Raw genomic sequence first — 468,780 nt, 5'->3', positions numbered from 1 at the left:
TTTCGAGTTTTTGGTCAAGTCCTAACACGACTCGTTTTCGCTTTTCAGCCATCTTCCAACCATAACAACCAACAGTAAGTTGATAAGGAGTATGTACACTCTGTACGCTTTGTAACAGTACTCGTACTGTACACACTAAATATGCGTGCCAACTCAAGGTGTCAAGTGAAACTGACAATAACTGATGAGTTACCTAAACAGTAGGAGTGGAGCGGGGCCTACGAAAGGGTGGGGGTGGGGATTTTCCGCGTTCAATAACAATGGACAGTCGCGTTTAATAACAAGGGACTAAAAAATAGTCATGATGTCAGAGAAAATTAAACTTTAATTTATACAAAGAATTTTCAATTTTACTTGAAATTTATGGAACGTATCTAATCAGCAATTCTCTTAAGAAAATCTTAGACACAAACCTCCAGTTTACTAACTTTTATATCTCTTATTCCATTGTATACCTGTACTAGCTAATCCTATTGGAGATGACGTCTCGCTCTCCGCTTGTTCCAAGGGCAATCCCGCTCCAGATAGTAATGCACCAGAGTAATGCATTTTGGTGCAATGCTGCCGCAAGCCGGACCGGCGTTGGAAAAAGCGGAAATCAAGCAATATCTCCTTTTTTAAAAATTGATTTTTATAAATATCCATTACAACTTATAATGATTGAACAGGACCAGAGTAAACCGTATTCCTTTCATATTACACTAATATAGGTTCGTCTTGAAAATAATTCATAACAGTTTGGAATTTAATTTCTGGCATCTTGAATGTTTCAAGTCCATGCTTTTCTCCATAAGGGTTTCAGTACTGTACCAAATTTTTGTGTGGAAACTAACATGACCGGAAGTGACGCATGACTATTTCAGTCCATTTCGCTTACACTTTATTCCGTGCTCTGCACGGCGCACGGCGTTAATTACGGCACATTTAAAGTACAGTACTGTCCGGAGCAGTGACGGATAACAGAGAGTGACGGTTAATCGAGTTTCTACTGTAATATACATTTTGAGTTTATTAAGAATACAGAAGAAGAAGGAAAATCAAGAATTGGAAATTTGCAATCAAATTAAGGGTGTCATCATAAGACTTCTTTTAGAGAATTAAGGTTTTGTTAGCTAAAAAATCTAAATATATGAGGACTATAAAATTAAATTGCTGCAAATGGGTTTAAGGTGGATCACTAGGTGTTTCCAATGCTGTGCTAAACGCTGCTTGTATAGTGTGGCATTGCCAGATAGTGTCGAGTGTTTACTGATGCCAGATAATAAAGGAAATTATCTGAAATTCTGCTTGGATACTTACTGGAGAAATTGATTTTCGACCTTTGCCGGAATTCACAGCTAAGTCTTGCTTCCCGAACTGTAAGGCTAGAATCCAGGAATTTTATTATTGTAACTATCACAGTAAGCGTACAAATTTGGCAACACCACATTATGGCGTTCTGCTCAAGTTTCTTCTCAAAATGTATTTCCTTAAATGTAAATTAATATTTAAATAAAATATGAAACATAACACGAAAAACGGTCAAACAATATATCTATTTCGTAATAAGATTGTTACTTTAACATACTTTACATGTACAAATAAACATTTCATAAAAAAGAGCACTTCTAGTAAGATATAACAGCAAGTGCCATCTTGTATGCTCATTGTAAAACGAATCAAGTATTTTCTTTTAATTATCACCTTTTTCGATATCAGAAGACACAACTAAATGAATCAGTGTCCTGTGTTGTAGCTGAAACGTAACTCTATCTTATAGTACAATATTTACAATATGTGACGTTTCATTGCTCAGTAGTTAAGGGAATGAGCTAAAATATGTACTGACTTCCGGGTGATGATCCACCTTAAGATCACTGAGTAGGAATGTTAAGTTGAAGAAATTATCTAAGAACCATATTATACATAAACTAAATTTCCTTTTGGGGGGGGGAGCAGGTAGCCTACCAGTGATGAAAAAATTATGATGAATTGTGTTGGTAAAGGGAGAAAGAGGGGATCCCGTTAGTAAAGTAGATTCCAGTCCACACATAATATCCACTTAACTTTAGTTGGGGTCTACTACATAGTATTCTAGTCGTTCCCGTCCTCCCATGCCAGAGACGCCCATGGTTGTATAGTACTCACGAGTGCGAATTCTTACATGCATGTTTGGCGTTTTGTGTTCTTTGTTGATATTTACAGAACAGGAAGACAATATGTGCTTTCGTACAGAAGACAAGACATGTTATGCAATTTAACATACTTATATCGGTTCGGAAAGATGTGTTTACCTAGGAAGGATGTAGAGAGCACTACTGTGTGCTGATTATTATTCTTTACAGAACAAAAAGGAGATACAAGAGAAAATGTTACGTGTGTAGTGTGTAATTAAATGCATGTGGGAATGATTATTTTGTTCTGCACAATGAGAAAAGCTGTGGTCGTCAAGTTGTTATTGGATTTCTTCAGCATTTCGGACGAAGCGCCAACAAGGGAAGAACGTAGTGTTCAAACAGATTAAAAAACAGCCTTTTGAAGAAGAGGTTGTAGTTCAAGAGTTTACCTCTTTTATAGTAGACAAGGAGGGCAGCCATAATGAGGAAATAGTGATTTCGGCGATAATCCAATGTTACAATCAGACTTAAAGATCGAAGTCAACCATTAATGGGTTGTAACGAAAGCAGTAGTTATTCGTATGTTTCATCACCACCAAGAAAGGAGCCGACAAAATTCTTTGAGGAGCACTTGGCTGATGCATACAAACTCTGGGCAAAACAGCCAAGAGGACATGATTCTCTCCAGTTATGTCCCCATGCTTCAATATTTCACCCCGTGTAAAATTCACAATTGTTAAGGCAAACAAAAGAAAGATTAAGAATAAAGCGGTCTTGAAAATAATTTGAGAAGAGGCTCAAAACTCCTTGCAAACACAATAAATCTTACAAGATGGAATTAATAAAGAAGTGAGTGATCATTTCATCGCAATAAGACAACAACATTGCATTATCCATGACAGAAATACTAATATGGGCACTAAATGTTAAACCAAAACTTGACCTGAATAACACCTTATTGTTTAAAGTTAAGTCAAAACTTTCAAGAGAATAAACAATATAATATCTCGTAAGGTAACACAAAGTAAGCAAGCGATTAGCTAGTGATGAGTCTGATGTACACTCAAGTCCAAAATGATTGTCGCATATCTATAACTGTTTTCTTGTAAGAATATAATTTGATAATTGATTTTGCAGGGTACGTTCTATACTGATACTATGTGTATAATCGGGAAATGTATATTTGTGGTAAATTTCATAGGAAAAGAATTATAAATACGAAAATTAGAATGAGTAAAATAAAATGTTGCTAAATGGACAAGAAAGTTTTATTTTCGTTTTATTGTTCTTATTTACTGCTCTTTTGGCATGAAATTTGCCACATGCATGTCTTTGCCGATTATACACATACTAGCATTATAAGAAATAACGGGCGAATTCGTTATCAAATTATATTCCTACAACAACATATTTATAGACATGCGACAATAATTTTGGACATGAATGTACAACAGAAAGCCATACAATTTGTGAATTACGTTAAGGAGTTCATTCAAGAGCGCAAATTGTTTATAGATCAATGGAAGAACACGTAAGGGAAACGTGTTTTTCATTTAAGGGAAATAATATAATCTTTGGTGCAATGGGTTCAGTTGTAACAACGTATTCATATATGATAGTCCCAATTCTTGTGATGGATAGTACGTTACATTCACACATGTATGATCTCGTCTCGGAGCCCAGTGGATATGTGGCGGCCATGACACATGACTTGCCGAATGTGAAAGCATATACAAGCAAGTCAACGAACATGACAAAATGAGATTTACAAGTATTCCTGGAGCAGCTTTTATGGCCCAATTTACACGGTAGAAAAGGCAATCTCCTGATGGTGGACTCCTAGACAACAAACTAGGAGGATGCTCTTTATAGTGAAACAGTACTTGAAGCTGTTGAATACTATAAGAAGTTGATCCCGGATAAATGTACAGATCTGATACAACCAGATGATGTTTTCGTTTGTCGTCTATTCGAAACTATGGTAAAGTACATCATCGATACATATGTGGTAAATAGTACCATACAAAGTTAATAGTTGTGGCATCAAGATAATTTTCTCCGCATTCAGTCGTTTGTATATTCCGAGTTTTCAGCCAATCGATTTCAAAATTTGCTCCGATTTTCTGCTTTTCAAGTGAAGATATGCCTGTAAGCATCCAGGACCGTTTCAAACTTCGAATATTGCTTCGAAAATGAACTTGCAGAAGTATGTTTCAAGGAAGACTGTGACCAGCTTACCTTCATACGGTGTGCTCATTGCAAGCAGAGTTGGGCAAAATCAATTGAAATCAATTGCAATTGATCAATCAATTGAAAGTAATTGCTGTGAAAATTAATTGCAATTGATTTCAATTGCAATTGAATTCAATTTGTAATTGACAATTAATTTCAATTGTAATGGAATTCAATCATAAAATTTGCAATTAAATTTTCGTCAATTGTTAATTGTTAATTGGTCACCAGGCAATTGAAACATTTAATTGTTAATTGTCAATCGCAAAGAGTATAATTGAAACATTTAATTGTTAATTGCAATTGACAATTGAAACTTGTAATTGTTAATTGTTAATTGCAATTGAAATCAGCAATTAAAACAGCAGATAAGAAGATGTGTGTATATTGTGTTGTCCACTTGTTACTGTTTTACATATTTAAAATAAGGTACTTATAAGAAATGCTGGATAACTACCATCCTTTCGCCCCCCTGGGAAGAAAGCTGTGATACTAAGTACTTTTTTAAATATATTATGTTTATGGCTCTATCCTCTTCGAAAGAACTCTATATGCCCGTCATGCATACAATAGGGATGGGCGCGAGGGAGTTCGAGCGAGTTTTCTTTAAAACTCGACTCGACTCGAAGCAGACATCTTTGAGCTCGAATCGAGAACTCGGCTCGAAAAATTTCCCCCAACTCGACTCTAATTCGGATCGAGTTTCGAGTAGAGTCGAGCCAAAACGAGCCAATTTGAGCTAAATCCTTTGTGTGGTTCAAAGTAGTACTCTCTTCAAGTATCCTAACTAACTAACTAACTAACTCTATGGCCTATGGAACCCGGAGGTTCAGTGCCGCGTTCACAAAAGCTCTCCACTGACTTCTATCCTTAGCTAATTGGATCCAGTTTCTACTTTGTATTCCTATCTCTGCGAGATCCATCTTAATATTATCCTCCCATCTGCGCCTAGGTCTTCCTAATGGTCGTTTTCCTATGGGTCTACCAGTCAAGACTTTGAAAGCGTTTCTACTTTCTTCCATTCTAGCTACATGACCTGCCCACCTAAGCCTCCTAGACTTGACGATCCTAACAATGTTGGGTAAACCGTATAAACTATGTAGTTCCTCGTTATGAAGCTTCCGCCATTCCCCATTCTCGTTCCTCTTGGGTCCGAATATTCTTCTCAGGATCCTGTTCTCAAATACTTTCAGTCTATGTTCTTCCGTCAGAGTAAGCGACCATGTTTCGCAACCATACAGAACAACAGGCATGATTATCGTTTTATATATTTTAAGCTTCAAATTCCTCGACAGAATTCGCGACGACAAGAGATTTTGAACCGAATAGTAACACGAATTCCCTGCTTTTAGTCGACATTTAATTTCTTCGTGAATATGATTTTCGTCTGTTAATATTGATCCTAAATATTTGAAAGTATCCACTTTATCAAAAGTATTATTTAATATTTTAACGCCTCCATAATTTGCCGTATTACGGTCCCGACGCACTTCCATGTATTTAGTTTTCTCTGCATTTACTTCTAAACCCATGTCCCTGCAAGCGTTTAATAATATCTCTGCATTTATTTCTACTGTTCTCCTATCATCCCCTATTAAATTTACATCATCAGCATATGCCATAACCTGGTGAATGCCGTTCAACTCTAGGCCCTGGTTGCTATCTTTGATTTTCCTTATGGCGTATTCCAGCACAAAGTTAAATAATAATGGCGACAACGCATCTCCTTGTTTCAGGCCATTTTCGACGTGGAAGCTCGTGGACAAAAATTTTCCTACCCGGACTTTACTTTGGGATTCATTTAAACATATCTTAATCAATCTAATTAGCTTTCTCGGTATTCCAAGCTCTGTAAGAACGTTGTATAATGTTTCTCTCCTAACCGAGTCGTAAGCCTTTCTAAAATCAATAAATAGTTGATGTACCGGGGTATTGTATTCCCACATCTTTTCGAGTATTTGGCGAATGGTAAATATTTGGTCGATAGTTGATCGATTTCGTCTAAATCCGCACTGATAATCTCCAAGAATTTCATCTGCGTATGGGGTCAATCTTGCTAACAGAATATTTGAAAGGATTTTATAGGATGTTGACAGAAGAGAAATGCCTCGATAATTATTACAGTCAGTTTTGTCGCCTTTCTTGTGAATTGGAACAATGATTGACTCTTTCCACTCTTGTGGCAATTCTTCCTTGTTCCAGATAAGGAGAATGAGTTTGTGTATCTTGTTCCACAATTTTTCGCCTCCAGCTAAAATTAACTCAGCCGGAATTTCATCTACACCCGGAGATTTGTGTTTCTTTAATTTCTTTATAGCGGCTTCCACTTCTATTCGATTGGGTTCTGGAATATAGGGTTCTGCGGTGTGTATCTCCTTTTCTCCACGCACATTAGTTTTTGGCTGCGTGTTCAGCAGATCGTCAAAGAAATCTTTCCATCTATTTAAGAGGCTATCCGTATCAGTGAGAACTGTTCCGTCAGATTTCTTTAATATATAAGCACGAGGTTGATAGCCTTTCTTAAATTCGCTGATCCCCTTATACATGTCCCGAATATTTTTATTTTTACTATTATCTTCAAGTTCCTTAATTTTAGCTTTCAAAAAATCCCGTTTCTTTGTTCTAAAAGTTTTGGAAGTTTCCCGCCTGATATCTGCGAAATTTTGTGTAGTTATTTCATTCGGATTTTGTAGCCACCGTAATTTTGCCTGTTTTCTCTTCTCTACTAGTTTAATGCATTCTTGGTCGAACCATGGTTTGTTCCTACATATTTCCGCGTGTCCCAGTTTTTCTATTGCTGAACTTTTAATGCTATCTCTAATTTCAATCCAAGTATCCTCAACACTAGTGCACTCCGAGTCTTCTAAAACCGAGAATCTATTCGAAACTTCAATCTGGTATTCCTCTCTTACCTGGCTCTCTTCTAATTTCTTTAAATTAAATCTCTCCGTTTTCGGACATTGAGTATTACCTTTATTCAACGATAATCTCTCCCGTATTATCGCTGCTACCAGGTAGTGATCAGTGTCACAATCAGCCCCTCTAAACGACCGGACGTCAATTATGCTAGATTGTCTTCTTCTATCTACTAAAACGTGATCAATTTGATTATGTGTTTTTCCGTCTGGTGATGTCCAAGTGTATTTATGAACGTCGCGATGTGGGAATTTTGTACTCTTCACGATTAGATTTTTGGATGTTGCAAAGTTCACGAGTCTAACACCGTTGTCATTACTTTCCTTATGCAAACTTTCGTTTCCTATGATCGGTTTGAAAATATCCTCTCGTCCTACCTTCGCATTGAAATCCCCTAATAGAATCTTCATATGGTATCGCGGGAGTTGGTCAAATATCCGTTCCACTTCTTCGTAAAAACTATCTTTTATATCGTCACCCTTATCTTCAATTGGAGCATGTACATTTAAAACAATAATATCACACCACCGTCCCTTAAGAGTAATAAAAGAAAGTCTGTCAGTAACAAATTCAACCCGTTTAATTGCTGGTAATATTCGTTTGTGAACGAAAAACCCTGTTCCTAACTGGTGATTTTTATTTCCTTCCCCGTAAAAGAACGTAAAATTTCCGGAATTCTCAGATCCATTTCCTTCCCACCTAACTTCCTGAACTCCTACTAAGTCCATCCTGTATTTCTCTAACTCACTCGTTACAAATTTTAACGCGCCTGCCCTATAAAGACTTCTAATATTCCATGTTCCAAATCTCATGTCCATTTTCTTTTGCTGATGTCGTGCCAAGTTATCAGTCCTTGTCCGAGGCTTTTGTGAATGTTTCTGAACAAGTACCTTTTTTTACAGGATGAGGGTGTTAGCCTTACCCAAACCCCCAAGCTGGAGAACCACTCCTAGTCGTCTGTCCGCGACTGCTTATTCAGTATATTCGCAGCTAACCTCTATATCTAGAGGCCTTCTCCTCGATCCGCAACCTGAGGACGCGCCATGCCGTGGTGATAGGAACCCACGTTATCAAGTATCCTACATAGACAATATAATTACCAATGATCCTACTACTACTACTACAATAACTAATTATTATTATAACACCGTGTATAAACATGGAATATAGGCGGTTTGTATCTGAATATTAAAAATTAGTTGACTGTCGATCTCGGTCGTCAAAAAATCTTCAGGAGGTAAGGACATCGGTCATGAGGTTCTAGGTTTGAGTTCAAGTGGAGCAAGTATTCGGGCTCGAGCCAGAAATTGTTAAAAGTTATAGCACTCCAGCCAAACATGTTCAAAACTGCTCAACCCGGGTTTAGGGTTGTCAACGACTCAAGCGGCTCGCTCACGGTTCATTCACTTATCGAGCCGAACCGAGAAGTGAGCCGGGCCAACAGCTCACCCAACCGAGCGAGCTCGAGTTGATGGCTCACACGAGCCCAACCGAACCGATCTGATTGCTAGAACCAACCGAGCCGGTTCGAGCCGTCGGGTCAGATGAGCTGACTCGAACCCAGCCTATGGACTTCTTTCAACGGAGCTGGTTCGAGCCATTGGCTCCAATCGAGCCGAGTCGCTGGGTCATCCCAACCAAGCCAGCTAAAGTGTTCGCTCAGTTGAACCGAGCCGAGCCGGTTGACATCACTATCCCGGTTGGACTTCTGCTTTGGCTGAAAAATTGGACCGTGCAGTTCTCAGCCTTGATGGTAAGAACCACAGTATATACTTATATTGATGCTCACGGTGTCATTAACTTGTTCCACCACCAACGAATTTCAAGGTACTTTGTTTTGCATCTTTTGTGCGTGTTTTGTGTCCTTTGTGCGCCAATTCCCGCATTTTGTGTGTCACCGGTCAAAATGGGCCTACAAATATGGCGGAACAAGTTATTGCTGTTTCGCCACCAATGAATTTCGAGGTCGTTTCCTTCACATCGTTTTGTGCTGTTTTGTGCGTCTACTTCCACGTTTTGTGCGTCATGGGAAGTGAGTTAAAATGAGTCCCCAATGTGGGACGAAAATGACTCACTGTTCCGCCACCAACGAATTTCGAGGTCGCTTCTTTCACATCGTTTAGTGCCAGTTTCTTGCCGTTTTGAGCGCGTATTTTCACGTTTTGTGGAAGTGGGTCAAAATGGGCTTCCAAGATGGGACAAAAATGACCAAGAGTTCCGCCACTATCGAATTTCGAGGTCGTTAATTTCACATCACGTACCCTTTTGTGTGCCTATTTCGGCGTTTTGTGCGTTACCAGAAGTGTGTCAAAATGAGCCTCCAAAGTGTGACGAAAATGACCCACTGTTCACCACTATCGAATTTCTAGGTCGTTTCTTTCGCATCGTTTAGTTCCTATTTTTTTTTTAAAAAAAAGTTTTCTGTGCCTACTTCCTGGTCTTCTGCGTCACCAGGAGTGAGTTAAACGGGCCTTCAAATTGGGAGTTAAATGACTCACTGCTCCGCCATTACCGAATTTCGAGGTCGTTTCTTTCGCATTAACTAGTGCCTGTTTTGTGCCCCTATTTCCACGTTTTGTGCGTCAGCAGAAGTGTGTGAAGTTGGGCCTCCAAGGTGTGACGAAAATGACCCACTGTTCTGACGCTATCGAATTTCTAGGTCGTTTCTTTCGCATCGTTTAGTGCTTTTTTATTTAAAAAATGTTTTCTGTACCTATTCCTCGTCTTGTGCATCACCAGAGGTGACTTAAACGGGCCTTTAAAGTGGGAGTTAAATGCCTCACTGTTCCGTTACTATCGAATTTCGAGGTCGTTTCTTTCGCATCGTTTAGTGTCTGCTTTGTACGTTTTGCGCGTCACCGGAAGTTGGTCAAAATGGACCTACGAATATAACGAAACAAGTTAATGCTGTTCCGCCACCAACGAATTTGGAGGACGTTTCCTTCACATCGTTTAGTGTGTATTTTGTACCGTTCTGTTCGCCTACTTCCACGTTTTGAGCATGGAAGCGTCAAAATGGTCCATCAAGGTGTAATAAAAAAGAGCCATTTTTCCGCCACTATCGAATTTGGAGGTCCTTTCTTTCGCATCGTATAATGCCTGTTTTGTACCGTTTTGTGCTCCTATTTCCACTTTAGTGCGACAATGAAAATGGGTAAAAATGACCTACAAGTATAGCGGAATAACTTAATGCTGTTCCGTCACCATCGAATGTCGAGGTCGTTTCCTTCACATTTTTTGTGCGTGATTTGTGTCGCTTTGTGCATAAGTGGAAGTGAGTCAAAATGGGCCTTGAAAGTGGGATGAATATGTCTTTTCTGACATATTTGTAGGTCCTCTTTGCCTTACTTTCGGTGGCGCACAAAACGTGAAAATATGCGCAGAAACGGTACAAAACATGCACTAAACAATGCGAAAGAAGCGACCTCGAAATTCGATATTGGGACAGTGGGTGTTATTATAACATAACTTTGAATGTTATAATAACTTCATCTCCCCATTCAAAGGTATTGGTTATTCTAGTCTTGTACAGTGTGTATCATATGTATGCCACATAGATACTGACCCATGCACATTTGCCTATTTTTTCACTATGAGGTACACTTGCAAGCAAAATGAAAAAAAATATATGTTGTTAGGAACCCTCTCAAGACAAAACTGGCAAAAAATTGCGGGTGTCTCAGTTAGTCTTCCATTAATTTTTTTTGAAAATTTCAAAAAATATTTGACCAATTTTTAACCCCAAAACATTTCCAAAAAATATTTTTCGACTTTTCTCTTGTTGAGAACACTAACATCTTTTATTTATGCTAATCGGTTCATCCGTTCAGGGCAAAAAAAAAATCAATTTTCCTCCTCCCTCCTCCTAACACCCCTCCAAAAGCACTTGGGGGCTGAAACTTTTGGAAACTGGGTTTCTCATAAATGTTAATCGATACTGTAAATTTGGTGCAGATATGCTTGGGGGCAGTTTTCACATGCTTATTCCGCTAGGCCCTTTATCTCAAAAAGTTGAAATCCTAAAAGGGTTAAATGAGGAAGGCGAGACGTTGCATTGGCAAAATTGCCAAGGTATTCGAAGCGGACGTTTGCTACGATCTTCTTACGTGTTGTGTGCAAAATACAAGTTGCGACAGGAAAAGAGCAACTCCGTCCTTGTTCATTGTTTCGTCAGTGTGTAACAGACCTCAATACAGTACCCCTGCTGCTGTTCCTGATTATAACTGTACAGTGCAGTATTCGGTAATTGTTCTTGGCGTATGCTTTATGCTTTTTTTTAAGTGTGCTACAGTGAAGATTTGAAAAGGGTGATAAACGAAAAAGAAAAGTTGTAGTGACTATGGAGGAAAAATTACGCAACTAAACTCCGGCCTATCCGGGATTTTTGTTATTCGCCTCCCATTTCACATTAGGCCGGATACTCGGAATCACTGTATTATTATTAAGTTACCTACTTACGATACAGGTACATTACCTTATATTTACACGCTAATCACGAAAAAGCTAAATTTCAATAGGCCCTATTTCGAATTCCTGAAACTGTGGATGGTGGTTCTTAGCAGCGTAAAGAAAGCTACGCGTACAGAATCTAAAAGTGCATATTTCATCAATTTTCAATAGGTACACAGGGTATTCCCTACAGCGTGTAATTCTCAGATATGCTCTCAATAGATTTTCAGATATATCCTGATTTCAAGTGGTCTCCAAAGTAGACAGGAGGTAAGCCTTGACAACAATGGACATCCAATGCTTTGGAGGGAAGTCGAAAGTGTTAGGAACTGGCAGCTCCATGTTCTTTTGTATTCAGAATAACGTGTGATGCGATGTATTTCGTCAAGGTATATTTCACGTTTTCTTCAGGTATAAGCGTGAAAGAAAACTTTGCGTCATGCATTTTTCCGAGTACAAGAGACCGTGTTGCTGACGATCCTTAACACTTCCAACATAGCGCCAAAGGATTCCGTGTTTACTGCTATCAAGACTTATCGTTTGCCTACTTTGGACCGATCATAAAGTCAGAGCATATCTCAAAACTAGATTGATGGTATGTCTGGGAATTTCATCCTGCAGAAATAATCTTATTGGAAAATTAATTTCATAAATGCCAATAAACAGTTCATTACATATTCTACATCGAAATATTAATTTAGCTATAATCTAGTTTCTGGTTGGCCTCAAGTTTTACCTTCTAGATCAGTCACTTCATTCCAGTCGGCACATATAGTGATGAACACGTCGAAAATTGCTCATCGACGTCGAAATGTTTTGGTCGAAACCACGTCATGAACGTTGTATTCTGATGGTGGAAATGACGAGCTAACGTCGCGTTTTAACACGTAGATCCAACCTAATTCTAGCCGTTGAATCGATGTGTTAAAACACGACATAAGCCCGTCATTTTTACCATCGGAATTTTTGTTGAAATGACGTGATCTGTACGTATTTTTGACTTTGTCATTTTTACGTCGACAATTTCGACGTTAAACAACTCAACGAACGACGTTATTTTGACCGTAGTGACCGAATTTCCATAAAGCCATCCCTTTTCAGTCAACTTCTGAAAATTATCATAACGATAGCTTGCGATAAAAATGACAAACGATAAGGCGAAAATCCCCGTTGTCGTGTAATAAGTTTCCCATCCTTCCTGTTCCTTCTAATGACTACGAGATGCGTTGCTAAAAATGTCAAAGGAGAATTTTCTTGTTAGAATGACAAGGCTAACAATTTCTTAGATTTGAATAGTTTGCTCTGGAACTGTTATCCATACAGCTCTCTTTATCTTTCTTTTTTATTTTGTATAGTTTCAGATGGCTCTTGTACTATCAAAAGAACGGAAAAGAGGCCTATGGGATGGTGGAAATTTACAAATAGCCCTGCAAAGGGTTAAACTTGGAGAAATGTCATTAAGGCATGCAGCGACGCAGTTCAAAATACCCCGGAGAACTTTGAGAAGATACTATGCTCAAGGAAAAGGGAAAAAATGTGCCGTAGGACGTAAGACTACATTATCCCTTGATCAGAAAAGAGAACTGTGTTCCCGGATAAAGAGACTGGCTGAAATTGGTTATCCACTGACATCAAAAGCTATCTGTCTATGCGTGTACAAGTTTTGTTTGCAAAACAATATTCCAAATCAGTTTTCTGCTGCTAACAAATCGGCTGGTAGAAAATGGATGCGCAGCTTTCTCAAACGTAACCCTGACATCAGTATCAGGAAAGCTCAAAATTTAAATCCAGGTCGTGCCCAGAAGCTGAATAAAAGTATAGTTAGTGACCATTGTAGAAAGTTGAATCAAATTATGCTTCATTTGGATATTATGGGGAAACCTGAACGAATCTATAATATGGACGAGAGAGGCTGTCGTCTAACATTACATAAATCCCCATCAGTTATACCTAAGAAAGGAGCAAAACGAGTTAACACAGTAGCTCCTGAGCACGCTGAAAGTGTGACTATCGTAGCATGTGGTAATGCAACTGGGGCTGTCATTCCTCCAATGATCTTGTATAAAGGACAGAGGATGAAGACAGAGTTCATTGATGGGCTACCACCTTCATCTATCTGTCAGATGACTCCAAAAGGGTCAGTGACCACGAATGCTTTCGTGAATTGGATTCACCACTTCGCGCGGCACAAGACAACTGGTCCATGCTTACCCATTTTTCGATGGGGCAAAATGCCATTTGGATTACGAAATTGTCGACGTAGCCTCTCAGCATGATGTCACTCTTTACTGTCTTCCAGCTAATACTTCGCACGAATCACAGCCATTTGATAAATCAGTTTTCAGATCTTTTGAAGTAAACTGGGATCAAGAGATATTAGATATTGGGAGAACTATGCAGATAGGAATTTTACGAAACAAAGATTCGGGGGAATCTTCAGTAAAGTGTGGGACAAAGCTGCTACTCCAGCAAATGTAAAATCAAGATTTGCTACAATAGGAATCTTCCCATTTGATGAGAGCATTATCCCAGACATAGCATTTGCACTTAGTACAGTTACAGAAAAACCTGTATCAGAGACTACATGTGAAATTGTCACCGGTCATCCACCTTCTGAGCAGGATGTTGCGAATACATCTGTTTCCAACGCAAATTCTACTACCCGAATTTTAGAAACAGAAGAAGATAACCCGGACATAAACTTTGTCTTAAGTGAGAATTCTAATGATGGTGATGAAGGAAGTCCATCATTCACCGATCTTCTTACCACTCCAAAGAAAAAGGCGCTTCGTTGTATCAGGAAACCTTCAGTCAATTCAAAGGCCATTATTTTACGAAAAGAGCTGTTTCTTAAGGAAGCTAGGAATTCCAATGCGAAGAATAAGGAGATTAAAAGAAGTACAAAGGAATTGTCATCACGTTCAAAAGGGTCAAAATTCCAGGAGCGTGCTTCAAATAGTCCTGATGAACCGACACCGGGTTGTTCGAAGTCTTCTGAATCTTGGTATTGTCACGTTTGTGAGGAACACAGGGTTGTAGACATGCGTCTTTGTGCGTCGTGTGGCAAATACGTTCATGAAGAGTGTGTTGGACTCACCGCTCAAGATCGTGGACCATTCCTTTGTCCTTCATGTGACATGTGAATTCGTTGCTAGTGATCCATGAATTCTTTGGTAGTTTTACACTTCGTGACTACAAATATTGACAACCTAAATATTGGTAAAGCAAGTGAAAAGTAAAAAAGCGAAAAAGCATCCAAGTTAATTTCAATAGGTTTGTTTTCAATAGGCTTGTTAAAACATTATTTCAAAAACAGTTTTTGGAAAGAGCTATTTGAAGTTTTTTCCGCATTTTCAGTTTTTGATATCCACTAGGGTTCGAGACACCTTGTGGTACTCATATTTTTCATATCATACTCACTTATGCTTTTTCTCGTTTCTTAACATAGTAGAATCCACTTCTTTCCATATCAAGGATTGATATTCTAATATTAACTGGTATTAACGCAGTGTTCTCAATATCTCAATTTTACCTCTTTTGGATTTTGTAGTTTTCTCCCTGTATCCTTTTATTTCTAGTTAATATTGCTCGCACTTTGCACTTGTTTTCACTTTATGATAGCTTTTTCATTGAACAGTTTTGCAATAAACTTATGTATCAACACAATATATTCTTGTTTGTTTTGTGCTGGACCATGTTGGGAATAACCTGTGGGCCATATTGGGAATACCGTGTTCACAAATTGGCCTACATGCAACATTTTAGTTTTCTAAGTATTACTGTTTTATACGCTATTTCTGAGAAACAAACTATTTTGTTTAATTTAGGCAAATAGTCACCCAATTTGATAAGTCACTCAACTAGGACGGAAAACCATAAACGAAGTTAAGGTGGGCCATATTCGACCCCCCTACCATATATATTTTAAAATTTGTCAATTATAATTAAGTTTAACTTTTAAAACTGATTGTTTTTTTTTAAATAGATAGGTAGTTTTCTATTTCAGTGAATTTTTCTTGTCTAAGCGTTCTGGTACCAGGTGACTTCTGTATTGTTATTTAAGTATGAAAGTTAAGGAAGTGTTTCAGAAAGTTATAGCGTATACAACTAAACAATATTAAAATATCTCCTTACTGTAGTTTGTAATCCAGAAAGATTTGATGCAGTTTTCAGTCTGTTTTGTTGCTTAAATGCTGGCAATTTAAATATTAATAATGAGTTTTACTGTATATCGGTCAATTAAATTACCAGACTGTTATTATATATTTGTTTATATATTCAACAGTTATGGTTTTCTTATGGTTTTTTTCTAATATCATTTATATAAATATCAATTACGAGATTAATTTCCCCTGAATATTATCTGTTTCCTAGAGATCTATTACCTGGATGAGGAATTGTAACAAGATACTCAGGATTGTCTTATAGTAATTTCACTGCTAATTTGTTTTATGTATCTGTTTTCTATATTTCTTAGAAATTGTTAGAAATCAGAATGATTTGAAACAATAGTGGAATTATTTTATAAAGAAAATAGAGAAAATAATTATATGATCAAAGGACGACAGTCTATAATACTTAAATGGTATGAAATATTTCTACTGATTGAAATTACTACTTTCTACTCATGAAGATACTACATAGTCTTATCCGAGTGTTTTGTCTGAAAACAAGTTTAATTCTATTTAGATGAATGAAATAAATTGATAAAACAGCGACGGTGTGGCCAGAAAGGTGTATGGTAAACTAAACATTAGAGAGATGGATGAAGAAAATTAGGTTTAAGAGTGCTATATATATATATATATATATATATATATATATACACTAGAACTTACCAATTGTAACCTCTCTTATTATAAACATTGGTCCGAATATAAGCCGCATCCTAACATTTGGAGAATCGGAAAAAATAATGATATGTAAATAAGCCGAGGGAAAACTAAATAACACTAATCATTTCCTGGCAGTTTCAGGGAGGTGTGTACATATTTTATCACAAATACAGTACTTACAAAACAGTTTCATTACTGAAAAATAAGGTTAGAATTATGTGTTATTCCTACTTTAAAGCTAGCTTGTTATCTACCTACATTCACCTCCATCGCTATTGTCACTACCTACTTCTTCACTTTTACTTTTTTCTTCTCCATCTTCTCACAATACATTGTTCCTGCAACATCCAATGGTTGGACAATCATCATCATTTGGAACCCTTGATGATGCTCTCTGATGATATTGTTAAAACATGAAGGTAGAATGCATTGACACAGAAGTGTAACTAATAGCTTCCTCTTCTTACCAGATGACGTGAATGCTGTTTTCGTAAATGATATTTGAACAACCTGTTCACTACGACATCAAGGACTTGCAATTTTGAGTTCATGTCACCATGCATGATGATAAGCTTAGTTTGCTTTTCACTTCTGGTGTGGTATTACTTGTAAAGCATTCAACACTAACATGGCCTTATTGGCAAGTAGAGCTCTTTGACTGTAGTTCCAAACGACAAAAACCGGTTGTAAAAAGAAATGAAAATATACAATTGAGGTCGTCATTTCTGAAATATATAATTGACTTGGTCGTTAACAATGTAATGATGATGTCGTGTACTAAATCATTAAAAAATATTGTAAAACAAAATTAACTTCCAATGAAAATCGTTGATTATATTTTTATTTATTTATTTATTTTTTAAAGAATTATTCTCTTCGTTTTTATTAATCATCCGAATTCCGAAGATTTTATTTAATATAAGTTAAAAGACCGTGCATTGTAATACACGAAGGAAACGACTCAATTATATTTCTTCATTAAAAGGTTAGAAGAGGAAAATATAAAAATTTGATACGTTTTTAAAATGGATTCCCTGACATTTTTGTATGTACTTTTGCTTTCGGTTTGCAGCAACAAAAATCACACTATGGTGATTCTGTAATCACTGAGGATATGGGGGTTTAGTCGGATAGTTTTGAAAGTAAGGATTTTACTGCATAGTTTTGGATATATTATGGTTTGTAAGTACGTCGCGGTAATCTGCTAACCTACTTTATCTCAGACATGCACTTAGTAGATGTTAGTACAATAAAGACACAAATACTTCACACAAAGAAAACCCATATTCATGGACTTCGGCAATATACCCTTTATATTTCATACAAAAAATTTAAATTAAAAAAAATATGGCAGCAAATACGCAAGTCGGGTAGTTACTAATCCGGGAAACAACGAAGTACATCGCTGCATCGAACGATACACTAAACAAATGTATCATACATCGTCACAGATACATACATATAGATACATACATATAAAGTATCAACATCTTTATAAATAAGAGTATTCAGTCGCTCTCCTGTCGTATGCCCAGTTTATACAAATTTTCAAACCTATTATTCAAACATTAATTATATAATTCCCGACCAGAAAACGAGTAAACGTGGGGAATCTATACATTGCGTACTTCGAAAATACTCTCACATCTCAAATGAAAGTTAGAAGGTCTATTTATGGTTTATATAGAAAACAAACACACACACAAAATCTATTTCAAGAGAAATGTAACATTCCCAATAATATGATACAGTATTACAGATCATCATCTCAGAAATACGATACTACAATGTACACTAATAAAATAAATTTTGTGGGCCCACAATTGACAAAACAATAGAAATTTCACCTCTGAGTTAGGTTATCGAAATTTAAATGTTATGAACGAAGCCATCAGTGGGACTCGAAATTTTGAAAGCTGAAAACTTAATACGTCCAACTCGGAGACTAATGTGGGTTGGTCAATATTACTAGTTTAAAAGAATAGAGAGTCACAAAAATCATCGGTCTGACTACACGATCACCACCATTACCGATGAAGAAAGAGAGAAGCCACTGACTATGAAAATGAACGTCCCCTTGACATAGTACGAGGGTGTTTGATCCACAAGAATATTACTCTCAATATTCAGTATGAAGAAAATGATTTTCAAAATATTACCCCGGAAATCAAAAGCATTAAGACTAACCTGATCATCTTAAAACTTCAAAAAGGGGAGGGGAAGGTGATAACTAAAATTCAAGAGGTAAGAGTGAAACAAAAGCTAGAAGAAATAGAACAAAGGCGTATAAAGAGAAGATAAACAGAAGAAACACGCCACTAAAGATGATATTCGGACCTGAAAAAAACTTACGACAAGCGTCGATTTTCAAGCAAAACATTATATCCATTGGTCGAAACGTTTTGGGTCTCTCAATATATATGGCCACCTGGGGAATCCCTTGGAACCAAGGTGCAAGTCCGTGCCCTCTAGATAGGACCGTACAAAGAAAAAGCATTATGAAATCTCCACCTATTCACCGTATTCCCGCTCAACACGAAGATATACTGGGGAGAATGGATAGCAGCACCTTAATTTTGAAATTTCTATAGCAACAAAAATTGTCCAACGCCACAATGCAGTGAAGAAGAAAATTTAGGATAAGATAAAGAGAAAATAGTTTAAAGAGAAGAAAGAGTCAAAATATCAAAAAGGGAATAGCCAAAAATCTAAATAATCTAAATAAGTAATAATTTCGTACTAGCAAGTTGGTATAGGTCAAAACTTCGCTAGAGCTTCCAAACTACTCCAAGGTGCGGAGCCCTGGACGTCAGGTTCCAAATAATTCTGCTATTAGAAATACAAATAATAATACAAGGGGTTGAGGAATGGCGTCTGATACGGGAAGGTACCGTAAATAAAAATAAAAGTAAATTGTTCACTATAGCCTGTCCTACACCAATCCCTAAATTGAAATCCAATCAAGTTCGATTAATAAAAACTGGAACACTCAAGAGAAAGAGGAAAAATCTCAGAAGAGGAGCGACGACCGAAAATCTATACCACATAGATCATTTTGTTTATTATACATAACTATTCCAGCTATTCAATGATTTTTATCAGTTACATATAATATCCCGAATTTACTTCATCGAGATCAAATAAAGTATTTGTAATTATTATACTATGTGCGTCGACAAGTCTGAAAAATGCCATTACATATCCTCATTCAAATACCTAACTTGTCTAAACTACAGACGCGTATACGCTCAGAATGACAGAAAACTCGGTAGTTGTTCGCCATACCAGCACGTTATTTATAACTAATCACAATAATTCCATTCGTGAGGCTATTAAATTTTATGTAATCACGAAATTAATCTCGTGATTAGATTAATTTTACTTGCATCACGAACTAAATTCACTTCAATATCTACATAATGGTTTTATACGCATATAATAATATAAGAGGTGCTACATAAATTCGCGCACTGAATAACATCTTACACAGAGATGAAATATTGCCGCACTAAATAAATTATCACATTGTCAATAAATATGTCTTCACTCATTCGACACTCACTAAACTACATACTACCTCATGTATCTAACTATACATAAACATATATATATATATATATATATATATATATATATATATATATATATATAAATGTGAAACGTAATAGGAACCTACGCATACTGAACTGAATGTCTATTGCAAGTTATCATATTGTATTAGGCTCTTGTGAGGAAAAAAAGGTGAAGTAAACGATCAAAATTACGTACTAAAAAATACATTTTTCAGAATCGAATTATACCGGAAGTGATTTTCTAGGTCCTTTCTATGGGAAAAAGACCTCCAAAAACAATTTGTTTAACCCGTTACTCTTTAGTAAACGAGGAGCAAATAAGCAGGAGTTCCCTAAAAGAATCTACACACGCATAATGAAAATCAAGTTAAGGAAAAAATGTATAAAATGTTATCACAATGTATACTGCCATTCCTTAATTCCACATCAGTTACTAAACTATACAACTAGACAGGTTACCGAAATTTAGGTTAAATTTTAAAAAAAGGGGGGGATCATTGGGCAAGAATCTCTGAAAATTTTGTTTTCACTGATCACTAAAATAGAAGTAAATTCACTTCCATACGGGATCTGTCCCCCTCTAATCACTTTCCTTCATCATGGCGGCTCCTAACCAAAGTTTCCATAATTTCTTCTGCTTGAATTATGTATTATTCCTGTATTTTTAGTTCTAAAACTGATCAAGAATGCTTCTTATTAATTTGGTGAGATGTTACCTTGTTTCGATGTAATTCCTCCACGTTCTAACAAAATTGCTGGAGCAAATATTTGCGTGTTCCTTCTCGTCGACAACCTGCAAACAAAAGACGCTATCGATATCGCACCAACGACGGATGTTGGGCTAGGTTGCCAATCGTAGTACAGAAAATTCGCGCGGAACTGATTAAAATCGAATAAATAATTGTTCAAACTAAATAAAATTGATTTCAATCAAAATATGGGTATCTCAACGGGTTAAGGGGTTATGAGTATTGTATCTGACAGTATTGGCAGATATTTGGGAGAGTTTTCATCAAATTCTTGAAATGTGATTTGATTTGGATAATAATGTATGAATCACGGCTACGTATTTCAGATGCCCATATATGGAAAGAGCTTATAAAGAAATAATAAATAAATGGAAATAAATTATTCTTTTATCAGCTTTCAAGTCTCAGAATCCTACAAATCTCAAAATAAGTTTATTTAGATCAAAACGGAGATTTATATTTAGAATATGAACGATTACTACCGTAAGCATTAGCAATAGGTACTGAAGTTGTACAGGGCGATTCAAAAATTATTGATGTAAAGGGACAGTATTTAAAAAAATGGACGGTATCTGCATTGTAACCGTCTAGTTTCACAGTCAATAATGAATTCCGTCGTCATCCAACCATTTTCCTGGTAAAGAATTACTAAGTCCTTAGGGAAGTTTTCTCTCAGCAAAGTTTCTCGTTTCAAAATAACATAGGAGATATCTAGATTTCTAGGGATAATTTGAAATAGATTTCGCAGAAATAAGAAGGCAAAGTAGTAATTGGATCCAGTTGGCTAAGAACAGAATGGTCAGTTTTTGTGAATGCGGCATCAACCTCCAAGTTGCATTGGCTATAGAGTGGAAGTTAGCTATTCTTCATCGACCGTAATGGCCAATATCACCATTATACTTAATTTCTCATTGCTGGTTGTTCTTATAATGATAATTTTCGCCTCTATCTCGTCTATTGCTTGGCATACCAAAAAATAAGAGCGTTTATTTAGTGTTTCTTCCTGATATAATTTCTAATTGCACCCTAGAAAAAAAAATATATTGTCAATATACCAAAATATTCTCCCAGTATAGAAATCTTACATTTTAATTTTGCCCCATTTCCCCTCGATAAAATTATATGGAAGAATGTCTGTTGGCGTTTCATCAGCATTGCCTCTTAGTTCTATGCAAGTGCGAAATCAATAAACTTGAAGGTTTGGGTTCTGGTTGGGGTTGCCAGATGTCCGGCTTTTGGACATAAAAATTGATGTGCGGCTTTGTACCCAAGCCGGACGCGCTTTTGTCCTGCTTTTCGAACTTGGACACTAATTAATAAAACAGGCCAACAAAGTTTCAAGATTGTCAGAATGGAGAAAGAATAAATATGTTATTAGTACCATGACTTAACGAACCAAATTCCTTCATTTGACTCCTTGCTGCCTGCTGTTAGAAAGCTAAAGATTGATGATCTTAACATGGATGAATTCTATGATGAATGTTTACTAAAGGCAACAATTTCGTCTGGACATCTTCAGGAACTTGCGTGTGATGAAGAAAAGTATGCACGAATTTTTAAGGAGTGTTCATCGTAGCATCATACATTTTCTCCACATCGAATTATAATGCAGAATGTAAAAGAATATTCTCAAGAATGAAATTACTTTAGATGGATGTTAGAAATAGACTTAATGTTGATACTGTGAAGGCCGAACTTCAAATCTGTATGAATTATAGCAGTGATGGTGATTCTGAAACGTGTTTGTGTGCCACAATGTATAATAGGTTCTTAAGTGAAAGATCATTGATAGAAATAGCTCAAACGGACAAAAAGTATCATTAGTATTGCTGCCTGCTAGTGAGTCGTAATTTTGTAGTTGTATTTTTGTATTAGTTTTATTTAATTTTGTATTAGTTTCTATATTATTTTCCCTTTTCTTTAAAATGTGCTGTTTGTTATAATCTGGAAGCAAACTTAAGTTTCGGTAAAAGCAATTTTTAGTGACTTTTTTTTAAAGTCAAAGTATCCTCCTTTCTGATTTTACAAATCTGGTAAGCCTAGTTCTGGTCTTTTTTTTTTTTTTTTTAAATCTTATTCTTCCTCACACAGAACTTGTGTTGGAAATAGCAGGGGGCATTGTGTTGTTTGGCGACATTGTAGTACTAATATGGAAGTGCATTACAACAATACACGATCGAAGAGTACATGCAAGATTTGAAAAGGAAAGTAAAATGACTAAATTGGACGCAGTAAGTAAACCTCAATAACTACTCACAAAATAGTTATGGGCGCAAAGCATTGCATATTTTTTACCAAGTGGTGGTCATCATGTGATCAAATGAAGTATAAGAAGATATATTGGTATTAGTATCTTAAAATATTCTGTTTTAACAAATAAAGAAAGAAAAACAATGGCGGCTTATGAGGGAAGCAAATATTACAAATGTATTGCCACAAGCTAAGGGAGAACTTAATGTCTAACTATTCTATACAATAAAATTCTAATTGTTACTGATGTGAGTGCTCTCACAAGTTGCTACTGGATAAAGATAATTCATTTTAAGAAAACAAAGTAGCGGAATGCGTAATAACATTAACGTGTGCTACAAATTTCAAACTGAAATAACTTAGTATCTTAGAAATGTTTATGCTTGGGGGCAGAGTGTAACTCATCTGAAATTTGTAACACCGTGTATTAAGACAACTCAAGAATGAATTCTTGGTTATTTTTGACACTACACCACTAGCTATCAGGACTCCAAATGGTCTTAATTACAAAAATCTACTAAATTGTAATGGCACAGAACCTCAACCATTATGACTATCCAACATCACAAATAGATGTAATACTCACTGACTAATTCAGCTTTGATGATCTCTTACCGTCATCTATCCACTATCAGATCTAATTTCCAACTCTATAAGTTAGCTCCTCGTACCAACCAGGAACATTCCCTTCAGGGATTCGGACCCTTCCTGATTGTAGCATAGAGCTTACCTCATGCCGTAAACGTCGCCAACACCTAGTGGCCCACTTGCCGGTAAATGACGAACGTCGATATAGCGACGCGTCGAAGGATTGCTTCTAGTGTGCCACTGGCGGCAGGGTTTCGTCAAGTCCAAACAGATATCTAGAGTGTTGATGTTGAAGTTACCACCGCGTAGCAGCGAGGACTTCATTTTGCCCGCGCTCCTATTTGTCGCGAAGAATCGCGCAGGGACCAAGACGAACTATCGCCAGTCATGTGCATGCGATTCTTATTATATATTATCTTTTCCTGAGGAATTGTTCCTAAAGTGAACTCCGGAGGTCAAGAGTAAACCCTGCCCCTATATCATGAAGCGAAAAATCTTGAGATGAGTGCGTGTAATTCGTATAATTCTATGGTCTTAGATGGCAACTGTGGCGAAGTGAATGTGGGAGAACTATGAAATAAAGTAAATGGACGCGTGTCATTGTGTTATAAAATTACGTGGCGGATGCATTTTATCTTATCCCAAACAGTTATCTTCGAACATACACTGTTAAAGGAGCACTCTAAGTAGCCAAATTAAAACGTCAACGATTTATACCTCTACAAGCTATAATTTCTTCATCGTCTCCGTGGCAAAGTCGGAAAAGCACGCGACTAGTAATCATAAGGTTGGTGGTTCGCGCCCACCCAGGAATACTTTTTCTAATTTATTAAAAGTGTTTTTCAGACTCATCTTAATGTAAACAAACCACACATATAGGCGATTTAACGTATTTTGGGGAAGTAACTTTGTGGTTCACGGACGTTTCGTCGCGTCTCTGCCGCTGGTGGTGTAATTTTCAAAACGGAAGTGGGGCCACCGCGGATCGTCGCTTTGGGGCCGCCAATTTTTGGCGAGATGTCGCTAGTTGCTCATCGGTGGTCCACCGACGCTTACGGCATGGGGAAGCTCAGGTCTCCTTATGAAATACCTTACTCTGTTATTTCTTTACAGGAAAACTTCCTATAACTGTGGTGTGATCCTTACGTTATCTGTTTGTATATCCTTAAACAAATAGTTTGATTATCACTTCCTTATTTTATAATAGTCAAAATAAATTTCCAAAAGACATATATGAATTTTGGGTACTTTACAACATAGTGTTAACCATAAAATATTATTCTTACTTTAGAAGCTTTGCAGAGATAATCTCATGTACTCTTTAAAAATAATTTAAGAAAATGAGTGCATACCCTTCAATAGGCATTAAGTTCAATTACGTTGGATAAATGCCTTTTAACGAGGACACTCATTATAGTCAATTAGCAATGTACCCCAAAAGTAACCATGAAGAGAACAACACAAATGAAGGTTGAGGAGAAGCACTACTTAATTAAATATATTTGTTTTCGAAAGTAACTTTCAAATGCATGTTTTACTCATTGATAGATCATATATTTTGCATCAAGAAAGAAAGACAGAGCAAGCCATATTTTTATGGCACAATTGTTTGTCATTTAGATATTGTCATATTTTCCATTTCTAGTATCATATTAACATCTGATGTTAATATGTGTACTTTTGTTTTAAAGCAGATTTGTAATTCAGTAATACATATACGGAATTCTTCAACAATGCTTGGGTATAGGATTAGCTTGGGTATAATAATAATATTAATAATAATACATAGAAACTAATTTTGGTTCCTTTAAAATGGATCTTTCATCAAAATAACCTATATAGTAGGATATCCTATACAATAAGCCTAATTTCTTAAGTTTAAAATTTCTTTTAAATAAAATTTTATTTTCTTCTTTAATATTTTGATCACTATTACAAATTTAAATTTTGACTTTTTTTTGCAGCAAGAGAATTCAAAATGAACTGGAAACATCTAGTTCAAAACAACAACGAAAAGGATAATTATTTAAGAATATTAATAGTTATAATATTGAAATCTGATAACAGAAATAAATTATTTAGAGAGAAAGAGAGAAAACAGGTATATTTAAGTAGTTTGTTATTGATGAGATGAATATTGGTAACTTTTTCAGGAGTAGATTTCTATAGTTTTAGTTAATACAGTGAAACCTGTCTTTAACGGACCCTTTATTAAACGGAAAACTGTCTTAAACGGAAATATTTCACGGTCTCTTGAATTTTGGATTACAAAACATGTAAAAGTCCCTTCATTAAGCGGAAACTGTGTTATGCGGACAACGGAAAGCAAAACAAACCTTTAACGGAAAATTCTGAGTTCAGGACTACAGCGTTCAGAAAATGTTTAGACATTCTGTGAGAGGGTAAACATATACATTACACTGTCTGCAATAATGTGTTCGTTCTCTTAAGTCTTTCTGAACAATGTTGACCTTCCGCAACCACTATTCATATTCACCCCTGCACAATCTGTCTTTTATCCCCGCAACTTAATCAAGAATCATACGGAAAGTCGGAAAGGGGAAGACGAGGTGGTGGAATACAGTTCGAAGAACAGTGTAGAATAAAGACGTATCGAGATGCTCTCCGAACGTCAGAAGTTTAAAGGAACTGCAACAATTTGCCTTACGAAAAAATGATTTTCATTTACTTAGTATAGTTTCTCAGGGTAAAGGATGTGCGGAAAGTCGAGCAGCCAAGCAGTAATATATATACAGAACACCCTGCTTGACTACTGGGGAAAAAATAAAGAAAACGTGTGCATATCATATTTTGTATTTATTTTATTTCTTCTGTATATTATCTCGTAGAACAAAGAAGTACTGTAATTGAACACGGTACGTACTGCAATATATTTTGCATGCTTTGTCCCCTATAAGCATGTACTTTTTAAAAGGAAAGGTCTACCTCTATTAAGTGGAAACCTAGCTTTAACGGAAATTTTGGTGAGTCCCGCTCGATTCCGCTGAACACAGGTTTCACTGTATATGTATGTGCCTCGCACTTTTAAGCATAATTTCAATATGCATATTTTATTATTTCAGGCTCAGGATCACATACACAAACCTTCAGTTTCAACTTCCAGCAATCCCATGTTTGCTGAAATAGATCTTAAGTGACATAGCTTAGGTTTAGTTTACCATTCTGTAAATTTGTTTGTAAAATATGTAAAGTTTCTTTCCGGGGAATATGATTAAATAAATTAAGTTGTAAATAGTGGAATTTTGTTATATTTGAAACCATTACGTTATTTTTTCTGATAGTGCTTACATTGCTATGGCAGTACAGTAAGTTACATAAAAGTTTGTAGAAAATAAAATTGGATATGTAGATAAATATTGTAAATACAATATTAATGAAAAACACGAGGAAGACGAGAGCGCAAAATATATTTAGAAAAATATTTTCCTTCCGAAGTATATTAGATACTTATCACATTTAAACGATAATAAATAAATAGATAATAGTAACGTTCATGCACAATACTGACCTATTTTGTAATACTACATTTCTTGACATATTGAATACGAAAAAATGAATTTTTAATACGTCTCTTCTTTGTCCTAAAAGCTTATATTCTACATTTATGAGTATATACGTCGCATAGTATTCGAAACGAAAAAAACTGCATAAAATATTATCAATGTTACAATTAAAAGTGAAATGAAACTTTAAGCTTTAAGTCTCACGTATATGCCGGTTAAACTAAAGGAGACGGTGGTGATGAGAAATGAATGAAATGGTGGAATGAAGAAACAGAGAACCCCGAGAAAATCCACGGACATGATGTTTGTCCACCACAAAGTTCACTTGGCGCTAGCTGAGATCGAATCAAGGATACCATGCACCACAGGTGAAAGTTCTGCTACTAAGCCACTGCGGCCCAACGTTACAATTAATTCACAGTAGTTCTATTAATATGTTGTACCTAGGACTTAAGCATATGAAAAATTGGTTATTCATTCTTGAAAAGATGGTATTCTAATTATTTTCCATCTTTTGGTTGTAATACCGTTTTCAAAACATTTTGATAAGTGATCAAATTTCATATACAAATGTTACTAGGATACATCTATTAATAATGTATGATATAGGCCAAAGAAAAGAATTATTTACAGATTTATTGCGTGAATATCATTTATTTTATTGTAAAAATGCTGTACAAAAATGTATTTAGCAAGGCAAAATAATTTCAAGAAATGAAATTATAAATTTACATTTGTTACAGATAGGAAAAATATATTTTTTTTTTTATAGCTAAGACCATGAAACTTCCGAAATTACATATTTTGACACGACTGTTAGTTGAGTAATAGTAATCATATCCATCTTATATATATATATATATATATATATATATATATATATATATATATATATAAATCTTTTCCTTCTAACTTTTATTGTTCCTTAAGTGAAATACAGTTAGTCGCTAAGTTACAACCGACTTTGATTACGACTACCTGGTCGTAAGTCGATTTTATAGTACAGTAAACTGGTAGCATACTATACAGTATAGTACGAATGCCGTTTTGATTAATCTAGATGTAAAATACTACCGTACTTGCTTCAAAATAGAACACAACTAAAATCACAATATAAAATTATTGCACCTTATTCAGAGTCGTTTTGATGCGTGATTAGTGCCATACTAAAGGGTTCGACTAACATATGTTTCCTGCAGTAGTCAGGTGTTCAGATGGCTGTAATCATACGTCGAAACGACTCTGCATAAGGCGTATAATGTTGGTTTCGCTTACAAAATGGTTTATATTGTATTTCTATAATCTTAATACCAATAGTTTTTCTATAACATATTAGTAATATGTGTCACTATTTTTGTCATTATCATCATAGGTTGTTGATAATAATAACCACCTAACAATCTTTACAACCGGTCGTGGCTACGGGTGGACTAGTCTCAATGTACTGATATTGATATTGAATTGTTGCTAATACATCTATCCTGCTGTATGTTAATCACGTAAGCAAGTATACAGGACTACAGGAAATGATGTTTTTTTTTTCAACGTGATGGACAAATAATAATCCAAAATTTTCGAATATCATTTACATGGTATCATTTCCTTGCTACTTACGCTCTTCGAGTATATATTTTCATAGTTCGACTTCTTAACATTCTGCATAGAAAGTTGGAAGCTCAGTTTTTTGTATCTTAGATGATAGGCGAAAGAAGACGCAAACTAAACATAAGCACAACTTCAAACAACTTACATATGCAGGAAGGTTTGTGAACGTAGGAGAATATGTGAAAAAAAAACAGCAATATTTCACTTCTTCTTTCGTCTGCAGATCAATATGTTTCTTGGTCGATATGTTGGGGAAAATGGGACATATGTAGTCCAGTTCCACCTACAAAAATGGGAAAAACTTAAACATTATTGAACACTAATTAAAGAAAATTTAATATTATAAGAGCAAAGCCATACTGACCGATATTTCAAGATCATTTTTTCTTTAAGATAATTATTACTTCTGTCTAAGATTTATTTCATTATCCAGAAAATAATTTATTGAGTTGTTACTCTAACGTGAAATACGTCATCCAACCAATTCAATCAAAATAAATAAGAATATCTGAAAAGAATATTTGAAACCATAACGATCTGTCTCTTTGGTATTGGGATAGTAGTAGAATTTTTTCTTTGTACAAATAAACCAAATATAATTTACTTTTAGAAAATTGAACAGGAAATTTATACGTATGTGTACGTATATCTTATCTTTTACAAATAAGATATGTGTAAAAAACGTTAAATAGTTTTAGATATGTAATTCTGTACTTTGTGTGTTGTCAAAAATTAATATGTAAGATCTATGTCTCCAACATCTATGCATATAGATGTTATTAGATTAATAAGGACCACAATTAACCAATGAACATGATCAGAAACTACAATTCAATATTAGTGATAATGTATTTCTGTTCTCTTTAAGTAACGAATCCAGTTTATGTTATCACAACTAACAGTGATTTTTATTTTCTTGTAACATTTTTTAAAATTATCCCGCTAGGTAGTATGCAGTTTTCACCAGTGTTTTGTGTTTTATACATAATTTGAATGTGAGTTTCTTCGAGGAGTTTAATGACGAAAGAAAAGACTTCTTAGTTTTACCTAGTGCCTTTTCTGTTTTGTGAAAAAAAAATACATTTTCATTTTGTGTCTCGCTTGTGTGTGTTCTTAACGATTTGTAGGCTACACTGATTGTTGCTAAGTCATTACTTCAATGAATATTTGGCACTAAATCGACGATTCCATATCTAAACTGTCAAAGGAAACACACTTTTCCTAGACCTATATAACCCACATACAAACACTCTCTTAAACAAGCCTGTATTACGTACCTTCTTAGTAAATTCATACCAATTGGAAAATCGTATGTACTGCTTTGAATATTATTTTTTTCTTCAGCGGAAACTTCAAGTTTCATTTGGTCCTTCCAAGCTATCAGGCCTCTTTCTTCTGCTGTTCCTGAAATTAAATCATTTTATGAAGCAAATATACTCGGAAATTTCGTATAATAAGACCAGTAATATTGTACGGTAATGAATCCTATGCAAACAGAAAGGCCCAAGAAAAGAATATGGAAGTCTCAGAGATGAACGTGGTAAGATTGATGTGTGGTATGAGGAGGATGAATTGAATAAGGAACGATTATATAAGATGCATTGTTAAGGTAAGACTCTTGATAAAGGCTAGTAGGTAGGACTCTTGGTAAGGTAGGCTAAGTAAAATGTCTCAAGGATGAAGCCTGAGACTGCTTGGACACGTAGAACGAAGAACCGATGACTATGTGGAAAAGAGAAATATGGAAATATGGAACTAATAGGAAGAAGGAAGAGGAAAAGACCCAAGATGAAATGGAAGGACGAATAGGAGATGATAATTTGAGGGAAATGGGGGGAAAAGTAGAGGAAAACTAAGATAGAAAATTGGAGGAAAAAATTAAAGACGAGAATGCCGACCCCACTTAAACATCGGAATAAGCAGAGATAAAGAACAACAACAAACTTTTCTTAAATTAAGTATTATTACTCTCCTTTCAACATTTAAGGAAGTTTTTCTTATTTTAGTTTCTTGCAATTGCAGAGACCACATTGAATGAGTGCCCAGGTTTGCTGATCTCCTCCATTTCCCCATAAAAAGGCTTAGTTAGAATTATACGCCATCGGTGTCAAATATTCATAATTAAAAGTTTATATATTGCAGTGATATTTGTAACAGTATCATACACTTATTAAATGTAGATGGAACTTTGTAAATATACAAGATGTTGATGAACTATACCGGCAAACTGTAAGAGGTGTTTCTTCACATCAAAATAAAATAAAATAAGTTCATATAGAAATGTTGGAAAAAGGGCATAGTTCTAAAGCTAATGTCGACCAAACGCGTGGTAAATATACATTTTAACAGCTGTTATTTCGAACATGGGAACCGTAGAGTAACGGTCTGAATCATCGCAAAGGACGTCGCGCGTACGCCATCCAGAAGAGCATATTTTAGCAATTTGCATTGGGTAAGCAAGGGATTCTTGACAAGGCATAACTCTGACGAGCTCTCAACATAATTCCGATGTATTTTTTCTATGTGTTTTTTTACCCTTTGTACGGGCCTAGATCCGAAATTATGAACTTTTCCCCACATGACTTGAAAAAAAAAAAAAAAAAAAAAAACCGTGAAAAATTACTTCTTACAATTTGTCAGTATATTTCGTTAATGCCCTCTATATGCTTCGTTTCTCATTTCAATGATGAATTTTCTCATGGAGTGTGCCTAGGACTGCTGGCCAATTCCGATCACAATATTCGTTTCATATTTAACAATTAAGGCCCATTACTGTGAAAGGGTTACATGATTTAAGCTAGCCTCTTGCGTTAAGATATCATTAAGGTAAGGGATTTCCATCGGTCATATTAAGATCTAATCACTGATTACAGTTATCAGTTGCCAGATCAAGTGCGATTACTTGGTACCTCATCAAAATTGAATCTGTGTATCTCACACTACATTAAGAAAATTTTCTGCTTTGGAAGTACCAATATTTCAATACCGGAGTATATATTTGGTATGTTGGACCGTAATAAAGTCTTTTTTCTGGTTAAATGTGAAAGAGACTGACATGACGTTATATCGATTAACAAATTCTAATTATTGCATTTCCACTACATTTCCCAATTAAAGGTACATTTAAAAAAATGATAGGATGAAATGAATAAATTACCTGGAATAATATTGTCCAGAAAACAACCAGCAGCTCCTCCTACTAGAATGCTAGTACTAAGTAATACCGTGAGAATTCCATCGAGTACTTCGCTTCCAGTTTGTATTGCGTAAGGATGTTCTTCCATCCATTTCGATAGCACCTTGAAATGACATAAAAATAAATGAATTCTGTATAAAGTTAGCGAGAAAAAAGAAGCTATTCGCTTTTCCCTTTAATATTTGTAATGGAATACGTGAATTAAATATCTACATCTATTGTGTTACGTACCTTTATAATTAATGGACCTTCTTTCAAGTTTCATAACTTAGAATAATATGCTCGTAATGTCGTATAGATATACCTAAATTACTAAAGGTTAAATGTTGCCTCTATTCAAGACAGATCATAGATTATCCGCATATTGGCCACAGAAGAGAACAGCCAAGCCAAGGCACAGTACAGGTGCGAAACTGTGAACAATTAAACATAGCCTCGTACCACATCCTCTCAATACACTTAAGTCTCTGTCTCTGCATCCTTTTCTGCATCCATTTCCCCTTGCTCTACTATCCTGTCTTCCGGTCAATATTCGGCTATAACATCGAATCACGATTTGACACAACCAATCACGGCACGCCACTTAGATATTAGAAGCCTAAAGCCTGGAATCCATGGGTGGAAATGATTAATTCAATGTGAGTAGTGGATGTGTGAAAGTCAATTAGGTTGACTGAGATAAGTTACTAAACCTAAAATACTATCATTATACTCATTTAGTTATGATAGTTATCATCATAAATATTTCGCCATCACTAAAGACTATCATAAAATTGAAAAATGTCCATGCCCCTGGTTCCTCAAGTAATTTCTTAGTTTCCTCATATCATTATCCGTATTAATACAGCCCGTCTTTCCCTTCTTCTTTCTATTGTGTCTTGCAGGATGCCTTCTCTAATGCTCTTCAGAACATAATTTATTCTCAAATGATGTTCTAACCTCTCTCTTTTCCTGTTTTTAGTTACATACGATATTCTTCTTTTCTTAATATTTCTTCATTAGTTTTGTGTTGGATACAACTAACTTTCTCTTTTATATTTAATGCACATACTTCGGAAACATCTACTTTGTTTTTAATCTGTTTAAAATAAAGTACATGCTTTTTCCCTGTAGTCTATAGAGGACAACATAAAACATTTGATGGATATTTTTCTTTCTTATTAAAATGCCAAAAATGTGAGTTTCTTCTTCCTCAAAGCATTTTTACTTTTATAGCGACGAAAGAGAAGAAGAAAATATGATGATCTTAAAAAAAAAGAATTCGAGATTCAAATAGATATACATGTTCCATATCCCGTAGATACCGAAAAACAAATTTTTCGACATATGTCAGTCTGTTCGTGATGATGTATACTCGCCTGCAGGCCAAGTAGCTAGGCAGCTTCAAGACTCCAGATGACTATACAAATTCTCTGACACCAGAGTTGGAAGCCAGAATACTACAGAAGACGATTAGCGAATTATATTTAGTGCGCGCAGTTAAGTGAAACCGCTTGAGTGCACCATGCATCGTGGAGCTAAGTTTACGTAAGTAGAATTTTTGTGTGGTCCTTCAATCGAACAGGAAGAGATAGTAATGCTCATTGTATGTTTTGAGAGCTATAGATCCTGTGCGAATAGCCGAGATCAGCAGGATAGTTAAATATGCTCAATCGTGCTTACTTGACGTATTTGTTTTCACATAATGAGCGCCCTATTGATTCACTTGATTAATCAATTGGTTAACAATTGATATCTGAATCCCAGTTTGGTTTAAAAGATAATTTCCAATAGTTGTTCATGAACTTATATAACAAGACAATTGTACTACATATAAGTAACATTAAAGTAATATTAATAATAACAAACTGGTTCATACTAGCTTTGCTATCTTAGATAACTGACACTAAAATTACAAATCACTGAGGTGACACTTTCGCCAACTAACTAAACATATTGGCTTCAACAGACATTGTCAAGTCTATGAAGTCAATATGTTCACAGTTAGTTGTCGAAAGTGTCACAACTTTATTATTTTTAAATAAACGTTGCTTTGCTCAGTCATTTATGTTTTCAGTTTAACAATATAATATTAAAGGAAATAAAAAATAAGTAGGATCTAGGATTTCTTTTAGATGGAACAATACTTTAATATAAATGACATGCAGCTGTACCGAAGGAAACTTAATGGGTATATTGAAGTTACAAAATCTAGTAAATTACTAATTAAAAACTTAATAAGAAAATAATATAATAATCACAGACTAAATATTACCATGTAACTTCCAATTTGTAAAGCTGTATTAATTGATCTGCCTGCCGTTTACAATGAATGATTCTGTTTTTTAAGAAATCAATCATTGGTCCAAAATATATATAATTCTATAATAAAAAGTGATAATAGGCCACGTTAAACATTTTTTTAATCCATGCTAGTTGTGTCCTCCTGATTCACTTTTGATCCTTCTTAAATAATGTAGGCAATTATTATTGTGGATAAGAATGTGGTATCTAACAAGTACAATTTGCTACTACACACATTTGCTAATAAATATAAAATATTTCGATTACTTTTCATGTCTCCATTCTCAATGGATAAAAGTATAATGATTTCATAAATTTAACTTACATATATTAGAAAAAATATAAAAAATATTATAGACTTGATAAAAAATATGACATATAACTTACATTTGAAATTAAAAATGAAAACTATTAATTATTCCCACGATTGATCTGGGAGCTAAATGTGTGTTTGTTGACTTACCAGGCCGAAAAACATGGAGAATCCTAGAATGTACAAATTTCTCGCTGAATTCAGATCAACGTACTGGAGAGCTGACAAACCTAGAAATTAAAAAAAAAAAAAAAAAGTATGATTGAGCGACAATTTCACAAAATAATTACTGATGTGTCATTCACTTAATAGCAGGAAATTTTGAATCACTAGCACATTGGAATGGTAGTAATAATTAATGATTTTCAAAATGCCAATTAAAAAGTATTTTTACACCTATTGTAATTTAAAATATTAGAAGAAATAGAAATGACAATGTAATACACTGTTCAAATATTTAATTTCATACACATTGATTTAACTTCTTAAGATTCCAGTTCTACTGTATTACGTACAAGTGATCATTAATACGATAAATAAACATCTTTAAGGTTATAAAGTACATCAATGGTAAAAGATTGTACAGCGAGCAAATCAGTTAAATTTATTTATGGGTAAATGTTTAACTGTACCCAAGCCTATGCGGAACTTAGTCACTCTTTGTATATTATCTTCAGCAATAAAGAAATTCTTTAGATAATTTTACTAGATATATTACTTTAGAAATAAAGCAACTCCTTGGTTAATTTTACTAAGTTTATTAGCTTCATGAATAAAAACATTCCTTGGTCAATTTTACTAAGTATATTACCTTTCGGAATAAAGAAATTCCTTAGATAATTTTACTTGTAAAATATATTACTTTAAAAATAAAAATAAAAACTTCTTGGTTAAGTTTACTAACTTTACCTTAATCAACAAAGGAACTCCATTAATAATTTTACTAAATTTATTACCTTTATGAATAAAGAAACTCCTTGGTTATGTTTTCTAAGTATAAAATTATTACTTTTCAGAATAAAGAACCTCCTAGGTTAATTTTTACTAACTACATTTAGGAATAGAGAAAGTGCGAACCAAGTTACAACTGCATCTACATATCGGCAGAATTAAATTTCTATTGATTAGATGTAGAAAATTAGAACTTTCTTAATAAAGGGAAATATAGATGCTAGAATCTCAAAAATACTAGACAATTTATTAATTTATTTTTGTATCTATGTCTAAAGGTGGAGGAATTTTTAAAACCGTTTCTGGGAACCTGAGAAATTTTAACAACCAGTTCGAGCGATCCGGTGAAAGTTGGGTGGATGACACTACTGAATGTAGCCAAAATTATAATAATCACTAACCGAATGCACAGATCATTCCAAACATAACGCAGAACATTCCGCCAACTACTGGTTCTGGAATAATGATGAAAACTGCTCCAAACTTGCTGATAATTCCTTGAATCAACATCAGAACAGCAGCATATTGGATAACTCGTCGGCTACCAATCTAATCAGGAGATAATAAATAGTACAATGAGTATTTGCTTATTAGAACTTATAAAATAAACATATACCTCGAATGGTTAGTTGGAAGATTAATTTTATTTATTGGGTAGTAACACAACCAAAAAGCAACCCAACAATGATATTATATATATATATATATATATATATATATATATATATATATATATATATATAGAATAGAAATAAGACGTTAATGTATATGCTATGGATGTTATTTTGCAATAACAAAGAATCAATCAAAAAAATAATAACTTTCCTGTGTTGAATCTTTGACTGTTCACTTAAATTCTATTTACATTAACATTTTAAGACCTAATACAAAATTCATCGACTACGAAGCGGTGAGTTGGAAGATTTTTTTTTAAAGAAAAAACTTTTTAGTATTTTGCTTCATTACAACATCGAACTTAATACATTACCACAAACTTAATTATCCTATGCATGTTCTCGACGTTCAACAATGTACAAATCTGTTGGCGATACTAAATCATATTCATATCCTTGATTGAGGATATACTGGAAACATAATGTAAATTCCTAATTCAGAATTGTGTGGGAGTGTAACTAATATCAACAAGCAAAAGAAGTTCAACTAGCAATTTGGAAACTTACGTAAAATTAGTAAAGAATAACAAATCTCTTTTGAGATTTTCTTCAGCCTGGCATATGTCCTAACCATTTATGAGATGTTTCTAACCTAACAGCATACTCTGTACCAATGCCTAAATTTACGGTGTAAGTTGTTAGGACTAGCTCACGAGATTTAAATGTTTGAAGTAACTTTACGGATTAGCGACCAAATACAAATGAAGACGAAACTCTTAAAGTAAATAATGTTTGTATCCTTGCATGATTATAAGTGAATATTAAATAATATTAAACTATTATATGATATTTTTTCGACACATGCACATATGAGTTGTTTAATGCAAAACTGCGTTATTTTTTTCCTTTTTCTTTCTTTACCTTTTTTCTTTTGCGTATTTCGTTTCATATCACACTTCGACAGTCTCACCTTAATTTTGTCTTGTGTAGAATTATACCTCTAACTCAGAAGTTTCTCCTATTGCTAACTATGTTCTAATGTACTTTAATGGGAAGCTTGTTTTCAGTATTTACTACTACTAATATTATAATATATATATATATAATCTGTGGGACGGCAGAACCGTACAAAGCGTAGATTCAAAAGATTGCGTCTCTAGATACACTTCCCGAGGACGGATAAGTTTTTTTAAGTGCGTCTGGAGATGCTGTTCCCTATTTAGCGTTGCCTTCGGAGCGCACGTGAGTCCCTTCCCCAAGTAAAGAGGTTAATATGATTCCAATTTACATACAATTTGCTTGAACGCTAATTTTCCTGCTGTTATTATTAGGACTTGTGCTATTGTTAGTATATTTCTCTGTACGTCAGCTACTCCATACGATAACTCTTGGACGGAAAATACTTTTTTTTTTTTCACAATAACTAGCTAGAGTGATTATTTCGGAGGAGGTTGTTAATGTAATCAATCCGTTAATATCTTAACGGGTAACAGTGACTTACGTCAGTCCGTTAGTCCACAGGATAACTTTTGAACGAAAGCGAATTTTTAAATACTGTTCTCTGCAACAGATATCAAGAGTGACTATCTGTGTTGAGTTCATTAATGGAATCAATCGATTAACATATGAACGGGTAACGGACCTTCATCCGTCCGTTAGTTTAGTGGTTCCCTACTTTTGTTCACTAACAACAATACTGGAACGCTCTTGGTTAATATATCATTAATAATAATATAAACTGCAAAAGGGTAACCCTATATAAAATAGTGACTATGTAATACTGAATATTGTGGCTGCCCCTGGAGGCATTGAGCGGTACAATCTGTCTCAAAATTGATTTTAACTAGTTACTAAGTGCTTCTGAATTTTAAATTCGAAAATTCATGACACACTCTACGAAGTTTTATGACACACCGCTTGCGAAAAACTGCGCTAGTTCACACTTTAACTCTTGAACAAAAACGACTTTTCTGAATTCTGTTCTGTGTAATAGATATCGAGAGGGGTTATCACTGCGAATCCATTAATGAAGCCAATCTATTAACATTTTCACGCGTAACAGTGACTATTCATATATTTTCTACAGGATGTCCAATATTCAATGCAACCCGGAGTTTGGGATAGTAGAACTTTTGAACTGGAAGTTATACACAAATAATGGTAATACCAAAATTAAACCTTGTTTATGCATATAGTTTTAAGCTAGGAAGCAACGATTGAAGTACATTAGGAACCACGCATTGTTGCCAGATGTAACCGAAGGTGTAAATGGTTTTTTTTTTTTTTTTTTTTTTTTTGCAAAACACGTAAATTGACTTAGAACTCATACGTAGGCATGTTCTGTTGTTAATTTTCAGTTTGTTTAGATGGAGTAGCTTAAAAACTATGAAGCAGAAGAAAGAATTGTTCATTTCCACCGATAATTAATCGGATGAGGCCTCTGTAAGGGAGAACTAGGAAAATCGTAGTTTTCATAAATTAACATTCTAAATTGGCAACACTGTTGATGTTTCAGTGCATCAAAAGGTGTGTTAAGAATCTGTGTACATTATGCAATTCTTGTAAACAATGAAAAAGAAACTTTGAAATTATCATGATAAAACTTTTACTTTCATTCACCCGGCAACACTGCTATTCATTTCTATGGGGCTACTTAAAGCAAGAGCTATACAAGTGCAATCCTCGAACTATACAAGAAATGGAAACTAACATTCGTAATGTCATTAAGAACATCAACAGTTCTACTCTTCGTAAAGTTGCTGCCAACATGGTGAAACGTGTGAACCAGAGTTTGAATCAAAACAGAGAGCACTTCCAGCATATGCTATAGAGCTGATAACTCATTTCGTAATTGTAGCAATGTTGCCGGGTGCATGTAAATAGAAGTTTTATCATGATAATTTCAAAGTTTCTTTTTCATTGTTTTCAGGAATTGCATAATGTACACAGATCCTTAACACACCTTTTGATGGACTGAAACATCAGCAGTGTTGCCAATGCAGAGTGTTAATTTATGAAAACTACGATTTTCCTAGTTTCTCCTTACGGAAGCCTCATCCAATTAATTATCAGTGCAAATGAAAAATTCTTTTCCTGCTCCATAGTTTCCAAGCTACTCCAACTAAACAACTGAGAATTAACGACAGAACATGCATACGTATGAGTTCTGAGTCAATTTACGTGTGTTGCAAAAAGAAAAAAGAAAGAAAGAAAGAAAAGAAAAGATTTACATCTTCGGTTACATCTGGCAATACCGTGTGGTTTCTCATGTTGTTCAATCGTTCTTCCTAGTTTAAAAATACATGCATGAACAAGGTTTCATTTTGGTATTACCATTATTTGTGTATATCCCAAACTCCGGGTTGCATTGAATATTGGATACCCTGTACTATTGAAACAATGATAGTGTAAGTTACACATCTCGCCGTTAGATGGCAGCAAGCATCCTCAAGCAGTTGACATCTACCAGACGAAATTGAAACTACTGCGTGATCCTTTTTACTAACCACCAGAGCTTTATTATTACACTTATACCGATTTTATATGTAATGGCTCACATACAAATACGAATCAAGAATCTTAAATTATAAAATTGAATGTCTCTATTATGTGATATAATCTTGATAATTGATGCTATGAAAACAATTTTACTTACTTTAGTCACTCCGATAGCACCAACGTTTTCTCCGAAAGTGTTTGTACCATTTCCAGTTCCCCAAAGTCCAGCCAATACACATCCAAGACCTTCCGTTCCAATGCCTCGATTTATGGCGTGCATTGGTGGAGCTGGAGCACCTGTAAATCAAAAATTAAAGTATGAACTAAAATATCGATTCAAACGTTGTATCTTTGACTTTCCTACATTTTTCTCGAATATTATTTCCATTTCGTTTGCAGTTATATGAGGGTAATTCCGAAAATAGGGCTCCAAAGCGCTGAAACGCAGAGAAATTGTTCGTGCGGGTGTTGGCAGCACTATCGTGTTTGTTGTTTCCCCAACTCCCAAACAAGCCAGCGCACATCTCAGTCTCGCATCTGCAGCCGTTTGTAATGGAACTGCCGGTTAGTGTTATCGTCAACTGAGAAATTTTCGCAATTATTTGGTTTTTGAAAGAAAAATACGTTAAGCCGATTTAAATTCATCGCCAGCTGATGGAAGTGCATTGCGAGTTGTGCCTGGATGTCAAAAATGTCAAGTTGTGTAGGGAATCTGCAGCTGGTCGTACTGAAATTCATGACGAAGAAAGGAGCAGGAGGCTATCAATTTCCGACGACAGTTGCGAAGGTTGAACAAACCATTGACTAGCACCTATTTTTTAAAGCTGAAAGAACACGTGGCTGGAACGATTTTAACGACCGTGACGAGGTGAAAGGTAAGGTTCAACGCTTCCTCAAACACATGGTGGTGAGCTGGTATAACATGGGCACACAAAAACTACCACAGCGCCTACATAAATGCATCGACCAAAGTGGCGATCATGTAGAAAAATAGATAAATATACAAGCTTTAAACTGGTGTAATTATTATTGAAAATTAACGTTCCTGTGTATTTCTAAAATAGGAGACCTTACTTTTGGGTAATTGTTTCTTTAAGCTTACACAACAGCCAAAGAATGTCAAATCTAAATTTTATAGAATTCTTGATTGAATTATATTTTTGACTGTTATTTCTGTATAGTTCCTCATGCCTAAGTATTCAGCAACTTCTTCCTTTATATGTGATTCGGAACTGATCTCTGATAGCATTACATATGGTTCGGACTTCATCTCAAGTTGTGATTAGCCGACGTCTGATGCAATCCCGATACTACCTATAAAAGGCGGCGAACAAAATTGTTTGGGAGATACCTGACGAACTCACATCTATACCCCATTTGCACCTATATAATGCATATAAGAAATTTTAGGTTAGAATTTCACGAATTTGATTCTGACAAAGTATTTCTAAAGTGCCTCAACTAGGTTAAGATTTTATTTGGTTTTAAACATGAAATAATATTAACTCGTAATTGTGTAACACTTGTTTGTTTGATATTATTAGCAATCTTAATACATAACTTCTTAACCAATTGCAATTCAATATGTTTAAATGTAAAAGATTTAAGTTTAGTTTTCTTTTGAGAGCATGGTGGCTCAGAGGTAGAGGTTCTTTTGTTTCCTCCCGCAGCCATATTCCACTAGTCTGTCATAATTATAATCAATGGTTTCATTTAGCCTGCAAGGCACACCGCAAGACATATGCAACTGAAGATTTCGTTTTTGAAAACTTAGTTCAATTATAGGTACACATGTAATTGGTTGTATATGCGTGTGTGCTTCTGACGTAGAGAATTACTCGCTAACTTACGTACAGAGGGGAAAAAAGTATTCAAGGTTATATACGCAGATAAGTAAATGACCGATGTTATATGGTTCTGTCATGTTATTGTATTGAATGCATTAACATAGTGGAAGATCTTATACAAAGTTTATCTCACCAAGTTTCATTATGTAATCATTATAATGTAAGAATATGTGTTATAAATCTGTCTTACTTTAATAGATTAATTTGAAGATATCTTTTTTCGTTAGTAAATAATATGATTAGCATTATTTTATACTAACAATATCTATTAGATGAAAAAGATAGCATTTTTTCTCTCTTTCAAAATAAGTCTATGGATTTGAAACTTTGTATTCGAGTAGAGGTCTGCACAGGCTCGAACCGAGCCAGACCCGGACCGCGGGCCGGTCTCGAGCCTACAAACCATATATCACTTCTGGCTCGGGCCGTAAATTTTTAAATATACAACAATATTTCTCGGGCCTTTTGGGCCTAACTTTGTAAATATACTGTAGAACGATATTTATTGGACGTTGGACCGTTCTTTCTGGAGAACTTTTAAAGCACAACTGCAAAATTAAATTTCTGATTGCTGTAAATAAAAAGACAATTTTGCGTTAATTATAAAGTTTTTGTAATTCGGGCTTATTTCGGGCTCATTTGGTTATCACACGAGCTCGGCCGGGCTCGGGCATAAATGCTAAAACATATTTCGGACTTGGATCGGGCCTCACATTATAAATTCACGGGCCGGGCACGGGCTAAAAATTCCGCCCCGTGCAGACCTCTAATTTCGAGCCTCGTAGTAGTAGATTTTGCAAACTCTCAATCTCTCAAAGTGAAATAAAGATGTGCCACTAAACAAGATCATTATAATTTGCAATATTGCTATTACTAATAGAGCATAAAACTTGTACGCATAGCACTGAAATTGGTTGATTGGTTGATTGATTATAGTGACATCAACAGTGACACTATTTGTCCTAATTACAATATGACATTGAAATAATTTCTCTTATACTTGGTACGCTGAGAATATTGTGTTAACACCCACTCTGAACATGTGATTAAAGAATCTAATAAACGTTGTTAATTTTCAGAACACAAAAACAGACAGCTAATGCCGGGCACAATAATGAATACATACATTCACCCGGCAAGATAATGAATATTCATATTGGTAACTTTAAAGTATGTATATCTCCTTGTAACTGTCATTATTTACAAATTTAGATAGTTACCACACATCTTGGCGGTCGTAGGATAATAGCTGATTGATTCAACTGTGCATCCAAGGACTCCAGCTAACATTCCCAAGACTCCTGCAGCAGTGACTGTCGGTGCTCCCCACTGACCTTAAAGAAAATTAAATAAAATAGAAACTAATGCAAATGCCTTTAAAAAACACACACACACACACACACAATACGAGATAATAACAATACATGGTTGCAAATGTCCTATTATGCTTTGGGTCTTTTAACTTGAACAGAAACATCTGAACATACTATCTTTTTTATATAATACACTAAGTTGCGCTTAAATCTGGAAACGCTTCTTTAGATCATGCTATAGTAACATTCACTGACAAATACGTTTATAAGAAAACTGAATCTTAGGACAAAATCTGAGGAAGAATTAAGATAATTTGGATGTTATTAAGGTATCGTTTGAGTAACAAATAAATTTGTACTAAAGCTTGTTGAATAGCAATGACCACTTGCCTGTTTTTATAAATTTATTTATAATCTTGTTGAAATACTCTTCCTGATCACCCACTTTCAATAAGGAGCCATTTTATCCATAAGAAGTAGATCCAGTGCTGGCTCTTGAGGGAGGATTTTCGGGGTAACAGTTCACGAAGTCCATAAATCGTTCCATCACTACATGCCCAAAGCAAGTCTTTTATCTAACAGCTACGGCATGCACTAAGCACAAAACAAGTAGTAAAGTAGCTAATTTCTTATGTAATTTACATAGATATATAGTAAATGGGAATTTAGGAGGTTATCGGGTTATAATGTTACAACAGCTACAACTGACAAATTGTAGGTTTATTAAACATTTATTCACTAACACGTGTGGATTAGTATTCTACAATATATGACAATCAGACCAGATTTTATCAGAAGTGCAATTTTGATTAATGATCAAGAAACCTATCCTATCACGTGAACATATTATAAAAAGAAATCTGAAATTAGTACCTTTGAATTTCTGCTGAACTGAAACAGAATTTTATAATAAAAGGAAATTCTTAATTATATGAAGGCTAAGACTGATTGATGTTAGTGAAAATGAAAAAAATATGGGAAGACTGGAAGAATGAAAATTGAGTGAAAACATGAGGACACTGAAAAACTCACAAATACCACAAAATTCATCTGTCTACCACAAAATTCATTTGGAATCAAAAAAGGGATTCCTTGTCTGAGAAATATTTGTTTTAGTACTGGTCATTCATACTCCAAAACATAAGTTCACATATTACATTACATAATTGTTCGTTACCAAATTTCTGCTTACAAGCAAGCGTTTAGAATTTTTTGTGATGCTTGACCTCTGCTTCACCTTTTGAACAATTACTAGCATTTCAAGATTATTTTTTCTTCCCTAACTCTTGAAGTAACTTTAGTACATTCATTTTTTATGTCCAAAAAATGAATCAAGACCAGAACAAAAAAGGTATGCCACAAGGAAATAGCGTTTAGAAACAAGAAAATGTAATGTTTTAAAAATAGGCAAACTTATGTTTTTCAATAGTAGATCAATACTATCTAATCTACTTGTTTCTATAGGGTTATTTGTTACAAGTTACACAATTTAAATTTTGATTAGAGAAGTAGCCCTGATCAGATTGAAAAAGTAGTATGATTCATATTAAAACACTTTTATTTTAAAATGAATGCAACTAGCAGCTGCTGCCGTATGGAATAATTCTTGCAAGGATGTGATAATATTTTATAATATCCTTGAGATCTTGAAGAAAAGAAACAACAAAGTTAATCCCAAAATGTAATTTTTAAAAACCTAATTTGAGTGAAATATTTACCTTACAAGCACTAGCTAAAAATTACTGTACTGAAGGCTGTAACAAAATGGCATTTAAATACGTAGTAGTTGTTGCAATTTGAGTGCACCGTTTTAACGCAGCAAACTAGATTTAAGGAACTAACATTACATTTACTAAATAAAATTATATACCTGGATATGGAAAGCGAAACCATGGAGAATCATCCAAAATTTTTATTTTGACATCGGTTCTGGCAGGATTCCCCTCTTCAAACACTCCGGTAAGTGTCAAAAGACCACATAAGCCCCACATCAGCATTATAGTCAACAGAACCTAAAAGGAAAGTAGAAGAATCTATTATGTGATATCAGCTTATCTGAAAGTATTGAGCCTTTGGAGGTAAAAAATCAGAACACATTTATTGTTATTTGAAAGAAATATTATGAAACCATATATGCACCATTTTCTTCAATGACCTTCTGATATTTTTCTGACAATACCATAACCCCATCGCTTTAGAACTTCTGTGTTTCTGGTCAAAAATTGTAACACATGATTAAGACTAACATAACACCATTCACAGAGTAGACCGAAATAAACGATAGTCTGGTGGTGCCAGTTCGCTGATATATGATAGATGCATTAAAACCTCCTAGTCAAGTTTTTTCAATTTCTGACGGGTCATTAAAGATGTATGTGGTCTGACATTGTCAGCGTTGTATACGATACCCTTTCTGTTGACCAGTTTCGGTTATTTCTTTTGAATTTCTAGGTGCACTCGCACTAATTGACGACAGTACAGATCTGAATCTATCGTTCTGATCGGTGGCAGCAGCTCATGAGATACGGCGCTCTTCCAAAGTCCCAAACACACAGCATAACTTTCTGGACGTTAGTGTTTGGATTTGCCACAGGCTGTAGGGTCTCTCCTTGCATCGTCCATGACCTTTTTAGCACATTGTCATCCGGTTATTCACTTTTCGTCAGTGTTGATTAACAACTTCAGAAATGGCTCGGATCTATTACGTTTCAGTAGAGATCCAAAGATAGAAAATAAATGTAGTAAATGTTTTTGAGTCAGATCACGTAGCGCTCAACGGCTTCTTTTAGTAGCCAGCTTTCTCCAAATATTTGAATACTGTTTGGTAATATATGTTTAGGTCCTTGGCGATGTCATGACTGTTTACATGCGGGTCTTGTTCAACTATTGCCAGAATATCTTCCACTTTTGCTGTGATTAGTCACCCACTACGAGGAGTATCTTGAACATCGAATTTTCCAGAATGAAAGCGACTGTATCATCTTTTGTCAATTGCTTTTGATAATGTATCTTTCCCATACACAATATAAATTTCTTCACGGGTCTACGCAGCATTTGCGCTTTGTTTGAAATAAAATTGTAAGATGTAGTGTAGTTTGGCGGATGTACAGCCATCTTTATGGTGCATTATCTTATGTCTGATTATGTGTTTCAACACGTTTTGAACATCTACTAATATCAACTATCAGCTGTTCAAATGACATGAATCTTGACCCGTTGCGACTCATATACTCTGAGATTTAGGACACTAACACTATCTCGTGCCTGAATACTTTTAGACGATCTGATATAAATCGAATATAAGTTTCTCTCTGCATCACGCAATTCCTTCCTCCTAGAAGATTTTCAGAGCATAAAACGTAAAAAGAGAAACATACTCAGTATTCAAGAAAAGTGATATGCTATATTTTACTATCTCACTACAGGCATAATTCACAAAATAATAACAAGTTTGTTTTGGAATAAGATTGTGTTAGTTTGTATATTGACAATATGTTAGAATGATTCAAAATGATTTTGTAAAGTTACAACGTAATATATCTAATAGTATCCTATATTTGCGTACATAGATTACGAAATTACTCTAATTTAAAATAACTTAGTTTTACAAATGTTACAAACACTCATTAATTGAGAACTTTTTGCCTGAGAACTTTTTGTCTTACCGGAAATAGCTTGAAGAGTGGAAACCACTTTAACTTAAATCCTGCTTTCCTCTCGTAACTAATAATCGGTGCGTTTACTTCTCGAAGTATTTGAGAAAACAATGTAAGTAGAATAATTGTTCTGAAATGACACATAAAGAAATATTTAATATAAAAAATAAATAGTAATGAATAATATAAGGTTACAGTACTTTATTTCCAAAAATAATAGCCCAAAATATAATTTAGCCAAAGTAATTTTAAGACCATGTTCTCGTTCTATTAAGTTGATATAAATTTTAAGTTCTAGAATACAGTATTCACTCCTCCAATACTGAGATAAATAACGAACTTCTTGCTGCTTTAATATTATTATTGTATTAAATACAACACAGTAGTAAAGGTAAGGTTTTAGCAGTTTTTGATATTTTTATTAGTGTAATTTATCAATAATAAAAAATATAAGTTTGGAATTAATATTTGAATTTGATTTCCAAGGGATTACATTTATTTAAATTTATTAAATAAGCGAATGAAAGTATTATAGGGCCTATTATATCAATTCACAATGTTCAAAATTACAAGTAAAATAAGCGCAAATAAAGAACAATATAAAAACAATTCTTTTCAAGTACAAATTAGTAAGCAAAACTTTGTTCTACTATATTTTGATCGTAAAAGTTAAATCAAAGGTCTTAAAAATAAATATTTGTTCATAAGTCATTCTACGTTTCTGTGAATATTTCTAATTGTGAAGCACATGAATACCAGTGAAGCAGATCGTTCATTTCATTATTGGTTTTTAAGTACTTATTCAAGTGATTCACGATTTATCCACGACTTTTTTTTTAAATATCTTTTACTTTTAAATTCAAATTCAGCAACATAACCTCCAGTTTGTGAAATATCATGCCTCCTAACAAAATCATTCTTATTTCTCCCAGATAAAATTTGTGAGTGAATTAGGTTTGTTCAAAGTAATCTACAAAATTGCTGAACAAATTTCTATAATCCCTTCACAACTGCAAAACACATTTTATTAAAAATGTTCGTTACAGTCTAGCTGACTAGTCGCGTTGGCTCAATGAAACTGACAAATACCATAAAACAAATTGGAATTGAATAAATGGTTGTTTTCATTGGAAATTTCTAATACAAGTTATTACAAGTTTATTTTCAACCGTTGAACGTATATATATATATATATAATGACATATGGAGCTACATTACTTTATAAAATGCACGAGCACAAATTCAATATAGCAGCCACATGCCGAGGGAAAGTCTTTTGTTCTTTAACTTCTGAACGAGCAGATTTAAACGCCATGAAAAGATAGAATAAAACAAAGATTTAAAACGATAAACAGAAGATATGAAGAATTAACAGAATAAATAAAAAGTACAAAATATATAACAAGAAGAGTATCAACAAAATACTAGTAATAATAATAATGAAGCAAAATAGGCAAAGGCTGAACAGAAACGTCTCAAGAGAACATTAACTACATCAACAAAAATTAGAATAAGGTATCTTAAGACAAGGTTAAACTTCAAAATCCGATCAATATTATAAGTCGGAAAGTTCTCTGACGTCTGAGTGTTCTGGACATTCTACGATAATGTATAGAATACTCCGATACATTATTCTCGATAGGGACGGTTACCCACACGTATTAAATAGGAGTGTGTAATAAGGGTGTCCGATACGCAAGCGCGCCAGGATCACTTCACCTCGCCTATTACTCAATTGAATTTTCTTTTTAATTTCACCCCAGAGATGTTTAGCGAAGAAACGAATATGACAAACACATAAGGAGCAAAGGTCTTTTTCAGCACTAAATATAGTGTCAAGAAATTCGGTACAAATAATGGATATATTATTCACTTGTATAAATTTAGGAAAAAATCGTTCTGAGTAAGGGAGGGAAAACAAACATTTCTGTTATTTGATGCATAGCATACCAACGTCTCACCTACGGACTGCTGGAGAGGATTTTTTAACAGCTGAATATAGACATAAAATTTTGTGTATGTGGGACTTTTGATACAAATGTGCTCTCAAATGTTCGGTCATTCCAATTCACTCTGATCTTTCTTCAAAATATTTTTCTTCAGAAGTATTCTAATTCATTTGGTCAACAGCTTAATATCTTGAGTTCTTTGAGTTCTTTTCACTTTTCGAGCTCTCTTGTGGCTATGTGGATAGTGTACACGCCTTTGACGTGGAAGACGGGTTCGATTCCCGGCGGGAGGGTTCGGATCTCACGTTAAGCTGTGTATCAATATCTCATAAAGCCTCGCTGCTGAATGGGACGCGCTAAACTTAAATCAGTTGAATTCAATTTCCACTTTTCTATAAACCCTTCACAGATTACTCTAAACAAACTAATATTATCTCTAATTTATTTTCCTTTGTAAATCTAAACTGTTCCTATACAACTTAATCACTTAAATGTTCATCATGTCCTTTAACATCTTTTCTCAGGAAAATATTGTTAGTATTTGTGTAACTTACCCCATGGCTATTCCCCAATGTTTCGATGCTGCGTCAGCTGCATTCTTGAATAGCGATAAACCAACAAGGGATACTGTAGGTACAATGGTAAGTGGAGTTACAAATTTCAGCAACCATCCGATTATTCCTGTGAAAAATCAGTAAGTAAGTAGAGATATAGTAGAGATATTAATCGAAATGTATCATGTAAACCATCTTAAATAAGCTCGCACAACTATATATTTACCTAGAATGTAGACGTGGAAATTGTCTAAGGAAGTGGCGACGAGAGACGAAGCTGTATTGGAAAACGTCGACGAGAGAAAATGTGTATCTAAGAGTTACGCATTAATAGATAAAACAATCACAAACATCACAGTTTCGTGTTCAAATTTCGAAAGTAATACATATTTTTTCATTCATTTGTTTCAACTCGATAGATGAAATATTACTTACAGTAATAAGCACCCTAACAGACAGACTATCTATTGCTGTTAACTCCTACGACAATATCATTTGATAAATATCTTATTTGTGTTTCTAGAAAGAAGCTCAAAATAAATCTTCGAGTTCGTTTTCTTAGGTTCATACCTAAAAAATTCAATAATTCTCCCGACACTATAGTTACCAAACTTAGATTGATAATTAAAGTATAAGGTAAAAAATGTAAATGATAATCAACGATAAGTTATCTCTTTGGATGGGCTATAGAACCAATTCTACAGCTGACTATTATTATCAACCTAATAATAAGTTCTGAAGTTGGGAAAATAATTACCACGAGACAGAACGAGAGAGAATTTTCATAATGAGATACAAGACAGTTTCCGAGACGATACATCACTTTCGTGACCTTTACGAGACCAGACAACCTCAATTTTTGTCTTGGTAACCTTATGGCAAAGAAGAAATACCAATTCTTTCCTTATATGATTGAAAATAGTAAAGCGTTTCTCATACTAAGAAGCAAGGAATGCAACTGAAAGAAAAACCAGGTGCACCGCTGAATGGACTGTACAAGGTATAAATACGAGGCATTCCAAATTAGGGATGGTACCAAGACCGAGACGGACTTTTATATACCGAGACGAGACCGAGACGGAGTTTTACATACCGAGACGAGACCGAGACCGAGACAGACCTCTATAAATCGAGACGAGACCTTGGTCAGTATCGAAAGTCTCGGTCTCGTCTCGAATATTGCTATTTTGCCTTTACTCAAAATTTGTTTCTTTGCTGTGTGAGATAATATGGGAACGGTTGACTGATGTACAGTGGCGTATTTAGGGGGTAGGTGTCGGGTTCAAGCCCCTCCCGAAATAAATTTATGATAATTTTTTCGCATTCTACGTACAACACAAATGTTTCCTACCCGTTCCTGAAGCTTCTCCCGAAACAAAATCCACTGCTGTTGTATATAATCCTCTCTCTCTCCTCTCTCTCTCTCTCTCTCTCTCTCTCTATATATATATATATATATATATGCTGAAAATTTGTACCATATTGTGTGAAATATTGAAGGGAAAATTCTTCTAGATACTCTGCAATACCAGTAGATAAACAAACAGTGTTGCCAATGCAAAATAAAGTTGTATTTTCTCAAATTGCACTATAAGGTATTACCTATTTCTAATTTAGATATTAAATAAAACCACAATATCACATACATTATTCAGTCTAACAAAGAACAATACAGTATCACCAACATCAACATTTTGGAGATCTCTAATAATTCAAATGGCATATACGGTGCAATGCGCATCATTTGTATCTTAGCGTCAAATACTATGATCATGGTATAATGTATTTCGAATGAATAAAGGATCAAAGTTACAAGAAATGAAAAATTTAACTTTTTCTAAAGTCTTCACTTCAAAAACGTGCTGACATATCACGTCTCATCATGTAGATGCTTCAAAAAGACTTAAGTGATCATAATGTCACTTACAGCAATTGTTATTTCAAACCGTTTCAGAGATACAAAATACATGGATAGTGATTGTTGTACTGCTTAAAATAACGTATTTGTGTTAATTTTTTTTATAATGATTGTTGCTTTAGTTTGCTTCTATAACATTACAACAATAGTTTTTAGTGGTTTTAATTACAAGTCGCAGTTCCATTATTTTAAGTAGTGTTGCCAACTTAAATAAATTGGTAAAATTTATTCTAAATATAGTGCAAATAACGTAGCTAAACTGCAAAGTATTTTAAAATCATTCGTAATTTGATTTATGGTGCAAGAATCTTTTTAAAAGACGATGTTTTTCGTAGTCTTTATAATGTTAACGTCAAAGTTTTGGTTCCAACAATACATGTAAATGCAAATTGTAACTGAAATTAAATGTAACTGATAACTTTTCAGTAACCCTAGTTGTTTCCTTAAGCCTTAATCGTGATATACACAAACCCATGGTTAATTAAAAGTTCTAATTACACCTAGTTACATTTCACTTGTTTTAGTTTGACCACCGACCACCTCAAACTCGATCCATACCATAGGTGTATGCAGTTATTCAAGGACTTACAGTTAGTAATAAACATTGTGTTCATTTTTGGTTTGGTTTGTTTTAGTTTAATGTCCCACGATTATGCTAGAGTGTCTAAAGGAGACGTGGAGCTAATGATTATAATGGAATCCGAACCACTTCGGTCGTTCAACTGTACTCCCACCGGAAATCGAATTCGGGACCACTCGAACCGAAGTCAAGCGTGCTAGCCACTAGACCAAATGGAGTCCTCACATTGTGTTGATTTAAATCATTGACTTAGTGTTGTCAGATTCGAAGATCAAAAACTAGCGTATCTGTGCTCCAAAAGTAGCGGATTTGAACAATTTGTAGGACAAATATATACAGTAGAAATTAATTATTTGGCAACTAATGACTGGTACTAATGAAATGATTTTTAATATGGACTGGAAAACGTGCTGGACATATTGCAAGAAATTATGATCGATGAACAAAAACAATTCTAGACAGGATACCACGAGATAAAAACAGCCTAGAAAACGTTCTTGTACAAGAAGGTTTGACGAAATCAAGAACAATGGGGAGTAACCTGAGAAAGAATTGCTCAAGCTTAGTTGTAGAAAAGACTTGGAAAGACCTTCATCCAGCAGTGGGTTGATAATGGTTGATCATGATTATGGTTATGATTTTATTATATCTGGACCTCAGAGATAAACTACACCAAGTTATAATTTCGTAATTTTACAGGGGAAGCGAAAAACCGGTTCCTTAAGTAAGACCTATAGTACTGTTTTTCAAACTATACTAAGTAGTTACAAAGTAATAGGATGTTTTTAGACTTATATTATTACACCACTAGAAAGAACATAGTCTAAAAAAGTATTGTTAAATAAATTTCGACCAAAAAGTGACTTAGCATAGCCTACTACTAAAGTTCATATATATAACTTTTACTGGGTAAGGTAGGGTAAAAATGGACCCAAAATTTAACGAAATTCGTAAAGAAAAAATATTTTTGACTCTTCATATTGCAGCAAAACTACGAAAATTAATAGAAAAGAAAACTAGAAAGTTAAAAATCACTCATATTGCCGGGACAGAGAAAATGGATACATGTAGCTCGAATTACCTATATACTTATATAATATGTATACCCATGTTTTGCAAGTAATTATCATCCAAAATAAAATTTCAACATAATGAACGCACGATTAGTTTTCTCGAATAAATGCCACATGCACCGCTGAGAACTCAGGAATAAGCTTAATCTATGTTACGGCACTGGATATATGCTTATGTAATACATTACGACCTTATGAACTTGTTTAAGAAACAGAATATACTTAAAGTGAGACGCGAACTATACGAAACATCGGACTTTGAATCTAACTTGTTTGATGATTCAACCCGAGACCTCAGATAGCAAAGATGAGTGCCGTAGCTCCCACCACAAGGTTAAGGAAGTTCCTGTTTTAGAGTGTCAATTAAACACTGAGATGTGAAACGGTAATAAATAATTTGATTATTTTGAAACAAAATATATTGTAGTAATAATTTACTCTATTTGTTAAGGTAATGAATATGAGAGTCAAAGCAGAATGTATTGGATAATAACTGAGAAATTGTAAAATTTCAATTTCGGTACGATTAAATACATTCGTGCTGCTATGTGTTGCGTTATTCGTGCTGCTATGTATTGCTATGTGTTAGGAGGTATTGAACAATTCTGATTCAAAGGAAGGAAATATACTACTGTATAGTACTGGGGTTAATTTAATAGAGTTTAATTGTATAGGCAGTACTGAAGCTATTTGAGATAAAGTCTATTGCTGAAAGTGAAATATGAGTTACTATTAGGGTTTTATCCCGGGTATGTTATACCACTGATGATTGAACCTGGAACACACACATGGAAAGCATTAGCGCTAGCAAATTAGCTACGAAGAGGTAAATCATACCATAATTCTATGTCAAGAATGAAGGCAAAAAATAAGAAGCGGAAACGACAGACTGTACCTTCGAGACTTTCGAGACGAGACCGACACTTGGCCTTCGAGACCGAGACCGAGATCGAGATCGAGACAGGCATCTGTTGACCGAGACGAGACCGAGACCGAGACGGCGATTTTTGACTCGAGACGAGATCGAGACCGAGACCGCTACTTTCAACCGAGACGAGACCGAGACCGCTACTTTTCAACCGAGACGAGACCGAGACTGTATGAAGTCTCGTCTCGATACCATCCCTATTCCAAACAGCCAAAAGCCTCAATCTTTTTTTGAATGAAAGCGTTTTTGCTGTGTAACTTCATTATGGGTATGATTTGTACAGACAAATAATTGTGAATTTCTCTTAATCCTTTTCAGTTTACGGAATAGAGAAGAGTGATCTTTACTTGTCTGCTTAGCACTAGTTTTCAACAGATTTTACCCACTTTTCCAAAAATATATACACAGGAGAATTCGTTGTTCACGTCAGTGGATTTAAGTGTTTCTTGTACGATTGTCTGGACTACCTCACTCAATTGTTCAAAGGATCCTTCAGTTCCATTCATACTATATCACCGATTACAATTTGATCCAACAGTTCTATTCTTAACGTGTTTGGAACTCTTGTTGATTACCATTAAAGCGCTGTTCCTTTTCTTCTAACAACTCGTGGAAACCCTTTTTTTTTAATACCGCAGTCGCCTCTTATGTTTATCATCATGAATGCCTTGTAGCAATCTGAATATTACAACAATGTTTTTGTACCACATATTTTAAGAACGTTTGTGGCTGTACCCTGGCAGCACACAAACAACAGCCTGTGTTCGATCGTGATACAAAACATATACCACGAGCGCGCACAGTCGATTGCAGTGGTGTCAGATTGTGTCAGTTAGTTTTTGATATTAGTACACTAACTCTTCCTCAGAAAAGCACCACCTTTAAGACAAAATATTGCATTAACTCATATATACTGACTCTTCGTAAACTGAGAATAAAATAAATAACGCACAACGGGGATGAAAATTCATTTTTGCGTAACGATAAAGATCGTAACGGAATCAAGATTAACATGTTCGGCAAAGGATGTTCCGTGCACTATGTTAGCTGGTCATAAACTCTGCCACTTCGCACTAGAAAACAATTCATTGTTTACCAGAGTTCCGGTCAAGGATACAATACTGCTTCTTGGGAAACACTTCCGGCCTGAGATATTGGATCTCTTTCAACATGTTCTCACTTCAACCTTCTTCCTATACCGTGGTCAGTACTATGAGCAAACAGACGGCGTCGCCATGGGTTCTCCACTATCACCTGCAGTAGCCAATTTTTATATGGAGCACTTTGAACATGAAGCACTGAAGAAAGCACCACTTGCACCCACACATTTCTATAGGTACGTTGATGACACCTTCACCATCTGGCCACATGGACTTACAGGAATTCCTGCAGCATCTCAATAACCAGCATCCGAATATTAAATTCACAATGGAAGTTGAACAAGATGGACATCTACCATTTCTTGACATCATGATATACAGAAGACCGGATGGCAGCCTAGGCCATAGGGTATACAGGAAACCAACACATACAGATTTATATCTGAACGCAAACAGTTTCCATCACAAAGCTCAACGGCTTGGAGTTCTCAACACTTTAGCACATAGAGCATTTTCCATCTCCGACAAGGATTGTTTAATAGAGGAAGTTAATCACCTTCGCAGCGCCATGCTACAGAATGAATACTCAATGCGAGATATAAATATGGCCCTGAAAAGGACCAGAACGAAGGACAGTGACAACAAGGACAAAAGTGCAGAAGAAACTGTGAATGAAGAACGGAAAAACACAATCTGCCTCCCATACACCGGGAACACTTCGGAAAGCTCAGCAGACTATTTGCCAGGTACAACATCAGGACAATACACAAGCCTCCAGCAAAAATAAAAAACTTAATACGATCAACCAAAGACGACCTGGGCCTCCGAACTCCTGGAGTTTACCGCATTCCATGTGAATGTGGTAAGTCATATATTGGACAAACAGGACGAACCATTGAAGCCAGATGCAAAGAACACAACAGTTACATCAGACTAAACCAACCAGAAAAATCCGGATTGGCTGAACATAGCATCAAACAGCAACATAAGATTTTGTTCACAGATGCCGAAATAATAGCAAAATGCTCAAGAGTTTGGGACAGGAGGATAAAAGAAGCCGTTGCAATCATACAAGAAAAAACGAACCTTCACAGAGACACAGGATTCCAACTGAGTAAAACATGGACACCAATCATATCCCGCCATTTCAAGCACCAATCAGAAGCCGCCATTTCAACCACCAATTAGAAGAGTCCAATCGTACATACATGAGTATATATATTCCATACACTCCAAAATCCCTACCTAAGCACGTTCCCCACACCAAAACTAACCCTACTACCAAACATTTAGCATCACACAAAAATTATAAGATACCGATAACAACAGCTTATACCACACACAAATAAGACAAACATATTCAAACTTGAGCCACAACAGAGCCACAGACCAAGCATAACACTATCTTTCGGCAACACACAATCTCGGCATCACACACTTATACACACCAAAAACACCATCACCTTCACAGCGACTTGTTGGGAAATCCATGCAATTCAATCCTTCATTGCTCTGGGCAAAATAGCATCTTGCTAGAAGCCCATCTCTGCCTACCGCAGAGTAAAGTAATTAATTCGTAGTCGTCGTAGTCGTATTGCACAATCATATTCGCCTGAAGATGAGGACGATGTCAGCCCTCGAAACGTCATATAACAGTATTCACCTGGCTGCTAGCCCGAGAAGACCTGTACACAATTTGAAGGTAAGTTAACATATTACATTTCATGTTGCTAGTGGATACTTTAAAATTGTAACAGTTATATTTAAAAAAAACAAATATTAAAAGTATAATATAGCAAGGTTAATTGTGCATAAATGAAGCTCAAGAAACCTCTTTTAAACTTGAAGAAATCTGGTGCACACAATTAAGTATCCTTTTCTTGACAGAACTTATATTTTTAGCAGCACTTATACTAAGGTGGTAGCCGGTGGTGCTCTTTTTTCGTAGACGTAGAGAAAGTCGGGTAAACTTCAATATTTAAAGTTTAAGTAAAACAACATTTCTATTTTAAAATTAAAATTTTTGTAACTTTAAAGTTCTTCTTCTTCTTCTTCTACTTGAGTGCGTTTGAAGTATGTTTGATCTTAAAATGTGTTTTGAGGCTAAAATAATAATACTTAATAAATGTATGAAACAAAAAAGTATGTAAATTGAACCGTCCGCAGAAAAGTGAAAAGAATAGGCTTGTGTATAGCCCGCTCCCCCCAGTTCTTTGCCACCGGAACTGGAAGAGGAAGAGTTGTTTTTGTTGTTCTTGTTGTTACTACTACTACTACTACCGCTACTACTACTTATACTAAAGCTTCAATACCACAAGATTTACATCTTACATCTTTATAACATGTGATTCCGATACATTATGAACAAATATGAATCGTTAGAATCACTATGATTCGTTAAAAATCTCAGGGGGGGGGAAGCTGGCTATACTCAATCCAAAGGGTACTCAAATTTAATCGAATTAGGGTTTCAAAATCTTAGTTTACTTCGGATGACAAGAACTCTTAAATGCAGCCCTGAGTTAATGTACAACTGTCCTTACAAACCTAATTTTTAAACTGCTATGGACCTAAGAATAGTCTAAGAATGATCTCTTTTGTTGTACGAGAGATTTTCAGATTTTACTTTATAAGATTACTAAGCTCTGATATTTTGTACAGGTACGTGATTTCAATGGCAACACGATTGTTTTTCACACAACTTTTGCTCTAGTTTACGAATATTTACTGTAGTAGTAGTTACTACTACATATATATTTAGATTGCGTAGGCGGTAATTATTTCAATAGATAGCAGAGCGGTTCAGTCCTGGTTCGAGACTTTTGTGTGGAATCTTCAACGGAAAAGTTAGGAACTGCTGCCTTCCACAACTGTTCTTTGATCTACGGCTGAACAATATGGAATTGGCTAAATGTACATTTTATTTGAGATTGATCAAATTTCAGATTTGTTTAAAAGAAAAGCTCTATATATTGTAACAATTAAATATCATTTTGCAATATTGTTTTATTAACTGTATTTATATTCAACATATCTACAAAGATTTTCGCAGCAGTTTCCTTAAATGTTATAGGAATGTATTATAGGCATATTGGAGATTACATATATATATATATATATATATATATATATATATATATATATATATATAATAGCCTTTGGCTAGCTAGAGGCTCCGCCCCAAACGCCCCGCGTTTGCTCGGCCTATGGCCTCGCATCTCTTATGTATTAGCCTCTGCTTCAACAGTAAATTTCGTGCATTTGCTCTTAGCATTTCCTGAATTTGGCCAGCTTGGAACTTTGCCCCCAGACCCCTGCGTTTCCTTGGCCTAGGGCCTGGCACCTCTTAAACCCACAATTCTACCCAATTTCAAGTTTATTTTCGTATTTCAACTATCTAGGTAAAAAAAAAAAAAAAATAGGATGATATATCCCAAGAAAACGCCCATTTAAATAACATGGGAATTTCTTCACCCCCTCTAGAACCCTTAAAAACTAAAAATATGCACTTTTGGCAATTTTCCTGTGGGTTAATCCCAAAAAGCTACAATAATTCCAAATTTCACCATTGTAGCCCTACAGGAAGTGCCTAAACATTTTGGGGTGTAGAAGGTGTCCCATATAAATAACATGGGAAAGAATTGTCAGTTACCCATAAAACCACTCTACAGTTGGAAATTTTTATTTTTGGTGATTTACTTAGGTAACACTAACAAAAACGTACAAGCATACCTAATTTGAAGTTTTTCTTCCAAGTACCTAAAATATAAGGTAATAGGTCCAGAAAAAGGCCCCTTTAAATAACATAGAGAATTTCTTCATCCCCCTTTAGACTCCCTAAAAATTAAACATATTCAGTTTTGGAAATTTTCTTGTGGGTTAGTCGCGGAAAGCTACAATCACGCCAAATTTTAACTTTCCACGTCAACCGAAAGTACCCTTTTATTTTATGTCACTTCATGTAGTTTATGGTAGTTAGGATGTACAAAGCATGTCCGTAAAATAAGATATCCATTTGTTTTTCACATAGAAAACACGTTCAGCAAATATTACATTGATGGAAAGGCTGGACTTTCAGCTAATTTTCGACATAATCATCGTTGCGATCGATGCAGTTTGCATGTGGCATTTTTCGTATACCTTTGTCATAAAATTCTCCCGCCACGCTGCGCAGGTAGCACTCGTTTTTCAACTCGTCGTCGGTCTGGAAACGCGTTCCACGCAGGTAACAGATGAAAATCACTAGATGTTAAGTCTGGGCTGTAGCGGGGATGGGGGAGAATGTCCCATTCGAATTGGGCCAGGAGATCGGTTGTTGCATGGGCAGTATGGGAACGTGCATTGTCGTGATGGAAACACTCTTCGTCAGCATTCCCGTTCTTCGGTTTTGAATGGCATAACGCAGTTTTTTTTAAGTATCACAGTAGCGATCAGCGTTTATTGTTTTTGTTGGTATGCATAAACTCACACAACAATACACTTTTTCTGTTCCAGAACACGCTGGCCATCACTTTGCGACAGACAGTGTTTATTTAATCTTTCGAGGCTTCGGCGAATTCGAATGCCGCCACTGACGTGACTTTTCCCTAGTTTCAGGTGTCGTGTAGTGCGCACAGGTTTCGTCGCCTGTGAAAATTGACTCCAAACATTCCTCGCCCTGTTCTGCATAGCGCTTCAGGAATCCGCCGTCTGCTGCTTCAACATGTTGCCGTTTATGGTCTTCGGTGAGCATTTTGGGGACCCATCTCACACACAGCTTGTGATAATGCAAATGCTCAATTAAAATCATGTGAATCGTACTCCTACTGACTTCAGAGATCCGTTCGCACAGCTCGCGCACTGTCAAACGCCGCTCTTCAGGCATTGCTTGCTCCACTTTTGCAATTGTTTTGGCCGTAACCGAAGGTCGACCAGAACGCTGCTCATAATTTCTACGTCCGTTCTTGAACTCCTTCACCTACTTTCGCACGTTTTTGACGGTCCATACAATGTGGCCCATATACTTCGCATAACTGACGATGAATGTCAATCGGGGTAGTGCGCTTCGCACTGAAGAAACGGATCACTACACGCAACTTGCACCTAGCAGGAGAAGCGAGAAGGAAGTGCATCCTGAATGGATGCCCACTCCAAGTCCAAACTAAGCGTCGCAAAGGCTCTGTTTGGTGGTGATGGTAAAAGGTGGAGCCACGCTGCACGCCAGTGTTGCCAGATCTCGCATTAAGGTGTTCCTCACGGCTCCATCTTTTTAAAGACCTTATTTTACGAACACGCCAAGTAATTTTAAGGATATCAAGTTTTAATTTTGGTGTGTACAATGAACAATGCTTTAATGATTCCCACTTCCGCCCACAATGAGAAAGTTTTTGTTGATACTAACGAAAGATTGTAACCTGCAAAAGCAAATATTTCATAATACGTTCGTTTTATCGAGATCATTGCTTGTCGTAAGAAAAAAAAGGAAACTTATTTTTCTGATTGGAAAGAAATTATTGAGAGAGTTCTCATGTAATGGAAAATTGGCATGCTGATATATTGTGGTCACTAAGAGATTAGTTTGTGAAAACGAATTAACAGAATGACTAGATTATAAACAATATGATTATTTAGATATGTAGTATATAGAATCTGGGATATGTGATAGAAAGATTATTGAATTGCGCAAGAAGACTTTTAAAGAAATACAGTAAACATTTGAATTACGGAATTTATTAAGTGAGAATTATCAAGTGTATATTTATTGGTAATTATCAAGTGTATCTTCGCTTCAAGATAGAATAAAAAGGCAATATTTTAACAATAGAGTTATTGCTTAAGACAAGACTATTGATTATTTAGACGAGTATCTAAAATTTAATACCGAAGCAATCGTTTTCTGAAATACATCAAAGAATGTCGTCCATTCCAAATTGTTTTCTTTAAACTTGGAAATAGTGTTGCCACGAGACGAGACATTTCTCGTGTCTCGTCTCGTCTCGTCTCGTAAACGAGACGAGACACGAGACGGGACAGAACCCTCTTAGGCGAGACACGAGACGAGACAGACTACTTGTCCCGTCTCGAAAACGAGACGAGACACGAGACGAGACGGGACGTCTCGTGAAATGTCTCGTCTCGTCTCGTGTCTCGAAAATGAAAACGCTGACGGGAATGGCCAAGATTGAAATTACCAGTGGTCATATAGATTGCAAAAGGAAAATCCCCTTTGTGAGAAAACATGTTGAAAAGCCTTCATAGAAAAGTGTCCTCTGTCGATTGAATGAAACAATCGTGATACATGAGCTTCCAGGAATATCATCCTTAATGTCTTGTCCCCAATTCCCCTTGCTGTAAACTGAGGAATTCTCATTTTTTTTTTATTTCTGGCTGGAATGATGACAAACAAAATCAAAGACAGGGAAGATTTTTACAAGGTCAAGAAACCGAACTACCACCACCATCTATTTAATTTGAAAACTGGGTAAGGTCTACACTTGTCTTTATTCTCTGGTGGCAGTATTCTTTTTGCTATATGAACCGAAAACGGCAATTGAAGTATGTCATCTTGCAACTAAAATTTTGTCTTCTCTCTCTCTCTCTCTCTCTCTCTCTCTCTCTCTCTCTCTCTCACACACACACACACACACATACACACACACATAAAAACACACTTTTACCATTTTACGAATCGCTCGCTTATTATACAGCAGTCATGTTGTAAAATTCACCTCTTTGTTTGGAAGGCGGGCGGACGACAAAAGAAGCAAAGATATTATCGACGAACCCTTCAAATTGTTTGCTTTCAGCAAATTTATGATACTAATAATAACACTTTAGGTAAAGAAGTTTTACAGGGGGACCTTCGTTTTGTTACGCTGAAATGTTTGATCTGACCAGAGTGCGAAATTGCCCTCTGCTTCGAGAGGAGGGGAATACTTCCCTTTCCTAGTGAATAATATTCATTAGGACCTGAATTATCTTCAGAAATTGTTTCTTACAGGCGCACTAAACCTCTCGAACTTGATAAGTGTAAAGAACATTTGGTATAATATTCATGGAACTCCGTTGAAAGCAGAAAATATCATGAGAATGATCAAAATTCGAACATTGAAGAATATAATTAACAGAAAAGAATTAGGATACCCAAACCATACTTTTAAACCTGCTATAAAATGTATATCCTATATTTTTACTAATTCCTTACTCCCATGAAAGTATCCTGGGGAGGATATTCTCTCCATTTTTTTCAGACTGAAATCCTTTTATCCCGTACGATTTCCCCTCCCCCCCTGACACAGTACGAAAAAACAAATGTTGTTAAAATCCATACACATGACCCTTCCGGGACTCAACCCGGGGCCTTCAAGTTGATGGTCTATCGCCACAGACCGCTCGGCTTGGTATGAAGATGTACGTTGTATGATTGCGAATAGATCCCGACAATATAAGGAACTTTAATCCAAAATGGCCACCCAAAAATCAACTTTTTTTTTTTTTTTTATAGCCATTAGCTAATCTGGGTGTACTGTCATGAGTTTGTTACACAAACGGGGCAAGCACCACATAGTAGCACACACCCCGCGGTTATGGGAACAGATTTGAACCATGGAGATGAAGACTGGCCCCAAGCATTCTTTCGTCCGATGTGTCGTTCAGCTCCGATTACTATGGCACTTTAAGTAGAGCTTAGTGTGCACTAACATATAAAATTTCAATCAAATACTTTTCATTACTCAATAAAATTATTTGGTTCCGAGCTTTTAAAAAAAAAAAATAATTGCAACAAATCTATATATGCTAAAATGGAAAGTAGTTTTTGGATTGTTATGGGTTAACACTGTGAAACCTAAAGGCTGGAATATATGAAATCAAAGTGTACACACATATCTATCTCTCTATTTATCGATATCTTTCCATCTCTCTCTCTCTGTATATATATATATATATATATATATACAGACACTATAAAGCATGTGGGCTGATAGTATACGATAGTATCGGGGATGATGACACTTTTACATCGAACTTTGCTTGTCGTGTAAACATTATTTAACATTAGTGTCTTCATCTTCGACGTACCTATGAGCAATTTACTGTATATTCGTGTATTGAAACTGGTGAAACAAATTTCAATGTTTTAGAATTAAAAAAAAAAAAAAAAAAGCCAGGGTCGAGAAGTCTCAGACAACTAACAGCAGAGATATATTATCTTGTAAACTATTTGTCCTTGCCTTGTGAGCTTGTTTGAATTTATTTTTAAGACCTTTAGGCAACTTTGGCCGAATGGATGATGTTGGGAAAATTAGTGGAATGAAGAAAGTGGTAGGATACTAGACAACTTCGAGAAAACACACACATTCGAAAAATGAAATGAAATGAAATGAAATCTTTGAGTTTTACGTCCCACGGTTATGCCGGTTAGGCTAAAGGAGACAGTGATGATGAGTAATGAATGAAATGGTGGAATGAAGAAAGTGGGAGGAAACGCGAGAACCCCGAGAAAACCCACGCACACGGTGTTTGTCCACCACAAAGTTCACTTGGCGGGGCTGGGATCGAACCCGAGACCCCAAGCACCAGAGGTGAACGCTCTACCACTGAGCCACCGCGGTCCCCATACACACTCAATGTTTGTCCACCACAAAGCTCACATGGCACTAACCGAGATCGAACCGACTTCCACATACATCAGAGGTGAAGGCTTCACGGTGTAGCTACCGTGACATTTCTTGTCTTGTGTGTTCTGGGTAATACTTGTAACTTACAAGGGAAGAGAGGGAGATTATATATCGAAGTCGAAGATTGTTTATATACCAATCGAAAGCACTAATGAAGCCTATTACAAAACTGTAATAAAAATTTTCCGAATGCATATACTATGCGAGTTATATGGATATATAGAGTGTCCAGATAATCCGTTACCACCCCTTGAAATCACAAACGATAAGACAGATGCCAAAACTCGAAAACATGTGTTTGATCATTTTAAAAGTACAACGTATCAAAGCAAAAATTCTTGTCACAAGGCCACCCGCAGTGTACTGGGCGGGATTCAACTCAAAAATTACAAAAGGTAAGGGGGTCAAGTAGCATATCGTTCGAAACTTCTTGGGAAATGAAAGAAGACGGAACAAGTCTCAATACTCTAAAATTACCTTGTGCAAAATGGCGGCCGGTCAAACTGTCAGCAAAAACGTCATTGTAAAGTCGATGGCCACCCCCAAAAAAATCCTGAAACGGTGAGGCAGATGTCAAAACAGGAAAACATGTGTGTCATCATTTCAAAAGTACAATGATTGGAAGTAAAAATATTTGTCTCTGGGTCCTCCACAATGTCCCAGGCGGGGTCATGTTCAAATTGTTCAAATGGCAAGGGAGGTCAAGTAGCATATCGTTTAAAGCTGTTATTAAATGAAAGCAGAAAGAACAAGTATGGACGCTCTACGATAATATTGTGCAAACATCTTGCATTTTAGTTGTTCTTTCTGTAACCGGGTTTTAGTTTATTTTCACTTTAATTCTTGTACTCAACGGAAAGAAAGGAAATGCCTTTACTGTGAGATTCTGCTCTTTGAGCCCAATAATATCTAAATAAAGAAAAGAAAATAATAAAATAAAAGCAAATAAAGACATAAAGAAAAGAAACGACAACATTTGACATCTTTGAGTATAGAACTGACTAGTTAACATATAATGTACTTCCACGAACATAAATAAGTAGAGGTTGGAGCCATCAGAAGTAAAGACTCTTACCTCTACTTATTTATGTTTATGACTGCACAACAGTGGTACTTATGCTCGTTATCTGGTTTATCAATTATAAAATGATTCAAACGAAAGAATTCCTTGCACCAGGAAGAGTAAATACGTACAAATATCTCAGAATGAAAACAAGTGCCGATTGCAAAATGGAAAGTGAACTTGCTCAGAAAATCGAAATGAAGATGTACATTTTGACCGGACGCCATTTTACACAGGGTAATTTTAGAGGATCGAGACTTGTTCCGTGTTCTTTTATTTCTCAACAGCTTTATTTGACCATATTTGCCATTTGAAAATTTTGAGTAGGACCCCGTCTGGAACCTTGTGGAGGACCCTGGGACAAACATTTTTACTTTCAATCATTGTACTTTTGAAAAGATGACACACATCTTTTTCTTTTTTGACATCTGTCTTACCGTTTCAGTTTTTTTTTCTTTCTTTGGAGGGTGGCCATAGACTCTACAATGATGTTTTTGCTGACAGTTTGACCGGCCGCCTTTTTGCACAGGGTAATTTTAGAGAGTTGGGACTTGTTCGTCTTCTTTCATTTCCTAAGAAGTTTCGAACGATATACTACTTGACCCCATTACCTTTTGTAATTTTTGAGTTGGATCCCGCCTGGGACTCTGCGGGTGGCCCTGGGACAACAATGTTTGCTTTGATACATTGTACTTTCATAATGATCAAAAACGTGTTTTCCAGTTTTAACATCTGTCTCATCGTTTGCGATTTCAAGGGGTGGAAATGGATTTTCTGAACACTCTGTATATTCATATAACTCGCACAGTATATGCATTCGGAAAATTTTTATTACAGTTTTGTAATAGGCGTCATTAGTGCTTTCGATTGGTATATATCCCTTCGATATATAATCTCCCTCTCTTCCCTTGTTAGTTGTATCTTGATTAGCATGGTGCAGCCTGCTACATTTTACTTTCGTTCCCATGGTATGCTGCTATATTTTTACGAGACAAGACGAGACAAAACGAGACAAACGAGACGAGACGAGACGGGACGGGACAGAACCTCTCGAGACGAGACACGAGACGGGACGAGCACATTTTTTCGAGACGAGACACGAGACGAGACATGCTTTGCACGAGACGAGACGAGACAGCCTGAAGTCTCGTCTCGTCTCGTCTCGTGGCAACACTACTTGGAAATAGACAGGCTAGTTCGATAGATATGAAAACATGTGTGTCGCAACATAGATACCGGAAGAGAGAAAGATATCAACATTATTTATTGTGATTGAACTAAAGCATATGATCAATTATGTAACAGTATATATTATAAATATTACGTACCACAGTTATGATTTTTAGGTCATGGTGTTTTAATCTGTGGTACGCAAGCCATGTACTCCTCTGAAGTTAGCGAAAATATTCTTTTGTTTCAGACAAGAAAACGTGAAGTGTGGATGAGTTGAAGACCCAGCCTGGGAATATTCTAGACATTCTCTTGTATCTAGTAAAACCAAAAAGCTATATTATCTAGAGATTTTTTTTCAACGCTCACTATCTTCCACAACCTTTCTCCGATTTCTGCCAAGATGTAATCAACTCGAGAGACAGGTCAGTAATTTATGCTCAAACTTTGAAAATAATAGGTTGAAAGTGTTTCCGATTGTTGATTGGATTGGAGTTCAGCTACCGAGGCTTTTCGGTACCGAGGCTATATGAGACGGGGACACAACTTAACATTAGATTCGAACCACATTAGCAACAGCCTGCGCCAAAGACGCATACGCTAAACGTGTAGCCACGAAGGGACTTAATAGACGAAATAATCGCAAACACACCCATACATACTTTATGCTAATATTATATATAGAAACATGGTCAGGGAACCTCAGAACGTGTAAACCTAACGAAATCACAATTCGATAATACCACCCCATTCGAATAATTTTCCCGTCTTTTGTCGAGAATTGGCTCCGCGTAGCGTAGTTGCTAACTCTTGCCTTTGATGCGAGCGATCCCACGTATGATTTCTGGTGGAGGCACTCGGTCGAAGAGATGTAGTAGCTTTTTCAATCCAGTCTTCCTGAGTTTCTTATTAAGAGAATTGAGAATTGTCAAGTGTATCTTTGCTTGAGTAGATTATTTGCTACGATTTAATAGTAATAGGAGCTCCGATTTTCATTTGATATATTTTGTGTATAGACATATTATTTTAAAAAAACGAGGAAAATATGAATAATAATCCTACCAAAATAACCAATTATTACTTGAAACAACGCAGACACTGCAATAGCTCCAGAGAGTTCTCGCATTCGAATCTGCCAGACTTCAGTGGTTTCTTCCGGAGACATCGCATTAAGTGCTTCTGGATCAGGACATTTCCACTGTGGAAGGTTTAGAATTGCTAGTGTAGGCACTAGAAAAGATATGGTACCTCCTTGAACTATTGGTAACCTGAAAGCAATACAACTGCCATTAAAAATCATGATCACTTCGATAATGAGGTCCATATACATATTCTTAAAAATATCCATATACATATTTCTCTATTCTTATTCTAAAACACTGTGAAAGAAAAATGGAAATATGCTGAGCAAATGATAAGTCAGATAATATGGTTGTTGGAGTCACCATATAAAAAACAAATCATACTTAAAAGAAGGAAATAATTAAAAATATTCATTGTGGAAACTTAGGTAAACTGATATAACAGAGTGAAAGTGTATTGAATAACGTACACTTGTATTGAGTTTCTCAAAATACCAAAACGGAAATGTATTTAAATATATTAACTCGTGTTAATGAAAAACTTGAAATACAAGTCAAAGAAGTTTTCAAGGTAGAATACGTAAAAAGTTCATATAATTGTACTCCCTTTTGCCTACATGAAGGATCACTATGACATTACAACCGGTTTCATTATGATCTGATTTCTTCAAGGTTCTTATAGAGCAGGGTCTCACTGCGATCTGACTCTTCAAGATTGTCATTCTGTGAAGATCACAATGAAATTATAATCAGTCTCATAATGATATGACTCCTCAAGGTTTTGGTTGTGCAAAGGTTACAAGAATATTATAATCAGCATCACGGCGAACTTATTCTTCAAGGTTCCAATTCTGCGAGGATCACAATGAGATTACAATCAGTCTCAGAATGATCTGAATTTTCAAGTCTCGTTGTGCAAGTTACAAGAAAATTATAAGCAATTCACGATGGTTTGACTCTTCAAAGATCTCATTCTGCGAAGATCACATTGAGATTACGGTCAGTTACTGTGATCTGAGCTTTTCAGGTTCTCATTATGCAAGAATTACAAGATAATTATAACAGTTTCCGGATAAGCTGTCAAGGTTTTCATTTGCAAGGATCATGAGATCATAATCAATCTTACAACGTATGCTGTATGAATTCAGCAGAAGTTCTACAGTTATGTTTCGTTTATACGACATTGTATAAGAATTATCTGAGCCTTATCTTTTATGGTTAATCAAAATAGTGCTAAACTAAACTAGGATGCAATAATTAGTAATAATCTTATGCTATTCATAAAGGGAACATTATGTTATTGTATCAATAATTCAAATAAACTAGGTTATGTCTCTCAATGCATTCTAAATCATTCTCGTTTATTTATTCTCGTCAATTCAAATATTTTCATAAGTATGACCAAATTTTAATTTAACCTCCAATTATTTTGACCTTCAAACCTTCTACCCTCTGCCATACGATGTTGGGCAATATAAAAGCATAGGATTATCTGTCTATATATTAATGCTAATTGTTTGAGATGTATCTATGTTTATACTTTCCTCATATCATACAATTATTTCGTCCTCGTCTTCAACAACTACTTCCAACCTGAAGTGTTCATTACTGCTCACGGGCCAAGTACGTAATGTCCACTAATAATGTATCTTCCACAAAAGCAATATATTGTAAAATTTTCTCAAATATTCTGACTTCTAATCAAGTCCCTTCCACCTCAGGGTGCATTCTGGATTAAAATTGCGTATAATTTGTATACTTTTATACAAATACGTATTTGTTAATTAGCTAGTGGTTGAATCTCAACTTTGCTCCCGTAAAATTTCAATGACGTCATAACATTTCCTTGTTTATGTATTAGTATCAGCTGTTTGAGATGTTAGAAAAACTTGCTTCCAACCAGAAGTTAATTCATTCTAAGTGACAAATTAAATGGATAACCATGATTTTCATTTCTTTTCCGAGAATCAGATATAAGCCTATGGGTTTTAATTTTCTTTTCAATACGTTTCAGTAACTTGTGTTTGTTCATGCTACGACCACGACTGTATCTTTATGTGTAAAATATTTTTTATTAGTTCTGAATGCCACTCATTCTAGCTTTGGAACTACTTGTATACAATAAAAGAAATTCTGACCAAAGCATATACTATCTAGTAAATAATAGCGTTACAGTTTCGCCAAAGTATCTTTGCCTTCCTCAGACACATTATCCTCTGTCTGATGAAGGCAAAGATACTTTGTCGAAACTGTAACGCTATTATTTACTAGATAGTATATGCTTTGGTCAGAATTGTCTTTTTTCTATTAGTTCTATTTATGGAAGATTCAATTATTCTAATCCATATAATCTGATATTCTACACAAAACTGTTAATCTATATAAATGTATGTGTATGTATGTTCCATCACGATTTTGAAACCTGGAGCAATTTTAATCAAACTTGGTATAATACATATTCTTTACAGTTTAGAAAACAGTACTGTGGAGATAAGACAGCTAGGGAGAGTAGGAGGGGAAGACGTAAAAGTTTGAAAACGATATAAATGTCGAATCCATAGTTTTCGGGTCCATAAGTTGATTGGTGACAGTTTCGATGCCATATAACTCCAAGTTCGGCCCCAGTCTGTGTGTGGGTGTAAGGTTCCAGTAGCATGCCTAGGGGGAGTCGGAGAGATGGCATAAAATGATCGAAAACAGCCGATATTGATTTTGAATCCGTAGTTTTCGATGTCGGTGAGATAAACAGTCACGCTCCCGATGCAATTTAAATCCAATTTCAGCCCCACGAGTACTCATGCGACGAAGGGAGGAATGATAACATGTAAAAATAATTGAAAATGACCGATATTAGTGTCGAATCCATAGTTCTTGGAGACCCTAAATTGATTGGTGACAGTTCTGACGCCCTTTAAGTCCAAGTTCAGCCCTCAGTAGGGTAAGACTTCCTAGCACATCTAGCACATCAAGTGTGGAAGGAAGTGACAAAATGATCGAAAAATATTAGTGTCAAGTCTATAGTTTTCGGGGTCACTGAGATAAATAGTGACTCTCCCGATTTTAAGTAAGACTTGAAGCTTTTCTGGCGGCGTATATGATAAAGTTCTTCTCGGGCAATCAGCCAGGTGAAAACTGGTGGATAGGCCAACGTTTCGAGAACGATGACAGTTCTCGAAACGTTGGCCTATCCACCAGTTTTCACCTGGCTGATTGCCCGAGAAGAACTTTATCATCTCCCGATTTTGTTTACGTCCAAGTTTAGCCCCATTAACACCCTTGAAGGGCACAGGGAGAAACAGTGACATGTAAAAATCGAAAATGACCGGTGTTAGTGTCGAATACATAGTTCTTGATGCTGCTGAGATTAATAGTCACACATAGATAGCGTTAAAGTCCAAGTTCAGCTTCCACTTGTATGGGAAAATGAGAAGGGGTAAAAAATAAAATGTCTTAGATGACCGAAATTTGTGTCACACCCAGAATTTTAGGGATCGCTAAGCTATTAGGTGACAAACGCGATAACATTTAATCTGAAGTTTAAGCATGAGCAAGCATATCAGCTGGATTTGGAATTTACAGGGCATCACCGAAGGAAACAGAAAAGTTAGAAAAAAGGACAGCCCTCAGGAAAGCCCAAGTCCTGACAGAGAGTAAGGCATCAACCACCTGTTTACATGGCTCTCCTCACATGCAATTAGTACACTAAAGAGTGTCGGAAAGTATGTGTCGCGGTTTTTATCTTTAACGGAGATATTTACACGCGGATCTGTTACATTATATAGATATAAAGAAAGAAGAGTAAACAACAAGAGAGGAAACCGCGAGAAGAGTTTTTCACTTTGTCAGATTCGATAGAGGAATAAAAATCCTGGAAACTGGGGAAATAACCCTTAGTCGATCATGCTGCATGCTAAATATTTACATGGCAAAACTACGTTTGAAGGGTGGTAAAAATCCATGTAAATTTGTCTGTAATAATATATTAAGTTATCTGTTAAATGTTAAATTAAAACGTATCTGAATGTTAGAAGGTGCATTGTTAGAGGATATCTATTATTTTTTGAACATGCAATTTATCCTCTGCAGTGTCAATAATCTGGTGCTTTGGTCGTCGGTTAAACCAGAATAATTATTTCTTTCTTTCTTTTCTGTTTCTTTTTTTTTTCTAAAATATCTAGTTCTGTGTATTTGATATATTTCAGCGTGAAAAGTTGTTGTTTGGCAACATATGATGCCTTCAAAACTGAATATTGGTAAACTGAAGCCGTGTGACTAAAATAAAATTTAATTCAGCTCGTGTAAAAAAAAAAAAAAAAAAAAAATAAAAAAAAACATTGGTTTAAGATTCTCATTCTTAGCTCATTCTCTAAGAAAATTAGCTTGAAGCTATTCAGAAGGGAAAATTTCATGATGTTCTTATGTGCGTGAACCTTGCAGAGTTTATTTCCGGAAGTAGAAATTAACCGTTTGCTCACGTTTGTTCACGATTGTTCACATAAAATCTTCGTATATCAAAAACAAAGTGAGTGCTCCCAACTCCACGTTCCTGAAAAAGTTCGGAAATCGAAAATGAACCACGGAGATAGTTTGTTCATCGTTTGTTCACGATTGTTCACATAACATTTTTGTTTGTTTACGATTTACAAACAAATTATATCAAAAACAAAACTGGTGTATCACACTTCAAGTAACAGACCACATTTTGAGAAAAGTCAAGTGAATTTCATACGACAGACTTCGAAACGATTGAAATTCAATATTCAAATCTGAGGTGATACATCTATAGCTATTGGTTGCAGAGGAGTAAGATCAAAGATGTGTCTTTCTCCACATGGAAAACTCATTATTCGCTATATCTTACTGTTATAACTATTTTAGATTAATATTGAAACTGGAAGTGCTAAATGATGTCAATAACTTCTAGTTGCAATAACAAATTGAGGTCTAAGGTAAAACATATTCCAGTAGTAATGACTCCTTATTAAAAAAAAAAAAAAAAAGAAAAAAACGGTTGTACATATCTATCCCCATTTCATTCATTATGCGATCAGAACACACACACAAAAAAATAAAAAAAATCGTAGATTTTACCAGCTCCAGTTTCAACAGACATAAATGTCGGGACAAAACACATCCTTCGGACAGTGAATCTGTGTTTAAAAAAAAAGCGCTATTGAAAATCTACGAAAATAAGTATTGAAATCGGAAGTACTATTAGTACTAGTTCCGTTTCTGTTTCTGGCATCGTGTTGAGTGATGATGGTACGGTATGTTATCTTGGGACGCTGAATCGATTGTTGAAGACTTACTATCGCTATCTATTTACCGTTCTTGTTCTCTGGCGATCAATGTTGAACCCGGAAAATTGTTGAATAGAGGGTTAACGGAAGAGATGGAACCTAATCTTGGGATTATGAATTGACTGCAGAAACTCACTTCTCGATTCTCTATGGAAATCAATATTGAAACCAGAGATATCAGTAAATTTCAACCACCTCTGTCTCCGTATGTTGCTGAGGCTGATGATGATAAGTTCCCTTGATACGCTGAATCAATTACAAGAAACAGCTTGTTGCTATCTATTACAGCTTCTGTTTTATGTTGGTCAGGGATGAAACCAAAAATGGTTGATTTCCACCATTTCCTTTCTGAATAGATGGTTAACGGAGGAGATAAAACCTATTCTTTGGACGCTAAATCGATTGTAAAAACCGCTTCTCAATATCTCTTTCCGCTTTTGCTCTGATATCTGTCTGCAAACATATGGACGGACGGATGGATGGACATAGCTATTCCATTCTAAACGACTTCCGATACATATGTACTCTGTATAACATAGTTTGGAAGTCTGAAAATAAGCCATAGTTCATTTGTTCACGATTGTTTACACGAAACCACTCCATGATGATTTTTTAAACAATTTATGGAAAATTGTGAATACAAATTTTAAAAAGTAATAAGAAATGCTCGCTACTAAGTCGACGAAATAGAACTTGTTTTCAGGTTTGAATTTTCTCCTTAGCCCTAAAACTAAAGGTAGTTTGCAGAAAGGGAAGCAAATGCGATTTTTTGAAAGCGTCCCTAACGATTTATTTATATTTCATTAACAACCATATACTGTGATATAAGTCATTGGAGGTAATGCATGCATGGAGGTTTGTTCTTTTCTGATAATTTTCTCAAAAATAACCACGCTGTTTTGTTTATATTTCATAATGAAATATTTTTTCTAATAATCTGACAATATCTATCACATTTGTTGTGAAAAAATCTACAAGTTTTAGTTTATTCGTGCGGATTAATGCTTTTCTGGACTATTTTCTCAAAAATAATTCAGGCTATGTTGTTCATATATTATTAATAAATATTTAACTAATATCCTAATAATATAGCATAACTCACTATGCTTGGAAAAATCTAGGAGGAGTAAGTTACCTTTGAAGGTGAGTTCTTTGGAACTACTTTCTCAAAAACGTTATAGGCAATGGTTTTCATATTTCATAAACAATGTTCTATTTAATAACTACAAAATAGAATAAATGATTCCTTATGAAGAACCAACAATAAATAGTTTACTCTGGGGGATGTTTCCTTTCGGACTATTTTCTTATAAGCGACTCAGGTGATTTGTTCACATTTTATATATAACTTTTCATTAATAGCTCTATAATGTCAGATAAGTTACTTCCTACAAAAAGATCCACAAATGGTTGTTTAGTCTTGAAGGAGAGAATCTTAAAGACGATTTTTTGGAATATTCCACAGTCAATATTTTATTAATAATTCTATGATGCATAATAATTCTATGTTGCGTAAATTAGTTCCAGGAAAATATCCATAAGATGTAGTTTGTCTCGGAAGGTTTTAGTTTCGACAAATTTCTCAAATATAAACAAATATTTCATTAGTGATCCTAAAACATCTGATGAATAATTTCTTATGAAAAAAAACTACAAGGGGTAATTTAGTTTTTGGAGTTAATTTTCTTAGGGTGAAGGTTTCGTAAGTTCAATCGTTCGTTTTGCACAAGAAAATTTTTCATCAGTAACTGCAGCATAACGTGATTTATTTTAATAAATTAGAGGGAGAAAATTTAGTGGGGTGGCTCGTAACTTTCATTTTATTTAGTTATTGCAATAAACATTTTATTCATTTATTGCCAAAAACGAACTACGTGGTTTGTTCTTTTCCTTTCTGGAAATGAGTTCTGCTACGTAAAGTGGGCAGCGTCTATTGTGTTTATGGTATAAATTGTTTATAAATCGTGAACAAGCGGAAATTTAATCTGAATAATCGGGTAGAAATGATGTGAATGGTTTATTTTCGGCTTCCGATTATTTTCAGGAACGTGAAGTTTGCACCGCCCATTTTGTTTTAAGTATAAATTGTTTACAAATCATGAACAAACGAAAATTTTATATGAGCAATCGTGAACAAACGATCTCCATGGTTTATTTTCGGTTTAATTTTTGATATTTGACTTAAAATAAAATAAAAAGGGAATGGGGGTGATTCATTAATTTTTGATAATGCGTTGAGGAGGAATGATAATATTTGCGAACATGAATCTGTATAACTTCTCGATCTGCTGACACCCCTTCATACGCTTTCGTGCTTCAAAAGTTTTTCTTTAAATTTCTATTTTAGCTATTTATTTATTTATTTATTGGCATTCACATTGTTCTGAAAGGAGTTTAACTTTTTGTCTTAAATCCACGTTTATTATTGTTTTGGTCTTCTATTTGGCTTAAAGAATCACTTTCCAAAATTTGGAGGTGAATGTGTTTTCACAGTCTTCACATAAGCAGTGTTACCTTATCTAAATCATTGCTATTAGCTCAAATTGTTAAGAACTATATCTAGATCCATACGTTTGTAGGTATTAGAATCAAGCGGGAGTAAAACTGGATCTGAAAAGTAGGGGTATACGTGACGTCACGCCGTCCCCCATGCCTATCTTTGCCTATTGTTTTTTTTTTCTTTTGAGGAAGGGGAGAGACGTCATAGATACTTTTTTGGAAGTGGAGAACAACGTCCTCCCGCATCCCCTCTCACTTTTACCCTTGGAATCAAGTGATATTTATAGAAAAAAATGATTACACTTGTTGAGAAAGAAAATAGTCCTCTCAAACCTCGAAAACACAGCACAGGTTAGTTTTGCTAAATTCAATTTTACGTGTTTATGTTGATAAATAAGTTTTAATATTTGCCTTTCAATATCAAAATCAATAAATGTATAAAGATAAGATAAAGAAGACACACATTTTACCTGCAACCAAAAGTTGTTTGAATGAAGGTGACCAATCCTGTAACAAAAATCATAGTGGAGATGATGTAGCCTCTAGCAGGGTCATCGTCCTTCATACATAAAGCTGGGGTCAGAATGAATGGTATGGAAACGATGGCTCCAATCATTGTTAGATAATGCTACAACAATAGTATAAGTGTATTAACAAATATATATATATATGACAGACAATCTAAGTATATAATATTATCCGAGTTAGACACTAAAAAAGTACATAGTTCGAAGGTAAGGTAGATACCAACCAGAAGAACTCACATACCTGAACAAAATGACATGGGTAGTCACCAGAAAAATCGAGAAAAACTAATTTTATTTGTTGCCAATTATAAGTGATACCTTTTATTTTGCTAGTTTTTTTCCTAACCATGACATATAGCAGAGGCGTCATTTCAGACTTTGCTGAAGGGGGGGGGGAGAGCAAGAGCACCACCTACATAAGACTTTCGAGTTTTGTACTAGTATATTAGTAGACAATCGACTAAAGTATATATATTCCTCAAACTCTTGGGGAGGGGGCAATTGCCACGTCCTATCCTCCCTAAATGACGCCCCTGACACATACACCTCTTGCAGTGACACACATATTCCTAATAGTGATGCGATTAATGACACACATATTCCTAATAGTGATGCGATTAATATTAGTTAGCAGTAGTGCTCTCAACGGGTCGGGTCGGGTCGGGTTGAAGACCGACCCGACCCGACCCTACTGACCCGAACCGTGATCCGACCTGATTGACCCGACCCGACAACCCGACCCGAGCTGACCCGACTGACCCGACCCGATAACCCGACCCGATAACCCGACCCGAGCTGACCCGATTGACCCGACCCGACAACCCGACCCGAGTGACCCGACCCGAGCTGACCCGACTGACCCGACCCGACAACCCGACCCGAATAACCCGACCCGACAACCCGACCCGACCTGACCCGACTGATCCGACAACCCGACCCGATAACCCGACCCGAGCTGACCCGACCCGACAACCCGACCCGAGTTGACCTGACCCGACCCGGCCCGTAACCCGACCCGAGCTGACCCGATCCGAGTCGGGTCAGGTCGGGTCACGGGTCGGATCGGGTCAACCCGATCCGTTTGAGAGCACTATGGTCACAACACTGGGTGAACACCAAAATGCACTCCCATTGGGAATTGAACCCGGACCACGTGTACCGAAGTCTTACACGTTAACCACTAGCTAGATCAAGCGGGGATTTGTATATGCATCTTAATGAATATTTGGCACTTTTGAGGTTTGGTTATTTCTTTTTATAACTGATACCAATGTCCGACGTGGGAGAAATTTATTTTTATTTTTATTTTTTATTTATTTATTTATTTATTTATTTATTTATTTATTTATTTATTTTCTTTAGTTCTATGTGACGAAATTTTTCTTCAAGGTCAGTGTTCTCACCTGCTGGGACGGCAGGGCGTCTTCTCGAAAGGCAGTAGCAAGAGTCTCTTGGCGGAGACAAAAGGAAATCGTTTAACTACAATGATAAGGGTTGAGGAAACAGGAGAACACCTGTGATTTTTTCCAACCCTTCAACTTTCATTCCAAAATAGGTTCTTATGATTCCGGGACCCGTACCACTTTGATTTTTCTTTCTCGGTAATTAAAACGTATTTTACAGTATATATAGTTGCACGTAAGAAGATACATAATATGAATTTAAAAATACAGGTTGATATTTAATTATAAAGTACTGATGTTATTTCATCACTTTCAGCCCAACAAATGAAATTCAAACAATTCGCTCCCTAGGTCTTGGTCATCAATACTGCGTCTTATTCTTTGTCTTGCAGTCAAGTCTTGGTCCTGTATTTCGTAGTCTTGGTGATCTTTCATGCTATACAAGAGCCAAGAATGCTCACCTCATCGGTACAAATGAAGACCAAGTGTGATTTTGATTATGGTATTTCATACAATACGGAAAGCTAGAAAATACGCTCATCACTACTTGGTGATCACCAAAACAAGGCCAAGAGCAAGATTACTATGCAATTCGTCTTGCATATCCAATCTTTATCTTGTTCTTGTATCGATGTCCTTGGGCTTGGTGAAATAAAATGAAATATTCACTTTAAGCAGGGGTGTAGCCAGCAGGTTCGTGTAGGAAGGGCCCGTCGTTTTTGAGAGGGGGGCGGCTACAATGTACAAAGCAAAAAATGTGTTGCTGCTAGTGTTTTTCAGGCCTAAAAGAAAGGAAAATTTTGGTTTCCTTCTGGAAAACTAAAAACACAATTTTATCTTATTTATTATTATTATTATTATTATTATTATTATTATTATTATTATTATCCATAAATTATATTCAAGATAGTTTTTATTATGCTTAATCAAGAACTACTGCCCGGGACCAAACGCTATACTTTTGTGCATAACTATAAAGATAACCAGAAAGTTCTGTCCCTTTTCGTGGAGGTCTGTGTTCAATTGGACCTCACACCGTGAGTTGAATGCGAGTGGAGATAAGGCGAACGTGAGTTGTTAGTGTGGGTATATCCAACAAACTACCTGGTTGTGGCAATTCAGATACACAGTGAACTTGCATAAAGACAGAGGGAACATGGGACATCCACAGAGCGTCATAAGAGCATGTATGCTGAACGAGTTCAAATGGAGGTCAAACGCCGCTGTAGCGGGACAGAAAATATGCCAGGCCTTTGTTGAGGGTGTCGTGACGACGCGGACAGTGCAGCGATGGTTTAACCAGTTTAAGGACGATGACCAAACACCCGAAAACACCACATGCCAGAAGACCAACACATGTACGTACAAAGAGGAACTGGGACTACAATTCAGTGTGTGGAGAAACCATTCGGCAGCACATCCATCAAGTTGGGAAGCACTACAAGTTGGGTCTCACATGTTTTGACTCTGGGCCAGAAGGCAACGCGGCAGTCGCATGGGTTTATTTACTGTTTCGGAGCCATTTCTGGACAGGGCGTTGACATGTGATAAAAAGTGGGTTCTATACGAAGCTCCACGGCGCCGTCATCATTGGTTAGCATCCCATGAACCGATTTCAAAACAGCCGAAACCAGCACTGTACCAGAAGAAGGTCCTTCTGTGTGTTTGGTGCATCGTGCATCGGGAACTGCTACCAGCTGGTCAGAGTATCAATGCAACTGTGTAGTGTCAGCAGTTGAGCTGTGCTCAACAAAAACTCAAAACTCTGGAGCCATCACTTCTGAATTGCAAATAGGTCCTCGTTTACGGGACAACGCTAAGTCCCACGTGGCTAGGATGACTCAGGACACCATTCTCCGCCTTGGATGGGAAACAATATTGCAACCACTATATTCCCCGGGTATTGCACCGTCCGATTATTACCTGTTCCATTCTTTGGACAATCACCTTAGAGGCCGCCAATTCAAATCCCTAGTAAAAGTCCAAAATGCACCTGATACCTTCTTCGTTTCACGGCCCACCAACTTCTACCGCGATGAATTCCATGGCCTTCCAGAACGTTTTCAGAAGGTCGTCGATGTTGATGGGGACTATTTTTGATCTTCCAGGTTAGGTGACGTATCGATGTTCGAAGGTGGTGGGTGAAAAAGCAACAAAACTTTTCTTGGTTACCTTTTTATTTAAATTTAAGACCTTGTATACAGAACCTATGTACACGAGATTGATTTTCTTTAAATTTCACTTAATTTCTTTATAGTTTCCTGACAAAAATATTTATTTATTATTCGTGACTAAAAAAAAAAACAATTATTTTATTACACTGAGTAGAAATAAAAGAGAGCGAATGAAATCCAAACTGAATAAAAACATTGTTTCTCACCAAATTTTCCATTCTCTATCTTTGAAAATACTTGTTAAAGCATATAAAAATATAATGTACTTACAAATCAGTTTAGTACCTTTGTTTTATGGCTGTATTTATAATACCTTGTTAAAATGTTTGTCTTTAAACTGTCAAATATAAATCGCAGTAAATTGTGTAATCTGCTGTCACAAAAATGTATCCTATTGTTCGATCGGTATGGAAAAACAATATTTCTCCATACTATTTTACCGTAAATTATTAATTGTCAATAACTTTGTTACTTTTAAATGAAGGAAGCGAGATAATTTTACTATGATGTTTTTAAAGCTGGTCATTTGGGGGGGGCAGGAAACCATTTGGGGGGCCTGGACCCGATGGCCCCCCCCTTGGCTACACCCCTGAGTTTAAGGTCCCTCGATTCTGCTTTGAGGCTAAGGGATATGGCGACCATGAGAAATGAATGAAATGGTGGAATGAAGAAAGTGGGAGGAAACAGGAGAACCCAGAGAAAACCCACTACACGGCGTTTCTCCTCCACAAAGCCTACTTAACACAAGCTGGGATCGAACCATGGACACCATGCACCAGAGATGAATTCTCTACCACTGAGCTACCGCGGCCCTGCTTGGGCTTGGTCGTCCATATCCAATCTTTCTTTTGGCCTTGCTTAAACAACTTCTTGTTTTGTTCTAAATCCAGACTCCATATTGGCGTAGATATTAATATTACAGTAGATTGATATTAATATTACAGTCGATTGGTAAAATCAATCTTCCACATTTAAAAATTAAAGTACACACAAGTACAAAAATAAGCATTTACCATAAAAACACTAGCTGCAAGTGTTCAAAATACATTTATGGCTTCTATAATTTCAATTGAAAATTGCTATTTTTAATTAGGCAGCTAGTGTAAAACAGCAGTTTTCGACTCAAGCCGAGTTTAAGCTCAACCTAAACTTAGTTGACCAAAGTGAACTGACCCGACTGACCCGACCCGATGACCCGACCCGACTGACCCGACCCGATAACCCGACCCGAGCTGACCCGATTGACCCGACCCGAGTGACCCGACCCGAGCTGACCCGACTGACCCGACCCGACAACCCGACCCGAGCTGACCTGACCCGACCCGACCCGTAACCCGACCCGTTTGAGAGCACTAGTTAGCAGAAACACCATATTTCAAGTAAATGTATGACTATTTCCTCTGCAATTCATTTGTGTATTGATACCAGAACGTCAATAAGAGTATATATAATTCATTGAATCTATGAGTTATATACAGTATTATTTGTTTCTTTAATTGGAATTTTTATTTCGCTTCTCTTTGTGGAGAAAAGAATCAAAATCGGCACACTTCGTATATCAAAGCTAGGCTGAAGGAGACGGTGATGATAAGAAATGAATGAAATGGTGGAATGAAGAAAGTGGGAGGAAACGGGAGAGCCCCGAGAAAACTCACGCACACGATGTTTGCCCACCACAAAGTTCACTTGGCGTGAACTGGGATCGAACCAGGGACTCCATGTACCAGAGGTGAACGCTCTACCACTGAGTCACCGCGGCTCCCACTTAAAAAATGTTTTCACTACGTATGAAATCAATATTCTTAAATTTGATTTATGAATCTTAAAACTATATATATATATATATATATATATATATATATATATATATATATATATATATATATATATATATATATATATATATATATATCAATGTACTGGTATATTATATACTGTACCTAGGTATATGTCACATAATTTAGTTCTTACAAACTATGCTTCTAGATAAATTTGAAAATTGGGTTGGATTAGAATTTTAGTTTCCCTTTCAGCACCGAGGTTATATGAGATGCGGACTTACAGTTTAAGCTGGAATCTGAACCATCGTGAGGGATTCAAATTTCAAGGTTTTGCAAACAGGATCTAACCGAAAATCCGTGCACCTCTACCTTTTTAAAAAAAAATCTTTTATTTAATTTTTCCCGAGAAAATTAAGGACGCACTATATGTTGACCTATTCAACGAAATTTATCTAACCAGAACCAAACTTGGCGTGATAGTAGAGTTTGACGTGCTACATAAGCGTATGGACTATTATGTTATGCTAATTTTCCGATTCTGAATTATAGTCAGTAAAATTTTCCGTCATATTCTCGAAAGCAAAATATCATATATCGAATTAGTCGCATCGAGATCAAACTTAAAATGGTGATAGACCTTGATCTCATGATCTGGTATATAAGTGAATGAAATACAGTGTTCAGATTTCTGATTTCTAAGTTACGCAAGTCATACTTATAAATCAATTGCATCGTCGGTTTCAGAAGGGAATGAAGACCAAAAAATAGAAACGTTTGAAGTGTGTATTGATCTTCTATCTGTGTTTTAGAACAACGTCATTATCTGATACTAATTAATCGGCCGAGGAAATTGCTGGTTTCCCAAAGCAGAAAAGAGATGTCGGTTATTAGAGGAAGGACCTCAAATGGACGAGTGTTCCACGTGTAAAGATCACCTCACCTGAACAACGCCAAACAAGCTGTTGTCACCGAGCAATTAGTTCACACACATCAGGCGAACAAATCTTACGCCAAGCAAAGGGAAATTTGGCCTTGAAAAAATTAGCAGATGTGACAAAACTTCTCCCTTACACTCAAAACAAAAAAACATTCTATGATGTCATTGTGACTTGCCCTACAGCTTCTTAGTACAATGATCAGTCGGTGGATAAATGACTGTTTGTTGGTTTAGTTTCATTCTATTTCCACATTTTATCTTATTTATTTCATTTTTCACTTTCGTGTTGTAAATTAAACTGCAATAGAAGTTTTTCCTTCATTGTAGACGTTATTTACTATTTGTTTCCAGCAAATACTCCAAAAGCTTTTAAGAAGGAAATGAATCCAATACTTTCTTTCAACTCTATATACAAATTCTAGGTAGGTGTACAATGATTTTCAAATAGTGCTTTATACCTAAATAGGGTCTTCAATTTCCAAGGCAGATTTTACGGTTATCGAATGGAAACTATGCTATTATAAGTTTTTTTTTCGATTTCTCAACATTTTGATTTTTTTTTAAAAAAAATCTATTCTCTTCTTAAACCAGAGGAGTCAGTTCATTAGGCATAATAAAACCGAAATAAATAACTGCTTAAATAACAATTAAAGGCCAATCTTGGATAGAAAGGAATAAAAATCAAATAAAGGACATTTTTTTACGACCGCGTTTTTTTATTTATGTTCCAATCTATATATTTTTTTTAAAAAATAATTTCATTGTTTTATTCTACTTCCTCGAGAATATACATAGCATTCAGCTCATATATGTATTTTGTCAAATTATTTTTTTTTCCTTTATGGATAACCGTTATTTATTCTGATTCCAAATCATTGCACTTTGGCTATTGCCATTTTCTCCTAAATTGAAACTTTGTTCCACAGGTTTAGTTAAAACATTGGGATATGCGTATAAAAGACTTCTACATTATGAGATACGAGTAAATATGTGATATTACAGAAGAAAAAAAGGTAATATTAACTTACCTGAAGAGCCATAAAAATATTCAAATACCATGGAGGAACATCGTCTATTCCGTACATGATTCTGAAACTATTTTCTTCGTCGTCAACAGTTCCATTTGGTAATTTCTCATCCACCTTTGTGGTTCCATTTTCTTCAGTGTGTTTGCCTTCAATAGCCTGTATAGATACAAATAATAATTATTGTTTTGAAAAATATGCAATATATTATCGTGATACATGGTAGAGTTAGGTGTCGTAATATACTTTCTATATGTATTTAAGGATAAAGTCACCGTTTCATTTTTTCTCTGATAGAACAAGTCAATTGTGTTTCCATATATTAAAAACGTAAGTTACCAATTTACGAAAGAACTTACGAATTTATTAACTTTTTACAAATAATTGATCATGCATTTAACGACAAATATTTTGTCGGTGTTGTTTATACAAATTTTGGTAAGATATTTCACAAATTAAATCATGCTATTTCAATTAAAAGCCATCACATTTTAACCTACCAGATAATTTACTTAAACTTTCTTTAGTCTTATTTAACTGCTAAAAAAATTTTGTTATCTGTAGCATTCATGTCTGTATACTTTAACAGCTACTTCTGGTGTTCCTCAGGGATCCAATTTGAGACCTCTTTTGTTTCTTATGTTTATCAATGATTTATCGAATGTGGTCAAATACTCTAATTCCCTATTATTTGCTCATGACTTGAAAGTTATTAAAAGTCCTCTTTATAATATAATTTATTTATAGAGTGTAAGAAATAAAGTTCCCTTTAACCTTCGAAAATGTTTGATTATTACTTTCTTAAGGTTAATTTGTATACTTTCGTATAATTATATAATAATTGAGGTAAAACTTTCTAGATTTAATAGTGTTAAAGAACTGGAGTGATATTTGACCGCAAGTTAACGTTTAAGTATCATACTGAGCAAATAGTATGCGACGCATACAAGAATTTGAGATTTATCATTAGAAATACAAAAGATCTCTCATATACAATTATAACATTGTTCAATGCTTTAGTAGAAGCAAGTTAGAATATGTATATGTTATTTGGTGTTAGCTTTTAAGATATTTGTACTTTAAAAAGTTTCACAAATCCTCCTTAAAGGAGCATATTTCTTATAAAATGTTATTAAGTAAATTTAAAGTTAGCTCGCTGGAATCCAGAAGAGAAGTAAATTTTGTATAAAGTAATTAATATATTGATTCATGCCCCTGGATTTCTCTGCTTATTTGGTTTTAATGCATGCCCGAAAACTAAGAACTCGTTTACCTTTTAGCATTCCAAATTCTACTAATAATTATTACATCTACTCCTCTTTAATTAAAATTTCGAGGGTTCAGAATAATTTAATATTACATGGACTGGATTTTGATTTCGGTGCTTCCTTCAGTAAATAGAGCTCTGTCTTAAAAACTATCATAAATTAGGATAAAAATGAGTGCACGGCGTTGTTAGTAAACCTGTATACAGTAAATAGGTTATAAATTTGTGTATACATTTTATCTGTGTGTGTACAAAAGTCAATGTATTACTTTGTATGTGACCGACTTTCTAGTTTAAATATATATATTTAAAAGTGATATACTGTATCTATGCATTATTTATTTATGGACTATTTTCGTTTGTGGTTTTAATATATGTACTTAAATGTATGTACTTATGAATTATATGGCATCCAAAATAATCGGAGCTTCTCACCTCTGTTTTGAGTGAATTTGCTAGAATACATAAAGAAATAGAATGAACTCCAACAAATTACAATTATTTAGGGTTTTCAGGGGAGCACCTTTCTTCTTTTTCTTTATACCTGTCAGGCAAATGTTTCTTCCAGTTCGAGTCGCCTCCCACCTCTTTTCTCGAGCTTGCATCTCAGATCTTATATCATGTTGTCCCAGGTAGTAAGACTACTACGTTCCTATTTTCAGGAAGACACCTTGAAAATTGTCATTTTTGGAGAAGTTTTAGAAAAGAGAATATGTTACAGGTTAGAATTCAAGAATATGGATGCATTAAGCAGTATCACAGGCTTAGGAGCTGCTATTGAAAGAAACAGGATAAGGAAATTTCCTCTGTACAAGAATTTCGTTCGATATTTTGAAAATCTGCAACTAATGTGGAGGAAATAGAAGGATTTATGGAAGCGAAAATGGCAAGTATTAATAACACTTCTTTATTGACCATTTTTCTTGAACAAGTGTTATCGATGGTTAAACTACACTTCGTATTTACAATTTTTTTTACCTTGAAATCCAATATTAAACATACCTAAGTGTTTCATTTAAGGTTAATACTTGAGTCATTAAAATGATAGAAAGGAAGCGTCAACATTTATAATCGTAATGCGTATAAGTGATAATTTACGTACTACCAATCCTCGGTGTATGATAGCACACATGACATCTGTGTAAGGTCCAGGGCGCATCCACATTGGGTTCCACCGGGTTCGGACCCTCTCCCAAACTTCGCAACCCACATACATTTGCATATTTTCTGAATAAAACTATGCTTTTCAGCAGAGAAATGATTGATGTAACTTCAAGATACGACATTACATTTCATCAGTTCTTTTTTTTATTCTTATAAAAGTAATTTATTTCTATATTTTCTGAGAATATTTGCAACAGTTCTTAACAGTTACGTATGTTTTTGGGTGTAAAATAAGCTCGGTTCTACAAATACATATTGTATTGGACCCCCCTCTCAAGAAAGAAACTCTAGATGCGCGCCTGGTAAGGTCCTATCCAAACCGGGCGTTATTATTTCTTTGAACTTAAAATAGAATGTGATTACTTTCCAAAATGTTCAGAAACTATCACTTGTTTCACTTTTCATCCTGGGTTACTGATCTGAAGAGAGCGTAGGCTTCTTCAATAGGAAGAATCATTTTTTATATTTTTTCCTTTTTTCTTTTCTATTTTTTAGACCAAGAGACAAACCGCTTAGTTAAAAAGTTATTTTTTTCTCTTTGTAACATGATTTTTGCTTCAGCTTATTCTTAAAATAAGGAAGAAAAATACCCGTGTTTCGCCACCCTGACGGTGACTCATTTTTCCTTGTAGATAAAGAATCCTTGTACAGATGTGGAACGAGACCCTCCAGGAGAAAATAGTTTATTCGACACAGCACTTTCTTCGCAATAATAGGACAAAATCTCAAATTTTCTAGAACTATTTCTTGCGTGTATTTTGCGTTTCCTCTCCTCCATAATTATAAGCGAAACAGGATTTGTTAAAAATGCTGTTTCTGAATTTTTGAATGAATTCAGAAAGCTTCTTTCTATGTGGCTGTTGGAAACCAGCCAAAGTATCGGAGGCAAAAGACACGAAACAGCTTTGACCGTCCGTCCGTTTGTCGGTATTATAACTGCCACTAGGTTATAGAAGTATTTTTTGAGGACGCTCTGTATATTTCATAAAGACAATGATTATTATTTTCGATTTATACCTTATTCTGCAACGCAAATAAGTACTTTCTTCTGTGGGGATTGCTTTTTTCCCACGCAACTGGACAAAGAAATCTCTCATTGTTTATATATATATATATATATATATATATATATATATATATATATATATATATATATATATATATATTTAAAACATTGCTTTTTGGTGAGAACATTTCAGTGAGCGACGAACCTTTTCAGTGTTTCTCCCTGACTTATTAATATGCACAGTATATATTCTGTAGTTATTTGAAACTGAATTAAGTGCTTTCTTTAATCATTTATGGAAATATTAGCTGACCAGATGTTCATACACCAGAGAGACGCCAACTTCGTCGTTTTTGCAGTTCCTTATCTGTACTTTCACACGCCCGAGTTATCGCAATGTCTCGTGCATCGTGGCCAGTAGACTAAAATTATCATAAATTCTTTTCCGTATTCTGTTTGCATATGCATACAGGTGATTTAACTGAGTGGTTTTTAGAATGAACACCCAACACTCTTCAGTCAACCATTGCAGCTCGTATCTCGAACCTTTGCGCTCGAGAAATTTGACTCCGGAATTGTGTGCAGCCACGACGTACTCCCATGCGCAAAAAAAAAAAAAAAAAAAAAATGCGCGTATACTGTAACTCACGATTTTTCTCAATTATTTCATTTTCCTTATGTTTATGGGTAAAATTCAGTTATTAGTATGTGGAGATAATAGAAAGCAATCCATCTAAGGAGATATTTCCAAAAAATATAATAAAATAATAAAAATATAAGCAAAAAACAAAATTATGTTCGGTTTTGTGTATACTGGCAATAATGTTTTCGAGGGAATTTTTGGAGTAGCACAGCACGATTGTAGAGAGAATTACAGAATTGGTAACAGAACAGGGGGACAGTTGAATCAAGGAACAGGAAAGTGGAGTAAAATATTGCATTTATTGGCTTAAATCTAGGGTGTAAATTGTCTGCCAAATATAAATTAGCTTCTGTAACCAAGATGATGTACAGAAATATATAAACAAAGAGAAAAACTCTTGTCTTAAATTTGGAAGTGACATGCTCTATAGCCACGAGCATTTATTTCTTAAGAAAAAGATAGGCAACACAGAAGAAAGTCTGTGTGGTCAAGTAAGTAGAGTGACGGATTAGTAATTCTTATACTGTTTTGACCCCAGATCGAATCCCATCCGATCCTGTTCAATTTTTTTTCTTTACAAAACATTGTAGAAAGTGTATAATTTTCATGTTAATAAGAACCGAAACAATATAATAATGAAATAATTTTTTGTTTTTCTGATGACGTATGTATTCAGAATTAGCTTACTATTTATTACTAATAGCGATTGTTTTTAGTTTATGGTATGGTATGCTTAATCATTCCCTCTCCGTTTTTTTAACACAGCAGAAGTAACTTCAAACTTCAACTCACTGCGAGTGTGTCTGTAAAAAGCAAAACAAGCGCGACCTGCAGCTTTACACACAGCGTGACGATTACAATCACAGCCATAGCTCGTTGTCTGTTCTAGTGTTTCTGTGTGTGTGTGTTCCTTTTTAGAGTATTTACTCTCTCTCTCTCTCTCTCTCTCCTTTTGTTTCATATCAACAAGTGCAACAAATGCAAGTCTGTGTAAAGAAAAAATCAAGAATGCTTTCTTTAAACAAAACTAAATTTTACAGCTCTCTTTGTGAATAACACGAATGCTTCCGACGAATTATACAGTAGCGTGAAAAACTGATAATAAAATGATCTAACATGCATAAGCTTCTTTTTCTAGTGTGACAACACATTAAACATAAATTAAATTTTTGAGATTACAAATTATCACATTACGTGTCGGTGTATGCCTATTCGTTTTCACATTCGGGCGACGAAAGAAGAAAGTGTGGTTATAGTTATAAAAACCGAATACCAGAATTCAATGAATTCAAGTTACATGGCTCCTACAAATCGAAAAAATGATTTTTCGATGTCTGTCCATCTATTCGTCTCTCGGTTCGTCACGCTTTTACACGCACTCAAATAGAGGCCATACTGTTCAACGTATCTGGACCGAATTCTAGACATAACGTTTTAATAACATACTATCTTTCGAATTTTATGTCCTTCGACATCTAAAAGTAAGGGTAATTTACTGAAGGATTAAAATTTAAAACAATTCAATTTTCTCAAGTAAAAAAAGCTGTGACGATTATATTTACTTTTTCTAAATATATATTTTATTAACAAATCTTCACCGCATATGAATAATTTTTCTGAAAAAATATATATGGTGTAATTTACTGTATGGTATGCGTTCTTTGTAGAATTTTCTCAACCACATTTCATAAATAAACGTATCATTAATAACCTAACAAACAACTCGTTCGAAGGAGTAGCTTAATCTCAGGGTGAGCTTTACCCCGATAGTTTTACCATTAACGCCTCAAGCAATTTTGTTCATATTTCGTAAAGAAATGTTTCATTAATAAACTAACATACAGCATAAATCGTTTATTCCGATAACATACAGAAGAAGTGGTTTTCTCAAGGGTTGAATTTTTTTGGACAATTTTCTCAGTAATAACTGAGACAAATTTGTTCTAATTTCAGTAAAATATTTTCTGTAATAATCTTACAATTAGGTATAACTCGCTTGTTCCGAAAAGAAAAATCCAAAAGGGATACTTTGACAGTGAATTTTTTCCCGACGATTTGCTTAAAAATTACTCGATATACTGTCAAAATTACAGATAGAAGAGTTTACCTTTGGGGGTAAGCTTTTCCCGATGACCTTCCTAAAAAACACTCAGGAGATGTTTGTTGTTCATATTTTATAAATACATGTGACATAAATAACCTAGCTATATGGTATAATTCCCTCATCCGGAAAAACTAGAAATGGTATATTACTTTTGACAGTAAGTTTTACCCTGCGATTTTCTCAAGAACGACTCAGGCGATTGTGTTCGTATTTCATAAATAAATGTTTTACGAAAACACTAACAATATAGCATAGCTCGTTTGTCCTGAAAAGATCCACAAGGGATAATTTATTCTTGGGGGTGACTTTTTTCATTATTTTCTCAGAAATTACTCAGACGCTTTTGCTTATAGTTCACATAGAATTATATCCTTAATAATTCTAATATATGGATCAAGTTATTTCTAACGAAAATATGACCAATGGGTACTTTACTTTTGGGCCTGAAGTTTCTTCTAGCAAAGTTTTCCAAAACATTATTTTATTCGCAATTTCCCAAATAAATGTTTCAATAATAGCTACAGCCTAACATAAGTCAGTGTAAAAAATTCGAGCGAGAAAGTACAGTGCGTTTGCTCCGTATCCTTTCTTAAATATATTTTTTAATGTTACACCTAATCACAATTTTCCGAACAAAATCGAAACTTCTTTTTAAATGTGCCTTGTTGTGGTCAAATGGTTCAAGTGCATTGGTTCTGGATTTGATTTCCAGTGAGAGCTAGTGTATTTTCATCCAAGAGATGTAACACGTCGGTGCAAAGAAAAAAGTGTTTAAATAAGCCTAACCAAGCTAATCAACAAAAGAAATAATACAATGTTACGAAATTATCGTAGAAATGTTGTTAATATTAGGTAGGTGCGACTGAAATGTCCAAACGATTATTGTCAATTCCAAAGGCCTTTGTTTTCGTCCGGCGGGAGCTCATGTGGTTCGGATTCTACGTTAATCAGTAGGTCCACGTCTCATATAGCCTCGCTGCTGAAAGGGACGTTAGGCCCTTTTTAGACGTTATGATAAATCATCAAGGGTAGAGATTTTTTTATCATATGCAGGTGAGATATTTTCTATTTACACACAGCGATATTTTCCGTAGATATCTCTAGCACATGGTCAATAGGGTCTGACATCTTTCGGAGATTATGCGAACTACTTCAGAAACTTTGAGTGTCTCCTAGACAAACAAAAGATGACCACGCTGTTTGTGAGTGTGTGTGTGTATGTGTGAGCACCGTGTCAGTCAGAAAAGGACAATTCCTATTTCTCGCTAATTTGTTCCCGCCGTAGTGAGATAAAGACCTTGGAATGGAAGACAGGGATGCTGCAACTTTTAGCTTTATCACGTCTGTGGCAATGGTATAATTGTATTTATGTTTAAAAAAGAAAAGAAATCGAAAAGTCTGGGTAAAAGATTGGATTAGAAGACGATACGGACATGGGATTCATGCTAACCTCGTACAGGTAATCAGGACTGAAGACAGTATAATGTACACGAACTATTTTAGAATGCCGGATAAATTATTTGAAGAATTACTTGAAATGATAAAGCCAAAAATTGAAAAGAGAAACACGGTTATAAGAACCATGTGTCCGTAGTATACGATTTCCTGACGTGCTTACAAGTGCAGTATACGAGTAAGCTACTGCGTGGAAAGCGGGATCATGCAGTTATTGTGGAAGAAGTAGGGAAAATATATGCTTTTTTTTTTATGAATAAAGAAAACCTTATTGAAACTTAAAGGTCACCTATTACACTTTTAACTTTTAAAATATTACTTCTCATTAAGATTTTTTCGTTCGTGATACCCGCGGCATTTTCCATTGTCATTTTGTGTTCGAGTTGGTTTGCTGAAGTGGGCAGAAAATATACAGGTAACTTGTATGTGTGATTTTATGCTATAAAAAGAGTCCAATTTGTTTTATAAAAACGCAAAAATCTTTGACTATATTCCGGTGATGACAAAACAACAAAGTTATATCCTCAATCTGGTACACTGACAGACGATATTCATTTACATTAGATTCAAGATTTTTAAAAAAAAATCAAAACATTCTTCTACAATAATGACAAATTCCACATTAATTGTAAAGCAAGATTCAAGATGTGAAAACTTCATATTCTCCCAGTGCTGTAGAAAATTGCATGAATTATGGAACAGTATATTATATATATATATATTGCAAATTTTTTTTCCCGACCTTAATTTTCAAGATACAGGATTGAAATATTGCACACGTATTGTCTACATAACTACGTTTAAAAAAAAGAAAAAAAAAAACATATCCCTACCTGAACCCAAGCCCGGACCAGAAGGACGCAATAATTTCGAAAAAATCGAAAAATCTCCCGGTTTTCCTCGATTTTTTACAGTTTCTGGTGTATAATACGGACAAATGAGTGGTACTGTTGAAAATGATGCTCTATCAGTGGCGGATCCAGGATATGATAAAGAAAGGGACTAAATCGTAGTTTGTAGCTTTATCCAGTGTAAATCAGAATTGAACCCCATTTTATCCAGTGTATACCTGAGCGTCAAGGCTGGGCTAGAGCCCCTATAGCCCCTCCTTCCAGTGTGCGAATTAAATAATCTATATTCGGGGGAGATAAAATTAGGCCAAAGGACATAGTCTGAAGGTTCAAATTTCAAAATGAGACAATAAATGCCCTACCCCCCATATATATATATATATATATATATATATATATATATATATATATATATATATATATATATATATATATATATATATATATATATATGTCTGTGTGTGTGAGTGAGTGAGTGACATCTGTAATAAATAAGAGATTTATTAATTTAATAAATCTACCGACAATAACTATGCACATATATATTGTCTGACATACACACACCCCACTAAACCTTTCTGAACGTGTTTTAATGTTGTACTCACTCTTGTCCTCGTAGCTCTCTAAGGTTTATTTAGTTAATAATTCGGCTCGAGCGATAGCCATGATCACAAGCATATGTTAATTTTTCCACTCATATTGAAAGCTTCCACTTTGCATTAATACATACAGGTTGCGAAAAGAAATCTACTTCAGTCTTGTGAAAACCACTAAAATTATCAGTTAAACCGGACATTTTTTTTTTTTTTAAAGAAAATCTAGATATTAGCCTATCAAATAAATGGATTGTTGCTGGTCCCGATTTCTCACATCAAGGTCAAATCGAAGGCCAAATATTTAAAATCTCTCAATTCAAATTTCGAGCTTGTGCTTCTACTTCCAGCTTGTGCTCATCACGACATTTTTTTCTCCAAATATCGATTCCGTGATGGGCACAGAAAGTCAACACTTAAAAATTACTTTACTGTTAGGTTGAAGATGAGTTGATTTACTATGGGCTACGTTACTCAAATAAAGTAAAACATTGAAGTTTTTCAGATAACATTATTAGCGTGGACAGCAAAATGTACAGCGAAAAGATGGAAAAATGAAGGGTTAACTTTAAAAAAAAAAAAAAAAAAACCCGCTCCAGTTGAAATGCTTATACAGACACGGACAATGACACGGAGAACCAGTCGTATTAACAAATGCTGAAACAAATCTTGAATTATTCGCTTATTCACCTAAAAATCACCTTCATTAACATGTCTGTTCACTACGAGCGTATCCCCCAGCGTGTACGTTAACATATACTTACGAGAGAATACCTATATCTCAGATTTTGAGTACAGTTTCAAAAGTTCATTTCCGTAAACTGTACAAGCAGTGATTATTATGCTAATTATCACAAATTAAATGCAATTTTTGAGTTGCATACACACAACCTACTAGGGAATGAAGACCATGTGCTAACAAAGAGTACACTGGAAAATGAAATAACATGTTATAACAAAAATTAAAATAAGATGATAATCGATACAAATATAGAGGATGAATATGACATATCCGAACTTCGCCAAGTATGGTAGAAGAAGCTATTTGTTTACTTCTTCTTGGCCAACCGCTAAGAACATTTATAAATCTATATGTGGCTTTGTTATACGCAATTAGTACATTCAAATTCACAAACGATGACGAACTGAAGAGTACGAAGGTACAGTTGCAACTAACAACCGTAGTCATAATAATATAGTTCAACTAAACAACATTGAAAATAGTGGGTAATTAGGTGGTAAGTAGAAATGACCAAAACTGAACAGTTTACATCGATCATTTCGAAATAAAGCTAGAAGATTAAATTTACAAGAAATAACAAAAATCAGTGAAATTTGGAGTTATACTAAGCATAGTTTGAGGGGGAAAGCGAGCATCCCCGGTGGGGATACTTCAGCTGACTTCTTTGGGGGGGGGGAAACAAAATGTGATTGAGGGGGAAAATCCCTCTCACCCCCCCGGTAATTCGCACCCTGCCTCCTTCGATCCGCCACTGTGCTGAAGAAAATGAAGTATAAACTATGATCCTACGATAAATAATCCCATGTTCTTGGTGTATATTTCAAGGCGAAGTTTCCCTATCTGATCAAGAAACTTGTATTTCAGCATATAGGGGCAAACATTTTTGTTAACTTCATATCACCTGCATTTCATTGCAGTTTTATTTTATTATAAATTATTGCTTAATTCCATTATAGAATTGTTCATAATATTTGTCTAATTATCTTCGACATTTTCAAGTATAAATGTACTTTTTTTTCATTTCTTTATATAACGAAATGTAATGCCATAGTGACCTTTTGCACTATGCTCTCTGTTTCGTTCAGAGCTAAAGGTGACTATTTTATTTCTAAACGAAAAATAAAATTAGTTATATTTAGTTCCAGAATTAAAGATGATGGATGCTAATGTGCGGACCACACACAAAACAACTTAAATCCATCTTCTTGACCATAGTTAATTATGGACTATAATTGAAGAGCATTCAATTTATTTTTGAGCTGTAAACTTATTAATAGTAAAATCTAGAACAGTTTTACGCTTGTAAAATTCTACTTCATTTTGTTCGCTTGACAATAAATATATAAATAAATACTAGCAGAATATCGAATCACACCTTTAACTGTAACAATATTTTCCTCTTTACTGGAGTCCTATCTGATCGATGAAAAAATAAAAATAAAAAGTAGTAAAACGAAAACTCGAACACTGGTCGCGGGAATGGGAATTTGCACGGACCCAATGAGCTACGGAATAAGACACAAATCATACTATATATATGGCAATAACCCTAAGCTTCACGCTGTGAAAGAACGTTGTCACTTTTTTAAAAAAAAAAGAAGAAGAAGAAGAAGAAGAAGGAATTCAAACCTTACAAAACGTTATGACAAGTGCCTCAATTTGAATGGTGAATATGTTGAAAAGTAATGGAATGTGATATTTTTCCCATGTGTATAATAAACATTTTGTATCTGCGAGTGTGTGCCATTGATATCAAACGGCAGTCCTTTTCCGAATTGACCTCATAGTATTTAGTACATTGATCTTAATTTCAATGTGATTGATTACTCAAGCGACTCTCCAAAACCAGAACTGGAAGTCAAATTTATCTTGACATAAATTTGATTTCTCCAGCCATACAAACAAATGGCACAACCGAACAGTGGCGTCTAAAAGCTTGGGCTCTCCCGTAGACAGCGTGGAGTGGGACCCCTTCTCTACGTCCCACTTCACAATTTTGAGCTCCCTGATGGTGTGGGCCCCCCACAATGCGGGGTCCGCGAACCCCTTATTTACGCCCCTGCAACCGAATACCGGAGCTACGATAAGCGCATAATTAGATTAATAATGCTGTGAGTTATAATGTAGATAGATATAGATATAATCTATTTAAAACAAAACATTTTACTTGATTTTTCATTTCCGAAGTTTAGAATTTTGCAGTATTAGTTTCTCAATGAATAACTGCAAATTAGAACATTAACTTTGAGCATAGAAATGAACTATGACTATTCATTTCTATGAACTATGAACTATGTAAAGCTCTTCAAGCGTTGTGAGATAAAGTTGTAAAACAACCACCAGCAGTGTTTTGTCTAATTCTGTTAATTTTGAGGAGAATCTAACACTTTAGGGGATATTCATGACTTTTTAACTTTTGTTGCAGGTATTTTCAAAAATCTTTAGAGGAATTCTACAACTTGGGGGGGGGGTCGTTTAGAAGACACTGCACTGTAATATATTTGCAAATTGGGTAGGCTATAAGCAATGGCAATAAATTTTTATTTATAAGTTATTTTATACTAGATGGAAAATCAATCTAACAACTCTGTTTAATTTGAATTATCTGTATTATCTGGGGAATCAAAAATATTATATAAAATCATGATAATTATTATTTACAACCGTTGTCAACCCAATGTTTGATAAAGATCTTTCAACATTTCTCCAGAACATTCCATCTTGGGCAACCCTCTTTCAAATCATTCCTCAGTGCTTCTTAATTTGACCATACCATACGGTATCAGGGCCTCTTCTAGGTCACTTCTTATCATTTACACAGAAAATAACAGAAGAACATATTATTGAGAGTGGTCAAAAGAGCAGGAAATATTTCAGCCCAAACTAATGGAGGAAGTGGCCAGTGGACATCTTGACAGAGGACGAAATGGCAGGTGGATATAATGATGGTTTATAATTACAAGTACATTGTTATTTAATTGAATTTTGCATTATAACATTTCTAATTTACTGTATGCGCTCATTTAATCATTGTATATATATCTATATATCTATATCTATCTATATCTATCTATCTATCTATATCTATCTATCTATCTATCTATCTATCTATCTATCTATATATATATATATATATATATATATATATATATATATATATATATATATATATATATATTATGACATGAAATTGCATGAATTATGGAACAGTATATTATATAATGTTATTACATATAATCTTAGAAGTTCTAGGGAGAAGATTAACCCGACTAACATAATGGCTAACGCGGTGACTTTTGGTTCAAATATTTTAATACGATATTTAAAATAAAATACAATTTATATAGAAGTAAAGTAAGTATGAAATAACTATACATAAATTCAAAATTCGAAATTTTAATTATGAAGTATCTATATACAATTTTTGAATTCGAAATTGATTATAATAACATGAGATAAGCACTAAAGCGCTTGATTGACAAACCAGAGTAAGAACCGAAAATAAAACAATATTGAATAGGTTTACAACAGGGGTGGCTAGGCTTTCTAAGGTTTGAGGGCTACTTCTCATTTCCGAATTCTCTAGTGATCTACTAATCAAAATATAGATTAATAATGAGGACGTGATGGACAGTAAAGAAGAAGTAAATACGAACAATAAAATTAAGATTAAATATTTTTTGAAAAACCTAATTAATTCATTTTTATCTTCTCAGAAACGTTCATTTGTTATCAGAAACTAGAAATCTGTCCATCGAGACTGATTGATACAGGTAGTGTGACACAGACCACCGCGGGCTACCTCTCACGATTGCCGGTAGGCTAGAGACCATGGTTGATGTGTTGGCCATCTCTGGTTGGTTATAATGACTTGTTTCGAAGACATGAAAAGGGTTTCAATCAAGGACGTGTCGCTTCTGATGTATGTGGTCCAGGTTTCAATTCCCGGTGCTAGTCGGTTTTATCTCATTTTAAACTATGGATCTACCTTTGCTTTAGCCGAGGTTAAACTTCAGATATCAAAGCAAACCAAATTGAAGCGGTTAATTTGTTGTAGCTTTCGTAGTTTGGAAGTCTCCTCGCATTTCATAAACAGAAACCGGGGAAAAGATATTTCTTTCCTTTTTGTCAACAGAACAAACCACTGGACGACAGGTATAAGCAAATTCTTAACAAAACCTGTTTTTAACCAGATATTTCCCGCTTTCCTTTCAAGAAGCTGGCAGCCAAGGAGGGTTGGAAGCGGTGACCTATTCATTCCTTTGTTTCTCTACGGGGGGCTATACCTGGCTTGCATGCGATAAGTTGAACATGTCGAACTTATCGCATCGTATCATATGCAGGAGAGATATCATGAGATAAACTAATTTAGACGTTATGATTTCTGAAATTTATCTCTACCCTTGATGATTTATCATAACGTCTAAACGGCCTCTTAAACTCAAAATCACATCACACATCTTTGTTTTCGCCTTTGTTTTAAATGTCTCTGTTCATGAGCTCCTTAGCGGCTAAGCGGTTAGTGTACGCGCCTTTGGCGTGGAAGACCCGGCTTCGATTCCCGGTGAGAGCTCACGTGCTTCGGAGTCCACGTTAATCAGTAGGAGAACTCTGCTGTAATATTTGAATGTGCTCCAAGTTTAGAATAATTAGTTTAAATTCATTATTAACAATTAAATAATTGCATTCATTATTAACAGGTAAATGCTGCTGATAGAAAGACTTAAATCTAGCGATACCGCGAGCGTAACGAGCGGGAAAAAAAAATAGCATCGGTCTGAAGCCTATAACATAATAAGTTGATTACTATATTTTAGTATTAAACAGAGGGATTTTAAAGGGCCCCCTGAGCTTGGGGCCCCGAAGCCTGGGCTCCATTGGCTCCACCCTTAATCCGCTAATGCCTATAGATTATAAATTAAAGGGGACGGGCCGGGTCCGTTCTAAAAATTCCGGCCCGTGCAGACCTCTAGCCCCTGTGTATATGCTATCTTTGAAAATACAGTAGAGTTTCGCTTATCCGACATGAAACAGGCAGGCAAAACGCCGGATAATATGGATGTATTAAGGAAAGACCTATTAAAAGTCAAACTATGATATAATTTTACATATTACGCATCTAATTATCATGTTTTGCAAGAAACAAATACAATGCATTGACTCAGTGACGTATCCAGCGTGAGGTCCTGGAAGCTGTCCCTTACCAAACCTTAAGCACTTTTTAATAAACCTACTTTTTCCCTTTTGAGGTTCTTTTATGTCAGAGTACTTTGAGTCAGTGTCCGAACTGTGGACAATGCGTTATTGTTATAATTCTAACAAGTAACACTTCCCAAGTGTAACACTACGATTTTGATAAAATTTGGCAGGTAAATACTACACATAAAATAAACAAATAAGTGCTTCTTTATTTTTTGCTGAAAAACGGTTTTAGGGGGCAAAAGCCCTCACCCAAAATTTTGAAAATTGACGCCCGAAAGGCAAAAAACAAGTGGACCAAAGTGAACGAAATTGTGAACAGATATTGCGGACATAAAATTAGGAAATACGTGTTTTGTATTTTCCTGGAAAAAACGGTTAGGTGGGACACAGACCCCTCCAAACCTTTGATCATGAAATATCAAAAGTGCTAATAACAGTATGCCAGAAGTGCCTAAATTTACACGAAGAATTGGAACAAAACTTTGAGTTAGTACAATAAGCTAAAAATAAACAAACACGGCTTTTTTATTTCCTGCGAAAAAACGGTTTTAGTGGGCAAAAGGTCCCACCCAGAATTTTGAAATTGGACGCAAGAAAGGCAAGAAGAAATGGACCGAACTGAATGAAATTGTTCACAAATGTTGTAGAGGTAAGATGAGGAAATACGTGCTTCGTATTTTCCTGAAAAGAAAAAAAAAATCTGTTGAGTGGACCGAGGCGTTGAGTGTCGAAAGGAGAGGACCGAAGCGAATGAAATTGTCTGTAGATATTGGATATGAAAAATAAAGCCTCTCGTGTTTCACAAGCGTCTCCATCAGATTTCTTCAAATTTGGCAGATCAACAACAAGCACACACAGTTAGCGTATTTTGTAGTAGATCACGAGGCAACTTTAACCCTTATAATGTTTTTCCGCATAAACAAAAACACGTGCCGATTAATTTCCTGTTTGTTGTTGATGTGCCAAAATTGATAGGGACATCTTAAAAACACGAAAGTCCTTATTTTACATACAGTCTATACAATATCTACACACAATTTCATTTGCTTCGGTCCATTCCTTCCTGCACTTTTACGGTAAGATTTACTTTTTTTTTTTTTTGAGGGGCTCTAGGCCCCAACACTGTTTTGTCGTACAAATTAAAACGCATTTCATTTATTGTTTTGCAAATTGTCCCTATACGAAGTTTCGTTGCAATTCTCCATACTCTTTAGGAACTTCTGACGTATACTTATTTGCACTTTTAATATTTCGTAATCAACAGCTTAGAAGGTCCGTTCCCCACTCAACCGCTTTTTTTCCAGGAAAATACGAAACACAATTACCTCAATTTACGTCTAGAATATCTATAAACGATTTCAAAATTTTGGGTGGGGAATTCTGCCCCCTAAAACCATTTTTTCGCAGAAAACAAACCCGTATTCGTTTATTTTTTGCGTATTGTCCCTACACAATGTGTCGTTCAAATTCTTCATGTCCTTTAAGCACTTCTGACATACTATTATTAGCACTTTTGATATTTCACGATCAAAGTTTTGGAGGGGTCTGTGTCCCACCCAAACGTTTTTCTTTTTCTTTTTTTCAGGAAAATACGGAACCCGTATTTCCTCATTTTTCGTCTGCAATATCTTTGCGCAATTTCATTCATTTCGGTTCACTTCTTCTTGCCTTTCGGGCGTCAACTTTCAAAATTTTGGAAGGGGGCTTTTGTCCCCTAAAACCATTTTTCCGCAGAAAATAAAAAAAACAGGTATTCGTTTAGTTTTTGCGTATTGTCCATACACAAAGTGTCGTTGGAATTCTTCGTCCTTTAAACACATCAGACATATTGTTACTAGCACTTTTGATATTTCATGATCAAAGGTTTGGAGGGGTCTGTGCCCCACCTAACCGTTTTTCCAGGAAAATACAAAACACGTATTCCTTCATTTTACGTCTGCCATATCTGTGCACAATTTCGTTCACTTTGGTCCACTTTTTTTGTCTTTCGGGCGTTAACTTTCAAAATTTTGGGTGAGGGCTTTTGCCCCCAAAACCGTTTTTCCGCAGAAAATAAAAAAAAACATGTATTCGTTTATTTTATGTGTAGTATCTGCCTGTCAAATTTTATCAAAATCGGAGTGTTACACTTGGGAAGTGTTACTTGTAAGAATATACCGTAATGCCATTGATACCAGGTGGAATTGAAGAACACTTTTAAATGGGATTACAATTTCGTTTCCGTTCTGTTTATAACATTACTTTATTAGAAAGATACACTCATTGCCATTTGCTATTTTTGTTATGTGATATACGTAGCAGATAGTTTTCCTTACATGTCTCTAGAAAATATTTTTTTGATTTCATTTGTGTTAGAATGCAGTTTGACCGGTTCATAAATGAAAAGTAAGAAATGTTTAAGAGAAATACAGAACTGTTGCATTATTATTATTATTATTATTATTATTATTATTATTATTATTATTATTATTTTTGATATTTTTGGAACATTAGAATTACGTGCTTACGAGCTTTCGTATCGGGCCCCCTCCGAAAAGTAAAGCTGGATATGTGCCTGCACTGAATGATAGACGTATGAGTCAAGGTATAGACGGGCGTGCTAGGCGATCGAGTCCGGAGCATCAAAAACAGACTAAGACCACAACTTGCAGTTTTTCTTGCCGATTGATGCTGCTTTTTACCTGCTATGATATGTCGGATAATAATGTGAAATAAACAAAGGTCAAGACCATGGCATATTGGTGTTTCATGCACCTAGGCCTGTAAAATATTTGTGCCGAAAACATCTTTCACCCACTAGCTAAATTTGTGGCTATGATCGCACATCTTGCCTTATAAAGTATAGTCTTATAAAGAATATATATAGCATGCTAAAAACCTAAAGACCACATTCAATGATTTTCTATAGTTTTCTTTTTTAATAACGGGAAACTTGTTTATTTCATCACGATAAATCACGTTTGATACTAAGATGTCTGTTTCTGTCTATATATATTTTTCATACTTTATTGGAGACAAATTTGTTTTTTTGTTTTTTTTTTTCAAGAAAAGAGGATGATAAAAGAAGCTATATGACAGCATAAACTGAAACCAATGGCTATTACTAATAGTACACTAATTCTAAATAAATACGTCACCAGAGGAAACAAAAAGTTATTTCTTTATTGTATTGTTTCAGTTTTTATTAACATACAAATTATACACTTCTATAATGTTTCGTAAAAAAAAACTTGAACAGGATCGGATGAGATTCGATCTGAAGTCAAAACAGTATAAGAATTACTAGTCCGTCACTCTACTCACTTGACCACACAGACTTTCTCTCGTTGCCTATCTTTTTCTTAAGAAATAAATGCTCATGGCTATAGAGCATGTCACTTCCAAACTTAAGACAACAGTTTTTCTCTTTGTTTATATATTTCCCTACAACATCTTGGTTACAGAAGCTAATTTATATCTGGCAGACAATTTACACCCTAGATTTAAGCCAATAAATGCAATATTTTATTCCACTTTCTTGTTCCTTGATTCAACTGTCCCCCTGTTCTGTTACCAATTCTGTAATTCCCTCTACAATCGTGCTGTGCTACTCCAAAAATTTTCTCGAAAACATTATTGCCAGTATACACAAGACCGAACATAATTTTGTTTTTTGCTTATATTTTTATTATTTTATTATATTTTTTGGAAATATCTCCTTAGATGGATTGCTTTCTATTATCTCCACATACTAATAACTGAATTTTACCCATAAACATAAGGGAAAAGAAATAATTGAGAAAAGTCGTGAGTTACAGTATACGCGCAATTTTTTTTTTTTTTTTTGCGCATGAGAGTACATTGCGTCGGGAATCAAGTATGACTTTGTGTTAAGGGGCACAAGTTAATAGCCGGTGAAGGACGTTTTCTTACGGCTAGCCCCAACTAGTGAAGTCCCAGGTTCACATACCTTGTGCGTATGTTATAAACGCTCCCTCCAACATTTGCATTCCACTTTAGAGACTGACATTTTGCTGAAGACTCATCTTAACTCTTCAGGATTGTTTGGAGCAGCAACTAGATTACTACGTGGGGTTATCCCGGCAACTTTTCCTCCAGTGCTCTTTTCCCAAGTGCGTCAATGGTGTGAGAAAAGCACTTACAGTGAAAATCTCAATTATAATTTTTCTATATATAAATCAAAGTGATAAAGGGCTATTATATAGTGAAAAGTAAAGTGCGATCGTGATAATGGAAATAATTATATATATATATAAAATTATGTATGTCTAGTGTTAAGTGTTGTGATCATTTCTCTTCGTTCCTCTTTTAATAATATTCCAATAAATAAGTATAGTGTCATTTAACCCAGTGCGTTTTCGTTATATGTGTGAATGATATTTGTGTGCGTTATGGTCTGGATGACCGTCTGATCGTCCGTGATGTTTTCGAGACGAGACATCCGAACCTCTCGGCGCCTAATGCTCATCTCGTCATTGAGACGGACGAGCGATTTTGAAACAATTTCTAATCCCTTCTTGGAGAGGTCCTTCAACGTCCTACTCATGTGTCCAGGTCTCCAGGAGAATATTTATTGGTAGAATAACGAACCCCGAACAGCGAACAGAGATACCGAATCGATTACAAATAAATGCAGCCCGAACAGCGACCCGATACCAGAATTGGTTACAAATAAATGTCCGCCCGAACAGAGACGACGAATCGATTACAAATAAATGACGCCCGAACAGCGACACGATCCCCGGCTGGTTACAGTATCAAGAACAGGTATTAGAGCAAAAAAAGGTAAGAGAAATCGAGATGCCGTGTTTTTTTTTTTTTTCAATCGATTCAGCGTCCCAAGAATAGGTTCCATCTCCTCCGTTATGTCTCTGCTTAAACCGGGAGTGCTTAAAATTAAGCATTTCAGGTTTCAACGTTTATCGCCATAGAACGAAAACAGTAAGAGATAGCAAGAAGCGATTAAAAAAACGATTTAGCGTCTCAAGACAACACATCATGACTATCCACAACATTCTACTAAAACCAGATATGGTTCTAATTTACTATTATTTCCGGCTTTAATACTGATTTCCGTAGAGCAAAAATGGTGAAAGACATCAAGAAGCAACTTTTCACAATCGATTCAATGTTCCAAGGATCGGTTTTATCTTCTCCGTTACTCCTCTATTCAAACAAAAGAGGTTGAAATAAACAATTTTTGATTTTAAACCTTATCGCAATAGAACAGAAACAGTATGGGATAACGAGTAATGGTTTTTGTTATGGAATCAGCGTCCGAGGAACGGGTTCTATCTTTGATGTTAGTCTCTTGCAACCAGTACTTATAGATGCACTACTTGGAGTATTGAATTCGCATAGTTTTAAAGTCATCGTTTCACACTGTGAAACGATACTTGTTTGTTTTAAATTATTTTTACATTTGTTCCCTTTTTCATCCCTAGGAGTGCTAGGTATGTCTTACCACTGCAGTATTTTCTTTCCAAATTGTAAGTTATTATATGTAACTAGTTTAGTTGAAATTGCTCCAAGTGTTCCAGAGTATACTGTAACATACATACATCGTACGTATATTTCTATATAGATAGATGTTTCCCTCCCTCGTAAAACAGAAATTTTTAAAAGCGTAGGGACATTCCTAACTTGACGGGATCATGAGATACTTAGTTGTTTGCATAAATCATAACCCCCTCTTAGGATATGTAGTTTAATCAATTTAATGTCATATGATCATATGGAGGATTAAGCATTCCGATTGGTTCAGGAGTTATTGATGTGATGCTAATAGACAGAAACTTACATTAGGTTTCACGTAATAGAAAATTTCTCTTTTTCAATTATTGATACCTTTGACTTTCATCTATTTTCAAAACATTTCTATTATTGATTAACTTCCAGAATTACTTACTGTTTCCAGAGTTTATCGCCCAGCAATCTGCGGAAGAAATTTATCAGTGTTTCATTAGTGTTTCATTAGTGGGAAATTTATCAGTGTTTTAATTATTTTCAAAACTATTATTCTCGAGCTTGGTTAGTTCATCAGTTTGGTGTGTCATGCTCAGTCACTATTTCAAATTTTGTACATCGAAATTTATTGATTTGGGGACCGACAAAAATGTAAAATACGGCCCTGTACACGCATAATAATATATGCGAACTCCTAATAATGAACACTTGTACACTGCAACTGTTTTGCTAGTGTTGCTTTGGAACATAATGAGTATTACATAATGCGGTGTAGTAACACAACACTAACTGAATTTGCGTTAGAAGACTTATTCGATTTTTAAACAAGGAAAACTGAAGGTTGGAAAACTAACACACTGAGAGTCCCAGTGTGTTACGTGTACCGGAAGCAACTGTATGTGAGGTGACAGCACACAAGACTCAGGGGCTAGCCTCGTAATGAATTCAAGAGGAACAATGAATAGGATGACCATAAAATTTTCAGCTGAAAACGGGACAGGTTACACCTTTTTAAAATCATGAAAAATGATAAACAGATCAGTGTGTTAATTAGGTCCTGTATCCCAGCGACAGCGAAAACTATAGATTTGACAGTAAAATCGGCCATTTTGAATTATTTTCACATGTCTCGATGACCCCTCTATTGTGTCCCCCGTTTCTTAGGTGATGGGGGCAAAATTTCAAAGTAAACGCGATCTTGAGTTTCACCATTGAGCTCAGCAACCCCGAAAACTATGGATTTGACACAAATATCGGAAATATTGGAGTATTTTTTACTTGCCTCGGTGTCTACTCCCCCGGTGACCCCAGGCCCGCAGCCGAATGGGGTGAATGCAATCGGAGCTTCACCATTGATCTCAGCGATCCTTAAAACTATGGATTCGACACCAATATCGGTCATTTTGGATTATTTTTACATGTCTCAGTATTCCCCCGCAGGTGATCCCCGGCCCACATACAATGGTAAATGAATTTGCTAGTCACCGCTAATGGAAATGTCACCATTCATCTCAGCGACTGCGAAAACTATGGATTTGAAACTAATATCGCTCATTTTGGATTATTTTTACAAGTCTCGGCATCCCCCCGGTGACACTAGGCCCGCAGCCAAATGGGGTGAATACGATAGGAGTTTCACCATTAATCTCAGTGACCCCGAAAACTCTGGATTTGACACTAATATCGATCATTTTGGATTATTTTTACGTCTCGGACCCCCCCCCCCGCAGGTGACCCCGGCCCGCATACAATGGTAGCTGAATTTGCAAGTCATCGCTAATGGAAATGTCACCTTGATCTCAGTGATTGCGAAAACTATGGATTTGACACTAATATCGGTCATTTTGAATTACTTTTACATGTCTCGACTCCCCCCCCCCCCCCGGTGACACCGGCCCGCAGCCGAATAGGGTGAATTTGGAAGTTAATGCGATGGAAGTTTCACCATTGATGCCAGCGACCGCGAAAACTATGAATTCCACACTAATATCGGTCATTTTCTTCTTCTTTTACATGTCCCGGTAAACACCCCCTGAGACCCCTAGTTTGAATTTTGATATAAACGTTTCGCCTTGCTCTGGGACATGGGTCAAGGTATCCGTGACCAAATTTGGTAACTCTCGGTCAACTTGTCTGGTCCCGAGGCCGGTCCCGGTAAACGCCCCCCTGAGACCCCCTGGTTTGAAATTTGGAAAAAGCGCTTAGTCTTGATCTGGGGCCTGGACCAAGGTACCCCTGACCAAAATTTGGTAACTCTCGGTCCACTCGTCTGGTCCTCAGGCAGCAAACAGACAGAAAAACAAACACACAAACAAACTCTTTATTTTATTTATATTAGAGGATTAGATAATATATACAATATATAAGCGATAAAATATATCCTCAGAAGAAAAAACTTTTCTATAGACAAGGAACAGCTCTGTTTTACTGACTTTTGCAGTGGTGCCAAGCTGCCAGTATCTCTCAGCATGTCCGTAAAAAAATTGGTGTTAAAAGTTTCGCGTTTAAAGGGTCTTTCCTAGTAAGATAGTGAAATCGACCCTTGATTCAAATTGGGTCCCTATTGACCCAAAAGGTTACCCTTGACCTAAAACTAGCTTTAAAATTTTTTGACCCCCTCCCCTTACCGAATTATCGTATCATACATGCTCAAAATTGATTTTTTTAAAATTTTGGTGGGGGTGGTCGAAAAGTTTTGAAAGTTTCACAGATTGAAGATACTATCTAGATGTAAATGTGCAATTTTTCCAGACCCATCGATCCGTATTTTCTTTATTTTTTTGCGTGTTGAAAATTTTAAAAAATATAGAAAAAAATTGGGGAAGACACATTGCTGATTTTTTGGTTAAAACATTTGTTATACACTTAGGTACAACATATATTTTTTTCGGGGCCTGAAAGTGATATCAACATTGTCAAAAAGAAATAAAACTGAAAACAAACGTGTTTTTCGCACAGTTTTCCCACCCTTTCAGGGTCCTCAAGGTGAGGGCCCCTTTAAACAATCCTTTGTTTAAGTTCACAATTTTCATTTCTCTTGCGTTCCTTCCGCTTCTGTCGTTCTTGGGCTGCTTCGATTGTGTCCATTTCGGAATAGAAACACCAAATGTATCTCCATAACAGAGCTTCCATTTCAACCGACTCTTGCACAACAAAGTTACACAGCTCGCGGCAGAGAGCGCTACAGATAGAGAGCTCCACTGTGTGTGGCCAGTGAAGCAAGCACTGATAGATACGAGGAGCCGACGCGAGGTGTGTGTAACTTCGTTTCCCAGCCTGCACTCAGATTAACAAAATCCTGGCGCCACCTATGCTGCAACGAGTTAAACGCTGCCATGTTGAACAAAATCTTCCATTGTGCATTATTGGGCATCATAATTCACAACCAACAGGTGTGATGATTACGTACAATGTGACAACTATGCATTGAGGGGACATCAACGCAGTTTTAGAATATGGTATCATGCCCTTCCATCAGACAACTCTGGGCGCTATATTTCAACAAGATAATCCTATCCACATATAACTTGAAAAACAACAGATATACTGATCCTTTTCTATGCGCAGTCGCTTGGCAGGATGCCATCATCAACCATGTATGTGTAATGGTGATCAATATCTTGATTTTCACAATGCTCATCATATAGTGTCAGTGAGTTGGTAATTAAATGAAATCTAAATTTAACGTCCCATGATTATGCCCTTTAAGGTAAGGGTGACGATGAGTAAAGCAAGTGAATGATGATAAAAGAATTGGTGGGATGAAAAGTGGGAGGAAACGGAAGTACCCCAAGAAAACCAACGGGTATAATGTCCACTACAAACTTCCTTGGTCGGGGATCGAACCAGGAACCACACGCGTCAGAGGTAAGCGCTCTACCACTGAGTCACCGTGCCTCCTTCCCCCGTCAACGAACTGTGGATAGCATCATGGTAGGCGATTCCTCAGGAAGATATTCAACAGTCATTATTGTATTCCACAAGACTGATTGCTTAACGTCATATTGATTTACCAGGGTTAGAGATGTATAGTTCTGAAATTGTAATCACTCCTATGTAGTCATTTGACGAATCTATGATGTAAACTGTACCTTACTCACATGTGTTTTTGTTGGTCTTGTAACGGTCTTCCTGGCTAACTACAAGGCTAACTACAAGTCAGGAGCCGTACGCTAATCACGGCTTAGCATGGCCTGAGAGTTGCTTTACTTTTATGAACGATTACTTATACTGAATGACTTCACTTTTAGTTCCAGTGCCACTAAACCTTGACTTCGAACCACCAAGGGTGGGCTTGATGACTCGATCTAATTACTTAATAAACACAGAAGGAAAAGAAGAAAGAAAAAAAGTTCCTTTAATAATGAGAAGGGGGCTTCCCTACCATTAATACTTGATTAATTGATTTAGTGATTAATTGTCAAACCAGTGCGCAACGGAAATATCAACTGAACAATAACTCTACTTAAAAAAAAGTAATCCACAACGATATACGAAGTTACACACGCAGCTCGCGTCGACTCCTCGTATCTATCAGTGCTTGCTTCACTGGCCACACACAGTGGAGCTCTCTATCTGTAGCGCTCTCAACAGCGAGTTGTGTAACTTTGTTGTGCAAGAGTCGGTTGAAATGGACGCTCTGTTACGGAGATACATTTGGTGTTTCTATTCCGAAATGGACACAATCGAAGCAGCCCAAGAACGACAGAAGCGGAAGGAACGCAAGAGAATGAAAATTGTGAACGTAGGCAAAGGATTGTTTAAAGGGGCCCTTACCTCGAGGGCCTTGAAAGGGTTAGAAAACTGTGCGAGAAACAAGTTTATTTTTAGTTTTATTTCTTTTTGACAATGTTGATATCACTTTCAGGCCCCGAAAAAAATATATGTTGTACCTAAGGGTATAACAAATGTTTTAACCAAAAAATCTGCAACGTCCCACCCCCCAAAAAATTCTACATTTTTTGAAATTTTCAACACGCAAAACAAAGAAAATACGTATTGATGGTTTTGAAAAATATTGCACATTTACATCTAGATAGTATCTACAATCTGTGAAACTTCGACCACCACCACCAAAATTAAAACAAAATATATTCAATTTTGAGTATGATACGATAATTTGGTAACGGAAGGGGGTAGTGGGTCAACTTTTTTTTGAAGTAGTTTTAGGTCAAGGGTAACCGTTTGAGTTAATAGCGACCCAATTTGGATCAAGGGCAGGGGTCTAGGAAAATTCGGTGTAGGAAAATTCGGTGTAAGAAAATTCGGTGTAAGAAAACTCGGTGTAGGAAAATTCGGTGTACAGAAAATTCGGTGTATGGAAAACTCGGTGTGGGGAAATTTTGGTGTAAGGTAGATTCGGTGTAATACATATTGAATATTACCACTTACGATAGACGTCATTTCATATTGTGAAAACGAAAACCATATAATGTACCGAATGAAATGTTATTATTTATTTCAAGAAAAGCACATTTATTTTTCTGCCTTGAGTCCAATACCTCTTGCATGTCTTTTGCGGGGTATTACGATAAACTACTTTTCATCACACAATGAAGTTGACACTTTTTGTCAGAAATAAAACAATTACAACTATAAGTTCAGATAATAGGTATAGGAACAACTAAAAACACCTTTCCTATATAGTACATCATAGAACATATACAAGGTGATTCTTTTAAAACTCACGGATTTCATTTGGGTCTAGATTTTCTAACTGAAGTCCGATTTTCATGCGGTTTGTGGCAAATGATCAAGGAACGTTGGAAGATTTATGGAACTATGCTTACTGGTTTAAATTCATTTGGGGTAATACAGGCCACGCCTCTAGAAAAGCAGCAAATATTCGCCACTGTACTGAATTGGAATTAGGTGAGGTGCGGTATGGAGATTTGAGTTTCTTCGTTAGATGGCAACCTCGCGACGGTCAATAAGAAACAGGAAACTGGGCCGTTGTTTTGAGAATTATGCTGTGCTACTGTACTAATATGATCAGGACACAGTTACAATAATGTACTCTTTGGAGCAACGTGATTTTATCGTTAAAAAGATTTTGGAGGCCGGGATCTGTTGTTGCTACGCAAAGGGCAGCTACACGCAACTTTGCCTCACGTTCTGCCCCAAACAGGAACATAATATGGTCGCTAGTGAATAAATTGCAGGAAACAGGATCGCTTCTGAGTAAGGCAGGGAAGCATCGGACACCACTGGCGGATGTTGTTGGACATAAAACTTAAAGATTTCATTTCATTTCACTAACACTTAATTTGTATTCTCACTAACACTTAATTTGTATACTTCAATTTCGCTTCAAATATCCAATATCTCATTCGAACTGTAACGTACAATAGCGAATATTTGCTGTTTTTTTTGCGGCCTGGTCGATATTACCCCGGATGAATTTAAACCAGTAAACATAGTCCCATAAATCTCCCATTCTCCCTTGATAATTTGCAACAAACCGCATGAAAACCGGACTTCAGTTGGAAATTCTAGAGCCAAATGAATCCGTGAGTATCACTCTGCATATACATATGTAAGATGCAAAAATATATTGATCAAAAAAGTCTTAGTGGAAAGGGCAATATAAAGCAGGATGGTTTTATCATATAATATTTGTACAAATAGTTTAATTCTCCTCCAATAAGACACTTTGTTTGCCTTAAGTTAAGGTAAACAAGTACTGCAACCCTATTGAGTCCTTATTGACTTCTCCTCCAATCAGGCGTAGATACTTTAGTTGAGGCATTAATTTTTACACCTTTGAGTAACATAAATAAACTATGTCGTTTTTGAAGAATTTAAATTTAAATATTTATTTATAAAATAGACATAAAATCGTCAGAACATTTTTGAAAGATCTACAATTTTCAACTTTACCCGTCTAGTAAGCTACTTTTTCTTTCTTTCTTTCTTTTTTTTTTTTTTTTTTTTTTTTGAAATAGAAAATTCAAGGAGACATCCTCCAAAACAGCATAAAAACTTAGGTTTTAAATAAAATGTCGATTGGTAGCGATGGTCGCTTCGCTAAATCACACAAACGGACATTAAAAAAAAAAATTCTTGTCATGTAAGGGCCATGAAATGTTAAAATCCGTCGAAATCTAGAATTCAAATTATTTCACGATCACAATTTTTCAAAATTTGGTATAGCAGACAGCAAAAGTACGTTCTACACAAAGTTTGAACTTAAAACTAATACGCTCATTTCTCAAAGTTGAGTTTTTAATAAATCCTACGCTCTACTACAACGGATCTTTCTTTACACCTAACATTCCGTACACCGAGTTTTCCGTACACCGAATTTTCCTACACCGAGTTTTCTTACACCGAATTTTCCTACACCGAAATTTCCTACACCGAATTTTCCTGCTCCCGACTAGGATTGCTACTGGTTCTCAATTAGCAACCGTGGAGTTTTAGGTCTGCTGGTACTTTTGTTCTTATCAGCGCCCTGATATCAGAGCTTCCCCTCCTCTCTATTTCTTTGCTACAGGGCGGAGTCAAGTAAATTGATGCATGTGAAAAAAAGCAAGACACGTTGAAGCAGTGTTGGGTAAGTTACTTGCAAAAATGTAACGCGTTACAAGTTACTTTACTTTCTCTTAAAATGTAACGCGTTAGTAACGCGTTACTTGCCCGAAAAGAGTAACTGTTACTTTACTTCGAAAGTAACGCGTTACTTTTAGGTCCCAAACTTTAAATATGTAAAAAAAATTATAACTTCAATTTTTCGTACTACTATTACCACCGCTATTATTATTATTATTATTATTATTATTATTATTATTATTATTATTATTATTATTATTATTATTATTATTATAACAACACTATATAAACATGAAAGATAGGCGGTTTGTATTTGACAACTAAAAACTAGTTGATTGCCAACCTCGGTAGTACTGAAGTCTAGGAGTCAAGGACATTGTTAACGAGCTTCTGAATTTGGGTTGAGGGGTCTGGGTTGAGTATTTGGGCTCGAGCCAAACACTGTTAAAAGTTATAGGGCACTGGCCAAATATCTTCAAAACTGCTCGGCCCGGGTTTAGAATTGTCAACGACTCGAGCAGCTCGGTTCACAGCTCATTCACTATCGACCCGAACCGAGAAGTGAGCCAAGCCAACAGCTCACTCAACCGGCTCGGCTAGAGCCCTCGGCTCAGTTGAGCCGAACTGAGCAAATTGCTCATCTCTACCAAGCCAGCTCAAGCCGATGTTTCACCCCAATCGAGCCGGCTCGAGCCATCTTCTCAGTTGACCCAAGCCGAGCTGAGCTTGTTATAAAAAAAATTCTTGTGGTCTCGCTATCGAGACGAGATGAGATGCGAGCAATGTCCCCTCTTGTGAGCAACACTAAAAGTATTCCATATTACTGTTTAGCTTACATTTCTCATGGCTTTCGCTTTCCAGTGTAATCAGGCCATGATTTCAAGACGGGCTAAAACGAACAAGCCATTTATCAAACTTGACTGGACTTGAAACTCGACGTGAAAAACTGAATCGGCTCGGAACTCGACTCGAGAATATTACCTTTGACTTGACTCGAAACTCCACTTGAATTCGAGTCGAGTTTTAGCTTGACTCTTGCTCATCCCTATGCGTTAGAAAAAATGGTTGCTTATTATTATTCTGCTAAACTAATTATATAATAATAACAATGTTGTTATGTAAAATTAAAAATACAGAATATAGAGAAACATTACACTACAACTAACAAAATGAGAATACATGAACTGGGGGTGAATCAAAACTTGCCAGTAACTCTAAAATCGATACATGTTTTTTAAAGCTAGTTTTAAACTCTATAATCGACGGGACTCTGGGATAAGCAAACTGATCTGAAAGAACTCCAATATTACATATTGTCAGCAAACTATTTTCTAGTAATGTAGGTCTGCTCATCAGAACACAGTTTATTCATATTAACTCCTTACTGTATATCGTTAATTATGGCACCCTAGTTGTTCATAAATATTTTCCGCCGATGCACTTCAGACACTTTACTTTTAAATTCTGTCCACTATCATTCTCAGCTCTTAAGAAAAAAATATTCTTTCAAATGTTCGAACGGTAAAATATTTTCGTTCTCCATCTTTATAAAAACAACACTAATCAAAGTAAAATAGACTACCGGTATCATTGCACTCCTAGTTCACTCACTGAATGTATTGATTTGGAGCTGTCAAAATCTACGACAAAATCTTCCAGGTGCTTGCAATCAGTACACGTGATTTCCCTAAGGCTGTCCTTATCTTCAAAAAACAGCAAGTGGCACTACGAACTTATCTGTTTCTCTGTGTGTCTGTGACTGTCGGTCGATCGGTCGGTCGGTAGTTCATGCTCGATTGTTTCATTCTGAGAAATTGACTTACAGGAAAGAAACATTTGTTTCCAAAAAAATATATACATATATTGTAGTTATTCATCCGAAATGTAACGCGAAAAAAGTAACGCAAACTAGGTACGTTACTTAAAAATTTGTAACGCGTTACCGTTACAGTTACTTTGGAAAAAATGTAACGCGTTACTAGGAAACGTTACTTAAAAAGTAACGCGTTACAAGTAACGCGTTACTTGCGTTACGTTACTTCCCAAGACTGCGTTGAAGTTTGTTCAACAAGCAAGCAACTGCTAAAACCTCTGCTGCCTTTCAAGCAGTACTGCGAACTATAGATTATGTTTGATGTATAGAATTTCAGTTCCATTCTTGCCTCAAGGAGTAAAGATATTGGGTTTGTTATTTACTTCTTTCACTTGCATAAAGCGAGACAAATACTAGATTTTTTCATCTACTGACGGTACACGCCCCTAAAACGGGACTGTCCCGGTCAAATCGGGATGTATGGTCGCCCTAACAATGGACAGAAAACAAGCCTAGATGGGAGAGTATGAAGCACAACTAATTGCAGAACTCGATCAGTACTTGGAATCTCCTCAAAGCTACTAATCTTGTAATATGTTTTTGCTAGTCATAAAATATTGTGAATCAGAAACACTAGAATAAGTAAAATCATTTCTAAATACTAAATGACGATATACCTTTAATTTGTCATGATTTTATGGTATATGTAATTGTAATATGTTCGGATTTCAAAAGTTTCATACTAGTATTACAAGACTAGTACTTGTACTTCTAGCAAATAGAATCCAGTTCTAAAATCACAACCTGATTATATTTGCGAACCTTGATATCTACGGTCAAGTTGCGAATTAGGAAACCTCTTTTCACCGTTGCCAACACGATAGCGTGGAAAAGATAATGGTAACAACAGAAAACAGTGAACATTGATGATTGGCAGAGAGTAATAGGGTCCGATGGGTCATCGTACTTCTTGTTTCCAATAATAGATTTATGAATGGTGGACTCTCGAAAAAGCATACAATCCGTAGTATCTGCATCTCACCGTTAAACGTGACAGTCTGTCTGGGCTAATATTTCCCCGGCCAATTAAGTTTCTGGTGAACATAATCCTGTTCGTGGATTTTCTCGGGGTATTCCCGTTTCCTTCCACTTTCTCATTCTACCAATTGTTCCATCATTCAGTTGTTTAAAAATCGTCTCCCTTAGCCTAAAAGGGCATACAGTAAGTGTGGGACATTAAACTGAAATATTTCATTTTTCATTTCTATTATTATTATTATTATTATTATTATTATTATTATTATTATTATTATTATTATTATTATTATTATTATTATATTATCACTCTAAAAAGACGCATTCCTATCATCAATTGTGTGGATATTTACACGTGACATCCGTGCATTTTATGGTACAGATTTCACTCCGATATAAAAGAAAATGATAAGCACAGTACAAAACTGATAAGTAAACCCGTAACATCCTTCACTCTTATCAACTCATAAACGTATTAGATTAGAATTACAAATATTATCACTCTATTCTGCTATGTATCACTGATAAGAGAAACTCATAAGTGATTTGAAGGGTTGCTCTTATCTTCCTGTTTTGATGTACTAATTAACCCTCGATATAATGTCTGTAATTAAAACACGCGGAAGAGTGAATAAATTATACAATAGTTAAAGTGTTTTTGTTGTTGTTGTAAGAAAAGGAACGAATTTCATCTCATGCTCAACGTAAAAAAAAAAAAAAAAAAAAAAAAAGTACTAAGTCTACACTGAAAACGTGATTTAAAAAATCTAAGTTAGTTCAACTCATGTTCACATGTTTTTACGTAAATCTTTCAGTATCATGTCCCACGGTTATGCTCTGTAGGGTACAAGAAATGTAGTGTAAAGAAAGTGAATGTTTATGAAACGAATTGATGGAATGGAAATGTGGGAGGAATGGGGAAAATCTACTGATACGATGTTGTCCACCTCAGACACATAACCTAGAATCGAACCATAACTCTTGTATCAGAAGCAAGTAACTATCTAAAAAAAACTAAGCTACTTTATTCATATCTTTTGAGTGCTATTCTCCTATAAACTGTATTCGTTAAAATACAGATTCATTGATACATAATTGCAAACCTTGGCCGAAACAAAATTGGTCATATTAATACAGACACAAAATTCAAATGATTGTTTCTGTTTAATTCCTGGAAAATCATATAAAAAGAAGAATGAAACAACCTAAAAAGAATACTTACTATTTTTTTTTTTAAAAAAAAAGTTAAGACAATGTTAAGTAATTAAAATATATTTTTCAAAATTGCTTAGATGATTAAACCTTATGGTAAACGGTGCTCATTACTTTTTGTTTCCACTAATGTAATATCCACAATATACTTTATATTCTATACAAATTAATAATGAATGTATTCAAGTGGTTATTTAATTACTTACGTATACATTCAAGATCTGTTTGTCGAGTTGGTGTTTGATTGGTCTTTGCAGATGTGTGATGAACCTACAGTTTAACGTACAGTAGAAAAAAATGAAATGAAATTTAAGTTTCACGTCCCAGGATTATGCTGGCTAGGCTAAAGGAGACGGTGATGATGATAAATAAATGAAACGAAGAAAATGGGAGGAAACGGGAGAACTCCAAAAAAAAGCCCACGCACACGGTCTTTGTCCACCACAAAGTTCACTTGGCGCGAGCTGAGATCGAACATAGTACCCCATACAACAGAGGTGAACGCTCCCCAGTTAAACTGGGAACGCGGTCCCAGTTTAACGTAGAATCCAAACCACTTAAAATCTCATTGGGAATCCATTCCGGATCTCTTACGCCGAAGGCGTATACGCTAACTTAATAGCTATGAGCTAGCTCTTTGTTCTAAAATAGATTATTTATTTTATGAAAATTAAAATGAGTATGATTGAATACCTAAAACTCAGTTGTTTTAAGGAAACTCAACTCACGCATAGAATCATCTCACATGGTTATTGGGGATAATAACCAGGCTTGATTCCTGGTGTTGGCTCATATGATTCGGACTGCATTAAACAGTAGGTCAGATCTCACGTGGGATCAGTGCTGCAAATAGACGTTCAATTTCAAATCACTCTATCAACTCAAGACACATTTTGTCAGAAAATAGTCGGCTCAAAAGAACAATAATTAAAAATGAGTGCTCTTCGGTGAATACGCTCAAATCAACCTATTCCAATTCAACCTTCTTATCATGCTATTATCAGGTAAATAAAATAAATAAAACTTAACAACACATGAGAAAATTGTTTACTTACTATGTCTTCCAGTGAAAAGCCTAAGTTTGTTTTGGCCATACTGCAGGGTTTCAAAACACGACAGTTCTCCGAGTGAAAGAATATGTTAATGTTTCCGCAAGAAGTGAGGATTTAGAAAAGAACTGAAAGTTGTCAGTTGTGCAGATTAGAAAGAGGAGGAGTTTAAGACAAATGACACGTGACTTACAATACTGAATGCACACTGTTTTATTGTTTCTTTCTTTCAGAAAACGTCTGTTTAATCAAGCGAATTTAGAGTGATGAATGAAGAAAGAAAGAAAAAGCATTTCAGGACAAATTTGTCAAAACCTTGATATTGAAAGGAATGTGAAGGCTGCCACTATTGACTGGCTGACTGATTCATGGAAGAATGGGAACATCAGCGACTTGGGCCGTTTGTCCCCATCGCGAAAACATAAGCTTCTGCCATTCAACTGAATTCAACTATCTGTTTGTTCCACGATAACTGTCAGTAAAATTTATCTTATTTTAATGAAATATAACATTGCTACGTGAAATGGAAACTTACGTGAAACTTTGAGAATACAAGTTTAGTTGCTATCTTTTATACCCATATTTCACAAACTTGTTCATTTAACATACATAAGGGTCAAACTAATTAACATATTAAAATATCTTTATTTATAATTGAGATCACAATAATATTTGTTTTCTAGATAGTAAATCACTGGGAGACTACCAACTGCCAAGCTAAGTTTTTCTAGAGCCTCACATTATAATTACTGAAAGAAAAGATTAAAAATTACGAGGCTCTAGAGCAGCGTTTCCCAACCGGTGTGCCGCTAGGAAATCGAAACAAAATTATTAATTCTATAGCAACCAAATTGCAAGAAATAGGAAAAAAATGTGTATTTTTGTATTTTACATTACTATGAATTTCTACCATGGAAAAATATTACTGTAATTGTAATACAGTAGAGCGTCGATTATCCGAAGTAATTGGGGGACATGGGTGTTCGGAAAACTGGTTTGTTCGGATAATCGAACTGTACATGTTTATTTGCCATGCGCGGAGTGGCACGCCTCAACTCTAAGCTGGCGCAGCTGTTGCTGTGAATAGCTTTGATACTGCCCCTACTTCTACAGCCAGTGCCAAACCGACAGAAGTGTGCTGATTGTTGAAACACAGCGACTGGCGGCTTGGCCGGTCAGCAGCGCCTTATGAAGGCCCCATTAGAAGCAATGTTCCGCCAGCGGTGGCTCAGTGCGGCGACTACTGTGGGAAACTTGGTTTGGGAGTGAGGGGAATGATGGACGATAGGGTGGGAGAGTAACAGGTGCGAGCGAGTACACAGTTCGTTTAAGCGGTCGTTCGGATAATCGACGCTCTACTGTATATTATTCTACATCTATTACTGTGTAGCAGACAGTATTTCGGCTCGTACATATTTCCACGGTTAGCTGCTATGTTACGCTTCAATTGAGAGTCACACCGAGAAATGAAAGCACTTGTACGGTACGAGTCAAATGAACGTTCGTAGAACACTCATTCGCACGTGAATGACAGAACAACACTTTGTTCAATAGCTGCGTTTTGACTTCGACGCATCACAAGCTGTGTGATTGTAATAATATGCACCGGTTTTGGTTAAAACAGCAAAGTTAAAAGTACAAGACATTTATTTGTTCGTTTGTTATTTAATGATCTTCGTTCTTATTGAAAGATTAGATACAGTTTTCGAAAAAGAAAGAGTATTTTTAAAAATCTGAGTCCTGTATTTCATTGCAATTGTTCTCTATTTTAAAATTAGAATAAAAAATAAGCATAATGAATTAGCATAGGGGAAAACCAGTGATCGAGCTTTCTTCTCTGTGAGAAGGAAATCAGTAATCACAGAATAAAAAATTACCATGCTATTTTATATTTGCAAATAATAATAATAATAATAATAATAATAATAATAATAATAATAATAATAATAATAATAATAATAATAATAATTCTATGAGTGTGCCGCGAAAATTCAAGTTACACCCGTAGTGTGCCGCAAGTTAAGAAAGGTTGGGAAACGCTACTCTAGAGTGAATATTCTGAGCTTCAGATAACTGCTTTAGACCTACGTACTTACAAAATGTATTAGGTTACTACTGTATTTCAAAGAGAGTCTTAATGCAAGCTTAGGAACGTATGTAATTGACTTCTCTATCCTCCCTTTTTCAGGCTCAGCTTGTGAAGTATCTTTTTTCTATTTCTTTGTTCCTTTATTCTTTTTTTTTTTTTTTTTTGTGGAGTGTTCAATGGGACGCTGAACTCCAAATCAACCAATCAAGCAATACAAACAAAAACAAGATATTTTACTTATGTTTGGAATTAATTATCCTGTAAGTTCTAATACCGGTATTTAATCATTAGTTTTATAAAATCACAATTTCTCTATTTCTCTCTCTCTATTCTTTCCTTTCATGATTTTGTTACAGTATGTGCCTTACTGGAACCTTACTAAGTTAAATCTGTCAATAATCACGGGGTAAAATGCATCATTACAAGTTTGCACATATATACAGGGTATAACAAAAATACATGTTACAACGCTTGAGAGATGATTCTACACATGAAAACAAAGAAAGAAGTCCACGTGACTCATAGTGAAATGCGGCGTCATAACCGAAATATGAGTTGTAACACATGTTGGGAAACGACATGTAACATCGGACTGCGGACAACGAGAGGTGTAACAAGAAGCAGTTTCAAATATTTATCAGAAATTAATTCCTGACTGACAAAGTAGAGTGGTAAGGACGCGGCGCAAGGATTTCCACAAAGGGAGTACAGGGATCCGATGCTTGTGAGGGAACCTGGATAATCTTACACGCAATAAGGGAACAAAAAGTCAGATGTACGCTGAATTATGAATGTGCACTACATAATGCCCAGACACCATCATTAGCGTTATTAGAGAAGACAAGGAGCACGTACCCCCCCCCTTTCGACGTGAAACGAATGGCCCAACCTGGAACGACAGTTTACTTGATGAGACCGATACTCCATTAAGATGTAAACTCATATAAGAATACAGGCAGTTTCCCCCAGACAAAAGCTATCGATGACAAAAGCTATCGATGATAGATCCATCATCACAATCTAAGGATAATACAAAGAAAGTTCTTACCTCCAAAAGAAGTTACTGGAGCAGGTGCTCAATATGACCTCAATTAACCTTCATACACGCACGATATCTGTGAACCATATTAAAATACAGCCGGTCTCATATGTCAGGCATGTGCCGCACTTCGTTCATAGCAGAATGAACCCGTTCTTCGAGAATTTGTGCAGATATATGTCGTTTATCGTACTACACTCTTGAGATAGCCCCCCCCCCAAAAAAAAATAAATATAGCGGAATCAGGTCAGATGACCGTGGCTACCATGCTGAAGGGTCATCACATCTAATCCATCTCCTTCCCAATAGGTGATCCAGGTATGCCCGTGCCGCACACGTGAATTGTGCAGGTGCTTAATTGTGCTGAAACTACATGTGGGTCCGAGTTTCTAGCGAAACGTCCTCAGACAAACAGAACAACACATCTTGCAGGAAGTGTAAATATGCAGACACGGAGAGATGAGATGGAAGGACATGTGAGCCTACTACAAGACTATCGATGATGCCAGCCCAGAGTGAACTGTTTTTGGTTACCATGAGATGTAAGTGCATGGGGATTCTCTTCAGCCCATATATGGTTGTTACAGCTGTTAAATATACCTTCACGAGTAAGCGATGAACATTGGAGAACAAAACCAGCCTAGGAAAATGCTGATCTCCCGCACATCGTTGCAGAGACTATGTACAAAATTCATTGTGTAGTGTAAAAGCTCTTTGCCCCATAGCTTGCACTCTCTGTAGGTGGTACGGGTAAAGCTGCTGCTCGTGGAGAACCCGCCAGACATTCATGTGATCCACGTCCAAATTACAGGCTAGAGCTCGAGTACTTATTGATACAGATTACGTCACAAGGCCCAACAAAACTTTGCACACAACAGTAACTTATGTTGACTGCCAAGGTACCGCTTTCTCGTAAATGCACTGTGATTCTCTCAAACATGGCGTGTATTGGCTGGTGACGATCGGGAAAGCTTCCCACATTCAAGCGACTGATAGCTCGGCATGTTGCCATCAACAAACATGTATGTGTAATGGTTTGTCAATACCTTGATTTTTCACAATGCTCATCATATAGTGTCAGTGGCTTGTTAATTAAATGAAATCTTTAAATTTAACGTCCCATGATTATGCCCTTTAAAGTCAGGGAGACGATGAATAAAGCAAGTGAATGATGATAAAAGAATTGATGAAGTAAAATGTGGGAGGAAACGGAAGAACCCCTAGAAAACCAACGGGTATGATGTCCATTATAAACTTACTTGGTCGGGGATCGAATCAGGAACCCCCCGCGTCAGAGGTAAGCGCTCTACCACTGAGTCACCGTGCCTCCTTCCCCCGTCAACGAACTGTACATAGCATCATGGTAGGCGATTCCTCAGGAAGATATTCAACAGTCATTCATTATTGTATTTCACAAGACTCTGATTGCTTAACGTCATATTGATTTACCAGGGTTAGAGATGTTGTATAGTTCTGAAATTGTAATCACTTCTATGTAATCATTTGACGAATGTATGATGTAAATTATACTATTCTCAGCTCACATGTGTTTTTGTTGGTCTTGCAATTTTCCCAGTTACTAATGCATTTTCCAGCCCCTTTCTTAATCATATCTAAGTCAAATGAACGATGTCGTGGTAGGTAAAAGTATGAAAAACAAAATTATCATGTTATATAGTATAGAGCAAAGCAAGGACGTACTTTGTAGAGCAGATTTGAAGTGAATCATGCCCAAAACTCTTATCTGTCTTAAGCAAAAGTTGACGTTTAAAGTTATTTTAAATATCTATCAACAAGGAATTTTGTTTATAGGCAACTTAAAACAATCTTTGATGTTACTGCCCAAGTAGGATAGAATTTTTCAACGAAGTCACCGTTCCGCAACGTTGGGTCTACAATCTGTGCAACTTGGATGGGTACTGCCTTGTAATAAAGAATATTATACAATCCACATCAACGTTTCAAATCTTTGATGTACTTTCATTTTGTATGTTCGTTTCAGAAAGATTTATGGCCTCCAACATACTGTATATGTTGATAGTTTGAAAATGTTGAAGCGTGAATATTGACACTGAGTGCCAGACGTTTTTATTTTCGGACTGATTCACTGGTTTCACAGTGATAAAAAATTGTATAAAATTATTATATAACAGATACACACATACATACACATAGGTCTATATATATATATATATTAGGGATGGCCAAAATTTTCCGGAATCCGGATTCCGGAAATTTTGTTTTCCGGAATCGGAAAATTTACTTTCCGGAATTCAGAAAAATTCCGGAATTCGGAAAAATTCCGGAATTCAGAAAAATTCCGGATTTCGGAAAAAATCCGGAATTCGGAAAAATTCCGGAATCCAGAAAAATTCCGGAATTCGGAAAAATTCCGGAATTCGGAAAAATTCCGGATTTCGGAAAATTCCGGAATTCAGAAAAAATCCGGAATTCAGAAAAAATCCGGAATTCGGAAAAATTCCGGAATTCGGAAAAATTCCAGATTTCGGAAAAATTCCGGATTTCGGAAAAATTCCGGAATTCAGAAAAAATCCGGAATTCGGAAAAATTCCGGATTTCGGAAAAATTCCGACATTCGGAAAAAATCCGGAATTTAGAAAAAAATCGGAATTTTTCCGAAATCCGGAATTTTTCCGATTTTACTTTCCGGATTCCGGAAAGTAAAAATTCTGGAATTGGCCATCCCTAGCTAGTAGCTGTTAAAAGAGAAACACAATAATGAATATATATACTGTATTAGTTTCTTGTAGTTGGATATGTCTTTATCACTTACGTAGACAATTGCTACTGCACTTATTTACTGTTTTATAAGGAAGGTCTTATTTTCACACACAAAAAAGTCGCCGGTATGTCTCAAACATTATCGCGTTCCCACCTGCAGCTGCTCCAAAGCACTGCAAACTACTTTTTAACCAGGCGAAAGGCAGTGGAGGAAAAGAAATCTCAACAAATATTCTAATAACATTCGCTTATTGTCAACATACCTACAGTGAGCGCAGAAAGTGTTCGTACACCGTGCATACTTTATATTGAAAACAGCTAGCATGAGAACGGGAGGTGGAAAATATATATATAACCAGAATTAAGACTACACATTCATACATTTTATTTCTATATACAAGAGAAAGGCCAAATAAACACAATCACTGTTTTGTTCAGAAGAAAAGAGAGAATTCCTTTTTTGTAAACGCAAAATGTCACCGTACACTTATGCTTGAATTAGTGCTTATAAAGTATATTACGTTATTTGATATTTTGTGGGATTACCCTGTGCGTTAATGATTGTCCGTAGTCTTCGTGGCATTGATTTCACCTGTAGTAGTTCGTAGTTCTGTAGCTTCGGGACTGATTATGTCCCATTCTTCTTGAATAGCTTTTCTTAGGCCTTCTTTAGTAGAGACAGGGCCGGCGCGAGAGAGGGTCGAGCCGTGCCACCGCCCAGAGCGGCAAGTCTAATGGGCGGCAAAAAGAAAAGAATACTATCAAAATATAATGCTTCGTAATAGGCTCACATGGAAAAATAAGATTGTGTTAACCTGAGAATGTAATTGAACTTACTTTACTCACATTCAAGAAAATACTCTCTCAGGAAATTCAGAGCATTCCTCCGCGTTTTCAATTATCAAACTACTAGCCACAGGTATCTCGTTTAATATTTCCCTTGCAGCAGTGTAAATAGGATTTTGAGCTAGAGTGCATAAGATTATCACGGTGTCTTTTTATATTTTTTTTCTATTCAATAATGTTCTAACGCTCCGCTCCAAGTATGCAAAAGGTACACTCCCACTTGAGACAGGCCGTTCTAGCCTGTAGCATCCAGGGGCGGATCCAGGACGGACTTCTGGGGGGGGGGCGGTGGGTTGTAATACTGCTACTTAGAGCTACTTTTAAGAGCGTCAAAAAATAAACTATATATTTTATTTATATATAAAATAAAAAAGTTTCCTCTTCTGGGGGGGCGATCGCCCGATCGCCCCCCCTGGATCCGCCCCTGGTAGCATCTAGAGACATTTAGGTTCTAATAGCGAGTTTTTGACCAATTTACAAATTGTTCATTCCGAATATAGTAAATCGTACAGCGCGTGTCGCCACGTTTGGCCTAATCCTCGTTTCGCCTAACCAATTATCTGACACTTTTATGACAGATAAATGATAAGATTTGTGTCCGCCATTTTAGGCGGAAAAAGGATCCTCGTTTGGCCTAATCCTCGTTACGCCTAAAATGGCGGACAATAAGAAAAAATCGTGGAAATTCAACTAGAGGGAAATTATATAAGAGAAAATTCCCTAGTATATAAAGAATTAAGAAATGCAAAATATATAGATTAATATTATATTAACTATTTTCGAGGAGTTAGGATTACCAAAACTCATTTATGTATTTACTAGGACCATGGATATATACGAATATATATGAGTAGCTGAATAGCAAAACCCGTTAAATTCACATTTTAAAATTTGTGACAAATCGAGAAAAACACGTCATAATTGTAAAACAACATTAGAAACTAGAGAACATTAAAAAATTAAGAATAATGTGAGTGTTGGTCTGTATAAAGCTGTATAATCACACTAGTCTGTGAATTGCGTTATTGAAGAAAATAGTTTGGATTTAACAGGTTTTGCGTATGTAAATGGAAATAACAGCTTTTGCATCTGGACGAGCGGCCATTTTTGTTGAGGCACAAGATACAAAACCTATCAAAAAGAAAGGGAGTCAGTCAGAAATCAGTATTATGCCTACTAAAATATTGAGGGGGGAATGTATTATCAACTATACATTGCACAAGATTGGCACAAATGAATATGGATACATAAATGCTACATTAATTTCGTTCTAAATTGAAAACAATGGATCCAAATGTGCAAAAAATTGAATTATGTAACCTCCTCTCCATCATCATCTACTAAATGGAAATCCATATCGTCGTCGTCCTCTGGTGCATCACCATTTTCTCGGTTTTCTATTTCTCAAAAACCTCTTTGTAAAACGTGAGCTTTGAGCTGCTTTCAATCGTCAAACCCTTCGTAACTACAAGCGGAGTTAATTATACCTATCCGTATACATTTCTAAACTGAATGACTATATTTTGGAAGAGATTGTAACCTTTTATGGACTAACATAGAGTGAATATTAATTTGCCAATTATCCCAATATATGAATTTGAACTATAGCAAAACAAAATGTGCAAATGTTGAGTTTGAGCAAAACAGTGGCAGAAAGAGAATCAGAAATGGTAAATAAGTGGCAAAATTTTGTAACATGTTGTATCAGAAGCATGTTATAATTTTGAATGATAATTGACACGAGACAATTCTGTTCTGCTGAAGCTGAAGAGACCGTTTAGAGAAGAACATAATCCAACAATGTTCTGTTCCAAGTAAGGAGTTACCCTGAAATACAAAACAAACGACTTTTAACCATAGATAGTACACTCACCTTGTCTTTTTGGCTACATTTCGTTTCCAGTTTTTCATGTGTCTTGTACGTTTTCTAGACAATTTTGGTGTTGTCTGATAACAAAATTACGATCATCGCTGCTTAGAGTATCGTTTTTTTTTTTGATTTTGCGTGCATTTGTCTAGTAATTATTAAAGAAAAGCAAATAAGCACAGAAAAGTTTCATGAACAGTTAGGTTAAGACGTATAATGTCTCCATTTTCAGTCCAGGGTGCGCTGTGGCTCAGTAGTAGAGCGTTCATGGGTCCGCTGCTTAGGGTCCCTGGTTTGATACCCGCTCGCGCCATGTGTACTTTGTGGTGAACAAGCACCGTGTTCGTGGCTTTTCTCGGGGTTCTCCCGTTTCCTCCCACTTTCTTCATTCCACCATTTCATTCATTTCTCCTCATCACCGTCTCCTTTAGCCTAACCGGCATAAACGTGGGACGTAAAACTAAAGATTTCATTTTCTTTTTTTTTTTCAATTTTCAGTCCAAAAATAAAAAAAAAAAATGAAAGCACACACTTCAAATTCTGCCAAATAAAATTTCGAATGATTTACGAAGAGTTGCAATATATATTCAGATTACTAAACTAATCCTATACAGTACGAAACCTCAAATTGTTTGAAATATGGAATTAACCGGGTTTGATTCTGCTTTTCTCATGAGGTTATTTGCAGGTTTGGGATTTAACAGTTTATGAAACTAAATATGGAAGAGAGATTTAACTGGTTTTGCATCTGTATTTCTCAGTTCTTCACATAGTAGGGAATATATTTTTTTCGAAAAATTTCCCTCCAGTTTTATCTCCACGATTTTTTTATAGTCCACCATTTTAGGCAATACGAGGATTAGGCCAAACGAGTATCCTTATTTCGCCTAAAATGGCGGACATAAAGCTTATCTTTTATCTGTCATAAAAGTGTCAGATAATTGGTTAGGCGAAACGAGGATTAGGCCAAACGATGCAAGATCCGTACAGCGTATTATTTCTTGAGAAATGTCTCATTTTTTGTATAGCTAAAAAAAGTTTATGGCTTTTTTTTCTGCGTCAGTTCAACGTTAGGCCATACTAAAGGAACATATTAGTAGTCTCACTTTAAAATCATAATCCACCACAAGGTGGGAGAGCCGAATTGATGCTCTGACTCAGTTATCAAATATAGGAAGTTTATGATGCCTTACTTCAAATAAGTAATGACAATAGAACCGATAGAATGGTCGTCCACGATGCTCTGTGTATAGCAAACCAGCTGAGTTACTTTTCTTTCCTTTACTCACTCGTTGTCTGATATGACTTTAAAGCATTGATTCTCATGTGTTGGATGCAGTAGGATTTCTTGAAAATATATCTGGGTACTTTGAGAGGAGCAGAAATTATGCAAAGTTTAAATCTTACTTAGTTGATACGATGGACTTGGCATCAGCATTAGATACGGGTGATCCACTGATACGTAATACAGTGCAAGCTCGAAGTCGAAAGAAGAGACAGTTTCAGTACGAGGCAGAGGATGAAGCTACTGAAAACATCCACAAACAAGATACAAGATCGATTTTTATTACAAAGTTCTAGAAGTGATTGTGTTAGCTTTTAAGAGAAAGATTTGAGCAACTTAAACATCACAGCGAGTATTTCAATTTTCTTTGCGATATAAGTAATCGTAAAGATATAGCCTACCACCTGAACTTTTTGTCTGAAAAGTGTACTAAACTTACCATCATTTTAACACACGAAGAATTGAAAGATATTAACCCCAGTGATTTGAAAGACAAACTGAAAGTGTTATCCACTATAATTAAGCCTGTGAAAGTTCACAAAAAAAAAAAAAAAAAAAAAAAAAAAAATTAGGAACATGACTTTGCTCCCAATGTTAGTATTGCACGTAGAATTTTGTTAATCTTGCCTGTAACAGTGGCAAGTGGAGAAAGAAGTTTTTGGAAACTTAAGTTTATTAGAAACTATCTACACTCTTCTATGTCTGAAACACGCTTGAGTGGTCTAGCGACGATATCAATAGAACACAAATTGGCTAAAACATTGGACTACGTGATGTGATAAAGGGATTTGCTCATATCAAAGCAAGAAAAGTTTCTTTCAATTAAGGTATGTTAAATTTATGTATGTCTATTGTGTTTTAGTACATTATAAGGCTTAAGCTAATCACTTACATTTACCATAATATCTGATTTACTGTATTATCTTCTTGCTCCATACTCTGTTGAAAACGCCTTTTGATATAAAATAAGCCTAAAAATTAAAATTCTTAGTCATGATTAAAGTATATTTTTAAAATTTTATTTTCTGTATGCGCTGCTCTATATTACAGATATACAGCGAAATCGAGCATACTGAATATTGTGTCAGTATAGAGTCGTTTAAATATTACGTAAACATTCCGGAAAGGTAGTTCTTTTTTTTTTTTTTTTTTTGTTTGTTTACTTTTCCATTTTATACATGTTTTTAAATGACACTTGAACGTTATCTGTCAAAATAAGGTTTGCGGATTAAAGGGGCGGCATGTGAAAGCACCGCCCAAGGCGGCAAAATTGCTAGCGCCGGCCCTGAGTAGAGAAGCTGTGCCTTCTGATTGTTGTCTCCAGAACAGACCATAGATGTTCTATGGGGTTCATATCTGGGGATTGGGGAGGTGTGCGAAGCTGTTTCAAGGTATTATAGAGTAGCCACAATCGAGTATTTTCCGCTGTATGTTTGGAGTCGTTGTCTTGCTGAACAATAAATTGTTTTCAAGAACCATCTTCTGCGCACTAGTATGGAGATTTTCCTTTAATATGTTAATATACACTTTGTGGATCATCACTCCATCGATAAGGTGGAGACGACCCACTCCTGAGGCACTCATACAACCCCAGACAAGCACGGACCCTCCTCCGTGTCTTACTTTAGGGACGAGATTTTTGAGGATTCATCTCTGTATTCACCTTGCGCCATACAATACGCCTCCCATTGGACTCGATAAAGTTAAATTTACTTTCGTCCGAAAATATGACCCTATTCCAGAAAGAAGCCTGATCCCTTATCTTTATACTCTTTTTCAAACTTTAGTCTCTTTATACGATTTGTCTTGTTCACCCAGAACATTTTCCTGGCTATCCGACCATGATACCTTGCAAATATTCCGCACTGTACAGGCTGATACTTTAACACCGCGTGTTTCCAGATCCGTTGCCAATTGCACAGCACTATTTTTTGGAACCTTTTTTCTTTCCCTAATAATGTAACGTTTATCTTGTTCACTCAACACTCTTGGTCTTCCAGTTTTTTTTTTGTTTTTTTTTCGCACAGTGATAGAAACATTATACATCGCAATTATTGTTTGTACTGTTGAACGAGGCCTGTCTGCAAGGTTTGCTATCTTTCTCAAAGACTTACCCTTCTTATGCAATTTAATAATTACTTTTCTTGTCTCCTCATTTGTTTCTGTTCGGTTGCTTCCCACTTTGACAGCCCACCGTGCAGTTTTTTCACTTCTATTCACAACTAAACTCATTTTGTTACTCGTCATGCTACACAGAGGTGTATACTCAGGTGAATACTAGTGAACCCCAGTTGGGGTATCTTTGTTTCGTATTCGTACGTCAGGTGTACGATCACTTTTTGCGTCTACTCTATACACTTTCTACGGAATTTATTTACTTTCTGACCATTAAACTTGTCTTTGTGGTTCTTTATTGATATATTCATAAAGCTTAGTTTTCATTATTCATATTGTGTGTGTTATTACACTTCTTAAATTTTCTGTTTCTTTTTCGCAGGCATTCTCGTTTCAATAGCATAGGTGTGCGAACACTTTCTGCGCTCACTGTATGTACAGTAAATACAAATTTATAATTTTGACTTTACGAAGTGTACAATGTAATTGTTCAATAATTAACATAAGCAGGCATTCATTAATTTATATTAATATAATAATTAATAAAACTAATAAGCGGGTGATTGATGACTCAGTGGTAGAGATTTCATCTATAGTATTCTAACCCAGGACATGTGGGTTTTCGATGGCTAATTTTGTGTTTGAAAATTTTCCCGGTGGAAGGCCTACCTTTCTTATATTTGTTCCATCATCACTCATTAACGAATTTAGTTTATCAAAACTCTATAGCCATATATTCATTCTGTCCGTCAGTGAAGCAAACAGTCTCAAGAACTATCTGATGGATTACCAACCAATTTTGGCCATGATGTACAGAGTCAATAGTTAAGAATCGAGTTCCCTGATAAATGTAATATTCAAACCGGAAGCGGTACAAATCAACCATTTCCGGTTTTAACGTTAATCATTACATAGTAAATATGGTAATAGATAGCGAGAAGCGGTTTCCAGTAATCGACATATATATAACATTCATGTAGATAGAATGTTACCCAATTTGTGCATCTGCTGAAAATAATGAGCTTAGGTATTTAGAGAGCATTTTCCGCTTTAGAAAATGTGTGCTTGGTAAAGAATGTAGAGAATTAGCTGAGTCAGGCATGTAGCTAGAATATGGTAATAGGAAGGGGGGGGGGGGTCTGTCACGAAATACTGTGGTTATTTACCAGGGGCTCAATCATTCTAAACTATTTTATTGGCAGCATATATTGGTTCGTTTAGCCAAGATTTCTAATGGGGGAATGATATGAAATACTGTGGTTACACACCAGAGGCTCGATCAATCTAAATATTTCACTGACAACATACCCATATTGATTGGTTAGGACAATAAAATGAGGATATATTAGTAAGTATTTTAATAAGAAGCTATGAGGAAATCTCGAGTAAAAGAATATAAAAAAGTATTGAAAAAGATATAGTTTTCCGAGGTCATTCGAACGGTGTCGAGAATTTTGCGTCTGGGAAATTTGCGCCCTACCTCAAGAACAGGGAAAATTGCGCCTGCGATGTACCTCCACCGGGAAGTTGAGCCCTGCGAAATAAAAAAACCTATTGGAGCTTACGCATTTGCTCGGAGGGGCTGACATTACAGTATAAACAATCCTCCCCCCACAACCATGCCATTTGTGATTTATTTTCATTGTGGCTATATAAGGGGAGAATAAACTTCAATATAAGCCAAAAGAACACAACGGATCAACGCAATCACTGCTTCTTCCAGAGATGATTTTGGGGGAACACTGGCCTCCCCAGAGCTCTCAGAGTGCCCCCTCGGAGGAGACCAAAATAATACGTCTATAATATAATAATAAATAGAATAGTACCAGCAGTGACCCCCCTCCGGAATACTAAGTGTGCCCCCCGGAAAATTTTTTTTCTAAAAGAACGACTGAACACAATTGTGTGTTTGAATTCCAGCAAGTAAACACACTGTACATAGTTTTCTTGATAATATTACTGAACTGATTTTACATTCACTTTACATTTTCTTTTCTATATTTTGTGTCCTGAAAAGCCAAACAACTCGCAAGGATTGTGAACAGAGATATCTGGGTAGAGCCAAACAGCCTTTTGTAGATTAAATTATACTCTTTGATTATATTAATAATTATATATCAGTCATTTATACTTTTTTGTAAATTTTGTAGTATAATGAAAAATTGTATTTGTATGGATTGCCCTTTAGTGAACTAAAATTGTATTTTTTTCATTTGTTCGGAATATTATAACGGATGGAGTAACTCACTGAGACGATGATAGGCAAGCCTAGTTCAAGTGTGAGGGGAAGTTACTTTACACAATACAAAAATAAGTTGAATTGTAGGGCGCTAACATCCCAGTGCAAATATATAGCCGGCGCATTTTCCCCTCTTTTTGGGGTAGGGCGCAAACATCCCAGTGCAAATATATTGCGAGCGCATTTTTTCCTATTTTTGTGGCAGGGCGCAAATTTCCTGGGCGCAAAATTCTCTCATTCAAGGAAAATATAATGTCCGTGAAGTTGACAAGCCACTTATGTCAGACTCCATTTCGACTTTAAACGTCGCTAGTGCTACGTTAGTGTTCGATAGTGACGCAAATCGTTAGTACTTCACAGATAACGTGTGCTTTTTAAATAATGGATATAGGTCTTCTAACTGCATGCCAACACGCCCACTTCTAAGAATCATCTCAAAAATGAGGTTAACCGTTAGAGCAAGTAAGTGCTCATTAGTGCCATTAACATTAATGCCTCCTTCGTACGGCCCTTTGAGTAATGATAATAGCACGCTCTTTGCTAGTCTCAATGCGTCCCTATATTCTCGCGAACATTCTTACGTGCCCAAGTTAGTTACTTTTTTTTTTTTTTTGCAACTATTGTTTATCTGTTATTGTTTATTGCTAGTCTGCAGAGTGAGTAGTCCTTACATTAATATGCCATTGTCCTTGATAATCATTGCGTATTTACAAGCAGTTTGTTATTACTGTTAGAAGATATCAAAAAACAACAGATAAAATCTACTACTTAACGGTTCACATTTTTCTTTTACAGTACATAAACGATTAATAATAATAATAATAATAATAATAATAATAATAATAATAATAATAATAATAATAATAATAATAATAATAATAATAATAATAATAAGACTATTCCAGCATAAAAGTTATCAATTGCATCCCACTGGCAACAAGCGACGCATATTTTAACTTCACAAAAATTAGTTTCTCACGATTTTCTGGAAAACTACGTATGATATCTTCATTATGTCAAGTTGTTTTGGACTACTTTTGGACTACATCTCATTAACCATGGGAAGATTGAGTAGTGTATACTTTAGGATGTAAGTTTCAGCTTAACTTGCATCATACATTCTTAGGATTACAAAAAGGAAATTTGTTCGTTTGCGTTTGAACAAAATTCTTAGGATTACAAAAAGAAAAAATATTTTTTCCGAATTCCGGAATTTTTCCGAAATCCGGATTTTTTCCGAATTCCGGATTTTTTCTAAATTCCGGATTTTTTCCGAAATCCGGAATTTTTCTAAATTCCGGAATTTTTCCGAATTCCGGATTTTTTCTAAATTCCGGATTTTTTCCGAAATCCGGAATTTTTCCGAATTCCGGAATTTTTCCGAAATCCGGAATTTTTCTAAATTCCGGAATTTTTCCGAATTCCGGAATTTTTCCGAAATCCGGAATTTTTCCGAAATCCGGAATTTTTCCGAAATCCGGAATTTTTCTTAATTCCGGAATTTTTCCGAATTCCGGATTTTTCCGAAATCCGGAATTTTTCCGAAATCCGGAATTTTTCTAAATTCCGGAATTTTTCCGAAATCCGGAATTTTTCCGAAATCCGGAATTTTTCCGAAATCCGGAATTTTTCTAAATTCCGGAATTTTTCCGAATTCCGGATTTTTTTCTAAATTCCGGATTTTTTCCGAAATCCGGAATTTTTCCGAAATCCGGAATTTTTCCGAAATCCGGAATTTTTCTAAATTCCGGAATTTTTCCGAATTCCGGAATTTTTCCGAAATCCGGAATTTTTCCGAAATCCGGAATTTTTCTAAATTCCGGAATTTTTCCGAATTCCGGAATTTTTCCGAAATCCGGAATTTTTCCGAAATCCGGAATTTTTCTAAATTCCGGAATTTTTCCGAATTCCGGAATTTTCCGATTTTACTTTCCGGATTCCGGAAAGTAAAAATTCCGGAATTGGCCATCCCTAATATATATATATATATATATATATATATATATATATATATATATATAACAAGGTGTACTATACCCCTTTGGCGTGAAGACCGGGTTCGATTAGTGGTGGGAGCTCATGTGGTTCGGATCCCACAATAAGCTGTTGGTCCACGTTTCATGTAGCTCCGTTGCTGAAAGGGACGCTAAACTCAAATCAAACCAAATTATTGATAATAAATCGTGTATATTTTTTGCGTTGTTTTATAGTATATTGCCTATTTGTTGCTTAGTGAAGCAAGAATTCATAATTTAATTTGGCAGATATCCAGTTAAAAAATTAATATGAAAACTTTTAGAGATCGGTTTAGTAGAGGATCGAACAATGCAGCTTTTCATCTCGTCATTTGGATTTCCACCATTATCGTATTAGCGCTCTGATACTCTACCCACACGAAAATTGTACTTGCTTTTAGAGTTCGCCTTTATTTTCATATGAAAATATCATATTCATTCAGTGTTCTTTGAATTCCCACCATGTCATCACCTCTATTCTAACGTCACTTCAAACACCCCTGACTACTAAATAAATGACTTGTTTTGAATTAAATTTATAATTATACTGAAAGATATGTTATTTATCTCATTAGTAGAGGCTATTGTAAAGTACCGTATTTAAAATATGTACATGATATCAACGACGCAAATCTGTCTTCAACATTGGGGGGACGGGTAAGACCGTTCCCATAATCCCCCCTTTTTTTTCAAAGCGATGTTCAAAATATTTATGAAGTTGAAAAACAATGTTGTGGAGGATCAGGGGAGCAGAGTTGACTTCAATATGGGGAGGGCGGGCAGATTTAAGGCTTATTCTGAGGGGACATCAATTTCATCTCACTTTCCTTTCTGGTAATCCGACACAAATCATCACATTTCTCCCCAAAAAAGACATTTCAAATCGGATTATTGTTGGAATACAGTCCCTCTCCCCAGTTTCAAGATTGGAAGGGACATGTCTTCCTCATCCTCCTCGGGATTTGCGCCAATGCATGTTACTATGAAAGTTATAATTCATTCTTTACTATATACATATTTAATAACACATTTTAAACTTTCACGTGCGGGGGTTGATGGAACACCAATTACCATCTGAATTGAAGACGACTCCAAATCCAAGACAACCTCTCGTTTTTATTTTTTTTTTAAATCTACAGCACATATTGGGTATATTTTTAGAACTTACTATGTATATCATACATTAAAAGTGAATTCAGATTCAGACCTCCCTTAGTCTTCCTCATCGGAAGAGTCCACTAAATCTACGAACGTTCAAGGCTAAAGCGGTAAGCAAGAAAGAGGGTAAAGTTATAGTTTAATGGAAGCTCGTGATTCTTTTAGTTATGAAAAGCTCCACGTTGTATGTCATGGAAGCAAGACCACCTCATATGTTTGGACACGAAATTGTTATTAAAAAAAAAAAATACTGGTCTAGGATTCAGCAATATACGGACGGCACTGTGTTTATCAGACGCTGAGCAAGAGCGTGTCGGGGAAAAAGTTTGTTCTGACCGCCTATCAATTTAGATGGAATCGGTGGTGTAGAACTCTGGAATACAAATGGGAAACATCTGAAATGTTACACTGTGTTTCACATAGTAACCTTGACTTTGAATTTCCACGTCAACGACTAAGTCGCAAGCAGTTAGATATGGTAATTAAAATAAGTTCTCTATTTTCTGACAAAGTTTCTGGACCTTCACAAGTTGGAGGTCAAATATAAAGCTCAGCTAAGGTGGAACCAGTATTTATTCATCTTGCCTTTTTTTCTTATGCCTTTTACAGATCATTAAATGCTCGACAATTTTATTCACATAGTAAAATAACATTCAGTAATTTCGAGAAAGATGGTAGTTTTGTGAAATACGTTTTTAATAGAATCCGACAATTTTAGACTTATAGCACTTTTGATGACGATATTGTATAACACTACACACTCAGAAAAAGTGCGTATGTGGCGTACGTAGAAAACGGAGGTTACATATGTAAATCCTGCAGTTTTTGGACTTAACGTGCAGCAAACATATAAACTGAAAAGCTATATTTTATACGTACTTTCTGTATAAGTGCTCCAAATAAATGTACCTTCCTTATAAATAAAAGAACTGCATATAGGCGATCAGGATCTCATATACAGATGGACGTATGTTACATATAGCTGACGTATGTAACATACGTATAGGTATGTAATATATGGAAGATTGTTAAATGTCAAACATACTGTAACGGCATTATGTAATATCTAAGCGGAAGAAAGGGCAGTACATATGTAGCACGTGGATAACGTATGCTTCGTACTGATTTCTGTAGTAATCATGAGGATTCCGTATATTTTCCTATATTTGTACAATATACCGCTGTCCGGATAAAGGATTTTTCTCAGTGCAATTGCCGGGACTCAAAAACTCATACAAACTGATAGCGCTTAACATTATAATCTCTCTAGACATATTACGATAGTTTATCTAGAATGAAATATTTCTACCTAATGCCTTTTTTATTGAATACGTGGCAGTTCATTTTGTTAACTTTTACTACAATTCTGAACTGTTATCAACGATTAAGCTATCATGATTGAGTTTTAGATTTCGTACGTAAAACTAACGTAAGATTGAGAGACAATGAAGATAAAATGACATGTATTCAATAATTAGAAATATCATTTTGACAAAAAAAATCCATTTTACTCAATTCTATTTGTGACTGTAGAAAGTGACTTTGTAAATTCACAATTTTATTGTTTGTTCCCCACCTCCTCAAATGTACATACGGAATGAAGGTTTCTGATTAAATTTAGATACACATTGTATGTTTTAAAAAGTTTTATATTCTCGAATACTACAAAATTCTATATTCTAAAACATCCAGAATTTTTTGAAAGTTATTCATTATTTACCATTGCTGCATCAGCAGGTGTTACAGTTATCCTACAAATTCTTTCAAAAAATTGCTACATTGCGATAATTGCATTTGCAATCTTATATATTTACATTTTAAATTTGAAATTCTCGTACTGAAATTACTTCTTATAATTTTATTGTTATTGTTTGATTAAGAATTTAACGATGCACAATAATAGATACCGTGTTTACTCGTGTAATTGTCGCCCTCGCATAATAGTCGCACCTTACGTTTGAAGGAAAAACATTCACCAAAAAAGATTCCCCGCATAAAAGTCGCGTGAGTCCGAGTAAAAGAGCTTTTTCGTGTTGAAAGATACGTAACTTCTTGACCTACCTGTCAACAGAGATGTGGAACATATTCCCACCCTCCATTCTGTGCGCTCCCCTCCAAATATGACTCATTCCAATATGGCACCTGTTTACAACCACCTCGTCAGCTCTGGCATTGCATAGTATTGCCTTGAGGGTTTCAAACATCTAGTTGTGATTCAAAAAACAATTTCCTGATTAGAAGACAGACTCTGGCGCCAAAGCGATACAAACTAGCTACCTTCGCTGCTATGCAATATTCACTTTCAGTTCATTGGCATTCATCATTATGATAGTTGGAAGAGAGCGTGGTGTGGCCATTACGTGTTCGTATGCGACTTATGGGAGCGGAGGCTATATTTTATTTTTTTATGTTAACACAATGATATGTGTATCAAAATTCAAAATTGTTTTGATCGTAGTAATATTTGAATTGCAGCTTTCCTAGCGTAATAGTCGCAGTTGGATTTTCGCATTGAAAATTGTACAAAAAATGCGACTATTACGCGAGTAAACACGGTACTAGATGCACTAAATAAAATTCTAGATTTTGAAAGTAAAATTACAACTGTTAAATACATTTTCATTCGAACTTCCTTAAATTAAAGTATAAAATAACATGAATAATAAGGTTGATATATAAGTAAACAACAACTAATCATTGTCATTATTCAGCGTCATTGTAATGAAAATTCGATATTCAATTTAATTGTATTTCTTATACTTGTACTATGCATCGCTTTAATATGATAATGTTCGAACAATAACATGTTTATCAGTGATTTGTTTTACAGAGCACTCTGTTACAGGGTATTGCTTGAGTATTTTGCAAATCGTGTAACATTGAAGTAATTTAAACCTTTAATGATTTACATTATTAAATTTGTTTTCTAAGCTATTCTTATATTTTTTACACTGAATACCATTCATTCTAGCTTTTTAACTTCTTGTATACAATAAAAGACAAATTCTGACCAAAGCATATACTATCTAATAAATAATTGCATTACAGTTTCCGCGAAATATTTTGGCTTCATCAGACATATTATGAAAGGCAATTTCTAAGACTACAGCTTATAAGTTATATATATCTGAAAATGAGAAGAGGTCATAACTAGGAACCAATAAGATCCGTCCTTTTATTTTTAACAGCTTTTAATTAATTACATATTTGAATCTTTTAATAACTTAACTTTCACCTGAGAACTTTCACTGCTTTTAATTGGCACACCTTGTGTAGTTATACTGAACAACTTTCACTTTTGACAACCTTAAACTTTAAGTTAGGTATATGCTATTTAATACACCCGTGTTACCTCTTTTTTCTTCTCTGCTTTATTCAATATTCTGATAATGTGTCTGATGAAGGCAAGGATACTTTCTCGAAACTGTAACGCTATTATTTTATTAGACAATATTACGCTTTGATCAGAATTTGTCTTTTATTGTATTTTCCCACTGTTTGGAAAAGAAAGAGAAGCCAATAAACTAAAAAAAAAGAATTTGGTATATATATATTCCTCACAATTCTAAAGAATTGTGCGTATGAGTATGTACTACAAGTATATTGGATCAGCATTGACAAACGCAATTTTCAATAGCCCTTAAGATGGCTTTTTGAAAAAGAAAATAAGTATTACTAAATTATTTCGAATTTGAACTTTTAATTTTTTAAAAGATGGTAACTAATTGTTGAAATTACATTTCTCTCTTTTATGAGGATCAAGCTAATGGGACTTGTATGATTTTAATGTTAGTATGTCCGTAACTCCACAGGATAACTCTTGAACCAAAGCAAATTTTTTAATTGCTCTTTTTGTAATAGATAGACCTAGCTAGACTGATTAGCTTAGCCGAGTTCGTTACTGGAATCAAACATAAAGCGAGCCCGTTACTATCTTCACTGATAACGGAGACTAACGGTGGCTATCCATATCCCATTCACGCACAAATGTTCGTTTAGCGTAACACTAATACCTAAAACTCAAATCGTTTAAAAGACACGGGTTTATATACGCATCTAGGCGAAAAGGTTTAGATATTCTTAATCGTTCAGAAATGTGCGTGTCGCGTGATCCTCTTTAGTGTCTTTATCAGAGTTTATTCTAAGATGGTTTAGATTGCCTAGATAATATAGTATAAATGTTTTCTATTATATAATAACGCTCTAATTTGTTCTGCAAAGGTAAACAAGGTGAAAAGTCTAATTATTTTGTAGAAAATAGTTTAAAATAAATCAGAACATTATTATTCATTTATTATCTATATTCTTCTTGACTAAATGAGGTACAAGACTGAAAGGAATATGCAACGGAGCTACAGCATCGGATGTGCGCACATTTGTGATTTGTTTCTTAGCTTCGCTCTCCTTATGTTCGCCCTAAAACAGTGGCTCTCACGTGAAAAATCTGCAAGGAGGGCGCAGGGTACCGGAGAGACAAGGAAACGAGAAATAATAATTGATTTTGCAGAGAGATGTGATAAATCAAACGGAAATAACATCACAGCACATTTATGTATTGGATCACCTTAGGCGCATGATAGGCGATATAACTAACGAGGAAACTGATCCAAGTGTGACACGAAATTGTGGACGAGTTTATGCGCAAACGAAGTGTTTTTGTGTATAATTAAACCCATTAGGGCGAAAAATCCTTGATCTCAACCATTTCGGAGATATAGAGGGATAACGGGAAAGATGACGCTCTGATATTTTATGGATTTTCGGTTGTGTTGGGAGTGAATATGTCTCAAAATTGCATTTAAATGTTAAGAAAGGTGCACCAGAATGAATAAAAGTGGTGTTGAATGTTGAGGTGAGTAGCGTAGCTTTTACCCAGGGCAGGAAAAAGAAGGGCTATGAGGAATAATAAATGCCAGTGACACGAAGAACAAAATTGTATATTATTACTTGCTAATATATTATACGGTACCTTTAGTTCATAGAAAAAGAGAAAAGACGATATGAAAATGTATTAATTATATTGTCAAAGGAACAGAGACGTTATTATGTGAAAAAGGTCACATTCTATGCAAAAGCGCTATAGAAAAACAAATCAAATAATATGAAACATAAACACATATTGTTGCAAACGTAAGTACGACAGTGTGTAGTTGTGTGGCATACGTATATTAAAACGCAAGGTATGAATCAATAAACAAAAATAGTATATTCCACTTAAAAAACGAAAACCTGTAGGCCTTACATACTATACATCACACACAGTTCCGATCGGTTAAAAATTGAAGAAATTATAAATGATTGGAAAGTTCGGATGGCCACCATTTTTTAAATTTTGATCCTATTTGATTGATGATGTTTTTACAAGATTCAGTATACCAAGAAACCTGCACATAGACATCTTATACGACTATTTTAGGCTACAATGGAACTCTGGTATTTTCGCCTTCCCCCTCCAAAACATTCCTCACCTAGAATTTTTATGGACTCTTCGGTTTTGTAACCCTTATGTCTAAGGCGATGTACGGTGTATTGCTACAGTTTCGTGGATGAAGGAATTCTTCATTTTTAAAATTCTCTTTTACTTGTACTATCGCTACATATTCAAAAATTCGCAAAATATCGGAGCGCAAGCCTTCCCCTTATTCCTCTATATTTCCGGAACCGTTGAGATCGTGGGTTTTCCCTCTAATGCGTTTAATTGTACACAAAAACACTTCGTTCACAATTTCGTGTCACACTTGAATCGGTATCCTCCTAAGCCTAATTTAACGATATGAGTCTTAATTGTGCGCTTAGCATATGAGATTCGCTGGATGTTGTGCGTATGTGACGGAGATTCAGAACTCTAGAATTTTGGAGGGTACTACAGATTGCTAAGCAGGGAACCATGACTACTTTGTGGTATTATGAAGAACTTACAGTTCCACCAATATACCTTTGCATGTGCAGTTGTTTCACTAGTTACTTCGCTTTTCCCCCTTCTGAATTATTTGTAGGCCTTCCTGTTTGTTCCCTACTCGCAGAGAGTGGTAAAGTGTTTCAATTTGCGAAGTTATTTTAACGCTACTTAGCTGAAAGCCAAGGCCCTAATTTGGGGAGGACAGGGGTACAATTGTCCCTCTTTGCGTTTGACAATTATGTTATCAATACTGTAATAATATACTGAAAGAAACTTGAAACTCCACTTATATCGGTGGAGAATCTTCCTCCTCCGCACAGGCGGGCCGAGAGGGGTTGAGCCCCCTGAAATTTGGTTGAGCCTCTGTATTCTTATTAAAATCCACATTAATGATTGTTAGATGATGTCTGATAATTCTGAATGGCTTCCCAAAAATTATTCAGGAATGGCACAACTGCCTCCCATTTCCAAGCAAAATATGAAATGACGCCGCTGCGAAGATCATAGACGTATAGTGGACTCCGCCAGTGGCATATTCCTTTCAATTTTGTATCTATTCCAGCTACCTTATTGCTTCGCTGATGACTTAATTATCACGAAGACCTAAAATCGTATTTCCGATGACTTCTCATTCACAAGATCGTCATAACATGGAGTTTCGCTGCAGAATAGCCCGTGCCTGCAGCATGGCAGTGAACCTTTCCATTCTTGATGGTGGCCACTGCCAATGAAATTTGTTGATCCAGTGTATATATTATTTGGACTTTTTGTTGCAAAGTTGAATTTCTCCAGGCTCGTAGGTGGGTAGAAATGGTACGTACTTCGTAAAACGACATCTGAAAAAAAATAACGAGTTGATAATGTTTTAATATAAATACACCGTCAAGGTTGTAATCATTAATAATAATTTATGCCTATTTATGCACACCACGTACGAAGATTTTTTAAGTATTAAGTACGGAAAATAACTTAAAAAGCACAGTACTTACAGTATTGTGAGTACTAGTTGCTGCACCGAACGTTAGGCCCAGTGTACATTATAGGTTAAAAACATGCTTAATTAAAAGTCCAAATTGTTTACGTTTAACGAATTTATTTATTTATTTATTTATTGCCCATCAATCAAATGCAGTTACACAAACATTAGCCTCTTGTGCTATATTGAGATAAACTGTAACAATATAATTAAGTTACAATTCAATCGTCACAGTATTTTTAAATCGGCGAATAGCCTGAACGCTAGCGACACCTATTAGCATGAGCATCAAGTGATAGCGATAGCTTTTAGGGTGATTGTTTATATTAGGAATAAGCTTGACGTACTTAGATAGTTGTCCTATATAAATAGAATAATAACAATAAGAGCAGTTAACCTAGCTAAACGATGGACGTTTGAACGGTGATAGAAAGAACTTCAAATGATGTACGAGAGAGGATTAGAAACTAAGGTTATAAGGCCGATATATCTGAAGTTCCATCTGTTATAGAAGAATTAGGAGTTTTGAGGTAATTTTTATGCATGGAGTTGGCAACTGTGCAGAGTTTCAGGCACCCGTCATCTACGGCACTAGTTGTAGATAAACACAAACGGCGACTCGTTTGGAAAACTGGTCTCGTAAAGTCCACTCAGTTGTTCGATTTCTGTGGACGAAACACGTAACCGCGGCTGAAATTCACGGGCAGCTGGTAGAGGTACGGAGAAACCGTAATTTCTAGTCAGCATGTCGCAGAATGGTGTCGCATGTTTGCATCTGGTAGAGAAAACGTCACCAGAAGATCACCACGCTGTTGAATAAGTTTCACTGAGACATTATTGACCACCCTCCCTACAGCCCGGAACTCCCTCGAAGTGACTTTCACCTGTCTCCGCACTTGAAGGAGCACCTACGAAGCCATGGCTTGGCTTTAGACGGAGACGAAACACTTCGTGGCAACGTGGCTGAACACGCAAGGACAGGATTTTTATCAGAAGGGAATCTTCAATCTCATCCCATGATGCGACAAGTGCTTCAACCTATATGGAGACTATGTCGAAAAATAATCCAAGGTATATACTATGTGTTGGCTGCATTGGTTGTATGAAATACTATATACACGTTTCACTGCAGGATTTGTAATCTTACTTTCTGATCATTCATAGTAGCGTACAAGTTCCAAGTATTTTGAAGATTTATCGCACACATAGTAATTACTAGTGAAACAGTAACATCGGAATACCGTCTACTGAAATTGTCCATTGGATAATTCACTTGCTCCAATATTTCTGGAAATCATATGTCTGAAAGTGTTAATTTTTTCTTCTTCAGGATAACAGTGTTCGAGAACTTGACAAATCTTTTGGCTGTTTTTCAAAGGCATTACGAGGAACAGGGAGACTAGGAAATTTCGGAGTGAAGATATTTAGTTATGTTGTCTATTATACACAGTGGCGAAGGGTGATAGTTTCAAGAGGGTAGGCCCAATGTTCTACTACTACTAAAAATAATAATAACGATAATAATAATAATAATAATAATAATAATAATAATAGTAAAATGAAACAGATTAGACGTAAACATTTTACTACAGAAATACAAGAAGACGAATTCACATAAATTTAATGCAATTGTAGTTCATCGACAGCACTTATTCGATCCGGACCTCAATTTTCATAATGAAATTGACGTATGTGACTCATAGCTGATCTTAATTCGCCATAATGCAATTTAATTGCTTTAATTGGCGTGATCGGGTGGGAAAGGGGATTATCGCATTATCTGCGCTTCACAAGAAACATATGCTGAAACAAAAACTGCTTGTAAAATTTTGTCTTTAATTATATTGTTCAAAACACATGGCACGCATTCAATTAAGATATTTTGTGTGTCATTTAATTCCCCTTTAAAAACAGAATCAGTCTTAAATATTTCCATACGCTGCTCTTTATTTCAACAACTACACACACACACACACACACACACACACACACACATATATATATATATATATATATATATATATATATATATATATATATATATATATATATATATTGTACCAATGCATGCAAAACTCTCTTGCCCTCTGTTTGTTCTATTTTCAACATAGGCGTTAGTCTTCGTTCCTTAATAACACATTAATTTTCAAAAGACCACTGACATAGAAGGTTCTTTAATAGCAATTATATTACGTATATTCATATTCTCCACTTACTGACATTTTCTCTCATTCACTTTTGCAAACGTAAGAAAAAAATCACTCATAATATCTCAAAAACACACACTCTTTCTAATGAATTCATTAGAAAGAGCATTAGTTTGCGATAATAGGCGTAGCGCCTTTAGAATTTCTTGTTCCAGTTTTTGCGTTGCGTTAGAGTCCGAAAAATTAAGCAAAGTTGGAACGGAATGGAGCCCACGTTATCTTGCTCTTTATTTGTTTGATATATCGAATCGAAATCGAAGGTCTCGAGAGAAATTAGTAGGTAGAAACAAAAGTCGATAAACGCTGAGGCCGGTCTCTTTCGCAGGTTATACGCGGGTGAAGAAAACGTCATTTCCAACATGTTCTCTCGCGGGATTTTCTGAGTAGCTTGGCGGTAGTTCTTCTGCCTTCTCTGAGACACTGCTCGGTGAGCCTCCCAGCAGTGGTGCCAACCACGATTTCTTTATCGAACATTTTTTTTCAACTTAGAAAATATCATGCATTCTGTGCAAGGAAAATGAATTAATTATAAATTATAATTTCTGAAAGTAAATGGGTAGGCCGGGCCTCAGGGCCTCTTACCACCCTTCGCCACTGATTATACAAAAGAGAAAGTCATCATGTGTGTGATCGAATCACGGGAAAACGTCTGAACAGTTTGAAATAAATTATTGGATACAGTTATCAACAACCTCGGATTGAGTTTTGCATCATGTTATATAATTTGATTAAAATGTATAATGGGGAGCAGGAGTGTGACATCATAATTTATGCGATAAATTGACTATCTCAAGATCTTATCAAATTAGGAAATTGAAATTCGGTATATAAGTTCTTCACTAAAAACAAACGGACTCGTGTCCCGGTGTTTCTGTAAAATTTTCCTTCTACAGGAGGGAATTAAACAGGATGTCCAATATACAATGCAACCAGGAGTTTGGGATAGTACAACTTTTGAACCTGAAGCGATATACAAATAATGGTTACACCAAAATGAAGCTATGTTCATGCATATATTTTTAAACTAGGAAGCAACGATTAAAGTACAGTGAAACCACCCAGTGTTGCCAGTTGTAACCGAAGGTATAAATCTTTTTCATTCTTTCTTTCTTTTTCTTTTTTTTACAAAACACGTAAATTGTCTCAAAAGTCACTCGTATAGATGTTCTGTCGTTAATTTTCAATTTGGTTAGGTCGAGTAGCTTGGAAATCATGGAGCAGAAAAAAGAATTTTTCATTTCCACCGATAACGATCGGATCGGGCCTCTGTAAAGGGTAGGGAAATCGTAGTTTTAGTAAATTAACACTCTGGATTGGCAACACTGCAAATGTTTCAGTGCATCAAAAGGCGTGTTAAAAATCTGTCTACATCATGCAATTTCTAAAAACAACGAAAAAGAAACTTTGAAATTATCATGATAAAACTTTTACTTACATGCAGCAACACTAATACTCATTTCCGTGGGGCTATTTAAAGCAAAAGGTATACAAGAAATATTCTTGAACTATACAAGACCTGGAAACGAACATTCGCAGTGCCATTTAGAACATTAACACTTCTACTCTTCGTAAAGTTGCTGCCAACAAGGTGAAACGTGTGAATCAGTGTTTAATCAAAACAGGGGCACTTCCAGCATTTGCTTTACAACTGATAACTCATTTCAGTGTTGCCGGGTGAGTGTAAGTAAAAGTTTTATCATGATAATTTCAAAGTTTTTTTTCATTGTTTTCAGAAATTTCATTATGTAAACAGATCCTTAACACATCTTTTGATGCACTGAAACATCAGCCGTGTTGCCAATTCAGTGTTAAATTATGAAAACTACGATTTCCCTAGTTCCCACTTTCAGAGGCCTCATCCGATTGGTTATCGGTGGAAATGAAAAATTCTTTTTTCTGCTCTATGGTTTCCAAACTACTACAACTAAACAAACTGAAAATTGACGACAAAACATCTATACGTATGAGTTATGTCAATTTACGTGATTTGTAAAAAAAAAAAAAAAAAAAAAAAAAAAGAGATTTACACCTTCGGTTACATCTCGCAGCAGTGTGTGACTCCTCGTGCTCTTTAATCATTCCTTCCTTGTTTAAAAATATATCTATAAACAATGCTTTAATTTGGCATAATCATTATTTGTGTAGCCTATCGCTTCAGATTCAAAAGTTCTACTATCCCAAACTCCGGGTTGCATTTTATATTGGACACCCTGTATTTTCTATATAAATACAAATAAAATGCAAGAATGTTTGATACCAACTTCTCCTAGACAGCTGCACTGAATTTGGTGATTTGGTACGCTGAGCAGACCATGGCCTAACTTAGGTTTTTATCACATTTTCATTATAGGAGATGAGAAGGGGAGTGGAAAGGTGTGACTAATAAAAATGCCGTTTAATTTAGCATTTAGAATTTAGGAATTAGAGTTCTGGGCTTTCGACATCTATTTCCATGTTACCCCTCTCGTATGAGGGATTACGTTTCTCAGCGATCACACTATCCGAGGAAACGGAAAGAAGAAAGGATTCAGGAGGGAAAGAAGCGGCTTGAGACTTATATATTAAGTACCATCCCGGCATGTGCCTGTTATGAATGAGAAAAGCCCAGCAAAACCTCACTTAAGATGGCTGATTTTTTCGACCGAGTGTCCCATCAGGAATCGAAACCGGGACCGCCGTTTAATTCACTCCCTATCGGCATGGGTTAACAAGTGCTGGTGGAAGGAAAGGGGTAACATGTAGGAATAATCAAAAATGACAGATATTAGTGTCTAATCCTTAGTTTTCAAGGTCTCTGAGATGAATAGTGGCATCCCCAATGTCATTTAAGTTCAAATCCATCGCCCAGTGGAATAGAAATGTGAAAGGTGGTAATGTATGACATATAAAATTAATCGAAAACGACCGATATTAGTGTCCCACTAGTAGTTTTGGAGGTTTCTGAGTTGAATAGGGACACTCTCCATGTCATTTAAGACTGTCAGCATGTGGTGGATGCAAAGGAATGACGTTTAAAAATAATCAAAATTGACTTATACTAGTATGTAATTCATAGTTCTCGAGGTAGTCGAGATGAAAAGTGGCACTTCCCGATGCCGTTTGAAGTTTACAACCTCCCCCATCAGCATGGAGGCGATAAGTGGGAGGGGTGAGTTTGGAAGAAAATGGGGTGACATTACGTATTTTTATCATTACACTTTTAATGGAATGCGTGTCCTAAGTGAGGAAAAGAAGGTTCTAATACTTTGAGGAAACCTATTCTCCTCGTGCGAAGAACGGGCATTTCAGCTAGTTTAGGAATAAGGAAGCAGGCCAAGAAAGAAGAAGAAAGTTCTTCAGTCTATTTACTCCTTCATCATAGTTTGAAAGATTACATTTAAAAATTTGTATTTAGATACATAAAACTGTTTATACTTTGTACAAATCTACCCGCTGGCATGGTAAAACTTCCACGTTAACTGTAGGGAAGAGACCATGGGTTACTTAGATTTTTTTTTTTCGCATACTCTAAGGGGAAGAAAGGAAGTTTCGAAAACGAGTAGATCATTTAAAAGTAGAGTGTTTCACGAGCCCCTCATGTTAAGAAAAGATAATAATAATAATAATAATAATAATAATAATAATAATAATAATAATAATAATAATAATAATAATAATAATAATAATAATAATAAAAGTTTGGAATATAGAAGCATTAATTTTAAGAAAATGTGATTTTTATCTAAAAGAAAAAGGAAAGTTGCTGGCGTAAATTAATCTGTATGGTTACTTTCGTATCTTATTGAATACTTACTTCCTCAGCAGACTCATGCCAAAAGGAAAATCAAACGTTTGTCTTTGAGCTTCCAGTTCCTTTTCATCTGTAAGAGTGTCCACTTTTATCTGGTTCTCCCATTGTATCATTCCTCTCTCCTCCCTTGTACCTTTGGAATTAAAACAGATAATTAAAGTATGTTTACAAGAATATACAGGTTTGTATAGAAGAACCATTTGCATAATTAGACTCACGAGATTATACTAAACTATAGAATAATATTTGCTGCAACGTTCTTGAGTTATAAATGGACTTCGTTTCTGATTTAATATTCCTGAGTTCATATTGCAGTCACCAGTGTCACAGTGCCACCTTAAATATATTTAGACCCGTTTACATTATATTCCTGTGACTGGTCGTAAAGGTCTCAGTACATTGTCCGAGAGCGCATAATACTGTTTAATGTGGCACTGTGTCAACTCCCGACTAGTTGTCAGTCAAACTGAGGGTATGAACAGTGGCGTATTTACGATTTTGTTTCGGGGAGGGCTTTACCAACTTTCGGGGGAGCTTTGCCTGAAAATGTGAAAATTCTGCAAGATATTTCATATACTTTACTATAGTAAGTAAGATTTCGGGGGGGGGGGGTTAAGCCCGGAACCCCACCTCCCTAAATACGCCACTGGGTATGAAGTATCAAATTTATCTACAAGTACAAAAATAAAATGTAACAATGTCAAGATATTCTTACAAAATTCAAAATTGGAATAAAACTGGATCATAAACACTATACCTGGAATAAGATTGTCGAGGACACAACCGCTGACTCCACCTACTAGTATGCTGGTACTTAAGAGTACCGTTAGAATGCTGTCAAGAATATGGCTTCCTGTATTTATTGCATGTGGGTGTACTGACATCCATTTTGATAATACCTAAAATTACCAAATTATTAATTTGTAATATCACCCTATATACATAAGCATGTACACGTTTTCAATCTTCAGAACTATTATCAATAATTAGTAATATCTTTTAGCCCCATTCTGCATGATTTTTTTCTTTCAGCGAAATCCTCATATGGGAACTTGAAAAATGAATTGAAACTTGAATTTTAGATTTTTCACTTAATTCCGACGAGAAATAAGTAAGTGCCATACATGACACACTGACAACTCACAAAGAACATGCCAGATGACACCAAAATTTCTTATTCACGCAACATCTCTTATCTCACACAGCAGACAAAACAGTTATTTGATGCCTTTGATAAATCACAAAAAAGCTAAAGTGAAAATAAAGGTATGTGCCATATATGGCACGGCATGCGGTAAGGGGTTAATGTAAGTCTAAACCTACTTTTGTCACTAATGGTAACATAAAATGTGCGATTTAAATAACTAGACAGATACGTAATAATATTAAACTTTTAAAAGAAAATTTCAACACAATTTTACAGTGTCTAAAATCTCTCTTCTGGATAGTATGGTAAAATAAGTGTTAGTTGATTAAATTCTAACAACTTTAGGTTATAGTTACATTTTTAAGAGAATCTTGACATTTAGATGTCACACGGAAGTGTTTGGCTAATGTGGCGTTCTCTTGCATGAGTAGCCGACTGTTCACGTAAGTGCTTTCTGCTTGCAAATGTTAATTTCAGGACTTAACCAGTGGCGACCTACTAGCTTCATCCTCTCCTCCCCTCGAAACTAAAATCAAGCTTAAGAAAATCTTGATTCATAACTTGACGGGGTTCTTAAAGTTGAGGGTGATAGGCAGGGCATCAACAACTGTCCGGAGGGTTTTCAGGGCCGTTATTGACACCACTATTTTTAATTATTTGTTTTCCTCTGTTGAGCAAATTGGTTATGTGTATCGTTGGTTCACGATCACCACACGAAGTAACGTAACTTATTAAAAGTTATATATATATATATACATAAAGTTAGGATACTATGATGAATCGAGTTCTAACAAATGTATTTCAATTTTGTATTATGCTTTCGTTATAAGTAGTTTGCACCTGTAGTTAAAATTTGAGGAGAATTGTCAATGCATTTGATACAAGGGTCAGCGCAAAAGTCATTGCAACTTATATATATATATATATATATATATATATATATATATATATATATATATATATATACAGCGTGATTCAAAATGATGTGAACGATTACAACTTCTTAAAACCTTTTTATTAATTTTCCAAATAGCTTCAAATCTTACAGTTAAATGCTAAAACTCTCCAAGTTTTTGTGATAACAAAATGAAAAAAGTGCATCATAAATGTTCTATGTGGGCCCCCTTTGTTACCCTGTGTAAGCGGATAGTAGAAATACAACACCACTTACTGTTACAAGGTGGTGGAGTGACGAGGGATATTCAAATTTATGTAAATATTAATGAAAATACTAATGAAATGCTCTTACATGTAAATCCCTACTTGGAGCGTCAAAGGTGACCTCCTGTTGGAGCCGCCACTGCCACACTTGTTACCTTTATGAGCATGAGTAAAAGTTAAAACAAAATAATATCTCAGGGTTTTAATTTCATAATATATCTCAGGGATTTTTGGTGACCACAGCTATGGTCTCAGCAGCTACTTGTAAAAGGTATTGCAAATTTAATAAGGTTAAAAAAAAAAATAACTCAAACATACAGGTAGCAGCCTGTTATGTACCCTTTACACTCATAGCTGGGTCTCTTTGGTTCTCTGGGCGTGAAGCTTTCCTGGGCCCCATTCAGGAAAGTGGTCAGAAATACTAGAGTAAGGATTAAAAATGTTTCCTTAACTCTTCATCCTGAAAGAAAACATCAGAATTAGCTATAGGGTACTCACCACACAGGAAAACAGAAACCCTCTCGCTACTGGTAGAAGATTTATTATCCAGCTCGAATAGCCAGATGACTGATGTACACATGCACAGATCTCATTTAATATAACACTTGATTATTTGAGAATTAATTTCACTGGTGCACCATAACACACTGCTATATATATATATATATATATATATATATATATATATATATATATATATATATATATATCTTTACACTTGAACACCGATTATATAATACACTCTGGAGATCTGTCTGACCTCCCAAATGGTAAACTGTTAAGCATACAGACAAATTCTCCTCATTGTTATGAGTTTATTGTCTCTGACTGTCTCTGTATAGAGGCGAGGAGTAGAGAACATATATTTAAAAAAATCAAATTAAAAATCAATTGCGAAAATTTCACACAGTTCCATGCTGTTGATGTGATGACATAATGTCCACTTCTTAGATAGTCTCTGCTCACTTGGAGGGACTTGAAAGGTTTTTGTGACGGTAATCACACGCAGGATGCACCTACTTCTGAAGTTATCATGTTAATGGGAATCACACTGTCCCTGGAAGGTGATGACGTAATCAAATAGAAGACGTCGAAATCATGTCAAAAGCTGACACAGAACTTAGTCAGCACAAATGTTTACAAAGTTTGATAATCTCCTTGGTAAAAAGTTCAGGAGGGCCCTGTCGTTGACTGAGACAGACCACTAGCTCTCGGATGAGACCTGTTGAGATTTATTATAGCATTCCATGTCAAGAATGTCAATGTAGTGCCACCGCACTATATGAAAATTAATTTCGCAGATATACTTTTAAGCTTGCAAAGGCATGGCCAGCATAGCCACAGTTCAGGTGTATGATAGTAAAAATTTGGTAAAGTAAATTCTAAACAATGAAGAGTTGATAATTTAACTAAATTGCACTGTTTCTATTCCACTGCTTGATACATCTCACATACTAGCTTGTGAGAACCACTATCACATAGTAAGTATACTATCACACCCGAGTTCGCGGTACATGTAATCTCATGTACGTATTTCAACAGAGCTCCAGGGAACGACGGCTTCACCGCTCTGTGACTTGACAACGATACGACAATCAACAACGAACTGAAAATCACAATGTCCGCCAAAGCCTTGTAACCTACGTAGATTTCCAGGAAATTGAGCGACTCGCTCTTCCAAGAATAGACACAAAAGCTTTGGTAGCCTCGGGCTAAACTGTGTGTGGTCTCTTCAGTCAGCCACGCTTGGAAACGCCAACCTGCTCTTGCAACGAGCAAACCACTCGTGACATGTGCTGCCCTCATAGTAACGCGCGGCAGTTTGTTGTAAAGGGTAAAGGGTGTTTGTAGACAACGTCTTCTAGATGTCCCTATAGAAAAAATCGCAGGGAGTTAAGTCCGGTGATCTGGGTGGCCAACGTAGAAGCTGATGATCATTATTACCTGACCGCCCAATATAGCGGTGTGGCAGTCTGTTGTTGAGGAAATTTCTGACATTGTGATGAAAGTGACATGGAGCTCCATCCAATTGATAGATGAAGTTTGCACTGTCATGTTCGAGCTGTGGCATAAGCCACGTAGTAAGCATTTGTACAAATGTTTGTTCAGTCACAGTTCCTTCATCAGAGAAGTACGGACCATAAACTTTTGAAGATGAAATTGCACAAAACACATTCGTCTTCAGTGAATCACGCACAATTTCACAGATTTGGCGTGGCTTCTTAGTTCCCCAAATGCGAACATTTTGTTTATTCAATCTTCCTGTCTCATGGAACGTAGCCTCATTACTGAAACAAAGTTTGCCCCCAAAATCATCATCAACCCTGCACAACTCTTGAAATGACTCACAAAAAGTCTTGCGACACGTGTGATCATTAGGTGTTAAGTGTTGTAACAACTGCACTCGATACGGATACATCTTTAAATGTTTACGCATCCGGTTCTGTTGAATTTGTCATACCACTTACGTATGGAGTTCTTTGATGGTGGATGATGATGGTGGTTTATGAAGTTTTGTGCGGAACTCGCGTTGAGCACTAACAACAGACCGACAAACGCAAAATGCTCTCTCTGCACCACAGGAAGACATCTTGGAACTAATCACTCTGTCACCTAGCGAATAAATTTTAAACTACTACGCTCGTTCCAAACAGAACTTGAGGATAATATTAAAAGTATTTCCATAGAGATTTTATTCTTGATAGAGTATTATCACTTATATACAGAGTGAATCAAAAGTTTGGTAATATTAAAAAAACTATCTGACAAAACCAAACTCGACCCTCTAGACCCACCCCCTGGGGGTTGGGGTGGGGTCAACTTTGAAATTTCAAATAGAATCCCCAATTTTTGATTGCAGATTTGGATTCTACTGCCCAAACTATGTGAAGTTTCATCAACACTTTTCCGTTGATGAATAACATGGCGCAGTAATTGGAGAAAATAAATGGCCCCTAAGTACTCCCATTTCGTTCATGAGCTTGGTAGTATTTCCGACCTCTGTTCTCGTTCAGTGTTACTGGTTCACTTCTCTGTTCCTTCTCGTCACTGGATAGAAGCACACTACACACAGACAGAAGACACAGAGAAAGGCACACCTTCTTCATTCAGGCTTCGGGCAGTATCAGTGTTGCAAACCAGAAAATTTAAAAGCGGCGAGTAGAGGACAAAAAATAAAACAATTAAAAGTAAATGGAAAATTAAAGAAAAGTATAGTTATTGAAGTATCTGCTTATTGCACTATGGTGTTTTTTGACTTCTGTGTCTGAAATAAAAATGTATTGATAAAACTGTTTTCTAATCGCTAAAATATGACATTCATTAGGGTCGATTGTACCATTCTCTGATAAAGATAAATTATCGGAACGATCCAACCTTGTCGCGGTAGTAGATCTCATCTTACACAAAATAACACATGACCACTGCGACCAGTGTTATCTTATCTGACGATTAAAATATATCAGGATAGTGTAGAATTGGCCCTATAACGTGCAAATGTTCGAATGGTGTAAACTTATCAAAAATAGCCTATAACTGTCAAGCTAATTTATGTTTGAAATAACGGGTGAACCAAAAGTTTGGCCACGGTAGAGTAACGGGAGAAATACACTTCTGATCAAAAAAGCGAAAAAAAAACAAACACGTATTTAATATGTTTCAAGAAACCATCCGATGATATCAAACGCAACACTCTACCCCCAACCTTCTGGAAACGAGCGGGGGGGACATTGATTTTTCAAATGGAAACTCCAATGTTTTATTGAAGATTCGGAGACTACATCCCAAATAATGTAAGGTATAATCTCAACTTTTTCGTCGATGTGTGATATAGCGCTGTAATCGGCGAAATTAGATGCTCTGCTCTTCGTTCATGAGCTTGATATTAGCTCCGACCATTTGTACACGGTGCAGTATTTTGAGAAATATGCGTCGGATCAACAAAGTTATTCAAGGGTACCAAACATGATACCGCATCCTACAGCTAGGTGGGGTTAGCTGAAACATTTGAAATGGAAGCTTTTATTTCTTATTGCAGAGTTGGATTCTGCGCACAAACCTGTATAAGATTTAGTCGAAACATCGTTGTCGCTGTGTGACGTGGCGCTGTAATGGCGAAATCAGGAGAACTTCCTATATGAACTTTAATTAGCTTCAATGCTGTGGACATGGTGAAATAAGTATACATGTGATCCAAAAACAAAAGAAAATGGGACGCGAGAGACGGGACCTACAGTTGAAAGTGGGATCCAAACCTCTATTAGGATTTAGAACCGAGACTTCCCCCATGAACAATTGCCGACGAAGTTCGTCCGACCGTCGTCGGTTATTGGGTGGTAGCAGCGAAAAGGATGAGCTAGTGCTGGTTCAAAGTCGGCTGCCTATTTGTAGGCTTGGCAGCGGACACCGTGACGGCCCCGCCGCTGTTCAGGAACGGCAGCTATGAGACAGACAGTTGTCTTTGGCCCAGCAGTGGCACGACGTCGTCCCCCGAAGCGACGGTATCATGAAGATTTTCGCCATCGTTTCGCCTGACTTGTGCGAGTAGTCTCATGAGACTGCTCGCGGTCTCGCATAGTTTTCGATGGGTGAAATCATTATGGAATTCTTTCTTTTTCTTCTTTCTCTTCTTCTTCTTCTTCTTCTTCTTCTTATTATTATTATTATTATTATTATTATTACTATAGTATATTATTATCTGCAAGTAGTAGTAGTAGTAATAGTAGTAGTAGTACTACTACTAGTAGTTGTAGTAGTACTAGAACTAGTAGTAGCTGTAGTAGTAGTAGTAGTAGTAGTAGTAGTAGTAATTGTAGCATTAGTAGTAGTAGTAGTAGTAGTAATAGTAGTAGTACTAATAGCAGTAGTAGTGGTAGTAGTAGTAGTCTGTAAAGAGTAGTAGTCTGTAGTAGTATTTTTTCTTTTTATTTTTAATCCTTTCATCCTTTAATTTTTAAATGTCTATAATGTGTCATCAACAAATTGATCACATCGAACCCTAGACAAGATTTGATTCTGTCGTTCCAATATAATTTCAAAACTAAAGGAGTTACCACTAAAGAGCATTGTGTGAACAGAGTGCACATTTCAATACGTATGTATGATACCACCTTAATTTCGTAGCATAGAGGCCTCTTAAGTACATTGATCGAACTTCCGTTCGGCATAGACATGACGAAGGTTATAGGCGTAACCTGTAATTTCGGCATTATAAAGGAGCACTTGCACAAGAAATGATACCTGTGTGTGTGTTATTCGTTTCATTATTGTTTTCTCTTCTCACATGCAATGTATGGATGTGTGATTTATAACAAGTTTAGTGATACATGACATGGGATTGCAACATTGGAATAGCATTGCTCGTTCGTTCATTCACATGTTAAAGCGACGTTTACCTGAATGATTCGTTTATAAGTGACAGGTCTTTAACGGCGACGGATCTGTTGGTAACGATTCTCGGTCTAACAGCAAAATGTCTTTCTTTTTCACACCAAACAGTTAATTTACTTTCGCCGATTATAGCGCCATATTATGCATCGACGGAAAAGTGTTGATGAAACTTCACATAGTTTGGGCCGTAGAATCCAAATCTGCAATCAAAAATTAGGGTTTCCATATGAAATTTCAAAGTTGACCCTCCCAGCCCCTAGGGGGTGGGTCTAGAGGGTCGAGTTTGGTTTCATCAGATAGTTCTTTTAATATTACTAAACACGTGTTTTTTGGTTTTTCGATCCGAAGTTAAGTTCTCGAGTTATTCTACCGTGTCCAGACTTTTGATTCACTCTATATATATGAAAATGGAAACTAAGCAAGAAATTTGGAAGTTACATGTTGGAAGTTGGATGAACATAGATATCACCATCAGGATATTGCACGTAAAAAACGACTAGTTTGTTCGTTTCAAATAGTTCCTTTCATACGTGTTTTGCCGCTAATTGTAACGTGACAAACCATTGCAAGTGCAATTACAATTATGCATAGGATCCAGAAACACATACTAGTGACATCTACAGTCGTTCGAAGTAGTCACTCAGTCATCCAAAAAATCCACCACACGTTGCCAATGATGTGAAAGGCGCCGAATACCCGTGGCCTCACCATAAGTGAATCTTTTGGTTTCATGGCTCATACTGTGACAATGTTTTCATATGTTCGAAAGTGTGTTTCACGTAATGACTCCTTTAGTCTTGCTATGTGGTCGAAATCGCAAGGTGATAAATCTGGGGATTATGGTAGTTGATCGATTACTTTCCATCCTTATCGCACGTGACGATTCTAGACACACACTGTTAATGTTGCGTCATGACACTGTTATCTGGTGAATTCTTTGGGAGACTACTTCGAAAGACTGTAGATGCCTTCTGGACATAACGTTTGTTCTTATAATGATTTGAACTGTTTTAATTCGAGGTAAACCAAGTATGAGTTGAAAGATACGTTGTACTCTTTTTGTCGTGCTAAATCTTGATGGTGTTCATTCAATTCGCTACATATAATGTATATACACACATGTACTAACCTTCTATTTCATATTTCGGAATTTCTTCCTTCTTTTACATTTTCGTAAAAACAAGTAGTTGCCATGACTTTTGCGGTGACCCTCGTATTTCCATATATTGTAAGATTATTGAATGATTGACTATAAATACTTTAACTATATTTTGTGTATTAGTTATAGAAAAAATCTGTATCCTGGTTTTGCTTTGAATTTTCATTATTATACACTGTATATGTAGCTTACATGAATTAGTATGCTGTAACATAACAATTATACATAGCAAAATTAGTATCCTGGAGGCTCTAAAATCTCTTTACAATTTTTTGATGCCAGCTCAAGGCCCGCTGTTGCAGATTCGACTTCCCTCAGGGAATGTCTGTTACATAGTGTCATCTCATCATTCATTTGTCATCATTTCCTTTAGTCTAACTCAATCATTTTCGACTTTTGGATATATGACGTAGAACAGGTAGCTCAAATAAGGAGAGAGGATGAGACGCAATGAATGGAGTAAAACAACTATTGGCAGCGTATGAGTTATCATACATCCATGAGTAGCGTATCTGCGAACCCATCAACTACACTAAGTCTTCACCACTGCTTTTTATCATCGACAAGTTTCTTGTTCGATCCTTGTTCTATCTGTGTGGGTTGTTAAGAATGAGAGCAGGAAACTGTGACAGAGAGCATAAAGATGGAAATGAGAGATCTAAAGGGCAGAATGTGGGATGTAAAGCACAAAACTAAAATTGAAAGGAGAAAACTCCAAAAAATTTTCCAAAAGCTATATTGTGAGTAACAAATACAAGCAAATACAATTAAGTGCCTATATTGTTGAGAAAGTCTATGAGTGTCCAATGAATTATGTTATTAATTTACACTTTAAAGACTTTTTTGTAATCTTTAGTTATGTATATGATAAATTGTATTATGGAAGCCTTTTTTGAGAAGTGTTCTCATCATGTTGGTAGTTAACTGCTTTCTGTCGTTCAGTTTATCAGCAGAAGTTATTCCTTATTATTACTAGTTCACATATCAATTACGTATATTACGTACGTATATACAACAATTTTACGTAAGCACCAACGATCATTTATAGATAACGGAAAGACAAGTGGATGAGAAAACGCTATTTGCATTTTACTTACAGATAGATGACAATGGTTCACCATTTCATTCTTTGGCACAAGGTCCAGTAACTATTTCTTTCATTTAGAAAATAATTAAATGAATTTTAAACATTACCCTTTAGTTCAGTGAATACAGTGCTATTTGCACAGAATTTGGTGAATATCATTATCAAGCGTATTCAAGAAATCAACAACAAATAATACTTACTCAATTGCTTCCAGTCCAAGGATCCCTAACATATACTCATAAAATGACAATTAAGTAACGTTTTTCTATTTATGTTAAAAATTTGTTATGCAAGCCTTGTTCAAAACAGAACCGGATAGAGTGTTCAGTGTCTAAACCAGTAAATGAAATACATTTGGACAAGTGGTGCTAATCAGTAGCAACCCTGACAACCATGCTTTAACAAGCCTTCGGGAATGAACAACAATACACCAGAAAAGTTCACCGGAATTTTACGTGGTATCTAGATTCTGTGAGATTTAAAATAAATAGTAATTTAAGAATTAACTCATAGTATGTATAGACTAGATATTTAGTTGACTGAGAATAAAATGCTCACTTGTTGAAGATAGTTAGAAGAAATGTAGTGAAACGTTTGAAGAAATTCTTTGAAAATGATACTTTGCATATAATACATAATTTAACTATTCTATCAGGCCTTGTTTCCATTTTGTACTAATACACAATAACACACTGATCAAGGCTATGTGATAATATGTAAAAAATCAGTATCACGTAACAGTTTCAACACAATAACTGTGTCTTCATCAGACTTCCACTCCTTCTGGCTGCTGGGAGTTGGTCATCACTTATATATACTGTCCGGAGATCAACTTTTAATTAGGCTCCGCCCCTTCATTAAAAAGTAACACTTGTGTGGCTTTCACTTTCATTTTTTAGCTGCACACGTGTCCAATTAAAAGTTTACATTTTTCCGCTGGATGCGTTCTGTCCTCTAATTATCCTTATTATTTTTCTCTCTCTTTCTTTCTTCTTCCTTTTCATTTCTTCTTCTTTAAGCAGAATCCTCTCCCACTCCTTATTTATCGAGAATCCTGCATTCCAGTTCATCACCTTGTCTCCTGCCTTCATAATCTCCCTGGCTTCTTTCCATTTTCTTACCAAAGTTCTATTCTCTACTTCTATGACCTCTGCTCCTTCCCACCCTATCCTGTGGTTAGTCTCTTTCTGATGCTTGTATATTGCATTGTTGTCCCTTTTCAATCTTACATCATCCTGGTGCTGTTTAATCCTTTCTTGCATTTTCTTTTTTGTTTCTCCTATGTAAATTTTGTTACACTCCGCGCATCTTACTCTATATATTACTCCCCTCTGATCTTTGTCCGCTATTGCTTTTTTCTTTGTTCTTCTGACTAGTTCAATTATTCTGCTTCCTCCTTTCCTGTACGTCCTAATTCCTGCTTTCCGAAGCATTCTCTTTATCTTCTCTGTTTCTTTGCCTAGGCTTTCTATTCCAAACCATTTTTTGTTCTTGCCGTCTTCCTCTTTCTTTCTCTCTCTTGCTATGTTTCTTGTGACCCTATCCTCTTCGTTGTATCCATTTCTCCTTAGTTGTGTCCAGAACTTCTTTAAATCTGTTTTCCTCTGTTCTTCATTTGTGTTTAGGTCTCCTATTCTTTCTTCCATGTCTTTTATGAAATTCTTCTTTGTACCCTCATCCACATCACTTCGTTTGTGGCAATACACTCCTGCTGCACACTCTTTTTGGTACCATGATGTAATAAACTCTCCTCCTTCCGACTTCTTTATTTTCATATCTAAATAGTTTATCTCCTTATCTACTTCTATTTCATGTTCGAGTCTAATCCCTTTCTTTTCATCTTCTACGTCCCTTATGAATTTCTCCAGCTGCCTTTTCGTCCCCTTCCATATTCCTAAACAGTCGTCCACATAACGGCAAAAAAGAAGCAGTCTTTCTCCTCCTCTTTCTATCGTCTCCTTCTCCCATCGATTCATTATTATATCTGAGAGTACTGGACTCAAACAAGATCCTATATTAAGTCCTTCCTTCATTTTAACAATCCTGTCTCTGATTATGCAGTATCCATTCTCCCACAATGCCTCTAATCCTCTTCTTACCTTCTTACTGTCCCAATTTTCTATTCTCTTTTCACCCATTTCCTCTTCTATTATTCTCAATATTTCTTCTCTCTTAAGGCTCGGGAATATACTCTTAACATCCAGGCTAAATAGCACTGTGCTCTCATTTCTTCTTCCTAATTTATCTATCATCCTCTTAACCTCTTGCGTATTCTCTACTCTCCTACTTTCTTGTCCTTCTCTCACTGCCTCGGCTATCCTCTTAAGCTTTTTCTCCAGCAGTTCTAACATATTATTCCTGCAGTTAAGCACCGGCCTCAACTTCACTACTTCTTTGTGGATTTTTGGAAATCCTTTCATTCTAGGTAGCTTTCCTTCTTCTCTCACTAACCTCTTGAACCCTTGCTTTTTGCAGTCCTCTATAATTTTTCTCTTTATCTCTTCTTCTTGTCCTTTTTCCGCGACATCTTCATAAGTCTCGTCTTTCAGATCTCCAAGTTTTTCTTCATACCATACTTTATCCATAACAACTATAACTCCTCCTTTGTCTGCCTGTTCCACTACTATGTCCTTTCTCGTTCTTATCCTTTTCATTCCCATTTTCTCTTTGTCAGTGAGATTGCCTCTTTGTCTTCTTGATTTGTTATTTACTATATTTACAGGTTTCCTCCGAATTCGGTTCCTATCTTCTTCATCTTTTATTTCGTGAAATGCTTCCTCTATTCCATAAACAGCTTCTTCCTTATCAACCTCCTCTTTTGCTACTCTGAATTTATATCCTAGACTTAAAAACTGCTTCTCTTCTTCAGTAATCTCAATATCTCCTATGATTACCACTCTTTTCTCATCTATTGTCTCTTCTTGTTTCCAGCCTATTCTTTTACCTTTCTCTCTTAATCTCTCTTCTTCGTTTCTTCTGAACCTTTCCTCCCACACTTTCATTTCCTTCATTGTGAATTCTCTTGTAAAAATGCTCAGACTTTCTTCTATTTCTTCTCTTTTGCTCTGATTTCTTTCCTTTATCTAATATATTGTGTAAAAATATTGTGTAATAAATTGTGTATTAATACATAATTTATGTAAAGATAATAGTTCTAGTACTGCAATAGTTCTACAATTGTTTCAAGATTTCAGAGTCATCCTGTATTGGAGGGGGTGCGGTGGCTCAATGGTAGAGCGTCCACCTCCGGTGCTTGGGTCCCTGGTTCGATCCCAGTTCAGGCTGTGTGGACTTTGTGGTGGACAAACACGGTGCTCATGGGTTTTCTCGCTGTTCTGCCGTTTCCTCCCACTTTCCTCATTAAACCATTTCATCCATTTCTCATAATCACCATCTCCTTTAGCCTAACCGGCATAATAACCGTGGGACGTAAAACTCAAGGATTTCATTTCAGCCTGTATTGGTAACATGTCATTATTTTATTTCATTAGTCATAAGTACTGTTGTGAAATTGCCTTCCACATTATACACTTTCAAAGTTAAGAGAGGATCCTTCCCTGATGAAGATATATATGAGTTTCGATTTTAACATCACTTACCAATCCAAAAAACAAGGAGAAACCAAGAATATATAGATTTCTTGGTGAGTTCAAGTCCACATATTGTAAATTTGACAAACCTGCGAATATCAGAAGAAAATATTTAAAATATAATTAATGTACTGCAGAGTTTTATGTTTAATAAATTTAAGACAAATAAAATGCAGATGTTTTATTTCAATACTCTGAAATGAAATCCTCAGTAAATCGGATTGTAAGTATGCTATTTATAGATAATAAGTAGCCTACATGTGAATGAAGAATAGTATGTGCATTAGTAGGATGTATGAAAACCGAGAAACTTTTTTTTTTTAAAAAAAAAAAAAAAAGCTTATTAATTAATAATTACAAACTCTTATTAAACATGAGAATCAAGCTACGGAGCCTTTACACCACAGTTGAACGCTTAGCTGACCCTATGTATTCTCAGCAGTACCCTTATCTGAAGGAATGTAAGAAAAATAACTCAGAAAGTTGTTCTTCAATGTATTTCTTCATGGGCTTTCTGGGTCGTCATGAGCCGATACAGCATATCCGTAGTAAATTAAGAAGCTAAATATAACACTTTTCCAATAAATAAATAAATAAATAAATAAATAAATAAAATTAAAAAATAAGATTTATAATATTGAGATATACCTAAATTCGACTACTGCACTGTTGGCAATTCCAAAACTACTTTATATATTCTGGTGTATGTATTTTACGTAAGATAAAGTTTCCCCTCTTCTTTCTACAAAGGAAATGTGAAGTACATCAAAAATGATTTGAAGCCGATTCTAAAATACAATATCTAAAATATATTGTATAAATCTATGTGTGAGATACAGCATGTTCTCTTGGTTTAGTCATAGCGGTGGTTGGTCTGGATACAAGTAAGAAATCAAGTACAGAAAGTGAAATAGAAAAATGTATTAACCAATCAGATGTAAACCATTGTTCCAAAAGTGGTGTTAGTAAATAACTAATAAATAATAATAATAATAATAATAATAATAATAATAAAAATAATAATAAAGCAATAACAAAATCTGAATATATCTAGATACTCATATCGAAATGGAAATCTAATATTTTCAGTCTTCATAAAGTTTGACTGCCGTCAGAGTTACAACAAATAACCTGCAAAGCTAATTAAAAAGTATATACTTGCAATAGTTGGTTTAACATTATACGAGTAGACTATTCTTGCTGTAGTTGGCTGTCTATTTTTTTTAAAAAATATATGAAACAGATACGTTGTTTTCTGTAGTAACTAATGCCGCACAGGTAGTTCCCTGACATCTGATTAAGAGCGATGGCCTTACTAAAGGTTGTCCTAAGGAAGAGTTACCTGTTTCTTCACTACAAATAACAGTGGGAAAACTCATTCATTTCAAAAGATCATACGATAATGCTTGCAAATCAAGTAAGCAAATATATGAGTGGAGGTGTTAAATTCGCATGAGGCACTGTAAGTGCTGAATTCATCTAATATTGCTGAAATGGCCCAGATCGTTGATGTCGCAGGGAGGATTACTCGTCAAGAGGGACATGCTGTCAAGAACTGACCCGATTATTGCATGTGAGTGTTGGATCAGGTATCCCGTCTTGAATTAGGAATATAAAATGATGAAGTAATAGGCAAAACCAATATATGCTCAACACCTTCAACAAGAAATTAAAAGCAAGAATCAAGTAAATACCAGCACCACAATTTATCACCAAATTTGACACGCTATTCCAAATTAGACTTGTGAAAAAACGAACCTTTAGACCATTTTGGTGGCTCTATTATCATGGTTATATTCTCAAATATTAAAAGCATGAGTGATGAAAACTAAACAACGAAGTATATTCTGAGTTTTTGGGATGATATTTGAGGTGAGGTGAGGTGATTTTGAGTTTTACGTCCCGTTCAGCAGCGAGGCTATATGAGACGTGGACCTACTGATTAACGTGAAATCCGAACCACATGAGCTTCCACCGGGATGATATTTGAATCCTATAATCAGAACAAGACACCATGAAGTGGCACAAAAAATAGATAGCTCCAATATGACTCGATTGTCAAATTTGACTCTCTGTGGGATTGGTTATAATGTTTTCCATGTCCATCTATTCGCCCAACCTCATTTCGTCGGGCTATAATTTTATTGACTATTTAAAGAAGTATCGTAACAGTCAAAAGTTTTTTTTATGAGCACATTAAAGAAGTCGTGAATGAATTAGCTGCAAATTCAAAATTGAAAGTTTTCTGCTTTAATGTGCGAAGTTTTAGAAACGATGGATTACTTACATTGAGAAGTAGATAGACTACATTGATAAATAATACTATACTTTCCAAGATACCTGGTATGGTTAACAAGCAGTATTTACTGTAACCTCCTTATATAATTAGGGTCTGTAGAAAATACAATATCTTGTAGAGTAAATCTTAATATTTGTGACAGCTAAATTGCTTGGATAGGTAATTAGAATACACTAACTTACCAAACGCACATATCATTCCGAACATAACACAAAACATTCCTCCCACAACAGGCTCTGGTATGATTATGAATACAGCTCCAAATTTGCTTATAATGCCTTGAATTATCATCAGAATTGCAGCATATTGAATTACTCTACGACTTCCAATCTGTAAATACAAAGCAATAAACATAAGACATTGTGCTTGAAACAATGGTATCTAACTAACTTTATGGCCTATGGAACCCGGAGGTTCAATGCCATATTCACAAAAATTTTCCATTGACTTCTACCATTAGCTAACTGGCGAAAGCTTCTGCTTTGTACTCCTATTTCTGCGAGATCTATCTTAATATTATCCTCTCATTTGCGCCTAGGTCTTCCTAATGGTCGTTTCTAATTGAATTTCCAGTAAAAATTTTGAAAGTGTTTCATTCTGGTTACATGACCTGCCGACCTGAACTTTCTAGTATAGACTTGGAAACCCTAACAATGTTTGGTAAACAATATAAATTACTCAATTCCTTGGTATAAAGTTTCCGCCATTCCTTATTCCCGTACCTCTTGAATCCAAATATTCGTATCAGCAGTTTATTCTCAAATACTATCAGTCTGCGGTATTCCCTCAGATTAAGCGACCATGTTTCGCAACTATACACCACAACAGGCATAATTATCGTTTAATATATTTAAGCTTCAAATTCCTCAATAGAATTCGTGGACAAAAAAAGAAAGAAAGAAAAAAAGAAAAGAAACTGAATAAGAAGGCAAGTTCCCTGCTTTCAGTTGACATTTAACTTATTCGTGTATATCGTGTTGCTCTCTTAATATTGATCCTAGATATTTGAAAGTATCCACTTTATCGAAAGTAGGGCTACTGTATGGTATTTTGACGTATCCATAATTTCCAGCATTATGATCCCAGGGAATTTCCATGTATTTAGTTTTCTCTGCGTCAATTTACTTGTAAACCCGTGTCTCTGCAAGGTTTAATAGCACATCTGCATTTCTTTATGTTGTTCTTCTATCATCCCCTATCAGATTTACATCATCAGCATACACTATAACCTGGTAAGTATCATTCAGCTCTAAGCCTTGGTTGCTATCTTCGATTTTCCTTATAGTGTACTCCTGAACCTGAATAATAATGTCGATGTTTATTTTAGTTTTGATATAGGTAGATAGAATATAAATTAAGGATATCTTAAATCTAGTAGTACACACTTAAATGAAAAGTATTGTTAGGGGTACGCGGGGAAAAAGGCTGATGATCACTGATGTAGACATCGTCGCCTTTTAGTGACACTCCATAATTTATCAAAATGTGCTTCAAAAAGCGGGATTGGTTCAGTACTGCTTATATTACATCTAGCGACTATTACCAGTATATACGTATATCACGTGAGTAAATCTATGATTTCATCACATTTCATTCTAGATATTGAAACAGTTCAGTATTTTCATTTCGTAGACATATGGAAAGAATATGATTTCATACCTTCGTTACTCCAATAGCACCAACGTTTTCTCCAAAGGTGTTGGTACCGTTTCCTGTTCCCCAAATACCAGCAAGTACACAACCCAATCCTTCTGTTCCTATTCCACGGTTGATGACATGCACCGGAACAGGTGGGGCCTCTAATGTGTGAAGAGAAAATGTCTATATTTAACAGTGTATAGTGGTTATATCATACACTATGTCTTTGACCATATGTTTAAATGTTACCTGGCTGATACTGTCTTACAGGCACGTACGCGGGAGTTTGTTTAGGAAGGGGAATAAAAGTATAGGGAAATCAAAATTTAATATGAGGATAAATTATATTAAAATGTGTAATACCATCATTAACAGTAGATTAAATTTATTGAAAAGTCGGGATTTGAGGATGGAGTGGTCCAGACTCCCACGACTCGACCCACTCTCGCGTAGTCTCTGTTGATCTAATAAATATAAGGTTTTATTATATGTACTAATTTAGTAGTCTATACCTTTTAGTGTCATGACTACAAAATGCAATTATTACTTCGACTTTTATGTGTATGTTGTATATTAATCTGTTTCTTATTCTATTTATTTATTTAACAATCACCAGATACAGCTCAGAAGCCATTTTTTTTAAAATACTGAATATCTAACAACACTAATAATGGAAAGGATTTGGGAAGGTATCCTCCAGGGCCTGTTTAGTAGATACCACCCCGGCATTTGCCTGGTAGGACTGAAGAAAACCTTAGGAATCCCCAGTCAGGATTGTCGGTAGTGGGAATCGAACCCAAGGTCTCGGTCACGAAGGCAAAAAGGACTGTGATGATGAGATGCAAAATAATGGTGGAATGACGAAAGTGGGAGGAAACTGGAGAACGCAAAGGAGACCTACACATCTGGTGTTTAACCACCACAATGACCACTCGGAAGGAGCTTGAATCAAGCCAGAGACTCCACACATCTACCAATTTTCATTATATAGTTTGTTTGTTTTTTTTTTTAAAAAAAAAAAAGAACTTCCTGACTCCTAATTTCTCTTTGTACTACTGGACTCGAAAGGAACATGAACATCAATCGTGGACACTCAAAAGTCACCTATGCTACTACAGAGGGACTCGAATCCCCAGCGGGTTTCATCTCACGATCGTCAGACTATAGGTTCAGATCGCTCGGCTACACCCCACCGGCTACCACTAAGTCACAGCGGCCCATAAGTGCGTTAAGCTCAAACTGATTTTAAAGTACGCACCAATCAAGATTTTCATTATGATATTACCAAGACGACAATATACAGTATGTTTGAAGAGATATAGCATAAAATTATGACCTACTCTTCAACTTTAATTTTTGTTTTACTGTGATGCTGACCACAGATAAGGCATGAATAACTCAATATATCACAATCAGATGAACAAAATGAAATAGCTGGTGTTGAACTATCATGTGTAGTTTACAAGAAAATCATAAGAAACGAATTTTTTAACATGATATTAAAATTTGTTGTGTTAAAAAGTATGTAGTTTGTTGTCAATCTGAGCTTCCTCGTGGCTAAGGGGTTAGCGCACGCGCCTTTCGTGTGGGAGACCTGGGTTCTACTTCCGGTGGGAGCTCATGTGGTTCGGATTCCACGTTAATCTGTAGGTCTACGTCTCATGTAGTGTCGCTGCTGAATGAGACGCTAAACTGAAATCAAATCAAATCATTTATAATCTTTTGCAGTTGATAGCTTTTATTCTGGTGTAAAAGATTTTCATTATTAAAATTTATGTATTGCATACACGACTCCAAAAGTGCAATTTTAATTTTTCCTGCAATGGTAGGCAACCCAAATAAGTCGTTGCGGTGGTTGAGAATTAGAAAGGTGTTGTACCAAACTTTAATTTTGTTACAGATATATCACTATGGCAAACTGCAGATAAGAGAATGAAATAAATTGTTAAGAATGACGATTTTATTATCGTGAGAGCAATGGATGACATGAAAAGTTACAAAATGATCTTAAGCAGTTCAAACAAGAAGAATGGAAAGAAATAAATATCAAAGGAAAGCACTTTCTCTTAATTTCCAATAAAGAAAAAGAAATCTCGCAAAACAGAAAAAAGTTACTTAATGTAAAAGCTTAATATAAACGCCTAACAGCACAAAGCAAACATCCGCACGAAACGGAAAGAGAGACAAACACAAAATAAGGGACGTCAGTGGTGTAGCAGACTTGCGGCTACTACTACTACTACTACTACTACTACTACTATTATTATTATTATTATTATTATTATTATTATTATTATTATTATTATTATTATTATTATTAGTAGTAGTAGTAGTAGTATTAAAACTCATCTTTTCAAAATCTCTGACTTTGAATAAGACTATGTGTGCATATAGTGGTCATGTGTGCACTTTTTGTCAATGAACGGTCTCAAAAGAGATAGGAGAGGAACAAAAACATTTCTTAACATAAATTCTAAGTCAAAGTTCGAAGTACTTGCTCTTGACACGTGATTTTTTCCCTCTTTTTTTCTGGAACAGAAAAATTCTGGCGGCTAAGGAGTTAAAGTATGTAATATTGCAAATTTGCACGTGAATTTATTTACATTGTAATTTGTGATCATAAAGAAATTGTCATTAGAAGACATTATCGTTATAATTAAGTTTTATTTCTTCATCCATCGCAAGTCTTAGGGGCCTCTTATACCTCGCCCCCCGAATATCGATATCAAAAATTTAGGATGTTGATATATCGATGTCGATATATTCGTGATATCGAATGTTCATATGTCAATATCGATATCGATATATCAAAATATCGCACAGGCCTAGGTCCAAAAAATGATGCATTATTATTATTATTATTATTATTATTATTATAGAGGATACTTGAAACATTCATTCACTTTCAAAATGAATACGAAACTTTGTGATCAAATAAAATACTCAACTTCCAGTAAAACTGTAGACCTCCGAGACACATCTAGATAATGTCAAACGTTTAACACATGCTTTGTTTCCGCATGGTTTGGTTACAAATTCGGTAGTGTTCATTGGACGTACTGATCTGAAATTCATTCAAATGATCCCACGTTGATAGCGTGCGTCATATCTTTCATTCCAGACTACTAATGCGAACTGAACAAAATGAAAAAGAAAGAAAGGAGAGAAAGAAAAAAGAAGAAAGAAAAATGAATGATTGCTACTTTACTGCTGAATTTCTATCAGAAACATCCTATATTGAAAGACCAAACTGTATCATAATGAAAAGTTACAAATGCTCAAAGGAAGATTGAATATTCCTTATAGATGTAGCAGATCTTGCATGTTTCAAATTTCAAATGTGAATAAAACACATTAAATTATAGGATGGAAACAAATTTTGTGTAAAACTAAAAGAAATAAAATGTTGTTTTGAAATAACCAAAAAGAGGGCCATTTTCTAGTCATCTCCGAAGATTTATCAGTTCCGAACGATTTCATCTATTGCGGACATAACGTTGTAATTCGCACAGTTGGAGCCACTCTTTTATGCGAAATAACTATATTATCTTACGGAGAATCGAACCGATATTTTCCACGTGGAGGTCTTGTACGATCTCCCCAATGATTGGTCTACCCAAACTCTGCTTAACAAGTGGTGTTGTTGTGTTTCTTTGTTAGAACGATAACACGAAAAGTGTTGCAGATCAATGAAGTGTTTCGATTGTTCTGGTAATTTCCTTGCCTTTCCCAACCAACATTCGTAAATCGTCTCTATCATGATACAGATATTTGCTCTCACATTCTTCAGGATTGCCCGCCCAGTATAAGAAGTATATTCTTCACGGTCACTTTGTTATGAAAAAACAACTTTGGTGTGAACAGGACTCGAACCTAGGTTGGATAACTGTACTGCTTGTAAGTCCGCTACGTTACTAATACACTACCATGCCACATAAAACAAGACACCAAATATTACTAACTTCAGCTTTGGAACGAACCGCCTTGTTCTTGTAAGGTTATTTACACCAAAATGCGCAACAAAATTAATTTATTCGACGAACTAGAGACATATGAGTGCCCACTAATAAGCGAAATAACATACAATCGAGAAAAAAATACAGAAATAATAACATATTATTCAGTAATTTTACCATGCAAGTTTTCAAAAGTAGGCGTATAATAATAATAATAATAATAATAATAATAATAATAATAATAATAATAATAATAATAATAATAATAATAATAGGCAACTGTACTGTTAAGGTGAATTATTATTATTATTTCAAATTGCTTTTCAAACAACATCTTGAGAATATAACTTCCAAAGCGAGAAGGAATCTTGGAATTCTTAAATGGATATCCAAAGATTTTAAGTCTGTTAAATCATGCCTTATTCTTTATTATTCCAATGTTAGAGGTAATCTTGAATATTGTTCAATCATATGGAATAGAAATATAGATTATATATCTACTATTCTGGAGACAATTCAAAATCTTTTTCTTGCTTGGTTACGCTGGAAGTTTAAGTGTTATGAAGGTATGTCGTTGAATGAAGTTAGGATGTCCTTAGGTATGTTAAGGTTGTCTGAAAGAAGGATTATTTTGGATCTTAAAATGCTACATTCAATTCTTGGCGGTAATTTGAATTTGTTATCAATAATAACTATGTATACAACCAGTTATCATATAAGAAATCGGAAAATATTTAAACCTATTCAGTTTCTCAATGATGTTCCTTTGTATAAAATTTTATCAGTAGCCAATGATTTTGCCAGTGTTATTGATATTTTTTTATCATAATTTTATTAATATACAAAGACAGTTATATAATCATTTCATTATTAGCTGAGAGTATTTTTTTTCCTTTATATAACAGCATGTTTATTTTATGCATGATTTTTTCCTTTTCTGTGCATGTATCATTTGTATTTTATAATGTATTATGTTTATTTTTGTTATTTGCATGTTATTTGTATGGAAATTGTAAATTGGAAATTGTGGGAAGTTCTGTCTGTAATTTCCAGTATGCAAAAAATTATTATTATTATCACTCGCGTACTTTTGAAGTTGCACGGCGAAATTACTGCATAATATGCTATTATTTCTGTAATTTTCCTGAATTGTATGGTATTTCATTTATTAGTAGGTACTACTTTTTCTCCAGTTCGTCGAATAAATAAATTTAGTTGTATCGTGCTGGGCATAAGTCATTGACCAGGTAATGGCGACTACTTAGGAACCAAATGCAGAGTATAAGAATTAAATTCTGTCATATCTGTAGTTTTGTGTGGAGAAGAAACTAAACTATGAACGAAAGATTTAAGAAAAACTCAAGTTATTAATATAAACTATGCCAAAGATTATTGACTTGTAGCATCATAAAAGAAATACGAAAGACTTTTTGAAACGAAGAAAAATAACGTATAATTTGCATTCCCAAAATACATTTTGGGGTTTTGGTAACACTCTACCCACCACTATTTTATGCCCCTTGTCCCCCAAAAGAGAAGCCTTATCCAAAATAATGTTCCAGACGACTATAGTAACACTGCGGATGAATGTTATTGTATTTTGTAGCAATAATACTCATATGCCCAAATTCGTTACCAATAATCATTGGGGAAGACTGCCTCAAAAATTTAACATTAAATCTCCCAAAGGAAAATGAACTTTTGTGCTTACGCCCCAAAAGAATGACTAAAGAATGACTTTCTCTCATTTACTATTAAAATTTAAAACATTCAGACATTTTTTAATAAGAATTCCAAATTTCACATTAATAGTGTGAAAACTTCGTGTTCTTCCAATGCTGTAGAAAAGTATACCAATTATGGAACAGGCTGTGTTGTTGAATTCACTAGACAATAGAAACCTCAACTACAACTTAGCCACTAGGCGTATTCTGAAACCTGGTTAACCGGTTTGGGTTCGGTTTAAGGTTGAAACAGAATGTGTCAGTTTATTTCAGAAACCGAACAGTAATTTGGTTGAATTCTGTTTGCAAACAGACAATATATTGCCTTTTTTTCAGAATATCCATACATATTTTGGAAAAGTTCCGAAAGATATGTAATGGTTTCGTTTTAAGTTAAGGTATTATGAATCTGCTGTTTCACTTTTGAATGGAATTACGATACTCCATATTTTTCTCTATATATATTTTTGTGAAAACACGTTAATGCTCAATAGAAAATACAACCTTTCGGCTCGGTTTGGTTTCGGTTAACCATTTGAAAATGAAATGAAATGAAATATTTGCGTTTAATGTCCCATGATTATACCTCTTAGATTGAGGGAGACCATGATTAAAGCAAGAGAATTATGATGGACTAATTGGTGGAATGAGAAAGTGGGAGGAAAGGGGAGTGTCTCGAGAAAACCCACGAGCACGATGTTGTTGACCTCAAACTTACTTGCCTTGGGAACGAACCAGGCATCTCACCCATCAGATACTTCAGCGGTCGGGGTCCCGGGGTCAATTCCCGGTGGGAGAGCCTTTGAAATTTTAAAGGTCCTTGATGTATCTGAGTTCATGTCCCTGTCGTGCAAGTTACTGGAAATAACTGTAAAGCGAGTATAACTGAGTATAACAGAGACAAGTTACGTAGATAATTTCGGTGAATCAGAAAAGAAGTGGTTTGAGGCATCAGGTTCCAGTTAAGGGTTCGAATTACTCTTAAGACCACTTTCTCGTACATGTCTTTGAGTGTTTGTATGTCTTTCTTTAATTTGAATTTCAATTCTCTGGACCAATTTTAACATGACCGAAATCAGAGTGATTCATCGTTAATAAAATATTGAAATCGGAATAGGGCGTAATATTGAGGTCTCAAATCTTCAGCAATAATAATAATAATAATAATAATAATAATAATAATAATAATAATAATAATAATAATAATAATAATAATAATAATAATAATAATAATAATCTCACCCATCAGATACTCATATGCCCAAATTCGAGACCCATCAGAGTATAAGAATTAAAATATTGATAATTATTATTATTATTATTATTATTATTATTATTATTAATAATAATAATAATAATAATAATATAGAACTCATATTCCGTATGAGAACAGATTGTATTAAAATCTGTAAAATCTCCCGTAACATTAGGCAAAAGTTACAACATAGTCGGAGTTGGAAAGAAGTGTCCGGACCACCAGAACATACCCTCTGCGTATCTCCCTACAACTAGCTACATGTTAAACAAAAGGTTACCAGGGAAATTTCGTGTAGAAAGTAGGGCTACTAAACTCGCAAGAACCGTAAGATTGTTTTTAAGTTTACGTTCCATGGTAATCCCAGCTAAGCTAAAGGAAACGTCAATAATGAGAATGAAAAGAAAGTGGAATAAAAAGTGTGAGGAAACAGGACCCCAAAAAAACTACACACACGGCATGTATTAGCACATTGCCCACTGGGTGGAACAGGGTGAACCATTAAATTCACAAAAGTCAGTAATAATAATAATAAATAAATAAATATAATGGTTTTAAAATGTTTAATGTTGACCTAAAGTCAGACAAAACTTACAGAAAAGTCGGGGGCATATGCCTATCATGTTCAATCAGGTACATGGGAATGTGTCCAGTATGTGCCTTATGTACCTCTGAGAGAGAAATCACATTGATGCCAAGTGATAGTCACAGTCTATGTCCGTCCCTAGGCACATGCCTGACATGTACTGGGGAATGTGCCTAGTATGTTCTAGTTATGATCCCCATGCCGTAAGCGTCAATGAACCAAAAAATTACTCCCCCAAAATATATTAAATCGCCTACATGCGTAATGTGTTTACATTAAGGTGAGTCGAAAAAACACTTTAAACAAGTAAACAAATGTACTTCAAGGTGGGCGCGAACCACCAACCTTTGGCTTGCTAGCCGCGTGCTATACCAGCTTGGCCACGGAGGCGATGAAGACGAAGTCGCTTGTAGAGGGATAAATTATTGAGGTCTTTTGAATTTGGCTAATCAGGTGCTCCTTTAAGCCGCGTATATTCGACGATAACCGTTTGGGATCAGATAAAATCTACTCGCCATGTAATTTGATAACAAATTGACGGACGAATTCATGGTTCTTCCATATTCACTTTCAAATGATCGGCAACAGTTGCCATCTAATAAAGTTGATGCGTTTGTTGCTTCTGGTACACAATCGCTTAGAAAAAGAGGCAACAAATGCATTAAATGTGGGAGATGAATTTAGAACACCTAAATGTAGCATGCCTAGTATATCTTGTGCTATTAAGAGTTTGTGAAATAGTATGTACCTAAAGTACGTACCTAGAACATGACAGATATATGTGCCGTGGCAACATAAAAACAAATGACTGTTAGAGTGCGAAACAAAGCCAGGTATACAAATGGTAATATGGTTTAGATCTAACAAGTACATAAAACTGTAGGTAGCTGAAGTACATACTTAGCACATGAATATCATATGTGCCAAGTGTCGGGTACCTAAAAAGTAGCTGGGACAACTAAATGGCACATGCTTAGCACATCCTGTGCTGTTAGGGTTTCGAGGAGGGAGGTCCGTATCTCCAAGATACACCTCTGCAATTTTAAACCAAAGCGTTCGCTAAAGTTTTATGTAGAAAGCGGGCGAAAATAATACAGGGTAGCGCGCGAATACTGAAACGTTTGAGATGGGCAAAATGCGTCCGGCACGATATATTTTTGTGAAAGTAACCTTACAGAAAGAAGCCGATTCGTTCCGAAGCTGAAGTTAGTAATATTTGGGTTTTAGCTTCATGTGGCATGACAGTGTAGCGGAAACGTAGTGGACTTACAAATAGTACAATTATCCAACCTAGGATCAAATCTTGTTCACGCTCAAATTGTTTTTTTAACAAAGTGATCGGGAAGAATGGACTTCTCATACTGGACGAGCAATCCTTAAGAATGTGCAACCAAATACCTGTATCATGATAGAGACGATTTACGAATGTTGGTTGGGAAAGGCAAGGGAATTACCAGGACATTCGTAACACTTCATTGATCTGCAACACTTATCGTGTTTTCGTTCTCAGAAAAAAACAACGCACCACTTGTTAAGCAAAGTTTAGGTAGAGCAATCGTTGGAGTAATGGTTATCGTGCAAGACTCCGACGTGGAAAATCTCGGTTCGATTCCCCCCAACTGTGCGAATTACGTTATATCCGCAATAGATGAAATCGTTCGGAACAGATAAATCTTCGGAGATGACTAGAAAATGGCCCTCTCTTTGGTTATTTCAAAACATAATTTTATTTATTTTAGTTTTACACAAAATTTGTTTCCATCCTATAATCTAATGTGTCTTATTCACATTTGAAATTTGAAACATGCAAGGTCTGCTACATCTATAAGGAACATCTAATTTTCCTTTTGAACATGTGTAACTTTTCATTATGATAGAGTTTGGAATTTTAATATAGAATGTTTCTGATATAAATTTAGCAGTAAATTAGCATTCATTCATGTTCTTGTTCTTTCTTTTTTCATTTCTATTCTTTCTTTCTTTTTTTTCATTTTTTTGTTCAGTTCGCATTAGTAGTCTGGGATGGAAGGCATTACCTACCCTATCTACGTGGGTTTATTAGAATGTATTTCGGATCAGTACGTCCAATGAACACTACCGAATTTGTAACCGAACCATTCGGAAATAAAGCATGTGTTAAACGTTTGACATTATCTAGATGTGTCTCGGAGATCTACATTTGTATTGGAAGCTGAATATTTTATTTGACCACCAAGTTTCGCACTCATATTGAAAGTGACTTAATGAATGTTTCAATCATTCTCTATATTATTATTATTATTATTATTATTATTATTATTATTATTATTATTATTATTATTATTATTATTATTGCATCATTTCTCGGATCTAGGGTTAAGCGATATGCCCATATATCGATATCGTCTATGTTAATATTGATATATATGAACAGTCGATATCGCGAATATATCGACATCGATATATCAACATCCTAAATTTTCAATATCGATATTCGGGGGCAAAGTATAAGAGGACCCTAAGACTTGCGATTGATCAAGAAATAAATCTTAATTATAAAGATAATGTCTTCTAATGACAATTTCTTTATGATCACAAAATACAATGTAAATATATCCAAGTGTAAATTTGCAATATTATATACTGTAACTCCTTAGCCGCCAGAATTTTACTGTTCCAGAAGAAAGAAAAATCACCTGTCAAGAGCAAGTACTTCGAACTTTGACCGAGAACTTATGTTAAGAAATGTTTTTGTTCCTCTCCCGTCCCTTTTGATGTTTGTGACCGTTGATTGACAAAAAGTGCACACATGACCACCATATGCCCACATACTCTTATTCAAAGTCAGAGACCAATAAAAATTACCTAGTCAGAGACTTTGAAAAGGAAATGATTTTTAATAATAATAATAATAATAATAATAATAATAATAATAATAATTATTATTATTATTATTATTATTATTATTATTATTATTATTATTATTATTATTATTATTATTATTATTATTATTATTTTAAAACAATTGGGTTTACAACTAGGGTCCCATCTGTTTCTCTTGCATGTGAGGGTCGCTATTGTGCAACGCCACTAGTGTTCCTAATTCTGTGTTTGTCTCTCTTTCTGTTTTTCCGTTTAGTGTGGATGTTTATTTTTATGTTGTTATGCTTTTATATTAAGCCTTTACATTAAGTAACCTCTTTCTTTTTTTTACTAGATTTTTTTTGAAAATGGAGAGAAACTGCTTTCCTCTGTTATCTATTCCATCCATTCGTCTTGTTTGAACGTCTTAAGTAAGAACATTTTGTAACTTTTTATCTCATCCATTGCCCTCACTACAAAAAATAGATGTCATTCTCAACAACTTATTTTATTCTCTTATCTGCAGTTTGCCACATTGCTATATTTGTAACAGAATTGAATCTAGATCCAACGCCTTTCTAATTCTCATTCACCCCAACGACAATGGTTTTTGGGTTGCCTACTATTGCAGAAAAGGGGGAATTGCAGGTGGTAATGCACTTTTTCAGTTGTCCATACACGATAAATATGAATCATTAACTAGCACATTGTATGTATTGTTCGTTTATATCTCCTAACATTGACTCAAATCCTACTTGTAATTACAGTGATTTAAACTGGCTACATTTCTATTTTACCAGAGAGTAATTGGGTTACACGGAATTTTTGAAATGAGTCAACTTGAGTACTTGTATTATCGATTCCAATCTTTAGAAACCTCTCTCTGCATACAAACAGGTTCTAGTGAGTGGCTAACTTCAAAAATTCCAATGTATTAGACCTTTTTTACTCGAAATATTTTAGAGTAGGTACTATGCGGTTATGAAACTCAATCCCTGATACAATAAAAACCTCGTCAAATAATTCTCTATTTAAAAGAAAACTAAAGCAATATTTACTTGAGTCAGATTATCGGTAGTCTTTATCAGAACTTTTAACCCTCGCACATTTTCTTCTCTATTTTGAAGATTTTTTTCTTTATGTAGTTGGTTCGTTCCTTCTATATATTTTGTGTATTTTTCTTTGTATTTATTGTTTTCTCATGAGCCAAACTGCCTCAACTTCGCTATTTCAAATCAGATTTAATAAATAAACAAATGATCTGTAGCCATTAAAACCTATTTAGAAACAAATAATACTTTTCCATCGTTATCTCCTTCAGTATGTTTTCGGTCCGGGATGTGTTCCGAAGACTATTAATTATTCTTAAACACCGTCGTGAATAATGGATTAATCTCTGCAAAAACTATATGGTTTCTGTCTTTAACATTGAAATATGTTTCATGAATACGTAGTGAGTTCTATATAGGATACGTAAGTTGAAAATAAATAGAAAACAACTTAGCGAAAATCCCATATTTTACATATCCCATTTACCTATGAAATACAAATTACCTAGGCATATGTCCAGCTCCACTGAGTATGTATGCGCTTATACGCTCTACGCTCTACAAAATTATTGATAACCATCTCACAGATGTCTGCCCCGATGCCCCCAATTTTCTTTTTTTACTACCTTGGTCAAAATGTCTGATAATGAGAACTGTTGCTCAGTCGTAAACTGTCCCATCACAGAAAACCAAAACATACAAGTCAAAACAATTAAAGCAAGCAAGAGCATAGGGATCTTATTCATTTTATATATCTTCATCTTTAAGCACTTTTCGTAGTGGCTAACCCTCTCGCCTTTGGTGGGAGCGGTCCCGGGTTCGATTATCGGTGAGGACCCACGGTCGAAAAAGTGTAACAGCCTTTTCAGGCCAACAATCTTGACTGAGGTTTTTCCTGGGTTTTCCTCATTCACACCAGGCAAATGCCGGTATCGTACCTAACATACAGGTAAAAGGCCGCTTCCTTCCTTCTCCTATTCTCTCTTCCTTTCCTTGCAGAGAGACGTCATACCTCATATATATAACGAGTATAGATGCCGTCAGTCCAGAAATTTCATTCCTTATTCCTAATTGAGCACATTTCCAATAGTCTTTAATATGTTAACGCCAGTTTTAGCCACAATAGCTCACATTTCTTGCAACTTCATTGTTTTCATGTATCAGGATGGGGCTTGTTCTTGATCAGGCACAAGTTAGTTTCTGTAAGCTTTTCCGAACTGATAGAAATTCTTATTAAAACAAGAGATCCACATTCCACGGAATATAGTTATTTATGTACTGCTGAAGTTCTGATTTTCAAGAAAATGTAAATTATGGACAATATTTAAGTAATAATATAGAGCGAAATAGGCAACAAAATTTGCGGAATTTGAAGCAAAAGCTCCTAAATGAACTTCAGAGCGTCCACTTTTATTATAGATCTAACATTAAAGAATAGTAATTTTTCCTCGCATCCGATCTCTAGTAATAACTAGCTAAAGCAAGGTTTCTAAACACAGTAACCGTATATTCATCAGAAACACAATGAACAGTATCATTTCTCTATTTTGTGAGTATGATCTAAATGAAATATGCCATATTTTAACTAATAATCGAACAAGAAAATTTTAAACTAACATTTTAACAGGAAACGCCTAAACTTGTTTCATATATAACTATATTATTATTATGTGAATTAGTATATACTTACCGCACATCTTGGCAACTACTGGATAATATCCAATAGATTCAATAGTGCATCCCATGACACCAGCCAACATTCCTAATACTCCTGCAGCCGTCACAGTCGGTACACCCCATTGACCTAATACATTTTGAAATACAAGAACCTACTTCAATCAGGCTTAACGTCTTATATAATATTAGAAAAAATACAAAACGTTTGTAATTATTTCTGTATGACGTTCGTATCATATATTTTTCTTTAACATTATCTTCATTGACATTTTTCCAGTGTTAAATTGCCATTTCAACTTACGGAGAGTTGTGAATGAATTACCGACTTATACACATCTTAATGATATTTGGTTAGCGAATCGGCTTGTTGATTCCTATTACAGCAAGTGAGCTATTCATTTGTGTTCATAATGCACAATGCAATTTATAAAGAGTTTTCGCGGTAGAAAACAACAAAATTTCATGTAGAGGAATTTTGAAACGAAAATTTATGCTTTTTTTTTTTATTCTGCTATAAAATCTACTTATATGAGATATTCTTTTCATCTGCTTCGTACTCAAAATTATAAACGTTAATTAGCAAATTTATTTAGTTTTTAATTTACAACAGAAGAAGCTTAGTAAGTAATAAAGACAGAAATGTCATTACTACATTACATTTCTGCCTACTACTCCGTTGTGTGAAAGAACTCTATTTAGAATTCTAATATAAGTACTATACTTCAAAACAAATTTTAAATATAAACAGAATAATAAACTAGTTTTAAAAAACGGTTTCACTCACATAAAACATGTTATTTTTATTTTTATTATGAAAACCTGATTTTTTTTTCACAAATCTTGGTGAGCAGCGAGACTACTTGTCCCCCTCACGATTAAGTTAATGGCTTAAAACACGCTGCACATTTTTATAGAATCTAACTGAAACTTATAGAGAAGTGTCCTTAAATTCACCAAAATAAGATTGAAAAAATAATTACTTGAAACTATAATAGTGATTACGAAAAGATTAAAAGAATAAATTACAATATATAAAATAAGTAAATAACTCAAAGAATAGAAATAATTGTAAAACTTGTCAGGACAAACCTAAAAAAGGAAACACCTTAATGTACCTTAACTATTCCAATCTCACGAGTAAAAGTGGGAATATGCCACTAAAGATCATATTATCAGTCAAAACTTAAAATTCTTAGTGAGTCCGAAATATTTCTGAGGTCTGAGTGTTCTGAACATTCAACAAGGGTAACCAAGTACTCTGTGAACGATACAGCTTTCGCGGCTAGTACCATGCAGCAGACAAAAGCGTAAGTATCATACTCCGTTTTGTACAATTGTCTTTACTGTACAGTCATAATAGGACTTTAAATCCAACGTTATTCGAAAGAGAAATATAACTTAGACCTACTATTATGTGTACATGGAGCGTTCAGAGCACAAGGAAATCAAGTGCAGTTATGAAAGTTGTAAGAAAAGAGACATAATATTTGAACGGTACAATTAAGTACATGGAAAAGTTATACTTTTTACGTTATAAATGTTAATTAAAATATCTGTACATTTGACTCTGAAACTTTTAATATTTAAACGCTAAAAGGAGATTCAAATAGAGATCTTAAAGATGAAATATGACCAAAATGGCTAAAAAACTGAACTTGATTCCCATATGCACTGAACGCGCCATATACGAAAAAATCGCTGATAATATATAAAAAGCCCAGTAATGGCCTAACCTGGATAAGGAAATCTAAACCACGGAGAATCTTCCAAAATCTTAATTTTGACATCTGTTCTTGCAGGATTTCCTTCTTCAAATACATTAGTAAGGGTCAAAATTCCACATAGACCCCACATGGACAATATAGTGACCAGTACCTAGAAATAATTATCAAAGAAAAATATTTGTTGTATTGAAATAAGAAATCATAGAATGAAAGCAAAAGATATGTTAAGATCGTATATTTTAAACTTGGATATTGACTCAAATATTGCCAGATCGACAATAGGTAGGGTTATATTCTAAACGTTCCCTGTTACAAGTATATTGTGTTGTACTTTTGTTTAATGTATCAAGAAATTCACTCACTCCTAGCCTAAAGGAGACGATGAGAAATGAATGTTGCTAATGAAATGAATTGTGGAAGGACAATACATAAAATTGAGCCGATTCCTTGAGCAAGATTTGAACACGTGATAGGACAGGTCTTGCAATGCCCAACTAAACACATTAAACGCCTCGTTTTGCCAACTGGCTTGATTACAATGAGTTAGGACAAGTATAATAGTAGACATAAGAAATAATGGTCCGATATAAAAATGGTTGTATACATTTAAGAAAATCTAAAAAAAAAAAAAAAATAAAAAAAAATTTAACTCCGAAATATGATGATTTCCATATAATATGGCTATAATGCGATAAAAAAAATATGCTGAACTAGTAGAAGGTTTTAAGCCCTAACAGACCAATTTCGATATTTTTCGCCCTATTTTCTAATACATTATTGCAATGTGAAGGATGGAACAGAAATTCTCCCCACAAAATGTGAGAGATAGTAAACATAATATCACTGAACAGTGCTACCTCCTGTTAATATCCCAAGCAGAGGTGCACCAAACTAGACTGATGCACAATGGCCAAGTGAAAAACTCAACATCGTGCTTCCATGAAATATAAAATCAAGGATGGTGAGTTAGTTGTGTAACTTTCGGAAACAATTTGCTATTTCAAACTATTATGTGTTCCGAGAAATAAGACCTTCAAATTAGGTGTGGTAGTTGAAATTTGCCGGTTTTTTCGAGAAAGAAAACACTTAATATTCAGGGAATCTCACAATTTCTTTATTCAAAATAATGACCATTGGATTCTACACACTTTGCCCATCTTTTAGGCAAATCATGGATACCATCCCAAAAAAACTTTTTCTCTTTCGAGCCAAACCATTCGACGAGCCATTTTTCGACGTCTTCAAAATTAGCGAAGCGCTGCTCTGCAAGTGAGTGTCCCATCGAGGCGAAAAGGTGATAGTCCGACGGGGCGAGGTCTGGAGAGTACGGCGGGTGCGGTAATATTTCCCAATTAAGTGTTTTTAATGTGTCCTGCACCAGTTTGGCGGTATGAGACGGCGCGTTGTCATGTTGCATGATAACCTTGCCATGTCTTCGGGCCCATTCCGGCCGTTTTTTGATCAACGCATGATTCAAATTAATAATTTGTTGTCTGTAGCGATCCGTATTCACTGTTTCACCAGGTCTTAATAACTCGTAGTACACCACACCACACTGGTCCCACCAAACACAGAGCATTGTCTTACAGCCAAATGAATTTGGCCTTGCCGTCGATGGGCCGGCTTCACCAGGTGCAAGCCATGATTTTTTTTCGCTTCGGGTTCTCCCAATAAATCCATTTTTCGTCCCCCGTGACAATTGGATGCAAAAATGATTTCCTTCCGAACCGTTGAAGCAGGATTTCACACACGGTTTTTCGCTTTTCCATTTATCTATCTGTCAGTTGGTGTGGCACCCATTTTTCATACTTGTGGATCTTTCCCATGACTTTTAAACGTTGGGAAATTGCTCCTCGAGTCACATTTAGTGTTTGTGCTAATGTTGCCTGCAATTGGGTTGGGTCTTCATCTAATAACGCCTGCAATTCCTCGTCTTTGAACTTTTTCGCTGCACCGGGATGTTCCTTGTCTGTCAAATCGAAATCTTCACTTTTAAATTGACGAAACCATGTCTCGCATGTTCTAATCACTGGAGCATGTTCACCGTAGGTTTCTACCAGCAACCGATGAGCTTCAGCTGCTTTTTTTTCTTTTGATGAAATCAGAACAACTATGCATGCCGCAAATGCGATTTACTTGGAACGAAACTCGCCATATTCACTGAGGTAAACAACTCTGACGCTATTCTGTTGGCCGAATGTGACTTGTGTATTTTTGAAGATTAATGTTTACAGAAACAAATGACGTACATGCCGCATCATAGAAATGTATACATATTGCTAGAGACATCTAACGGTAAAACCGGCAAACTTCAACTAACATGGATTGAATCATTCTAGTACATACCCTCAACATTGAAACAGGAACTGAATAGAGAGACAAGAACAGCACGATCACCATGAAATATTGAAACAATGTGGTAGGCATTCGTGTAAAGTCCAGAAAAATCAACAGAAAAGAATCCTGCAGCGTGGCAGATCAATAACCGCAGCCTTCGACAAATTTTGCACCAAGCGGATGATAATTTTCGCTCAAGCAAAATGGATGTGGTGCACGAGAAACTTGAGTAACAGGTTGAAGAGTGCCAGGGGCATACCCATGGAGGTTCACCGGGTCCGGACCCCCAAAATTTCCTAACTCAACATACATTTGTACACTTTCTCAGCAACATTATACTTGATTAACTGACAAATGATTGATGTATCATGAAAATTTGATCTTACACTTTATCTGTATTCTTTCTTTTATAAAAAATATGAAAGTTCTATCATTTTTTTCTGAAAATATAGGTTTACAAGTATTTTCGGATGCATAATAATACCCGTTCAATACTACATATACGTAGTGGCTTGTAGTATTGGACCCCCCAACAAAAATTTCTGCGTGAGCGCCTGAAGAGTGTACACAGAACAGAGGTCGTCACTTAAGTGTAGTACTCTTCAAAACATAATGAGTGTAGCCAAGTATATCCTGGCGTACTATAATGAACATACCTATATACTAATATCATGCATATCCCTTATATTTTATGTTTTATTAGTATTTGAAAATAGAAAGATATTTCTGCCCACCCTGTACTACATATATTTATAAGTGCCATTTTGTATCGATCCGTATACACATATTTAAAATACCTTTATGAATTATTACGGCTGAAATAGGAAACACAAGGTAATACACGCTGTGTGTTATTCAAATTTCCAGTAATTCTGAAACTCACCTTTCACTAACCTTATAGTCTTACCAATAGCTTCATTTCAGGTTTTACTTAGTTAAATAGAAATACACTATATACAGAGTGCATTATATACTATTGATTTAAATATATATAATTATCTCATAAACGGAGTAGAGGGCAATTGCTTATCTAATCCTCCTAAACGACACATCTGAATCTTACCCATTCATGTACATCGCTACACATCAATGAATATTTGCTTTATTCCAGGCAAATGTTTCTCAAAACTTTTCAGTGGATAGACATCAGTGTCAACGATGAAACCCCATTTGTCTGATTGCACAAATAGCGAATGTGATTTAAAAATAACGTTATTTCACATTACCTCAACATTCGATAGGGCCCAGCTTTCCGGCCTCTAGAATATTCACTGTATACTCACCTGTAGAAGTTAGAGCCGGCTCTACCGTATATACAACACGTGCATTTACACGGGGCCAAGTGTAGAATGTAAGTCTGCTTGTAACTATAAAATTACATACAGTATTAGTATCTTGGGAAAAAAAAAGCTTTAATTTGTTTCTTTCAAGCGTTCCAAATACGAAAATAAATAAATAAATAAAATAAAATAAAATAAAATAAATAAAATGGTAAACTTTAATTTAAATTCTAGGATAGCAAAACAAAAAATATTGAACATGAAGCCGTGAGTCTCACAATATCCCACCCAACACAAGTACATACTGGTCATGTGTAAAGAATGTTCCTCGAGGTACATTGGAATGTACATGATAGGTACGTGAATAGAGCAATCATGTGAAATACGCATGTAAGGAATAAGGTTACTTCCGCCCAAAAGTACGTGCATGACACATACCGAGGAATGTATCTATTATGTGTATATCACGTACCGTGCATGTACTTGACATATTTATTTGGCATGTGCCAGGAATTTACTAGGCATGTCAGTAATGTTCCTTAGGGCAGTGCTATTCAACCGGGGGTACGCGTACCTCTGGGGATACGTAATCCGAAAATAAGCATATTTTGAAATTTCCCATGTTAATTTTATCACTAGAAATTGTTTTAAGGAAATAATACAATTTCTCCCTCTTGTTTTGTCTTGATCCTCTTGCGAGGAATATAGTATTAGAGTCGCGGCTTTGAAAATTTCTCCCTCTAACCAACTGCGTACGAGGTCTTAGACAAATGAATGTCGCATTTAGTGTTGGCAACACCAACGAGAAAAAATGGCTTAAGCGAATAGCTAAAAATGGCTACAAAAAAGCAACCTTCCACGCTCAGACAATGATAAATAGGATTCAAAAACTTAAATCCTAAATCCTTAACGCTTCATTTTTACGTTCGAATGTAGAAGCATGTACTTTAAAAAAAAAAAAAAAAGACACGAAACTAACTCTGAAAATAGATTCTCTCCTCCGGCATCTGTGTAGCAATTTATTTCTCGCAAAAATTCTTCAATTGAAGATTTATAATCACCACTGATTTTCAATTTTGTCGATATTATCTTCAAATTTCACAGAAGGTGAAAGAACAAGCTAAATCAGTAAAAGATGTTTCACCGGTTTCAGGCTTATTGCCACTGAAAAGCGACATTTCCTGAAGGATGTCTATATTATCAGGCTGAATTTCTTTAAGGAGTTAGTTTAAACTTACGTCTTCCCGAAAATTTTATTTAACGTCTAGTTTTAACGTACAGGTTTTGAGCTAATTCTCTGCTGTGTAACGTCACAATATAACCATCAATGCTAATTTTATGAGGACAATTCTGACAGTGGGGTTTAGAATGTTACAACCTAGAGAACGCATCAAACTTAAGAAAATTGCAAAATGACACACAGAATATATTAAAATGTGGCTAAGCTCAGGCTATAGAAGTGAAAAGCATATGGCTAAAAAAGCCACTATTGGCTCTTTGGAAATTTTGTGACTAACGACGTTCTCAAAATGGCCAGATCTAGTCACAAAGTGGCTAAATTGGCCACCCTAGTCGCAATACGAAGCAACTTACGCGCAACCAGGCCATGGTACATGGGGTATGTGCCATTCACATTCCTCACAGTATCAGAAATTCCTCGAAAGGCACGTACCTAGCGACACATTCTATGCATATGAAATGTATATACATTTCTCAAGTACCAGGTACGTAAACGATACATTTGGAACTTAAATGGCACGTTCCTAGAATGTACCTGGTTGGGTGAGATAGAGCCATCATATCATGACTAAAAATTAGTAATGCGTCTCCGCGAAAGAAAGTGAGTACTTCGAAACTCATATCCATTTCTGGATCTCATGGCAGTTAATGCTAGTGATATCTCATATAAATTCTGCATTGGAAAATTTCATCGTATTTTCTTTTAGTGTTAATAGTTGTAAACACTCACCGGAAATAGTTTAAAGAATGGAAACCATATTATTTTAAAACCTTCATTCTTGACATAGTATACTCCTGGCGCATTGACGTTCGATAAAACTTGTGAGCATGCCGTTAGTGTTAAAATAGTGCTGGAAAGAATAAATTAATCAATAAATGTCCAGTCGTACATTTTAAACAAATTTCTATCCTATTTTTATAGAAAAGATTACTAAGCTATGTCTAAACGAAAGCTTACAGTAATTTCAAATGAAGCATGGAAATGCATTAGCATAACCGTGATAACTGTAAATGAGTCATTTTATAAACAAACTGTATTTTATGGTAAACTGTTAGTTTCTGGTGCGAAACATTGAAGTTTTGATTCTGAATCATGTGAGCATGTTACAGAACCTACTATATGTGTGTTTTCTCAGTGTTATTCAAAATTCTTCCTAGTTTTTTTTTATCCCTACAATTCTTTCATAGCCACCATATCAACTTGTATTTTAGTCCATCTTTTGTAGTCGTCAGAACAGAATAATGAGACGCTAAATTAAAGACTTCAATTTATTTCAGTTCCTGTGATATTTTTGGCTCGACGTTTGTTGGTATTTAATTTTGCTTAATGTTACATTTGATCCATTATTATTTACATATTTTGTTTTAACACAGTTCAGCGTCTAAGGAGAATATTAACTACAGAATCCCTGCACTACTGGAGATTGTGGACAAGTGGTATGACTGAAGAGATAGAAAGACAAAATACTATTTACAACGCAGCCATTTTTTGTCGTCAACGACACAAGATAAGGTCAACAGCACATAAGAGATACATTAATATTGCAATCATATTACTCTTAAGGAGCCAAGTTCACACTTATTTGCAGTTCTATACAATAATTCTTCAACAATGAAATTGTGCATTGTTTCAATGTTCAATTTCCACAAACATAATTTAAATGCTGAAATAGAATATATTTTGTCAGTTTCTCATTTGTATATTTCTAGCTTACCCGGCTGCAATGCCCCAGTGTTTGGCAGCAGCCTCTGCGGCATGATCGAACAGCGAGAGTCCAACTAGGGATACTGTAGGAACAATTGTCAGCGGAGTGACAAACTTCACCATCCAACCGATAATTCCTAAAACAATGATAGACAACAGTTAAAATGTATGAATTTTGTGAACAATTGAAGATACTAATACAATTCTCTAATGCTGGCAGTGAAGTATAAATAATATATTGTGTTCATGATCAAAATCATGAATATTCTGTTTCTTTAAATAGTGTAGCAGGACTCGATTTTCGAGGAAAGTAATTTGTATATTTTGATTCTATTTTATGTTTATGTTACAAAATCATTTATTGAGGTTATGGGAATTAAATGTTGTATATGTGAGTAAATGCAAGCTGCACAATGTAGCTCATGTTTGTGTCAGCAGTTTATTGTAAACACATGTGTACAAGAATGTCATCGTTGAGAGTCTGGCAATGTAGGAAGGAAATGTTGACAATGTGTCTATCCTCACATTAGCCAGATTCTAGAAATTGTATAAAGTGAATCTGTAAAATTTCACGAATTTCATGAGATTACGGATGTACGGAGAATTGCTTAGAATCGGGAAATCAGAACGTGTCGAGGATTGCAATTTTGAGTTTTGACACATGGAAGGAATTTGTCTCTCCATGTGAAAACGGTGTTGCACGTGCTGCAGCAGACGACAAGCAGACGACAAGCAGACGACGGAGGTTGGACAAGGCGAAACAAAACTGGAGGACGAGAAGGTTTTGGGATCAGTACTTCGAGATTCGACAGATCTTGGACATTCGGAAGAGAATTCATCGAGAGTCGATAGGAAGTCTATAGTAGAGTCTATGATCAAGTTACAGTGATCATTCTTCGGTCCGAGTTTGGAGAACCGAGTTCTATTCGAGAAACAGCCAGATGACAGGAGGAGGAAATACTTCATATTCCAAATCATCCTAACAACGTAGAACGTCACTCAGAGAGTAGCATTGGAGAGGAGCCATACCTCAATGCTCATTTTCGTCTTTCATCAGCTAGGAGATTCAGCTTAAAGGAGCCGAGTTCAACGCCGGAACAACGAGGGAAATACACCAGTTCATCCAGGTATGTGTAGCACCGATTCAGGATTCAAAAGCTCAATACTTGACCGTTTCTGTACTCGTCTGGCAAAATGAATCTTAATATCCGTCATTACTAGAGTTCTGAAATCTTACAGTACACTCATAAGCATAACGAAATACAGTGTTTATACTATAATGAAGTTAACGGTTTCTTTATTTAATTTATCCCCAGTAAGGGGGTTAGCATGGTGCAGATGCGTTGGGTTCATTCCCAGTTCAAAAGTTTAAGCATTCATAAAATTAATTCCCTCCCTACCCACCCATTCATGGTGAATGTACGATACAGTAGTAATTTTATTTTATTTGTAAATGAAACCCACCCATCCCACCCTCACTTCGATCACGTATAACAGCAAGAACTCGTGACTGTTACGACTGAGTTCCATTCTCGTCCGTATAACAGGAATGTGTTTCAGTGATTTTTTAAGTTAAATAACGTATTACGTTCAACAAACGTAGTAATTTCATGGTAGTTTGTTTTATAATCTTAAGGTTAATAATAGTAACATATAGTGGTAATATATTACAAGTTTAGAATAATACTAAGAGAAAAGAAAAGTAGTGAAATAATTTTGTTGTTACGTTCTGGATATACAGAACGGGATGCATGAATTAGGCAGGAGTTGCTGAGCGAACGACGATTGTGGCTCAAGCGCTTAAACACGAGTGTGGCCGATTAGACACGACGGCACACGATTGTTCATTTTACGTCGAGATCCGCTCGAATTATTTGCTCCGTATCAAGGTAACGAGCAGAGCAGGGAGAATAACAAAGACAAAGCAGTTACTGTGTAATAGAATAAATATAACTTGTAGTAATTTTAAAAGTAAACTATTTAGTATTCGATTAGTAGAAAATAGCAATAAGTTCTTACAATGTTGTCTTTAAAGAATAATCACAGGGTGCATTATCCTGTTCTTAAGGATAATGGGAAACCCGCGACTATGTTCAGCTAGTCAAGGTATTATTCCTTAGATTTAGGTGTTTTAAAGTACTTTGCTGAATATAATCCGACATACGACGAAACGAAGGAACAGACGTTCAGAGATAATGTTCTGGGACGTAGATACAAGAATTATTACCTAATTGAATTCTCAGAAAAGAATTTTAGTGTAGACGATCTTGTAGAATTAGGATTTAGGAGACACTTTTTGTCGATAATAACTGGTATATCAGAAACGAATACGTTGATACGCAATGCCATATTTTTTGCGATCAAAGAAGATCAATTAAAATATAAGGTATGTGCTTTATTCACTAGTGGAGCGAGTCAAGAATTAGTAAATCAATGGTTAGATCGATTTAGAAATAGATTTATCTGTACTCAGGCAGTGAAAATCTCAGATTTTATTACGACTGTAGCACTGTATGAGAAACAAGCAAAAATCGTAGTAGCAAGTGATAAATCGTTACTAGATTTAGTAGCTTTTGCTTTATTCTTTAAAAAGCGAACAACATGGTTGTTAGCGTAAGGACCAGGAAGAAGTAGAATAAGAGAATTGTATAGATATTATTATTATTGTTAGTTATATATGTATAGGGTGAGGATAGATATTATTAATAATTATTAATGTTTTAAGTATTAAGTTAGGTTAATAATTTGATTGGAAGAAATTTTGTTTTAGTAATAGAGGACATAAGTATATATGGGTAGTTATAGTAGTATTATTATTAATATTGGAAGAGGAAAATCTGACTATCTATTGGTTTTATTGAATTATGTCTTTATGGCATATAAGTTTTAATGTAATTTTAATAGTGACGTAATAAAAAGAATAAAAGTAGGAAAAGACTATGGAGAAAAGAAAAGCAAAACAAAGAAAATGAAATATGAATGATTTTGTGATTAGTTTTGCATTAGGATTTTAGATGTAAGAAAAGGCAAGAATGAAAAAAAAACAATAAGAAATGAATGATGCAATTGAAGTAGATTTAATTTAGACATAAGTTAAAATTAAGAAACCCTGATAATTAGGCAAACCTTTCATTAGGGGAAACTCTAATCAGGAAGGAAATCCCATTCTCGTCGAGTTAAAATTGGTCGATTACCGAACGTCGATGAGAATATTTTATTTATTGTGCCACATAAGTCTTCCGTGATTGTTGAAAAGAGACACAGGAGTTGACTCGTACATCACGTGTAAAGCCGTGCAAATTTTTTTTGGTGGAGATATCCTTCATTTTTAGCTAATCCCTTAGCGTAAGATTAAAATTAAGATATTAATAATTAGCGAGTAAATCAGTCGATATCCTAGGGAATAGTAGGATAGTCAGAAGAGTGATAGATGTTAGTAATGCATCTAGAATATAGGATAAATAGAATATAGTTATATTCTTCTAGTTATAATGTAAGAATTGTCTAGATTAATCGGTTCATTTGTGTTAGTAGGAAAGAAAGAGGAAAAGAGTTGGTTTTAGGAGTGTGAGTATTGAGAAGAAGGAAATTTTAGTAGAAGATAGAGTTAGAAAGTAAATAATTGAAGACGTTAGATGTAAAGAAGTAAGCAACAGTAGATTTATAACATAGACTAAAATTAATAATAAAAGTGGATAGAGAGAAGAAGAGAGAAATAATAAATAATGAATAATGTTTAATAAGTAAATAAGAGTAAGAAAATAGAAGTAAATAATGAGTTTATAGAATAAAGCATGCATCGACGAATAGAATTATAGATGAATATTCATGCATATATTAGCGCTAAGAGTACTCCAAGAGAATATAAGAAGTAGATGAATATATATGAATAAAGCGCAAGAAGAATAGAGAGAAAAGAGAGATGTTATCGGGGACATGCAGAGGATTTTCCTGCACACAAGAAGCCCTGAACAGATTTAGTACATATTCGAGTTGGAAATATGAAGTAGTTTTGAACTTTCTTCGAAAGTAATCCTTCTCACACGCTATAGGCCCTGTCGGCATTTGTTAAAATAATTTAATAATTTAATATTTTAATGTAGTAATAAGTATAGAGTAATAAGTTAATAAATATATGATAAGAAGATTAATAGTAATTAATAATAAAATGAATTGTTGACCTAGTGAAATTGTTATGGAAATGGCCATCCTAGACAACGTAATTAGGCAAATAAGTAAATAAGTAAATAATAATAAATAAGTAGTCTATGGTTATGATCTAGGAGAATAAATAGTCACGTTTTCAATATTGATTGAATGAAAAGAAAAAGAATTACGTCATGATAGTCATGTCAAATTCAAGTATGAAGAAGAATCAAGTTTTTAAAATTTTGAAAAACCGGTCAGATTTTATAAGAAAACCATGTATATAGATAGTAATAAATGTGCTAGCTGTAGCCAAATCTTGATTGGGATGATACGGCAAGTCAGGCTGCCGTATTTAACAACCAAAGCCTTCAGGATTTTAAGGAAATGTAAAATCCATCATTTTCTCTGAATCGCAATCAATTTTTGTATGCAGTTAACAAGTGTTAGGGATAATAATAATTGTAGGTTAAGAATAAGTAAATATTCATAGTATTTAAATAAATATATTCGCGTGTAAAATTTTTGTACTTACCCATATAGATAATCCAGTAAATAGTCCATTGTGTAATCCTGTGTAATGTCCATAAAGTAGTTATATCCATTTAAGTATATATCACGTATTAACCAATAACATTTTTACTTTTAAACATTTTATCACTTTCTCATATTTTATTAATTTTTAATATCACATTTTAAATATTTTAATCACAAACGGATATGCCAGATTGGTAGAGTAAAGGTTGAGTACTAGTATGAGCCTTGAATATCGGTAACACTACTGCAGTGCATGAGATCCCGCACGAAATCCCGAAAGTAAACATCAAGAAGTGGAACAATTTTAGTGAGCCGAAAAACATTCAGCACGGATAAAAGCATTCACATACACCGTGTGACATCGTTGTATTATAAATTACAGTGTTTTAAAACTAATAACGTAATAATTGCTACGGAATATTAACACTCGATGTTATCCAGTCAACAGTGACGCGCGAACAGAAAGGCAGGAAAAGGAAGTTAGGTTATCCTTGACGCACTTGATTGAAAACTGTTGATCTTGCAGTTACTATGCTGGAAGTATCTACAGGATATCCAACGCCCTGCGGCAGGATTATACTTCCGTTCATGCTAAAATGTCAGTGAATAAAATTTTGATGAAAATAAAACAATTATATTTTCAAGTTTTTACAGTGCAAATGTGAATATATTAACTAACTATGTTCTGAAAGCTATGTTACAAGTTCTTTGTTTTAGATTTCCATTGACATAGCGGTGGAAATAAATGAAGTTGATCCAGTACTGATACGGCCAATAAATTCATTGGTTGGCACGTATGGACAGACAGAGTAGTGGAAGTTTTTGGTAACTTGACACTCTAAAAGCGTTGTCGTTAAGAGGAGATAATTCAAGAGTACTTGCAAACTAACATATATGTAATTATGCACAATCACTCTTGACCAAATGTGATGAGCAAATATTTCAGCGAAAACTCACTAGATGTCGTGAGAATATACTTTGCTACATTACATTTGAAGTTTTTGTATTTTATAATGATAGGATTAAGAGAAAGATTAAAAATTTAAATATATACATTTTAATAATTTTAGGTGAAGGAATATTGATTACTATTTATATAAATATTCTGAATAATAATACATATTTTATTTTATTTTATTTCAAGTTTATATTTATATTTCAATATGAATTCAATAAATCATGTACAGGGTGTTTATGGTAAATCGCCCTCTTACGAGGTCGAATTTGGTTTGCGGAGCAACCAAGTTTTTAAGGGGGGCCATGTAGCAGGACTCGATTTTCGAGGAAAGTAATTTGTATATTTTGATTCTATTTTATGTTTATGTTACAAAATCGTTTATTGAGGTTATTGGAATTAAATGTTGTATATGTGAGTAAATGCAAGCTGCACAATGTAGCTCATGTTTGTGTCAGCAGTTTATTGTAAACACATGTGTACAAGAATGTCATCGTTGAGAGTCTGGCAATGTAGGAAGGAAATGTTGACAATGTGTCTATCCTCACATTAGCCAGATTCTAGAAATTGTATAAAGTGAATCTGTAAGATTTCACGAATTTCATGAGATTACGGATGTACGGAGAATTGCTTAGAATCGGGAAATCAGAACGTGTCGAGGATTGCAATTTTGAGTTTTGACACATGGAAGGAATTTGTCTCTCCATGTGAAAACGGTGTTGCACGTGCTGCAGCAGACGACAAGCAGACGACAAGCAGACGACGGAGGTTGGACAAGGCGAAACAAAACTGGAGGACGAGAAGGTTTTGGGATCAGTACTTCGAGATTCGACAGATCTTGGACATTCGGAAGAGAATTCATCGAGAGTCGATAGGAAGTCTATAGTAGAGTCTATGATCAAGTTACAGTGATCATTCTTCGGTTCGAGTTTGGAGAACCGAGTTCTATTCGAGAAACAGCCAGATGACAGGAGGAGGAAATACTTCATATTCCAAATCATCCTAACAACGTAGAACGTCACTCAGAGAGTAGCATTGGAGAGGAGCCATACCTCAATGCTCATTTTCGTCTTTCATCAGCTAGGAGATTCAGCTTAAAGGAGCCGAGTTCAACGCCGGAACAACGAGGGAAATACACCAGTTCATCCAGGTATGTGTAGCACCGATTCAGGATTCAAAAGCTCAATACTTGACCGTTTCTGTACTCGTCTGGCAAAATGAATCTTAATATCCGTCATTACTAGAGTTCTGAAATCTTACAGTACACTCATAAGCATAACGAAATACAGTGTTTTTATTTTAATGAAGTGGACGTATCGTTATTTAAATTATCCCCAAATGAGAAACCTCTCGCAAGTTAATATCAGAGTTTGTCCCACTCATTCTAGATGGTGAGTGGAAGGCGCCTAGTTGCACTCAACTTTGCATCCCCAATTAGGCACTGAGTGGCTAGGTTGTCAATAGTGAAATATTCACTGTTAAGTCTATTTGGTAATGATACCTTGTATAGGTCTGTATTTTAAAAAAAATACTTTCAAATTACAACTATTTGTGATCACGTAATAATAACATACACTTAAAAGTACTCAAGTACTCTTATAAGTGCGTTAATATCTTATATCATTTGTTTTGTCTGTCACTTGTGAATTAAATGAATTGATGGAATAGAACACTTAAAAAAATGTGGGAAGTATAATACAAATTGTTTACTAAAACCTGAAAACGAATTCTCAGTTTCACAAGTCAAATGACACGATGATATATTTAAATGTATATTCTGTCATACATTTTTTAAAACCAGATTCTTGGTCATGTTTCTACAGATTTATGCTGGCAGGAATATGTATAACAGAGATGGATCATGAAAGAAAGTATGTCATTGAAATTTTGGTGGAAGAGAGAAAAGTACTTGAAATATTTAAAGAAGTTAGAAATTAAAATAAATAAATAATAAATAAACGATATTAAATGTTTGATATAAAGGGTGTTCTTTTAAAGAGGAGGAGAACTTTATGTTGAAATGAAACACAGAAAAATGTTTTTAATATTCATGAAATTGGCTTTACTTGACAGATCATTTTATGGCATTAATCTTTGAATATGATTTCGGGTATGTAGCCACCGCGGCTGGCGCAAACATGCCGTAATCTAAAGGTCCAATTTTCACACACTCTTCGAAGTAAATCAGGCTGTATTTCGACAATAACGCGTCGAATGTTGGCTTCCAAGTGCTCAATTGTTTCTGATTTCTCGGCGTAGATATGCGACTTTACGTAAGTCCCCAGGGAAAATAATCTAATGGTGTTAAATCGATCGAACGAGGTGGCCAGTTAACAGGTCCATTTTGTGAAATTAATCTTTCATCAATTGTTTCTTTCAGTAAATTAATTGTGGCGCGCGCTGTGTGGCATGTGGCACCGTCCTGCTGAAACCACATGTATGCAACATTAACGTCTTTCAATTGAGGCATGAAAAAGTTAGTAATCATGTCTCTATACCACTCATCATTAACTATAACGTTCTGAGCAGCAGCATTTTTGGAGACATATAAACCAATGATTCCATCGGCCCATGCGTCTTATGGGATGCGTATTATCGTTTAGAGCAGCCGTGTCCAACAGCTAGCCCGCGGGCCATATGCGGCCCGCCTAACCCTGTCTTCCGGCCCATTGATCAGTTATTGAAAACAATAATTATTATATTTTTTAAATTTTTTTACAAAACCTGTTAAGAGTGAATTGGAAAGTTTTCCATTGATCACACAGTGCAAAACCTTGTAACGCCCTGAAGACAAGCACTGGGCAAGCGCAGGTACTTGGGAGAAATTTCCCTCGATATAAGGATTGCTAGATGTACCGACAAAGTTCTAAATACATTATTCTGCTCCTCTTTACTGAGTAAATATTTTGGTTACCAGTATAACAGTTGTTTTGTGTTATTGTGATGTAAATTACGACGAACATGTTCCATCATTTAATACTATACTATTTAATTGTCGTAAAAATGATATACCTACAGTGAGGCCCGCGACGCCATTTAGTGCTCTGTGATTGGCCCGCCCACTGTTCTAAGTTGCACACCCCTGGTTTAGAGTAAAGAGTATTGCGAAAACGGTCCATAGTTTCTCGAATTAATCACTCTGATGGACGATTATGAGCACTGTAAAATGCACGGAATGTCCCATGAGTTACTCGAGTTGAACCATGGTTTTCAAAATAAATTTGCACAATTTGTAATCGTTGCTCCGGCGTGAGTCTATTCATGATGAATTACCAAACCAAAACAGTGGTACTAGCTTAAAGTTCTCCGCCTCTAAAAAGAAAACACCCGTTATTTGTCCAGACCAAGATCGCGAACTTATTTCGTTGTTTACAAGTCACGTCAGAGATATGGCAGTGTTGCCAGAGATACATACTACCTTGACATGAAATTTCTTTCATGTGTGCAAGTTTTTCACCAAAGGATAAGTTGAACCTAATCAAATTTGCGTAACGACAGTCGTGTACATAATTAATTTTGTGTTCCATATATAAAACTAGTAAACATGGATTTATGGGTACTAACTGATTGTCCTAAACCAAAGAAAAGAACTTCAAGAATTAAAGAATATTTTATAAATCATTAAAATTAATATGTCTAAAGTTTAGGATTTTCTTGTTTTTATATTCTTCGTATCGAATTGAATTACGTGACAATTTTTGTCTTGTTTTCATTTTCCGCTTCAAATAACAAGAATCAATATTTAACAATCGCATACAATAACCAATCAAAATGAGAAGTGTACTACGTCTACTGACTTTTACTTCTCTCATGTCATATGTTAACCTTGTAGAGTAATGCAGAAAGCCACTTATATTTCCCCTCGCAATTCAATTCCCAACAATATCATCATGTAAACTCAGGAGAACCACTTTACAAAAGAAATACAGTAACTCATCAGGTACATAATATTTGATATAAGAAAAGTGCGTTTTAAGTAAGACTGTAACGAAGTGTTCAAAATCAGAACGCTTGAGTAAGTTTAAGGGTCGTTAATATATGAGTAGGAGATTTAGGTGAGTGTGTCATTTGCCATGAGAGATGAACAGACCTTATATATTGTTTCATTCCGGTTATATAATAAACACCAATATAATACATGTATAGAGTGATTTAATCTTTAAAATAAAACAATGTTTTCCTTACCAAAATATCCAATGGCGACTTGTACCAGCGCCGAAACTGCAATTGCACCTGATAGTTCCCTCATACGAACCTGCCATATCTCGGTTCTATTTTCTGGAGACAATTGCGACAGTTCTTCTTCAGGAGGACATTTCCATTCTGGAAGATTTAGGATGGCAAGTGTAGGTACCAGAAAGGATATCGTTCCTCCTTGAACAATAGGCAACCTATGGACGAACATAGAAGAACGAGGCTCGAAGCAAACTTATAATATTACAAATCTGTTAGACAAGAAGTTTCTGTTTTACTATTAGAATTCGTGTGTTGTCTTTAGGAAAAGATAAATAACAATACACTATTAGTTAACAGTGTATTTCTTATACATACAGCACATAAATAAATGAACAACTATTTCAGCAGAATAAAAAGTATGAGTTACTATTGGCAACGAACTACGTACTGTCTAGTGCAGTGGTTCACAACCCACTTCCGGTCACGACCCCCATTTTATCACATCCTCTTGCCAGCGACCCCCTTATACAATAATTTCTGGTTTGTAATAAGCTTGTGTGGGAATTTTAATATACCTATTGCAGAAATTTCACGATATTCATCTATTTATATAATAGTAAAATCCATTTTCTGTATACAGTGGATATAGTAACTCCCCTAAAAGCGAATGAATTAAAGCCAAATTTGGCCATTTCATTCATATTACAAATATCGAATCCGATTCGTCATACTGTCTCAAAATGGAGAACGTTTGAAAATTTTAAAACTTAATAACTCCTTTAATTTTGGCTCACAGTGATTTCTAATTTTGGTTTAAAAAAAAACTTAAAGACTATCTTAATTTTCGAGAGGCCGCCACTTTGAGTTACCTCATACTGTTGTAAATTTGGTATAGAATATTGTTGTACATGTGTTCAATATCACGAAAAACTGTTAAAAGCAAATTGTTTACATTTTAAATTTAGGAAACAAATAAAATCTTATACCAAAAATTTACCTTCATTTTGGCCAGCTTCCTGGAGAAAAGACCATTCGCTTACAAATACACGTATCTAATTAAATTTCAATTTTAATTGTTTTTCAATATGCAGATATTGTTGCATTTGTATTTTTCTGGTACAGTAGAGCGTCGATTATCCGAACGTCGGTCAACCGAACGACCGCTTAACCGAACTGTGTACTCGCTCGCACCTGTTACTCTCCCACCCTACCATCCATCATCCTCCTCACTCCCAAACCAAGTTTCCCACAGTAGTCGCCGCACTGAGCCACCGCTGGCGGAACATTGCTTCTAATGGGGCCTTCATAAGGCGCTGCTGACCGGCCAAGCCGCCAGTCGCTGTGTTTCAACAATCAGCACACTTCTTTTTATGAATAAATTTACTGTACAGTACTTCTTTTTGGCAAATAAACATGCACAGTTCCATTATCCGAACAAACCAGTTTTCCGAACACCCATGTCCCCCAATTACTTCGGATAATCGACGCTCTACTGTATTTTTATATGCATCTCTCATTTTAGTTTCATATCGTGACTCTTTCATCTAAATTGATTTTAATCAAATCTGCATTTGTTGAAAACGTTTAGTAGACCTACTTTTTGTTGTTCTTAACAGTATGTATAAAAATAAAAATATGGCTATCAGAAGAAAATTCAAAATAATATTTAAAAATATTTTCCGGTATTAGATTCTAATTATATTTATCTCTTCCGCTTATCTTCGCGACCCCTAGGTTGAGAAATCCTGCTCTAGTGTCATAAAATCTGTTTTTCTTGATTACTTTGGAGAGTTTACCATCCAACACACTACTTTTCAGTTCGATGTTTTCTATCGACTAATATAGGTCTTATCTTTGGACAATATTATAATTGTAGAAAAATCAAGTTTTTAAACTTATCATAATTTTTGACATAACCGTACTGTCTACTGACCGTCTTACTAGAGTCGTTAGGATTAGGATTAAAAATTAGATTTCTTTGGCTTTCGGCATCTACGGACATGCTAGACCCGTCAGGTATGAGGGATAATGCCCCTCGGCGATCACACTATCTAGGAAATTGGGGAGGAAGGAAGCGGCCTGGGACAATAATGTTAGGTACTATCTTAGTTTTTACCTGGTCGGAATGGAGAAAACCTAGCAAAACCTCTCTCAGGATGGATGACCTGGAAAAAAAATCTTTTACACTTTCCCGACCAAGTGTCTCCACCAGGAATCGCAGCCGAGACCACTCGCACAAAAGCAGAGAGCGTTAGCGACTACGCTACTCTATTAGTAGAGTTGTAATGAAAAGCTTGATAAGGGTAAATTCTCCAAAGCGCTTGAGTATCTTCAAAGCGAAACTGATACACACTTGAGTATCAGGTTCATCATAATAGATGAGCGTGGTTGTCGTACAACATCACTTTTTAGATGTACAAAAAGTCCGTTTTGATCGATAACTTCGCATGAGGATTAATACTCAATCATATCATTTCGTTCTGTAGAGATCTGTCTCTTCTATCCGTCTTATCTTTTGCACATTCTTTCCCATTATATGCTAATAAAATTGTTGAATTTGATATATGTTACCGTAACGTCTATTGAAATTGCTGTTGAGATTAGGAAGAACTTGTTATTTATCAAAGAACCAATTGCTGAAAGCATCTGGGTTAAAAATGTCATTGTACTGAATTTTGGCTTACACAAGACAATGATTCAAAGCACCTAAAGAAACTCTGTTAAGAATTTCGTTGAACAAAGGAACACAAGCCATTCTTCGACAAGTTCTACACCATTCAGGGAAAATACAGTATACCAATATGTATTCTACCCAGAATTTCTGAACAATTAACTAAAAATAAAGATGTTATTAAAATTAGATCAGAATTTCACTTAAACGTATTATATGCTCTATTCAGGATGAATTTTGTTTCGTTATTGTGCAACTATACAGGGTATGTCAAAAATCAGTTCACAAAAGAAGTTATACTATATACTTAATGTTTACATCTATAACAATACCTGTGTGTAAGCCACCTTACCAGTTCCTCAAAATCTTTAGCTAGGAATTCAAATCAGTACCGTTGGGGTTAGTAATATTGAACAAAGATTAATATTCTATTATTAATTATAGATTAATTATAATACCAATTTCACTAATAAAAGTCTAATAACAATAACAACAATTTTACCTGTACTTATTTTGTTCATTTTACCTACGAGACTACCATTAGCCTGAGAAACATACTAATAAGTATACTAATATCATTATCATCCTATACGCGGTTCAGACAACTCATTTTAACATCGATACCAGTTCATTATTACTCAGTACATTTGTTACTCTGCCGACAATATAGAATTATTCCTTTATAATTATTCATCGGAGAAAAGGTAGTTTGGCTCTGGAGACTGCGCTGGACATTCAATAGGGCCACGGGGATTGATCTATACAAAGAAAATGTCCATCGACATATTCACGAACAATTCATCCGTATAGCTCACACCAAGTGGGTTTTGTGGTGGACGAACACCGTGTGCGTGGATTTTCAGGGTTCTCCCATTTCTCGTAATGAAGAAGGATATCATCATGATGAAATATCGCAAGAGAACCGCAAGCATTATTTAACATGCTCAGGAACGCATCTTCTTCACGAGGTGTTTGTAACCCTCCGCGGCAAGAGTATTTTCGATGGAAAATGATTGATTATTCTGTCAGCATTAAACTATGATCTCACTTCTTGCATTTTATAAGTATATATCTATCTAACTAACTCTATAGCCTATGGAACCCGGAGGTTGAATGCTGCGTTCACAAAAGCTCCCCATTGACTTCTATCCTTAGCCAAATGGATCCAGTTTCAACTTTGTATTCCTATTTCTGCGAGATCCATCTTAATATTGTCCTCCCATCTGCGCCTAGGTCTTCCTAATGGTCGTTATCGATTGGTTTTCCAGTCAAGATTTTGAAAGCGTTTCTACTTTCTTACATCGTAGCTACATGACCTGCTTACCTAAGCCACCTAGATTTGATGACTCTGACAATGCTTGGTAAACCGTATAAATTATATAGTTTCTCGTTATGAAATTTTATAAGTATCTGCCCAATTAAAATTTAAAACACTCGAATATCTCTGGTTGTATTTATTAACATCGTAATCAACGTAAAGCAAAGCTTTGTAACTGAACCGTACAGGAAATACAAGTGAAGATGCTCATTGATGTGGTCGTATGCCCACTCATAGAATTGAATGCAACGATCAAGATCTTCCTGAGTTGTTGTAACATTTGAATCTTGCATGAATGTCTCTTTTCTTTGTACGGAAGAGAAAGAGGAATACGACACATACTCGACTAGATTAGGTCGTGTTCCATCTACAGACTCCTTGTGCTCTTTGCTGAGGTCTTGCACACAGCAGCTAACACATTGGTTAACCCTCGCACCACCTAGGTACTTTTTTGTAACGCCAATACCAATGGAGTGGGTATTAAATATATTCTTGGAAAAGAAACAAATTAGAAACGGGCTAAAAATCTACAGGGGCTAAAGTGAGCAGTACATAGAATAAGACTAACGTCTATTTTTTATGCTGCCATCTAGGAGTGACACTTGTAAATATCAGTCGCATCTCCTACCAACGGGGAAGAGTACTTTGTGCCCACCAACTCAACCCTTAAGTACTCGCGCGGGGTCAAAAAGTTAAATTATATGTTGCTACCCAGAAGTTCTGATGAAAAAAATATAACAAAATGTTTTAAAACGAGGATAAAAATCTAATTGCACCAAATACTTTTATCCAGGATATGATCAAGGGAGAGGCTAAACCATATTTTGCCGTTTTATCCAGTGTAAAGCAGGATTGAAGCCCATTTTATCCAGTGTATACCTGAGCGTCAAGGGGGGGGGCTATGGCCCCTATAGCCCTCTCCTTGGATCCGCCACTGTATATATATATATATATATATATATATATATATATATATATATATATATATAATTTTTGGGGGTCTATTGGACCCCCGCGCATGTACTGCTGTCACAAAAAAGGGGCGCGAGTACTTACGGAATAAAATAGCAAATTTAGGAGACACACTAACGTGAAACTCTCGCAGTTAACAGTACACGGAATAAGACTAACCGCCAAATTCAGAAAAGGCGGGATACTGCTATTTATTATACTGCCAACTAATAGTAACACAACTACATGTCAGTCACATCCCTTACCAACTTTGTGTCCACCAACTTAAAATAGCAAATTTTATAGGACACACTAACGTTCAATTTGAACCACCGTAAGGTATACGCTTTAGCTAAACATGTTGAGCAATAACATATTTTCTTACAATTTTAAAGAAACGATTAGAGGAGTTATTACAAAAAAATATACTGAGGTGGGCACAAACTACACTTCCCTCGTTGGTAGTCCGAGGGTTAATATCCCTTTTTCAATCCCATTCTTCACTCTTCCACTACGTGGATAGTGTCACACACTACGTTGTTTAGATAATAATAATAATAATAATAATAATAATAATAATAATAATAATAATAATAATAATAATAATAATAATAATAATAATAATGCCATTGCGTTGTGCGTGATCTTATTTGCTCTCCCTTAGTGTCTGCAGTTAAATTTCTATAACTGTGACTGCCAGACGGGAAAATCAACTCTCTCTCCACGCTTAGCTGTGTACGGTGATGGGAAATGACACAAGGAAATTTTTATGTACATGTGCTTCTGACACACCATGTATTTTTATATTTTATCATATTACTATAAAACATACTTTGTCTTGCTTTTGTTGCCTATTCATTAGTGTTTACAACTCAGAGACTATCTTCCTCTGTCTCAAGGCACCCTCACACAATCAAAATTTCAGGGAGTGGTTCGGGAGGGGGGCAAACCCTCTGAGGCATATTACCTGAAGCATGTATCGAATTATGTTCAACGTACATTACTAGTATTTTCGCAGTATTAGTTTCACCCGCTATATATTGAAAGTACCCCGGGGAAAATCTGAAAGCATCACTGCACTCACTTATCACATTCTCACACTCAAGCTTTAAACTTCTTCACATTCTAAGCTTAAATGAGAACTATTTTGAGATTAGGACACTTATCTTTATACAATAGTTTGAAAAATAGATAATAATGATTTATCTTACCTACAGCCAAAGGTGCTTTGAATGAGGGTAACTAATCCAGTTATGAAAATCATTGAAGAGATAATGTAGCCACGAGCTGGATCATCATCTTTCATACATAAGGCAGGCGTTAGAATAAATGGAATAGCTACTATGGCTCCAATCATGGTCAAGTAGTGCTAAAAGAAAGTCACAAACAGATTTAGTTTATACCGATTTCTAAAAACTTTAGGCATTGCTGAGTTACCAATCGTAATCTTTTCTCCGAAAAGAAATCCTTTTAAGGCAGTATGAAATATGTACTTCTGTAGTTTATTAATGTTAATTACATTCACTTTTAATCAAGTCAGTATATTAGATTTGTTATAAACTAAATCACACTTGGAACTAAAATGAATTACTAAGTATCGCAGTTATCTCATAATAATACCACTTTTCACTAATAGGTGGGAGCCATGCCTAAAGTACCATTTTTTTTCTAAATTTATTCCCAAGTCATTCTGACTTTTTAACTTTGATTTGAGTTTAGCTTCCTGTTCAGCAGTAAGGCTATTTGAGGCGTGGACCTACAGCTTAACGTGGAATCCAAACCACATAAGCTCTCACCGGCAATAGTACCCGAACTCTCAAGCCAAAGGCACGTCTGCAATCTACCGAGCGACAAACTAGTTCTCCAGATGATTCTGATGAGGCAGAGCAAATGAAAGCTGTATGAGTAATGCCAACTCATTCTCCAATCGAGAATAGAATGTCCAATGAGAAACGCTGAAACAGACGATTGGCTAATCAAGATGTCTAAGTTAGTTTCCGGAAACCCCCAAAATGGCTATTATTGCATTACTAGTGTAACTTCCATTTATTCTCCTTTAGAATCACTTGAAGAAGAACTCCCTCTTGGCTATGTGGATATCGTACGTGTCTTTGGTGTGAGAAACTCGAGTTCTATTCCCTGCGGGAGCTCATGTGGTTCGGATCGCACGTTAAGCTGTAAGTCCACGCCTCACAAAGCCTCACTACTGAACAGGACCCTAAACTCAAAGTCAAAAGTCAGAATCTCTTAGGAATAAATTTAGGAACAAAAATGCTACTATATGCATGGCTCCTCTATGTTTATTGGAAATAATAGTAAAATCAGACTTCTAGAAAGATCCGCTTTACTTATATGCAAAACATGCATATGACTTTGAGACTGACTTGATATAATTAAACACGGAAAATTGCCTCTCCCTTGATTTGAGAAACATGTATTTTAATAAATGGCATATTAATATGTTTGTTTAAAAAACAAAGAAAAGAAACTTGAAACTCATGTTGGTGGAGAATCTTGTCCCTCCTCCATTCGACAAAATCCGAAATGACTCTTCTGATTTAAGAGTTGGGTAAATGCTTCTCGTGTTATGATATCACCAAGTCAAAGAAAGATCGGAAAAGTTTTAATTACTATTTTATCAGAAGAGTTTGAAAGATGAATTAATTTCAGCCTCTGTTACTGCTTTATAATGGGACGATTTGTGAGTACAGTACATGGTTTTCCATAATTAAAAGCCAAAATACATCTTCCCTAGATGCATCGTTGGAAGCAGACTGTTATTTACTTTCCTAACGCAGTGGCCTCACATCCAACAACATTCCAACATCATAAGCAAGAAATAGTTCCCACTTACCCTTTCCACCTTCTCTAAAAACTTTCTGAATAGTCAGTCAGAACTAATAAAAAACTATACACTATCTAATCTAATAAATATTTAACATTTCTAGCAAATTAAGAGTTTATCTGAGGAATACTTCCTCTTCAGTTCAGCATCAGTGTGTTTACTCCATTTAAACATGAACAAAATAGTTCTTTACCTGTAAGTTTTCACGCAATCGCTACAGCTCTTCATAGGAAGGATTCCAGTCTTCAACAAAAATCTCCCTGTATCTTCAGCTATTATTGCCTGAATGGCTTTTAAGATAAGATTGATCTCAAATACAAATGATCAAAATCGGGAGTCAGCTCAATGTGATATTGCAGTGAATTAGTTCCAATACCTATAGCTTAACAGTCTGCGGTAGAATTAGCCAGATCAAATAAACCAAATGCTAAAGGATTCTTTCTTTATTCCACAAAAGGATATCTATACTCTGTTAAAGTGTAACAAATCTACAATGACTCATACATAGTCTAAATCAACTCTTAGTGAATACAAATTGCCTCTTCATCTCTTTAACGTAATTTATTCTATTAGTCTCCAAAAATTTGTACATACTCGAGTAATTACACTGCATGTGCATATTTTAAACAATCTCACCTCACTACACATAATTTACTATTCAGCAAATTCTGTTTTTCCTATATTTTTCATTAATTGCAAACAGCAATACAGTATATCCCCCAGTTAATATTGATACATTATTTTAAAAGTGCTACCATCAATGTCAATGATACATCAACCACCTTGCAACGTCGCGGTAAGAGATTAAGTTCAAGAAGTCTGGTAGGACCTACTCAGTTAGCTAACAGTGTGCCTTAGGAAACACTGCTCCATAAAATCTACAACTGTGATCCATTTCTGTGTTATTCCCACATGTTTGGATAATTGGAAAGGAACCTGCTTTCGTTCGGGTTAAGAAGTACAGGAGAATCAGGCTTAACAGCAATGGATCTAACAAGGAGACTTACGGAAGTATCACTCATCGATTTGAATGAAACTTTGTATGCTTGTAGTAAATTGACAAGTAATCGACACCTATTTTGTTTTTTATTTTGGCAATGGTGCGGGTTTAAGGGTAGAAACGAACCCTTGAACGGTAAGTGTAGTCTCCAAACATAGAGAGAAAACAATCAATTAATGTAAATGAAAACTTATTTCCAGGGGGATTTTAGAACAGCTGTCGCAACAGATTTTAGAATTATTACAAAAATTCAGGATGTCGGATCCAATATAGTGTTCACAATTACAAAATGTCTTCTGTTTTGAAGCGCTCCGTAGTTAAGCAAGAACAATCGAAGTTAGCAGGGGTTACTTCGAGAAGGTTGTTAACTGATTTGAAATCCCTTTCTGTACGTATTTTAACGAGATGCTTGATTAAAATGCATCTCTGCGCCTCACACTATTAGGGTTGCTTATTTAAAGTGAATCCTCTCGCTTCTCATTATCCGGGGTGCTTATTGAAAGTGAGTTCCTTCGTCTCTCACTAGTCGGTGTGTTTATTTAAAGTGAGTCCCCTCGCCTCTCATTACATCAGAACTGCATATATCGTCAATTGTTATAATTATAAATTTATCGACAAAACATTTAACAGTAATGATATTCCGCAAAAAGGCGTGTGATGTATAAACATCGTTTAACCACGCACACCTTATTACGAAAATAAGTGTAAACAAATCGCAAAATGCTGCAGAATCTTTGAAATAAAATGTTACGGGATTTTCAAACGCAGATGATTTTTCTTCCAAATAATCACTTCTGTACCACGCATACCTAATAAGATTTGCAAAGCTGGGAAAAGAAATCTGATTATGAATCAGTGATTGGATGTTTATTGTATTATTATGGAGATGCATATTTATGTTATAGTTGTAGAGAAGGACAAAGTGAGAAAAATATCTCAAGAAGTTACGGCATAAAGAAGAACACATCAAGAGGCTGAATCCTACCACTTGTTCCTGTAGGAAGGATTTCTATTTTGACGTACTCTTTTGTTCTTAAAATAGGTTCAAAAGTTGATGAATTGTCATCACCCCACGAATCGAATAACAAAATGGACTTTGCATTAGACGCTGTGAGAGAAACCTCTTGAAACGATGATCTCACAAGAGTTGATGTTAATTTTACCAAATTTGATACTTTCGCAAGGACATTTCCAGATTTTAAGAGGTTGTTTTGGACCATAGTGAGACACTTGGGGACTCACTTTTAATAAGCACCACGGATAGTGAAAGTTGAGAGGATTCACTTTTAAAAAGCACCCCTAATAGTGAGAGGCGCAGAGATGAACTTGAATCAAGCATCTCGTTAAAATACGTACAGAAAGGGATTTCAAATCGGTCAGCAACCTTCTCGAAGTAACCCCTGCCAACTATGATTGTTCTTGTCTAACTGCAGAGCATTTCAGACCAGAAGACGTTTTGTAATTGTAATCACCATATTGGATCCGCCATGTTCAATTTTGTAATTTTGACATCGGATTCTCCATCAGCTGTTCTAAACCCCCCTGGTAGTATGTTTTCTTCTACATTAAATTATTGTTTTCTGTCTATGCTTGGATACCACCCCTACCGTTCAAAGGTTCGTTTCTACCATTAAACCCGCACCATTGCCGAAATAAAAAAAAAATACGTGTCGATTATTTTTCGATCTACAAGTACGAAAAGTTTCATTCAAATCGATGAGTCACTTCCGTAAGTCTCCTTGTAAGACAACTCTTTAAAAAAGAGGTCAATCAATCACGTGGTTTCAGATTGGGAAAAGAGTGTTACCAATGATGGAGGGAATATAGATTATCAGTTTGATTGATCTTTAGGAAGCTATTGCCTTATGATATATGTTCTTTCGCTCTATTCTACAGAAGTTATTATTGTATTTGATTTTCATGAAAACAAAGTCCCGGATGTGAAAGCAGTATGGGCTGTTCAACGTCCTCACTATTCTATGCACATACTCCTTTGTGGCCAACTGGCTAACGCGAGTTCTTTCCGTACGCGAGCGCGTGGTCAAACATTCGGTGAAATATTTGCTGCGGACTAAACCAGAGTATTAATTTCCACATTAATCAGTAAGTTTCATACAGCCATGACATTGAAAAAAAAATGTTTAACTTCAAATCAATCAATTTCTGTATTTGAAGACATGTAATACGCATTTATATGTAGGACGCACTGACGTATAAGAGTGCCTGTCTTCCGTATTTAACTTTGAGGAAAAAAATATTTTCATAGTATTTATAGAGACTATTTATATTTTTTTTAAAAAAAAGTACAAAGTGATAAACACAAGGTACTATAATTATAATCGCAAGCACTTCGAAAAAAGGTCTATAGTGCAAGTGCATCTAGAGAAAAGAATACACGTAGGCCTACTACAAGGTGTCCCATTTAAAAAGCAAGTTGGAATCAGGTATAGGCTAACTTTTGAACGGCCTATATATGATACACCAATTTTTAGCTTGATCCCTGTAGATATTTTTAAACATACAAGCAGCTAATGAAGTCTAATTTTGTACATGCAGTGTTGCCAAATATAAGTGAAAGTGTAAAAAAAAAAAAAAAAAAACGTTACAAAACATGGTAAATCGCATGCCACACATGTGCATGTCACATTGAAAAAAGTAGGAAAAGTAGCGTAGCTTACATGCACCCTGCAACCCTGTAAGAAGAGGCTAAATACAGGTAAAGGGCGAAGTAAAGAGGCAGTGTGCAGTTCATCGTCTTACTTGGTGTGGTGTGTTTTGTGTTGTGTCGTAGTGAGGGGTTTGTTTGTTACCATGAGGTATTCCACAGAGGAGAGAGTGTTTATTGTTGAACATTTTTTGAATTAAAGTCGTGTGCTAATGTAAAATCTTAATAGCATTTTTTCAAGAAAGATTTCCAAATAGCGGTGTGCCGGATATATCAACAATTCAGCGACAATTCACAATTACCTAGAAAGTTAGTTCGTAAACTTGCTGCACAAGCATGTTTACCAAAAACAACAGCACACAGAGCCTTAAGAAAGCTGCACCTGCATACATTTAAGATACAGGCTATGCAAGAATTGAAGCAGATAGACAACGTCTCACATAGTAGATACTGTCGTTGGTTTAAATCATGCATCAGCGAGCAAGGAATGGATGTTTTGGACAGTTATCTCTAGTGATGAAGCATGGTTCCATTTAAACATGTATGTGAATAGCCAAAATTAACGATATTGGTCAAGTGATAATTCCCATGTGTTTCACAAGCAACCACTTCATCCAGAGAAGATAACTGTATGGTGTGCAATTTCACAACGTCGAATAATTGGTGCTATTTGTTTTCAACACAACAGTTGACGGTACCGTGTATCGTGACATCATCACCCAATTTATTTCCATGCTTGAATCTGATGAACGCGATTGTTGGTTACAACAAGATGGGGCTACCTGTCATACGTCAAATGAAACTATGGATATGTTGACTGAGTTTTTCAGTGACAGAGTAATAAGTAAAAATTTGTGGCCCAGTCGCTACCCGGACTTGACATCTCCAGACATTTTCTTATGAGGTTACTGAAAACAAATCGTGTATACAAATAACTCAAAGATTGTACAAGACCTGAAAACCAACATCAGCAGAGCCATTGAGGAAATGAACCTGTCAACTCTCCGTGAATTTGCTTCCAACATACTAAGATGTGTGAATCTTTGTTTGGACGAGAATGGCGGGCATTTTCAACATGTATTGTGAGGCTACGTTTCCCTTTCTTCCACACAGAGTTTGCAGGGTGCATGGAAGATACGCTATTTTTCCTACTTTTTTCAATGCTTTTATTTAGTGTTTTCAATGATTCCATATGATAAACAGTACCTAACTACATATGCTGTTGTACTTAAACACAGGCATTGTTGTCAGTGCGTAGCGTAAAACTTCAAAACTCACGTTTTCGCGGGTACGCCTTTAATGATAGAATTCTGGACAAGCTGATGGTGAAAATGAACCGTTCTTCTTCGAATATGATAACTACCGATCCAACCGACAAATCCGCGCTGAAATTTGTGGGCTGCATATCCATGCACATGTGTGACATAGGATTTACCATGTTGTGTAAATATTTCTTTACACTTTCACTTACATTTGGCAACATTGCATGTACACAGGTGGACTTAATTAGCTGCTTTTTATGTTTAAAAATATCTGCATTGATCAAACTAAAAATCCGTGTATCATTTCGTCAACGTATCTCAAAATCTCACTTTTTCAGGCCTAAAGAAAGAAATAATAATTACGTGGACAAGAAAGCAGTTAAACATGTTATAACTCGCCACCTAATCCAGATAATAATTATGTGAAATTATTGACCAATTATTGCATATTTAACTTTGTCCTCCTCTGTGGAATTATATTTCTTTCTTTATGTCTGAAAAAGAGAGATTTTGAGGTACGACCCTTCGTCAAATTGTTGATGATTTATACATGTACCTCATTCCGTTCAAAAGTTTGCCTATACCTGATTCCAACTTGCGTTTTAAATGGGACACCCTCTATGAAACGGTAAATAAAGCAATTGTCTTCAAACTATATTTACGGAGTCATTGAAATGTATGTAGCTGGAATTTTGTTGCGCACCGTATAACGAAATAAGGAAGACATTAAGAAACACAAAATAGATAATACTTATTGAAGTTGAAATTGAATATATATACAGCATATAAGTCGCATTCCATTTTAAGACTTATTCTCAAAGGGAAAAGTTCGTATTTTATGCCTGTAAATATGCAGTTAATTTTGTGGGTATAGTATTTCTATGACTTCTTTAATTAGAAAACAACATTAAATATGTAATATACAAAAATGTTCCGTTAAAAGTGACGAATTTGATATTCTTAATAAACTACTGTATAGTTACAAAATGGTAATTATTTTTATAATATTACAAGGGATAAATATTCCGATTTAAGACTAAAAGACATCAGGAAAATGTTCCCCACGACCTGCTCTGTAGAACTCGTCTATCGATGAAATTTATAATTAATGTTACACTCATTGATGTAGCTGATAAAACGTTAAATTTCTTCCGTGAGTTTCACTGTTCGGAGTTTGTTTGCGTCGATCTCTGAGGTTTCAGATGCCCCAACAACAAATAGTAGTAGCAAAGAGCAAGGCCATATGGCCTAGTTGGCCACTTCTGGTTATTACTTGTAAAGAGGAGTTGGCCCGTAATTTCTCACGCGGCAAGACAAACGCAGCGTCCTCTTGTTGCAACCACTTCCATCTTTGTCTTGGAGAGAACTGCAATTCTTTCACTCAACCAACTAAAATCCATATCACACAGCTACTTGTAAGACCAGTGTTACCAACATAGCCTATCAAAAGAAATTTTGTGTAAAACAAACTTGACATTTTTAAATCGGCATCCATCCACCATCGCACGATGGTTGCCAAACGAACTCGGCAAATTACAGTCTACTGTTGCACACCCTCTTCACGAATATTTATTATTATTCTTCCAATATGAAGCATAATAAATCCGTTCCTTTTTTTATTGGAACACCCTTATAATTAAATGTATGTTGACAATCAAAGTTCATTGAAAAATAATAATATAGTTAAATTTTTCATCTACCCTCAAATTTAATTATTACTCGCCTGAAAGAAAATAAGTCACATTTTTCATATTTACTTTACCTGTAAAGCCATAATAACACACAAGTACCAAGGTGGATTATCATTAATTCCATACAACATAGTTCGTTTTGGTTTAATATCTTCATTACACCTTTCACAGTTTCCGTTTATAGGCAACATTCCATCTTCTGTGGGAGCTACGTTTGTCGCATTCATGTCCTTCTGGTTAAGCTGAAAAAAGGATACGTTTTTAAAGAAAAAAATATGTAATTGAAAGGTGAGCCATAAGTCTTTCAGTATTCTTACAACACAAATAGCAGACGCATGTATACGCCGTGTTCGACGGTAAGTACAAGGCCAAACTGGCCCAAGAAGTAAGGTGGCAAGTGGACTATTTAACACGGAGGCCGCCACGCCATCAGTATCCCTAGCCAGTTTTTAGTTGCAGTGACAATGAGTGCCCAACAATGTCTGATACGTGAATTTTTACTGTATGAGTCCGAATTTTGACATAACGCTGCGGCAGCAACCCAAACCATTTGTTAGGAGAAAGGGAAAGGCGCAGTGAATCAAAGCACAGCAATTCATAGGTTCGAGATATCTCGTACAGGTTGTAAAAATGTCGAAGATCAACCAATAGCTAGGGTAACATATTTTGAGACCATACGACATGCCATTGAGAATTCATCCATCAGCACACGATGATTGTCAAACTAAGTCGGTAAATGCCACTCCACTATAGTGCATTATCTTCACAAAGTCGAGAAAACCATCAGGAGCTACCGCAATGTGGCACATGAGATGACCCCAGCTCCGACTGACAGGAGACTGGATGTGTGCCGACAACTGCTGCAAAATCCGCGTGAGTGCGTTTCCCGAAGCGGATTGTCACATGCGAGAAAAGTAGGTATTTTGTTAAAAAAGAAATCCAAATATGCAAAAACAGTGCTTGAGCAAGAGCCATCGTCAATGCCGATCTTTTTCCGAACAGTTGAAGCTGATATAGGCTGCACTACAATGAAAATATCCTTCATTGGTGAACCAAAAGCGCAACCCTGCTGCAACAGTATAAGGTGAAACCACACTCGGTTCGAAAAACGCAACAAAGAATTTAGGAACTTGATTGGCTCAGTGGTAGAGTGTTCAACTCTGGTGCTTGGATCCCTGGTTCGATCCCAGCCCCCGCCAAGTGAACTTTGTGGTGGACAAACACCGTGTGCATGGGTTTCCTCGGAGTTCTCCCGTTTCCTCCCACTTTCTTCATTCCACCATTTCATTCATTACTCATCATCACTGTCTCCTTTAGCCTAACCGGCATAATAGTGGTTCGTAAAACTCAAAGATTTATTTCATTTTCGACGTGGAATTTAGGAACTGGCAGGAAGATGGCTACGTATAGACAGTCCAACACGCTAGGATATATAGCTTAGCTCACGAATCTCTGCCGCGGAATTGGTCATCCCTAGAATATACGTATAAGCACACAAAGGCAGTTGTGATAGTAGTTCAATGTAGTACTTTTGTGTGAATGAGCATTGTTTGTAGCCTGAGTTAATACACTATTTAATGTCCTCATTTTTAGGGCATTAACCGATCTTAGTAAGCGAATTTTATTCATTCTAAAGAAAAAAAACAACCATATAAAAGCACAGTGATTTGATAGTAGATGCTATAAATAATTTCTGGTAGGCAAGTCCTTCGTCGATTCGACAGTTACGCGTTCACGGAGGAACGCAAGGAAATTTACCCAGGAGAAGGCATTTCCTCAAGTAAGAATAATTTAAATTCTCTACTGAATTTATTAGGACATGTAAACTTAAGATGATAATCATATTCATGAGTTTTCTGAGAATTCTCTACTGCTATTATCGAACTACTTTATGTATTAACAATAGTAATGAAATATTCCGTATTATTTTAAGAAATTGTATAAAAATTAAATGATTAATTAACACAAAAAAGCACTTACATCATCAATTTCTATTTCAAACGCTGGATTGTCGGTTCCCATTTTCCGAATAGTAAGATCCCCAGACAAAGTATGTATAACGTCTTGTGCAATGACCAAGTCGTAAGTTACTGTCCGGTATGACTTCAGTTGAAAACATCGAATACAATTTTATGATTTGATTGACAAGTGTTATTGACGTTACGAAAACGACAACTCATGGGTTATAATAACCTTGAAGGCTCTTATTACATAGGTAATAATCCTTTAGTAGCATGCTTTTCACACGTAAAATCTACTATTGACAAAACTTGTTACTAACTATTAGTAGATCGTAGAAACCAATGCTGTGTTCCATGTGAATAGTTATACCGTCACTTGACTCCACTTTGTGATGAATTTTTCACTTTTCCCAGGTCCCGCCTGCTCCGAAGAACTCGATTTTCCAATGTCGCACGACATGCCGTGTCACGCGTATCGTCCAACCATGGAAAATCGAACACCCCGAAAACTCGTTCTCTTTTATGAGCACTTCTTCGGGGTGTATTTGTTCTCTTTTATGAGCACTTTTTCAACCCCTATTTTAACATAGCAGAAATTACACAGAGACTACGAACGCACTCCTATGTAACATAGCAAAGACTAATAACATAATAAGGGGGTGTACTCGTACCCTTTTATCAACCCCTATGTAACATAGCGTAGAGTACATAACACTGTGAACACAGAGACTACGAACGCATATTTTAGCAGCACTCCTGTGTAACATAGCAACGACTTTAAACACCTATATGGTATACCGCAACCCGTATATAACATAGTAGATATTACACAAGAAAGGCTACATAGCATTAGACTATGAGTACATATTCCAACCCTATTTAGATACTAGAGATTTGACCAGGTATAGTAAACTGTTTTTTAGGGATGTACTCGTTCTCTTTTTATGACCATTTTTTTCAACCCCTATTTTAAAATATGAGAAATTACACAGAGACTACGAACACCTATTTTTGCAACCCTTTATGTATAAAAGAGTATGGGCTATTTTTAAACTACTATTTAACATAACACAGATTACAACCCCTATTTAATACAGCAGAGAATATGAACCAATAGCAGGAATGTACTCGTTCCCTTCTATCAACACCTATGTAACATAGCAGAAATTACACAAGCATTCATCTAGTACTGCATGTCCCAAAACTACTGAACATCAAGTCCAAAGTCAAAAATTTAAACCCGAATAAATCATAAACGGAGCAATATATTGAGGTGCTGTTTCCACATTTAGTAACAGGACATCAACTACTACATGTCTCAAAACTACTGACTATCGAGGTGAAAGATCAAATATTTAAACCCGAATAACTCGTAAACGGTAAAACGTATTGCGGTGCTGTTTCCACATTTAGTAATAGGTCATCAACCACTTCATGTCCCAATAGCACTGACCTTCGAGGTCAAATTAAAATGTTTAAACCTTAATAACTCGTAAACGAAGCAACATATTGAGGTGCTGTTTCCACATTTAGTAACAGGTCATCAAGTACTACATGTCTCAAAACTACTGACCATCGAGGTGAAAGGTCAAATATTTAAACGCGAATAACTTTTAAACCGAGCCACATATTGAGGTGGAGTTTTCAGATTTAGTAATGGATCAGCAACTACTGCATGTCCCAAAAGTACTAACCACCGAGGTCAAAGTTCAAATATTTAAATCCAAATTACTCGTAAATGGAGCAACATATTGAGGTACTGTTTCGACAATTAATAACAAGTCATCAACTACTACATGTTCCAAAAGCACTGACCACCGAGGTCAAAGGTCAAATATTTAAACCCTAATTACTCGTAAACGGAGCAACATATGTCGGAAGTGTTATGGTCGGCTCCAGGATTCCTCAAATTGTGATGCAATATTTCATACTGAATAAAGTTCAAGAAGCTTCTGTTTGCTATCTACTACATTTTTGTTGTAAGGTAATTAAACTTGAAACGGGAAATGATTAATTTCTACCTTTTCCAATTTGAGTAGACTATGGTGATGGTCGAAACGGTTTTTACAACAACTGCAAACTGGTTTGTAGAAAAACTGAAAGCAAAAATTGACATTTCAATTTTGATCCAGATTTTAACACCAGATCAGACTTTTTTTTTTAAAAAAAAGAAAACCTTTCTTGAACGTTTTCAAAAACTGGTTTCATTTTTTCTAAAAAAACGTTTCTTGCTTTCTCCGACCGCTTTTTTCTTTATGGTGATCAATAATGAAACAGGAAGTGGGAGTTGATTTCTACCACTTGCACTTTTAGTAAAGCTGTAAGGCTAGTTTTTAGTTTTAGACGGAAGCATTTATCGTAGCATTTCTAGTAGCAGATGTGCTGCCAAAATCTCGTATAATATTCTATGGCATCGAAAGTATATGGTGCTTTTACAAGGTAGCATTTTGATAAGCATCTTGTTGTGACGTAGCAAACAAATCACTGGAGAAGAGTGCAATTATGGCTTCGAACCTAGAAACAGAGATTTCAGTCGGTTTTCTGCTAAAACCCTTTCTAGCATATGATTATTTAACGTTGTACAAACAAGGATGCTCCTCATACTTTTCAATCAGCATAATGATAGTATCCCTACTCCAATTCATTTTTCTTCACTACAATTCAATATCCAACACAGAAAAAAGAGCATGGATATTTGGCACAAAATCTCCCATAGGATAAACCATGGCATGGGCAATGTTAAAGCATTTGCTACTTTACACGGTAGGATATCGATGATACGATTTTTGCTACGAGAAATGCTACGATAAATGCTTCCGTCTAAAACTAGCCTAAGTGTGAAAAGACAACCTATTCTTTGGACGTTGGATCCAATTCAAAAATCCGCTTATCGTTTCTATTACCATTTATTGCTTTATGATGATCAGCATTGAAACCACAAATTTTGATTATACCATTTCCGATTTGAAAGGAGGGTTAAGAGAGAAATCGGAACATTTTGTTCGTATACTCAATTTACATCAAAAAACGTTTCTGTTTTTATGTGTTCTATGAACAGCAGTAACAAAAGCAATATGTTTTCTATATATAAGATTCAAAAATATATTAAATGACGAAGTAGTCTTGGGTTATGTGTAAAGCTCTTCTTCCACTACCCACTACAACAACTGGTAAAAAATGCAATACAGATAGAAAGAACTAGTTTGCCTTTATGAATGAAATACAACTTATTTCCATTGTTTCGCCAGGGTTTCAATGGCGGATCTAGCCCGGGGTAAGGAACCCAGGCCCCCCAGATTTCTAAGTGACAAAAATGATTTAAGCTATTTATATATATTTGAAAGTTTGTAGTAAACTCGTGGTGTACCTATCATAGTCTGGGTTCTTGCTGTCACCCGCTAGTTTTCATCTTCTAGATCCGCCACTGCAGGGTATGAACCTACAAAGTACATCTTTCATTTGCTGATATAATATCTAAAATCACAGTTTAAAGTAAAATACGAACATATTAAAATATAATATTTTAACTATATAATTTCAAATGTACATAACGCATTCGTAGTTTGCAATCGTGGTGTTCATAGTAATAGTCTCACAGTAAAAGAGGCATTTTCGAAAATATAGAAAGAAAAATAGAAAATTATACACGATATAGAGTGATATTTTATTTACGATATCCTCTTTGCAAGGTATATATATATATATATATATATATATATATATATATATATATATATATATATATATAATGGTTCGTAAGATTCGAGCCACTCCTCTGGTACATCAAAGTGTAGAAAATCATTTGGTAGCCAACCAGTCGTATCTGCAACACGCACTAAGAATTTCCGGCATTGACAAGATTGGCTAGATACAATATTGGACAGAAGATATTTATTTACTACAACACGCTATTACTGCACTGGGAATTTTGTTGTTAATACACAACGTAAATATAGACGTTTGGTTCAGGTTGATTTGGAGTTTAGCATCTCTTTTAGCACCGACGCTATATGAGAGTGAACCTATAATTTTCTGTGTTTCCGAACCACTTGATCTTCCACCAGGGATCGAACCCAGGTCTCTTGAACCGAAAGCGCATACACAACCACGTACAGCTAAGAGAAAGCTCAAATAGAATGCGAGAACGTTTCCATATGCTTTATATATCTAATAAGAGCATAGTGTTAAGACTGATGGACAACTTTGAAAGGACCAGCAACGTTTTGAATACAAGAAAATAACGTATTGTATAAACATTACCGAGAACGCTGAAATGGATTACAAAAGTTCGTGTAACATTGGTTTAAAATCAGAAGAAATGTTTCCGTAAAGTATCATAAAAGGTCATTTTTACGGAAATAATTTTTGGTTTTTACATTTAAAATTCGCATCGTTCAATTTTTCACTTCATTCAATAAATAGAGATGGTTCAAAGTCATTCATACAGTACGAGATTCGCCCGTACAGTATCAATAATTATAATGTTATACTGCCTTATCCGCTGACCCAGTGGCTAGTGTGCGCACGATTGGTGTACAAGATGCCGAATACCATTCCGGATAGCATAGCATTGAAACTGGATACTTTATGGTGGTTCAGATTCCACCTTAAACTATAGGTCCACGGCTTGTACATTCTCGGTTCTGGAAAGACAAGCCGAATTTAAACAAGCAAGAACATGATGTCCAACAAACAACATGGTTTAATAATAAGACACTTTCATTTAGAGGAGTCTGTTAACATACATTGCTCCTCAAAACTTAAGCAACTCTAATGAAATAGCAGAAAAAAGCGAAAAGATCATTCCACCAAGTATAATCAACAAAAAGACGGAAAAAGTGCACGATACAACACAAATGAAGAACAATGATACAGTTAGGAGGTACAGGGTGGCCAGAAAGTTCAGAACCTCGATACCTCGACATGTAAAACTGGACTGTACTACGGCATAGGCAGTCAATATGGCGTGTGACCACCACGAGCAGATACATAGGCACAACATGCTGAAAATCAAAGTGTTGATTCAGTCTTGCAGCAGATGGCGCCATTCCTCAAGGAGAGCTGTTCGCAGTTCAGGAAAAGTACGTGCTAGTGGATCGCGCTGTGCTATTCGCCTCTTAGGAGCATCCCACATATGCTCAGTGGAATTTAACTTCGGCGAGTATGCAAGCCATGCAGTGCGCGTAATGTCTTCGCTCTCCAGATACTCAGACACCCATCTGCACGGTGTGGACGGGCATTGTCATCCATAAACAGAAAGTCCGGAACAAATGCTCCTCGGAAATTGAACACATGTGTATGGAGAATTTCAGCCCGATATCATTGGCCGTCAAAGTCAATGTTCCACAAATGTGGACGTCCGTTTTCTCACCCAGCATGATCCCGCCCCACACCATGATGGAACCACCGCTAACAGGACAGCTGTTCAGCAATGAAGTTTGGGTAATAGCGTGTGCCTGGCTCTCTCCACACTAATGTCCGACCAGAATCAGACGACAGGCTGTATTGCGACTCACCGGAGAACATAACGCGCTTCCACTGGTGTTCTCCTATGCAACCTGCTTCTGACACAATATGTAACTCGTACGTTTGTGTTCCCGTTTCAATGGCACACACAGCACAGGTCTTCTTGCATACAGTCCTGCTGTATTGAGTTGCCGATTAACAGTTTCACGACTAACATGATGCCCCGTCGCCTGAAACAAGTGATTTACCAGTTGGGAGCATGATGCTTGACCGTCACGTCAGGCAGCATTGTGAGAAAGTGGTAATCAGCGACCGATATATTCCTCGGACGGCTTCTTCCATGACGTCTACTGAATGTATGTCAATTTTGGAAGTGACTCCACAGCCTTGACACAACACTTTTATTCACATTGAATTCCTGCGCCACGTCCATTTGGGATCGGCCTAGTTCCAATCGCCAATTATTCGCCCGCAGACAATCTCACTTAAATGTCGTATGTCAGCCATTGCAAGGTGTCTAGCCTTGATATTCCACACAGGAATCACAACTCACTGCTTGCAGCGTTGGACACAACTGGGTTGTCGCTTCGTGGCAAAAATCTGTTCACCGCGGTTGCGACAGCGCTACTACGCACGCGCTATAGCGGGACCTCGCCTTGCCTGTGCGCCTCTTTGTATGTGCATATCTCCTACCAGTGTTTAATGGATCTCACGTCCTCACGAGTTGTTTAAGTTTTGTGGAGCAGTGAACATAATCCGCTATTTGAAGTCCGATATAATCCATACATTGTTCTTGATAACCTTTTACATCCAAAAAAAGGCTGTTTGGTGTACGACAAAGTATGGAAACATCGCAATTGATGAACATCTGGATCTTATCAAAGTGTGTGCTCTTTTCATATGATATGAAAAGCAATATGGATCTTTTTTGGTTGCGGTAGAATGGCACCAGGCTTCATATGGCAGGTATTGTGATGCAGTACCTGGAGGAGTATTTGATAAATTTACATTGTTCTATTTTTACCTCGAAGTGTGCGGTAAACTGAGGCCAACTCTGAAATTTATCTAAACACCTGCAACTTTTTTCTTCGGAAATCTTTAAAAAGCTATAGAGCTTGCAAACAATCACGAATCACTTTGTGTTCTTAAGCGAGCCATTGGCACTGAAATATTTTACATTTCGAAGAAAACATTACATAGTATATTCGTAATTTGGTTTACATCTCCTGTGACCGAACATATAACATAAAATTTCACATCTGTGGAACCCAAAACTCCTTTATATATTTACTCTGTCGATGTGTCCGGAAGGCACTAAATCTGAACTACTTGATGATTCGTCATCAATTTGGGCCGAAGTTGCCTGTAGAGAGTCAAAAGTTAGAAATCAAGTTTGTTGGTGTAGATGATTTCACTCAGTTGATCCTTGATGGATATAATCCTTGCTTGATAGACCATACATAGTGATGTTGAATGAATGAATGAATGAACAATCGTCAGTTTACCTATCCTGTGAAGGATAGGATGGACCTCTAGCCTATGGCTGCTTTGTCCTGTGGATCGAGAATTTTCATTTTGTTTTGATGGCTGGTATTTCTCTATTTTGCGTTCGTTGTTATGTTTATGTTCCGGGCGGGAGGCAGAGGGGCGCACAGCCGTGTGTTCTTCATTGTGTATTTTTTTGTCGGGAGGAGTGATTTTTTTGGAAGTGTGACAGCATTTGTTGTTGCGGTGCTGACTGTTGCAGGGAATATCTCCGTGCGTACGGGGTTAGGTTTGGGTTTTGTTGTGTGTTTTTGTTGTTTTCTTTTTGTGTGTTAGCATAGTGTGTTTGGTGAACTTATGTTTTATGTTTGTTGGTGTTCTTGTTTTTTGTTCTGTGTTCTTCTTTGGTGTGTGTGCGAAATATAGGTATCCATTGGTGCTTGTAATGATATTTATATGTTCTGAGAGAATTTGTTTCGATGCTTCGTGGATGGCTTTGAATAAGACAGGTTGTTTCTTGTGTTCGTTGATGGTTGTTAAAATGTACGAGATCCAGTTTAGGATCTCTTGTTTTGCTTGCTAAATTGCTTTCTCCATAAGCTGTGCTATTGGTTTGTTTGTATCTTCGTTCTTCTCTGTGATTGGTTGCTTGTTTCCAGCGTCTTCTACTTCTTCTTCCGTGCGCAGTGTGGCGGTTGTTTCGTGGTGATGAACAGGGCCGGATGGAGTTGGTGGCTGCTTTCTTGGTTTGGTTTTTATGATGTTTGGTAGGTTGTTAAGGATGTAGTGATAGGCTGCTATCGGTCTTTGAGGGCAGCTGCTGTGTCCGATGCGATGCCCCAGCTTCTTGCAGGTTGCACAGAAGTTGGGTCTAGGTAGTTGGTTGCAGTCTTCGGTGTGGCCGTTACCGCATTTAAAACACACGCTCTGGCTTCTGCAGAATGGCTTCGGATGATCATATTTGTAACATCTTCAGCAGGGTGGTGGTTTTGCTGAGATGCGAGATGTTTCTGTTTTGTGGGCGATGCCGAAGAGCGACGTGCCATTTCGTATGAGCTCTTTAATTTGTTCCGGGTTGTGGTAGAACACTGGCCAGTGGTAGAGAGCTCTCTTTTCCCTGGATTCTGGTTGTGTTGGTGAAGTCAATATTTTTATTGGTGAGTACCTCTTTAGTTGCGCTTGTGCTATAATGTACGTCTACACCCTTGATGACGCACGTAAATGTGGGAGAGTTTATACGCTGCTTTTTCGTATTCTTCTTTTGTGTGTGTGCTTCGTGTTGCTGTTTATTGTTGTTTCGTGGTTGTGTATGGTGTGAGTTCTTCTTTGTTTCGTTTTGTTCTGAATTCTTTATCGTTTGTGGTGGGGGTGGGCTAGGTGTCGTGGAGTTTCTGCTGCTATATTCTTCTTGCTGGGAGGTTTGGGAGGGGGTCCTGCTCGTCTTCTGTTTGGGAATCCACTTTTTGTGATGTGCTGGAGTCATCTTTCTGGGACCCTAGATCGGTTGTGTCTCCTGCCCACTAGTGCCAGAAGTCTTCATTTTCCTTCGATTTGGTCATTGCGTAGCGGCCGGCTGGGCCAAACTCCATGTCCCCCTTTTGTGCGATGAAGTAGTCTCCGAGTTCAACCTCAGGGAAAGTTAAAAATAGGTGTCTCTTATTGTGGGAGACCTGACTAGTAATGAGGGCCGCACGTCGTTTTATTAGTTTCTTGGTTAGTTTAGCGTTGATGACTGTATCATTTTCTGTGTATTCTTCGAAGACGTCTAATATCGCTATTTTACATCCCGTCTATTAGATTCTACGTTCTTCTGCATAAAAATCTGCTTTCTTCTGTCGTGAGTCTCTCTTCTTCTCTTCGGTTTCATCATTTTGTGTAGTGGGGTGGGCTGTGCGTGGTTTGATTGAGTACTAGTTGGTTAGGTGGTGAGCCTGAAAAGGACCGTATGTGTATGGAGTACAGATCAAAGGAATCGTATCGGAATCCCTAGCCAGCGACTGACGGCAAAGTCTGTACAATTCAGGTAGCCGGACACTACGAACATATTTCTACCTGCGGGTCGACCGGCGTGGGATCAGGCCCGATTCCTATTGATATGCATCCTGAGTGTGTGTATTGGTGGGGGCTTCCTCCTAATAATTTAGCTCTGGTTGGCAGAATTATCTAATAAGACTATCCTGCCGTATATTTCTCTTTCAGTGTGTGAACCTATCTCATAAGATTGTTCCGCACTTTTGAGTTAACACTTCTAAGTTTGGGGAGTGAAGCAAAAGCACGTCTTTCTACACCCGCTTTTCTTTCTTGAATGTCGAGTGATGTTGAGAATAGCAGGCTAGTATAGCGCTCATGATTCAAAAATCTATCCATGAAATGCAACGCTAAAGTAAAACTTACTGATTTTGTATTCGACAAATTTAAACACCTAAATTTTTTCTATTTTCAAGTATTAATTTATCTTAAAGTACTTAATTTAATTTGAGGTAAATTCTATATTTAAGCCTAGGCTTGGTGTAATTTCACTTCTTAAGGAGTTTAATTTACCAACCAACCTTCTCCGCGTGGTGTACATAATGATAGTGCTACATGTCTTTACTTTCTTCCTTCATTTATAGTTACTTTGCTGAATTGTTTCGTGCATTAAAACGTCACTCTGGACATTCTCTCAAGTGATAAACCACTTCGATAAAAATATTATTTACTGTTTGTCATGTTAGTTTTCTAAATGGGATGTTTTAATAGGTTAATGTATTATTCGGCTTTCTCATATTATACTTGTTAGGTATGGCAGATAACCTCTAGTATATTGACCTCTATACATTTGTTTGTCCATCTGTAAAGACGTGATGTTAAAGCAAATAATTATCTATTAGCTTATTCAAAAGTTAGAAGTTCTTGAAATTAACCATTTGTGTTGCCAACATACAGAGGAATCAAAAATTATTGTCTGTAATTGTAGTACGGGCTTGTTCAAACAAAATTTAATCCCAACCTTTCTGTGATCCTTTAGTCATTGTTATTTGAAATCAGTTTTTCTTCAGAGATGCAAAATAAATAAATAACGAAAAATAAAACCATTTTCAAACTAAAGTTTTATTATACGTATTGCAATACATAGAACGACTTATTTGACAAATAGAGATGATTAAAGTATTATAAATCAGTAAACTGAAACAGAATAACTTTTCCGGAGACACAAGATAAATGGACGCTCTGAAAGTTACCCGAGTATATGATTGGGTGTCTAACGACTTATTCGACAAATTAAACGCCAATTAAGGTTTTAAACCACATCTGTCATCTCTGTTTATGTGTTGTGTTTATATGCCACATCCCTTCTTAAGGAATGATAAGCTGTGTATTTATATTGCAGATCCTTCTCTTACCAGAGAAAAAGCTCTGTATTCTTTATTGATGAAAGGAAGTAAATAAAGAGAAATTCTCATTGGTCAACTGAGATCTTCGAAGCCCAACCACTACAATTTGCTATGTAAGATATCTTTGAGGTGATATGAGCTTTGAAAGTGAAGTGAGTTGCTAGGTTTTTTGAAGAAGGATATACATTGTATTTCAGCATCCAAAAATTAAAAAAAAAAATAGTTACTATTGTTTTTACGAGACTCAGACTAATACTTCACTACCGTGTGTTGTTAATTTAATCAAATTATTTGACATCCACTGAAAATAGGCATTGAACATGAAGTACTACGTTTACCAGGTTATAAGAAGTGGAAAGAGAAAATAAGACAGAATTAAACTATCATGGATGACTAGATTTGAAGGTCAAAAGGACGATTTGCTTCTTAAAGTGAATGTCCTTTAAACGAAAGTGCAAATAATGGCAAACGTTTGATCTGGTGACGAATAACCTTGCTGCTGATTACCCATCCATGCTCTTCTCGCGTTGGGAAACACTAGATTTTTTTTCTTTAGTGGTTTGTAGATGTTATATAACATATCGAATTCAGGATATTCATTAAATAACGATTTATGCAAACCTTCTAACAATCACAATTCAATGTAAAATATAAATTAAGCAATTATATGGAGTATGGGTATTACCTCTGGTTGAAACGGAAATTTTGCATTGCATTAACATATCCCCATACTTAATAAAATTCGAGTTATAAGCACAGCATCAATATTATATTAGCAACTAAAAAAACTGAAAATCGTATATTTTAATTCTTTTTATTTTTATATACGCGTATATCATAAGGGAGTGTCAATTTAGCACGAGATTCAAAGCAGTTTACGCAACAAGCTTTGATCCTTTGCAGTCCTTTGTCGAGTGGAAATCAACATTCAGTTTTGTTAATTCCAATCCGATATCGAGTCATGCTCAACATTTTTTTTATGCGGCAGCATGATCAGAGCGTGTAATTTGGAATCGGAAATATGTTTAGAACCTGTGAAAATCGGAACACCAAAATACTGTAATTTAGCGTATTAATTCAGACCTGTTCAGTCAAACTTGGAAAAACTAAAATAGACAGCAAAAGGTTAATTACTTAGTTTACGAACATAAAGTTCTAAACACAAATTATAATTAAAGTGAGCGTAACGAAGCTTCTACCATTTCACTCGATCAGCATTTGTTTATCCGCCTTTCTGTTCTACGATAATACTCGCAACTTATCCGATGGGAAGATCGGCGATATATCAGAGTTTGATATGAGCCAGATTGTGCCTCCCAGGCACTTGAGAACGACCATCTAGAAACAATCCGACTTATCGGGTGTTCGAGAGATGCCGTGGTTTGAGTCTTCCAAAGGTGGGAAAAGGACGGTGAAACTAACACCAAACCACAAGATTGAGATGTCCACATCTAATTAAAGATGTCGAAGGTCATAGAATGTCAAGGTTGTTAAACATTTCTTTAATCCTAGAAATCAATACATTTCTTCAATAAGTGTTTGACTTCTGAAAATACCTAGGTACCAGGTTCGCGAAATTTCTGGTCGCCAGGTCGTCATTGGCAAACCAAATATTTTAGTTTGACGATAGATATTTGACTCCTGTGTTCTTTGCCTTTGAATTGCACAGTATAAAATGGCGACCAAACTCTCTGATCTGCCTACTGGATTCAGATCTGAAATTCTGTGACCTGCTTTAGATTGCAATATTAATTAGAGTCTAGACTTCTTTTATTACGTAATCTAGAGTCTGAGTAGAAAATTTGTACTAAATCTTAATTTACTCCAAACAACTGTTTCGGAGATGCAATGAAGGGTAGCGAATAAGATCCAGGTCGCTTTTCCATTTAACAGACAAAAAGAAAATAAAAGTTTTCTTTCATAGAGGCCAAAATTTAGAGGAATATTAACAATAGAAATGCAACAACTGTTCCAAGGTAACCAATCGTAGCAATGTCCTAGAATATTTCACAGCTGGAGCGAAGGACAACTATCAATGAGGTGTTGCCAACAACAAACTTATCTAAAGCTATTATCTTGTCCGAATTATTTAAATGGGTCAATCTATTAACATCTTCGCGGGTGACGGTGACTATAACGAATTGTATACAGGGTGACTGAAAACTAGGTACACAGGCCGTACCGTACTGATCAGCTGATTGCATTTTATATAATTTCTTATTGTTACCCATCAGGTAGACTTAGCTTATTTATTATTTGTTCTTAATGTGTTTTTACTTACATCTTAAGCTTGGAAGAGCCGAAGCAACTAAACCCATAAACTAGAATATTATACTTGATCAATGCAGCTGTGTATACCTACTTTTGAGCCACCCTGTAGTTTAAAATTCATAACATTCACTAGCTTCTATGCAGCCTATACAGAATCAAAACATTGTTGGTTGCCTATGATAAAATTATATGTGGCTTTTCTTACTGCAAAAAGTTCATTAGCCTTCAGCTTTGCGTGACCATTTTTACTGTCTTTACCAGATTAGTTGTATGCTAAAATGATTAGTTGTATTATAAGTTCCACTTTTTTTTATCACAACACGGTGACTCAGTGGTAGACAGTTTATATCTGGTGCATGTAGTTCTTGGTTCGATCCCAGCTCGCGTCGTGTGGACTTCGTGGTGGACAAACACCGTACTTGTGGGTTTCTCCTTTAGCCTAGCTTGCATAACAGTGGGACGTAAAACTGAAACATTTCATTTCATGTCATTTATCATCAAGATTAATTGTTTTCTTAATTTCTGAAACTGAAAATCGTTTCCGGGTCTAAACAACACCTTTCTAGAAGTTTTAGTAGGAGGTTCGCATAGTTTTTTTTCGTATTTTCTTAATTTTAGGCCTGGAAAGGTGGATACGTCTTGAGTTGAGTTGACTTGAATTACGTTTAGCGTCCCTTTCAGCAGCGAGGCTATGTGAGACGTGGACCTACTGATTAACCAGGAATCCGAACCACATGAGCTCCCGCCGGAAATCGAACCCGCGTCTCTCGCGCCAAAGGCGCGTACGCTAACCGTTTAGCCATGGAGGAGCTCATGGATACGTCTTGAGTATTCAGTTCAACGTCTTATACCACCCTTAAATCATCACTTTGAAGCAGGATAAAAATTATGGTTAAGGTTGAAATATATGCGAATGAAATATATTTACATTGTACTCTTTATCCCCACCAGAATTTACATAAGAGAGCAATCCTTTATGAGCAATTGTGCATTATTAAACTTCAAAGTTGTCAATATTTCACTTTCCCTTGCCTGGCTTCTCTTTCTCCGCTACTCATTTTAATTAAGATAAATTTGCTCCAGTCTAACAGTATCGGCTTTTGATTTAACTCTGCTATTCCGGCTTAAGAAAGACATTTTTCGTTTTACTTTAAATTTGTTATTGATATAAGAGTAATTCGTAACAAATCTTACAACGACTCTTATGATTATGTATATCTCCTAAGGGTAAAGGAAATACGGTAGATGTAGCTACAACTACCAACAGTTCTGCATTATGCTTATTCGGATGTAACTAAGGAAAGATATTTTACGGGATTTTTATGATACTCATTGATCTGAACACTGACGCAAATCCCGGGGTGATGAGGGGGACCTGTCCACTCCAATCTTGAAACTGGGGGGACCGTACTCCCAATAATCCGATTTGGAATATGTTTTTTTTTTCGGAGAAATATGACGATCTGTTTCCGATTAAAACAAGAGAAACTGACATGAAATTGATGTTCCCCCAGAATAAGCCTCAGATCTGCTCGACTCCCAATGTTGATGACAAATCTGCTCCCCTGATCCCCTACAGCATTGCTTTGCAACTTCATAAATATTTTGAAATTTGCATATATATATATATATATATATATATATATATATATATATATATATATATATAAAGGAACGGTCTTACCCCCCCCCCCCAAAGTTGAAGACAGATTTGCGCCGCTGGATCTGAATATATAATAATTAGAGAAAATAACGTTATAATATTTGAAAGAATATTATATTTGAAGGAAATATACATTCTTTGCATAGCAAAATATAAATTTTATTTATATTTAATCTTGTTCAATTTATTCTGGACTTCTACGTTTATTGAAAAGGTTTTATTCTCACAACCGTATGTGAGAAGGTTTTCGTTTCGAAGGCCAATTTTCAAGGTTTTGGCTTATTTAATGGCCTCAATTGCTCAAAGGAAATTCATTTTTGTTCGATTTAATTCAATCTATGGATGGGAACATATTCCTTTTCAAAGACGAGAAGTAGTTCGATTTTATTGAACAAGACTCTACATTGTGATACATATATACAAAAATTACATACATGAAGGAACACAATATTTTAGCATAGACATATGTTACATATGTTTAATTTAAATACAGTTTTGTCTTCTGTTTGTAAAATACTTAGAAAGATCCTATTTATTTTAGGCTTCTTACGAGCGTGCACACAATTTAAAAATAAAATCAACTGCATAGCCTGAAATATAGGCAGGGAAATGTACTACGTATTCGAGTTCCTCCAGCATGCTCAGTCAATACAGTATATAACGGAATAGTTATGCACTCTACCTTATAGGCTCACTCTTCTCTTTAACTCAGCATTGATAGTTACAACCTAATAGTGCTATAGTCGTATCATAGTTCGAGCGTTCTCTCAGTCACAAGTTTTAAGAATTGCATTATTGACAAACTAACATAAGTTTACTTGAATACAGAAATAGGGGAAGGCAGGGCAGAACGGATAGCGGGGTGGAATGGGGTACCCCTCGTATTTCACCGCTATGGTACTACAACCTTGCGAAAGCAGCAGGAACGTGAATGTTGACTCCCTACCGTTGCGTGGAGTAAGCGCCGTCGGTGTTGGAGAAGGCATGTGGCATGTGCGAATCGTTTTATTGTTGTTGCTCTGGTTTTCGACGCCTGTTGCAACATCAAGAGAAACGAGGTTCAATATAAGTCAAATAAGAATGCACAAAATGCTGAAGTCATAATTATAATTTCAGTGTGTCATAGTTGTATGTTTTAGTATGTAATCTTTAACACGCAGTTACAGATTACACTATATAAAGCACCAACTACTGATATCACATTTCAAGCAACAGAAGAAACCCAGAACAGCGAGGAAAGTCTGCGAACTGTTCCAGGAAGTTGATCCCTTGCAGCACCGAAACTAAGACCTTCGATGTCATCAACAGAACCCCATCTCCCAGATATGACCATTGTTTCAGGAAATAGACCTCTTGACAAACCGATTCCAGAACCTTCGACGCCAACTACCGGAACAGACATTCCGGACGTGACAACATTTTTACACGTGTGCCGAAGAATATTTTACCTTTCCTCAGAGTTAAGACTGGTGGCAGGAGGCTGACCAGAAGACGAGGGAAAACAGCAATATTGACATCATCGCCGTATAAAGCAGCTTTGGAATCAAGAGCCAAGGAAAAGGAAGCAAAAGGTGGAAGAAGGAAAAGGAAGCAGCAGGGCAAGGAGAAGCTGGCGAATAAAACAAATCACATACTTGAGTATGCAGGAGAGCTAACAGGAGCAACAACGAGGAAGAAATTGAGCACTAGTTCATTAGAGGACGCTGTATGCCTTTATTATGCTTGCAATCAACGAGGCATAGACTGCGTGTATGCTGTGCAAACTGTGGTCACAAATTTGTGTCCAGGTGTAGATAGTGACGACGAAGAAGACCTTTACGTTTGTAAGTACTGTCAGCCGTAATTCACTGTACCGCATTGTGCCCCGTGTGTTCACGTGCATACGAAAAACATTACTTTCGATAAACACGTGTGGGTCCTTAGGTTTGGACACGTAATAACCAACTACTAGTTCTTTTTGTACCTAAAAGTTCAAATAGTATATTAACTTCATTTTCAGTACTTTCTTGTCATTTTAATACCCTTACGAAGCCATTTATGTTAAGTACCTCGTTCCGTCCCGCCTTCCCCTAACTGGTTGGACCAGATAAGCAGCAAGCCCACAACATTAAGCAAGAGTTTATATTTTCATCTTTACTTTCACAGGTTCAAACTCCTCTTTACTTAACTTTGAAAGCTTTATTATAAAACAATTAATACTTTATTGCGTGTCAGGACAAATATAAATATTTATTACTCAGTCACCTAACTAACGTAGAATCTGCCTACGCTAGTTCTTTTATAACTAATACCAAAAGCAATAATATTTCTATCACTAATAATTATAATACAGTAATATAACTGCATAATATTATAAGTCACATAACCGGTTTCTGTTTTAAATTACATCACTGATAATACCCATGAACTATCAATATTAACACTGCAAACCTCTTTACTTAAGTACAAATTTGAGCAAAACACTTTTCTAACCCTCCACTTCTATAAACATATAATGGTCCTGTCAAGTTTTCACGGAAATAGACATGAAAAACTTGAAACATATTTTGGCATTTCATATGTACATTACTCGATTTTAAATTAATTCTGCTTACGTTGAAAAGCTACATACATAAAGTGGCCCAAAAGTAGGTATACAGACCTGCATTGATCAAGTATGACATTTTAATTTATTAAGAAAATTCATTTATTTGCTTTGATCTTTTCCGAGTTTAAGGCATAAGTCAAAAGGAATTAAGAACAAATAATGAAGAAACTAAGTCAATACCTGTGTGGATTTCAATAACTAAATTATATAAAATCCCATTAGCTGGTCAGTACAGGACTGTATACCTACTTCTGTGCTACCCTGTATATTCGCTTTTAATAGCCCCGGTGATGAATGTAGTTTTCGAAACGTAAACAGAGTTGATTTAAAATTAAGCACTATTGCATTTTTTTCCTTCAAAAACATCTCATTATTCACCAAAGAAAGCAGGTACCGGTATAGAGGTCGTTCAAAAAGAACATTAGATTAAATTTGTGAAGCGTTATAACGTCCTTAGTATACAATTTTTGATTGCTTTTTCCTACAATACAGACAAACTGAAGCTATGAAAATCGACTGGCCACACTACTCCACTGACCTCAACTCCTGTGACAACTACGATTTAGGGTAACCTTACGGAAAATATCTATTTAAAACTATTGAACAGTGTATCTGGTTTAGAGACAAAAATTGAAAAAATGAAATCTTTGAGTTTTACGTCCCACGGTTATGCCGGTGATGCTAAAGGAGACGGTGATAATGAGTAATGAATGAAATGGTGGAATGAAGAAAGTGGGAGGAAACGGGAGAACCCCGAGAAAACCCACGCACACGGTGTTTGTCCACCACAAAGTTCACTTGGTGGGGGCTGGGATCGAACCCGGGACCCCAAGCACCAGAGGTGAACGCTCTACCACTGAGCCACCGCGGCCCTGAGACAAAAATTGAGTTGAAATAGTGATACAGTCCGGAGATACTCAAGTTCGCATTGGGTGGCTAATTTTGTGCATCATCTTAATCATATAATTGTTATCTATGTGAAATTTTATATAAATATATAACATCATACATTGTACATTCCGTACCGTACTAAGCAATGTCCTTTTCGGATGACCTCAGCTTGTGTATTGTTGGTGAACTACGACAATTTCGGTCGGGATTGGTAACATGCTCCCGTAATACATTTCTCTTGGAGGAGAGTTAGTGTGGTGAGTTACGACTTACACGGTGAGCAAAGGTCTTGCATGATGGTCTATGCACTCTCCAGCTTCATCGAATTCAAGAGCCGATTGTGATTCGGGACCCATTTTAATATTAGATCCTTTCCTTTATAACCTTGCTGTTGTCTAATGACATAAAAAAACTTAAACTATGACAATGTCGTTTTGTTAAATTAACATAGCAACCTGTCTCTGTACAACTTCTTAACAACCTGTAGTTTTCGTATACTCTTACTTATATATACTCGTTACCATTTATAATAACTCTGATGACTAAACCATTTGACCTCCGAAAGAGTGCTGGACGCTTGTCGATGGCTTAACATTTGCTGAGTGATGCGTTTTCTTCTCAAACCCAGGGTTTAAATGTTGGCAAGAACGGAATGTAGGAGCACCACTTATACCTGAAATCACAATTACGTATGCAATGAGTTTTTCTAAGTACATACTGCAACAATCGTACAAATATAGGATGAACTTAAGATATAGGACTATTACGCAGTAGGGAAGATCGTACGGGGGAGGGGGTTAAATTGAAGAGAAGGAAAGTGATGCCGAGTTGTAACGAACACAGAATTAGTAACTTTGCAAATAGAGTCGTCAGTTAAATAATGTGCCAATAGAAGTTTTTTGCAGAGAAATATGTTCGACTTTTGGTGTGTAAGGTGCAAAGCAAGTGCATACATTTTCCCAAACATTCGGTGTAAATTCATAGGAAAATTGTAGTGTCAAATAATGAAAAAATGACTCAAACCTTTTATTAATGTATGTAAGTTTTTTTTATAGAAGATAAGATTAGGTCTGAATTAAGTTTACATTTCATGATCTACTTAATAAACTTGCTGCGGTCTAATGTCTATATGCTGTAATTTCTATGCTTCTTCAGTTATTAGGTCTAAAAATTTCACATAAAATTTAAAATTTTTAAGAACTCTTTTGATGAATTCTTAAGTTACAGCGTTGTTAAGGTAATAAATCATGAAGCCAACAGGAAAGTACGTAGTCAATTTTCAGTGTATGCCGACAAATTTCATAAATTTAAAATAAGTACTCTACGTATACACTAAACTATAAAGGAATTAGGTTGATATACGCTGTAAACTTCTGTATGTTATTCGTTACATCACTAGTTGTATATCACACTCCACATATCGGTTATTTATTTGGTTTATTTCAAGTTAAAGTTAAAATTATTGTAATTCGGAACACAAAATTGGTAGATGACCATAGTGGATTTAACTTCTCAGATTACAGCAGCAGACCAATCAGTGTCGGACGGTAATATGATTATGATAATTATGATATGAGTTTACTGTAATACTGCTAGAAAAGGCTTGCTATATTATTATTACTAGCATTCTGATTTCAATGACTTAAAATCTTTGAAAAGATGCATACATTTATGCCCTAAAAATTGCAAAATATGATCTAATATATAACTAAAAACAAAAGTATATTCGAATATACTTTTGTAAAAGTATTATAATAATATGCTAATGGAAAATATAAAAAGAGCCTAACTTGATGAAATAACGCTTCTGCTAAAATTTGTGCAACTTTACACTACTAGAACACTTGACTTTAGACATCTAGAAACTATGTCCATTAATGCCGAGTTGTGTGACAAAAAAGAAAAAAAAATCCTCCAAGCAATGTCTAATATATTTTATACTCGAAAAGTACAAGAAAAAGTAAGATAGATATTTTCATAGTATTAGTGATGATTTCAGAAGATGGCACAGGGGCAAATTCTCCCTGGCTGAACAAATTCTCCAAGTGCGCTCAATGTGAATTTCCAGTATTTTCACAGTACTAGTTTCATGTCCCATGTATTTAATATTTCCGTCGAATGTCATTTGCGGATTAAAATATTTTCTACCAATATACGACAAAGGAATTGGACTTCAGGTATCTTTGCAGGGAAGTAAAAGAAAAAGAGACAGAAAGGCAGAAAGAGAGAGAGAGACAGACAGACAAACAGACAGAAAGACAAAGGGTGAGATGGCAATTTCTCTTTTCAGTGATTGATGCTACACCAAGTTAACAACTTCAATACCCTCATACTATACATTGAGTTTTCCTTCATAAATTCTGTTACAGAAAATCAAGTATTACTAATGAAGAAGTTCCAAGTAAACTTCTTGCCAATTCTGACAAATATATTCCTGAAGAAGAAATGAAACTCCCCTAAAACATGATCAAAAGTATTCATTTATACCATTTTGAGCCCAAATATGCATCTATATGACTAATAAAAACCGTATTTTCATGTTCACGTGTGTCAAAAATGCATTTATATTTAACTAGAGTCGTAAAAATAATGTGTCAGGATAAAAATATGACACGTCATAGAAATCCGAGCTTAAATTATTACATGAGGAAATTATACCTTCTGATTGCATCCATTGCAAATGGAAGATCATACGGGTCCTCTTTTACATCAGTGTTGTTCTGTTCTTTTAAGTCCAAAATTTCCCTCCAATGGACCAAACCTCTTTCTTCCGGCGAACCTTAGGAAGAACATAAAAGCAATCACAAAACTAATTTTAAATTTGTGTTCACAAGAAAAGATGTTAGTACCATATTATTCGTACCTTCACTTAACACTGAGTTACGTAAAATATCAGAAATTTTCTGAGTTAGTTACAGTCATAGAACGTGAAACTAATAACCAAATAAACAAAGCAGACTATATGCTAAATGAATCCAATTTAGGAAAAAAATGTTTAAATATATTCATACTCAACAGTTTAGATTTACTTGTTACTGATATTTGGAGGGGGGTGGAGGAGAATATTTTTGATTGAAATGCAATGTTGCCATATAACAAAAAATGAAGTGAAACCTTTCCGTTTTACGTCCCACGATTATGCCGGTTAGGCTAAAGGAGACGGTGATGATGACAAATGAATGCAATAGTGGAGTGAATAAAGTGGAAGGAAACGGAAGAACCCTAAGAAAACCCATGGACACGGTGTCTGTCCACCACAAAGTCCACTTGGCACGAATTAAAATCGAACCGGGGACCTCACGCACCAGAGCTGAACGTTCTACCATTGAGTAACAGCGTCCCTTGTTGCCACATACCATGCGACTCTTATTTGTTACTAGTGAGTGGCATCAATGACGGTGATGCAAAGCAATCTCGAAAGCATCAGAAGATATTGAGCAACTAACTATACACTGAAGCGTTTCCGATTTGAATGCTCGACTAAGGTGAGCACAAAGAAATATTTTTTTGTTTCACTCATCAGTTATATTTTTAGCGCAGTTTCTCAACCTTGGGATTAAAACTCCTAAGAGAATCGCGAGAGGAATATATAGGGGTGGTGGAGCGAAGTGAAATAGATAAAGATAAGGATGCAGTAGCGGGGAAAAAATGTAAAGTTTATTTTGATAAACATACTTTTATGTCCATACTTAATGTTAAGGGTCTTCACTACAGCGAAATTAAACTGCCGCTAATTTTAGAGTTTTTCTGTAATATCTTCAAAACAAATAAAAATATTGGAAAAGCAGAAACGTAGTGAACTAGACAATACGATTTTGCATGTGATACCGTTATCACAACTGATCTATCTGCTTTCGATTTGCAACTGTAGATATATTTAGCATTTTTTGCGGTTTTTGTAAATAGCGGCATACCAAAAGCAGATAGATCAGTTGTGATAACGGTATCACATGCGAAATCGTATTGTCTAGTTCACTACGTTTCTGCTTTTCCAATATTTTTATTTGTTTTGAAGATATTACAGAAAAACTCTAAAATTAGCGGTAGTTTAATTCTGCTGTAGTGAGGACCCTTAAGTGCAGCAAAAAATATTAAACAAGTAAAGAATCGTTTTAAAATAATTGGAATAAAAGGGGAGTGAAACAGGTTTCAAAAAACTGCATATTAAAATACAATTCAGCAAAAAGTAACAATAATCAAAGAGCTTATTACAAAGCGGAAATTACTTCAGGGAGGGCACTGGCCGAGGGTCGTGATATAAAATAGATTGATAAAAGCTTTTCTAAAGCAAGCACTACATCATCTTTGCCTATGAAAATTTAATGGTCTATTTATTCTAAGAATTAAATTATTGTTGATATTACTACTATTATTATCGTTAAAATAAAGAATAGGAGATTATCAATTGTTATAATGAGTAAGATGTGTCTCGTTAAGGTCCTATATTATATACAGTCAACGTCAAAAAATCTTTCCGTTTGGTGAAATTTATTTTGGGAATTACGGCGGTATGGCTCGAACGTACAGAAAATTACGGTCTTTTTAATTTACTGAAAACTGAACTCAAATTATCCTTTCATTCTGAAGTTATTTACGAAACTAACTTCATCAAACGGGAAGAACTTTTGTCACTGACTGTACAATTGGTCTTGTTGTCTTATGATGTTATTTGAATTAAAAGACAGCAGAAATATACCTGGAATGGTATTATCCAATATAAAACCGAAGAAACCTCCCACGAACATGCTGGTCGAAAATAGAACTGTTGCCATATGATCAAGAAACTCTACGCCAGTACGTATAACATCTGGATTAGATTTCATGTATTCTGGTATCACCTGTAAGGGAAATTTGAAGCATACTTTTACTTATTTCTTTCTAAATTCTAAAACATCATTAGAGACAAAACTTTCAAAAATAAAGAAAAATATTTTTTTACCTCCTGACCATGACAGCTAACGTGACTCGTAAAGTTATTAATCAAACTTGTCTTTACCCAGCGAAAAATGCACCTGGAATCTATCGTTATATAGGACAGCACTAAACTTATGTTAAACACAAATACATCAACGATATTAAATTTTATTTTGTAATATATTACTACTAGTAATTGAAGATTTATAATAGGTATCTACTATAAAATTTTATTTATTTATTTTAAAATAAAAAATAATTAATTTTTAGTAATGACGTAGAAAAATTTAAACTCACCATTCCCATAAACAGTGATAATCCTAGCACATAGAGATTTCTCGAAGAATTCAGTTGAATGAATTGTATATTTGACAAACCTAATAAATAAATAAATAAATAAATATACAGTAAAACAATTATGAATCAATTTGGTCACTTAGAAACGAATAATTACTTCGGATAACAGTCTCCTCGGAACTTAGAAAATATGATCAATAAGAAATTAGTGTTCTTTTCAGGAAACAATATTTTGAAAGTATAATTGAAAGATTAATTTACGCTTTACAGATTCATTCAGTAAAGAAAAATAATATTGAATTCATTTGCGGTATTCAGAAGTCCAACCGAGTAACTCCATTTTTTCTTTTTATTATTCTACACATTTTTGACTTGGAAAAGATACATTCTTTTCAGAGGCAAAATCGATTAACTCCATAGTGAAACAATTTGTCATTAGAATACAAAAACGTTCTGATCACTTTCATTTCAATACATTGTATCTAAGTTAGTAAAATGCTCACTACTGAAAAACCTCGTTTGATGGAGTTAATCGGTTTGGCATCTGAAGGGCTCATTTGTTAACTATGAAATATGTTTATAATATTATGTTATCCAATTGGCATGCTAGTCGAAGTGCTAATCACACACATGCAAACATAATTGCGATCACTAGAGACTCTTATGGGTAGAATAGCCCACATTATGCTTTATTTTTTTTGTTTAATTATCCTTTATTTTTTTTCAAATTATGCTTTATTATGCTTTATTGTAAATTTCAATCATTATTTTACATTAATCGTGTATAATGTATAATATTTACTATAATTAAATATTCTAAATATCTTGATCTATTTATTAATATTTTATGCAACCAGTTTGTTTCATATTTAACGCACTTTCGACTTATTTGCACTTTAAAGAGATATGCTATACTCGAGTCAGATTTTTTTATCACTTGTGTGCGCCTTAGAGGTGCATATATACAGAAAGGGAAAGTAAAAAATGCCACCAAAAAGTACAGAAAGTGCTCAACTTCAAGAGCTACAGATAACAATATAGTGTGGAGTTCTTGTGTACTATTCATTGTTGGCGGAAAGTTTTCTTCTTCTTTTCCTTTTTTCTTTTCTCCACTTCAAAGGATTTACATCGAAAAGTTTACAGAAATAAAAATAAGCTTTTCATTGTTCCATTGTTATGTTCTGAAAGATTTTGCATCATAAATATTGGTTGTATAAAATATTAATACAATACCTTAAGCTTGCAGTTAAACAGAATTTTCCAAGAATTGTGCTCTATATTTTAAATTATGCTTTATGCTTTATTTTCTAAAATTATGCTTTATTCTGCTTTTAAAATTAGTTTCTCCTGGCCTTTAGGCAACCACAATTATGTTCAAGGTACCAACCATATGTGTAAATTGCTGTTATACATTTTATGCTTTTGGGTTGCCCTATTTATGGGGGATAAAACTTCAATGATTAATTGCTGAACTTTGCGCGTCATAGCCTCCAATTGCTTAAATTTACTTTGTGTGTAACATATGAATAGCTTATTGATCATAACAACAAGGACATTACAATGTATTCAATGGAGTTAACTCTCCTCATAAATAGATTCTTAAAATCAGTGTTTCTCAACCTTTTTTTGACTGACGACACTCTTTAGTGTACACCTACAACCTCGCGACACACTTGTTTAATATATTAAAATTATATAAATTTTACGTCAATGGAATACGCAGTTTCATCAAGCGGGTATCAAATATTCAAACTCATTTCCTTTCAGGACATGCATGATTTATGTATAGTCTATATCTTAAAACGTTTCTTTCCCCATAATATCAAGCTTAAGAGGGTTAAAATCCCAAAACCCTCCTTGTGGTGTATGCCACTGATAATAGTGTAAAACTATAAGCTTCTAAAAAGTAGTTACTCTATATAGCACTGAGCATTGTTACAATCGTTGGAGGTGCTGCCTCTTACAATTTGTCTCTAAATTGATTATGTCTGATTGGTTCATTAAATTCCCAAATTTCATGACACACTTTATGGAACTGCACGCAGAGCCGGATTAAGGTGGGCTTAGGGAGCTATATCCCCGTTCTTCCAGGTGGACAAGGAGCTTCAGTCTTACCAAAATCTCAACTGACTATCTAAAGAAGAATCATCGTAGAATAAAATATGACCAAAAATATGAAACATATTTCCTTAACTTTCCTACTGTACTTTCACAGAAGTGTATTAAGTGAAGTCAGCAGGAGCCACTTTTTTTTTTTTTTTTTTTACCCCGGGCCTCCAGATGAGAATCCAGCCCTGACTGCACGACACATCAGTATGTCGCTACACAAAGGTTGAGAACCAGTGCCTTAAATGAATGTCCTGAAGAAGTGTGAATACTTTATTTGGCTTTCTGAATCAAATATAAATGTAAAGTTTACGAACAAAACTAAATAAATTATTTTCTAGTCCTATAGTTAGCTTTGATATTACTATTCTGCAAGAAAAAATGGTATCTCTCTGGAAAATACTCTATAGATACTATGAACTCGAGTAGCTTTATACATTTTGGTAGTCATAGAATTAAATATCTTACACAGAGTTTATGAAAACCTCTATCCAGAAAAAAAAAGAAACAAAAAGAAAAAAGAAATTAGCATTTCGACTCTTGTGAGTTAACTACAAGTAATATTAAAGAGTCCATAATTCATTCATTGCTTCCCTGTCACTGCATACCGGATACGACCCATTTGTGAAATTTACAGCAAAGTTGCAAGTGGTCATTAAAATTAATTTTTAATATTCTTCTAGACTATGCTATGTAAATTGTTACCCTGTTCAAACTTAATCAGTGGCTACAACAACATACCAAAATGTGGAAAATAACCGTAATTGCACGTAGTAAATTATTGCCTGGAACATTGTTTTTCTTTCTTTCCTTTTTTAACATTTCCGAAACAACAAAAATTACTGAAATTGTGAGAGGTAAACCTATGCTTTAAGTTTCTTAGATGTGTTCTCAGTTTTATTCTATTTAAAAACTACATAAATGCAATACTTTAAGTAAGTTGGCTGTCGTAGTTAAATTGATTATTAAACTTGTTAATTTTCCATTTTCAAGGCCATATTAACCTAGAAACCCATTCAGCTAGCCAACGAAATCGAACTGTCTGACGAACAAGACTGATGAATGCGAAATAGACTGCTACTGCGGAGCATTTTTAACTGTCCTGGATTTATTTTTGTTCGTAACTATCAGCTGGGGTTCAAGCAATTCAAATGGATGAAGTAAGAATACTAAGTCCAGTGAAATCCTCTTAGAAATTATCTTAGTAGTATGTCCCTTTGCAACCGAGCGGTCAAACGCTTGATTGGCCTCGGGTTCGATTCCTGGTGGAGTAATCTTATAGGATACTAACCTGAGTATACTACACATATTTAAGCTCGGTGCTGAGAAAGAACGTTAAACTTCATTTCAAATAATCATCTTAGGAGCCACAAAAAAGAAACCAATTCAAATATTGTTTTGCGTTAAAAATAAAATAATATTACAGCAAAATTCCCTAATTTGTTTAGCAGTTATGAACAGAATAACAGATATGACATACAGGTACTTTTTTCCTAGAAATTGAACTTTTCATATACATAATTATACTAAGATTAATTGAACTAATAATAAAACTTGAATGAATCATGGGTAGCAGTTTAGAAGAAACTTGCTAACTACCTGGAAAGTATTACAGAATATTAAATCGAACATTAATATTAAGAAAAATAAATTGAAAGTTTGGAAAAGCGAAATAAATAAGACTTTTCTACAGGTATTTTGCTTACCTACTGCTGTCACCATTCCAAACATAACACATATGAACCCACCAACAATTGGTGCAGGAATTAATGGAAATATGGCTCCGATTTTCCCTACGAGGGCCACAAACACCATTATCGCAGAGCCAAACTGAATAACTCGTCTGCTGCCCACCTGCAAAATATTTCATAAAAATTTAATTGCTTATTTTGAAAGAAGTTATATTTCATCAGTTGTATAGTAGAGATGTCGAATATTATACAATTGCCTACTAGATAACACTTTTTACAAATAATTTTCTCACTATCTCCCAGCTTCAATTATTATCTAATTGTTTCATTTTCAGACACTAATTGAAGTTTTATATTTTCTAATATCCCAAACTTAAAAAAATAGAGATAAAATAATGAGCTAAAGTGTCGATTAGGGGTACAACAAACTAATACTCAGTAATTAAAAATATGTTAACGTTTTGAAAATATTCATTAATGTTGGACTTAGTACTTCTTTCAATCAATTGTAACTAAAGAGGAGGAAATTTATACAGTATATTACTACTAAGCTTTCTAGGAGGCCTAATCACTGCAAAATTAAAATACTGCTAATTTTTCAGCAATTATTAATATCTTCAAATAGATAAAAAAGATAATCGAAATGTAGAACAAGAACGCGCTAAACAATATTATTTTACATGAGATACCGTTATCATGACTCACTTATCTGCTTTTGATTTCTAGCCATTTAGAAAATCGGCATTTATTTTCATGTTTCTGAATGGCTGCAAATTGAAAGCTACTAGGTGAGTCGTGAAACGATATCTCATGCAAAAGAATATTGTCTAGAGCGTTCTTGTTCAACATTTCGATTATCTTTAATCTATTTGAAGATATCACATAACTACTGAAAAATTAGCGGTATTTTAATTTCGCAGGGATTAAGCCTCTTAAGCAATCGTTGAACTGGATAAGTATGCAAGTGTGTTGTGGTTAGACAGTCGCATGTCATAACTTTATTGTAAAGACGTTTTTCTGCAAATGATTAGTGTAACGTGTAACCAACTACTTAATAGAATTTGAACATTTTTTTTTTCAACTAATTTACAAATTTGTACTTTGTAAGTTCTGGAATACAGCACAAACTACATTTAAGATATGATCTAACACAAATAGATACTTACCCTTGTGACTCCAATAGCACCAATGTTTTCACTGTAACTTGTAGTGCCTGTGCCTGAACCCCACAGACCAGATAGCATACAACCGATGCCCTCAGTTCCAATACCACGATTAACAGCATGGACTGGTGGGGGAGGAGCTCCTGAAGAAAGAAATTATGAAGCAATGTCAGTATAATTCTCTAGTTTATATTAAACTATAGAATGTACTTGCAGGGCGCCAAGGAGTTATTATTTTGTGGTTTCTTTACATGCACTTTCTGCTACACGTTATCCATATTGCATACGATGGAGGAAAAGCCTCTCCCATATAACGGTGAAATTAAGAACTTCCATATCAAATTTCATATCTGTATATCGAGTGTTTTAAAACAAACAAGCGATAACAGTGAAATATGACAACTCCATTGTTTGAATCCAATTTTCGAAAGTTAGTTATGTCTACAACCTGTCCCAGAAGATAACCAGCCGAAAATGATCCCAATTTTTAGAAGTAGCTTTGACATATAAATGAGACGTATACCAATGCTCACGCACCTAAACTTACAGAATTTATTTACTTATTTATTGAAAGAAAATTATTCTTCACTCTGTGGCCAAACTTGTGCGTATGGTCACACTTCTTGCTCACAAATAAAAAAAAAAAAAAAAATACCCCCTTGACCTCTAACAGGGAAAAATTTCAATCCTCAATATTCTATACTTTATAGCTTCTATTGAAAAGCAAAAGTAACACAGCTTTATTGATAGCTGCTGTAGAAGCGTGAGAACTGGATTTTTGCTTCGTGGACTTTTCATTTTTGTGTAAATCGCATAATGTAAATACTTTATACTGTTAATTGTGTCGAGAGTGTTATGGCTCCAAGTTTTAGCGATTTTTTTTATCTCTCATTTAGCAACATTTTGTGGCGTTTTGGCAACACTGACGGTAATGTATTGTATCGGGCTTTTGCATTACTTTAATGAATATTTACTTCAAGTTGCACAACTGTTTATGCTTGCTTGCATATGCTTGACAGGGTTTCAAATTTAACAGATTGAAAAATAGCCTAATCACCGTATTCATTCCATGCTGAGGTTTGAGAAAAAAATATTTGTTAGGGCTTCAGTGCAGTTCAATGGCTGGAACATAAACGGTACCACTTACATATATATGACAGAGGGAATAAACCTTATAGCAGATTTCAAATGATAAGCGGCATGGCCTTCAGTTGGCTTCACGCGGCGTCCAATTGGCTTTGAGCGGTGTTGACAATTCGCGACAAGCAGTTCTGCACGCTGACTTCTCGCGCTACTGCGAATCTTGACAATAGCAGAGGCGCTTATTAGAAATATTGTATTAGCACATTAACTGCTCACTTTACGAAATAGAGAAAAGAATTACGAACACATACGTGAAAACTACATCTTTTTATGACAACTGGTTGTCATGATACACGCTTTGAAAGGTTTCCATATAAAACAATTAGTAAAACGAGCGTTGAGTCCCGTCTAATTTCCAGTGGATTTTTCTTCGATTTGGAAATGGAACTCAACTTTTATTAAAGGATAATCAGGGGTGTAACCAACAGGTTGTTCTAGGGGAACATTACTTTCAGAGGGAGGAAAGCTTTTCACACATTAAAAACAGAACAAATGACCTCTTTCAGAATATGAAAGCATTTTAACTCACCATGTATACTATACACATATTATGTTTTCTCGATACTACGTTAACAAAAGACGGATCTTGACAGTACTGAAGTTGAAAACCGGATTGTAAGAGATAAATCAATAAGCTATTCATAAGAAAACAAATGCTGTTTCTAGCAGTCTGTTTATCCGACTTTGTGTTTATGTAAGTTAAAATACTAAAGGGAAAAAAACTCGAAAAAATATCAACTCAGATATTATTATGCAATAATATAGTAGTGAGATCACACGGTGAGCATCCAGTTAGGGAAACGAGAATATAAAGTATATAATTAATGTTAGTTGTTTTAATTAGGCAAGGACGCCAATCCTGGGGGGACTGAGGGAGCCAGGGCCCCCTCATTTTATTTGTAAATTTGCAATATTAGGCATAATTTGAATGCAATTTGTCTTAAAATCATCATATATGCTTTCTGCATCTGAATGCCCCCCCCCCAAAAATACAGAGAAATCAGCGTCCTTGTAATTAGGTACAGAAACTGTATTGATGATGTTTTCTTTTTTATTTTTTAAAAAATCGTATTTTATTATAAACGTTCCTAATTTGCATTAACTAGGGCCTTTTAAATAAGTTTACTAAACATATACCAGATGAACCTCATTTCGGGGCTGGAAATAGTTTGGAAAGTCAAGGCCCCCTTTTCCCCCGTTTCTACACCCTTGAAAATAGTAAGCGATCGAATTAAATAACAAGCCTCTGCAACCTGATTCATATATATATATATATATTCGATTCCCGGCGGGAGCTCATATGGTTCCACGTTAATCAGTAGGTCCACGTCTCATATAGCCTCGCTGCTGAAAGCTAAACTAAAATCAACTCAATATATATGGGACATTCGTAATATTGTTTTGAAATTGCCTTCATGCAAGATTCTTCCTTATTCGACAGAAGAAACGCAGTATCATTTGTTCTCCAAAATTATAGTTGACAATGTGTTTAATGAAACCGAGTACAAGTGCGGAATTTTCTTTAAAAAAAAAAAAAAAAAAAAAGTGCTACGAAGTGAAGCTCGAAGAATTATTTTTTGTGTTTACAATTTTTGGAACTCATAATAATAAATTTACAAAAGTCAGATTCAGACAATGGCGAAATATTAATTGACAAGAACGAGAAGGGAAAGGGGAGTCCGAAATCCGGCAACACCGCGCGGAATATCGCACAGCTTTGGCTACTGCCCGTGATGCTTTACATCTGAAATACACAATAGGTTGACTGCACATTGACCAAAGGCAGAAGAGCCAATCAGAGGTAGAGAAAGGCAGGAGAGAATAGGGACAGTCTGAATGCATTGACGTCCACGGCATGTTCGAGACTGGCCCGCATTGGACAGCGAGACATCCCAGGATCATTCGAAGTTGCTCCCGGGACATCCTTCGCGGGATATCCATATTCCGCTAATATCCCGGACTTCAAAGAGATGTCCACTGGTAAATCGTGGGATAATGTGGTGCTAGATATGTCCAGCGTGAGATTTCCCTGGGATCTCCTATCCCATCCGGGACGTCTCATAGAATCCTTTAGGATGTCCTATGTAGGACGTCCATGGGATGTCTACTCATTGTCCCGATAATCCCAGGAACTATATGGGACAATTGGGATCAAAATGGGACGTCCCAGGGATGTCATGTACTATATAGGATGTTTCAATCACGGTGTTGGAGAGGCTTTTATCTAGTACATGTTCGAGTGAGTCTTTATTAAATTGCTATACTCTGTCACAGCTATACTTCGTCTCGGCTGTCCTATCTTCAGGCCAATGTGCTGTTGGCTTTAGTTCATGATTCTACGTTAAATTGCATATAAGTATACGGTACCACATAGCCTCAATGTTATGATAATGTCCAAGGAAACAAAAAGTTGTTAGAAATAAAGAAATAATTCCATTCTAACTAATAACGGTTACAGACTATGAACTCACCACACATCCTAGCACAGGCATAATAATCTCCAATAGATTCCGTGATGCCTGCAACTATTCCAGCTGTCATTCCAATCGTAGACGTAATATGAAACGTTGGTAATCCCCATTGAACTAAAGGAAGAGAAACATTTTCATAAATACAGCATCTAATTTTTAGTCGTAATACCTGTATGTGATTTTTTACTTTTGTATTTGAACTTAAGGTACAAATTACATTTGTAACTATGATCGTATTCAAATCTGTACAACAGATGCAGATCAGAGCATCGATTTCTGTATAACGTTTTTGCCCTACTCGCTGGCATAGTGACTAGCGTGCAACTTTCCGTGTGGGGTAACGCGTTGGATCCCTTATGGAAGAGTCTTGAAATTTGAGTACATAGCGATACATCAGATTCTACGTTAAATCGTCAGTACTTATCTCATAAGCCTCGGTGCTGAAAAGTGATATTGACGTTCGACAAATATATTGTAATTCTGAAGGGGTGTTGAGATATGTATGTGTGTTTTGTTGTTAGATATCCAAGCGCAGATATCCAGATCCTGGAGGACCCAAGCAAAACTTGGGGTACGACGTACGTTCTCCATCCATCAGAATCAGCGCCCGTGGTGTAAGGTTAGGGTTCTTGTTTCGTAACTCAGATATCACGGGTTTGAGTCCCACTGTCTGTTATTCTGAGTTAAGTTTCACCAGAAGTTTCACTTCACCCCACCAGCCAAATAGAGGTGTCGTATATTTAAATATAGTCCTGAACGAATTTCTTTCAAAATTCTTTCCCACATTATTGTATTAATCGTTTCCAGTTTAAAAGATATTCACATGTGCGTAAGGAGCTTTGTTCTTAGATAAATAAAACCCAATTAATTCAGCAAACCTTGAGCAGATTGTGATTTCTTTTTTGGTTGTCCATTAAAATGCTTGCTTGACCTAACGCTACATATTCACAACTGTACATTCTTTCCCACTCTTCTACATCCGTGGGGATCATGGTGTCTCAGTATGCCAGTGTGGTGTAGTCAATTGGTCTGGAGCGTTAGGATGACGATTGTGAGGCCAAATCCGTTGTAGATATGAGTCTCTCTGAAGTTCATGCGTTTTCAAATGTCCTCGAAAACGCGTTCGTGTTCCTGTATAATCTAATAGTGATGAAAAGTATACGGGAGACATTAGTTGCAACAATTTTGTTGTTGTTATTATTATTTTTAAGAAAAGTGGTACAGAGCTAGCCTCTGGTGCAAGGGGTAAGCCATACGAGTTTGTGAAGGATAACGTCGTGTCTGTGGGTTTTGTCGGAGTTCTCCTATGTCCTCCAACATTATTATACCATTAATTCTTTTGTAATAATACATTTTATTAATAATAAGTTTCCTTTAGTTTTGTAGGATTGGAGTTTAGCGTTTCTTTCAGGACCAAGGCTATGCGAGACATCGACCTACAGATTAATGTGGAATTCGAACCTCAGTTATGCGTTGAAATATCAAGGTTCTTGGGTCTTTTACCGCGAATCGAACCCAGAAACCTTTGCATCAAAGGTGCATGCAGTAGACACTAGACTAGCGGGGAAGGCTAACTGTATTATGTAATACTGAAATATTTCATTTATATTAATTTTTTTATGCATCAAGCCTAATTGGTTGGCGAATTGATTATTATCCGTTTTATTTATTTATTTATTTTTATGTCATAATTTGAAGTTCCTAAATTTCCAAGTCATCCTGATTATCTTGTAGAAGACACTCAGATACATGATAGATATGTGCTGCAACGAAGTAGAGTTCTATGTCGACTATAGCATAGCGATCAGACTGGCTCTGATGAATGACAGGTCTCTAGTGAAGAAGCAAAAGAAGTTCCAGTGCAGTAATAGAAGGAACTAGTTTTATCATTATTTTGGAGAGCTGTAGCAGAAGGGGGACAAAAGATTAGAGAGCAAATATGCGTTAATATGTATTTTCAATTATTCTCTAGAAAGAAACCCACTAACCAGGATAGATTGATTATGTAGACCATCACTACATTCTTTAAATTTATTACTTTCGTAACGTGCCTATATTTTAAACGTTTATCTTTTATAAAAGATGCTTTCCTCATTGTCTGAATGGGATGAAATACAACTACCGAAGAAGAGCAGAAGAAGAAATAAGAATGATAGTAAGAGAAATGAATAAAGAAATGTAGAAAAAACAAAAAGAGATAGGAAGGTTAAAAGTAGGAAAGGAGTAACAAGAAGAAAGAGGAAAACAATGTGAAATAAAGGAAACAGATAAGAAGAATGGAAAGAAATCATTCGGCAATGAAATGGATTTTGATTAAAGTAATAGTTTTTTTCTTCTTTTCAATCAGTATTTGACAGACCTAGAAATCTGAAATTAGATTTGGCCTCATCTCGAATCATAGATGTGTATTTCGGTCACTTCTACATCCGCCAGGTCCTCGACCATAAATTTTCCTTTCAATCTCGACACAATATCTACTAGAGTACAAAGAGTTTTCAACATGTTATTTTCGGTTGAGAATTCAATGCTTTATGACTTCATTATGTTATTACTTATGTCTATGTTGATAAGAACGTGCTCGATACACTCTTTGCATTCTATTTTATACTATTTCCTTGTGTATTTTGAATCATATTCTTCAAATTTTAGTATTAAGTTCTATTCCACAATTTTTTTTAAGTGATACAAATTTATTGTGAATTCTCAAATTACGGAAAATGAAAGATAATATTGTTCAGACACTTTTTCTTCATCCTATATATGGTTTCAACTTGAACTTTTCTCTTTCTCTTCCTATACTTTTTTTTGTTAAAATGTATTAAATTATCAATATAACCTCTACTTCATAAATTTCTTGCATGCGAAATTATAATATTATCAGGTAGCGGTGACTTATTTGGATAGGACAATAACTTCTTGCATAAGGATAGGATATCTTTTCGTTATGACGTAAAACGACTGCTTTTAAAATTTACACTGATAATTTTACACTTCGTTGCTATTTACTTTGAGGATTAACACCGAAGTGTCTGACACTTTGCGACACAAGAAGACTCTTTTGCAAACACGTTCAAACTTGACTTACTGACTTACTTGTTAGTTTTATATTCATTTTCACAAATGTGTGTACATACAACAATCTCCCATAAATGTATTCACAAATGCATTTTCTTTTAAGAATTACCCATGCTTTAATCGTTTTGATTTACCTTACGTAAGATCTGTTATATTACGTAAGCAATCTTCAGAAATACTAATTTCAAATTCACTTACGTGTACATACGACATATATTGTATAATGTAGATCAGTGGTTCTCAAAAGTTTTGATAACGCGGACTCCCTGTTCATTCGGAAAGTGATCTGTGTATCCCTTGACACGCTATTTGCAATTTCACAAGGTATTAAATATATGTACTAATTTGAATTACCACTGACAATAAAAAGATCAAGAAAAATGCTGTAATAAGGAATTCATTTTAAAGATACATGATTGTTTCGTAGTGAACGAAATTTCTATTGAAAATACAGTAACTTTCAAGAGTGAAAATCAATGTTTTTTTTTTTCCTTTAAGGAAATCTACTTGATAAATTCTTAAATGCGGGGTCATTAATGTGAGGAATGAAATTCTTTGTGTTTTTCCATAATTGCATTCAAATCTGGAATAAATTTTTTCACAATCAATCTTAGGTCCGATTCCACATGAAGATGATTTCGCTTTAAGGTTCGAATACTGCAAGGAGCAGAAAAGGTTTGCTCACATAAGTAAGAGGTAGGAAAAGGCAACAAATGTTGCAATGCCTTTTTATACAATTGTTCATACTCACAGCAACCACGCAACCAAAAGCTACGAAGTTAATTTCCTCTGAGAACGTTTTTCCATGAAGTATCGGAGGATAGTTCCAATAGCTATTCTTGCTCTGTGTTAGAGAGATTCATACATTGTATGTGATGGGTTTCTACATTAGTGAAAGGATTTTCAATTCAACCATTACCAGGTTGTGGCACACAGAAGTATTCTCGAAAATTTGCAGCTTATGCTTTCCGTGTCCTTCATCCAGTGTCCTTCATATGTCCTTCATATGTTTTGTGCATTTGAGCAGAGAGTTTTCACATGAAGAGTCAATGAAATCCTTCAGCACTGAAAATTATGAATAGTTATTGTTTTGTACTCGTACTGCCCACACCTGCAGTTTCTTAATCTTAAAAATACTTCTTGCATAACAGCTGTGAGTTCCATTTTATTACAACACATTTCAATTTTTAGAACTTGCGGACCCCCTGACTAGATCCCACGGACCCACTTTGAGAATCACTGATGTAGATCATACATGTGTTGTATATTTTTTTTTGTTTAAAGTGGTTTACTTAGTCAAGTCATATGGTACTACCTTCATAATAATCTCTTTATACATTTTGATTGAAAATGTTTGATAAAGGGCAACTTGTCTTTCAATACAATTTTATCAGAATAAAAGATTAATAATAATAATAATAATAATAATAATAATAATAATAATAATAATAATAATAATAATAATAATAATAATAATAATAATAATAATAATAATAATAGGAAGAGAAAGATGATTATGAAACAGAGAAAGTAGGAAGATATACAGAAAAGAAAAGAAATAAAATGAAAGACAACGAGGATAGGTAAAATGAGAAAGAAGAAAAGGGATGATAAGGGAGAAAATATAGAGAGGAAAGGAAAATATAAATTAAAATAGAAAAAGAAAATCTAAAACGAAAAGAGAGAAATGGACACAGACATCAATGAAATAAAGGTTTTCTTCTTCTAAAAATTTTTCCCAGTTAGCTTAGATTGGGTTTTAGGACAGCTGTCCTCCACCTGTTTCTATCTTGTGTCATATCCACTGTGACATCATAATGGGCCATACAATCTCTCCACTTATTTATTCTTTGGCCGACCTCGCGCTCATTTTCCATTTAGCTCTGTAGTATCCATTCAGTGAACTACAGTACCTCTTCCGAAGGTCTTCTTACGTATCCATCCCATCGAAGTCTACTTGCTTGGAGTTTTTCTGCAACAAGTCCCATCTTTACTATTTCAAAGATCACTTCATTCTTAATTTTCCCTCCGACCCACTCTTCACATCCACTACAGTATCTTCATCTCCACAGCATGTAACTTCTGTTCCATTCTCTTCGTCGTTCAACATTATGCTCCGTACAGTATGTAAGTATTTCTACTGTTTCGTAAATCTTTCCTTTAAGGCGTATTGGACCCTACGATCACGTAACACTCCTTCCACTTCTTTCTTTTTTGTTCATCCGCTACTAATTATGTTGTTAACATCTTTTTCTATTCTTGAATTTTCCTGGTTATTGATTCAAAGTATTTGAATATCTTCGTCACTATCACCTACTCTTTGTCCAGTCTTGTTCTTGTATTTTCGATTACATTTTTATTGTATGAGCAATGTAAATATTCTGAATTGATTTTACTAAAGCCCTTTCCTTTCCAATGTTCCTCTCCAGATATGTAATTTCTCTTGCAGTGTCCCCTTGGTCTCACATACCATCACGATGTAGCCCACGAATAGCATATTCCAAAATGCTAACTCGACACATCGGTAGAAAAAGATGGAAAGCTATAAAGAGAGGAATAATCGAGGAAAGTAGGAATAAACTACAGAGAGAGAGATTATGAAAAGATCGTGTAAAAGAAAAAAAAATAAAAGAAAAATTAGGATGCGGAAAAGTAGAAAACAAATGAAAGGAAAGGAGAGAGAGAGGAATAAAAGAATGAAAGAAAAAATATAGACAAGGAAATAAATATGTAAATTATTTAAATAATGAGTAGTGACGTAGGAAGAGCTGAATAGTGAAATACAAAAAAGGGAAAGAAAGAATAGTGAACACAAAAGTAATAATGAAGAAAAAGGAGAAAGAAAATAATAAAGCAGTAAAGGGGGAAACAAGAAGAAGAAATAGAATGGAGTGAGAAAACAAAAGAGAGAAAGAAAATAGAAAGAGGAAAAATTAAATAAGTAGAACAAACAGGAAGAAAGATAAAAAAGAAATTAAAGATAAAACATTATGATAAAGACTGAGGCGAAAAGCGGAAGGAGAAGAAGATATACGAAGATAACAGAAAGAAAGAAATATAGAGAATGGAAATGAAAACAGCTAAAGAAAATAGGGAAAGAAAGAAGAGAAAAGGAGAGGAAATTCAATAAAGTAAATCTTGGGAGAAGAAAAGGAGGAGAGAAAGGACAAAGAAGACAAAGAGAAAGAAAAGAAAAGAAGAGAAAGAGAATAAGAAAGAGAGATTGAATAGCCGAAAGATAAATATGTAACTTACATGGATATGGAAAACTGAACCATGGTGCTTGTTTAATAGCTGACAATTTGATGTCCGTTCTGGCTGGATTGCTGGCATCAAAAACATCATAATATGTTAAAATCCCACATAATCCCCACACAATGGCTGTTGTAATTAGTACCTGAAAGACAGAAAATCACTAATACTGTAACAGCTGAAACACAAATTGAAAGAAGAATTGAATACGTCAAAATACTTCAAACAAAATGTTAGCTTGCTAGGACCAATGTAATAATTGAATCTGATCAAAATAATTTAGTTGTTAAGAATCTATTATTTTGTTGTGTGGACTCACTTCGTTCGTTTCGTCATAGCAAATTAATAGCTTGCAAATCTCAACAAATTTGACAATGTTTATACAAATTTAGATATCTTAAAAAGTTCTTCGACCTTCTTTTAACGATTTCGGTCTGTATAATATGTGTGAAATGTCATAAGAAACATGGTATATCTTATAGATATCATGATGATTTTTCTTTGTTTTAGTCTGGTAACCTTACAGTTTGAAAGTGGTTTAATAATATTGCGATGCTAATGTTTTCAGGTACATCTTTTTTGTATTATCGGATAGTCGTCAGTATAAAAGTGAGCGTGCTATAGCGAGTGCACTCTTACTCGATTTATTTCAAATAGTAGGCAGAGGTAGTGGTGAACAATCATTCCCAACCGGCCGATTTGTGACGTAGGAGCGCGATTTTATAATCTGAGAAAAACAGAGAAACACATTGAGGGAAGGAGTAGAGGAGAATCAAACGTTGGCACTCAACACGTAGTCATGGAACCACGAAATATTATTATGCCTGAAAATGCTGCTATTACGCCTGAAAAATACAAAGTACTATTATGCCTGAAAATACAAAGTACACAGTATTATTATACCTGGAAATACTATTATGCCTGAAAAATACAAAGTATAAAGTACTATTATGCCTGGAAATACTACTATTATGCCTGCAAAATACGAAGTATAAAGTACTATAATGCCTGAAAATATTACTATTATGAATGACATTACCATTATACCTGGAAATGCTACTATTATATCAACAACTACGGCACGCATTTATTTTGTTTGCTTTTCACCATTGTCTTTCAACAACACCAGGTTACCTGCAAAGTACATTCCACTTTATGTGTGGTCTACGGAGAAACAGGGCATATAACCTTATAGAGCATTAAAAGAAATTTTATCTCAAAGCAAAATTTACGGTACTTAAGTCTTATATATATATATTAAAAATATTTTTTTTACTTTTTAAAATAACTTACAAAACTGTTGTTATTACGTAAAATAAAAATGATAACTTCTTACCGGGAATAGTTGAAAGAAACTGAATTTAGAGATGTAGAATCCACGTGATTTGTTGTAAGCTGGCACAGGTAACTTTACATATCTTAAGTATTGTGAACAAAATGTTAAGAGAAGCATTGTCCTGTAGGAAAAAGAAGCAATGTTAATGAAATTTTAATGTTAATATCAGAGGTATGAAAATGAAAATACTGGAAGAAAACAATTAATAACAAACTTCAAACGCTTTCTCTAATTTTCCACGGATAATTTGGTTTATGTGCGCACGTCGGTTTTCTTAATTGATGATACTAAGTAATATAAAGTCCTTGACTTACCAACAATGTTGCAACAAAAACATGCGCGCCGACTACGTGGGTGCTCCGGGGCTTCGGTACCCACACAAATAATCCTATTGATGCGGTGCACAAACAAGAGTTTTAGTTTGGACCCGGGTTTGAACCCGTTTCTCTTGTGTTTAAATCAGTCGTATTATCAACGGATCTAGGGCAGCCCCAACTTATCCTTATAATACCGGTATATTTTACTTTATCACAGCACAGCCCTTTATGACAGTGTTCATAAAATATTTTAACTAAAAATAAATGAATCAAATATCGAGACTTCCCTGAAAACATATAGGCTAGCAGATCCCACTTGTTTAATTGTATGACATACATGCCCAAAATTTATGACTATAGTATGAGAAGTAGAACTCCCAAAATGTACTATTTGATAAACTTTGTGATTGAAGCCTCTTTTCAAACATAACTTAAATATTTAACTGATGTGTAGTAGTGAGAATATTTCATCATTCACATCCGAAATACGTCAACGTATCGCATTACGTTGTATTTTCACATGCAAGAACAATCACGCAAGTTATGGAATGGGGATCACATTTCTAAGCACACATTTTCTTGCAAATTTACAGTTCTCATCTCAAATTTTGAATCAATTGTTTACTGCAAATATCATCTGGAAAACCAAATGAATGTATGTTTTCCCAGAAAGGCAAGGCATGTATCTCGATAATATATTGCATTTACAAATATATAAGATGATATCGAGTTCTGGTAAAAGTATTTCATATTGTTTCAGATCTGAACTGCTTTCAATATTAATGTTTGTCTTAAGTATAGAGGATAACAATATGCAAAGTTATTATGATGCTGTCAATCTAGCTACGAGCTTCCTTAAGATGGTTTTCTAGCTTTCATTCTTAATGAGGAAATACGAATTTTGGTTTAACAAAACTACACCAATTTCAGTAGTAAATGGACGTAAACGGCTGCCAGAGTGTGAATTTTCTTTTGTTTTTCCCAGATAGTTACGGTGTCTATTCGGAAGTGAAATTTAGATACTGATGATTTATTTATGTTTCAGTTACTATCAAGTATCAATTCTTAATACTTCTGGATGATAAAATTCAAAGAGTATTACACACATACATTCAATATTATGCAGGGAAACAAAATCAGAGAGAGGGAGTGTACAATTGGATTTCTATCACTCTGTTGAGGATCGACTCTGTAAATAATCCAATCCTCCAAAGAACGCAAAACTACAAATCCCGCAGTTCAAGCAATTATAAATAAACATAATAGGAAACTTTCTGAACAAAGTATTTGAAACTAATTTGATCTTTCTCTCTCAATTCACTCAGTTGCTTAAATATGATTACGAAACTACAAAATCTGTTAAATAACATTTCGATTGGTATCAATCAACAGTAGCGACTACATGCGGCAAGACATAGTTCTGAATAATCTTGCTGTTGCTACGCAAGTAATTACTATGATATAGATATGTAGATGATGACAATGTATTACCATTTTTATGGCATCATTACTACAAAATAATTTAAAAAAAGTGTGTATGGTCGACGGCTAAGTGCTTATCGATAATATAGTAGACACTTTTAAACTTCCATCGATTACACAAGATAGAGCATGTTGTAGATTGGGTTGGTTCTTGTATTAATGCATCACAGGCCAGTAGAGCAATATCATTCAAGAAAGTAGAACTTGACATGACAGATGGCCAGAATGTTCAGTTTTCGTAAACTTTAGAAAACTTTGTCATCTCTACGGTTGGTAGATGTGTTAGAACTGGATTTTATGGAATTTTTGAATTGTCACTTTGGTGCTGATATGAAAATAAGACTAGACTATCATACTTTAAACCAGCAGTGACTGGTTAAAGTTTAAGCTAACATAATTATTGATTTTGAGTGAATTTCTTCCCTTTTTTTGTTCCTCACATTCAGCATCATTACAAAATAGTTCTATCCCAAATTAAGCTTACACAATAATTAAAATTAAGTTACAATAATTTAGTTTATTCCTAGTCCAATATTATTCTCAATATAATGTACCGGTATGGTTCATTCGATCCTTCAAAATACTAATAACTGTAAAAGAACTTACAATCCAGATACAATCCAATTCCCAGCAGCAAGTTCTGCTCCGTGTTTAACCAATGAGAGACCAACAAGAGCGATGGTTGGCGCAACAGTGAGAGGAGTAATTAAACGAAGAACTAGGCCCACCAATCCTATAAATAAAAGGAATTATCTCATTTTTACAAGTATAAATCTATTTGAAACTGCCTGAAAGTGTAGAAATACTACGTAACTTCATCTCTGTTTTATTTAATATAGTCATGAAATGTATACCACTTATTGTATTAAATTTAATGTACAAACTGTGTAATAGCTATACAAAATGTAAAGGAATCCAGAATACAATAAGATGTCATGTATAGGATATAATAAATGGGAACTCATTGGAACTACCAGTTTTCTTTCTACATTATAATAATTAATTTCCGGAACAAAATATGCAATAACAGACATAAAAAAACACCAACTTAGAGACAGTTAAAAGATGTATATTAACAGAATTATAGAAACAAGATACAAACGATGCATTGCGATGTAAATGTTGAAGCAAGTAGAAGGATTTCCAAAATAGCAAGACATATTTAATTTTATTTTTATTCATATTTTTAATCAAGTTTTTACTTAGAGGAAAGTGACTTTTAAAAAAATAACAATGTATGCAGAGTTGGCCAAAATTAAAGCCCATAGCTAAATTATACTTTAATTGTTTTCCGCATCCGCAAATGATTAGATATAGCCGCAATAAGGCTAAATTGACAACAGTGATAACTGTTTTTCAATTATAATACAAAAATAGTGAGGTAGAAACGATATTAACACAAAAAATATAGAATTTCGAGAAAAAATAATAGTATCTAGTCAAATTGACTTTTGTACTTACCAAAATATCCAATAAAAACTTGTAGAACAGATGCAGAAATAATGGCTCCTTGTACTTCCCTCATACGAAGTTGCCAAGTTTCCGTTCTATTAGCTTCCGTCATTGCTTTCAGTTCACATTCCTCTGGACAGCGCCATTGAGGGAGATTTAAGATAGCCAAAGTTGGTACAATAAAAGCGAAGCTCGAACCCTGCACAATGGGCAATCTATAAAGGATATATATTTTTTTTTAATCATCTTCAATGGAAAGCGATTGAGCAGAAGGCAATAATTAAATTCGACTATTAAAGCGTTAGTACCGTATGTAGGCGAATATGGTAATAACTATAAATCAGAGATGAAACTTAAACATAATCAAGTTACGAATAAACAAATTTTTTATTCAATATTATTATTGAATTACTCTTCACTCGACAGAGAATGCCAAATATTTTACTGTGTTTAATTGACACAATTTACATTCTAATTTTCTAATTTACATTCTAACTTCAAAATAGAGAAAAAAAGTAATTGTTTTACTTCATTTAGGCATTGTTGACAAATACCACAAAAACTAATAGGCCTATATAGGAGGCTATGTTGAATGCAAATGACATCTTGGAGTTTAATGTCCCATGATTATGCCTGTTAGGCTAAGGAAGATGATGATGAAGGCAAGTGAACTATAATGGAAGAATTGGTGGAATGATAAAGTGGGAGGAAAGGGGAGTATTCCCGAGAAAACCCACCAGCACGGTGTTGTCTACCACAAACTTACTTTAACGGGGATCGAACCAGGGAAATCATGCGCCAAAGGTTATGTTGATTGGAATTTTACGGCCTCAGTCAGCACAAAGACGATACGAAAGAGTACTGGTTAAACTAGAATGCGAACCAGTACTCGGGTTCAGTGATGATTTCAAGGAATAGCCACTGATTTTCCTCCCGGAGCTAAGAAATTCCCCTGGGACCATCTTATCGCGGGTGCTCCCAGTATTTTCGTAATATTACTTTTTAACCCAGTGCAACGATGCCGACTTTCCAAAATTTATGTGGGTGCATATCAATGGCGGGATGTGTTAGCCTATATGTTTTCAGAAAAGTCTCGATGTTTGATTGATTTATTTTTAGTTAAAATCTTTCATGAACACTATCATAAAGGACTCTGCTATGATAGAATAAACCGGTACTGTAAGGAAAGTTGGGGCTACCCTAGCTCAGCCGGTAACACGTCTGATTTAAACGCAAGAGAAACGGGTTCAAATCCGGGTCCAAACTAAAAATGTTGTGGGTGCGCCCGGGTTCATATCAGGAGTACCCTCAGCAGCAATCAAACTTTAGACCACGCGCATTAGCAACTTCACTACATTTTGAGGCTGTTTATTATACATAATTATTAAGTTAGACATTGCATTGTGATCAGACAAAGCCATAATGTTGAGAGTCGTGTTTCGCTATTGGGTTCGTCAGGAATATATTTTCTTAGTATCGCTTAGTGAGGCCGTTCATTATACGTACAAGCCAGCGTTTTTATTTGTAAATTACAAGTTTCCACAACAATGATTTTCATGACTCCAAGGAGGCCCCCTCCTTTGAGAATCACTGATATAAACCCTGCATATTTACCTCACTCCTAGAGTAGTTTGAAGAAACGTAACCAACCCAGATACCATGAAGATTGTTGAAATGATATAACCTCTTGCAGGGTCATCCTCCAGAATACACAAAGATGGCGCCAGGATAAATGGAACTGCTGCTACACCTCCTACCATAGTCAAATATTGCTGAAAAGAACCAATCAATTCAAAAATATTTGATCTTTATGTAGGCGTATTTCTATGCGTTTTTTTTTTTTTTTTTTTTACTAAATCATATTTCTAATTACTGACTAGTTACAGCACACGTTTTTAAAACCAAATTTCCAACTTTTTAAAAATACTTTTGGATGTTTGAAACTCCATTGCTATAAATAAATTCATACAAATCAAATTATGTTGATAATGTTAATTAGTGGTAATTGTATTAAATATTATTAATACCATATGTTTATAAAAGTAAACAAAAGAAAATATTTGATTTTTCGTTTTTAAAATATCAGTCTATGTCATTTCCTTTAGGTATAGAATGTTACAAGCTTTTTAATTTTTTAAAAAAATATTTTTAAGAAATGTGTTTAATTACGTCTCTAGATTTACAGCTTCTTCAAACGTTATAGCCTATTTCATACTTTCAATCCATTAAAACAAAAATCTATCCTAAGAGGAACAATATATTGATGCAAGCTATAAAAATTGCAGAGGTAAATTGTGCTCATTTCATATTGTTTCGCTGTAATGTATTCTTCATAAGGCGCTGTCATAATAACTATATAAATATATTGTTAAAACTGTCAAATTCAACAACCTCTATAATTATATTGTTTAATGTGACGTCAAACACTTTTACTCAAAATACAATACAGCCCCTATAATCCGTCACCTATGGGACTGGGAATATGGTCGGAACGCAAAAAAGTCGGATTTATCAGATAATACAGAAAAATACGGATTTACAGTAAAATAAATAATCTCTGAACTCAAAAATGATTGTATTATTCTCTACAGTAAAAACAAACCAACAGTAAGCACTAAAAACTACAGAATACACTCACAATGAAAGAAACGATACAAGAAAAAATGAAATGAAATCTTTAAGTTTAACTTTCCACGGTTATGACGGTTGGGCTAAAGGAGACGGCGAGAGATAATGAGAAATGAGTGAAATGGTGGAATGAAAAAGTGGGAGGAAACGGGAGAATCCCGACAAAACCCATGAGCACGGTGTTTGTCCACCACAAAGTCCACACGGCGCTAGCTGGGATCGAACCAGGGATCCCAAGCACCGGAGGTGAACGCTCTACCTCTGATCCACCGCGCCCCCGTAACGATACAAGAGATGACGGAGCACTAAAACGGATGTGCGGTAACATCAAGTTAAAAACAATGCCGCATTGGCAGTAAACGACAATGCGCCTCGTGAGTCATCGACAAGTCAGGACAAGTTCCGCTCGAGCACGGTCGGATCAACTGGAACGGCGGACCAGCCGAGGATGGACAAAAGTGGTTCTACTGTATCTTAAACTGATGACTATCATTCCTGACTCATCGTTACACTGGTATGGTAATAGTGATAAACTTTATATATATATATATATATATATATATATATATATATATATATATATATATATATATATATATATATATATATATATATATATACGACAGTAGTGGATGGATCGTTGGTAGAGCACTTATCTCTGATGCGAGAAGATCCTGGTTCGATTGCAGGCCATATGAGTTGATGCTGGACAACATTGTGTCAATGGATATACACGGGATTCTCCGGGGGTAGCGATGGCTCAGTGGTGGATCGTTCACTTCTAGTGTGTGGGGCCCCTGGTTCGATCTCAGCTCGCGCGAAGTTGGCTTTGTTGTGGACAAACATCGTGTGTGCGTGGGTTTTCTCAAGATTCACCCGTTTCCTCCCCCTTTCTTCACTTCAACATTCGAATTAGTTTCTTATCTTTACCGTCTTCTTTAGCGTACACGGCATAATTGTGGAACGTAAAATTTTTTAAAAAATCATTTCACTCAGGGTTTCCCCACTCTCTTTCACTTCCTCATTCAATCAATTTCTTCCATATATTCATTCACATCCATTAAGCATTAATATCTTTAACATTGTAAGCAATGTAAGCAAGATTTATATAGATATTAAAGTTTAATGCATGAATACTCAACAGAGATAGAGCGATGTTCTGACCACACACCATTTGATTAAAAACCGTCTTGCTGGTAATAGCCTTATTGGAGCTGTCATCCTACAGACGTTTGTTTAGTTTTAATGCGGGTAGTAATAATTTTATAGGTGTTACAGGTATGCAAGCAGATAGTTCTAACTTACTCTACGTGGTGAGTACTTCCAATTTCTCATATATAAGCAGGCACAGTTAATAAGGATTAAGATCTTCGATGTAACATGGTACATAAACGCGTATATATATATATATATATATTGAGTGCATGAAGTTTATGAAAAAAAAATAATTCAATGTAAATGGCGCAGCTGTACCAATGGAAGCTTCAGGGTCAAACTTAAAACATTAATAATTAAAAACTATTAGAAAATTTCTTATTAATATAATGGATCGCAATGTTAATATTCCCTTGAAGATTTCGTCAGTACAGCTGCAGCAATGTATATGTTGTACCCAAGATACACAATGAAAAGCGTTTATGACCATGTTGAAACTAAGCCCTTAATAATACTTGCAGTGATGCCAACCTGAAACTTCACAAAATCGCATCATCACAGGCAGAAATTCCCATTTTGCTCTTTAATTTCCTACATTACATTAATTACAAAATTTTAAAAATTCATAAAACTTGAAAAATGAAGCTACTGTATGAAGAAAGAATTGAAAACAAGTATTTTTCAGAATTTAGAATGAGTTGATTGCAAGTTTAACGTCCCGTTCAGCAGCGAGGCTATATGAGACGTGGACCTACTGGTTAAGTGGAATCCGAACCCAGGAACTCCCACCGGGAATCGAACCCGGGTTTCCCACGCCAGAGGCGCGTACCCTAACCGCTTAGACACGAATATCAGAATTTAGTATTACTATTATGCCTTTTTACCGTCATCTTCTACTTAACGTAATGATAAGAGAGACACTTTATTCTCCACTGGAGAATCTCCACTCATTTCACACTACTTTACTTTCTTCCGTCAATTATTTTGTTTTTTTTTCTTTCTTTTTAAATACCAGAGCACAATTTACTTTATTGGCCCTTGCTTTTTGAAGATACAAAGTTACAGCGAAAAATCATTTCGGTATTAACATTCACTTTTTTCGGTAACACAATTTGACAATTAGCATCATGGACACGAAGAAAATTTTCTAGGGGGGGGTAACTTCCTGGTTACTATATTACGTTTGGTATTTTTTATTTGTATTAAGAAAATCTTAAACAAATTAATACATTTTCGTGAGCTAGGGGAGCGCCCCCCCCTTCAGGCGCCCACTATTAACTCTGGTTTCAAGCTTATTAAAGACTCATTTTACTTCTGGTCCACAGAGAATTTTCTTGAGGTTGGTAAAGTGTAGGGAAAATACGAAAACTTCCACATACGCGGTCAATTTCAACAAAAATTTTCATTATCCCTTTTCGAATACTTAATGTCACAAAAGGGGTCGCGGTAGCTCAGTGGTAGAGCGTTAACATCTGGAGCATGGGGTCCTTGGTTCCATTCCAGATTGCTCCAAGCAAGCTTTGTGATGGACAAACACCGTGTGCATGGATTTTCTCGAGGTTATCCCGTTTCCTCCCACTTTCTTTATTACACCATTTCATTCATTCTCATCGTTATCTTCTCCTTTAGCCCAGCCGGCATAATCGTAGGACGCAAAACTTAAAAATTTCATTTCATTTTTTAATGCCACAAAATCCTACAAAATTGTATTTTGTTTATCACGGATTGGCATCTCGGAATACTTGTATCCAGTCATCCTTCTCAAGAAAGAAAGAAAAAATAATTTAAAACAATATTGTTTTCACAGTCATATTCACATTGAAGAGCATTTCTGCCTATGTACAGTAGATTGGACACTTCTATGCGGATAGATATTGTTCATAGCATGCAATTTAAGTTACCTGTAATCCAAGCAGCAAAGACAAGTACCATGGAGGAACATCATCAACTTTATACTTCAGATCCACGTCCTGCTGAACTAGACTTTGTTGCGATTCCACATCGTAATTTGTTGACGAAGTTTCTTCTGTTTTTTGAGATGACTCCGGTTTCTTCATTTTGTCGTTCCGGAAGAGTACTTTTCTCCTCTAGTCTTGATTGCAAGCAGTTGCTAAAATAATAATAATAATTAAAAAAAATATTGCACTTCCTCCATCTATTTATATGCTGTCACAAATAACTTACCAAGTAAGTACAAATCAAAGTAAGTCTACTATCAATAACATGAACTTTAACTTTGTTTGTGTAAGTTTAATGTTTACCTTTGACACTTGTGGCCACAGCTCGAGTCGTTTATAAACATACACGTAAATATGTGCTTATCATTTTCATATTATCATTTGACAATTTTCGTCTACGTTAATCATCGTTGGCGCCATGGCTGAGAACAGTTAACCTATGAACTTCACATTAACTCTTCTTGATTTCTCTACGGTGTATGTACCGTTTTCACATTTTTTACTCCTCACAATCATCTAGATTTATTATTTTTCCCTAGGGTGATGCCCTTGGCGTGAAAGTGAAAATGGATTGAAATTCGGAGAATAGTGGAATTTTCTGCATGATAAAATGCAATTAATATAATCAAAGTCACGTTTTACGAGAATGATAGCCAATCTCGTAATAAATAGTAAACAAAAGGACTAAACCAGAAAAATCTAAATATATGGGCATGTCTAAACTATAGTATAGGAACAAAAGTCCACAGTAGTTGGTCTAGAAAAGTATACCTTCTTATTATTTTGCATATAACTAAAGCTTCCTTGAATTTTCTTATAATTTTCTTGCGATCTCTATTATCAAAGATTGGATTAGAAAATTAAATAAAGCATCGGAACTTACAACTGACCAGAGTTTAAAATATAACAAAATGGTAATTACTTTATTATTGTTGCATACAAAGACCCAATATTTTTTCAATCAAATTTTCTTTCTTGTATGCCTTACAACTGGAGAACTACATATAGTGTAGCCAAACCCAAACTATCATTGAACTCAGTGTGCTTACTCCGTAAAATATACGAAAACTCGATATAGGGGCCATTCAAAAATTGTATGGCCCCTGATCTAAAAACTAATTATTGGCCAAGATCGCAATCTTTTGATCCATTTTTTTTAGTCATTTCTAAAATTTTCGTTGAGGAAACAAAAGTTCAAGTATTTTCTTCATAGTTTTCCACTTATCAAGAAAAAAAAAAATGAACATGTATCTCTTTCCTTCTCTCTCATTTTTCCAAGTCACGCCTATTTTGCTTTCCTTTCCTTCTACTTATTATCTTTATCCCATTTTCATCTTTTACCCTATTTCAGTATTTCCATACTTTTTGGGCTTAAAGATATAGTAAAGGTAATCTTTTCTTAGTTGGTTTTAGTCCCTTTCTTTGAATTTCTTCGTTCCTCTTCTCTTTCATACCTTTCGCCTTTTTCCTCGTCTCCTTGCATTTCGTTTTTCCCTTATTCTCTCTTTTACCTTCGTTTCTCATTTCTACTTCCTCGTTTTTTCTATCCAACATAACAAATAGGAGCTACATACATTAGAATACTATGTGGCGTTCTTTGGTGTAGAAGGTTAGAAATAACAAGGACGGGACGTATTAATTTTTCCATATTTTGCTGAATAAGGGGTTAAATCCTGAAACCTTTATTTGTGTATGTCACTGCTGCTAGGTTTTCAGTATAGATAGCAGCCCCCCTCCCCGTTGGCTATGCTTTTCTTCTCAACTGCTCTCCCAAACACATTGTAATACAGATCAAGTAACATGAGACTGAGCTTTTCAGTACACAACAAATAGTTACTTCCTCCAAAAAATCTATCCCTCCGCTTACTCCACTAGAAATTAAAGTTAGCGTCGTCACTTGTCAGTATAAATGTTTACATGTAAACGTATAAACTCTAACAATTGTTACGTAGGGAGAAAATATTCTTACATTTTACATGCATTCAAATATTGTCAAGTTATTGACAGTGCCAGATTTATTTTTTTTATTTTGTATTTTATTTATTTATTTATTTATTTATTTTTTGTTGTTCCTAAGTCAAAAGGGGTTTGCCGCCACACCTCACCCAACGAACAAAATTGTAATACAATAGGTTTTTATTAAATAAAGTTATTTTTTTTTTGCATACATTTGTTTCAAGTTTTTGCATAAGTTTTAATGTATTATGGTATGGTGATACGGTGTTGTGAAGCTCACATCAGCAGGAGAGCGGTCGTTGGCGAAGGGTGTTTGGAACGCTCTAACACAACAGCGTTACACTCTCCTCCGCTCTCTTACTATTGGAAGTACGTAGAATGTTAAAATTCCAGTCAACTTCAACTCCTAAATGAAGCTAATAGACTCATTAGATGAATTATTACGTAGAGAACGTTTGTTCTCATTATTACTGTTACTATTTAATTTATGCATTTTTTTTTGGCGTAGGAGACCCGGGTTTGACTCGTGGTGGAGCTCGTGTGGTTCGGATCCTATGTTAACCTGTAGGTCCACGTCTCATATAGTCTCACTTATTAAATTTTCGTGCAAGGTGTGCCCCTTGGCCCAGGTGCACTGCACTTACCGATAAATCCAGTCCTGGCTACTAGCCATCTGCGTAAAACCACCAGCATGTGGTCCATTGAACTATCCAAGATTTGCAACATAAATTATTGCCATTTTTGTTCCCAATAACCTGCTTTAAGAAAGTTTCGTATTCATTTTTCAAAAATGCAAATAAAAAAGATATTCTAATGATATGTTATCTTTCTTGTGTTTATATATAAATTTAAGTTACATAAGTTTATAATTGAGCGATAAGTTTACAAAATTGGATATGTATATGCATATTTGCAAATCTAAACACGTCTGACACATAGCGACCTTTTCTAAAGTTAGACATTTATCTGGATAATACTGGCTACATAAGTACATCTAAATGATAACTCTCTTAAATATTTGCATCTTAGTGTTCATATCTAAGGTATATACAGTGAAACCTGTCTTTAACGGACCCTTTATTAAACTGAAAACTGTCTTAAACGGAAATATTTCACGGTCTCTTGAATTTTGGATTACAAAACATGTAAAAGTCCCTTCATTAAGCGGAAACTGTGTTATGCGGACAACGGAAAGCAAAATAAACCTTTAACGGAAAATTCAGAGTTCAGGACTACAGCTTTCAGAAAATGTTTAGACATTCTGTGAGAGGGTAAACATATACATTACACTGTCTGCAATAAAGTGTTCGTTCTCTTAAGTCTTTCTGGACAGTGTTGACCTTCCCCAACCACTATTCATATTCACCCCTGCACAATCTGTCCTTTATCTCCGCAACTTAATCAAGAATCATACGGAAAGTCGGAAATGAGAAGACGAGGTGGTGGAATACAGTTCGAAGAACAGTATAGAATAAAGACGTATCAAGATGCTCTCCGAACGTCAGAAGTTTAAAGGAACTGCAACAATTTGCCTTACGAAAAAATGATTTTCATTTATTTAGTATAGTTTCTCAGGTTCAAGGATGTGCGGAAAGTCGAGCAGTTAAGCAGTAATATATACAGAAAACCCTGCTTGACTACTGGGGAAAAAATAAAGAAAACGTGTGCATATCATATTTTGTATTTATTTTATTTTATTTCTTCTGTGTATTATCTCGTAGAACAAAAGTACTGTAATTGAACACGGTACATACTGCAATATATTTTGCATGTTTTGTCCCCTATAAGGATGTATTTTTTAAAAGGAAAGGTCTACCTCTATTAAGCGGAAACCTGGCTTTAACGGAAATTTTGGTGAGTCCCGCTCGATTCCGCTGAACACAGGTTTCACTGTATATATATATGTTGTACTTAGACAATACTTACTCAATAATGGTGAGTGACATTACTTACTCATGGAAAAGTATAATCAATTTCAAATACATTGAGGGGCCGCGGTGGCTCAGTGGTAGAGCGTTCACCTCTGGTGCTAGGGGTCTCGGGTTCAAACCCTGCTCCCGCCAAGTGAACTTTGTGGTGGACAAACACCGTGTGCGTGGGTTTTCTCGGGGTTCTCCCGTTTCCTCCCACTTTCTTCATTTCACCATTTCATTCATTACTCATTATCACCGTCTCCTTTAGCCTAACCGGCATAACCGTGGGACGTAAAACTCAAAATTTCATTTCATTTTTTTCAAATACATTGAATAGCCCCGAGCTACAACTAGGCGTTATAAAGTTACCATATACAACTTTGGCGTAGGAGACTCCGATTTGCTTCCTGGTAGGAGCTCACGAGCACTGACGTAACTAAGGAGGGACAAATGGGGCTTGTGCCCCGGACGCTGGATTGCGGGAGCGCAAAACTGCGCAAATATTTATTTTCACTGTAAGGCGAGGGAGTTTTAGCAAAATAAAGATCATTAAAAAAATTACCTCAGAAACTTAACAGGACAACAACGACTCACCAACCTTAGGGTCATATGCATAGAGCATAAATTAGCTTCAAAGTTATCTTTTAAGGACGTTGTGAAAACCTTTGCAGCCATAAGAGCCCACAAAGTTAAATTTTAGTTCCAGCTTTTTGTGCTTTCATTTAACTTACATTGATTTAATAGATTTGCAAAATGTCCGAGTATAATACTTGAAACAACAACTTAACTGTTTGTCATACTTAAATAGTCTATTCTAAAGCAACAAACTGTTAATTCATTCTACACATATGCACATCCCGATATAATTCCAAGAACAAGGTATATTCTTATAGTTATTATGATAAAACTATAAGAATATGTCAAGCATGCTATTCTCAGATTATTTGGGAGGGGGGCGCTAAGGTGAGTACTTGCCCCGAGCGACAACTCGCCTAGCCGTGTCGCTGCTCATGAGGTTGGAATTCCACGTTACGCTGTAGGTGTACATTTTATTTGGCATCAGAGCTCAATATGGACGCGAAATTTAAAATCGACTAATCAATCGAACCAAGTGCACACACACATATATAGTTCGGAGAAATTTGCATAATCTTCCAAATAAACAAACAAATTCTACATTCTTAGCGCATAACAAAGACAAGCTCTTAAGATGAGACATATATCAATCGACAGATCTCATTAACCTCAACAAAATGATATGGATGATTGTAAATTCTCATGCGTAGTTTTCGAAAAATCGAGAAAAGGGATTTTTTTCTAAACTTAAAAAAAATATACTGAATGATACCCATACCCAGTGGTGCTATTCTAGAGAGAGAGAGAGAGAGAGAGAGAGAATAGATGGACAGGTAGGTAGGTAGATATAACTTTCTTAGGAAACAAACCACACAAGATAGACAAAAGCAAATATTTACTGGATACCACAAATGACAAGTAGAGATCACACAGCATCCTAATACAAGGTGGTCTCACAAAATTAGGTAGCACTGCGAATATTTTGCAAACGAATTATCCTACATAGGTGCTTGTTAAGAAAAAAGTTTTGGAAAGGCGTTAATCGAGCAATGGGTTGACAATTGTTGGTAACGGTAAAGTGCCACCAAGCTCTGGTTCCCTTTTCCTGAGGCCGCTAGTATCGCTTGTTTACATGGTAGAAGACGGTATTTTTACAAAGTTATCAACGGATTAAAGCGTTAGAAAACTAAACGTGCTTGAAACAAAACCAAAAAGTAATCGAGAAGGAGAGGCAGTGCAGTATCGATAGCAGGTAATACATGTTGTTAGTACTCGGTATCTTATCTTTCTTAAACGATCGGCACACGAACAACATCAAGAATAATTATTTCAGAAATAATAAAAAAAACTTGTGCTTGCTTCTAATATTAAACAGGACAGCATGACCATTTGAAAATAATTTATTATTATTATTATTTAATAGTTATGATGCATTTGTTCTGTCAGTGGCGTCGCAAGCGGTGAGTGATGACGCAGTGCCTCGCGCTTTCAGCATCCTCACAAAGACCAACAAGCCTAAACACAATTTGACACTAACTTTTATAAAGACCCATCGATTCAATAATTAATAATGTAAATACAGAAAGTATGAATTCGAATTTATTTGCATGAAACATTATATAATGGGGTTTGAAACAAACTTAACATCTATTCTTGTAATATTAGGCCACTAACATAAGCAACAAGCAGTGAACTTACTTTAACATTGCAAAAATGAAAACAAACAAATCCTCATTTCTTTAGCACTAATAACGGCGCTGATTTTAACTGATTTCGAAAATGTATTATTGGTATTAGCTGTTTGAAAAAAGAAGGTGTTACATACTTTTCTTGCCCAGGGATCCGCAAACATTTCTCGCCGAGGGCATCGTAAGAATTTACTACGTCACTAGTTGTATGTTCCCATAATAAATTGAAATAAATTTCTTGTAATAAACAGCATTCGAAAAATGCTCCTGTCCAACGTAAGTGTAATGTTATATTGCAGTGCATCATTTTGTAAACTTCTCAGATTTTACTATGATTTTGAACATTGCAGCGAATGAGAATGCCGACTGATTTTGTTTTTCCTTCTGTTTCTTTGCTGGAAACAAAGGAAATATCTGGGGTAGTTAAGACAAGAAGCAGAGGTTAAAAGATATGTTCAGATGGTGAGGTCAATGCATGTACCCGCAGATTTCGGTGAACTAGAAACGCCTGACAACTCATTGTCTTAGTTTTCGTGGAAACATTCGAAATTCCAGTACATTCAATCAGTTCGCCAGGTACAACTGCCATACTAATACCTCCCTCTAAAGACATTATTAAAAAAATCACACAACATTATTAAATTAGTAATGTACTGAATAATATTTCAAAATTCTCGTACATTTCACAAGACATTCGATCAAATAAAAATGCGTTAATGGTATTTTACTTGAGACGCAGACTATTGGAACATACTCTGTAGTTGGTAACCCTGCTACCAAAGGATGTTTTAGTGTGTTTCACTTGTGGCCACGACCCGCTTACCGCTCTCTCTCTATATATATATGTGTGTGTGGGTGTGTGTTTCAAATATAAATAACCCTCACCATTACATTCATGTGATCCCAGTTCTCATTCTTGATATCAGAGCATTTGAGATTAAAAAATAAATGCCTATAACTTGTTCTAAAAATCATGTGTTAGAACCCTGTAGCTGTAAGAATGTCTAAAAACAAAGATAGTTAACCCTTTTATTTGACACTGTCGCTCTCAAGCAACATCGCATTCTATTGCGTTATTCGGACGAATTATAACTTCAGTGATCATTTAATTGGCATTATTGCTTTCACACAATATTCATATACATGATTTGCGGGTCGCATCTTTAGATACTTCTAATCTTCGTCAGCAAGGGACAGTCAAATTTAGTATTGTAGAAGCATTATCTCCTACGTTCCGCGAAAGTCCTTTTTTATTTTCTTATTTGTGGTTTCTTGCTCTGTAGGAAAATATTTCAACGAAACTGTTGCTAATTGCTGAGAGTATTCTTGTGATATTTTACCATAATAGGGTAATCCTGCTCAGTAGCTACACATAAGACCTACTTTATGGCAATGTTGCTTTGAAATAAACATCCTGTATTTTGTAACAAAAGTACAAAAATACTTTAAAATTTACGAAATTATGATCAGGAAGATATGATTCAACCATAAAAGCAAACTAAATATATTAATGTTAATGCTATCAATGCTTACCAATTAAAGGGTTAAACTAAAATTTACTGTTCCATTGTATAACTTGGAAAATTTACTGTTATATCGGGGTATAACATACGGTCCTGTGGACTGGAAATATTTTAACAATTGGTTCTAGCACCGCTGCCCACGCCATCTATTAACATGAAACTTATATTGAAGTACACTTTCACCAAGTTTCTTATTATGTCACCGGCAGCATAACAGTGTACAGCACGGTAAAAAGGGGTGGTTTTAAATTATAACTAACTCATAAACTTTAAATTTCATTAATTATAATATGTGCAAATCACATATGTGTGAATCGATAAATCATCTTCAGATCAACAAAATACAAGCTTGAGGGTAAATAATCATTGCACTTTTTGAGAAAGTAAATATATATATATATATATATATATATATATATATATATATATATATATATATATATATATATATATATATATATATACAAGGGTGGATCCAAGGGGGGCTACGGGGCTTTTTGGCTGAGCCCCTTAACCCTTGACGCTCAGGTTTATACTGGATAAAATGGACTTCAATTCTGCTTTACACTGGATAAAACGGCAAATTATGGTTTAGTCCCTCCCTTGATCATATATATATATCATGGCGATAAAAAGGCATATGTCGTTCGTTACCAATAAATATATTGGTCATTAGTTATTGACCCACGCATGAGCAATTGTAACCTTTCGCACCTTGCTTTCAGATCAAAGGTTTTCTCAGGAGCAGACAATGTCGAGTTAATACAATGTAATGAGATATGAACTAGACCCAAATTGTAGCACAAATCCGCAAGTTGCATTCCTGTTCCGAAGTAAGTTTCATCTGAAAGGTAAATTGTCTAAAGCTCTTGCATTCTACCCAAGACCTTATGCTCAGTGACAATTTCAGAGGCTAGCAACCAGAGCTTCAAATATTCCCTAGAAAGTATCTCCGATCATGCTAAACATGGATTACCAGTATTTTCGCAGTACTACTCCCACTTCCCAGGTACTGAAATTCTCCCTCCCTCCAGAGAAGATCTGACAGCACTACAGAAATGTCTATGACAGTGCAAAGAGCAATTTGAAGTGTTTATTATAAGTTCTACCAGTACTACTAGCCAAGAGTTCTTCAAAATCTTTCTAAACTCTGGATTTCAGTGGAAGATGTGTCCTATTATCAATGTGCAGGATTATGTCCAGAGTTTTTCCTCGATGGAGATGAAGCACTGACTCCACTTAGGATTAACTATGGCATCTGGGTTAAAAATTTAATCCTACTAGGTTACCGGTCCCATCTTTAATCCGTTATAACTGATAAAGTGTTCAAGATTCGAACATGAAATTCAGCCTATACTTATAAAGATTTTGATAGATATAGCATATATTCGTGTTTTACGTTTGGAACCAACAATTAATAACATATGCTATAAAGTATGTCTCTGTTACCAAAAGATACTCTCTCTCTCTCTCTCTCTCTCTCTATATATATATATATATATATATATATATATATATATATATATATATATATATATATATATATAACGATATTGCGTATTTTTCATGTAATCTTAAACATTATCTTTTGTATTTACCGGCAATATGTGCTATTGAAATATACACGTTAGTTAAAAAAAGAAGAAGAAGATATAAAAGGAAATAGCATTAATTTCTTTCTGATATTATTACGCTGTTATGTTAACATGGTAGTCTGACGATATGTGTTATTGATCGTCGTAGAAACGAAAAACATAAAATATATAACAGAGGATCCATCTTGTAGAATCAACATGTATGTTATTTAACCCTTTATTTACTGACGGTACTTTTAAGTACATGCAGAAAGAAAACGTTATAGAAAATCATTCGTACGTTGTGTTCGAACGGTAATTCTTGGTAACGCTTCACTCTGTTTTGCAAAACGACCAACAGCTGGCTGCACGATGTAGAAGAAATATTTTTCCCACCAAAGCCATTTTGTTTCAGCAATTCAGAAAGGGTGCCACGAAGTTTTCGCTACTAAGGATTTGAAAGGTCCTGGAGAGTTAACTAAAACAGATAGGTGCTCAGATATTTTTATTTTTTTTCAACGTACTCGGTATTCATGTATTCATTGTTTAGTTTCGGAATCTTTTGATTGTTGTGTGCGAGAAAGCCAATTGTTGTTTCTTGCCTTTGAAGTACCGTCCGGGCTGGAAAGATAGATCATTGGCTCATTTTACTTGTTTTTGTTATTTTTATGGGAGAATTGAGTAAACTTCTCCATGTAATGTGAAATGTGTTTGCAACTTCTTTGAACAAATGAAGCATAGATTTATCTGACTCAGATGCAAGCAGTGGCGTATGTGGACAGGGGTTTAGGGGGCATTCGTCACCATGAATTTTTTTATATAACATAATGTATATTTGGAAATAATCTGAAAAATGGATACCGTAATCAAGTCAAAGTAAATAGGGAATGTTCGGGAAAGCATCTGATGATCAATCTTCCCATGCTGGTCGCGCCAATAATGCACCCACTAATACATTCAGATGTTTCATTGGTGGGACCAGCAAGGTACCCATGGGGAGAGTTTGGGATTCAATCTGATGAGCAATCACACTTCCGGTTGTGCTAGTAAATTTGTAAGTTTCTACTAAATTCCTCAGTAACATTAGTGTAAATAAAATGAACATACGGCGCAACAGTCTGTTAGGACCAGGGCCAGCTAAGCGGCTTGTCTGCGGGGTGCACATAGTCAGTGTGCCGCTATTCCCAGCCGCTTTGAGTAACCTTCTCCACTGGTTAGATTCTGGTTTTCGTCGGCACTCATTTTCAGAGGATGAGTGAACCTCTTGGATAGTGCCCTCAACAGTTCGGGTCAAGGTTCAACCCAACCCGACCTGGGACCCGAGTAGCTCTAACTTGACCCAACAAGTGACTCGAGCTGCTCTGACCTGACCCGACCCGTTTGAGAGCACTACTCTGGGACTTAAGGCCTGAGTTGAAAGGTTCCTCTACTACACCCACCGGAAATTGAACCGGGGTCGATGGATTGGCAGTCGGCCACCTTTCCGACTGAACTACAGGCTAGGCACATTTGAGTAAATAGGGCTCTAAAATTAACTTATTTGTACGATATTTATGTAATTCTACGATACTAACATTTTTTTAGATGGGTGAACATAGACGCTTCCTCTCCTCAGACGAAATCCTTTTTTGCTTGGAAGAGATGGACGACAATGTTGTAACGCCTGAGGGTTCAAGGGACGAAAATAATGAAAATCCGAGTTCTGGTCAACAGGCAAGTTCTTGTTCCAGAGAATCGCCATTACCCGAAGATATGGAACCAGAAGTTGCTGTTCAAAATGAAGAAAGTTCGCTTCCATCGAATATTCCAATCGCAAGAAAATGGCGGAAGAAGGATGCAAGCACAACTATCCCGATTTTCACACTAAAGAAAGGTCCCATTACAGAAATATTCTATTCATTGGATACCGCTACTGATTATTTCCTGACATTTTTTGAAAGTAATATCATTAATAACATCGTCTGCCAATCCAATTTGTATTCCGTGCAAAAACAAAGGAAGATACAGCCAATAAGTGTGGAAGAGATTTATGGGTTTCTTGGTTTACAGTTTCTCTTTGGATACCACAGACTTCCGAAAATCAAAGACTATTGGTGCAGTGATATAGATTTATGCGTTCCAATCGTGCCAAAATAGTCTAGGCTCAATAGAAATAGATCGAAATTAGTATTAATGTGTATACTAATTTTGACGTTATTCCTGTTGGTACTTAGGCTACCTTGTATTCAACTGTGGTTATAGTGTTGCCAAAATGTCTTGAGCCGTGGCAAAAATGCGAACTAAAGCTCACCCTCGACACACCCACGCGTTGAGCCAATAAGTGTTCAGCTGTTGCTAAACGGGAGAGAATTAGCGAAAGGGAGTTGAATTCCTTCAGTCGACAGCAGCGCTCAGAACAGAAGACTAGGTGTCAACTCAATGTGGTATATCTATAGTAAATGTCTACATTTATTTCTGAGTGGTAATAAAGGTCAGTTGTTCGCTTACAATGTCATATTTTATTTTAAAAAATCACAAAACAAAGAGTTAAAACATTTTCTTGTATACTGTGCATTTTGTGAAAAATGACATTTCTGATCTGACGGTACTTTTGAGTCAAAGGGACCGCCAAAAATTCAGGATATGCTTTTTTTCAATTGTTGCGCAAAAATATTTTATTTTACTCCAATTCAAGCAAAAAGCACTAAGGAGATCATGTCTAGCTTCATTGGTTCATAATGTCGTAAATAAAGGGTTAAAAGGTGTAAATGTTTACTTCATTACGTATTATAATAAAAGGTAATATCAAGATGGAGTGTTTAAGTGGATTTTGGTAAAAGTAGTAGACTAGATTATAAATATTCGGACTGTGGGCTAAAGTGTAACCCTAAAAATATACAAGATAAATTTATTGATTACACATATACTGTAAATATTTCATGATTATTATATATTTTTTACTGTGGTACGATGCTCAATGCATAAAGGTAAAAGAACACTGTTAAAAATGATTTATTCAAAAATGAATACATTTTACTACTCAAAAAAAAATTGAGTAAATTAGTCTCAATTTTGAGGAGAAAATAACTCAAAAAATGAGAATGAGGAAATTTAGTTGCATATTTGAGTCAGAGACTGGTTCTCAAAAACGAGTAATAATGTAGTCTTAAAAAATATTGTTTTATGATATAGATATATCATGGAATATCGTGAGATATAAAAGACAATTTGCAAATGCAAGATTATGGAAAACAAGTACGAACAAGCTAACATAAGAGCACAAAAGTCCTTTATAATCCTGAACTATATGTTCTCATTCTGGCTGATGGAGGAACTACTTAGCGGATGGATAAAGAGAAAGTTAACATGGACGACTTGTTTGTTTACAAATCATAGAGGATTTCGCAGGTAAGTACTGCTAGCAACATGAAGTTTTAAGTGTGAATGCAACATTGCTTGTGTGCGATCATTGTAATCGATTGACGGTTAATCACGACAATCCATTATTTTCCTTCGAAAATCATGAGTAATGCTTCTAGGTACTGGTTCCCAGATAGAATGCCCGGAAGCCTCACTCTATGCTTCTGGGCATTCTATATCTTAGACAAAGTTGTTGTGTTAATGATATGCGACTTTCCAATATATTCAGTAAATGGTTTACTTCTTTTTTTTTTCTTTTTTTTTTGTGGTGAATTGGGGCGTGCAGGTTTACTTTTGGCGCTGCACTCTAAATAACTGTTGTTAAAATACAATTCTTTTAATAATTTCCTTCTTATTGTCCCCTAAAAGATTTGTGGCGGGTGACATGAAAAAACTCCCTTGCGGGAAGGTTCTAGATTACTGGTCCCCCATGTAGGTTAGTAGCTGGGTTGGTTTCTTTCTCTACTAAAGTTTATACATTTAATCTACACAGTATTGCCGAGCGAGCGTTAGCGAGTAAAGGCGGTTTAGAGCCTCGCAGGGCACGTTGTTTTCTGTCTTTATTATTGCTCAATGGGAAGGGGGACCAGTAATCTAGAACCTTGCCCTCACTTGCAGGCCCGTATCCACGCGGGGGGTCTAGGGGGTCGGGCTCCTAAATTTTTACTGCCTGCCTAAAATGTTCACGGTAGGCTTGCAAATGAACTATAATATGGTTGGATCCCCCCCCCCTACATTTTTGGGCTGGCTACCGGCCTGCTCACTTGCACAGATAAAGTTTCAAGGGACCACCAGAAGTATTAGTTGAAAAATTGCAATTCCTTTACGATTGCCATATAAATACGGATTCCGTATCTGTTGCATAAAAGCTACAATGTAAAAAAAAAAAAAAAAAAAAAAAAACACAGGCATTACTCGAGCAGACTGTTTTATCAGTTTTGACACATTTCTTACATTCTCAGGTTGGGTTAAAGTTTTTTTTTTTTTTTTTTTTTTAGCAGCACTAAATAACAAGCTCCAGTACTACATACAGATTAACTTCAGAAGGGCTCGATGTAAATACAGTGTGGACGTATGGCATAAACACGAACAAACTTGTGCTAGGTGGCAATAAAAGCATGAATGCTATCTAACCGAGTCAGTGCAGGACGAACCTGGTGGCACTGTTCGTAGGTTTCTTTAAGAAAATTTCCCTCGAGTGACACAAACTTTTCACTTTATCAAATTTTCCGTTGTTTGTTGAGTGTCCAATACTTATGACAGAAGTTATGTAATAATTTTAATTTAGCTATATTAAGGGAACTACCACCAGTGGCGTCATTTAGGGGGCAGGGAGGGGTAATTGCACCCCCTGAGATTGAGATTTATATAGATTTTTTGAGTAGAATAGTAGTCAGTGAAAAACGCAAAATTTTCTTATATCAAGAGGTCTTGCCCTCCCACAAGCAAAATCTGAAATGACGCTTCTGCTACCAACCACATTTGTTTTATTCATTTACTTTTTCCTTTTTTTTTTTTTTTTGCAAAAGTATACACACAGCCAACAAAATGAAATATAGTGAAATCTTTCAGTTTAACATCCCATGACTATGCCTTTAGGGTAAGGGAGACGATGATTAAAGCGAGTGAATGATGATGGAAGAATGAGAAAGTGGGAGGAAACGGGAGTACCTCGACAAAATCCACGAACACAATGTTGTTTATCACAAGCTTGCTTGGGTGAAAATCGTACCAAGGAAACCATGCACCTGAGGTAAGCGCTCCCCACTGAGCCACCGTGCACCCCACTAGCTAACAATGGGTGCAAATTATGCTACTTGCAGCACACACAAACTATTGCAATTGTATTGGTTTATTTCTGAATAACAAAAAACAATTTAAGTAGTGATGTTCGTTAACAAGAGTCTAATTGCTACTTCACATTATTCATGTATGCGCATTTCTAACATTGCAGTAAAACATTATGACAATGAACTACTTTGGAACTTCATGACTAGAAAAAGGTAAAATATATTATTTAATAGAATATATTTGTATGACAATTAAATCTTTATATTTCAGATGGATGCCGAATTTAAAAATTTGTTCGGCGCGACAGAGTCTGTTTTCAATGTCATCTGTTTGGCAGTGATAATTTTCTTTAAGGTTTCGCTAGAGAAAGTTCTTGGTGAGTAAGATCAAGTTTTCGTGTATATTTATCATATTTCAGGTTGCATGTATAAATATGTACACAAGAGTCTTATTTGTCATCAACACAACCCTACTTCTGGCAAAGCACCCATTTGTTTTTTTTCTTTCTTTCTTTACATTATCTTTTTATAGTGTCTATTCACAAACATTGTTTTATTGTTATAATACAATCGCAGCAAATAGTAGCTTTTATATGCTTTACTTTGAAAAGTAAAAATAAGTCAGTATTTTGAAACACGTAATACCTTTTAAATAAACGTACATGAACTCAAAATTACACATCTTTACAGAGTTAATACATTTACTTTCCAGGTTATACGTTTTGGAAATATCTAAATAGAAGGATGGTTTTATAAATAATTTGATTTGCATACTAATGGATGGTTCTAACGTCATCTGTATATGTAGCAGGGTTGGCAAAAACCATGGCTTTTATTGAAAAAACAAAAAAAAACGGGTTTTTTGGTTTAAACCAGTTTTATTTGGTTTAAATAATTTGCTCTATATATTCATATCATATATGGACAGAAATAAGTTTGTTTCGCCTTGATGTTATTATGCAACAGCCGGGTTATGCTGGAAGGGGTCACATAAGCTTAAAGCGGAATAAAAACTGCTTCTCGAGTTACATCCGAGAAAAATTGTCCTCCATTTGAACTCGGAACCAGGACTAATTGGCCACAAATGCGATACGTCTGCCGACTCACTCACGAAGGAATCCTGATAAAAATACGTTGTACTGATCTTTACATGCTTCTTAATATAGCTCTCAAGAGTCATTTCAGAAGGACAAAAAGATAAACAGTGCACAAGTGAAACCATTATACTGAATTACATATGGACAATTTCAAAGTACTACGGAGTACAGACGAACTAATTTAATTCAAGTTAGTTAACAACGACTTTTATTGGTCCAAATTAAAGAAATACAACGACTTAATTTGCATATCACAAAGATACGAATTATTTGAGTCCACTTTGGCTCAGACTCATTTATACATAAATAGATATCGAAGATACTTCTCATTTCACTAAATGCCTCTCGTAAGGTCTGTATGACCCTCCTTTCCCCCCCACACACACACACAAAGTACGGCATTTCGATGTATTTTATCAATAGTAAACAAAACAATTTTTAGAATGTTTCTTTGATTGCAATTACATAACAATAATAACTACAAAAAAATAATCACAAAACAAACATTTATAAACTTACATAAAAAAAAAGTTGCTTTTGTAGTATAATCTTTTTGAGTAATGAATGGGGAATTTAGGTCTGAATATAATACGAATAATATACGGGAGTGAAACGTGATAACCCACAAATGTGTGTTCATCAAGATTTTACAAACACTTACACTTTTACGAACATTTTCGTTATTTGGTTTAAACCAGTTGGTTTTTTTGAAAAAAAAAAAAAACAGCTGCTTTAAACATTGGTTTAAACCAGCCAACCCTGATATGTAGTCATTAAGTTTCCTTTCTATGAATAAAGAATCTGTATTCTCAAGCAGTGGCGTAACTAACAGGCTCCCGGTATTTAAGTTTCGGAGTATAACTTTATAATGTTTGGATGTTAAAAGCACTTTGCAGAGTTCCTCCGTGGCTAAGCGGTTAGCGTACGCGCTCTTGGCGCGGGAGACCCGGGTTCGATTCCCGGCGGGAGCTCATGTGGTTCGGATTCCACGTTAATCAGTAGGTCCACGTCTCACATAGCCTCGCTGCTGAAAGGGACGCTAAACTGAAATTCAACTCCATTCAAAAGCACTTTGCAGGTTTCATATTACTGCAAGAGTACTCTACTTAGAGGAAAAAGAAATCACGGAACCAGCTATAATAGATTTAGTGAATTCTACTCGGAAAATGTATCGCCTTTTGTTGCAACAACTAACAAGTTTCCGATGAGTAGTGAAGAAACAATTTAGTGAAATTTTAACTTGGAATTAATTAGCCAATTATTTAGTCGTAGATAACTTCCTATGTTAGTAGTGTTCTGGATTTGTGTACTTCTTTGCAACTGTATCTCACTGTGCCTCTGACGAAGCCAATCCTGAGCGATCATTCAGTACCGGTACATTAAAAGCCATCAAACTTTATATTCGTAGAACAAGGTCGAAGATGAAATTGAGCTCAGCCCCGTAACTTGGGCTTTTTCTTGGAAGACCAAACATTAATTAGACCTCCTAAAATATGTCAAGTTGAGGCCCCCTAGAATAATGATGGCATTCGAAGTGAAATCCTTACTAAACGTGTTCGATACTTCTTGGGGCGCCAGTTGATGGTTTACTAAAGTAAGATCCAGATTACATATATGCTACATCTTAAAGGAATGTATTTCGTTCAGATAGTGGGGCAGCAGAAACATCTTAAACTATTTGCAATGCTTTTGAAAATAGTACGGTGCTTCACAAGTTAACTAAATGAGACAATATGTTGAAAGTCTTACTAAATATATATTTTGTCTGGGGCTCTAATAGGACACATTTTACTGAATGAGGCTCGGAACACATTTTCGTTTCATTTTTTTTTTCTGTTATGTGGTAAACCTATTCCAAGCTTTATTTATAAGTTCCTGTTCATATCACATCATACAAAGCAACAAAGTTTTAACTCAAATGAATCCTATCAAACAACTGGAAGCTTCATTGGGGGGGGGCAGTTTCCCCATTCCCCCGCAAAAGTTACGGCACTGGTTGAGCCCTTTGCCAATCCTGAGCACTGAAAGCGAAGAATGGCACCACGTTGATATTGAGAAAGTAGTCAGCGAATTACTCTCCGAAAAAAAAAAAATACGCCGGTTTAGAAATATGTGAGCAAGTTCCACAAGTTTTGACGAGTTTTCATATGTTAGTTGTAATGTGAACGTTAGGAAAAAAATTATTTCTGCTCTTGCCTTTGAGGTGAGCGATCCCAGGTTCGACTCCTGGTGGGGACACTCGGCCGAAAGAGTGTAATAGCTTTTTCAGACCTGCCATCTTGAGTGAAGTCTTTCTTGGGTTTCGTTCATTCATACCATTCAAATGCCGGGATGGAGGTACCTAATATAATGGTCCCAGGCTGCTTCCTTCCTTTCCCAATCCTTTCTTCCTTCCCTTTCATCATACAGTGGGCTCGTTGAGGGACGTCATCCTTTATACGGGATGGGCTAACGTGGCCTTAGATGCCGACAGCCCAGAAATCTAATTCCTAATTCCTAGAAATTATTTCTTTTAAGAAGCTTTTTAGTCCCATGGAATTGCTTAATAATAATAATAATAATAATAATAATAATAATAATAATAATAATAATAATAATAATAATAATAATAATAATAATAATAATGTGCAATTTTTGTATATTAGCAAGTAGTGTCTGACTATTAAATAGATGGAAAAATAACTCTACTACTGTATAAATTGTACGTGTGCCATGAACGTAGAAACAGGAAGAGCCCTTTTGATATTTTCGCGGTTGGAGGGAGGCATGCATTCTTAGTTACGCTACTGTTCTCAAAGCATTCTAGTAATTTGTTTAACAATTGCTAAAAAAGTAGAAATCGAATAACGGTGAAATTTTATATAACTTAGAATTTGTGGTGTGATTCATTGTTTCTTTCTTTCTTTCTTTTTTTTTTTCGTCACACATAAGCAGAAATGACTAATTTTCAGGTTTATTGTTTCCTTGTCTTGCATAGATGAAACAGATCGAAATGTTTTTGGTTACCTTTCAATTTCCTTATTTTTATAATCTTATTTCAATTGATATTAATCCTTCCAGAACGTGACAACCCTACTATTATTATAAAGATCGCCATAGACGAGTCATTCATTTGATGTTTATTAGGATCACGCAAGTGGGATATATATAATATTGTAATGTTAGTACCATAGGTGTTCATTTTACTCCGACCTCACTCACCTTCATTCTCACAGTGAATTGGCCCTCGCCCTCACCTTCGAAGAGAGTTGACCATCGCTCTCGCCTTCGTGTTGGGAATTTGTCCTCGCCCTAGCCCTGACAGTGACAGTTGGCCCTCGCCCTCGCTGTCCAAGCTTGTCATCGCCCTCACGTCATTATGGTTGAGAGAGAATTTGAGGGTGAGGATGCCCTCGAGAGGGCCATCCTCGCAAGGGTAAACACCTCTGGCTTAGTACGTCCGTTACACCGCTCAATAACTCTTCAACAAAAGATAATTTTAAAATTGTTTTCTGCAATCAACAGCTAGATAATTATCTCGGAGGAGTTCGTTAATGGATGTGATCCACCTACTTGTAGTGCTAGAAATAAACCATTTCCGGTTAACGTTGATCACTATAGAGCATAGACAGTAATCTCACATTGTATATTTTTTAATCGATTAAGCGTCCCTAGAATATATTCCATTTCCACTCTAATCACTCTGCTAAAACACTAAATGGTAGATCTACTACAACTTCTGGTTTCAATATTAATTGAAGAAATATTGCGTAATTCTCTTTACTGTCTTTACCAGAGTCTATATTATCGTATTTCAATTGATACTAATTCAAATTAGAACGTAGCAACACTAATATTATTCGAGATATCGCCATACACGAATAAGATTTATAAGTATTTCATTTTATTTTTATTTCTATTGTCATTAATTACACAATCTCTTTGTTTCCAGGGAGATGAAGGCATAGACACATTTATAGCAAATGAAAAACTTCTGGGAGGATCTCGAACATAGCTGTTGTTTATCTTGTCCATTGGCAGTCATCACAGACTATTTTCCAACGAATGCATACATCTATCATAGTACTTTGTAGGCATATTCAGAGGGTTCATGTATCCTCATTGACTTATCTAAGTTGTTATAAAAATTGTGCTCATGTATAGACTTAGTTTATTATTTGACAAATAAAAAATACAATGTACAAACATATTTTCCTTTAATCAAAATGAAACTAATATATATACATTTAAGTTTGTGTGTGTATGTGTGTGTGAATATATATATATATATATATATATATATATATATATATATATATATATATATATATATATATATGTGTGTGTGTGTGTGTGTGTGTGTAACGTCGCATGATTATGTTTCAAGGCTAAAGGAGAAGGCAATGATAATGAAGTGATGCAATGAAGAAAGTAGGAGGAAACGAGAATACATCCAGAAAACCAGTGCACATAAAATTTGTCCACCATATCAGGCTTACTTGTTTAAAACTACGCAAACCAACATCACGAACAGTTTAAGTTACAAGAAGCTTGTGTGTTGATTAAATTAAAATTCTCATCTATGCTATTTATGGAAACAACAGGTATCAGCATAAAAATGTAACCTTGCAGATTCAAAATTGAGTAAAAAAGTACTTTAACAATTAGATTATATTAGTATTCAAAAATAGGAAAGGGAGTATTTATTCTGCTGCCTTGTTGGCACAGGGAAACTTCCCCAAAATTACAAAGGTAGATGAATTTCACACTGCACTAAAAAAATTATAGTAAGTACGCCTTCTACACATTAATATTGATGTTAGACATTTTCATCTTCAAAGCTGGGAAATAGAAGTAATTTTTGAAGTACTCGTATTTTTTCAAAAACTGATTTCTATTTTCCAACTTTTAAGAGGAAAATGTTTTAACTTCAATATTAATGTGTAGAAGGCGTACTTACTATAAATTGCCCAGTGCAGTGTAAGAGTAATCTACCTTTCTAGTTCCAGGAAACTTTCCCTGTGCCAGCAAAGCAGCAGAATAAGTACTTTTTTCTCATTTTTGAATACTAATAAAATCTCATTTTTGAGTACTTTTTTACTCATTTTTTTAAAAAAACCCTTCTCATTTTTGAGTAGAGTTTTTCTTAAATTTGAGAGGAAATATTCTCAATTTTTGAGAACGTGTGTTTCTCATTTTTGCGGCTATCTGAGCATTTCGAATACTTTTCTACTCACTTTTGAGTATACATGTTCTCAATTGTGAGGAGAGCATTACTAGTTTTTGAACAAAGAGTTTCTCAATGTTGATTACATTCATCTCATTTTACGGTTAACTTTCTCATTTTTGAGAAAATATGTTCTCGTTATTTTTGAGAAATAGCAGTTTCTCATTTTATTTAAGAATATTTTATCTCGCTTTTAAGAGAATTTTTACTCAAAAGTGAGTAAAATTTACTCAAATTTGAGTACATATTGTTCTTATATTTTGAACACCCACACATTCTCACTTTTGAGAACAATGTATTCGGAGCTATTCTGAGAACACAATGTTCTCAAATTTGAGTCAATTTTACTCATTTTTAAGTAAGTATTTTTAACAGTGAAACATGGTCTACTCCCTTCCTAGAAGAAAATATGAGCAATAAATCTCAAACATGGTGTGAAAACTATAGTTCTAAGCTAATAGAAAGAAAAAATGTTTTATGTTCATCGCTCGAAAAGATACCATACTTCTTTGGGAGGCGAAAAGACGTAGAAGCAACCAGAGATAAGGGATAATTTGGAGGCTATTCGTGTGTTGTTACCATCGACTACCTGCTTCAATGCAGGTCTATTCTTTGGTGAGAATTCAGAAATAGATCTGTTTATTTCTTTTACTACTTGCTTTCACATGGAAGTTAGCTTCATTCAATTCTTCTTCTTCTTTATTAAAATTTGTATGTGTTCCATGATGCAGTTTGTCCCAATAAAAAGGTTAAGTCTTCTCTTACAAACTAGAAACAACAAAACTCATTAGAAGAACTCATAACGAAAGTATAATCAGCATATCTATTAAGGATTAAAGAGGCAATGAGCATTTGGGTCTCCCAAACACCAATACTTTCACAGCATGCTTGGTAGGCCCAATGGCGGCTACTGGTTCGCATGGTCGGAAATTGTAATTTGTAATAAAATTAAAAGGTAAAATAAACAAATTGTGATAATTATGATAAAATTGGTCAACGTAATATAAATGGTCTATTGACCAACGAACTATGTGCCATCATTTACTCAACAGTTTTCACATTGTATTCCCAATTGCAAGTTTATTTCTTTCCTAGGGGCTAAGTTGGTTTGCTAGTTGGCAAATGCTCGGCAAAGCGACCAATTACAACATTGGGCCAACGTAGCGGTTAGCTAGCCTACTGGTTTCTAGTATTTGACGTACTGTGAGTGTTATTATTGTATGAGCTCTGAGCATCCCTCGCAAAAGTAAGTGAATTAGCATCCACAGCCACAGATAAGGCATGCCATATATGTTGAAAAACGAATAACAGCAAGACACAGAAGCAAAATTTTGTACAAACATAGTTTACGTAATATTGTAAAGAATGCTTTTGAACTAACTAATGGGGTGTAGTGGAATTTTCCTTTCATTCCAAAGATAAGGCGTCCTAGTCCTAGTTGACATCAGTTATAACCCTGAACTTTGCACGAATATTAAGATTTGAGAACACAAAGATATGCGAAACGAATATTGTCTTGAATAACATATGCACATTTATTTTAAATTAATGTTAAATCACTGAGCTGACCTTTCCTTTTCATAAGTTTCCCATCACGTGATGTCCGTTCATGTCCTCAATCTAAACGCGATCACAAATAATCAATAAGCTATGAACACTACTAGTATATATTTTTTTTTTAAAAAATGATAAAATAGATAGTACGCTCGTTTATAATATATGTGATGTCTTTCTTCGATTCCCGATTGAAGCCTCGTCTTCATTAAATTAAAGAGGAACAAATGATGGTCGAAATGCTAAATATATCATGCACAGTACATATAAAACTGACGTTCCAATTTGTAACTCAAATTGTGCAATGCAGTGCTTTCAATAACAATATTGATAATAATATGACAGTTCTATAGAGAGAATTATTAAGTTACAACTAATCTCCGAATGGTTTTGCATGTTTAATTTTTTCTCATGTGATATCGATATGCTTTCCTGTTATATATTCGCTGCAGTTGCTTGTGATGTATAAACTATTAAAAATAGAAACTAAGATATATAAAATAACATTTGCGTATGTTTCGTGGCTAATCATGTTGGGAATTGATTCTCATATAGTTTATACATATAGTCGGCAGATACACGGACCATCATCCAAAATCATCTTGTACAAAGTAGACCTTTCTCTATCACACTATATCGCTTCTGAGGGAGTGGGATTTCAGGACCACTCCTTACGTCCCAACACTAAGAATAACCAAAGTGGTCATACCATCAATTATTATACAAATTATAAAACATCTAGTTTCTACCATACATACCACAGTAAATTTGTTCTTTCAGACAAAAGCAATGCGTCTCCTGCAGATTCTTGACTTCAAAAGTAACTACAACCTTATGATCTCTTGTTGCTAGTTTCACGGACTTCTACTTAAATTTTACACAACACGTTTACTAATATATATTCCCTTGTGTAAATATTTCGAAGAAAAAGACATTAAATACAACGTATCTCTATGCGTACGTCACTGACCAATGGCCGCACCCTTTAACTTCATGAGAAAATAAGGAAATTGATAAATTTTAATACAACTGATATATCTTCTGTCTGTTATTGGAAGCAACCCAGATGACTTAATGACCTTTAGCCTAAATAATAAAAAAGTGTTGTTTTTTTTTAAATAAGTTTTTCTATGCCGTTGTCTGCAGGAATTTTGAAACAACATTTCGAAACTTTTGTTGTAAGAAAGATTGGTTTCGTTGTGTTTTGCTTTAGAATAGCATACAAACGCTGGTTGCTCGTATTCTGCAATACAAAGGAAAATTGAGTTCAAGGCGAGCCTGAATAGTTTCACTTAGTTGGAAACTTAGGGCCTTATGCACAGTCGTTTTGACGTATGATTTGCGCCATACCAAGGATTTGAAAAATCTTTTAGTTTTACGTTCCACGTTTATTACGGTTAGGCTAAAGGAGACGGTGACGATGAGAGATGAGTTAAATGGTGGAATGAAGAAAGTGGGAAGAAACGGGAGAACCCCGAGAAAACTCACGAGCACGGTGTTTGTCCACCACAGGGTCTACACGGCGCGAGCTGGGATCGAACCAGGGACCCCAAGCACCGGAGGTGAACGCTCTACCACTGAGCCACCGCGCCCCCTATCAAGGATTTGACTAACGCATGGTTATTAGAAGTGTATTCACTCTGTGATTAGCACGTACTAGTTGACTAAGTTAATCACACGTGACTAATTAATTTAGAGCAGAGGGTACCTTGGTGTAGTTTCAATAAACTTAAATTACGAGAATACAAAAGTAATTAATTACCTGTCTTTCTTCCTTACTTTCCTTTCACCTCATCGGATGAATTAACTATGAAGCAGCTATTAAGCAGTCCTTTACAATAGCAGAACTGTTTCTAAAACTGAACAGTGAGAGATAAGTGGAAAATTTCCATTTCTCAGGGATGCATACAACTGATCGATAAATTATCTTCCCTTATAGCATAATCCTTTTATTTTTGCTAATATTGACTTCTACTTATTCTCCAAGTAAATACACCCCTCATAAATGAATACGTTAATTATAATTCGATTTCGTAACTATATAAAATTGTTGTGATGTCAAACCACAATGAAAACATTTCGAATTTCATATATTTTCATTTTTACAGACTACACATGCGCACGTCTAGATTTCTGTAGTTGCTATATTTATTTTCCTTACTCGAGGTTTTGCGGTCATATTAGTTAATCATACAAAATCAACTTATTAGCTGATCTCCAAGCAGACTCTGAATACCAAAACGTACACCCTCTTTAATACAGAGCTAATACGACATTAACTAATCGTGTGACTAACTTGATTATCCAATTCTCTATGAATACCACCCTCAATGATTAAATGACCAATTTCGTTCAATTATTCGTTTACCGAAACGAACTCTTCCTTACAGTATCTAAGTGACTAAAGAATAGTCTCTAATGGTTCCCAAGATTTTTCTTCAAAATGGTTACTGATATTCTATCATGTAGCAGATTAAATTGAACACAAGCCTACGCAGTCCCAGATTCAATTCACGGCGAGACAAAAATTACGTTATAGAACCAGACATGTGCGTCAAATGTGGAGTAACTAAAATTAAGATACAGTAAATGAGGATGTAAAAAGCCAGAAGTAAAGCAGTGAATTCTTATGTGCCCTAAGAGATAAAGACGCCTTGAAATATAGAAATTACTAAGAAATGTAAAGGATAATTTTATAAATTCTTAGTGGATCATGCCTTTCATCATTCTAAGAGGCTACAAAACCTTAAGGCTAGAAAATCGTACACAGCCGGACAAATTCCATTGACTATTTTTTTTTTCAATCAATTAATCTAGTTGCAATTGACATATATTTTATTTAACAGATATTGAGAAAATTGCTTTAACACATTGAGTATAAAATCTATATAGAATACTATAGTATAAAATCCACATAGTATTATTTATGTAACACTATTCCTTTTAAAATTTGCATCATATTGATATATCAATAATACTCAAATATTATTATATTTGTTTTAGCTCTTCCTTGTTTATATACTCAATCTTTGGCTCATACTAGGACAAACGTAACATGTAAAGTTCACCAGAAAAGGAAAATAAACAGCATTGTGCACCAAACTGCTATCTTGCCAGAAATCTTCTTAACTTCTACAAACACCGAATTCTTGATTTTTGCAACCCAACCATTTATGATTATGCAGATTTTGTCGGACTGTGATTGTAGAAATAGGTTGTTACAGATGTTAATTGGGTTCTAGTCGGTTGAGTCGCATTAGCGTTTCGGTCTTTGTTACAATTTTCTTCAGTGTCCGGCAGCCTTGAATTCCCTTTGAAAATTGCCCGTGGCGTCTCTCATTTTGCAGCACGAATCCGCACTACACAGTTTTCCGTAGTGCTCACTACCAGCAAACACAGAACCAACATAAGACAACGTGTAGTAATGTAACAGATGTTTCTATTATTTTAATAATTGCAGTACAAATATATATATATATATATATATATATATATATATATATATATATATATATATATATATATATGTATATATATATATTGTATGCTGTTGTTGATAGATGAGTCATTTCTCACTTTTCAAGTTGTGATATTGTTTTAACAATTCCTTTCATTTTTACTTGGATACTGTATTTGATTTAAACTTTCACTTAAAGCTATTAGTGTAAAAGTTAACGAAAGTTCTAGCCACATTTGTCTACCTATTCCCATGCGATTGTCGGGATCAAGCAGTGATGGAACAGGTCAGTAGGGCAGCATTCACCCAGCACCGTGAGAACAATTGGGGTCTTGCCTGAAAGAAGAAGGTAGGCAATGATCCTTTGTAAGAAAACCAGTAATAAAGCGTTTGGAGTAATGGGACTGTTGACTACACATTTCGCAGTTTCAAATCAAATCAAGTATATAGGACCATTAATTCTTAATTTTGATTATATATTCACTACAGCTTCCTAATAAAAATGACAGTACATAACCCAGTAATTTATGTATGATATAATGAGATGTTATACGCGTATAGAGACTTATTCTTAATCTTGAATATCTATCGATTATAACTCCCAAACAAAAAGGGACATTACGTAGGACCATTAATTTCTATGTGGTATCATAAGACACACATTGGTCCATTAATAACTAATCTTGATTATCAATTCGCTTCAGATCTCTAATAAGAAAGGAACTCTTCAAATTATGTATGCTCGACTGGTCTAATCCTACGGTCTAGCTCTGTTAAGTAAACAGACTAAAACTTTCCTGCGAAAGAATATCCATTCATGTACACAAACAAATATGATTTTAATTTGCATTATTATATATCAAGAACAATATTCTATAAACTGGACTATGGGACTTAGATTTAGCCTATCTATTTCTGGTGATAAATAGAAACTCCCGCTTTCTCCTTGAAATCCAAGTCATTACTAACTGCTTCAAAGACAAGTGCACTACCTATTTGCCAATCCGGACGCTCTTCTGTTATAATATAAATCACATATGCGAAAATATAATTTCACAAGTGTCATTCACTCTTCAACACAAACCGGAAATAGAACTTATTGTCTAATGGTATAATAAATCTTGTCTTATAATATAATTACTTCCCTACTAGATAATTCCTTTCTCAATCTTGACCCGTGACAATAAAGTCACTTATTTTTGTACTTTCTTTTGATTCTCTCATTCAGCTAATTGTTCTCCACAACATTAATTTTTTTATTAAATATTTTATGCAAATTTACGTTCAAGTAGCGGTACTTACAAAAGGAAGATATCGGCTACAGGATAAATTTAAATTGGGTACAATCTACTTTCTCACAGGAAAACATGGAAATTAACTGAATTGTTCATGGCTGCTGAAAATGCTTCAATTGTCACTCTCTTGTAATTTTCTTAGTGTTCGTGTTTTCTGGTGTTTACAGATTTCCCCTGGGGAATTTTTCAACATGCGAAGAGTGAAGAATAGTCTCTGAAAGAATGGCATTATAATTTCGAAGAAAATTTCGTAGCTCCAGATGGAAATATGGTTCTCCAGAAAATATCACTGTTCATGAATACTGCAGAACAGTGCTTTATTGATGAATGAATTGTTATATTTCCAGTTATGGAAAGGGGGTGGATAAACAATAAACATATACCAGGGAAACAACAAAGTTCGTGCGCTTTTGAACCACTCCCGCTTCCATTTGGCTGCTGCGGCGACATCTGTCGCCGTAGCATGAAAGTTTTGACTGTTTGCCACGGTGAATATAACAACGCATTTGTTAGTGTAGTGTGTAAAAATCGCTCGTGATCATGTCAGTGTCAAATGAAGTTTTTAGAGCTTGTTTGCTTTACGAGTTTAAACTGGGGACAAATGGTGCAGAAGCAGCTAGAAAAATATGTGTTGCGTTTGGAGAGGGTGTAATAAGTAAACGTACAGCACAAATATGATTCCAGACCTTTCCAAATGGTGACGAGACGTTGCAAGATAAGCCTCGCTCTGGGAGGCCTAAATCAGTGGATATGGACCATCTGAAGGCCGTTATTAAAGATGATTCGAGTCAAACATGTGAGGAACTTGCTCACCGATTCGAGGTAAGCAGGGAAACCATTCGGGTAAGTCTGCATCAGTTGGAGAAGACCTGAAACTGAGTCAGTGGGTCCCTCACCAGCTGACCGCTACGAGCCAATTTCTAAGACTGAATATCTGTTCATTTTTGTTGACGAGACACAATATCTGTCCAATTTTGGATCGTATATTAACTAGTGGGCCATGTATGACAATAAAAAACGGTTATACCAGTTTCTATCACCGAATGGTCCGAAGCTTTTGACTGCAAAACTGAACACCCATCAACGCAATGTTTTGCTCTGTGTTTGGTGGACTACAAACGGTATCGTGCACTACGAATTCTTGGAACGTGGTCAGACAATTGTCAAAGATGTGTACTCATCACAACTGAGAACGGTAGCCCCCAAACTGACCCAGAAACAGCCAGCACTAGTGAACAGAAGAGGTGTGCTCTATCACAAGGACAACGCGCGCCCTCACACCACAAAACAGACGCTGGAGGTAATCTTAGAACTTGGTTGGGAGCTTCTACCTCATCCTTCCTACTCCCCAGATGTCGCCCCTTCGGATTACCATTTATTCTTGGCCATGGACTTTTTTATGCGTGGCAGGCAGTTCAAGACTGAACAAGACGTCAAAAATGCAGTTGCTGAGTTTTTCGAGTCTCGGGAACAAATATTCTACAAAACTGGAATTTACAAGCTTGTTGAGCGCTGGGAGAAGATTGTAGAAGCAAATGGAGGCTATTTTGCCGAATAAATAAACCGTTAAAATCCTGTAATTGAGAGTTTTCTTTCATAGTATAAAAGCGCACGAACTTTCTTGCTTCCCTGGTAGCTTTCGTAACTGACAGGTTCTGTTGTAAAATCTCGCAGTTAGCCATGTTAACTAAGATTTTGTCAGGTTTTCCTCAGTCTTGCCATTCAGTAAAAAAAAAATGAACTAGGTAATTTATTTCTACTGTGAAAAGGTTATCAGCTTGGAATTATTTATATCAAGTTGAATTCAATCACAAAAGAATGATGTAGTAAATAAAAATCTTGATACATGAAAATAAAGGAATACGAGGGGCATACTGAAAGTCGTGAACAACGTTTTTCCATATCTTTACATCTTTATTTGCAAATGAAATCAAATATATCATCTCAATCTACAGACATTTCTTTCACTTTACCACATAGCCTCCGTTCTTTTGCCCATTTTTTCCCCATCGTTCTGCAACTTTGAAAATATACTTGCGATAGGACTCTGTTTCAGCTCAGGGGCATTATTTAGGAAGGGCAGGGAGGGGCATTTGCCCCCTCTGAGTTTGAGATTTATATAGATCTTATCAATAAAAGAGTATTAAATCTGTGAAAAATGCGAAATTTTACTTATATCAAGGGGTTTTGCCCCCTCCAAACAAAACCTGAAATGACGTTCCTGTTTCAGCTGCCCGTAGACACTGACGCACTGCTTGGCATGTCGGGGCTGTTAGGAGTATGTAAAAGTGTTTCTCACCCAAATCCCTTGATCTGCTCCACAGTGGCATATGCAATATGCAAACGATCATTATCTTGTTGAAGGATGATCTTCTTTCCAGGACGTCTATCACGCAAGGCACGACGGAGCTTCAAAAGTGTCTGGATGTAGTGGGTAGAATTTATGGTTTGCCCAGGCTCAAGAAAGTAAACCAGAATGCAATCCTGTGAATCTCAGAAGACGCTCCCCATAACTTTCCCTAAAGATTGCACTGTCTTCGCTTTCTTTTTTGGTGGCGAATTCAAGTGGTACCATTCCCTACTCTGTCGTTTTGTTCCAAGTTCATAATCATGGAACCAGCTTTCATCTCCAGTCAGAATACTCTTCAAAAAGTCATCACTTTCATGTCAAAATCTCTAAAGAAGGGTTTGGGCAATGATTAATTTCTGACGTTTGTAGTCCTCGGTTAATGAACGTAGAACCCAAAGGGCACAAACCTTCCAATAACCTAAGCTGTGAATCATTTCTTGCACCGCACTATGTACATCACTAAGTTTTGCATCGATTTCATTCACAGTGCCACGCCTATCTCCTCTAATCAGCTCATCAACCCTTACTTTCTTGCGTTCCGCGGAAGCAGTTCGAGGGCGCCCACTGGTAGTTCGAGGACTCATCTTCGATACTCGTGTTTCCATCCTTAAAATGTTTCACCCACCTCCTAACACTTCTGGCAGTCTGCGATGAATTTCAGAAGTAGATTGATCCTTTTTAACAAGGAATTCAATCACAGCACGCTGTCGAAACGAAACATCGCTGTCCGCCATTTTGGAAATCCTACCTGTGGTCACGTGCTAGCAACAAACAGCGTCAAAGTCCGAAAAGAAATAAAGAATGGTCTGTAGATTGAGATTATATACTTGGTTTCACTTACAATTAAAGATTACGGGTATAAAAACATGTTGATCACGATTTTCAGTATGCCCCTCTAATTCGTTAGTCCGTAAGTTATTGGAACTACTATATGTTTTTCAGTCATTGGGACTTCCTCATTGTAATATATGTTGCAGTTAGTCCAAGAACATAAGGATAATAGTAATATGTGGATTAGGGTGGAGTGAAAAATTGAAGTTTGCACATCGGTATTCTAATAGTGCGGGATTATTGCTCCTTAGCAAGTATTTTAAAAATCAATATTTATTTTCGTTGAAATCTATTATCTTTGGGTGCCACCAGCACTGTTAACCCTTTCCTTCCGCAAACTTTTCCAACTTTTAGGTTGGCGAGCAAGGAGACTAGAGGAATGGTTCATATCCTGCCAAATAATTGTCTTAGAAACTTGAACTAAAAAGAATTGAAATGGAGAGTATGTGTTTTTATTCTGCCAAAGCATTTTTAAATACGTAGAGTGAAAATATTTCAAATTTTCGTGCTACAAATACAAGGACTGCTACAAATACTGGCAGAAAGGGTGGAATAATACGACGTTTACAAGAGTCTGTTCAGAGACTTTTGCAATGGTTGGTTTGTCTGCTGCACGTAAATGAGCTCCCTTTAAGACATTTGCTAGAATCAATTGATGGTAAGACAACAGGTCCTCATGCATTTTCTGGACAGATTGGAGGATCATTATTAAATTGTGAAAACCAACCAGTTGTGGAATATGTTGTAATTGAGAGCCATCTTTCAGCTTTCGAGAATTATAATGATCTCAGTGCGGATCAGAAATATTTGTATGAGATTTGCAGGGCTGTTTCAAATGGACATTTTCCTGATTCTTTGGCAAAACGCTATCCAGGAAACATTTCGCACGTCAGGTGGGTTCCTACAGCAAACAGAATTTTTCGATTGTATGTAGCTACACCAAACCCTTCAGAAGAATTAAAAGTGCTCTCTCAGTATGTTGTAAAAGTGTATGCGCCAGTTTGATTCAGCATAAAACAGAAACGTTTTGGCACAGATGGATCAAGACATTTCTTCAAAATAATTCAGTTATCGCGCTTCCTTCCTGAAAAGTACAAGGCTGTTATTGATCCTGTACTTCAAAGAAATGTAAATTTTGCACATTCTGAAAACATTCTCCTCTCTATGATGACAGATGAGAAGAAACATATCAGAGAACTGGGGTTACTACGAGTCCTTAAGGCAAAAACCTCGCAAATGCCTGGAATCAGAAATTACGACATTCCATTACTCAATTTTGAAGCTGAAGACTACACACAACTCATAAACTGGACAGATTTGGCTATAACTTGCCCCCCCCCCACACACACACTTATTATGGATCTCACTGCTGCGAATATTCATAGTCATTCAAGGTGATACCACAAATATTGAAATTCCGAATATTCCATGCCTTAGCCAAGCTGTAGAACGATGTGTAAAATTGGTGACAGAAGCATCGTCTTGTGTTTGTGGTGTAAGTGCACGAGATGGATACATAAGGGCAAGACTCGAGTCCCGAAGACGTACGCCTGTCTTCAACACAAAGTCAGAGTTTTCTACAGTGTAATGTATGTTGACATGTATCTCCACATATTATTTTGATATGAAGTTTTCCTAGCTCATTTTCAAGAATAGAAAGTAATGTATTTTGTCATGTTTTCACATATTATTTGTATATTAAGATTTCCTAGGTTATTTTCAAACTGAGATCAGAAATGTTCATGTCATTACATAACTTTTCTTATATTTGCAATTAATCTAAAAATTGTGTGAAGATGTCTATTATATCATACACTACACACACAAACCTAAGTCATATGTTTGTACTGAGTGGTGTATTCTTTTTTTTCACATATCATATTATAAAGCTTTCTTAGCTTATATTCAAAAAGAGACAAGAATGAAAAATCGCCTCTCCAATATTATTAATATACAATATTTATCAATGATGCCTGTAGTCGAGTATATACGTAGGGTAATACAGACTACACGTAAATCTAGTCCAATATTACGTACAAGGTAGTGTTCTTTTTTATGTTTGTTCACTGTTTATAAAGATTTTCCAACTGATTTTCAAACTAAGATAAGGAACAAAAAAGTTGATGTTATGAAACTTGTGAAATATTTGTAATAATTATAAAGATGTTGTATTCGAATATAGCATATATGTAAGATACTTAATTTCATTTTTCCATTCAAGTATAATGTAAAAAATATAAGTACGTTACAACTAACTTTTCGAGCCCTCTATATCTATAACACTAAAAGGAACTGACTCAGAGGAGTGAGGTTTCTGTGATACAATATTGTCGTATAACAACTTTTCCGAACAGAAAAAAAAAATGACTCATTTCACAATACTGTTAAAAATACATATTTCAGCCAAATTTCAAGTCCGTATAGCACCCAAAGGAAATGACTCAGGAGACTAATATTTCTGTGGCACAGTACTCTAATGGTAAGGCAACTTTTTCTCTCTATTAGAAAAAAATAATACAGAAAAAATAATTTTGTCCCTTTTACCAATACGGATAAAAATATTGGATTACAGCCAAATTTCAAGTCCCGTGTGGCACCCAAAGGAATTAATTAACGAGACTAATATTTTTGTGATACAGTACTCTAATGGTAAGGCAACTTTTCCGCCCTATTAGAAAAATTAATTCCAAAAAATTTTTTTGGACCACTATTTCACTCCACCCTAATGTGGATGTCATCTCTTAGTGACACTTGGGATTGTAAGAACTATTTAAATGCTATAAACTTTCCCTTTGATACACTGCAATAGTTGGTATTTTTGTTTGTAAATACATGAATGAATAAGTTTTAACTACATTACATACACATTACAAAATATCTCTTTTTGTTTATATAAACGCTCTTAGTTTATTTATTTACTTATTTATTTGTTTTTACATGATACACATACCAACAATGAACATGCGAACTACTATAACATTTTCTACACACCAATCTTGTACGTTTGTGACAATTACCACAACGTCGCTGTTCTCAGCTCTCAAGTTCATGTCCATTTTTGTCCAAGTTAAGTTTAAGTTTGGAAAACACACACTTCCATGGGACTTCCATACGCCACTTTGTGTAGTGAAGATGTACCATACATGTTACAATATGTTTCAGTAACAAATTTTGGAAATTCACAATAAGTACATTTTCTCCCTCAGTTTTCTTAATGAACAGACATTGATTTTGACATACGGTATCAATCTTGAATGCAGGCAAAGTACCATCATTTCTTTACACGTATTGATATTCCTATTGAAGCAACATTTTTGTCAAATTGGCCCACATATCCAGTGTGTAGGTTTCTCTGTACAATGAAGAGACCGAGTACGATGAGTGTCTACCTGCACTCTTTCTGTCAGCATCAAAGAGGATAATCTTCTTTTTAGACCAGCGTTAACAGTGCGACTGGTCCGTTAATTACGATTAACATGTAAGTATTTGAGAAAAACTACACTTAATTGTCAGATTCTTAAACAGCCTAACTATACTAAACCCTTACGACCTACACCAGTCCCCTAGCGAGTAGGAATCTAAAATCATACGCAGTGTTTGCACTCGAACGTTATAAGGCAAGTTCACCTCTCCCTTGGAGAACATGGCCCTAAAGTTACCGAGTCCCACGCTATGACCACAGCCTTCAGTGTCATTTAGGAACCAGGATGACCCGAGGGTTCCTGGCCTGTCTAACTACTTGTTGTTCAACAGGATCAAGCGATATTATGCAGACGCCCAACAACCACATCCAGGACCCAAGGACACGTCTTACTCACCTACTTGGGAAGTATCCCGAAGGATTTCTTCCCCGGTAGGGACGATAAAGTTTCAGATCATGCCTACCTCATTTGAAGGAAGAGGTACACCGTACATTCCTGTACAATGGATGATGTAGTTCCATGTACAATGGCAGATATTCCCATTTGAGAGGCATCAAATTCATTCCTTCGGTAGGGGTGACTTTAATATCATGCCTCACAACCATCAAAGGTGTCCTAATGAGATACCACGTACCTTCCTGGGCCCAATGGTTCTTGTCATTGACCTCTTTAGGAAGCTGCTAGCCTCTTATGATTCCTTGCTTCCTCCGGTAGGGATACCATCACCTTCTCCCTCTATCTCCATCCCCCTGTCGACTCCAGGTCCATAGAGAAGAGCCAAACACAGAAAGACGATAGATATCTTAATTCTCTCAAGCCGCACAGTAATGTTCAAACATGGAGCATTTGACAAGGTGGTCAACTCTTATAGCTTGAGTTCCTCCTGTTTTCTGAACACGCTCTTTAGATGAAGTATACCAGGATTAATGAATGGACAGTCCATACTTATTTTCATTTTCTCTCCACCGACAGAGCTAATTCGAATTGTCTTGTAGAACGAAATAACACTACAGCAATTTGATGCTAAGGCGACAATGTTATTATCATACTATTTTACGACAATTGCGTCATTCGTTGTATTGTAGGGGAAACCATCCACGTTTCTCTTATTTCAGAGGTTTTGAGTTTTCTAAACTACACTTCAGCAAATGATTTTCTTTTATTGTTTCTGTACCTACAAATACTTTCTCACCAAGAGTAATAGTAATTGAACTGTTGTAAAGTAATTGTCAAAGTAGAGATTGTATCGCACAAGTAATTCCAATAAACATTTTGCCTTTTCCAAAATTACAGATGAACTTACCCCGATTTTACTCTACTATAGTGATTGTGAATGTTGAACGCCTTGGTATGGTTAGAATGAAATCGAATATCCAAGGCGAGTATCTATTGACCACATAATAATCGAATAGCAACAGTTTTCCACAGATATGCTGTTTAGGTCCATGATATCCATAATAAGACACAATTGAAAACTTACATATTTGTAAACGTACAAACTGAACAAAATGCCAGGCTTAAAGTTAAATTATGATGTGTAATTTTCGAGAAAATCGTATATTGGCTAATATGAAAATTAATGCTATACGAGGACCATACCGCCTGTATAAGTGAAAGTGATAACTAAAATGCATTTGCGATCGTTATGATACTAGCATGCCTACGATGCACATTACTGGTAAGACTAATGAGATATGAGGTAAGCCAAAAATAATTTGTAATGTAGCTATAACTTTTCTTACATATCATACTGACCTCTGTCCTCGTTTATTTTATTATGCTGTTATGGTCATGCTATGAAAGTTTGATCCTAATTCCTCCATTTGTCTTTCTTTTGTTACAGATAGATCATGACCGCTCTATTAGAAGTTTGCTCCAGAGAAACAATGAACTATGTTCCGGTTTTTGTGGTTGGAAAGTGTATCAGCGGCCGCAATCCATCAAGGACTTTCGGTACACTACAGGAACAGTGCCTTGCCCTTGCGGCAACGGAGTGTCTATGAATGGATTGAAAAAATTTTAAAAAATGGTCGCACAAGTGTTATGCACGAGGAAGGAGCCGGACAATCATAAAAACCGGATGACTGCTCATTGTTCTAATGGAGTGGCCATGATCTATCTGCAACAAAAGAAAGACAAATGTGTAACGGTATTGTGTAATTTGTATATAATAACTTGTATTTACGGGCAAAATGTGCTTTTAAAATATGCACAACCTGTTCGAAAGGAAGAAGAAGAAAATATAAAGAGAAATAGTTATAATTTGTTTTCTGTTATGATTGATGTTCTGTTGTGATAGTGATACGATATGTTCTGTAACTCGTCATAGCAACGAAAAACATATAATATATATAGAGAATCCATCTTGTGATATATACATGTGCAATATTTAAAAGTGTATAAATGTTTAATTTATTACGTACTACATATCTAAATGAAGTGTTTAGATGGTTTTTGATAAAAACAGTAACCTAAATTATATAAATATACGGACTGAGGGCTATAACGACATATAAAATATGCAAAACAAGCATTAAGCTAATTACAAATTGGTGTTTTTCATAGTAATGCACATTTAGTGGTCGTTATAAATGGAGGAGTTAGGGCCAAACTTTCATAGCATGACCACAACAACATAGCAATAAAATAAAGAAGGACAGAGGTCAGCGTGAACAATGTAGGAAAGGTTATAGCTACATTGCTGATAATTTGACTTACCCTCGTATAATAAGATATCTACAACAAATACAGTTAGCTGTGATCGAAACACGGAACTTTTGCGCTAGAGGCAAAAGCATTACTTGTGATCCAACATCGCTCTTTTCTCTTTTTCCAGTAACTTTGGAACAAGTAGACTAGTAATACTACACGTATTATATTTTCTTTCTCTTTTTCATTCTCTGTCTGTGTACGTGTGTAAATATTTTCCTCATTTACGCATCCGTCTCGTATAGTGGAGACGCTATTTCAAGTTTGTTTATTTACTATAGATAATTAATATAGCGACGAAAGCTGGGAAAGGCTTCTGACACAACACAAGGGAACATTTTCCTTATTCCTGGAACAATTCTGCATGTTGATGACATCTTCTTATTTTTGAGACTGTTTTGGTTGATAGTATGTATTTTTATTGCTAGATAACGAGAAAAATAAACGATGAGAGAAGTAATATCGGTGTGTTTATAGAAGATCTCTTGATATCTCCCAATAATTAAAATATTTCTTTTGCAAGAGACTAATAAGAAGGATGAAAGGTCGTTAGAGTGCTTGGAAAGCAATTTACGTTGTTAGATAAAGCGATTTATTTCTTTTCTGCTCATGGTCATGATGCGTTAGTTTCACATGATGATCTAGGAATATATAGGGTGTTCGAAAAGACATGGGCAAATTTAAAACCAACATGAATGCACAAATGCCTTATTTCGGAGTTATACAACGTCGAAAATTAGTCGGGATGCTATATAAAGAGCCATACCTTGAGAATAGAATGTCGAATAAGGATGGGGTAAAAGAACATACTGATTATTTTAAGCCTAGATTTCATTAAACTTCGGCAACCCTTTGTCGAGTGGGTCTCGACATTTAATTTTGTCCGTACCAGTTCGATGTTGAGTGATGCTCGACATGCTTTCTGCGATTGATTTCGTGAAATGTCGGATGTTAGTTGCTTGATTTTCGTTATACGTACATCTAGTGGGCAAGTTTTACACCATGATGTTCGCCCCTAATTTAATAAATGGTGTTAATGCAATAGGTTTTAACTTTGGAAAGCTATCATTTGGTATAATTTGTCAAAATTGTTCAGACTAGTTCAGACAAGGTCAGAAAATATAAAAAGATCTGAAAGGGTTAATTAAACATTGGATATGGAAAGTGTATCAGTTTTCAGTTCGTCATACATTCCCTTATATGGTTTGAGGCTAACTCTATCGCCGCCATTATTATACATCCACTGTTGCATTAATGGAATCTAGATTCAAAATAGTCGCTGTTATTTTACCAAAACTTGATCCGGTATTTTTTTCGATTTATTGTTTTATTTTATAGTTCCGACTAATTCTTGGCGGATTATAGTTTTGAAATGACGCATTTGTGCACCTATGTTTTTCTATAACTTATTCTTCATCTTTTTGTGTAAGGATTTACTTCTTAACATTACCGTATTTATCCGTGTATGCCGCGCACCTTTTCTGTAAAAAAACGAAGTCAAAAAACAGGGTGCGCGGCATACACGAGGAAATGTAGAATTGACTGAGCCACGAAGCATTTAAAATCACGGGGAGTTTTTATTAATCTCATACTGAAATATTGTGAGTAATTTTACAAGAGTAGAAAAGTTTTAATATAAAATGACAAGTAACAGCTCATTTTTCCTCTTACATCTACATGATCGACCGATCACAAAAATACGGTACATGTACTATCATCTATTGGCCAAGTCTTCCACCATACACTAGTTTTCAATAAGGATCAATGTATGGCTATTGCAGCTGATGACAATTGACTAGTTGCAGCGTACTTGGAAATTCTTACTATGGCCACTTTTGGCGCCCGGGCATCCTTTTGTAAATTCATGGTACTAGTGGTATTTGAAGCCCAGTCGGATTTGTTACTCTGTGAAGCAGGTACTATTAACATTCAAGTACCTCGTGTTACGTTGGTGAGTACCGATATACGCTACCATACATGAAAGTCTGTGATTTGTGTGGTTTTACGTGCTGTTGTTAAATTGATGTGCGCTGTTTACACGAGTTTTTTTTCAATTTTAACGTTCCAGAAATTGGGGTGCGCGGCTTACACGGGGGCGCGGCATACACGCGTAAATACGCTATATTGTGTTATCTCCGAATACCCTGCATGCTGAATATAGGTTCAGTTTTCTAAAATGAAGTCTGTCGTAGCCTATCCCATTCACTACCCCAAATACATTATTTACACTTAAATATATATCATGTCAATCTGAATCAAATGTACGGAACGTGTGATTTACTTTATTACATAAGGCCAGCCTTAGCGGTACAGATCTACCGAGTCCTGTAAAATCACTTAAGCCAATCACTAACTGTTCAAATCGGTACTTACATGGGTGAACATTTGATGGAAACCAGGTGACTTTTGCAGGGAAATGTTCGTATAGCTTCGTGAAAACAATGGGAGATCTACTTGTTTGAAATAGGTAGCTGATTCCTGTCAAGATAAACGACGATGGGATCCTCAATATGCTAACTTATAGATACATCAAAGCATCAAAGATACTAACTACACGATTGTTCATATATTATTGTAGATATTTGAAAACAGTGAATTGATAAAAAAGAGAAAATCAAGAAAGAATAAAAGCAAAACGGAGATACGAATAACAAAGACATACAATAGGTCGTCGGAGGATAGAATAAAAAACAGAAAAGAAAATGAAAAAGAAGAAACACAAATTTAATGTCAATGGCGTCACTGACAGAAGAATAAGAGCTGTTCCTTTCCAGGAACGGGATGGAAGTAAGATTATAGGTAGGATTTCTCAGTCAAAATTCAAGAAAGTGGCTACACAATATCTCCTTTTTCCCTAAGAAAAACATCTTTTCGTGGTGTCTACTTTTGGACAAGGGTACACAGTAGCAGAGGGTAAAAACGGTATACATTTCATATCCAGCATGAATATATTTTGTTTGCGAGAATTTTTACTTTTTTTATTTCAATGATAGTGATATACCACTAAATGCACTTCATGACATTAACAATATAGAGTTATAACAATGTTTTACACAATAATGCTCTCGTCATCTCTAAACGTTTTGCAGAAGCCAAGAATGCGGAGCCCTCTAGCCGATCGCTTACTTGCCCAAACCCACGGGACGGCCCTGACCATATTCTATTCATAACAAATATTTCATTTATAGGCTTTACTGATTTGCAAAGAGGTAATTGCACCAATTTGCATATTTGATCTGAAAAATATCATACATTTTACATTAAACTCCGTTGTATTACTATTTTGTTCCATTTCCTATGCCTATATTCGTATGAATGTCCACTGAAGATAATACCTTGTCTTCAGTTACTAAAATATGACGTGTAGAAACAGTCTACGACAGGTTATGGACTAAAAGACCAAACTGCCCATCTGACACCAAATACTGTGAAAAATGTCTGTGAAAAATGACGAGTGCCAGAGACGGATTTGGGCCGCCCGGATACCCGGAAATTTCCGGTTGGGCCCTACCCTCTGCAAAACACTTAAGATATTACTCGATTAGTTACAACTATTTCAAAACTCCATTTTCGTTCATAGTAACCAGTGGCGTAATAGGGTGCAGCGTTTTACCACTTTTTTTTTCGGAACGAAATGTAATACCTGGCAAAAGTGGCCAACCCACATGGATATTACAGGTACAGATTTTTTTTTCAAATCGGATAATATCTTCTGTGAGAACTATTGCCTCAAAGTTTCAAAATTTCACTGAAAAGTAGAAAAAATACCAAAGTTCTTCATGAATTTTAGTTATGTTAAAGTAAACATTTTTTGGTTAAGTACATGTTAGTTGCTTAGAAAACTGACATTTAAGTATAAAAATGCCAGTTATTTGCCCTTGGAGGGATAGGGATGCCTCCTCTGGGGCCAGAAAAGGGGGCAAATTCAGTACATTTAAGCGGTTGTGCAGGTCCCCGCTCACCTGGTCATATAGGCTGTCCAAGCGTCCCAGAGTCAACCATGTGGAGGTGGGTGCACGTAGGGCTCCTGCGCCAGCCCTACCCAACCAACCAACCATATATAGAGACGGATGAACTCATCCAATTCGTCACTGTCAGGAAAAATTGTCACAAATTGGGACTTTGATTGCAATTTAGACACAGCTTGCCTAGAAAGTAAGGTTGACCTGATTATCCCGTCCCTAGTATCACTGCTATATACTCGAGAGGCTGCTTCAGTGACTAATTTCACTATCCGTTCTATTGCCATCGTGTGGCATGGATAGACGTTGGAGGACTATTCTGGCACAGTGTTGTCAGAAAGTGAAAGTTTGTCCACGAGCTATTTGTTTGATACCGTCCTTAGAACTGGTGGTACAGCTATTGAAATATCAGTGCTTTCCCAAAAGATCGTTTCAGTGTAATCTTTCGCCTCAAAATTCAGTCTGGGAATGATGTTATATCTAATCTCTGCTTCGTGTTTTCGAGCACTAAGAATCTTATGTAATGCATCTTGTCGGACAGCAAATAGACCATCATTCATCATGGCGAAAAGAACATTCTCTGGGAGTGCGAAAAATGCATTCGTCTGAATGGATGAACGGATTACAGCCTGATATTCATTTGGTAATTATCTAAACCTATGAATGGTCTCAAAGACGTGACGAGGATCATTGGAAATGGAAGACTTGAGATAAGTATCTCAGGTCTTTACTGAATTTTCTGAGCTCTTCTGACTGTGATGAGGTAAGTCACATTTTGTTGATTTGAATGACACCACTGGAAGCTTTTCACAGTCAGATAGTTTTGAACCTGTGGGACCTGTGTAAGAATAGGGGCTTGAGTTAGTGCCAATATGCGTGAAGAGAGCTCGGAAAAGCAGTTCATTAAAATGCAAGAGACAAATAGCCTGTTAGTTCCTTTAATTTTCGACGTATACCTCCCTTCCAACCAGTGTTAGTGTTTGTTCCATCACACCCAAGAACCTCTACTTCATCAAAGCCACCTTCGATTTGGTTCATGAAGTACTCGAAAATAGCCGTAGTCTTGTCATGGCCAGAGCCAGAGGATGGTGTCACGTCACCAACGTATTGAGAGTTAGGTTCAGCCACAAGTGATAAGTGCTCTTCTCTAACGATGCCTGCGTGTGTTTTAGTGTCTTCCATTTGACCATCAAAGTATAGGCTTTTAATGGGATCATCATTTCGAGAACTTACTTTTAAATTCCGAGCAACCTTAAGTTTCGCACGCCTCATTTTGCTCCTGTCCACAATTAAAGAAGAGTTATGTTGCTAGATTGTTGAGAGGTTATAATTCCAGCCTTTAAAGCTGCCTGAAGCACAGTTGATGTTATATGTGCCACAGGCCTTTTGATTACATTGTACCTCTGAGCAATCATAGCAGTTTCAGTCAAATCTAGCTTCGGTTTAGATGTTCCGTCTCTGGGTTTGGTCTCTTCCTCAGAAGAGCTTTCCTCTGCTTTCTCTTCAAGGTCTGCTTCATTGTCACTGAAGTCATTTTTGTGATATATTAAATAATATTAACTTTCTTAAAAAAGAAATACAGAATTTTCTGTGAAAATAGTGTTTAGCAAACTATTATCTGTAACGGCCAATTCATATAAGCTGAAGGCAACAGTAACCAAATATAGTGCTTGAGAAATGGCGCCCAATTTGAAGCGTATCCGGCTCGTTCCTGATAGTGACGCTGAGTTACGCAGATCGGGACAGGAGAAGGGCGTTGCAGTATTGTGAGGTGGAGGGGTGGAAGTGTCATGGTGAAAAATAACAATGCTCTGCTACCACTATGAACCACCAGTAGAAGGAAAAGGTAAGGACGAAAACAGCTGTAGAAACGCTTAATTGTACTGAATTTGGTCCCTTTGCCGGCCCCAGAGTAGGCACCCCTATCCCACCGCAGGGGCATATAACTGACATTTTGAGACTTGAATGTCAGTCTTCATAGCATCTGGCATGTATAAATCTAAAAATATGTTTACTTTAACATAACTAAAAATAATGAAAAATTTTGGTATTTTTTGTAATTTTCAGTGGAATTTTGAAACTTTGAGGCAATAGTTCTCACAGAAGATATTATCTGATTTGAAAAAAAATCTATATCTGTAATGTCCATGTGGGTGGGCCACTTTTGCCAGGTATTACATTTCGTTCCGAAAAAAAAAAGTGGCAAAACGACTCACCCTAGTGGTGTAACTAAGGGGCCCGCAGTACTAGCGAAGGGGTGAAGGGGAGCCACTAGTGAAAGAGGTAGCCTGACTAACCCTTAGTCTTTTTTTAAAAAAAATCAATAAGACAATTAAAAAGCTTAAATATTTAGTGAATCTAGAAAAAATATTTAGTGAATCTACAAAGCTTCTGAAATTAATATTAACCGTACCTATGGCGTCAGCAAAAGACGAAAAGTATTTTTCTACACGAAAAAGAATTGACACTTTAAAGGAATTGAATGTCCCAAGAAAGGTTATCACCATTGGTTATGCTTTCCATCGAAAAAGATCTGACAATAAGAATACAAGAGTTCAACCAGCATGTATTAGACAGATTTGCTCCAATCAAAGATAGGAGAAAGAACTTACTGAATGAATCGGATAAAATGTTCTGCAGCTTTTAAATTTTTTAAAAACAGAATTTTATTTAATTTCACATGTCACATAGCATTTGCATCTAAAGTTATGCTGATTAGTCAGTGAGTCCACTTTATATCTTCTGTCTCTTATCGTTCGTACTGCAACACCCGAAACCACAATCCACCGGCCGCCACTGTTTTATATATATAAATAAAACTCATCCCAAAGTTTGGAGCCCTTAAAAGTAGCAGTATGACAACCCACCGCCCCCCCCCTAGAAGTCAGTCCTAGACCCGTCCCTGGTTAGACCTTATTTATGGAGATGAGAAAGGAAATTGTTCGTCAAATAATAACGGAGAAGTTGAAGAAAAGGAAGCTGTAATCACGCATTGCACCCGATTCTTTAAGAGAACTGCAAGAGTATAACATGATTGTTAGTAAATTTTTGGCGCAAAATGATCTTTCTATTTTACTGTGCACCACATACTCGCCACAACTATCCCCTGTGATTGCTATATGTTTCCCAAACGAATGTATTTTTTTTTATGACGTTTCCACCATCCAGAAAGCAGTGACGAGAACCTTGGCCAGGTTACAATTTAGGACTTCCAGAAGTTATTCTGTAACTTATTTAATCGTGCAAAGCTGTGTGTATACAAAGGAGGGTCTACTTTGAACAAATGGAGATAACATGATTGAACTTGCTGTTCATTTGTTGTTTTGCAGACGTAGTCACGTTTTCTACATTCCATACTATGTATACAAAACAATATATTTAATATTTTCTTGGAATGCCTGCCAACTGCTATTTTCTGCCAGATTATCTATAGTATGAGTAAATCGAGCATGTAAAAAGCTCGGACATGTAAATTAGCTCTTGACCATCTGATTATAACTGAACTCTAGAAACGAGTATACTTTTCTTCGCAACAAGAGTACAAACTTCTTAGAATAAACGAGGAAAACCTTAATAGTTGTTAGAAATATTCTACTGATAAATGCGATATGGTAAGTGATAAATATATAATGTTTACCAACTTTGTTTTCATCGTAAACTTAATTTCTAATATGTTATGTTCATTAAAATAATGGAATCTGAGCTGTACAAGCGAACATTAGTAAATAGGTTAATGTTTGCCATACTGTCAAAATAATAATAAAAAATATTGAATATAAATAGATTTGTAAGGGATAAAAGTTCGACTACTACAATCACTTATTATTTATTTATTTCTGGATTCTGTTTTTCCTCAAATATATTAACACTAGTTTCCACAGGTCAAAAAATCTTAAGTTATTTGAATGTGTAACACCAATAAGATTATTTGAATCCTTAATACTAGTAATAAACATTTTAAGTAATCATGGATGTATTTCATTAGAAAATCCAAAATATGAGGGGATTTCCCTAAGAAAACTGGATATATATAAACAACAAAGTAAAAACAAGTTAAAGAATAAACACAAAAATCACAAAAATATTTCTGAATTTATTGAATGAAGGTATATATATATATATATATATATATATATATATATATATATATATATATATATATATATATATATATATATATATATATATATCTACAGTATAGTAAAGAACATTAAGTAATAGCACTAATAATAATAATAATAATAATGTAATTGACTGCTTATTTTCTAAAAATCATTCATTATTACGAAATGTAATATGTGGTTAAAGTTAGAAAGAGTTGAGTTACGGACAAAGATATTCAATACTAGACTTGAATTTTTTGCATACCGTACTTTATGAATTGGGAACTAACTATTTGAAAATTAGTATTTCAATAAGTGACTGTACAAATATATTTAATACCAATTTGTTTTATTTCTCTAAAATAAAATACTTTTAAAACTGAAAGGAAAGCTAGAACTTGAAGAAACTATGTCTTACCAAAGCCTATTATTAGAGAGAACAGAATCGAGTTATAATATTTTCTGATATATTTACAGCAGAGAAATGGTGTCAGTATTACGTCACGAAATGATAGTAAGACTTACATGCTCTTAAATATTTCTCAATCGTAATCTACATATACGAAATTTCTATTTTTATTTGGTAATACTTTCTAAATTGTAAGAGACTTTGTTCCGTAAATGTCAATTTTGTCTTTCTCTTTTATAGTTACTTTTGAATAGAAGGTGGCTTCCATTTTATTTCTACAAATACTAGAAGAGAAAATAGACTACATACTTTAGTACATAATATTAAACGGTAAGTAATAATAATAATAATAATAATAATAATAATGTTACTAGTTGTTTGGAGTCTAGCGTCACTTTTGAGCACCAAGGTTATATGAGACGTTGACCTACAGTTTAAGATTCGTATGTATCACCGAATTGCGTTCAAACATCAAGAAGCTCATCCCGAGAATCGAACTCAGGACTCCGTATACCAAAGGCAATAGCCACTAAATCAGCAGCGAAGGCTGTAACTAGTTGTCATACACGTTAAATATATTATACCCTTGTATGATACATCACTCAGCATTCTCTCCTACATTGAGGAAGATGTAAGAACAGCACTGGTTTCCATGGACTCCAAATAATGCAGTATGTCGCTACACACTTGTGTGCCTCACAGTCCCATAGGTTGCGTCACAAAATTTTAAAATTAAAGAATCATGAAGTATCAGTTAAATCAATTTTCAGACGCCTCGAGAAGCAGCAACAATGCTTAGTACTATGTACATAGAATCATTATTTTATAGTACTATTATCATTTATATTATTAAATATGAATTTTAAAAAATCAAACAAGTGTCTCGCATTGCTAGGTGTTCAGTAAATTGTGTCTTTAATCAAAAAATGTTGGGAACCACTGCGGACAAAGTGTAGCTTCCCTTTATTTCGTAACTATTACACAGAAACCTGGATGCAATACATACGAGTACGAGATTTTCATACTTCTGCTTGTCTACTAGTTCTTCATTCTTGAAGATAGAGTTGATTGCTGATTTCTGTTTTAAATTCTTTATAATAGGTAACCCAGATTTCCACGTCATATAGTACCATTCAACTGATAAGGACATCTATGTAATTACCAGTATAGATGTTCAAAACATTGATTATGTAAATAAAATCAATCGGATTTCCAGTCACTTATGATATATGCTAATCATATTTTCTACTAAGAAAACCCATGTCGCTGCTAGATTTAGCATAAAATCTCATGTTTCGCTGACTGTGAAAAAGAAGTAATATTTCAAAGCAAGTGAAATTCTTATTTTGTTTACTGTTTGAAAAAGGAAATGAAATATTTCAGTTGAACGTTCCACGATTATGCCCTTTAGGCTAAGGGAGACGGTGATTAAGGCAGGTGAATGATAATGGAAGAATTGGTGGAATAAAATATGGAAGGAAACGGGTGTACAGCGATAAAACCCACCAACACGATGTTGAAATGAAATGAAATGAAATCCTTGAGTTTTAAGTCCCACGGTTATGCCGGTTAGGCTAAAGGAAACGGTGATAATGAGTAATGAATGAAATGGTGGAATGAAGAAAGTGGGGGAAACGGGAGAACCCCGAGAAAACCCACGCACACGGTGTTTGTCCACCACAAAAGTCACTTGGCAGAGGCTGGGATCGAACCCGGGACCCCAAGCACCAAAGGTGAACGCTCTACCACTGAGCAACCGCGGCCCCACATCCCCAACACGATTTTGTCCACCACGAAACTTATTTGGCGGGGATGGTAGCAGGGATCTCACGCACCAGAGGTAAGCACTCTACCATTGATCTACCGTATCCTCCCTCTTTAGTGTTTGTTGTTGGCGAGAGCAAAATCTAACGCAATAGTTAGTCCTCGGACAAGAGTTGTCATGAAATATATAAGGATCTCAGATTTTCATTCTAAGAAACCAGAACAATCTATAAGAATTTACAATATAATCATAATTAAGCACTTGCCTGTGACGACGCTAGACGGGAGCAAAGAGTATGGGTGTCCCTCCGTGGCATTACTCCCCACCGCGACTACCCCCTTAAATATGATGTGTTATAATGCATATCAAGTAATATAAAACTATTATTTTTGATATACAAAAATGTTGTTTCCCAATAAAGACTCTGCCTTTCCCTTTGCTTCCGCGTGGAAGAAATTAAATTTGATGTCATTATCTCGTACATGCTTTGTGCTGACAATCCAGAATTAAATAATAATAGGTCAGTAATCAGAAAAAAAGTAGGAGGTATTAATGTCGCAAAATTTATATTAACTTATGTTTTGGAAAAATGGGTAGAACAGATTGTAAAAATCTTGCGAGGGTCTTAACCATATATAAACAGTTGATATGGGCTAACTTCGAAACTAAAGGTTCTCTAAAATCTCGATATTGCTTTTATAAATACTCATGAATATAAAATAAGAAAAATCTGAATTTTACCAAGGAAAAACACAAAAATAGGGAGTAACTTTTAAAATAGGGAGTAATAAAGACATCAAAGAGTAAAATGAGTAAAATTTTAATACTTCAAACAATATTGGGGGCCGAACACCGTCTGTCCTTTACCACCACCACTGCTTGCCACTACTTGACCTCGCGTTGGGATAAGATATACATATCTTTCTTTAAGTTTCCTAATGCATTAAATGTTTTACACAAAAACAGCAAAGATGTAGTGTTACATAAGAGAATAAGATTATCTAAGAGAATTGTAAACATTGAAAGGAACCTACAATGCAAGCTGCAGGAGACAGTAAACATACAAAAGATATATATTTATGGGAATATTTATGATATCAAACATTATAAGAAAGTTTCTATTCTCTTTTTTTTCTGTTCACTAATTTATGTTTATCATGAAATCGCATTAAAATTCCAAATAGAGTCGCCTGATTTTCCTTTCTTTTTCTTTTTCTTAAAAAAGCACAGAATTTGATAAATCTTTTTTTAAGTAATAGTGCGACCTTACACGCCAGACAAATTCTATTTTATCTTAGTCTGAAACTAGCCGCTTTAAGTAACGTGCGTTTAATTTACTGTTCATAGTTCTGTTTCAACTAGTTCCTAGTTCCCACTGTAGTGTACTTTTGTGATTTCATATAAATTATGGAGGTCTAAATTGGTGTTTGATTTTTCTCTTATAAAGTCTATCAATAATCACTTGATTAGGCTGATATTTGCATTTATTTTTGTTGTGTTCTGACATTTTACCAAAAGCCAGATTGTATAGAGCATCATGGTTTCTGATACTGAAAAGGATGCAATTGAGATGCAAAAGGAGGTAAGTACATCATTGTTTATAAGTCAGTGAAGTGAGGCTGGAGAAAGCACTAGAATCGATATTCTGTATCTCCAAAATGTTAAGTGACCCAATTGTTTGTTGGAATTCTAAGAAAAGTGTGCTGGAATTCACAAACGAAAGCAACCACATATACAGGTTGAAAATGAACTATAATCATAAATAGTAGCAGGTAATTTATCGCACCAAAATAATAAAAAAAGGTCAAATGGGCCTATGGGGGGGAAGCACATAGTTTTAGAGATAGGGTCACCCAAAAATGTTGGAAAACTACATTGCAACACGCGCTATTTCTAACAATGGCAGTCCATTTCAACGTAAAGGAAGTCACGCATCTACTATCCAATCATGCATAATTGAGCAATGTTCAATGTGTACGCAACGGATTCTCTACAGTCCATAATTCCAGACGTTCTCCCAACAGCATTCTTTGATACACTCTCACCTAGAGGTAGGCCAAAATAGGCAAAAGGTAAGCCTTGACAGTGGAAAATAAAGAATATTTTGGCGAGAAGTCGAAAATGTTAGAGACCGCCAGCTTCACAGTTTCTCGCGCTCGGATTAAGCTTGCTGCGATGTATGTTATATAGGGTGGTCCTTAATTTTTGATTTCTGAATTTCCTTGGACGAACCCCCCAAAATGATTCCATATGGGACCAAATTAAGACAGGATAAAAATTTGCTCCATTGAATAATATGAAATGGTGCTTCAAGCGATCTAAAGTTTTTAATCCGATTACAATACATAGTACACGGAAAAAATCTGGAGTAAACTCTTGTAATTTAGAAATGGCTTAAAAGAATGCGAAGATTCCCTGGATAATGGAACTAGACGAAGAGACACACCTAAGGTTGTATAGTATTGTCATAGCGGCCATGTTGAATTCCGCCATCTTGGATTCAGGTCAAAATTTTCAAATAGCAAGAGGGTCATGTGACATATTGTTTTGAGGTGGCGTTTCACCAGAAGCACAAATCGGGCTCTATTTTAAAGATACCTTTAGTCGTCTAAGAGTTATCACCTGTGAAAAGATTTCCCTTTATCCCAGGTAATAACTCTTACAGGACTAAAAGTAAAGAAACGAGTTTGGCACGAAAAGAACAAAAGGCACGGCTTCAAAAGAAAGAGGAACGCAAAAGAAAACTGCACTTCTGAAAATGATTTGCTTGAATTTTATACAGCAAGAGACATGGAGATAAGTATTTCAAGAAATGAAGAGGAAAACCCAGTTGAAAATGTTAGAGATGTAAATATGGATGCTTGTGTGTGTCCGGACCCTGCAAGAGATGTAAAAGGGGAAAAACTAATTTTATTACTACAATACAGGTTGCTGCTCTTGATCCATACAAGGCGACTGATAGAGCAATAATACATATTCTGACAGCGACCGCAGAAGCATTCGGCCATAATGTAGAGGACTAGTAATAAATAGGTCTTCCATTCACCGATGCTGAGAGAAAATCCATAGTCGAGTTGCATAAGGCCACAAAAACAATTTCGGAGTGCATCAAGTGCGTTAGTTGTGCAATGGGACGGAAGGCTACTGCCGAATTTGACTGGTAGAGAGACTGTCGGCAGGTTATCAATAATTATTACATGAGAAGCTAAGTGGTATTCTCAGTTTGTCATCATCAAGAAGAGAACATATTGCTTGTACTACAGTTCATTAGCTTGAAGAATGGAACTTGCTAAAGTTCGTGCACGCAGTTTGTTGTCACACTACTCCCTGCAATGTGTCAAGTGAAAGGTGCTTGCATTCTGCTAAAACAGATGCTCCAAAATAATCTTCTATACCTTCCTTGTATACACTACGTTTATGAATTGGTTTTAAAATGTGTCTTTGACAAGTGTTGTGTTTCGTTTGCATCTCGAACGGACGTTCCCATACTTAAGCATTTTCAGAACGAGTGGTCTAAAATAGATTGTACTAACTTTATTCCAGGAATTGATGATGACGACTTAAGGAACAATATTTCAGATGTAAGAAATGAAATGTTCAATTTTGCTATCAAACTTGTAGAAGCAGGACACAGCAGAGAAGATTACAGGGAATTTTTAGAACTAACCATCATATTCTTGGGTGGCATACCTCCTCGAGGAGTTTTCTTTCGTTTGCCTCGAGCAATTCACCATGCAAGGTGGATGGGAAAAGCAATCTATTGTTTAAAAATATTTATCTTTCGCCAAAAATTTCGTTTAACGAAGCAAATAGAAATGGGTCTTCGGAGAGCATGCGTTTTTCTAATATGACATATGTTCAAGCTTGATTTAAATGTGATCAAGTATCCCATTCACCCTTACAAGACCTGCAATTTTTGAAAGGTTTATACAGTTATAGATAAATAGATACTGAATTATCTGAAGTGGCTCTTTCTAAATTTTCTCGGTACCTCTGATATTTGAAGAAGGAATACGTAGCATTGTGTTTTTCTTTGTGATGAAGTTAGCATAGCGGAAAAACAAAAATTGGTTGAAAGAATTAAAGCTGTAAGGGAAAACCGTGAAGCAGTAAAGAGGCTTGACTCAAGAGGTGATACCATATAAATTCTTGTGAAAAGAGAAATCGGTAATTTTGCTACAACAAACCAATTTTTGTCGAGAGATTTAAAATACCCAAAGGGTTTCTTGAGTGTGATCCGGTTTCATGGTCAAATAACAATGACTATCTTCAAGGAAAGACAATAGTTAACTTCATCTCTGTAACAAACGATGCAGCAGAAAGGAGAGTGAAACTAATAGAAGATTACAACAACGTTTTTACGAAAAATGAGGATAAGAAACAGTTTCTTTTGTAGATAATGAAGGCCCATAGACAATCTTTTTGTAGATGTAATTAAAGTGAACTATGTAGCAAATAAGATTGAAAACGTATTGAAAACTTACCACAAAGCTAATACATACTATTCAATTTCTTCCAAATTAAAATTTTTCTTTTTTCTCATAATGGTCTATGAATCATCTTGATGGAAAAACTTATTTGTAGTTCATGGGGAAACAAAAATTTAACTTTCTCTAAGAGTTTGTTAACAGTTTATGTAAAATATTTCCAAAATTCTTACAAATCTGTGGTCCATAACTTCAATAAAATAACATTACATCGAAACATTTCGTTTTTCACACGTAATAACTTTACATGATTATTGGTAGCTTGAAAATAATAAAAGAGTTGCTTCTGGGGAAAATGCTACCTCAAAATGATATGTCATATGACAATCTTCATGTTTGAAATTTTGACCTGAATTCAAGATGGCGGACTCCAATATGACCGCCATGATAATGCTATTAGGTTGATCTCTTCCTCTAGTTCCATTATCCAACATATCTCCCATTATCCAACATATCTCCCCATTGCCTTAAGCCGTTTCAAAATAACAAGATTTTATTTCATATTTTCCCCATATACTATGTATTATAGTTGGATTCAAAATGTTAGATTGCTTGAAGCACCATTTAAAATTATTCAATGGATCTAATTTTTCTCCTGGCTTAATTTGGTCCCATATGGAACCATTTTAGGGGGTTCGTCCAAGGAAATTCCTAAGTTTATTTTTTTCCATATAAATAAAGACCACCCTAATGTTATATGGTATATTTTGCGTTTTCTACACGTATAAGCGTATCATCCATTATCACATAATCCAGCGTTTCTCAACCTTTTTCAACTTGCGGCACACTACGGGTGTAACTTGAATTCTCGCGGCACACTCATAGATATTATTATTATTTGCAAATATAAAATACCATGGTATTTTTTCTGTGATTACTGATCTCCTTCTCACAGATGAAACCTCGATCACTGGTTTTTCCCCCATGCCAATTCATTATACTTAATTTTTATTCTAATTTTAAAATAGAAAACAATTGCAATGAAATATAGGACTCAGATTTTTAAAAATGCGCTTTCTTTTTCGAAAACTGTATCCACCTTTCACTAAGAACGAAATCAGTAAATAATGGACGAACAAACAAATGTCTTGTACTTTTAAATTTACTGTTTTAACCAAAACCGGTGCATATTATTGCAATCACACAGCTTGCGATGCGTCGGTCAAAACACAGCTGTTGAACAAAGTGTTGTTCTGTCATTCACGTGCGAATGAGTGTTCTATGAACGTTCACTTGACGCGTACCGTACAAGTGCTTCCATTTCTCGGTGTTAGTACGACTCTCAATTGAAGCGTAACATAGCAGCTACCGTGGAAATGTGTACGAGCCGAAATACTGTCTGTTACACAGTAATAGATGTAGAATAATGTTACAATTACAGTAATTTTTCCATGGTAGAAATTCATAGTAATGTGAAATACAAAAATATACATTTTTCCTATGTCTTGCAATTTGGTTGCTATAGAATTAATAATTTTGTTCCAATTTCCTCGCGGCACCGGTGCGGCACACCGGTTGGGAAACGCTGACATAATCTAATCCTAAATTATTGAATCATGCAATTTCCTAAATTATTGTTAAATTTAAGTCATCTAAAAATTTTTATCAAATCTAATTAAACTCATTAATTCAGATTGAAAAACTTTTTATTTTTGTTGTACAGATATTTTTAAACATCTGTACAAAGAATTATAAAATAACTTAAATTATTTCATCATCTTATAAAGAAAATCTAATAAAGAACGCACTAGGATTCTTTTATCTATCACATCACATTCCTCTTGATTCCACCAGGCAAAAACCTCTGAGAGGTACTCGTTAGTACACTTCATTCTTCTTCCTATACAAAATTATTGGAGTAGACTTCTCGAGATGGATTGTGACAATGAATACCAATTTCAGTGCATCACCACACCAACCACATTGGTTGCCAAAGATTGTCTCCAGGCAGCGGCGTGCCGTCAAGGGGACTAGGGGACTAGGCTAGTCCCCTGGAATTTTAATTAAAGTATTTGTGATAAATATATACCAAAGAAAACGAAAACATTTCTCTATTTTTGTAAAATAACTCTATTTCAATTGTTCTGACACAAATTAGTCAGCGCCCGTATGCTGGGTGCGACAGCGAAGTGGAGATCGGAAACGCTCGGGTTTTAATCGGCTTTTCTCGGGGAAGGGAACAGGATCCAGTCAGCTAGTCCTCATATTATGTTGTCTAAGCTCTAAGCATGGGCGTTCTGTCGTAAGCGAATTTAATGCTCGTTTGCTTTTTACAGTTAATAGTTTTAACGCTATTAAATTTACAGTATTAGTCTTGACACTTTAAGAAATCTAGTGAAGTGTGAACTTTTTAGATTATCAATATATTTTGAAAATGATTCAAAGAATAAAGTATGGAAGGGTACTCGTTTGAGAAACCGAGTCCCTTGCTGCAAAGCGATGGCGCAAGCAGTGGTATTACTTCAATTGGTATAGGGGACAGTAGGGGTGGGGATCGGCCGTTTCAGTCTTGTATTCTGGACCATTGGATTCCTTAATTTTCAAGAAATGCAACAAATAATAACCAGTGGTAGAACAATTCCAAGCATTTCCATTTAGACAAAAATGAAAGATTATATACATAATACCAATATGGATTATTTTGCTTCTTCAAAATAGCTAACTGCATGTAAGACAAGAAACAAACTGTATTGCTGGCCTTGTATTCTGTTCCACATAGAAAAGGACGTGTGGAATAATTATGGCTTTTGTGACATGAACAATTTTCACAAACCCAAGTTCCACCAAGAAAAATGTTATTCACACCTGTCCACAATAACTAGATTGAAAACTTTCAGGAAACCAGAATTGATTTTTAATTGAGCAAGCAATGCAGAAGTTGATTCAAACCGAGAACTAATGAACCGATTGATTTATTCCTCTTGTTTTATGGTTAAACAAGAGCTATCATTTAGAAGTCATAATAAACAGAAAGATTCTGTCAATTAGGGAAATTATATTGAAGTAATTCAGTTACTTTTGTAAGTACGACACTAAATGGACTTGCAGGGGCGCCTGAAGAAAATTTTCTAGGGATGGGCCCATCTCCATGGTTGCTATGTTGCATCTGGTATTTCTGGTATTTAATATACGTGGTTTGCTATATTACGTATACATTTTCGTGAGCCAGAGGAAGGTCCGGGCCCCACCCTGCCCTCTCGTTCGGGCGCCCATGTTGACTTGTCATCTTCACAGCATTGGAGTGTTTAAAGGAACGTCAAACAGAATTCAGAATTATATTATTAAATGTGTTGGTGAGTAATTCTGGATAAAATTAAGTCAGAAATAAACAATACACTTCTTACAGCAATAATGTTGGACAAAACTACGGACATTGCAAAGATCTCTCAACATTCAATCGGTACGTGAAAGAGGCAATTCGTGAAAGATTTATTTGTTTTGCAGATGTTACTACTAAAAAAAGCAGTGATTGCACTGCGACTGCTCTAAGTGAGCATGCTTTCCAAATTCTCTCTCATTTTAATTGTAAGCAAAAGCTTGTAGCACTAGGCTATGGATGGAGCTGCCACATTTTCTGGACATTTGAACGGTTTACAATCTTTTGTGAAAAGGTGTTTGAGTGCACTCACCATACACTGCTATCATCACAGACTCAATCTCGTTGTTCTACAGTCTGTTAATCACATCAAGGAATGTAAAATATATTTTAGAATAAGTGGCATTCCAAATTTCTTTTCATATTCATCGAAACGCTGTAACGCGCTTGCTGAATCAGAAGTAACTAAGCGATTTCCAACGGTTGCCACTATAAGATGGAATTACAATTCCAAAATTGTGAATGCAGTAAATGAAAATCAAATAGAACTCTTACGGTGTTCTGAGAACATTGTACAAGATTCAGATAATTGCGACACCGAAGCTTTCATGACTACAGAAAAGAAAAAAAGAAAAAATGTGAGAGTTATCATTGAAGGATTTCGATTTAGCATTTCTCCGCACGGATATACTATTCAACATTCTTTAAAGTAAAACCTTGGATGTGAAATATTGCATCCAAAAAGTACAAAAGATGGTATCTCAACTTAGAAATGCAAGAAACGATTTTGAAGACTTATAGAAAAGTAGAATTGGATGACAACGGGAACCTTCTAATAAAAGACGTAAAGTAGATGACTCAACAGATTCAGAAATTAAATATGTGCGTATCTTCAATGACATTATTGATACTGTGATTTCAAGATCTCAGTGAGTTACAATTTCTTGAGCTGTTAGATTTAAAAAAATTTCAGTGCTTGAAATCTCGATTTCCTGATTGCTTGTTTTTGACCCTTAAATCAATTTACGGGAGTTTTTTTTTTAATTTTAACAATTTGCGGAGTGAATTAATATAGGTTTACAGACTCTTAGATTTTTCAAATAAAACTGTGACTGAAATTATCCATTTCTTGAAAGAAAGAGACTTGGTAGAAGAAGCGTTTACAGAAACATATAAATTGTGTGTTTTTTTTTTTTTTTGTCAACAATACTACTCAGGACCTCCACTCTACAGCACACATTCTCTTCGAACCTAGTCCCCTGTGAGAAAAGTCACGGCACGCCACTGTCTCCAGGTTGAATCACCAGTCAGGACCTTTGGAAGTCCATTACTGGAGAAACAATCCATTAGAGGAGGTCTAGACCATCATAAAGTTATCATCGTTTGAGTTAAGCTGTAACCACCCATTCATCTCCGCTGGTACGATAATGAGATAAATCCGGAGTGCAAATAATGTGGTAAAGTCGTGACAGACAACACCAAAATTGAGTTGTAGCAAATGGCACCGTAGCAAACTACAAGCCACCGTGAAAGCTATCAATCGTGCTAAAGCACCGTGAAAGAAAGTTCGTGCTATTGCAGGCGAGTTAGAAACACACCGCACAACTGCCGTACAGTGGCTTCTTGGAATCGAGAAGGTGATAAAGCTGAGCTAATAGTTGCCAGATGGGTTGGAACCAGCAAACAATAATTCTGGTCTTGTGTTGTGTAGTTTTCTAAGTGTAAGGAATAACCGGGAAGATTTTCCTGCATCGAAAAGTCACATTTCAGATAATAACTGAATCTGCTATGTCAATCTTAGACGGTTAGGACAATGACTGGATCGTGATTAAGACCCAGGACGTTTCCCAAACTACCTGTCTACCTACATAATTTATGTAGGTATGGTGATCTATGATGGGAGTGAATCATTATGTCTTTCTAAGGCAAGATATAACCATTAATATAGATCGTTATAGTACTAATATCCATAAAAAACGTCACAAGAATGTCCACAAGCACCCATCAGTGACCTACAAAAATGTCCTTATGTGGAATGACATTGCTGTTACGCAAAGGTAGATACAGACTCTTCATGACTTGCAATATGAAACCCTTCCTCACATATATTTCTCCGACATCTTGCCCACAGACTACCATCTTTTCTGATATCTTGACCATTTCTTGAGAGAGATATTACCTGAGTTTGGATGGTGCAACGTGAAGTTGTGAACGTCTTCGCAACGCAGATTCTAGACTTGTTGGCTTAGCGATGTATCTAATGTGAAGTGGAAGAAGATGATTATTTTGATTAAGAATATATTACTGTTTTAAATTTTTTGACTTCTACAAAAGACGTATCTGGATGGAAATCTCATTTGCACCAACATAACATAAACGTCCTTTATTTGCTCTAAACATTCAAGTATTAAACCTGTTTAGCAGACGCATACCGTACTATTCAGGAAGACACAGTAATCTATTCAGGACGCATTTGTTTTATGGAAACGTGCAAAGAATTTTAAAATTTCTTACTTTTCACATTATTGCTATGAAGTGGTGTCACAAGAAAAATCCCTGCAATTCAGTGGCAATGCAATAGTCCACAAATCAGTGATCAATCTTCAATTATATGCAGTTGAATGACGTTTTGTTTTCATACATTTGAACCTTGTAGAAACCAACTAGATTACTGTCATTTGCTCTTATTAAACACCAGCTACAAATGATTGTAAAACTCTTAATATATGGTATACTTTGGTTATTTTTATTCTTAAATGAGAACAAATAAATTAATACATTCTTAAATACGTCATCATATTATATATAAATATCAGAATTTTAGTCCACTTTATTGCGGAAAGATTTTTTAGAATTTAAAATATGTTGAATGTGGTTGCATAACTCCTGAAAATAACGTTGGTTTTTACGAGAAAGGGAACATTGGTAGTCATTCTCGATTACTAACAGAGAAATGAAATGAATTTTAGATAGAATTTTCGTGAATATTGTTACTTATAATTAACTAATATTTAAAAGTTTCTCTCCGAAGCCAAACATCCTGTATACAATTCGATGCGCCTTTGTCGTAAGATTCCGAAATATAGATATTTAGGTAGAGTGTATATTAGTCCCTGTGTAATTCCCTGACCTGATTACGAAAGTCCCATAATTCTCGAACTGTGAATGTTTAAATCTTATTTTCTGTCTTTTCCAGCAGCACTTTGAAAGGATGCATTTTCTTCCTTATGCATACAAAATATTTTTTGGTTCTTTTAAGGTCTTTTACATGATGGCTATCTCCGTTGTTCAGTTATTTCAGCAGTTGGTATAAGTCAATAATCTATTTTAGGGATACATAATTAAATGTTTCTTACTCTACTTCTGCATTAATCTACAGGTTTCATTAAGATCGCTGAAGTAAAACAATACTCAATCTGGTTAATATTTAGATGGGGAAAGTAGATTGTTTTGGCAGTGTGCCAATTATAAAACTCCTTATGTTCAATAGATGTAATATATGAAAGAAAAGGGTTCTGGACACTGGTTGAAAAAGCCAGCAACAACGGTTATAGAACTAGCAGTCTGCCAACAACACATACTGTGATTTCTATTAATGATTGTTCAGCATCAGGTACCCAAAAAAAAAAAAAAAAAAAAAGACCTTCAATACTTTTTGAATAGCGATATTCCTTTATCTAGACTGTCAGAATATATGAAAGGAAATGTCTTTCATACTTATGCTTTGTACTTTCTTCCTTTGTGTGTGTGTGTACTTGTATATCTTAATTTTTTCTGTGACTTGATGGAAATAGCTTGTATAACAATGTTGGAACTTGTAATAAGGCCTGTTTCTTTTATTTGACTAAGTTTTACAATAATACAAGTAATATTCATGATAAAAGATGTTTTATGAATTTCCATACCAGAATTTAAGAAAAAAGATTTATCTTTTTATTCAAATCTTCATCTATACGATCTCAAAGAAAATTTCAATATACCATGTGTTATCACAATAATGGAAACGCTCACGTACTGCATCACGTAATCTTTGTGTGTTCGTATCAATGAATGTGTTTGTACTGTCTTGTGTTAGTATTGTGTTGGACGTTAGTGAGATATATGCAAGGCAGCGTAGTGACAATTCTGTGTGCTTGAAGGCCAACATTGTTGACGCAAAGTGGGAGACCTTTTTTTACTTTCAAACATAACAAATTGCGAGTGTTAGTTTGGTTGAAGCGAGTGTCTTAGATGTATCGAAAGCAACAGTATTGAAGGTAAGATTGAGCACAATATTATCCAATACCTCAATCAGCATCTGAGACGATTTGTTTCTTCAATTGCATTCCCACAAGAGCTACACAACTTCAGAATCAGCAGCCTGGTTGGAATTTCGAAATCTCAAATCACTGCGTTAACACAAATAAAGATAATGTTAAGATTGTGAAACATGCAGCGAATAGATTGGAAGGATGTGACGTCGTCAGAGAGTTGTCTTTCTCCTTGTTTCCAAAAACAGACCAGCTTTATATATGACCGACATCCAAAGAGGTATATATTTAAGACTATTTATTTGCTATCTTTAAACATGGCGATAGATCTGTGCGGAAGTAAGCCTTGATTTTATGGTATTCGTTGATTCTACTGTTATACAAGACGAATCAGTGTTAGTGATTATACGTACGGCTTAGGTAACAGAATGTATTGTGTTCTTTTATACAATGATTCAGTTTTTCAAGACAACACCAAGCCAATACATTCAATCAGACTCGATAATGTTTGATGCATAGCGGGATGTACTTGAACATCTTATTTACATGTTCAATCCTTCGACGAGAACACTACTGAACACTTATCGTCATTTGTAGAGAAGCGAGTTTAGAGATGATTGCCTCCTCCATCAGCTGCGTGATGCGCTGCTCGAAGAATGGTTCACCATTGCTCTGGAAATGATTCACGAATTACTGTATATATACAAATTCCCAGATAAATTCAAGCTTTACAAGAAGCTAAAATTGGTCCTTGTGTTGACTAGTTTATTGTCTCGCCTTTTCATGTTTGGTGAACAACAATGGCAGATACCAGTTACTTCACTATCGAGAATCGCTTAGTGGCAATTGTGTGGGTCCATAAACGGAAGCACAACAAAAATATGCTTCAGGTAATGGATAGCTTTCGTGAACGGTTTCGTAAGGAGCCACCAAGTCGTCCGACTTTGATCACATAGCAGAAGAAAGCTTTTCACCTAGGAAGTGCCTTGGATACCCCTCATTCTGGTCTTTCATCAAACGTCAATGAAAGGAAAAGTGTGCAGAAGTTAGAGCATCAGTGGTGCATTCATCTTGCAAGTCAACTTGAAAGCGAGCTGCAGAACTTTGAATTGCAAGGAGCTTAATGCAGCTCCACATGAAAATGGACTAGGCCTGCATGCATTCCGGCTAATGACTATCACTAGCCGACGATGACTTAAACCGCCTGCAGAAATCATACAGGATCTTAATAGAGGCCTTGCCCACCATTCCTGCTTGGAAGTGCATTCTTCTCTCTAATGAATGTACCGTTATCGAAGTTTGCGGGATCACACATCAGGAAGAAGCGTTACGTGGATAAAGATGCTCTGCGGGCAAGTGTACTCGAAGCCTTCAAGCTTGTGACACTGCAACTGCTAAAGTGAATGAGTAGGAGGACATGGAAGCATATCAAGCTGTGCAGAAATTACGGAGGTGAACTATGGATGTTTTGGGCACATAACCGTGAGTATTATTAAGTATTATTAATGTAAGGATGAAATAAGTGCTGATATACAGGGAGTTTCTGGCCACCCTGCATTTACAGGTATCTCTTACCTCTTTTTCTGTGTTCCAATGAGTTCTATATTCTCTTTGGCTCCAGAACTCAAAACATTATTCTGTTTTCTCTTTGAATAATGCAACCACTTTAAACACATTATTCAATTACGAAAACCATACGAATAGAGAATAAAGAGTCACAGGAGTGTAGGAAATGAATCCTGTAAATTTGTTTACTTAGAAACTTTTATATGTATTCAGAAAGTTGTATTCTTTCAGTTTGTGACATACACAAAGAAATAATAGTCGAATTACAAAATAAATAAACTTTCTCTATCAGTTACAAAAACATCGGGAGGGAATTATCAGCCATATAATTTAATTGAGTAAATGGTACTACTATTACAAAGAACTAAGTTACTTGTTAATGTAATAAAACACATAAGTAAGACTGTCCTGTTCTTAGTTTGAATAACGTTACCACTTATGTCTTGACTTTAGAGGAAATAGGTTTATTTCGCTTATGTAGAAATTATATTTTATATTCCTCTTTGTCTAGAGTTTGCTCAACAACCACGAACTAACTCCAGTAATTGTCAATGTGGAAAAGACAGTTTCTCCTCCAGAAAAAGATGAAGGAAAGACTACCGACGAAGAAAACCGTGTGCAACTTGAACTTCATTATGGTCTTGAAGATGTGCCACCGTGGTATACGTGCATACTTTTGGGACTTCAGGTAAGCAACTTTTGATAATCTTTCATTTAACCCTTTGGGGATCTTGGCTTTTTGGGCTATTTTTGAGACTTTCAGTCAAGCAGCTACTGCATCGTTACTATTTATCCTAGGATCATGGTTCATACCTCATTCTCTTCAGAATAGAGCTGGCTTTCAAATGGTATCACTTGCATGCTCATACCATATACCAGAAGCGGGAAAAAAATTGTCAAAGTGAAAATTTCGGAGGGAAATTTTTTTTTCTCGAACTTTGGCCCCCCCTGGACCCCCCCTGTGTGATCGTAGCCATCTAAAAAAATCTGATAAATAGTACTTGGTATACTGAATGGTTGTGCCAAATTTCAAGTTTCTATCTTGAATAGTAAGGGAGGGAGAATTTTTATCAAAAATTCCCACAATGCCCCAAATCACCATAAAACACTATGATCTCAGGGAAAAAAAATCCTGAGACATCCCTAATAACCCTAGGACTATAATCCGCCAATCATTCTCTTCAGAATAGAACTGTCTTTCAGGCGGTACCATTCACATGTCTCCATCATGTATCTAAGGCGGGAAATTCCTGGAAAAAGGAATTTTTTGCTGCAAAATTTCCCTTTTCTCAACTTTTGCCCCTCTGGACCCCCCTGTTTTTACGCAGAAATCGGGAAAAAACTTCAGGTAAATACTACTCGGTGGACTGAATGTTTGTGCAAAATTTCAATCTTCTACGTGAAAAAATAGGCCCGCCAGAAAAAATTTCCCTATCATGCCCCGCTTTTACCCTATACAGAAGTATATTTGGATAAAAATTTACTGAGACGGCCCTAATTACCCTAAAATAATAATTCGACCGTCGTTCTCTTCAGAATGGAACGGCCTTTCAGACGGTATGACTCACGTGGTCCTATCGTGTATGTGAGGCGGGAAAATGACGAAAAACGGGATTTTTGGGGTAAAAATATCCCTTTTTTAACCCTTTGCCCCTCTGGTTCCCTCCCTGTTTTAACACTGACATCGGAACAAAAAATCTGGTAAATACTACTCGGTAGACTGAATGTTTGTGCAAAATTTCAATCTTCTACGTTCAAAAATAAGCCCGCCAAAAAATATATATACCGACAATGCCCCATTTTTCCCTATATAGAAGTATATTTTTCAAAAAATCCCTGAGACGGCCCTAATTACCCTAAAATAATAATTCGACCGTCGTTCTCTTCAGAATGGAACGGCCTTTCAGACGGTATGACTCACGTGGTCCTATCATGTATGTGAGGCGGGAAAATGACGAGAAACGGGATTTTTGGGGTAAAAATATCCCTTTTATTACCCCTTTGTCCCTCTGGTTCCCCCCCTGTTTTAGCACTGACATCAAACCAAAAAATCTGGTAAATACTACTCGGTGGACTGAATGTTTGTGCAAACTTTCAATCTTCTACGTGAAAATATAAGCCCGCCAAAAAATAATGAACATAGGCTTAAAAAGGGAAAAAATACACTTTAAGATTATGACGTCATCACCTCCCATGTCTGGACGCAGTACGGTCTGAAACCATACGTAATGCCTTCTACAATGTCTCTGGACTTGAAAAACAAAAAAAAAACCGGCCAAAAAAGCTCAAATAGAAGAGAAATAAGGCAATGTACCATGAAAAACGCGTATGGTACAAAATGTACCATAAGATCCCCAAAGGGTTAATTTTCCGAACAATAAATGCTACCGTATAATTTCCTGGGAGTGTTTCTTTGGTTTATACTAATTGGAGAAATGCAAATTGGAAGATAATACTTTGGGGGAATGTTTAAAACCCGAAGATAAAGAATAAGCTGAAGAAGAGTTAAAGCTTCAACAGAATTAAAATAAAAAAGACTCTCGTGCTGGTTAGATACTTTCTACAGATGGAAGGAGTGAAGTTAAAACCTCCCTCCAAAGTTGTTTATTTTAAAATAGCAGAAATATTGTAAACGTACCTATAGGTCACCCAATGTCACACACACAAAAATAAAATCTGAAGATAAGCGAGGCACGTCACTAGGGCGGGAAATTTATGTTTATGCGAAATGTTTCTTAGGAAGCCAATTGGAAGAGACCTTTCTTTGGTCACACACACACAAAAAGGTCGAAGAGCAGTATAGTATAGCAGATTTCTGCGGAGGTGAGTGCAAATAATCCTCAATGTGAACTGATTAGGTATAAGATAGAATTCAACGGTGATATTTTACCGACAGTAAACTTGTAGATTCTTTAAACCATATCTTTCATCTAATTATTATTAGACCTATTATTATTATTATTAATTTCAGCATTACTTGACCTTCGTAGTAGGCATGGTATCAGTTCCTCTCGTTATGTGTCCAAAGTTGTGTATGCTGGAAGATGATCCAGCTAGAGGCTACATTGTGTCAACCCTCATTATGGTTTCTGGAATCGTCACGTTGCTTCAGACTACCTTTGGGGTCAGGTAAGGCAGATTAAATTGCTTCCCCACCATTCATATAATTAACACCTATAGGAATTTCAAGTCAATATAAATATAATAGGTCAATATATGTAACAGGTGAATATAAATAGGAATTTTAAATAAAATGATTGCTTATATTTCTGACTTTCATTAGAAAAAAAGCAAAAACAGTTAAATGATAAATGTCATATTTTCTTGTATTGCATTTGTTTATAAGGCTTTAATTACTATTGTATCGAGTTTGATTCCCCGTAAATACAATGAACTTTGGAGATTAATTCCTAATTGTGAGGTAGTTTGGGAATCATTTGAATAAAGACTCCTCGTAAAGAGTAGGAATGGGTATTGATATTATTCTAAAAGCCAATGCGCTGACGCAATGAACGTTATCTTTCTTAAGTTCTTGCAACTCAGGATTTTAGCTTCTAACAAATACTCATTCTGCAAATTATTTTTTTCATGTTCCATGGTATTAGCAATAACTAACTAAAGATAAAATCGTTATTAAGTATGGTTATTAACGACTTTACTAGGTTTCCTTCGTTCGAGCTAAGCGTCTCTTTCAACAGCGAGAAAGCGACCTGTACATACATCTTAACGTAAAATTTGTATAACATGTACTTCTAGAAAAATCGCACTTGGTCTAGCCATTAAAAACACTAATTATCTAGCCACGGGAAGCTAGATATTCCTTAAAATGTTTTCGAATACATTTATCTAGTTTTACTGGTTTCTATCAATCTGGTCAGGCGTAGACGTCGTGGCCCATAAGTACTAAATACGTAGAATTTTGGGTAACTTTTACACTGTACTCGAGCTTTATGGACACTCATCAACCCTTCATTTTCCCATTATTTTAAAAATATCACAAAAATCAAGTGGTAATAAAGGAAGAGCTTATTTTTTCTTTTGGCCATAGATCAAGCTCCTTTACTTTAAGGTAATAAATTGATATTGTTAATTAAAATGAAAGCCACGGGAATTTTGGCTTTGTGTTGGCAAAATATTTATTTACTAATCATAGTGACCAAAGGGAAATATAAAAAAATAAGACTTGTTCCAACATAGAGGCCCTAAAAAACTAGTGATAATATGGAAAAACTAAGTTAGTTTCTAAAAGTAATCAAATCATAAACATAACGAGGAAACGGTGGAAATAAGTTTCTAAAACATAAGTAGTGGCTGTTTATTACTTATGATTTTCGTCTAGTATAGAATGAACAAAACCACAATTTTGTTACTACGATTTTATATTTAATTGCATTACTTTCATTTTTATTTATGTGTTATTTTGAACATTACTTATACAGTATGGCGCTAAATTCGTTGTACAAAAGCAGAGGAGTGATTCCTGAGAGTAAAACAAACAAAAAAAGTTCCTATAAACACAGGGCGAAAACCCCATCGTTTACGTGTTATAGGCTGCCGAAATCATGTAAAAATGAATTTTAAAGGTTCATAGCTCGAAAACTATGGGGCCTAGCTTGGTCAGGTCAGGACTTCACTTAGGAACTAGTATGTGCCCTATTTAAAAATGCGTGTTTCAGAATCCTGAGGTGCTTCCACAACAATTTTTATAGAGGGAGTTTGACTACAGGCCTATGATATAAAGTACTCTCCAACTACCTCCATAAAAATGTTGCGTGAGTACCTTAGGATTCTAAAACATGTATTTTTGGATAGAGCACATACTATTGTGCTGCCAAAATGTCTTGAGCCGTGGCAAAAATGCGAACTAAAGCTCACACCCTCACACACCCACGCGTTGAGCCAATAAGGATTCAGCTGCTGCTAACGGTTCAGAGATTATAAGGGTTCAGAGAAAGCTAGTGGAATTCCTTCAGCCGATAGCAGCGCTTGCAATGGAAGACTAGGGATCAAGTCAATGTGGTATATCTTTACTTCCTAAGTGAAGTCTTGACCCGACTACAGTAAGTCCCATAGTTTTGGAGCTATGGACCTTTAGGATTCATTTTTTCATGTTTTCGGCAGCCTATAACAGGTAAAGGGTGGGGTTTTCGCCCTATGTTTATAAGAACTTTTTTGTTTGTTTTACTCTCAGGAATCACTCCTCTGCTTTTGTACAACGAATTTAGCGCCATACTGTATAAGGCCATAATTAGCAACTGCAGGGATCAATCGAAGTTAAGATCAATAACTTATATAAAAATCATTCGAAATTAAATGTGTAATATGTAAACCTTATTGACATTGTTCATTCAAAGTAAAAAATAAAAATAGTACTGGCCCAGTTCTTGCTTCAATTTACGCGAAACAATTTGGAGTCTTTTGCAGAAACTACCCCGCCAATTATTCAGTGTAGATGCTGTTGATTTTGGCATTTTGAAATGTTTGGATGCTTTCATTAATTTCATTTTCTTCACTCTAACCGCAATTACTGCTTGTGTCAAATCATCCTCATTCCAAGATCTCTCTAGAACTCCATAGTGGCTATGTGAACTTAAATGGCTTTGGCATGGGAGACTCGTATTCGATTTCCGGAGAGAGCTCGTGGTCCGGATCCTACATTAGGCTGTAGGACCATGTCTCATATAACACCACTGCTGAAAGAGATGCTGAACTTAATTCAATGCAATCGAATATTATTCTTTTTCGTTGAGGAGTCAGTCATGTCTTCTTCCTGAGGATGTGCAACATATCCATATTCTACGACGAAAAATAGGTTTTAATATATAAATCGTAATTTACTGTTTCCCATATTATCATTCGCACCATGTTTTTGAGCAGCATACCTAAATTGGGTCTCGAAATTTTATTGCATATTAAATACAGCCATAATATTTACACCAGCTCTTACTTTATAACATACAGTACAATGATCTATCTTCCCTGCTTCATAAAACAAAGGAAATGAACAAACGTCTTATGTTGAAAAAGTATCGATAACACTGGAAAAAGTACATATCCTGTCACGTCCACCTTTTATAACAGATTACTTCATCACTTCTACGAATAGAATTCGAAATTGCTTGGTGTTGTGTTTTACAATAGCAATGTTTCGCTAGGGCTTATCGGGCCTATCCTGTATTGCTACGTTCTTCTCTTCTAATTTTTTCTCTAGTAACGAAAATACTAACCAATGTTCTTCATTCGTGCTCATTGTGTATTTTAGCCTGTCATGTTGCTATTATCTGAATTCGTGTTGGTTAACAGTGGAGAAAGTATCGACAGCACGGACTATTAAAAAAAGTATTTTCTCAGTTCAAACTTTAGCAACATAGACAGTAGGCCCAAAAGTGGGAAACTGTAGGTCAACCAACTGCCAGCGTTGGCCTTACGTTGTAATTGGTTGCTTTACCAACCATTTGCCAACCAACTCAGTTGCCAGCGTAATTCAACGAAAGAATTGTTGATTAGATGATGGGAAATTGTTGGTTGGCTAACATATATTTTAAACTACGTTAACACAACGTATTTTTCAACTTTATTTGTGCAATAATCAATCGCCGTGGGAAACCTTAGTTCGATTTCCTCAGTATCTTTGAAAATGTGAAATAAAATGAGCGAGAGTAATCAGCATTCTAAGAATACAATAAAATATATAACAAATCGCTTTATTTTTTCTCTTGCCGCCAAAGTTACAATTAAAACTTACGGGTGTGTCGTAAAAGCTACCAATCACCAAAGATTACATTTGTCAAGTTCGTTGTCATGTGGTTTATTTGTGTTGAGTTGTAGTGCTCTACACCACTCATTCTGCACATACTCTATGCCACACTACATCCTACTAATCTGGACATATTGGTACATAAAGTAAGAAGCATTACGAAGAAGAGATACCGCATTATTTCGAGCGTTGTGAATACTGATTAAATATTACTGATTAAATAAATCTTTGTTTCTTAAATGTAATTTTATCATCACACAATCATGCAACTTCGGGTAAAAACGACGAAAGACAATGAAAAAGGTTGATAAAAAATTAACTATACAGGGTGCAATGTTACATTTACTTAACACTTACGAATCTTTTATTTCCAGACTGCCAATCGTCCAGGGCAGCTCATTCGGCTACCTCGCTCCAGCCCTTGCTCTGTTGAACCTTCCGAAGTGGCAATGTCCTCCAGAAGAAGAGATTGCTCTCATGTCACACGAGAATAGAACGCTTCTGTGGCAGGAACGCATCAATGAGATCTCTGGCGCCATTGTCCTGGCTTCGCTCTTCCAAGTAGTTGTCGGATACCTAGGTCAGGTAGCCTCCATTTTATATGTTAATTTACTAGTTGCAAGTTGTATCTAATACTATTACCAAATTTATAGAACTACTTGTGGGAGTTCTGAGGGAATGATTTTCTGCCATTTTTCCCCTAATAGTGACCGAAGTAAGAAGCATTAGATATTGCTTCAGCGTTGCAAATACTGTATGAAAAAGTATAGTATTACTAATGAAATCAAAGTTCTTTTTTAAATGTAGTTTTATCGTCACACAATCATGCACTTTCGGCTGAAGATGACAAAAGACAATTACAAAATAATTGTGGAATAAAAATGTAAGTGAGGAAGGAGACAAAACATCGAGGGAACTTCATGCGTAGAACGTTGTAAACTACAAAATTTATGGTGTTCTATAGTGACTACAACAGGAGATAACTCAGTTATGATTCTTCAGATGGCACATTTTCTTTCTTTCTTTCTTTCTTTCTTTCTTTCTTCTTCTTCTTCTAATTTTTGCAAATAAAATATGATAAATGGTAAAATTAAACTTAATGCTGTGGTAATTTGAAGATTATGACTCATAAAAGCGTTTGCATATTTATATTGAATATGATGTGCATTGAAACCTTTTTGGAACAACTAATACAGAAAACAATTATCAGTTGAATGTAGTTCACATACCTAAACTCATGTTCTCCTTATGAAAAGGTTCATGTACAATTATAGCTCCGGTAGGAGAGAAATGGTGAGCCAGGACTAGATTTTATATTTCTGACGAAGCAATTCATCAGTTGTAAGCCTGGATCGCGTAAACATTCGATACATAATACTATTGCTGTATTTTTATAATGTTTTTTCGTCTTTTTGTTTCCACTTCTATTGCTAAAGTTTGGCACTAGGTAATTCAGTCCCAAATTTCCTATAGGATAACAATATACATATGACAATGTACGAACCATGGGTATTAAACCTTCTGATAAACATTCTCATCTCTCGGAAAAAGATATATAAAATTTTTTGACTTAAAATTTTCGAAAGCTCAATTTTAAGTTAAAATTAATTATGATATGCAACTTATATCCAAGAATCATCTGGTGTCTGATATTCGTTGCTTACTTTATTGTTATATGCTACAATTATTCTATTTATTTATCTTATCTGCAATATTATTGTTGATTACTATTTTGGCTCCTTGCTATGGTTAATTCTTGGAAGTAAGATAATGAACCATATTTCTAATTTTATTACCTCGGTAATTATGACTTATAAACTTGGTTAAAAATAATCATAATAATCAAAATACAAATTTTGTGTAAAGAGTATAAGATATAGTTACAATTCTATATATTTACACATGAAATGGCATATCACAAAAATTTCAGATATAACTTTAAACAATATGAATATATAATTTGTAGTGAAAATAACGAGTGTTATTTATCATTGTTTTTAATTTCTTATTATAAGATCCAAATCGGAAATTCTATACATATAAGTATTTGTAAATTTCGTCTTTTAATTTAGTAATAAACACATTAACTAGGGAAGAACAGTGCAGTAATAAAGTACTGCCATTATTTTGATATATTTTCAGGTTTAATTGGTATTATATTACAATACATCACACCATTAACCATCGCTCCAACAGTAACATTGATCGGTCTAGCGTTATTTGAAGAGGCTGCAAAACAGGCTGCTGGGAATTGGTGGGTCGCAATGGGGTGAGTATTTACGTAGATTATAGCAGATGTACTTTTAAGAAAGATCGCTATTAAGAACATTAATAATTGTAAGACTTTGAAATGAATAATATTGTTCTTAGACTTCAAGAACCAATATGAGGTGCGTTTAAATTCTAATTTTTGTTTTCCTTTTTTCCCTCTTACGAGTGGCACTAGAAACTTGAAAGTTGTTTGTTGATGACTCGACCGTATGTTAGATTGAATGAACCCAGACGGCCATCCAGCTCATTGAAAGCCCACAGATGTTTTAGATTCTAAGAATCGCAACGTTCACGTTTGAAGTACTACGTGTTGTTACCCATTTTTTCCACTTGTGAGGAGATGTATCTATCAACATTCATCGGCAATAATTTAAAACTATTCGAGAATAAACCGAAGAATTCTTTGCTTCACATGGCAGATCGGACGGTATGGTTTAGGAAATGGAACAAATAGTTAATGGAGAACCACCTATAGACCCGTGAAACAGAGAGACTCCAATGTCAACACCTACGTAGGATCTGTATTTACTACCCTCCACCAAAATCTGAAACTGCAGAAAGTTCTGTCTGCGGGCACATTCCGTAACTGATTGTGTCAATGCAAGATATAATTGGCAATAAAACATATCACTAATAATGACTACGTGCATTTTTTCATTCCGTTACTGTACACATAATTTTACGGAAACTTGTATGAAAAGTGTTTTCTAATTGCTTCAACAAATTTTGACCATTAAACGTGTCACACGAACCCAAGAACGCACGATTTCCACGTTCATGACATCATCACCACATGTTTCAGTTATTTGACTATGTATTTAGTTGGGTGAACTCTACACATATGGAGTAAATTGATAATAACGTGTTGTTTTTCGGACAGAAACGATTACATTCTTAGCATCTGAAGCACTTATGATGGAACAGTGTCACAGGCTTTCTTCCAGATAGGCACTGTTACCGTTTGTCATAAACAACTGACCGAATCTCCTGTCTTTTGTTAAGTTTCTATTTATTCCTATTCACAATGGAAAACTTAAAAGATACTTGACGTACGTTCAACTTGAGTGTACTACCATGTAATATAAGCAAACTGTCTCGAAAACTCTTGTACAGAATTATCGAAAAGTCCCGTTACACTCATGTACAGGAGAAGACACCATATACTACAACAGTGAAACCTAACTACTGCAAGTCAAAGAGCTTATCAATCGGGTTTGGTTTCAGCAAGAAGGGGCATTAACCCATTGATCTCTTGCCGTACGAGAATCTGAACGAAGTGTTTCCTAAGAAATAGATTGAACATGGTTTTCCATAGATAGAAATAGATTGAACATGGTACCAGCATCTCTGGACTTGTCTCCCCTAAATGCCTATTTTTCATAGTATGATAATGTGTTATGGAGTTATATCAAATAGCAGATTGCCAGTACTCGTTATCACACAACTAACAAACGGAAAGAAGTAGTTCGACATGCATTATTCCAGATCACTTGAGCAATGCTATGTGGAATTTCAGAATACCTGGGAGGCGCATAAATATATGTTACAGAAATAATGGTGTTCATAAAGACATACTGCACTATTATTATTAACTATTTCATCTCTTCTCACATTGCATGTTCTTCTCATCCATAACTTTATCTCATCGCAAAATATATAAAAACATACGGAGTATAAGAGGACTTTTATACACCCTGTAATAGAACTAAACCAGAGTCGTAGAGTACGTGTCAAGATCTAGATTTTAGGGTTGTGGTTAGATATTGAGTCATTCGTAATTCTTCATTTAAGGAAGATAATTTAAAAAAATATTGCTGTAAAGTGATAATTTTCATTGGTAATGGTATAATACACTTACGCTTTTTCAGTCAAAAACGAAACATTGACTAGATTATTATCGTTGCGTCGGCATTACATAATATATCAAGGAATACATTTCATAAATATTAAAATTATAATTACCATCCGTTATTGTTACTGATTGTTGTTTTAATGTGGGATGTTATTGTTTTATAAAAACATTACTATTATAATATTAATCATTATTGGCTTATTCAACAGCAATTCTTGTCTTGTGTTGGTATATAACAAGGATATTTACTGCAAATTAATTATAATTTAACTTTAAAAAGTGCATCGTAATAAATTGCCGAGGAACAATTTTATGCATTATTGTAGGTTCTCAACTTGAACAGAAACTCTTAGATCTTTTATAGCACATTACATTGTTAATCATCATCGTCATAGCTATTCTGCCAGTATTGGTAGGTCAGCTGACGCAACTGAAAAGCTTTCGTGCTCGACGGTCTTCTGCTAACCTTTTCGTCTTCACGTACAATTTTTCTGTTTTGATATCGTCCATTAATTGCATTCTCCGTCCCCTCCCACTCTTTCCTGCATCATGCCCTCTAAAACGTCCCTTATGATACAGTTTCTTCTCTGCCAATGTTCCAACCAGTTTCTCTTCCTCTCCTTAATAATAATGTCTAAAGTTGTTCTTTTCTTTCTTACCATTTCTAACACAGTTTCATTCGATTCCCGCTTGACCCAGCTAATTCTCTTCATTCTTCACCACACACATTTCGAAAACTTCCAGTCGTTTTTCATCATTTTTGCTTAATATCCAGGTTTGTTTCCCATACAGTACACTACTCTACACGAAACATTTTATGAGTCTTTTTCTGAATTCTTTACTCAAGGTACCACAAAAGAATATTTTCTTCCTCGTAAAGGCTTCTTTCGCCATTCCTATCGTTGCTTTTATTTCACGTTATCACTTCGTATCATCACCAATAAAACTACCCAGGTATCGAAAACTAGTCACCACTTCTATTTTCTCCCCTCTTACTTTCATATTTGACACCGACCGCTTCGTTCCAAATGTAACTATTTGATTAAATTGGATTGATGTAAGTCTAACGTTCTTTTCCGCACCAAGGCAATATGAGACAGGACCTACTGCTTAAAGTGGAGTACTACATGGGTTTATATTCGAAGTAAGTACCTACACCTGGATAAGAACCCTTAAATTACACGCTCAGAAGGTACCCATATTAGCCATTCGGAGTCACAGAACTATTTATGTATGCTGTAATAATTTCTATAGCTGATTGTAATCCTTTCTAGACTGTTTTCGTTTGCATTTTCGTCGAAGTCCCTTTCCATAGCCCTTGCCTTCCATTTGGGTTATGATTGCTGATGTTTTGGGAGACTTAATGTTTAATGGAAAAGCAGCAACTGTCCCAAACCCTTGATTTTGCTTTCATAGTAACCTCCAGGTGCTGATTTCAGTCTTACAATAGGTAAGTGTTCTGCTGTTCGCATCTTGTATGCTCGTCCTGGCTCAGAATTTCTATGGTTGTCTTTTAAGACGAATTTACTTGAACATTTATTCTAAATTTATTTAGGTCTAACGTAAATTTTCTTTGAAATTTCTGTTGTGTAAAGCTGGTGTCTTAAAATCTATAATTACATATTATATATTTTACATTCTAAAGGACATTGTTTTATTTTTTTAAATGCAGATCCATTAGTCTTTTGACCATTTTCTCACTCCACATGAGAAACATCGAGATTCCTCTGCCTTCGTTTAAACGACAACAAAGTAAAGATAAGATGAAGTTTCCTCTATTTCAGATTTTTCCGGTAAGCTCCATAACAATTACTTTTTAATATTTATATAATATTTTGTCATCCAATATTGAAATTCCATCTAGTTAAATTGGTGAAAATGATAAATTTATATATATATATATATATATATATATATATATATATATATATATATATATATATATATATATATATGAGATCCAAATAAATAATATTAAAGACAGTAACAGTAACTTCCTTCTTTGATTTACATAATAAGCGACTTAAGACAATTCGTAATTATAACAAGTACTAGCGCAAGAAAAAAATTACGTTTTTAGTACCTTTGACATCCATTGCAGTGCGCAAGGACATTCGTAATATTTTTCAGTAGATTATATAAAAGAACTTTTACACATAACATGCGTTTTTCTGTTTTTCACACTTTTATGGCAGCTTGTATTTGAGTAAATATTACTGCGCGGTAGTTTCATTACTGTACATGCACATAATAATAATAATAATAATAATAATAATAATAATAATAATAATAATAATAATAATAATAATAATAATAATAATAATAATAATAATAATGTTATTTTTACTGAGTTATAAAAAAGTAATTTATAAATTCGACTTCGTGAAATTCGAGTTATGTTTAAGTTTATGGAACGCATTTAAGTGGTAAGTTACGTTGCTACGAGTACAATTTAGAAGACTCAATATATTTAATGAGTTGAACAACGAGTGATATCTAGTTAAAATAGGTAATACACTAAGCTAATTTCAGTTACTCTAGAAATATACTAATTGTAAATTGTAGACATAGATTTTAGGGATTCGACTGTAAGGAGAATCTTTTCAGGAAGAGACGAGTGTCCAACTGCACTTCGCTGCAGCAAGAAGTATTCAACTGATCGAGATCGTGCCCCTTATTTTTAAAAGCTCTTTCTATTGCACCAAATTTGTTTTTAAGTCGAACTGCTCCTTTAATACACGAAAGGAGGCTAAAAAGTACCAGATTTGAAAAGGCGCTTCTCAATTTAGGTTTAGAGGTAGTTAATATATCACTAACAAGTATAAATATGTCCCAAGTTTGGTACATAGATTACTTACAATCTGGAAACAAATGCATTGGGAGTAATATACTCCTAGTGGGGAAGAGGTGACATGTAAGAACAAACAGAAACAACCAATATTAGTGTTAAATCCATAGTTTTCAGGATTGCATTTTGTACTCGTCAACGACTTCAGCAACAGAAACAATGAACTGTAATACATTAAGTCACTAGTTCCAGGAAACTATTAGTCTTACACTACTACCACTTATATTATTATTTTTAAAAAATCAAATGTGTCGGGGTGTCATGGGTGTTCAGAAAAATGTGTCGTCAGTCAATAAAAGATTGCGAACTACTGAGTTAAATTATGAAGTAATACTTTCGACAAAGTCGGCATTTTCAAATATCTACAATCAACTTTAACAAGTCAAAACAATATCCACGAAGAAATTTAATCTCGACTAAAAGCAAGGAATTCATGTTATTATTCAGCTTGAACACATTCGTTTTCGCGAATTCTGTACAAGGATTTGTATAATTATGCTTATTGTACTGTATGGTTGTGAAACATAACCACTTATTCATAAAGAAGAACTCAAACTGAAAGTATCTGAAAATAAAATTTTGAAGTGAGTATCCGGACCTAAGAGGAACGGAAATATGAAATGGTGGGATCTTAGTAGGGAGAAACTTCATAATATATACAGTTTACCTAACATTCTTAGGGTCATCAAGTCTAGGAGCCTCAGGTGGGCAGGTCATGTACCCAGAATGGAAGAAAGTAGGAACACTTTCAAAATTTAAACAGGAAACCCAATTGGAAAACTATCATAATGAAGATCTAGACGCAGATGGACGAACAATGTTAAGATGGATCTCACAGAAATAGGAATACAAAGTAGAAACTGGATTCATTTGGCTAAAGACAGAAGTCAATGGAAAGCTTTTGTGAACACGACATTGAACCTTCGAGTTCCATATGCATAGAGCTAGTTAGTTATTTAGTTCATATTTAGAAAAATAAACAGATGTCACAAGTATCAGCTACCAGAAGTAGGTTACCTGAAACCGTAATTGACTGTAATGTCTGATAATTTATTTCAGTTCTTTTCTCAAACAAATTTCTTTACAGGTGTTACTCAGTATTATAATTATGTGGATATTATGCACAATATTCACTGCATCAGGAGTTTTCTCCTCTAATGATTTGGCACGAACAGACTTGAAGATGAGAATATTAGATGATTCACCGTGGTTCAGAGTTCCATATCCAGGTAATTACAAGATTAATCGTTTATAATAGTTTCATAACTACTGTAAGACTTTTTATATACTTTCTAAATATATTTCTACAATCAGTGGCATTAATGTTTTTCCATATGCGTTCCAGGATGTTTAGATGTTAGTTTTTTTTCCTACTGATTAGGGGTCACAAGATTTCACTGGAAACACTTTTGGGTAAAACACAAAACTTTAACAAGGGGATATCAGAGAATTTTAATTATCCCTCAGAAGATATTGACTGATTTTGATGTAACATGGCCCATGTAGACATTAGATCTCACATATATGATTTAGTGACAATTATTCATGTGTGTTGTCTACTTTCTTTACAAGTGGCTCTAGTTTTCAGTAAATTGCAAGATGCATAAGATAAGACCTTGTTGTGTGTTTTGTTTCTGAATTTGAGAGGTTAAGAAAACGGCAAATTCATGATGAAATGAAGCTTGTGTATGGTAGTGATTAGACAAAGCGCCACCACAGTGAGGAAAATTGTAGAGCTGATTCTGGAAGACTGATGAATAAATATTCATAATATCATGCAGCAAAGTGAACTCAGTTGTGGTATTGTGTGGAAAATGTTTCACAAAGAATTGCATATGTCTAAGGTATCAGCACGTTGAGTTCCGCATTTGCTGACTTCTCTACAGAGACAAACACGGAGTGACATATCGACGTCGAGTTATTTGCTGTATCCTTTGAAGCAAGGTAAGTATTTTTGCCCATCCAACAACTATAAACATATGTTTGATCTATCTGTAGGATGGTAAGAAACTATTTGAACAAACTTCGGAAGTTGATTCCTGACATCGAAACAAGCAAAAAAGTCCTCTGGAACTTTGGTAAGTAAGGGATAGTTTCGGCGATATAAGGTGCCGAAAGCGTGGGGAAAATGAACTTCAGATGGCTGTAATTCAAAAACAACGGAACGTAGAGAGTGCGGTTTAGAACATGACACTCGAGATCATACCTTGATTGAAAAATGTATGCTTCAAACCCCCGCAAGATGTGTGTAAGAGATTCTCCAAACGAACGTAGAGATTACTTGCCAGTTTATAGGAGATCCTCACGTTTCTTTGGGGAATCCCTCACACACATCTTGCGGGGGTTTGAAGCATACATTTTTCAATCAAGGTATGATCTCGAGCGTCATGTTCTAAACCTCATTCTCTACGTTGCGTTGGTTTAGAATTACAGCCCTCTGAGGTTCATTTTCTCACGCTTTCGGCACCTTATATCAACGAACTACCCTTACTGATCAAAGTTACACATGACTTTTTTGCTTGTTTCGGTGTCAGCAATCAGCTCCCGAAGTTTGTTCAAATAGTTTCTTACCACCCTATGCAAACCCCTGAGACAAAAGGATGAGTAAGGACTTAAAGCATTTCTCTTCACCTGTCCCCAAAAAGCAAAAGTGCAAAAGTACGCCGGTATGGTCCTTCTTTCGGTTTTCTGAGACTATCGTGGAGGGATCATCCTTATAGACTACATTCAGATGGGTTACTGGCATATACTACTGCTCACTTTTGAGGAATTTACGAGACGCTGTTAAGTAAATACGTAGCGGTGTGTTTTCCAACAAGATCCATCTTCTTCTGGACAATGCATCCGCTAATGAATCAAAAGTAGCATCAGTAGAAGCTGTTAGATATGCCCTATTCTCCTGATCTCTCATGAATTGACCTATTTCTGTTCCAACAGATGAAAAATTCACTTTGGCTTGCCATTTTAACAGCACAGATTATGTCATAATGGAGGTGAAACAACGATCTCATGCAATCTGCAGAGTTCTAGACTGACAGCCTTCAAAAGGGAAAAAAATACTTGGTAGAGATGTGTAACTTTGCACAGACACTATGTATAGAAATCTTAAGAAAAGGTATTCTTCTTCTTGTTCAACACTTACTCTCTGTTGGTTCATGGTGATGATAAAGCTTTCCGATATCCCTTCGATAGGTATATGTTGTTGCTACATTATTCTTTCGAAATGAAGTATAAGATCTTAAAATTATGGCAGACCGTAACATACTTGATGACTACTTGAAACCACCTATACATAAAGACGAGAAGATTGCCAATTGACTGGTATTTTACCGCCAGGGCAGGATATAATGTTGCTATTCTGAATAAGTTTTGTGGTCGGTACAGACCCTTTACCAGCCATATGCATGACCGGTATTTCAATTTTTATTTGATACTATCAAATAAAAATCAAAACATTGATAGTAAAGATCCAAGGGAAATTTGCTTAATAACTTTCATTCCTGATGCCTAAATCTTTTTCAGGCCCAGCTATATATTTCAAGGTTGAAAATATAATTATTCTTCATCTGTTTTAAGGATTTTTAAGAGATATAGAGTATATTAAGATTAATGAAAGCATAATAAAAAGTTTGAAAAGTGAAAAGAATTTATATTTTGTGAACATATTATCACCATTAGTGAATTTAAAATACCTATGGTTTATGTTTCAACCATTGTGTACATATTTGTTCGAACTGAGGACTCAATTTCTAAGGGGGATGCATATAATTTTATTTCTCAGAGTTAGTAACCATTTTAGAAAATTCTTATTCAAACTTCAGTGTAAAATTTTATTTACTCCCTGTCAGCTGACATCATCTACACGTTAAGTCAAAATGTCTGGTGGATTATAGACATGTTCCACTGAATACCTTACATAGCCTAAGACGATAGAATAGTGAGTCAAATCAACTTCCATAACTGTATCAATATGGGTGATAGGAAATTAACCAGTTATTGAGAGCTAGTTTGACAATTTTTATAGATCATTTTTTATTTGTTTTGGAAGGCTAACCATGGATTTTATCATTTCTTTACAAGTTCTATACAGTATAATTTGTAAGTAACAATAGTATTAGCTTGTGTTAGGTAAACATACAATATAAGTGTGTAAAGAACAAAGATTTTATTTTTTAAATGTATTTCTTCCTTTTTGTTTAGATATGAACAATTTTAAAATTATTTACTCAATAAAAGTCATGCTTTTCAAATCAAAGTATATGCAACACTACATTTAAAGTAAAGATAAACAAGTGCTTGATGTGTGAATCTGATTCTCGTGTTGTCTTTCTTATCCTATTATATAAAATATATCATTCTATTTTTCATTTGCTTTTCTTTTTTTTATAATCTACGTACCTTTAAATCGCTTTGTTCATTATAAAATTAACCTTTTGTATATTTTAATGTATCTTTCTTCCTTAATTTGGGCTGGCAGTTCATTATGTATCTTCGGAGGTCTGTGTAGTTTTATGTAACATTTAACGTACGTTGACTTTTCAAGTGAACCATTTCAAACTGTGAACCATATTTTCGTTATTACTAATTCACACATTTCCAGATTCAGTTGTGAAGACAATATTGCACTCGTCAGTGATGTACGAAGGGGGTGACTCCAAAGGGTGCGGGTCACTCCCGGAATTCCGAATTTTTCTTTAAATTTAGACTAATTTTAAGTGTAATTGTTTTATAATTTCAATATAATTTACACTCATATTGAATTTGGACACCAGTCATAGAAGCTTTGAAACCATCTTTTAAAAAATCCTGGATACATGGCTGGGCCTAGGAGCAAAGTACAGGGAAATAAAATGGGAAGGAATTATTGAAAGAGTCTTCAAGGTTTGTAATTATAGTACTATCCCAATCATGTGATGGGACTAAGGAAAAAATATAGGAAAATCCTCAGTTAGGATGATCGGTGGCGGGTTCGACACGTAGAATTTCGGTATTGTAAAGGGAGGTTCAGCATTTGGCTAAATCCGCTTCATATAAAAAAAATTAATAATGTTACTTTCAGGTCAATGGGGTGCCCCACGAACAAGTGCAGCAGCAGTTTTTGGTATTATGGCTGGCGTTATTGCAGGAGCTATTGAATCAGTGGGTGATTACTATGCATGCGCAAAATTCTGTGGTAAGTTGACAATACGTATCGGTCAAAAGTCTCAAATAATAATTTCTCTTTATATTGAAAGAAGACATACAAATTTTAAAATTTGAATGTAGTTTGTCATATTATAGGATTATACCCTACTTTTTCAATCAAAATCTAATCATTAATGAAGTCGGTTAAAAAATCAAAGAATAATTTCAACCTGTCAAAAAATTAAATAGTTTCAAAAATTTAATTGTTATACTTGTTCTATGCTGTTTAAAACAAAGTTTAAGTTCTATTTTTATTTCATAGCTACATTATGATAAATACACTATCGTCTAACTTTCAAGATTGGTTACCCCAAGAAAGTTGACAAATATATATTATTCTGTTGGTCAAATGCTAAGTATCACTCACAGCATAAGCTTGATTCATATTGGTCACTCACTCTGACATTTCAAGACTCAACCGGTTGCACGACCACTGAGTTGTCACCAGTGTAGTGTGGTGTAGTCGAAGGATCTTAGAGGGAAGGATAAAGTTTGTGCCCATCTCTAGTTTCTATTGGAACAGCTCTATCTCATCATGACATCAGGACCTGAAAAGCTTTATCTCGTCTCGTTTCTTGTACAACTTTAAGTAGCAAGTCATTCCTTTAATTCTCTTTACTACAAATATTGTTAATTTTCCTTGTGAAAGGATGCCCACTAGACAAGAGTTAAGACTCTTGCGTCCCAAAAATTTCTTAGAAATTTGAAATGATTATCCTATTTAAGCTCTATTTGTTCTACTCTGATCCATAAAGGATGCGTTTCCACGGGATATGTTCATGACTTGCGAATTGTCGACATCGATTTCCATTCTGTGTTGTCGACTATTCCATCCACAATCTCCTATGCTTGTGTAATTCCTACTTTAAAATGAGTAGTTTTAATAGTTTGATAAATAACAAGAAAACGTTTCATATGTTTGTCAGTGTAACAGTAAACATAACACTTCTTACACTCCTAATTTTTCTTAGCAATTGATTGACTTTAAGAAAGTAAACAGTTAGTTAGCCTAAATTTTCAACAAGTTTTATTATTTTAGGCACACCACCTCCTCCAGTGCATGCGGTGAATCGAGGAATTGGTATTGAAGGAATTGGATGTATGTTGGCTGGACTGTTTGCAACAGGCAACGGAACAACAAGTTTCAGTCAAAATATTGGAGCTATCGGAGTAACTAAGGTCAGTAGAATAATCAAATTGTTTGTTTAATTTCTGCACTTGAAAATTACTTTCTCTTTACTGGTTGTATTGTTCAGAGTTATTAAAGTTGAATGGAGAGTGTTTTAAGTTACGTTAAGCTGTTCTAATCACTGAATAATAGATATGATTCGTATAGCAAATATTAATGTTAAACTGCTCTAGCGTAGAATTTAGAATTTGCACTGGTCATTTAACTGATGGTTTAAGGAAACAATGTTGTTGGGCCAACTTAAAGCTATTTTTGCCGAATACTTAAATTAACTTACGATATCTGCCTTAAAACTAACTCTGAATTAACACTACATTGACAGCATCGAGGCCAACTTAATGTTAACCATTACACTAGAATTAGATCATGGTATCTATCATTGTAAACTCATTGACAGCATGTAACTCTAACTTCTGATAGTGTTAGAAATTTAACCGAGTTATTAAGGAAAGCAAGTTGGAGAGAGAAGGTCCTATAATCGAATGGGGTCTTGAAATTGAAATTAAAAAAGTAATTGTTAGGTCCAACTTAGTGCGAGCTCTTAAATTACATTTTGCAACCAATACCGAAGCTAAATGCTGTCAGTCATCAACTGCGCGAATAATTTAATATTAGTGATCACCGTTTGGTCGATTCGTTAATTTGGTGTTTAATGTTTCCAAAACCGAAGCTATATAAGACGTGGACCTACAGCTTAACATAGAATCCGAACCACATGAGTTTCCACCAGGAATCAAACTTGGCTCTCCTACACTGAAGGCACATTCGCTAGCCAAATAGCCACCTAGATTGTCGTAAAGTTAGCGACGTTTCAGCCAGCATTTGTCTTCTTGCTGTATTATTATCATTAAGGCTCAATACAAATTGATTCCTTAAAGAGTGCTCGAGGCATTATCCAGTTATAGTTGAACTCCTCAAAACAAAAAGTCTTGGAATTGCTTGATTTCTCGGATATTATGAACTATACTACTGTTTGGTACTTTGTTTTATGTTATGAAACTGGTACATTTTCACAATTTCGGGCATCTTTCGTCCGCAATAACCCATCATAGAGACTTTCAATTCTGTATACGTCTTCGTAGTGGTATTTGTGGATCACAGAAGTTTATAAGCTCTTCATATGTCTATTAATCCATTACCGATAAAAAAGTTGGAATCTTCCTGTCTTCTGAAAGAGTCAAATACACTGCTACTTGCTGAACTTTTCTTCGTGTAGCTACATCAAAAGACTCAATATTTAAAATAAATCCATTTTAAAAGTCTTTTATGTAGGTCTGTTTCACAGAATGCATTAATTTGTTAATCGAAATTCGAAGTATCCTATGTAGTTACAGCTATTAATAAATTACTTCTTTATCTTAGCTTTCAAATTCATACGTTCTTTAAAAATGCACCTTTACTCAACAAACTATGACTGCTTGCCAACATTCAACTACGAAGCGTCAACTTTAATTAGACATTAAATTAATATTATTTTCTTATAGCTTTCCCTGTGTCACAGCGAGCTCCACCTGTGTGTCCAATGCCCACAAAATCGGATCTCTTATTTGGTTCCAGCTAGGATTTCTTCTTTCTCTAACACCATTATCGGTTAAAATAAAAATTCAAGATCGATTCTCAAATGGACGGTGTTATACATTAATTGACCAAGCGCATTTTTCGATTTTCGAGATTTTTACAACAGTGTGTAGGACAGAATGTAAATAATGTTTTAAAAAATGGTCTGAAACTATACTGTTTAAACCTTCAGGAAAAGTTATTCGACCAAGCGCCAAGAACTGGATCGTAATGGTAACATATTTGTGTTTTCTTCAATCTCTCAGAACCATGTTTTGGCGCTTGGTCAATTAATGCATAATACCGTCCAAATAGTATACGACCTAAATATAATTTTGATTTGCGATTGTTATTACTTTCATCTTTAAGTCTTCTTCAATTATTTGTCACTTCAAAACACCACCAACAAATATTACACATCGAGAACTAACTCACTAACGTAATTCCAATCGTTACTGACGAATACTTTGACTGACTGACGAATACTTTTCTCTGATCTTATACGACGTTGACCACACTCACTTCTATAGGCCTTTAGTCTATAGTAAAATGAGATTCTATTTCCACTTTACCGATTCTCGCTCCCATCCGCTAACATTAATCTTTTCATTCATTATTTCTCATTTATGATATTCATCACCACAATTCCTTCATCACATGTTCTACAATGAGATTGTTTCATTAACTGTGTTGCAACGTCCTCAGTTAAAAGTTCATAAGATTAAAAGAGTGCATTTATTCAATAACACTGTGCTGTTTTACCAAGTGCATTTTCATCCTAATATCATTCCAAAATTAATTTTTGTTTAATTTTTTATTACAACGTTATAGTTACGGGGAAATTCGTGAAATAAAAAAGCTAAAATATCAAAATGAAATGAATAAATAATAATCACTTAGTTAAATCAAATAATAATAATCACGTGTCAATCTTTATTATTTTCCTTTCTGCTTAAATAGCGCAACTTTCTTTTGGGTGATAGTGATAGCTAGCCTTAATAAAAGTAAAAACCAAAGGCAAATCCTAACTACTGATCTATTCTGAATCCATGAACCAATTCATAAATGTTGGTTTAGATTAGTATGTTGGCTTAGCTTTAGTTTTATTTATACTCTTCTCTCTGTATTGCAGTAACTGAAATACACCTATACAGTATTACACTTCTTTCAGGTAGGAAGCCGTCGTGTAGTCCAATACGCTGGCATCATAATGATTATACTGGGAGTTTTTAGCAAAGTAGGAGCCTTCTTCATTATGATTCCAGGCCCTGTGATTGGAGGAGTGTTCTGCGTTACTTTTGGAATGGTTGCGGCTGTAGGCAAGTATACCTTAGATTGTTAAGAGAAAACTGAAATGATGGATAACGTTAATACTTTATCAACTTCATAATCATCCAATGTGCCATAGACTTGATAATAAGTGAATTATTCTGAAATTTAATTACTTCTATTGGAAAAGTGGAAATATATATCTATACTCCTATAGTAAGTAAAATACACGCAAGTATTATTTTGAATGAAACATAAGAAATAAAATATTTGATTATAGCAGATGTGAAAACGACTGATACGTCAATTCATTTCAACCTATATTTTCTGCTATTGTATAATTGTGAAAGCTGTGAAAGATTGAAAAAAAATCATAAATTTTTCTTCTAAACACTAAACATCATTAAAAGCCTGAGAGATCAATGCTGAAATACCTATTCCTGTTTCAAATATTTCTTACTCTGAAGGGAAGGATATATTCAACACAAAATTATTTTAGGAATATACTAAACATTTGAGACCTTATTTTCTAAAGAGAGCATTTCTACAATTGATAATTTTACAGCAGAAAGAAGTAAAGTTTAAATTGAAAGTGCTTCTTAAAATGTGCCATTTTGAAAAAGAAAATCCTTTAACACAAATATGACAACCGTTTTGTACCCTACACTCCAAAGTGGAAACCGATTTCGGGTTGGCAGTGCTGTTTCGGAGGCAATAATCTTGTAAAATCAAGTCTTCGATAGACCACATGCACGGAGGTTGACGTAACGGACCTTTAAGCTTGGCATCATGAACACCAAATCAATGGTAAGTATCATTAACCAATAGCAAAATGGAAACAGAAGAGTTTGTTGACATATAGTAACGTTAAGTGATCTCGTAGTCATTGACGTGGAACGTCAGAAATAGTCAGCAGTACAAGCAGTTTGTGTCACAAGAAGCAATGTTGAAAACCTAGAGAAGGGTATAATACAAAGGATATAATAAGTTTGGCAAAATACAAGAAACGTTTGGTACAATACAAAGGGTAAGATATAATATATCAATAAAAAATTATGAATCAAGTTCGTTGATGGAGATGGTAGACCGGAAGTGGTAGAAATGAACCATTTCCGCTTTTAACGTTGATCACTATAGACTAATAACAGTAATATATAGTGAGAAGTTATTATTATTATTATTATAACGTATTTCTCTCTGTGTATTCCCGACCTTGATTCCTCTGAACATTTACGTCAAAAAGACTCGTGAGTGATGTTTCGGATCCCACTTGAAGTAGTAGATTTCGACTTGTATAGCCTCGGTGCTGGAAAGAAACTTTAAACTAATTCATTCTCAGAAAGGAAAAACACTGTACCACTATTATTATAGTTATAATGTAATTTATAGCTTTTAATGTACTTACAATAAAAGCATGTTTAACTTAATTTTATTTCTTTTGTATTACTACTGTATCCACAGGTATATCAACGTTGGATTTCGTATCACTAAATTCCTTCAGAAATATGTACATAATCGGATTTTCAATATTTTTCTCCTTGGTAAGTTTTTATTTCGCCTAAATTAAATATTTATGTCACCTGACTACGTGAGTAAATTGTACTTAATAAGATACTAATTTCTTCAAATATATATTGTGGTTAAATATTTCGGTTCACAATATCAAAAGCATATAAACTAATATGCAATTTTATGGCTAAGTCATGTTGTGGCGTCCTTAATGTTTCGTTAAATTTATGAAAACAAAAATTTGATTTTGATTCCCGATGCGATGATATTGCGAAAATAAGTAATATTTGTGTTAGCTATTTTTTTAATAATTTTTTACACAAATTGATTCTGAGTAAATCAATTATGATATGAATTGATAATAAAAAGATATTGGTAACCTAATTTTTCCCTAAAATGTTGTAAGCAAGGCACTAGGAAAAAATAGGTGTGTAGTTATCTCGAACTTTAAATGTGCAAATAGCATGGTAATTTCAAAGAATATCCACATGCTGGAAGGCTGAAAGAGATGTGCCATACTACCCAGGTACTTATGAGACTGGGTTTACTGACTATTCCATAAGAAGCAAGTGAATTGTCTTTATATATATATATATATAATTTAAAAAATTCAATTGCCAAATGACTCAATTGTCTTTCAATAAAAGAAGAAAGTGATAAATAAATAAATTAGATTAAGTAAACCTGAAACTATCAGATCAGCTGTCTTTCAATGTGCTGGTTATAATATGTAGAACAAAAAAGAAATATTTTGCCGAAATTTGCAAATGAAAGGAAGCTAAAATTACTTTGTAGCGAAATGACAACAGTTACACATGAATTTTGGTAACAGTGGAAAAATTCATTTGAAAGGATTTTAAAAGGAATTAATGTTCATAAATTATTTAACGAAATAAAAATCACATCTGAAGGATTTCGGCTTCCGTTTTATTATTATTATTATTATTATTATTATTATTATTATTATTATTATTATTATTATTATTATTATTATTATTATTATTATTAAAACATATTCCAAAAGCGAAGCATTTCCTGCTAAATAGTATTTTAAAACTTTTGGACTGTTACAGTTGGAAAATCTACAATTCCTTTCAATTAACTGAATTTAGTCAATACACAGAGATTGTTTATAGTTTTCATTGTTCATTACTTTATATCGAAATGACAAATATGTCAACCATTCATACAGTTGATATAACAAATATTAAGTTCAACCTCGAATTTATTTCCTTCCTAGTGCAGTAGAGTTGAAGATTCAAAAAACTTTACGTGCAGCTAAGGTATTTTAGCTGTACGTAGGGTTTCCATTCACCCAAAATACTAACATCTACATTACCTCTGTTAGAACCATAATATAGGGTTATTCAAAAAGCGTGTCTGTTTGTTACATGAAATTAAGAACTTTATTTTTTTTTTCAAAACACACTAACTAAATTCATAAACATATTCATCACACATTCGGATTTCAAACATGGTGAATGACGTTGGGCATATGACCTCCTCTACTGCGCTGGCATGCAATAACTGTGTTCGTGGAATTCGTTATGACTGCTTGACTAACAGCCACACAGTCACGAACCACTGCAACGTTTTGCTCAAAACGACCACTACGACGACGCCCAGGACATTTAATGTTCACTGTTGAACCCGTTTCAATGAATTTCATAAGTCTGCAAAGTGTTCATTCATTCGGAGCCTCAATTAGCCCTAGAAGCGAGCGAAGTTGCCTGACAGTTGCTGCATAACTTTCTCCGTTTTGATAAAAAGTTTTCACAATTAGCACGTTAACTATAATAAACTGCTCCATGGCTAAACACAGACTGAAGAAATGCGAGAAATTCAGACTAAGGTGACAATCGGAATGTTTCTGGGTAAAGCAACAATACAAAACAATGTCGCCAACCGAGAAACAAAAATTTACCAGAAGATCAGAAACCTGCTTTTTGAATAACCCTTAATATATTCTCTGGTAATAGCATGTACAGACTTCGAAACAAATTCATAAATTTGAGTAAAATATTCAACACATGTTGCGCATCACTGTCTCTATTATGTAAAATGAAACTGTCTTCAACTTTCTCCATTCATTCTTAAGATATTGAGAAAAAAGTACCTGGGTGAAGTATACATGTTTACCAGCAACCGAACAAAAGAATATACACTTTTATCCACACTTGTTTTGTTACACATATGCAACCTTAAGTCAGAGTGATTTTTCTGAGTCATGGTTAAATTATAAATAAAAACGAGTATCTAATTTCAGGTACTTCCAAGGTGGCTAACTGCGAACCCAAATGTGATAAACACCGGAAGTGAATTTCTCGACCAGCTAATTACCGTCCTCCTTAGCACCAGTATGTTCGTTGCAGGGTTCATTGGTTTCTTATTAGATAATACAGTGCCAGGTAAAAGATTACATTTTTATTTAGGTTACTCTTTACAGCTTCTGTAAATTGTCTAAATATCATGAAGATTTTTTACAGTATTATTTCTTGATTTTGTACTAAGGAAATCCTGTAATATTTGTATTAGTGTAGTTCTCTTTACACATGCATATTTTGGAAAAAGGCTAGATAAAACGTAATGGCATCATCACTATAATTCGTACATGACTTTATACACAGAAGACACGTGTTGCATTTGTTCAACCTAATAGCTCTCCCTTCCACTCTTACTCGAACCATGTTAATGCTCAAATCTAAATATGACTAAGGCACTTGCCCTATTATAAAAATAATTGTTAATATAATTATAGTTTTTAGGCTGGAATTGAATACCAATAGTTTTAAATCTCTAAATTGCCAGCACTAGCGACATCTACTAGTATCAGGCATGAGGCAGCACAGGTACACTATTAGCGTGACAAACAGACTAACATCTTTTCATTTATAAGTAAGATTCTTATTTAATGGTGTATCTCCGATTACACACTGGTGTGTAATTAGGATGCCATCAGTGTGTTTGCCAACAATTCGTCGTGAAACACTGTAGTATTGTGGAACAATGTTTTTCCAGTAATTTGGTTTTGTTTGACAGTATAACAAATACAATTTCAATATGTAGCCTTAAATTAAATGTCATTATGAGCAATCTTATTTTATTCAAACATTTTTGTACCATTTGGCGCAGGAGATAAATTTTCTTGAGTGATCTATTTTTGAAACAATTAATTATTCTCTTTAAAATTTGATTAATTTTAAATTTGAAAACTCATGAACTAAGAAGTAACAGAGTGGGTAGTCAATTTTGAGGACATAAATGAAGTGTGCTTTAATATGTGTAAATCAAGAAATAATTCGATACAGAGTTATAAAAATATTATCCACTAAAATGTTCCTGTTCAAGGAATTCAATATTGTATTCTAGTGTTTTCAATAACGGGATCATGCGTTTGATATCCGATGAAAAGGCTTGGAAATTTGAACTTACTACGGTGGTTCGAATTCAACCTTAAACTGTATGGGTCCACGTCTCATATAGCTTCTGTGCTGAAAAATGACGCTCAATTTCAACCAACCATTTCTTTTATATAAGAAAAATGAAATATGTTTTACTTTTTTATCTATGTAAAGAAAAGTGTAATCAAATTAAGTTTTATAAGTGCTAATGTGTACAATATATGGTATTAATTTTGTACAGGTACTGATGAGGAAAGAGGGTTAACAAAATGGCGACAGACAGGAAAAGAGAAGGATGGATCCTCAGGTACCAATTGCTACGACATGCCGTACGGAATGGAAAAAATTAACAGGTACAATATGTATATAGAGTAATTACTTTTTTAGTCCATGCAAATGTTTGAATACTTGAGGAGGAATTTGAATACTAACTTTTTTGTAAAAAAAGTTGAATATACCACACACACACACACACACACATATATATATATATATATATATATATATATATATATATATATATATATATATATATATATATATATATATATATATATATATATATATATATATGTTGAGGAAGCTTAGAAGAAGTGTGGGACATGAACTAATGATAACATCAAACTACGCTTTCTTTCATACCCACTTACTATATGGGAATTTATTGTGGGGTAACTCTACTGGAGCTCATTCTATTTTCAAATGGCAAAAGAGAGCGGTTAGGTGTATTGAAGGTTTACCAGACACAATATCCTGTAGGGAACTGTTTAAAAAATATCGAATCATGACTGTACCATCTATATACGTTTACAACTGTTTAATGTTCGTAAAAGAAAACCCTGATTTGTTTACTGTACGTGGAAATATACATGAATATAATACTAGGTCTAAGTTTAGATTGACACTCCACATGTTAGATTATGTAAGACACAACAAAGTTACAAATATAATGGTATAAAATTATTTAATTTGCTCCCTCAAACTACGCATGTAATGAATTTGACAGATTTCAGAAGATATATTAAAAACATGCTTATAGACCACTGCCTATATAGTTTGAAAGAGTTTGAGGAGTGCATGATGATTAACTCCTAGCATAAGTTAGTGTAATAATAATATGTATATTATATTACTGAATATTGTAATATTCATTGTTATTGTCACTATTATTATTATTATATTTATTTCTTTTATATTATCTTCTATTATTATATGTATTAATTTTATTCCTGACGAAATCTATTACAACATGTAGTTGTTCAATGATTAATAAAGTATTCTATTCTATTCTATTCTATATATATATATATATATATATATATATATATATATATATATATATATGTAGGCGCGGATCCAAGAGGAGGACTATAGAGGCTATAGCTCCCCTTGACACTCAGGTCTACACTGGATAAAATGGGCTTCAATCCTACTTTCTTTACACTAGATATAGCGGCAAACTATAGTTTAGCCCCTGCGTTGATCATATCCTGGATTCGCGACTGTATATATATTTTAACAGGAACACATTTCTTGATAATTGAAACGGTGAGATTTTTGAATTCAAGGATTCTGAAACATCATGTTCTGAAACATTACCTACTGAAGTATCTACTGATATCTAGGTATACATGTATTGCATGTAGTCCTTGAACTTTGACCTCAGTGACACTATAATTCCTATTTGAACTTTAGTCCCAGTGACACAATAACTCCTCTTGTAATTATAATTCCATCACGTCAATTCACCCAAATATACACTGAAATGTGTCCAAACAAGAATAATATGGAAGAATTATCGGGGAAATCACAGTAAATTACACTTGGTCATTATTCTGTTAATCTTAAATATTGCAGAATGTGACATTCAATATTACAGAAAAAAGAACCAATATTTCATGAAAGTGTGGAATTAGTTCGCAATGGAACATGGAATACTTCGTTTACCTAAAACAGAATGTTTCTATGGATGGCATCATTAGACTGGAAACTAACAGAGGTGTTCAGTTAAGCTGGAGGGAGTGCTTTGATTGAGTGATGTAATTACGTACTGTCAATAGAATCCTACAGTTGAAAATGGAAAGGAACCACCAGGAATAGAACCCAAGATTTGATGCACAATAGTGCATTCGCTAGCTACTACACCAACAAGAAGGGTTAGGTTGTGCATTAAGGTAAATAGCTTCATACTTGAAAGCAAAATTCTGATATGCCTTAAGCGGGTACATTTTGATGAAAGTATTCTACCAAATTGGTCGTATATTAAAATAAAACATACATTACATTAAGATACATTAAGATAAAACATATATATGCTATCTGCAAATTACACAACAAAGCTTGGAGAAATGTATTCTAGCAACGACAATAAAAGAAATACTAAAATAATAAAGATGACAGGAGTGATGAATATCATAGTGAAAATAAAGGCCCTGACGTTGTAGTTGGATGAATATGTTGCAAAGGGAATTGGTGATCAGTGGTGGAGAAAGGCAATCCAATAGCCCGTATTTCAAAAGCCAAGGAACAAGCTAGGAAATCTTCTCATACAAGGTGGTGTGACAAAATAAAAAATCCTTGCGGGCGAACACAGAAAAGAATTGTCAAAGATATATGGTGGTAGGAAATAGTTGGAGAGACCATCCAGCAACAGACTAACTATGTTTAATGATGATAATGACTGCACTTATCTTGTTTATACATGACTAATGCACTTATATAATTTATTGTAATAATGGTGCATGAAACCTCTATAACAATAAAATGTTCGTGCTATAGAGGTATCGAAATTGCAATAACATTTAAATTCGAAGTAAAAGCCGATATCTGACAAAATACAAGCTTTGAAATATAAAATATTTCTGACAAAAAACTAAAACTAAATTTCGAGAAACATCTTTACAATGTAATAGCGTCTTTAAAATACGAGTTTTCGTTTGAAAGAGTTTTATCAGTAACGTTTTAGGTGTCATGTTAGATAGTATACAGAACTGAATAATGGCAAAATTGATGATCAGTGGTGGAGAAAGGCAATCCAAAAGCCCGTATCTCAAAATCCAAGGAACAAGCTGGGAAATCTTCTCATTCAAGGTGGTGTGACAAAATTAAAAAAAAAAAATCATTGCGGGCGAACACGGAAAAGAATTGTCAAAGATATATGGTTGTAGGAAATAGTTGTAGAGACGATCCAGCAATAGACTAACTATGTTTGATGATAATAATGACTGCACTTATCTTGTTTATACATGACTAATGCACTTATATAATTTATTGTGATAATTGTGCATGAAACCTTTTTATAACAATAAAATGTTTGTGCTATAGAGGTATCGAAATTGCAATAACATTTAAATTCGAAGTAAAAGCTGATACCTGACAAAGTACAAGCTTTGAAATATTAAATATTTCTGGCAAAAAACTAAAACTAAATTTCGATAAACATCTTTACAATGTAATAGTGTCTTTAAAATACGCGTTTTCGTTTGAAAGAGTTTTATCAGTAACGTTTTAGGTGTCATGTTAGAAAGTACACAGAACTGAATAATGGCAAAATTGTTTCTTCCGAGTCAATTGTTTTATGTCTTTTGTATTTGGATTTCAGTAAATAGCTTCATAACTGTATGCATTAACATGTCTCAAAGTCACGATGAATGGAAGAATTAAAATGCTATTCATGTTATAATGACGCTAGTCAATCAGTAATTTAAACGATACAGCAGTAACAAAATGTATTATTAACTCCAGTTTACTTTATATTCTTTGTAATGTTTCAATTTCTAAATATGTGATTGCTTTCTGTATCGGTCTGTCATTATTCTGTGGTCATGAACTCTCAAATATATCTAAATGTATGACATTCCGTCCAATACTTTCTTAGTTTAATTACACGTTACTCAATACGTTTAAAATAAGAATATACTTAGCCACTTACAAAGCAGGATAAAAGTCATTTTACTGTATACTTCTTTACAAAATTTGTTCAAATTGAAGTAAATTATCTCGAGGCATTTTTTACATCCTTGAATTATCGAACTATAAATGATCGATTTTAAACAAAATATTAATTTTCTTACCCTATATATTCAATTTACGATATTTGGTAACCTATATATTTTCCATTGTTACAATATTATCGTACGTTTGTTATTTCAGCTGGAAATGGAGCAAATACGTACCATTCCTGCCGCCTTTTGAAGGATGGAATATCAGACGTCTACTGAAGAAGGATAAGAATAGCATATAGGATGGTTACCAGTTTTGGTTCAAGTTATTTGAGTTTTACGTGCACTAAACCACTATGATCACAGTTAAGGTTTCACAAACAAGTCATCTTGTACATAGTACAAAATAAGCATTTGTAAATAGTTACATATATGATGTAAATGTAAGTAAAATACAATTCTCTATTTAAAGTAAGTTGCAGTTTTTTTCTTATGTGATGGAATATAAATTTTATGTATAAACAACGTGACTCAAATAGACATTCTTGTTTTGAAATAATCACTAAATAACCTATTGTAGAGAGGAGCACAAAAGCTCTTCTATGTCATTATAAAACCAATTTCGTTTCATCGCGTTGTCTTGTATAAGACGTTGCCCTCTTCTTGGCCATCAATAGTCATTCAATACTTTAGCATCTTCGAGAAAACATAACTTTAACATTATATGTGCAGCTATGTTGAATATTAGCATTATATGTGCTTTCAGAGACTGTACGTTGGAGCCTTGGATGATAAAATTGGCTTTTTTTGGTCTTTCATATAGGGCCATTATTGGGTATACCAGCAGCAGACAAAAGCTATAAGTTGAACACAAAACAAGGATAAGGTAAATATATATACATATAGATCATGTCCATTAATATGCGTTCCCAGAGCAAACGACTCGCACTCAGACGACGAAGGACGAAACATAACAAGTTGAGGTCTTGGAAGGTCAGTTTCTGGATAGCATCTAAAACTGCGCTTGCATCTTGGTCTATATCCATAAAAATGAAAAGTAAACGTGTTTGACGCTTAACTAATCTTACATGCCTCGACCGATTTTGATGATTTTTGATACATGTGTTAACCTCAGCTAACTTAGATTTTCATCACAATAGTTACCCTGAAGGGCTTGTCGGGAAGATGGTAGAGACATTCAAAAATTTAGGCCAAAATGCAATATCTCAGAGTCCGTTGAGTTAGAAAAATGTAACTCGGTAAATTAAATCCTCATTAAACTAGGGGAATACGTGCTCCAGTATTTTTGAAAGTTTCCGTTTTAGGTGGAAAGACAAGGGGTATTTTCTATATATTCAATGCAGAAAGCAAATATCAATGTAACGTTGTTTTGTGGCCAACTCCTCCTAGACCGCTGACCAGTCCATCCGATACAGGGATTTTCCTACACTCCCAACACTTTCCTGAACTTCAATGGACACCCCCTAGAGAAATTCGCTCCACATACCCCCAATTTGAGATTGCAATCGTTAGCATACTCAGAATTTTTTTTTTGTCAAACTTCTTGCTTCGAAATATTACAAATTCGTACCAATTGAAAGTTTGAGAAAGAACATGTTTTGTTCATTACAACTTTCATGTTTTTAAAACATGCATCTGACACACCTGTCATTTGGAGTTCTCTTCGTTCAGTTAATCTCCAATTTAATCATTATCGTTAGCTATTCTGTTGTTATTGACAGGTCACCTGCTGCAATTGAGAAGCTTCAATGTTCCATTTTCTTCCGCTAACCTCTTCGTCTTCACGAACGACTTTTCAGTTTTACTAACCTCCATTAATTGTAGGCTCCTTCGCCCTCTCCCTCTCTTTCCTGCCACCATACCCTCTAAAACGTTCCTCATGATACAGTTCCTTGTCATTCAATGTCCCAACCAGTTCCTCTTCCTCTTCTTAATAGTATCTAAAATTGTTCTTTTCTCCCCTACCATTTCTAACACCTTCTCATTCGTTTTCCGCACGACCCAGCTAATTCGCTCCATTCTTCTCCACACCCACACTTCGAAAGCTTCTAGTTCGTTTCTTATCATTTCTGCGTAATGTTTTATCTCCGAGGGGTCAGCTAAAGATAAAAATAATGTGCACCTTACTCATTCCTGGAAATAAACACAAGGTAACCACCGGAATGGTGAACAAGATAATCTGTAACACTCACCCGCTGAGGTTTCTTCCCTTTTCAGCGAGGGAGGAAATAGAAAGTATTCCGGTGTAACACATTTTAACTCTGGTTATCATCCGAGTGCGATTGTTTACGACTGTTTGCCGTAGTTTTCGGGATTATGAATAGAGCACGAAATACAGTGGAAAACTCTTTTTTCAAGACGAAAGAAATGTATCTCACACGCATTTTTATTATGTAAACATTACATGTATTTTTAAAAGAGAGGATATGAAACGTACTCGCATATCGCATATCGTATCGTACTAGATTACGAACCCACGTTCATCAGCAGTCTGCATTGCAAATCCCAAGTTCCGTACCAAAGACACTGGACCATAGGGGTGAGTACGTTGGCGTGCTGGGTGATGTCCAAGACAAAATCAAACTTAGTCATATTGAAGTAATCAAACTGCAGTTTATCAATGTTAAATCGTTAGCTTGATACTCGAGAGATCCGGTGATTATATCTTGGACACGAGACTGCCCTCTTTATTCAGATATTCCCTGTTTACGAAACAAATGCTGAGATTATGTGTAAAATAAAACGCAGAGTTACATACATTCCCTGTGACAGTGGTGTAGCCAGACTAACTTGTGGAAGCCAAAAATTTATGTGGATGGGGCTCATATAGAAACACAAATGTTCGACCTGCAAAAACTCTTTCCCTCCTTTGGGCTTAATATCATAGAGGGAGAAACAACAATGTCTGATTTCCAACTAACTGCTACCTTCCCTTCATACATTTAGGTAGTGTAGTAGCTTAGTGAAAATATTTTTCCTTTGCTAATTCAAATCACTGATGTGCGTCCAATGGGATATTCTTGAACTGTACCATAAGATTTTAGCTACTGGACAAGTCTAATATTTGCCTCAGCAGTTGGATAACTGTGAAAACTAGTTGAGTTGAGTTGATTTTAGTTTAGCGTCCCTTTCAGCAGCGAGGCTATATGAGACGTGGACCTACTGATTAACGTGGAATCCGAACCACATGAGCTCCCGCCGGGAATCGAACCCGGGCCTCCCACGCCAAAGGCGCGAACGCTAACCGCTTAGCCACGGAGGAGCTGACTGTGAAAACTAATACGAATAGAATACAAAGAAATGTGAGTTGAGTTGAGTTGATTTTGAGTTTAACGTCCCGTTCACAAGCGAGGCTATATGCGACGTGGACCTACTGATTAACGTGGAATCCGAACTACATGAGCTCCCGCCGGGAATCGAAACCAGATCTCCCGCGCCAAACAAAGAAATGTGAAACAAGAAGTATTTTTATATACACATTATAATCAGATTTATTAGAAAATGACAAATAATATTGCACAAGTGAAGTTCTAAATCCCTAAATAGTGAATTTGCTGTTTTATTCATGTTCAAAAATCAATATCGCTGTGCAAAAGTTTCACGCAGCATTCCTTCCATTTTTGAGTTAAAGCTGAGATCAGAACACAATGTAGTCACAAGACTGTTACTCATCAGTTGCAAGCTTGAAAATGATGAATTTTTTGGTCATCAAAAGTCTGCTGAATGGCCGTGGCGATTGTATAAATTCTGAATACCTTTTCTACATTTGAATCATTGTAAATAACTAATTACACACATAAGTATCTTCCTGTTTCTCTTTATTTTCAGTCTTTACAATACAGGTATATTTACATGTATACAATAAGTTTATTATAAATTGTATGCTTATAAAAATTCTACAAGTATATCCTTTATTATTCAAGTTGAATTATTATTTATGAAATATCTATATGAAGTCACTAATTACAAAAGTATTTTTCAAGATGGTTAATGAGACACATGCAACTGAAATCCACTTATAGAATATAGTGCATATAGAAATTACTCTAACGATTTGCAAATATGTTGTTTCAACATATGTTGTAATGAATGCAGAAGGCCGTAAACCCACTGAAGTGTTCCGGTAAATAAACTTGTATGGTAAACCGTGTCTCTAAAATAATAATAATAATAATGATAATAATAATAATAATAATAATAATAATAATAATATTATTATTATTATTATTATTATTATTATTATTATTATTATTATTATTATTATAAAACCTCTAGTAGACTATACTCGAAAAACACCACAAAACAACAGAGAAGACTCATGCAGGTCTAAATTAAGACCTCTCAAAAATATATCAATTTGGTGGTGCAGATAGTAGCTTGCATCGATAGAAGAAATATTGACACTCCAGTTTTAGGCCCTCTGAAATTATCAAAACAGAGAATTGTGCGGTGATTTTTCTGCCCACTTTTAGATTTGGTATCAGTACTGGCAGTAATTTATTTGACTTATTGTGTCGCGCGGAGTGTGCAAAGGAAAATGAAAAACTAGAAAATCTTGTAAACTAGAAGAAAGAATAACTTGATAAGGATATTATAAAAAATAGGATCTGCCCTTATGTATTTTCATTCTATTAACTGAATGAAGCCAAAAACCAACCAAGCATCGGCACGTCTGATTGGCTACTTTCGTTTCCGTCACCATTTGATTGGCTATTTTCGTTTCCGCCATGAATGTTGGCTCAAAATATTGCGATCTTATTGGACGGGGTAGGCAAAGTAGGGGTGGTGAAACTGTGACGTATGGCTTCAAGATTTTGTTGTATTGGCAGATCCTCTATTTTATAACATCCTTGTAACTTTGTGACTAAATATGTACAGACGAACTGATTACTCTCGAACCTGATGATAAGTAAGAAAGGTAAAGTGTAAAACTAATAAGAACAAACACTGTTGTTTACTAATAATCAGTGAATAAATCTTTACTTTCCTAAACTGTGTTAACGAACTAATTTCTATGTAGTGAAATTATGTTTCTCAAGTTTTACGAGTTTAATTAATACTCAAAAAATTTCCAGAAACAGCCGTTTCCTACTAACTACATAACAAATGAGAGGGGAAGTGTCATTCTACGTTGTGCAATGTGAGAGTAGTGGACATGCATTAGTTTGTGTGCTTGCCAATATTTACATCTCTAGCTACTAAAAAGGAACTTCTGAGTAAATAATTACATGCTAAAAGAAGAAATAATTACCAAAAGTTCGTTTTGACATTAAAAATATAAAATCTTCATTTTTTAGACAGTATTTGACACTCATATAAATCATCAGGGTACTGTTATCTACGTGCGTATCGTAAACGTGAAGGGGCTAAAGACTAAAACTACGAAACTATTACAAAAATTGTTTTACATCTGATTGTGTTATTCATATTATAAAGTGCTTCAGGTTTTAGAGTGAAATGAAAATGTGTCGTGTAAAAATACTTTCTCTTCGCGCTTCCAGTAAGTATAAGCATACAATCTTTCGTATTACAGAATCTTATTTCTGAGGTATCAGAACAGGTAGAAGTATACAACTCTTCCGATCTCTGGGATGCATGTGGTGTAAAGTTATTGATTATTTCTTTGGAAAAGTAACTCTACTTCACTTAAAGAACCTCACCACTAAGTCGATGTATTATTGAATGCTTTGTGGACGCGGCACTGGGGGCACCAATCAAGATCAATACCAGGGAAGTATCAGTCAACCTACAGTTTTGAGATAATGTTTACATTTCAACACTCTTAGTCTTAAACCCACACAATCCAAATTGTTGCAGGAGAGCGACTGTTTTCCTGGCGACGTGAGGGAGAGCGTTGTCGTGTAGAATGCTTACGACCTTGCTCAACATTCCACTTCTCACGTCAGAATGCCCGTCTGAGATTTTCCTAAGTTGTAAGAAGATTTTTCAGGGAACGCTCTTCAGCAACGACGACGGGATGAAAGATAAGGTTCCATGAGTCCTCAAACACATGGCGGCGAGCTGGTGTGACAAGTTCATACAAAAACTGCCATTGTGTCTCAAAAAATGCATCACCCGAAATGCCAATTATGTACATAAATAGATAAATGAACAAGCTTGAAAATGATGTACACATTGTTGAAAATAAACGTTTCTTTGTCTTTCCAAAAAATTAGAATACCTTACCTTTGGGATTACCCTCGTAGATATCCAATCAAAAGTTAACTGAGACAATAACAATAAAGTCTGATAAAATCAAAATAAATAATTGTAGTTAAAGTATGGTTGAAAAATTCTCCACTGAGGGAAAGAGCCGTATCGATGCTTGAAAATACAAAATTCAGTGAAAACTTTATGGATTTTCTTTTTATTATATAATGCTGCTACCATAATAATGAAGATCTGTCCTTACTAGGGATGTGCAAGAAATAATAACTGAAGCTACCTCATCTTAAAAATGTGTTGGTGCCTTCCATTTCAATTCAGGCAGAGCATGTACCATCACCATCTCAGATATTGTTGAAACTTTTTTTATAGCAACTAGACATGTTTTAAGAGACCCATATTTTTTTGTTTTGTCGAAAAAAATTTTCCCGCCAAGTAATGGGCCATCAAAGACGGGGAGTACAATTTATGAATTGTAGAAGACATAGAAAATGGTCAACTTTGGAGCCTCACCATTCGGCTATGGAGACAGGTAGAGTTATAATTCTTGTTGTGGTATGTACATAGGGATATAAATAAACTATATTTTATTATAGTTTGGTTTGCGCATGCGTATCTTTTTGTACATAAATTAACAAATGAACGTCAATTTATCTGAAAAGTCGAAGTTTGCGAATTTTTTTCGAGCACTTCCGGTTCGAATTTTAAAATTCTGTTTTCGTGGTTGGTAAGACCTGGTTACCCGCTTTCCGAAAAAATTTTGTATCGCTTGTGTGTGCAACCGTTTAGTCGCAAAAAATTCGAGAAATTGTAAAATTTTCAAAAATCGCCATTTTTGGGCGCCATTTTCTCGAAAACACCCTCTTTTAAAATTCTGAAATTTTGTCAGATTGTTCAACTTTACATGAATAATAAACACACCAAATACCATTCTCGACCAATGCTTCATGAATTAACTGCAGCCTTTTAAAGTTATCGAAGTTTCGTTAACTTTGATGTCACAGTTAGCAACACTGCAAACAATAAAAGTGCAATGATTTGATGATGTTTGTGGTTCACATTCATTAAATGAAGAATAAAAGGTTTTCTTGACTGTTTTTTTTTTTTTCATCATTTTGATCAAGAAGGCTCTCTGAAATAGTAAAATGAGCCTCCCCCTACTCCTCCGTTTTCGTAAACCGAAATAATCTGAGGTGGAAATTACTATTACGAAACACACAAATTTTAAGTTTACTTGAAATGGCCATCCAATAAATTCTGATGATCTACAAAAAGCCTGAACTATTAGCTCAGTGATGATTTGGAATGCTGCAGACAAAGTCTCGATTAAGTGCGATGTCACTACAGTGATCGAAAGAGGACAAAAAGGAAAAAAAAAGTTTTCTTACGCGTTTCAAAGAAATTTACTGACTTTTTAAACAGAACAATCCCAATATAAGAATGGGTTACTCGGAATTTTACAGTATTCGACTAAAGTGGGTCAGTCCGCAACCTGCGAGGGAAGTGTGTATGTGTGTGTGTGTATATTGTGCAAATTTTAAGTTAGCTGCTACAAATCAAAGGTGCAGCCTGTATTGAAGCTGTCATGAGTGACCTATTTCCTTTAGTAGTATGATCCGTAGAAAATTACAACTGTCTTCTTCAAGAATGTGGTTTATGTCCTGGAGTGGAAGGAATAAGTGTGGAGTCTTTAATTGTTGATCCTGATGAAAATGAAAGTGTTACATATGCCATATGGAAAACAATAATCTCGTTAAAAAACTGTGCCACTTTCTGTTATCGTATCGTACATTGCTGGTTTAACTGTAAGAATTGTAATTCATGACTACATGAAGAAAATCCAAAGAGAATTAAATGCTACCGAAAAGCACCGTATAAAATTTTAAGATACAAATTCTATTTTACTTCATGTGGACTTCGCTGAAAACTGGACTGTTATTCTGCAAAGTGAAATTCAAAGTTATCACCGGAATATGAAACAACTGACAGTTTTGTTGTAATAAACGACGATAAAACACACGATTCGGCTCATGTACTCATAGCCATAGACAAGATTCTAAAAATACTCGAAGAAAAGCGAAAATATATTTTATAGAAAAAGGTTTGAATACGTGAAATTAGTGTCTACAATTTCCCAAACCGTGTCAGTGATTTCTGATGGTGTTGCATCCCACTTTAAAAATCGCTTTCAGATGTTCGATATGCCAAAATGATGGAAAAAACAGTCAAGAAAACCTTTTATTCTTCATTTAATGAATGTGAACCACAAACATCATCAAATCATTGCACTTTTATTGTTTGCAGTGTTGCTAACTGTGACATCAAAGTTAACGAAACTTCGATAACTTTAAAAGGCTGCAGTTAATTCATGAAGCATTGGTCGAGAATGGTATTTGGTGTGTTTATTATTCATGTAAAGTTGAACAATCTGACAAAATTTCAGAATTTTAAAAGATGGTGTTTTCGAGAAAATGGCGCCCAAAAATGGCGATTTTTGAAAATTTTACAATTTCTCGAATTTTTTGCGACTAAACGGTTGCACACACAAGCGATACAAATTTTTTTTTCGGAAAGCGGGTAACCAGGTCTTACCAACCACGAAAACAGAATTTTAAAATTCGAACCGGAAGTGCTCGAAAAAAAATTCGCAAACTTCGACTTTTCAGATAAATTGACGTTCATTTGTTAATTTATGTACAAAAAGATACGCATGCGCAAACCAAACTATAATAAAATATAGTTTATTTATATCCCTATGTACATACCACAACAAGAATTATAACTCGACCTGTCTCCATAGCCGAATGGTGAGGCTCCAAAGTTGACCATTTTCCATGTCTTCTACAATACATAAATTGTACTCCCAGTCTTTGATGGCCCATTACTTGGCGGGAAAATTTTTTTCGACAAAACAAAAAAATATGGGTCTCTTAAAAACATGTCTAGTTGCTACAAAAAAAGTTTCAACAATATCTGAGATGGTGATGGTACAATTTTATATTTTTTTGCCCGAGTTGAAATGGAAGGCACCTGTTGTGAAAGTGATATATCTATAGAAAAAGGTGTTTCTATAGAAAAAGCTCTGTCTCGTCTCGTCTCATGTGCAATTCTATCACTAATGTTACAAAAATGTTCAGGAATATTTGTCCTACGAGCTTAAACAATCAAAGAATCAATGAAATATTTTGACACACATACACATATGGTACACACAAGCAAACACACAAGTTACAACTCTCAATAATAATGATACAAAATTGATCAAAAACAGTTGATAAACATCACAGGAATTATATATATATATATATATATATATATATATATATATATATATATATATATATATATAGATAGATAGATAGATAGATAGATAGATAGATAGATAGATAGATAGATAGATATAGGGGAACGTGGGGCATAACGGGGAAGGGGGGCATAACGGGGTATCGGTATTTTTTGAACTGTAATTAACTGCAATCTAGCGATAAGTACCTAAACAAGATTCTCAAGGACAAAGGGCTGTTGCGCTTGAGCAGCGTTCTTATCAGTTGAAAAGGAACAGTGCTGTGTGTCAATTCTTTGTTTTCGTCCTATGGCATATAACGATTGGGATTTTACTTCAGTCAAGTTAAGGCAAGTTATTTATTACACACTTTTAAACTATTGATATGTTGAAAGAATATTTCTTCTGTATTTGTTGTGTGTTTTTGAAGTTTACGGATTGTAGATTATAACAGAGATACTCGTTGATTTAACACTACAACTCATCTGGGGCAAAACGGGGTGGGGCAAAACGGTATTGCAATCACCCCATATTGCCCCATTACCCCATTATGCCCCGTAAGAGTATCGATTGTGTAGTTTACTATCCAGCTCGAAACATTTCTTGTTAATGCTGGGATTGCATTTGCGCAGTTTTGTTTAAGTTTTTCATGCTGAATTTTCAATATTTGGTTATGTTGATTTGATGTCAGGAAATATTAAGATTTAACTGACAATAATCCGATGTAATCTGCATAAACTTTGTAGTACAATTCCCAACGATCACATTCTTTCTTTTTCTTAATAATGACTAATTCAGAATGTACCTTTTGAAGTAATTATCAACATTTAAAAAAAAAAAAAAAGAGTACTCATCTTTTGTTATATTTGATTATTGAGTCTAATAAATATTTCATAAAATTCAAGTTGTGTTATATAATAGTTATCATATATTGTTGATTTATGATAAGTCTATATTAGAGCTGGATATTATAGATGTAATAGTGTACGGGGCAGTATGGGGTAGGGGCATAATGGGGTTGACTGAAATCCAATGTTCCATTATGCCCAACGTAGGGGTCATAATGGGGAAAAAAGCCATTTTTGGAATAAGCTAAGCAAAAAGGTCCGAAACAATATTTTTGAAAGGATTTGCTGGTTGAAATATCACAATAAATGTCCAACGTGTCTACCGCAGAAAAATTACTGCAATTGAGATATTGGTTACCAATTTAGAAAGGCAAATATCTTAGCTTCCCCATTATGCCCCACGTTCCCCTACGTATATATAGCTCTCTCTCTCTCTGTGTGTGTGTGTGTGTACATATATATACTTCTGTAAAAAAGAAGAAACAATCATGATCATATAAATATTTCGCAGTCACTGACAATCATGTGAAGTGAAAGGATTTCTTGCAGTTCAATTTTCAAAATTTACATTATTGCTTATATAGACAAAGAGCTTTGTACACATTAATTTTAACTATAATTAAATAAAGCATGTATATAAAAACACAAATTATACCAATTACATTTTTCATACACTAGTAAATATAAAATACAAATAGTAATTGCGAATGAAGATAACTGGCTTAGTGATCTAAAATGTTTAGCACAAATAAGTGTAAAAAAACAGAAAAAGAGAACAGTTTTTGACAGAGAACATGTCATTCATATAGTTATCTCAGGTCGAAGCCAATGTATAAAAGAGTACTGGTTACTTCTTACCAAGAATTTGACAAGGTCAGGGTTTAGGCTATCTATAACTCAGAAATATCGTAGCTGGGTTGCCAAGAACTTTGTTACCTCTGTTACCTAATTTCGTTTAGAAAATAAAAAATAATATTTATGGATAGAAATTTAAAAATAGCATATTTGACTTTTGTGTAATTAGGGTTCTGGGTTTTATTGTTAAAGAAAAATAGAAAAGAATAAAATGGTGCGGTATTACTCGTGAATACCTTAATTTCTACTTTACTTTAATTCTCATATTCCAACTTTCCTCTGAAAAAAAAGATATTTGAAATAATAATGATGATAGTAGAAACTGCCATGTATTGCATTATTATACTAGATTAATAAAAATAACCAAATAGGCTTTCAGTGTTTTCCGAGTACAGGTATAGATTATATTCAACGTTATCGTACTCTCCTATACTACTATGCTTTCCTACTGGTTTCCAAGTTCAACTAATTTAGTTTTATTAATTCTACTTTATATCTTTATTTCGAAGATTTCTGCTTTGATTATACTTACGTATTTAACACACTTTCAAATGCATGCCACAATGATAATTTAAACTTTATATATATATATATATATATATATATATATATATATATATGAGGTGCTACCCAAAAAATCCGAGAATGTCATTGTAAAAATCAGAAACCTACTCTTACGTCCTAACGTCCTCCGCCACCTTCAAAGTAGTCTCCCTCCAGCACGTAGGCCTTTGCAACGATCCCAGCGTAGTTCCCACTTTTGGAAGAATTCCTGGAAGTTCGCAGGGTGAAGGGTGTTCAAGACTCTTGCGATTCCACTTGGATGTCTTTAATAGAGTCAAAACGTCGCTTTCTCAACGCGAGTTTCATCTTCGGAAACAGGAAGAAGTCGCACGGGGCTAGATGAGAGGAGTAGGTGTGCGCGGGGGCGTTGTCATGGTGCAGCAACCAGTCTTTCGTTTGCCACAGCTCGGGTCGTTTGTGCCGAACATCTTCCCTCAATAACCTCGAAACTCGCAGTTAAGCTTCTCGTTGACATTCTGACCAGATGGAACAAACTTCTTATGCACAATTCCTTGAATGTCAAAAGAAGTGATCAGTATCGACTTGATGTTGCTGAGAACTTGTGGAACTTTTTTCGGCCTTGGAGAGGATGGTGTCTTACTTTGTGATGATTGTTGCTTCGCTTCCTATGATTCATTACCTGTAATGATTTTTAATAAGAAGTTTGGACACTCTCGAACTCTGTTGCAGCTCAGTGCATGTCTGAATCCTGAGGTTTTTCTGGTCGATGCTGACAAGACGACAGACAAACTTTGCTGCAATTCGTCTCATGTTCATTTTATCGAATAGAATTCGTTGGTATGTACTGTACGACAATCGAAGTCTGTTACAAACATAATAAATTGTCTGCCTTCCCTCTGCATGAATCACATTACGCACTTTCATAATCATTTGCGGTCGACCAGAATTTTTGCCATCTTCCACAGATTCGCGGCCTTCTTTCAAACGCTTCAACCACTCAAATGCTCTTATTTGACTCAGAGCATTCTCACCAAATGCCTCTTTTAGCATGCGGTGGGTTTCAGCTGCAGTTTTCTTCAACTACAGGCAGTCCTTTCCGACACAGAACTTGATGCAAATCCGTTGCTCCTTAACGTTAGCCATTTCACAAATCGCAGCAGAAGCACTAAAACACGTCCTGACATGCACAACTACAACTCAAGACTGAATGAGTCAAAGACGACGCAACTTCGTGGTACAGTACCTCGAGACATTTGAAGGTGGAATGCCATACTGCTACTGGTTTTCCCGGTAAAAAAAAAAAAAAAAAAAAAAAAAAAAAAAATCTCGGATATTTTGGGTAACACCTTGTATGTGTGCATACACACAAATATTTAATAAACTGCCACTCTGTCGGAATTTTGTCCATTCTACCTATATAATCACTAGTACTTTAACGTACAAATAATGCGATAATTTAGGTCCCTTTTTTTTAACCCACATCACAGAGTATCCTCTGAACGTTTTCAGAGTATATATTAAAATATATATGCAACGGGTACACTATTGGAATCAATTTATATTGACCAGAAGTCACCAGACATTCACGTTTATCGGGCCCTACAAATGGTACAGGGAATTTTTACAGGAAAACGAGGAAGTGTTCTCTCGTTTTGAAGGTAAAATTGTGTACTTCAATTTCAAGAAACCTATATAGTAAATAGTAGATAATTGTTAATAATGTTGTAATATTCAATTTCCAAGGAAATATAACACATCCAGCTGTAAGCGTAAAGAAAAGATATTAAGTATTATCATAATAGATATTGTAAAAGTTTAGTTGTACTCTGTATGCCATTAAGAGATTTGTTAAGTAATATACATTATTTGTGCCACCTAAAAATGTTCTGTTTTTTAAAATCTGTCAAATATGAGTACTAACCCTAAAGTTATGTGAATATCTACTGTACAGTTTCTTGTGAGTATTGTTTGGAAAACTATAAGATTTTATAATTTAAATATGTGTTCGCTCTTTTGTTCTGATACATTTAATAAGTATACCTACATACTTAACAGGCAGTCCTCTCCATAAATCAGTAAGTATATACTTAATAAAAAGATCATAAAAGATCATAAATCAACTTTCTGTTACGAGGTACATGCCGAAAGATTTTAGATTCACTTTGAAAATTCAATTCATTTACATAAAACCATTTGCAATTTCTCCAAATAGTCCCCACCAGCATCAATACATTTCTGCATTCTTAGGAAGAAGGTAAAGTTACCCGGAGATAAATTTGGAGAATAAGCAGAGTGTAGTAGAATACGGATTCCACTTTCCTCTAGAAACGCGAAAGTTTTCGCTGCTATATGTGGCTGTACATTGTCATGAAGAAGAAGAAAGTGAGATATTCAAACTTTCGGTGGGCGGATTTCCAAGCTTCAAAGACACTCGGAAGGCAATCATTAACGTATCACTCTGTTGTCATTGTACGTCGATCATCTAACTGTATAGTTGCTACATAGCCGATCTTAGAGAAGAAAAAAGATGATAGCACAACTTTACCTTCGCTCCGTGTCTGTTAAATTTTCGAAGGTGAAGTTTCATTTTGAAAACACCATATTGTCGACTGCTGTTTTTTTTTTTTTTTTCGAGCTCAAAGTTGTAAATCCATGTTTCTCATCTGTGACGATATTATAAAAGCTTTTACTTTGCGGAAATCTTTTAAGGATATAGCGGCACCACTCCACGCGGTCATCTTTGCGCAGGCGTAATTACATGTCAAATCCAGCGACTGCAACACTTGGAAAAGACCAAGATAATCTTTTCTTTAACAAGATATCTTACTATTGCGACATTTTCACCCGTAACTGCGGTGCTAGGGCACCCAGAGCGAGGCACAACTATCAGGCTTTGTCAGCCTCGTTTAAATTCAGCAAACTAAATAAAAACAGTTGCGCGTGAAGGAACAGAGTCCTTGAAACATTTTTCTAAACAACCATAGGACTGCTCTTGCATTAAATTGTACTTAAAATCGTAAAAGATCAATGCACGAAAATCATGTCACTCGAGTTGTATTGTTGCTGACCGACAGGCTCAAACTAACCCACACTTCCATTCCTCTAATTTCACCACTTAAGAGCATACGCTTTTAAACGTGATAAGATTCAGTGCGGCAACGCTACTTGAATTTTGGTATTTAAAAACTTTCGGTATGTCCCTCGTATTTACATATAGGTATTGAATGTTGCAATTGATTTATGTTATTATCAAGAAGATCAAGAGTTACGAATCAGAATGTGTTTTATGAGAATGGAGAGGGCAAAGTTTAAAGTTTTCGTGTTGAAATTTTGAACCTTAATATACCCATACAAGATGTACGAGCAACGGAAATGACACTTTGACAACTTATAGACATGTCGAAGCCCAGCAACTAGACAAATTATTTCACTTGTTGTTACCAGGTGTAGATAAACCAACTTTGGTTCTCAGCTTGTTATGCTATGATTTTTTCCAAAGGACGTCCCATCCATTGAACGTTGGCAATATTGGAACATATTTTGACCATGTACACCTAAGGGAAAACCAAAAGGAAGTTTAAAATATGACACAGCAGATATATACTAAATAATTGAATTAAAAATATTTTTAAAAAACAACAAAAGTGTTGTATAGTTTTTCAGGACCATAATCAGTCATCCCTCTTCCTTTATTTTAATAAATATCTTAGTAACAATAAACAATACAGATATAATAATTTTGTAAAGTGGCCTATTTAATAGGTCTACTCATTAAAGGATATTAAATAATGAATTTATTGTTTCCTTCAATACGTTGTGTGTTGCACAAATTCGAATGTCCAATAATTATGACCTCATAAACTGCGCACCCAAATTTCCAGCCTATAAGAAATGAGATGGGATATATATATAATGTTTGTGTATGCGGAAATGCGAGAACAAAGAGAAAAAATAGATTTTTTCAGTCTTACGTCCATGATTTGTTATGTATGTCAAATAAGATGGTGATTATGAAAAGGAATGAAAAGGAGTGAAAAGGAATGAAATAGTGGAAAGAAGAAAGTGGAGGATACAGAAGAGACCTAAGAAAAGCCAAGCACCACGAAGTCTATTTGGCGTGAGCTGGGATCGAACTAGGACCCCTATGCACATTAGCATTCCCGATATTTCATCCTACTTTATTCGAGACATTATTCTTATATTCAACACAATGCCACACACACATCAAAGAATCACACACACACATATTATTATTATTCGTGGCATCAGAAATTATCATTATATATAACATTCTAGAACTGTGTCGTTGACATAATCCTGTATAATGTCTCTAAAACGAACTCCATAAGAAAAAGTACAACGTACTCAGAAAATCGTTAAAATGCATGAGTTCGAGTATACATGTGAGAATTACCCTGTATAGTACGCTTTGATATTAAGTGCCAAAATGCACAAATCATTTCGTATTACATGAATGTCATTTTGTAAAAATGACTCATCTTTCAAGTGATAAAACAAGATGGAACGGAGGACAATTGATTCTACAGGACTTGGAAAAGACTGAATATAATCCTGTCTGTATTATGGCATAATGGCATAAACAACCCTTGGAGTAACGATTGGTTTATTATTATTATTATTATTATTATTATTATTATTATTATTATTATTATTATTATTATTATTATTATTAGATAAACCTGAAATGTGGTAAATACAGAAAATCGTTTGTAAACTTTACTGTTCTGTGTGCTTTAAGACAACTAGGAAGCAAGAAAAGCAACAATACCTGCGTAACATTGGTGTTATATATGGTAGATCATAACAGGCTTCCGTTCTGCTGTTATCTTCTGACTTATACTGTTCCCGCCATTTGACGATACCACGTTCTTCATCTGTACCTATAAAAAATTATATATATATTAATTTAGCTTTCCTTCTTGTAATACCATATTCTTCATGTGTATCAATAGACTGCAAAATTCACCAAACCTATCATAAGTGAAACATCTCTCAATGTTTTGATCTTCCTGTAGGAATAACGTGTCCTTGGAAACACAAATATTTTATGTATTTTTGATTCGTTTATTATGTTTTTCAGGTAATACATTATAGTAATAACGACAACAATTATCTTGTTCATTCTTATTTCAACAATCGGAAAATTGTTACGGATACTTATAGGAAATCAACAATTTGAGTAACTTCATTATGATTTACCTTAACGTGTTCATCTTTTCTACCCAAAGGATCTTTTTATCAAGAGGACTTAAATGACTTGTTTACTAAACTTCTATACAATTGTGGTAAGTTTTCTATGCAATTGATGTATCCATAACATTTTAAACATCATTTCGATTTAATTAATAACATATTTAAGAGATTCATATTGCATCACAATGATTTAGTATACAAATATTTAGTGAAGCTAAAATAGATGAAAACCACTTGCGTAACTTCTGTGTAGACAGGGTGGACAAAGGCCATGGGACCCGAGCCCCGTCCAGATGGTGAGGGGCTCCCAGTAGGCAGGTACTCCTCGTAAAATAAAGGACTGGATCGCTTCTACCGCGTGGGAGAAAGGAAACATCATCGACAAGCAACAGGAACTGCAATTCCGTAAAGAGACCAACTTCTGAAGGAAAGTATTACAGAGGATCGTTGCGATCATTCTCACTCTTGCTGTGTTTAGGTTGCCATTTCGTGGCCATGAAGAAAGTGTTAGTTTAGGATTTTGTAAAGGTGGAAATTTTCTTAGCATTGTGTATCTTGTAGCTCAGTTTGATTCGGTGTTACAAAAATTATTAAATCATTTTGCGCATAAGGTTAGTACCAACGTTCAAAATGAAGTTATTACGTCGATAGACGATGCTACTCGGTCTCATATCCTCGAAGCCATCAGAAGTGCCCCTTATTTTTCTGTGCTTTTAGACACAACCAATGATATTACAGGTCGCGAAACTGGATCCTGTTGACTAAGGGTAGAAGTCAGTGAAGATCTTTTGTAAACATGGCATTGAACCTCCGTGTTCCATAGGCCATAGAGTTAGTTAATTGCAGTATCTCTATTGACACACATGAAGATAATTAGGTGGATTAAGATAGATTTTAAAATTGAAATTAGGGATATTAATGAAAGCTTTCTTGGATTCATTAATATTGAGACAACAAATGTTGAACAATTGTTTAATGTTCTATGTACTACTGTTCAAAAAAAAAAAAAAAAATGGTAACAAACATACAAAAATATAGAGGGCAGCGCCATGATTGAGCATTTGTTATGCGTTTGGCATACAGCGGTGTACAGAAGCAATTAAAAGATTTTGTTATCTCTGCTCTTGTATCTTAAGTACATTGTGAGTCTCATAATCCTAACCTCATGAGTAGTGATGCTGTTAACATGGTAGTAGAAGCTATAGTTTTTTTTTTTTTTTTTTTTTTAAGTTGTAGAGGAAATTTATAATTTCTTCAGGAGTAGTTTGCCCACGTTGGGCAAAAATGGCTTTCAGTTCTGAAAGTAGTTTTCGGAAAGTTTAATTAGCTTCATGTATTGAGGCTTTTGGGGCTTTGAAAAGTCGTTATAAAGATGTTTTACAAGTTGTGAGCAAAATAATGCTTGCTTCTAAGAAATCTAAGGAGCGAAGTGATGCCAAATCTTTGCACTTGAAATTAAAAAATGTTTTGAATTCATAGTTTTGTTAGTGGTTTGTGAGGAAATTCTTTCTCGTTTAAATAAGGTTTCTAAAGAACTATAATCCATTTCAGTAGATTTAAGCGTAGGAGTGTATTTGTTAAGTATGTTAAAAATCAGTCTTGTGCGATTTCGAAACAGCTGTAACGACAGTGTATTAAATACACAAAAATCTTTTGCTGATAGCTGGGGAGAGTTCCACACACTTCAAGACAAAAGAAATCGAAAAATCAAGTCTTTTTTGAGGAATTGTCTTGCGATTAACCTATAAGAAATGCGGAAGATAAATTTTGGGTGACTATTTTCAACAGAATAATGGATACTGCAATAAGACAACTGGAACACAGATTTGCAGGATTTATGTTTGTGGCAAGGTCGTTCAAATTTTTGTTTCCTAAAAAATAAGTTTAAAATGTGAGAATTAGAGTTGAAAGATTTGTCCAAAATTTGCTTACAAGTTATACTGAAGACATAGGTAACGATTTGAATAATGATATAATCCCTTTTAGAAATGAATTTAAAGAAAGACCGGAAAATTTGACTACCGTAAGTGAAGTGTTTGATTTACTTGTAACATCTTGAATGGTAAGCTCTTTACCAGAAGTTACGGCTGCGTACGTCTTGTTCCTGACATTATCTGTGATAGTTGCTTTTGCTGAAAGATCATTTCCAAAGTTAAAAATAATGAAGTCCTTTCTACGGTCTACTATATCTCAAGAAGGACTTGATAACTTGGCCATTATTTCAATAGAAAATGAGACTGCTAAAGAGTTGGATAAAGAAAAGTTAGTCGACAACTTTGAGGCAATGAAAGCTCGTAAGTGTTCATTTTAATTCTCATTGTGTAAACATACACAGGAGAACGCCGGAGTAAACTTGAAGGACACAATAAAGAACATACAAGACCTGGTGTTCGTCAGTGAATAACGTCTTGTGTTTCTCTCAAACTCTTCCACGTCTTATGATGTCTTTTTTGTGTTCTTCAAACGTGCTCATGCCCGTTGGATCAAGTGATGAAAAATTAACGTTATCATCAACTATTGTGTGTTTTCCTCAAAAATGTAAGTTTTATTAAGAAGGATATCAATTCCTTAAGGTTCGAGTATCTCTAGTTTTTTCGGCTATTTTCTAACAAGGAGAGAAATAAAACTATGTATACCAAATAAGCAAGTCGAGTTCAATAGTTATTTAACAGAAATATTCCATTATTATATTGTTTATCTTAAAATCTTTATTTGTTAAATACAACCCTTAAAAACTGAGTTCTGATAACATTAAGATTCCTTGTACTTTCCAAGCTAAGGGCCCACCACCATCATAGTCTACGGCCCCCACCTGTTCTTGTTTCCCACTGGATAAAAAGCAGTGTTTAAGCGTTCAGGAGATCAGACGTGGCATTTCATAAATCTAAGATAATAGTATATCAGTAATGGATGATGAGGTTTAGAGCTGTATGTTAACATATATGGACATTCTTATTTTTCAGAAGAACGCTTCTCAATTTAGAAGATGAAGCTCACTGATATTTTATTCAAACCAGTAAAAATCATCTACATTATCTGTATGATCTGACTGGTTGAAAGGTAATAATTATATGCAGTTGTTATGACCATGAGGTTTAAATTATTCCTTTCTACATATTGATATATACGCTAGTTATGTAAGCAATTGTATGATATTAGGGTATTTATTTTCACGGAAGTAATTATCAATTGTGTAAACTATAAAATAAATATATAGGAAAATGGTGATTGTGTAATCCTATTACCAAATGACAGAATATTAGCTATTAGACAGCATTGATTGATAGATTTTTTAAATTTATATCAGACTCCAAGTCCGAACGAGTCTTGGACTCACTTCAAGGGGCAATACAATTACATTGCTTATACATATTGAAATACAAAATTAAATTGCTTATACATAATAGATATACATATACAAGAATAAAAATAAGACAATATCTGTTGAGTTTATCCTTCCATTAACTTGCTACCTTTTTAAATGCTGTTCCTTATACAATTACACTTCATATTCATAGTTTTTGCTATAATAGCTCTCTTATCCGTTTTTTGAATAATGATTTTGTTTCAACTGTTTGTATTCAGTTGGAATTTCGTTCAAGCATTTTATGAGATAGTTCTTAACCCCTCCTGTTCCTTATGTTTTCGAAGAATAAGATTCCGCATGTATTTGTTCTTTATGTCTTGTCTCATAATTATGAAAGTGACTATTTCTATTTACTACTATATTATGATGTATATTATTATTCATAACATTAAACATATAATACATAGCTGATTCTTTAGCTAAATAATCTATTGGTAAGACTTTAGACGTTCTATAAGTATTTAAATTTGGGTTTAAGCGTGACAGCATTGATATAAAACAGCTGGCATATATTATTAACTATTTCATTTTGTTTTGTGCGTCAGCAAGTTACGTTAGCAATTAGATATATTTGATTTCATGTATAAAATTATCTATTGTTCAAGCAGTTAAGAGTAATAAACGAAAATGTTTTAAGTCGGATAGGAGAGAAGAGAATGCTTCTAGGAAAGGCCAATCGGATTGGACACATCTTGCGAAAAAATTGTCTTCTTTATAACATCATAGAAGGAAAGACGAAAGGAAAGTGAGGAATAGGAAGAAGAAAAACACAACTGATATATGATTTTAAAATACAAGAAAATATTGGGAGTTACAAGGGGAAGCTGAAGATTAAAAAAAACTCATTAGTCCCATGACCTGCCGAAAGGCAGAATACTTAATAATAAGAAACAGTTAAATGTGAAAGTAATTTCTAAGGTGAAGCAGTATTGTTTATCCGAAATTAAAGAAGTTGTTAAGGATAGCAATTACCAGATGGTGTCCACAAAATTGAATCAAATCGTTTTGTACATATATATTTTTACAACAGTTACAACATGAAAGTCACTCATGTAAATTTAGAAGAGCCTAAAAAGTGAATTTGTCTAATATACGAGTACATGACATACACTAAAAATGTACCTGGTATTGTATTGTCTAGAAAAAATCCCATAAAACCGCCAACAAACATATTTGTTGAAAGTAAAACTGTAAGAAGCTGATCAACAAAACGGCTTCCTGTTTGAATAGCGTCAGGGTGGGCTGAAATCCATCTTGGTAACACCTTAAAGCAAACAAAAGTAAATAAATACAGTGTAGAACTTACAAAAGGTATTGTATTAAAAAATAAAGATATATCGAGTATATTAGCTCTATACCTCTCATATTTTACATTCAAACTACACAATATAAAGTTGATAGTTATCAACAGTAAGACTCTAATCTTTTCTGTAGAAAACCATATAGCCTGACCATAATGAGCCAATCGTCGTACAGTACTCAAAACAATGTAAAGATGGTTCAGTCATGTCTCTAGATAGCTTATATGCTCAGTATATCTGAAGACCACAAGGAAAACAAGTTACATCACAGCAAATAAACATTTTAAGTAAAAATGTTTAAGAGAAAACTTATTTTCTCTTGCAAAGAAAGCGTATTACTCGTACCGTTTTCTTTATCGTAACAGAAAGAAGGGCAGCATTCGAATTTATTATATTACCAGGATCGTGTTTCGTATTTGCAGCTCCTAAAAACGTTTTAACAAGTCATAAAATATTATATAGAAATACTAGAATTAAAGTACTTGCATATACCTTTAACTTTGGATAATTTTATAACATATATATATATATATGTAACAATATTGGTTTTAATAGTTTTAAGAATTTAACACTTGTGAATTGAATTAGGTGTCAGACATAAATGTTATATTTGTTTAGATTATTATTTGTTTTTCCCATTTCTTTTCTCAATATTTCCATCTTAACAAATCGTCAGTGTTAGTATTCATGAATATCAAAATACTATCTAATATGGAATTGCTTTTATCTTTTAATTAATACTGTTTCTGTTAAACATATATGGTTTTGTATTACCCTTTTTATCTGAAATGAAGAGGTTATGTTCCTTCTTGAACACTCTTCTAGTGTATTATATGAAACAAGGACCCAATGGCTTACAATATTTTCAACTAACGTATCAGCCTTCATCTACTATAATTGAAAAATAGTCTATGAGCCCAGACAGAATTTAAATTTTATGGAATTTATAAAATTTAGTGAATGCACATGTTCCAAAATAGTTGCATAAACATATGAAGCAATAGCTGATTGTATAGGCTACATACTAATATAATCATAATAATTAATAAGAACTAATAAATATTAAAATAGGACAAATTTCCGATTTGTAATTATTGTAATGAAGTATATGAATACAAAAGAAATTCTCAAATCTATTGATCCACGCTCAAAGATAATACTAATAATAAATTATATATTAAAACTATTTTTTAATCAATGTTGTAATTAGGATACTTCAGTAAGTACATTTGATATCGAAATCGAATGGTAAATGTTTTAAAAAGACAATGTAATATAAAAATAATTTGACACTTTGGTAATTTAAAATAATACGTTGGTAAGCTCACTATTATGGTAAACTAATGCAAAACTAATAGTATATGATATGATTCTATAGTGTAAGTACATGTGGTTATGTACATTTGCTATTTGAACCAATTGGTGTGTAGGACTTTGAACTGACAAATATATGCTTTTTGTACAAGTGAGCTTGAATTTCATGCAGTAGCTAATACTTGGAACTAACTTTTACTTAAGTCTGACTTCCTTAACAAATTTCAGTGCTTACCAGACCTTGAAATTATTTTACAGGTCCATCTGAATTATTCTTCACATCGATCATCTACATAACCGATCAGATAATATTCTACAAATATTCTACTTTCTTATGCAAAAAGTACGCAAATAGAAAAATGTACACTCAAGAACAGATTGAAGTCTTTTACTTCCACTGGTTTTGCCAGTTCACACCCATTACATGTTTGAAAATTGTTGGTCTAACTTATAACTAAACAAAGAGTAGATCAAGAGAAAGTAAATATATCATTGTACGTCATTTGTAGTTTCAATAAGAGTTTACATTTGTCTGTATATAATGAGCAAAAAAGTTTTAATTTCATAATGCTATTAACCCGGATAAAATCAAAAACAAACCTGCTGAAATATTTACGACAGAAATAACTAACGCATTAATTAATGAAATGAAACAATTCCGTTACAAATAGTAGTAATTTATAACAAATGCAGCAAAGAGTATCCTTTGACAAATTTTCTACTGTCATAAGTACGTTAATGTATTAGCATGTATTTCATGAAGCGTCTTTAGTGCATAAATTTATCTGAACGCTTTAATGAGGAAAACCTATTGCTGGGGTCAAGATGTTTTATTCCTGTATAAGAATTAGTGGAAAGGGGCTCATATAAGCACAAGCTTATTTCATGATTCATGTGTGAAGTAAGGGGTCTATAATATACTATTGAGTAACATCAATACGAAAATGTCCCTAAATATTTTGTATTAATTCTGAGCAAGATTTAATGGAGAAGGAAGAGAAACCTTCTTTTTCAGCAGAACGAACAAACATCATGCTATTATTTCACTATCAGAATACCCGTTCTTCACACGAGGTCTAAATATAAATTTAATTTCAACGAACTTACTTAAATCTTCATACGATCGTCTCTAGTTAAATTCACGTCAAGACAGAATAAAATCGATTTCCATACGCCAAACCTATTGATTCATCTAATAAGAAAGATGCCAAGCGAATTTGTGGATTTGTATAACTGCCAAACATCCACTCATACAGTCGTCTTTATAGATAAGGATCTTTTAACCGAGCCCATAGGAAGAATCAACTAAACATAGCGATTGAAACATTATTCGGATCTCCTAATACAACATCTCAGAGATCACTTCAAAAGCATGTTACAAATCTAATCCACGTGACGGCGCATTGAGATATATTAACATATGCAATATTAGATCTAATGTATATCATTACAACTGCGCCGGATATAATTAAATGAAAACAACTAAGCCTTGATATGGCAGATATTGACACCTTATAACAAAGATTGTGATGTCTTGTTATCTGGAAGTAAAACTGAGTATTTGAAGAAATGAGAGATTATTAGGAAAATATCATAAGAAAAACACATACTAGAAAGATTGTTTATAGTGAGTATGTTATTCTATAGTTGGAATAATGACAGCTATTAAATTTGTATAATGCATTAGGATAGAGGAATGATGTTCAAGTGGTTTATATGTGAATCAGTGTAGTGGATACATGTAGAAGGTCAATGTGTTATAACAATTGTGGGAGTTAATTAGAAATAATGAGATAGACACAAGAGTCAAATTTAATCATTGTATAAGCTTAAACCTTCTTGATCTACCATGTTTAAATATTCCTCTTGTTCACATGTAAGTTACAGATATTATCGTGTCACCGTACAAAGAAACCGTTTTAAGTTCATTAAACCAATAATTACTTCTCATACTGACTATCCTAGCATTCTATATGAATTTAGAGTTCGTATTTATAGGCTTAAGCTTTTATATTGGACCTAGCCTAGTTTAACATCACCACTCTGTGCTCTATTGAAGTCGTGTAATCTATGTTCACAAACACTTGTCGATACATTGTCACAATATAAGCAAATTTTATTTTTATTTTTTTAAAAGGAGAATTGTGTTTTTAAAACAGCTTACCAGAGAAAATAAAATGGAAAATCCGAGAATATAAAGATTTCTTGATGAACGAAGCGAAACAAATTGTAGAGTAGAAAGTCCTAAAAGAATAAATAAACAAATTAATTTTAGAACCTTGTTATTTCAATAAGAATGTAAGTTATTGTTCATATGATTTTATTATTCATGTCAGTATTGAAGATGTTAAAAGAAAATAACTCCTCCGTCTATTACAGGGATAAATATTAAATATTGTACTAGGAATTTACTATATGTAGCTAAAAGCGGTTAAACCTGGAAATTTTGACAGCATAACATAATTAACATAACATAATTAAACATAACATCTGAACATAATTAAAAATATATTTCGTCACTAGTGAATCCAGTTATTTTGTATAGGGCGGGAAGAGGAAGAGTCTGACATTGCTTTCCTTCTTCAAGTACGAATTTACTTCTTACTTAAAATTGTAATAATACCTATCCATACTTGTTCTCAATTTAGGAATCCTTAGTAATTTAATATTACTATCTTCCTTTCCATATTCATAGAAGATTTTCAAAATATCAAATATTTTCAGTTAAGAAATATAAATTCTTTTAATCTTCAGTTTCATTTTTCTCTTCTAACTTCAAATAAACTTGGGAATTTAAAATATTTTGACTTGTCATGTATTCTGAATACCAGTAACTTCAAAAGTTAACATAAAATTTATATTGCTGTGCTCGTAAATTTTTAAATGACAAATTTCGAAGAATTAAATTAATAAACAGCATAAAATTTGCTTTGTATCCTTACCCATTTAATGTTAGAACATGATAATAATTTAACGCCATTTTGGGTGTAACTCATATATATAACAAGGTGATGATAGAACAATTTTCTATTATAACTTTCGTAACAGTACCAATTCTACTTGTCGAACATGGTATATATTTTTAATTGCTTATGGTTGAAATCACCCAAGCATAAGCGGGTAAAAGAAAGAATTTGCTTGTATATTATTTATGAAGTGCTAGCGAATGTAACCAAATAAACGTTCATATAGTAAAGTTTTCGCAGCTTGTATTCCTTGCTTTCATATTATTCATACTCAATATGTGCTAATATTATGACAGATTCGTTTTTAGATAAGTAAAATGACCTTCATATAATAAGAAAAGTGCGTACTTACGTACAATGCGAATTTATGTACTACAATCGAAAGAAATGTACAAGGATAGTAAGATTTCCGTTTTCCTATAACCTTATCAGGGTGAATTTTACAAATATTCAAGTAAGTGAATGAACTAATCATATTTAACTTAAGTTTCATGCCTGATTTTCAAACCAACGATGACCCGTAACTCGGGAACCAAGTGTTTTGCATAGAAAAATATTTCACAGCATACTAGATAAGTCAAGGTCTACCTTCTTGCCAAATTTGATGAAAATGCAATGAATTCTGTAGATCGCGTACGAAATAGGCTTTTTTTTTCTACAATTGAATATACAGTTTAAACCAGATCATACAGTAAAATATCTCATATGTTTCGAGCTACACATATTAAAACAAAGCTTGGATTTAAACCCTTAAAAATCATTTCCTTACAAATTACTTTACCACAGTTCAAGACATTGCCGGAGAAACCTGAAATGAGGAGGAATAAATGAGTTTTAAAAAAAGTGTCTTATGTCTCTATAAATTAAAAGATCTGATCGGCAGTGCTTTCCTATGTCTGATTAAGTTTTCATTGTAAGTAAATCCAATCCTATTCCTAATTGAGAAAATAATATAGGCCTATACGCTATATGTTATTTCTTTTTAGTCCCATGATTATGCACCGAATCCAAAGAAGAGGTGAAGATGAGATGGATGATGATTGTCAATCAATAGAGTTGGAGAAAACGGGAGAATCACGAAAAACTCACGCACACGGTGTTTGTTCACCATAAAGCTCACTTGTGGAGAGCTGGGATCGAACTAAGGATCCCGTGAATAGAGGCGAGCCTTCTACAAGTGAGCCAGCGCAGCCCCGCTACATGTTATTATATCAATCTTTAGCAATATCAGGAGGTATGAAGGTAGAGCACAAAATTAGTCTTGAATTAACTCACCAACAGCGGTTACCATTCCAAACGTAACGCAAAATACTCCTCCAATAATGGGCGCCGGTAACGTAACGAAAAGAGCACCAAATTTGCTAAATGTTCCAAGTAACATCATAATCACAGCTGCAGCCTGTATGACTCGACGACAACCGACCTGTATTGAGAAATCATTGTATGCATATATGAATATCAAATATTTTGAATAGGCAAACACAGAAGCTAGAAACTTTATTATTGTATATTACATAGAGTTTTAATTTAAATAATGCATATTCGCATTACCAGGATAAAAATAAATACTTATGCCAAAATCAATGAACGTGAAAGAGACAAATTTAATAATTCTGTTACATGATGATCTTGACATTCCAGACTGAAGAAGGTTCACATAACTATGGTGATGAGAAAACTATATAATCCTCAACGGAAAGACAGGATTTTGAAACATTCTTCATAAATGTCTCAAAATAGAATAAAATAAGAAAGATGAAACTCGATGTATAAACTCCTCATTAAAATTAAAAAGAAATACAATCCCAGCTTTCTTGAGCATTTAGTTTTAAGGAAAGAACGGGCAATTTTGCATAAATTTTATCTTCACTTTGAAAGAGACGTTGATTGTGATCGCTTCCCAGAGAAACTGTTAAACAGTTTGAAATAAATTTTAGAATATAGTTAGTATCTACTTTTCCTAAGTTTTTATCAAGCTGCTTGGGTTAAAAGGAGATAGAAGGGGTTCAAACTTTATGCCAACAATGCAGTATTTTAAGACCGCGTCAAATTCAGAAGATGAAACGTACATAAAATCCTCATTGAAAATAAAGGAACACATGTCTCAGCATTTTTGAAAATTAAAGATTTAGCGGGCGAAAGGGTTGTTTTCTATAATTTACTTCTTTACATTGAAAACAAAATTACCTGTTTGTGATTGCATCCTGAGAAAATCGCTAAGCAGTTTGAAACGAATTTTGAAACAGCATCTACCTCGACGTAGGACTTTATAATGTTACATTGATCAAAGAGCATTTTGTAAAAAAGAGAGGTGGTTAGGAGCAAAAATACGATATTTCACGAGTTCGTCAAGTTAGAAATGAGAAAATTGATCGTGAACTCCACATTAATAATAAATGGACACCTGTTTAAGCATTTTTGAAAATATCCATTTTGAGGATGGAGAGAGAAATCTCTATATACGAGTGTTTCGTATTTATTTATATATTTATTTATTTATTTATTTTTTTTTTTTAATTTATTGGTCGCATCACCGGTCATAAAAAGGCTGAACCATTTGAAATTAACTTTGAACAGTGCCTTAAGCTTGAATTGTATTATGTTAGTATGATTAAAGGACGCATCCTAATGGAATAGAGGGGATCAAAAATGTCCCCTAAAACAGAACATTTTACGGGTTATTTCATTACACTTTTATTGAAACGCATATGTTAAGGGGGAAGGGGTTCAAACACTGATCTTGTTTGTGATTGAACCACCTTAAAACGGCAGAATAGTTTGAAATTAATTTTGAAACATATAGTATCTACCTCAATTTAGCTTTATATTATACCACTTTGTTATTCTAAGGGAATGAAAGTGTTCAAAGTTTCAGCCAACGAATCTCACAAGCCCCTCTTATTACGACGATCAAACTATTGAATAAATTCCCCATTAAAAATAAGCGGAGCACGTTCCCCATACCAAAATTCCAACATTTAAGAGGGGAAGGAAGACTATTTCTATTATTGTTTTCATTGCATTGTAATCGACATGATCTGTTGTTTGTGATCACATTACGAAAGAAAAAAACAGACCAGCTTGAAATTAATTTTTGGAATATAGTTAGTAACTACCTTTAGCTGGATTTTATCATGTCAAGTTGATTAAAGGTCGTATCATAAGGGGATAGGAGATTCATAATTTATGAGCGGAACAGAATAACTGGTAGGTTTCTACCATTATACTTTCATGAAATTTATATTCTAAGAAGGGAGAGGGAGTTCAAATATTGTTTTACAAACCAATTCTCCCCGGGCTAGAACGGGCATTTCAGCTAGTAAATGAAATGAAATCTTTAAGTTTTACGTCTCACGTTTATGCCGGCTAGGCTAAAGGAGACGGTGATGATGAGAAATAAATGAAATATAGGAATGAAGAAAGTGGAAGGAAACGGGAGAACTCGAAAAAACCTATGCACATGATGTTTGTCCGCCACAAAGCTCACTTGGCTCGAGCTGGGTTCGAACCAAGGACCGCATGCACCAGAGGTGAACGCTCTACTACTGAGCCACCGCGGCCCCTCTGCATTTCAGCTAGGTATTTATGTGTGTGTTTGTGTACATTTATTATATTTAATCTTGTATTCATTATCCATGTCCATGTTTAAAATTATTGCTTCACTTATTTTAAGCAAATTTACATGTAAATCACTAAACATAAAAAAATAAATTACTTGGTCATTCTTACTTTGGTAACACCAATGGCGCCAATATTTTCACTAAAACTTGTAGTGCCGTTTCCAGTGCCCCAGATTCCAGCTAAAACACAACCAACACCTTCTATGCCAACGCCCCTGTTTATTGCATGAACAGGTGGGGGAGGAGCACCTAAAACAAAAATAGTCACATTTTTTTCATATTTTGTCAAAAAAAAGTTCTTTATATTACACTAGATGTCTTGGTGTAAATTATTTGCATGAATGAACTTTTAAAATACATTAATTCGCGCGAATTATCGAGAAATTAAGAAATAAATTATAAGAAAGGTTTAAAGTATATATGACTAAGAGATAACAATTAACAATCAGAGTTTAGAGGTGGATAATACCATTAATATATTTACTTATATCAAATGCAGGCCAAAATTTTACTTCAATCGGAGCCAAATAGAGTGTTTCTGTATTCAGAATAATTCTTGTATTGGAATAGTCAAAGCTGAATTAACTGTTGTAGGAATAAGTGAAGTACACAATGCACTTAAATAAGTTACTTTTACATGTCATCGGTCCAATGCCAAAACCAAGAATGTGGTAAATTTGGGTAAACGCACGAATGTAGCACATCCGTCGTTTTGTCGTTGCATTACCTTGTGTTGATGCTCATTAGCATTTTAGGAATCCACTATAACTCAGGATTGAGGATCTTGCATTTGAATCTATCTGCCCAAAGTAATACGAAATTGCACTTAAGAGAAATTGTCAAAACTTGCATATTCGCGGTTTTGGCATTGGACCGACGATGTGTTCTCAGAATTGTCTGTATATGAGTACATGCATCAAAACAATTTCTTTTTATATGAAACAATTAGGTATGCAAAATGGCACTTACCACTCAATCTAGCACAAGCAAAATAATCGCCTAAAGACTCAATAAAGCCTGCAATAATTCCAGCTAACATTCCGAAAACGGCTGACGCAGATACTGTTGGTGTTCCCCATTGACCTGCAACAAAATAGGACTAATTACACTATACCATAATGAGTAGTTCGGTGGAATCGAGAATGTTTAATTCTTAAAGTATAAGTTTCCATGCTTAAGGTTTACAATCTATTGTTCATTGTTCAATTTCTCAACTTCTTTATTGACGTGTTTCTTTGACAAATAGTATGATATAGCAATTCTTATGTAAAGACATTTTGAATTAAATATAATTTACTTGTATGATTGCAATGTGTTTGAAATGTTTTGGAAATATATTTAGAAATTGCTGTTGATATCAAGCGAATATTATCAGTTGAGAATAAGCTACATAATTTTTATATTTTGTGTGTTAATCTTGCATCGTGACGAATTCGTACTTTTTCTGTATAAGGTGAACATTTAGTGACTATTTAAACTGTAAACTATTCAAACTATAATCTCCATTAGAAACCATTGATAATTTATTTGTGTAAAAGAACAAAAGAAAGCTATAATATTTCGGAAATCATATCAAAGCGAATTTTTCAGCTTAACTTGCAATTTATTTTTATTTTATATTTCTTTCCTTGTAAAGAATGCATTATGTCTATGTGTAGAGGTAAATTCATATCGTAATAGTAAAATAGTGATAGATGTGTTTAGTAAAATTCATACATATTTTATTGTTCATCTTACTTGAATTTCTTTTGTAAACTTTGGTGAAGAAGTTCGGTTACAAAAAGTGAAATCAACTATCATTTAACTTACAGTACGTTTGTTACAACAGAATATGAAAAGATTTTATATGAAGTTAGCCTCTTCGTCCATCTCATTTTTCGTCGAAATGATCCCTAGGTTTTCGTTTCCGTTTCTTTCGCGTGTAAGAAAACTTTCATCTAATGATGAAGTCACCTGGCGAAAGTGCTGAATGAACTTTGTCCTGTATTGCCAATGATGTTATGATCTTGTGTGAAGTTACATGTGAGTTCGTTAACTCTTGAAGAGATGATTCAATTACGTTTAAAGTATTTTTTATCGAATTAATCCAATAAATGGTGAATTTATTTTGTTCACCTAAGCAAAATGATTATTCTTTGGAGCAGGGGCGTCATTTCAGACTTCCTTGGAGGAGGCAAAAGTACCACCGACATAAGACTTTCACGTTTTGTACTAGTATCTTAGTAGACAATCGATTAAAGTATATGTATTCCTCAAACTCATGGGGGCGGGGCAATTTTCCCCTCCTGCCCTCCCTAAATGAGGGCCCTGCTTTGGAGCTCTTTATTATTTTAGTGCAGTGTAATTGGAAAAGTGTAGAGGGCTCTTAAATGCTTATTCAAATTATTGGTGCGCTTTCCAATATAACTTGTCTGTTTATCGTCCAAGTTTCTTTAACTTGTATAACAGAGATTTTGTAAACATTATCTGATTGTCTTTAATGTCTTTGGATAACTTGCTCCATATTATTATTCTGTTTCCTATTTGTTTGGCATATGGTGGCCTGAAATTAAACATTAGAAGAAAAAGAAAGTAAAACAAAATAGCTCCGTGCTAGTGTGTTTGTGTTTGTGAACGATTATTCTGGACGTGGAAAAAACTACAATTAGGGTGTTTTGTGTTTTCACACTAGGCTCAACCCAAGTGCATTTTTATTTCCTTGAATAGTGTACTAAAAAGTAGTACAATATCGATGTTACTAACAAATTATATAAAAAAAGTGTCCCTGAAAAATGTAGAAAGCTTAATATATTAAGAGTAAATTATCCTTTTTCTAAGTGATGACGCATTGGATAAAGGAACAGAACTTTCGAGAAACGTCTAAAGTGAGGTTAACCAGGAGATTACAAAAAAAAAAAAAAAAAAAAAAAAAATAGTTTAGGCCTAGATTAAGCTGGGAGGTGGAGGCATATACATATCTTTACCGTATCTTTTAGTGTTTATATATTTTTCAAAATTTTTGAGTAGGCTCGTGTATACCCGGTCTACCGGCTAAAATCTCCACTGCTCATAGTACGTAAAAGGTGCCACAGTTCACATCTTCAAGACATGTTTGGCCATATATTTAGCAAACAATTCAAAAGGATGCGTAAGACGCCCTTATCCCCGATTATCTGACCTTTTGATTTGATTGAAACTACAAAAAACATATAAGTATTTCAATATTGATATTGATATTTTATATTGCTGCTATTTACATTGACAATATAAATATGAAAATATAAACATACTGTATATGATACTACTATTGCACATAGTATAGGATTATGTATATAAGACAAATCAGCTGATAAGGTGATGCCGAAAAAGGAGTTGTGATGTAGAACACTAACATTCTTTCTTAACAGTCGTCTTATGCATCCTCTTGCATTGTTTACTTAATATGTGGCCAAATATATCTTGAGGATGTGAACTGTGGCACCTTTTGCTTACTGCGACTCTTAGCATGTTAGAGATAAACTACTGAAAAAGTGAATAAATTTTTGATGTGAAATAATTAGATATTACACCGAATTAAGTTTATTTTATGTTCGTTTCAGTTACAATGTCAAACGGCTTTCTTGCACCTGAGTCAATCAATTTTCCATTTGTCCGTAGATATTTAAAAAAAAATAACGTTCATCTTTACCAAACTAGATGTGAATAACACTGCTGATAAGGAACTGGATCCTCGTCACTTTTTCGAGAAGAACAAGAAGAATAACATCTAAAATTTATGATGAAACTTGAAGAAATAGTTATTCTTCTTCAACCTCTGTTAGAATTACCAAACAGATTATTACGAATGCAAAACAAAATTAAAGAGGACAAACCCCAAGGAAAATTAATACAAAACAGACTAAATTTAAGCAACAGAATCATAGGAACAGATTAATAAAATAATGATTATTTTTTCTTCAACTATTATGCATCTAAAATGTTATCTGAAATTCTTCACTTTACGGAAATAAATACTGCTTTTAAAAAAATACTGCAAACCAAACAAAAGACGTAAGACTGTTATAGTAAGTACATATTTCACATTTTAATCTTTGCTAAAAAAATCTTGATCAGTATTTCAGAATTAAAATAAATACTTATATATCACTCAAAATAAAAGACTGCTATATGCTACTACACAAGAACGACTTTTTAAAAATCAAATAGCATCACAGTCACTTTTCGTAATTAAAATGAATGATCTTACTGTAATATGCTAAACGTATTCCAAATGTATTAAAGGTATAATAAATAATAATACCCAGAACTTTTCATATGGGTATGTGTGAAAGTAATTAAAGCTAATCTGTACTTTTAGTATAATATTTTTACTCATTTTAGGTGTTTTCAGCATTTTAAAAGAAAGAAAATGATATTTCAGTTGAAAAAATACCGATAACATTTTAGAATGTATGACAATTGAAGGGAAAAATTAATCATATAGGGTGTGCGCTGGTACATCCAATATATACTCATGTGATTTTGTCCTCGTCAGATTTTTTTTTTTTTTTTTTTTTTTGCATTTTGTCCGTTTGGATTTAGTTCCCACATTCGTTACTACAGCCATTTTATACAAGAGTTCCCATCTGCATACAAACACGCTAGGAGTCAAGCTTTTCAGTGCTGCATTTCCCTAAGAATTTCCTCCTCGCATAGAATTGAATTTTCTTCAAAGATCAGGCAGAATGGGAATTCCCGTTCTGAATAAAGATAAGATCATTTAAAATGTTTTCTACAAAGTCCTGGAGGGCTTTAGACATAATGAGAATGTATCTTTTTAATATTGCACCCCTCTAGTTGGGGTGTGTAAGGAATTTCTGGGGATGTTCGAAAATTTTAGGGGGGTGCTGGGGGATGTTAGGGTGTGTAGATGAATCACTGTTTATGTGGTCTTGTCGTTCCTCCTTTCTAGTACAATTTTCCACTAACTATATCGATGGTCCGGTGCAGGGCTGAGCTTAGCGGGTGTTCCCGATGTTGTGATTGTTGTATGCCCTTAACTCTGAGAATGATTTGCAAATACCGTAATATCTTCTCTCTTAACCCTTTATTCAAGGCAGACATGGCAGAATTCAATCACTTCTTATTTTAATGTTGATCGCCGTACTAAAAGCATAATATATAGCGAAAAGCGGTTTTGTATAATCAATTAAGCGTAGTTTCATAGTTTGAAATGAAAATTACTTGATTCATGGAAAGTTTTACGAGTTTTTTAATTCTTTAATAAATTTATAATATCTATATTATATCTATAGCAATTTTATTATATCTTTAGTATATTTATTTTATCTATAAGAGAACAGCAAGACATGATACACATACATTTTTGTAGGTAAGCAACTCACAACCTTATGAATTAAATCTATACGATAATGACATAATATTATGCCATTTTTCGGTCATTTTCTATTTTTCCACTGCAATAGTTGGTCACACTCTGACTATATGTTGCGAAAAGTTCATAATGAGTTAATTTCTTATTTAGCAATAAATTATTCCTATTTAGCAACATAAGAGTATATTTTGTTTTAACAGAGCACTGAAAGTATTTTAGATTTAGTATATACGGTTGTGATTTGCTTACCTGCAAAAATGTACATATCATGTTTTGCAATCTTCGTATAGATATAGTCTATATCATTTTAAGATTTAGGAAGTGACTCATGGGAAATTCTGTGGTATGTATTACTTCTCTGGTTACCTGGATATGGAAATCTGAACCACGGAGAATCGGTGATTATTCTCATTTTGAGGTCTGTTCTTCCAGAATTCTTCTCGGGTAACGCATTAGTAGCAGTCAAGATGGCGCAAATACCCCACATAAATAATATGCTTAGCAGCATCTGGAAATAAAACATAAAGTGTAATTAAAATAATAGAAAAAACATAAAGTGATGGAGTAGCAGAAAGATCAGTTAATACTGCATTCATTAACCACACTTTAAACAGAATGTTTTTGCTACGACTTACGACAATCTAATTTCAAATGTTGTAACATACATTAATCTCCCAAAAGAGGTCTTTCCTAGTTTGTAGACCGAAGAGTTTGTTTAAAAACCTTATAAGAGGATTTCAACTAGATAATAATAATAATAATAAATACCAGTGGATTGTGAAATTAAAAAAAAAAATGTAGTACGATTTTCAAAATATAAGTAAGTACTGTAGAACACTTGAACGTTACTGTACTTGTGATTCATTTACGTGGTAATGCCGTATTCATGAGTCGTAATACAAAAAATTGAACATATCCATTGTAGTTCTCGAGATCATCCCGGTTATATCGTAATTTGAACGTTTCTTTCCTACAATATCGTCCCCGAAAATCATCATCAGTGAGTGGTCGTACGGTCAAATCAGAGTCTACGGGTGTATTGCAAGTGGATAACTTGCTTGGGTTAAGTTATGAATGTGAGATGGTCATAGTACTTCCATAGGTCTGGCTGCGGGGGACTGCACACGTAGATCCGCATTCCACACTCAAAAAAGTTCAAATGAGAATAAAGGCGTGAAACTATTGATTTCAATAAATTCATTTAGGGTAGAATATCTATGATTGTGAATAAGAAATCTACAACCAATTAGTGAGTTCAGTATATCAGTTTGATTCTTATACAACGGGAGCTCATAAAAGTTTGCACATTGGGCCTTAAGTTATCAAATAGTACTACTAGGGCCATGAAATTTAGTGTCCATGTATTTGTGTCTTTTATATGTTACTCCATGCATCATCTATACAAAGGTAGGCCTTCAAAACACCATACAGAAAGAAATCTGACGGAGCTAGGTCCGGACTAAGGAGGGCTGAGATACCACTTCCAATCCTTCTGATTGCCTGCTATGAGTGATTGACAGAGTGGGGCCTCGATTTCTCTTGGTGCAGTTTGATGGCTTTAGTTTGGAGGTCCGGTCCCTTTGTTGTTAAGAGCACGTCGCAGCTTTTCCAGTGACAAACAATATTGCTCTTTATTAATTGTTGCACCACGTTCCAAAAAATCGATTAAGATTACGCTATGGTCATCCCAGAAGAAGATGGCCATTAATTTGTCCATTGATCTGGTGAGTGTTCTTTATTCTTCCTTTGTACCCATCGCTGGATATTGTTGTGGTCTAATGTCCAGGAAGCAATTTGCGTCGTATAGATGTGGCTGAGTGATCGCTTATCTTGTACAAGAATTCAATGACCGAAAGACTTCTTTTTTTACTTAGTAATTTCTTGTTTCCTATGCAAGTAAGTTATACCAAGCAGTAAATACCAATATTACTTTGACATAAATGTGAAACCATACACTATGACATTTTCGGAAGGGACATTGCATTACTTTGAGCGTTGTTCTTACCTCCATCACATTTGCGATTTCTGCAATTGTGAGCCAGAGCAAGTAATGAATGAATTTTTACTCAAAAGTTAAGTTATTTTGAAATATTTAACATTAACGTTATATGCGATCGATGGATTATCACACTGAAGTGTTTGCAGGCAAAACTTATGTTAACGCTATTCCTCAAGCAATGCCATAAGCATGGGATAGATGTGCACAAGGAAAATAGAAGATGCATAAAAACACCACTCTTGTCAAAAATAACAGGGAAGAAACAGAGAAGCGGAAAACAAATAAAGGACATAAATTAACAAAGCACAACTTTCATCAAGAAGGCAAGTAAGAAAAAAGTTCAGATTTTATTTACCGTTTTCTGCTTTCCTATGTTTGTCGTTTTAAGTTTCATACGTAATTAATAAATAAACAAAACAATGAACTCAGATATAAGTAGATAGGCAAGGGTGAACGTCCCTATCATTCAAAGTAAGACACTAACCCATTGTCTTTTTCCCAGACTCTCACCAACCACCTGCAAGTGCTACAGCGGTATTTGCAGTGTAGAGGTCAGATTAATGGTGATCTATTTTATGATAAATGAAACTACCCTCTCACCTCTCCCCTCCTTACCTCTAAAGACACATTGGTTAAACAGGAAACCTCCTATATAGTACAAAACTATCATTAATTGAATTCACAGTACAGCTTTTAAAGGAATTTGGTAGCCTAATGAAATAATAGAAAATAAATTTAATGTTAATTAGAAATTATATAAATTGAAATGAAAGAGTTACAGAATATTAATCTTACCGGAAACAACTCGAATATTGGAAGTCTTGACGTCTTTCCTCTAAATGTAGGGAAAGGCACTTTTACTTTTCGTAGATACTGTGATAAAACTGTTAGGAGCACAATCGAGCTAACAAGAAAAAAAGTACGTCAAGAAATTAATACATTAACACTGAAGCATATACAATACAGTATTTGAACTTTTAAGATTGTAAATATTGAAATTAAATTTATTTGCATTATTTTACTAGGCTATAGTTATATACTTTTGTTTACTTGCACAGTGTATTGTCTACTTGCAGTGCGTAATTCACTCATTGTCACTAGGATCATACTAAATTTCATGAGTTGGAAACATGTGAAGTTTAATTTTGGTTCTCCCGTCTCTGAATTAATCGTTTGAAAACTTTGTGTGTTTAAAAATATACTCCTTATTTACATATACACAATGGTGGAAACGGATTTAAGAACGTCCAGTATACATTGTGTTTCAACAAAGTTTTCATCACAGAATGTGTCTGTAGAGGGCATGCTAATCTTAATTTGATGGTTTCATCACACTGGTCACCATGGAGCGCATGTTGCAAGTAGTGTAAACAACATGACGTCTGTTGTGCATGAGAATCCATTGTGCATTAGGGTGTCCCTTATGCATACCCAAAAAAACGAAATTCGAGATAATCACTGGGCCACCTCTTTTATTTTTTCCTTTCCATATAAAATGAATTTGAGCAAAATTTCAGTTTGATACGATAATAATTAGAGGTCGCTCAAGCTCAACAAAGATTATTAGCTTTTTTCTATTATAAGCCATTCATACAATTACAAGAGAGCCTTACCTGCGAAGGTCTACGTGACCGAATGGAAGAAAACATTTTGTTCGTAACACATTTGGTGTAAATACCACTTTTTACACATACACACATTATATATTTAAATACAATACATAATTACACACACTCATACATCCCTAGTGATTTTCTTTACTACGAGTTTCTTTCTTGCAGTTGGGGAAATTTCGTCTGTGCTCTTGGACAACTTGCAGCAAAAACTGTCTTTGAGATTCATCACGAACGATCGCTCTGTTAAATTCTTGTGTTAGAGCAACTGCTCTTTCAGCACTATCATTCACAACGTTCAAACGTCGAACAATTGCCAATCCCATTTTAAAGTCTTCACTTTCATCCCATGTACTTGGATTACTCTGCAGAAAGTTTGTAGGTATGCCAAGTCACTGAAAGAACAGAATCGATTTTTTGCAACAAATGAATCAATTTCCGCATGCAAATATTTGCTTGGGTTATCAATAATCATGCGTTGAGACGGAGTATTTTCCCCTTCACGTCCTTTTAGAACCTTTACCGTTTTTCGTTTACACTCTAGCGACAATGTTTGGTCAAAAAGCCAAAGCGACCAGCACCTCACTCAAATACCACAAATGTCCCATCAGCTTTTGAAGCGCAGCCTCTGCAACACGTGGGATCTTGCTCTTGAATTGAATAAGTCCTTGAAGTAGTTCCAGATCACAAGCGGGAGCAAGTTCAGCATGCGTTGCTGTAAACCATGCTTTAACATAAAACACAGTTTTAAAAATGCAGACTTCTTGGATTCCCTTTTCTTCCTGTTTGATTATTCGAAGCTAAGAATTAAGCATGTAAATTTTGAAGCTGTATAGTGCCTTCGATAACCACCTGGCATGATGAATCGCACCTGGTCTTCTAAAGTGAACTCCTCTCTGTGGTTGTTGTTCAAGGAAAATTACTGTTAATTCTAGAAGTTCCAGATAATCATCTCTGTAATGATCTGACTGCAATTGACGTTGTGCAAAATCCAGAACAGATTCTACGTTGTTTACCAGTAAATCAGACATAACTTGTTTAAGATACCGGGCTCATATTTGGTGAGATCGATTTTGTCCCAAAATTGTTGTAATGTCTCGAACAATGCGACTTTGGGCCCAGTCGTTACACTACCACAAACGCAAATTTTAAATACGTTACCAAGCATGAATTCCAAAATGTGATGACGACATGGAAAGAAGTTTTTTCTTTAAAAGACGATGTAAGTGCGTGCAGGTACCCGATACGTTCCCAGTATTACTCGCAGTTATGTCAAATCACAGTGCAGCTACTCTGTCGGCAATTTTCCAGTCCTTTAATAAATCAACAACTGATGTAGTTTGTGCAAGACCAGTGGTTTTTTCTAATTTTGCGTCTCCAAGCACTTTGTCTTCAGTTTTACCAGACAAGTCCCTAACAACCACAGGTGAACGTTCTGTTTTCTTATTGTTGTACTCATCCATTAGTTTGCTGTCCTGAACCTGAAGTGGCCCCTCGGGTTGAAATTTGGCTTTCAACATTTCCGCTTATGCTTTACGATGATGTTGCCGATTACGTGAAACTGTTGAGCGGTTTATAGCTAGTTTAGTGGTATAATGTCCAAATCTCTGTGCAGTAGCAGTTATTAAATACGTTGCTTTCCTAACGCTTACTTTAGTTCTATCTAATGTTGCACACAATTCAGAAGTAAACACACTCACTCTGTCTTGCTCGTTTCTTTGGTGTTACCTTCTGTAGAGTTGGTTGAAAGTTGTGAGTAAAAGTGTCATTAGAAATTGCATTTGAGTCGTCACCTTCGATTTCATCAGAACAAATACCTGCATCCAAACTCACCACTGTTTCCTTGCTTTGACGTTCCAGTTCTTTCTGTTTCATTTTGTTAAATATTTCCTGTCTCTCTCTAGATCTCGACTCTCTCACGGCAAGTGTTTTATCCACACCACGCATTGTTCCTGGACGGCCAGGTTGTCGTTGCGCTATAAGGAAGTCTTTGTCTTCTCTATTCTTCATCACATCCAAAGCATTAGCACAAGCGATATCAAACATTTTTTCTAATTCACCCACAATTTTGTTTTCATTATTCACTTGTTTATTAGATTTCCTACTGGCATTTTTCTTTAATTTGCACCACTTCTCAAATAACTGTTCAACATTGGTGACCGTGTGCTTCCTCGCACGAATTGGAATGCGTGCTCTTTCCCAAAATTCCTCAACTTCTTGCATTACACAGTGTGAACTTTCTCGCACAGTCTTTTTTAACAATAGGTGATGATGGAGAAACAATTTCAGGACCTGTTTATTGGAAGAGAGTTTGCTAACATGGTCTGTGCTGCCCAGCAAGTAAATTTTACTATTATTCCTAGTCGAGTAGGAGGTTTTCTTTTTCTGCTCCATTTCTCACTCAAAACTAATGCACCGAGATCCTCTCAAACGTCTTACTGATTGATGGTACACCAAACACCACGATCTACAAGCGTACGAGATACAGTAAAGAAAACGAAAGCTTTTTTAACCAAGTTTAAATTTGCAGTTTGCACTGAAACAACAACGATAGTTTGGTTATTTAATAAGAGAAAGACCTTAAAATTGATTTTTAAATATAAATTAAAACAAAATCCTGCACACAGATTAATAAGACGTTAAACAGCAACGCAACTCTGTGCAAATTGCACAAGAAATTATAGTCAATGGCTCTTTTCTTTTGTTGCAATAGTGCTGCTATCTGTTAGTCATCTCTTGAAGTATATACGAATATAAACATTCTATATACCTGATTTCAAAAGGCTTGAGCGACCAGTAAATATTTGAATATTAAAGAAATTTTTGATGTATAACCTATTCTAACGAAAAAGAAAAGAAATAACGGGTGGCCCGCTAATTTTTCCAATTTTCGAAAATAAGGGACACCCTATTGTGCATGGATCACAGTCTGGTGTAATACTACAAATGCCAGCGAATATCTATCCTATAGATCGTGGTGTCAGTGCGTTACGGTGGTGTGCACAATGAGAGACACATGGGTTTCCAAAGTTAACATTTTCACTTTTCCAGCATTTCCGCAACGCAGCTAGGAACATCTATACAGAAAAGCTGTTCGGGCCGATATAACTGACAAGATGGCGACCACTAGTGCAGAGCTACCGTAGCCCCATATGAGCACACGAACAGTAAGCAATTAAGTTTTGGAAATAAGTCTACGTCTCTGCAGAACAATAAATGGCTGTGTTAAGTACACACAATGTCTCTGTGTTTCTCTAGTTGTGTCATGCCTTCATATACTTCGACTCCATCAGATTTTGGTTACAACGGTAGCGGTTAAAACAACTACTTGGCACGGTCTTTATGGGTTAAAATGCATCGAAAACAAGTGGAAGAACATCGAAAACAGATGAAAACACTTCTTCTCGTGTAAACTTTGTAAGAAAATGCATACGCTCACAAAACTATTTACGTAAAAGATTATATACAATATAACATATTTTTGTTACTTGGTATGAATGCCAAATATACTGCATAACATTTTCAATGTCAGCTGTTCGTAAAATCCCTGTAACGCAATGAGCAAGTTATAAATTACAGTATAAATGTATCCACCTAGTAAACGGGACTTTCGAGTCTGATGTGATATGGTTGCTAAATCATTGTTCTTAACAAATGAAATATTTGATGGATCGTTGACGAATAATACGATTATCGATATTAGTATTTTAATGACTGGCTTTCACCATACCAGCTGGGGTGTTACTAAAAACTAAAAACTATTTAAAGAGTACCGTGACACTCCTTCGCTCAGTCACCCAATTCTTAAACACCTCACAGTGTTAATCTCACTCTATTTAACATCTGCTCTGCGTAAACCGGCAACACCGAATCTGTGTTAACTGCAACACCAAATACTTGGTCTGGTATTGAAATACCACGCTAAAATGGTAGTCATGCTGGGATCACTTAACTGCGTTGAAATTGGGTTTTATTAACGCCATCAATTTTTACTGTGTAGGTTTCTCTCACACATTTATCCTGACATCTGCTCATCTTGAAGACGTCTTGTCTGTGGCATTGGAAGAGACTGCAATAGCAAGTCAGCATATTCTAGTCATCAATATACGCCTACCCTGATGACTTAGGTCTCCGGATCTAAAGTCTATTAAGCAAATGTGGAAGGTGCTGGCACACAACCTGACTGTTAAGCGGATACCAATAACAAATACTGTTGAGCTACGCTAAGATCTGCAACAAGCGTTGGCTTTCATACCCTATATAGACATTCAGCACATGTAAGACCGGCTACCTTCCGAATAGATGCTTGTGTGGGACTACTGTAGTATAAAAATGAAAAATGATGATAATTTATTCTGGCCTTTAGTTCCTCTAAACTTTCTTGAGCTGTGATCGCGGGACCAACACCACGGATCACTACATAAAGCAGTGGACTGCACTTAAGTGGAGGTGGTGTTTTGTGACTCGAAGTTTGTAGTAACTGAACTTTTGCATTGGTGCCAAACATGGCTTGATCCATTTTATAAATGAGATGTTGGTAGAGATCTGGATTAGTTGTTTTAAGGACGCTGCCGATCTGGGTTTTGATGAGTTGATGTAAATTCAGGTGAGCAATATCGTACCAGCTTAAGATAGAAAGAGTTGACGTTATGTAAATTAGGTTGTAGCTGAGAAAGAGAATGGAGAAGATTCCGGAGTTTGAAGAAATTATTTCCATAGGAGTTACAACAACGGTGACGACTGCTGAAGTAGTCTGAAGAGACGGCCGTAGCTTTCGGTGGACTCCGTAGAGCTTCGCATAAGAAAGACGAGCAGGCGATCATGAGTGGTCATGATCTCTAGGAGGTTGAGCATTAGAATTTTCAGAAAAAACAGATGTTTTTCGGGTTTCGAGGACGAGTTGTTTCCCGTCGTGGTTCTCGTGGTGGTTCCATAATCGTCGGTAGGAGACCTTGATGTTTATTCTTACTGAAAAATGTGAAGGCCGGGGTGAGAGACATGCATCGTTATCAATGACTTCAGAACACTGGCGGATTAAACCAAACGTCTTGGGGGGGCTCTTTGTTGTGGAGTGGAAAATGTTCCCATAAATTACCCCCCAAAAAAGAAAGATAAAACGGATTCAGGAAAATAGGGTAAAAGATATAATTGCTACGGAATTTTCACCACAATGCCCCCTCCGCCGAAAAGATATTCTGTCTACATGCCTGGTCGTGGCTGTGCTTTACTAAATATTTCACTTGAAAAAATATCAGGTTAAACATTTCTTAGAACGCTCATAATGGTTCTGTATTTTAGTAAAATGAATTAAACAAAAGGACAAAAGAATTTACGACAAGTTACAACGCAAAATGCGCTTTTCGGTGAATACCACCCAAGGCGTATCTGTCGATATAATATTGTCGCGATCTACGACAATGTTCCTGTAACATTCAAAGTGGCTAGTCCTCCCACCTTCTCCATTCCACCATTTCATTCATTGCTCATCAGCACCGTCTCCTTTAGCCTAGCCCGCATAACCATGGGACGTAAAACTTAAAAATTTCATTCTCATTTTTTCCATTCAGCCGCTTTTCACCAGAACGAGATCGCAACCACGTTTTCAGTCTGTGCAATGTGGATTAAGATCGTTTTGCATTGGCCACGCTCGAATGCAGGGTTTCAAGTATGCACAGCAGTTTTCGAGTAGTCACGTGAAGATCTTCGTCACTGGTGGTCAAGGCTTCCAACGCAGTCCGTGATAGAGTTTCACCTTCCTCTTTAATTCTTTTCCATTTAGAAGTATAGAGTGCAAATTCAGAACTAAGGAGGAAAAATAGCATTTTTTCTTCAGTTCCGATAGTTTTAGAACGCGGAGGTGTTGCTCAGAGATTTGTCAGTTGCACGTGTTGGCAATAGAATGTTGAGCCCGTATACGTTTAAAACTTCCGGCGCAAGACGCATTTTGAGGTCTTCTACAACCGACTCTATCAACGGAATGTAGACAGTTCTTCAGTAGTAAGATGTCGTGTCATCTGCCCTGATGTGAGTACGATGTGTTTGTCTTTGGGTGAGATGAGGAGTTCGAATCTGCACGTCGACACTGGCAGCCATTCTGGATATTGCTTCGAAAATTGTCTTGAATTCTTCTTTGCTGTTTGAACGCTTCTTGTTTAATGCCTTATAGTGTCCTGAATGACATCTGACGTTGCGTTCATGTCTAAATCTGTCTTCTGCAAAAGACTATTAAGGAGAGAGTTATCGTGAGAACATCCTGAAGACAAGTAATAGTTACGATAAACTCGCTGTCGTGCATGGCAGAAGAAAGTGCCCGTGCTCTGGCTGTATCTAACTTGGATCACTTGGAACACACTGTAGAGCCTCACTAATTTCTTAAAATTTCAAGTGAAATTGTAACACCATGTCGTTCCGTTCAACCCATCTCGTTTCACAAAATGTCTCCAAGTGGCCACCAAGCGTAAGCTTAAGGACAGTATTACGTTTTGACGATGCAGTGGAAACCGCAATGATCTCTTTCATCGTTCCCAGACATTTCCTCACGCACTATACTGACGATGACCTGAAGATGGACAAGTTGAGGCTGTGGTTGCAAAATGAACAGTGCAGCGCGTTTGAAGTCTCCTTGTGGATCTCCTGCACTGCCCCGCGACTTTGAGAGGTCATGACGGCGCAACCATATGTACCAATAACAACGCTGTTTTTCGGGTCGAGTGAGAAGTCTCGTAGCAAAGATAGAACAATTTCTCGAATTTTTCCTCCAGTCAGTGAGAGTTCGGGCGGTTCTGCGTCTTCGGATTCCGAGCTCGAACCAATGTCCTCACGTTTCAGCTCTGCTGATCGAGGATCAATGAAACTGAAGCAGTCTTCTCTTATTTCACCCATGTGTTCGTACCTTAGCATTAAAGACAGCTGAGATGTGTGCGAAACGTCCGTAGTCCCATCAAACATAATAGAGTAAAACTGACCCTCCCGCACTCGATTGACAATATTATAGACGTGATTTCTCATCCACAATCTCAATGAGGCCATTTTGTGTGGTTTTATTGGCAAAAATTGTCCTTTTCGATGCTTTCTGCCAGTGATTCTTTAAGACATCATTACCACAAGTCATTCTAAATTTGCCCAATTCTCGAAAATTGCCCTCGTTGAACTCAGTTTCTACACCGTCACCATCTGAGGTAAAATTATCCGCACAAGCATCTTCCCTGTGGCCTTGAAAAGCAATGCCTTGCCTTCCAAGGAATATCACATTCTACAACAATAATTTCAGTTTGTCGCGATTACTTGTCTTCTTGACGAGTTGATTTGATTCTCGATTGGTTTCACTGGTTCCCAGTAGTTTTTCAGAAACGTTTTTCCGACGTCAACAGCGTTAATGTACTATTATGCCTTGTTGTGAGTTTCTAAAATACCGTAGAAAGAATCGATTTTCTTCAAAGGTTTAGACACAAGAGTTTGGAGAGGCACGTTTATTCGATAGCCTCATCCAAACCCGTTGCAAAAAATGAGCAATATTTACAAAATAAATAAATAAAATAAAATAAAATAAATAAATAAAAGACCCCTCTCCCTATGGATAGTTTTCCTGATGTTATGGCCTCAAGTAAAATCGTCCTTCTTCCTAAAATGTATGATATTATGACTCGAGTTATCGTTAGCGTAAACGTGGCATGTTGGACAGGCACAATTTTTAAATAGAATTTAAAGAATTAACCCTCTTTTGAAATAACGCAAGAACGATCCCAAACTTTCGTTCGTGTGGTGGTAAGCTACAAGTAGCAGTGTGTGTAATTTTAATATTTTGGAGGGCTCTTGGAGGGACGATCCCCTTTAATCCGCCCCTGCTTCAGAAAGGCAAAGTCTTTCGTCTATCGATCCAAAATGTATATAAACAGACCAAAACCCTCCAAAAGGCGTGAAATATCTTTTTGTCTATCTTCTAGAAAGTGTATTTGCACAGTTCTTGAAGGTACGTTTCCTATACTTCGTCACAATAGTACAATAATAGCGGTGAGAAAGTTTAGGTTTTATTCAGTAGAAATTCCTTACAGCTTCCTGAGCTCTATCTTCAAAAGGTTTCGCAGCAAAAAGCTTGGACACAATTATACTTCCATCTTGTGGAAATTTGTTAAGTTAAAAGCCTACAGTGAAGCTAGTTGACAGAGCGAGTTGCTCTAATACTTTTATGTATCGTTTCCCACATACACTAGATCAACTGGTGCTAACCATATGAACATTAATTGTATAAATAATAATTATACATACGCATACCTTATTACTTTACCTTTTTCATTAATCTATTTACTCTTGATCATTTTGTTCTTTCGCCAAAGAAAGTATAATAAATTTAATATTATTTATACAATATTTATGCACGAATTTATTGTGTTGCACTACTCGGAGTGGTTACCTGAACTATCAGAAAGAGTACTATATATTTTGTGTTATCACCTTCTTGAGTTTCAACTCCATAATTTGTGTTGGATATTCTTAAATGTATTTCCATCAGTATAATATACTGTATGATCGATCTTCATAAAAGCGTAATACAACTAAATCGTTTTTAAACTTAGTAATTGATCTAGCAGAATCACTGAAGTTGTTACATAGCTTCTACAAGGTTTAAAGACGTGCTGATAACAACTTTTGTTATTAATTGATGAACGACAAGTCTGCCAATATAATGAAGAAGAAAGTCTGTCATCTTTCAACTAGCAGTTGCTCAAATGGTTCAATTATTCATGAGCCATCGGAATCCACATTTTCGATTACATTTTCCAAAATTTTAAACGCAGATAAAACTGGAATTCCATATTATCATTGAATGAATATAATGCATTATCAATGAAAGAATAAATACAGTATAAATCGGAAGACTAACATCTTTTAATACGAGGATATAAAGTCACTAACAGAATACGAGATTTTGATTTTATTTTTTTTTTTTATTAAGAAATGATTGATTTCAAAAATGAAAGAAAGAAAAGAAATGAAAGAAGAAAAGAAAAGAAATATATTATTTTCCAGAGAACAGTAATTGTAGCGATTTACTGCCTGACTACGGAGTAAGAAAGGTAAATTTCTGTTTTGTGTTTGCTAAGGACACATACTTTTACATTAAAGATTGTCCCAGGAACTCTCACGTAAATATTTGACATAAAGTGTGGTGTCATGCAATAGCATCTTCACTTCGTTTACATAGACTTCGTAACTTCGTTCTAAACTTCATCACTTCGGTTTTAAATATTGATCCTTATATTTTGATCTTATTTCTATGACTTTGAATTAAGGAGACAAGCGTTCCAGTGTACAGTACAACACAGTATATGGATTTTTTACAAGCTATGAGATTTTAAATCCAGTAGTTAGTCTGTTTCCTTGACAACAATACCTTAGTTCAAAGTTCTGCAAAGTTACAGTGTTTAAAATTGATATTATCACGATGTTTTTCTTAACAAGAAGAGATAGTAAGTTGCAACTGAAAAGACTTCAATTAGATATAAAATGCACATGAGTTAGTACCCTCATTTAACTAAATAATTGTGATGATAAAGTCTTATCTCCTACTAAACCTTCAGCTTTCATTTTCATTCCATTAACTTTTACTTTCATTCACTACTTTTACTTTCATTCACTACTTTTACTTTCATTTACTTTCATTCATTCATTATTTTTCTTATTTCACTGGTTAAATGGCTATCTTTAAACTTAGTATGTGTATATATAACCCACTGACATACTATTTTCGAAACTCATGCTGCAACCGTAAACACTAATCTATTCATCTATCTATATAATATGATATAATATTCGAAAGATATTTTTTTTCAGCTTTAAAATGGTATAAGACTATTGAAGACTCGCTGTAAAAAACAATGTATGTACCACCTTGCAATTGTTTCACTTATTTTATTTTTTAATACCTTTATGCCTTAGTTAGATTTTTGTGCTTCGCTGTATGCTAGGTTGTATTTCTAAGCAATAATATTTTTCTATTTTGTGACGCTTGGGCACTATATACTATCTGTACCTACTGTTACAGTGCTATTGTTTTTGGCACTTACATTATTTTTTACAGCGAGTTTTCAATTCATTCCACCAACTAACAGAAAACTAGAACTAACTAAATAAAAATATGGCAGAGACTATTTCACAGCCTGCTGTGCATTAATTTTCCTCGTAAACCTAGTCACCACACAGGCGGCTGTATATGCCAATAAGTTAAGAACCACAAATAACATCACATTTACATATGAGGAAAAGTGTACCTGATAGCAATCCACCAGTTGCCCTCTGCTAAGTTAGCTGCAACGTCGAACATACTAAGTCCAACCATCGTGATTGTGGGAACAATTGTCAACGGAGTTATGTGTTTCAATATCACACCTATTAACCCTGGAAGACACATAACTTAGATACAGTACAAGTATATATTACAACAATTTACAATTGAAACGTTATTGTTCACAATAATTATTAAGTTAGTCTAATCTTTAACTTCGTGTTTCTTTATTATATTTTATTTAACCTTTTGACCCTCGCCTGCGGATGAATGTAGATTTCAAAAATCCATTGTTTCACTGGCCTTCCAACAGGATTCACTACCGAAACTGTAACAAACAATTACAATTTATCTTCAAAATGTCTTTTAACTTTATTTTTTTTTTATCTTGTTTGAAAGTATTTGAACAAAAAGTGAAGTTACGGAATTTTAAGTTAACCAATGCGCGCAGCAACAGTCAAGTCATGAAAGAATATGGCTTTAGCGAGAGATATAAAATTCGGTAAGCAAAGGGTTAAAAGGATTTATGTTTGTTTTAACAATTCCTTTCTGGTAGTGTGAAGTCCGGGTGAAAGTTTAAAACGCAATCAAAGTTCCGAGGGTGTACTATTTGAATATTAGTGTCGACAGTGTAAAGTCAGAATGGCAGTATTTGTGAATTGAAAGTCTGATGGAAAATTGTTATGTTATGAAGGGCATTTATACCGTATTAATAGATTTCCTTTTTGCGTAAATTAGGCAGAACAGGAATTAGGCACAACAGGAATTCCTGTTCTGCCTAAAGATAAGATTAGATCAAAAATGCGTTACAAAGTGCTAGAGGGTTATTAGGCAGAACAGGAAGGAACCCATGCGTCCCCCTATCTTTCCAGACCCACTTTCAGCCCTGGCTGGGGAATAATTTTATAGCTTCTTCTTGAAGTCATGATTTATTTTGCCTCATGAGGTAATATGGTGTCTCAATGGTGTCTCATGAACTAATATCGAATTAGAAATACCAGTTGAAACCGATTAACATAGGGACATGCATTGTCACTTTTTGCTTAAGTGCCTAAGCCGCTACTGTTATTTTTCATATTTTAAAATTGAAACTTATGTATTATGTGAACTACTAGAACACTCAAGAGTAAGGAAATATGATAGTCAGAGTACGAACTTCTGGAGAGGGGTTCGGATAATTCCCTAATTTAATTATTTTGGATTAAAATTTCACCCCCTAATAGTAATCTGCTGGGAGTGAATAAAGTAACACTTTTGCCAGAAGTTTAAAATTAATTATGCTAATTCATACCTAATTTCGTATATAATTAATGAGTGAACTAGAGGTTAGTATTATCTTTAATCTTACAGGTATAATAATTACAAATGTTGAAATATGTGAATACTATTCCCAAACATTACAATGAGAAGGTTTTTTTTTGTTTTGTTTTAGTTCTGTTTCTCTCACATTTCCACTATTATGGTGTTGCACTCTGATGGGAAGTAATGCAAATTGCAAGGAAGAAATAGAATAAAGTAAGTCGATTAATAGCAGCCGTTGCACTACGAATTCATTTATCAAAATTTCCTGCTAGTGACTTGCATATTAAGGGAAGTTCTTTATCACTATTATTATTATTATTATTATTATTATTATTATTATTATTATTATTATTATTATTATTATTATTATTATTATTAAAACTTTGTCTTTATTTGTATTGAGGTGTAAATGATAGATAATTCTATTCCTAACTGCATAGTAAGGCAACAATACAGGTAGGCCTACCAGAAACACATTTGGCTAACTTTATGCAGAAGCGTATTCAATATATTGCCGTTTGATTTCGTCTGTAATTTTAAACATATAAAGTTACCAAAGAGAATCAATCTCTTGTTCATTCAAGTTCAGCCTTGGATGTAGGTTTTTTGTCCTGATTTAAAGAACCAAATTGTCTAACATCTTAATTTAACTAAGTGTGACATATTTTAAGTACGGAAATAATACAGTTTCGATAATATTCCCCTTTGGTTTTGTTTCTGGTAAATAAGATGTTACAAGGCAGTGGCGAATCATGAAGGAAATCACATAGGTTTATATATATATGTAGTGGAGCTCTTTTGTGGTCAAGCAGTCAGCGTACGCGCCTTTGACGTGGGAGACACGAGTTCGATTCCCAGTGGGAGCTCATGTGGTTCGGATTCTACGTGAATCAGTAGGTCCCGTCTCATAGAGCCACGCTGCTGAAAGGAACGTTAAACTCAAAATCAGCAACTAAACGCAAGGTTTAGTAGTTCAAGAAAGATTTTCCTTTAGTTTGAAGCAGTTGTATACATGAATTAGTCTGTTAGATAAGTTTTCCTTAGTTTTAGCGATTATATACAATAATTGGTGCGTTAGCTAAGTTTCTCCCTAGTTTGAAGGGATTGTATAAAAATAATTAGTACATTAGGTAAGTTTTTTCCGTTTAGTTTTAATTAGTTTTTAGCAAAAATGTTTAATTTTAACCGATGTGACTTTCCTCATAAGCTAAGTCGTTGCTTTGAAGTAAAAATCTTCTTCATAAATGATTATTTTCATACGTTTGCATTTATAAAGGACGCTAATACGAACACTGAATATTTTATACTGGCAAAAAGGTAAAAAAAAAAATCACCAGTCAAGTATTCGTTTAGATGGGGAGAATCATAAGGTATACTTGTAATGATTACCCAAGAATCCAAGCACTACTTGAAAGAGCGATGACACAATTATGGCGCCCTGAATTTCACGCATGCGCACCTGCCACAGTTCTGTCCTATTAGCATGAGACGTGGCTTCAATCTCTTCAGTCGAAGGACATTTCCACTGAGGTAGATTCAAGATAACCAGTGTTGGAACGAGGAACGAAAATGTACTTCCTTGAACAATTGGTAACCTGGAAGAGCAATTACAATTATTAGAAAGTGGTTAAAAGAGATAATAATTAAAAGCTCTTGATGGTATTGCACTGAGTAAAATAAAAAGTGACAATTATATAAGATGTGAAGGAGTCCGGTAGCCAAAAAGTCTTCAAGAGGGAGCTTAAACGGCCAAATTGTATATAACGGGCTTGAAAAATAGGAGTAGCCTGGTTGCTAACTAGTGATTAAATATTCTAGTTTGACGATATGCATTTACGAAAACTAAATCTATACTATAAACAGAAATGGGGACCAAACTCTCTGATCCGGCTACTGGATTCAGACCTGAAATTTCTATCGATATACCACATTGACTTGGCGCTTAGTCTTCCGTTCCAAGCGCTGCTATCGGCTGAAGGAAGTCCATTAAGTCCATTCCCTTTCTCTCGCTTACCAACAGTTGAACACTTATTGGCTTAGCGCGTGGGTGTGTGAGAAAAATGAAATGAAATCTTTGAGTTTTACGTCCCACGGTTATGCCGGTTAGGCTAAAGGAGACGGTGATGATGAGTGATGAATGAAATGGTGGAATGAAGAAAGTGGGAGGAAACGGGAGAACCCCGAGAAAACCCACGCACACGGTGTTTGTCCACCACAAAGTTCACTTGGCGGGGGCTGGGATCGAACCCGGGACCCCAAGCACCAGAGGTGAACGCTCTACCACTGAGCCACCGCGGCCCTGGGTGTGTGAGAGTGTGAGCTTTAGTTCGTATTTTTGCCACGGTTCAAGACATTTTGGCAGCACAATACTCCTGCTCATAATACAGTGAAACCTCTGAATAACGGACATCAATTTTTGTCCATTACTGAGAGGTGTCCGTTACAGAGAGGTTACAGAAATTTAATTCCTCACAACGGTAATTGTATGCAGTAATATACAGTAAATACATTATGTATGAGTTTAAATACGTAAAATTCAATATGAAAATATTCTATTTAGTGCGTATTTGAATTTCTGGTAGGGATGAAGGAGAAATTCATTTCTGTTAAATAATATTATTGCTGGGGGATGTTTTAATATATTCGTATTCTGCAAAAGATATTATGCCAAAGATGCTTGGATATATTTTTCCTCTACAAGGGTATAGCAAGTATTCTCTGAGAATCCTCCGTACGATTGCGGAAGAAACTTTTGTGTATGTGGCGCTGTATCTTCGTTCGCGGAATGGATGAAAAGTCAAGTTATTAACCCAGCCCCAAACACAAAGAATGTCCTCTTAGAGAAAGTGAAAAAAGAAGCCGGGAAAACTCCAACCCAGACTTGTTCCAGGATCATAAGTAAAAGAAAATTGTTGCTTTTCCTTTTCCATTGCTCGTTGAAAATGTTATTGTAAAATAAACAATGTTTCTTTTGTTATCTATTAAATTGTCGGTAAAGATGCAAGGCCCAGAGGAAACAGGACTAAATTTGTTAGGGAAGAGAAGATCTTTCGCATAGAATTCTTGGCGGTACGACTGATCCTACATGGGTGTTATTGGTGCTTATTGAAGATTTTCTAGGATTTCCACCAGAAAACAGTTTATTGCGGGCAGAAAAGAAGAATTTCAAGTTCTGTTTGATGGTACACCAGGTCCAGACTTGTAGAGATGGTAGATACACTTGTGGAGAAAATATTTTTCTGTCTACTGTAATATATCGCAGAAAAGAGAATAATTCCTGTTCGTTATGAAGAGATTATTGAAACGTTTGGGGGGGGGGGGGTGGAGAACTGTCCGCGTCCGTATCTGAGAGTGTCCGTAAAAGGGAGGATTTTGTTCCGTAAGAGAACATATTTTGTGCCGGGACAAAAAGATCTGTCCGTATTATAGAGGTGTCCGTTACTGAGAGGTGTCCCTTAAGGGAGGTTTGACCCAGGTTTCACTGTATATAACAAAGCATTGTATATAGGACTTATTACATATACTGGCCTAGAAAGATCAGAACTACAGTGTTTTAAGCCAGCAACTGGTCACTTACGAAGCTGAATCAACATACTCTGACGTCCAAGGCTGTAATTCAGGAACCTTTCTTTCAAAGAAAATTTGGTTCATGTGTTGTAAATTACAATGGCCAAATTGTCGTCGACAATGGATCCAGTATTTCGTCACGGTTTACACAAAAACCCATTGTTAAATACACGTTTATACAGCAGGATCACTCTTAAAGAGAAAATCCTATTATATGTAATACAGAAGGCCCACAAGCACAATAAGTCAATTCATAGAGCCCTCTCATGGTTAGCGGTTAGCGTATGCGCCTTTGGTGTTGGAGATAGGGGTGTTCGATAAGGCTGAGGACCTATCGAACTTCGGGAGTGAAAATTTATCGAGTTGTCACCGGTTACTCGAAACCGTTCGAGTATTTGAAATTATCGAAGTTTCGGGTATTATCGACATTTCGAGTATTATCGAAATTTCGGGTATTATCGAAATTTCGAGTATTATCGAAGTTTCGGGTATTATCGAAAGTTCGAGTATTATCGAAGTTTCGAGTATTATCGAAATTTCGAGTATTATCGAAGTTTCGGATATTATCGAAAGTTCGAGTATTATCGAAGTTTCATGTATTATCGAAATTTCGAGTATTATCGAAGCTTCGGGTATTATCAAAAGTAGTGATGGACAGTTCGGTTCCTTCACCTCTGCAATTCCTTCTTGCAGCCAAACTAGTCAAACAACTTTTTTCATCTAAGTTATTGCAAAGTTGTATTTGTGAGGAGAAATGAAAGCGTAGAAAAAGGGATTGCTTTTTCGTTCGACACACGCACACACAGCAAGTTCAATTTCTTCCTGAATTTTATCTCTTGTTTGTTATTTGCTGTCAGCTATTGTATCAGAGTTGTGAGACATACGGTCTTAAACGTACAAATAGGGTAATTTGCTCTTCATACAATATAGTATACATTCAAAACCTCAACCATATTAATCACGTATGCTGTTGCTAAAATATTGTAGCAAAATATTATTTTTAAGCCAAATGTGTTATCTTCTGTCGTGTTTCTTTTCATTAATGACCACTAGTTCACACATTGCCGCAATCAGATATGATGATGCTTTGGGCGCAAACTCCCCTTTCAGCCTTTCAGTAAAATAAATGTTAGTCAAATCAGTGGTGATTTCAGGGGGTTGCTCAGGAGGAATATTCCTCCACAAACATATCTCTGATCATGTTCGCCGTGGCTTACCAGTATTTTTGCTACTTTCACCCTCCGTGTTCAAAATCTTCCGGGGTAGGATTACCATAATTTCTGGATATTTTTAAGAATGGTGTGTTTTTATTGAGAAGTTAAGAAAAGTCTAATCTTAAGTTCCAAAACTGCATATGCTCATTTTCTATACTTAAAATAAATTTTTATATTATTGTCTTAATTATTTCCCTAAGTAAAAATGAAATGAAATCTTTGAGTTTTACGTCCCACGGTTATGCCGGTTAGGCTAAAGGAGACGGTGATGATGAGTAATGAATGAAATGGTGGAATGAAGAAAGTGGGAGGAAACGGGAGAACCCCGAGGAAACTCACGCACGCGGTGTTTGTCCACCACAAAGTTCACTTGGTGGGGACTGGGATCGAACCCGGGACCCTACCTGAGTAAAGTATTCTTGCGAAGAACACCTTATCGCTATTGATTTTTTCATAAATATCAGCACAAGACAGAGTTGCAAGCCAAGCACTTGACCAAACACAGCGAAATTTCCCAGTCTTCCATTTTCCCTAAAATTTCGGGCATTAGTTAATCACAGACGATTTTCCAGACCGGGCTTGAATCTAGGACGTATGGTAATCCTCTCCCGGGGAAACCTTGAAATCATCACTAAGTTTAATGAAGATGAAAAGCGGAAATAAATCTATTTCCTCGGCAGTGAATATACAGGGTGAGCATAAAGTCTTGCCCTGATTACAAAAATGTATTACAGAAGAACCATTTGGCATAATAATATAAATACTGGTCAGTTACATAGGTTAGTACTACAAGTTTTTTTTAAAGACCACTTACGTTACTTATGTTACTTATGGGCGATTTGCTTTCGTGATACCACAGCACGCATTGCGCTTTCTCCTGCTTCGATGCCATTTCGCCAACTAACTCGCGCGTGCCAAGTAACGTACTGCGTCACTCTTGGGTAGCACTAGTGCAATCTATTGGTCTTTAAAAAACTTTGAATACTAACCTATGTAACGGACTCAGAATTTACATTATTCTCTCCAACGGTTATTCCGTAATAAATTTTTATAATCAAGGTAGGACTTTATGCTCACGATGTACAGTGTAGCATATGTTCTATACAGTCGGTTTGTACATTATGATGAATCCACACCTTAGCAGATCCAGAAGCATCGTTTGGTGGAGGCAGATTGCTTCCTGGACGAATAATATAGGCGGCTTTAAAAACGTAAGAGTTTTGCATCAATTCAGAATAACGTGGTGCACTATTTTATACAGTGTGTTTCAAAACAACACCGCCAACGTTTGGGAGGCGATTCCTGACATAGGGTTGCCATATTACCTGATTTTAGCGGATACCACCAGATTTTCAGGTCTTATATTCGTCCCCCGCTTAATCATCTCTTAATCACGAAAAACCGCCCGTTTTTTTGGATTGGAGAAAAATCTAAGATGACTTTGTTGATAAAGTGTTCTTATATTCAACGTAAACCGCTACATTTCTGTGTCAATCTCAACCGCGAGTGGACAGACGACAGAAACAAGATGGACGTAGAAACTGTCAAATTATTACTACTGGTTTTGTACAATATGAAAGACGTATCATGCGTAGAACTTTATGATAAGATTTTATGCAATCGAAATTTTTTAAAGAAAGTTAAAGGGAATGAAAAATGTAAAATTTCGCATAATCATGCACATTTTGGTTCAACCCATGAATACTGATGTATGATCTCATGGGTGCATATTTCTTTGATAACATTCTGTCCAGTTCAACTCAACATGTCTATGCTGTTACGTAATCTATATGTTCAACTAGCCTTTATATATTCAGGAATTATTGCAAATTGAACTACGGTATCCTTAGCATTTTGTTTAGATTATATTCATTATTAGTATTTTTTTTATTTTAAAATGTTTATACTGTATTTCATATATTGTGAAACTGTGGTAATGTCGTATGTTAGTATGATTTCAAGTAGAAATCTTTGAAATTTTATAAGAGATGGACCAAGACTCCTAAATATGTTTTAACTTTCTTACGATAAAAGTTTAGAAATTATTTTGTATTTCTTAGAGAGAAAACCGTATGAACGACATCTGCCATATATCGCTTTTTTTTTAACAACTTGTCTTACAGATATCCTTATTAGATCTTACTGTAATACTTACTTAATACTTACTTTACAATTCGAGACTCTCATTTGTTGAACTTAATAAAACATTAAAGGCAAAAACTAAATTTGCTTTACTTTAGTTTTGTTAGAAAAGTACATTGGAAGTGTCACTTAACAAAGAAATCACTAAAAAATGGCCAGAAGGATCGTCAGTATTTGTAATACACTAGTTTACATCAATACTTACGGTTTAGAATCCCCCGCTTTTCTAATTTCAAAATATGGCAACCCTATCCTGAGACCAAGATAAAACAAAAATCATAGACCAACCTGGGTGCACAAATGCTTCCTTTTGGAGTTATAGGCTGCCGAAAACATGAATAAATGAACTGTATATGTCCATAGCTCCAATACTATAGGATCTACCGTAGTCGGATCAAAATTTTATTTAGGAACTAGTATGTGCCCTATCCAAATATCCAAGTTTCAGAATGATCCAAATATCCCATATGATCTTTTCGCTGACATTTTCACTACAATAACTTGAACACACTTTCCAGTAGGCTACCGTTTCAGCTTGAATTAGCAGTATAACCTTGTTTCCCATAGAAAAATCTGATTACAACTGAAGTGCAATACCGGTATAATCGTAATCGGTTTCAAAGACATTGGCTTCTTGTTTCGGAAAAGAAAGAAACAGTGATAAGTAGTCTATTGTATGCAAGACAACAGGAGAGATAGTATTTCTAATATTTCTTTCAACAACTGCAAAGCAAGTAACTGCACGACCATCTTTCTTTGAAAGTCTGCAACAATATACGAAACAGCTGCACTGAGAAAAAAAAATGTAGGTGGCATACTTAAAAACGTAGGTTACATTCGTAATTCCTGTAGTTTCTGGACTTAACGTACAACCGTATATAACATCCTGCAGCAAACGTATAGCTGAAAAAGTATGTATTATACGCACTGTCTGCATAAGTGCAATGACGTCATTCGTGTGACGTCATCTGCAGTAACAAATATATACGGAGGTGATATCTAGCTTTGTGACGTCAGGATCGTATGTAGCATGTGGATTAATAATGACGACACACACTGACTATCAGGACGGAGCATAATTTCAAGAAGTATGCAATATACGTTCTTTACGTATGTTTCTTTCGTTCAACCCCAAGACAGCATCTATATTGTACTTGTGCCCCGTACGTACGACTAGATACAGTATACGTATTGTACGTATGTATTATACAGATTTTCCTTATGTCGCACACAGCTTGTCCAGATACAGCATACAGAATATCCATATGCACCATACAGAGTGCACATATGTAGCTTACAGACTGTATGCATGCAGCATATAGATTATACGTATGTCGCGTACAGGTTGGCCATATGTAATGTATGGATTGGATGTATATAGCTAATAGGTTGTCCATATGAAATATACGGATTTTACCTGTATCGCATACGTATTGCCTTCTTGTAATATATGGATTGGACATATGCAGGATCTAGATTGTACGTATAGTGCACCATTATTAAAGTGCTGCAACATACTGCAAAATGCATGATACATTCTTACTGTAATGTTGTCAAATATTGTTTTACTCTGTATGAAAACTAAATAGCTTAAAATATGTTTGATCTCCTTTGTGCCAATAATAATAAAATTAACAATCTTAGTTTGGAGCAGTGAAAGTGTCCAAAGAAATGTATTTACCTGCAGGGTGTCCTATAAGTTTGGATTTCCTCCTAATTCGTTGGGAAGCTACTGCAAAGCCAAGTGTTGAAAAGTGACACAAGCGTTAATTTTAAAATTATGGGCACAAAGGAGGTTAACCATATGTTAAACTATTTTCGTTTTCATACAGAGTAAATCAATATGTGATATATTACTGTAAGAATTTATCATATGCTTTGTTGTTAGTTAGTTCCAGCACTTTAATAATAATGCAAAATGCACAGCCATATACAATCCTATATTCAAACTCAAACAACTTCTCTGTACATTTTAATTAACAGGTATGTTTTTTTTTTTTTTTTTTATGTCGCAACAATTAAAAGTATGGTGTCAGCTGAAAACGTGTTCGCTCACAAGATAATTTCTACTCAGTACTCGCCATAAAAATGCAACACCAAGAAGGAGGCTGGGTAGCTGCGCCAAAGTTCCCAGGCCGATACCTAATAGTAAGTGCAGGCAGAATACTCTTAAACGTCCGCCGTATTCGCTGTGCGACAACGTGGTGACAGCGGAGGCGTTGTGCAGCCATCGACTAAACATATTTATCCTTCCCTGCTCTAGACATTCTGCAAATTTGGATTTTCGTGGGTGCATCCTTCTTAGTGCAACATTTTAAGCAACGAGCGGATTAACAGTCTCATACATTGCTTAAAGAAAGAGCAATGATTCTCAGAATTACTCGGAAGATATTATATATATATATACAATAATTTAAAACTGTTATTTCAAACTTTGCAATTCAGAGCACGAAAAGAACTATAGCTAAAGGAACACTGATTTTAGCCAGATAGTAACTAGTAAACTCAATCACACTCAGTACCATTAGTTCATGGTGTTATCCGTAAGTCAGAGATCATGGTATCTCATTTCGTGTAGACTTTTGCATTTGTTTAATGCTAAAAATGTATTTTATCGCTACTTGAACCCAGTACCATATATATATACCGACAGGACGTACCTTAGTCACAAGGTGACATGAGTGAAACACTAAACTATTCGATTGACACCTGCGGCCTTGTCAACACTAGAGAAAGTTACAAAGTGATTAAGTAAATACGGAACATAGTTCATACAAAGTATAGCGATGTATGAAGTCTCCGTTTCATACGACTTGGATAAAGGATACATCTGAAATTGCAACAAAAAATATATGATTTCTCTGGATAATTTGGATTAGTCCAGAATTCGAACACATATACGTTGGTAAGTCGAACTTTTTTTTTTTTTTTTTTTTTTTTTTTTTACTTCTTTCTTCGGATTCCCAATAAAGTTGACTACTGAAAAGCTGAGTTACAGATTCTGTATTAAAACAACACCTTTGCTAGACATGTTCAGTATACACATTGTCTTACATACAGAACAATACATTAGTTATTAATGCATGTCTGAAATAATAGTGCTTCGTATAGAATTTTACTTCATTCAAACGTAATAGCACGAAGATAAAAAAATATTGCGAAAGATAATGTTCTTATTACAGAGAAAAAGAGTTGAAATGACTTAACAGTAACAAACATTTTCTTTAAACAGAGACAATATTTTATTCTAATTTATGGAAGAAAGAAATAATTTGTAGTACAGTATCTTTATTAGGGTTATATGTTCGTACAAAAGAATGTAAGTACAATTGGGTCTGTCTTCAGAAAGGACGTACTTTTAGCCACAACCTACACTGCTTCTTTTCACTGTCTTTCAAGCAGAATCCTGGTTTGATGCACGAAATACCTGAAACAAAAATCAGAAAACATTTAAAATGTTACATTCGGTGTGCTCAACTTGGTTGTACTTAACAATACAAAGTATCTTAACATTTTTGAGATTAAATGGACAAAATCTGTTCGGTCAGGTATGGACTTTTAGGTTGCACATAGAAAAATTACGAAGTGTTTATTGATGCTGAATAACAACTCAAAATGTATTACTATTCAAAAGTAAGTGGGTACCCCAATGGTGTTCGGGGTACCATGGGGTATCTAATGTCTGTATTTTTTTAGATATATGGAAATGTATGTCTCTAAAATGTAAGGAACTGACATCTGTTTACCGAAAACCTCAACTCGGTAAGCCTTATGGATATTGAGATATGGGAAAATAAAGAGCGACACCATAGAAGTGTGGGGTTTGAGTACTAGATGGTGCAGTTTCGGAAATGTAATTACGAGGGCTTACAACAACCTCAAAAGTAATTTCAATTAAATACACTACACACACGCCCTGATGGGGCTTTTCGGGTACCATGATATTCGCAGAACTCTCATTTCTAAATATTCTAAAATATGTCTTAATAACGTTTTAAAGAACGTTAGAGGTGTGTGTTTGCCGAAACTGCAAGTCGGTACGCCTAACAGTTACCGAAATATGGGGAAATAAAAAGCGACACCATAGGTACGTGGAGCTTGCATATTAGACAGTACAATTTAGAAAATTAATTAAAATATGACTATCAAGATATTGTCAAATAAAGGGAGGATCCATACAGTTATGGGATTTTCGTGTTAGGTGGTAAAGTTTCCGAAACCGGTCATGGAAAGTTAATAAGCATCAGTAGCAATTTCATCTTAAAGTAATTAGGTACTTCCATGGAGTTTAAGAACATCATGGGGTCTACCAAGGTTAAATTTTAAAAGCTTTGGAAAATATATTTTGACATTTGTAAAGAGTATTAGAAATATGTATTTACCTAAAATTTCCAGCTAGTACATCTAGCAGCTAGAGAGACACCATACAATAAAAGCGTATTAGATCTTGAAATTTCAGAAAACAATTATTGATCCTAACAAAACTTAAATAAGATGGTCCTTCTATGGGTTAAGTGACTACCTCAGACTTGTCAGTACAATTTCGATCGAAAGATTAATTCAGCTCTAAATTTTCTTTGGACAATTCCAAGCGTTCATCGGGCTCTGAAATAAGTGAACATTTTTTGTCAATATCTAATATAGCAAGCGAGATATAAGAAATTATTTTATGACGTCGTAAAAATAGAGACCCACATGGATTTGTACTTTTGAGTCTTTGCTGTAAGAAGAAATTTCAGAAAACAACCGTATATACCTTAATAGAAAATTAAATGGGCGGGAGCACGGTGGCTTAGTGGTAGAGTGCTTACCTCTGGTGTATTGGGTTCGTGGTTCGATCCGCGGCCGTCAGTTTGTAGTGGACATCGTATTCGTGGGTTTTCTAGGGGTACTACCTCTCCTCCCACCTTTGCATTCCACCAATTCTGTCAACAACATTCACTTGCTTTAATCGTAATCTCCCTGAGACTAAAATGCATAATCGTGGGTCGCTACACTGAAATATTTCCTTTTATTTAATTTTAAAATGAAATAGGGAGTTAAGTATGATCGTATCTCTATGGGATAAGTGAAAACTCCAATAGTTTCTGCAAAAGAAGACTAGTTAAAAACCCTACCACTAAGCTACTGTATCCCCGTCCATTGAATTGTCTATTAAGGTATATACAGTAGTTTCCTGAATTTTTTTCTTATGGGAAAGACCCAAAAGTACAAATCCATAAAGATCTATTTTTACGTCATAAAATATATAATTCCTTATATCTTCTCGACTATCTTAGATATTGACAGCGACTTTTCATTCTTTTGCACAGCTCGATGAACCCTTGGAATTGCCTGAAGAAAACCTAGGACTGAACTAAATTTTCGATCGAAATTGTACTAAGGTACTCATTTAACCCATAGAAGTACCCATCTGATTTAATTTTGTTGCCACCAATAATTGTTTCCGAAATTTCAAGATCTCATACGCTTTTATTTCAGTGTTTCTCCAGATGTTAGATGTACTAGCTGGAAGTTTTGGGTAAACACATATTTCAAATATTGTTTACAAATGTCAGATTATATTTTCAAAAGCTTTTAAAATTTAATTTTGGTAGACTCCATGATGTTCTAACACCCCCTGAAGATATCTAATTACTTTAAGATGAAATTGCTACTGGTGTTTATTAACTTTCTATGACCGATTTCGGAAATTTTAGTATCTAACACTAAAACCCCTTAACTGTGTTGGTCCTCCCTTTATTTGACAACATCTTGATAGCCGTTAGTCATATTTTAATTCAATTTCCGAATTCTAGCGTCAAGTATGCAAGTCCCACATACCTATAGTATCGCTCTTTATTTTCCCATATCTCGGTATCCATAAGGCTTACCGAGTTGCAGTTTTCAGTTAAAAAAAAAAAAAATCAGTTGTTTACATTTTAGAGACATGTATTTCCAAATATCTAAAATGCAGAAATTAGGTACCGCATTGGAACCCCATTGGAGTACTCACTTACTTTTGCATAGCAGGGTAAAAACGCCAATGGTTCTCACTTTAAGGTTGAAAACATACTATTTTGTCTCTTCTCTGAGCATCGTGAATCTGTCGGAGCTGTACCATAGTTGGAAGGACTCACTGATCCTTCCTATAATGACCATATAGTCAGAATTCAAAAAGGAGTAGCCGTTGAAGGAAAAACAATATTTTAAAATCCTTGCACCAGTAGTCGTCACCTTAAAATCAAAATGTTCCAGTAGTAGTCAGGATTTTCTACCAGTATTCGTCACTCAAATAACTTGATATAATTTATTCAAAAACGCACTGTGTATCAGTTTAGGGTTAAGAATACAATATAAAGTAGTAAGCTTAATAACTTTGCATCACTTTTAGCACTCAAGAAAGAAAATAGAAACGTTTTTACATACTTTTTAAAGCAATTTCAGAAAGAAAAATGTTAACTGAATTCAAAAGTTAACTGTATATCACTTTCACGTTAAGAGTACAATATTAAATACTATGTTTAATAACTATACATCACTTTAAACACTCAAGAATGAAAATAAACGTTTGTACATTCATTTTAAAAACAATCTGAGAAATAAAATAAGTTAACTGAATTCAAAATTTAATTATACATCACCTTAAGCTTAAGAATACACTATAAAATACTGAGATTAATAAAAAATGAAATCTTTAACGTCCCACGGTTATGCTGGTTAGGCTAAAGGAGACGGTGATAATGAGAAATGACTGAAATGGTGGAATAAAGAAAGTGGCAGGAAATGGGAGAACCCCGAGAAAACCCACGAGCACGGTGTTTGTCCACCACAAAGTCCACACGGCGCGAGCTGGGATCGAACCAGGGACCCCCTGCACCGGAGGTGAACGCTCTACCACTGAGCCACCGAAGAGTAGACGACTGAAGGCGCAAGTAGCATACAAATTTATGATGCTGAAGGCGTTATTTTTCACAGCTATGGAGGAAAGAGATAGAAACAAAAAAAATAACAGGAAATCTTTGTTTTACGTCCTACGAATATGCTATGTAGGTTGACGGTCAGAATTGAGTAATGAAAATTGATGATCTTGGAATACGATTTGGCCGAATAACGAGGGAGAAAATAATCATTGATTAAATATTAAATTGAAAAGAATTAAGAACCTGACGCTTAAATACTTATCTATCCGGCACCCATCTTGATCCCCATAAAATATCATGAAGTGCTTGATTGATTCTAAACCCAATAATAGTAATAGTAATTTAACAAGAAACACAGAATATATAATTTACGCACCTTGAAATGTAGAAATTAATGATTGTAATCCCCAGCTTTCCAATAGACCTTTGATTTCTTCAAATGAAGATTCGGATATCTTGTTTCTTCTCAAGCAATAATGGGTTACAATAATCAGTTGCAGTCCAAAGCCAAGTCACTAAGTGAAGCATGAATATAAAAGAATTCATTAGTTAGATGCATACAAAATCCTACGCATGTAAATCCGAATCTACTTATATTAAATTGTAAATTTAAACAAACTAAATTATACTACAGTTATAGTGACATAAAACATACATTAAATAAGGTATACAGGGTGTCTCAAAAGTCCCCTGACATAGGGTAACTCTGTTATTATCAGAGTTACAACAAAATGTAGGAGAGGAAAGCATCTCCAAATATGATGTTTTCAATCTAAAGTGAAGGAATTTTTAAAATCGGATGACTCGTTTGCGCTGTACACTCTTTATGCGCCTAATGTGAAATGAAAATGCAACGTTGCCATTTACCTGGACCTACAACATAAGTGAATGAAGTTACTTTCTTTTGCGCTAACATTTCGATGGCCAGCCCCCGTTTCAAACAGGAACTTCATTCACTTATGTTGTGGGTCCAGGTAAATGACAACGTTGCATTTTCATTTAAATTTGGGTGCATAAAGAGTATACAGCACAAATATCTCGTCCGATTTTTTTTGAAAAAAAAAAAAAAAGTGTTCACTTTAGATTGAAAACGTCATATTTCGATATGATTTTTCCTCTTACATTTTGCTGTAACTCTGATAATAACAGAGTTACCCTATGTCAGGGAACTTTTGAGACATACTGTATACATCATAAGAAGTTCCTTTCTAAATTCTACACGGATGTGGTTTCATTGAATGTGAGGTGGGTGATACACATTAGGCCTTTTGGGACTACATCACACGGACGACCGTAATTTTGTGTTCAAATTTTTTATTATGAACTGGTGGGATATGTGATACATATGGCCACGGGCTAGAATTTTCTCAGTATGTCAAAAATGCAATCAGATTTCATGCAGCTTAATTTGGTGAAAAGCTATTGCCAATTGAACGTTACATTTACCTCTTTCTTGCAGATGTTAAACCATGCCGTTAGCACGTGAGGAATGGATCGAAATAATAAAACTGTGGGACTGGAGGAGTATATGTGCAGTGGTTGCCGATTGCAGAGTCATCCACAATGTGACTCTGTGTCACATGTTTCAGTGCTACAGTAATTAACTAAATTTGAGAAGACGAGCACATTCGTGAACATACATCGTAACGGTTCAAACTCGCGGGCCCTTTTTCCTTCCCCATTTTGAACCGGTACATGAAAATGCCATTTTCTCTATGTTTGCCTGCGCCGATTTTGAAAATTCCTTCACTAATCGATTTCTCTCGACGAGTACTACAAGAATCAGTTAAAATCGCACGGGCCCTTTTTTCTTCCCCATTTTGAACCGGTACATGAAAATGCGTTTTTCTTCATGCTTGCCTGCGCCGATTTTGAAAATTTCTTCACTAGTCGATTTCTCTCGTTGAGTACTACAAGAATCAGTTAAAATTTCGCGGCCCTTTTTCTTCCCCATTTTGATCCGGTACATGAAAATGGGTTTTTCTTCATGCTTGCCTGCGCCGATTTTGAAAATTCCCTCACTAGTCGATTTCTCTCGTTGAGTACTACAAGAATCAGTTAAAATCTCGCGGGCCCTTTTTCCTTCCCCATTTTGAACAGGTACATGAAAATATGATTTTCTCCATATTTGCCTGCGCCGATTTTGAAAATTCTTTCAGTAATCGATTTCTGTCGTCGAGTACTACAGGAATCAGTTAAAATCTCGCGGGCCCTTTTTTCTTTCCCAACCCAATATTTTTATATATTTTGAATGTATTCAAGTATGGAACAAAAGTGTTTAATTAATTCCCTTAGTAGGCTTCTCAACTTAATATTTTTCAACTTAAATTTTATTTGTTTTGATTATTTATTTTCTTGTGACTCAATATTTAATTGCAATCGTTCATTGGGGAGAAGGGTGGCCATTCTCAAATATATAAATATAGTATTCTTAAAATTTATGTCTTCTCGTATTATTAGTTTCTTCCACTAGACCTGGAAATTGCAAAATTAATACCTGGAAAATTCAGGGAAATTGAGTTCCATATTTATGTATGAACCCTGCTATTTACAATTTTTTTCGAATAGGGAGAATTGTACAAAAGGGTGTTTTGGGAATGGTATAACAGTAGGTTTCTGGGGGTGTTGTTCGAAATGAAATAAAATCTTTAAGTTTTACGTCCCACTATTATGCTTGCTAGGCTACAGATGACTTGGTGTTGTTCGGTGGGGGTCAATGTTGCCAATTTTGGGAAAAGTCACTAAATCAGGGGAATTCGACCTCAACGATAGCGTAGGGTGACCATAAAATTTTCAGTTAATAACGGGATAGGTTCTGGCTTTTAGATCTACCTTTGTTCTTACCAGTGCCTTGGGGCCGCGGTGGCTCAGTGGTAGAGCGTTCACCTCTGGTGCTTGGAGTTCCGGGTTCAAACCCTGCTGCCGCCAAGTGAACTTTGTGGTGTACAAACACCGTGTGCGTGGGTTTTCTCGGGGTTCTCCCGTTTCCTCCCACTTTCTTCATTCCACCATTTCATTCATCTCTCATCATCACCGTCTCCTTTAGCCTAATCGGCATAACCGTGGGACGTAAAACTCAAAAATTTCATTTCATTTCATTTATCAGTGCCTTGATATCAGAGTTCCCCCTCTCTCTCTCTTTGTTACTGAGCGGGTACTTATGAAAAAGGAAAGACACGTTGAAGTTTGTTCAACACACAACCAACTGCTAAATCTCTGCTGTCTTTCGAGCAGTACTACGAACTATAGAGTATGTTTAATATAGGGAATTTCAGTTCAATTTTTGCCTCTTTGTTGTTATTAATACTTTTAAAAGGAGTAAAGGTACTGGGTTTGTTATTTACTTCTTTCATTTACATAAAATGGGACGAATACTACTTTTTTCCATCTACTGACGGGAAGGCCGGGAAACGCCCCTAAAACGGGACTGTCCCGGTCAAAACGGGACGTATGGTCGCCCTACGAATAATTTTTCCGATTGGAGACTTTTATGGGTGATTTTTAAATGACGATTCAGCTACTTATACATTTAGCGACTTTTTGCTGCAAACAAAATTTTCATCTGTAGAGAAGCATTATTAGTTCAAAACAGTTTTTGAACTAATAATGCTTCTGTTTGTTCTTTTTTCTGTTTGTTTGTTTTAATCAGCGCAAGTGATGAAGAGTTTGGAAATACAGCGTACCCACTGGCCCACAATCCTGCATTGTTATGTTGCCCTTGTCCTCTAACGAAGAAGAACTACAAACTTGATGTCCTTTAGTTTGCAGTTTCCGTTGAGAGACACACGTAATACATCTTTACCGATAGCAAAAAGATTAGCTATAGATGCGTGAATAAAGGCGATGTGGATGTTTGTTATATTTGTTCTTTGGGGTCTTTTAATTATTCTGCAGTTTTTCTTTTACAAAAAATTGCTTAACGTAAGTACTGTAGTGTTAATTATTTCGGAACTATTTTGACTCCACAATATGAACAAAAGTACCCGAAACAATCTGAAATGATCCCTGAATTCAAGGATTGGTTGCGCCCTGTTTACAAAGATGTGAGTAGAACCAGCGGCGCAAATCTGTCTTCAACATTGGGGGGGAAGGGTAAGACCGTTACCATACTTTTTATTTTGGGATGTCCAAAATAGTTATGAAGTTGAAAAACAATGTTGTGGAGTATCAGAGTTGTCTTCAGCATTGGGAAGCTGCAGATTTGAGGCTTATTCTGGGAGACGTCTATTTTATCTCACGTTCCTTTGTAGCAATTGGACAAAAATAATCAAATTTCTCCCAAAAAACACATTTCAAATCGGATTATTGGGGAAAACTCCCCCTCAGTTCCAAGATTGGAGGGGACATGTATCCGTCATCCCCCCCCGGGATTTGCGGCAGTGAGTAGAACATATTGTTTAGTTTACATCTACAACTTTAAAACAATGCTTATAGACAATGAATTTCTCGATTATTTTTTATAGCGACTTTTCACCCAAAATTCGAGTCGCCACCTCTCGTTTCGCAAACTTATTGTCAACATTTTGGCAACACTGGTTGCGGGGAGAGCTACAATGGAAATGAAAATGAAATGAAATCTTTGAGTTTTATGTCTCACGGTTATGTCGGTTAGGCTAAAGGAGACGGTGATGATGAGCAATGAATGAAATGGTGGAATGAAGAAAGTGGGAGGAAACGGGAAAATCCCGAGGAAACCCACGCACGCAGTGTTTGTTCACCACAAAGTTCATTTGGCGGGAGCTGGGATCGAACCCGGGACCCCAAGCACCAGAGGTGAACGCTCTACCATTGAGCCACCGCGGCCCTAAGAGATTGAGAGTCATAAACTTAGTCACTTTCAATTTTGTAATATATATATATATATATACTGTATATATATATTACAGTATATATTACTGTATATATATATTACATCACTGACTGATAACTAAAATGCTTGGATTGTATATATAAAAGTCACCCCCTGCCCGTAAAAAGCTCCATTCAAACTCGGAATCGAACAATTGCATCTGTAAAGCAGTGCTGAGTTGATTTTAACGTTCCTTTCAGCAGCAAGGCTGTATGAGACATGGACTTACAGATTAACGTGAAATCCGAACCACATAAGCTCCGGCCGGGAATCGAACCCGGGTGTCCCACGCCAAAGGCGTGTACACTAACCACTTAGCCACGAGGGAACCCATCTGGGTAATAGTTAAGAACAGGTACTTCTCATCTCCCGTGCACGAGGATACATTTTATTGTTGCACTACCTAAACACCCTAAGTACAAGGGCAAGAACTCAGTCTATTACCTGCTTTTTAACATCCTAGATCAGCGTTTCCTAACCTTTTTCAACTTGCGGCACACTACGGATGTAACTTGAATTCTCGCGGCGCACTCATAGATATTATTATTTGTAAATATAAAACTAGTATTTTTTCTGCGATTATTGATCTCCTTCTCACAGAGAAGAAAGCTCAATCACTGTTTTTTTCCCCGTGGTAAATTATTATGCTTATTTTTCATTCTAATTTAAAAATATAAAACAATTGCAATGAAATATTGGACTCAGGTTTTTAAAACTAAGCTTTCTTGTTCGAAAACTGTATCCAACCTTTCACTAAGAAGTAAGATCACTAAATAACGAACGAACAAACAAATCTTTTTTACTTTTAAAATACAAATGTATTTAATTTGTCGAAAGGATTGAATGTTATTTTAAATTTTCAAGTTACAAAATAGTCTGCAACAATAAAGAAGCAATAATAGTTACAACAATGATAACCAATATATATTTTCAACATTAAAAATGTACAGAAAAGTAACACGGTATGAAACTTAAAGTTGTAGATTCATAGTAGAGGTTCATAGTAATGTGAAATAAAAATATACATTTTTCCTTCGTCTTGCAATTTGATTGCTATAGAATTAATAATTTGCTTCGACTTCCTCGCGGCACACTAGCGGCCCATTCACGGCACACCAGTGTGCCGCGGCGCACCGGTTGGGAAACGCTGTCCTAGATAGTCAATGAATAATTCCTGAAAGTATGGCGTTTCTCGTCCTTCCCTAAATGGGAAGTACGGCTCCTTAACTATAACCCTCATCTGTAAGGCAGTGTAAGCAACAAAAAATTAAAAAAAAAAAAAACGCACACTGGATGTTTGCGCAACTGAGGATCAAAACATCCTCAATGGAGTATGAGAAATCGTAAACGTCAATCAAAGTGTGTTTTTGCTTATTCATTACTTCGTTAATAGTTAATTCCTTCTAGAAATAGTGAAACAATACTATGAAGAAACACTAATTAAACTAATAACTATTACGTTGTGTTTCTTACCATACCGTTTTTACCAGCCATAGAATTTGAACCTAGTACTATACTGCATTAGTCACGCCGGAACGAAGGGTGAAATTCAAACGCCTGGCACTCGTAGGTGTTGAAGCTGTGTTGTAGTTACGCGGCCTGCGTTGGTACTCCTCAACATAAATACGTCACTGCCCAAAACCAGGAAACATCACAGACAGAAGACAGGGGCACAATCAGTGCCTGACACTTCACGAACTCAAACCCGCCAAGACTCAACTCAACATGACCTTCAATTACGTTCTACAGTAGAAACCAAACCAATGCTAAGGCACAAACTTACCAACTTCCTATATGAAAACACAAGAAAAAAAAAATTCAAACTTTTTGGTTCCAAAGTGATGCCATAACAATAATACTAAAAAGGTTTTAATTCTCAGTAACCCAAACATTAATTAACTAGGGAACATAACAAGCAAAAATAAATAAATAGAAATCAAATCAAATTAAATTTAAAAAATAAAAACCTGACAAGTAAGCTCTCCCTGACTACTTTTTTTTTTAAATTTCAGTGAGGCTGTAAAATATATCAATATCTTCGTCAAATATATATATTTCAATGTAAACAAGTTCTTTAAACAAAAGAAAGCTCTGTAGTAGAGCGCTTACCTCTGACCTGTTAGGTCCCTGGTTCGATTCCTGCTCCCGACAAATAGCCTTTTGGTGAACACTGTAGGTGTGGTTATTCTTAAGACTTTCCAGTTTCCTTACATTTTCTTGATTCCACCATTATCATGTATCTCATCGTCACCTTCTCACTTACGTTTATGTACAATCATGGGGCGTTAAACTAAAAGTAAAAAAAAAAAAAAAAAAATGCAAATATCCTAATAAAAATGAGTTTTCTAGACTACACAAGTGGCCCCGCGTAGCGTAGTTGCTAACGCTCTCGCCTTCGGTGCGAACGGTCCCGGGTTCGATCCCGTTGGGGATCGATTTCCTCAGTCGAAAAAGTATCAAAAGATTTTAAGTCCAGCCATCCTGAATGAGATTTCCTTGGGTTTTCCTCATTCACAGCAGGAAAATGCCGGAGTGGTACCTAACATATAGGTCCCAGGCCGTTTTCTTCCTTCCCCAATCCTTTCTTCCCTTCCTTTACCCGGATAGTGTGCTCATCGAGGGACGTCATCCCTCATATGTGACGGGCTAACAAGGCCATTGATGCCGAAAGCCCAGAGACCTAAAGCCTAAATCTTCACTACACAAGGGAATTTTCGCGCTGAAAACGGTTTCTTAGCAATTATGTTAAGCAGTCCTGTAGTAACTCTGCACCACGTAATAAATCATCACATATAAAACGGAATGAATAAACACATAACATTCATTTTGCTACCTTGTAACGTAAAATGTTTCAAAACATTAATATTCAAAGATTTCTCAAAATTCAGATTCACCCATTCCATTCTCCTCAATCATTAACGAGTTGTAGTCATAAACTATATTACTTACTTAGTACTATACTAAAGCAAGTTACACTAAAAGAATATATAATTAATGGAATATTTAACTAAAGTAATAGTTAACTAGTGCACTTACCCAGGTTTTTGTTTCCTTCCTCTCTCCTTTTCCGATTGTAACAACCTCGTTTCGCAAGCAAAAGACGGTAGTTCAATGACGTCAGCCATGGCGAAAGAAAGAGTGTCTATAGGCGGTCTGGATCTCACGTACAGATGGACGTATATAACGTATAACTGAAGTACTTAACATACGTATATGTATGTAAAATACAGAAGATTGTTAGATGTCAGACATTCTGCAGCGAAATGATGTAATATCTAAGCGGGTAAAAGGCAGTACCTGTGTAGTATATGGATAAAGTACGCTCCGTACAGATTTCCTTAGTAAACATAACGAATCCTTGTATTTGTACAATATACCGCTGTCCGGATAATGGATTTTTCTCAGTGTGAGAGAACTCTTGAGGAAATAATGTTTTTCTTTTTTCCCTCAAGAACTGATCGGAAGTTATTTTAATTTGATATGGAAATTGAATCAGAGCCATTGAAATGTAAGTCAGAGCATGTATGTTTTCTCCCCTTTCCCTTTCATCCCTTTTGTCCCTCCCTGGTTCGATCCCCGACCAAGTAAATTTTTGGTGAACAACATTGTATCCGCGGGTTTTCTCGGCGTACTCCCGTTTACTCCCACATTCTTATTCCACCAATTATTCCATCATCATTCACTTGCCTTAATCATCCTTCTCCCTTAGCCTAACGGGCACAATCATAAGACGTTAAACTGGAAGATTTCATTTAATTTCATTTTCCTTTAGTCCCTGTTCTGTCATATGTAAAGTTCTCCTTTGTGCATAGTACCATGCCATGAGGGCATATAGGGAGTGTGGAGTTAATTCTCCAAACTTTCTTGATCTCAGTCGTAGATGAATGTGGTGTTGTTGACACCACGCTTCGGTCGCATCCTCCCCCCCCCCTTCCTCCCAGGTACGCATTGAATCTGAGGTTGGTAATGTCCCAGAGCCGGACGGCATCTTATATACAAAATCAAATATCGTAAGGTAACCAAGAACAACAGATATTTGACACATGCATTTAGACCAATCCCCTTTAAAATCGGACAATTCATTCGAAAGTTATCGTAGCTTTTACACGCCTACGCTCAAAGTAAGAACAAATACTTGAATTCGGGAAAATTCCCCTTGTCGTATGTCAACCAAAACAATAGGTGTCTGGTGAAAGCAAACGAGAGCATTTTAAGATCACTTCCATCAAAATCGGACAATCCGTTAGAAAGTTATCGTCGGATGCCACATACAGACAGACAGACAGGACGGCCTGTAATAGAGAAAATTCTCAAGGTTTGTTTCACGACAATCTCAAATACTCGAAGGCATTTGAGCGCCCCGGATGGTAAATTTTCTAAACGGAAGTTTGATAAGTCTTCAGCCTTATCGAATTTTCTTACCTCTACCTATATCAGTAGCTGTCTCAATACAGAACTTTAAATTAAACCCTCGAAATCATCTGCCTGCCCCGTTATTGGTGCAATCGGCAAAGTGACTATTAGTAGACTAATGGAGTCTTGGATTCCAATTCCATTTGGGTGAAGCATGTTTTCTCTTCCTCTTTCTCTCTTCTGACAGACTGCTTAAACCTTGTACGGATCTGTGGGGAAAAAACTTTTCCTTCACTTTATTGCTAAGGAGAGAAGTTTTAAAATGAACACCCTGCATATATGTAATACATATTATATACAACTATGATAACGTCGAATACATTGTTTCTTCCGAACACTCCGATAATCCCGAACTTTTCAAAATATTCAAGCGACTCGACTAGTGCGATTATATTGATATATTTCTGTATTTGCTGCTTTTAAACAATTCGAGACTCTCGAACAGTTCAAGTGTCTCGAAGTTGTCTAATGTTTCTTACATTTCGAGTGCCTCGAACATTTCGGGAGTCCCGAACATTTCGAGAGTCTCGATCATTTCAAGAGTCTCGATCATTTCGGGAGTCCCGATCATTTCGAGAGTCTCGAACATTTCGGGAGTCTCGAAAGTTCGATAATTCGATAAAATTAAAATTCTTTATCGATGAAACGGTTTTGAAATTTTATCGAATTGTTATCGATTACTCGATTATCGGAACAGCCCTAGTTGGAGACCTGAGTTAGATTTCCGGTAGAAGCTCACGTGATTCGAATCCCACGTTAAGCTGGAAGTCCATGTCACATGTAACCTCGCTGCTGAAACGGACGCTAAACTCAAAAACCAAATCGATTTATTATGTAATACTAAATAGCCAAGTCAAATATGAGGCCCTAGGCGCCAGGGTATTCAGCGCGGGCGCTAATTCGGGCCTGACTACTATCATCGGCAGTATTGTGCGCCATATGGGTAGTCAGTGTAATATTCTTATCAGTTTCCTTTAGTTACACGGTATTAAGAAACTAATGAAATTTGCTACCAGATAGAGGAAGTACACTTGAAACTGGTGAAACAAATTTCAATGTTTCAGAATGTAAAAAAAAAAAAAAAAAAAAAAAGAGCCAGTTTTGAGAAGCCTCAGACAACTAACAGCAGAGATATATTATCTTGTAAACTATTTGTCCTTGCCTTGTGAGTTCTAAGACCTTTAGGCAACTTTGGCCTAATGGATGATGAAATGAAATGAAATCTTTGAGTTTTACGTCCCACGATTATGCCGGTTAGACTAAAGGAGACGGTGATGATGAGTAATGAATGAAATGGTGGAATGAAGAAAGTGAGAGGAAACGGGAGAACCCCGAGGAAACCCACGCACACGGTGTTTGTCCACCACAAAGTTCACTTAGCAGGGGCTGGGATCGAACCGTGACATTTCTTGTCTTGTGTGTTCTGGGTAATACTTGTAACTTAGTTGTATCTTGACTAGCATGGTGCAGCCTGCTACATTTTACTTTCGTTCCCATGGTATGCTGCTATATTCGTTACGAGACAAGACGAGACAAACGAGACGAGACGAGACAGAACCTCTCGAGACGAGACACGAGACGGGACGTGCACATTTTTCCGAGACGAGACATGCTTTGCACAAGACGAGACTTCAGGCAACACTAGGACTACGGCAACACTAGAAGTGGCAACACTAGGAGTTACGGGGCATCAAAATCTGAATATCCTAAAAATTATATCATGGAATTATGTACGTTTAAAGTATATATCTCGAAAACCGTTCAAACAATCGAAACAAAAGTTGCATCTGTATAATGAGAACAAAATGCCATATCGAAAACCAAAAACAGTGTTGCCATAGGTGAAGCAGTGTCGCCAAAGTCAGCACAAAAATATCTTGTTTGAAGTAGTACCATATACAAGTGTACGCAGATTTAAAATGCACTGTTATCACTAAACATAACAGTGAAGTGTAGTGGTACTGTTGCACACTGTTGGAGCTACGTGTGCTGAAAATGTTCAATGGAGAAGTCTGATATGTGGCGACAGATGATAATAGGCAGGGACGTAGTGTCCATTAAGGCTATAAGGCTTGGCCTATCCATTTATTTATACATCAGCCTGAAATGTTGCTTTTGGATATTGATACAATTAATTTTATTAAAATGGATTTATTTTATAATACGCTGTTTAAACATCAAGCGAGTTGAAGCGAAGCTTCTGCAAGAACGCATTGAAGGCTATCGGCGGCTAGCCTTCCGCTTCTCTCATGGAATTAGGAGAATGGGGCGGTGCCAATTGCTTTCCCGCCACCCTCAGCAGACGAAAACTTCTTGAGCTATACACAAATTCAACATGATGCAACGAAAGGGGACGAATGTTGACGAAGGCTAGCCTTTCGGGTGTTTGGGGAAACAAAAGCGACAGGATGCGGTCTTGGAAGAAAGTATAGAACAGAGACTATGAAAAATTTAGAAGCTCACATTCAGTAACGAGTTTTGACCAAGAAAAAAAGAGAGAGAGAGAGAGAGAGAGAGCCAGAGGGAATAAAAATGTTATGTTATTATGAATAGTATTAATTCATCAGGGACCTTATTGCGTACTGGTTTGCGTTATCACAGCGTAAAATTGACATTTTCGTTTTCAATAATTGACATAGCAGTTATGTTGTATTTTTTGCGTTGCGTTGCTATTCGCAAGTTTTTCGAAGATCGATACTGAAGACCTCAGATGATTTATAGTTTCTCATTTTCATACTTTCAATCTAAAAATAGCTTTTTCTGTAAAAATCATCAATTGACTGTGAGCTACTGCTCCATTGTTTTCCATTAGTATGCTGATATGTGTTGTTGTGGGTGAAGTGCTTAATTTTGTCTATGATTTGGGGAAGTTACACTTAAGATCGTCCTATAACATTAGCTATCCGTTTTTATTTGTTTCTTCGAAACAGTAATACAGTGTATGTGTGATATGCAAGTATTGCATATGTAAGGAAACCGTATGTGTAAGGGAAATATGAAGCAGAACCATTCATACTTTTTCTTGCATTGTATGAAAAATATATTGCATGAATTAGCATTTTTCTATCAAGCATTACAGCGTAGTCAGAACACTAAGACGTGATCGTTTAAATAAGAGCGGGGTATTTTTTTTTTGGGGGGGGTAACTTAAATTCACTTTACACTCATATATACATACAACAAAATTTGCAAGTTTTAGGGGATTGGGCCCCCCTAGCCACCCTCTAGCTACGAATCTAATTTCAGCCTATCCATTTCAAAACTTCACGCTACGTTACTGATAATAGGGTCTAAAGGAATGCATTAGAAAAAAGTGAGAGTTTGGCATTATGTTTCCGTGGCCCCGGTGAATAAACAGATAGGTAATTCGCGAAAACAAAATGATACACGCGAGGAAAGAAACACATATTTTCTAATTCTGTAAATTGGTTCTCCAGATTATTTTTTCAATATTTGGAAGAGTACTTTCTTTGTTTATGTCTTTCGTGTTAAGTGACATTTTTTTTTTACTTCCTCTCCTACATATCATATGATTATGTTTGTACACTGTAATATTACCATATGAAAATCTAATTATTTTATTACTATCTCATTTTGTTTTTAGTCGGCCCGGATAACCGTGTGGTCTAGAAGGCTAGGCCACCGACATATTAAGGATAGCGGGTTTCAATTCCACCTCAGACATGTTTTTGTTGTACTCTTCACCTTAGATTTCATTGTTATATTTCTCTTTCATAGTGATTCGGATCCCACTTTACACTATAGGTCCCGTCCTATATAGCTTCGGAGCTGACACAGAACGTAAAAATGGCATCACTCAATTTCGTATTTCAAATGCATCAACATTTTGTGACACTACTGACATTTTGTTATGTTAATACTCTCGGTGTTATGCATTTGAACTAAATTCATACTATGAGACCCAAATTCCTTTATTCCATGTGTTGCCACATATCAGACTTCTCCATTGTACATTTTCAGCACACGTAGCTCCAACAGTGTGCAACACTGTACCAGTACACTTCATTATTATGTTTAGTAATTCAGTATTATGTTTAGTAATAATAATGCATTTTTAATCTGCGTACACTTGTATATGGTGCTACTTCAAACAAAATATTTTAATGCTGAGTTGGCAACACTGATTCAGCTATGGCAACACTGTTTGTGGTTTTCGATAGGGCATTTCGTTCTCATTATACAGATGCAACTTTTGTTTCGATTGCTTTAACTTTTTTTCAAGATATTTACTTTAAACGTACGTAATTCCATGATATAATTTTTTGGATATTCAAATGTTGAAGCCCCGTAGCTCCTACCCTTTTCTGGTCCATAGTACTATAAATTTTGCTCATTTTATTTCTCATGATGCTCTATCAGATGTGCTATGTGGCAATCAGATTTGAGCGACAACTTGTGGGACCTACCCGTGTAAGTATGTAACGCCAGGTAGTTAGAAATGGGAGAGGATGGAAGTTAATTATGGAGTTATTAATATATTCTGATTCTTTACGCGATAGTTATGTTTAGAAATACCCTGAAAATACAATAAAGAGAAATTTTGAGTTTCACAACATAACATTTCTTTTAATGACTGCTCCATTTATAAGGACTCCAAATATATAAGATAAGTACTTATATGAACTGAAGATAAGTACTTTGTTTCAAGTTGTAATGTATACGGTACCATTATATCAAAATCTACGTTTAAATTTTGCTCTACTTAACTAAAATTCAAAAATTTGTTGAGAATGTCGTCACAGTTCTAAGATAGGGAGTTAGAATCCTACAAGCTCCCTGGTTATATGATTGTATTCTCATTCAAGAATATTTTCCACAGTGGAAAAACTATTTTCGTTAATAAATACTTAAAACTGCATTTCCAAGAGAAGCAAATTTCTAAATTTCCCAGGGGAGATTGCGGAACCCTAAGACTGCCACCAAAACTCCCGAATATGCACTGTGAATTAGAGCACTTCCACTGATTTTCAAAACCCGGCATTCCTGCCAGTAAAGAACTATGTAAAACACAAACAACTGACTTTTGTGATTAAAGAAATTAAATTTACCTGATACCAACCGTGGTTTGCAACATTGTCACAACTCCAGACACAAACATGATTGTTGAAATTAAGTATCCACGTGCAGGGTCATCCTCTAATATACACATCGAAGGACTCAGAATAAAAGGAACAGAAATGAGCCCGCTCACCATTGTTAAATAATGCTACAATACAAAAAAGGAACATTGATTAATACTAGTCATTATTATATTTTAACATTATATGATAGTATTATAGCAGGTGTGTGCATGCGATTATGACATAAGCCTATGTTTAATATAGGAACATTTCGTGACGTATCGTGCTTATTGTTGAAGTTCTTTGCGTCGGATGTGCATTGTGTGGACGGTAATTTGACACGAAATAGTAATTTTATGCCTTAATGATTGCAAGCAAGAATGAGCAGAAGGATGCTATATCATAAGTATTTGTTCTCTCAAGTTATCCAGCACTAGCATTGAAAATAAAGCTACATTGAATACTTTAGTTGTTACAAGGATAATGACTTCTAAACACGTTAAGACTTTTTTACACTGTTTTTTGACACGGTCGTATTTGTCATAGTATATTGTGACGTAGATTGCATCAAACTAAAAATTGAGCATTTACAGAGGCTGAGTTGCTAGGCATATCCTCCCAAAATTTCTTCAAAGAAAACAAACGAAAAGCACTTTTTCAGTATCACTTTTGAATTCAAATATCAACTGTCATCACAATCATTCTCACTAAAATAGAGTTGAGTTGATTTTGAGTTTAACGTCCCGTTGAGCAGCGAGACTATTTGAGACGGGGACCTACTAATTAACATGGAATCCGAACCACATGAGCTACCGCCGGGAATCGAACCCGGGTCTCCCACGCCACAGGCGCGTACGCTAACCGCTTAGCCACGAAGAAGCCCTCTCCTTAACATAGAATTATTCGAGTGCTGGCTACCACTTAACATAAACTCTGGTAAAGACAGGATCACTGAAATATTTCCATGTATGGAATATGAATAGGCACCGTTAGTCACTGTTATCGTTATGATATTAACGGGTTGCTTCCATTAACGAACTCGGCCAAGATTATCCCTCTACCTATTACAAAAAACAAGATTAAAAAATTCGCTTTTATAGCCTACGAGACATGACATACTGTGGTCATCAAACCAGAGGCTCGATCATTATCAACTACTAGCAGCGTTCACCCCGCTTCGCTGCGGTCACCCCGGAACGCAATAAACTTTGTTACTTAGATAATTTTTACTTTTTCGCTTTCAAGTGATATGATAAAAACCATAGAAGATTGCACTAAGGTTAACATTATATCGCCTGTCATTTATGTTAACCCGCCCCGCTTCGCTGCGGTCACCCCAACCCGCCCCGCTTCGCTGCGGTCATCCCGGAACGCAATAAACTTTGTTACTTAGATAATTTTTACTTTTTCGCTTTCAAGTGATTTATAGCGCCTGTCAGTTATGTTAACCCGCCGAGTCACAGGGTCATGCGGGTTGCATATAAATACGTTTATTTTTATACCTATGATGAACTAATAACAAAGGATTTGTACGTATGGACACCTGAATGGTCAATTATCTCAAGACACTGGTAATTGAAAATTAAAGTGATATGATAAAAACCATCTAGGGTCCACATCCTAACAACCCCCCAAAAATGAAAGAAATCGGTTCAGCCGTATTAGCGTGATGAGCGGACAAAGGATTTTTTGTACGTATTGACACCTGATTGGTCAATTATCTCAAGACACTGGTAATTGAAAATTAAAGTGATATGATAAAAACCATCTAGGGTCCAAATCCTAACAACCCCCCAAAAATGAAAGAAATCGGTTCAGCCGTATTAGCGTGATGAGCGGACAAAGGATTTTGTGCGTTCTCTTTTATATATATAGACTAGCAGCGTTCACCCCGCTTCGCTGCGGTCACCCCGGAACGCAATAAACTTTGTTACTTAGATAATTTTTACTTTTTCGCTTTCAAGTGATATGATAAAAACCATAGAAGATTGCACTAATGTTAACATTATATCGCCTGTCATTTATGTTAACCCGCCCCGCTTCGCTGCGGTCACCCCAACCCGCCCCGCTTCGCTGCGGTCATCCCGGAACGCAATAAACTTTGTTACTTAGATAATTTTTACTTTTTCGCTTTCAAGTGATTTATAGCGCCTGTCAGTTATGTTAACCCGCCGAGTCACAGGGTCATGCGGGTTGCATATAAATACGTTTATTTTTATACCTATGATGAACTAATAACAAAGGATTTGTACGTATGGACACCTGAATGGTCAATTATCTCAAGACACTGGTAATTGAAAATTAAAGTGATATGATAAAAACCATCTAGGGTCCACATCCTAACAACCCCCCAAAAATGAAAGAAATCGGTTCAGCCGTATTAGCGTGATGAGCGGACAAAGGATTTTTTGTACGTATTGACACCTGATTGGTCAATTATCTCAAGACACTGGTAATTGAAAATTAAAGTGATATGATAAAAACCATCTAGGGTCCAAATCCTAACAACCCCCCAAAAATGAAAGAAATCGGTTCAGCCGTATTAGCGTGATGAGCGGACAAAGGATTTTGTGCGTTCTCTTTTATATACTTAGATTTTATTGAAACACATTGGTTCGTTTAGCCTGGATTTCGTAATGAGGGGGGGGGGATAACATGAAATACTGAAGGCCCGGGAGCTCGATCAATCTAATTACTTCACTGGCAACATATATTGGTTTGTTAGAAGAATAAAATGAGAATATGTTAGTAAGTATTTTAATTAACTATGAAGAAATATCGAGTAAAATAACAAAAAAAAAAAAAAAAAAAAAACGTATTAAAATATTTTACAATATTTATGTCCTTCCTCTCTTCATCCAAATATAAGAATTTTTCTTTTATTATGACTTCAACTATTACAGGGTGTTTCAAAACAATACCGACAACGTTTGGGAGGTGATTCCTGATATCAAGATGAGACAAAAAGTATAGACCAACCTGGGAGGTGCACAAAGGCTTCCTTTCGGAGTTATAGGTTCCCGAAAACATGAAAAACTGAACGTTTAAGACCCATAGCTCCAAAAGTATGGGACCTATGTGCCCTATGCAAATTTCCATGATTCAGAATCCTGCGGTACCTCCGCAACAATTTTTATAGATGTAGTTGGTGAGTACTTCAAATTATATGCCCGTAACCAGACCCCTCTATAAAAATTGTTGTGGAAGTACCTCAGGATTCTGAAACATGCATTTTTGGATAGGGCACATAATAGTTTCTAAGTGAAGTCTTGACCCGACTATGGTAGGTCCTTTAATTGTGAGGCTATGGATCTTTAAAGATAATTCTTTCATGTTTTCGCAGCCTATAAGTCCGAAAGGAAGCGTTTGTGCACCCAGATAGGTCTATACTTTTTGTCTTATCCTAGTGTCAGGAATCACCTCCCAAACATTGTCGATATTGTTTTGAAACACCCGGTATAAAAAGTACATATTCACTATTATAAAAAGTACATGCTCAATAATATCATGTAAAATATTTTTCAATATCTGCATTCCTTTCTCTGTTGAATCAAGTGTTAACAGAACTTTCTTTCCTCATAAATTTTGGTTTTTATTATTCCGTCAACTACTGTCTGTTCCAAATGACAGGATAAAGGAGCAGTTAAAAATTGTTTTTGAAATAACATCTTTGATACTGCAAGGATGCGATAACAAAATATTATTATAAAAAAATGTCCACGCTGTTACACAACGGCACTTATGCTTTCGGAAGCTTGAAATCTCCCAGACTAGTAGCAGAAATTCTGAGAATTCCGTAAGTTTTCTAGAAATTTCAAATTCCCTGACTCTGCCAGGATATCTCGCTCACCTCACCACCATACATTGCAAGTTATACAAATCTCCTAATCGGAAAGAGTAACCAAAAGCTTCCTGTAGTTTTTTTGTTTTTATTTTTAACGCTGATCCTTTTTTTCTCATTTTATTTTGTTTCATCCATCCTTAATTTTTTTCATTTCTGGTCTCGAAGGAGGGATCCGGACCCCCCGGACCCCCCCCCCTTGGCTACGTGCCTGCTATGTGGGATATGGAATATAGCCTAGATAGCAACCGTTAAAGTCGCTATTACTCGTTAAGATATTAACGAATTGATTCCGTTAAAGAAGACAACCGAAATATTCATTTTAGTTATGTATTGCAAATAAATAAATAAGTAAATAATCCATATCCGTTTAAGAGTTATATAAAGTGGTGAAATCTTGAAATAATTACTGAGTAAAGCTAGGTTGCCACGCTGCAAAAATCTTGTAGGCAGGGTTGCCAACTGACACACAATCATAGTCATACGTCTTGCAAATAAAATCAGAAAAATAAACACACTGCTGAAGAAGACCGCACTTATTTAATATAAAAAACACCTTTACACGTGACGTTTCGATCTTCTAGCCAAGATCCTCATCAGACGTACACGGTCCTCATGAGTGTACGTCTGATGAGGATCTTGGCTAGAAGATCGAAACGTCACGTGTAAATGTGTTTTTTTATGTTAAATAAGTGCAGTCTTGTTCAGCAGTGTGTTTATTTTTCAGGGTTGCCAACTTTCCTTTAAAAAATCGGGACGGAACTGTCAGTGTTGGAGCCCCCCTCTCTTGGAGACCCGTACGGAGAGTCGCTGAAAACTGTAAATAATCATCAGTAACACAAACCTGATGAATGCGGTACCTTATTATTATTTTTTAAAATTTTCCCACCCACTGCTCATCACTAGGTATAAGCAATATATGCAACAAATTCAAACCAAAACAACTGCAATTTATTTAATATAAACAAAGTTTAGAGAGAAAACTATATAGATTTTTTTTAATCACAAATGAGTCCATAACATTGTTAATGAATCACTGACAGTAAGTATTACTAAAACCAAGTCTTATTTTTTTTTGGCTATCATTATACAAAGTCTTTAGTCCAGTCAAATTTTAATTAACTTTGAAACTCGATAAATTGGGACAATATGCGTCCCGACGAGTATCCGGTCGGGACACGGGACAAATAAGCCGGAAATCGGTACAGTCCCGCAGAATCGGGACGGTTGGCAACCCTGCTTGTAGCTCTCATTAAAATATCTTGCAACCCCATCTTTCTGTTTACTGTTTACCTTAACTTTTAAACTAATAGATACGAAACACTGAAATTTCTTACCATGCAAATTTTTACATGGGCACATGGGCGCATCTCCTGCATGCAATATAGGAGATCAACAGTGTTTCCAACTCCACATGAAATTGTATTGTTCCAAATAGCACTGTCAGGATCAGGCTATTACATATTATGTGTCTTGATATGTCCTTGACTGTGTTATGAATACATAAATACTTACGTACGAACATACCAAACACAATACTCTTCCTTTTGCTTCGCCATAATATGGTAAGAAATGGCTTATGATTTCGTAATGTTTCAGTAATATATTAAATTTCATGCATCATTCTGCCAAAAAATGTTGTTCAACTGTAAAATGAAAGGTTAAAGGAGACGGTGATGATGAGAAATGAAGAAAATGAGAGGAAACGGGAGAACCCCGAGAAAACCCACGAGCACGGTGTTTGTCCACCACAAAGTCCACACTGCGTGAGCTGCGATCAAACCAGAAACCCCAAGCACCGGAAGTGAATGCTCTACCACTGAGCCACCGCACTCCCTTTTGCTCAACTGTGTCTAATTTAGTGATAGTTAATACGATAATTACATGAATAGTAATATTTTATTGAAAATTTTCTATTTTAAGGAAGACAATAAGAATATTACCTGAAATCCTAATAATATACAAAGCGTCCATGGCGGTGTGTCTTCAACTCTGTAATGAACAAGAGGTTCGGGTTCATGTAGCTTCTCCTCTCTATCTTTAGGTTCTTCTACAGGTACAGCAGCGCCGATATTTGTAATATTAATGTTTTCAATTGCCTACGGATTGAAAGTATAAATATTATTAGTTCTTTAAAGTGTAAGAAATATCCGGGAAAGTTCACCATGTAAATAAAACTGGATACACGGTATCAATTTCTAAAATTTATCTCCTAGCAGTGGCGTATTTACGATTTTGTTTCGGGGAGGGCTTTGCTAACTTTCGGGGGGGGCTTTGCCTGAAAATGTGAAAATTCAGCAAGATATTTCATATACTTTACTATAGTGATTAAGATTTCGGGGGGGGGGGCTTAAGCCCGGAAGCCCCCCCCCTAAATACGCCACTGTCTCCTAGTATATATATAATATCAACGCTTTCAAAGAAATTGATTATGAGTATTGCCACTTGAAGCTACAACTCATATGATTGAAAAGAATGGGGACGATGACGGTAATGTTGCTGCTAGCAAAGCAGATATCTCAAAATATAATGAAAGTCAAGACCACAGATCTGCTGTTGCAAATAATTACTAGGAAATACAATGCTTTCTCTGTAATAAATACTTCCTCAGCCAGAGAGATTTAGCCATTCATAGTACAAAGAGTCACCATGACGTTTCCAGGAGAAAACCATCGTCCGTTAAACTGAAACAAACTGCTGTCGACCATAGATGTTCATTTTACTTCGACCTCACTCACCCTCGCCCTCACAGTAGCAGTTGGTCCTCGCCCTCGTTCACCCTCGCCCTCGCGAATGGAATTGTCCATCGCCCTCGCGCGCCCTCACCCTCGCTGTCGAAACTTGTCCTCGCCCTCGCGCACCCTCGCCCTCGCCGTCGAAGCTTGTCCTCGCCCTCGCGCACCCTCGCCCTCGCGACCAAAACTTGTCCTCGCCCTCGCGCACCCTCGCCCTCTTCGTCGAAGCTTTTCCTCGCCCTCGCGCACCCTTACCCTCGCCATCGAAGCTTTTCCTTGCCCTCGCGCACCCTCGCCCTCGCCATCGTGGCTTGTCCTCGCCCTCGCGCACCCTCGCCCTCGCGATAGGAGTTGTCCATTATCCTCGCTCGCCCTCGCCTTCGTGCTCAAAACTTTTCCTCGCCCTCGCGCACCCTCGCCCTCATATCATTGAGGGCGAGGGTAATTGAGGGTGAGAAGGCCTCGAGAGGGCCTCCTTCGTGAGGATCAGAGCATCAATTATTCAACCTATTTGTTGAATTATTTCCTTATCGTCAGTGGCGGATCCAGGGGGGGCGATCGGGGCGATCGCTCCCCCCCCAGAAGAGGAAACTTCTTAATTTTATATATACAAATAAAACGCATTCCAGAGTTTGGAGCTCTTAAAAGTAGCTCTAAGTAGCAGTATTACAACCCACCAGGAGTCCGTCCTAGATCCGCCCTTGCTTAACATACGTCCTAAAGAAAGGAAACTAAACATATCATCGTATAACTTACTGTGGAACACCTAAAATGGAACAACTGTTACAATGGAGATCTCGGTCGATAGTGGCGTTTACATCATTTATCAACAGTATCCAATGCCTTTACTTCAAAATGTTCCTTGAAGTACGATGCAAGCATAAGTATTCAGACACACAAGGGCGGCTCTCATGAGGGTGAGGGTGAAATCAAGGTTTGATGAGTGGCGGTAGAATAACTGCCGCGGACTATCTGTCAGAATTTGACAGTCAACACGTTAAACCTATAGGTCCACTTCTTATATAGCCTTGCCGACGAAAGAGGACGCTAAACGGCAATCAGTCAACAGTTGCAAATTTCGGCTGCATAAACAACTTATGTCTTGTGGAACTTATTAAATTTATTTTTTTAAAGCAGCTCTTTTAAAGTATTAACGTGTCAGATATTTCTATTTAAGGACAAGAAAAAACATATTATTTATTTTGTAACTAAATGATAGCTCTACCCACGTAGATTATAAAAGCAGAAACAATGAAAATCGATACAATAGTGACTGACATTATTTTAACGAATATCGATTCAGATAATAGTTTGGGCTGTCACAAAACTATGAAAAGTTAAAAATTCCGATTAATTGTAACAACTTCATCAGTGGAGGACATTGGAGGAGGATGTATGCTATTAATCGGCCCATTTCATGGGCATCCAAACTCACGAGCCCAACGCTCGCTAACTCGGCATTCGCGCTCAACCGTTCTCGGGTTCAATAATTAAGCGCTACCCCGAGCGCCAATGAAATAAGTCAGCGCGAGTCCAACTGAGGGAAGTGAGCCCGAGCACGATTCCAAAAGGAATAAATGAGCGAGAGCCCAGTTGAAAAAATGAGCCCGAGTCCGAGAGAGTCCAGAGCAAAATGGCCATCTATGAACCAAAGTCATTCCATCAAGTCTTTCTCCATCTGATCTACTGCATTCTGATGGTTCTCTCATTGATTGTGTTTGTTCAGATATCAGCGCTCTTGTCATTTACTGCTGAATGACGTGAGTGTCTGTCTGTCTGTCTACCAACACTCTTTAAACATGACAGTGTAGTAGACACTTCTTATCTAAAACGTCTCTAACACAGGGAGGGCAACAATGAGGCACACTTATTTCTTAATGTAGCGCTATTTCTACCCGGAAGCTTTCATGGGAAAAATCAAATATTATTCTTATTTGCATTATTATTTTTAATAATTATGTACGTACACACGAGAAATTGTCTACTGCAATTAATCTACGGGACATGGCAGATGATATTTTAAATTTTGGTAACACTTGGTATTTTGGTATTTTAAATTTTGGTAGTAACACTTGGCCCTCACCCTCGTTCACCCTCGCCCTCTTCGTCGAAGCTTGTCCTCGCCCTCGCGCACCCTCACCCTCGCCATCGAAGCTTGTCCTCGCCCTCGCGCACCCTCGCCCTAAAGGCCAAAACTTGTCCTCGCCCTCGCGCACCCTCACCCTCCCCATCGAAGCTTGTCCTCGCCCTCGCGCACCCTCGCCCTCGCGGGCAAAACTTGTCCTCGCCCTCGCGCACCCTCGCCTTCGCGTCACTGTGGGCGAGGGAACTTGAGGGTGAGGATGCCCTCGAGAGGGCCACCCTCGCGAGGGTGAACATCTCTGCTGTCGACTACTCATAATTTTAATGACATCAATTCCAAAGAATCACAGAATAAAATATGTGACCTGCTGGTACATTTAAAAGCCAAAATTCCAATCCTCCGTCGAGTTCCGAGAGAAGCAAGATTGTCGGTGTCAGATTACTTATATGAACTGATTCTAATGACTTGGATTCCTGGATAGATCTTTTGCTCTTTCCCTACGGAGTTCTGTGTGTCCCTCCACATTCCGAAAAAGTTACCAATCTTCAACATGGGTTAAGCAGAGTTAGAAATTGGTCAGAATACCACAGAGAAGCTCTATTAGACCTTCAAACTAAAACATATAAACCTCGCCAATTACCAAGAAATAAATCTTTCAACTTCAAGGGTATTGAGCACAAATTGTCGGATGGAGATATTCGTGGAGCAGTGAGGCTATTAACTTCGGAAGACGTTATTTCAATCCCAGATTCATCAGTGCTGGAAGCTCTTAGAGAGAAGCATCCTGATCACTCACATTCATTAGCTATTCCCGGAGCCCCCAGAGACCAATACTCCAGTAACCAGAGTCTAGACTAATGAATTTATTAAGGCATTAAAATCTTTCCCGTCATGATCAGCTGGAGGAATAAATAATCTCAGGCCATCGATATTAAAAGATCTCACATTCTTAGTCAGAATTGTGAATCAAAGAATCGTCTAGTCAACTGTACATGTGATTTATTACACCTAATAATATCTGGAAATGTACAAATCTTTCTAAGACCTATTTTCTTCGGCGCATCTTCGATAGCACTTAGAAAGAAAAGTGGAGGGATACGCCCAGTAGCGATTGGAAACGTTTGGAGAAGTTTGTCAGCTAAGATAATTTGTTTCCAAATGCGCGATTCATTAATAGATATGCTGGCGTATGCATACCTTCTGGAGCTGAAGCTACCGTACATACCGCTAGAATGTTTTACTCCTTTCCACACACACAAGTGAAAGCGTTTTTGAAAATCGATTTTCGAAATGCTTTCAATGAAATCAATCGAGATTCCATGCTAGTCGCAGTAAAAAGTTATTTTCCGAAGTTCTATCCTTATGTTTTTCAATGCTATTCTGAACCTAGCAACCTTTTTGTAGGAGACAATATGTGCTGAACTTCTTCTAATGCTGAACGCAGCTCTATCGTCAGAAGCCAGTAGGAAAATATTGTTAGAGAAGATTTCGAAATTAGAGTTCTTCTTGTACGCTTATCAAACTTATCAGCTCATTCAGCATTTTATCTATTGCGAGCCTCATTTTCAATATCAATATTTCAATATTTCCTCTCATGTTCTCTATCCTGGCGTGAAATGGATTTGCTTGAGAAATTTGACGATACTATAAAAGCAGGATTGGAATCTATCCTCAACTGCAATGAATCATGGTTACAATCATCATTACCAATCAGAAATGGAGATCTCGGAATCCATCGGGCCACAGATGTTGCTAAACCATCATTTCTTGCTTCTTTCTATGGTTCAAGTCAATTAACAGGTAGTCTGCTGCAGCGAGAGGTCGAATTGGACACCGATTCAGATGTACATGATTACATCGTCAATTGCTCTACTTTAGTAAGGTCTGCTCTTCCGACAAGGAGAAGCGAAATCTTCAATTAGCCTCGGACGAACCCTCGAACGAAAACATCATGTTTCCTCACTATTACTTTCAACTGATAAGATCGAAGACAAGGACGGATTCCTCGCTGTTTCGTCCTCGGAAAACGGTACATGGCTTCTGCTGTACCGTCATCTTCTGTTGGTCTACATCTAAGCGATGAAAGTTTCCGTATAGCTACAGCTCTGCGGTTAGGAGCAGATATTTGCGAACCACATCGTTGTCGTGCTTGCGATGCTCTCGTCGATAAACATGGCTTATCATGCAAGAACAGCACAGGTAGACAATCAAAGCGTTCAAGCGTGAACGATATCAATTTGAGAGCTCTCACATCTGCAGGTGTCCCATCAGTACGAAAACCAAACGGATGCAGTCGTTCAGATGGAAAAGGACCAGATGGAATGACATTAGTGTCTTACAAGAAAGGGAAAGCTCTAGTTTGGGACTTTACCTGCACCGATGCTTATGCTCCCTCCAATCTTCCACACTCGTCAGCACGCGCAGGTTTCGTAGCTGCTCGTAAGGAGACCGAGAAAAGGAATAAATGTATTAAACTCGTTGATAAATATTGGTTTGTTCCAATTGCCATAGAGTCAAGTGGTACTTGGGGTCAAGAAGGAACTAATTTTATCAATGGAAACGACCATCGTATAACACTTATATCGGGAGATAAACGATCTACATCATTCCTGATTCAACGGATCAGTATTGCCATACAACGGGGGAATGTTTCAGCCATTTTGGGTATGTTATCCACCGGTAAAGAATTAGAGATCTTTCTCATATAAGAAACCAAATAATTATTCAGAAGAATTTCAATTTTTAAACTTATTATATTATTGTTTAGTGTAAATGCATGGATTTAAATGGTTGTTTCATTTAAAAGTCGGAATGATTGAGAGGCAAACCACTCATGTCATGGTTCATTTTTGTTTCAGACTATGAGTTGTAATGAACACTTTTGTTTCAGATCTCAAAGAAAAATCAAATACCTGATAACAAGTAGTATTTCTTTTACTACTAACTAGTACTTGATCGATTCCTATAGTTCGGATTCCACATTAAGCCCTGCCACACATTGACAAAAGGAAAGGATAGCCGAACCGAATAGCATAATACTATGAATAATCTATAATAACAAAACATCGTACTGGATATTCGCTCGAATATATAGCAGAAAAACAGACTCTTCAATGTTGTCATTGAGTTGAGGCGTCATTTAGGGGAGGCAGGAGGGGCAATTGCCCCCCCCCCGCAAGAGTTTGAGGACTGCATGTACTTTAATCAATTGTCTACTAATATTCTAGTGCCAAACGTGAAAGTCTTATGTCGGTGGTGCTCTTGTCCCCCCTGAAGCGAAGTCTGAAATGATGCCCCTATCATTGAGAAACACAGTCGATACACTCAGGCACCTCTTTCCGCACCTTCTCTCTTTGCTTCGACTTAATTGGCCTTCCTCTGGTTAACATACGGCCAGCTTGAGCTCTAGATCTGTATCTCAAATAACTTTCAGTATTTCTTTCAGGCATACATCTAGGAGTAAACCCCCTGATTTGGCTAACCGTCCCACCAGAAGTTAAGATAAATTCCGATTACGGTATATGCTACTTTTGTGCAAAGTAGTCTTTTAGCAAATGTTGTTGCAGTACAACCTCCTCACGTTTTGATTTTGATTCTTATCTCCCTAGAGTCGTCATTTGGGGCTCCATGGGGCAGGGGCTTAATGTACCTCCTGATTTTAATATTTGTATACACTACAAGCAATAGGATAATAATATACCAATGAAAAACGTGAAAATATGCTTACATCGGAGGGTCTTGCCCTCCAAGTTAAATTTGAAATGAAGTTGCTTCGTTCATCCAGTCAAAAGTTTCTGGAAGGAAGCCCGTTTAACCACATAAATCGAACATTGCTCATAAAAATGTTCTGACGTCATAGTGCATAATTATGACTGCTGGACTATAGACCAATGACTTGCGAAAATACATCATAGGTTATAGAGTAATTTATTTTGTACTTCAATTCCGCAACTTTAATTCATTTTCAAGGGTACGATAATATGCGCCTCTCCACAAGGAAAAAGAAATCCATTTAGATAGAAGTCATGTAACATTTTGATCATGTCTTTTTTTAAGAGGTGAACAAAGTGATTTGAAGGCGTGAATACGAAGAAAATAAAAGCAAATAGAATTCCAGTCCTTTCAAAAGCTGTCCATGACCTTCCAGTGTAGATCCGGCATTTTGTCATCTTATTCCATTCTTTTTTTCGACTACAGTTTCTGAGTATTTTTTTTTTCCTATCCTTCCTTCCTGAAATGATGTTGATAGTGTTATCAAGGACACTCATTAAGTTTCCAAACAGAATACATATATTAATTCACATATAACTCAAATACTAAACTTTAAATTAAGATTAAATCAGAATTACAGAACCGAAACACAATACTTCTTTGTGGTGATTCATTTCCGTTACATAATGTGTTAAATGATTTCCACTTGGAGGATCTCTTCACACCTTCTGGCACTCTTGCTTAAAACTGTAATGAAAGTCCGAAGTAAACAATTCTCTAGAAATATGTGTGTTTAATGTTTCTATTGTGTTTAAGTTATTTTTTTTTCTTTTCATTTTTTTTTTTTACTACTTTAACCTTGAAGGCAACTGAATATGTACAGTATTACTCACAGGAAAGGGAAGTACTTCTTTTCCTGTTTATGTGTATGTGGGGCCTATGTATGTAGTATGTATGTATGTATGTATGTATGTATGTATGTCTGTATGTATGTGTGTGTGTGTGTGTGTGTGTGTGTCCGTTGAGGAAACATGCTTTAGTTTCCTGCCCTTTTAATCTCCTTCTGTCACACAATGTTGGATCAACACCGAAAATTCTATGCTCTCACTAGGATTTGAACACAGGAGCAAGAGCGAACCATTCATATACAGTATTTACTTTAAAAAATAAAATATATTTAAAATAACAAATTAAAAATGATTAACTTAAAACAAATAAGTAAAATATTGTCTCAATTTCTAGATCCATCTAGGAAAATAAAAAGATTTTTAATTTGTAAAGAGTCTGGTTTACCAAAAGTCTACCATGTTCGTCCGGGAAACCAAAAAATCTCAAGGGCTACTTGAGCAATCATCACAAAATTTGATTAAAATGTAGAGAATCAAACGCTAGAAACCAAATTCGATTTTGGACCCAATACTTAAAGCAGAAATGGTAGAAATCAACCACTTCCGGTTTCAACGTTGATCGTTGTAGAGCAAAAGCGGCAATAGACAGAGAGATGGAGCTTTCTACAATCAATTAAGCGTCCAAAGAATACATTATAATTCCATCCTTAATGTTCTACTAAAACCGGAAGTGCTTCAAATCCACTACAACTTCAGGTTTCAGTGTTGATCTACACATAGCAAAAACGATAAAAGATAGCAAGAAACTACTTTCTGCAATCAATTTAACAGTCTAAGAATAGGTACCATCATCTCTCTTAATCCTCCTCAAAACGGAATTGTAAGAAATAAAGTATTTCCGGATCACCGTACAATAAAAACCGTAACAGATACCAAGAAGCTGTTTTCTGTGACCTATTAAGCATCTTAAGAATATATTCTATCTCTACTCTAATCTCTCTACTAAAACAGAAAGTGGCAGAAATCAATTATTACCGGTTTTAAGGTTGATCGCTACAGAGCGTAAATGGTAATGAATAGCAGGAATTGGCTTACAGCAACCAATTAAACGTCCGAAGAATATATTCCATCTACATTCTAATCTTTGTATTAAAACCGAAAAAGGTATAAGAAATAAACCATTTCGGTTTTAACTTTGAATGGCATAGAATAAAAGCCGTAATAATTAGCAATAAAGAGTCCAATCGAATTTTTCTAAACCCGGAAGAGGCGTAAATCAGCCACTTCCGGTTTTAATGTTAATCGTTATAGTGTGGAACCAGTAACAGATAGGGAAAAGTGTTTTTTTTTTTTTTTTTTTTTTAACCGATTAAGAGTCCCAAGAATGTATTCCATCTGCACACTAATCTCCCTACTAAAACTAGAAGTGACAGAAATGAACCACCTCCAGTTTTATCATTGATGACAATAGAATAAAATTGTAATAGCTGCCGAGAAGGGGTTTCTGTAATCAATTAGCGTTCTAAAAAAATATTCCAATTCCATTCTAACCTTTCTAATAAATCCGGAAGTAGCATTAATCAACCACTTCTGGTTGTAACTTTGATCTTTATAGAGTGGAAACGGTAACAGACGGAGCTTTTCTGCAATTAAGCGTTTAATATCTTTATTAAAACGAAAGTGGCAGAAATAAACTACTTCTGGTTTTAACGTTGATGGTTATAGAATAAAAATGGTAACAGATAGATAGAAACTGTTTGCCGCAATCGATTAAACGTTTCAAAAATTCATAAGAGGCTCTATCACTGCGAAATTAAAATACCGCTAATTTTACAGTAATTACGTGATATCTTCCAATAGATTAAAGATAGTTGAAAAGTGGAACAAGAACTCCCTACACAATGTTATTTTGCAAGAGTTAACGTTATCACGAGTCACCTAGTAGCTTTCCGTTTACAGTTATTTAGAAACGCGAAAATAAATGCCGATTTTCTAAATGGTTGGAAATCGAAAGCAGATAAGTGAGTCGTGATAACGGTATCTCACGTAAAATAATATTGTCTAGGGAGGTCTTGTTCCACTTTTCGATTATCTTTAATCTATTGGAAGATATCACGCAATTACTGTAAAATTAGCGGTATTTTAATTTCGCAGTGATAGGGCCACTTAAGGCTGTACTAATAGAGGAAATGAAATCCAGTGGGACCTCTGGTTTCAACATCTATCTACATAGATCAAACACGATTTTAACGTTGATCATTATAGATTGAAAACGGTACCAGATAGTGTGAGTCAGTCTTTTGCAACTTATTAAACATCCCAAGAATATAGGCCATGTTCACACTGTAATCTCTCTATTGAAACCGGAGTTGATATAAATATACCACTGCTTCTGGTTTCAATAATAATTTTAAAAATACCACACCACAAAAGCCAAACTCCTTCACTTGGTGTACAAGTGACATTGTTATTGGTTTAATTTACAGATTATTTTCTAATATTACGTGGAATACATCTGTTTTCTTCTTTTTGTCTTTTGTTTTATTTGCTATCAAGGAAGTCATCTGTAACAATTCTTCACGTTATTTTGTTTATTATGCTAAAATCGTTCTCTGCAGTAGAGTGTCTGTTCTAATTTCATCGAATAAATAAAATTGTGTTCCTTCAGACATATATTAATGAATACGGCACTGAAAAGTATGCAAGAAGTAAAAAAGGTAGTGTTATTATTTGTAGGGTCATAAAACATAGTACGATGTGAAACACTTTATAAATGTTTTGAGAAGCAGCAGTAAGAAAAGATATAGACGACAAAACAGTCTTTAAGGATTTTGCTTTGAGAAGTTGCATAATTATCTCTGGTGATAATGCAGCTGCAAAAGTCTGAAGAAATATTTTAACAGTTGCACGTTCGCATTTATAATAATATTTTCTGCTGATAAATAACGTGCTTTCATTAAAAAAAAAAAAAAAAAAAAAAACTGCCAATAAACATTTTTGTTAGGTTAGTAATAAATCAAAAGCACTAGACACGTTTACAAGAGAATTAACGTTTCAAAATGTTAATCTTTTTCGTAACATTAAAATGAAATAATTTATTCTTCCAGAAGAAAACTGAATCGAGCTTGTGGAAAGTTTATGGTCGCTTATTTTGAGAGAATATTGCAGACTGAAAGTATTTGATAACAAAATCTTCAGGTGAATATTCGGATTTCAGAGGGACGGCGGAAGCTTCATAGAAGGAATTGCACAATTTATAGCGTTTACGGCTCAGGTGAGCAGGCCAGGTAGCCAAAATGAAGGAAAAAATAAAAGAATAAAAATGCTTTCAAAATTTTAACTGGAAACCCAATTGGGAAAAGATCATTATGAAAAGTAGGCGCAGATAGGAAGCAGTGTTGCTAATTTAGTGATTTCCCACCAAATCTGGTGGTTTTGAATACTTGTTTAGTGGGGAAATTGTTGGCCTGGTGGCTAGCGCGAAAATCTAGTGGATCGTGATTTCTAGAGTATTTTTTAATAGCGAACTGACATCCTGGTATACGAAGTTCTTGCTCACCGATTCCGCTTCCGTTCCTTTCGACAAGCCAATCGAAACTATTAGAACATTATCCAGGTACCACATTACTAATATAAGGAAACCAAGCAGATCCTCTTGAAAATTCCGCTGTATGCAAACAAATGAAAGTTTTAACGACCTCCGCTACGCATCTAATACCGTGCAACGTGAAGGCGATTTCCACTTTTTCTTATTTCTTCTTCTTATTTAATGCTGGGATGCTTACGGATTGCATCACTATCGTAGACTGTTACAAGATAAGGAAAAAGTGTGTAATATACCAATAAATGTAACAATAGTATACATATTAATTTACGAAGCTAAAAGTTGATCAGTCGTAGACCTACTGCTACTTCTATTATGCTTCTAATTTTTCGCAGCAGCCTATCTGAAGAAAAAAGTCATTGTTGAAAAGTTTTAAGACATCTTCCTTATTATATTCCGAGATTCAACATTGGTTACACATTCATGAACACAAAACCTACTCGTCGTATCCATGAGTTGAGTTGATTTTGAGTTTAACGTCCCGTTCAGCAGCGAGGCTATATGAGACGTGGACCTACTGATTAACGTGGAATCCGAACCACATGAGCTCCCGCCGGGAATCGAACCCGGGTCTCCCACGCCAAAGGCGGGTACGCTAACCGCTTAGCCACGGACGAGCTCTCGTCGTATCCATGTGGAAACGCATTTGACGGCCTTCAAAGCACAAAAATGGTTATCTCGAGTACTTGAACTGAACTATAATAAGTTTATATAATGCTTACTGCAGAAGAGTGCAGTAATACTATACCGAGTTCGGCACCGTTTTTTACTATTTTGTTTATAATAAATACAAAGTTTTTTTTTAGTTTAACGTCCCGCGATTATGTCCTTTATTTTTTTAAAGTATACGGATGATTAAAGAAAGTTAATAATTGTGAAATTAAACTATTGGTGCTCACCCACAGAGAATCGAACTAGCGACTACGTGCATCAAAAGTGCACGCGCTAGGCATTCAAAGGGCTATAACAAAAGGGAAAGTGCCATCAGAAAGGGCTATAACAATTGTAAAGTATGTAAGTGTTGTAGTATAGTCACGTGGCAACCCTTACTTGTTGCATTAATTATGTGTCCATCTTTATGATAATGATAAGATAAATGAGCAATAATAATGTTGTGGCAAACTACACCAAAATCGAGCTATGGAAAACTTCATGTATTCGTCATATTAAGCTAATAGGAAGTAAAATGCATTTTATTAATGGATAGGTATATGTTATTAATGGGAAAAACTTGATTATAAACAACCCGTTAAAGCTCTATGAACTATAAAGGCAGTAATTTGACTTTGTGTTCGTATGGAATACATTATTAGAAATTCTTATAAGTAATTAGGATACATTCATTGAATTTTCAGTTTCATGTGCTAAGAGAAAATTTGAAATAAATTCTTTGGTCATCTTACAATAAGTCACGTACGTATTGACAGGAGTGAAGGAATTCAAATATTTCTTCCATTTTTAAAAATCTTTTAGTAATATATACTTATATGCATTTGTGACCGATTTCTTAATTTCAAATATAATAGTATGTTTATTGCGAAGATATTTAGGCCAGTTTAGCACCAAGATCTCTTATGTTTATCTTATATTTAACAATTATATTATAAGAATGTATATTATATTTGGCAAGTTTGCATAAATACATGGATGTCAGTCTCCCACATGATAAACATCCTTGATTTTGTGAATTAAGTTGTAAAGACTATTAAAGAGTACTTGTTCTCTGCGGTAATTATTACATCTTTGCATTATTGTTAATTTATATAGTCGTTTTATCTTTATTTATTATTTATTACTACTTTCATTTATTTTACTAGTAATTGTTCTGCCAGAACGTCAGCCCGTTGTACACGAGAAGTTAAAATCATGCTAAATTAAAAGCTGTAATAGTTTACATTTAGCAATAGATTTTTATTTTAGTTTACTCATAATCGCACCCTGAACTTCATATTTATGAACTTATTCAAGAGTTCCGTTACACAAAAAATTTGTATTGATTTAAATTATTAAGTTAGCGCAAGCAATCTCGAGTTCGATTTACGGCGGGAAAACTCGGTCGAAAAAGTGTCCGAGTGAGGCTAGTCATCTAGAGTGAGGTTTACCCTAATTCATACCAAGCAAACGCCGGGATGGTATCTAACATAATGGTCCCAGACCGCTTCCTTCCTTCCCCGTTTCTTTCTTCCTCCCCAATTCTTTGGATAGTGTACAACGATATTGTATATCTATTTTGTAATTTCTTCTATTTTTATATCTTGGTTTTGGGCAACGGTGCATAAAAGTACACAATTTGTCGTGTAGAAGAAGAAGAAGGAAAGGATTTTTATGTTGTTGATTCTAAATATAAAGAAATAAGATTTAATCTTAGCAGCTAAAGATATAAGTTGATTTTATATGTATAATCGTTATTCTTAGTTACCGTAACATCAGATAGTTGTTTATTTAAACGTTGCTATGACAACCGAGAAGAAAAATTATTATTAATGAAGTTAAGTGAAAAGGAATAAAAGGTAATAATCACACAAAGTGTTGCGCCTGATTTTAAGTGATTTGATCGTGTTGATATATTTTGAAAAATTACACGAACTGTGGGCTGGAATGTAACGTGGAAAATAATAGGTTATAATCGTTACATTTTAAATGGTGATTCCTATATATACGTTACAAGTGTGATCGTCGAGGGACATCATCCCTTATACTTGACGAGCTAACATGGCCATAGATGCCAAAATCCTACAAATCAAATTCCTAATTCTAATCAAATCATTAAATAGGCTAACAATCGCGCAGGTAGCGACATATTTTTAGCGTCGTCACAGTAACGATATCTACAGGACTTTTTGTTATTAGGGATAGCGTGACGAACAGATATAAACTTTTGGTTTATTATTATGATTAAACTGTATATGCTTCGTAGATATACATTTTCAACGTAAACCCTCTTTAAAAAAGTATTGTAATCTGTTGAGAAAGAGAAAATCAATAAATAAATGATTCTTATGGCATTAAAAAGTCATGAGTTGATTTATTTGATTTTTATGAGGCACTATTGATTTTTTTTTTTTTTTTGTGATATTTCCATGTTTCATGCTCAACAGCAGTCTTCGTAACTAAAAAAACTAGCGCAGCAGTATTCACAAAATAGCACAACGGCAAAAAAGTATAGCATTACAGATAGAAAATCTTCATCATAGATTCTATCTATTGAAAACGATTAACTGTTACAAACTGCATGAAAAGTCCCTCACAGTTTTGTCTCTCAAATGCATATACCAACGTAAAACAAGCGCGTAAATAGTCATTATGCTGTTATTTGTACAGTCATAAAAATGTACGTAATTCGATGTGAAACTTTTTGATAATTGGAAGCATGTGTAACATTAGAAAGAAAACAAAGCACATACTTTAGTGTTTTGTTATGTTAACCAACGTGTCGTGAAAACGGACATTTTAAATGCATTAACCCAGAAAAGGTAAGAATTACCCATTGAGGAAAACAGACATGGCCAGGTGGAAGTAAAGTAAACAAGGACAGTTTACGCTTGGGTGGGTGGTGACCAAAAGAGGGTTATTTGTAATACGTAGGATGTAGCAGCTATAAGGAAAAGTAAAACCTAACATGACTTGTGATTTATAAAGTGGTTTTCATAAATTCCTACTATTTTTTACTTTTATTTCGTGTCAGCGATCCTACACAAGAAAATGTGGACTAAAAATATATTAACCTGAATGACACCTTAACTTACGAGGAATCCTTTTCTGGAGTGATACGAAGAGTCTCAAAACACTATGCTCATTGACGTCATGAAGCTGGAATATGTAATTGCCGGAACTTTCCAGTTTCTACCTTCATCTTTGTTGTATTATTTCGAGTATGCTTGATTTTTTCTCCCCTTTTGAAAAGAGTATTTGAGTTTTTTTCAACATATTCTCAAGTGGAATATTAATTTACACTTAGCTACTTTAGAGTTGGATTGCTACCAATAAGTTATACGCTTTTTAAGCTAATGAATAATGGAACTAATTAGTAAGATGGGATCGATACTTTGGGTTGCAGTGTTAACCACGAGACGAGACATTCTCGTTTCGTCTAGAAAACAAAACGTTTATCTTAAATTAAAGATGAGACGAAACGAGAAATTTAGAAATTGTAGTGTCGTTTTCAACCTGGAAGTCGAGACGAGACTAACTTTCATGGGTCTCGTGAGAAATACTAGTTCACACAAGTCTTATAGTGATGGCGAGGAGTCGTGAAGCTTTTTACCGATTTTCATCAAGCGATAGAACGCGAGGTTATGTCCCGGTCGTCAACACCCTCCCATGAAATTTTGGAAGTGTTGTCTCTCGCGCCATACTGAGAACATCTGCTGAAGATGCAGTGTTGTCAGATTACCGCTAAGTTTCGTTTTGTTATCACTATTATTGTCGTTATTTTACATTTTTGCCCTTATTATTGTTACCGTTTGATTCAAATAATTGTTAGTGTTCTTGTTAAAGTTTTTAAAGTGCTATTTTATTGCTCGTTTGCTATGTCTTGGCAACGTTGTTGGTGCATTTTTTCTCAAATGTGCGTTCGGAAGGCAACTCCACGACTCGTAGCGAATCCTTCCGATGCATCACACTTGAGTAGGGATGGCTAGAACCGATTCCTGGTGACTCTGAACGGATCTGGTTCTAGAAGATCCGGTTCCGGAACCGGTTTTTCGGATCCAGGTCTGGTACCGCTTCCGGAGCCGGTTCTGAAAACAGGATCTTCAAGAACCGGTTCCGCCGGAACCGGAACTTTGTGGCCATCCATACGGTAAACCCGAGCTGCTGGCAAGCTGTGAACAGTGTGCTAGATGAAATGGTAGAAGCGACAGGCAGGCGCCCAGGCGGCGGCCGCTTGCCTCATTTGGCTAAAGAAATTAGGTAACTGGCAAACTCATTTGGCTAAACACCCACTGGTGGACCAAACATTTTTTTTCTGTGTGTGTGGACAAGCGGGCCTGGGCGGAGAGGGCACAAGAGCGTGGTCCTCTTTGCAGTGTTTTGCAGGTGAACTTTGTGCCTCATTTACGGGTCTTTGACGGCTTTCGGATCCAGGTCTGGAACCGGGTCTTCGGATCCAGGTATGGAATCAGTTCCTAAGATCCGATTCTGGAACCAAGGTTTTGGAACCAGTTGTGGAACCGGTTCTCAAAACCGGATCTACAAGAAACGATTCCGCCGGAATCGGAACTTTGTGGCCATCCTAGTGAGGAAAAGTCTATAATTCGAGCACAGCCTAGGATTCATGACTCACGAGTCGTCGCGGTCACTATAGATGTCAAGAATTGTTTTAATGTTACATGGTTCATAATATAAAAAAACTATAAACTGATAAAATTATTGTAGAAACACAATGAAGAGATTTTATCAACGGTTAAAGATACACAAATCATTACTCAATATAGCTACTTCAATAAGAAACAAGACGAGGCATTTTTTTTTTCAGAATCGAGACTAAACAAGAACAAATTTTTTGGACGAAACTTCTATAAAATTTTCAAGGGGAAAATCATCCCTAGAGTTTTGTCTTTTGGGCAAGACTAGTCCAGTGATGGAACTGTCATGAACTTCGTGACCCGTGATCCAACAAACTCAATGATTTGGAGGGACCCAGTGTGAAGAGAAGACCACGAAATTTCGCTATACCACGGGAAACCTACAATTAACCTACTTAATTATAACTACATTTTATTTATTTTTTCTCTCTCTCTATCTTCCTCTCACTAAGTATGGTGCACCTCGTTTTTTATTATTGTGTGCGTTATTGCAGAGACTATCTATAGCAGCATGAGAATTACAGACAATAAATGTACACGACATTTTTATTATGACAGGTTTCAAAGTCTAAGTAAGCGAACCACTAATACTATCGCATAGAAATACTGTACTATGCTAAGTTTTCTTTTATAGTTTCTGTTCAAAACCGTTCTATTAGTTTTGAGTGGGAAGACGAACAAACGTGAAATTTTATTTAAAGTAGTCGAGTCATGAAATCTTATTAGGATAAAATGTCCTACATGTAATAAGATTTCATGACTTCGACGTCAATTCCAACTCGAGTACTGAACACCATTAATTCCTATGAAGTTCTCCCCATGAATTATGGTGAACAATTTAAATGATTTTAGTTTCTTTACGCTGAGAAAAAAATCGTATGTGGCGTACGTAAAATAGTACGTTACATTTGTAAATCCTGTAGTTTTTGGACTTAACGTATAAGAAACGTATAACTGAAAACGCATGTTTTATAATACATTCTGTATAAGTATTCCATCTGCACGTACTTTCCGTGTGAAACAATATAGGCGCTCAGGATCTCACATACAAATGGACGTATATAACATATAGTTGACGAAACAAACACCGTGTGCGTGGGTTTTCTCGGGGTTCTCCCGTTTCCTCCCACTTTCTTCATTCCACCATTTCATTCATTACTCATCATCACCGTCTCCTTTAGCCTAACCGGCATAACCGTGGGACGTCAAACTCAAAGATTTCATTTCATTTATATAGTTGACGAAGGTAACATACATATATGTATGTAATATAAGGAAGTCTGTTAGATATCAGACATCCTGCAACGGCATGATGCAACATCTAAGGGAGTGCCTACGTAGCTTACGGATAACGTATGCTCCGTACTGATTTCTGTAGTAAGCAAGAGGAAAAATGAAATGAAATCTTTGAGTCTTACGTCCCACGGCTATGCCGGTGAGGCTAAAGGAGATGGTGATGATGAGTAATGAATGAAATGGTGGAATGAAGAAAGTGGGAGAAAACGGGAGAACCCCGAGGAAACCCACGCACACGGCGTTTGTCTACCACAAAGTTCACTTGGCGGGGTTTGGGATTGAACCCGGGGACTCCATGCGCCAGAGGTGAACGCTCTACCAGAGAGCTACCGCGGCTCCTAGTAAGCAAGAGGATTCCGTATATTTGTACAACATACCGCTTTCCGGAGATCGAATTTTTCTCAGTGTAGAATCACCGGTTCTGTCTGGGTAAAATCAGATCTGAAAGTAACACCCACACCTAGGCGACTCGGGCAAAATCTGCGTCCTAAATAGTCCAGGTGACCTTGTGAACCATGCAGTAGCGCAATTTTAGATTTTGCCAGGAGGCGGGAAAAATGTCCACCAACATAAAAGTGTCCCATTTTTTATTCATTATTATATAATTATTAAAAGTGTATGCTTCTTAAAGGCAGGGGCAGAGGCTATTGTCCTCCCTGCCCTTCTCAAACGATGGCCCTGGAAATATGTCATCACCAGGCCCGGATCTTGTTGACCTAAATTTTTCTAAAAAGTGACCTATAAAATTACGCTAAAATTCTTATAAAATGACCCTAAAATTCACAAAAATCGAACTTAAAACTGGCGTTTTTTAAAAATCTTTATTTCGTTAAATATTAATATTTTTTGAATATCTATTGTATTATAATTACAATTTCTCACTCATTTTCAAAAGGTTTGTTTCAGTTAGTTGCACTCCATAGATCAGTCCGTTGTACGGCGTTGTACGTACCATAGAATTACAACTATGGTACATACTGAAAGTGACAATTTGCTCCAACTTCACTTCAACTAGGAAAAAATAGCCTAGAAGTTCGCAAGTGTAGACTGTATACACGAAAATAATAGATAAAAACCTTTTCAAAATATTTGTACGCCTTCTAACCCAGTTTTAGTTATTCACGTGATCACATCCTTTGTAGTCAACAACTCAAAACCATCTGTTTGGCCACCTATTAACCCCTACACCTCGTCAAACACCTATAAGCTTAGTGTTGTTCATTAGCTTTTTAGAAATGCAATTTTCCACCCCAATAGTCAGGAAGCAGGAAAAGAGATAATATAACTTGGTATTTTTCAAATCCGTAAACAGTGTTCATTTTAAGATTTCCTTATGTAGAAGAAAAAGACTAAAAAGACCATAAGTGACCTGAAAGTTACCTTAAAATATTAAAAAAAAAAATGACATGAAACTTTAAAACGGCTAAAAGTGACCAAAACTTGACTCTAAAAAAATATACTTTTAGGACCTTGAGTTGACGGATAACGTTTTTATTTGAACTTGCCATGTCCTATGCGCAACAGAAAAAAAAAGTTGACTTGTCAACAAGATCCGGGCCCTGGTCACCACTAATACGATCAGCAGAGCATCCACTTCTGATGACATCAATTTTGGGTTGCTTAGTCTTAAATTAGCTATCTTAACCTATCAGTTTGCTACTTCTTAAATTAAGTTGCTCCCAAATTGCCTTACAATGGAATCTCTATAAAATGGCTCGAAAGATAAACTTCTGAGGGACTATCCTGAGTCGAGACACGTGCAACCATTTGTCTAAACACGAGCGAATTTTGACGGTGTTAACAAATTTTTAAACAAAATGGAACTGGAAACCAATAGATCTATAAACAATTAAAGACATAGCAAATCTTGCATTTGATAATCAGGTACATTGTTTGTTTGTTTTTCTTGGAATTTGGTGTAAAGAATTACCTTGAGAGGTTACTGTCTCGTAATTGACGACGTAATTCGTGATTTCTGTTAAACTTAAAATTTTAGGCAAAATCCTTGTACTTGGTGAAAGGGAAGTATTTGGTAAGAGTATGGAGCAAATGCTGAAAAAGCAACGGGAAACGGATGTTGCTCAATGATAATATTGTCGAACGAGGGATGTGGGTAACATATCCTTGATTTTATCATGACATGCATCACTTTATTGAACAAAACTTATGCAATGACGTTTTCTCTGTATCTTGTCTCTGTTTGAGCTCTTATTCAAGGTGGCATAGGCCTATGTCTCACAAATGGCTTAGGAAAATGTGTAGGTGAGCACGTGTGTCTGTTTGAAAGTAAATATATGGTGTGTTCGAAAAGTCATGCAATCTCGTGTTAAGATACATTTTGTTCAGAAACTTAATGAAATTAGATTTTTTTTTTCATGTAGAGGTTGAGTGGACACTGCGAGAAACTTGTAACATTAGGAAATTATCACTATCCATTATTTAGTGCTGTAAATGTTTCTGACCTGAAAGAAAGTAAAGCAATTATATTTTATATATAAGGTGTTCGTAAACTTACTATAAGCATTACGAATATACTATACACTATACAAGTAATATATGATTTGTAAACCGAACTGCACTTATATACAGGGCGTTTCAGGCAACACCGACAACGTTTTGGAGGTGATTCCTGACACCAAAATAGGACGAAAAGTATAAACCAATCTGGGTTCACAAATGCTTCCTTTCGGAGTTATAGGCTGCCAAAAACACGAAATAAATGAACTTTAAAGGTCCATAACTCCAAAACTATGGGACCTACCGTAGTCGGGCCAAGAGTTTACTTAGGAACTAATATGTGCTCTATTTAAAAAAAAAAAAACAAAAAAAAAAACAAAAAAACATGTTTCAGAATCCTAAGGTATTCATGCAACAATTTTTGTAGAGGCAGTTTGGTTACGTGCATATAATCTGAAGTACTCAAACTACCTCTATAAAAATTATTGCGGAAGTACTGCAGAATTCTGAAACGTGTATTTTTGGATAGAGCACATATTAGTTTCTTAGTAAGGTCTTGACCCGAGTACGGTGGGCCCCATAGTTTTGGAGCTATAGATCTTTAAAGTTCGTTTTTCCACGTTTTCGGTAGCCTATAACTCCGAAAGGAAGCATTTGTGCACCCAGGTTGCTCTATACTTTTTGTTTTACCTTGGTATCAGGAATTAACTCCCAACGTTGTGGGTGTTTTGAAACACCCTGTATGTATACCTATATATCCTAATTAGTGTTGCTCACAAGTTGAGAGGTAGAGATGCGCACGAGACGAGTCGAGACAGAATTTTCCTGACAAAATTCGAGTCGAGACAGCTTTTCCAATGGAGAATACATTTTTCGAGTCGAGACTTTAATTTACAGCACATTTTCGAGACGATATAGCCTCAAATCTTGTCTCGTGAGCATCCCTAATAAGAGGGGAAATAAGCTATCTCGTATTGTCTTATTTTTAAAATTTTTGTACAGAATATATGCCTTATATTTTTAAAAAATTTTAACTAGAAGTAATCAGAATTCTTCCGCGTCACGAGAGGTCAACAAAAGGTGTGTGTGTGTGTGTGTGATACAACAACATTCGAACAATATTTATTGCTGGAGTATATTGTGTAACGACTTGTGATCTTTAAACGATGATAAATGCTATTCATTATGTCCGCAAAATTACTTTAACACTTTATAGTCTTCATACTATGAATCATGTTAACACTAAGACAGTGTTTAAAATCTAACAATTGGGTGAACTAGTGTTGCTCACGATACTCTAGATTTTTTTTTTCTCTTTTCGAATTTGAAAAGGCACTTGTTGACGCGACTCTTGTTTCGTTTTCGAGACGAGAAATTTCTCGTCTCGTGGGTGACACTAATGTTGCATATCTTTTTGATGATTCGGAGAATGATGAAGCTGATCCTCTCCAGTGAACTCGCCACATAAGTGGCGTATTTACGATTTTGTTTCGGGAGGGGCTTTGCTAACTTTCAAGGGGGGCCTTTGCCTGTAAATGTGAAAATTCTGCAAGATATTTACTATTCTGCTATTTATTTACTTTACTATACTAAGTAAGATTTCGGGGGGGGGGTTAAGCCCGGAAGCCACCCCCCTAAATACGCCACTGCGCCACATGAATTATTAAAATATTAGTGAAATACTTATTTATGAAACATTAACACATTTGCTGGCCGTTTTAGAAAATCGTCTTCAATAAAACAATCCCTTCTGGATTTTTTTATGAGAACCATTTTGACCCTCATTATAATAGCTACTATTAATGACTTATTATATACACTCATGTCCAAAATGATTGTCGCATATCTATAACTGTCTTCTTGTAAGAATATAATTTGATAATGATTTCGCAGGGTACTTTTAATACTGATACTATGGCCGTGTCCAAAAGCGCATAGTGCACACTTCGAGGATGCACACTCGAAGTCTACTAATGGAGTGCACACTAAATAGTGTACACTTCGTCAAATTAGCTTTTGATCCACACTTGTTTACAGCGCCTCATCGTGGTGGAATATGGAACATTGATATCAAAAGAAGGGAGAATTTCGAGTAATAGAAAAAAATATGTTTTTTGTTTTGTTTTAGGTGAAAGATTTTCCAGTTATATTAAAGATAGATATATCGTGCAGATTCACAATATGGGGTAACCATAAAATGACTTAAGAGTTTCTTTCATGTATGCCGAGAGCTTAAGCTTTGCCGTCTCTGCAAATATTTACTTTGGGAGAGAGTTCATATTGAGTATAATTCCTTTATGTATGGTAGATACACAACAATGACACTATAATTGTCGTCGTTATACTGTATTGCTTCAGTTACAGGCATACTGATTAGACTATTTCTACCATATTGTGCTGATGTTGAAGTTCCTTATATGTTACCCTTTCTTTGTGAATATATAGATTCAAAACAGTGCCTCCATATTCTTAATCTACACCAAAAGTTAACACTTATAAGGATGACAAGGAAAGAAGTGGTGGAGTTGAACAACATGAGGACCAAAATTTACAGGAAAAAGCTATGATGTCACTATGAAATACCAATTTATAAGGATCACGTGTACTCAAGGTGGATAACCCTAATTAAAATAATATGTTAAAAAATAAAAGATTACTATCTTATAAGCCCGCTTGAATGAGTTTTGTACATTGTATACACTTCAACATTTGCGTGCACTTCACTATGCTTTCGGCGCCCTACATCTTTCTTGTAATATACACGATGTCTCCCCTACATGCTTCCCACTACGAAAATGGCTACTCAGTAACGAAACAAATTGCCTCGTCCAAATATGAAAAAATGAAAAAAATACAGTATGCAATGTAGTGGCTCTCATTGTTCAACTATACGGAAGGAATTATTTGTTCATAATCAATTCATAATGGGCACCGTAATGGGATTATATAAATTAAATGGAAGGCAAGTCTTTACTTTGGCCATTTCATTCAATGAATCGATTCGTAACCAAGACTGAAAAGAACATCCACTGCGAGCATGTAACCTGCCTTCATTCGCTAACGCTCGCTCGGCAATAATATGTGTATTAAATATTAAACTTTGGTATAGAAAGGAACCTAGTTACTAACTTTATATATATATATATGCGCTAACAGGCAAGTTCTGAAAACCGGAACCGAAAGATCAAATCGCTGAGAAAGGAATCAAAAAAAAAGTAATGACTTACCAAGAGGAATTTGTGAAATCTTTGATAAATGTGGAAAAAAAAAGGTCAATGTTCCGTTAAGGAGGTCCAAACTACATTGGACTCCCTTAACCTAACCTAACTTGACCTGATCTAACCTAACGTAACGTAACCTAACCTAATAAAACCTAATATACCGTTATATTATGTAATCAAACGAAAATCAATAGAAAGAAGTTGTGTCAAAGACACTGGACCCCCTTAACGGAACATTGACCAAAAAAGAAATTTTGATCTGTATTTCACTTTTTGGCAGCTGTCAAAAATGTAAAATGTATGGTAATTGGTATATTACAGTCTCTTAAGTGCAAGGAAATATGGTAGCTTTGAAAAGAATTTGTTTACAATCAAAACTAGAAAATTAGGCCTATCTACCTACGAATTAATATTTGCAGCTGCAGCTGTAGCTGTAGGTATAGAGAAATGAATAAGCTAGGTATTCATTATTCTATGATAGAGATTAACATTTTAATTCATACGCCATTAAAATTTGTCATTTACTTGCAAATAGCTCCATTACCGACAGTATAATTATTTCAATTAAGCTACATATACCATGTAATATTTAAACACAAATTAATTTATAGCATTATTAAAGAAACTATTTGGTTGCTCTCCCTATACATTTTTAAATTCCATTGCATACTCAAAGAACACAACGTAAATACGTTTGTTATTTGCGTAACATTTTTATATTCCACTTGTAAAATCACTAATTTGTATATTTATCAAGTAAACTATTATTAGATCAGCCTACAAATATATTCACCTCAACAAAAATATTAAAAATATGTCTTTTAAAGTTTTATTAAGTCACTTTGACATTATTGTTGTTCCTACGACGAAGAACTCCCATCTTAAGTACGCAAGTATGCTAACGTAGTGTACATCCTCGCACACTACGTACTATGCACTCGCAGACTTGTGAACTTGGACCTTTTGACGCACTCTAGGTGACGTCAGTTCCGGAAATAAGCGTACTTCGAATGCACACTTGTATCTTTTGGACACGGCCTATGTGTATAATCGGAAAATGTAGATTTGTGGTAAATTTCATAGGAAAAGAATTATAAATACGAAAATTAGAGTGAGTAAAACAAAATGTTGCTAAATGGACAAGAAAGTTTTATTTTCGTTCTATTGTTTTTATTTACTGCTCTTTTGACATGAAATTTGCCATATACATGTCTTTGCCAATCATACACATACTAACATTATAAGAAATACCAGGCGAATTCGTTACCAAATTATATTCCTACAACAATATATTTATAGACATGCAACATTAATTTTGGACATGAGTGTACATATGAGTGAAATGAACATTCTAGTTTAACATCCCATGATTATGCACCAAGGCTAAGTGAGATGGTGAAGGATAATAACGAATAATGGAATAGTGGATTGAAGAAATTTGAACCAAACGGGAGGACTCCGAGAAAACCTACGCACATGCCGTTTGTTCATCATAAAGCTAATTTGGCGCGAGCACGTTTTAAACTAGAGATCCCACGCACCAGAGATGAACACACTACCACTGATCCACCGTAGCTCTCACTGTACATTTGAAATGCAAACAAAATCCTTAGTAGATCGCTTGCGAGAGATTTTTTTCCCTCTTTTTTAGTAAATTGTATATAGTTTTGGAGAAAATTCAAAACCCCGGACTGGCGAGTCCCGTATAACAGTTAATTTTAAAATTCAGTGCCAATACTTCAGTGGTCATTGTCACCACTAGGCTCTTGACATCAAGCGAACAAGCACACATTTAGATAAAAGGACATCCGGTAACCACTCTTTAGGCACGTAGGATCATAAAACGTAAATTAGTTGAAAAATCCAGTTCGTTTTTTTTTTTTTTCAGAAATGCTAAATTCCCATTAACATCATCACTCAAAATTATGTACTGTATGTAGATAATTTGAAATCCGGTGACGTAATATGTACTTGCCCCTCACTTTCAAGGTCTAGAAGGATTGTTATTTATTGCTACTGCACTTCCTTTACATGTGTCACTTGCAGTTGTTCTTCGAAAGATTAGAATGCAATGTTGATATAATGACATAACATACTCTATCACTTATTTGTACCCAGTGACAAATGATGGTAAGACGCTCTTTCCTGCACTCCTCTTAGAGGGAAAAGAGTTATAAATGTCGTTCAAGTTCAAGGAGCTGCATGATAGAAACACTGTCCCTTAATTTTCTATTTCAAGCATGTTGACACAACATAATAGGGAATAAAGAAAAGAAAGGATTTAGGATTTAGATTTCTGGGGTTCTGGCATCTATGGTCATTTAGCCCGTCACATATGAGGGATAACATCCTTCGGAGAGCACACTATCCGAGGAAAGGGAAGGAATGGAGCAGCCTGGGACCTATAAGTTAGGTACCACCCCGGCATTTGCCTGGTATGAATGAGGTAAACCTTATTCAGGTTGGCTGGCCTATAAAAGCGTTTTACACTTTTTCGACCGAGTGCCCCACCGGGAATCGAACCCGGGACCGCTCGAAAGAAGTTGAGAGCATAGCGACTACAAAAGAAAAGAAAGACAAAAGCCATGAATGATGAACTTTTAGTAACAACTTAAACTATCATCATACCCAAAATGGCAGTTCATGGTTTTATTGGATCAAAAGATTTAATATATTTCAGATAGAAATTTTCTTGTAGGTTTTATATCTGGAGAACTACATATACTGTAGCCAAACCAAAACTAGCACTTAACTCAGAATGATATCCTTATTCCGCAAAAGTACGAAATCTCGATTTAAGGGCCATCCGAAATTTTTATGGCCCCTAATGAAAAAAATACAATGTTTTTCATTCAATTACAAATTTTCTTGTACGCCTTATATCTCGATAACTACATATACTGTAGCCAAACCAAAACTATCACTTAACTCAGTATGGTGTAGTTATTCCATAAAAAATATGAAATTTTGATTTAGGGTCCATTCAAAAATTTTGTAGCCCCTGGTCCAAAAAAAATCCAATATATTTCATTAATTATTTTCTTGTACGCCCTATATCTGGAGAACTACATAATAGTGCAACCAAACCAAAACTACTACTTAACTCAGTATGATGTCCTTATTCCGTAAAAAAAAAAAAATCTCGATTTAGGGGCCATTTAAAATGTTTGTGGCCCCTGACCCAAAAAATCCTATATATTTCATTCAACCAAACGTTTTCTTGTACATCTTATATCTGGAGAACTGCATACAGTGTAGTTCAACCAAACCAAAACTACCACTGAACTCAGTTTGATATGCTTATTCCGTAAAATACATGAAAACTCGATTTATCTAGAGGCCATTCAAAAATTTTGTGGCTCCTGACCCAACATCTAATTATTGGCCAAGATCGCAATCTTTTGATCCATTTTTTTGAATCATTCCTAAAATTCTTGTTTTGCAAACCGAACTGATATCAGGCTATTCTAACAGAATAATGAAACTCACAGTACAGCATTTTCCCGGGGTATGTGAGAACGGAGAATGTGACATACATATAGTTTTAAACTTTAAAGAAAAGTGATTTTGTCTCTTTCTTTGTTCATGGAAATATTTTCTTGTCTGTGAGTTTGAATTTAGGCAACCCAAAAACCAATGATATGTATCGGTATAACTTATAAAACACAGATATGGTACAGTTAGGCAACTTAATTACTCCAGTGAAAAACCAACCAAGATAGCCTACTTCAGATTGAACATAGGACTGACAAGGACGGTACCGTGTGTGGTAAAGACACCTTCTTATCTGTAGAATCCATTATGGGAAAAACAAATGTTCATTGTATTTTAAAAATAATTAATACTTTTTAACGAAAATTTTTGTTTTCCCATCTCCACTCAAAATGTCGGCCGTTAGCATCTCTAACTTTCCTATTTTTAGGTACACCTATAACTGCCCAAGTTTTCTTAGTGTTGTAAAAATATTTGACTACCAAAAATATTGGCATTGTTTTAACATTTAACTTGTGTGTCTTTTATTATTATTATTATTATTATTATTATTATTATTATTATTATTATTATTATTATTATTATTATTATTATTATTATTATTATTATTATTTACATCTTCGAAAAATTCTTAATTATGGAATTCCTTGCAGTAGTCATTTTCATATGCAATATAATTACTCCAGCCGTGGAGTAAAAAAAGGGAGGGGAGATAGGAGGACATGGGCCACTACAATTTTTAAATTTATGTTTGGATTTAAAACAGCTGACCCATTTCTTTTTGTTTACTAGTAGTACCGAAATATATAACAAGTTTAATTTCTTTTACTTCGATTTTTCAAAAAAAAAAAAAAAAAACGCAAATTCTAATAAATATTAAGAATAAAAGCAAACAAAGATGAAGTTAAATTTGAAATATATATACGCGGATCCAGGCGCGGGGGGATATAAGGGCTATAGCCCCCTCTTGACGGTCAGTTATACACTGGATAAAGCTGCAAACTATGGTTTAGCCCCTCCGTTGATCATATCCTGGATGCGCCACTGTATATATATGCTTTTAAAAAAATCGTTTTTCAAAAATGCTTAAGATTTCACAGCTTTATTTGTATCCTTAATCACAAGATTTTTTAAAAAAATCTTTGGTCTCTTTGCAAGCGTAGTTCCTTCCGCTTGTGGTTCCGCAATATAAAATTTCTCACAAAGGAAATCCTAAGGGAAATAAACATGTTCGTTTTTCCGTTTCCCCTTGATTCTATAGATGCGCCACTTGATCAGCGTGTCCATATGATTGTACTCATCCACTGCTTACATCATTGTTATCAATGACTATGGATATAAAAAGTTACGTACAGAACTTTACAAAGAGTTTGTTTTACGTTCTGGTCAGTAGAACCTGTAGTTGGGAAGTCATCTACTCATCAGCCGCACGGGTCGAGTTCTATCCTTCTTGTCTCGAAAATTACCTCTCGTGTCAATAAAAATTGTATGTACTTCTATTGGATGAACTATCCTGTCTCATATTTCGTCACGAAAATTCTGTCTCTTCTCATATCATGGGCAACTGTAACCACGGTAAGCAGAAATAATTTCAGGAGGTGGTCCGGGGAAGAAAGTTCCTCCCGGAGCTACAAAACTTCCCCATTGGCAACGTCTCCTATTGTGTTGAATGCGGATTTCCAGTATTTTTTGTAGTAGTATTTTTCTCCTCCATTATATTGAAATTCCTTCCGAGGAAAATATGAAATCATCACTACTGGTGAGAACTGAACTTTTTTTTCTACTTCCTTTACAGAGCGGCTCTAGAATTCGCTCTGTGAGCTGGCGACTGAAACGTGGTGTTAACTATGCTAAGAAACATGGTTTATGGTATTTGAAGGCGGCGGTGCGAGCTCTCTTTAAACACCGTTATCAAATCAGCTTTATGAACGCAAGAAACTACTCAGCCACACCTCTATTTCACACAGCAACGTCACATCAAAGCTTTTGTTTCATTCGCCTAGTCCATACATAATCGATTTTGTTCCAAGCAATATATCACTTCTTGATTGGAATTGAGTTGAGTTGAGTTTAACGTCCCGTTCAGCAGTGAGGCTATAAGAGACGTAGACCTACTGATTAACATGGGATCGGAACCACATGAGCTTCCGCCAGGAATCGAACCTAGGTCTCCCATGCCAAAGGCGTACATCACTGTTTTTTATGTGTGCCAGTCAAGAAACTCTGGAACCTTGCCATTACACCACCCGTGTTCCGAATGAAGGGAACTATTGAATTTATAAAAGTAGTTTATTAAACTTAGAGCAGAGATGGCCTATCTGTAACGTATTGCGAGTCAGGACAAAGTACAATTCACATTTTGGGCCATTTTAAAGTTTTCTGGTCCCCCTCTATTTTGAGACGATGATTCGGTGAATGTGCTTAAGTCAAACATTTTCTGAATCTTGGTTCTATTCTGCGTATCATGTTCATTGTTTTATGTCCCTGTGAGAAATAGGGCCTGAACTATGAACATTTCAAAATAACTATAAAATTTCATTTTTTCGAAATATTGGTAAAGCTTTCGGAAATGGACTTAAAAACAGTTTTTTTAAGTCACACTTGAAAGCCAGGTTTCGATTCAGGTATATTAAGATGGACAGAAATAATCTCCCTGTTCTGTGAGCAAATTGTACATTTTTAAAAATTTTATCCGTGGACCGACTTAAACATTCTTTCGGGCCAAATCCAGCTCGCAGGCCACCATTTAGCCATCACTGCTGTTGAGTAAGCCCCTTTGATTTTCATAGTGTGTTTTTAATACCAAACAGTTACAATCTCCATGAGATAGCTGAGAACAATGTGGTACTTACTCTGGTGCGAGAGATTCCTGACTTTGTAATTTCAGGTGATGTGAGCTTATTAGAGGGCAATCATATGGGTTCTTTAAACATTATGTCTCCTCCCATAAGCTTTCTTTCATCAACACTACCATAATCAATCGCTTACATTATTATATATTTTCTTCAGTTTACAAGGCATAAAAATAGTTTTACTTCCTTTTAATTCCCGTAAATCAACAGACCGGAAAAATCTTTGTCTTGAAAACGAAGGATAGAAGAATTAAATACTGACCTCGAATGAAGTCAAGAAACAAAGCTTACGTAGAACAGTGACTAATGTGAATGTCTCGCTAGTGCAGTTACAAACAATCAGGGCCATAATAATCAAAAATTGAGGAAAGAAAGGAGAAAGTTAGTAGCGACCAATATTTGATTCTCATAGTCTGCAAGGAAGCTCTCGGTAGACCCAAGTTCGATTCCCAGTGGAAGCTCATGTGGGTTGTATCCCACGTTAAGTTGTAGATCCTTGTCTCATATCACCTAGCTGCTGAAAGAAACGATGCACTTAAAATCAACCAACTAACCATCAGTCGCATCGCATACGTCGATCACGAATAATAATCCAACCTAACATCTAAATTTTAGGGGACGAGAAAAATTGAAAGTTCCAGAGTCCATTGCCTCCTTGCTACTAGAGTTGACTACGAGACAAAAGTTGAGACTATCTCGTCTCGAAAGATGTCGAGAAACTAATGTCTTGTTTCAAAAAGTGTATTTGATTATATTGGGGTACCTTTGTCTGGTCTTTAATCTTATCACGAAAAATTTTGTTTTCTCGTGTCGGATGCAATTCCATTTTATGCGGACCTGCAAATAATGTTAACATTTCTATGTTGAATACTAGTGTGTCCCAACATCGAAATACTAGAATTGTGTATTAAGCAGGTAGTTGTTCATGTTATTCACAAACTCCCTCGTGGCTATATCGATAGCGTACGCACTTTCAACGTGGGAGATCCAGATTCGATTCCCGGTGAAGTTTATGTGGTTCAGAATCCACGATAACCTGTACGTCCACGTTTCATATAACCTTACTACTGAACAGAATGCTAAATTCTAATTCAATCCAATCAAACTATTCAGATAGTAGCAGAGAGAATAAGGGTTGGGGAGAGACAGTGTTCAGTGGCTGAATGTTTGTATCTGATATGAGATCTCTGTAGTTCTGAACTTGACTTCTTGAGCTTGTGATGGACAGTAATGTGATTGTGAATTTTCTTAAGGGTATTTAATTCCTTCTTACTATTTTATTGCGCTCGTTGGTTTATTCAGTTGAGTTTGACTCCCAAGATCACAGATTCAGTTTTTAATTTCATGTCCCACGTAACATAATTCTAAAAAGGATCATTAATCTTCGAAAGAGAAGAACAATAATTCTAAAGAATTACTGTTACAAATCAAGATCACGGGAAAATTAAATTTAAAAAGTAATTTTACTTTTATCTAACATGTAACACTTCCCAAGTGTAACACTCCGATTTTGATAAAATTTGGCAGATAGACACTACATATGAAATAAACGAATACGTGTTTTTTATTATTTTCTGCGGAAAAACGGTATTAGAGGGCAAAAGCCCGAGCCCAAAATTTTGAAAGTAGACGCCCGAAAGGCAAGAGCAAGTGGACTGAAATGAATGAAATTGTGCACAGATATTGTAGACTTAAAATGAGGTGATATGTGTTTCGCATTTCCCTGAAAAAAAAGAGAAAGAAACAGGTGGGTTTGGCATAGACCCTTCCAAACCTTTGCTTACGAAATATCAAAAGTGCTATGTAATAAGTATACGTCCGAAGTGCTTAAATTACATGAAAAATTGCAACGAAACTGTGTTAAGAGACAATACACAAAAAATAAGCGAACACGTGTTTTTTAGTTTGTTCGGGAAAACTGTGTGGATACCAAAGCCCCCTCCGAAATAAAAGTAAATATTACCGCAGAAGCACAGGAAGGAATGGACCGAAGCAAATGAAATTGTATATGTAAATATACATAGATATTGTATATGTAAAATAAGGTGGTACGTGTTTCACAAGTAGCTAGAGAGCTCAATGTTCAGTTTTTGAACTTGAATTTATGCGAGTAGAATCACGATACACTCGAAATTCACTCTATTGATTCCTACTTCTAGGTCATTTATCTATCTATCTATTGGTAAAGGTTCACTATTTTCACTAGCTGTTTCCTATCTACTGCGTATTTTATAGTATTTCGGAGAGCACCTTTAACCCTTACAATGTTTTTTCACACAAATAAAAACACAAGTCGATTTATTTTCCATTTACTGTTAATGTGCCAAATTTGAAGCAAATCGGTTGGGAACACTTGGGAAACACGAATTTCCTTATTTTACGTATTCGATATCTACATACAATTACATTCGCTTCGGTTCCTTACTTCCTGCGCTTCTGCGGTAATATTTACTTTTCTCGGAGGTGGCCCCATATAGGGTTAGTTTGCGGGTTTGCCCGTGATTTGAAAATGGTTTCGTACTTCTCATGGCAAGAGCTTTCAGACGATATATAGGTTTTCCCCAGGTACTTGGTCCCGGTATGGTATCATCCTTAGTTAGGTCCACTTCTTTTTGCCTTTTGGGCGTCAATTGTCAAAATTTTTGGTGAGGGCTTTTGCCCTCTAAAACCGTTTTTCCGCAGAAAATAATAATAAAAAAACATGTATTCGTTTATTTCATGTGTAGTATTTACCTGCCAAATTTTATCAAAATCGGAGTGTTACACTTGGGAAGTGTTACATGGAAGTAACGATTTGTAACAAGGTATAGGTACGTTGATATATTTTGAGTAAAAACTAAAACGAAGGCAACTAGCTTATCATGGGGAGTGTAACTAGTTGGAATAAATATATTGTACTCTTATTAATACAAAAATTTATAAAAAAAATAATTAATGTTGCAGTAGAAGTCACCAGGGCCGGTTAACCTATCTCGAGGCCCGGGGCTAGAAAAAAAGTATGTGCCCCCCTTTTGTCTTCGCCCAATGCATTTCTGTGAAAGTACTCTAGGGAAGTTAAGAGAATATGTTTCATACTTTTGATCATATTTTATTTTATGATGATGATTGTATCTTTATGATCCTTTTAAGCAGCCAGTTGAGATTTTGATAGGGAATGCCCCTTGAGGCCCGGGGCTACAGCCCCCCTGAACCCTCCTTAATGCGGCCCTTTGAAGAACAAAACCCGCAAGCAAGGTCAGTAACGCAAATTTAAATACCCGAAACTGGCGCCCATGAAAAGTGCTTTGACTCGTGAAAACTATGGCCACCTTACAGAAATACAATTTATCAAAAGCTACATGTATTTTTAAAATTATAAAATCAGGGTTAGGTATAACCTAAAATTGGATCTTTCAACGTTTTAGTTAGTTGTAACGAAACATCTAACATAAGTAGCTTCAAAATCACTAAAACCTGAGACTTTTGTACTGACACAATGTTCACTTTTAAAACAAAATTTATATAGAAATAAATGTAAGGCGAACAGCACGAAACTGAAAGTAAGTGATTTTTGTATCGTATCAATCAAACTTACACGCAAGAATATCATGCGTGAGAAAGCCTTTTGTTCCGATTGCCTGTGGGCTCCAATTGTTTACAAACAAGTTTTCAGTTACGCCCAGACAGGATGGAATTCCTTTCTAGTTGGCGACCTTTCGTAATCTAGATGTCAATGCTATGTTCCATAACGGTACACTGTGCAAGTGTGCATACACCAACAGTGAAAGAAGATAATTTAAAATACACAGCAAAGTGCACTTACCTCATTTTGGAGATCGAAAGCAGGGTTATCTGTTGCCATGGTAGTTGTCTTAATTGTTGTATCCAGCACTTGGTTTTCCTCGGAACGTCGTGCATGCGTTGCACGTCTGTCTGTGCAACAGTGTTGAACTGATGGTAGTGAAAGTGAGTGCTCTGTCAGTTCTGAATGGCCTATAGGCTGAGGCGCTGCTAGCCTATACCCCTCTCCTTCCCCATTTCCTGGTAGGCCTATGTAACATATTTACCGGTAACATGTCTCGCAACAACTCAAATACATGACTCGTAAAGAATTAGAATAAATATTTACGTCCGTGACAAATTTTCGTATTTCACCATCAAAGGGAATGTGCTTAGTTTGGAATTCCTGGCTGTATATTTATGTTATTGTAGTAATTGCTTCGTGACACAAATTCATAAAAATTGGTTATTACTTTTGCTGTTAAAAAGTTATTATTCCTTTTGAGCACCACGTCTAATTTTATCAATCAGAACTTGTACTTGCAGTTAATGTTCCATAATAAGTACGTGAAACCTTGA

At 35.5% G+C, this 468,780-nt stretch overlaps 5 protein-coding genes and 1 long non-coding RNA gene across 8 annotated transcripts; 2 read left to right on the top strand and 4 right to left on the bottom strand.

Moving 5' to 3' along the window:
* Positions 1–27,876: 27,876 nt before the first annotated feature.
* Positions 27,877–115,641, bottom strand: LOC145668575 (solute carrier family 23 member 2-like). Of its 3 annotated transcripts, none has more exons than XM_081736576.1 (14): positions 93,408–93,599; positions 82,211–82,366; positions 74,831–74,988; positions 66,542–66,747; positions 48,991–49,117; positions 46,497–46,617; positions 44,702–44,843; positions 42,739–42,852; positions 39,829–39,968; positions 35,961–36,108; positions 34,759–34,838; positions 31,974–32,115; positions 30,094–30,220; positions 27,877–29,099 (listed from the first exon to the last, which is right to left on the bottom strand). In XM_081736576.1, exons 1-14 carry the CDS (start codon positions 93,558–93,560, stop codon positions 29,018–29,020), a joined length of 1,896 nt encoding a protein of 631 aa, XP_081592702.1. In that variant the 5' UTR covers positions 93,561–93,599; the 3' UTR covers positions 27,877–29,017. The 3 variants fall into 3 exon arrangements, with proteins under 3 accessions (XP_081592702.1, XP_081592704.1, XP_081592703.1); XM_081736578.1 differs by lacking the exon at positions 93,408–93,599 and adding an exon at positions 114,518–114,534 and having other exon boundaries at positions 27,879–29,099; XM_081736577.1 differs by lacking the exon at positions 93,408–93,599 and adding an exon at positions 115,367–115,641 and having other exon boundaries at positions 27,880–29,099.
* A 22,304-nt stretch (positions 115,642–137,945) lies between these two features.
* LOC145669302 (solute carrier family 23 member 1-like) lies at positions 137,946–200,529 on the bottom strand. The gene is made up of 12 exons (XM_081737614.1): positions 200,435–200,529; positions 194,293–194,498; positions 184,480–184,606; positions 183,495–183,615; positions 177,918–178,059; positions 176,258–176,311; positions 163,118–163,257; positions 161,641–161,788; positions 159,169–159,248; positions 146,385–146,526; positions 145,631–145,760; positions 137,946–139,490 (listed from the first exon to the last, which is right to left on the bottom strand). The coding sequence occupies exons 1-12, from the start codon at positions 200,527–200,529 to the stop codon at positions 139,409–139,411; spliced, it is 1,467 nt and encodes a 488-aa protein (XP_081593740.1). The 3' UTR covers positions 137,946–139,408.
* Positions 200,530–224,998: 24,469 nt separating this feature from the next.
* Positions 224,999–282,069, bottom strand: LOC145668574 (solute carrier family 23 member 2-like). The gene is made up of 14 exons (XM_081736575.1): positions 281,859–282,069; positions 258,768–258,976; positions 254,698–254,855; positions 253,093–253,298; positions 252,238–252,364; positions 249,833–249,953; positions 248,500–248,641; positions 242,170–242,283; positions 238,559–238,698; positions 237,408–237,555; positions 233,596–233,675; positions 233,081–233,222; positions 231,043–231,163; positions 224,999–229,057 (listed from the first exon to the last, which is right to left on the bottom strand). The coding sequence occupies exons 2-14, from the start codon at positions 258,921–258,923 to the stop codon at positions 229,003–229,005; spliced, it is 1,710 nt and encodes a 569-aa protein (XP_081592701.1). The 5' UTR covers positions 258,924–258,976; positions 281,859–282,069; the 3' UTR covers positions 224,999–229,002.
* Positions 271,130–278,366, top strand: LOC145669301 (uncharacterized). Its single transcript, XR_014128186.1, has 3 exons — positions 271,130–271,441; positions 273,515–273,620; positions 278,272–278,366. It is a non-coding gene; the product is annotated as an uncharacterized LOC145669301 (long non-coding RNA).
* A 24,611-nt stretch (positions 282,070–306,680) lies between the features above and the next one.
* Positions 306,681–351,266, top strand: LOC145669300 (solute carrier family 23 member 2-like). The gene is made up of 14 exons (XM_081737613.1): positions 306,681–306,985; positions 319,534–319,710; positions 321,994–322,151; positions 326,154–326,359; positions 327,922–328,048; positions 331,575–331,695; positions 333,838–333,979; positions 337,810–337,923; positions 338,974–339,113; positions 341,852–341,999; positions 343,411–343,490; positions 345,725–345,866; positions 347,101–347,212; positions 351,012–351,266. Exons 1-14 carry the CDS (start codon positions 306,941–306,943, stop codon positions 351,100–351,102), a joined length of 1,803 nt encoding a protein of 600 aa, XP_081593739.1. The 5' UTR covers positions 306,681–306,940; the 3' UTR covers positions 351,103–351,266.
* Positions 351,267–359,003: 7,737 nt separating this feature from the next.
* LOC145668573 (solute carrier family 23 member 1-like) lies at positions 359,004–468,362 on the bottom strand. The gene is made up of 14 exons (XM_081736574.1): positions 468,245–468,362; positions 434,781–434,936; positions 428,985–429,142; positions 402,218–402,423; positions 399,513–399,639; positions 388,427–388,535; positions 385,999–386,140; positions 381,249–381,362; positions 380,389–380,528; positions 377,935–378,082; positions 375,858–375,937; positions 372,201–372,342; positions 367,287–367,398; positions 359,004–366,051 (listed from the first exon to the last, which is right to left on the bottom strand). The coding sequence occupies exons 1-14, from the start codon at positions 468,281–468,283 to the stop codon at positions 365,979–365,981; spliced, it is 1,746 nt and encodes a 581-aa protein (XP_081592700.1). The 5' UTR covers positions 468,284–468,362; the 3' UTR covers positions 359,004–365,978.
* Between the last annotated feature and the right edge of the window lie 418 nt (positions 468,363–468,780).

This window comes from Thermobia domestica, chromosome 13 (assembly GCF_964235325.1).
Source record: "Thermobia domestica chromosome 13, izTheDome1.hap1.1, whole genome shotgun sequence".
Classification (NCBI taxonomy): Eukaryota; Metazoa; Arthropoda; class Insecta; order Zygentoma; family Lepismatidae; genus Thermobia; species Thermobia domestica.
Note: the sequence above shows the minus strand (reverse complement) of the source record. Positions and strands in the feature narration are given on the sequence as shown.

Bases quoted from the DNA above. Each gene is read 5' to 3' on its own strand.
- LOC145668575 (XM_081736576.1), bottom strand. From the start codon at position 93,560: ATGATTTGTGTCTTATTCCGTAGCTCATTGGGTCCGTGCAAATTCCCA. The intron at 42,853-44,701 runs GTATATAATTTT...ATTTTCTTTAAG, and splicing joins GTTTCGCTTTCCATATCCAG to GTCAGTGGGGAGCACCGACA. The intron at 32,116-34,758 runs GTAAGTCAACAA...TGTCATTTCAAG, and splicing joins TCTCCATGTTTTTCGGCCTG to GTGCTATCGAAATGGATGGA.
- LOC145669302 (XM_081737614.1), bottom strand. From the start codon at position 200,529: ATGAAAGATGATGATCCAGCTCGTGGCTACATTATCTCTTCAATGATT. The intron at 184,607-194,292 runs GTAAGGAAAACA...TCATTGTTTTAG, and splicing joins AGTCGCCATTGGATATTTTG to GAATTATCGGTTGGATGGTG. The intron at 161,789-163,117 runs GTATGAAATCAT...TTGTATTTACAG, and splicing joins GTGCTATTGGAGTAACGAAG to ATTGGAAGTCGTAGAGTAAT.
- LOC145668574 (XM_081736575.1), bottom strand. From the start codon at position 258,923: ATGAAGAAACCGGAGTCATCTCAAAAAACAGAAGAAACTTCGTCAACA. The intron at 254,856-258,767 runs GTAACTTAAATT...GGTTCTTTTCAG, and splicing joins CTTTGCTGCTTGGATTACAG to CAATATTTGACTATGGTAGG. The intron at 233,223-233,595 runs GTGAGTTTAAAT...TTTCCCTTACAG, and splicing joins TATCACTGTTTATGGGAATG to GTGATACCAGAATACATGAA.
- LOC145669300 (XM_081737613.1), top strand. From the start codon at position 306,941: ATGGTTTCTGATACTGAAAAGGATGCAATTGAGATGCAAAAGGAG. The intron at 319,711-321,993 runs GTAAGCAACTTT...TATTAATTTCAG, and splicing joins GCATACTTTTGGGACTTCAG to CATTACTTGACCTTCGTAGT. The intron at 347,213-351,011 runs GTACAATATGTA...TTGTTATTTCAG, and splicing joins GGAATGGAAAAAATTAACAG to CTGGAAATGGAGCAAATACG.
- LOC145668573 (XM_081736574.1), bottom strand. From the start codon at position 468,283: ATGGCAACAGATAACCCTGCTTTCGATCTCCAAAATGAG. The intron at 378,083-380,388 runs GTAAGAATGACC...TTCTCAATACAG, and splicing joins GCGCCATTGGTGTTACCAAA to GTCGGTTGTCGTCGAGTCAT. The intron at 372,343-375,857 runs GTAAGCTGTTTT...GTTTGCTTTAAG, and splicing joins TTTCCATTTTATTTTCTCTG to GTGTTACCAAGATGGATTTC.